General features: G+C 49.0%; 6 protein-coding genes and 3 long non-coding RNA genes across 18 annotated transcripts; 4 read left to right on the forward strand and 5 right to left on the reverse strand.

Annotated features, from left to right (window-relative positions):
- Positions 1–111,738: 111,738 nt before the first annotated feature.
- Positions 111,739–119,809, reverse strand: LOC116965253. The gene is made up of 2 exons (XR_006165501.1): positions 119,705–119,809; positions 111,739–117,758 (listed from the first exon to the last, which is right to left on the reverse strand). It is a non-coding gene; the product is annotated as an uncharacterized LOC116965253 (long non-coding RNA).
- SAMD11 (sterile alpha motif domain containing 11) lies at positions 119,140–246,995 on the forward strand. Of its 5 annotated transcripts, none has more exons than XM_042794654.1 (14): positions 119,140–119,942; positions 121,519–121,610; positions 157,669–157,847; positions 167,818–167,868; positions 191,371–191,495; positions 208,193–208,285; positions 214,858–215,022; positions 220,457–220,601; positions 229,577–229,692; positions 230,085–230,163; positions 230,413–231,116; positions 237,896–238,020; positions 242,557–242,667; positions 245,334–246,995. In XM_042794654.1, exons 1-14 carry the CDS (start codon positions 119,153–119,155, stop codon positions 245,580–245,582), a joined length of 3,024 nt encoding a protein of 1,007 aa, XP_042650588.1. In that variant the 5' UTR covers positions 119,140–119,152; the 3' UTR covers positions 245,583–246,995. The 5 variants fall into 5 exon arrangements, with proteins under 5 accessions (XP_042650588.1, XP_042650589.1, XP_042650591.1 ...); XM_042794655.1 differs by having other exon boundaries at positions 121,519–121,559; XM_042794657.1 differs by lacking the exon at positions 119,140–119,942 and adding an exon at positions 120,626–120,743 and having other exon boundaries at positions 121,526–121,610.
- On the reverse strand, positions 227,984–244,964 carry LOC122153656. The gene is made up of 3 exons (XR_006165502.1): positions 244,707–244,964; positions 230,385–230,390; positions 227,984–227,994 (listed from the first exon to the last, which is right to left on the reverse strand). It is a non-coding gene; the product is annotated as an uncharacterized LOC122153656 (long non-coding RNA).
- NOC2L (NOC2 like nucleolar associated transcriptional repressor) lies at positions 246,370–302,549 on the reverse strand. The gene is made up of 19 exons (XM_042794659.1): positions 302,432–302,549; positions 301,773–301,916; positions 300,042–300,210; positions 299,388–299,492; positions 298,262–298,382; positions 296,919–297,009; positions 295,178–295,256; positions 293,255–293,365; positions 291,359–291,472; positions 290,553–290,741; positions 288,404–288,543; positions 284,089–284,200; positions 276,604–276,717; positions 276,333–276,434; positions 271,389–271,532; positions 265,505–265,618; positions 260,484–260,619; positions 252,039–252,179; positions 246,370–249,479 (listed from the first exon to the last, which is right to left on the reverse strand). Exons 1-19 carry the CDS (start codon positions 302,533–302,535, stop codon positions 249,334–249,336), a joined length of 2,376 nt encoding a protein of 791 aa, XP_042650593.1. The 5' UTR covers positions 302,536–302,549; the 3' UTR covers positions 246,370–249,333.
- A 336-nt stretch (positions 302,550–302,885) lies between these two features.
- KLHL17 (kelch like family member 17) lies at positions 302,886–325,358 on the forward strand. 3 transcript variants are annotated; one of them, XM_033007573.2, is made up of 12 exons: positions 302,886–302,999; positions 313,156–313,408; positions 313,834–313,955; positions 314,428–314,649; positions 315,688–315,804; positions 316,926–317,139; positions 317,230–317,374; positions 318,073–318,240; positions 318,599–318,687; positions 319,794–319,867; positions 320,922–321,103; positions 321,761–325,358. In XM_033007573.2, the coding sequence occupies exons 2-12, from the start codon at positions 313,198–313,200 to the stop codon at positions 321,987–321,989; spliced, it is 1,773 nt and encodes a 590-aa protein (XP_032863464.1). In that variant the 5' UTR covers positions 302,886–302,999; positions 313,156–313,197; the 3' UTR covers positions 321,990–325,358. The 3 variants fall into 3 exon arrangements, with proteins under 3 accessions (XP_032863464.1, XP_032863465.1, XP_009964437.2); XM_033007574.2 differs by lacking the exon at positions 302,886–302,999 and adding an exon at positions 303,011–305,750; XM_009966135.3 differs by lacking the exon at positions 302,886–302,999 and having other exon boundaries at positions 305,762–313,408.
- A 4,186-nt stretch (positions 325,359–329,544) lies between these two features.
- Positions 329,545–355,740, forward strand: PLEKHN1 (pleckstrin homology domain containing N1). 3 transcript variants are annotated; one of them, XM_033007826.2, is made up of 16 exons: positions 329,545–329,724; positions 331,465–331,564; positions 337,155–337,301; positions 337,673–337,753; positions 339,211–339,298; positions 342,981–343,105; positions 344,583–344,732; positions 345,132–345,212; positions 349,161–349,230; positions 349,712–349,866; positions 350,432–350,626; positions 351,118–351,378; positions 351,891–352,043; positions 352,811–353,023; positions 353,284–353,332; positions 353,773–355,740. In XM_033007826.2, the coding sequence occupies exons 1-16, from the start codon at positions 329,645–329,647 to the stop codon at positions 353,964–353,966; spliced, it is 2,142 nt and encodes a 713-aa protein (XP_032863717.2). In that variant the 5' UTR covers positions 329,545–329,644; the 3' UTR covers positions 353,967–355,740. The 3 variants fall into 3 exon arrangements, with proteins under 3 accessions (XP_032863717.2, XP_032863718.1, XP_032863719.1); XM_033007827.2 differs by having other exon boundaries at positions 352,895–353,023; XM_033007828.2 differs by lacking the exon at positions 352,811–353,023.
- Positions 355,741–361,915: 6,175 nt separating this feature from the next.
- PERM1 (PPARGC1 and ESRR induced regulator, muscle 1) lies at positions 361,916–369,439 on the reverse strand. The gene is made up of 3 exons (XM_033007641.2): positions 367,441–369,439; positions 365,446–365,562; positions 361,916–363,594 (listed from the first exon to the last, which is right to left on the reverse strand). The coding sequence occupies exons 1-3, from the start codon at positions 369,437–369,439 to the stop codon at positions 363,515–363,517; spliced, it is 2,196 nt and encodes a 731-aa protein (XP_032863532.2). The 3' UTR covers positions 361,916–363,514.
- An 83,739-nt stretch (positions 369,440–453,178) lies between these two features.
- Positions 453,179–455,009, reverse strand: HES4 (hes family bHLH transcription factor 4). Of its 2 annotated transcripts, none has more exons than XM_033007613.2 (4): positions 454,814–455,009; positions 454,536–454,631; positions 454,330–454,417; positions 453,179–454,200 (listed from the first exon to the last, which is right to left on the reverse strand). In XM_033007613.2, exons 1-4 carry the CDS (start codon positions 454,922–454,924, stop codon positions 453,614–453,616), a joined length of 882 nt encoding a protein of 293 aa, XP_032863504.2. In that variant the 5' UTR covers positions 454,925–455,009; the 3' UTR covers positions 453,179–453,613. The 2 variants fall into 2 exon arrangements, with proteins under 2 accessions (XP_032863504.2, XP_042650563.1); XM_042794629.1 differs by having other exon boundaries at positions 454,736–455,009.
- A 547-nt stretch (positions 455,010–455,556) lies between these two features.
- On the forward strand, positions 455,557–465,448 carry LOC116965272. The gene is made up of 2 exons (XR_004409235.2): positions 455,557–455,752; positions 460,882–465,448. It is a non-coding gene; the product is annotated as an uncharacterized LOC116965272 (long non-coding RNA).
- Positions 465,449–504,013: the final 38,565 nt, after the last annotated feature.

Below are 504,013 nucleotides of genomic sequence, written 5' to 3' on the forward strand. Positions count from 1 at the left end.
TGACATAGAAGCTTGAAATTAGATGTAGTACACTATATGTACCCCAGTAGCAGAGTTTTTCATGCATCTTTTCTGAGACACGTTACTTTGTGTCAGCAGAGTCGTGTTGGCACACAGTTGATACAGAGCTGGCAAGAGATGCATTCCAAATGAATGATAATTGCAGAGAGGAAGATGCACAATAATTCATTGTCTCTTCATTGCCTGCTGAAAAGCTGAAATGTGCTTTCAGATTGCATCAAGTTACATGTTTGTGTACATTTGTAGTGGCTCCCTGTCTTCCATCTATAGGGGATTATAATGTATTTGTGTGAGGTAGCTGTTTGAGTGTTCCATATTTGCAGTTCATGGTAATTGGCATTTCCAAAACTTAGGGAAATGTTGTGAGGCCACAGAGAGAGGTAATAAGGATCTTTACAGAACAAATGTTTGGCCAAAAGGGAGATGGGAAGGCTGCATTCTTGACCTGGTTCTGCTTTAGTTTTGATCTGTGATTTTTCAGAAATAGTGAGGTATTTTGACTCCAGTTCAAGCTAGTTAGTGCTCTGAATATAGTGAGAAAAGAGTGCCCTGTTGTTTGAGTGTGCTTGAAGCAGACGGAGAAGTATTCATGACAAATTGCACGGGAGTTTGGAGCCGCATATTTAAAGAGGCTGCTCTATTTATACCCCGTGGCATTTTATAAGGGGAAGGTCAGTTCTCGTCTACTGGAAATAGCTTCTGAAAGTGCTTTTTCTGAGGCTGGCTTGAACATGTGCTATGGTATTTATTTTGACATTTCCTTTGGGTTTTTTAATTCCTTGTACTTAACGTAGAACTCAAATGGGCTTAGGCTGCCCTCCCTTTCTTGCTACAGGTTTTAAGTTTCCAGACTTAAAATGACAATTCCTACGGGGACAAGGCCAAAGAGGATTTTTTTTTTACTGCATAAATTGAACAATATAGTTCTTACTGAAATAGTGGTCTCGTGTTAATGATACCTTGCCAACTCAAGGGTGGAGGCTGGAAAGCTGTCTACCATGTGCCTTAGTCACATACACGTTGCCAGACTCCGTTCTGATGGGAGGGAGCTGGGAGCAGCTGGCCCAGGAGGTTCCAGAAGGTTCCGTGAGCGAGTCCCTCGAGCCGGGCGGCACGGTGGCCTTGCAGGTAAGAGCCTTTCCCTGCTGTGACAGGGAAAAGGGTGACACAAAGGTGATGGGAGGGAGTCAGGGGCACAGCCCTGAGAGCAGCCATGCCTGTTTGCCTGTGGAGGGAATCCCAGACCTTAGGGTACACCATCTCCCGGCTCCTCCTGGCAGCGTTCCTTGATCCCAAAGAGAGTCAGCTTCCCCGCTGCCCCTCCTGGTAGTGTCCTTTGGTCCCCAAAAAAGCTGCATCCCCCTGTACTCCTCCTGGCAAGTATCCTTTGGCCTCTGAGGCAGCCAAGACCCTTGCAGCCCCAGGGCTTGTTCTGTTTGCTCAGTTCCGTCCCTGTTGCTGTGACAGGTAGTCCTCCATATGTCCCAGTCAGCTGCTCCTGCGGTGACAGTCCCAGATGTTTTTCCTCTCTTGCTCTTTTATGTGACAGGTAAGCCTGGGTCTATTTCCAGGGTAGATTTTCACCCTAAGTGTATCAAAAAGACCCAATGTCTGATGTCGGAGGGAAGAGCCTTCTGCGTGCCATGCATGTACAAGTCATCCTTTGCAAACTACAGTTCTGCTTGTTTCCTTCTTTAATGAAAGGTAATTAAGCTTGATTTTTCTCATGGTGTTGACTTTGCAAAAAGCAAACAGGAGCAAAAGATAAAAACAACATAATGCAAACCACAAATCCCAAGTGGATGATTTAAGCAGGCTATTTTTTGTTCTTTACAAACACTCGTCTCTGTAGAAGTGGTAACTTGGCCCCTGCAAATTCAGCTACTTCTATATATATGTAAAGAATGTACTTCCCTGCCCTGTTCCTAATCCCTATCCTCTTTCCTGCTCTCTCCCTAAAGAAGAAACCAGTGAAGGAATCTGGCAAATAACTTATCTGTATAAACTCTCAGACATTTTGCAAAATATTCTAAGAATGGTCACCTGATGGCTCTACTAGTGAATGTTGATGCAGTGCAGGTTTCTGGCACACCGTGAGCATGTCTTCCTTGGGTCTCACAAATGAGAGACATGAATCTTCGCAATAAACATTGTTCAAATCCACTTTTCAGGTTGGATGAGTAGAGGGACGGGTTAGGTTAATCTGACATTGCTCTGCAGAAGGGGGAAAGCGCGCTATAAAAATTAACACTTAGTGGGTGGAGGACACTTGGCAAGTAGAAGTCACATCCAGGACAGGATTTGATAATTCCATTGCTTGCACATCTCTCAGGTTTTGAACACCTGAGTGTGTAAATTTTAGATCGCTATATCCCAGCTTCAATGTAAGCATGAATAACTTAACTGACTGTTAATATTAACAAAGTAGTGTGCTTTCCCTTATACCAAATCACACTTAGGGTAACTCAGAAGTACAGTTACCAAAATGAAAGACCCGGAAAAGATTGAAGCAATTGGTGTTCTTACCCATTCTTTTACTCTGGATGACTTTGGGTCTTTCCAGTTTCTGAATCCTATTGCAATTCTATTTCATTATTTGTTAGCTTTTTAAATATTTGTCCAATGTCCTTACCTGTGGCAATGTCACCAGAAAGAAGCAAGCTCTGCGCAGTTGTTGCTTAGCTTATGAACACTCCTGTCTCTCGCTGTAGCTGCAAGGCTGAGTTTCCTGCACCAGGGAACACGTGTATGGGAGAAATTACGGAATAAATTGATGCACTGGCCTTGGAAAATTGCTGTGCATGATGTCAATGGAGTTGTATTTCACTTTGCCTGGGGTCTTGGTTTTGCTGGAACAGGCTATTAGTCAAATCTGTAAGATGGAAATTTCTCTGGCTTTGCAGCTTGTGTGAATGAACCCTAATTACGAAGTCAAGGCAATGACAAGGAATCTGGTATTCTTGGCCTGGCGACTTGGTTGAATGTATGCTTTCAAAATACTCAGCCACAGCTTTGTGGGGGGTTTTCCTCCCTCTAAGTTGGATTGTCTTACTGTCATCCAACTGTCACTGTTTGTCCTCCTTTTGGCTTTTCTCTAGTCTGTTCCTTCACAGCTTAATGCCTTCAATATAGTAGCAAATAAAATGGATCTCAATAGCAGTATTTTAAGAAGCACAAGAGGATTCCCAGTAGCACAGGAGTAAAGGAACACACTTCCCGGTTTCCCTAAGAAGCTCCAGTGAGCTTCAGCACTTCATAATACTGAGGGGTTGGTTTGTCACCAAGGGAGTGTCTGTGACAATTTATTGGAAGTAGGGGAAAGCATTAACAGAGGCAATTACTTAACAGTCCAAGTGTCCATTTTGAAATACATGAACTCTCTGGGTGCTCTTATTTTTTTCTATGAGAGTATCCACTCAGCCCTACATCTTCCAGTGGACAAAATTGCACGATGTCCAGTGTATCTGCCAGCAAGGTCTTTTTATGTTGCAAATGTTCCTCTAGCCATTGTTTGAGGGGGAGAAACATGAAGGTAAATGAAGATCATCGTTTGGACTTACTAGCACTGTATAGATACATGGCCACTAAGGATACGCCCTGGGAGATAAGGAAATACTCCCTTTCTTGTTGTCTTGTCAGGAAGGATGATGAGCTTGAGGAGCATGTCAGAAGGAAGGCTGGAGAGTGTCAAGTGTGTCAAGAGTTTCTGGAGCTCTCCTGTCCTGGTTTTGGCTGGGATGGAGTTAATTTTTATTCTTAGTAGTTCAAATAGTGCTGTGTTTTGGATTCAGTATGGGATTTGGTATGAGAAGAATGTTGATAATACAATGATGTTTTATCAAGGACTTTCCAATTTCCCACATCCTGCCAGTGTGCAGGTGCACAAGAAGCTGTGGGGGAGCATGGCCAGAGCAGCAGACCCAAATTGGCCGGTGAAATATTCCATATCATGTAACATCATGCTGAGGATATGGAGGAGGATCAGCATAGGCAAATCCCTGCAATACAGTGCATTTTTCAGTTGGCTCCTGGTGCCACCATATTCCTTTTCAGGGAGGTAAAAACAAACACAACACTGATTCTAGGGAATGAGCAGATACTTATTTGCAACTGCTGCCACAGTTTGAAAGGTGTACAAGTCTTGTGATACAGAATTGAAATGGTTTATGAAATGCTAGAGTTGACATAGAGCCACTGTGAAGTGTCTCACCGCTTGTAATAAAACAGCATTTAATTAAACATACCATCACGTGCACATTCTGTGCTGATGTACAAGGACCCTCCAGGAGAAGGTGAGCCACCAGGAGAGCAGCCAGAAAATTTTCCACAGCTGCCTAAGCATATGAGGGAGCTTTGTCTGTGTTTGTGTAGGTTGTAACTTGTTCTGAGTTGACCTTAGACTTGGAATCTGGACAGAGACTTCAGTCCCTAGGCTGGCACTGAGCTGTAAGTGCTAAATCATTCAGATTACAATATTTAAGTAATCCCCTGATTATATCTTCTCTTCGAATCTGTGGCACATCTTTTCTTTATTTTGAAACTATTTATGAAGTTTTTTTGGTTTCTTGTTCCCTTCTGATCTGCTTTTTCGGTTCAACAGAAGAATGTGCTGAATCTAGGAGGGTTTGTAATCTATCTGTCCTTCATCCATCAAACTGCTGTGTTAAAGCCTGGTCTGTGCTGAGTTTTACTGTAGGTGGTATTGATAAGGGAGGTGGAAATACTTTTCTTGCCCAGCTGACTGATTGCAAGGTATTTATTCCTTTACAATAGATAAAGCAGTAAAACATAATTTTATTGGTTATACTTGCATCTGTTGCTTTTACCCTGTAACTCTTGTATAGTGCTGGAACAGGACAGGTTTCTAGCACAGTCAAGCCTTTTAGTGACAGCAGAACAAAATGCAGGTCAGTTATTGTTCACTGACATTTCTGTGGTGACTGGGGACATGGATGCCAAAGATAGCGAAAATCCTTGTCAGATCAGTGCTTGCTGGGGGAAAAAAGCATTAAAAGGGGTACCTTTGCAAGGCTCTTTCACTCTGTCAGTACTGAAGCAATGTACCATCCATTTCATTTGTCAGATATCCTGAAGACTTAGAGAGTAATGAACTGGGTAGAGGCTGGAGGTAAAGCCTACATGGTGTAAATTTGTGGTGATACTCCAGTGTTTCACAGCAGCACTGAATCTAGTCCATCATCAGTGTGTAAGGGAACTGTTCATAGCTTGGTGATAGAAACCTTTGTAACTGTTCAGTCTACACAAAGCAGGGCATTTTAACAGTTTGTACTGGAAAAATTGGTTTCCAGACATAAGCTCTTTGCTGTTTCTTTGCTTTCACCTGTTGATACTGCTTTGCTACAGATTATGTGATTACAGACTACAATATGCTTGCAGTGGGACTGTAGAAATCTTTTTTTCCCTTTTCCTTCTATGTTATTTAAAGCAAAGCTCCTTGACTTTACTAATTTCTTTTAGAGACAATACCTGGGGCCAGAAACTGTTGGGAGGTGCTGTGACAGAAATGCCTTCATCTAAATGTAAATGTTGCTTCCCTGCCTCAGGCTGCCTTTAAGAGGCTTTTTCTGTGGGAAGCAGCTACAAAGTAATGGTCCCAATCAATTTATTCATGTCAATAAAAGGTCTTTTATATGCTTATTTGAAATGTATTGTTCTGGGGTGATAGGACCACATTTGGTTTTTAAACAGGTGTGTCAGATGGAATGAGAAATAAGGAGCATAAAGGAGAGGGAAAAGAAATTGTTGTGCAAGGCTTGTGGTGGGTACAGCTGGGGCTCTTGAGCACCAAGGGTGGTAAGAACTGAAGTGCCTTAGTGGTGGAAAACAAGAGAATGTGTGCTGGGTAGAAGTGGGACAGAACTCCCCTGGTGCTCCTGTGCCTGGGACAGTCTCTTCAGACTTCGGTTGGGGGTTGAGTAAAGGAGTTCAATACAGAGTCCCTGATGAAGACAGAGGGAAAGATTTTTTGAGTCACTTCAATGAAGTAACATCTGCTTGTAGATTAGCATCTTGGGCAAAGTCAGCTAGAAATTCTCCTATCATAACCTCTCGTGTCTGGTTAAAAGGAAAAGCAGGTAAAGGGGTGCCAAACGTAACTCTTCCTTTATGTATTTCATATTCCACATGAAACTGTGAATACTGTATGTGTGTCTCCTGCCAGCATCACCTATGAGTAGTGCCTTATGTGCATGGTATTCCGTTCTTTTTTTGACTTGGACTTAAGTTTGAGGTAGCTTCGCTGTAGTGTTCCTGACATCAAGAGGCTAATAGGCTTAGGCAGGTGTTGATGGCAATTTAACTTACTCTGCCAGTGGATCTCAGTTGCTGTAATCCTCCTGGAAATTCCAGGCTTTTACTTCTCTCAAACTACATTTTGGCATTCATGGGCCTGGACTGATGGTTTTGCCAGTCTGGGTGCTGTTTGGTTCTGCCACAGGTCCCAATGCTGGTGTGCTCTGCCTTGGTTGGTTTCCCCGTGTCTAAAACAGAGGCAGAGGTGCTGACTTGCTCTAAATTGTGGTTTTGTTCTTTCAAAAGAGCTTTCAACAGATGGATTTCTGGTATTTGTCTAATACACATGAAAGAACTTACTGAATCCTAATGGCTACAGAGTTAATTGCAGTCACATGATATCAGATATGATTTGAACCTAGCTTGCTGGGGTTACTTACACCTTCTATTCTGATAATAAGGTTCTGTAGTACATGATGGGGATCTGGTCCCCAGTCCTCTGGAACTGGGGCTTTGGAAGAGGCATTAAGACAGTGCTTCAATTTCCATTGCTCTTCTCTAGTGCCCGTGGAGCATAAGCATCTACTCTCAAGTGAGCAGCTGGTTACACCACCATAAAGTAGGATAAATGCTGTTGAGTTCAGCTGAATTTATTAGGAATAGTTGAGACCAATGCTTACAATATTCTACCTAAATATGCAGTCTCTGTAAGACAAAGATCTTGTTTGCACAGTGTATGCCACATTGCATAGTCATGTGTTTGCTCTGAGGTACTGGGACAATACAAATGATGAGGTGAGCCTTTGCTGCAGCATTTGGAAAGTGAAGATCTGGGCTTGCACTTTTGTACATTATTACTTGTCATGTCTAAGCCTTTGCAATGGATTAGGTCTCTCTCAAGAAGATGGCTGGCTTTTTCTTATTGACTGAGAAATACTAACTCAGGCATCTCAGCTCTGTCCTCAGAGTGTCTAGGTATGTGACCACTTCTTTTTTTATCAACAGTAAAACATGCTGCCATGCCCTGTGTGTATTTGCATGTGCCAGGCTGAGTTCTGAGTCGCAGAGAACAGACACTCTCAGATGATGGGGGACTGGACTGTATCTGGCTGGGCCCCCAGGGCTCTTGTCTGACCGATTTTTATCTACAGGATTGGAAATAAGAAAACATGAGCGGTTGGCTGGTGTCCCTGGCATGCATTCCCATGCCCAGCTGGCGTGCAGGGACTTGGCAGAGCCATTTACAATGCCTCTGGGCTACTGGAGCGCTGGCCCTGGGAAAATCCCTCTTCCACCTTGAGAGAGGAGTAGGAAGGGCTGTGGCATGAGGGCAGGTAACACCTGAAGGAAGACCGAGGGATGTGAGGGGAGTTGGCTTGAGGTAAACGATCCCGACTTCGGCGGTGGATGGGGTTTGATGCCCCCCAGCAGTGGGTTTCTGTCAGTGGCCCAGCCGGGTGGGCCTGAGGCGGCTCTTTCCCGCCCTCAGGAGCCGCCGCTGGGCGCTGAGGGCTGCCCGGGCCAGGCTGTCCCTCTGCCGAGGTGGCCTGGGACGGCCTGCCTGCCATCGCAGCGTTAGCCACCGGATGGCAGCAAACGCTCGGGGAAAAAAAAAAAAAAAATAACTCAGCCCTCACCCTTGAATGCTCTGGAAAGCTGGAGGAACTCGCAGTAACTGCTGAACCGAAGGTATGGTCAGAAAGCAAAACTTCCACAAGCATAGAAGCGCGAGCTTCCTCATAGCAGGGGAGAGGAGGCCTGTGAGATCCGGGACCACCTTCTCACACACAACGCTGCAAGTCTGTGGCTTTCCTGGGGTTTCATTTGTTCTGCAAAAACAAGTTTTGTTGCCAGAATTTTCCAGCTGCTTCCTCTTTTACCCCCATGGCTGTGCACTGTGCACCTTTTGGCTTTATCTGGCACTGCGGAGTGGTCGCAATTCTCTTGTTCCACAAGAGAATTCTTTTGCTTTCTGCATTTTTTTTTTTTTTTAATTATTCAATTTGCTTGTTCCACATTTGGGGCTGGGAGACACAGACTTTTTAAGTGAGTTGCTCTGTTTGTGTGTTCATTTATATCCTGGGGGAATGCAGTCAAGGAATTCTTGTCTGCACTCTTGACTGGATGCATGGCCTTGTTCCTCCTCCCGGTGCCTCAGTTTCCCCCTTGCAAGTAATGCTTTTGATGCCTTTGTATGGAAACAAGGATATAAACACAAGGCAGCTGCCCTGAGAATATTTGTTTCTTTTAGATGGTCTTAGCTCTGGGGTCACTCTTGAAGTTGAAAAATACACAAGCCATGCAATAATATTTAATATAACAACCCCAGCTAACAGCAGCTCTCTTCTTCTACACCATTCAGCAGCTGGGTGACAGCTCAAGGGGTTTTCTTCTAGAATTTTTGGCTTTCTTGGTTTGAGTGTCACAGCCTCTGGAGAGCACACCAGAGTGTGTGTCAGTGCTGAAGATAGATGTCATCTATCAAGCAGATGTAGTACAGCGATCAATGGCCACTGTCAGACAGTATTGGTCTAGTAAGGACCAGTTTCTCTTGTATTGCTAGAGGATACCCTACATAAAATGCTTCTGACCTTATTGATTAGTCCTCTTTCTGCACATGGCACCTGTGTATCAAGAGGGGACTTATCTCAAGATGTCTTACAGGGGGTTTGGCTTTCTGAAAGTTTCCCTTCCAGTAATCCTGTCAGAGTGGGTGCCCAGCTTCTGGTGTCAGAGCACTAAGGGGCCTGTGGAGTATGTCCAAAACTGCTGTGCACAGACTGTGCGTGAGCACAGCTTCAACCTGTCGGCACCTGCAGATACGGAGCCAGGGCTCCTTATTACCTCACCTGCATCTGTGGCAGCCCAAACTCTGCCTCTATACTATGTGCTGCCCAGTCCGTGACAGTCTACAGTATTAAGGAATGGTAAAGGAGGTCAGAGGATCTGGGTAGCAAATGAAGGAAATGAAGGCACAGGCCACTGGACAGCCGTGCATGGGGGCAGAAAGGCAGGGAGTGAAATAACATGGTGGTCAGGAGTGTTACGTGGGGATGCAGAGGGTTCCTTGGGGCATGGAGGAAGAGGACTGCTTTTCTCCTGTGTGCTAAATACTTCGTCTCTGAAAAAAGGACAAAGAATGATAGTAGGAGTCTGCTTTGACAGTTCCTGCCACTTCATCCCCTTTGCAACTCGTTCAGAGCCCTAGTCAAACTGAGGCTCTCTGCTTTCTTTGCCTAAGAACATTCTCTGCCCCAAAACCCTCCGAACCTTACAGGGTTGCAGAGCTCCCCTAGAAGTGGTTCCCCCTCAAGGGTAGAAGTTGGGATAATAATAATAATAAAGTGTTTCAGTTCAGAAGCAGGTGTGGACTCTTTGTGCAGCTCTGGACCTGCTCTGACGTGAGCCATACTGTTCCCAAGCACATCATGGTCAAGAATGCTTGAGGATGTAACTTGGTCACAAATGGGCATGTAACTCTGCTGAGATGTTTCATTCCGAATGGCGAACTGGGGTCTTCACTGCCTCCTCTGCACACAACAGCGAGCTCAGATTTTGATGTCAGCTCAGCTTGCCAATAGTAGCTGAATTTCCTGGCTGCGGATGATACCTGTGTGTCTGTACGTGAAATATGGGATAATACTCCGTGTGACTCTTTTTTTTTTTTTTTTTTGGAATGTAAAGATTATCAAAAGATTGTGGCTAGCTGGCGATATCTAAGAATTATTTAAAGTAAATTAATTAAGGTAGTAATTAGCTGTGTTATGCAGTATCTCTAATTACTGGTGTTAAGCAAGCTCTTTGGAGGTAGGAATGGTGCCTTGCTTGTATTAAGAATACCAGCAGTACTTTGTCCATGCTACAGTAAACAAATTGTGAGGGAAAAGGAGCTCTGAGCAACTAAGTGTGTTGCTGGAAGTCCCCGAGAGAGGCAGAGGGAACTGACAGCAGATGCCTGGCTCCTGCCTCTTTCAGTGGTCTGTGTTTAGATATAAATGTGTAGCTTGTGTGCTACGTGTGTGTATATACATATATATATGCTGAATTTGTGTGTGTGTGTGTGTAGCACTGTGCATGCAAATCTGGCAGCAAAATGTCCAGAGGGCCTGGTCTCAATGTTGATTCCAGGCACTGAAATACCTTTTCTCTTCTGTCCCACATTCCTTTTTGTCCTGCTTCTCAGCTTACTAGGACAGAGGTCTGTGTTTATCAAGTTGTCTGATCCTGGGTTTTCCAAGCAGAGCAGGCTCTGTGCCCCAGGTGTGGGAGTCCTGTTGCAACATTCTTGGTACCTTTTCTGAAGACCTGGGCACTGACCCTTTGCAAACAATGTCATAAAGGGGAGAGGAAGTTCTTTGAGTTGGATCTCTTTAATTTCTTCTAACCCATCTGGTCAGGGGTTGTTCACTGTGGTGTGTCTCCAGCCCTAGCTCTTTGTATGGAAGTGTTTCATGACCTTTCCCCATCTATCCATTTTGCTGGGGAGCTCCAGGATTTGAGAGAACTTGGCTACTGCAACAGGCCCTGTGAAGGCCAAGGAAAGCTCCAGCTTGGTTTTTCTTTACAGCCACTGTTGGAGCTGTTACTGGAGCTCCTGTGGGATGAAGGGCATGGGGAAATCACATCACAAACTTTGCTTTTAAAGAGAAACACAGCCTGCTCTGCCTCGGTGAAATACCCATCAGCATCCCTGAAAGGCAGGGAGAAACTTGTTACCAGTTCAAGGACAAGGCTGAATGTTCTCAAGCAGGGCTGCAGTCAAAGAAGCCAAGCCCAATAGATTCTCTAGGCTTGTTTGAAATGCTAGGCTCCTATTTTATAGCTGCAAAGGCCAATTTTACAACCTGGTCAACAACTAGTACGTGTACTCTTGCATAGTGCATGAGTGTAGGGGGGTTTGGGTGTCATAGATGCTTACGGATGTAAAGTAATCTCGCTATCAAGTGCCAGAAGTGTCTCTTAAGTCTTAGCTGTTCGGTCAGAAGTGTTTAGCTTTGTTCTTTCCGTGCAGTTTTGTTCTAAGACAGCAGTGAGGAGTATGCCTTGTCACTCCTATGAGAGTAGACAAGAACAAATGACCCAGGGACAGGAGTTTGCAGTAGGATCCAGAATCAGTCAGCAACTCTGGCTGCTCCTGTATTTTTTTGATTCAAAATCAAGAAGGTAGTCTCTGCTCCGTTTTTAATTGCTCTGCTTATACTAAAAATTGGGGTATTTTGTAGCACTTAAGAAGGGGTGGAAATCTGTACCTCTTATGCTTGAACCTGTAAGTAGCTTGTGGTCAGAAGTTACTGACAGCCCTGCAGTATGTCTGGCAATATTCGCCAGTGTGGGGGAGGGAGAGAAGATGGAGAAATGGATGTAGAGCAGGTGAGATGATGTCACTCATATCCTTTGTTTCTGTCACTGGCCCAGACAATTCCTGACATGCACCTGCTCTTTATTCTAGACTGCCCAAACTTGTGACCTATTCTGAGTTGCTTGAGCACAGACCAGCAGGACTTTAGCAGAGGGCATAAAGATGTATGTGCTGGGACATGGGGAGATAATGGGCCTGCTTTTCAAGCCTTTAGTTGCACCAGGGCGGAACCATCCATGTGCAAGGTCTTTCTGTAAAGATGTCCTCAGACCTGGGGCAAGGAGGGGGAAGTCTAGTGTCAAGAGCTCGTGTATATATTGGTGTAGTCTGTCATGACTGACTGAATCCCAGCTTGGTGGAAGTCAATCAATAATAGCCAAAAGCAAACTACCTGATTACTACATGAATGAACTTGGAACAAACCAGCAAGTTGCTAAGAAAGAGCCTTCTTTGGCTTTCGTGTTGGCCTCACAGCCAGGTGCTACACTCTCTCCCCCAACCCTGCCAACTACATGGGACAGTTTAAGCTATGCCCTTTGACATTTAGCATCTCTTATGCTAGAGGCCTATGTCTGTAAAGTGAGAAAGAGCAAGACCCTTGGCCTTTTGCCCAGCATGTGCATGGCATCCAGCTGGTGGCTTTTCAAGCTTTTATTTTTAATACAGTCTTTGGTGAGGAGATCAATGACAGCAACCCATTCTGCCGTGCACCGAGGAGCACATCTCCTTCATCCCCACTGCAAGAATGCTAGAGCATATAGACTTAACTTGCCATGACTCTTTTGGTGGCAAAAGATGATTTGGCTGGAGCTGGACTCACAAATTGCTTATTTGTTGTTTCCTGTGAAGAACTGCTCTGTGGGGTCTGCTCAGGAGTCCATCCTGCAGCCCACCTTCTCAGCTCCTCACCTTTTGCAGCACTGCTGGTGAGGACCAACTCATTCATGTCACTCTGAATGCTTGTGGAGGAATGAAAAGATTTATGACCTTCTCCCCTACTCCCCATCCACCTCTACTGTTTTTCCTTCCCCCCCACACCTCTGCATTCCCACAGCTGGAAGGTCAGAAGTTTAAATCCTGCTTTGAGCAACTCCTGACTTGCTACCAGCTCCTACACATAGCTTCCGCTGGTTGCATTTTAACTCTTTCCCTGGAAGTGAGCCTACTTAAATGACTTCTTCATGTACCTGTATATAAAAACATCCTTAGAAGGACCTCCTTTGAGTTGACTTTTCTGTATTGATACATAGTGTTGGCCAAACTATTCTTATGTTCTTTTGCAATGGATGAGAAATGGCTGCTGTTAATGCTCTTTAATGACTGAATTCACTAGGTGAAATACAGCTCTCTATTTACTTGTCTAAGATCTGCTCTATTGTAAATACCTTTTTTCAGCATGAAAGTCCCTTCTGCCATTTCTGATGTCCCTAGTCCAATAGCAATATTGATTTCTTATATACCGGGAACAAGATTTACTGCTTATTTTCTGGAGACATTTCCTTGGACTGCAGTACCATCTTTCTAGCTTCCAGAAATTCCCTTTCATTTAGTTTCTACTGCAAGGCCCCCAACCACTATCTAGCTCCTGGCAAGTCGTCCCCCCTTTTAACATTCACAGCTTCACTTCATCTTCTCCACTTTTGTCCTGAAGGTGCAAAAAAAAAGTAACAATCGTGGATTCACCTGCAAAGGAAATTCAAAGTCTGCGTTTTTTGCTGGGAAAACTTCTTGACAGTATCAAAGGCAGAGAGATGACTTTGAGATCAACAGGGTTCAACCCTGAGCCAGTAACCAGCTTTTTGAGAGAGACCAGAGAGAGGGGAAGATAAATAGTTCCCCTTGGGTGTCTTCCTTTGTATTGCTTTTGCCACATCAATATATAGGCTTGGCCAATCTTTTGTTATCTTCTGCTTTCAGTGCAATGCAATATTAATTCTTCTTGCTGATACTCAGACTTGTGGGTAAAATATATCTATTCAAGTGCTATGTCTTTGGACAACCTATATGGACACTGAATACTTCCTGTGAATTGCAAAGCGCGTCTATGTTCTGTCTAGATCCGTGTGTGTACAAGCTCTGGAGAGACACCCAGTCTAATTAGCAGTGATTGGGGAAGAAGCTCACTTGTTAGGATCAGGATGCAATAAATAAAATATTAGCAAGAGGAGGTGGGTGATCCAGGAGATATAAACAGGGCTGTGCAAAAGCTTTTTTAAAAAGAAACGCTGTGGGGAGCCCACAGTAAAAGGAAAGACTGTCAAAAATGCACACAATATTCTGTTTGCTGCCCGCCCCTGTGGAATGCCTGGTATTATGCAGTCTTGGACTTCTGGGAAATCAATCCCATGCACATGACTGTGCTTCTCTCTTCCCAATAGCAAGGAAAGATTTCAGCACATGCTAGGGAAAAGATGCGAGAAGCTTCCCCTAAGTGGCTTGTGTTTCAGCATTTGTTCCATTCATTAAATTAGCCCTTTAAAGATGCTAGTATAGGATGTTAATGGTTCAGTGCACAGCATGGTTTTTATGAGAAGGTTTATCTGCCATTGCTGGCTCAGTCTTTCTCAGTGCTTCAGCTTCCTCTTCTGTAGACTTATGAGTGGTATGAAGCTTCTATTAAGGATTGTTAAATGCTCTGCAATCTTAAGTGAAAAAGATTCTGAAGGGGCCTGACATAATGTTGAGAAGCCATGATGAAAAAAGGTTGCCCATTTGTCCTAAACAAAAGATGTGTTGGATTTTTAGTGTGGTTACTAGAAGCTTGGGCAAGAATGAATAAATGTTGAGAGGGTTTGGACTGAAAAGAAAGCTCTATGCTTAAAATGTGGTCTTTGACCCAGTCTTTCTTTTCTCCATATGTGTAAAACGTGAAGGGGTGTGTTTGCCTCTGAGTGATGTGCCTGCTCTGACAGCACCATTGGCACAGGGATAGCAGGTGCCCCTAGATCCTTTTACAGGTGCTTATTCTACACTAAGGGGGCTTGTTCTGAATGGGTGGTCAGGCTGGCCCACTGTCTCAACACCGTCAGAAAAAGCAATGGGAAGACATTTGTATAAGGAGTGAGAAGGGGGAAAGTTTCGTCTTGATTTTCAGTCTGTGGGTTCAAAAAATGTACGGTTCAATGGAAGTAAAAATGCTCAGCATGAAGTGGAGACATCGAGGTATCTCCTAACGTACAGACATTTGGAGGTGACAGGATCTCTTGCACTGACTGATTTCATGGAGCACCTGGGAGGAGAACCACTAGATGGGGTAAACCAAGGTCAGACAAGTCCTTCGAGGGCAAAAGAGCAGTTAAAAAATCATTTTCGTTCTTAACAGGAAGGCAGTGAAGCGACTAAAAAGTGGGTGTGATATGTTGAGATAATCTAATATAAGAAAGTACCCTGGAGGCAGAAGAAGCCATGTTTAAAACCATCAGTAGCCACTGGAAAGCCTTATCAGGAATAGCAGGAAGTTGGAATAATCAGTCCTAGAAGGAACACAGTTCATTGCTGAAGCAGGTAGAGCTATGAAATATTTCACATTTTAGTAATGTGACTTGGATTAGCCAAAACCCAGCAGCTGGCTAAGAAAAAAACAAGCAAACAAAAAGAAAACAAACAAACAAAAAAAAAACACCCAACAAAAAAAACGACCCAACTTTGACTATCTGCTGTCATTACTGGCATGCTACTTTTCACAAGAGATCTCCGAATCCCAATGCTCTAAAGTAAAGATACGTTCTGCCAAAGAGCTTTGCTAGTTAACTGGATAGCACATCTTTCCTGTACCATGTTAAACTGGCACATAATGGTGAGGTTCTCTGTTAAGAACTGCTGTACCCACTGTTGTAGGTGTGAAAGAATCCTTTTCCTGTAGAATGCTTTGACATGTGTGAGGACAGATTCTTCTTAATTGGTATGTTCAGGCCTGTGAGACAACTTAATGAAGATTTCCCAACCTCCTAGCAATCAGCAAAGTCTGGTCAGTCAGTGGCTGTTGCAAAGGAGCAGCTCATTTTTCTGCTTCTATCTGTATTGTTCACTTCAAGGGTAAAAATGGTAGAAAATGGCTATGATGCTGGGCAAGATCCAACAGTTGGTGACTCTCTAACATGGAATCCAAAGTAGAGCAAATCAAAACAGGCCTGTGTGATTTGCAACTTGAACTTACTTAAGACTCCTGAAAATTTGTGAATTAAAATTACAAAGCAAAGATTTAGATTAACCTTGCCTTCCTTCTTTGGCACAAGGGTTCCTGTCTGGGTGCTAGGAGTGCCTGGGTCGGTTACACCCTACTTTCTTGACACATGCTAAAATAAGACATTTTAGTGTTCTGTATTACACTGGAAATGTTTTAACTCACTGTGTTCCTTAGGCAGGTAAGCACTACCCTTGTGCACTTTCACAAATCTCAACCTTGTATGTGTGTATATATAAAGATGTATGTATGCATAGCCAAATACTTAAATATTTGTATGTATCTGTGTTCACAAATATAAACATGTAGAAGAGAGATCAAAAACCTGCTGAGTGAAAGAGCAGGACTTGGACAAGGGAGGGAGGATCTGGTTGTGTAGTTCAGAGGTGAGAGAAGCTTTGCCAGGCCTGACAGAGGAAATAGATAAGACAAACCATCAACTTTAGAGCACTAAAAGGCAGCGAGCACAGGCACATCTGAGCTTTCAGCCAGCGCTCTGATCGTGGCATGACGGAAATGGGACAGAAGTTCAGTATTACCACTGGCTGAGCACAGGATAATGAGGGCACAGACAACCACGGCTGGGCTCATTAGCCATTCTGCTGCCCAATTAGACTAGGAGCTAATTGCTCATTAACGAGACCATACCTGCTGAGGCAGCTGGGCTTCCCTAGAATTCACGGCTGGAGCCGCAGCAGAGACTGGGGAAAACAGAAGCAAGATTTGAAACCAAGGAAATGGAAAAACTCGTCTGCCACTGTGGAAGGTTTTTGCTGCCTTTGCCGCCACTCCCTGGGGACAGCAGTTTGATTCCTGGCACCGCTGCTGCCTGAAAGGCATGTCAATTAGCCCTGGGCTCCCACTGAAGGCTTCCTCTTCCTGGCATCCTACAGCCCTGATGCTAATGACGTGGAAAAGGAGTGGCTGAGGCGAAGCTGCTGGGGAGTTGAAGGTGGAGGGTTATTCTGACCTGTATTTCTCTCCTGAGCATCCTCTGGAGACCAGCCAAGTTTCTGACTAAGAGGAAGAAGCGTGGTGATTTGAAGCAACAATTGCAGACAAGGGTCAGCAATAGGATGTTGGGGAAAGCAAATTGCAATACTCCAGTGGAGTCCATCTCTGCAGGATATGGGCCATATCAGCAGTCCCAGCAACATCTTCTGGAAAATGAAAGCTGGAAGCAATAATGTGCTTAACACCACACACATCAGCTGTCTTCTGACATGGACTTAATTTATTTAGCAGTGAAAGTACAGGGACTACATTGAGAATGAACTTTTATGTATGCCTAAAGGTTATCTACAGCACAGATAAGTATGACAGTCCATTGCACGCACACTAGACAGAGGCGTGTGACATGAGGATTTCCTACCTAACACTGAAGAAAGACTTTTCATTAACACTGAGGAGTTTTCTGTACATGCCCTGACATTCTGCAATGTAGGTCTGGGCTGGGTTTAGTTATGAGTTTGTTACTTCCTTTCCCTTTATTCTTTTTCCCACTGTTATCTAATGTTTTAATGATTTGGGCTTTTGTTTTTGTTTTGTTTTTTTTTTTTTTACAATAAATATAGGGGAATGTTTAAGCGTGGTCCCAGGCTTAAGTGGTGGGTTTTTGCATGCAATGTTGGCACAAAAATGGGCTGCTTTTCACCTGGCTGGGAGTAGTACATAAATAGTGGACATGAGAGGGATGTATTGCCTGTGTTACAAGGCCAGTTCTGCACTTTTCTCTGGCCTGATTGCTGTTGGAATGAGTGTACTGGGCTCCAGCAGAATACTGGATTAAGACTCTGCCTTAGTTTTAGTGGATATGGGTCAAATAAAGTGAACACAAGTAGTTTTATATTGTGAGTATATATGGAACACTAGCTGGCAAAGGGGCATACAGGGTGATGGCGTTAAGCAGTTCCTAAACTCAGCAATTCTATTTTAAATCTCAAAGAATTTCTACCTTACTCTTTTTACTAAGGATAGAAAATATTATTGTTCCCTATGGGTGCGTGAAGAATCTGAGGCACGGAGTCAGGGAATGATCTTGTATGCAATGCATGACAGAGCCTGGAGACCCAGTCATTGTAAAGACCCATATAGTAAAGAATCAGGCCTCTACTCTGAAACATAACTGAATAGCTTAATTTTCTCAGTGGCAAGATTAAAACCAAGTGATTTTACGTAATCAAAATAAGCTGAATATTGTCTGAGTCTTACATATACAGCATCTCTCCAAAAAACTCCATTCCAAGTAATTCACTGGCCAGCTCCATAGTGACGTTGGTGAGGAACAGATACTGGTAGAGAGATACGAGGAGGGAATGAAGTAAGAGATTTTGGGGAGGTGTTTCAGAGCTTCAGGGCAGGGTGCTCCTATATATATGATAGTACAGTGTGCAACCCTGAATATGGATGAATGAGCAGAAGTAAGACAGGGAGTGATTTTTTTTTTTTTTTCAGGTGCTTAAATTCCACTTTTGGAAGATTTTGCATAAAAATCATCAAAAGTGAGTGCTATTCAGTCCCTCGAGTGCCACTGTTCTCTGAGAAATGGGATTTCAGTCCCACAAATGCTTTGCTTCGGTTGAATTATCACTTGGGGTCTATTAGGTGAGTGTACTGAAAGCCTGCGGCGTGGTTTTGAACCCCAGCAGTGCGGTAATTGGGCTGGCTCCGACAGCAGCCGAGGAGCCAAGCGCTGTTCAGGTGACAGAAGGCGATGGGTGCCTGGCCTTTTTTTGTAGCATTACATCTCTTTTGCCTACTCAGTGTAACTTTGTAGTGGCCATTCGCCCCAAGCTATATTTGATGGGGGCTGGAGGCCACCTGAGAGCAGCAATGAGGTTAATGCACAAACATCCTATTTGAGTTTGCAGACTCTTTGTCTCAAAGGGAAGCAGAGAACCCCTGGCTTGGGCTTCACGCTCCTGTGTCTCTTGGAGCAGGCCCATACGCTTTTTCTGTGAAGAGGTGGCTGCAGGAGGAGGGAACAGGGAAGGAAGGAATGCATTTCTCATGTGCTGCAGCCTCTCTGCTCTGGCAGCCTGAGAAAAGGAATTTTCTCTTTCTCCCCAGGCCTCTACCCCCTGCAGTTTGCGGATTATTTTTGGCTGAGGTGGAAAGCACAACCCGAGCATTTTTCCCGTAGGGAAGTGACCCAAGCAGGAGGGGAGTGAAGCCTAGGCTGTTCCCTTTGTGGGCTTTCAATTAATAGCCACACTTTTGCATGTCTATAGCTCCTTTCCAATGAGTAAGCCAAAGAGCTTTAAGAGCTATTAGGTCCTCCCAGCCCACTGTGGTGACCCTCATCTTTGCTTAGCAAAAAGGGTGAAACTGAGGCACGGAGACTTACCCTAAGTCACGCAGGGAGGCTGTGACTTTCCATCCATGTTGCTTAGGCTTTTCTCATGCTGTTGAAGGCCCTTATTCCCTGATCTGACTGTTGTGCTGGTCCCCTCCTGGCTGCATGGTGGTGTCAGTAATGCCTGCAAGGCATTGCTACAATTTCTGAATGAGAAGGTTTGTGTGGGTTGTGCCTTCAGTGGCCTCTTAAAATACTTCTTGAAAAGCTAGCTCTGCCAGGCATAGGGATTTAGCTTTTGAGGAATAGTGAAATGTATGTGGGAGTCAGTTTGACTACAGAACATCCACAGAAGTTGTATTTAGAAAGCTGAGTGGAGAAGCTGTGCAGAAGTGGGGTCAGGGACACCCCGATGAGCCTGTGAGCAGTGTTTACTCCCACTCACAGGAACCAGCGCCTTGTGTGCAGGGTTAAAGCAGTCAGATTTCGCAGGTTCTTCCCCTCTCTGCTCTCCCCCCCCCCCGCTGCCACAAGGCAAACTCCCAGTGCTCAGGAGCAGCCTGGCTTGTTTTGTCAGCTAATAGAAAGCACTTGAGGAGCACAGTTGGGCATGGCGACAGCTGTTGGGAATGATTCATTTGGGACACAAACAGGAATCGAATGCTGGCTGATCCTGAGGCAGAGCCTGTCGGCTGCTCCAGGCCTTTCCAGGGGGTGACTACGAGCTCCGGAGCCCCCCTCCAGCCCCAGCAGTGACTCACTTCCTCCAGCCTTGGCAGAAGCTCTGTGCTGGAGGGCCAACTTAGATGCTTTGGGGCATTAAACCTCCCAGACCTCTTCTTTCCTCTCCCCTGCCCCTTTTGATTCTGGCTTGTTCTACTCTGAGAGCAGAGTCCATCCATGTTTGATCTGTGGGGCCTGGAGGGGAAGCGGCACAAAGGTCTCCAGCCAGAAGTAAATAGCGTGTTGTAACACACTCAAGCCAGCAACAATGTGAACTACATTAGAAAAAGTGGAATATATGTGCTGGCTGGGAAGTCACCAAGTGTGTACAGCTAAAGGGGAGGGGGCTACTGATCATACATCCCTGTTTCTGGGGTTTATTTGCTGTTTGTTCACATCCCTTGCTGGCCTCTGTTAATTTCCTGTTGCCTTCCAGGACTGATACACAGTCCTTGGATGGTAAAGGCTGTCTCTGAGAGAGCCTGGGTTGGGTTTTACTTTCTCTTACTGCTTGTCTAACGGATTTAGTGCTTGTTTCAAAGTCTGATGTGCTTTGAAGCAGCAAAGTCTAGAATGGCAAGGCTGGAGCATCTCAGCACATTCAGAGTCCTGGCTTTCTGTGAAGGGCAACCTGATTTTTCCCATCCTGACACACTAAATCCCAAATTCCCAGGGTTCAGTTTGCGTTTGGTGCAAGCTGTGTGTACCCTGCACTTGCAGATCTGTTTGTTGGTCTGTGACCCGGCCAGCTGTCTGTTGCTCTGCCCTTCTGTCTGTCTGGGTGCCAGCAAGCTGGTAATCACTGGGCCAGAAGAGACCGGCAGAGGTGCCACAGCTCTGGCAACAGCAGGCAGAGCAAGCAAGAGAGGAGTTGAGGAGTGAGAGAGCACGCTCCCCCTTGGCCTCTCCGAAGGCTTGGCAATAAAGCAAATATTTGGAAAGACCCCTAGATCCAGGCGCTGTCTCTTTTTAAAGCAGGAGGGCTCTGTTTTGGGAAGGCTGGCCAGGGACACCTGCTCCCCCCTTGGCCGTGCTCCAGAGCCATGTGTCACCCAGAGGAATTTGAACCTCGAGACATGAAGCCTGGATGGCGCCGGCATGGCCCCCGTTGTGGGGACAAACTCTGAAACAGGACCCTCTGCCCCCTGCTCCAGCAGACTGTCCTGGAGGCCTCAGCAGACAGAGCTGGCTGTGCCCCGGGGCAGAATTGCTAGGCTGGTCATGGAAGTCCCTTCCCCACCCCACTGTGCCCTTGTAGCTGCCGCCCATCCCCCCCCTTCCCATCTTCCATCCCTTTGCCCTTTTACACCGACACTGCCCTCAGACTCAGGGGTGGCAGGTGGGATGTTGTCACCAGGGCTGGTGCAATATGGCACTGCTGAAAAGTGCTCGCGTCTTCCCTCCATCCTTAAAACCCTCACATTCCTTTTGTGGCCTCTGGGCTGCCTGGATACCGCACTCAGCTGTCAGGGGATAATAGCTGTTGAGTCCTAATTACAAATCTCCCCGGCTTGATCAGAGGGCGGCTGGGCAGTTCCATCTGGATTGTCTCTCTGGGACTGCAGTGAGGGGGCCGAAAGGGGAGGGAGTGTAGGAGAAATACTCGGAAGCATCCAGGCCTCCAGCCTGAGACAAAAATAATCATCCAGCTCCGGGGGGCAGAGGGCCGCAGGGAGGTTTGCTGAAGCAGAGGCTCTGCAGTAGAGCATAATGAGATGTGCGTACCTTACCCAGCCTCGCACAACCCTGCGCACGCTGAATTGGAAAGGGCAGATGGACTTGATCCCAAAGCATCTCCAGGGGTCCATCCATCAAGCCCTCGTGAACTCCCCCTGGACTTCCTACAGTTGAGGGAGGAAGCTAAAGAGGTTTCATTGGCTGTAGCATCTCCAGCGGAGACTTCGGGAGACCTGCATAATCTCCATGACAAAGCACCGACTGCGCATAAAGGCACCTTCAGTGAGGCCTCCCTGCGCTGCCTCTCTCCAGCCAGACTCCTCGGGGAACAGGGAGCTCCCCAAACATGTGATCTTTGCTTTCCCTAGAGCCTGGAGCTTTCCAGATTATAACGGCGCTGCTCAGAAAGGAAGGCACATGGAAGAAGGTGCCTCCCAAGTGCATTACTGATAAATGATAAAGCTTGTTTTAGACCTTCTCCATCCCTGAGAAAAGACCTCTTGTCCTGGAGGATTTTGAAGGGACAAAGGATCAGGCCTCCTGGTATTTCATCCAGATCAGGAGTTAAATGTGGACAGGGGAAGAAGGCTGCTGAGAATAGAGTGTGGAGAGATGCCCTGACTGAGGGCTGGGACTTGCTGAGCAAGGGGCAGAGAGAGGAGGCGTAGTTTTGTGTGCTAGTCTGTGCTGTGTTGAAGTGGACCATTACTCCCCACAAGCTCATATTTAATTTCTGTGTATGCTGGGGACAATAGTGGGAGGGATACTTTGGCACTTACCCATATGATGCAATTTTTTTCATATTAAGAGGCATGGTTCATTTAAAACCTATGCAAGAATAATACATGCGACTCTCACAAGGCATCAAAAGGTCTGGAGCAAAAAATGAATGTGTGGCAGGGACTGATCAGCCCTCTGGGGGCTAATGCAGAATGGCAGTTCCCCTGCTTGGCTTCCCGCTTGTGCACCGCCTCTTTCCCCACAACCTCCCCTCATCCCGACTCCCTGCGGGGCTCTTCTTCCCGGGAGTTATCTGAGGCCAGCAGTGTGGCAGTGGCGGCTGCCGCCACCGCTTCTGCTCCTCTTCCGCTGAGTTTAACCCAAGGTCAGGCAAATCATGGCATTTGCAGCCTCGTGAGTTCTTGAGAGATTTAATTTTCAAAGCGTTCCCAACATCCCCTGGGATAGACCTTGGCTGAGGTCCAAGGCCTGTGACTGCCTAAAGGAACTGTACTAGGCCAGACTGACAATAATAGCTTGCTTGCTCTATTCCAGCAAAGAAAGAAAGAAAAGAAAGCAGTGGGGAAGAAGGGGAGGGGACCGAAGGCCCTTTTGGCCTTAAGCAGGCTTAGTGACGCCTGCAGCAAGGCGTAACCTACAGTTGACATGGTAATAAAGCACACGAGGACGAGATGCATGTGTACAGAGTCTTGTCCCCTCAAAAACAGCTGCTGAAAACCTGCTGCCCAGCACAGAGGGGTTTGTGTGTGTGTGTAAGAGCAAAGAGAATTTCCAGGGATTTTTCTCTTGGTGCCGAGGGAAGCAATAGGCTTACCAGCATGGATATGGCCAGATAACATGTAGAGAAGCACTGAAGGAACTTTTATCCCCAGGCAGCTAGTGGGCTTTGCCAGAGACCTCAGTCCTGACCCATAACATCTTCTGCTGCTCCAGCCCCAGGCTCCGCCAAACGTGAATCTTTTGAGATGTTTCCAACTTGATTTGTTACCCTGGCTCTTTCCCAAAGAGACAGCTCAGCCCTGATGCGTGCTTTCTGCTGCTCCCACACTGGATTCCCCCCTTTCAGTCCTGACAGGCCCGCTGTATTTCATCACTGGGTATCCACTTTGGGTTTTGGGACTCTAACCTCCCCTCTTTCACCCTTGGGTTCTTGCAGTCCCACTATTCTCATGGTTCTCAGTCTAGCGCAGCTGCAGCAGCAGTTCAAATAATAGTAAAGGGGAGTCAGCCCCAAGGGTGTGTTTGAAATTGCCCTGTCCTGCTTTTGGCCCTCAGGGAAGAGGTAACGGGCTGATGGAAGGCCACTAGTAAGTACCAAAAATGGGTACGTTTAAAGGGGAGGGGAGAGGAGTATAGAGTACTCTCAGATGCAGGATGCTGGATATGGTTTTTCAGGATTGCAGGGTTAGTAAGGAGGATGTGCAAGGTAAGCGAGGGATGTGCTAGGATTTAGGCTTTCTTGCATAGATCATGATCCTTTCTATAACCAAACCCCACTGAAATTTCCTGGTATTTACGTTGTGATCCAGACACTGTTACTCCCTGCCTGACCACTTTCTTGCTGTTATGCTTCGGGGTGCAGTTCTGTGTTCTCTGGCTGTTGTCTCGACTGAGCATTTGCTCCCAGTTGCTCCAGTCTGTCTGGGCTGAGCTGGACAGAGCTGTGTTTGCCATTCTCATTGCAATCTTTTGTGGCCAGACTATACTAGGCCAGTCAGGGACTGCACCCAGCAGTTGCTGGGCTGCACTGAGAATGGCCAGTGTCTATCTGGTTTTACTTTATTCTCTTTACAGTCCTAGAAGCAACACAGGAATTAGGGAAGGAGGAGATGGTTATTTTAGATGTTGCTGGTCACAAGCCAGCAAGCTGGGAAGGCAGGGGATGTGGGGGGGGTGTGTGGGGAAGCAGGGGTTTACTAAGTCTAAAATCCTCTCATGTTTCTGTAGGCATGAATGCAAAACCCAAACCAGAGGTGGTTTTGGTTTTGACCTTGTAAAATGCAAACACGACGACTGAGCTATTGCCAAACCCAATCCCCGGCCGCCTGTGCTCCAGTCTAGCTCTGGTCCATCGTTCTGCCATCCCTCCCAGCTATCCTGGCAGGCAGAGGCAGCAGGAAGCGGGAGGCCTGTTTCTTCCCAGATGGGCTTTAACACTTGCCTGCAGCAGCCAGCCGGCTAGGGGGGAGCTGTCTCAGATCCACTTAAACCTCTGCTCTGTAATCACGGCTTCCTTTGTAACTTTATTGTGCAAACCTACGCTGGAATAGTCTCTGGAACCACGTTTTGGGCTCTCCAGCAGAGTTAAAAACAGGAGCTTCCCCAGGCAGGGAGCAGAGCTGCTGGGTTTGTTGGAAGGCAGAGCAGCCAGATGGTGACAGGGAAGGGGAGGGGAGGAGAAAGCGGAGTTTGTGAGGGAGCGGCTCCATATTCCAGTTTCCATGTTGGGCTCTGCTACCATGCAAATACCCCAATGGAGGTGGGCTGCGGCAAGTTGCAAAGGCCCAGGGCTGCAGAAGGACGTGGACAGGGACAGGGGAAGAGGAGGGAAGGCAGATAGACATGGCTACAGAAGCATGAACCGCAATGAAAATTGATATATGCACTTGCATCTTCTAAAGAAAAAATCGGGCTAATGTTAGCTCTGGGTTGGAGGATAACTCCAGCCACAGAAATGCTTTGAAGGAGAGGGTGGCTTTGAAGCTGTTCAGGTTTTTTTGACGAGTAGCAAATGTAACACCTATGTTCCCTTACAGAGTGCCATCAGAGGGTTGGGGAAATCTGTTATGACTGTCCTTGTCTTTCAGAATACAGTGCCTATTCTGAACCTGTATCCTGGGTATGGCTAAGCCCGAGCTAAGCAAGATGAATGTGTACAGGGGAACTTTATTCTCTCGTGCAGCTCATCTTGATTTTTGCTTTCTTTAGTTCAAAACTGTAAGTTGGCTGTGTGTTGTCTGGCTATCAAATGATTTCACATGTACTGCTGATAAGGCTTTGTATCGAAGTGAGTTGGCAACGATGAATTGCAAAAGTATTACTTAACATACAGAAAGGAATGTTATTTATCATGGTGTTACAGAAGGGATGTGTGGATTTGAGGAGGGGACGTTTTCCTGATTCTGTTGGGTGGACAGATCAGAATTTAAAGCATGAATTTGACTACTCCCAAATCTTATCATGTCTTGTGGCAAGCTTTTCACCAGAATTGGTACAGACTGTGACTTTATCAGTACTACAACAGGAAAATATTTACTGGCTTTGAATCCACCTACCCCTAAACCAAATTCAAAGAGTAAATTCTTACAGGGGGTGAGATATGAACGTGACCCTATTTCTACTCCAGACATGTCTTTTGGTGTTCTACTCCACAAATTGTATTGTATGGTCTATGCTACGTCTTCCTCCTGCTATGAATCAATAAATAACATGGGTATATAGCCTAATGGTTGGGTGGACTGAGTAGCCATGGTTTCCAGCCAAGTAAGTGGAATTTAGGAATGCTCTCAGTCTGTCGGAAAATCAACACACATGACTGCAAAAGTTAAGGACCTAAACAACACAGGCAAGTAAGTGTCCTGTCCTTCCATGTGTCTCTTGTGGGTAACTACAGAGAGAGGTTGGACAGGGTGGCAAGGTTTCCAGCAGAGGGGCTTGGGTGCTGGGACTTGTGCACATGGTATGTGAGATCAGGGCCCACTTTTTCCAGTTCTGGCCTTAGCCCTTGTTGTTTGTCTTCAAGGAGGATGGAATTTCCTACTGAGCATGTTAACAGCACACTTGGGCAAGTCAAGCCCTGCATGTGATGCTGGAAATGAATCTGTCTGGCATTTTTGTTATCTACATATAATGCCCCTTTTAAAAAGGGCTTGCAAGTATGGGGAGGTCTTAGTTCTGAACATGGGGAAGATAAGCTATAAATAAATTTGTGACACAGCTACTGTATATAGCCAGAATGGCTGCTAAGTTTCCTGAAGACTTTAGCAAGTGGTAGTTTTAAAAAAAAAAAAAAAATCAGGGGGAGGGGGAATAGTCTTCTAAAATATGGAACACCTCATAAAGCTGGGGAGGTAGGAAACAAGTCAAGCAATCCCAGCCATGGTTCAAACTCACAGGAGGCATACTGTACAGTACATAAAGCCCAGGGAATCAGCTCAGGATGCCAACTAATGAGCTTTTTAATTAGCTGCAATTGCAGGCAAGGTTTAAAACCCAAATAAGTAAGTAAATTAAAGATTTAAAAGGCTGAACAGAATCAATGAGGGGTCAGTACTTAAAATATTAAAATGCCAAAGCAGTTAACTTTACAGTGAGTTTGCAGTGCTGAAGCAGAGCTGTCCCTTTAAGGAAGCAGAAGGCTCTCGTTTTTCTGGTCTGAAGCCCTCTGGCTGGAACATGCCATCTGCAAAGATCCATAAATCATCCTGCACTCAGCAGTCTGGAGTCCAGCAGGGTCTCCATGTGGCCCAGCCCTCGCCTGGAACCTGCGGGGCGTTTTCGGCAAGAGGAGGGTCCTAGCCAGGCGCTCCTTTTGGCTGTGGTCCGGGTGTTTCCCCTCCAGCCACATCCCGTGAGGCCATGGGAACCATGGCCAGGAAACTTGGAGTCAGCTTGGAAGCCTTCGCTGCGCTGCTCCACAGCAGCGGATGCTCTGGGCAGATCTCACCGGCGCTCCCTGGCTTTGGGCACCCGGGAATGTCCGCTTGCATTATGGTGAATGGTGACAGAATGGCTCAGGAGCTGGGGGACAACCCGCCTGGGTTGCCTCACAGCACTCTCTTCCATCTGAGTGCCAGACTCCTTCCAAACTTGCCTTTCTCTGTTTAACTGGGGGGTGCTCTGTAACCATTCCGATATGTCAGCCTGTTGTCCTGACCCTTCATCTGTGCCCATGCGTTGGTGTTCAGAGACCTTCAAAATCAGATTGTCAACTCCGTGCTTTGTACCTGCAAATGCAGGAGAGAGGCAACTGTGGAGACAGTCTGGTCACAAGTGCCAGGAGAATGAGTTCCTTTTTCCTAATTGTACCCAGGGGACAAGACAGGGTCTGGCTCAGGTACCGTAAGATATTCAAGATCTCTCTACCTGCAGTATCTGAGAGCTGTAGTCCTATTCAAAGGTAGCTCCTTTTGGGGGACGAGTGCACTTTTCTCATACTCCTGTGTTGGCCATGCTGTTAGACACATGGAGGATATGATGAGGATGTCTATAGAGAGGGATTAAGTTTGAGGACAGGCTTAGGTTGTACTCCTGGCAAATCTCAGACTGGCAGTAGGTTTTATGTCAGAGAACCGCTACGTATCCAAATTTTCTGTTTAAATCTACAGTAACTCCATTAAGTCACAGTGGATTTGTATGGCTGCAAAGAATGAGGATGTGACCCATAATGGGAGAACATTAACAAGTTAAAGGATGCGGTTCATATGTAATATTAGGATTATGCCGTAGTTTTTGTGGCTGTCTCACCCATCACTCATCAGATTTGCAGGGCACTGTGTTTTTGGTATCTTTAACAATTTTTGTGCCTCATATTATAGTTCTGAGGGCAGCAAAATTTATTCAAAAGTAAAAAAGTCACTGAGGAAATGAAAGTGCTTTTAGGACCATTTTATTTTTAGACTACTGTGGATGGTGTTAGCCTGACATTTTGGGATGCTGGAGCAGCCTGTGTTGTGCTACGTCATGTGTGTTGGTGTTCAGGTGTTTGTCACTAGTGATGCTGCGTGCACCGTTGGGGGTGGCTGTGGAATGACACAGGCACTGTCTTCTCTGACACACCTGGATGCAGTGGTGTTTTGGTGGTGTTCAGAGGAAATGGGGCATTGCTGGCAACAAACTGCCACCTTTTTCCCGTTCTGTGTGTAACATACATGTCAGAAGCAATTCAAAATCACCAAGATGTCCCCTTGTGCCTTTGCAAGCAGGCAGAGCAAAAGTAGAAACTGCTCTTCATTATGCTGATGCTCCTGGCTGCCCTCAGGGATGGAGAATGGAAACAGCCTTAGTTCCCCAAGTATGAGGTGCTTTGGAGAGCCAGGTAAGACGGGGCTGCCTCCGACTCACTCTCTAGTACTGTCACATAGGCAATAATCGTCTCTTACAGTGTTTGAACAGAAAGAAATGAATTTGTCTGTAATCATGATGCTTTGTTAGGATCTTTTGTCTGAAGATCTCAGCTTTGTACATATCAATTGATAAAGCCGTACTTTGCACTTCCAGGAAGATAAATCTTACTGTCCTCGGGGAAGCCTGAAGCATAAAGAGGTCAAGTGAGCAGCCCAGCAGAGAGGTAGGCATTGACAGAGCTGGGGCTACAGTCCAGAATTTCTGGCATCCTCTGCCCAGATGTCAGCTGGTAGAGTGCTGTTATCTTTCACCTAGGAGTCCAATATTTTAGAAGGCTGAACGAGATGGTTGCTGTGTAGTAAGTATGGAATGGAGAAACATTTTGTTCTATCAGTTGTAGTTTCATTTACCAGTGTTCTGCCTTATTGCATCCTCTGCATTTCCATTTTTGAGACTACCCCGATTAGAAGCTGCCATTTGGACCCATGTTACCCTCTGGGTCAAACGATGATATACTTGATAAACCCATGGGGATAAAAGTCGAATTTGAATCCAAGTGATGAAAGTAACAAAAGGGCCAAATATGAGCATCTAATAATGAGCTACTCTTGTGGGAAAACTTTTTTTCTAAACAAGACAATGCACAAGTTCAAAGCTGTTAGAATTTGGATATGCAATAGGGGCCAAATGGGTCTGTTCAAATGATGATTTACTAAGACTTGTGTAAAAGAGGAGAGGAGAGAAACTGGAGGGGTGAGAGGCAAAGAGGAATCCAGCCCCCAGTGGCCTTGAAAGCAATCTGCAAGTGACTGCTGTCTCCATGCTGATGGATTTGCTGTCACCTCTCCCTGGCATGAGGTGACAGATTTCTCTGTCAGATGAAGCCAGAACCAATAGTCATCCATCACCGTGAGGACAGACAGGAGTAGGAGGGAGGCATGGAGCGGGAGAAAGCAAGCCCTGGCAAAACGTTTCTCTGCCCTCCTTCCTTGTCAATGCTGGGTCGAGGGGAAAGAGGTCTTCTACACACACGTATTGAAGATGGGAATATTGGTGTGGGAGGGAAAAGATGGAGGGGTGTGAGTCTGGAGGCAGGAGTGGAGGCACATGCACTCATAGGGAAAGCTCTTTTCAGAAGGGAGAGAGCTCTGCTTGGGAGACTTCTCTTGGGATTTTTATTACTATATTATATCATATCGCATTGTATCATCCATTCGTGGGGGAAAGGCTCCTGGAAGTGCTGGTATTTTTGGCCTGTCTGTTGAAATTATAGTTTCTAGCAGATGGAAGGGCAGGTCACTGCTGTGTTGCAGCTGGGTCAAGGCTCTCTGAAAGGCTTGCCAGCTCTGCCGCCTCCATGCACAAGCAGCAGAGCCAGAGCTCAAGAACTCTCTTGGGCACCCTGTATCCAAGAGATGTCTCTATACCAGTGAGGTTAAACACCAGCAAAGCCGAATAGCTATGGCACAAACTGGACGTGAGCATTTTAGCTGGAAATTAGAAGGAGATTGCTTCTGAGCTGCTTTAGGGCAGTGAAGTTCTAGAGGGATCTCCAAGTGATAGTGCAGTGTAAGAAGTCCAGATTATTTTTAAGATGAGTCTTGGTCAATTTGAGACAGGTATTCAGCATGTATCTGTGAAGGGAGGCTGGAATCACAAACACCGGAGGTCCTTTTCTGTCTTGTATGACAGTTCTCCCTGATGAAATAACCATAATTTCCAGGTTTTGATAGTCCTGTCTCTGTTATTACCACTTCTTTGTCATGTGTAAGTAAACATCAAGGAAGCTTGGAGTGTGTTTTTTGGACAAAATGCATATATTTCTCTATATAGTTGACAAATGAGAGAAATGTTCCTCTCTTTTCATACCAGTTTCCTGAAACGCTAGAAACAATCAAAGCCCCTCCCCTTGTATGACTTCAGGTAAAAGCTGTTTGTGCTCTTTTGAGATGCGATGTCAATGGGTGAGACTCTATTTTGAGATGACTGTAAACTTATTTTGCTTTCTAACATGTCAAATTGCTCTTTCAAATCTTCCAATTTTCACTTAGAAATTAAATTATGCTCTCCTTGTAGGATGCACAGTACTACTCTTTGTACTAATCAGTGCCTTCTGATGGCCTTCAATGAAATGCAATGATTTAGTCAGGTCTCAGAGCAAGACTGGAAGAACAAGTCTAAGGAAATGACCTGCAGAGGCTGTATTCATTTAGTGTATCCTTAAAAGAATTTATTTCTTGTGCGGGGAGAAAGGATATCTGACTAACAGATAAGCCAGGTATGTGGAAATATTTCTATATGCCTAAGTATCCCATAAAGCCAAAAAGGAGTTAGGCACTTCATTCATTTAGATGTTCTTCTAAATCCTGCAAAACATGTTTCTTGGTTCTTTTTCATCTAAATAACTTTGTAAATCTGGCCCCAAAATCTCTATATGGGGTGTTTATTTCTAAATTATTCCTATAAAGACCTAAAATGGAAAAAAAACAAACAAAACAAAACAACAAAACATAGCTGTTTGCTCTAAAGCAAAGAGCACAGGAGTGTTCCTTTAAACTGAATTAGCATGCATAGACCTTGGGCTGCTGTTGAAGCTTTGCTGCTCCCAGGCCTTAGACTTTGCATCTGTTTTTTCATTTGCAATAGGCTAATGTGCTTTGACACTGCACCCCTCTGGGAAGTTGCTGACAGGCAGTGTCAATATTTCTTTCTATACAAAAAAAAAAAAAAACAACCAAAAAACAAAAAACAAAAACTCTAAAGTGTTGCTTTACAATATGCTTTTCAGAATTAAATTATGGAGCATGGAAGCCTCCACCTGGAGAAAACTTTCCCAATTCAACCTATGCATTTCCTGCATCCCTGCAGTCCATTTTTTGTTGTCTTTTCCTTTCCTTCTCTTCTTCAGAAAAGAAAGGGAATGTGAATATTCGCTGTCATTTTTGGCAGCTGCTGGACTAGGTTATACTGGTGTCTAAGCCAGGCTGTTGTGCTGTCAACTGGAAGTTCTCCAATTTTCAGGAGTCAGGCACCCAAAACCTGGAGATTGGCATGAAGGTCAGGAAAATGAAATATGGGCATTTGGAGGATTGTTTCTTTTTAGTTTGCGTGTTTTGTTCTGTTGTTTTCCTGCTTCACTTTGACATTCTAACAGTCATGCTTTCAAATTCTTCTAGAAACTCACAGAGGCTAGGCATTCTCCTTTACAGTGAGAAGGATACAGTCTTGGACATAAGCACTTGACTCCAGGAGTGAAGGCTTTGTGAAAACCACTAAATATTAGAAGAGTTTGGGGATTAAATCACAAGTGTTGACAGCAGCTGAGGTGTATTTTCCCTGGGGCTCTGATAGTGCTATTGGGGAAGGCAAATTTCACACCATTATTTTCCTTTCCAGCTGGACAACTCTGTCCATTGAAAGAAAATGAGAAAGGATACAAAGGATACGACCAGACTCCCACCAGTAACTGGCATACATTATTAACATCATCTGTGGGATAGTGCATTGCCAGCACTGCTCCAATACCTGTTGGATTTCTTGGTAGTCCTTTTCAGAGTTCCTATAACCCCCGTGCTAGTAAGCTAACTGAAAACACAACTCTTACTAGACTCGTTTTTATTTTGGTTATGTGTGCAAGAGTTGAATTCAATGTTCTGTAAAGGGCCAAGGTGAATTTCTTGAACTTATATGGTTTATATAAAATTTTAAATAATTCATTGTTTAACAGTGAACTGTTTACTTTAAAGCAGGCTTGCTGAATTAGCAGCATTGGATTATCCAACTATTGTGCTATTTTGCCCTTAAGCAGACTTTCAATAAGCTGACCAAAGTCAACCTTATGAGGCTTTAATGGCTGGTATTTGGGGACTATGCAGGAGGATTGTAAAGATCAGCATCATTTTACTGACTTTATATTCTTCAGCGGCAGTTACTGGGAAGCTGTGTTGGCTAGTCCGTCACTGGAGACTTTAATCCCTTCTGAACTTGCAGTTGAATACCATCTGGCCCTGGTGATTTACTGTCTGTGAGTTCCTCTACTCGGTTCATAACTTCCTCCTTGGAGATTTTGGTGTCTGCTAAGGCCACATTCTGATTTCCTGTGAAAAGGGCTTTCAGAATAGGAATCTCTCCATTGTCCTCAAAGGAAGAGACAAGATACACAATTAACTTTCCTACTACTTTCTTCTAAAGGGACTGAGGGCTTATAATCATGCATACATCCTTCTTGCTTCTTATTTATGTATCCTTCTGGCTTAAGAGAGTCTTTATTGTTAAATGTATATCTTCTCATGTTTTCTTATTATCTGCTCTTAATTTCCTATTTGAAACTCTTATGACATAGATTATACTCTAAATGGCCACATATTAAGGGGGCAATTGTCCTTCTCAAGGATGCTGAGAAAATTTTGTACTTATTCTCTGAACTGTCCTGATTTTATTCTACCTCCCTTGAATCCCATACACAGAAGCTCCTGTTGCAGTGTCCAAAGTGACTTGCCAATTAATGGGATGGTTTAGGACTCACACCCCTCCCCCCCCCTCAATTCTTTCATTCACTTTTCTTTGATGTAGTTGACAAAGGATCTAAAATTACTTTAAAAAAAAAAAAAAAACAAACAATCCTGTGGTTACTACATCTTTAAGTTCCATTTTAAACAATTCTGCAATACAATCCTAGGGTATTTTCTCCTACCATTTTTCTTTATATTAATTGGGAGAAGCGAATCCCCGGTACTTGCACCAAGCATAATAATAATGACTAGGAACAAAAATGACATGCAGGTTTCTCTTTGTGAAGAGCAACCAAGCATGTTCTTGGCCATGTGTGGCTGAGCACTCCCATGCCAACCCCAGCAGGAATACCCAGGAGGAGCTGGGTCTGGATGCGCCCCAGATAGGCCTAGTCTATGCTGTGCATTGCCAGATCTTCTCCCTGCCTCTGAATGAGCTAATCCTGACCTGGAAAAGAGAGAGTGCTTGTTAGAGGGATGCTCCACCCAAGATAATTACCTAATTACCTGAGAAAAGTAGGGTTAATTAACCTGGGCGGATGGCCACAGTCATGACTGTGCAGCTCTGTGAACTGAGCTGGTCTCTGTGTGCTTTGTGATGTGTGGATGGACAAGCTCCTGTGGGGCTAGCTGTGATATTTCTATTCAAATGTGCTCTGCGATCTCCTTAATGTATCAGGACTTCATGAATGCTGAATTAATTAACTTTCACCGTGATTTCATGGCTATTTAATGATCTCTTTGTTATGGGTGGGGAACTGAGGCACAGAGCAATTAGGGACTCTCTCAAGGTCACCCAGGAATTCTCTGGGAGAGCTGAGATTGAAGCCAGCATTTCCAACCCCTGATTTATCCCCAGCACTTCCTTTTTTCTCTTCTGAAGAGTTGTGGACAGGTGCATCAGCTCGGAAGCTGCACCCCAAGGATGACTGGCCACAAGTTGGTGGTGGGGGGTGTGTGAGATGATTAAGTCTCAAGAGCTGTGGGTTCGTTCAGAGGCTTTTAGATGAACCCTCACTGTGGCACCGCAGCTCTGTTCAAATGCAGGAATGAGATTAAAGGTGAAGTTTCAGCCCAGAGCTCATCCTCAGGCAGGACAGAAAATAGAACCGAGTTCTCTGGGTTTTTCCCCAGCCTGGAGATGCTCCGTTGGCCAGAATGTCATTTCTGATTTTGTTTGTGCTGTTCTCTCGTCCTTTCTCATTAACCCCTTCTCCTGTGTGAATCCTGCAGACTGCACAGAGCTCTGCCCTGCAGCTGACATGGCTGCTAAGAGAATCATTCTGCCTCTCTGAACAGGAATCCCCAATATGTGGATTTTCTGCTCTTCATTCCAGGCTCTCCTCTAGTCTTCCCTGCTCTGTTCTTTACATTTTGACTATTTTGCAGCTCTCCTTTTTCCCTCGCAACATCCAAGTCTATGCCACCTCTCCTCTTGCTAACATACAATACTGCTCTTTTCTACTATACCTCCTTAACGCCCTGCTTTGAAGACGGTTGTAGGAATGGAGCCAGGAGCTGGCAGACCTGTGTGCTAGCCTAGTAGATCTTGCTGTGTGTTTTGACAAGTTGAGTTTTATCTTCCTACCTGCCCCTTGAAAACTGTGCCAAGATGAAACTTTGAAAGTTGCTTATTGAGGTTTCAAGATTTCGTGCCTCACCGCTGCTCACCAACTCTTCTTTCCCATGGCTGCTCCATAGCAGTGGCTGCCTGCCATGCTGTGTGGTCTTGTCAGGTTTTTGGTAATGCCTTTCTCTGACTCTCAGCAGGTTTGGGGTAAATCTTCCATTTTATCTTCAAAGTGCTTTGCAAATGTTAACTCATTTGCATGCCATCCCTCTCAGGCACATGGCATTATAGTTCTTTAACAGAAAAATAGAGTAAGTCATAGAGCAACCTCAGTTAATCTACCCCTTATGTTACACCTTAACAAGTGTTCTGAAAATGATACAAAGTGGACATGAATTTGCCCAGAATTTGTACATCTCTGAACATCTCTGCCATTTAATCTGGTAGACAATTATTTAGAAAAAAGTTGCTGTTAGCATCTGTACTACACAAATGATATGTCTTATTTTTGTATGCGTTATATTATCAATAATATTTTATAAAACTTTCTCCTTTTGCTCCCCACTCATTGCCAGAAATGCATTTATTTAGGTCCAGATTCTAAGGATTTAGGAGCCAACAGACTCAGATACCTTTCAGGAAACATTCCTAATTCTTTTTGCACCTTGGTTCCTCATCTGTGCAGCCTCAGTCTGTGTCCTTTAACCCAGAAGGGTCTCATGTTTTACTTGTTTCATAGAGATTAGGTAAGTATCTGGTTCTGGCATTGGGAATCCAAGTATAGTACATCACCATAGTGTACTGGAGTACCCTTTTTATGAAAAATAAGGCTTTTGAAGAACTAGTGTTGTGTTATTTGAGTGAAGTGTCCTAAGAATTCAGAGCTTGCCCTTCCCTGGAACTTTCTTTGCAAGAGAGACAATGTGGGGTGGACTTGGGTGCTGATGGTTCTGCTGCTAGGCATCACCCAGGGCTTGGGTGCAAAAAGGGTAAAGTGTAAAATACAGAGAATTAAAATAGGTATTAGTAAAGGATAGTGTATGATTCAGCAGTAAAAAGGGAAAAAGAAAAGCAAGCAAAAATATATATATGAAAAGGGAATAATTCCCTATGCTATTTTATTAATAAAATGGACCAGCTTGTGAAGGCTGTACCCTGTCTGTCTTCTCTTTTCAGATCCATTTGGGTGAATCAGAGACCTTCCACATTGCCTGAAAAACGTGAGACTCTTTCTGTGAAAATTGGGGTTAACTGTTTCCCCCACTTCTGGTACGAAGCAGGTACTGTGGAAAAGGGCTACTGTACGCTTTGTAACTGGGGTCTGGATGGACAAGGGGTGGAATTTGCTGCTGTCCATACAGGAATTCCTAGGTTCAGACTTCATGTAAATTATTAGTGAATAAGCTCTTGAATACTCCCAAGTAATGGTGTAGGCCAGTCCTGTGTTCACTGAAGCAGAGGGAATCGCATCACCTGGGAAAAGGACAGGCAGGAAACCTGCTGATATTGGGGTTTCATTTAAACGTAAAGGAAGGGAGATTCTTCTCCATTAAATGGATCTTGTAGTTCTTATTTGTGGCTAAAGAAATAGCATTTTTAAAGATGTTTCAAACACATAAGCTAGACCAGGACTGCTTGTGCAACTATGATTTGTGACTACTCTTTCCCAGGGTGGCCATAAGGGGCACTGCAGGTTAAGGAATGGGGACAACCACGCCGGTCCCATTGCAAGAGTTCGGTTTCAGAGGACACCACAGGACATAAGCAGTAATCCCCAATAACACTGAAGGGCTGTCTGCACTTATGGCTTACATAGTGTGATAGGAACAGGGATGGTGCTCCCAGCAACGTCTGTAGAGTCTTAAAGATGGAATGCTAAGGGAGATTGTTGTGTGGGCACTGCTGAGACACCTTTGTACAGGCATGAAACCTTGTACCTGGTGGCAACTAGCTGATGAAAGAGTCCAGACTGGGGTGGGGTGTGCATTCAAGTGCACACATTTATTTGAGTAAAGGTTTGAGTGTCTGACTTTGCTTCTGAGAGGCATGTATGTGTGTACGTGATCAGTCATGAACATATGATGCTGCAGGTAGAGGAGGTGACACTACTGAGAGATAAGGGGAGGGGAGTTCCAAGCTCAGGACTGCGGGTAACATTGCTATCTCTGCTACCAAGTCATTATCTGAAACACCTTAGACAAGACCTTTAACAGTTCTTTGCAGTAGCTTCCTCACCTGTAAAACGGGGCAGCACTTGCCTGCCCGTGGGTGAATTAGATAAATGTCTGTCACGTGCTCATGCCTTGCTGATATGAGGCATAGTACAAGTTGGTTTATTAAGACTGGTTTGTGCTGCAGAGGGCACTTGAAAAGAGCTTTGCAACTGAGAACTGTCTCTTTGTCATTGGTTCGCTGTTACCATTCTTGCCCCCCTAACAGACTTTTGAGAGGCAAATGACTGTAGAACAATAATGTACCAATAATTCTGTGATGTAAAAGCTGAGAAGCACAAAGCAAATGAAAGGATGTGTACGTCCAGATGAATGAGAACATATGTCTCAAGGTGTGATGTGTATTTGTGCGTGTGCATGCCACATGTATATCCGTGTTACTTTACCACTATGTGTCCGGCACAACTGTATCTAAGTGCATATACTCAGCCCTACATGTATGAGTGGGTGCTTAAGTACACAGAATAGTGCCTCTGAATGTGTTTCAAAACCTGTATTTGTGTGCTGGAGTGTGTTTCTGTATCTGGCACAGATATCTCTGTATGCAGTCAAACACCACCTTTTAAATGTGTGGCAAAATGACAACTTACTTTGGAAACTGTGACTGAAGGGCATGGTCCAAGACATGTCTTTAAAAGAATTTTAATTAACAGAAACACTGAATGCATCATTATCAGTGTTTTGATTCCGGAATATGTAAGGTCTTGCTGCAGATGCAATGTTTCCTCCTTGGAATATCATTCAGGTTGAAGCTGGCAGTCAGGTTGGCTAATTTGGTTTGAATGAGCACTCTCTAGAGACTACATGACTACACGCTATCTTAAGCACCTGCTATGTTTCACCTGCATGGCGTCGCGTAGTGAGTGACTGAGGTAACAACAGGTAGAGCAACTGATAGATAGGCACATGAATTCCTGGCTGCTCCCACAGAACATGCAGCCTGGCCTCTTTGTTTATCATCTCGCAGATAACTAGTAGCTTATATCCTGTGCTTATATGGGCAAGTAATAATATTTAGAAAACATTTACATATGGTACATGCTTCTTAAGGAGTATGTTGACCAAGGTAGAGTGTAGGGGATATTGTTACTCCTGAAGACATCAAGCATGGTTAAAAGCCCCTTTTTAAAGCGCTCCTGCTCCATCTAAGCCTGACACTTGTTCTGTTAAGAAACGCTTACAAGGTAAAGAAAGTAGTTCTTAAGGGCTATGGGTAGCAAAGTATGCCAGTATATAATTTCATTTGAAAATCTGAAGATTCTTGAATTTACTTTGCCATCTGCCAAACAGCAACATTACTCTTATTTCCAACTCCAGGGTGATGCTCTCAACATATTTCCTGTGAGACCACGGCCCACGTGTCCGTGTTCTGTTGATTCAGCTCGCAGAGGGCAGCACATACCCCCGGTGGCCTCGGAGGACCTGCCTGCCACTGCCTATCTTTCTGCTGCAGAGAATCTTCCATCTATTTCCAAAGTCATGAGATGACACTTAGACTTTCAGCTGCAACTCTGCTCCCCTTCACTTTGTTTTTTCTCCCCTCTGACAGTGTCTCTTCCAAGGACCCGACCGGGTTTTAACTTCTGGGATTTCTAGTTTGCATCCAGAGGACTCCAGCATCATCTGTACAGCACAGAGAGCCAATGCCAGACAGTCATACAAGGCACTGATTTTGCTCTTGCTCTTTTCTGTGCTCTGCCAGTTCCATGATTACTTTCAAGTTTAGCAACAACTTACACATCATTTCATTTAACGAATGGGTCTCTCAGTTTCCATCCAGAAGTTGAGTGGGTGTGCCTTTTAAAATGTCCATTCTGTTGTGCAGACTGTTTTTCTGTATATTAAGCATGAGTGGAACTAAAAAGCACAACAAAACTAAGACATGCTAACAATAAGCTATAAAGACATTTGGACTGGCATTTCACTCCCACCTTGCTGCAGGCTGGTGGGGCTGATGCATTCAGTTTTTCCCCAGTGTTAACTGTGGTTGAGGGCACCTTAGGTTTCTGTCTGGCTAAGCTGGCCCTCACATGCTGTTGTAACCTGTCAGCTAGTGAGGGTGGCTGCTGGAATGACAGTGTTTATTCAATTGTGTCTCAAGAGATAGTGCCAGTATCTGGTTGAAAAGGAGACAGCCTTTCAGCTTGAAGAGGACTGACGCACTATCCTTTCCCCATTGCAACATCCTGGTGCAGACCCTGCCTGATCACCTGGCATTAACAGGGTCTCCGGGTCAGCCTGGGAAAGGAATGGGGACACCTTTGTCATCATTTGTTAGAATTGCTCTTGTATCTCATTAATCTGATAGCAGACAGACTACTTGAAGCATACTCTGAGGCCCATCCATCTGATTACAGAGATGTTTCTACCTGTGGAGCAGACACACTGGTGGAAGTCTGATCCCATGTCATTATTGCCCCAGCTTCCTTTTTTCCTCATTTCAAACAGATTGGTGTACACACGCACACACACTGGTAATGTGAGATTGTGTCTCTCCTGCAAGACTGGCCTCCAAAGAGTTAATCTGTGCAAGAGGGGAGACCTGAGGAGACAAAGGGGGGTGCTGTGATTTTGCTGTTCCCTGGATCCTAGCTGTTCTGCTTGGGCTTTGGCTCAGCAATTCTTCCAATCCACCCCCACTGCCCCTTCCTCCTTTCCAGCCTTTTGTGAGAGTTGGAATCTCTGTTCCTGGCTCTCCCCAGTGGAAGCCCCACTTTGGAGCAGCAGTAAATCTCTTCATGCAACCCGGCCAACTACGCTTCCTCAGGAGGGAGAGCAAGGGAGGGAGTCAAGCCGGGGCTATCACCTGCTTGTGGTCTCATCTATCACCTTGAATTGTGTCGCAGGATAAAATTACTCATCCAAACCTAATGTTAAATTAAATCAAGTCTGGAGCAAAGAGGATTAATGGGCTGTGTGCGCACAGGCACATGTTTGGCAAAGTGGCTGTGACCCTGGCAAAGTTTGAAATGCTTGCTGGAAATTATGAAGCCAATCACAAGGCAGGCTAGGGAAGGCTGCAAGACTGCTGCATCCCTTTGCAGAAATACACTGGACTGTGGGACCAGCTTCCTCTAGTGAAAGTGGAGATGACTCTTCGCAGAGTCATTCATGGTACGTAAGAATTTATCCAAAAGGGAGGAGTCTCTCTCCTATGATAAGGGCTTTGTGTAGATGGGGTAAACCATGGAAAAGGAAGGCTTTTAGTAAATGATTACATATGCCATAAACATATTTGATGAAGACCAACAGCATCTGTGTTGTTCCTGGAGAAATAGTGGGCTGTGTAAGAGCCGATTCTTGGAGTATGAACTGTGTGGGAATGTTTCGTGATTGCAGAAGTCAGCTGTCAAAACCCAGGACAAAGCAATTCTTAAAGCTTCTCTTTGTGTGCCTGCTGTAAAATGCAGCATACTTTGGAGGACTGAGTATGGGGCTAGGAGCTAGGAAGCTTAGGTCCTCTTCCCCACAGTGCTCACTGCAGTAGTCTGGGCCAGGCTCTGTGGGTTCCGTGCAGCTTCATCTCTCGTGCTAAATTGGACTGGGAAAGTAGAGAGTCATCAGGCTGCCCTTCAGCATTAAAATCTATGAGCGTTACTGGCCTGCATCAGTGAGGAGTTGGCAGTCTTTGATACTCTGTGCCTGTTGAGTAATTCAGGGGTGTAAGCACCACAAATATTTAGCATCCCTGGAATGCTTTGTGTATGAAACACTTTACAGAAGCCAGACCTTCACTGGTGCTCCAGAGACAGGCATGAATTAGTCCTGTCTCCATGATGGGGACACAGAGGCACCAAGTGACTGTGGGTGCCAGGTGCTTTGATTATGTCCTCCCCTGGCCTCCCTCCCACTCAAACTGCTAGATCACATTGCCCTATCACCTGACAATGTTTTTCAAAATCAACAGCCTCATAAAGCTTTTCATCATCTATAGCAGATGCTGTGAGGAGCCTGTTTATTAGCTTCAGGGGGGGAGGGTGGGGGAAACAAAAACGAAATGAAAAACCAAACTTCCCCTAACCTGCCACACAAAACCTCTATAATAAATAAAGTAAATGTGCGGGGGGGTGGGCAGTTCATCCCCAAAGCAAACAGGGTATTTCTCTCCCTCTCTTGGGTTTGGCTAAAAAAAGCAAATAAACCACAGAGGAAGCGCGTCATGGTGCAAACCATAACCAGATGGCACGGGTGAGAGCGTGGGAGGGAAGAGGGGGTTTCTCTGAACGGAATATGCATGTCAAAGAGGAAAACTAGAGAGAAAGGCAGTTATCGGAGACCTCTTATTTGTGTGACAGTTTGGGTTGCCCCCCCAGCCACGGCTGAGAGTCCTCCCTGGGGCTGTGTTGAGGGAAAGGGGGAAAAGTCTGTGACTGAAACCGAGATTGCCGGGGGCTGTGAGTGGAAAATAAAATAGGGCAGGACTCCCCGGGATCAGCAGCAGCCCGCAAAACATCTCACTCAGCTCCTTTCTTTTTCTGTTTCACTGCCACATACTATCGGACTCTGTCAGGTGCTTCTTTCTCTTCTCTCTCACTTGCCACCTCTTTTCTGAGATTCCCAGAAATACAGTTCGGGCCCTTCTCTTCCTACTGCACATTCCCCCATGCTTGTCTGTCTGCCCCCCATGAAAGGAGCCTGCCAGGGGACGTGGGGAGCCAGCCTGGCTGGGCTCAGTAGAGGCCGGGAGCTCTGCAGGTGTCACGGTGCCTGATGCGGGCCCCGCTCCTTCCCTCTCTGCCCCCACCTCAGCCAACATCCTCCGGAGATGGTTCACAGACCATTTCTCCTAAAAGGCCTCCCATGAGGCCTCCTCACAGCTGACAGCTGGGCATGGACATGGGCTCTTGAGTCTTCAGTCTCTGACATGAGGAGATGAGCTGGATTTCTATGCCCTGTGCTCTATTTCTCTCTTTAGCAGTACCTCTCATTTGCGTTGGGTGAGGTAGAGAAAGAATGTGGTTTTCCCCCAGGGTGGTTTGTAGCAGTGAAACAAGCAGGGTATTCATGCTGTGAAGTGGGCATTGCTTTTGCTTCTGTAAAATGTAAATCCTCTCTTGCAAGGCAGCCAGACCTCTTATTAGACCCTTTTTTCCTTCAGTGTTGATGCTCAGGCCAGCAAGGAATGGGGAAACTCCACCATGTGCTGCCATAAAACAGCTCCAGCTGTGGTGGAGCCTGTGGGCATGCAGGGGGAAAAGGTCTCCTCCTCTTCCTGTCCCTTTAGTTTGGCTCAGTCATATCAATGTGTTGCAGGTGATTTTTTGTTTTGTTTTGTATTTTTGGCATAGGGAATCAAGCAAGATGATAAGCATGAAAGACACTGTGGAGAACGGGCAAGCAATTAGAAACCTGGTTTAGCTCTGACATTTTGTGCATGCATGTGCATACATTCTCAGGGTGGCAGCACACAGTATACAAGTCAAGCATCCATCTCCATATGCATATTATTTGAACATCATCAGAACGTGGACAAGTTAAACAACAAGGAAGCTGACCTTTGTACTTTTTGAGAATGTTCAGTTTTTATATATCGCTTGGTCACAGGATTCCCAAAAGGCACCAGGGACAGAAACTGCTAATAATATTTTGAAAAAAGTCTTAGAGCAGTCTTCAAATATTAACCTTCATTCTGCCTTAGGCGGGAGTGATGATCATTGTCATTTTAGATAAGGAAACTGGGGCACAAAAGTACTGAAGAGAATTGCCTGAGGCCTTGCAGTGAATTGCAGCCTGTGCTGGGAAAAGAGTTTGGGGCTTGCTGATTCCAGTCTGGGCCTCCGGCCTCAAGACAATTTTCTGTTTTCCTGTCTTTCCAACATTTCTCTCCCTTCCTTCCTTCCCTCCCTCCTTTTCCTCTCCCTACCCCCACTGACCTCAGACATCTGGTCTGAAGCTTGCTGCCATAGTGATAGGCTTTGGTGAATTTTTTTTTTTTAAAAAAAAAAAGCCTGTTTGGTTTTGATACAGTGTTGGGTCTTGGAGTATTAACCTGTGTGTGAGTAGAGGGGCTGACAAGGTGAAGTCACCTTCTTTAGTGGTTTGGGAGAGGGTAAAAGGAATCCGTACAAATAAGGAGGACAAAGGGAAATTATTTCTGTCAGCCTCTATTCCTGTACTGGTCAGTTTTTGATGCTTTAGGGAAAACCACCTGGGAGGGATGGGTGCTCCTGTCTCAGCTCTTACCACTTGCCAGGCCTCTTGACTGGCAGAAAAATCTGCATCAAGAGATGGGGTACGGTTCAGTTTGGCATCCTCAAGTCTGGCTGATTTCACAGATACATCCTCTGGGTCTCTGAAGGGCTGAGAGATTTTGCAATTGGTGTAGAATTGCTACAACTGTTTGAATTGCTAGGGACAGCAAGAGCTAGGGCCTGCAAGCCTGAGCCATGCACATGAGAAGCTGAATGGGTTTGTATGAGGTAAATGGTATATGCAGAAGATAATCAGCTAGTGAGCAAAAAAAAAAAAAAAAAGGAAGAATGTGTGAGAGTGGCTAATTAGCACAACTTAGCACAACTTGAGTGAGCATAGGCAGGAAGGCTTGTAAATAAGGGTTGATTGATAGGAACCTGAAGAGGACAGTGGTGTCTGAATGATGTGTGGAGTAAAGAGCAATGTGTGACAGTATATAAAAAGGTGTAAAGAAGAGGTTTATGGGGTGTAGTATGTGGAGAAAGGAGACTTGTGGTGGTGAGGCTGCAGAGTGTGATCTGCCAGGAGCAAGAATTAAGGGTGAATGGAGCTCTGCTTGGCAAGAAGTGGAGTCACAAACTTGAGGATGAAGATGAGGATGGAGTGAGCAAGTGCAATGGGGGAGGAAGATTTTGTTGAGGATTGGAGAGAGGAAGGGTGCCTGTGCAGGATTTGGATGGGTTAGTGCTCAAAGGGTTTGGCTTGTGCAGCGCATTAGCAACACCAAGAGCCCGGAGTGCTGTCCTGTCGGCGTGACTGATGTGGCTCCAGATTGCCTGTTGTGAGTGTGGGGGTTTTGCCCTGTGGGTAGAGTGAAGTTATGCATTTTCCACCCACGGAGTGTTTCAGGAAAGGGCTGCTGCAGCTTCTCTGGCAAGAGGGAGGTTTGGGCAGATCTGCTTCACCAGCCCAAATGACAAGGGAAGGGTAGAGGAAAAAAACCCAACACACAAATAAAAAGCTGTCTGTTTGTTCCCCCAAAGGAGAGGCAGGCATTAGCAGCCCCCCCCACACACACACAGTGACTCCCAGATAATTAGCTTGTCTATAGAGCAGAGCTTCTGGCTTTAGGCTTTCAAGAATATTTTTCAACAAAATAAAATGCAGATTTTTTTTTTTTTCCCAGTAAGTATTTGTGTTAGCTTCTGCCTCCCTTCCCACTTTCCACCCCAGCAATACACAGGCAGCTCCCATCCCCTGAATGTTCAATGATCGCTGCTGCACGCTAGTTAGGCACTATGGAGTAGCTTGGCGGGGATGGCAAGAGCTCTGGAGGGAGGAGGGGCACAGGAGAAAATGAACACCAGCAGCACTGTCAGGATCTAAAAGCAACGTTACTGGGGCAGAGAGAGGGAGTTCTCTCTGCTTTAATCCTCTTCTCCCTCCACTGATATCACTGGGGACAAGATGGAGTCAGCCATGGACACGCTGGTAATTATAGCTGTTTCCCTCTACCATCCACCAAGATGTGATACTCTCCCATCAGCAGCAAGGAGTGGCAGGTGGGTACACAGACTTCTTGGGGTGAGATGTGACACTGCAGTGGGTAATGGAGATAACCTTTGTGTTCTGGCTCTGAATAAGGATATGGGCTGTGGCAAGTGTTCTGCCTGGGATGTAGGATTTCAGGAGCCCATCTGTGGAAGTAGAACAGGAGGAAAGTTTGTCTTTGAAAACCAAGACCATGATAGAGATACATGGTGTATCATGTTTTGTCCTTCAGGGTGCAGAGAAGGGTCTAAAAATAACTCCTTGAATTAAGTCCTCAAAGGTGAAGGAAATTGAGTCTTCAGGGGAAACTGAGGCACAGAGGAGTAGGAACGAGGCGAGTTCATGGGGGGAAATGGTAAGAGAGCCCAAAAGCACCTCCTGCAGATTAGTATATCAAGCTGCCCTTGCTCGTGCCTGAAATACATCCTTCCTCTTGTAGGTGAGATCAGAACTGAACAGAGCTATGGCTAAATATGAACAGGTAGCAGCCAGCTTTGGTGGTGGCAGTGTGCTGCTTCGCAGTCGACTGCATTATTTCTGAGTGTTATAAGCAGATACCTCCCCAGTGCTAGACACAACTGATGGATTTAATGAGCCTGTTTATGCGGATAACTGCCCTTGCATAGCATGCAAGGTGGTGCACAGCTTCCCTTAGGATTACAGTGCAACACTTACTGCAATAGGCTCCTGACGTCCACAAATGTTGCTCTGGCAGACAGGAAGCCTGCCTCTCTGTGGCAATTGCTATGAAATGAATGCCACAATTTGCCAGGACTTTGGACCCCATTTCTATTGCAGACTTTTTCTCTTGCTTCTCTTACTTGTCCATGTGTTGCTTAATCTTTGAAATGGGGCCAATCACCAATGAGCTACTTGTGAAGTTGATACTGAGGAAGAATGTGGCCCCTAGCCTCTAATCCCTCAGAAATACATATCCTTGGAGGGTATTAATCTTCGAATCCAGACTGTATGGTTTATGCCATTTGCTGGCCAATATTAGCAAAAAGCATTGACATGTCATGGTATTCACTACAACTTGTTCCATAGTCATTACCTCAGTGAACTCTTTCACGTCTTTAATGGATAAGTCAGACTGACCTTCATTTGAGTGTTTGGTATTGTTAGGAAGTGTTTCTTGATATCCAGGTTAAATATTCCTCATTCTAAATTTCCCCACCTTTACACTGTCCCTGAAAGGTAGGGTGAAAGTTGGCTGCCTGAATTAAGTGCTGTGTCTTATTCTATGAGAGGGGTGTTTATGTCTGAATGCTGCTGGGATACATCTGTGGGCTGGTACTAGAATGCACCAAAATGAGGCTAAACTTAGAAATCACATTAGCCCTCCCATCCCTCCCTCTTGGCAAGGGGTGGGGCAGGAGAGAGGATGGGAATTTTAGAAGGCAGTTCTGATGAAATCCATCTCCCTTTCCTGGCCCTCTGCATGGAAGCAATCCCAGCAAAACAGAGATGCAGATGGTCTCACCCCTGGAGCCAATGCCTATGTCAAGAGCCTTAGAAATGCGAGACCATACCACCAATGAAGTTCAAACAGCACTGAATATCTGCTGTCAACGCTGAGCAGACTCCCCCACCCTCCTTTTCCTTTTTTTGTAGTTGCTGATGCCTTTCTTGTTTTGTTTCTTTTTATTTTGTTTTTGTGTGTTTTGTTTTCTGTCTTTAGGCCTTCTTGGGGGCCTAAAGAAAGACTGGAAAAACAATCAGTCCTACTTGGATGGCTCTGCTAAAGGATAGAGAGATTCTGTTTTGAGATCACATCTGGAGGGGTATTTCTAGGTATATCTCTGTATCTCTCTGCCCCTCCCTCCCCTACCTCCTATGTTCTTTCACCTCTCTCCAGCATTAACACTCAGCAGATTTTTCAGTGGAAGTATTGAATAATGGTACTGTGGGACCCCAGCCAAGCCACATGGATCACAGTCCAACATCTGACTTGTACAAACAGAGACAACGTTCACATTGTGGCCTCCTACCCTGCTCTGCACAATGTACCCGGGGTGACAGTCTCTCTCCAGGCTTCTCCCTCCTCTATGTGGGCAACTCAGCCTTTGTGTTTATGGTCTTCCAGCATCTGCCTTGCTCTCTTGGCACAGCTACTGCTCCATCTCTGCTGTGTCCTCAGCACAAGCTCTCTTGCTGTAATCATGCCATCCTGTGAGTAAGTCTGTAAGTTGTAGCTCTTGCTGAGCCTTCTATTTTGGTAGTGAAAGCTGGACTGCATGTTTCACGAGTCAGTCTGTCCTCTCAGGCCCTGAGACTTTATTTTCTAGGCCACTTATTACATAAACTGCTAAGCTGGCAGCAGTGGCCATTCTCCACTGTAGCAGTGGGTTTCCCAGCATCCCAGTGGCACACTGATCGTATTTCAAGCCCTGGTGATTCATCTAATATCACACTTTACATTAGCCATTGGTCCCTCAGATGAAGTGAAAAAGGCATGGTATTTTCTCATAAGCCAACTCTCACCCTACCTTTCAGGGACAGTGTAAAGGTGGGGAAATTTAGAATGAGGAATATTTAACCTGGATATCAAGAAACACTTTCTAACAATACCAAAGATTCAAATGAAGGAAATCTGATTTATCTGTTAAAGACATGAAAGCGTTCACTGAGGTAATAACTATGGAATAAGGTGAAACAAATGAACAAGTGAAAAAGGGTCTGGATGCAGGCTGGGGCATCCCAAGCCTGCTGGACCTATCCACCTCGGCTTGACAGCGTCTGGCAAACTGCTCAAGGATAAAAGCCTGGGCACACAGAGTGGCCTTTTGGGCTAAATTATCGTGCAGGTTTAAAGAGATTTAGAAAACAGTAATTTGGTGGCTGCTGACATTCTGTGCTACTCCTTCTCATATTAGATCATGAATCAGGTTTCATCTGGGTCACGGCAAAAAGCCTGTGTGTGAGGTCTGATGCATGTCCTCTGTGGTACACATTGCAGGGAGGTAAATAAACTCTCATCCCTCCATCCCAGGTAGTTGTAAATTGTGGGCTTCTTTAGGAGAACATTGTAAAGAACGACAAACTGAAAGAAAGACTAGCCACTGAGCTTGCTTTGAGAAGATTCGTAAGAGTATGTGTGCATTCTCAAAGAAAACACGCAACAGAGGAATGGGTATCAAGAGGCTGCTGGTACTGGCTGCTTCGGAATGAATTAGTTTGACATTAAGAATTTATTTCCAGGTCGCCGTTCTTTTTGCACCTTTTCCCAGCTTTCATTTTTTAATCTCTTTTTTTTTTTTTTTTTTTTTTTTCTTTTCTTTCTAGTCCTTGTTTTGAAAGGGGACTGAGCTGACCACCCCTCTCACTTTTCTTTCTGGTTTCTGAAGTAATAAATGGCAGGGATCAAAATAAATCAGTATATGTCTGGAAGAATTCAGAGCACTTGGACACGCAACAATTCACTGAATATTCAGAAAGAAAAATAGACAATCAGATCAACAAGCAACTATGAATCTAAAGAAAATACAACTATGATAAAATTTCTGATGCTGGAGCAGCATGGAATTTAATCATTGCAGATTTTGAAAAGCTTGTGTATGTTTTGAGACATTTTTATTCTTTCAGTCATGTCTTTTGAGATAAAAAGTAATAAGCTAATTAAAATGTACCCAAGCGTGGCTGTGAGTAATAAGATGAGAGTATGGACATAAAAAAACCCCAACCAAAGATACATACAATCCTTTCATCTAGTTCAGGGTGTACAGTCATGTTTCAACTTTCTGAACATCAGTGGTATCAGTTGAAACAGGCTTCATTAAATGCTCGGACAGTCCATTCATTAGCAGGTCAGACAGGACTTAAGTAAGACTGCAAAGGCCCTGTTTTGCTCTTGTGCTGGTCAAAAACTTCTATGACAAGCAGAGGAAAAACAGTGCTGTAAGTGATGAGAAAATTAAGCCCTGGTCTGGCCAAGGCTCCCGAGTCAATGGATCAGGGATAGTTTCAGAGGCAGGTGGCAAGTCCAATGGAGTCCTGCCAGTGAACACGCACAGCACATGTATTATGATAAAGAGTAATTGAGTATTTACCTATTTGCAGGAAGGGGCTGGAGGACACTTATTTAGTAGTGATTCCTGGTTTTGAATGAAGAAGAAGGGAGGTTAAAGGGCGTTTAACTTGCTTATTTTGGGGATGCATGGATGAAGCAGCATTACTGATCTTCAGGTGAGCTGCAGGCTGGAGTTTCTGGACAGTATTCAGTGCAATTGGGCCAACAGAGAGCAAACTGAGGGCAGACCTGGACCTCTGTTGGAATGATTGTATCTTTTCTCTTGCTACAGCTACAGATTCTAGAAAGGGATGGGAATGCACGTGAGCAAAAGGCTTGAATGCGTGGACATAGTAAGGCTCCGTTTCATAGGCTCCTTCTTTGAATTTTGCCTAAACAGTCTATGTGAATGGTGGTGTGCATCTCTTATTTATTTCTTCCTTCAGATTTCCAAGTCCAACTGTAGGTATGCCTTGCCCATAAATAAAACATCCCAACATAAACAAAGGGCTGCTCATAAATACCTCCACCTTAACCCATCTCTTCATCAAGAGTCTTGGAGGGAAAAAGGTGGGCTCTGTAGCATGAAGCAGACTTAGCAAGCATCCTTTAGCAAGAGAAGGTGCAAACAAAACACTGTTAAGGCCTTGGTTCTTCTGATTTTTGTGCTGATGCCCTGATTTCTCTCACCTGTGTTGATGCCTCAAGCTTAATTCAAACCAGCTGATCATTTGCTGTTGCAACAAATCTCCCTCACCTGACAATGCTGACAAAACATAGTCTCTCTTTCCTGCTCTAAGGCTTGTGCCCTCACTTCCTCTGCAAATGGATGTTCTTGCTGTGCCCACAGGTTTATGCTGCTGTGCAGCCTTGCATGTGGTTGCAATTTCTTTTTCCGGGATGGCTCTTCAAAAAAGCAAGACCCACTGGACCCATGGCACAAACACTGAGCTGAAATACAGTGAACCTGAGGTGAGATGTGACTTGCCCTTCTGGAACAATGTGGAAGGTAGGTTGAAAAACATGTGCCACCCGAGTTTGTAGACCTTTTCCTGATCTGTGTGTGAATAGTAGTGGCTTTACAGGAGACTGAAGTGGGTACAGGCCACCCTTACGTGCTCTACCCACAGACTGTCATGCACAGCCAGAGTGAATCGATACCAGTTAGTATGGGACTAAACTGTACCCTGTTCTAGAGATGTATAATTATCACCACTAGCAGCAGCTGCATTAAGAGAATTAGTGAACTCATTTACAGTCAGGCCAAATGTCAGAGCCAGAAAAACAGTTCTTGCAGTAACAACACAAGTACTGTCGAGGAGGTGGTGTGAGGTTTTTCACACCTGACTCTGCTGCTGCAGGGTGGGTGCAGCCAGGAGCTCCATCACTCTCACTCTTCCTGCCACGAAAGCATTGTTTCCATTTCCTGCCACAGTGGTGAGAAAAACCTTCACAGTGCTGCAGCCTCCCTTGCCCTTTTAAACTCCCTCTCCCCAGTTGAGTCTGCTTTCTGACATATAATGTGCCCTGAGGAGGATCTGAAAGACGAAGCATGCTGAAGGGGTACTCCCCTTCCCACACACATGCTTTCTGGGCAGGCAACCCTTGGTAATCTCCTATGTCTCATTCGCAGAAGTGCTTGCTCTTGAAAAAAAACGCCTGGTGGTTAAAGTGGTTCCAGTAAAATACCTAGTGAGTAGGTAGCTAATTTCCATAATACAGAGAAGCCTCAAGAAAATAAATCCTTGGGGCTTGGTCTGCTGCAGAGAAATTACCTATCACTGACAGCAGGCAGGAGTGCTGTGCTCAGTCCTGGTTCAGGTTTGCTCAGTGCTAGTTTTGACCATTGCCTGCTGCAAGGCTGCTGAATGTGGTTTAAACCACGTGTGTCTGAACTTGTATTGAACCTGTTAAAAAAGGTTTTTTTCCTGTGCAGAATAGGATGGGGACAAGTGACCATGCAAAGAGCTGCTGTCACGATTGTGCTCCTCAGTAAGGGAACTGCACCCTACCGTTGCTGGTAATTTCTGTCCCTTGGAAAACTCTGCTCCAACTCAACATCTGGTTTTCCAAACGGCTCTGCAATGCTAGGCTTTTTCCAAGTGCTTTTCAAGGTCAGTTGGCTGACTTGCATCTGCAGGTCAAGTGACTTGTCCCCATAGGTCATGCAGCAAGTGAGCACTTTGATCCTTGTTCCGACAGATGAGATCAGTTTGAGGCGTTTCTGCTGCTGTGTTGAGATCTGAGCTTCAGGCTTTGGAGGCAGGGTGTTTCCTGGATTACAGAACTCTGTTTGCCAGAGACTAAAGGGACTGTGGGGAAAGGTTTTAACTATTTGCTTCACATTTGACCTGATCTCAAGTCTGAAAGCAGAAAGGCTTATTCTATAAATGGACTGAAGGTGTGAACTGCCTGTTTTATCCCTCCATTCCTTCACCTGAGGGAAAGTGTAGGCCCTGCATCATTCCATCATTGCATTTTAGCTGCAAGGTGTTTGTTTTAATGGGCCATGTAACCCCGATGGGTCTGCTGGCTTTGACAGGAGTTGCTGCATGCTTGACTCTTCCTGGAATTTGCAACCCTTATTAATGAATGTGTTTCAGCTAAAGCAGCATTTTGGGCAGAATAACAGGTCAATCCCAGGGCCTTTAAATAGCAATGGAATAGTTTTGCCAGCTGGTTGCTCCTGCAGTATATGCACAACAGCATGCAGGCTTACAGGGCTGAGTGGGTATTTATATTGTGGGAGTGGATTGGAAAGGTTGGCTGTTTTCACCAAAACTGATGCCCTCCATCTGCTCTGTTATGGAAGCCTCTGCTGTTACAGCAGAGCCGGTCAGCACCAGTGTCCTCTGTATCATCGTTTCCCATCATCCTTGGAAACCTTGTCACCATTAAGAGGCCTGCATGAAAAGAAAAAAATACTGTCTGACCACCTGCCAAGAGTATCTTAATGCATAAAACCTCTTTTTGTGGGCAGACAGTCTTGAATGAAGCATAAGGTATTCCAATTATTACTATTCTTCCTCTTGCAGCCCTTTCTAGCATCCAGCAAGGGGAGCTGAGAACCTGCTCCCTTCCCTTTCTCCATCACAACTGCATCTAGGCTGTCCCCAAGTAAAGAAGGCAGCATCTCTGCATCAGTTTACAACTTGCAAGGGCTGACTCCCATCCTGCTGCATGTCTCGCTGCTCTTGCTGGACTGGGGCTCTGCCTGAAAGCTCTTGGACGGGAGCCTGCACACCAACAGGCTAATGTGCTAACCAGCTGTTGCAGGGCCGTATTTCACATCCACGCTTCTCTTTCGGACCACTTGCTCTCTCCCCTGTGACTCGGGAAGGCGGCACTTTCCCCCTTATTGCTTCCCACTTCTTCCAGTGTGGAAAGGTTCCCTTTAGTGAGATTCCCTGCCCCTCCGCCCCCAGTTTTCAAAACTCTATTATTCCCTTCTTTTTTTGTCCTCTTGGGTGGTGTCTTAAAGACAGCAGTTAAGCTGAATATACAGGGTCAATCCACAGGGCCATGCCTAGGAAACTGCTTGGTTTCAGCAGTTAACCTCCTTATTCCCTCTGCCTTTCCTGTGAGAAGAGTTCACAGAGGACATGCAAAACAACAAAAGTTTAGTCTTGTTTTCTGCTATCTCATCCCAGGAGAAGATGGAGGCTCGGTCACACTTTAGAAATTTGCATTTCATGTGGCAGTCTCCATATAGCAGTTCAGAGGCTCAGTGTTCCTGCACTAATCTCTGCATTTTCCTTTGGTGTCAGCCTTGCCCCACTCTTGAGCAGCGTATTGAACTGGCTCTTTACTCTTGCACCACAGGGGAAGCACAGATCCCACAGGCAGAATCCAAGTTGTTCATAGCCACTGTGCTCCCTCCTCAGCCTCACCTGCAGGTGGACAAGGAAGAAGTCTGACCTTCCTTTCTGTGTTCTACAGGGAGTTCCACATCTCTTGCTCAATGCTAGATTGCCTTTAGCAAAGTTCTGCTATTAATTTCAATAGGAGCAGGGCTAGGTTTTTGGTTTATGTGAGTCTGGAAGCCTATGGAAGGTGCCGTGGGAAGAATTCTTCTCTCCAAGCTGTTTTTCTCCATACCCATTCTAGGGTCAAGTTTTGTGCTCCTCTCCCAAGGTTTGTATCAAGGACAGGATCTCAATCAGGGAGGGAAAGTGATGGTACACGGTGTGTCTGGCTCTCTGCAAGGTCTCAAAGCCATCTAAGTGCCCTCTGTGGTGCCAAGAAGGGAAGCAGATGCTGATAAATTCCTATCAGAAATTTTATTTCTTTTGACTTCACTATGAAGAAATACAATTTTGTCCTCCTCTGCTTCCTCAGCTACCATCAGGCACAGGAGAGAGATGTTGTAGACATGAGATCTGCATAGCAGGTGATTCCACAGTCACAAAGCATAGGGAAGAAGGGAATTAAGGGCTGTCTTGAGCACATAAGTAGTAAATGCTTCTAAAACTACGTTAGAAAAGAACACAGAAAATTGAAGCTAAAAATAAAACTCATCTGAGCAGCACCACGACTCCCATCCTCTCTTGCTCTGGATGCCCTTTGGACTGGGGAAATAAAGTGCCACTTTTAACTTCCTTTGTTTAGTGTTCCTGGCATTCAGCTTGGCAAGAATACTTGCCTCTGATCTTGCCTTTTACATTCATTTTAATAACTTCCCATTCTGATTATCCTTTGATATAGCTACATGCACGCACACAAGCACTCACATACAAAATCACTCATTGCAGGCAATGAGGCCGATCTTTGGAAAAATTAGACTTTAAATTACTTGAACTCTGCTGCATGCATTGGGTCCTTCCTGGCAGTGTAAGGATGGCAGATCTCCGATTTCCCTCTTTTTCTCTGGTCAGTGAAGAGTCATCAGGAAGCTGATGAGCAGAGAAGGTAAATGACTCAAGGTTCACACAAAAATTTAGTGACAGCTGGAAGAATAAACCCCAGGATGCCCAGCTCCCCATTGCCTGCCCAGTGGCAGGTCTGAGATGTCAGGAAGGAGCACTGATTTCCCTGGGGCCCCGTGGCTGGCAGATACTGCCCGTCATTTTCACTACAGCACAGCATAGCCATGTAATCACCACACACATGGAGCTCCAAGGCATCTTGAAAAGAATGCCATTCATTCATATGAAACCCCCCTGAGAGCAGTGCCCAAAACTGGGGAGAAAAAAGCGTGGGGTATTTGCACATATTTTTGCTCCTCCCCTTCCTTTTCCTACCTTCATACTTCAATTAAAAAAAAAAAAAAAAAAGGCTTTTCTGTCTCCCATCTAAGCAGTCAAGTATCACAAAATGCAGAGGCATCAGTGTAGGCTTGCCTCTGTGAGCCTTTGCTGGCCAAATTATGTGGCAGTGGGTGCTGGGAGTGCACATGTGCACGGAGGAGTGGGTAGAGAGGGGACAGAGCTGCTGCCATAAGGCTTTTTTCCCACTTCTTGCCAACATAATCAAAATAACTCACTTACACCTAATAAAATAAAATGCAGAATCCAAAAGCCTTCCTTCCCTCCAGCGGTTTGTCTGGATCCCATTCCTTGAAGCTGAACTTAGAAAGCAAGAGGTGGTTTTATTTTGGTTTTGTTGTTGTTAATTTTTCTAGAATGAAAAATATTAACAGTGAGGCAGAAGGTGCAGCACATTTCTGGCAAAGATGGAAATCTAAGTGTTCCTAAGGCTGCTGGCTTGATGGGGACCAAAGTTAATGTCTGGTTTTGTTGTTTTTTTTTTCTTTTTCTTTTTTTCTTTCTTCCTTTCTCTCTCTCTCTCTCTTCCCTCTCCCCCCTTTCTGTTTAATTTAGTCTTCTCTTACCACAGATAGGTGGGGTTTATCCCCTCCTTGTCTGCTCTAAATATATGTGTATGTTTTTCTAATTAGACCTGATGTGCCCTTCCCTTCGGTCCATTTCCATTTAAGATTGCTTTCCATCACAGCTGCAAATCTCCAAAGTACCAGACAGCAAATGTGGGAAGTATCAGCAGTTCTTTACAGTGTGCCAGGAATGACCAGAGATGACGGATCCAAAGGTGCTGAAAAATAAAAGAAAGCATAAGGGCAAGAAATTCCACACGATGTGGTGGCAATCCTATGTATTCGTTAACTCTTCTGCATATGTAAATTATAAGAGAGAAGGGGACTGCTCCTGTGGTCAATTAAAATGCAAAATTAATGACCTAGTGTGTTGGTGGTACAAAGCTGGGCTTGCTTCTTGGCAGCTCTGAGTAACGTTGATTGTGAAATGATCAACCGAAAGTGTGAGTTTGTCAAAAATTGGGAGTTCACAGAAACATGTTGATTTTTGACAAAATTTTCAGGGGAAAGGCACTGAAAGAACTAGTCTTAAACTTCTCCATTTTGGGTTTCTCCTTTGTGTTGCACTGAATCAGGATATCACAGGGGCAGACGCAGCCCTGATGTGAACGCAAGCAGAGCTGTGACCACCTCAGAGCCTCCCTGCCCACCTTTGTAGGCCATGCAACAGGGCACACTAACTCCTCCAGACTGGCTCCTGGGGTGGGATGTGGGATGGTGAGCACGGAGCTGCAGCTGGGGAGACACACATGGTCCTGCAAGCACCCAACCATCCTGCTCCAGGAGCCCCCAGGCAAGAGGCAGCACCCCAAGGCCCATTGCCAGAGCCTGAACTGAGGATGTGCCAGTTGCCAGTATGGTGGGAGAGCAGTGGAAATTTGGGTTGAAGGGTGGACCAAAGCTCCTTCAGCTATTCCAGTAAATCATTTTCATTCCTGTAATGGGAGAAAGTGAGATGCAAAAGTATTCATGTGACTCAGCAAGTCAATGATAGAGTCAGTGATTGAGCCTGTGGACACTGATCTCAGTACTTGTTCTTTAGCTACAAGACTATAGTATGTGAGAGATTTACATTTATGTTCAATGTTTTCTTTTTACTGTCATGCATATTTAATATGCATCTAATAAATGACTAAATTCCATAGCTTGCACCACTGCAGCTATGAAAATATGCAATAACCCAATGCCTTTTATCTTTGTTTTAGTTTTGGCTAATGACAGAGAAGAAACCTGCCCTTCAAACACAGGTAAATGGTCTCTACAGAAGTCATTGGGGTCTACACATACAGGTACAGGTCTTTAAGGTACAGGTTGCCTATCTTTATTACTGGCTAAATTATGTTTTAGAAACTATAACGTTATTTCCCCTTCCATTGGGACTTACAGATTAAAAAAAAAATAACACCCCCCCCTAAAATCTACTGGACAAAGGTGACAAAAGACAAAAGATGCTGTACAATATGAAGGTAAAGGAATAGGCTCCATATGCCTATATACATTTAAGGGCAGATTTAAGAGGGAGGCAAAGGGGACTGTAACCCTTTAATTTCTTTCATACCCCATGTCACAGTGATGAGGGAAGGTTATTCCTGTCACCAAGAGGCTGCACCCAGCCCTGATGTAAGCTATCTACTCTCCAGTGTCCTGTCTATCCCATCAGGTACCACTCAGTATTTCTCAGCCTCAGTAAATCCCTTTTCATTAAAGATACAAAAGCTCATGATTTTAGCACTGGTAGTTTCCCAAAGTTGAATCCTTGGTGTTGGTCAGAGGATGCTGTCACATATGTGGATGTAATTTACTCTGCAAACCCCAGTTTTTTAAAGAGGCAGGTCCAGAGTAAGTGGGAAAATTAAGAGCACCAATACACTCACAACAATCATCTCTTTTTAGATCATTACAGTATGTAACATCCTTGAGTGAAACAGAGTTACCATCCAAACCTGTAATTTTCAAGTAATCACCAAGTTTTGAGTGTTGTCATGTTATTACCAGCAGTAGCCAGCATTTGCAAAGGAGGCAGCAGAGAGTTGCTATTAATACGCATCCAAAAATAATTGTCATCAATGGCATGTTTAAAAGCTGAAGCATTAGGATCACACCTCGTGAATCCCTGTCTGTATCAGTGGCAGCAGAGTGAACATGTAGCAAAGAAGGACAAAAGTCTGATTGTAGAAAATTACAGAGACACCACGCGAGGGCCATGCGAGTGACATAATACAGTAATTTGCAGGTTGGGATGAAAAAACATCAATGCTCAATTCTGCGTATTGAACTATTACGTATAAGTTATCATTAACAATACAATTTCTCAGCTCGGGTGCTGGTGGCAAGAGATTTCATATGATAAATACGTCTCCAACGTAACTCGATTCTCTTCACTAGTGTTTGACTGAGGATGAATTAGGTTATGTCTGGGAATGAATTTGGTGAAAACAGCCTCTACCAAAGGGCCTGGAGAGTTGAAAAGACAAACATAAATGTTTCATAGTATGGAATATTTTTGACCTGCCTTAGTAAACCTTTTGGTACAGTATTCAAATACGCAAGTCTGATACACATGCAGTAGCACTGATTCTTTTTGTATGCACCATCTTCATGTAACAGTGGAACTACCAGCTCAATTTTCAGTATTGAAAATATGGAATGATTGTCACTTTAAATTTAACCTGTTGGAGCTGACACAAATCCATTGAGACACAAGTCTTCAACCATTATCAACACTCAGTACAAAAACTGTCTTCCTTGTTATTTCAAAGTTAGATTGTTAAACATCTTAAACAGTTTTGGAGGAATAAAAATTAGAAGGTATCAGCAAATCAACCTTATCTTGTTAAGTATCAGGGAGGAATGGATTTCCCTTAGTGCTTTCCACAATAGTCTGTTATCGTGAAGGAGGGACTATGCTGGCTTGCTAAAAACAAAAAAGGGAGGGAGGCGAACATAGCCATTGGGGAAGATCTAGCTCCCTAAATATATTTCCATACCAAGCTATTTGCAGTCTGTGTCTTGCTCAGTCTAGGTACCCTTTCGAGAAGTTTTGCTCCAGATCCATCATTTTTGTCGCTGTTACTGAGGAGTACCAAAATGCTCTGGTCTCTTCCACGTGCCTGGGAACCCAGCGTACATTACGGGAGCCAGATGCACGCCTGCTATTTCTTACTTCGGTGACTTTAACTGCAATACTGCTTGTAGCACTGCGAAACCAAACCTGTGACCGACTTGGTGTTAAAAAAAAAAAAAAAAAAAGCTCATCTGGGCAATGGCAGAGGAAGCCCAAGCCAAAGTGGCTCTGCATGTCCAGGTACACCTCGGCAGCACCTGGTGCGTTGCCGTGGTCCTATTTTTGGCTGCTTTGGGTGCACGTGAGGCATGTGGGTGCCTCTGCTCTGGGCTGAGCTGGCGCCCGAGTTTGCGCCCAAGGGCCGGCCAGCACCAGGAGCCCTGCGAGACCGGGCAGCACCCTGGGGCGCGCAGAACCATCGCCTGGCCCAGGCGTTGCTGAGGGGAGACCCAAGTGCCCCCACTGCAGAAGCACGGCCTCCCCCTTCGGCCCGGCCGCGGGTTCGGCGGGAGAGCTCCGGCCCTCCCGCCGGGGGTGAAGGGGGAGCAGCCTGCGGGAACCCCGCCGGGAAGCTCCGCGCCCCAGCTCCGCGGGGCCCGGCGGCGCAACCCGGCCCTGCCCGCGGCCCTCAGCGCGCCTGGCCGGCGGCGGCGGCCGCCACCCGACACCCGCCGCTTCCAGGAAGCCGCCGCCCCCCCCACCCCCGCCGCCGTCTGGGGCCGCCGCCGCCCCGCGGGCTGCCGGGGGGGTGTGGGGAAGAAGGGGAGGAGGGCGGCCCGGCGGCTGGCAGCGCGCCCGCCGCCGCCGTGCCCTCGGCTGCCGGCCACCCTGGGCGGCCCGGCGGCCGTCCCCGCTCGGGGAGGGGTGGGAGGGTGGTTCTCCCCCCCGGCTTCCCGCCTCCATCGGCCGCAGCCCGCCCGGGGAGCGCGGGCAGGGAGGCTGTGAGGGCTCCCGCCTGAGGGGAGGGGGCGGTTGTCTGGGATAAATAACCCCGCCTCGACTTAAAGGCAGGGGTATGGGCCTAGAGGGGAAAGAGGGAGCGGGGAGGGGCAGAGAAGGGCTTGTTCTGCAGCATTTCTGTCATGTAATTACACGAGATTTAAATGAGCAAATGTTTCCTAGTGAAAAATAATCGCTGTTGTTACTCCCGAGCTCCACTATGCTGGCTCGCCTGATCTATACCTTGAAAATGTCAAGGCCAGTGTAGAAGCAAAGACTCAAAAAATGTAATTCTCAGTCAAAAAATCCTCTCAGAGAGAGAGTGTGAGTGTGTGCCTGGCTTTCTGCAGTGCTGGAACCCACAGTTCCCGTATGAAAATTGGCTGATAATGCTTCCATGTTTTATTTCTCTGTTCTGCAGGATTTGTCCGTTGTTCTTGTCCGGATCCATCACTAACTCAATCTGAGTCAATGGCAAACTTGTGAATATGCCTCACCAAGAGCCATCTGAGGTGTTGGGGCTGTTGCCTCTGCTTCAGAGAAAGGGAACTGAAACATGCCCAAGGTCACCCAAGGAAATCTGCACTAGATTAGCACCTGAATCATTTATTCTGGTCACAGAAATGCTAATTTCATCAACCAACATCAGAGCGGAGCCTTGAATGATAGGGCTGTATGGGAGATGTAGGTATTTCTGGTGTTGGTCCTACTCCATTAAACTCAGTGGCAAATGTCATTAGCAGTGGAATAAGATCTAACCAAATATTTTCTTTGGGTTTGGTTCTCTTTTCATTAATGTTGTTTTATGTAAAGCTGAGGTAAGCGAGAAAAGAATTTGACTTTTTATTCTTTTATAAAATATTTTTTGAATTATTGTGGAATTATTTAACAAACATGCTGATTTCTCGTAACAGACTGGGATATCACAAATGAATGTCATAAACTTTTTTTTTTTTTTTTGTGCAATATTTTATTTCTGCATTCTTTACAGCAGGAGTAGGAGATAATGGGGCTGGAATGTCCTTGATTGTTCATGTTAGTTCTCTGTGTCAAGCAGGATAAAACTCCAGCTAATCCTGCCATAAATTTATGTATTCCTAATCCTTCAGTATTCCCACTTTTCTTCAGGCATTAGGCATGTAATCAGTCCTGTGCCAAAAAAAGAATATTAAAAGAAAAAGTTGGGACCGTAAGCAGCTATAAAAAAAATGAAAAAATGTACAAGCTGCCCAGTATTGCTCAAGTTCAGATGGTTTTATTAGCTCTCCCCTCTAACCTGTCTGGCTCTGCAGTCCCTCAGAACAGGAAAATTTCTATTTGGGAGCATGCAGAGATCTCTCTTGGGGCTGTTTACATAGCTTGGTACTCTTAATACAGTGGTATAGCGGTGCTTTGCCCCCTCTTATTGTAGTGTCCATTAAAGGTTTATATCTCTGCTCTTTGTAGGTATGGTAGAATTGGACAACTACCCCCAACTAATGCATGGGGCTAGTGAAAAAAAGGGAGCTAAGTATGACGTTTGGAGTTAGAGTGTGGCTAAGCATATCCTCTTGGGATCTAAACAGAAAAAAGTGGTTCAGAATGAGAGGGGGCCTGCTGAGAACTTCTGCCTGACAAGCAGGGGCCCAGTTTTAAGATGGGCTCCTTCTTGTAAAGGTGTGTGTTATCCCTTCTTCCCTGTGGAGCTGAGATGGGGAGTCTGCTCCGCAGCCCTCCAGCCAGAGCTGCCGCACAGACAGGAACTGCTCTACAGGACATGGAAATCAGTCGGGAGGACAGGGCATGTCTCGGAGGAGTGGGTAGAAGGAAGCACAGCTCAGAGCAGCTTCTCTCAAATAAAGGAAGAAACAATGCTGCTTTGGAGAGGGAAAACATATAGGGGGGTTGATGTCCCTGCTGCTAATAGCGAGCGGAAAATGCATTCCTATCAACCTGCCCAGTGTTACTTCACTACGGTCTGCTCCGTGGCTGTTATATCCCTTTCCTGATGCCATATTGATAATTGGTGTTAGGTGATCCCATGCGAAAGTAACATTTCTGCCTCCTTCCCCCTTCTTCCTAGCTTGTGTTGAGTTTGTTCTTTCCTCTCCTGCTTAGCCCATGGCTTACATTACTGGTATGTTTAAAGAAGTGAGTTCATTTTCCTCTTCCAGGTTATATTTATTTCTTCAGGAGTTATCAGTTTGATGTATGTACCCATTATGAGGTGCTGTGCTTGTTGGTCAGTGTTTTGCTGGGGGAGTCTCTTATTCTTGCTGTGGCTTGAAAGGGCTTTGGGGGTGTGTGTGTAATTTTTTTTATTATTAAAGAGAATATGATGATAAGAAGCCAACCTCAGCCTATGAAACTTCTCCAGCACAGTGAACTTGGTGATCAGAATTGCTAAGTGGCCATTCCATTTAACAACAGGCTTGGAGTTATCAGAGTCAACAGTGAAAATCAGGTTGGCTGTTGGTGTAACAAACTGGTCATTGTTTTCAAGGCACCTACCTTTTCTTGGGTAGCAGTAAGTACACTGCATAGATATTTCTTCTGTCCCATGGGCATGTCAGCATGGGACAGGAGACTCACGGGCAGACTTTGGTTTACCTTCCTTTTTCTATAGGGTGGGAGGGTCTGGAGAAAAGGACCCACAGGGTTTTGAATGGGAGCTGTCAAGGAGGGTACAGGCAGACTCCAAGGTGAAGGGCAGCCACTGTTCCCAGCTCTGGCCTGCAGTGGGGGTCAGTGCCTCTCACTGCACATTTCTAGATAATCAGGTCTGCCTGCTTGAGTCTCTGTGGGCTCTTCCATCACAGCCACCCCTGTTCTGCTGGCCTGTTTGGAGCCAGCTTGGGGAACCCTCTCTGTGCACCCCAGGCACAAAGATGTTGGCCTGGCCTTACCACTGAAGGGTATTTTCTCCCACTGGGAGCGCTCTATGAACCATATAGCTGGTATGTCTTTCTGGCTGATGTGGAGGCTTTACAAGCAAGCCAGCTGCTGTGAGGAGGCCACAGCCACACAGCTCCCAACTTTGGTTCTTATAAACACCAAAATAGACAATGGGGGAAAAAAATAGAAATAAACAAGCTGACTGCTTTTGATTAGGAGCAGCCCTCCTTCAGTCTCCACTAAAAGCATTCATGTTTGCTTAACAGTACAAATAATTAATCATGTGAAAGTGGATTCCTGGACCAGGATAAGATGGCAGGACCTTTTACTTGCTCCCACAAGTCCATTTCTGGTGGGTTCCACTAGCATCTTGCTGGCATTCTCTTGGGGGTGAAGCCAGTAGAAATGTACAGGGATTAGTGAAATGCTTCCTTTGTTATCAGGTGGTTCTGGATCAGGCCCACTGTGTGAGTCTCCCTGTTGTCTCCAGGCTGCAGGAGATTGCTCCCTTTTGTGCTTGGGTGCTGCTAAAATAAGGTGATGGGATTATCTCTAAATCTATGAATCAAAGCGACCAGCCTGACTGGCCTTAGGAACAGTGGTTTTATGCCTTGATCCTATGGCTGCACACTGATTTTCACACATGGCAGCAAAGCATATCTCTGCTTAGCAAACAGTGGGTTATCTGTCATCTGCAAGTTCTGCTAAGGGCCTGTGAAATTAGGCTTTCTTGACTATAGACAGCTTCTCTACCAACTCCCTATGGGCCTCAGTTTATACATCTGTAGAGTGGGGACAGACATCCATATATGCCTTACAGGAATGAATAGTGTGGTGCTTGATTGAGAAATGTCTGTGCTGTGAGGTACTCAGATGAAGGATGTAGCTGTGAACAGTTCTTTCTGCTCTTCTTAGACCCTGCTAGCGGAAGGGAGAAATAGTTCTATGCTGCCTTGCTTTAAATGGGGCAGAGTGTGAGGCACAGATAGAAATGAAAATTTTTCAGATTGTTTCTTTTTTCTTTTCCCCTGCAGAGAACCTGGCCCTGATTCTGCTGTCATGCTGGTGTGGAAGAGGAATTCAACTGGTGTCAGAGGATTTCCACTGACATAAATCTAGTGTAAGCAGGAGAATCATGGGGCTCTGTATTGGATGTTTTCTACTTTCAGGGGTGAACACGTGGACTTCTCTAAAGCAGACAAGCCTCAACAGACTGCTTCTTTGCCCTTGCCCTTATTTTTTTTTTTTCTATCTGCTTATGTTATTTAACTGTGTAAATTTCAGAATTCTATTCCATAAATGTGTCTTCCATAAATGCAAATAGAGGTGGGCATTAAAATAAGTCATGGTTAAACATTTTAGAGACAATTTTCTACTTTCCACCGATAATCCCTTCCAAATTGGTAATAATATATGGATTTTGCTATCCATAAGCAGGCAACTCTGCTGGTATTTAGCATGATCAATAATTATAATTTTATTAATTATTTTCATAGCATTTTGAAGTGTTGCAAACTTCCTGCAGAACAAATGAGCCCCCAGCCTGAGGAACTTTGCAGCAAAAGTATGTCTGATAAAGAATATTGAATTAGGCTGAGTTGTGAGTACATAAGGTCAAGCTTGCTATTCTGCTTTCATACAACTTTTCCCGAAACTGCCACAATAATAAATAATAATTATTACGTAATTAACTGTGAGGCATAATAGCAGGTTTCATCCAAGATCTTAAAAACTCTTTGAAAAGTGGCTTTGCAAATGTAGAACTGCAGCACAGGGTTGAACAGCTTGATCAGACAATCATCATCAGACAATGTGAAACTTGCCAAAGAGATACACAGGGGAGTGTGTGACAAAAAGGGATTGAATTCATGCTTCATGCAGCACTGTCCAGTGCCTAATTTTTGTGGGTGGTTGTGCCACACAGTTCACACAGTCGCCAGACATCCTTCCCACAGCGTGCCCGCCTTGTCTGCCTTTCTTTTTTTATGTGACCCAGAGCCCTGGGTAGTGTCTTTCAGGCATATCTTTGAGATGTGTACTCCTAGAAACTTAGATCTGGCTATCAAGACTTTTTTCTTCTGAGCAAGAGGGTTGTGTTCTCAGCACCCGGGCAGCAGCCTCACAGGATAACTTTCCACCTGAAATTTGCAGGATCAGAAAGGTTCTGAGCATGATGTGCATGGATGGCAAATGAACAGCTCATATACATAGTCATGCACGCAGGCAACCATGTGTAGAGTATCTTGAAACATTTGCAAGGTTAGAAGCAAATATTTACTGCTTGTCCCCTTCTAGACCATTCTGTTTTTTTAAAAAAGACATGTGGAAGCAGCTTCTCTAACACAAATGTCTTTACTGTAGGTTTTCCCTCCCCCTCGTCATTTCTGCCAAAAGAACTGGAGAGCTGTGGTCAATGGCATCACTGAAGGACATGTGGGCTGACAGTAAGTTTGCTACAGCAAATATTGCAGTCTTTTCCAACAGAGGCAAAACAAATTGCATGTTGTCAGTGGTATTGCAGGTCAAGCATGAAGTTTTGCCAGCTTCCCCACTCTGAGCAGAAACAGAAATCCAAGAAGTGAAAGGAGACGGAAAAAGGTGGCTGACTGACTAGCTGCCTACTCAGAGCTGCCTGTTTAGTTATCTACTTATGTCTATCTTTCTATAATTGGTTACTTGATTTTTTGGGGTTGCTTTTGGTTTTTTGTTTTGTTTTGTTTTGGTTTGTTTTTTTAAAAAAACATACACAGTCCCCCATTTTTCTGTTATTATAGTGAGGAATTTCATTCTGTGCCCAGCACCAAAGCTCTCCCAATGGTGGTACATATTGGAGACCATTTTTTCCCTTCCCCTCTTATCAATTTATTGCATATAGTATCCCAACTCAGCTCAGTGCAGATTTGAAACCATTAGCTTCTGCCCAATGATTTCATGCTGTCTGGCTAAAGAGGAAGGGCAGTGTAGATGAGGAAGTTGGTCTCATCTGAGGTCTCTTTTCCCTGCTTCATCTGTCTCCCTTCATGTATCTCCTGTGCCTGCTCTTCCCTTCTGCTGTATTTCCTGCTCACTAACCTGTGTTGTAGTGTGTCACTGGTGACCTCACTCTCTTTTCCCCTGCCACTCCTCTTTGTCTGGGACAAGGTACTTGAGAGACTAGGGACCCTGCACAAGTGACAGAGAAGCCTGTGGAGTTATTCCTCCTCATTCCAGCTGTGAATATGGCCCAAGGGGCTTCTAATCACTTTCATTCATTCTGCACAAAATAAGTAGAACAGCAAAAGCTCACAACACGGGAAAGGGAGGGAGAGAATTGGCAGAGGAAGAAAAGGATGGGAGGAGAAAGACGGGTTTCTCTCTTTATCCACGAAGATGGAGACTTCCCTGTTTGGGAAATGAAGGCCCTCTGACCCATGGAGTCTGTTCCCTCCAGTTCAGACAATGTACAGATGTTCTGCCAGGCTTTGCTGCACCCATTTTGTAGCTATAAAGGCTTTGCATTCAATTCTATCAGGTTTGCTCTTTCCCAAAGACATTAAATTCACATAAGAAATAAAAGCATTTTACAGTGCTAGAGCTGTTCATTCCTCACGAAGTCCTAGAACTTCATGGGTGGAAGGAGGAGACTTTAGAAAAGCCATTTGTCTCCAAAATAATCTGGAGCAAGCAAGCAGAAAGTATGTTCAGACTCACCTACAAGAGCAAGAGTTTAAAAATATACTGGGGAAGTAAGAAGAGTTATGGCTGGGAGGGCGAAAACATTTTTAAGAGGCCTGAGCCAAGATGGGTGCCTGGAGGCTTCTAGCATTATTCTGACTTAGTACTTCATGGTGTTGTGCAAAGTTGAAGGGCAGGAGAGGAGATTTGAATGGCCCCATTTGGAACTTGTATCTCCTTTTCTTCTCTCCCTGTGGGGGTCCTTGGCATACTGGTCAAATGCAGGAAGAGCAGCTATCTTCAGTCCTGCTAACCTGTGCCAAGAAAAGGGATAATGATGGTATGAGCAGAGGGTGTATGGGGATGTTTGGTTCTGCTCAGTGAGACAGATGCATCAGTGAACAACTAGGAACAGAAGAACATTCTGTAAGTGTGTGTGTCTGGCAATGTTGGGGTAAGAAAAAGGCAGATATTTCTAGACTGGCCTTATTTGGTAGAATTCCTAGGATCATCCATGGAGGAGAAGGGTGGGAAGCAGCTGTAGGATTAGAGAATAATGTGCACCTGGAAGCCCAGCACTCCATTTTACAAGGAAGCAACCCCTTTTAGAGGGGCTGTGCAAATGCTTCCAAGCTTTCTGAAGAGGCCTTAATTTGAGAGCTTTCTTGGGGGGTGGAATCTCATGGCTGTGTTGCTAGCACCTGTTGGAGCCTGGAGGAGCTGTATGTGTTAGATGTAAAAAGTCTTCAAGGTGCAACAGGCCCAGAAATGCTTCCCTCCATGCATGCATGAGATACTGTGATTAAAAATGCTCCCACAGAGAGGAAAATAAAAACAACAGCCCAGGAACTCCTTGAAGAAAGATATTTATGTCCTAAGTTGTAAAACTACCCAAGCTCCCCAAAGAAACAGCAGTAACAGAATTTAGCTGTTGGAACCCAAAGATGCATTGTTCTGATTTAATAATTAATGTGGAGTTAATTGAGGCTTTTACTGAACTGAAACAGGATAAAAGAAACCCGCCAGTCTGGACGCCATGCTTCTCTGAGAACAAGTTCATTCTGTTCCCCTGTGACCCCCTCCCCACTCCCTCTGCCACACACCGCTCCTCCTTTCCTTTCCCCCCAGATGGGTGTGGAGCGTGACCGCTTCTGCTCTCCTGTACACAAAACCAGGGGGCAGGGAAGATGGACACAGAGGCATCTGGCTATGAGGAATGGGGAGCCACGAGAGAACCGAGTCTGGTGGTGAATGGAGCTTTCTTCCTTCCCACTCCTGGGCTGTTGTCTGACAGGGATTTTCCATGTATGCACTGACTTGGGAATTACTGAGCCATGCAGCAGGCAGAAAGAATGCCTCCAAAAGGCAGCAAAATGGAGAGAGACGCAGGGAGAAGCTGGCTCCATTGTTATCTTTAAGAAAGTAAATAATGACATGGGTTTATGGTTTACAATTAAGCGTTTTAGATATTGAGTCACATGGAATGTATCCGGAGTAAAATGGCTTTTAACCCCCTGGAGTATGTACAGCGTGAATAAAAACTATTCAAGTTTGTTGGGAAAAGTGACAAAATTTTGGTGTCAGTATTGTTAGTTACTAGAGAATGGAAAGATCAGAGAACATTTCAGATTAGGGCATGGCTGCTAGTTTTCAGATCCTCTGAAGGAAATGCTGGAGTGGCCTTCATCTTATTGTCAGTAGAAGTCTTTATACCAATTTCAGGGACCTTTGGATAAGAATTTGTTAGCCACAATGAAGGAAGAGCTGGTTTTTATAATTTTATTTCTGATTATAACAGTATTGGGGGAACATGAGGTGCTAGGATGAACGAGTCTTGGATTAGATCGGCCCTAAATTCTGGCCCATGCAGTCTCCAGTCCTGGGTCTATTTCTCCTGGAAAAATGCAGCCTTTGTTTCAGCTTGCAGACATATTATGGTATGTTAGTAGAGAGGTGAAGGAGTTCTGCTGGTACAGAAAGGGTAGAAGAAGAGTTTCTGAGAAGGAATAGCTCTTCTCTTGATTCTCCTTTCCTTCCTTTCACCCTCTCCTGTGTGGGGCTCCTGCTACTTTCATTCCACCCATCATCATCTACTCAAAAAACGGAGGAACAAGAACAACTGTTGGAAGTCTACGAGATTGTGACCACTTAGCAGTTTGCAAAACAGACCTTGAATATTTACCATCAAAACTATAAGCCCTGCAACTCCAAGCCACCAGTGGTGTATGGTGTGGGAGGTTCAGACTCTTCTGTCCCAAAGGCTTGGTCTGGACATAGCTGAGCATCTGAAATCCAGTGAAATATTCTCAACATGGTCCCTTTTACAGGATGAGGGAACAGAAGTCAAAGGAACCCAAGGAAACTAGGGAGACCCAACTATTTAGAAAATTTTTTTTTTTTCTTTAACTAGGTTTGGTGAGGAGAGGGGGAGCAGGGGCACTGTCTGGGAATCAAGACTGAACTGGATTTTTGTTCAATAAGCCTTCATGCACATGCAAAATCAAGTTTGTACATAAACATTTAAGGTTTTTTACCTTATTCCTTGTCCCCATGCTGTTATTCAGGTGATTTATTAGGGAGGTCATATAGTGGTGACTAGAAGAATTACTCCAGCAATGCTGACCCAGAATTCAGTTCTCCCTCACTTTCCATTTTCAGTTGCTGCTTTCAGTTTTCCAAGTAAGGTCTCTGTGTTTTGCATCCCTTTGCACTTTCAGCCACTAGTTATCTTCTCCTCTAACATACTGTAGAGGAAGGCGTGCCTTAGCATTCATTTTGCTGTGACATTCCAGTCGAGTCCTTGTTGCCCTAGCTGGAAGTGGGATTACACCAGAAATGTGGGAGCACTTTTGCCCATTTTCCCGTTTAGTAACTGCTCTTCAGCACCTGCCTCTAAGGTGGAACTTTTTATTTAAGTTTTCTCTTTATTTTTCTAGGCTGACTGAACACAGTGAGTGAAAACTCCTGTCTGGGGCATAAGAAACTTGCAAAGCAAAGCTCCTCTACATTGCTGATGTTCAATGGGATAATCAACAGAAGTAAGGTATGCAACACTTCTTTCTCACTTGGGATTCAGACTCTCTTTGGAAATGGGAATGCTGGAATGTTGGGTCCTTTTCCCTCCAAACGAGTGTGGACATAAAAGACTGCTAAGCTTGCAGAAAGTACTATTTCACCACCTCTTAGACCACATCTGTAGCCCTGAAAACCCTTAGGATGTCATCTCCAGTGTATATGCTATCCTTAGAACATTTGTTGCCAAACCTCCCTAGACTCTTCATGCTGAAGACTGTTAATAGCCACCTTAAACCTTGACCAACTCTCCCCGGTGTCTGAGTATATCTTTTAGAAAATTAAGTGTGTCACATGTCTACTACAAAGCAAGCACTGCATGCACATTCAGGAATCTACTGCACTCCCCCCTTCTGCTTCACAGGAATTGGAAGGAGTTAGGAAATGCTGCCAGTGATGGAATTTGCAGAGAAGCACAATGATAAACTGCTGCTAATGCATGCACGACAGATGTTGGTTTGGGTTCTGGTAGTATACAGGGCATACACATTCTGATTCTGGAATGGGGGCTCTCTGGATAAAACTACACAGCCAGTTAAATGTACCATCTAAAAACTTTTATACCCTGAAGAGATTACTGTCTGTCATTTGGGCTTCTACTTTGGAGTCTAATAGCTGAAGATTTAATCTCTTATTCAGAGAAGTAATTATTGTTCATATAAATAGGTCTGTTGGAGTCAGTGAGCTGAGCTCACTGAGGGAGGGATGGTCAGTTTTACCAGTCCATGTCCCTACAGTGTTGTCCAATGAGCGATGTAGTATTTAATACATATAGGAATGGTGGAGTATATTACACTTCTTCATTGGTAATCTGTGGAAATACTTGGGTTTGGGTGCTGACTGAGTACATAGCCCTTCCGGGGCTCCATCTACATGTGATATATATCTGCATTAGCCCCTTGCCAGTGATGGGTGGGATGTCAGGACATGGTTCTTCTTGAAACCAGTATGATGCAGGGCGAGCCTTCTCTGGAGCTGGGATCTCAGTCTCCAAACTCTACAAGTAGTTGCTGCTAGACCACCCAACAGGGTTTTGATGAAGGAGTCTGGAGCTGTAGTTTTGCCCACTGAAGAGAACCACGTGTCAAGTTTCAGATTCCTTCATTTTTAACTGCTAAATACATTAGATGTGATATCTGTGGCTTTAAACAAGTGAGGTTTGCAGGAATTTATAATGCGTTGTTTTTTTACTGCCTGTACCAGCTGGCAGCTGGGCCTGAGGGGGGATCCTGCAGCACTCACACCCTTATCTCTCAAAGAGCATTCCTGGCAGTGGTGCTGGGGTTGTCATGCCAGGCCAAGGAGGAGACATGTGCAGCAAGAGAGCTGTGATTTTTTTTCCTTCCACCTCCATATAGGGGAACTCCATCAGCCATCAAGTGAAAACACTGCAGCACACGGCACATCTCTGAGGGTGGGAAAGGGCGTGCTGGGCACTTGGAGAAAGAAGGACCATGAAAAACAAAAACTGAACAGAATCACACACTTCTTGAGGTTCACGTGAACATTTATGTGCCTGCTCCGAGATAGAACTTTAGGTACATCCCTGTTTATTAAAAAGGGATAATTTTTTTCATTTGAGTGTATGATGCATGTGGGACTCAGAGAAAAGAAAGGTGTGTGGGATGAGGATCTGGCTGTGGTTATTGTTGCCAAAGAAATAAATTTTAAAAAAATAATAATAAAATTGCACCTGTAGGATATTATTATTTTTGTGCAATCCCATAATAGCCAGAAACCTGTATCACAGATTAGAACCATACTGTAACACACTGAACTCTTGCTCTTCTACGACCCTTTAAATGCTTGTGATTTTGTTTTTACTTCTGGTTTCAGTTTTGCTTTTTTTGTTGATGCTGGTTTGGCTTTTTACTATTGTCACTTCCTCTGGAGATGTATTGATTCTGCATTTGGGTGAAATTTTGAACTGCAGTTGATGCTGCTTCAGCTTTGTTGCCATTTAAGATAATAAGCTGGTCTAATTCTGTTCACAGCATATTGGCTTCTATAGGAATGGAGTTATGCCAGTATTGGTAGTTTTGGAAAATCATTTGCAAGTATGTGCCAAACCCCTGAAGAGTTTGCTCTTTAGAAACATAGAAATTAGAAGAAAAGAATGGGTCCAGTGATCCAGTTCCTAAACTGTTCATTATATGACCTTAGGCAACTCATTTAATTTCTTTGTGCTACAGTTTATCTGTCAAAAAAATAGGGATTGTATCTATTTATCTCTTGCAATAGGTTGGGAAATCTAATAAATGTTGGCAATAAGCTTTTGATCCCATAAAAGTAACAAAGAACAGCAAAAGACAGTATTATTTACAAATTGATGTTTCATTTTTCATGTAATTGACCTTGTTATGGTGCTATTTGGAATTAAGCTCATGCTAAATACTTTACTGAAACATAATTCAACAGGCTCTTGATCCTGACCTGTGGGAGGATCGAATGTGACTCAAATTTAGAGTTTCTCTTTCATTTGCTTAGGCAGTTGAATTAAATCTTGTTGGGCATGCGAGCCCAGACAGGTCACATTGTGTAGCTTCCATGGATCACACTTACTGGTTCTCCACAGAGCCACCCGTTTTCTCTGGCTTAGGCACGGTCGATACAGCCCTGGGGCCACATGAAGGTTGACCAGGTGGCCTTTGACCGTGTCCTCTGTCTTCCTGTAGGTGAGTCTGTGGTTTTGGCTTCATCAGTGTAGAGAAGGGCATTGATTGTGCTGTGCTTTTATATGAAAACTGGTCCATAAACAAAATAAATTGCAGACCCAGCTGGAGTTGGAGCTGTGAAAGCAAGCAGCACTGGAAAATGAGCCTTGTTTAGGGAGATTTATTGAAATGAGCCATATACTCACACGGATATATATTATCTGTGTATGTATGCTTACCTGTATCGGTACATGGGTGTATATTAGAAAGGTAGAAATCTAATGGTCATAGACTAACCATATAAAACTTTAGGGAAGAAATGAACAGAAATGACAAGGAAAGTATTTCCTTCCCTAATGAGAAAATGAAAATAAATTAAAAAAAAAAAAAAAAAAAGAAAAAAGAAACCACACACATACATCCTAGGAACAAAATACTGTCAGCTGGACTGGAGGCACAAATAGGGGACGTATCTGGCTCCCAAGGCTTTCTCAGGACTGTGGTCTGCCATTCCCCTAAAACATTAAATTGCATGAGGAGAGCAGATCCCAGATGAAGTCTCCTTCTCAAGGTCCTACAGGCCTTATGAAGGGCCCAGGGGGCACATGTGCATCAGAGAAACAGGCAGAATCATGCTATTCAGGTTTTGAAACACCCAAAAGGGGATTAATACCCATCATTTAAAAAAAAAAAAAATCTCCTGTCCATTAGAAAATCATTTGCCTCCCTGCAGGAGAGAGGAGACAGGGAGCTGAGCAGAATGTAGGATATAAGAGCAAACTGTAACCCAGTGAATTAGTCTTAACTATAGCGAAAACAGCACTTGTGTAAATGAGGCCCCTAAGGGCCGATAACCAAGCAGTAAAATGTTACAGGAGGGAAGTAAGTCAGGGCTATAAACCTGGGAAGTCAGGACTGGGTAGCCAGGATCTGGAGCATAAAAAAGGCGAGATTAAAGGATGACAGATGAGGGCTGGGAAGGATGCATGAATCCTTACCAGCATAAGGATTCTAATTCCTGTGGCCTAAAGACAGGCTTGTTCCTCTGAGTACTGCCAGGTACCAGCAAATGACTGAGATGCCCACTGAGAACTTGTGTGGAGAGGAGAAGAGTGAGCGATGGATGATAAATAAAATAAGGAAATATAATCAAATCAACATTGAGTGTATTTGATTTAGGAGGACACCAATGAATAGAGAAGGGGAAGAAAGCAGCAGGGTGAGAGTTGCTGTTGGATAGGACTGTGGCTTGAGTGAGATATAGTGCAAGCCCTAAATTATCATCATCATTATTTTTTGGCTGGGCTGTGTTGTGACATCAATACCAATTTACACTCCGGGTGAGTAGCACTTACTACCTTCTTGTCTTCATAAATTGTGCATTGTCCTTATTTATTTGCTTCCCTGTCCCCTTCCTCTCTTCCTGCATTGCCTCCCTCCTTCTTTGTAAGCAAGATGGGGATGGTGTATCCTTGCTATGTCCTTGATGAGTTTAGCATTTAACCCCAGTTATGGATCCCCAGCTCCACTCTCCTTTCTTTTGTGCCAGGTATGGGAATGTTCAACTTGTATTCTTTCTTGTGAGGAGGATGGTGTGTACAAAAGGAAGCAAGGTTGGCATTACTCTTGATACACCTCTTAGCAAGTGATTCTTTTATCATCATGCAGCTGGTATTTCCATGATCCTTTATGTTCCTCATCTCTAGCCAGGAGTAGACATGTTGGCTATTTTGAGTCAAAGCCTTAGCCTTCTTCCTGACATCATGTAGTGTGTGTTTAAAGGTCATAAATTTTATACTTGCTTTCTCTCCAAATTTACCAAGCCACCTCATATTTTGATGTCCCACAAAAGTGCTGCTGTTGCATCACAAGATATCTTCAAAACTACCTTCCAAGCGTGGAAGAAGCAGGTTGCATTATGACAACCTCAGCAGTGCCTGGAAGCAGGTCTGCTATTTTTGATATATCCATAGAACAGAGCTACTCAATCTTCTCACTGTGTGGACTAAATTCTAACGGATAAATCATTCTGCAGGTCACCTACCTTCCCAGGGCACCCCTTTAATACCTATTGTAATGTTAAAAAGACAGAGCATCTGTTGTTTTTCTCTGAGCATAATATAGCAGCTGAGGAAAAAAACCCCATTATAACACTGACCACATTATCTTAGGTAACTACAAGATACATCTTTCTGCTGTTCAAAAAGAGCATAGCTGGAGAGATAGAACCCATCTGATTTTTTTTTTTTCCCTATAAATCTGTGTTGGAGTTTTCATCCTGCATAAAACACAGCATTGAGAAAGGAAGTGTGGGAGAAGCATTAGAGGATGATAAAATTAAGTGTATCCCAAATAAAAGATCAGGCTTGAACTGTAAAATATATGGAACTTTTGCAAAAAGGTTGGGAAGCAATCTGCATAGTCAACAAATTGGAGAGTTTGATTGTGGGTCTTAAGAACAGTCAATCCCAGACAAATTAATAGATTCCAGCTACAGTAGAGTTCTTGGAGACTAGAGACAGGTAATGTGTCAGGCCTGCTGCCACTCACCATCCCCTTTCTCATCTTAATTGATTAAAAGATTTTCTTACTTGCTTTTTTGGCATGAACAATTAAGACCATCCATCTCAAGGAGGGGAAGAAGATGAAATTCAGTTACCACATTTCCTTGGAGGAGGAGGAGGACTTTCACTCAGCTGATTACCTTTCTGGAGTAAAGTTGGAGATATGGCAGTCTTCTTTCTTTGTTTTCTCTCTACTCCTTGTACTCTCGCTTTTTCTCTGTCATGCTGGGGAAAGAGCAATCAGCTTGGTGTAGCAGAAAGTAGATGAATGTCTATATCAGATAGATGCCATATAATTTACCAACTTCTCTTGTCCCCCATTGTGTGCTAAGGACTAAAGGATTCACAGGTTGAATATCCACAGCCAGATATCTAGAAAGGAGCCCTGCAGAAGAGATAATGTTCCTTATAGCATGCTGCCTATTTTGTTATAAATACCTTTGAATGCATAGAATTAAAAGGAGCAAAAAGCATGCCCAGGATAGAGGGGGACCTTTTCCTTATCTTACAGACTATCAGGTGAGCTTTTTGGGTACTCCTAATCTTTGGTATACAGGAGGGTAGGGCAGCAACAAGGGAAAAGAGAAACAATGTCTATCTGGGTTACTGGTTCAAGTTCCTATTATCCTTAGGTCCAAAAGAGTACGAAGGGCTGAGCTGTGCATTCCTGGAGCACGTGGGTCTATGAATGGGTAGCTGTTCTTGCTGTAGGCTGAGATCTTACTACAGGATTTTTAGCTGATGTGACTTGATTTTTTATATTAATTCCCACTGTGTGACTCTGTGGGAGAAAGGCTATCTGTAACCACTAACAAGAATAATTATGGAAGGAGAAGAAATCTTGATTTGGGAAGCTGATAAGCTGTCATTTTATGTCCATCAGCAGAAATGCACTGGCTTTCACTGATAGTTTATGCTAAACCACTGGATTTTACACTGAAACAGCAGAGTTGTGCACAAGTCCTCCTGTTCTGGCTTTGCGACTGGGTCAGTGATTAGATGAATTAGACAAAGTCCATTTGGAAAGTGAATGTGTGCCAACTTTTTCAGTTTCAATTGAAACTCTGATATAAATTAAACTGAAAAAAGCCTGGTTCAAAATGGGAAACCTTTTTCAGTTGCTTAAAATCACACCTTAAATTGATCTGATATCCCTCAACATATGGGATAACTCTTAATCTCCTCATGAATTGAAGTTTGGCTGTCAGAGGGGCAGATGGTGAAGCTGAAACTAACAGTTCTCAGAATTACCTGTTCATGATGTTGTAGTGGATAACTCTTGGCTGTGGCATGAGTGCTAAGAAGTAGAACAGAGCTCATACTGACTGGTTTATTTTCAGAGCATGGTGTCCACGTTCACCCACTCAAAGTTGTTCTCCCACAACAGAACCCGAGGAAGAGGGTGATAGCAGCAGCATACTGTGAGCAAGTACTCACACACAGAAGCCCATTTAATTGAGAGGGGATTTCTATCTGTGTAAGCACAACTGTTGCATATAAGGGTACAGAAAATGCAAAACTAACAGTGGTAAGCTCAAGAGAGATTGCGGAGAGTGGGAGACCAAATTCATTTGGGAATGCCTCAGTCAGTCTGTGTTACTTTGTGCCAGGTGATGGGCAGTGTCTCTCTCCTTTTCCTGATAGTGACTTCTCCTATGCTAAAGGATTACAGATTTAATCTAACAAAACCTGTCTCCTGTTTGCAGTAGTAACACCAAATCACCGTCTCTCCTGTCATATGCTGCATCTATTTGAATGTTTATGACTATATACAAGAAATACAAAGTTTCTTCCTGATTCCTGTATGATCAGTTCATGCTCGGATGCCTACGCTCAACAGAACAGAAACTAGGGAATTTGCTTTCTTTTGAGAATCTGCTTTGCGGAAAAAAAATAAACTCAGATAATGTATAAAGAACCTTGATGCTAATGTCTGCCTAGAGGAAACAAGCAAAGGAGGGACAGACTGAAAAAAAAAAAAAAAAGCCAAAGACCTTATTTAGGGGTAGTAGATTTAATAATCTCTAATGGAATTGCTGGTGAGGAATCTACATGCTCATCTCTTTCCTGTAAAGGTTTTTGGTTTGTGGGTTGTTTGTTGGTTTTTGTTTTTTGTTTTTTTTTTTTTCTTTCTTTTTCAGTCTTTCTAGCCTGCCTTTTTCTGCAGGGAATCAGTATGTAGACATTCTCCTAGGACAGCAGCTGCATGATGGAACCCTGGCTGTAAGGTCATGCCCTAGCATAATGCATTATGAGACAGTGGGTTAGAATATGCTTAACCCTGTACAGGTGCACAGGAAAGAAGATGGATGCAATGAACTTTTTTTCTGCTACCTCTGTGCAGGGGGCAGGGAGGAGGCACCATCTCTGAAACTCCTTTTACACACTGTATGGTGCTGTGGGAATCTAGTCCAGACTAGGATGGAGTCTAGCCCCAGGCACAGTGCCTTGGGGAGCAGCTGCCAGCCTCGAGTCCTTCTTTAGCTTCCCTACCCACCCCACATAAGCAGAGACTTGCAACTGTAGTTTTTCCTACAGTTGTAATAATGCAAACTAATTGCCAGGATGCAGCAAAGAAAGCTTAATCACCTGCCAAAACGATAAAGCAGTTCCTTCATTTCCATTTTCTGCATACACGAAGGTAGAGCAGGAATTAAAATCCCGGGGAGTGCTCCCACCCTCTCAGTCTGCAGCTGAATGATGGAAATATGTGGACCTTCACTGCTAGCTCTGTGGTTTGTTTGATTTGGGGGAAGCAGGAGATGTAGACCTCCCTAGTGCCCCATGCAAAATAACATGCCTTTCCTTAAACACTGCTTTAGTAAATATTCTGGGTAAATACTGGGTAAAAACTGCCATGTTAGTTCTTGGAAGGGAATTTTCTGGGTTTTGTAACTAGTCTTGGTGACAAGGGAATAGATAATGACATGACAGTAGTGTCATTTCAGTTCTTATTGATGCCATGGTCTTGGACAAATATGAATGAATAACTTGGCAAGAGGTAGTGTTTGGTGGACAGTAGATACCCCCCCACACTAAAAACCACAAGTTTGGATTTTCCAAGAATGAATGTCGAGCAGATGAAGTATGCCATTAGTTCACCATGTTAAAGGATGGCAACCCTTTTCATTTATTGCTTGTCTGCCTCAAGAGCTTATTAGATTCATTGTTTAATTTTAATTGGTATTACAGAAAAAATCACTCTCCCGAATTTATTTCTAAATCTCAATCCACCTAACACTTCCGTACATGAATGGCCCCATTGTATTCACTAGCACCAGTAGTTAGTAATTCTTAGCTGGATTAAATCATTAGGCCCTGATCCTGCTACCAGCATTGCATTGTGGGTAACTTTACTCAGGGATTAGCTGAACCAAGATTTGTAGACTCATCTGGGTGGAGTTGTTTGTAAACAACAAGCGTTTGCTAGACTTGAGGTATTAATGAATTCAGTGGTATGGTGCATTTACTTAATATTAGACATTTCTATAATGCTGAAAAATTTGGGCACTGAATAAGATAAGAAGCATTTGAAGGGAGTAGATTTATTTTTGCATATTTCATCATACAGTTTTTGTATGTGAAAGATGCCTTACACTAAACTGTGTTAAGTCATTTTCTATGGCCGAAAGTATCTAAGGACATTTAGATTATATTTCTAATACTGTATAGGCGAGATCTGGTTATTCAACGCACAGAAAAAGCATCTAAGTTTTGAAAATAGGAGCGTCAGGATGAGACCTGGATGAGTCCTAAGACTTTACCTTTGTTTGGTGTACCAAGCACTGTCTGATGCAGGGGCCAGGATGAATGCTGAACTGCATGGAGCAGTGATGTGATCTAGGGGCAAATCTTCCATCCTTCTACAAGCAGCGAAGCATAACTTCCAGACACATGATAAACACCCAATAATTTGTGCTTCTCGTAGAAATGCCAACAATCTGTTGGCTCCTTGGCATTGTGCCAAACCAATTTGCAGTAGGCACAGGGATTGCCCAGTTTCCCAGTCACCCACCCTGGTTGTGGCACCTCCTGTGGTGCAATCAGCCTGGCTCAGGGCACAGGCATTTTTGCTGCGTCCATAGTTGACTCACCCAAAGCAATTCACACGGGCTTCTCACGATCTTAGAGATACCATTACCTCACACAACACTCCTGGGCTCGATGGCTGAGATTATAAGACTGTTGCTTGGGCCATGAGAACAGGTTCGTGCTGTGAACACGTCACCTTTTTGCTCTGGAGGCTGGAGCATTCTGCTAATCCCCAGGTCTAATAGACCAACTTCTCCCTCCTGCCCTCCTCATGACCCCAACCTGATCTGGAGCAGCCACTCCTCCTGAAGGTCAGAGATAATTCATGTGGTGTCGTGCTGTGTCATTGATGATGAGTGACTGAATTGGTATGATGAATGGGGAAGGGTCAGTTAGAGCGCTAACCCTAGGAACAAATTTGTGGGGCCACCACTGGCATTTTATTTAGGGTCTGCACAGAGCCCTCCAGGCTTTCTGCCTTGAGAATGAACAGCTCATCCCTGAAAGGAGCTCAGCTTTTTCCTCAAGGATTTTTTCTCCCCTGAGTCTAGGAGGAGAGTGAGAAGCATTTGCAATTCTGTAAAAATTACGAGCACAAAGGGTAGTCCATCTAATTGATAAGAGGCCTTAAATCTCATTTTTCAAGGGTTTATAATGTGGCACTGAAAACTGCTGAAACTTGGCATTCAAAACTCTTCCAGGGAGCAATTCTTTTCTTCTCATCTCTCTTTTTTAAAAAAAGAGTATTTTCTCACATCATCTTGGACCTCTTCTGCTCTGCATTCTCCCCTCCACTCCCCTCCCCCCCCCAAGTTATAATTCCTGGCGGAGTTTCTCAATGAACAATTGCTCATGAGGGCTCTGAGCTCTGTAATTTTTTCTCCCAATGAGAGCTGCATCCCAGCATTTTTCTGGAATTAAAAAAAATTAGTCAGCTTCTCGGGATTTTTGTGCCTGAAACAAAGAACAAATGATGCAAAGGCCTGAACCGAGATTTCTGCAGTGCTATGTCCTTTGTACCTCTGACCTACATGTTAGTTAAAATCATGTCTGCCGAGGGCCCACAAAAACACCTTTAAGACAATTCAATTCCATTTTAGATCAGAAATGAACCCTGTTTACGTAAGGGTTTTACTCCACTGACTATTCCAATGTAACTTCTCTAAACTATGCTCAGATAAAGCACATATCATGATGGCACAGCTGCATCCTTTTAAGGGTTGTATTGGTAGAACTTTTCTGATAAAATCAAATTCTTTTCTCCTCCTTCTGCTAAATATGATATTGGTATGTTAACAAACTTTTAAATACCTGAATTAAGAGACTAACCTAGTTGCCACCTTCTAGTTTTCAGTGTTTCTAGGCTAGCACAGCAAGCACTGACAAGGAAGAAAGTTGGGTTCCCAGGGCCAATGTGCACTTGGTACGTAGCAGAGGCCTGAGTTTTGGGGGGAATACTTTGCTGCTGCGGTAGGGTCACCTCCAGGTAAGTTGAGAGATGGACTGAGGAGCAGAATCCTGGCCATTTAATGTAGTGCTGTTTTCCAGTCTTCCCCAGGTTCTTGCCGCAGGAACGTGCTCACAGCATGCTATCAGTGCAGAGAAGAATCTGCTCCATGTGATGAATCAGCCCGTTGTGCTGAGCGGGTGGGTTTTGTTACGAGGTGTGAAATTTGCCACCCCTCCTTAGGCAAAGTTTTTGCTGAAGTCTATGAGAGTTTTGCCAGAATGAGATCTGCCGTTGTCGGGACTCTTGTTCCCTCCTGGCTTCTGCTTGCACAGCAGTATGACTAAAATTCTCCATGCTTATCTCATTGCCATTTTTTATTCACCTGTTTTGGCAGGGCTAGCATCATGTCCTGGCCACAACAGGTTCTTACAGTGCGATGCGCTCAGGTAAAATTACCTCAGATTCTGATGGGAAGTTTGCCTGTCTCAGGTCTACGGTCTTAAAACAAAGCCCCTTTCTCATGTTTCTGTAATTCCAAAGCAGCTTAAATTTTAATAATGAAATATTGCAGGTATTTACTCCACAATATGGATTAGCACCCTCTTAGCTGCTTAGGAGAAGCAAACGTAATTTAAATGGCAGATAGTTTTGTCTTTTGAAAATTAGCTACTCTGTATCTGAAATAACCCTTTTTTTGTGGTTGTTGGCATGGAAACAAGTATAGTCTGCAAGTCCTTCTCCAGACACCTTGTAACTCCAGTGGAAGTCAACGGGAACCTATGGAAAGGCTCTGCAGCTCTGAAAATCAGATGTCAAATAACTCACTTCTATCCTCAAAAAGTATCTGATTGTGAAAATTAGCTTCATTCTGAAGAAAGTCTTTCCTGAAGTAGTGACTTGGAACAGTTTGAAGTTGGGATGTATATTTAGAGTTGAGGTTAAATATTCCAGGCATAACAGTTCCTTCCACACATCTGGTTCCTATGTATTGCGTAACAATGAGATCAAATGCCTTCCTATAGCTAAGTGGACACAACTCTGCTTTAATAGGTGTCATATCCCTTTACGCTATAGCGGAATGTTGTGTGAGAGATACTCCTTTCCTCAATGCTTGTAATATCAAGTAGAAGGGGACTTTGGTAATCATGGTAAGTTTTGTCCCATTTCTGGATTGGTGTTAGGTTGAGTCTAGTCAGATATTTTGTAGACTGCTGTGCTTAATTTTTTGCAAGGCAAACTCAAGAGAGGAAGAAAAAAATCTCCTCAATATATGACTTGATGATATGGGGCAAAACACCATCATTTTGTGATGAGAAGTGATGGCATTTTACTGAAATGTCATGGCTTTGAGATACAATCTGTCTTTCCCATCCCAAAATGATTTCCAGGAAGGCAAAATTGAAAGTGAGGCCATGATGATAAATGAGTGAGATTTTTAACTGTCTTGTTGAAATACAAAAAGCCCTTAGTCTTATATAGAAAATATTTTTTAACTATTTAAAAATGAAGCCAGAAGGAGGACATATTCAAAACCTGTCAGGTCAGACAAGGTGGTGATTAAAACACACTCTGAGTCCTAATGTAGTTTTTAAACTAGCTGGCTTTTGTGGGATTGAATGAGATCTTCTGATTAAGGGAAATGCTGACGGAGGGAAAAAGGAACATGCACAGGGGAAACAACTTCCATCATCTTCCTTACTTTCCCAGGAAACAAACGCATCTCTGTGTGAGGGAACAAGAGAATAAGATGCTTGCCCTGGTTCCATCTCTTGTACGATGGAGGCCCATCTCTCTTAAAGCTGGTCCAACATGTTGAAAGATGAGAGACATGGGCAGAGGGACACCAGGAGCACGAGCCTTGTGCCACTGCACTGTGTGTGATGTTGCAAGGCTTCTGGTGGGTGGCAGCGAGGGCTGGGATGAGTGGGTGTAACTTACGGCTGAGGAGTATATCCTTTTGTGGGATCAACAGGGAGAAAATTGAATCTTGAAACTATATGCTTAGTGCCAAAGCCTGTCTCAGTGAAAGGTCTTGCTATGTGTGGAGAATCTTCTGGCAGATATGGCTTGAAGGGATTGGGCTCTGAGCGTAACTTCATCCTTTTGCCACACCACCAGAGCTTGGAAACAGTTTGCTCCCCAGCTGGAGCGTGGCACTTGATAATTTAGAAGACTTTTCCGATATCTAACACCTATGGGTCCAAGGGTCAAAACAGAAACGTGAAAACCTCAGGATAGAAGCTGTTCATTGCTAAGATACTCAGAAAAAGCACCACTATTGGTGTGCAAAATGCTAGTAATGGTGCCCTGCTCCGTGCTGGTGCAGTCTGATCATGGTGTATACCCCACACCGTGTGCCAGCAGCGCGTCTTGACGGGCCACCCCGTATGACACTGTTCTTGCTGTTCTTTCTCTGTTGTTGCCCTGAGAATTCCTGTAGGTTGGTGGTTGCACGTGCTGAAAACGTGAGTCCAGTGCCGCCTTATCCGTGAAGGTGTGGACTGTATCTGTGTGTGCAACTTTTATTTTTTACCTTTTATTTTTGTTCGTTCGTGTTGTCACAGGCCGTCCACGCCAGATACGTGCCCGCCACGTGCCCCGCTCCCTCCTGCCGGTCCCTGCGTGCCCTCGCCACGCTCCTCCAGCCCCGTTTCACGCAGGGTGGGTTCGGTACCTCCGGCCGTGGGTGCGAGCGGGGGGTTCCTCCCCTCTCCGCTCTCTGCGCGGCTTCCCCGGCCGAGCCCCGCGGGTGAACTCCGCACCCCCCCCGCCACTCCGCCTCGCGTGTTTCGCAGGCGCTGCTCGGCCCACGCGAGACTCCGAGGCTCTTTGCGGGGGTGCAAGCCGTTTTCGCAACCCTGGGTGTTCCCAACCTATCGCTTCTTTTAAAGCCTCCGCCGCTCCCCGCCGAGCGCCGCTGCCCGCCCGGCCCCGGGGAGCGCGGGGGCGGCCGGGCCCCGGGGGGAGGCAGCGCCCGGGGCCGCCGTGCTAATTAAAACGTGTCGGCGGCTCATCGCCGTCTCGGCTCCGCGGCCCGGGCGACTCCGACCGCGGCGGCGGCAGCGCCCCGGGGGGGTTTGAGGAGCGGGGGGTGAGGGGGGGGACGGGACCGGGCGGCGCCAGGCCGGGCCGGCCCCCGGCAGCGCTCCCCGGGGGGGGGGGGGGGATGCCGCTCGGCTTTGCCTTTCGTCCCGGTTCGCTCCCCATCGGGCTGGCTCCGGGGTGCCGCCGCGCCGGGCGGGAGCTGCCCCGCTGGGAACCCTGATTTCTGTTGGTGGAGGAGGTAGCAGCGGAAAACAAGAAAACCCTCCCCTAATTCCCATTGTTAAGTAATTTTGCACGATAAACCATTCCCAGAGATGGTGCTAGGATTAGGGTAAAACCTCTCTCCCTAGCTGTTTTGATTTCATAGAAGAGATAATCAGATTACTCACAAAGTCCATCTGATGTAGAACCATACATGTACAATATAATAAAGTATTGTTTTGTCTCCCCGTGGATTCTCACACACACTGTACCAAACAGACATCTTGAAATGTTACATATCTATAGCATATATTTTTGTGTACATGTTTTTTGGTTTTGTTTTTTTTTGTTTGTTTGGTGTTTTGTTTTGTTTTGTTTTTTGGTTTTGTTTTGGTTTGGTTTGTTTTTAAAAAAAGCCTGGAGAGATTAAGAGAGCCTTTTATGAGGGGTTTGCAGGTCTGTAGGAAGGGTGTGCATATAAAGTATTTGTTTGGAAAGTTCAGTTTTCATGCTTTATGGACCTTTTGTGAGATCAGCTAAAAACCGAGCTGTGTAAATTTTTCTATATACGTTCAATAGTCCACAGTCCAAGCATGTTTATTATTCTTTCTGGTTGCAGTGATGAGAATGTTAAAAGTACCGTGGATCCCACGGAGGGAGATTAAAGAAACTTCTATTTCCTACTGTGGTGTTGTATGGTAAATGGATTAGGGAAGGTGGGTCAATGCATTTCTCGATATCAGAAACTCAGATGTGTCGTTCTCATTTAACCTTTTAGGCATACATGTGAAGGTTCTGTTGGCAGTAGAGTATAGCTTCCAGAAGAACTAGGAGTATAGGTTATACAGGGTTCGAAGATAAAGCTTGCATTAGCTTTGGCTGTTGAAGTAGGGGGGAGATGCAGATTTGGGATTAATGAAATGTGAAAGTGGGAGGGGAGACGGAAATAGGAGGACACTGGATACTTTCATGATTATTGCTCTTTTTAAGAAGAGCTATAGATGCTTATCATCCCAGTAAATAAGGTTGTGTCAGGCACCTAAATTTAGGCACCCAAGTTGGAAAGATGCCACCTTCCTGGCTTGCTGTCAAGGTCACAACAGCTCCGTGACAGATCTGGAAACTTGAACCTGGGAGTTCTAACCCCTTAGCCTCCCTCTTGCCTCAGGCAGGAGGGGAAGGAACCATGGAGCTATAACTTAAGGAAAAAGAAGCACCATAATGAAGATCGTGCAGGAGCCAACTTAGATGCCTAGGAGGGAGAAGCACAAAGCTGGGACTGAAAAGATGAAGGACCTCATTGAACCTGAAGTGCCTCATTAAGTGCAATACAGCTTGTGCGTGCACAGTGGCAGACTTTTCAGGAAATATGTGCAAAGCTCAGAATGGAAAGGGTGGGAGAAATGGGGGGAAACAGTTCCCCTTCTAGAAATACTAAAGTCAAGTATCATTATATATAAGGAAGAGAATGTAATTAGTTTATGCTTAGTAGGTAGGAAGTAACATGCACCTTCTGTTTTAGAAGAGTCTAGTCACGTGAAGCTGTCTGTGTGTAAGGAAACAGAGTTTTCTGCTGTTCCTGTCTCTTGATTCTGAAATGCTAAGTGCTTGCTCTGTGCCTTTGTTTTTCCACAGACAAGTTGAGGGTAATAAGTTGTTTTCTCTGAATCTTTGTACATAGAATTGTTAAGGCAGCAAATATCCATTGGGTTAAATGCTGTGAAATAAAACCAAAGGCATAATAGGTACAAGAAATTGATTTGGAAATCCAACTATATATTGAAATATTCAAGAATATCGAATAGTAAAATATTTTTATGAGGTTCTTAGTACATTGGGGCACTGCTCCTAAAGCATGAGGGTTTTTTGACCTTACTGCCATGCACATCAGAAATCATATTAATATTTTCCCATGTTTGGTATTTCTCTGGCTCCCCACAGTGCTACCAGAAAGCTGAGAAAAGACTGTTTGCCAAGTGTTTCATGAACTTGAGATGATGGTTGCTATTGCTTTGCAAAGAAGCATCGTGAATTAAATCAATGGCATGCTGGCTATAGGAAAAAAAAAAAGTGGGGAAAGGGATCTGGAGAAGGACATCTGCTTGAAGTGCTGACCTTTTAAGAAGAGAGTGACTGGAGAACTTCTGCCAGTGTTGCTTCTATAGTGTTGAGATTTCAAGATGTGAAAATAGGAAGTGCACTGTTTCTTTTAAAGGGTCTCAGTTACACATGCTGCTTAATTTATCTTCCTGGCCGGTCCTACAGTGATAGCATTTAGCCTTGTAGGGACCATTTCTCTGTTATTACTCAGATTAAGCTGGCAAGGTTTGAGCAAATGATGCAGACCGGATTTTCAGGGACTTGTTTGGGAATGGTTTGCAACCAGACTATTCAGCTGAAGAGTTATCAGCCTGCTTTTAACCTTTAACTGGATGCTGAAGTCCAGTTCCATGTTGGCTGTTAAGTAATTTCTTGAGGTATCTGTCTGCTGCCTTTAAACCTACAGAAACTTTGCTGGCCAAGTTCCACTGTAACCTCCCCTCAACATCTTGTCATTGCTTCACCGGAATTTTTAAACGCTTCTGCAGCTTGGTTTGCATGAGAGCTGTTGTTCAGCCAGCTGTCCCAATGAGGGATGTGACTAAGGAATTGGGGAGGGCGTGGAAATGTCACCAGGTGTGGGTCCTCCAAGAGGCAGCATGGAGACAGTATTTTGACAAGTCCTGCCCATGGCATGCTGCCAATTTGTTTTACAGAAAGCATGGCCTTGGCAGGTGTTGATGGCAGCAAAACAAATTTGGAATATGCTGTGATAAAGGGAGTTCTCTTGAGAAGTGGAGAAAGGAGTGATAAATATCTTAAAACTGTTTGATCACGGGAAGAGTGAAGATGTGCTTGTTGGAGCACTCGGGCACTGTCCTCTAATGCACCAAGTGTTGTAAAACAATCTGGGGGCCTGGTGAAAGCCTAAGAATATTTCAGTTAAGTTTTTTCAGCATTTTTCTCTCCAAGGATAGAAATTTGCCTGTCCCAAGGACTTAAAATAAGTTTCCCGGGATTTTGGGTCCCTAGGTCCTGAAGGGACAATCGGCCTTTCTTCTAAATGCAATGAATCAGAAGCCCTGATTTCAGGTACCCTCTTGGTTGATCTGGGTTTGAGCCTGCTGGCTCTATTTCATCCTTATTTCTGGGTCTTTCTGCAGCCGAGTAACCTTCTGCTCACTCATTTTCTTTCAGTATCTGCTTCCAGTCACAATCTCAATCCTTAATTTCAAATGGAAATAGATGTTTTTTTCTAGCCTAGTCTGCAGCTCTAAACTGGAGAGTCCAAACTAGGAGTGAGCTAGGAAAAAAATCAGAGTGGTGATGGCAAACAGCATGGTATATGTGAATCTGGTAGTGAGAAAGTCAGGAAAAAGCCCAGGATTTGTGTCCAATAACCAGGAACACGTACACAGTGCAAAATGATTGCTTTTGCTAATGTAAAGATTCTCTTTTCTGTCTATTAGTGTAATTTTGTGATAGACCAGAGAGGTTGCTACAGTGATCTATAAATCTTTGTTCTGAGGGACTTCTGTGATGCTGCTGTTCCTGTCTTTGAAATTTTCAAGGACAGCTTTGATAAGTGAGAAAGCATGCAACTATTTTATTTACATTTTTGTTGTTGTTGTTTTAAATATACTTGTTACAGCAGCAATGTGACTGCAGCTATTGTCCATCCTGTATTAACATTTTCAACACAGACTCACTCTTTTCCTGGGTGGGGCTGAGCAGGGAGTTTTCTAACCTAGGTACTCAGTGAGATAGCGGTAGGTGGGCTGGGGTTTTGTGTGTGAGCAATACTTCAGTTTAATAGCAGCCTGGGGGATGTTCTGTAGCACATGGGCTTCCTAAACTACCACGAGGTGAGCATCCTGCTACACTTGATGAGGATGGTGTGCTCTGCAGCTCGATTGCATGCTGGTGGTTAGTGAGATTTTAGCTGTACTTTGGGGGGAAAAGATGCTCTTGATTCAGGCAGAAATGAACCCAGTGAAACAGAGCCCTGGTGACTCTCCTTCAGCTGATAAGAATTCAGGGTGGGCATTTGGAACAGAATGTGAACCACAGATATGTTGGATGTTACCCTGTAGACATAAGCATCACTTTGAAATGATCAGTGACTCACCGATGCAGTATAATCACCAGAGACATGCCCAGCACTGAGCCATCAATCACTCTTGAACTGACAATACACCCTTATGTGTGTGCTGTGCCTGCCCAAGATCCCTGTTATAGATCTTCTTGGAATGGAGGAACATGTGTTCCTCGTAACATACACAGATACACAGGGGTGCCCTAAGCATGTCACATCATTCTGTTATTGAGAGACAACATCAGGCCTCGGTAGGGCTGCTTGTGCTTAGCCATATTGGCAGGAGAAAGCGTTCAGTAAAGCTGAATAAAACACCCTGTGATCTCCAACCTGTGGCTTCACTGGAGCTTGTTGCACATTATGACTTTTGTAATCTACACCTCCACTGCGCACAGGCATCCTTGGCCTCCCACAACCTGGTTTATGCAGCAGGTATTTAGCATTTCAGGAATCTGGGAGGAAGAGTAGTGGGCTTTGGTTGTGACCCGGAGGAGTGACTAGAGTTGCCGGTGAAGTGTGTAAGAAGAGAGTAAGAGAAGGTGGATCCAAAGACTGCTGTGAATGGGTGCTGCACAGAAAAGTACTCTAAATTGGTAGGTAGTTGTCTTTCAATGAAGGGAGGGCAAAGCTACTCCTGCACCTCCTGACTTCGCTTATCTGTAGAAGCTTATGGTTTGCACAGCCCTTGGCAAGTACATTTGCACATGCCAGACATGCTTTTGAAGTTAAGCAGATGTTGGTGCAAATGTTCCTGGGACACAATTGAAAGAGGCATGTTGAATGGAGACGACCATGAGGCTGACATATGGAAAAGTCCAAGAATTTTGGTGTAGTTTATATCTGAATTGCTGTGTTTAACAAAACAATTATCATCACTAAAGAGCATTTCAACACTGTGTGTCAGAGAAACAAGAAGGATGTTTTGATAGCTTTTAAATGAGTTTTAATCCTTAGCGTATTTCCCCCAGTGAACTTTGGAAATGTGAGTAAAACATCCATTTTACAGAGAAGCACTGAGGCATTCTTATCATTCACCTGCTTAATGCTGTATGAAGAGAAAGTCCAAGCATTTCCTCAGCTACATCCAAGGCTCAAACTTCTTAAGCTGCAACTGGAGATACAGCCATCTCATGTATGACCCGATTCTGTGCCAGTACGTTCCTCCTACTTTTTCAAGGATGATATGAATTCCAGTCTCCTTTTATCCTCACACTGAGATGCATGCGTGCAACTTTCTTGCTAATATTCCAAACAGATATCTGATAGAAGCTGGCAGGATGGTGGAAGCCTGTCATTTCCTTACTCTGAGTGTTGTCAAAGAACAATGCTTTCATTAGCAATGTGGCTGGCAACTGGCAGAGTACCTGCCTACCTCCAGAGAGAGTGGCATACACACGGCCACGATACAGTGCACACACCTGCCAGTGTTCAGGTGGGGAGGAAGAGTGGGAGAGAGGCAATGCAAAAGAGAGTTTGTGTAATTAAAGATGGAATAGCCGTCTCTACTGCCTTTCTCATGCAGCATAAAATAAGACTGAGACTGAGGGGTTGGCTTCTGGCGATCTAGCTGTGGCAGCATGAAAAATGAGGAGGAGTGCGATAAGAAACTAATAATTTATGTTCCAAGCACAGACTCACACCAGTGTGGAGGGAAATTTGTGCCAATAACTCCTACTAACTCAGAAAGGCACGCAATCTTTTATTGCACAAATTATTAACGACCAGAAAATAAATGACTCTGTAATCAGATTGGTGCTGCTGGCGCTTTTCGTTTCTTCTTTTATTTGTATAAATTCTGAAGCCAGTCCACCCCTGAAGCTGAGGCAATAGGAACTTTTACTGGCCCAGTGCCTTGCCTGACAACAGAACAGATTAAACAACGATGAAACAGGAACGTCCTGGTATCTCACTGCCTATCAGGGATGGGTTTACTCAACAAACATTTTCTGGCTCCTGCAGCAGTAACAGCTCTGTAGGTACACAAGGATCTCTGATTTGGGACTTCACTGCATAGTTATTGGAATTGTCTAACAGCAGCACAGTGAACCTTTATTTATGAAAATGTACAGAAAAAAAATCAAACAGCTCTCCATCATCTCCTCTTGGCCCTGTCCCTTTTCAGGCTCCTTTTTTCACATCCTTCCTGTGTCCTCAGGGCTGCTGGTGTTTCATTCCATGTGCTTCTGCTCTAGTTTTTCAGCATTTGTGCTTAGTATTCAGAGGTGCTGGGCACCTACAGTGATTACCGAAGTATACCAGAATTGTGGATTGTCAGCCCTTCTTAAATCAGGCCAAGGAGAATTTCAGCCTTGTACTTGCATGGGGAAAGGAGTGTGAGGCGTTTGGTTTGTTTAGATGGAGTCCATATGGCAACAAAGCATGGAACATTTTCTGTACCACCACGTGATTACATCCTCTGATCTTTCTTGAATTAAAATCTTTATTAGGATGATGAAAAAAAGAAGCACTGATGAAGAACAAAACATCTTAAAGAGGAAAGATGATGACTTTGGGATTTGCTTCAGGTTCCCTTCTGTTTACATGGTGCTTTGTGTAATCTGAAGGGTGGCAGTGTTCCTGTATTAGGTAGGAGTAGTTAGGAGTTTGGGTGTGATGCCAAAGCAAGATGAGGAATTTGATTTGGGCTTGAGCTAGTAGTTATTTGTAGGAAGACACAGGCTGAACTAGGATGGTAGAAGCAAACAACTTTGAGTCCACAGGTAACTTCGAATCAAGATCTGAGCTTCACTTGAAAGTTATCATGGTGACATATTGAACCTAAATCTTGCTCTGGATTCCAACCCTGGGAGATACTTGAATTTAAATCTGAAGTTTTCAGGACTTGCTGCATCCGACCTGTGGACCAAACCAGCCCTGTTTTGAAGCCCAAGCCTGTATTCTGAACGGCAAGGCTTTTCGGCCCTAGACCCAAATGCAGCTGCAGGGCCCACACGGCTACAATTTGCACAGGCTCTGTTTCAGATGACTTATGCAAGCCTGTGTGACCTGGCTAAGGCTCATTTAAGCCCTGTATTTAAGGTTTGTAACGTGGTGTTTCTTCAGCAAACAGGGTTCCTTGAAGGCGAGAGAGAGTTACTTCATATGTGATTAGAAGCTGCTGGTCTGTGTTTAGTCCGTGTATTTTTCAGTTGGTGGGGGAGACCCATATGTGAAGCACAGACTTTTCATCTCCCCTCCCATTCCCCCTCCCCGTTTTGATTATGCGAACCATATGATAAGGAAGAAAAGTGTTTCTATTGTTAATTCAGCCCATTCATTATCAATAGCACTATCTCCCTGATGGCTTCATCTGAATAGGGAGGAGGGGGAGAGTTGCTTTCCCTCTCTCTCTCTTTTTTTTTATGGTGAGGGGGTGTTGGTGAAGGCGACCGCAGCCAGGCTGCAATAATGAATAATGTGCAGATTGTTCCTGGGGACTGCAAGTGTTTTATTAACGCAGGTTTTCTTAGACTGAATGCCCAATCACCACAGAACCATGAAACTCAAATTGCCTTACAGCTCTCTCATGAACATACTTTTAATCTCATTGACCTGTCGTTATACTACAACACATAAATTCAGATTTGGAGATCTTATGTCCAATCATAAATTGGGCTGGCAGACTTCCGATCAACAGAATAAAACTGTCTCCTGTGAGGTGGGTTTTTTATTCGTCAGTGCTGTTCCAGCAGACGGAGTGGAGGTACAGTCAGCTTTTCTTAATAAACTATTCTTTAAAAAATGGAGGGAAATAAGAAACCCAGCATGAAATTCACAGGAGAGAGAGAGGAAAAAAAATAAGGGGACATTTAAATAACATTAACATTGGACATAAACTTAGAATGTGGAAAACTGTGAATTAAGGGGTGTTAGCTTCTGCTAACATCATGGAGAAATGATAGAAAAATAGAAGAGCGTGTGCAGTGGCATTCAGGCATAGAGTTTTGGCCATAATTCTGTGTGTTTTCAGGATGAGCATATATATGCCAACTTCATAGAATTCCTTTCTCATGTCTTTTTCTTCTTTTATTTAAATGAACAACCCATAGGAAATCGAATTTCTCCCTCCCTCTTGTTTTGCAGTGTTTTATTTGGATTCAGCAGTGAATGAGGGATTTGACATTTCTATGGGTCGGTGGGAATTTGGATATGAGGGGAGACTTTGCTACGCTGATATTAGGTGTGGGTACTCATGCAAAAGGGTTTTCTTGCGTGAAGAAAGATCACAACCAGTAAATCCTGCTAAGTGCTGAACGTGTGGTGCAGCAGGCCCATCTGTGAGTGCTGTCATTGCATATGGACAATCCTCATTGTCGTCAGTAGAGATGCGTCATCCTAAATGCTGGTAGAACAGGTCAGATAACTTTTTGTGTATGCACATTTCCTCTTTGCAGGTCATTGAGGAAGAGAGTCCTGTGATGATCTGGAGCTGCCAGCAGTATTCCTAATATTTTGAGTGGAGCAGCCTCCTAAAATACAGCACACAATGTTTGTGTACTGTTAGTGCTTTAATTTACATGTCACCTTTTTAACACTCCTCAGTTGTATGTGTTAGTCCATTAGATAATGCACATAAAAAAAAAAAAAAAAAAGGAAGAAAAGTATTTCGTATTCTTGCAGTGTGCTGAACCAATATTTTCACTTTATCTCCAAAAGGGTTCTACGAGACAGCAGTGCAGCCTTCCTCAAACACAGCTAACTCCAACCTACTTTGCATCCTACCTGTTAAGACCAGCTCTGCAGTTAAGAGGGTAAGTCAGTAACCTATACCATAATTCCACGTGGCTCTGCCAACCCATGTTGGAGCTAGGCTGGCAGTCTAGAAGTAATGTGCATCCTTTCCTCTGTGTGGTTTCACTTGGGGGCACATTGCTGCTAAAAGGAATCCTTCACTAAAGACAAAGAGCAGCAAAAGTTCTGTATTCCCCAAAATGTCAGACCTTTTCCCAACCTTTCTAGGAGAGACTGTGGTGGAAGTGGTTTATTTAGAGTATCATGGGCTTTTCAGTGTCTTTGGAGTGTTAGCAGGTAAAGAGTTATTGCATTAATATACACCAGGCATCTGTACCTCACTTGAACTGCACACTGGGCAGGCATGCAGTGCCCTCTGGTTAGTCCCTGTGGTGGGTCTCTTGCTCTCAGACAGGCAAAGCAGGGCAGCAAACTCTGGTTTTGGACAAATGTACAACTTCCAGCAACTGCTTCCCTTCAGGTGCTGTCCTGCGACACGCAGCTGCCGCTTGCTCTGGCTTTGTTCCACTCAGCACTCCAGCCTCGTACCTGTAACAATTTAGCAGCAGTCATTTGAGGAAATAAAGCACTTCGGACTCCCTCCCCTAGGGTTTTCTGTCCTTACAGTAATTTTTTGAAGGCCTCTGTTTTCACAGCACTGGGATAGATGGACCCCTAAAATATACAGCCAATTACATAGCAGAATTTATTAGACTTTATTCTGGTGCACATTACATGGTGGGGGTGGGGGAGAAAGAGCGAACTCTGGAAGGAAACCCATAGCAACTGAAAATGTAAGTGTGAGGATTAGAAGTCCCCATAAATATACCTGACTTTGCCATCTCTTTTAATTAAATGCAAGTCATGAAACACGGGCACAGAGTGCGTCGGTGACAGGGTGCAGCAGCAGCGTTCAGAGACAGGAAGGAAGAGTAAGTGGGGGGAACTGGCTGCATGGCCTGGGGCTGAGATGCAGAGCCGAGCCAGGAGGGTTAAAGCTACGTGGGTGATTTAGACCGAGCCCTTCACAGCAAGGCAAAGGGAACTCTCCGATCAGTTATTAATGTTTCCTGTTTTATCTTCTCATCTTCATGGGTATAATTGTAAATTATCCAGCATGCTGTACTTCTCTGCTGTGTTTTCTTCTCCCATTCCAGATAGGTGGTAGAGGAGAACGTGTTGATGCTACCAAGGAGAGAGGGGGCATAGGAGAGGCCTGTCCCCTCTGAGCTTTGCCTCAGGGCTGTGCAGCTATGAATTGTGAAGCTCTCTGGGCCTTGTGCTGTGATTCACTCAGCTTCTGAGGCCTTCTTCCCTCAAAATAATGTCCCAGAATTTGGTTTCTGTGAGCAGTGGTGCTTGGTTTCCCTCCAGATATGTGTGGCCCAGAGGGCCCACGTCTGAGAGACCAGGATGAGGTACTGTGTTAATTCAATCCTCCTGTAAACAGCTTCCTCATTTTCTCCCCCTTCTACGTATTCAAGCATTTTTTCCTTTCCCAGCTCTGTTTTGCCTTTGGTAATCTCCCTGGCATGTACTCCATCAGAACTCCTGTGGGGCTTCTATGTGGAGGAAATAAAGCCCCTGGTTCAGCACTATCCATCTAATATCTTCTGACTGCCTTTAATCATAGCATTTTCCATTTAATTGGGAAGGCAGGCACACTTTGCATATTAATACAGCACAGCCTGCACCTCCTAAGCATTAAAATCATAGATGGCTGGGATGTGTTACACAGTGGCTGTGAACCTGATGGGTGTCCTTTAGTGTCTCTGTGAATGGGGTATTTTCAGAAGGGCTGGGTTTTGACCTCCTGATGGAATTCAATTAAAATAAACAACAACAACAAATTCCCTCCTCCAAAAAAAAAAAATTTCTATGGACTCTCTCCATTTAAATAATTGCTCTGCAGACAGTGCTGCCGTGCCTCCGTCTGTTGTGTCCATTGTCTTTCTTAGATTGTACCACTGCTGGTCCCATTGTCTAGTTAGGACAGCCAAAGGGGAAAATATCATCTTCCCTTCAGAACTGCTGGTTATGTAGCATATTCTCCTTCTGTGATTCATCTATCCATGAAAGACCCATTCTTTCTTTTCTTGGCTTCATACTGCCACCCAGGATTCTGCTTGTGTGAAACCAATAGTTTTGTTTTAATGTCACTGTGGTTTTCGTGACTCTTTCTTCTCCTTGGTCAAAACTTGCCTTGGGACAGACATATTGGTTTTGATTTGGAAGAGATCTTATTAGGTCTTTCACTTTTATGTCAAAAATGTTTTTCAAGAGCACACTCACATATGCACCTTGCTATGTGTAGGACACAATGGGCAACTGTTGCTGTGATTTGCTATCACCATTAGTTGGTTGTGTGTTAGATGCTGTCCAGAAAGATAGTAAATGTGCAGTTCTGTTGCAAAAAGGAGGCATATACTTTAGACACAAGATAGGTCCCACCTAAAATTTTCATAGCCTCTTGAGTTCTCCCATTCTCCAAAGTTTATGGTATATGTCTTTAAGGTTACTGTTCAAAGTCAGTAGAGGAAGAAAATTGATGAGCTGAGTCTGTACTAATGTTTGAATATTTCCATTATTCAGAAGAATGCAGATCTAGAATCCTGCCATCTTAGAGAACAGTTGCCCCTGGTTTTGGATGGTACAGTGCTAGAAAAGGAAGCTGCATCAGACATTAGTTTGCAGGCTATCTATGGCAGGGATTTTATCTTCCTTTCTGGTTGAGGCACACTGTGCCTCAGTTCTGGGTCTGTGTAACTAATGTCACTTAGATAAGCCTCCCATTCCTGCTACTCCATTATGCCTGTTCAAACATTCAGGAAGCACCTGGATTAGTCAGCCCCAAAGTGGCTTCCAGTTCTCCAGGAAGAAATCTGGAGTGTTCAGGCACTGCTGTAAACCTTGTTACACTCCCATGCATTGGCTTATAGTTCCACAAAAGCACTTAATGACAGTCCCTATGGAATGGTGCTCTTAACTGGGGATTGTAGGGTGCAATATAACACTTGTTCTGCATTGGTCATTGTGATCCCAGAGTGAGATCCACAGTATCCAGAGGGCAGTCTGTGGCTTCACCTCTTAGCTTGAGTTCAGGACTGTGTCTGTGAGAAATAAAGGGGTAAATCAATGATTCTGCACAACCTCACCTGTTCTGGAGGCCACACACAAACCCTTGGGTGGGCACTGAATCACGCTCATGTATTTAGCTTCCAAGCTTGACAGAATAATGCAGGTAATGCCAGAAGCAGAGTAGACAGATAGATTGGCTTGGATTATAGATTGTAACCACTGCCAGGGCAACGTAACTTTTTAGTTTTCAGAAATATCACAGCGTCCAAGCCATTTTTGTCCTGGTTATCAATAGCTTCAACAGTTGGGTGAACTTGCTCTTGTTTGAGAAACTATCAGCAACCACAAATACTTAATTCTGCTATTTGTGTTTCTGCCATTCTTCAGTGCGACAGCTCCCCCAGGACGTTTTTAACCATGGCTGTACGTGGGACCTTCTGGATCATGGTCTCTTGTGAGCTGGAATAATCTGGGAATTGTGACTCCTCTGGGCTGCACTGTGTACCAGTAATTCAACTAGAGGGGAACATGTCAGGATCCAGCAGAGGCACACAGTTTAATTATAAGGGAAGGTCAGATATGCTATGGAAGAAATCACAGCTCTTTGGAAGTTGATGGCATGGTAGCAGAGGGGATTTTGATGGCCCAAAATGAGCCACTTCTATACCAAACCTCTCTCTGACACTTCTAATATCTCTGCCACTCTTCTCTGGACAAAAGAGCCCTCAATCTTCCATGCACACAGGTTCTTTCATGTTTACATCCATCACCTCAATGTCTGATCGCCTCATTGCTGCCCCACAGCACCAAGAACACCCCTGCTGTCCGCTTGTGACTGCTCCTGTTTCTTTTGGCACAATTCTGTGTGAGGGTGCGTTGTGTGTGCCTGTGAGGAGATGGCGGAGCATGGAGAGAGGCATAATCTGGTCAGATGGCAGCTTTTTTTCATCACTCATCAGGCTCCATTTTTTAAGCTAGAGAACTTTCTGTTTGTCTCAAATGCATGAAAGTACCAGGAAAGTGGCTTGGGGATCTGTGATTTGGGGAGAAAGGGTAGAGGGCTTGCACTGCTGCCTTAGGTGATGAGAGAAAAAGAACGTGCTGGTCTCATGCTCTTGGTGTCGTTCATGGGTGCTACAGACCACCTTTCCTACATCCCACCCCGGTTTGGCACAGCTTCTGGATTGCATGCGGGAGGGCTAGGATTCAAAATAGCATTCCAGATACTACAGAGCAAGAATGACGGGCTAGTACAGAGTTTGGGACTGAAAATAAATGTTTTGAGTTGCAGTGTCAAACTGCGTATGAGGGACAGCTTGTGTCGCCTGTCTGGCATTAGCAAATTAAGGAGAAAGTCAGACAAGAGCTTCCCTCTTTGGGATGCCCCTACTCCAGGAGCCACATCCATCCTGGAGCTTGGATTCCGCGTTTCATGAAGCAGTCTATTGATCTTGCTGATTACTCTGCTCTGTCAAAACTGGTTGCACTTCATAGAACTGTGACCTGTCCTTTTACAGAAATAACAGCACTCCATCACTCCCAGTGCTTGGTTATCTCTAGGCTGTGTGTCCATATTGGGTCTTGGTCGTTGTGACCTGTTTGGTTGTCATTCTTGGTCACACATATGCAGAAACATGCAAATATTTTTATATTTCCTTAAAAGCATGCCTAAATTCAGCTGCCTTTTGCTTCTATTCCAGTGTGATCTTCTGGATTCTGATGATAAAAAGTTGCTAGTTAGATTACCCCATCAGTTTGCAGGTATTGTGTTCCTGTTTTGAGACTGCTTCTGGGATTTCCAGACAGAATTTTGGAAGGAGGATGGTGAATGGTGTTCTAGTTATAAAAATTAGTCAGATGTTTTCCATGGCTATGGAAATACAAGCTGAAAAGGACAAAACAGAGCCAGATCTTGCATGGTGCAAGTATTTTCCTTACTGATTTGTCATTGTTCCTGCAGCGTGTCAGTAGTCCTAGTCATTCCTGTTTTTCTGGTCTAGTAAGAGCTATGTCATTGCATCTCTGTCTTGACCTACGGTTCCCTGCAGACTTCATAATTATGGCCTTCTTTAAAACAGACATCACTTACCATGCCAGAAATTGTCACAGTGGGGAGAAGTAGATCAAAATCCATTAGGGAGCAAGAGGTGACTAGATTAATTTCCACCTGAAATTTCAATTAAGCTTTTCAGTGTAGAGTTAGTGTGTAAACCAAGCCTGGATATAATGACTCTGGGTTTTGAATTTTAGAATTAGTCTGATAGGAAGGAATAGATGGAGCTTTCTTAAGTTCCAAAGTATGTGGTACTGCTACAGACAACTGAGTAGAGCTGTAGATAGCTGTAAATATTTCAGATGTTGAAAGCCACAAATATGTAGAGGTTATCCTCATGTTAATGTGTCTAATATGCTTAAAAGCTGGATATCCCACTGGAAACAAGTCAAAACAGATTATTATACTCATTATTATTTCAACTAGAGACCCAGTCTTCTTTGTGTCTGTTGGAGAATGCAATAAACTAGTCCCCAAGATAATGTTGCTGAGAATGTATCTAATAAGTGTCTGGTTTTCTGAAGCATCCAAGAAGACTAGTAATCTGTAAGTGTGCTTGGGCTCAGGGCACATATACGTGCATTGCTGGACCCTTTTCAAAATTTCTAATAGCAAACAACTTTTGAAGAGGTGTTTCCTATACAGAAACTATGGTTCACCAATTACTGCTTTTCACTACGTGCCCGCTTTTATGGGAAGGAGAGGGACCAATAGCCAGTCCCCATCATCACTGTTGTTATAGACAGTCTAAATAAGACTTGTGCTGCAAAGTGTCTGAACCATTTCTGAAAGGAGAGGCAGGATCCCGTGTGCTGAAACTGCTTTGCTGTTTCTGTTGGTTCTGAAGTACCAGACCTGGTTGTTTCCCTGTGCTAGTAGTATGGCTGCATCCCAGCAATTGCTGGACTAGAAAACTGGAGTTTTCAGCTGAGACACGCAAATCTGATTCCCCAGTAGCTTTGGGGAGACAGTTGGCTCTCTGCATCTTAACAGCAACAGGCTGAGTATACACATTCCGTGCCTTCAACACTGAAAAGCATCTGCTTGAAGCACCGCTGTGGAAACAGAAGAATAATATTGCTGGCATTTTGCACCAGGCAGGAATATAGAATGCAGGATAAATTGAAATGGCAGTTAATATTTTTTTTTTTTTTTTTTTTTTTTTTTTTTTTAACAGGCTTTGGGTTTCATTGCCTTTTTAAAATTTCTTTTGGTTTTTTTAGAAATTTTACAGGTCTGGGATAATTACCAGTGACCCATAGTGACTGAGTTTCTTACAGTAGTTTGGAGGTTTCTTCTGGTAAGTGACATTAGCCACAGAGGTCTTGCATAGCCTTCAGCAAGCATTAACATTGAGCAGATGTTGTGTATCAGAAAGAGGAGGACCTGGGTGTTACAACACCCTGACTCTGCCACTTTCTTGTTCCATGTCCCCAGGAGCCTTAAGTTTCCTCTTCTTTATCAAACTGTAATACAAGTGTAATCACTGACCATCTCCATCACACTGAAATTGTGAGACTTAGTTATAAAGGACCTATAGAAGCAGTTACAAGTCTGAGGAAAGTTATAGAAACATGAGGTTGCTTATTCTCAATGGACAGAAGAGTAAGAAGGATTATAGAGTTTGGTGATTTTTTTTTTTTCAGAGCTTATAGTAAGACTGAATTGCCCCAAAAGAACACAAGAGGCTTTTTCTAAGGCTGGAAGGCATTCAAGAGTTGATGGGGCTCTTCTCCAGGCTACAGTATGTTTTTTGCACTGGCTGTTACTACTCAAAATATGCCAATGTGTACATGGCACTAACAGGTCTGTTCTTTTGGAAGTCCACTGCTGGGAAGAAGGGGGTGTTAGAATAGCAGAGATCTTTGTCATTTCCTGGGCTGTGAAAATAGTTCTGTTTGTTCTTTTGAATGACAACAGGAGTAAGGTGCCTTCTCGCTTATTAGACACTCATGAAGATGGATGGGAGGAAAAAGGAAAAGAGAAACAATGGTGAGAAAGCTGCTGAACAGGCTTAATCAGCAATGTGTTACTGTGAAACACTCAAAGGAAACCCCCAAAATTTAGGGACTAGGAAGTCACGGGACTTCTCTGAGTCCTGTTTTTTTAATTTGGCAGAATGTCCCCTACTTCTAGGACCTGCAGTACACATCTTCCGAACATGTCCTTCCGTGTTGTCAGTGTGTATATATAAAATTAGATCCATACAAACTATATGTGTGTATATATCCATATGCATGCATGCATACACACACGGAGCCATATATAGAAACTGCAGATCTTGGGGACAGCCTTGGGAGTCCCTGGAGAACAAGCTGTTATTGCACTTATTTTGTGTCACCCTTAGTTCTAATCAGACACACACACATGCACACACCTCTCACTGGCTCACTTCAGCTCTGTATCTGTTGTCTTTTATTATCCTGGCAGGAGACGAGCTTCATTAGGGGACTGGAGTCTCTAACAAGGATGGGGAATGGCAACAACAAAAGGATGTAGCAATATAAAGTTATGTCAAAAAACCTTTACAAGAAAAACGGCTGACATTAGAAACAGTGTGCATTAAAAATTCAAGACAGTTGGAAGGGGGGGCAGGAGTGGGGAGAGAGAAACAAATAAATACACGGGCTTTAAACTAATAAATCCTGGTATTTGGGAAATGCATCAAACTCTGCATGCTATTAAAACTGGTTTTATTTCTATTATTGTTAATAACAATGATAAATACATTTTTTTCTTGGATCTCAGCGTGGGCTATCAGCATTTTAAATACACATTTAACCAGCTAAGCAATATTTCCATTGTACTGTTTGTGTTGCTAATATTCAGTGACTGGGAAGTCTGTTTCATCGTACCTGAAATGGAACTGGCTAACTCAGCCAGGAAATAATTTTGGATGTATCTTGACCGATAGCCCAAATTTAGTCAGCTCTGTAACGTTACATCAACCCATCCACCCTGTTTCCTTTGGCTAATCAGATATGCTAGCAATCTAATTATCCCTGGGTTTTTCCAGTGAAGCTCTTGTGGACAATCAGTTGACCCAAACACAAAACAAAAGCTTCAGGCTAATTTACAGGCAATAGATTAATCAGTTTTTGCAAGGAGCTGAGAAGTCCAAATCTACCTGAAAGGGAGAAGGACATGGAAAGGAAGTTAGATTGCTGTGCTCTTTAAGCACCAGGAAATGTAATTCTTGTCTGATCTTAGCACCTAGTCCTGAGGATCTCAAACATGTATTTATTTCTCTCCTCCTCTGCAAATTGATGAGCACATCTCTATAGAGCAAAACTGGATCACTAATCCAGTTCTGCAATTAGCAGAATTTTAAATGAGAACTTCCACTTCTATCATCTGCCTCATGAGAGAGGTGAAGACTTGTGTGATAGGCAGCAAGCTTCCCTGTCCCCGTACAGCTGAGCCGTACACCTGAGTGGTGATGCCCCTGAAGGCAGGACAGTGGTAGGGGGAAGTTTGCCATTTTGCTCCCCTAACTTTGAGAATTCAGTAGAGGCTTAAGATTCTCTAGCTTGACTGGTCTAGTCCTTCTCGCCTAAACTACATTCATATTAAAATTGTGATTATTCTCGCCCAGCTCCTGAGCCTCAGTTTGCAGTTACAGGTAAGCGTGCAGGGATGTTTTGCAGGTGGAGAACCTCTCGTGGTGCTGGTTTTATCTGCTTCTCAGGGTGTGTTAGCAGATGCCTATGGGTTTCCTGTGGTGGGGGGCCTGGCTTCCCTGCTTCTCCTTTGTGTCAGGTTTCTCCCACTTTTTACAAGGCTCATTCATACTGTTGTAATTATAGACTTTTACAGACTTTCACCAAACCAGTTCTACCCACCTTTGGTTTTAAATGCAGTTTAAAAATGACACAGCAGTGCACAGAAGTTACCAATGGTTCTTGGGAGTGCCAGAGGCTGGGCAGGGTGTGGGGGCAAAGGATTCCCCTCCTCTGAGAGGACATCTTGCTTTGTTACTTTTGTGCAGCCAGCATGAAAAAGCAGTGAGAAAAAACCCCTCCCAAATGCCTAAGTCAGGTGGTGGAACCACCAGCATAGGCTCTCCTAAATTCAGCTTCAGATTTAAAAGGTCCCACAAAACAAAGGAGATAAAAACAGGAACCTCTTTCTTTGACACTTTCAGCTTTATTGCTTTGGAAGTGGAAGGAGCAGAGCCATGCTTAATAAATCCTGGAATTTGGGAAGTATATCAAACTCTGCATGGTATTAAAACTAGTTAAAACACCTGGTGCTACTGTCTGTAGTACTTGTGACTTTCTGAATAGCTCCAACAGTCTGCCAGGTGTTTCAGACGGGTCAGAAAAGCAGACTCCTACCTACATCTAAATTCTCTCACCTCCCAGTACCTCTCTGTGTCTTTACCTATTCATCCTTTCTTCCTTGCTTCTACCCTCGCAGACAGCCATGGGCCTGTCTTTCTGTCCCTCTTATGTAGAAACACATTGGTTTTACATGAAGAATGGGGCATCCTGCTGGACATTGAGAATTTTTTCCTTTCTGCTTTCTTGCTACAACTGCTACGTGTTCCTTGAGGTCTTTTTTCTCACCATTTGTGCTTCCCTCCTCCAGTTCTCTTTCCTCGGCAGCATGAGGTTGGATATTTAGAGCTATCCAGGTGGCAGCTTTTTGAATTCCCTTTATTACAACTGCTCAGAAAGGGTGAAGTAACAGAAAATCTCCTGCAGTTTCTTCTAGCCTTCAGGGAACCATATCTTCCCTAAACAGCCAAGGCATGCTCTCTGTAGTAGTAGTAGTGTGGAGTGTAGACAGAGTTACCCACTTGTTTGGAAGCATCAGTGGAAAGGGCCAGTTGTGTGTTGTGGTTAGTGTACTACCGGCTCCTTGATTTGTCCAGGCGACATAATGCAACCCAAAGCAGAGGGAAAGCTTTGGCTATAGACAGGGGACTGGTAGGAGCTGGGTGGTTTTGAACTCCCTCTGTAACATCAGTTCATGACCCTCTGAGCAGCACAATACCTGCACATGTTTATTCGCTGGCCTCCCCTGTGCAGCAGGGCAGGGAAAGTGGGGAAAAAAAGGTAAGGAAAGTAGGAAAAAGAGGTGGTGAGAGGAGGCTGGAGTCAATGTGTTGACAACAAAATATCCACCGAGGAAGAAAAAATGTTCGTTTTGAAAAACAGTAACAACCACCTTTTCTATCTGTGTTTGTTTGTACAGTTGTGCGTATCTATGTGTGCAGGCTCTCGCTCGCTCTCATACACAGTTCTTCTCTTAATATTATTCATCCTTATTACGTATCATTATTCTTCATTATGATTTATATGCCATGCCATGGCTTTATTATGATTTATGCCCCTGCCCCCAAAGAGCTTACAGAAGGCATCACACAGTAAAAAGACAGGCTTCCCTGTGCAGGGGAAGAAACATGGCTTTCTCCCTAAGCAATGGCTCTAGCATTTCTTCTGAGCTATAATGAATTTAATTTCTTGGCTTCCGCAAAAGGATTTGGTTTTAGTTGTACGAAGTCTACAAGTCAAGCTTTTCTCCAAGGTTATAGTCCCCAATTCCTTTGCAGCTGAGTATGAATAACTGCCAACAGTGTCAATAACAGTTGCTTGTTGCTGGCAGCAAGGAACACTGTCCCTCCCTTCTCCTGCTTATTCTTCTAGATCTTGATTTTCATCTTGCCTATTAAAAGAGATTAATTTAATGATTGCCCTTACAGCAGGCTGATCCTTATTCTGGCTGGGGAGGAACCTTCCTGGACTGCTTTACAACAGCAGCTTCACTCAGTGCTACTCTTAAAATTAGTCACAATTTAGGGACATTTCCAAAGCTCAAAACATCATAAGAGGCAGCATTATATTTGAGTACATATATGTAAATAACAATGATCAAGTGAGTAATGCTTTCTAAGTTGCCAATGAGGTTTCAGGGTTCACCTGAAGGAGCCTTAGCCTGTCACTTGGTTTTGAGCAAAAAGATGCCCTGTTTTGTGAGTTGTGTTGCTCTGTCGAAAGACCTAAAGAAGTGAAGTGCCATGTCTCCAGAACCCTGGAAATTTTCTCCCCTCTTTGGTAACAGAATAACTTAGCTTCCCAAACCAGAAAACTGAAAGAAGGAACCTGCTCTGCAGGCTAAAGGCAGAATCTTCAAAGAAATGTAAAGGAGACTGGAGCTGTCTCAGAATGAGACTTTCAGAACTAAGTATCAGGGGAGTCCAAGGACATGCGCTTTCCACTCTCTCAGACCTTTCGTCTTCACTGAGAAAAATATGTGTATTTTTGAAATGTAGAAACTTCAATTTTTTATGGCCAAGGTCTTGGTGCTTCATCCACATTAAAATTTAGAACTGGGCCAGTCCTTGAGCTCCTTTGGAAACACCAGTCAAGGTTGCAGCTGGTAACAGGAAGAACAGGGGAGATGCAAGACCATAGGAATAAGGAACCCGTGACCTTTCTGTAAGAAAATGTTGCTGTTTCCTTTGAGGTGACTGGTTCTCCTTGTACGCCCCACGTTTGCTTTCTCCATTGTCCTCTGCCCACTCTGCGATCTAGCGTGCAGGCTCTGCCCCCCAAAAAGCCCATCTCTGCCAGAGCTGTGATCCCCGGGCCCTCCTGCTCTCTTGCCCCTCACTCATTACTGTGTTTCTAGGACTTCCCTGGATGCACACAGGAAGCGGCAAAGCTGTCTGAAAACCTGGATTTCCCAGAGCTGTTGTTCATGGCAAGGAGGGTCAGATTTTTTGTGTTATGGGAAAGCCATGACAGTGATAAAAACAACAGTGCCCCACCCTCCCACTTCTTTACTGGCCATGATTTAGATGATTGTGGTGGAGGCAGTGAGGGTTAATCTCAGTTGGGGAAATGGGTCTAAGGCAGAGTCAGGAAAAAGTTTTGAGAACCATTTTGGGGTTGGGAATATGGCAGTGAGCGGTGTGAAGTGCTGTTTTGTGACATGGAAGCTCATATTTTTGCATGGGTTGTGCATTGTATCATGGCATAAATAATCTTTGCTGGGTATTCAGCAAGATCTCTGTGCAGCCCTGTGTGGTTTGTGGAGCTCCTGTGATGGAATGATGCCAATGAGGAGTAAAGGAGGAGTTAACCAAAACCTTCAAATACAACCAACTCCCCTGTGGCAGAGCAAAGGAAACAAACTCTGAGCTTAGGTTTCTGCGCAGTGTTTGGGTTTTCTGATCTGGCAACCAGTTTGGATGCCAGAAGTTTCTAAAGTTGGCCTGGTGTGACTCTGATCCTGTTTGAAACATTGGCCAAACTCATGTGGAATTCAGTAATGCAAAAAAGAGCAGAGTTTTGGAGAGCATCAGCTAGCTGTTTGGGATAGGGACCATCTTTTGTCCTTTGTACAGCACCTCATAAAATAAGGTCTTGGTTCAGAGATGTAACAGCAATGCAAACAATAAATAATGATGCTTTGTGAGTTGATCAGGGCTTAGGGCAAGCGTACATGTATGGCCCATGTCTGTATGTACGAATAAGTGTAAGAATTAGGGAGTAGCAAATATTTGATCACAATAAATAGACACATTTTCTTCCCTTTTCCTGGAATTGGTCAACGATACAGCTATTTTATTTATTAAATATCACTGGAGATAGTTCAGCAGCAGGGGAGCACTGCTCTGTCTCCCGAATGATGATTGCCATCAGGCTTGAGAAATCAGTCATTTCTGGCAAGAAAAAAAAAAAACTGTTGGGTGGGTTAATGATGCAGGGTAAATACTGACAGTGGCCAGTGGTCTGAGCACACCAGACATGACCTAAGGGAATCATAGATTCTGAGGGGGCTGCTGCCGCTGCTGCTCTGTAATGTGATTGCTTCTTTATAATGGCTTCAACTTCTTCTCTTCCCCCCCCCCTTTATCATTATTGACCAAGGAGCATCAGTAAGGCTAGAGAATAAATAGTTCCCTGATGGTTAACAACAGGCTCTCCACCAATTGGAATTCAAGCTGTGCTCCCTGTTATATTCTTTATAATCACACTTTATTGCATAGAGCAGAAAATCAAGCATCTATCTATCTATTCATCCCCCCCTTTTCCTCCTCGCTACCCCTGGGAACTTGGGTGCTGTCTTCTCCTGGAGCAGGTGAGCGGAGGCTCTCGGGCTGGGCATGCCCCAGTGGGACGGGGTGTCCCTGCAGACTGGGAGCCACGCTCACTGGGAAACCCATTCCCACCGGCGGGGGCAGGAAAAACCCTTTCCCCACCGTGGGGGCCGATGCTCCCACTCGCCACCACTCGTTGCCCCCGGGGTGTGTGTGTTTGGGGGGGGGGTGGGGGGGTGTGGGGAGCGCCGTCCCTCTTGTCCCGGGGCGGGGGGGCCCTCGGCAGCGTGGAGCCGCCGAGAAACGCGAAGCGAGCTGCTCTGCGTGTCTGTGTCTCTGTGGATATGTGTGTGTGGTGGCGGGGGCCGCTCGCCCCCCTCCTTTGCCCTCCGCAGCCGGCCCCGCCCGGCCCCGCGGCCCCGCCGCCCGCCCCCGCTGCCGCCACCCCCGGCGGCGCGGCGCGGCTCGACGGGGCGGGCGGCGGGGCCGGCTGGCTCCTGCGCTCCCCCCCCCCCCGCCCCCCCTCCCCTCCGCGTCTGGGGCCGGGTTGGGGCTGGCTCCAGGCTCCCGGGGGCGGGAGGTGATGATTTTCCAGTGGGTATTTGTCAGGTCAGAGTCTGCGCCGCCCGCCGGGCTCCGCGCCTCGCTCCCCGGGTTATTTATTACCTCTCTCCCCGGCGGCAGCGCTGCGGCTCCGGGGCTGCTGCCAGCAACCCGCGGCGGCGGCGGGGGCCCCGCCGGGGGGTTCCCGAGCAGCGACGGGCCGGCCGGGAGCGCTGCTCGGCTGGCCGCACCGCGCCAGAGCTGCCTGTGCCCTCGTCCCTCTGCCCCTCTCGGTACCGGCGCTCCTTTCTCTCCGCGGCTCTCGACCCTCCGGTGCAGCCGGGTCTGGCGTCTCCGGGAGCATTTGCTGCTTGGCGAGGGAGAGGCAGCGGGGAAAAGGCTTTTTCTGAGGGCTGGAAGAAGGCAGGTTGTTAAAACGCAGTCTGGACCTGAGTTGGAGGAAAAGGAATCTAACGTATTTCTAATCGTGATTTGATTTGGTGGAGCTAGAGACACTTACAGCAGAGCATCCCGGCCTCCACTGTTGTCGATCAGTTAGCTGAAACTCCTGGTACCCTAAACAAGCTCATCCCCTCCTTACTCATGAGCTCAGAAGTCAATCAAGGGGAAAAAAAATCGGTTTTGCAGACTTGTCGGTGACTACAGCCCATGCCTTCACATGGCAGTCAGGGAGAGCTTACACTCAACGAGCGCTGCGAGCTGTTGTAGCCAGGCAGAGCCGCTCCGGAGGGCGGATTGCAAAGGGATGGGGCTGCAGCTCAGCTCAGCACCCGGTCATACCTGCAGGTCAAACGATAGGAGTGAGACGGGTTTGCCCCGGGTAGATCTCCTTGGAAGAGCTCTGGTCTGGATAAGCTCAAATCGTGCACAGCCTGGACTGGAGAATAGGGTTAGAGCTGTGTCATTCTGGCAACCACACAGTATACTGTTTCTGATGCAGAACTACTCAAAATCCACATGAGAACACTTACATGATTTACATTTATTATATTTTTGTTGAGTCACTGTATGTAAAGTTAGATTTTTAAAATAAAATTAAATGCAATCACTAGGCTGACCTTATCTACTGACTTATGCTCCTAGGATATCTTTAATCTCAGGATCTCTGCATGCCTTCCAGATCTTCATTAACATTTCGCCCTTATTTCAGCTTGTTTGCTTCTCCGCGTGCAGATTACTTGCGTGCCAAATCAGTTTGTGTCTCTTGTCAGTACACAATGTGACTAGGGTCCCGCCACGGATTTTGTCTCTGGGATTGTGACATGAGCCAGCTCTCAGTGATGGGACAGGAGCACCGTGGCGTGGGGGAGCCACCTGGTTTGTTGGTTCACTTGTCAGAAGGAAATGCCCCTGTCTCGTGGAGAATTGCCACGGCATACGGGGAAAACGGTCTCGCTTCTTTTTGTGATGGGAAATCCAGCCTAAGATTTCCCTTCTATACCTGCTGTACTAGTCTGTCCCTTGGAGAGAGGAGAATTACTGACTGTTGTTTTTCCTGGAAGGAGCAGGCACTTAAACCCAATCCAGTGATGCAACTCTAGGGTCCCCACATGCGACAGACATGCATCCCACATTTCTTTTGCAAGGGCAAGCAACTCACAATCCAATTTTGCTCCTGACAGTTTGACTCCTCGCTCTTGTTAAGGTGCCTTTCAGACTTGAAACTTCTGAGCTGCTTGCAATGTATTAGCCAGTTAAAAAAAAAAAAAAAAAAAGTGGTAACTAGCTATCAAATGTTTCTCTCTCACAGTGAATTACACCTCTTATCCTGATTAGAACTCCTTGGACATAGGGGAACACAAGAAGCAAAGTAAATGTTATTTTGTTACTGTTTAGCTGTATTTCTCTCCTGGTGTCACCGGCTTGTCTGCAGATACACCAGCATCCCCAGAACTCCTAAGCCCTTTTTTTTTTTTTCCTTTTCTTTCCCTGCACCCCCCCATCCGTTGCCCTCAGCCCCACTCCCAAGCAGTGAAAATATCTCCCAAAAGGCTGTACCTCTGTTTCATGGGTAGAGGAGAAAAGAGACCGCTATAAACTTCTAGGGTATGTCAGGGCAGCTGTTGTTCCAGGCAGGTTAAAAGAGAGACACATGGAGGGAAACTTGGTACTTTGGAGGCAAAGGGGACTGCGCATGCAGGTGGGAAGGCCAGGGAAAAATGTTAACGAGTGAGAGGTGGTTAGCAGCAGTCAGAAGCTGCTAATTATCCCACGCTCCAGCTTGTTCTCATGAGAGCTGGGAAACGCTGTCTTTGATCCTCCTGCATTATTCTTATAATTGGATGGGGGTTCCAGATGTTACTGCCGAGCATTGTAGGGCGCTGATGGAAAGATGTATCTTGAATCAAGGGCCTTGGACAATCCCAGAGGTATTCTCAGTACTTTGCTAAAGGACTGCTTGGGACACCGTTCACCTTCTTGTCCCCGTTGAGTTATTGCTAGGGTTTATTTGTATTGTCTCCTGAATGGGCTTTCCTTTACCATGTACATCCTTAAGGTTTCACCCTTTTTTACTCAAGTTTCATGGAGCACAGAGCTGCATGTTTATTTCCTCCTGCTTAGAAGAGGTTTGAATTAGATTAAGTTTGTGTCTCGTTGCTGCAGTTCTGTATGACTATTCCAATAAATGGATTTACTGATTTAGTGGCATTTAGTGGTAGCTATTGCAGCAGCAAGTCTGAAGACAGCTCCAAGAACATCAATGGAAAGGGAATTTTGAATTCGTCATTGCAAATACGCATGTTGAAAGTCTGATCCTGGCAGCTAGATCTTTTCATGAACAGTACATCCAACCTAAGAAAAACAACTTGAAAAGTAAAGATGTAATTTTTGCAATAAGTTGCTTATTAATGGGCCACAGATCAAGGTATTAGCAGGAATCAGCTGGGGAGGATTTTTCCTGTCTATTCCATGAGGAGACAAATCAACTGCTGAAACACTTGGTCTCACAGAAGCTCTGATTACAGACTCTCATTGCACTGCAGGTTTCTTTAGTATTTCCAAAAGGATTCTTCCTGTGGCACAGTACTGGGAGAATGATAGGAACTGAGAAAGAAGGTCTGTTTGCTTGAAAAAAAGTTACAAAAGTATCTGTGTATTTGAAGTACTGTAGGTATAACAGTATGATCTCTATTATTATTCCAAATAATAATGCCTTTCCCCAGTTGAGTAATACAAATAAGATCAGCAAAGGTACCTCTCTCAGAAAAGCTTCCCAAGTGGGAGTTTTGCAGTGTGAAATGGCTCTGTAATTTTAATGGTAAATTCTTAGTGCAGACAAACTCTGCTCATGTAACATTCCCGGGGAATGTCACAAAAGAGGGCATTGGTGTTACTAAAGGGCCAGCAGTTTTCGAAGGAAATGTTTTCCGTAATCAGCTATAATCTGAAATGAGATAACAGTGCCTAGATACCATAGTGACACAAATAGGTGGGCTGTGCCAGCTACTGCCTCTAACAACCTCTTGAGGATCTCCTTACGAATTAAAACACCCAGTCACACACTTATCGTGAAGGCTTAGAGCTCCAGATGGAGGAAAACGCTGCATTCACCCAGGCACGCACACTCTTGTCGATCTTACTTGGCTGTTGACCATGAGCACTCCGTGGAGCTGTGTCTCCTTCCAGGACTGCTGACAGAGAGGAGACTGGGACCCATCATCCCTATGTGCTCATGAGGTAGAACAAGAGTCCAGAGGGGAGAGAGTGCCTTTGTCCTCTGTAAAATGTTGTGTTTGCCTCCTGAGTTGAAGGTTAAAATGCACAGGAGGATCCTCAGCAAGGGGTACCAAAGCTGACATCTCTGGTAGTGCTGCTCTCTCCAGGGAACAGAGATGGGCAACCCTCAGCCCTGAGCCAAGCGCTCTTGAATTGCAGTTCGGGAGGCAAGTGGTGGAATCTAAAACTGGTTCACACTGCAGAGTCTGTGAATGCACTATGGGTACCATGCTCCTTGACTTCTTGGATATGAGCTCAGCTCCACAAAGAATATGACAGAAAGCAAATACTGAGGAATTTAAAATATGGATGGCTGAAAGTTACGTACACACATCACACATTACCATGCTAATCTTCCTAATGAAGGGCAGCCTGTCTAGTGCTTTTGGAGCTGAGGTTTGGGGCTGGTTTTATGGGGTTTTTTAGGAACCTCTTGTTTTCTTAGATGATGTGAATCTTCATGTCTGGGCACTGGAGCACAGGCTCTTTGAGGTAGATCATTCAGATCTCTCTCCCTGCTTTGTCTTGGTACAGGCGTTCTGGCTGCTGAAGCCATTTTTGAGCTTTCGTGCAGCAGTGGCTGCCATCAACTCAAAGTGAAGATGAAACCACAATGCTGAAAATGTCTAAAATATTTGCAAAAAGGTGTGGGGCATGCACAGAACTGTATCTTAGTTTGAACTGTGTGCTTGCTTGCTTGTTTTCCTGCCACGACAATAATCAGGATTGGGCCTATGCCTGTACTTGGTGAGACCTCCTCCAGAGAAACCCCCTTGGTGTTAATGATTCAGTAGGCTTCAGTCTGTTCTCAGAGGATGTTGGGCCTGGTGGCATTTCATACTTATCTTTGTTTTTTTTTTTTTTTTTTTTTTTAAATAAAGCGAATATTGGGATGCCATTGGATTTGAAAGTTCTCAAAGAGAGTCATTTTATAGAGTGTTGCTGGTGATGGAGGAATTGTTTTAAAGCCTTTTTTTCTCCGTAGAATTAAGGATCTGGACAGATGTCAGCTGTCTCAGAAAGGACTCCAAGTTGCTGTTCCAGAGTTGGCCTGATGACTTCTGGTATCTGGAGCCTCCTATTGTACCACACCACATGTCCTGAGAGCAACAACATGGGGTACTTCTGTGAGGATGGAAGCAAATGTTAGGGGCACATCCAAACTATGAGCAGGAGCCATGGGGACCCGGAAATTAAAGGAGGAAGGGAGGAGAAAGAATGGGAGGCTCAGCCCAAAATAAAGTGGATATAACATCCCTAAGCAAGTCCATTTACCTGGGTTTGCACTGTGTCCTGGACTTCTCAAGGTTGACGCGAGTACGGTCACATTCATTTTATAAAGACAGAAATGAATGGCTTTGTTTGCATTACTATATTTCAAGAAGAAAACTACAAGTTTGATTAGAATGAAGTATAAAAGTGCATAGGTGTGTATGGCCAATGTGTGTGTGTGTTTATGTGCACATGTGGACAAACATTACTTCTAAGAAGCACAAAGTATTTGTGGTAGTCTGAAAATTAATCCAGATTGTGGCTTGATTTCCATATTCACTCAGTAGAGAACTGATACTATCTTTGTAGTTATAATGAAAATACCGAATATATTGGAACAATGAGCATTGCAGTCAAATACAGAAAATTCCCTGGTGACTTGTGCTAGGTCTGCTCTCTCAGGTATTAGTAGGAGAGAGGGGGAGAATCTTGCACTCAATAATTTATGGATCCATAAAGATTTTTTTTGAGCAAGTAATAATTCTTTGGAAATTCAGGCTAATTAAAAGCAATACCATCCCTATAAATGCATTCAGTTACTTTGTCAAGACAATTTTATATTTGTTCCCTATCATGTTCCCATATGCATCTTAATCAGTGTTTTACTGTAATCGTGATTAGAGACCACACCACAGAGACAGACTCCTTAAAAACTGGCAGAAAGTAACATGCAGTTGGGTGGGAATAACTTTGAATGTCTTCTGGATATTTACAATGGATTAGGCTTTTTTATTTTAGGGTCAGTGCAGCTTTAACCTATATGCAGTGGTTTATGGCTAATGTCAGAGTTGCTTCTGGGTGCAAAGCACGTGTGAGAAATGTCTGTATGCTTGATGTACTTAAAAGGGAAGACAGGAACTTAAAAAAATCTCTTTCCTCCACTACTTATCCTCAGTAATTGGCCCCAACTTCCTCCTAAGTCTTTCCTGGGTAGTGAAAAATGAAATGTGTGTTGGAACCCAGCTTCTTGCCCCTTCAGCTGTTGGCACATCTGTTAGTCTGCTGAGGATGAGATGCAAGTTACCATATGGCTGAAATGTTAGTGACTGAAATTCTGATGACTGCTCCCATAAAGCCAAACTATTTCAGAAGCATGTCTCTTACCAATTGATATGCACAGAACCTCAGGTTTGATATTTTAGCTCTTCCTGTCTTTCTCAGGGCACAAAGCAAAGAAAAATTAGTCCTCTTGTTTACCCAGAATCTTTTTGCTGAGTGCACATGCCCGTGCATTTGTGTGTGTCTGCGTCTAACAATGGATGACCCTTGGTGCCAGGCTGTCACTACTGTGGGGTGTGTCAGACCCTTGGTGCCAGGCTGTCACTACTGTGGGGTGTGTCAGACCCTTGGTGCCAGGCTGTCACTACTGTGGGGTGTGTCAGTTGCTCCAGGACTGTAGCAGTTCCCATCATTTTACCCGCAGCTATGGCTAACTCTGCTACAGACAGCAGATGAAAGGAATCGCTTTTGCGAACAGTACAATGCCTTTTTATCCTTTCTTCTTGGTGCAAAACTTTAAACTTTGTGACAATGTACAGAGTATTTTTCTCAAGTGTGTGCTGACAATGTATCTATTTGCATGGGTGCCTCTGAGCGAGAAGAGTGAGTGAAAATAGTTTGTGCCATGGCTGGATGCAGATTAGTTTTGGCTAAGGCAAGGAAGATGTATGAGAAACAAAATCCTTTTCTCCTGCTGTGAGCAAAATAGTTATTTGTAAGTATTTGCCAAAAAAAGTTTACACGCACAGTTTTAGGCATCAGGCATCAAAATTACTTGTAAACTGCTCGCTCTGACATTTCTACATTTGTCACTTGTGGTGTGTTGTGGCTCACAATTACTTGGGTTTGCTCGGTGATTGAGTTATTGAACTTGAGAAAAACAGAGCTATAGAAATCTATAGTATGAGATAGAAATGAGTGAGGAGTGTGAACACCCAGAGTCGTGCTTCCCAACTCTACAGAGATGTCTTCTCTCAGTTTTATGAGTGAACCTGAGTTTGAAGTCACTAGGTGAATTGCTGCAGTCACATAGCAAAGCAAAATGGGCAGAAATAGAAGTGGGAATGCCTGACTCCACATGTAGAAAAGTTAAAGTTTGGAAGTCTGACAAACAAATAAAACTTGGTGCTAACTAGTTGCAGCAGGCAGCCTCTCTTGTCCACAAGCATGCTGCATTTGCTATGAAGCAGTGCAAGGGAAGGAGCAGAAAAGTTGCTCTCCTTCCAGGGAACTCAAATCACCATGAGAAGATTCAAATGTGTAAAAGCCTGTTTACATATTTTTTGAAATTCCCTTTGTTTTTGTTATTCTTCTATCTTATCTAAGCTTTTAAAGCACGCTGTTACAGTGTAGTCACGACAAGTTTACTTGAATGAGTCTCTTTTTCTAGGAATGTAAGATTTAAAAGAAAAGAAAAACAAACCCAAACAAGACAAGCCTTCATGTGGTCCTGACCCAGCATTTATTCATAACGATGGAGACGCAGTGAGGAGTGAGTACAAAGTCATTTATGTGTGTTTGTCTCTGTGGGTTCACTGGAGACTCTGCTTATGCCGGCAACCGTAGGTATGGCTTTGGGTATGTTTAGTTCAAATACAATGTACATGTAGAAGAGACCATGTAAGAGTTCTGGTCACAGTGACACTGAAGTTATGACTGCCTTCCTGTACTGGTGTTGGCCTAGATAGTCCATGAAACAGTTGCAGAGAAAGCACAGCAGCACAAACTTCAGTGAGAATTCCCTACAGAAACGTAGGTCCGTGTTGATGGAGCTCCTGTGTGATGTCTTCTCAGAGTACCAGTGTTCATTTAGTAACATTTGGCTATGGCAGATGGACACTTGCTGCAGCCATATCTGGAACTGCAGTAGAGACATAGCCCTGGCTAGGGCCTATCTATACATAAAGTTTCACATTGCTGTAACAATAATTGTTCAGAAACATTCCTAATGGAATTTGCGTGACTATACCAGTGGAGAGGTGATGTAGTGATGTATGCTAATCCCATCATTACTAGGGCATTGACTGCTATATCAATTTCTAGAAAGGAGGAGAAATAGAACAATACAAAACCTGTCTGCAGAGATGCCCAATGATTTAAAGACTTTAGAACATGTTAGCTCTAATTAATGTATTCAAAAACTGTAAGCAACCTCAGGTAGTGTGTACTTCAGCACCTCCTAAATTGGTCAAGGCAGGTTCTACCTAGTCTTTAATTTGATCTTTCTAGCATGTATTAAAAGCAGTCACACCTTGATTACACCAGACTCATTACTTCCAAAGGATTAGCTAACAAGGTTCATCCGCCTAACTGAAAAGAAGTGCTCTGTTTGTGCACACGTGCTTGTAGACACTTGTGAATTAAGGGAGAGACCCCTGGCTTATTCTTTTATGGCACTGTTTGACATTGGGATGGCACACGTCATGCCATCTTCTTTTCAATGGTCACCATTATTTTTTTTTTTAATCCAACAATAGATTCCAGCCATACCCAGATTCTTGGATAGTCAGTTTTTCAGTGTATCTTTTTGTTACTATGATTGTAGGAGGGAAGGCGGGCAGGAAGTTAGGGAAGTGGAGTAGCAAAGAATGATACACAAGTGTTGGGACACAGCCAAGCTTTAGATTAATACAAGGTGACCATCATTTCACCAATACAGTGAGTTTTTTGTAGCAGTGGAGCAGAGTAGCACAAACAAAGGCTTTAGGAAAAAGAGAGAATCTGATGGAGCTTTCTTCTGCATTACAACTCTGATATCTCGTCTTTCACAACAGCTAGGAATTGGCAATAAATAACCTCTGAGGAAAGCAGACTAGACAATAGAGAAAGATGCATTTTTAATTGCAATATGCACAAAGAAATATAGTTAATGCAGAGAGAAGCACAGGGAAGCTGTCCAATGACTGGAACTGCAAAAAAGGCAGCTTTTGCCTTAGAAGTAGAGTCAGATAGAATGGTTACTATAACAGCAGCTCTGACACTTAAGGCCTTACTCCACTGATGATTTCTGTAAGTGCTTTTTTTACATCATGGAGGCATTACTTGAGTGTAACTAAGCTCGTTGTTTTCCAAAACCTTTGCAGAGAGGGGCAATTTCTTGCTATATTATGGAGGACTAGAACACTGAAGTGTGAAGTCAGTAAAAATTTGCCATTGGTTTTAACGGAAATAGGATTGTACCCTTTTAATTTAAACTTCTTGTAGAGATCTCAAGGCTGATTCTGATCTAAGTTATCGCAACATCCCTGAACTTCAACCAGTAAGGAAGAGAGGTGAATCAGTCCTCCTATCATTCGATAGGTTTTTCAGTGCCATATCCCCTGACAGCACAAGACAAAGGAAAATGGTCACTGGGTGCACAGCCAGCCTCCCAGTGCAGTCACAGGGTGATTCCTGCTGCACAGTTTGTGTAGCAGCATACAAAGGTCTCTAGGCTATAGGCCGGGTGACTGTTTACAGCACAGCATAACCACTATACCAAGGCAGAGAACAGAAAATGTGTTCCCTGGACAGGAAGTTATTCATTATTTAGAAGAATGAAGCAGCTAGGTTAGAATTAGAGTCCTTGCCTCCCAGATAAAACTTCCTTCATGTCTCCCCAACATTTAATTTCTCCATTTTTTTGAGTACTGATCTACTTAGACTGGTCACATAGCTATACAAAGCACTTGTAGGGAGGGTGATTTGGAAGAGGTATTTTGTGAAAATAGTTTGGTGAGAAGGGAGTGTCTTGAACCACCATTGACTGTCCCAGGCTGTTCTCTTGGAAGCAGACAAAATGCCTGCATTAGAGAGGGATGTATGCGATTTGCAGCTCAGGTTTGTTGTGTAAGCTCATACTACCGTGTCACTACTTTCAAGAAATACAGAAAAAACTCAAGGAGTTACATGGTGTTCCTTTTTCACTCCAATTAATTGGTGTAAAAGGCAGTGTTCTGTATCAGTGGGATCTCAGTAGTTCCTGAGAAGACATTCTTTTTCAGAGGCAAAGCCCTTTTCAGTGTCCTCCTTCCCAACCCTCCTCCCCTGAATACCCACCTGTGCCCTCCCTGCTGTAGCTCTTGCTGCTGGGCTGTCAAAATATCTCTCATAATGAAGCAGTCTGGCCTGAGGCTACTATTACCTCCAATACTGATCCTGCTGAGCATGACTTTGGCAGCATGGCTGGCTGTTCACATGCAGTGAGCACAGAGCTGGGCTACACCTGGCAAGGAATAAAAGACAAAAACCAGTGAATCCTGGCTGTTAGACAGCCCTGATGTCCTCTGAGACTGTGAAAGAGACAGGGGAAGGCATGAATCTGGCTGGCTCGGGAGGTGGTGGTGTGGCTCTTTGGTCTCCTTCCCTGTCTTTCAGTAGGCTCAGCGATTTGGTAGCAACAGAGTCGTTGCTTTCTGTCACTGGTGGAATAGTGTCAGGGTAATTCTGTGGAAAGATAGGGGAGTGGGGAGAGGAGCTGTTCGTTTGCAGTCTTAAAAGGCTATTCACCCCAGCTTCTTTGGGGGAAACAACGTGATTCAGTGGATAGTACGCCAATTGTTGAAAGACTTGTTTTATTATCTAAGCTCTTCTAGCGTACAGGACAGAACTTTGCTAGTGTAGTTAGTTTTGGACTGTGAGAAACTCATGCTACAGACCTGCTATGACAAGGTCAGCAAGACCAGTGCTATAGATGCAGCTATGCTGACAGAACGTTGTATCTGTTCCTTTAGCTTAGCTTCAGCAGAGGCATGGTGGTGCCAGAGACGACATGTATGGCATCTGTGCTGGAATCATGGAAAGACAGAAGCTCTGGGTTAGTTTCTGAACTCAGGCTGGTCATTTTACACGTACCTGGGTGTCTCTCTCCTCCCAGCCTCAACCTGTCTTTCCTGTAAAGGGGCAGGGCCTGCATCTGCAATGAGTTTTTAAAACACTTGTCACAAAGGACCTTTGATCTCAGTTAGAAATTCAGAGGTTTACTGTCATACATGTAAATAACAAATTACATTTAGGAAGTTTTCCCTTCTTTTATGGGTAGAATAATGGAGGCATATCCAGGGTAAGTAATTTGTCCATGAAACTGGTGATAGAGTAAGGAAGAAAATCCTTATCTCTTAACTTTCAGACCTATGCTTGAAATACCATCTCCTGCAAAATGCTTTATAGCACAGCTCCCTCTTTGCAGTTTTTTGACACATTTGACCTGAGAGAAATAAAAGATCCAGGTTTTGTTTCAATCCAACATGATGTATTCCGGAGGTGGAGAACTCAATGTTAGAAAATGATCGCTATTTACTTTGTTTACTGTGGTAGTGCCTCTGTGAGCAAATTAAGAATCATGCTTTCACTTTGCTAGGTGCTGTGGAAACACACAACAAAAAGACATGGTGATTTGTGCCCCCAGACTCAAAAACATGTTCCAGTTCCTCAGTGTGGAGTTTGCAAAGCGTAGCTGGTTCTCTAACCACGTGTGCATGGATTTGCTTAGATCTCTCTGATCTGCTCTCCAGTGGTGAATCTGTTTACACTAATCCTGAAAGCTCTACTGTTAAAGAGACTGGATCCAAACAACTTCAGACTCCTGCTGCCCGACTCAGACATCCAGCCAGAGCTCTTGTTCTTTATTACAGCAGGGAGGGGTAGGGAGGCCTTGGTAGTAACTTTTAGTGCTTGTGAGAGACTGAGAGGATCAGCCTGAAACTGTGCCTCTTGCATCCCTCCAAACTTCACTGAGTTCTGCCAGAACACCTTACATGTGCGTGAGAAACCCTGCCTGGTCCAAGCCATACACCTCATATTGAGCCACCATCATGCAGCCTTTACTCTTCCAGTGCTGGATCTCTCCACAGCTTGGCCAGTGCACCTACATCACGACTGGCATCAAGTGCCTGTTTTTTCCAGGAATGAACCACAGCCAAGTAGGTGCTGCCCTTTGAGAATAAAGACTCAGCATATTCACTTCACTTATGACTAGGTCCAGATTTGAGCCATTCTTTAGAGGCAAAAAGCAACTGAGCTGACATGCAGTGGGAAAATCCCATGGCAAGTTACCTTTTCCTTTAAAATAAAAGGTAAATAAAAGTAAATAAGTAAAAGGTAAATAACATAGAAGGTCTCATTACAGCTGTTTAATTGGGGGGGGAAGGCTGGATGATAATGCAAGGTGCTGCTAGGAGAGTGGAGCATGTATCCAAACCACAGAGATCTGAGAAGTCTAGAAGTGAGTACTGCAAAAGGATTTGTTCCTGGAGGATGAAGGCCATTCTTGTTCTGCTCTCCTGTGACCCCTCCTGGAGACTTGTCTTTGGAGAAGGTTGTGGCCAAGCTCTCTCTACATTTGGAGGTGAAGTTGCGATTAAGAATAGAGGTGGAAGAAGAATAGTAACCCTTATGGCTGTAAAAAAGAAAGAGGGCTTTGAGAAAAAAATTCCCACTCCCCTGTAAAAAAGTGAAATCAGTCCCATGAAGCCAAATTATAAAGAAGATGGAGTCAAAGGAAGGCTGAAGTAGTTCTCAAGCTTTTTCAGAGCTCAGTGCAGTTCTAGGTATGCCAGGCACGAAGGTTTTCTGGGAGCGTTAAGAGCGAGCAGTTCTTCTCACTGTATGGCCTTCTCACCTGACCTCCATCCAGAATCCTCTTATATGCTTTCACAGAGAATGCCTGTGTCTCCCAGAGCCTCTTCCAAGCATTTTCCTTGGTTCATTAGGTGATAATAGAAAGTGATTTTTCCCCTGTCATCTTGAGCAATCAGAAGCATTAAGAATAAGAGCCTAAGCCTGAAAGCCTAAATGAGAGGGTTTGATGGGTATGTATATCTGCCTCCTTCATTAGAGCAAGAAGCAAGGATGGCTCCCAGAGCTTGCATTTCTTGAGAATAAATAGGCAAGAAACAAGGATCATGATCAAGTAGCGTCAAGAGAAAATTGAGGTTCAGGGCTTAGGTTCCATTCCCACATCTGCTGAACCCCAGAGAGGCAGTTTCCTCCTCCTTTACAGGTAGGAAGCGATAGCTTCTCCCACAAGTGGTCCATTAGTGGACTTTTTGTAGAAAGGGGTACCTGTCATCTGAGAGCTCGGGGGGGCAGAAAATAACACCTGTAAGATCTTGGGCAAGTCATCTGGTGCATAAGGGTGAACTCATCACCTGTATTGGCCTGTATTCACTCGCAGTGGGACGGAGTAGCTGCGTAACCCCAGCGAGAGTACAGCGCTCGTGTTCGCCATCTCAGACTCTTTACGCTTCGGCTTCTCCACCAGTAAAACGAAGCTAAAAGCAGCTTCCTTGAGAAGGTGCAAGGAGGTGGTGTTTGTCCTTGTCTGTGAATGCTCCGAGATCATCTGAGAGCTGGTGCTGAAGTGGCAGGGGCTGTTACTGCTCAGAAACTACCCTGCGAACTCTCTCACTGGCCAATTGTCGCAACAGCAAGCCCGCGTTTCGCTGTCTGGAAGGCAAGTTCAGCTTGCCACCGCCTCCCCCTGTAAGAAAGCATTAAGAGGCACACCTTGGGACAAAGCAAAGAACTTTTTGTTGTTCTGGGAGCTCTAAGACAGAACTCGTACACAACTCTTACTGTTCTGCCACCTTGAAGGACTTGTGGGGCATATTTCTTGTGCTGTGTTTAAAGGGATGATTTATTTTTATTTCCCTTCTAGGTAGGATTCTTCCTGCACAGTCGCTCCTGCTTAGCGTCCAAGGGTAGGCAACTCCATCTTGTTGATGTGACAAATCTCTGTTACAACCACACCACTTAATTTTGGGCCGTGTTGTCCTCTCGGGGCAGTTTCACCCAGACCTTGTGCCGTGTCTGTCATAAGCTTGTAATGGAAAACAAATTTATACCGTGTCTCCTAAGTCTTGCTACATCACTGCATGGGAAAAGAGGAAGCTCGAAGCCTGCCTTCTCGAGGTATAGCTGATCACAGCGGGATTTTGCCAAGGAGAGCAAGGTGCATGGAGAGCACCCAGCACCCGGGGGCTGGCCCCGCCGTCCGTCGCTCACCCCCTCGCCCCGCCGGCGCCGCGCTTGCAAGCGCCTCTGCTGTTTAAATGGGCCAAGTTAGAGAAGCGGCGGCGGCGGCGGAGGGAAATCTTGTTTGGTCAGAGTCTCTGAACTATACCGTGACTTCTGAGCACGGATCAATATATGTCTGTCCCGGCTCGGAGGGGAGCCCGGCCCAGTAGCCCAACATAGCGAGGCATTTAGGGTCTGGGGACAGCGGTGTAGGAGCGCACGCCGTGCCGTGGCACGGGCTGGCGGGGATATAAATGTCTGTGTCTGTGTGTCTCTGTGCGTGTGTGTGTGTATATATATATATATATATATATATACATAGATCTGTGTAATGTAATACCATGTTTTTTAAAATTTTGTGCAGGAGTGGAAATTAAATACCAACTCGCAGGGATCATAAAGCCTTCGGTGGGAGCGGGGCGAGTCTGCACTTTGCAGGTGAAGGCGGGCGGCCCCCGGGAAACTTCTCCGCCCGGGTGGCTGGAGCCCCGCGGGCAGAGCGGGGGGGTCGGCCCTGGCCGGGGGTTTCGTCCTCCCCGCGCCCGGGGGGGTCGGCACCGGCCGGGGGTTTCGTCCTCCCCGCGCCCGGCGGGCGCCGGCGGCGGAGGGGAGGGGACCGCGGAGTGGCGGCGGGGGCGCAGCGTTTAATTTTAATTATTGCATATAAATAAATAAACCAGGTGTCAGTTTAAAGGAAGGAGGGGGGGGGAGGGTGAGAGGGGGCTGGGTGGGCGGCGGGGAACCCTCCAGCCTGGTGAGAAGGTGGGTCGATCTGGGGGAATCAATAAGCTTTTTTTTTTTTTTTTTTTTTTTTTTTTAAACCAAAATAATGTCTACGGCAGCAGAGACCTCTCCGAGATGTCAGGTATTAGTCCGGAGGGGCAGATCTGCGAGCCACACAGCAGCTCCCGGGTCTACGGTACATTAGCCTCTCCGTGGGAGAGGGATCCCAGACAGCTCTGCTGGGGAGCCAGCCCAGGAGATTTGTTAGCGGGCTGCTCCGGGGGATACCAGCCACCTCCGGCACCCGAGCGCCAAAGGTGCTTGTGTTGCTGCTGCTGCTGCTGCTGGCGCATTTCATCCAAACTCCAGCCAGAGCGGGGGCAAGTTGAACCGGAGACATTAGAGCCACTGTGCTTTGGAGAGACGAGGGCGCACGGGGAGCGCAGCAGCACCATGCCTGCTATCAAGAAGGAGCGACTTGACAGGGAAGAGATGGCCCTGGCAGCTTTTAACCAGCCCATGGAAACCTTACCTGACTATCTCGCCCCTCTGGCCGCCGCTGCCATTCCGGTGGTCACCCCGCACCCGCCGGCTTACGACCAGATCTTTGCCCACCGCGCGTACCTGGGCTTCCACGAGACCCACCACCCCCACCCCCCCCACCACCCCCACCACCTCCCCGAGGACCTGATGCTGGAGAGGTTTTCCTCCATCCCGGATTTCCAGCCCTTCTTTGACAACGGAGAGCCTTGCATCGAGGTGGAGTGCGGGGAGAACAAGGCGCTGCTCTACATCAATAAGTTGTGCCAGGGGAGCAAAGGACCCTCTATCCGGTACCGGGGAGAGTGGCTCACCCCCAACGAGTTCCAGTTTGTCAGCGGCAGGGAGACGGCCAAGGACTGGAAGCGCAGCATCAGGCACAAAGGTAAAAGCGCTTCTCGGCACTCGGCTTGTGCCGGGGCTCCCCACGCCGCTCTGCTCTTCCTTAGCATCCTCCCTCTCGCCCCCATGCTCGGGGAGCGGGATCCAAGGCGGGGGGGGGGGGGAGGCTTTACCGCCTCTTAGCGCTCGCAGGGGGGGAGAGCTCAGCACCGGATCTCCAGGGGCCGTGCCCCCCTCTCCCCCGCGCACCCCCGGGCCCTCTCTCCCGAATCCCCTCCCCGAGCGCGCCGGTACCGGGAGAAGTTTTCCGAACGATTTGGGAACAGTTGCTCTGGGGGGTCGAGGGGTGGAGGGGGGGGTTAAGGTTGGGATTGAGGAGGACTCCTCTCTTTTGGAGAGAAGTTTCATTTCGCGCGGGCGGAGGTTTGAACGCGGGGCAAATTGCGCGTTGAGGGGGGGACGACCCCACGGCTCCCGACTCCGCGCCCCGCGGGGTTCTTCTCCGCGGGGGGGGGGGGGGGGGGGGGGGGGGGGGGGGGGGGGGGCGGTGTTAGGCGGCGGCGGGCAGAGCCGCGGGGCGCAGCCCCGTCGCGCCGGGTGAGGACAAACCCCGGCGGGGTGGCGGGCGGGGCGGAGGGGGGGGGGGACACACACAGAGAGAGACGGAACTGGGGGGTGTTCCCCTCGCAGCTGGGTGGTGCGGGACCTCCGCGGCGCTGGCGGCTGCTGACGGGAGCCTGCCCTCCCTCCCCTCTCCTCCCCGCCCGCCTCCGGTCCAGCCCGAGCCAGCGCCGCAGTCCCGGCACCGGGGCTGGCGCGGTGGAGCTGCTGGGGCGGGCGGCAGGTGGAGAGCGGGGACCACGGCTTGGGGGGGGGGGGGGGGGGGGGGGGGGGGCGGGACACCCACACCCACACACCGGGGGGGTGGCGGGAGAGAAGAACCGATGCGCCATGTAATTAGCTGCGAGCTGGAGGTGTCAGCCCAGGGGTCTGAGGAGCTATTAGGAGGTGACTGACACCTCGCCTTGTTTATTGATCGCCAGAGAAAAGGGGAATAACTTCGGGGGCCGCGCTAATTGTCGTTACTGCGCTCATCTCTTCTGTTTCTTTTATTACTGGGCTCCTGGCTGCCTTCGGGAAATCTCAATTCCTCTGGGGTGAGTCAGGAGGACTGAGGTGGAATGGACACGGAGGAGCAAAGGGGGGGGAGGCGCCGAGTGGGCTGCCCCGGTCCCCTCGGCCGTCCCCCCGGCGTGGGGGCTGGCTGCGCGGGTGGCGTGGGCAGCGCGGAGCCTCCGCGGCGGGTGCGCGCAGGTTGCGCGGGTTGGCCGCTGCGCACCCGGGCTCCCGGGTGCGCCTTCTGCCTCGGCTCTCCGCGGGCTGCGGGAGCCTTGGCAGCCGGGGCTCCTGTCCACGGTGATCTGCAGGGGAAAGAGCTGGATGAAAGGGCAGGCGGGGGGGGGTGGGGGTGGGTGCTGGCAGGCGAGGGGAGGGGTGTTTGTGTGGCAGGAGACGCGTGCTCTTCCCTCCCCCCCCCCCCCCCCCCCTTCCCTAAATACTTTCCTTTTATAAAGGTGCTGATCCTTTTTCTTCTTCTTTTTCTTCTCCTCCGCATCCAGGGAAAAGTTTGAAGACTCTTATGTCCAAAGGAATCTTACAGGTACATCCTCCAATCTGTGATTGCCCTGGGTGTCGAATTTCGTCTCCAGTGGTAAGATTATTGTTAAACTATGTGCTTTAGTTAAGACATCTCCCCTCTCCTCCGCCTCCTTCCCTTAAAAAAAAAAAAAAAATAAATCCCGTTGCTTCTGTGATCATGAAACCGTGATCTCTGAGCGCTAGGAACTGTCAGTCATTGAGTCTTTGCCAGAGCACTGCTTGCACTGCCAGTGTACCTGCGGTCTAGTTAAAGGCTAGCAGGAGAGGAGTTTGCAAACCGAGCAGATGGGAAGAGCAGTGTTTGACCTAAAGGATGCACCACGCAGCAGGACTGTGCAGTTTTCAGGGGGAGCTGTCTGTACGCAAACGGCAGATCATTCAGTAGCCTCTTCCCTGTTGTCAGCCCCTTCATTTTTTTGTGTATTGTGCAGAGGTGTAAAATGGCTAAATAAAGCAAAAGGGAATTCTAATTGCACCCACATGTTAGAGTCATAACAGCCACAGTTTACAAACCTTTAGTGAATTTTGGTAGATAAGGAGGAACGAGCCCACCTTAAACGCTTACAACTTTTACAACATTCATGTCATAGATCACAGCTATTGCTTTTATAGATCTTCCCAACTTTCGAGTTCCTTTTGTTTTCTGCTGTCTGCCTTTATACTGAGACTTTCAAAATCTCTATATGACATCAGCATTTTAATGAAAAAGATGTTGGTGCTATAAATAAAAACTTCCAGAAATCATAGTAAACTAAGGCATTAAAAAGAGTTTGGCATGTGTAAAAATAACCATAAAATACAGTAACATCTAAACGGGATGGCAAAGCTGTTAGTTTGTGGAACTAAAGCGGGTCTTGGTCTGAAAAAAACCACCATGACTCAAAACATTGTCAGTACCACTGTGGAAACAGATGCAGCTGGAAAATTATGTACTTTTATCCACTGAAATCAACCATTTTTTCTGTTATTGTTTCTTTGAGATCAAATGGACGATCTCTTTTCACATGCAGCATCTTTATGATGCTGCACGACAGACAGAATTGCGAATTTAAATTGTTTCTTCATAGTATGTTATGTGCGTGCGTGCTTATGTTAGCAGATGTACACATTCACATGGGAGGGGGCTTAGAGCAATAATCAACAGTGACAGAAATGACTGCGAAGGTACCATCTCTGTGATGCGAGTCTCTTGCGTGTTGTGCATAGCAGCAGTCCATACCAAAGCGGTAACTGTCCTCTGAGTTTACCAGTACTAGTTACGTTGCAGCACTGCCATGGTATTTTAAGCCCAGCAAACTGCACTGACTGAAACCTGGCTTTTCTGGTGGACTCTCGCAGTTCCTCTGAGTGTACGGGGCAAAGTGCGACGCAGTGTAATAACCTCACTCCGGTTTTGACTTTTGCATATGCTTTAGTTACCAGTCGTGTGGGCCAGAGGCCAACGAGCAGGGATCTGCAGCCCAAAGGGCCGTGCCCCTGTTGCTGGGGGGGGTGTGTGTGAGAGGTGTCTGAGCAGATGACACTGTCAACGGGTGACCTTCTGGGTACCAAGTGGAATTAGGTAGTAGCCAAAATGACCCACTGCACTTTCCTGGCAGCAACGCTTTTAATAGTTGCACTTACGCATTTACAGTTGGGAAGGCAGCTCTGCATGAAGCAACTGTCTTTTAAAATAGAACTGAACTTGAGAAGCTCAGATAGAGGAAAAGAGAGGTTGATATAGTTTGGGGAAAGGAGAAATAAATCCTTCTGGACTTGCCTTCTACTGCTTCCCCAGCTGTATAAATTAGTTAGGGTTTTGGTGTCAGAATTTGCACAGCGAGGACAAACCCCAATGAGAGCTTTTATCAGGACTGTTTCTCAGTGCTTGCTGCCTTTTCTGTGCTGTAATTAGAACATATACCTGACCAAATGAGAATTTCACATTTTGAACCTGAAATCTTTTGGTGGTGCCATGTCATAGCTACATGCACTACACATTCAAAACAGTTACACAAGAAGGAGGATTAAAAATTGGGCACAGTTTTTATCTGTCCCCATTTAATGATCACTGATTTAAGTGCCGCTGAGATCAAAGGGTTGTTTCTCCTCAAATGTAGAAATGCTTTATATTTTATGGTGTAGGTAAGTAGAGACTTGCAGTGCCTGGGTCCTTGTGCTGCTGTGTTATCAGAGGGGGGGGGATATGGAGAGGGGGAGCTGGTTCTTCTGATCCCAAATCAGTCCTTGGACAGCGGGAATAGGCCAGAAAATCTCCAGCATTGCCTTTGTATGGGGGCAAACCAGCTGGTTGTAGGCACCAGCATCTTCCCCCATCTAACTGCTGGCAGAAAAGGAAGCACTCCAAGGACCCGGCCTGGCTCTTCCTTCGGGAAAGGTTACATCCCATTTGTCCAGCCCTGCCACCCTTCTCCAGCCACCCTGGTAGTGTCAGGGGCTTTAATCGGCACCAGCGACCGTTCTGAGGCCCAGCCTGGGTTTCTTTTTGGGGTTGGGGAGAGGAGGGCTTGATCTGGAAAGCAAACTGCACGGTGCCACAGACCCGGCTTGAAAAAGGCGGCCGAGGAGCCGGCGCTGAGCCTCGCACCGACCCCCCCGCGCCTCCCCCGTTATCGGCGGGACCGGGACAATAACCCGAACCCAGCGGGGGGGGTGGGGGGTGCTCCCAATTCCCAACCCCCCCTCCCACCTCGGCCAGCACCGAAACATCCAGGCTACCCCCCCGCCTCCATCCCCAAACCCCCCCAATTCCCAACACCCCCCCCCCCCCCCCTCGGCCAGCACCGAAACATCCAGGCTACCCCCCCGCCTCCATCCCCAAACCCCCCCGACTCTGCCTGCCAGGGTTGGCGCCGCACCCCCCCTCCACAAACCTCCCCCTCCCTCCCCGGGCCGCGGTGCCGGGGGGGGATCGGCGCCCGGCCCCCGCCGAGCCCCGGCTCCGCCGCCCCCCACCGCCCCGTCTCAGCTCGTTTGCTGCAGCTGCAGACAGCGGCCGGCGCCGGGGCCAGCTCCGCCACCGACCGCCGGTTTCCTGCGAGGCGGAGCGGGGAGCGGGGGGGGGGGGTCGGGGAGTTGGGGGGGAGCAGCCGCGGCGCGCCGGCCGCCCTGGCGCCTCCTCCCCCCGGGCCGCGGCCGCCCCCGCAGCCATCAATCAGTGTGTGGGGGGGGGGAAACCGCTGCCGACCGGGGGGGGAAGGCAGGGGGGATGCTGGAGGGCCTCTCGGGGCTGCAGGGGCGCGCCGAGCTGGGAGGGGGGGGATGCAGGGAGGAGCGCCGGGAATTGGGGGATGTGCAGGAGGCTGCCTCCGGGGCTGGGGGGGGGGGGGGGATATCCCGTGAGCCGCTCGGGGGGGGGCTGGAAGGGTAGAGTCATCCTGTGCCCAGCACAAGGCTTCGGCAGGGGAGCGGTGCTGCATGGTGCGGCGCTGTCTGGTTTTCTCCCCAACTCTGCGGAGGTGGGGAATGGGGCACCCCACCCCGTACCCTTCTGGAGAGTGGCTGTGCCTCCGACTTTCTTCTTTTCTTTGTACCCTAGCCTTTGCACCCGAGGTTTTTGAGATCTGGAGAGGAGAAACAGCACAGAGTCTCGGTCCCTTCCATTTTTTAGAGGCATGGGATGCCAAGCGTTCGCAAAGTACGTTGTCAGATGCGAACAGGGATCTTCCCTCATATTTCTACTTGTCAGTTCTGGACAGACACAGTTCATCTTGTTTGGAGCCCAGTCTATTCTGGTGATAGCCATTCACTGCAGGGTTCCCTCTGTCCCCACCAAACTTCCCCCTGTGTTCCAAACACCGCTCACGCATTCTCGCCATCTCCACTTTCAAACCCATGGCCAGAGCTGCTCCATGCTCACTGGTGATGGTCTTTTTAGCCAGAGAGAGGGGGGAAAACTAAAGGTCTTGAGAACAGCACCAACATCTTCATTGCCAAACCAAAATATCTTAGATTGCAAAGTCCAGTGTCACATATCCAGTATAACAGAGGACAGGCATGCCTTACGGTAGATATGCTTTGATTGTTTCTCTTATCAGACAGAGTGTGACCCTTACTGTGTTTTTCATACTAGTCATGCTGCCTCTGAAAGTGTGTTAGGACTGGACATTGGCTGCTCCTCATCCTCTTTTCCCATCTTTTCTTGGACAGGGTGCCTGTGTTGGAGTTCAAGGTTCGGGTCACAGGTAAAGAAGGAAAGGCAAGCTTTCAAAAAGCTATTGTGATATGACCATATTCAAACAAAAAGCACGATAGAATTACTTTTTTTGTTTGTTTACCACATCTCCTTTGTTGCATGTCAAGACACATGGTAATTGTGCATAACTCGGTCAATGACAATGGTAATTCATTTGCTTACCGGGGCTGTGCTTTGCTCTTGATTTGATTTATATGTGATTCTTTTTATTTGCTTCTTTTTGCTTTTTGTCATCATCCTTGTTGTTTTCTGCTAATGCCCCTGAGGCTAAGGCGTTAGTCTGAGACTTTGTCAAGGATGGAAAAAGTAACTATCTGCTTACTTAAAAAAATGAATGCTAGTAATCAGCAAAATCTCTGTTATTTAGCCCTAAGATTCCTGAGCATTCTCCTCTCTCCCTGTTGCAGAGGTGCAGGGGTGGAGGGCAGCTCTGCATCTCCCCCAAAGTGTGGCTTTCTGTGACTTGTGCTGTTGGGTTCTGCCTCCAGCCACATTCACTGCCCTTCCCAGCGATGCCCACCTGGCCACCCCCTGCTCCACAGTTTGCCTGGAAAGCCAGGAACAGAGCTCTGCAGGGGGCAAGAAGGGAGATCCCTGGGCTACTGAGTAGATCCCTGGGTTGTGGGATCCAAATTCCTGGCCCAAAAAGGGAAGTCTCCCACATGGGACATGAGTCCAGAAGAAAACTTTCCTATGAGAAGACGACTTTGCCTGCTGGAAAATGTAGTTGGCTGCCTGTAGAGGCAGGATTAAGTGTGAAATTTTATTTCTAACTGAATAGATTAGATTTAGGTTCCTTTCTGAGCTGCTGTGGACTTAAGGATTGGAGCTGGAGAATCTTGGGGTTTATGTGAAGGGGACTGTTTTCATAACTGTGCCTTCGTGTCGCTGGGGCTGCCTTATGAATGTGGAAAAAGCCCCGCTGTAAAGCAGACTTATAAACCTTTTTATCCCCCTAAGGTCTTTGGCACAGTCTGTTGGTTTTTATTTGTGGTTTCATGCTGATTTGGATTGTTGCTTTTAATCCAGCACATTTTAGTTTAGGTTAGCATTTGTTGGAGTTTTTTTAGTTGGTTGGGTGTTTTTGTTTGTTTGTGGTTTGTTGGGTTTTTTTGTTTGTTTGTTTTGTTTTTTAATGGACTTCACTCAGGTGATTTTTAGCATGTGTGTGTTGCACTGCAAACTTGTAAGTGAAATTTGAATGCTTAACGAAAGTTTATTCAAAGTCTGCCAGGCATCACCTTTATAGAGAAACTGGAGATAAGGTATGTTGTGCTCTTAAATGGGGTGAGAGACTCCCACAGCCCTTCCAGTACTGGGGAGGGGTCCTGAGTTTGAGTCCACAGCCTCAGCTTGCAAGGTTTTCTACTCCGAGGGCAGTGGGAACATGTATGTCTGCTTCTCTCACAGAAGGGTCACTAAAAACAACTGCTCTTGGCTCGTACAGCACTTCTTAGGGGAAAATGGGCAGCTTGAAATGGGAATCAAGGTGGATATGAGAGGTGCTCTGAAATGTATTCTGGACTGGAAGTTATTCCTAATGGTCTTCACACTCAGCTCGTGAACAGGGCACGTTGCAACTGCATGATGTTGTCCACTGTCAGAGATTTGGAAGAAGGGTGTTGCACCAATAAAATGACCAGTTATTATTTTACACAAAGGCAGAACAAAACTAGATCAATGGCACTAAGAGTGCCAGCACAATACTGAAGGATTTAATTTTGTGGATTATTAAATACCCGCTGGAAAGGAAAATATTAATTGGATTGCAGTCTTGTGAGTGAACAGCAGAGATGTATAAGCAGCTATGGCTTAGGAAAATAATTTTATCTTACAGTGGGTTTTAAGAAGTTCCAAGTGGGGGAGGTTTGCTGTAGTGCAAGAGCTGTAGTGAAGATTTCTGCTGTTCCAGTGAGCAATGATGGGAAACTGAATGCAAAAGGTCTTGCATGATGGAAGGACAGAGGAAGATCCATCTGTGAGTTCAGTTTAGTGGTTATGAATAATGGGCTTGAAAGAGGGTGAAACAATATTTATGCTGAGGTTGGCGTGTATGAGGGTTTCTGTTTGCAACGAGCAAATTTCCTCCTGCTGGGATTCCACAAAGACTGTGGAGGGGGTTTCCTTGTCCCGCAGCCTTTTGCGTGGTGTTGATTCCTTGGAAGAGCCAAGACAGAGTGTCATTGCTGGCGCTGTGGCGTTATGTTCTCTGGTGGGCTCAGTTGTAGGAAGAGGCAGCTTCCGAGCCCTTACAACTGGAGTGAGTTTTAAGTCAGCTAAGACTAAGTCAGCAGATGCAGGATGGGCTTTGCAGCTAGCACTGCTTGCCTGGTGAGTTGTACTGTACTCCATCAGCTCTAGAAAATGTACTGGTCTGAGGAAAAGAAAGTTAAGCATGGGAAGAAAGATAGATAAATAAATAAAGAAGCAGGGAAAGCAGCATTATCTTGTTAGCAGTGTGTCAAGGGCAGTGTAAAGGTGACATAGGATAAGTAATTTTGCTGTCAAAATTATTTAGAGATGTCATTAAACTGCTTAGGGCTGTCTCTACTGCTTCAGGGCACAGACACCTGGTTTTAATTTGCAGTGGTCTATGTCCAAACTTGCTGGCCTTATTCAAAGGGATCAGTGCTAATTTGGAGCCTGGTGGCAAACCCTGTAGTGAACATGGTCTAAATGGCAGAGATGACTAAAGGATCAGAATTAACTCCCTTGTAAACTTTGTTAATTTTTCTTTTCCTGAGGTTTAAAACTATCAACTAGTTCAAGTTTGCAGAGATGATGAACTTTTCAGGTTGCTCGTTCTGGTTCAGTTATGGGACAGGGAGAAGAGATAAGCGGTTTCCTACTGGCCGTAGGCTTTGGAAAAGAGATCCACTCTGTCTTTAATGAAGTAATGCTTGGTCAGAATTTTATGCTTGCAAAATCACTTTGGTTTGTCTATATTTTTCCTTTTTCTATCTTTTGTGTGTTTGTTTGGTTTTGTGTTTTTTTTTTTTTGTTTTGTTTTGTTTTGTTTTTGTTCTGCATTGTTTTACTCTGTTTCTCTGATGCACAGTCTGTTTCCTTTATCTGGAAAACATCTTGCTACACAGCAGCTTCTTGTTTGTCATGTATGCCCTCTTCTCTCCCTTCTTCCTCCTCCATATTGAAATCCATCATCTTCACTTACTGAACAGCTGAAGAATCACCACTCTCACCATTTCAGGTTTTTTCCTGTTAGGAGATGCTCACCTTCCTCACTTCTGGTGGATGTCAGTGAAAAACTCATAGGGCTCTCTCTCCCAAAGTTGTGTTTCCCAATTGAGGTCAATGAAAGACGTCTCCTGAAGAGTTATTTATTGTTGCAGGCGTCACGTGCAGAAAACTGAGAACATCTTTAGCATCTCTGCTTTACTCTCATACTGCTCTTGTGTGAAGGTAAATCTACTGTATGTACCACCTCTACTATTGGAGCAATGCATTTCCTTTCTTTTATTTTTGGCTCTGTTATTTTAACAAAACCAGTGAGAGCAGAGAGGAAATTACACATTCCCTAGGGTCATAAATATAATCTGTTATGGGATTTTCTTGTAATGTGTCTGAGGACAAGGAGGGATGAATGGAGGGAATTCCCAAACACGAGGGAAAGGTTCCTGCTCATTTCTTTTACCTCTAGTCCACGTGGAACTTTCAGCTTTTACTGGTCTCACTCTATTTTGCACATACACAGCCGTAAAATCTGGGAATACCATGAGGCCCAGGTTTGCTCTGTACTTTACCTGTACCAAAAGTATTCCTGCACATCAAATCCCTCATTTTGAGATGTCAGGATGTCATTAACTGGTACGCAAACCAGGATTTTAAAATATTTTACATCTTCAGCTGAAAAGAGACTTGCACCAGCGTTTGCCTGCAAGGTCTCACCTTGGTGTAATGCATACAGACATCAGCAAAGGCTGTTGTCCCCATGGCTGCTGTGCTGTGACGTTAGACTAGGGGCTCTTGCTTTGCTTTTGTCAGTGGGGTGCTTGCCAGAAAAAGGGGTTGTTCCTCCTCATGTGTGCTGCTGCAGCAGCTTTTGCTAGTAGAGGTGTCCTGTGTATTTGTCTGAAGTTGCCGGGTTTACCAGCACAACATCCAGAGCTCAGCTCCCGGAAAGTGCTGTGGCCATGGAGCAAGAGGCCCGCTCATCTAAAAAAACCTGAGCCTTGATGTGGCCTTTTGTTTTATCGCATTGTAAAATGGAAAAATTACTTTGTAGTAAGGTTTACTCATCATTGCTATGAGTAACAGCATCTTCTCTCTTAGGATGTAAGATGATGGGCAGTACCCATTATTTCTTGCATTGTGCTAATCAGTTAGGAAGGTAGAACTTTCCTGAATGGTTTCCAAAGAGTTAAGAAGCAGGAAAACTTGAGAGCTTTTGGTGATAGAAGAGGCAGTGGACAGCCTTTTGGTCTAGAAAATACATCTGAAATATTTCTCATGATGACACTGCAACAAAGGTGCTTGTAGTTGATTGCCAGTTTAGTGCCGGGAGGTGTGATTGTGTCAGATAATTTAAAAAGCAGCTCTGGGATTTTAAATAGCTTCAGTTAACTTGGGCCTCTTCATCACCACAGCTTCTTAGTATAAAACTTTTCTCTTTTGAAATCAAGCAGACGGCTTTCCCAGACTAGTTTGCTGTCTATGAGTGTCTTATCCCTCAGAGCTTGTATTTATCACTGAGTCTCTGGGGCCTTTCTAATTCAGAGTTATGAGTAGATTCCACTCCAATGGTGGCTGCTGTTCTGCCTATCTCTACCCATCAAATTGCAAAAACTCCCTTGTAACCCCATCCTTTCTTTTTATCTGGAGATGAATGTGATAGGTGGTACTCAGCGCTGTTGAAGCTGCTTTGCCTGTGTTGCTAGGGTAACCGAGATAGCCCCTGAAGACAGGAAAGGGCAAGCATTCCTTTCTGCCACAGTCTGGAGCATCAGTGATTGAATGAGATTAGATGGAATTAGATAATCCTGAAATTCACAGTGATTTGATGCCAGACCTTTATTAAATAAGTAAAAGTACCAGCCCTTATAGTAAAAATGAATTCTTTTAGATCAATAACTTTTCCCACCATTCGTCACAGCTGTGATGCTTGAGATCTCTTTTTCTGTGACATGGGGTGAACCACACAAACGTACCTTTTTTCCTTTCTTTCCCCCACCCCCCACCCCCCCCAAGGGGACTATGATATCAATTCCTCTTTTATTTCTCCCTTGTGATTCACCCACTTAACTGTAAAGTACGCTTACAAATGAAGGCACTACAAGATTCTTCAGTGATGGTTCAATGAACTAGACTTTACAATAGTAGTGTTACTTAAAAATTGTACACCATTAGTCTTAAGTATTATAGTGTTTTAAGGTCAATTAAAAAAAAAAAAAAGGAAAGAAAATAAGTTGTATATTGTGAATGGCCAGATAGCTTTATGTTCCTTGTGTGTTTAGTGCCTAAAACTGTTGGGATCTCATCCACGCCTGGCATGTTTCTGCAATAGAATTGATAGCATCATATTCTGACCTAATGTAAATGTGGGTGAAAATAAGCATGGCGGTATGACTGCAGGATTGGACTTTGATCACAATCAGTCTAGATTTACATCAGTTTAACTCTGTTGACTTCTTTTTCATCTTCAGACTGGCATGGCTTGCATCAAAACTTAGTGTGCATCAGAGGACACCTAGCAGAGCATGGAAAATTTGGTGTGTTCTGGCCCTCAGGCAGTTTTTTTTCTTATCAAGCTAAATTGGCTCTTTTAGAGTAGAGGGGTGAATATTTATTTTTTTTTGGTGGTAGTGCTGTCCTTCAGGTGCAGCTCCAAACACCACTGCCGAGGCTTTGCAGGCACAGTGGGCAGTGTGTGCTCTCAAAGGAGCCAAGAAGCAGCCCATCCAGAATGAGAAGGGCAGCCTACATACTCATTATGAGGCCACTTTTAATTCAGAATAAAAATGTAATACATTTGAACTGGGGTTTTTAATCCCCAAATTAACAATGTGATTCCTTAAAACATTTTTGGCTTGATATTCATGAGCTGTAATTTGTGGCTGGAAGTCTATGGTTCTGCATTTGTTTGCATCAGCAATGTGGATCTGTTTTTTTGAAGTCTCACTTTGCTGTGATGGATTTCTCAGAAATAAGTTCAGTAAAAGTATTTCTATGAGGCCACTAAGCGTTCCTCTCCTTTGGTGTATGTGGAGGGCAAAAATCATGCTTGCTTTGGGAGGATTTAGTTTTTCCATTGATGCCTCTGCTATTGTCTTTAAATAACCGTAGAATCTAAAAAAAAAAAGTATGTTTAAAGCATATTTTAAATGGTATGCTCTACAGGTTAGCATGCTTTCCCCTTAGCAGTGTGATGCTGAAAAACTTACATCTTGAGAGTAATTTTTGTTGTGGTGGGACTCGAATTATCTTGGACTGCTTATCACACCAAACTCTAGAAACAAGAGCGAAAACTATTTTCCCCCCCCCATATCACAGGGGCATACGTGCATCAAAGTAAGAGAGAGGGAAGGACAGAGGAGTCTGAAAAAGGTTTATGTGTGAGTACTGTACCTTAAGACCAAACTCTGTCTTGATCTGTACCGTGTATAATTCCACCCTCCCTAGCAGGACACATTCATGGTATAGTATTTTTGCTCAGTAAATAAGGATACAGGCAGTCTGAATTCTCACCCCCACCTTTCCCCAGGATTCAAGTGCACTGAAAAGAGAAGTTGAGTGATGAAGTTTCAAATCCCAGTAGGAAGCAAAGCCAGGTCTACTCCAAAATGCAGAAAAATCTGGGATTCAGATCTTTGCCCCACAACAGAAGCAAGATGATTCCAGCTTGTGATCAAGTTTCTCACCTGTCCTGCTGTTCGCTGGCTGTGGCTGCTTTGGGAAACGAGGCCTCACATGTACCTGGAGTGAGGAGAGCAGAGGAGCTGTTGCTGTAGCACATCTAGTGTAGCTACTGGAAGAGCAGGAAATACCGTATGAAAGGAAGTGACCCAGGCGTTTGTGCTTGTTGCAGGTGGCAGCTTCCACTGCCGTAATCATGGTCCATTGCCCAGAGATCTGCCCCACATGAGCCCTGTCCAGCTTTGGGGGGAACCAAGATGTAAGCCAGAGCAGAATCTGGCTTTGTAACTTTAGCAGTGGTGTAGTAAAGACCACACATGAGTTCAATACTAGTAAAGTCTAGGTATCAGTTGCTTCAGTGATTTCCCATGTTTGGAGACCAACCTCCACCGGGGGAGGTCTCTCGGCCCTGACAAAGAAAATCAATTGGAAACATGCACAGTGCAGAATTCTTTGTGGTGAGGATTGCACTCCAGCTTTAAGTTGCTTGAATGTTTTAAATTGTACTCCAGAGAAGTTGCCCTTAATTTGTTGGAACTCTTTGATGTCATCTCAGTGCATGATTCTTTTTCCAAAGGCTTGTTCTCTGTCTGGATGGAGCTGGCTGACGCTGAAGAGCATCATGAACTTGGATACTTGGGGCTCTTCTGTGGGTTGGCATTGGGGGTCATATTAGATGGCTGCTAACCATGTGCTTCTGTAGCAAAGTACGGGGTGTTTGGAGAGAAAGATTTTGCTTTGGCTGGTTGCTATTTATTACCACTGAATATACCATCCAATGTAATAGACATCAGATTTGGAGATGTCAGTTGGCAGCAGGCCTGCTGCATGTTCCTATGCACAGAGAGGCATCTAACGCCAAAACGTAACAATGCAAACTCAGTGTTTCATTAAGAAAACCTGATTTGTAATTTCAGAATCAAACCCATAGCCTGCACTTCAGGCTCACCATCCTGCATATGCCAGCTCTGCTCACTTGTGGAGTAAAGTGGTGAATGCTGTGGGCTGCAGTCAGGCGTGCAGGCCTCTGCCCTTGTCCCCGCTGAGGGTAACCCACATTGCTTTCTCCAACCTTTGTTTTCAAATGCAGCTTCTTATTTGGGATGTTTAGCTTGGCTTATCCAGAAGCATACTTTCTCAGGGCCCATGTGCCTTTCACATCAGGAATCTGCAGTGTTTGGTACCCTTGCGTGTCCATCAGAAGTGTAGGCACTAACCTTGCCATGATTCAGCTTCCTCATATACAGGCTGGGGAGAGCACCTCTGGTATTGCAAATGGAAACTGAGAAATTTTGATTTATGGGTTAAAAGGGCAAGAGGACCACTGTTGCCATCAAGACTGAGTTCTTGCACTATAATGAGCAATAGGACTTCCCCAAACTAGTTCCTATTTATGGTGGCTTGTCTTTGTCCTTTTCTTTTTAAGGAAAGCGTCCAATCTTGATTAATTGTCCTGGTGCTGTCCTGCATTGATGCTAGTAAATCGTTTCAGTGGGTAACTACTCTTACTGCTTTGGAAATTATGATGATTTTGCTAGTTTGAATTTATTCAGTGTCACGTTCTTGTCACTTGGTTTCCTTACAGCTTTGTATGTCACTCTTTGGAACTCCCTTTTAGTAGCCATAGACCGTCACCAAGAAACCTTTTAGCCTTCTCCTTAGTGAGTGAAATAGAGTGAGGTCCTTCAGTCTCTCCGTGTAATGAGGCAATCCCAAATCTTTAGTCATCTGCACAACTCTTCAGCAAAACCCTGACACTATATATCAGCATCCATCCTGAACTGTTGGCACTGTATTCCGGTAATATCAAGCATATATATATATATATGCACACTATAATCTTCCTGCTCTGATTATGCTATGGCATTTATATCCACATTGTTGATATGGCTAGGGCATTGCCCATGATAAACCTCTTCACCTTCTTCTTACCCTGACCCTTGCACCCTTTTCAGAGTCACTTTTTCCTGGGATAATACTCCCTGATTTTAAAATGCCAGCTTCACCCACTAGCCCACACTATTTTGTGTCGGTGACCCTGGGATTTCCTTACTTGCCATTAATTTACGCATTCTCTGTGTTAACCATTAGCGATGGTTCTTTGTTTTCTTCCAAGTCATCAATAAAAATATTAGGGAGAATTGGTTACATGCTTGTATTCTGAGGTCTTTTAATCACCTTTTAATTAATTTAATTTGTGCCATGTTGACTTGTAATGCTCCAATTACTCATTCAAAAAGTTGTGTGCTGTAAGATCAAATAACTTGCAGAAACCTAAGCACATTACACTAGCACTATTGTCTCAGCAAAAAAGATATATTAGTTTACCATCTTTTCCATTAACAAGCGTTAATTTGCATAAATTATATCACCCTCCTTTAATTTATTATTACTTGTCCGGTTTCCTCTATTTCATTATTTCTCTTGGGGGTTATAAAATTACTTGGAATATTCTGCTTCTGCTTATGATTTTTAAAATACAGGCACAGTGCTACATTTTCCGCATTTACCTTGTATTTCCTCATTGTTCTAAGGCTCATTAAAAATCTGAGTAAAGTGTCTAAAGAACTTCTCAGGCTAACTATTCTGAAACTCTTTGAAAGCAAGTTATCTAAATCTGCTGATTTAAAACTATATAACTGTAGAAGTTTCTGTTAGGAAACCTCCTAATTTACTGCTGGAATGAAAAGTATTTCATTCTCATACCATGTTAGAGCTAGCTTTTATCTCCCAGTGCAGAAACAAAATATTTACTGAACATTCTGTTTTTTTCAGCATTTCTGACAGTTCTACCATTCCCGTCTAATAATGGACCAAAACCATTATTACCTCCTGTCCTTAATAAGCCATTGTTTACAAACCAGTTTGGAGTTCTCCAATGAATGAAGGAATTATTAAAATTACACGTGCAATTATTTAAGATTAAGATCTTTATAATGGGTGGGGAAGGACAGGCCTTCACCACTACAAAGGCCCTTTACCACATATTATGCTGATGAAATGTCCAACTGTCTTAAAGTCTGTTACTCCTTAGTATCTGCTTTATGTCTCCAGTGGGATTTCTGCCTTCTTACCTCCTGTTGCTCAGTGTTGGTTTAATCGGAAACCTGGCATGTGGATCAGCTGGTGGTGCATTAGGCGTCTCTGAAGAGAAGGATGCTCGCTCTCTTCATCTTCTCAATGTGGTATATGCTGCTTGCCAGACTGAGTGTTTACAGCTTGTGGGTTTGGGTAATGTGTAGATACGTTGGGCTTCAACAAAATGACCTCTGTGGCTTTCTCATGAAAGCCAAGCCTTTTCCCCCCACCTAGATGCTATTCTAGCTTACACTCCTTGTCTGGCTGCTTTTGTTTTCTCCTGATCTTTCAGTCAAGTCTTTCTGTCTGGCTGCCAGATTATGAAGCAATGTGTTATTTGAATTATCTGAAATGTGTTCTGTCAAAGCTTGCAACTTCTTAAACAATCAAATCTACCTTCCTTCAATATTTGTTTTAAATGATCTGGGAAAGGTGTCAGTACAGGGTTATAGGTGCAAGAGAAGAGGTGCAGATGTGGTACATCTGGAACTCTCAGCTTCACTGCTTACTAGAATAGCCATTAGGAAATACCCTGTCGTCCACCTCCCTCTTCACAAGACTTGCATTCTTCTGTACAGAGAAACATCCCCAACGTTGGCTTGCACTAAGACGCTGTGCTGTTAGCCTTGGCTGGCATGAAACATCTTGATATCCTACGAGCTGTGAAACTTGACATATGCTAAGGCAGTAACAGGAAGAGAATCTTTCCTCAAAGCTTCCCTGAAATGTTCTGACAGTATTTAATCTGTCGGGGTCTACTGTGTCATTCAGACCGAACCCAGTAGGCCAACAAGTTAGAATCAATAATATCCTTGATCAGCAAATAATTCTACCTTGATCAGAGAATCCTGGTAATTAGAGCTGAAAAAGATGTGGCATCACTCAGTCTGCTCCACAGAGTGCTCGGAAACATGCTGGCATTTATGTGTGTGTTTCTTGGGGCTTTTTTGGCTGTTCTTGTAATACAGTGTTAGCTAGGCTGTGCTTTTGAAGGTGGGCTCCATTATTATTGCCAGAAAGCGACCAGTATTAGGTGCTGCATCATCTTCCCTCAATATGAAACCCCCTGTTTTAAAAATGGAAGAGATGAGGGAGAAGTGGGGCATGAGGAGAAGAAATGACCCCTTGTAATCATCCAGGAAGAGAGCTGGAAATGGAGTTCAGCCCCTGTGTCACAGTCCCTGAGGCTCCATTGCCTTTTAGTATTTGCCCTGTTTATCCTCAGACCAATTTGGTATCAGCCCCAGAAGTAGCTCCTCAGCTTCCCTGACCAGAAGGCATTGTTCCTGGGGAGCAGAAGGGATGCTCAGTCTCCACGGCTCACTTGATCTTTACTTGTCAGCTAAGACTGACCAAAAAGAGAGGCCCTGCTGTGGTAGCACTTTGGTGTGATTTGACAGGCTGGTTAAAAAGACGTGAATCAAGATCAACCCACCACAATATACAGGCTACTAGACACCTACGTGGCAGTTACCCTGACAGTGTCACCAGACTGGGTTTGCCTGTAGATACCGAGGTAGATGTAAGTGGCTTCCCCTTTTCTTCTTTCACTGATGCCCTCATCTCTCCTGGAGTTTGGAATCTGCATAATTGGAACGACTTGTTTATTTGGAATGAAATCACATCCATGGGATTTAGCTGAGTGACACTCGGTGCAGAGCTCAATGGGAAGGAGAAGGTGGCGAAGGAAGAGACTTTCTTTTATATAGCTCTTTTACGGTAGTTGAGAGCATTTTTGTTCTGTGGCATAAATTAGAACATCTTAGGGCTGGCTAAAGGCTTAAATAGTTTATAAGTGATTGTGTGGGACATGGGCTGGAGTGTGCTGTGCTGCGGTGAGGGCTACCCCAGAAGAGTTGGTCATCAAACTGCAAAGCACAAATGTGCAGTGTGTTACGCACCAGTCGTGTCAGGTGTGGAGAGAAGGCTCTGTAGTTGTCATATGCAGAAAGCCAGCAGTAGTTGCTCATTACAGATCTTTGAAAATGAGGAAATAAAGCTAAGTTTTCAGTTTTTTGTGGCTGTCTATGTGAACCCATCAAACATGAATATGGCTGCTTGCCTACAAACAGATTAGTTTTTTATTGCTTTTGCCACCCCTGTGACAGCTATAAGGCCCAGCTGTACTATATATAGCACAATAAATCTGGTTTATATCAATATGAACTTTGATATATTTCATTAATATCACTCTCATGATTTGGATATTTAAATATGCACAGCACATACAAAAGTGTTATTTGGCTTATGCTTATTTTATTTAATTATTTTAGATTTATAGAACACCTGTCATTGGCTCGTAAGTGCCATGCAATTAATTAAAAATACAGTCAGAAATTCAAAACTGCCTTTCTGGCCCATCTAGACTATCCTACTCTCTTGAACTCATCACTCCCTCCTTTTCTTAACCGGGTCTCTTCCAGCACCATAAATCTGTTCAATCTAATTCCAGGATAAAAAGGGGAGGACTGAGCCTTATGATAATGTTCTTTCAGGTATGTGAACTGCAAGTTCACATTGTGGGAGGAGAGCTTTGAGAATCCTCAACATGGATCACAGTCTTGCTGTCATAGGTGCTATACAAACAGCAGCACTGAATTACACAGCCCGTCCTGGAGATTTTGCAGTCCAGGTTTACACCTGGACAGAAAAGGGAGTGCAGTGCAGACCATTGGAGGGATGAGGTACTCTGGGCAGCTTGTTCTCACTCTCAGCCTTTTTTTTTGGCACTGATTCTAGAGATTTCAGTAGGGTTTGACTTCACATGCTGGTGTCGTTGCCAGGGCTGCAGGATTAGACCCTTTGTGGAGTGGTGATTTACGAGTGTCACAATTTGCCACTAAAAGAGTCACTGGTGGATCAAGGAAGGAGCTGTGGCTGGCGAAACTCCTTGACATGGTAGCAAGAGCAAAGGGCCTCAGTTGCATGGAGGAGGGGACCCGGTCCTAACTGGCTCTGTGACCTTGGGAAAATAAGTGGCTTATCCACCCTGCGTGCTAGTCATTCCAGATGGAAAATTGGGTGAGAAAAATCCTCAAGAGCCTCAGTTGAAACCATATTACGCCTCTAAGTGAAGTCTTCCTGGGTTATCAGAGTGCGGACAATTGCACCAAAGTTTGGAAGAAATGGGGTGGAGGTTCAGCAGCTCATAAAGTCCAAAATGTTTGCTTACAGAGCTCTCCGTTTTTGTGAACTGCTGTACTAGCATTTCTTACAGGGAGCCCTAAAGAGACCTCTACCCCTTCTTACTGTGTACTAAAAGCCTTTAAAGGGGAGGGAATGGGAGTTAATGCTGCGTTAACTCCCACTGGGATACCTACCAGGTTTGGAAGGGAATGTGCATTAGCATGTCTCGGCTTTCCATGGGTTCAGCCTTACTGTCAGCAAAGAACTGTTAAGAAACAGCCTGCAGATCTGCTGGGGACTTTCAAGTCAGGGGTAGCCTGATGCAGAGGACATGTTGGCTCCTGGTCTGCCCAGCCTGTCCCCCTGCTCTCCAGACCATGGTTATCAGTAGAATTATAGAAACATCATTGAACTGGTTATTAGCTTTTGGCACATCCGGCCCACATACCCCATAGGAATTTGCAGCCACATACCCCATAGGAATTTGCAGCCACATACCCCATAGGAATTTGCAGCCCTTTTCAAAGTTTTGCATATGCAAAAAGTCAAGTTCTTATAGGTGGAAGCCAAAAGGCACAGTGAGAGCATTTACCCAACTTGGATGAAGCACTTTTGACCAAAGCAGCCTGAAATGTATTTGAGATTTTCTCTTTCCCTTGTTACTGCTGAATTACCTCTTAGGAGGCTGCAGAATGCTGCTGCTGCAGAGTGCAGTGTGAGCTCCCTTCCTGTTGACTAAAGGTCAAGTGTAGCCCCTTTCTGTTGCATGAGGTGGCATGGCTGTTCTGAGTAATTAGTTTAAAAAAATACATATGTATCTCTTTGTGATACCAGAAATGCTGACTAAAATGCAGGAGGAGGTAACAAAGCAGTTGCAAACATGCTTTAGAAGAAATTGTTTCACTGTATGAAATCTCCACAGTTGCATGTACAATAAAATTAGCAAGAAGGGAAAATGCCAGGAAAATATGAGGTTAAGAAGCTGTCAAATATTTTTACAAGTGTTGTCTTTATTTAAACAGCAGAGATCTTGGGGTTGGGTTTATTCCTTTGCTCTGTTTATCCAGCACCTAGCACCTTCAAGTCACGTCTGGGGACTCCTAGCTGTTGTTGCAGCCAAAGAATACATAATAATGATCTAAACAGAAATATGTGCTTCAGTGATACAGACGCCTCTATGCTCTCTGTCTCTCTCTGTATATTGGTATCTACAGTGATAAGGATGGTGTGTACCTGTGTAAAAGGGGCTGAAGAAAAAACCCAGTAGATGAGCTAGTGGGCAAGAGAGGTGGGATACAATTTATAAGAAGACTGTGAGACATCTTCAGAAAATTGATGAAGCATTTGAGCCAGAATCAGACAGAGAGCATTTTGTATTTGACTGGACAAGATCAGTTGGAGATGAGCCAGAAAACACAGAGTTTAGTGTAGGTCCTGAAGAATCCAAGGATGTGTAACAAACAGAAGGAGCTATTTTCTACCTCCTTGTCATGTTGCCCTGCCACTTGTACACTATTTTCCCTGCAAATGAAAGGACAGCAGCCCATTGGACAGGACAGAGCAGTTAGCACACTTTTTGGTCTTGTGCTTTGCTTCCTTGCAGAGAAGGCAGCATATAACTTTATTTTTCAAGGAAGAAGTAAGCTGTGCTCTAATTGCAGATTTGCAGGTGAGGGAAGATAGGAATAAGAACTACACAGTGACTCTGAGGAGGAGATAACAGGTGAGTGGCAGCAGCTCAGGAGCTCACGATAGATATTCCTGATTTAAAAAGCTTATTCACTGCTTGCCTAGCTGTTCCAAGGTAAGAAAGGCAGCAACAGTGGTGCCAGCACAACAGATCTGCCTGAAAATAAGGCGCTCTTGTGTGGTATCCCTCCTGCAGGGGAGGTGGAGCTCTTCTAATCTCCTTCCCCTTATCCCTCTTCCAGCTGACCTCCTGGGCTCAGTAAATAACATCTCGAGAGGCTGTAGGAATCAGTGGACAATGAGTGGCCTTGCAACGGGTCAGAATTTCTTTCCACCTAAATTCCACCTTTGCAGTCTTTGCTAAGGAATCCACAATTATTCATTTAACTTGTATTTTTAAATACTATTCCTTGTCTTTCTTTTGTCCTCTCAACCCTATATGTGATTTCAAAGGGCATTTTTCTAGACTTCCAGCTGGCACCAGTGTCTAAGCAAACCCAGACCTGTTGGAGTGCCTGGCGTTGCTTTACTCTTACCTTTTTCTGTTTGGGAATGGCTCACCTGCCTGAATACAGTGCAGAGGGAGATTCAGCTGAGCCTTTTGAAATGTCTGGAGGGATTTGTCCATCTGATCCCCATTTATTTTAATAGGGCATTTAGTTCTTGAGAACTGTCTCTCAGACCTGATCTTCTGTCTCCAGAACCAATGGGTGTAAGATTTTGGCCCTGATTTGATTATCTCTTGTTTTGGCTGTTTCTCCATATATCCATCAGAATTTGGGTTTGTGCTGGGTTTTGCTTTTGTTTTATTTTTGCCTGTGCAGAGACTACACTGTGGAGTTCAAGTGATGTTGTGCTGTACTGTGACATTTGTATTCTGCTTTTGTTTTGAGCTGGAGTGAGAGAAAGCCAGAGAAATAGTTTAAAACTATCAGAAAGGGACTGCATTCCCCTCCTTATGTGAGGGTTTTCACTGGCAAGGCTGTTGTTGAGCTGTGTTTGCATGAGGGATCCCTGTACCAGTACCATCCCAGCACAGTAGATAGGCTGCCTTGTGTTCCTGTTTTCTCTTCCCTTCATCTCTGTTCTCCTTTTTTCTCTCCCTTTCCTTGCTGAGTGTTGCTGTTTGCCATCTTCTTCACTAGCTGCCTGTAGCGGGGTACGGTTAGGAAAGGGTTGTGTGGAAATTCTTGCAATGAGCCCCAACCCTTCCACCCCCGCACACTACCCTGGGAGAGACCCAGACGGGCAAGGTGACTCATCTAACGCTGCGGAATCCTGGGGCTGCGCAGGGAAATGAAAGGCCCCCAGGCAAGGCAGCCAGGCAGCTGGGGGTGGTGGCTGCCGCTTGGTTTGCTTCTCTTTTTACCCAGCTAAAAGCACAGGGACCTTGTAGGGTGCTGGGGAGACGGGTTTCAGTTGGCTTTGGGAACTGGTGGGAGAGGGGCGCTGAGGGGAAGGAGGAGGGGAGCATGACTGGATGCTTGGCACATCTCTGCCTTCTGTAGTAACTACAGCAGGGCCAGCTAATGTCATAGTGTCATGCCCTTGAGGGACAGCTTCAGTACCACTGCAGGTATGATGACATCCAGGGTCCCGGACCTCACTAGGTCCTTCCTGATCTGTTAAGGGGGTGAGAACACAGGAGCAGTAGCAGCAGCAGAGGTGTATTTCAGATCTGGAGGTTGGCCACAGCCCCAGCTCTTGCTTAGCACTTTCTTCTGAGTTCAGCTTCCAAGAGCTGCTGTCAGAGCCTAGACCACTGTTTTTCATCCTGTGGTCTGTTGATCCTAGCTGGTGCATGGACTCCAGGAGTCTCTGGCAAATAATCAGGGAAAGGAAGCCTGCTATCAGGAAATCTAAGTTCAGTCTGCAAGGGTCCAGTCCTTGAAAATATTTAAGATTCAGCAAATCAGAAGCAATTGAAAACCAGTGGCTAAACTTCCAGGTTTTTTGCATTACCTAAGCTACTCTCTGGGGCAAGGTCCACACAGGCAGAAGATCTGGAGCAAGATAAGGTCTGTATCTTTGTCTTGTTCATCAGACTAGAATGGAATTGACCCTGTCTGCCTCTGGCGGTGATGGTCCTGGAGAACAAGTCAGGTCTGCTTTCAGGATTTAAATGGCTCTAAACTTGGATGGGGATACGATAGGGTGAGGAGAATCCCCTCATTTCTTACCCCCTCCCTGGGAAATGTGAGGAAGGCACTGGCTTTTAACTGCTCCCTTTCCCATGCCTTCTGGACATACAGGAACACAGGTGTGCCTGTAGAGGTGTGTGAAGACATGTGCGTGCTAATGATACCTAAACATAGCAGCTGCTCCATGCTCCTGTTAACCTGTCAAATGACTACTCACTCTCCTAGGCTTTGTCAAATCACAGATATTACTCACCTCCATGGCTAATTCCCTATGGAGGGCCCCTAAAGAGGTTTAGAAAACAAGTCTTCTGTCGCTCTGGGGCACAAAACATTATGGCTTTTCTTCTGAATTTGGCTAATGAGAGGAGCAACTCCTGTAGATAACACTTACCCTTGAACTGCAGACCAGGAGTCCTCAAGCAGGTTCTCTCCGTAGCAGCCTGGCGCCTTACGAGGAGGCGTATGCACCATTTCTTGCAACACTTTGAAACTGTAGGCCTGGGTGTCTGCAGGAAAGACCAAAGCTGTTAATTGGAACTGGTGATTTCTGCAGGAGGAAGATGTGATGGAAACATGCCTAGGGTGGGATTTCACTTTCATTTTCAGGGACTTCTCAAACGCAGATGCTGGCTGGGCAAAACAGAGCTGCTTAACAGTGCACAAGAGGATCATGCGACCGCAGAGAAGTCTGTGTCTTCTTGGAACTGCAGGGGGGGAATTAGGATTGGCAGAGTGTAATTGGTAAAGCTTGTATTTGGCTGGGTTTTTTATTTTAACAGGCCCAGAAAATCACCAAGTAAATAATAAGTCGGGACCTTAAATTTGCTCTCCAGCACCTCTGACGGCAAAGTATACCCAAGTACATTTATTCAAGAAGGAAGAGTGCCACCTATTGAGTCACAAATCTCCCCTCCTTCAGAAGGCCGAGAACACGTATAGGTGCAATAGTCTCCCATCAAGGTACTTTCCAAGCACAGCTCAGCATCATTCACGTGATGGGAAGGAGCCACAGCCCGGGGTGGTATACTCATGCAAGAGAAAGCAAAAGTGTATGCACTAAAAACTGCGTGGGTTTTATTTCAGATTTTTACAGATGTGCTGTGTTTTAAAGCAGTGAATGTCAGCTGCAAAAGTTGCCATCAGCAAGCTTCCAAGTATAGACTCTTTTCTGGAGCAAGTTCTTCACTTAAAAAACTGAAGAAAACCTACGAGATTTAGAAGTAGTTACAGGCAAGTTATGTTAACGTGGCTCTAAGTACGTTAGGCCGTTTGATGATTTGGTGGCTTTGGGTAAAAGAAACTACTAGATTTGCTTCAGAATGAGTGTTGGATGTGTGAGCAGGTTTGTTTCGTCATGCGATTGTCTGGAAGTCTCTGTCCATGGTTGAAGTGTTGCTGGAAGCCACATAAGACCACATTGTCTCTTGTCAGCAGCTTAGCAGCAGACTTTGTTTCCCATCTCGGAAATGCTTAAATGCCTAAGAGGGGAGATACCAGTTTCCAGGCAAAATGTTTCACCTTTAAAAACGTGCTCACCCCCCAATTTTGTTCCAATTAATTTTGGTTCTGGTTTTCATTCCCATGAGAGATGAAGTTTTTTTCACCTGCTCAGAAAACTCTTCCCTTTGGTATTTCTTTTTTCCCTCTGGCTTTTTGTTTCTCATTCTTTTGATGATTTATTTACCTCTCTTGGTTTTTTTTTTTTGTTTGTTTTTGTTTTTGTTTTTTTTTTTGTTTGTTTGTTTGGGGTTTTTTTTGTGTGTGTGTGGTTTTTTATATTCTCTTTGTGTTTGTCTTCAAAACACACAACTCCCAACACTCTGTACTTACATTTAGTACTCATCGGAAAGCCACTGTCTTTCTTGGTCATTTATTTCCCAGTGTTACGTTTATATATACAGATATAAATCATGCAGTATCATCTCATGTTGCTCCTAATGTGCTGAGACAACTAGTTGCATATTTCTGTGAGTAGTTTTGGTTTATCCTTTGGTTTTGTCAGTGCACACATTTTAAGTGGAGCCGGTGGTTCGAGGTGCAGCACCGTCTCAGTGAATGATGAGCACTACCCCTGTGCTTGCAGGACACGTAGATGAGGCAGTCGGGTAAGCTGCTTGAGTTTGGGATAAAGATACAGGCGTAGTGTGTTACACACAGTTCTTTACAGACTGCACACGGCAGTATCAGATCTTCCTTCAGCTGCTCCCAAGTAGACCTCACCTAGGTTTCATTTTCAGGGGTGCACTGGTTACTGAGTGGTGGGAGCACCAAATCTGGAGACAGGGATGTTCTGTTCCAGTCTTGGATCCTTTACTGTTTTGCTGTGTGATGATGAGCAGGTTGCCCCACCATACTTTCCCTTGGTCTCTCTTGCCTGGAAGATGATATAGAAGTACTTCATAGCAAGAACTGTGTGCCCTTTTGCCCTTGAAGTGAAAGACAATGGATAGTTGCAAAGTGCTGTTACCGATACGCTAGAGTTGAACTTCAGTGTTTGCACGCCGTGTCTGTTGAGTGAGAAGAATGGTTTCACATTGTGATTCCAAGGACTGCACCTTGTGAAGCTGATAATCGGTTCCTTTTTGTTGTCCTTGTCAGAGCTGTTGCGACTCCCACAGCAAGTCATCTGACACCCCATTTTTTTATACAAAGCACCAGAGCTAGGAAGTTCACTGTACTGTCTCTGGATAAGGTCCCCTCTCTCCTGGCGCAGTTAATTGGCACATGTAATCTGATGTCTCAGTAGGAGTGGGGTACGAGAGGAACTTGATCTTGTAGCACTCACTTCCCTGTTGAGGTGGACTTTCAGATGTGTTCTGGTGAGTGCTGCATAGCAGTTACTGGGAAGCCAATAAAAGTGCACCACGGAGTGAAACATCTGCACACTATGCCAGTAGGCTGTGGGAGATGCATCTTTGTCCTGACTAGCTTCTCTTACCCTCAGTCATGACATACCTCTTCCCGGCGGTCTCAGCCATGCAGCATTTTGATGGACTGAGGGCATGTCATCCTTAGCAGTGCCAAGAAGAACGGAGGGATTCCCCTGAGTCAAAGAAGCTAAGCAGGAATTTGGCATGCTTTTAGCCTCGTGCCTGAAACTCTCAGACTCTCTTTCCTTTCATTAATTCCACTCTGTGCTGCGGCTGAAGAGCACGTATTAAAACTCTAAGGAGGCATGTCTTGTAGTTGTTCAAAATCAGTTAATTTTTTATTGGATTTGAAGTCAGACTTCATGGGCCAAACCCACCCCTAGAGGACTGGGAATGGGGAATTACAGGCAGTCGGGACTTATTCTGGATAATTGACTTTCTCTTCTGTGTCCACCCTCACTCTCAGATTCACCTGAGAAACCTCCCTGTCTTCGCTTCTCTGCAGTGCTAAGGCTGAGGCCTTTGTCGCTAGCAGCCTCAGCCATCAAGATGTATTAAATTAAACATACACAAACATCACAGCCCTGAGGCTATTAACCCCCCATGCACACAAATAATCCGTTGTGGTCTAAGTAGAATAACTTATGTTTGGACCCTGATCTAGTCCAATTCATTTCCACACCTGCGGGAGTGACCTTCAAAACTTGCTCGAGGCTCTGTCTCAAAAGTCGTTTTCTCATTACTGGAAATGAAATGTGTTGTGGAGCTATTGCTCTGTCTCTGCATCTCTGGGGAGATGAGTGCAGAACAACACTTCTAGTTCCTGCTCACAAATCACGCCAGGCCACCTCGCTCCCAGTTGGTTTTCTAGAAACCCTTCTTCCCTGACTCCTCCTCCCCTTCCATCCACAATAATGTTATTAAGATTAAGGGAGGTCCTTGCAGTGTGTCCCCAAAGGTTGCAGTGAGCAGGGGTTGCCATTTCAGATGCTTTGGACACCTGGGTGTGCTGGTGGACAGAGAAGGCACCTGCAGTGGCTCACAGCCTCCTGCCATCCCTGCCCGGGACGGTTTGCTCTGCCCTCTGTCCCCCTGATCACTTCATCTGCTTTTCCTTGGCCTGGTGGCCGGCTGGTCCCAGATCTGAATCTCTTTTAAAACAATACAATTTATTCCCATGTCAACATGCTGTAGAATTGCTTGGTCTGGTACCAGTGTTCAGTTTACATCCTGCTGCCATCTCTGTCTGTAGTACTATTAGAGTGGAAGGGGGGAAAAAAACCCCAAACCCTCTTGTGCTTCAAGTCCTTGCCATCCATCAACCAGGGGTCACAGTAACTGCAGATCATATGCTCGGGTCACAAAAACTGCAGGAAATCAGTCTTTGTTACATGGAAAATAAAGCAGTCTATGGGGAAAATAACCATAAATGTTCATTATTTGTACAGGAAAATCAATTTGTAGGCCAATTGACCAAATAAAGTAATACAATTTGCTGGGAAATCCCCCAGGTGTGGCAGGCAAATCATGAAGCGGAAATGGAAGCAGCAGTATTCATAGGTATTCTGTGGTGGTTTGGGGGTGGGAGGGATGTGGGGAATGGGGATGAAGCTTGAGGAAATGAATAAAACTACAGCAAAGGGTACTTCTAGCTGTGCGGTCCATTGAAGGAAAGGTACTAGTGAAAGGAGGAGAAGGGAAAATGGTCTATTACTTGTTTTTATATCACAGAGTGTGGTGGAAAGAGGTAACAGTGCCACCATCCAGTGTGTGACGGCGAGGAAGGTGCTCTCAGGAAGGGGTTGGCAAACGGAGCAGTGGAGCCCTGTGCTGTGGCTGGAAGCACGTGTGGTCGAGCAGTAGGAGCAGAGGAGTGACAGACACACAACCCTTCTCGGTTTTCCCTCATTTTGTCATCTAACCCAGCAAATCATGGGCAAGTCATTTCTATTGTGCAGGCTATGTGTGTGGAGTAAAATCAGACAATCACCCCCAAATGACTTTATGGTGGTTCTGTAAGTCTCATGTCAGTGGTAAATACCATTTGCAGCCTTAATGCAGAACTGATTGTTTCTGAACAATGACATCCAAGTCTAGCGATGGGCACTCTGTGCCTGGACAGCTCTTTGTCACAGGTACATGTTGACACCGGTCAAGTTGAAAAAGCTAAGGATCAATTTGTCAGTCAGTCTCTTCCAATTATCTGAACCAGATGCTTTGTGCTTCCCTAAGTGGAGGCTGTGTGTCTGTGCATGTATGAAGGCAATGAAATTGGGAGGGAGAGAGAGACACACACCTTCTTCAGCTATTTTTTACTTGAAAGGGTGCATTTATGACCATAGCACTAGAAAGCATTGCTAAAGTATTGTTGTCCAGTTCCTGTGATAGTTGAAAAGGGTCCACAGAGCTTCTTTTCCACACTGGATGTGAATATATTGTCCCTTTGGCGTTGGAAGTGCAACAGGCTGCTCCTGGCTCTGCAGCGGCCTCGCTGTGTGACTTAGTTCATCGGCTTACATACCTTCATCACACTTTGCACCACTGTGAAATGGACCTACCGCTACTCACCGGCCTCCCAGATGTGTCAAAGGCCCTTAAATAACAAAAGCTTATAAAACACGTGCTTTCCAAATAAAAAGTATTGCATAATGGCAGCATCACTAGCAGATGACAGGCTTATTGGCTCAGATTTCACTTGCTTTTGGCTCTCTGTGACGGCTCCAGGGAGGCTATGGCTTCACTCTCACGCATGCAGTAAGGTAAGTGTCAGAGCTTTTGATTTGTAAAAAACAGTCCTTTCAAAGCCTTGAGTGGTGCTGCAGAGTACATTCTGTTTAGACAAACTCTGCCAGTTATGCCACATCTGTGAATGAACTGCACCTTCTGTTGTTTTGTTTTAGTGTTGATAGTTCAAGAGTATGATGTCTACTTAAACACCAGGCTTTTTTTTTTTTTTTTCCAAAAGTGGAAGCAATGCCTTAATTAATATTTGTAGTTTTCTTGTTTGCTTTGGATTTTCAAAGTTTGCTTGGCTGTTGGGAGGGTTGAGTCATTCTGAGGAAACTCTGTGGGCAGACCTGGCTGTTGCTCACTCAGTAAGTGGTAGCTCTCTCCTCAGATTTTTCTGATCTGCTCTTCAGCACTGGGATCAGACTTGAAACACAACAGTATGTGGATCTTTTTATATCTTTACCAGCCAGAATAATTTCTGTGCAGGTGTTAACCGAAGACTTGAGCTCCAGGTTTTTGAAGAGGGATGTCTGCCATCCAGGGCGGATGGTGCTGCACTGCTGGGTGGTCCTGTCATGGAGGGAGATGTGGCTGATTTTTGGCACCAGCCTCCCTGGGGAATACTAGGATGTAATGCAAAGCTCTGGTTACTCTGTCTCCGCTGTGTGGAGCAGCTGCTGTTTCTCTGCTCTCGTCAGTTTGATTGCTTCAGTTTTGAGGGAAACTGCTGGGAAATCAATTTTTTTAAAGCTGAGAAAAATTGCCCCTCTGGTTAGTTTGCATCTTGTTCTGCCCATGACAAGAGTGGTCCAGCCATGGGGATGGACAGGAGGCGTTTCTTGGGTCAGTCTAACACCAGGGTGTTTGAGGGGAGTATGGCTGGGGTTAGGGACCGACAGTCTGGGAGTTCCACTGGTGTCCCTAGAAGCTTATCTTTTCAAAGTCATCAGTGATCATGGGGCACTTCAGTATTTTAGACGCCCAGCTTTTAGGATGGTGTTGCACCTGATTTTTCCAAGAGAACCAACTGTAGCTCTCAGTAACTACAGGAGCAGCAAAATCTTCTTCCATTCAGACAACTAAAGGAAGAACTGACTCTCAACAAATCCAAGTCTGTCTGTCCCATTAAGTGAAGATAATAATTATTGAACTTTGTAAAACAACTGAACTGTTTAGATAAAGCCTTGTTTGATTTCTATAACAGCAACAGCATATGTTTTGGGAGGAACTGTTTAACGTTTCTGTTTGGTCTCTGTGAAAGTTGCTCTTTATGACAGTGAAGATTAAAAAAAAAATAAAAGCTCAAAACAGAACTTGAGGCAGAAATTGCACTCTACCCAATGAAAAGGTACAGTGGCAGGACCTAATTCTTGTAGGACTTGAACAAAGCCTGAATCTGTCTCCTTTTGGCTGAACAGGCTGTAAGCCACACCTGGAAATCTTAAAGATCTCGAAGAAATGCTTTAAGTGTGTATCTCCAGAGCAGAATAAAAGTGTAAAGCCTAGTCAAATTCCACTTGATGAAATATTTCAGACTTGCTGGGAAAGGCTGTGTTCTCTTGGACTTGATATAATGAAACTTTGGAGTGAAACATTAATACCTGGGGGAATGACGGACAGTTATTTTGTTCTCTTGTCTTCCTGTTACTCAAAAGATACAGCAGTGAGGTGCGTGAAAAGAAGGGAAGATGTCTGAAAGCATCTGTGCCCTTTTGCTCCTTGTCTCTTCACCAGAGAGGAGGAGCAGGAAAGGAAAGAAAAAAAGAGAAAAATATGTAAGTCTTGAGATAGCATCAGTGTACCACATCCTCAGCTGGTGTAAGTTGACTTTTACTCCATTAATACTGACTTACATTGCCTGAGGACCTGGCTTCACATCTCTGCTTCCTTCTTTGCAACCTCAGACTGAAGTGGACAAAGTTATTTGATGTGGAACAGACATAGAAAACAAAGACGAGGCCACTTTTAAGCATTCTTCCAAAGAGTTTTTGAAAACAGGTAGCTCCAAAGGACTGATAGTTTTTCTGTCTTAGAGTTACCTCCCTTCAAAGACTGGAAATTCCAGCTGGCTTTTCCAGAAAAGCATAGCTCTCACTCTATTAACAAATTATCCTTTAGGCTTTATAACTCGCTCAGAGGTAATAAATGGGAAATGTTCCCTTCTGTTCACAGATCTTGTTCATCTGTTTCTTTAGGGCTTCAGAAAATAATGTTGTTAATATTGATGGGAAGAGCTGCAGCTTCCCTTCTGTGTAACTTTCTTTTGGTTTAAAACATATATATTTTCTTCAATTATAGTAGTACCTAGAGCCCTATTTCTATGCACAGCCTCAGACTCAACATGTCATTCTCTGCTCCGAAGAGCTTACAGTATAAACGGGATAGAGGAACAGGTACAAGGGAGAGAAAGTCTTGCTAGTGGCTTTTTATAGCAAGGAGACTGAGCACAGTGGGGTCAAGTGAGTTGCCTAGGATCACACAGGGAAATAACTCTTAAGTAATTTTCTTCTTTGATATACTTTTCCTCTCCCTCTTTCTCAAAAGATAAAATGCCCTAAAAAAGGGCCTGGACTGTCTGTACTGGAATCAATAGCTTCTGTATAAACCAGCTGATGACAACTCAAAACTGTTAATGAGGAGTCGCCATGTGGAGGCCAAGAGAGCCTGCTGGGGTACAGTTATTCCTGGAACCTGTTGTCCCCTGGCTACAGCTCTTAGACCTGTCCGGCTGTCCCGAATTGTCTCCTCAGCTTGCCTCTAGTCATTGCCAGAACGTGTAAACCACTTTCATGAGACTCTGATGTGTGACACACTCCCCAAAACCTGGAAGAGTCTTCATGGTCTGTCCTGCCTTAATTTTCTGCCTGACCATTGCTGTCTGTTCCCTTCTGCTCCCTCTGTACTTTGGGCCATCCCTCCTGCGCTGGAACAACGTCCAGTGTAACATTGGTGTCACTGGAAACAGGTGATAAATAATAAATCTATTAGTGGTCAGGTTAAAGGGCTGGACTGCAGCTGACAGGGAGACAGAGAAATAGATGCAGCCAAAGGCTGCCGACTGCTGTTTTATTCATTTGTTCATTACTGAAAAGCGGAGCAGGAGGTGAGATGAGAGGCTGGACAGCTTCTTCTGTCTGCAACCTCAGTTTTGATGGAGAAGCTGGGAAGCGCAGGGCAGCAGAACTGCGCCCGTACCGGATTTGCTACTGAAACAGTTGGCCTGGTAGCACGTTGGCCTAGAACACCTAATGAAGGCCCAGGGGAGAGTGGAGGATTATCTTGGAAGGCAACTGACCCTTTCTTAGGTGTTTACACTAATCACAGCTGAAGGTAAATGCAAACTCTCTCGGTTATCCTACAGGGGGATGTGTGGGCTCCATTGCTGTGTTATTTCCCTAATTAAAGCCATTTGACTAGGTTTATTATTTGAAAAAGTCGAAGAGAAATATTTCAGGCTCTCAGAACCTCCCCCTTTCCTTTTTCCTATCTTTATTATCAATAAAAAGAGAGAGAAAATGCTGTCTGGACTTGAGGATTTCCTTCACATATGGAAAAGATTTAGCATTCTTCAGCTCCGAGCATTGGCAGCGCACAAACCTCCCCTCTTACCTCCCCCCAGCATTCCCTGTCTGCTCCCTGTATTTCCCAGATCTACGTATACAGAAAGAATGCATGTGCTGTTGCTTCTGCAGTTCTTGTTTTTTTTTAATCCAGTAGAATTTATTTTTGAGAGTTGAATCACAGGCACGTGAATCATCTTGCAAACAGCTTTGATATTTTTATCAGTGTGCAAACTCCTTGTGCATTTGCAATTTTGCGCTTTTTTCGTGGTACTGATTTGGATGCTGAAGATGCGGGGTCCGTAGGGACTGCACCTGCTTATCTTCTTGGGTCAATTCCCAGTAAGATCAGATGTCCAGAGGTTGGCTGGCGGTTCATGTGGACTGGCAAAAGCTTTGCTTTCATGTGCATTTTTTTTTTTTTTCCACGGAGCTTTTTGCCTTACAGCTCTCATAGCAGAGGCTTTTCCATTGCTGGGATCAATTAAATGCTCACCAGGGACTCTCTCTGTGAGGAATCTTTCCTTTTCTGGCTGACTTTGAATGTCACACCAGGGCGTTCAGCTGTTTTGACCTTGTTGCAGTAGCTCCCAGGGCAGGAAACCTTTCCTAACCCTCCCTTCCTGTCTCTCCCCCAAGTCCTATGCTCTCCGCCCGTCATTCCATCTGCAAGCTCTCCCAGGGCTCTTATGCAACAGTTCAGTTTTTGGTATTCTTGGCTGGGAGCATACGGCTCCGGGGGAGAGCTGTGAGGGGGTTGGATGGGTGGGGGGAGAAAGATTTTATTTTGTAACTCTATTGACCTTGCTTAGCCACACAGAGCGGTATTTCCGCCCCCCCCCCCCCCCCCGGAAGGAAAGAAACATCACCCCTGTTTTCTTTTCCATCTTTCTGATGGTCCTTTGCTTTCATGACAGAATAATTGGGCTTCCAGGCTTCTCCACTCAGGTAACCTACCACTGTTCCCAAGTTGGTGGGTTTTGTTACTTGTGGTTGCATCTCTAGACTTGGGTAATCAGTAACTTTAAATAGTATGGTGGTACCCATCTGATTTTTCCTGGGGAAAGGAAATGTGCCTGTGATTTTCAAAAACAAAGCAACCCCCCACCCAGACAATACTTTGAGAGGCAATACAAGCAATTAATGGTGTCAAAAGACCCTAGGAGGGTGAAGTGGTGAGTGACTGAGGGCTGGACTGACGCAGGAACGGCTGGGTGGGTAGCTGAACATGTCTGGGGAATAGAGGGTTATTGACTCAAACTCCAGCTGTGTTTCATTAGCTGGAATCATAACCCACAAAATTAATCTTTAACAATGTATAAAAGGAAGGGAGTCCTAATACATGAGCCAGTTAGGCAGTGCTCTCAACACTCACCCTTGCAAAAGCTTCAGAGAATTGCAGGAACATTTTACTTTCCAGTTACACTAATTAAAGAGAGGGTAAGTGATATTCTGTTCTCCACCTCTCCACCCTCTATCCAAGGGGTGGGGAGAAATCCTTGTGTTACAAAAGGAAGGTGCAAACTCTGAAGACCTTTCCTTTGAGCTGAGTCAATGTTTGTCCTGAAAGCAAACTTGTTGGAGGGTTTGCTGCAGGTTGGGGGAGAGCACCCACGCAGTATCTCTGCAGCAGCGTTTTGGCTGGCTGGCTGTATTTCCCCCACAGATGTAGGTGTTGAGAACAGGTCCTCAGTGGGGATCCTGTGTTCCCCCTGCTCTCAGGGCTATCATCTCTTCCTTCCACCACCTTCTGTCTGTACTCCCTGGGCCGGGGAGCTGGCAGGCAGGCAACCTGGCTTTGCTGGGCTGAGCTATGAGACATACCGCTACGTATGCTTCATCTTTTTGCTGGGGATACTGCACCTGTACTAACAGCTGTTGTTGGCTCTGCAGCTACAGAAAATGCTCCTTCTGACCCGTTGGCCAAAAGAGTCCTACTAGCTCAAAGAGGCCAGCTGGCAAAGCACACCTTCCCCCTTTTCTTCATGTGTGTAAAAATGGAGTTATTTAACAAGGGGGGAGCTAGAGTCCCAAGATACCTGCCGCTCTGGCAGTGGGTGACCGTTGATTGTGCTGTTTTCCCAAGCATCAGGCATCCCAGTGAATATCAACAAATTGGGAGGCAGTTTTCTTTTTAAAATATTCAGATCTTCTCCTGGGGTTCATGGTTCAACGTCAGCATCCCTTTAATGCCTGAGGTCACTCTGTAATGACAGCCACACAAATACAAGCTTTTTTAAGGTGAGATTATGAGGCTTACATCAAATATCTATAAATCCTAATGTACCTCCCTATATATAGTGATGCCACTGCAGTCTCTGGGTGTATCCTTGCACATAACACCGCTCTAAGTGCATACTTTACTACCTGCCACTGTGTGCCAAGTGGTAGCTGATAACCCTGAATCTGAGTAACTGCAGGTATCTCAATATACTGCTCATCTCTGTAGGTACGTTCCTGTCCTGTAAGGTGTCTGTACAACTGGCAAAGGAGTTTAGCAAAAGCCCGAGTTGTAGGAATGATTCCTTGGATGGAGTGCTTCTCACAAATGAGTGGTTTTTATTTGCAGCTTGGACTAGTGCCCTTCCAAGTCAGTGGAAAGACAATTGATTGTAGCAGGTTCTGGACCAGGCTTCTGGCTACCTTTGTGCTTAATTTAAAAGTAATGTATATCTACTGGTGAATGCCTCTAAACAGATTAAGAAAGTGCAATTGATTCAAAACTGGCTATAGATGAACATAAAAGGCAAAATTGATTGGCTCAGTCTGTTTTAATTTTCTGGGAATGGAGAAACGTAATAAATAAATAAATAAATTGCCCCAAAACTAACGGCAGAAATACAAAGTAAACACAACTTTAAAAAAACCCCACTGCTGGTGCTGAAATGTAGATGTTTGCAAGGGCACTGGAACCGCTGCGGCCCTGGTTCCGATGTTGTCCACGTCCGGCCCCTGGCCAGAACAGAGGCAGTACACGTGTGAGCAGAGATCGCCGCAGGTGAAGATTCGCTTCTCCATTCATGTTCATTCGTTTGTCTTTTAAGGGAAGAAGCTGTGTGTTCGGTGATATCTGTATAGTTATGTATGTACATATTTGTATAGGCATATATTTATGTGTATGTATATGTAGGTGTATATATATGCAGCAGCTTTAGGTGTAAGGATACAATTTCCAGAAAGGCAAAGAATAAGCATTCTGAGGAGCCGGGGAAAGGGGGAACCTGTGCTCCTGGTCTGGTGGGCTGTTTCTCTAGGTTTAGTGCCTCCCTGTTTGCTGCACTCTCACTCTTGTTAGGGCTGATGAGTCCCTGGGCAGTCACTGAGATCCGGTAACTGCTCGAAGGTACCATAATGGCTATAAAATGATTTTTAGTATCTGATCAGTGCCATTCTCTTTAGCCTGTGAAGTCACAGCAGAGAGTGAATTGCAATTATTTTGAAGCGGAAATTTGCACACCCTCCCTCCCCTCCCCCTTTAATTGTTATGATAAATTGCAACTTCAGAAAAATATCTAGAGCTTTGGCATGTTAAAGCTCATGCTGATATCAAGTCCTAGCTTTTGAACATGACAGAAATCTAGGGCGAATACTGCCCTCCTTGCTTTTCCTTTCCTTCCCCTCACTTTTCCCCTTTCTCTCCCCTTCTCCCTACTGTCCTTTTGACACTATGCTAGCTAGAGTTACTAAGATGGCTTTAAGCAGAGGGTAAGCTCTGCGCGTTCTCTGTATGCACTGGAGCAGGAAAGGGGGCAGGGGTGGAAATGCACCTCTATGCGAAAAGTATTTAAGAGATGCACAGTTTATATCGCATGTTCCTCCAGGGAACAGATAGTGAGAAACCTCTTTGCAAAGGGCCGTGTGAGTGGATCTTTACTACTGTGTAGGGGAGCCCACAGGGCTGAGGGAAAGCATTTGCTGTTTGATGCATAAATGCAGTTGGCTCCTCACACCATAACAGTTCACGTTGTGCAAGTGTGTCTCTGAGACTCCCCAGCTATACTCACACGTAGGGGTTTCTCCTGTGTCTGAGTCTGGGCATTTGGACTCACTACAAAGCCTGCTGCAGCTTGATCCAAGTTTTCCACTTGCAATACTCAGAGATGTAGGAGCATTCACCTTGCTGCTGTCCACAGGGGTGTTTTTCTTCTTCACATCTCTCACAAGAAGCAAGTGCGTGTCTTTTTCCTTGTATGCACGTGGTTTCCCATTTTGAAGCCAGTTTGCCCCACTGCTGTTCTCTCCCATGGGTGTCTGCTGTTCACAGACAGCTGTGTTCTTGGCTTTCAAGCGCATCAGAATGGGAAAGCTAATGTGCCTCCTTGGGGTGATGCTTTCCAGATGGATTTAGCTAATTATCACAACGATTAGGGCTCCCCTTAATGACCACAACTGGAATTTATTGACAGAGGTAAACAAGAAGTTTTTGTTTTGCATTTGTGGAAAGTTCTTAATTTGTTTAATTAAAAAAACATGGGCTCTTCTATCACTTAGTATTCTTCCATTCTCCCCTGCAGAGAGCATGACTGGCTTTCCCAGGACATTTTCATTTTGCCAGGTTTATTTAGAAAGTTGGAGTCAATGTTTCAGAGAAACTGTTATTAGTTAAATGTTACTCTGCACTTACTCAACCTGTTTCACACACCTTTCTTCCTTTTGTTCCAGTCCTTGCTAAAAATATTTTTCTTTTCTATGACTTGTCCTACTGAAGGAAGTATGCCTACATACCTGTACAAAGAATGTGCCTGAAACTGTGCTTCACTTCCACTTCTCTGTGGTTCTCTTCCCAATTTCATTATTTTGTTTGCTAAAATTTTAAATTCTGTGGGGCAATGACATTACTCCCTGGGTTTCCAGTGTACATTTACCATAAGTGCTCATATTATGGCTCTCCTTCTTGGTCAATCACAGATCAAGCTAAACACTACAAGTGCTAGAAACATGTTTTATCACAGTGAAAGCTAAAAACCCAACACACTCTAGTGTAGGCTGCACTGGGTGTGTATCTTCTTGTGGATCAGGCACAAAGCGTGCAGGGACAGAGTAATCCTCAAGACATTCTCACTACTTATGGAAGATAGGAGGTTGGGACCCGGGTCATGTTGTGCTGGGTTCTGTATACAAATACACATGCAGTGAAAAAGCAGCTTTGGCCTCCTGGGAGTTTTCCTCCTGTTTATTTGTGTCTTGTCAGAAGTGAATTGTTGAGGGAAGTACACTGCCAGGACCACCTAGGGATAGTCTGCACAAGGCAAGACCTGCTAGATTCATCTGAACATGCAAATGAACAGTGAAAAGAAGCCTCAGTAATTCAAGTTGAAATTAATGTGGACTGTTCACTGGTGTGAGAGACAAACCCACTGCTGGGCTGGCCCAGGCAGTTTTCCCTTTGCAGTCAAAAGTGTTCTGGATTGTCTGGATCACATCTTCCCTGGACTACTGGCAAAGGTTTAATTTAACCTATTCTGCTATGTTAATGTGCAACATTTGGTAGGAAGTACTCTGGAGAGAGAGATTGGTGCCTAAATTTGCTACCATCTTCCCTCCCTATTGGCATGGATGAGACACAAGCTAGAAATGAAGAGGTAGGAAGAGGTTGGAAGTGCATGACTTCAATATTAGAACTGGAAGAACTAGATATAGATATGCCTCTGCTGAAAAGTCTTTTGCAAATCGAACATAGCCTTGGCCCACCCAACATACCAGTCTGAAACCTGCCATGACTAACAGCATTGCCTTCACAGGGCAGCTGTTTGAGAGGAGCTTCTTGGTTCTGGGTTGTCTAACCAAATTCTTGTTTTCTTCTCTTTTCCTCCTGCTCTTTCCCCGTCCAACTACTTCCATCCTGTGCCAGAACCGGGGTCGCCTGGCAGAGAAGAGGACAATCCCCTTACCTCCAACAAGGATCCCGAAGAAAGAGCTGACTTCCATTTTCTCGCATAGCGACGACAGCGAAGAGAGTGATAAGAGCAATGGTCAACACCCTGAAGTAAAGCAGGAGGAGGATCTCCATATCAGTATCATGAAAAGAAGGTACTTTCCTGGCAGGGAGTGCTGCACTGCAGGAGCAAAGACAGAGAAAACTGGGCAGCAGGTGACCAGTCTTTGTGGGCCAATACTGTCTGGGCTGCCCTGTGGAGTCACCTCCAAGGCCTGAAATTAAAATGCAAATGTCACATTAAAGCTCAGAAAGGGTAGCTGGGTCCTCTTTTCTACTTAGTCACTCCTGTTTGGAGTGAGTAGGGCTCTGTGAGGCCTTGCACCACAGGCCTTGTGTTTGCACTAAAGGCCTCTGGATTTGCAGACTGTAAATTGTATTTCAACCTTTGTCCAGCATTCTGTATCTTTGTGCCTGGTGAGGCCAACAAATTGCATGACCAAGAAGTTGTCTGTGGGCATTTTACATAGCTGTCTGAAAATACCCAGAGGTTTATGGGTCCAAAGTCCTGCCTTTTGCTTTCAGTTGTCCCTAAATTCTTATATAACATAAAGTGGATAACTTAATGTTGGGGATCAAAGTTTGGGAAGGAGGTAGCAGCAGTGGTTGTTGTTACATGGTTTTGATCACAAGTGTCAAAGAGCGTAGCTGTGTCTCACTGATCCTGAGTGCCTCTGTGGTCCAGAAGTAGAAGTAATGGAGTTGCAGTAGTCAGAGAGTCACTCAGATACTGGGGCTCACCTCAGTACTTACATATTTTGATCGTGACTTTCTCAGTACCATATACATTATCCTGGAATCACACAGGGTTAAAGGAAGAGAAGAAAGGATTGTCTTGATTTACATTCTGGTAACTGTCACTTGGGCTCTCATGTATGGTTTCAGTGCCCATAATACTCAGCTGCAAAATTTTGGGTTCTCTCATCCCTCTGAAAAAATACGATGTTTAGAAGACCTGTAACTACAGGAAAATAAATACCTAAAGGCACTGTGTCTCAGCCTCCCATGCATATCATTGCAACTCATCTTGATTGTCATCTTCCTCTGATGCATAAAATCACTCAGATTCTAAGACAAGCCCTATAAAAATAGAGGAGTGGAAACCGAAGGCATGTAATTGCTTTTCTTATGTTTTATGTGTTTCTTGCTGCTGAGTAGATAAGCTATTTCCCTCCTTGCCTTCCAACAGATGCTGGTACATTCAGCAACAGTGAGCTTGAAAGTATGGAGACAAAACAGTAACCAGCTCTTCTCATAAAACCCGCCTGTAATTAAAGTCTGGGTTTATCATTGCAGCTGTCCAACAGCCGTGTTCAAGGGTTATCGCTTGGAAATGAAAAGGTGTTTGGGGAATGCATCTGCACTGTGCATGTGCACAGGAGCCAGAGAGGAGAGGCAACCCTCCTAATCAGTTTTGGTAAACTGCCCTTCTTCGCCTGCCCCCTTTAATTACGCTTTTAATTCTGCAAAATTATAGTGCTAGATTGTCTCATTAGGAGGGAGAAAAACATGATAACTATATAATTGATATGCTGGGCCCCCCAAATATAAAGTGCTCTTATCTTAAATCTTTAATTACTGTAATTGCTTTGCCTTGTTTATTAGGAGATGAAGAAAAAACACTTAATAGTTATTAGCCAGTGGTCTCCCAGCTTACCATTTCTGTGCTCCTCAGTACTTTTCAATCAGTTTGTTTGAAGGTCTCTTGTTTAAGCTTTGTCTTGATTCCTTAGAGGAGTGCATGATTCTTACCAGGTAGGTTAGACTCTCATTCCTTTTGTACCGTTGTTCTCTTTTTCATTTTCCTAGGAACTCTGATGCAGTGTGTGTGGGAAAAAGCTGGAATAGCTGGGGCAGACAGGGGCCAGGCAGCACTCTTGATGAGTACAGTAATAACAGAAAAAAAGAGCATGTAATTCAGTGCTAGGTGCCCAGGCAGGGAACATCTACCGCTCAAATCCCTCAACATTTCCAAGCATTTTGTCCCTTGCAAGTGGGTCCCCCAGCCCTCCTGTCCTAAAGAGCGGGAGGACTGGCCATTTCCACCTGCTGGAGAGCAGGGAATGGAAAGCAGCCTGGCCCAACTCTTGCCCAGTGCTGCTGGGGGGGAGCAGGCTTGGGCTCTGTTCCCAGTGTCATTAGGAGCCCGGGGACTGGGGTGGAAGGTGTGATGGGGCTGGCTCCAGAGACAGCAGCAGCATCAGAAAGGCTAGACAGCTCGCAGACACGACAGCTGGGGCCTGGCAGAGACAGGGCCCCATCTGCTTTCTGGTTTTAATTCACCTGTTGTATCCTCCCCGATTGGTGATGGATTGGGCTGAGGTTTTATTGTCTCCCACTGAGAGGAAGAAATAGGTTAAACTGTGATAGTAGGAAAACAAGGTCAGGGCCTGAGCAAACCTGTGTTTTCCTCTTGTACCCCTGGATGGCCCTCGTGCACACCTTCATGCACTTACTATTATAAACACTTGCATTATTGCTTTGAACATTGTTGCCTTTTCTTTCTTCTCCTATGCCCAATTTTCTTTATATTGTCTGTTTCCTCCCATTGTTGGCACAAGGGAATGCTTTCTGCTACTTTGAGGTCTGAGCATCAGTGAAGAGAAGACTCTAGAGATTAGAATAGGAGTCAGAAGCTTAGTTTCTTGGCTAGTCCTTCACCCGAGCCTTTGCCAGTGGTTTCCTCTGTGATCTTAGGCAATTGCCCATCGTGATGGCCTTTAGAGGAGGTCTGAGGCAGAGAAAACCTGCTTCATGATGTTCTTGCAGTCATAGAAAGGAGCAGAGACCTGTAGCTACTACTGAAATTATTGCATTTCCCTGCATGCCAACTTATTTTGCAACCAAGTCCCTGCAAAACTGCATTGCTTCCCTGCCTTGCACATACGTAATTACGTTAAGGAAATGGAGCCTCACACTGAAGTGAGCTTGGCTCATCTGCTTTGAAACCCAGGTGACCCAAGCTTAAAGGTGAATGTTTTCATCTTGTAGTGGGACCCTTTGAGTCCTCTTTAGCCGTCTTTGCAGGGTGTGCTAAGTAGCCTTTGTGTTATGCCTCTTGTCTGGAAGACAGAGGGCTTAAAATCTTCTCTCACATAACCAGAGGCATCTGCTGAGCTTGGTACCGTAGCTTGATACCCAGACTGTAAGCACTCAGCTCTGAAGATTATTGGGATGGTGTTGCAGAGGAAAATCCTTTTTCTTTTGATCAGATTTCAGGTTCCTGAAAATCTTGCTCTTTTACAACATTGCCTACATGCAACAGTTGCATTGTCTTAATTATTGTGGTTTGGTTAAGTTGAACTGACTCCTGGTGAGAATGCTTGCCTGGCTATGAAAATAGTTTTTCCTATTTGGGAAAAAGAGTATCAGTATAGGGCATTTCTATACTGATACACCTATGTCACCTGTATGGTTATTTTAGTCATAATAATACTGGCATAGCTGAACTGGTACAAGAACTACGTAAGGTGAACTGCAGTTAGAAACTTTGGCTTTGTAAAGCCTTTTTCCTTTCTTGCAGACTATTAGCTAAGCTGCCTCTCCCCCAGCAAGCTAAAATAAATGTTATGCCAGTCTGCTTTTTTGTTACCGCTCTCTAGTTTGAGACTACAAATTCCTTGGCTCTGCCATAGTTTGAGAAGCATTAACTTCCTTACACTCATTGGGAGGTGCCAAGTGACATTGACAAATGCATTACCTCAGGAACAGCCTGTGAGCTTTTCCACACTGAGGTTCAAACTGCCTTTAAGGACCTCTGTTATGTTATCCCAAGAATCCCCAAACAGAGGAAAGCCAGTGTAGCCAGAGTAAGGTTGAGCTTTCAGAGTGAGATCTTCACACGCTGTTGGATTTAAGCCCAGCATTGTCTTGTGAGTGCACGAATTTTTCTATTTTAAAGACTGGCCTTTTCCATTAGTGTGGGAGGGAAAGAGAAAGGGAGAAATGCAGTGATAGCACCTGAGATTCAGCAGGGTAGGTTAGGAACTGCTCACGCACAGCTTTGTCTAAGTCCCCAGCAAAATATGATGACATGGCTAGTAATAAGAGGTAGTAATACTTAAGCACCTGTTTAAAACGTTGAAAGTTTTTGACCTGACCTGTCTCCAAAGGAACCCTTACAGGCTATCAGAAAACATGTACACTGGACTGAGTAATGGGCAGGATAGGTGCAAATGGACACACGTGGTGAAAATGCCTTTGAAATTCTTCTATTAAAAAAAGAGGATTGGGAGCAAAGGTAGGAGCAGATTGTACAATGAGAGCACACAGCGGGCTGGATTCCTTGCCAAATATTGCTCTGAAATAAAAGCCATTTTTAGGAGAAATAACAAAAGTTGTCCTGTAACAGGGTGTCTGTGCAATGAGAAGCAGATTTCTGGAGAACCTCATACTGCCCTTAAGTCCTTCCTCCTTTTTTTATGTCACTGTCCTCCACATCCCCCAAACCTTCTCTGGCTGTGTCAGCAGTATGACCGTGGTGTCCAGCACCTGGCATGGGCAGAGGAGAGCATTTGAAATGAAGGTGCTTACTCAAGCAATGGTGGAGGACTATCTCCTCGTCCCTATTCACACGGGAACATGGATAGAATCCAGGCAGGGGCGAGTTGCTCTCCCCTGCCCCCCGCATCCCTCGCCTCACAGACCAGCTTTACAGCATTCTCCTCACTCAGCGTCCATTTTCTAATAGCGAAATTACTGACCTCCACTAAGCCTTAATGGCTAGTGGCTGTCAGCCTTTCCACTGCCTGCCTTTCTAAGTGGAAAGCTATTTCTTATATCCCATAAGGCTGCTGCTCTTTGACTCCCTAATTGATTGAAGATCAAACCCAAGCACCCACCCATTATATTTGTCACATGTACCTGCTTGTAATTCAGAGCCGTGAGATCCCAATGCCTTCTCAGCTGATGTGCAATGTACACAACAGTGCCTTTACCTTCCTCCTCTTGCTTGGCCTCTTCATGCGATGCTCCCGAACGGTCCACCCTGGTGCTGCCCTGGGATGAGAGCTGTGGGACGTCCCTGCTCCTGGTGGGGCTCAGTTTCATGGCAGGCTATGCCACACAACACTGCTTTTTACCTGCTGCCAAAGCCAGAGCATGTCTGGGCTCTTGGCTAAGCTGACAAGGCTCTTCCAGGCAGCCTACAACTAAAGAGAGACTAGAGACATGACAGAGCAGGGCTCTGGGCTCCAGCCGTGAATCAGGCTCTTACATTAGATTCGACAGCCCTTCTTCTAATTGCCGGGACTCGAGAGAAGGAGGGAGGCAGGGCCCCTCTTGTGGCTGGAGACATATTTTGCTGCTTTATGACACTTTTCTTTCACTGCTTCCACTGGCTATTTTCTGTCAGTCCCTTCTTCCTTCCTCTGCAACCCATTATTTTCTCGTCTCTTTTCTCTTTCCTCCCTCCTTCCCCCTTTTCCTCTGAACAATGTACAACTTAATAACAGTCACTGTATTCAATAAATATATTAAAGATCCCTCTGGGAAGCAAAGGCTGCACTTGGTCTAGAGTGCCAGGAAGCATGTCATTGACCTAATGAGGACATATATTTGAGGAGGGAGAGAGAGAGAAAATGGCTACTTACTTCTCAGGGATGCTGCAGGATAAAATATAACAGCAAGAAATCCCTTCTTGCCCAGGAAAGAGATTTGAGACCAAAAAGAAAGGTGAAGTGTGAGAATGAAAGCAAATGAAATCTTGATTCACAAGTGCTCTTGGCTGTTCTCTGCATCTCCTTGTATCTGACCTTTCCAACATCAATTCCATGGTGAAGAGTGACCCAGACACCCCAAGTCCAAGTCTCAGTCTTGCTGCAATCTTAAGGCCACTCTTCCAGCCACCACGTATGAGGTTTCCTGGAGGAGCCTGTTCATTGCCTGCACAAGCTCCTTAATGTTGGCTGCCTGAAAATAGCAGGGCATGGATATAGGGAGACTCTGGAAGCTGAGACAGTGATATATGTGAAGAGAGGGGAGGAGAGAGGAGTTAGCTCTGACCTTCCAACCACGCAGCCTGCGTGATGGCATCTGCAAATATCTCTTCCCCAGCTGCTTAGCTGCAGCACTGTGGTTTGCATTGCATAGGCCCCATGAGGTGCCTAAGTGCTCTGTCCGTGCGAGGTGGGGGTACCTGGGGCCTGACCATGGGCACGTTGAGTTCCCAGTGACCATGGCGGTATGGAGCTGTGCTGGTTGAACAAAAGTCCTTAATTCATGCTTTTGCCAACACTGTCCCTTCAGTGCCATTCTTCTAAACCAGAGGATGTGGGGAAACCTTGTCAATATTTTTCTCTTCTCTGTGGCCCTGCCCTGTGCTAGAAGATGGAAAGGTACAGACAACCTCCATCCAAAGGAAGTGTTGGTCTTATAATTAAACGGGAGACAGAAAGGGACAGTTGTGAGTAAGAGATGGGGCTGTGCTGGGTTCTCTTTCTGGCAGTACTGACCTGTTCCCGTAGCTGGATGCTGCCCAGTATTCTCCCTATTTCTGTGGCATGTGTACTGGTTACTGCAGTGTGCACCTGGGGCAGTGGAGTGAGCCAAGGGAGCAGCAGAAAGCAAGCTGGCCACGGCGCAGGAGCTCAGCTGTGGAACGAGGTTGTTGGTGCCCCGGGAGTGACAAGACGTTAGGGAGATGCCTGACTCACTCTGTTGGCCTCTTCCATGGTTGCCACTCTGGTGTTGAAAGCTTGTAGGGACTGCTAGGGTAAAAAAGAAATGACAGGGAAGAAAAGAAACAACTTAAAAATTAAAAACTATCCCAGCTGCTCTCTATTATTTTGCCAGCTCTGTCACTTTCTTTTCTGGGCTGGATTCTCATTCCAGTACAGGCTCCAGAGATGCCTTGAATAGAGTCAGTCCTTCCTGTTAATTTTTTTTTTTTTTCTTTTTTTGGGTTCACATACATATATAAGCAATTTAATTCTTTGCACAAAGCAGACCCTGCCATTCTAGTCCCTCCTTGCTGAAGTGCCTGATGCAGCAGTTGAATTCCCCCAGCCTGCGTGCCCTCCTTGCTCACGGAGCTGTGCAGGGAGCCTGGCGCTTTTTTGTCGCTGTGGGGCCCATCTGGTCATTTTTCTTGAACACTTTCGAACTGATAACACTGTGTCTGAGACCTTGGGTGGGTGAGGAGGTGGGAGAGACAGTGGTAGCTGTAGCACCTTCACTTGTCTGGCTATTTTATTTTTTCCCCCTCTTTTTCTGTTATTAATTTGTAAGGGAACAGCTCCTGCTCACAACTCTTTATACAACCCAAGGATGCGCTTGTGTAGCTGTTAGTTTGCAAATTATTAGTAATTTGATTTCAATTGGATGAATAACCCGTTAAAGCAAGACGTGCATTAGCCTCAGAAATCTAATTGGTGATAACGGCATAGGGATGTGGAATGAGTGCTTGGTTCTGCTCCCTATTCCCCCTTCCCTCCCCCCCAAAAAAGATAATTAGAATTTAATTTCATTCTCACCTATTCATTTGTCTAAATATGGGTGTTTAATTATCCATCTCGGCAGATAGATGTTTCTGCCTCTACGTGGATCTGAGCTACTCCTTCGGTATGAGGTTTTCCCTCCCCCCTACTTATAACTCTGGCGCAGTGTTCTTACACTTTGAAGTTTAGCTGTGCTAAGTCTCATTATGAGCCATGCCTTCGCCTGACACCCAGGATCTCTATCTGCAGTCTGCCCGTGTCAGTAGCTGCAACAGACCATGAGAAGTTACATTTTATGGAAGGCTGAGAGTTTAATTTAGAGACTGAACCCAAGTGGAGAGCAGGGAGCCCAGGCAAGCTTCTGCTCTGCCATCCCTTCCCTTTGCTGCCTGAGCAGATCGTTTCACCCTCCAGCCTTGTGCCGCTTAGGCTGGCAGGTACCTGCCTACCTGCTTCCTTGGCATTGGGGTGGCATGTGGATGCTCCCGTTGTGGTACAGGTTGTGCAGTCCCAGGATCTGATTCAGAGAGCTGGAAGTGGTGGCAGTTCCCAGGGTGGACGGGAGCTTCTGCATGAGGCGCGTTACCTGCACAGATAAAAGGGACGTTGCAGCCCTGCTTTGAGTGTCCAGTATGAAAACCACTTTTTACCTGCCAGGTAGTGTTGTAGCAGATGGGTGTCTACTACATGTTATGAGCTCCAGAGCTGAGCATCTGTGGAAAGGAGAGGCACACAGTTAGCTGAATTTTAGGGTGAGACCAAATGGTGAGGCAGAATGGGATGCTCCACCAATTCCACTCTCTTGTGAGCAGGCCAGACCCTTCGGGCCAGTTAGGGCCATAAGGGCTTTGGCTGACTTGAGTTTGCTTTGAGCTCTGGATTCAGATCAACCTACCTGGAAAGTCCAAATGTGTCGCAGGGTTTGACCAGACTTCACTTCCTGGAAGTTTTACTCAGTGCCCCTATTTGGCCTGTCCTTTGCAGAAAGTTTTCAAATGTTGTCTGAATTTTAACTTTAAAGAACAACTGTTATTGCTATAAGCTCAGTAGCTGGGAAGCACCTATTCCATTTCTGTTTGCAAATAAAACGTCAGGAATATGGAAAGCTGGGATAGGTTTTCTAAACTGTTACATATGAGGAAGAAGAATAGGAAAAACTGAGTACATGTGTAACTACTAAGTACAGTTCTGAACACAGCTTTATTGATGGAAGGTATCTACTATAATCTAACAATCCCTTAAAAGAACTACTCAGAGGGTGAGCTGACTCCCTTTCTGAGCCAGTCTTGCAGGAAGAGCACAAAAGGTATGTTACCACATTAGTAAAACGTGCAGCAGCATCATGTCTTGGATGTGACATTATTTCTGTGCTAAGAGTTGTTTTCAGTTGATTTCTGAACTAGGCTGAAGCAGGGACACCCATTCAGGAAAGTACTTAAACAGACACTCAAACCTGAGTTAAGTCCCATTGTCTTCACTGGTCATGCTTAAGGGTTTTCTGCCCCAATTCAAGGCACAATCAAATCGGAAGAAAGGTTCTCTTTCACTTCAGAAGGTTTTAGATTAGGTTTTTTCTGCAGTCAGATGGTTTTCAGTTACACACTTTTGCTTTTTCTAGTTGAGGATAGAGGCAGGAGTGCTATAGGGGTACAAAAAATATGCAGAAGTGCGTTTGGCCTCTGCTACTTGTGATATTTGTAGCCACTGGTGTTTAATGCTTTTGGGAACCTACATCTGCAGGAGCTGATTTATACGCACAGCTAGGAACCAGCATGTTCCCTGGCAGATGCCGAGAGATGTGGGAGCGGGTTTGTGCAAGGATAGGAGCTTGCTTGCCAGTTTGGTCTCAAATGGCTGAGGTTCCCATCCATCACATTGACATGGAGGAACAGTGGTGGTCACAGACCTCCTCTGCGTGGCGGGGGAGAGCAGTGCTCCCTGGTACCGAGTGGAAACACCAGACCACAGAAGGTCAAGCATCTGCCTTAGCCCTCTGGGTTGGTGTAGAGGCTGTCTAGTAGCAATGGGGAAAAAAAAAAAACTAAACAAAACCAACAGAAACCCAACCCCCTTGGCTGTTCTGTTTTAATTTAGGATATTGTTCATCTAGAATCTGCTATTCCTGCTTGTCAGCAGGCAGAGTGACAGAATATGTGAAATTAATTTCCGAGGTGGGAAATTGCTAATCATTTATTTACAGCTGGGGCGGGTGTGGAGGAGGGAATACAGTACAGACATATTTGGGTTTTCTTCATAAAATGTCAATGCTTAGCTCTTTCTGCTTCCTCTGAACGTGTCCTATTAGTTGCAACAACATCCAGCAGTCCCTGCACCTATTAGGGAGACTGCATGCAGCAAGGAGAAGTTCTCTCACCGCTGCATAGATCACCTGCATGTCCCATTTACAGCAGTGAGTCCTGCTGTGGACACTCAGCACTGCCGTGTGCGGGCAGGGGGGCTCATCACAGCACCCCACAGCTCAGACGGAGGCAGTGGTTGTGGCTGAGAGCCGGGGAGAGGGAGTCTGAGAGGACCATGGGTGGGTTGTCATGATGGAGCAGATCTTTTAAGTGGCAAGAGATGCCGTGTTCAGCATGTGCCATTGACCTCTCTGTTTGTTTGTTAACAGGATACACACCCACTGGGATTTAAACATCTCCTTCCGAGAGACCTCTTGCAGGTACCATTTTGGGGCACCCTCTTTGTATGGTAGGCTAAGAGTTTATGATATGTTACTGGCATATGGATGCTGTTAGATGTAAATGAATATTTCTAACTGTCAGTGTTGTGGCTTTTTTTCTTCCTCCTTTGTTCCTCTTTCCCCCCTTACCACATATTCTTTCTTTTGTTTTTATTTTTGGGAAAGTTGTCTATGGGGGAAACAGTCTCTTTTATGTTAGAAGAGAGAATTGATTAGACTTGTAAAGAAAGCCCATTATTGGTTTTGATGTGTTTATTCTGGTCCCTTTTTGGAAGAACGCAAGGTTGGGGTGGCCCAGATCTGTTTCCTGACATGAGAGACATGGGAGTCTGCATCTCATTTGCAAAAGTAATTCTTTGCACAAAAGGCTTATTGAAGGCCAAACTGACTGATGCTCTGAATTGCTCAGGACTTGCAGTGTTGTGCTTAGCCAACTTAAAACAGCCCTACCTTAAAAGGTGGGCCTGTGACTGCATATGACAAAAATCACTGGATGACAGATGCTTTAGATAATAGGATACCACTGAGGCACCCTGATCTTGCAAAAACTTAGGCATGCAGGCATCCAACTGCAGTGTTGAAAGTATGAAGTGATGCAGCCAATAGACTCTGCATTTTGCAACGTGAAGCATGATTGGGTTGAACTACAGCTGCAGAAGTGCAGTGCAAGAATATTTACAAGTCAGCTCAGAAAAAAGTTGACATTCAAAATATGACAAGTGTTTTAAAAAGCATAAATAAAAGAAATGACATAGAAATCTGAATTACTGGAGGAGATGGATTGGCAAACCAGTCTGGTATATTGGTTTTAAAGTCTGGTTTCCTGCAGTATCAGATGCCCTAAGAAGGTGGGAATTCATAAATTGAAGATATCCAGTTACAAACATGAATATTTCTTTGTGACTTGTGGGTCAGTTGATACCCTGAGCATAGTGCATTTTCTTTATATGTTGCTAGTATAAATAAACTTTTCTAATCCTTTAAGAATATAGCTGCAGAAATTTACATCTGCTTTAGAAAAAGAAAACTGGAATTTTGAAATTTCTCTCTTATATTGAATTGCCACACGAGTGGAATAGTTGAGCCTGGCAGGTACTGCTTGTTTTCTAGAACAAGGAAAATTAATCTGTGCAGCTGTGAAATGTCTTGGAGAACAGAGAAGAGAAGGAGGTAGATAGGGTGCAGAACAGCCCAGAATCTGGTTCTGTGTGTGCTTCATACATATGTGGGTACTGTAGAAATCAAGATCTGGTCCATTGGATCTGCTTGCAAATAGCAGCCCACTAATAACTTTTTTTGCCTTTCTAAAAGTAGTTTCTGATGCTTTGTGTAAATTTCCTGTTCAGTCAGAGATTTAAAAACAGTAGGAAAATATTATTACTGCTACTAGTGGAAGTGCCCACTGCATGCTGGACACTTCGCAAACATTTAAGAAACGATTCATACTCTGTAGAGATCAGATTGTCTGGAAAAGGGAGTGCAAATAATTTTATCTGATGACTTTTGTGACAAGACTTAACGTGTATAAGACTCGATGCAGCAAATGTAATGTTTTCCTAAGAGAACAGTGTTTAAGAGCTTCAGGGAGACGTACCTATCAGTCTTGTGGCTGATGTGGGCAGTTCTGTTATATCTGCAAGCCTCAGGATGTTTTGCAAACGTAAGCATCAGTGACAGGAGCAGAGAGTATTAGAAATTACTTGCATCTCCATCACATGCCCTTCAAATGCAGTGCTAACAAGTTCTGCCTGTTCTGTGTGCTCCCAAAAAAACCCCATCGAACAAGGATGAAAGTGGGCGCCAGAGAAGTGCAGGACAGTCAGTCTCTCTCATTTTAACCCATTCACACATACCCACTCCCCCCTTCCCCCAGCCTGAGGACAACTTGGACAGTTCTGTTGGCAACATGGTGTGTGAAGGTTATAGCCTAAACTGCACCTGGAGAGCCACGTCCATCAACATTTCATTGAGTACTGGGGTATGAATTAAGTCTTGGCATCCCCATGAGGCTCTTTGGAGGCAGCGGGGAGTGAAGGGTGGGGAATCTGTACTGACTCCTTGTCGAGGTTTGGGCCTGATTGGCAGCCAACCACAATGCAGCAGCTCTCTCTCCCTTCCCCTCTGGCAATGAGAAGGGACAGAGAGCCAGGCTTGGGGTCTGAGATAGGACTGGGATGGGGAGAAAATTCCCCTTTATGGTCATGAGCAAAAGGTAGACTCATTAGGGGAAGAAAAAAAAGAACATACATTTATTACAGACACTAACAACACATAACAGAGCAGGACAGTGAGAAGCATTGCCACATCTTGAGAACACCTTCCCCCCACCCCTCCCTTCTTCCTGGGCTCAGCTCTGCTCCCGATATCTCTACCTCCTCCCCCAGTGGCGCAGGGGCAGGGAATGGGGGGTGCAGTCAGCGCTGCCACTTTCTGCATCTTCAGTGGGGGGAGCTTCTGGAACTTCTTCCCCCTGCTCCAGCATGGTCCCCCTCTCACAGGAGACAGTCCTCCACAAACTTTCTCCGACATTGAATTCCTCCCACGGGCCGCAGCGTTCCCCACACTGCTCCGTCATGGGTCACTAACTTCCTCCGACTGGATTCCCTCCCACGGCTGCAGCCCTTCCCGAGCTGCTCGGCGTGGGACTCCCCCGCATGCTGCAATCCTCCCAGCGCTGAATTACAGCAGCGGGGCTGCCTTTTCCCATGAGACCCCGGCCTTCTTCGGGCACAGAACCTTGATCATCAGAGCAGGAGCCACAGCCCATAAATCAATGTCTGCTCCACCGTAGATCTCCATGGGTGGCAGGGGGGGATGCCCTGCCGTCTCCCCACAGGATACAGGGGGGTCTCTGCTCCGGCACACCTCCCCCCTCCTTTCTTCCTCTGTTCCTCCACTGACCTTGGTGTTCACGCAGCTGCAGCAACTCCTCCTCACCAGTCCCACTGCCCGTCACCACGTCCCTTCTTAAATACGTTATCGCAGAGGCGCAGCTGATGGGCTCAATTTCCCAAACAGAAGTGGAGCTGACGTGGAGCTGGGGGAGCTTTGAGAAGCTTCTCACAGGGGGCCGCCCCGATAGCCCCCTCCCCTGCCACCAAAAAACTCCACCACTCACTCAACCCAGGACACTCCTGCTCCATTAGGGAACGAGTGAGGGCAGAGGGGTTCACTGGTATTTAAGTAAGCACAGACTTTGGCCCTCAAGCATAAAACCCCATAACTCCTAAAATTTACAGTGTTAAGAATACAAAACCTGACTCTGCTCAGTGAGCATCTAGAAGCCAGTCTAGAAGGCACATCTCACCCAGCACTTCTATAAAAAACAGCTGAAGTTTTTTGTATGGCAGCCTTTAGAATAAAATCACTGGTTTGTTGCTATAAGTTTTTGGGACTCTAAAATACAAAAGAATGGATTCCTTCCAGGCAGACCCTTTCATGATAAGTTTCAGCCTAGAGCAGAGCTTTATGGCTGAGTTATAAACTCCTAAAAGGCAGAAGTTTGTAATGGAAGTGCTGACACAAGCCTTAATTAAGTGGCATGTGAATAACGATACTGCACAATGGCAACTAAGGATGCAAGCATCTTTGGAAATTAGAATCCCTATCTTAAAAAGAAAAATTTTCTGAGTTTGCAATGCATAGAATAAAATAATGATCTGATTTTTATGTCAGCAAGTACACTTCTTGGGCTTCCTCAGCTTAACTGTTCCCTTCAGTTTGTCTCTCCTGGCAGAAGCATCGGTAGTTCCACCTGGGAACAGAAGTTTTGCTTATGCAGATTAAGCGGTTAGTCCAACTATCAAAAATTGTGCCCATCCAGTTAGTTCAGAAGAAAACAACATGTGTTATGCTGTATGGCAAAGAAAGTAATTTGTGCGTTCATGTGTCGGTACAGAAAAAGGTTGTATGATTTAAGTGACCTAAATTGCCACACAGTTCTGCAAAACATCTGGCATAGCTAAAATACATCATGGGGTAGCACAAAGGTTTAGCTGACCTTTGTTCTCAGTGACCTGCATAATTCAGCACGTGGGAGTTACACAGGTCACCCCAAACCGGTGCTGGGAAATCATTATGATGCACCACACCTGCATGAATACACACAGTCACCAGGCTGGTTTAAATCAAGCAGGTCTGAGACCTGCCATCTTAATTTACCCGCCTCTTTGTCATGTTTGGCTTTGATCTTCCTTTCCAAGTTGTCAGAGGATACTTGGATTCACTGGATATAGCCACCTTAGAATTGCTGTCTGCATTGCCCTGGGTAAAAAGACATTTAATTGGGTACAAATCATTCTATATGCAAAGAACCAAAAGCTTGAGATAGGGGAATTGTCCTGAGAGGGGAGATTAGGATCTCTCCTTGTCTTGCCAGGTGCTTTGAAGTTAATACAGGTTTGAGTTTTTGTTTACAGCTGGTCTTCCTTTAAAATTGCTTTTTTAAGGTAGAATTCCCTTGTATAGACATGCTGTTCCTGGAATAATTTGCTGAAATGTGTTAAAGTTGTTCAGTAAATGATGCACTTCTTTTATTTCAAGACAAGTCTGTGAAATTTTGAAATAGTAAACACAAGGTTAAAGCCTGGTCTCTGCCACAAGATGCCTACTCTCCACTCCCTTTGATTTCAGTGGGAGTCACAGTTGCTCAGCACCACAGGCAGGATTGCCTTTCTGAGGCTGAGGCATCTCATGAAAATAAATTGTGGAATAAAAAGGAGTTCCAGGGAGGAAAAGGATTTTCCTTCTATTTGTTGCCACTTGATGTCTTGAGGGAACGGCAGAGAGGTGAGCGAGAAATAGATAAGAGGCCATGCATGTTAATACCATGCAGTGATGCAGCTCAGGGTGGAATAAACATTTTGCCCACCAGAGAATTTCAAGACACTGTCAGTGCAATTAAGCCATCCCCATTCCCAAGGAAGTCAAGAGTTGTTTACTGTTGTCCTTGTTAAAGATGGCCTGACTGGTAGGAAAGAAGATGGTGTGTGATTTGGTTAAAGCTGCACATAGAGACAAGGAGCACAGCAGAGAACTGAGCGAGGCACCTTGACATGCAGCCACATGCTTTAGCTTTTGGCCGCATGGTGAGCAAACTCTGACAGAATATCCAAGGCAGTATTTCTGTCTTCAAAGTCCTCTGCTGGTACAGGCATAAAACAGTGACAAAGGAAAGAGGCAGGACCATGCAAGAGAGTCTCTTCACTGCTCTATGAACAAAAAGCCACTTGAGAGGACACTCCAAGCTTACTGGGCCTACCAGGGGATAATTTTATCCAGGTATATGCCACATGAAGGCTGCACAGGGAGATGGGAGGAAAACAAAAGCATCATTTGCCCAGAGCAAATAAAATGCATTTAGCAACCACAGTTTAAACAAAGATTACAGTGGTGTGTAACCAGCCTTTCTGGATGGGCATGAACCATTTTAGAATGTATTTTAGACAGACAGACATTTGGCGAAGAGCCTGTGTATCCGTGTGCATGTGTATGTTTAAATCTGACTATAACATACTTAGCGGGCTTTTCCACATTGATTTAACCCTGTCATAAATCCTTACTCAGACAGAACTGAGTTTAAACAGCAATGCTTAAACTCTATTGTTACCTGTACATGTTTGGTCTATGCGGTGCAGCTGCACACTTTTAAGAAAACTGTATTTAAGGAGGAATGAAACAGGTTAGTCAAGAAGGAAGAGGGGACATTAAACGAATCAGGCCAAGTGAAAGAAGGAGATGAAGAAATAATGGGGAATAGGACAGGAGAAGCAAACTAAAGGGAAATTCACTGATGTAGTTCATTTTTTTGGGAAGATACACAGGGAGAGAAAAGGAAAGCAGGAAAGGAGGATTGAAAAGTAGATGGTTTTGACCATGTCAAGGCTGATCCTGACTCAGCAGAAAGTATTGCTGGGTGATGCAGGTAACGTTATCAAGTGCCAGAGCATCCTGCTGCTCTGCCCTTTAAGGATTGATATAGGATGGCTTCTGGGCTGTCTATTTATTTATTTATTTATCCTTGTAAGCTTTTGCCTTTTAATCTAGGAGATCTGAAGTAGGTACTAAAAGGTCACAAGAAGTTTTTAGCAGCTGGAAGCTAGATGTGACCCCTTAACGCCCTGCAGTCTTTAGTATCTGCTGCTAAAAAAGCTGGTATTTGTCAGATAAGCACCTTTAAGTTACAGCAGAAAAATCAGACAGTGGCAGGGGGAAAAGAGTGCCTTCAAATGGGAACCTGCCTTCACCCTTGCATGTCAGTCACTGATTTCTGCCTCGACACCAGTGGACGGCAGGGCTGAAGCAGTAGCCCCAGTTGAAAAAGCTGATTGTGAGCTGAACTAAGCAGAATGAGTCAGATTGTGCACATCTGATTTAAGTCAGGGCAGAGAAGACTGATGAGATACCAACTGTATGTAGACCTGCAGAGCTGTTTCCATAACTCATGATGACTTTGGAGGACAACTGTGAAGCTGACTCTTGTCTGTATGCTATAGAAAGCTTAAAAAGATCGCAGTGAAATACCATGGAAAATATTAACCATGACTTCTGGATTGGTATGGGGAGGACGCTTACTTAACATGAGGTTGAATTTGGCCCTTCCAGATTATTTCTGTTGTGGCTTTGGGATGTAGACTGTTTAAGGAAATGTTTTAATCCTCATCTTGGTGGAATATACAAAGAGCTCTCACCTTTGTAACTGTTAAAGCTGTGAACCAGGACGTGCTTCCTGAAGGCAAAGCCAATAAATACAAGGAAGCTCTTGGCTAATGCTGCTGTTGTTGGCAGTCAAGGCATGGCTATGTGGAGACAATGTTGGAGGAAAAAGACTTTCTAGATGGGTGAACTCAGTTTGTTCATCAAACAGTGATACACCTGTTTGATTTTAGACAATAGTTGCCCAACAAGTAAATGGATGTGTTCTTTTGTTTAACTGGAAGAAGAAAAGTAAAGTAAATCCACACCAAATCCACATAGTTGGTAGACATTAACAAGGACGTTCTGTGTCAGAATGAAGATCATTTGGGAGGGTTAAGCTAAGGAGCTAAGCTTCCAGTTCTGTAGAAAAATAGGAGCAACCTTTGCTTGAGTTTGATCACCCACAAAACACCCATGTGAAGTTTGAAAGTGTAGATATTGAGATAAAATGAGAGGAGATGCTATGTATGGGCCTCACGTTCCATCAACTGGTTTTTGGGGACTTCAAATGGCAACAGAACAGACTTCTGGCTCTATGCTATAGAGTATGCAGTTTCCTTTTATTTGTGGATCTAAACCCTATAAAAGACTGATACTGGCAGGAAACAAAGTTTGTTCTTGACACCATATTGCTGGAAGGCACTGATAAAATTTAGTTCTAGAATTTGCATGTGTTCCCCAGGCACCACAGGGGCTGCTGGCAGGACATTCCCCAACGCCCATGTGAGTGAATTAAGCCTGGGATTTTCAAGGAGTCATTCTGCCCCTCTGCTCCGCTCTGGGGAGACCCCCCTGCAGTGCTGGGGCCAGCTCGGGGCCCCCAACAGCAGAAGGACACGGAGCTGCTCGAGCGGGGCCAGAGGAGGCCACGAAGATGCTGGGGGGGGCTGGAGCAGCTCCCCTGGGAGGCCGGGCTGAGAGAGTTGGGGGGGTTCAGCCTGGAGAAGAGAAGGCTCCGGGGAGACCTTGGAGCGGCCTCCCAGGGCTTAAAGGGGGGACAGGAGAGGAGGGGAGGGACTCTGGATCAGGGGGTGGGGGTAGGACGAGGGGTGATGGGTTTAAACTGAAAGAGGGCAGATTTAGATGAGATACAAGGAAGAAATTCTCCCCTGTGCGGGGGGTGAGGCGCTGGCCCAGGGTGCCCAGAGCAGCTGTGGCTGCCCCCTCCCTGGAAGGGTTCAAGGCCAGGTTGGACGGGGCTGGGAGCACCCTGGGCTGGGGGAAGGGGGTCCTGCCTGGGGAAGGGGGGGTGGGACTGTGTGATCTTTAAGGTCCCTTCCAACCCAAACCAGTCTGTGATTCTATGTGGAGCAGAGATACCTCTGTAGCTTTTGCTTCTCCCTTTCCTGCAGGGATAAGACCAAAGAAGACCTTATCTATGGCCTTGTTTTTGCAGATTCTGGAACAAACAGGGAAGAATGGATGAACAGGGAGGTGAAAATTAGTATCTATTGGTTTGCTGAAAAGTATTCTTTAATCTGAAATAATTATTTCATCAGCAGTTCTTTTTGCTCTTCCATTAATTCTCAGGAAGCTTCATTTGGCTATAGGGATGGGTTAGGGAAAGGACACCATTTAGGTATTAGAGACTCAGATAAATGGTAAAGGTGAATAGATAAGTGATAAACTAGTTTTAGCTTTCATTTTAAAACTAGAAAAATACAATTATATTTCAAATAAGGTGAGAAAAGCTGTTATATACCTATAAGAAAGGAGGAAATGTTTACTCCAGAGTAATGCTCTTCATATTTATCCCTAGTGTGTTGTCATCTCTAGTGTATCTATCATGGGGGGGGTATAATGGACCTTTTGTAGGGCAGCTGAAAGGATTCTGGATAAACAGAGCATGTGAAGGCATCTTAAGACCTTGGTATACTGTTGAGATACATAGAAGCTTGGTTGCGGCTTTGGGGAAGCATTCTTGACGCATTCAGCTGCATACAGCGATTAAAAAGAGAATCATGTCCTTCTGCTTTCAGATTGTATGTTGGATCAAGACTTCAAGGGTGTGTTTCTGGAAGAGGAGGTTTTCTGACCTCCCTTTTCACACCCTACTGTGAAATTGAAAGGATTCAAATATAAATCTGTCTTGTTCTTAGTACATTGGATATGTGAGTGATTTCTGTAGATCAGTTCCCACTGTTCATTGTCTAAACTTATACCCTATCACCCATCTAAAATCACTCATCTGGGTATTTTAATATTTCATCAGTTCAAAGCAGGCGGCTTAATGAATTGAGAAAATGAGGAGAATTTGGGATATTTAAAGAGACCTTATATCCATTAGGCACACCAGCTGCGTGTCAGTGACACATTCTTTTTATTGGCTGAGCAAAACATTTCTATTTGTCTGTTACTGAGTAACATTGGAATGCAGCATCTAGACAAGTCCAAAACTTTAGGGAACACTGTCAGTGTCAGCAGGACAAGCCTGTTGATTTTGGTGCAAATCAGACGTGCCAAAAAACCTGTCAGGAGAAAAAACAGGACCTCCAGGCTTCCTGGTGCTGCAGGCAGAGGAATTGTTTGGGCCTTCTCTGCACTTGCATGCGTGCAGCAGGAACAGCTGCTTAGCTTGGAGGGTGAGGCTGGGTGTGACTTGGATTCGGACAAGTGTGAGAGCTTCAGAAGTATTTTTTAAGGGACAAGTTTGGAGATCCAGCGTGGGAGACCTAGGAACTTGGAGAAATTTGGGGTAAGCAGGGATGATGAGGCTGGTGTTAGTGACAAACTGAGGAACTGAGGAAGGGTTTATAAATTTGCATGGGAACACACTAAGCCTCTGGGGAATGATGGAAAGGAAAATTAAGAGACACTGGATCTCGAGGATGAGGGAGGGCTCCAATGTGAGCTGCAGGAGTCCATGAAGCAGGGAGTACTGGGGGGTGACTGGTCTGTGCAGTGAGGAGGCAGGGGAAGAGCAGAATGGAGGCAGTTTCAGGTGTTCATGAAATGCACTTGGTTCACAATAGTCACCCTCCAACTGCATTTCTGCTTGTCATGGTTGTCTTTGTTATTCTCGTAGTGAAACTTTTTTTATTAGTGGTCAAAGTGAGCTGCAGCCTGCGCTTGGGCAGGGTGATCAATAGCGTGGGCTTGATGGATGTTCAGAGGCAAAATGTACAGGTACTTGTAGTGGTTGTGGCAGATGAGCCGATGAAGATGGACCGTTAAGGAAAATCCTTCTGAACTCTAGTGAATTTGTGTTGGGTTGCTGCCCAACAAGTGTGTGCATAGAAGGTAGAAATCAAAGATGTTTTCAAGGAACTAGTCAATGCACATCTGCACTAAGAAAAAATGGCAGGTAGGAGAAAAGGGTCGGTAACTCACCTTTGGGCTTCTTGCCAGCTTGGGGTACTGGATTCTTTGTCCTTATGAGAGGAAAGTAGCACAAGGTCTTTGTGATTCCTGCCTCAGAAGAGGGCCAGGGGCAGTGAGGCTGGCAGAAAGAGCAGGAGACTGCTATGAACAGCAGTGGAACCATCACAGGGGGACGGTGCTTCCCAGGATCTGCACCTTGGCAATGATGGTCTTGTGCAGTGCTTACACCATGCTTTTGTAATCCCTGTACTTTTTAGAAGTCTGGGTGAGGTGTCCCATCTGGAGGGCTGGTGTATCCTGCTGGTGATGGAGGAGCAGTAAAGTGAATTACTGTGTATAAGGTTTTCCCTACCTTATTTGGGTTCAGGCTGTCATTATGTCTAATGCTTTGTGCCCTTCTCCTTTTCTCAGAAGTCACTGTGTTCTTTTATCCTGCTGCTCAGCAAGCTTTTTAGCTCCAAGATTACAACTGTGGTGGAAATGCAGAATTCAGGATGCATTAGGCCCGTCTGATAGTTTTTGAAACTCCAAAGCCCTGTCTGCATTATTGCAGGCAGGAGGGGAAATCTGAGGCTGAAATCTCTAGCATGGGCATCCCCCTTGCCAGCTGTCATTGTGGCACCTTAGTGGATGGGCACATGTCAAAACTGACTATCAGAATAAGGTGCCAGTAATGACAGACTGGGTTTGTACTTCATATCACTGCTTTATCTGTTCCCCATCTCCAGTCCAGCATCAATGTGATGTAGTTCCAAATTATTTTTATTTATGGGCTTGCAGAGAGCCGAATGACAAAGTAGGATTATAATAAAAACATCTTTATACTTATTTCCACCTAATTTTGGAGTTGCCAGCTCTACTGATCATTTTTATGAACTGTCACGAGCATTAATGAAATTTTATGAGCATTTTGCTTCGGACATTGCAGGAGGACTGTTTTGGTTTGGTTTAGTTTGGGGTTTTTCTTTTTTGTTTTTTTGTTTTTTTTTTCAAGGTAAGTCTGTAGGGAGATTTAGGGCTCTGTTGCCCATGCTTGGGGTTGGGATTTTCAAGCCTCTCAGCTCCCTCCAGTTGGTAAAACTTGTTTACCTCTCCCTCTTCCCTCTTTTCTCTCGCCTTTCCCCTTTTCTCCCCTTTTTGCTTGTATCTGATAGGTGACATCTTATCAGAAGGTGGAGATACCCGGGAGGCAGAAGTGGGGTGCTGGTAAATTGTTGTCTATCAAGACTGATGTCTAAGGAGAGTATCTGAGAGGGTTGTTATCAGTGATGAAGTTTTAAAAGACAACTGAAAGGCTGAGCAATAAAAATATAACCAAGAAAGCCAAGGAATGAGAGGCAGCTGTGCCCTGAGCTTTGCCCACTGTAAATCATGCTTCTGTCTTCTGCCTAAACTGCAAAATTGCAATGGGGTACAGCTTACTCCTGTGGCAGTGAAGGTAGGTGGGAGTCTTACCATTAGCTTCAGCAGGCCCCAAGCTGGATTCCTGAATAACAGGGCCAGTTTGCACTTGGTTGAGCACATGAAAGCGCTGTTAAGTGCTGTTCAACACATTGCTGGCTACAAATGCCAGTCGCCAGGTAGATGGGGGGGTCTAGGTTTTTGTAGCAAATAGAGAAGTTAAGAGATGAACTCAGGAAATAAGGAGAGGAAGCCAGAAAGTGCATCCCAAGGGAGCTCGCCTCCCATCAGTTTGCCACGTCACAGTTCATGAAGTGGCAGGTCTGAGGAGCTGGGGCTGCCCAGCTTGTGCTGGAGAGGTCCTGCAGTGTGAGAAGTGGGATGGGGAGAGGCACAAAGGCACAGAGAGGTCTGGAGGAAGGAGGCAGCCACTCTGCTTTTCAGAGCTGCACATACATATGCTCCCTTGCATCCAGCTTCTTTGCCTGGGGCTTTATCTGCCTATCTCTGATGGAAAAGTGACACAGGCTGTCAGCTGGTCATGCTGCCTATTGTTTAACGGTGAAACAAACTCTGCTGCTCCCCCTTGCACCCCCCCGTCCCCGTCCACTTCTTTATTAGTCACCTGATCAGAGCCTTCAAATCCTTGACCCAAATCCTCCTGTGCCCAGCTTTAGGTCTTATCCTGCTCTGGCTGTTCTGTCCACCGTCGACCTGAGAGGAAAGGTATTGGCTGTGCGCTGGGTGATTAGGGAGATGTTGCTGGATGTTTTGAGCTGTGTGCAAGGTGATAAGCAGGAGTGAGGGAGGAGGGGGAGAGCCCTTGATCGGTCTGAGCTGCCAGCTTTCCCTGATCCACATCCCTTCTCTGTTTCTGCTGACTCGGTGACCCGAGTTTTACTGCCTGGGAGTGTCAGAGACAGTGACCTTGCCTGTCTGCTCAAGGACCTCTGGCACTCAAAGGCCATGCCAGGGCAAACCAAGACATGCTGAGGAGAAAGTTATTTTGCAGAATTTCTTATCCCAAGATGACTCTCAGCTCTGCCGGCCTGGAAGATGGTTAATCCTGCACTGACTTGGTGCTGCACATGTGGCAGGTAGTTGGAGGGGTCATCTTGTGAAATGTGTTGATTTTTTTTTTTTTTTGTCTGGGTAGGAAGGTTTGCATACTTGTGAGGAAGAAGCTGAGAGGATTCATCAGATCTTGGGAATAAACAGATTATTTTACTCCCAGAGCATTCAATTCCTTGTGGTCAGGGTTCTGAGATGGAGGGTCTCTATTTGCTTCCTGGTGGGCAGAGATACAGGTCACACATTTTCTTCACTCTGAGCTGCCACTATTAACCAGGAGTACGATAGGGTGATTTTCTGACAGGTTCTGTGCAGGAGGTCAGACAAGGTAGATATAACGGTCCCTTCTGGGGCTTCAAATCAATGAATCTGTGATTAAATGGCCCACAGAGGCTGGACATTGCAGGTTAAGGGAGAAGGAGTGATATTGGTGGCATTTTATGTGGGAGCTGTGGTCAAGTATTTCTCTTGTGGCAGCACAATAGGCAGCAATCCCCAGGTCACATCTGTCTTTCAGGGTCCTTTTAACGAGCCCCAGATTTACCTGTGCATAGTAGGGAGACAGAAGGTGGATTTTTTTTTTTTCCAAGGACTGGGTTGCAGTGCATCTGTTTCTCTGGAAATTGGTTATTAGTTTTGTTTTGGGTTTAAAAAAATGCTAACTAAAAAATACGAGCGCCTTTGAGTGGTTATTTTACACCAGTCCTGACATTACATAGTTGTGCTGTTACATAAGGTTGTTCCTCAGAGCTGTAATGATGCAACAGTATTTATAGACCAATCTGGGTTTTCCTTTTAATGGCTTCCATAAAAAGCTCATTATTCCCTTCACACAGTCACTGACTGATTTACATGCTTGTCCTGTCCCTGGGCGTATGCTCCAGTTTGGGTAGCCCTGAGCGACACACTCGCACTGTCTGCTTGTTGCTAAATGACTCTGACAACAGGCTGGCTGTGACACTGCTCTGATCCTTACACCAGGAACTTGGCTTTTGGGGAGATGGTGAGGAGAGGGGAGAGGAGGTCAACAGAGAAGAAGTCACTTGTGTTTCTGGCAGGTTCTGGCAATGTTGTGATCGCCCTGGAGCTGCAAAGCCTCTACCATTCTTGGCGCATTGACCTGGCCAGGCAAGGGGCTTGGCCTGGCTAGAATGGGTGCATACGGTGTGTAGAAGGAAGTCACTGCAGAGTAAACAGTCTGTGAATCTGTTACCTGAGCCAGGGGTACCATCAAAAGATACTCTTGAACCGGACTTGCGTCCGGTCAGGCTGAGAATGAGGAAAGAAAAGAAACCCCATGTGTGTTCCTCAGAGAGACATAGGAGGGTTTGTGGTGAGGCTGCGTGGGCACACACCTGCGCCGATCTCCACTTCCCCTGGCTTAATCAATGTCCTTGCGTCTTTTCCCCTGCAAGCCCTGACATTCCTGCTTTTGCATATTGGATTCTTTTTTCTTTATTGTAGGGAGGGGCAGAGGGTCGGGACAGTTTTATGGCAGCTGTATTGATCAGTAAAATTTAATATAATCCCTGCACTTACTGTGTGATCGTTAAGGGGATGGGGAGCCAGTGAAACATATTTAAAAAGAAATATTTTTCAGTTTTATTTCCTCCTATGCTACTCTTCTGAGTCTCTCTTCTCTTCCAAACCTGGCATCAGTCTCCCACTTTGCATCCCTTCAAAGACAGTCATACATTTTTGACTGGGTTTTGCCAGTTTGCCTTTGATTTGATTAAGTATTAGGAGAAGACTTACCCAGTCTGGTCTGGTGCTAGATTCATTCACCATTTCCTCAGCTGTCTTGCAGTTTCTGGATCTATGCAATTTTGTGTCTACTGAGAATATCAGTCCCCCTTTTTTATCTCAGATATATCTGGGACTCTTATTCCTGAAGTACCATGTTGCCTCTTGGTGTCTAATGCCTCCCACTCACACAGTGCCCCTGTGCATCCCCATGTCTATGGAGAACAGCAGCACATAGTGGTTAACTGCCGTGCCAGCAAAGTCTGGGCAGGAAATTGGAGTAGAAAAATGACAGCTTGAGTTTCAAACTTGTGCTAAATATCCTAACCACTGGAGCAGGCCTTTTTTGGGTACTGCTGAGTGGTTCTGCACCACAGGTGAAATACCTGCTCTGCACAGTGACCTGCACTTTTTTATGCCTGGTATCAAGCACTGAAGTGTTACTGTATGTGATCTTGCAGCTGAGAGCATGGGCAGAGCAAACCCTGTCTGCCAGCAGGATGGGCAATTTCCAGGAGGCACACAGGACTCATTCTGGCTCACCCTGTGAGGAGGATGGATGGGGCATGGCATTTGTAGTGAGGTTACTGTTACTATTGCTCCCTTACTTTGGAGAGGGCTGCAGCAAACAGGGAGGCAGCCACCACTGAAAATTATTTAAATTTTGACCAAATTTTCTCCTTTCCCTCTCCCTCCCCCACTCTGCAATCACTCTTTGCAGTCACTTTGAGCTGCGTGTTGCGAGAATCACCAGACCCTGCGGGCGCCTGGCTGCCTCTGCTGGATGCAGAGACTCCGACACTGATTTATATTTTGGTTAATTGTCTCCATCCATTAGTCTCCTCATCCTTCTCCTTGTTAAAGATGCAGTTGCTGCTAATGTCTCTAAATGAAGCACATTTAAAAGGCATTGCTCCCAGTCTGGATCCGGCTTGGGTTAACAGTCACTGGAAGCTGCCACCTCCCGAGGGTCTCAGGGGTGGCACGTCTCCACTCGGGTGCTCTGCGGGGCCAGGGCAGCCCAGGCTTTTGTCACCACCTCTCTGCTTACCATCACTCCAAGGGGCCAAGAGCCCAAGGGACAAGAGTCTGCCTCATTTGTCTAGTCCCCTCTGTAAGTCACTGCACGCTGCATGTGCTGGCGGGGCTGGCTCCAGAACCAGGCGGGGAAGGTGGCTTTCAGCAGATGTAAGGGACTAGTTTGCCAGGGCCATTTGAGATTGAGGGGAGGTGACTGGAGGGAGGGCCCAAATACTGGTCAGCATGAGGACCAGGGGGCAAAACAGGACCTGAAGGGGTTTTGGAGCAATAGCTGCTGGCTTCAGATGCTGCCAGTTGGCGGCTTATGGTGGAGATGTTGCTGAAAAAAAGATTATTGTTCCCAGAAGTCAGTCGCACAGGATTGCTGCATGTCTGGTTGCCACAGCCTCCCTGAAAGGGCTTGCTCCTAATTCATTTATACATCCCGAGGGACATCCACAGTTAGCAAATCTGACAGTTCAGTGGCAGGCCCTATGATAGACTTCTCCTTCCTTGAGCACAGGTTGTGGCTCATTAGCTAGACCAGATGACGTTCGTTGCTCAGGCAGCCTGTGCCAGCAGTGATAGCACGGCCGGTTTAGCTGTTGGCCTGCAGGTGCTTCTCTGCAGACTCCACAGATGAGTCAGTGGATTACTGTGGCATTTTGTCCCAAACAGACACCTTCTGTCTGGGTGACGGTTCCACCCGTTGTTGATGTCTCTCTGCTTGAGTGCCTTTTCTTGTAAGCAGTGCAGCTATCAAATGACCACTGGTGGACCATTATACTGCCATTACAGAAAGCCTCATCAGAACAACCGGTTTTGGGGGAGACAGAGGACCAGTTAGTTCCATTAAACATAGACAGTGCAGCAATCAAAGCATTTGTAGAGAACATTAGCAATGTTTTGTTTTGGTTTGGTTTTTTTTCCTCCAGTGGTAATTTTTGCAGCAGTTAGTTATTAGTACGTCTCACTGCTGCTTTGCAGAGCAGGCTCCTTGTATCAGAGCGTTGGGATGTGACAGGGAATTCTAGACTATCAGCTCTGATCTGCACAGTTATTCGTGTTGTCCTGACTGTAGTTCCAGAGTCCTGCTGCTAGCAGTGTTCACTGGGTTTTGGGTGTGAGGTTTTAGGATGAGAGAGACTTTTGTTGTTTCCCACTCTTAGCATGGAACCTGCAGTATGTGCCTCCTAAACTGTGCTCCCCTGCAGTTCTCATTTGTTGCCAGTGTAACAGGTCAAGTGTACAGTGTTTTCAGAAATACCCTCCAAGGTCAGGTAGACATTTTGTTAGAGACCAGCTTTCATTTCACATTACATCCAGGTAAAGGAGCCATTTGGACTTGGCCTTTAAAGCTTTGTGGTTGCTGCTTGCACCATGCGTGGCCAAAGTTGTGGTGCACTAGTGAGCTGCTCGGTTGTCTGTGGCTTAGGCAAAACCCTTATCACAGCTTTCCTGCATTCCTGGTAAATGGATCTGTTGCTCCTGTGCCCTCTCTTTATTAGGATTTGAAAATTGCCCAAGCCATAATAATATCCAGCCACTTGTCCAACTGTTGCTTTTGGCAGCAGGACAGAGCCTAGTGGCAGAATGGGAATTCTGTTGGATGGAAAGCAGCTTGCAAAAGCCTAGGACATACATTTCAGTGGATAAACGGGCGAGGAAAAGGCGGGATAGATATATGGCATGTTTGGTTGGATGCTTACTTCTCTGATGCTACGTGAAGCACAGTAATAAACAAGCACTTACACATCACCACTGCCAGCTTTACTCCTTGTTAGCGGGTCTTCCTTATGAGGCCAGGTTCATTACAAGGTCTGTGCCACACGCGACTGTTCTCAAAGCTACAGAGGCCTTGAGGGAGGGCTACAGTGATGTTAGGTAGCTGCTACCTTTCCCTAATTTCTTAGTAGTAGGAACATCTTTGTGAAGATGGGATCTCACTCCTTTATCAGCAGTTGTCACACACTTCTTTGCCACATGAGATCCTCATCTTTTTTTAACATTTTACTCCTCTCCACAGCTGCTAAGTATGATGTTGTTAAAACAGGACAGTAGGTTCAAATAGAGAATGAGCAACAGCACATCAGCTGTAATTGAAAGCAACAACAGGAGTTTATCTTTACTAGACATGTTTAGATCCACTGTCCATATATAGGCCAGTGTAAATTTTAGCGTTCTGGATTGAGGTTAAATGTGTATTGGATTTGATGTTCAGACACAAAAATTTTGCAGTGCTGCAACTTCTTTTCTAAAACTTTGCCCACCAAAATAGCAGTGAGACCTGAAAAACATGTCTTGTGATCAGAGCTTCGACCATCCTGAGGCAGATATCAGAAAAAAGGTCTTACGAGACTGTCAGTAACACCAAGTCACTTCCCAGTTTGAAAGCAAATCTGGACGTGGCCAACCAGCCACGTGCCCTCTGGAATCCCTGACAGTGAATACTCAGTTTTCTACCCTTCAGTTTACTGCAGGAGCAAAACTTGCTGCTATGAGATGGAAGTGCCCAGACAGTCATGCCTCAGAACATGGTCCCCTGCCACTTGGAAATGTACCTGTATTAATGTGGGTCCCCAAACCATTAATTACCAAAACCCATGCAAACTGGATGTTGCCATGGCAACCTGCAGCCCTACAGAAGGCTATTTGTCTCCTCCTTGACCTTTCAGGAGATCTGTATCTTGCTCAAGCCCCCTTCTCTAATCCGGTTTTTAAAATATAATATTATGCTACTGGAAGGGATCAGACCTTTAATCTGATTTTGTGTGCATGTGTCAGTGCATGTATGGGGGAGTGCCTGCATTAACAGGCACCCAGCAGCGGCTCAGAGACAAGACAAAGAGAAGCATTGTGCGACTCTACCCTGCTGGGGCTGCAAGTGAGCACCTGGGTGGAATTACTGGCTTCAGCACACAGATGGGGGAATCCTCTACATGGGAAGGACCAGCCCTCTCCAATCCCCTTAGTGCGGGCTCCTTCTCACTGGGGTCATGCAAGAATTGTGCTTTTGCTGATGAGGACTTCAGAGGGGACGTTGGCACACCCATTTTGGTTTCCTTTAGAGTAAGTCTGGGTCCCTGCCTTCAGTTACTTTAGTTACTGTGCCAGACCAAGCAGCCAAGTTGTAGGCATTACTACATGTATGTTGGTACCCCCAAAGTGCATGTTCTGGATCTTGACCCAAGGTCCTGCAAGCTGGATATTCTTTTGCCTGTTGTATTCCCTCCAAGGGAAGGATCTTTCTTCCTGCATTGGCTCTGCCTGCTGGAGCACTGAGCTGATGAAGTTGTTGCCTGTTCTGTATATGACAGGATTATGTATATGGGAGGACCTCATGAACTTGAAGGCCAAGGGCAAGGTCCTGCCCAGGGGCCGGGGCAATCCCCAGCACAAACCCAGGCTGGGCGAGGAGCGGCTGGAGAGCAGCCCCAAGGAGAGGGACTGGGGGTGCTGGTGGGGGGAAAACTGCCCATGAGCCAGCACCGTGTGCTCACAGCCCAGAACCCACCCGTGCCCTGGGCTGCAGCCAGAGCAGGGGGGGCAGCAGGGCCAGGGAGGGGATTCTCCCCCTCTGCTCCGCTCTGGGGAGACCCCCCTGCAGTGCTGGGGCCAGCTCAGGGCCCCCAACAGCAGAAGGACATGGAGCTGCTCGAGCGGGGCCAGAGGAGGCCACGAAGATGCTGGGGGGGCTGGAGCAGCTCCCCTGGGAGGCCAGGCTGAGAGAGTTGGGGGGGTTCAGCCTGGAGAAGAGAAGGCTCCGGGGAGACCTTCGAGCGGCCTCCCAGGGCTTAAAGGGGGGACAGGAGAGGTGGGGAGGGACTCTGGATCAGGGGGTGGGGGTAGGACGAGGGGTGACAGGTTTAAACTGAAAGAGGGGAGATTTAGGTTAGATCTAAGGCAGAAATTCTTCCCTTATGTGGGGGGTGAGGCACTGGCCCAGGGTGCCCAGAGCAGCTGTGGCTGCCCCCTCCCTGGAAGGGTTCAAGGCCAGGTTGGACGGGGCTGGGAGCACCCTGGGCTGGGGGAAGGGGGCCCTGCCTGGGGAAGGGGGTTGGGACTGTGTGATCTTTAAGGTCCCTTCCAACCCAAACCAGTCTGTGATTCTGTAATTACTGTGAGCACATTCTGGTGGTGTGTAAACCCAGAGGAACAAATAGCCTTTTCCTCAAGAGATTTGCTGTCTTTTGAAAACACTGTCCTGTATTGCAAGCAAGTGGAACACACAGACAATAGTGTAACGTGGGCAGAGGGAGAGGGTCTCAGTTTTGTGCTGTGCCACTTGTTGAGGCTGTGCTTTGCACTGCTCAGCTCCGCGCGCCGAGAGCCAGCCTGCTAGAGCTGTGTCTGCACGATGGGTTCGGCGGGGAGCCGGACTGCTTACGGCTCACGGGCACAAAAGTCCGGAGGTGAGAGGAGTGAAGGAGGAATGGGACTGAGGAATCGGGGACCAGTTAGGGAAAAGGAACTGCACTACAGGGCGGAGGGCAGGCCTGCGCTGGGTGGGCACTAGCCGAGCCCAGGTGCTCCATATTTCACACAGCTGCAGGCGTTTGTCGGGCCGCTCTGCTGAGGGGAGCACGTTGTGCAGGGTGCAGGTTGCCTTCAGGAAAAGGTAAGTGGTTGGTTGAATTTTTCAAATTCCACACTTCTCTGTGGAGATATATGCTAGGCTGTTTCTAAGATTTTTATGGCAAATGGACAAGGTAGGGCTGAGGTAGATGTTTGCCTTGGGCTGGTGTTGGTGATTGGGCTGAGGTGTTCCCCTCAGGACTGAGGGGGAGGGCCTGGGCAGGGCTGAGTTGCGAAGGGGTTTGGCCAGGCTGGAGTTACAGCTCATGTTTTGCAACTTCTGGTACATGGACCAGGCAGATCTCCCAAAGCCTGTGGTAATGGTGTGGCTTTTGTCCCTCCTGCTGGGCCAATCAGTAGGAGAAAATGTGGTTTCAGGATTGGGAGTGCAGTTGCAGTGCTGCAATCCAAGAGGTAGCGAGTGTGCAAAAGCAGGCAATTTCTGAAAATTGCTGGTATCTGGGCAGAGCCCTTCTTCCTGGCTAAAGCAGTGAGTAGCTGGTGGTGTACCTGAAGAACTGAGATTTAATTAAAAGTTAAACTTTACCTTTATTAAATGGCATTGGGATGAAAGCAATTAGTTGGACTTTGCTTTGTGGAGGGTACCTTGTAAAAATTATGTTTGTTTACTCACTGATGCAGTCACGGGTAAGGTGGAGGTGGCAGAGTTGTCACCTGCAGAACCAAAGCTGATGTTTTATTGTGTTGATTCAACATGGTGGTAGAAAGTCCTCAGTGGTCTAAGCAGAGCCTTATGCAAGTGCGTCACTCATTAGAGAGTGCACATAATCACTGGGGTCTGCTTGCAGCTGTGTGGAGCTGTGTTTGCTGGGACCAAATTGGCCTACAGTGTTTAAAAAATGCTTATCACCAATGCAGAAAGGTATCTCATTTTTTCCTAAGCAGCTCTGGTTACCGTTCACTCTCTTTTCTCATAGTAAGACTGAGCCCCAGCTATAAGCTACCTCCCATTGTGCCAGGGGTAGAACAAGCCCAGAACAAAAAGGCAGTCTCTGCTTCAAGCCTCCCATACGCTAAGACAAAAGGAACAACTCCTGGGGACAGTTTGATGTGTTAAAAGCTGTCTTGGCCTATTTGCCTTATCTCTATGGTCTTTCTTCCCTTTCCTATTAATGTCACCTTGGTGTTCAGTTTGCCTTCTGCAAAGGTATTCCAGCAAAGTCATGTTTTTCCGGGATCCTGCCTAATTGTGCGGGTAGACCGAGTTGAATTCAAAGCCTGTAGACTGTAGCTATCAGCCCTGCGGTATCTGCTCATGTGTGGAGTTATGACTTGCTAACGCACCTTTGCATACCACGACAATTTTAATTTTAAGGCTGTGGAAAATTTCCTAAAACCACAAGATTGCTGGGGAAGAAAAATACCACTTCTAGTGTGGTAACGTTTCCTTCTTTGTAGACCTCCTGGTTTTAGTGTTCAGTGGATATATTGCAGTGTTCTGCACTTCTTGCGTTTTGGAGAATCGAGTTGTGTTAAGAGGTTGCTATGCTCTTTTCCAGAAAGAGAGGTAGTTGCATTTTAGTGGTGTATAAAGCAATTCCTTCTTGTAGCTCTCTTAATGTGTTTACATATCAGAGGTGCTTTGGGCTCGATTGGGATGCAAGACACTCTGCAAATGCAAAGATGTAATTATCCCATTTTTCTCTTCCTACTCCCTGCCTTTCTCCCTCTGCACTTCTGGCTCATCTCCTCCGCCCTTTCCTGAGCATTGTGCTGATGGCAGCGTTTATCTGCATTTGTCCTCTGTCCCTGACATCCAGTTATTGATTGGCATGATTAAAAAGAACTGATAATCACTTCACATTAATCCCATAAATGACTTAAGACACCAAAATATTTGCATAATGCATCTTAAAGGTGGCAGCTAAAAGAGGATAAGACCCAAAACTGCTTGGCACAGGAGAAATGGGCTTCCCACTCACCTGTGGGCTTGCTTAAGTAATTAGCCTTCTGCTTGCATAAGGAGGAATCTGAACTGGTTTAGCGGAGGAAGATGCAATGGGTGCTCAAAGGCTTTGAGATCCGAGCATCCTATCTCATTGCTGAGATTGGGGGTGGGGGGAGCAGCAGGGAACATGACAGCGGCTGCTGAAATGAGAGGCTGTTTTTGTCTGCTACATCTTGCGAAAATCTGGAGCCAGACGCCCGCTGAAAGTACCTCTGTCTAAAGACTTTCTGTCATAAACTTATCTGATTAGCAGGGAGCTAGACGACAGATTAGCCCCTGCTTCTGCACTAGGGCTGGGCTCTCTGGAGCATTTGAGCAGATCTGCTCCTGTTGCTAGTGCTGATAGCCTGTGGGTGGGGGTGCAGCAGGTGGGGAGGAGGTAAGGGGGGATAAGAGGGGGATATTTAAAGGAAGATCATTGCTAGGTAATTCTGCAGATAATGCACCCTCCGTGTTGTCCTGCTGGTCCCAGGTGAGGACACTCTCCTCTGCACCAGTGAGTTGGTGGTCATGTGCTGTGTGTCACAGCAGCACAGAGTGGGTGCACTTGTCATGTGAGTAGAGGTTGGGAGGGAGCTGTGGATGTGGGAGGGAGGGCAGTATTTCGAATATGTATAATTTTTTGTAAGTGTCTCTGGTTCTTCTGGCTGTCATCTTCCATTTAGAAGAGGGGAGGAAGAAAAAGTGCGACATTTTGCTTGGGGCAAGCATCTTGTGCTAGAAGGGTGCGTGATTTACACATACTGCAAACAAAAGGGAGACATTCCAGCATTTCTATTTAGTATCATGTATACGGTTTAGCTTGGTCTTCCTCTTCAGTGTTCGTGTATCAGTTATTCAGAAGTATTTTGCAAGTGGATAGCGGTTTGCAAGCAAAAGCGTTTGCCAGCTAAACTGCAGTATCTGCTACAGTGAATGTCTTTTTGTGTCCTCCCTCTCCATAGAAGGTGGTGGGGGAATAAAAAGAAAAAAGACTCAACTAGCCTACTTAGCAGCAATCTGATGCAGGGATAATAGGCAAAATAATGTTGACCTGCTTTAATGCACTCTCTTTTCCAAAAAGGAAGAGAGCATTGTTTCAAGATCTGTTACAGTGAGGAGTTGAAAATTAGTTTTGTAAATATATCCGTACTCTCAGCTCTGAGTAATGCTGATGTTTGAGTTCATGGTGGGTTTCTCTCTAAAAAGAAAACTATTATTCAAGTAAATAAAGTAGTCATATTCCAATAGTGATGGAATGGAAAAACTTACTTTTTTTAAGAATAGAAGGGTGGCAACTGATAGAAAACTATCAGTTATTTCAGTTCAAGTTTCCTATTAATTCTGGAATAGATCTGCCAATTCCTACACTTTCAGTTTTTCCATCTGAGATGTAAGTTCTGGCCCACGCAAGTTATATCTGGCAAAACTGAAATCAGGAGCTCTGGCAGCTGCAGAGTCCTTTATGGGAAATGAGAGTGCAGTTTGGGAAGTGCTTTGCACTTAGTCTCTGCTCCCCAAAAGTAGAGGAGGTTACCTAGGAACCTGATGGGTAGGAGGGGGAGAACCTTTCTTGAAATACAGCTGTGTCAGGGACAAACAAAAGAATCTTGCGTGCGCACACACATACGCTCACACACACAAAAATCAATTATGTGGTGGCAAATAGGATTTCCTTAACTTGGTGCTTTTCTGCTCTGTTGCAGCCGTGATAACGACCTTTCCACTATCATCTCCAACCTGCATCAGAGCCGTCAGCTCGTTATGCCAGAGACCCAGAGCCGCTGTGAATTCAAGAGAAACAGCATCGATGTTGGCTTAGGAGCAGCAGGTAAGGAGCTGGAGCAGGTTGTGCTGGTTTGGGTTTGTTGACTTCCCTCCTCCCTCTTTCACTCCCTCATTTGTTCATGTTTTCGGCAGCTTTTTTTTTTTTCTGTGGCTGTTTCTGTTACACTTTGGAGTGAGCTATATGAAGGCTTTTAATATTCTGGCTAGAGATTAATATGGAAAGGATTTCATGGTGATGTTAAAGTCCTTTTGAGATTTCAGCCCTGTGTTATTCTCAAATCTAGCGGTCTGTGTTAAACTACTGGCAAAGGAGCTTGCGCCAGCAAAGAAGTGAAATGTCCCCAGGGTTAGTGTCAAGTGAAGCAGAAAGGCCTTGCAGAGAGCATGGTTTGATTTGTAATTTCATTAATCAGAGGTTCCCTGTGCTGCCTCTGTGCCTGCCAACTCCTTTGTGGGCGTGATTGTTTGGTTCTCTAGTGCTACCTGGCTTTTTTGGGAAGCTCACCTGGTTTCAGCTTAACATGGTGAAACCAGAAATGCTCCTCTTGGATCCTCTCTGTGCCTGTCTGGATGTCGGGAAGGGAGGGAGCTATGGGCAAGGATGCTTTGGTGATAGATACGCATCAGTCAACAGGTGAGGCACTGGTAATAAACTAGAGATCTGCTTGTTGTTTGCAAAAGCTACGATCTGCTTTTGTTTATAAATAAAAGTTGTGGAAAAACTGGGAGTTAGGCTCGTTTTTATATTGAGTGATCGTTGTCCTTCCAAATCAGAATTGGATCTTTCTGTGTATGTTAATCTAGGCCTTTCCTGAAAATCTGTATGTTTGTGGTTTTGTTCATATTTTCTTGTAAGTCATGCTGTTGACTGTGTAGCTTAACCCCGGATCTGAAGGGAGCACCACATCTAATGCACTTTGGGAATGTCTTCGGGTGATACTCGGTAACATGACAGGTATCTGGTTTGCCTTTTGCATGAGGCTTGACCCCTTTTCAGAAAGGTTCCTCCTCTCTGCAGTGAAATTTGTACTGGTGTGACTACTTTAGAGTCAAGTGTTCAGTCCCATGTATGTGTTGTGTTGAACTGGGGGATTTGTCGAATGTTGTAAAGCAGCCATCGGCAGCTCCCAGTCTTTGCTTTTACAGCTGAACCTCCATGTTCTCTTCATTAACCCATCTCTACAGCCCCTTTTCCTACACAACTCTAAGAGCCAAACTGGCCAGAGAGATACGTTTTTCTGTACGACCTTGCTTGAGTCTCTATGTCTCAGCAGACTCTGCGTGTTAAAATAGGATTTAATATTGTTTGCTTTACAGAGAAACTACTGGACTTGATCAGCATTGCTGAAATTTTTTGAGATCCATAAGATTCCAGACATGCAAAGGGTACTTTTAATTCCCATCAGTGTTAAACAGTAGAAAAGATTAAATGTAGAAGTCCTCACTCTGACTTGTTAGAGTGAGTTTGAGGTTCTCTGGTTAGCTTCTTAACCATGAGAAACAGCAAGAAACACAAAACATAGATGCTGCACACGTGTTGTAGCAGTGAGGACTGCTGTCTGTGCTTGGAGTTGACCTTGATGGAAGTCTGAAAAAGAAGAGGGCTCATTCACCCAAGAGGCCACCAAGCAAGCGACAGAGCTTTTCAGCACATGATAGATTTGGTGTGTCTAACAAGAGTTGACCAGCAAAAGAGTAAGTGGGGGGATGGTGGGGAGATTAGGTATCTAAAGGGAGAGGGGGCATTGTCACATCTCCACGGGGACAGTTTAACTCTGATTTTTCCCTGCTGTCTGGAGCATGTCACTCTACGTGCTTGTTTGATTAAGGGAAAACCCATTTGCCAAAGTCTACACAGAACCTGCCAGCTCTGACTTTAGAGCATGTGCTGAACTGGTACCTATGTCACCACCTCCCGGACGTGCACGTCAAGGGAACAGAAGCAAAATATGCTGGGATTTGTAGCTGATGCTGATTATTGGGTTTATGTCTTGGTTCTGTTTGTTTTTACTGGCAGGGGTGGAAGGAGAGACTGGTATAACTAATTTCTACATACATAATTTTAAGAGAGTTAGTGTTGTGTTAGTCTAAAAGACTGGCTGTTGTTTAAAGCACTTAGTTACAATAAGGGGAAAAAAATAAACTTGTCCCCAGTTGCCTGCTGTTTGCATTGTATGCCTTTGAGAACAATACTGTGCATTTGGGTTATGAGAATCTCGCCCTCAGAAAAGGCATTTGGAGATGGACAATGCTGAATAAATGATGTTAATGCTGATAAGTTTAAAAACTCCCTCATCGCTCATGACTATAAGCTGCAGTGCTCTCAGAGTAAGCTGGAATCAGCTGCTAAAATGTTTTCTGTCGCTGGTTTAGCATTTGTGGTTTGAAGTTAGGCACGGAGTCCCAGCTAGTGGAGGCTGAACACTCCGGAGGCTGCTCTGCAGCTCAGACTGCAAATTCTGCATATGCAGGGCGAGAGGTGAGCGCATACTGCTAAAACAGGGTGCAGAAGTGTATGTGGCTTCTTGGCTATGGCTGAGGCCAAGTAGAGGATTGAGAAAAGGATAGCACAAATGAAAGAGATTTGCCTATCACAGGGCCCATGGAGTTAAGCAGAGGGCTGAAGTTGGCAGGGTTGGTTGGTTTATGATTAATTCTGTGAGGGAGCTCCTTGATTTATAGTTAAAACCAGGATTACAGGCAGTGCTATAGTTTCGAACAGCATGGAATGGAAAATTAGAAGTATTACTGGATCTTTGATGGTCTTTGAAATGCAGAAAGGGGCTGAAACAAAAGGAAAACAATTGTGTATAGTTAGTTCTGGGACTTTTACGAGTTCTGGGAGGTAGGTGAGACTAGAGTCAGGGTTCAAGATAGAGCTGAGCTGATATTCAGGTCACAAGGGGAGGAAGAGACTGATGTGTTGCTGGAACATATTTGGTTGGAAGAGCAGCACTGATACTAATATCCTTGGAATGCTTATGGATAACTTTTAAATGAAAACGGGTCATATTGTATCAATGGTGATGGTTATATTTGGGAACAGAGAGACTGAAGAGCTTGGTTTGGAACAGCAGAAGCTGAAAGAAAATAACTGTGTCCTGAAAGGCTCTGATAGGATTTGGCCCTGACTAGAAAAGGGTTGAATAGAACCCACCTTGGTGGGTGTAGTAACCCACAGTGGTGGGTGCTGGCCACTGGGAACAATAAGCCTCGAGGAGGTGCAGTCTTAGGGCTTGGGATAGCTGGGTCAAAAAAAGTCACTGTATTTTGGATCTTATGAGTGATCAAAAACAAGTGGCTATGTTACCTGTTGCATTACTTAAGTTTGATTAAGACCAGTGTAGTAATTGTGACCTGTTGATAAGTTTAACAGCTACAGAAATCTGGGCTAGCAAATCTGAGAGCTACAGTGCTTTGAAAATACACTTATAAAAAATGGAAAGACTGTTACTGCTAGTCTATAGTGATAAAGGGGAGAGGGAGATGGTTGTGTTGCCAGAAAGTAAAGTTTCATCAGAAATGTTGGACAGGATGCATAATTCCTTCCACCAGTTTTTTAGTATATTGTAGAGGTGTGTGAATCAACCAAGACACAGAAATGCAAATTTGCCCAAGAACATAAAGCAAATGATGACTGAACAACAGAGCTCAGTTTCCTGCCTTGGTCTCCCTAACTCTGCTAGACCTCTGTGTTGTTGTTCCACTGTTACAATATGGAATAGATGTGGATTATAGCCTACTTCTAGAGATTTGGGGGTGGTGTTATGTTCCCCCCTGTTAGTATGTGTACTGAAGCAAAACATCTAGGTAAGAATAGCTGACAGTTTTAACTCGTGTTTGAAGTGTCCCCTGATACCAGACCTTTAAAGGAGATCAAGAATACCACCAGCAAAAATTTACAAAAAAAAGCTAAAATCTGCCCCAGCCAGTGCTTTTCAGTAAGACATCCGGAGACCTGGAACTGGCAGGGGTAACTGAGGCTTTTGCAACGACAGCAGAAGTAGGTGGCAGAGAGGCGTGTACTGATAAAATCTAATTGCCCTATCGATTGGCTTCGGAGCCACCTCGCTGTGGTAATGATTGAGATATTCTTACGTGTTTGATGCACGTTAGCTGTATCTCACTGCCCCGGGCCCACTGGGGACCTTAAGGTATTACAGAGATCTCTTAATCATGAAGCAAACTTGCGTGTGTTGGGCTTTCTCTGCAGCACTACAGATTTATTACAATTACCACTGAGGCACTTGGATTTCCTTAGGTCCCAGGGGCTCCTGGGTTTTGGGAAGAGCTGCCCTGTTTATAACTCTGAATTCTTAACTGGATGAGGAAATCCATCGTGCTGCTTTAGGATTTTTCCAGTCCACACCCTCTCACACTATTCTTCCCTCTCATCTGGGTTGACTGTTGACAGTATCATATCCTCAGACTTTTAAGAATAGTAAACTTCTGCTTTCTCTGCCTGTCTTTGTGACTGGGAGCAGAGGTGCTTGTGCTTGCAAAATAGCACTGGTTTCTATAGCCCCTGGATAAATGTCTGTTCACCAAATGGTTGTGCAAATTTCAAGTGTGCAAGTGTTTGTTGTTTCCAGCACAGACTGAAAGAGCAGTAAATTCTTGTGGAGGATCAGAGAATGTAGTGTAAAGGAAGGGCACTTGCCTCTCTGCCATCTCTGTTGCTCTTCATTGATCAAAATGATATCTAGCTCCTCTTTTGAAGTTTAGGTTATGTCTACACTGGGTTTATATTCAGCTGCTAGGTTTAATCTCCTCCTACTTCTCTGGCCAGTGTTGAAGTTTTAAAATATTCTTTATTTTCAATTTTTTTAAAGCTGGGGGTAGCTAATCCAGCTGCTGAGGGGCAAGGTTGGCTCTTGGGCAGAGAGATACTCACGTTGCGGAGAGGTGAGCTATTCCACCTAAGTGCTGAGAGTCTGCAGGTCTGCAGTTGCAGGAAATATATGTAGAGCCTACCTAGAAAAATAAGCTTTAGTGATTCCCAGAGCAGTTTCCCTAGGAAACATGAATGGTCTCTCCTCCCTTTGACCCTGCGGACTTGATTTTCTGCTACGTTCTTCTTTTCTGGTGGTGTTCTGCAGTGGAAAATGCTGGAGAATGCTTTTCTTGGTGGTGCTAATTAAATTGCAGTCACGATGGGGATATAATATGCCAAATGGAGGAAGAAAGGAAAAGTACGTATAATGGGGTCTGTATTTCCTTAGGAACACAGAGAGGCAGCCTGCATTGGTGAGATGCGGTAAGAGGCTTAACAACATCTGCAAAGGTAGAGCAAGTATGCTCAAATGCCTCAGGGGGAGCATGCATGTGGGAGGGGAGGGCAAGCGATGAGTCTAATGAGAATATAAAAGTCATTTCCAAATGGATCAGATAAAGGCGAGGCAGCAGACAGGGTACAGCACTGGCACTACAGAGGGGCTTACCTTGAGAGCGGATGATGGCACAAGGCACTTTTAATCTTAATTGAGAGAGAGAAACACACACGAGGATGAGCAGAGCCAGGGCTGCTTGACAGAGGTGCAGTAGCAAAGCTGACGGTTTGCACATCAAACACGGATTTAGAGCCCCTTTAAGCAGCTAGTGGTGTGTCTGTAAACAAGTCCAATCCTCTCTATCCAGTTTGGCTGATGCAGTCTGCCAGGGCACATGTGGGTGGGGGAGGACAGAGGAGGCCTTCCCGGGCTCCATGGCTCATGAAGTATGGGTGCCTTCTCCCTTGTGTGTGTGTGCTTTGCACGCTGCTTTAGGATTTTGCAATAGAGTCCTGGTCCCAAGGTTCTAAATAATTTATCTCCTGCAAAAATCCTGTTAATTTCTCCTCTTTCTCTCCTCAAATACCCTCTGTTCTGCAGTGCCAGATTTCATGACTTTCCAGTTGCAGTAGGACTATTTGCATGGATAGAAGTGGAGGAATCAGGCTCACTGATGCTAGAGGAAGGTGGGTAGATCTTCCCTCTCTTCCTTCTGCCCCTCGTGGTTAGAGGGAGTTGGCTTGATGTCTGAATACTGTCTGGGAGAGGCCACTTAATGGAGACATGGCAGAATATCAGGTCTCACTCCAAACAAGCAGTTTGCTGTGGTTCTGCATATGATATTTGGGACTGCGCATGGGTTAAAGACCCCTTCCCCAGTGATTAGAGGCTTCATTGGCTGTGGTGTGGAAAGCAGCAGAAGGCCAGCTTTCCAATGTTGCAGAGCTCCCTGAGACTTTGGGCATTTTCTAGGGGTTGTTGGTCAATGTCATGGAGCTGACAAACCCTGAGAGCCTTGGCCTCGGAGCAGCAGTGTCCTCAGGGACCAGCATAGTTGCACGTTAACCTGCAATGATTCCTGTGGAAACCCATGCGATAGGGAGAACGTGACATCTGTGTCCCTTGGAGTCTCACTTTACGAGTCCTGCTCCATTGGTGGCCATGTGTACTTGGTGCTTTTGCAGTTCAGGAAAAGCAGTGTTCACCTACATGTCTCAAGCACCATGAAAGAGAGATCACTCTTTTCTCTCTGCGAGGTTATTTGTTGTTCTGTATCAGTGCTCCTGTCTCATCTTTCCACTTGATGCTCTGTTGACTAAGCAAGGGAGAAGAAGAAATTTCAGGAGTGAACTGTAAACAGATTCACGTTTAAGAATTGGTCTTGGAATTTTTATTGACAAGACAGTGCTTGTAGCTCACACACGTGGATCCGTAGCTGATCAAACTAGTTGTCTCCCTTTATGTGGGCCTATCCCTGAACTCTGTGTGCCTGCCATGGAGGGCTTCCCAGTGACTTCATTTGGCTTTGCACTGAGACCTGGAGCTTTTCATCTGCTAAGGAGTTAATATCGGGGGTGAAAAAGAGTTGGGATCGAGGATGTTATAGCTAATGGTTAGAGACAGAATCACAGTGAACGGCTGTTTTCTGAGCGTGTGATAATGAGCTAGGATGCAGACATGTTTTCATTTAACAAAGCCAAACAACAAAAAAAAATACAGAAGCCTTTATTGAACTGCTGCCTTAAATTGAGCAGAAAATCAGCACCAAATGTGCATCTAGGAGTTGTAAGCCCAGCCACCTTTGTTTACATGTTTTACCATGAAGGACAGTTGTTTACCTAGGCAAGATGAGGATCTAGGCTCTGTCAGTGCTGTTCATCCTCTTGGCTTGGATTTGAAGGACTGTCCTTTTTTAGTGCTCCACTTAAGTTAATTTTTATTTCTTCTGAAGACTTGTGGGAGTGGGAGATAGCCATCATCCCTTTGTAATACAAATGGGGGTCTTGGGAGGTGAAGGAAAAATGGGCAAGCCCAACATGGAAGCATTTCCTTTTGCTGTGCCCTGAAATTGCACTTGCAGTGTAGGTTAGCACCTGGGATTTTGCTGGTTGAGTGTTAGGGTTTTATTCTTGGCTTTGTCACTGCAGAAGGAGGAGCTGAGGAAGTTTAGTGCCCTGTTCTCAGAGTTCAGTAAACCTTGATCTTGGCGTGGATTTGAAGCCTGCTTCTGGCAGGAGGGTTCAGGTAGAATGGCTCTGCAAACACCTTTGGGAAGGTCAGTGATGGCTGTCAAGGTGTATCTCCCTCACTTTTAGGAAAGGAATGCTGCGGCTGGATGGGGCTCACCATGGCAGTTTAAGCAGCTTGGCCTCCTCTGTGCATGGCATGAACTGGGCAGACTGGCCACAGCTGGGACAATGGGTCCATCACTCTCTGGCACTTGGATCAGCCACCAAACTCATGGCCAGTATGTGTTGTGGCTTTGAAATTAAAATAAACACTGACTCTTTCTTCCTTTCCTTGCAGCTCTAGGAAGAGCAAGATTATCCTGCTGCCAAAAATAACCTCATCCCCACCCCCTGCTTCCACCTCCTTTCCCAGGTGCCTTACAGGCAGCTAGTAAAGAGCTGAAAACAAATCACTGGTGTGTTGACATCTCACTGATGTTATATATAGAAACCCAGTACAGGTTGTGATGTGGCACCTGACTTGTCCACTCTTGCTTGCTGCTGGGTGGAAGTGCAGGGAGAGGAGGCAGCGTGTCGCTGCTCCTGACCCTGCCACGAGTGAAGCTGATGCTTCAGAGCCAGGGTTTTGAGGCTGTTCCTGCTCCAATTCACGTGCGTATCTCCGTGTCATCAGATTTGGATGCTGGGGATTTAGTCCTGCAAAGCCTAGCCTTCTGCTCTTGCTGCACAGCAGGGGTAACGCTGTCCCTCCACAAGCTCCCCGTAGTGGTGTGTCTGGAAGGCTCGGGTTGTGATTAAGTGCCCAGGTAACAGGCACTGAGCTGCTGCTCTGCTCCTAGTTTCTTTCAAGCAATCCTTCATCTCATCTGCGGGGTGCTCTGTGGCTCCCATCTTCCTGAGGTCTCTGCTGAAAGGGAGGGAGAAGTCCTGCTGAAGAGAAAGGGGTGCAGGGCTGGGGGGTGGGAGGAGAGATGTGGTGGAGGAGACACCTGAAAATGTTGACCCAGCCTTTTGCGTTGCTAGACTTGAGAGAAGTCCCCCAGGAAAACAGACCTGACCACAAGGAGCACTGTGTATTTCGAGCCCCAGGGTAGTGTGTGACCATGACTGCCTTTTCTTGAAGCCCTGCCAGCTCAGTCCCTCACAGCCCTGCTCCAACACGTGTACCCTTTGGCAAAACTGCCCTGCCCTGGGCTGATCTAGGGTAAATGGGAAAGAAGATGATAACCATTACTATAATTTGTGAAAGGTCACGTGTTGGTTTGCTTTTTTTCCTCCTGCATATACAGGTAAGCCCATTTTTCCCCGCAAAGGCAAAGTAAAGACCCTCAAGTCCTTTTCCTCTGCTAAGCACGTCTGTTGGCTGGCTATGGTTATTAGCCTCTTCAGTGCAAATCAAGGAGGTGGGTGGGGATTCTCAAGGGTTAAGTTGCATGTATATCACTGTGGGGAACAGACTCATAAATTCACCTGGCATGTATCCTGATGATGCCCTCTCCTCATCTTCTAGCTTGTGGTTTCATACTTGGTCAGGGGAGTCAGCAGTGCTGCATGCTTTATGTCAGACATGAACAGACCCGGGAGGAGCTCTCTTAAAATGGAGGTCTGGGCCTTGGAAATATTTTTATTAATGATTTGCTGTGAGCAGGAAGAGGGTCAACTGCCTCTTTCATTAATTTTTCAGCTCTGCACAATCTTTTTGTTCCCAATTCCTTTTCTTCCCTTTGCTCTTCTCCCCTTTCCAGCTCTTTTCCCTCCTCCTTTCATCTCTTTGGTTCTCAAACCCTTTTCCCCCCATTCTTTTTCCATTTTTAATCCCCATCTCACACATGCACCCTTCTTCCTTTCCATTTCTCTTCCTCTCTTTAGTTTCCTTGTCCTCCTCCCTGTTTTCTCTTCCCCACCCTCCCTCCATCTCCAAGCTCCTCGGGAAGAAGACAATTTGAAGGCTTTCCGCTCTGCTCTCAGCTGAGAGGCTCCTTCCCTCAAGCCAATCAATGGCAGCCTTTCAGCCCCAGTGGGGCTTGGCAAACATTAGATCAATAAGTTATTAGCACCATTCTGTCAGCTGTAATGTGGAGATTGATCGGGGCCGGGGCTCCTGCATGCTGCCTGGCACTTCCCCAGCCTGATAAAGATGACAGATTAAGGGAATAAGAAAAAGGAATTAAGGAGTCTGGCTGTCAAAGCTGTCACGGACTGGAGGAGCGCTGTTTTTTTCAGGGGCTGAATGAGTGCATTTGGACATTTAAATGGTGCTAAGGGTACAGCACCACCAGCAGCTCTGCTGGAAATCACTATCTTCAGTGTTGGCTTTTCGAAAGAAAAGCTGGGAGGCTTGTAGAAGAAGCAGCCAGAGGAGGTGGAGTAGCTGTCCCGGGTGTTGGAGGGAATACCGGCTTGCTGGCACAGACCACATGCAGAAGATTCAGCATGTAGGAGCCTGTGGGGAAATGTGAGTGCTGTCCCTGCCATGTTGCCTTACCCACCTTTTGGCATGGTTGGGTGTTGTGTGGCATTCCCCAGGACTGAGGGAGGTATCTGTGGCAGAGGAATAATGCCAGTTTTCATAGGTTTTTATCACAGATATATAAATTGAGGCCAAACGACCTTTGCCCGTGAGGTTTGTGGTCCCTCAAGGAAAACCTGATCCTTATTGGAATGGTGCTTAAGTGTCCTGATTTAACAAGCTTCCTCCTTCTCCTGTCTTACCCACTAGGACATGCTTCTTTCTAGAGCTAGAAAATGAGTCTCCAAAAGGCTTGGACTTCCAGCCCACCCTCCCAGCCTCATTCTTTAAATCTTTTCTGGAAGAAAGTGGGGATTCACAAGTTTGCAATTGCTAAAAAGCCTCTCTGCAGCATATAAAATTAATTCAGATCTCTCTCTTAAGTACAGTATATCCTCTCCATGAGTGTTTTTCGTACTATGAATATTTACCACCTTTCTATGGCTTGGTGCATGCTGTAAAAATGAATTTTGTAAGAATCTGGGAGACAAGGGGGTGTTGGTGCACCTTCTCCAATACACAGCCTCATTACAGACAGACAGGAGGATGGCTTCAGCGTAACCTGCACCTCCCTCTGTTTCAGTCCTTGGGAACTGAAATATTGGACGGTCCTTTTAGGTGCTTAGTTCCAGCTAGGCAAATCGAGTGAGCACAAGGAGGTGGGAAGCAGCGGGATACTGTTTGCATGGTAGGAGGAAAGGCAGATGGCCTAGTGGTTAGAGCTGAGAAAGGGGATGCAGGCTGCTTCTCACGCCTAGGAAAGGATGGTTGATATGTTATACATTGGGAATCCTTCTACTCAACTGCTGTCTTGTTGCCTGCTCCCACAGCTTTCATATATGCTGCGCTTAACTCCCATTTAGGAAGGGCTTAGTGACACTAGGCCTACCTTTGGGGTGCTGCTGTCTCTACAATGCGCTGAGATCAGTGTGTGGTGGTCACTGACTCTTGCCTGTGGGAGGCCTTCTCTGCTATCGTGAGGAGTGACTACACAGCCAGTCTGCCAAAGCTAAGTTCTCTCAAAGTGAGCAGGAAGAGAAAAACCTTTAATTACTCAATATTGCATCCTTCTTGCTTTGTAGTAAGAGACCATTAGTGTGACCCATTCCTCCCTCCCTTTGTTTCCTGTTTTTCTTCCTGTTTTCCATGAGCCTCGTCTCACAGGGAACTTGAAGCGTGGTGCTTACAGAACGTTTGCAGATACCTTGGTCTAAGCTGGGGATGGTCCTGAGCCAGGAGTGCCCAGCTTGCTCTGCTGTTTGTACTATTTGTACTATTCAGACTGGTTCATCAGCTAGCAAAAGGATGCTTCCTTCCTCCCCTGGAGACCTTGCAATCTAAGTCTAAATGACAGCCAACAAATAGCTACAGATGTGGAGACATAAAGGAACAGTGAGATAACCCAGTGCAGTAGCTAAGGTTTGAAGCCTGCTGCCTGCCATGTCCCTAAAGCCATTAAGTTGACTTGCTGGGAGGAGGATGCTACCTTTATTTTGCAGCTAGTTTGACATCCCCTTTGCAGAGATCCAGTGGTATTTCCCCCTTCCGTACTAGAACTAACCCTGCTCCGTGAGCTGGCATGCGCTTGTATTGTTCTAGGATCCCAAGTCCCAGAAACCCACTGCTTCCCTTCCCCCAGCTTCCCCAATATTTTTTTTTTTTCCCATTCTCCTTACCCTCCATTAAATTATGGCCCGTTATTCCCATGACCTTGTGCTTCACTCTCCCTTTGTTCCATTGATTCCTGCTGGCAAGGGATGGGGCCGATGCGCAGCCAGATTCCACGCTGCTGTGTGCAGCCTACTGCGTGGCCTCTCGTCCGCCAGCCTTTGTTGAGAGCAGCTCTGGGCCTGCTGGGACTCGGCAAGCTGGTGCAGCTTCTTACAAAGGCACAAGCCCATGGCTGGGGAAGTAAGTCTCCAGGGTCTCTGCAAACCTGTCACATTCGGCACTGGAACAGACTGAGCAGCAGGGCTGGAGCACCAGAGTTGTTTGAGCAGAGCAGCTCCTCTGGTGGTAGGCTGTTTGTGCCAAAGGAAAGGGGAGAGCTGAATAAACTGAGATGCTGCCAAGACATTTCAGACTGGTCAGTGGGAATTGTCATCTCCAGGGTTTAAGTTTGATGGGGGAGTTAAAAGCAAGGGAGGATGTTTTCCTCTTCTTAAAATAATGTGAAAGGAGGTGAAAAAAGGACTTTTTTCTCACTAGATGTTGGCTATTTGAGCCTGGATGATTTCCCATGTACGTTGGCTCGGTTCTCTGTTTACTCAGGATTTCTGGATCCAAGAAGCTTTCAGAGCAAAACCAATGATATGGATAGGGAGTGTGAGATAGGTCCTGATCTCTTCCCGTTGTGCTGTAGCATAACACAGCACAGAAAAGCTTGTTACAATCCCTCAGCTGCAATCAGACTTTCTCTCCCATCCACCCATTTAACAACACTGAGAGGACAAAAATTTTGTGAGCACCTCCTATGTGTTCGTTTTCCTTCTCCAGGTGAAGCCCTGTGCTCAGTCGCTGGGACGTGGGCTCAGTTCTCACCCTGCTGTGGATGCAATGTGTGTCCTGGGAGCACCTTCCCTGCCACGGATTCATGTGTAAAGAGTGGAGGTGAAGTCCCTCCTCTCTGGGGAAACCTAGGGATAGGTTTTCTAATCTTCCCAGCTGATTTAGGCTCCCAAGTCCTCTCTTCAAATCAGATAATGAGGCTTGAGATTCTTGGATGTGTTGGTGACTGTGCTAAGTCACCTGGGAGCCTGAGGATTAGAGGCAGTGCAGAAGTACAAAGCACCGTTACTTCCAGGTGGCATTTCCACCCATGGCCTCTAATCAGTGTGTCTCAAGCCCAAAGAGGGCTGTGATTAAATAAAACCCACATTGCCCTGGCTTCTACACAAGCTTGTTTTATGGTGTCGTACCCGCATCCTTTCTCTTTATGGTTGCAAAGCCATTGGGTGATATTTCTGTGTGGAGGCAGAAGTGCTGTCCTCCTCCAGCTGACCTACTTTCCTGGCCTGTCTCTATTCATATTTCACTGTAGAAGTGCAGCAGGTGAGTACTGGACTTCCTCTTCCCATGGAAAGAGGTGGGCCAAAATCCACTTGGATTTCTAGATCTTTGGGGAAAATCTTTTACTTTGTTTGCAAAACATCTCTGGATCTGTTCTGTACTGCCCTGTCAGGCTCGCAGAAGCCCTGAATTTAATGCAGGACCTGTGGAAGGGTTGTGGTGTGGTCAGGGCTGTGTTGCCCTGGTGGCAGTTAGTGAACAGAATGCCTGGGGCTTCCTCTAGCACTCCTTACCCGTATTATTGCCTGGCCTAGCTTTATAACATTGCAGTTCTACTGATATTGTCTCTCATTTTTAGCTTTAGTATTAAAAACTACCCTGATTTGGCTTCCTTTCAACTGAAATGCTTTGTAGAAGGCAGGAGAGAGGAGGCAAAAGCAGAGATTTTGGGGAACCACAAAAAAAAACCCCACAACCATCCCTCCCTATCCTCTTTCTGAGGTGGAGTGTTGTCTTTTGCAGGTGCATGGGCTGAGCTGTCTGTTGGCTTTCTGGTCAATGACTAGCAACATATTCTAAATGCACAACCTGTCTTTGTGCGGGTGGTAAGACATCCAGAAGCTACACTGCCAACTCATTTGCAAAACATATTTGGTTTTGCTGCTGCGAAGTCAGGGGGAGATGGGCTGTGGATGCTCCCATCCCAGTGCCTTCAACCATGGTCCTGGTTCTTTGTGTGTGAGTGCAGAGAAGCGTTGGATGAATGGCATGTGGACATAAAGGGGTGAATTTAGAGTATAGGGTCCTGTAAAAGGGCACATGTTTAGCAGGTGTTAAGTGGTATGCCAAAGCTGTGCCTACGGTTTGAGTTGTAAAGAGGGAAGGATTGGTGCTGTAATACAAACACATTGCTGTTTAAGTTGTACCCCAGAATTTGTGAGTTTATTAAGTACCTAATGAAGATGTGATGTGCCTCTTCCATGCTTTGCAGCTAAGAAAACTAAGAGGGAATGTGACTTCTCACAATGCTGGGCTGGAATTTGAAAGATTGCTATTCAGTCTTGTGCTCTCCTACTGACTCAGGAAATTTGGGGTGGATTATTAGATCTTCGTGCCTCTATACTGGCTACTGATGATAATTATTCCCTTCTCCTTGCTTACCGTTTATCTTGTTGATTTAGTCCCCATACTTCTGGGGACAGTGGCAGTCTGATGCATCCCAGGACTTTGCCTTAAACAAAGAAAAAAAAAGGGAAAATTTTCATTCTGTGATCTGACTGCCATAAAAACTGCTGGGGGACAACCCAAATACAAACTCAGTGTGTGGGATTTGTTGCTTTGGTACAGTGTGAACCTGAGATGCTGGAAGGAAAATGCTGCAGAGCCCCCTCAAGGTTAATACACCGATGTGGGATCTCTCTGCAGGGCCGAGTTCAAATCTCGACTGCAAGACATCGGGCCCCGTCACCGGTGGCACGCCGCTGAGGCATCGGGCTGTGGCACCCGGCTGTGCAGGCGGCTGCCAGCTCGCTGGCGTGGGGGGTGTGTGTGTGTGTGTGCGCCGAGCAGTGGGTGTTTTGGGGGCTGGTGGAGCAGGGGCTGGTGGAGTCGGTGCCGCTTCAGAGTTCCTGCGCGATCTTGGTCTTCCCTTGCCCAAGCGCAGCCGGCTGGGAGAGAGATGGGACTTGCAACCTGTCCTGCTGACGTGTGTGGGAATAGCAGGGCACGGCGCGAGTCGGAGCGAATGTCTGCTGGCAGATGGGCGCACGGGGGTGGGAGCGGAACAGCAAGAGAGAAGGAGTGATAGGAGGGTAATGAGGTGCCTTGGCAGAGTTGTGAAATCAGGGAATCTTTACTGCTCATATTCTAACTGCTGTCACATGTAACTGGTGCTTCTGTCACCAGCTCTTCCATGGAGTCTCTTCTGCCTGAAGTACATAAGAATAAGCCCTGTTGGGTTTTGCTGCCTTCTGTCCAGGCTGGGAGGGGCGAGCAGAGCAACGGGACTTTTGTTGTTTCAAAGCCACAAATCCCGGATGAGAACACTTCTGAGGAGGATATATGATCTTGACCTCCAGCGCTGAGGGTTTGCAGCATCAGACTAACATTTCCAGGAAAATCAACATGAAGAATGATGCATTCCGTGGGGAGGGAGCTTGTGACTGTATTTGTGCTGTGTGGCCAGGTACTTCCTAGCTTTGATGCTGGCTTGGCAAGCTGATGCTGTCTGTGGCTTTGGAGAAGTTATTTAAAGGGTAAACTGAGGCAGGAGGATTGATAAAATTCAAATTGTATGGAACGGCTGACTCAACACCTGGGATGTGAAGTGCTGAGAAAACTTAAGTGCTGTCACTGGCTGGCTCTATCCCTCCCCATCTGCTTTCCAGTTGCCACTGTTTTATTATATTTATTTTGCTTTTGGTTATGGATGGTTGCAAGCCTCTGCAGTTGTCTCTGAGTGCCAGTTTTGTTAACAGGCTGGGTGACAGGGTCATGGCAAGATAAGATCGGAGGCAGCTTGTGCTCTTTAAAACCTTGAAATGCCACTTGTAACTTTGCAGAGTTCCAGAATTGCTCTTTGGATAAAGGCATTGCCTGGCAGGCTCTGCCCTCGGCACGTTAACTGTCTGCTCTCAGCACTGCTCAGCCTGTGGCAGCCACAGATCTCTGCTCTGGATCTCTTGATAAATACGATGCCAAGGCAGGAACCTGGGCTTGCTTAGCTAAATTCATAAGTGATGTGGAGTGATTCTGGGCATGAGGGACAGTTGCTTGGCTTAAAATGTCTCCTGGAACATAAATAATTTTGTTGTTCTTATAAATAGCACCAAGGGGGTTTGTAACCTTTCTTAACTAAGATACTTTGGGCAAATTGCAGCAGCTTTGCATGCACGTTGACTCACAGGCAGATGCAACGTATACTCACTCAAATATGGTGCTTGTTTGTGAGATTTTTTTTTTTCTTTTAAGATGCTGCATCTTTAACAAGCCCTTGATAGATGAGAATTTGGTGCTTGCAGTGACAAACAGTCTCTTCCTTCCTGCCCATATGCAACATCATGCTTTCAGTTTCCCCAGCATTATTATGGGAGAATATTGATTTTAAATCTGTTCGGGGATGCTGTAATTGTATATTAGATATTTTGCGTTGGTTTGTAGGGATGCAGTAATGCAAAAGGCTTGAGTGTTTCCATACAATCTAGAGGGGGAAGATTGCTAAGGACCTTGAGGTTTTGAAGGAGGAGGGGGGGAAGGGGGGGGAGAGAGATTGAGAGAGAGAGAGAGAGAGAGAGAGAGAGAGAGAGAGAGAGAGAGAGATACTGTGGTAGGAAGATTCAGAGATCTGTTGTGCTTTTTTTTTTTGTGTTGTTTTTTTCCTCCCCTTTCTCTCCCCCAGTTGCTTTGCATCAGGGCATGAAAGGAGTGGAAACACCAGGGGGACAAAAGGCAACAGAACAAATGATGAAACTCAGTAAGGAAATCAACTGGATTCAGAATTTATAGCTTTAAAACGTTGCATTGATCAGTGTGTGAATAGTCATTATGTGCTTTTGGACTGCGTGATTAGGAAAGCAGATCAAGGCTCTCAAGATGATGATTTTTCTTACTTTCATTTTTTTTTTTCCTCTGCTTGTAATATATGTGTGCGTATGTGTGTCTGTGTGTGTGAGAGAGAAGCAAAATACCAAAGTCTCTCTGGTTTCTTCTGCAAAGAGGAAAGTACAACCTTATCTGATACTCAGGTTTCTCATCTCTTTTCTAGATGAAATTTTAGGCAAGAGAAGAGTATGTTCTCCCAACAGCAGCAGTGAGTGTCCTTTAGAAAGCAAGAAAGCCAGAAGTGAGTCCCCAAAGGGTAAGTGCTGCTTCTGCCTCCCCCATCCCCTTCCCCTTTCTTCTCCCTTCTTAAGAGTGGAACTTAATTGAAATTAAGGAGGGAGGGAAGGGAGGGTTGCGAGAGGCGGTGGTGTGGGAGCTGCAAGTATCCGGCACTGAGGGTGCATGAAGGAGGCTACCAGTGCACTGTGCTTTCTTTATGTAATCGGGGGGAAGCTTGCAGTGTGCGAAAGGGATTGCCTCTTAATTAGAATAATTGCTTTATGATTAAAAAGGCAAGCTGCAGCTTTTGAGGTGAATTTTAGGGGTGTTTCTACTTTTCAGGCAGAATGTCTTGATTACATGTTTGATATAAAAGATACACACAGGCTGATCATGCTGGCATCTGTTCCTTTAAAGGGAAAAAAAGAAGCCTAGCAGGGAGAATAGGGCTGCCTAGTTCTTTCTTATGCATTTATGGTACTGTTCCTGTAGAGATGGAATCTGCAGAGGGTTTCTCTTTTTAGGGATTTTTTTTTTTTTTTAATCTCCTGATTTGTCTTATGGTTCTTTTCTATAAACATAATTTTTAAACTTTCTTTATGACTGGCGAAGTGCAATGGGTAATGGATCCTGCAGTTAATGAGTTTGTCTCAAGGTTGCGTAAATGAGGTTTTGCAGGCCATTCACTTAAAGGCTTTGTTCTAAAGTTCAAACTAATTAGCTGTCAGTAATACCCATCTCGATCACTGTGCCTAACCTGTACTCTTTGGCCACTAAAAAAAATGGAAAAAAAATAAAAGCAGAGTAGCTGTCTGAAGCTAGATCCTGTTTCATGGGTTTGGAGTCCAGCAGCTGAGACTCTTCAAAGTGTATATTCTCAATAACCAGTCCAGGGAATCTCAGAGGGGACTTTTTGCAGCAGTTTGTCCTGAAGCATTCTTAAACTGCATACCTTATATTATGCTATACAAATATGTATTGCAGGCACCTATACTGCATCCTGATTTCACATAATATTCCTGTGTATTGTCTCTTCTTGACTCGTTGTCCCCAAATTATGATCTGAAAGGCAGCATACTCTGAGAGGATGTTGAATGCTAATGTCACTTAATATAATATTTCTAACACTACCCAAGAACGTACTAAATCTTTTATTTCATGTAACCTGCTCCTGCCTGTTAACTCTTTAATATGAGTGGAAACACCTGAGCTTTTTACTGGGCTTTTTGGAAAGCTATAGAGAGGAACTCTATATACTGCTACTCTTTACTTGTTCTCCTTGATTTTTTTCATCTGCCCTATTCCTCTTATCCTTGAAATGTTCCTAGTAGATGTGCAGGTAAGTTCCAGCAGGATGCTGCTTTAGATTCTGAAATGCATTTGTTATATAGGGGCATGAGACTCCTGTAACACCCTTGATACACCTGCTATCATCTTTGCTATTTCTGCTGAGACTGTGTCCTTTGTAATTCCAAGACAGTGCATGCTTAGGAACTGAATCCAGGTAACAGCAACCTACGTGGCCTGGCTGAGAATGGGCTAAACTTTAATCAAACCATCTGAAGCCAAATGATTGCATTTGGATTCACCCTAATAAAGTGGCTGAACTTGTATGAGTTGATGTTTTTGCCATGGGAGCAGCAGGGTCAAACGATCCCATTCTGTTTCTTTCCTCCGGCCTTCCCACCATTTTTGTTTACTTGAGTGGGTTGAGTGCAGTGTGAGGTGGATAAGCAGCCCTTGGCTTTGCAGTACATACTCAGGATCTAAATCCTGCTCCTTAACTCTGAATGACTCGGGGATTCCCCCAACTCAGTAAGAGAGGGAGTCCTGGGAAGCTCTGAATAAAAGCAAACTTTCATTTTCTGCTCTCACTTTTTTTCTCAGAAGGCCTTCCCTGCCCTTTAAAAGAGTGTGAGACAGAATGGAAATTCTGAGTTGGGCCTTTTACTCATTTCCCATGTTACCTGTTTTTTATTATATTAGATCATTGAGGAGCCCCTGTTCCCTCCAACACTGTGGCAGGCATTTTAAGCCTAGGCTGTGCTGATGCTAGAATACATCAGAATAGTGAGGGGCTGAACAGGGGCAGAACTTTTGTGCTTTTGGGGCCTTTATCCACCCACCCCCTGCTATGAAAAGGGGGGCCAAAGGAGGAGCTATAGCCAGTGTTTCTGTGTCTTAAGCCCCAAAGAGCAAGAGCACCTTGCAGCTGAGAGCTCCCAGGAGACTCTCCATCCACCGTGCCGGCAGTCAGGCAGCGCTCCGGTGGCGTGGGTACCGGGGAGGGCTGGGAGGGAAATGGTCCCTGTGTTGCCAGCTCTGTACTAAGGAGCTGGTGGGTATCAGAAGGATCTGCGTTGTGTGACAAACCATTTCCAAATGCAACAGACCCCAGCGGCTGGTTACCTGGGACCGCTGCTGTAGAGTACTGCTGGAAAGTGTGGGATTGTGCCAGAGCCCCAGGCTTGGCTGGGCCCCAGATGCTGCGAGTGCAGTTTGTGATTTAGGAGTGGGAAGGGAAACGAGGACTGACGGGAGTTTTGTAGCCCATGCAGCCCTGTGCTGTCCCCTGGTAGGAGCCAGGTCTGCAGCGTCTCCCTGGCACGCACCCTTCCTTTTTCTCCAGCTGGTGGTGTGCCTTCTGTGGGTGCTGGTCCTCTGCCTTTCGCACTCTCCTGTGGTGCTGTACAGCCCAAGGTGGGCACTCTCCCCCTCCCCATGCACGCTGGCCCTGGATGCAGCTCTTGCTCGGGGCACAGCTGCATTGTCTCCGAAACAGCCTTTTGAAGAGGAGAAGTGACCCCGTGCCCGCGGCACATCTCGTGCTGCTGTGGCTGCGCCTGACAAGGCAAGGAGAACAGAGGCAGCCAAGTAAATCACTCCTTCTCTCTGACTGAGTGAAAAAACACCTGTAGGGCTGGAAACCCTTCCAGCGGGGAAGCAGTAACCTTCCCTTCCCCCCTCCCCGATGCTCGCAGTGTGCACACCAGAGATCAAAAGAGAGCCCTATCTCAGTGGAAACAGGGCCGCGCCAGTGCTGCTGTCAAACAGAGCAGAACGTTCTCGCGTCTAATATGGAAATGCGAGCATATCAGAGGCTCGGAGCGAGGGCTGTGCTGGCAGGTCACGGAGGAAGCTTTCTCCCCGGGAGACAATTCCCCAAGTAAAACCCTCGCTGCTGCTGCAACAGCCTGTCTGGAGATCTGCTTCTCCGATACCTTGAGACATGAAATAAAACTGAACGATTGCAAAAAGAGAAAGTCAGTAAGAGTATTTTGGTTCCTATTTGAACTGCTGAAAAAAATAAATCTGGTAGAGGCCTCATCAGTTGGGAAGATTTGAAACTAGGCTGGACCAAGTGCTGGAAAACATACATAGGGAACAATATTGCACTTGCCCCCTGGTGTGGGCTGATGAGCTCATATGCTGCTCCTTCTGCCATTCTCTTTGCTTTGCTATTGCAGATTATTTAAAACAAAATAAATTTTTTTTGCATCTTTATTTAATGAAGTAGACCAGAATTGGAGCTGGACTACAGTTGGGCAATTCAGATCCAGCCTCTGTCAATATGTTCCTCTTCTTTGGTGGAGGGGGAAGGTATCTATTTTGTTGATTGGTTTGGTAGCTGCCCCCTCTGCCCTGGCAAGTGACAGCTCAGGCAGCAAAGGCCCTAGAGCTACTGTCTAAGACCTGGCTTTGAACCCGGGCTGAGATGCTTTTGCAGCAGGCTCCTTAAGCTTCTCTGTGGTTTGGTAAAGGCAGCCTCGGCCTGTCAGGGGTTTGCTGTAGCAAAGGAGAGGAGACAGACAGGCTGGGATTGCCTGGGGAGGACGAGCCTTGTAAAAACTTGGTGAAAAGGTTGTGCAGCAATGACAGGTCCTTCAGGCTGAGCAGAAAACCTGCGTCCTCAGAGGGCCTGAATTCCCTGGGGTTGCTACCACTGAGGCCCTGCAGTGTTGGGGGAGGGTGGGAGAGGTGGGGTCTTCTTGGCTTGGGCGAACAGAGGGGTGGTGGGAGAGGTGGGCTCCCCTGGGCTCGGGGAGGCATGCTGGGGAGCGTGAGGGCCAGCAGATGCCTGCCTCGACTGTGCCTTCCCCGTGACTGTGCCAGAGTCCGTTTCACACCTGGCAGCTGGAAGAGATTTGGCGAGATCAGTCTCCCGCATTACCCCCCGGTAATGACAAAAGCAGACAGCAAAGCTTCAGCAAAGCTGGAATTATCGCTGGCTGAGTCATGTGAAGTCTTCCAAGTTTGAAGTGTGGAAATCGAACCTTTCCCTGGACTCCATCCTCCTCTTAGCCTCCACTTGCCACCCCCCATTCTCTCTCCCCTCCTTACACCTGAAATCTGCTCTGTGGCTGATCAGATAGGGTTTATGGTAATTAAGTGTTATTAAATCCCTCCTCCCTTCCTTTTTTTTTCCTCTAATGACACAGCTATGGCGGGGGGAGGAATTTGGTATTTTTCTAAATCAGATCTGTGGCATGTGGCTTTGCTTCTTAGACCTTTGGTTAAGATCATCAGAAGGGAAGCGAAATAGCTGGTGCGCTTCTGTGTGCCTGGGGGAGGTGGCAGGAGCGGCAAGGGTGCGGAGGGGGATGTGGGAATCTGGCCCACAGAGTGACCCGGTGGGAAGGGGAGGTGGAAGCGGGGGGACCTCTGCCCCCCACCCCTCTGCTCTTCCCACTGGTGTCTTGCAGGCTTGGGTACCGGAGGCAGGGAGTGGGAGGGAGCAGGCAGGGCACGGCTGTCGGCTTATGCAGCTTTCGGGTCTGGTTGCGAAGTGTGACACAGAGCACAGGGGGGGCACCCAGCTCCTGAGAGCAGCTAGCCTGAAGCAGGCCACGAACCTGTGATTTACGAAGGAAACCTGTGGTCCCTGAGATGCAGATGCATGTCGCTGGGGCAGAGATCAGTGGTTGCAGATACGGCCACAGATTGTTATGCTGATTGAGAATCCTTGCTGAGCTGGATGGAGCTGACCTGACTTGGAGGGGACTGATGTAATTTCCCTTTTGCAGAGGAAGAGCGCCTTGGGAGCCTGTGATGCAACCCTTTTTTATTGAAACTTTGTGCATCTTAGGCTCTTTATTATTATTAGCTCCTCTTATGTTCTGAGGTGGAGATGGCTTCACTATGACATGTGAAGGTTGCATCCGCAAAATCTGAGCCCCTTGGTTGTGTAACGAGTTTGGTGGCAGGCAGCACTTGCCACTAATGGCCTCTCATTTTGGCTGAAGCAGAAGTGACCCAGTCCCTAAGCTGCTGTGGCAGGGCCACATTTTACAGGTACTCTGTCTCTTGGACTTGTTTGCCATAGGGTACCTTTGCTGATAGCTTGCTTAAGGGCATTTCTCTCACAGGAGAGAGATCCACAGCTCTTTTCCCAGCAAGATGTCCAGTGCCTGCATATTCATCACGGTGCTGATATTGGTGTAAAGTGGCCTGTGCTCAGAGCCACCCCCTTAAGTTTGGAGCCAGTCTGGCAGCAGAGCCACCTGCTGTGATCCTTGAAGGACTCTGGCTGCCAAGTAGGGTGGATGAAGGAGCACGAATCTGGGGCACACGGGAGGGTGGTCTTGTCGTTCACTGAACGCAGAGGTGGTCTTGTGACTGCAGCATGGGGGGAGCCTTTCCCGCTCCCTCCCTTCCCTTCTGACTTCTAAGATTGTTACTGGGAGTTCCTCTCCAGTAATGAAAAGGTTTTGCCTGTGGGGAAGATCCAAGATAAAATAGTGTTAGAGCAGCCACCAACAAGGCAGAGAAGGGTAATTACTCTTGAGTTCTGCTTACAGTAAACAGAAAGCCTTGGTGGTTTTATCTCCCTGACTGTTAGACTGGGATCCCTACTGCCCAGGGAGCAGGCAGGGCCTTCCTCAAAGCGCCTCCCTCCTGGGCTGTGCAGTGGTTCTGGGAAGATGGAGAGGTAGGCATGTTGGGTGTAATTTTAATGGCCTCAGGGTGCTTAGCCATATGTACAGGTCTGAATCAACCTGCTTTTGTGACTTCCCTCCAAGAGCTGGGCAGGTAGACTGTCATCACCGTCTGTTGAGCGGTTGTCAGCATCACCTGCACTGGATGCTTGAACATCTCTCACATTGTTGTGTCCTTGCGGGTGTTCAGAAAGGAGAGAGGTGCATGTCTGATCAGGTATTAGTTGGAAAAAAAAAATCACGTCCCCTAAGATGAAAGGATGAGAACTCCGTGAACTCTTTCATCCTGCCTGTCCTCTTTGCCACCTTGGGTGTAGAGAGCTTGCTGGTAATTTTGAGTTACTATAATGCAATGCTTGTTGCTTTGGGGGGAGGGAGGTGGAGGGTGGGAGAGTTGCTAATGAGTGTTTTTGGGTGCTGTGGCAATTAAAGCTGTAGACTTTTCTGTATATAAGTGTGCCCATCTTTGGAGGTTTTGGATGCTGTTTAGCAAGTCGTAGCTGCATTTGGAAGCTTGGTACATCAAGTTCAGTGGGTATGCTAGAGAGTTGTGGGAAATTGTGTTAGAATCCCTCTATTCCCCTTTCTTTTTCTTTTGCGCTGTCCCTATACTTATGTGATTTTCCACTGTATTTCTCTCTGGAAAAAAAGACCAAATCTTTCTGCTCTTCAGAAAACTCCCACACGCCTCTGCTTGAGGACTCGGTGACTCAGATGACCCCAGAGGAGCACTATAGACGCATGATGTCAGCACTGAATGAACACGGCACGTTTGAAGAGCAGCAGCAACAACGTCTCTATCAGCTGGCCAACAGCATGGCAGTGCCCAGCCATGGAGGTACAGGCTCTTGTAAATGGGAGAAGAAGGGGCTCGCTTTGCCATTCGGGATAAGTCTTGTAAGATGTCCTTAACCTCTATGTGCACGTGAGGAGGATTTATGGGCTGCAACGTTGCATATTTGTCATGCAGTGAATACAGGTGGTGCTAAAGAGTGTCCTACAGACCGTTTCTCCCACTATCTCTGTGGGAGCATCTACCTTCAGCCATCTATAAATGCTAATACCTCCTGTAGCTATTGCGGGGGGAGGCTACGCATTTGTTTACTGGAGTAGATTAGCTGCAACATCACTACTGTGTATTTTGCAGTGGTGGTGGGGGAGGTCCTTTTCTTAGTTTCAAGAGTTCATGTCAATCTGAATATTCAGAATCTGTGGTGTGAGTCTTATTTGGGTCATAGTGTGGAGCAAGGGGAATGAGTGCTGGCATAATGCAGAGGGCTTGTGAGATGTAGGCACTGCCAGATACTCCTGCCATTCACTGATGGGATCTGAAACAGCAAGATGTTGTTTCAGGATTTAGTTAAGCATCGATAGCGCTAGGTTTAGGAAGTTTGTGCAATAGTTGCTACACACAGACATAGCATAAATTGGTGTTAAAGACCTTTCACCTTAATGAGAATTAGATGTCTTATGATTTTATGGACAATTAAAATATGCAGATGAAGCTAAGTTACAGTGAAGAGAGATTAGCAGGCAAATGCTGAAGTCAGTGGGACAGATTCATCCATGGTATCATCTATTGAAAGCAATTATGCTCGCATCACGATGTGGCCCACATCGGTCCTTCGCTAGCCAAAACCAGATCTGCTGTGGAAAAGTGAGGGAAAGGGATGCCGAGAGAACTTCTTCCATACCCAATGTATGCTCACTTGGTGAGAGCTTCCTCAGAGCATTACCTTAAGGACCCTCTAGGTCCCAGCTTCCAGCAGTAAGAATTTGTGCCCAGACCTTCCCGGGATGGTGTGGTTCTCTGGGGTTGATCTGGGCACTAGGGATAGCTGCGGGACACCCCAGCCCTTCTTTATTTAAGGCCTGTCGTGTGTACTGCAGATTGTGCCTCTGTACCTGCCTGTCTGCTGTTTCTAGGCTTTAGCAGCACAGGAGCATTTCTGCACAGATATCTATGTTGAAGGGAAGATGCTGCCATTCTGTCCTTTAAAAGGAGGCTGGCGCTTGTGCGGTTATGTTAATGCAAGGAGAGGAAAATCCAAAAACCTGGTCCTGAAGCAGCGTCCTCATTAACAAGTACCATTGTCCAGTGTTGCTGCCTTGTCCTGGCACTGAAGTGGTGTCCTGAGGGGATGAGGGTCCTGCAGTACCAGCATCTAATGGCTCCCACTTGAATTGAAGGATTACTGGAAGGTTTTGCCTTGATTGTGGAGGAAGCTGGCTAAATCCAGCTTGGCTGCAGCACCCTGTGCTGTGCCTAAAGGGGGCACCAGGCAGTTACAGGTTCTACCCTGGGAACCACTTGGCAGAGCGCAGGAGCCACAAGCATCCCTCCACAGCCTAAAAAAGGCTCCTCAGCTCACTTCACCTTCCCTCGGGCGAGCAGAGCCTGCCTGGCACTGGCTAGGCTTGGTCCAGAGTAAAGCTGTGCTTTGTACCCGAGTCCTCTGATACAGGCACGGGCTCAGCTGTCTGGATCAGGCAGAGCCAGGGAGAGGGAAGAGGGGATGTTTTTCTGGTCTTGGAGGCAGAGAGCTGTAGCATCACTGGGAAGCAGTGCTGCGCAGGAACCTGTAGCCCCTGTGCTGCTTCCTAGCCAGGGTGTGGAGGGCTGACACGTACCTGCCTGGGTGATTCAGGGAAGGAGCTCAAGCGACATCAGCGAAGCATCCAGCAAGAGCTGGAGGAGAATTTCCTGTCTAGAGTGTAAATCCCCAGGGCTGCTTGTTAGGTTAATGAAGAGGCTGTCTTCTTTTCCACTCTGTTTGATTTGATTGGCTTCTCTGGGGGCAAGACGGCGATTCCTTTTGCTGCAGAGTAAGGATTTGCTTCTCAGCAAAGGCATGGCATAAACCTGCACTGAGGCACACTAGTGAACATGGCACGAGTTTCTGTGCGAGGTGTTTGGCTGTCCTAGGCACTTACAGAGCTGCAGAGCTCTGGCAAGTATGATCCATAGGTATGGGGCAAAGCCACACGCCGTGGGGCTGGAGCTCCCACACATACATGCAGTGAACTCAAGCGCAGTATGCGAGAGGATGGTGTGTACATGCATTGTGCACAAAAGGGTAACCCATGCAGACGTGCAAATATTCAGCTGTGACATGCATGTGTAGACAGTGTGGAACACAACAGAGCATGTCCTCAGCATGAAATGTGGTATGGATACCGGTATTGTGACAGACAGTCACGATAAACCACTTCCCCTGGGCACCGGACGGCTGCCGGACACGCGGAACAGGCACATCCCGGCAGAGCTTGTGCTGCACAACAGCTGGTATCGCCCCCTTCTCCCCCCATGAAATGAGCAAAGGGGCTCATTACATTAAAAGCCTGATGTATTTTTTTCTTATTATGATTAAATTGTCTCATCAGCATTTGTTAGGTGAGGGGTCACACTGAGGTTTTGGGGTGAGCAGGGGGAGAAGAGGAGTCGGCACAGACAGACTCTCTCGTGTAACATTGACAAGACAAAACTTCGTGTATTTTGGATTGTCTCCACACCACAGGGCTCTGGTTGGGCTATAAATTATTAGTGCCAGTACAAAGCGCAGTTTATCTGCGGGCTCACATGGAGGCACCAATAACATTAATAATTTAAAAAATGTTAATAATTTAGAAATCTTTTTTTTTTAATTGCTTTTCAAACCTCCCCCCCCCCCCCCCTTCCACCCCCATTCTCCCAGTGGCATTCATCCCACATTCTGAATTCAGTCCGTCTGCGTGCCTGGAACCTCCATCCGCCAGCGTCCCACTGTCAGTCAATCTGATTTCCCAACTGTCAGAGTGCAGGATTGTAAATAACAGATCCTCGTCGGGGGGGCCTGTTCGAGGGGGTAGGGGCGCAGGAGAGGGAAGGAGGGGGGGAGAGAGAGTAGAGGAGAGAGTGTGCGTGGGAGGGGGTTGTTGCGGTCATTCGGGATCAATGCGGCTTCTGGAACTGGCTGCATGCCAGACTTCTAAATTACAGGCACCGTGGCAATAAGGAGTGACCTGGGTTTTTCAGATAATTAATTTATAAACATTAAAGGTGCATGGTCCCTGGCTCGGAGAATTCTCTAGGCTTTTGATGTGATCTGATGGGGTTTGTCGTTTCACTATTTTGTACACACTTTTGCAGTTCAGAATTGTACATTTAATGTTAGCCCCCTCAGCTGGGGGTGTGGGGACAGCAACTGTGTGTGAATGAATGTGGCTAGAAATGTTCAGGTACCAATGTCCTCTTACTGCCAGCAAAAATAGCAGCTGTGTAAGCGTTACCACTCCAACTTGCAGTCCCACCATGCCCTGACCATCACCACAATATTTGATAAAGGGATTGGTGTGAAGCTCAAGCTGGGCTGGGCAGGAATATGGATGGCTGGGATTTCCAGAACCAAAGGAAGACAGCATGGTGGTATAAAGCAAGGCAAGGAGATGTATCGTTACCAGGGTCATGCAACACTCTTACATTAACCTAGCTTTATGAATCAGTTGTGGGGAGAGGACTAATAAGCTGCTGGATGTGGAGTGCTTTGCAATCTCAATATGCGAGTTGATCCTGACCCGGGTGTGTTCATTAAGATAAATCTTCCTCTCCTCCTCTCCCCAGCTGTGTTTTGGTTTCCTTTTGCAGAGTGGTACACAGTGAGTGTATGAAGGAGGTTTCCTCTAAATGTGCATCTGTGTGTCTGCATTTCCTGTGTATCATGAGAACGGCAGCAGAGGTTTTGTTGTGGGATATAAGCAAGTTGTGTATAGGATGTTTTCAAATGGGTGTAGGAACTAAGGGACTCCTGATGCTTCACTGTGAGAGAGTAGCACTCTGGAAAAAGCCTCTGTCAGCACAACTGGTACGGGTGCCCATGTCACCAGACCTTCTCTTTGGTCTGTCCAGCAGTGTTGTTCCCCAAGAAGGCAAGTGCAATAGCAAGCCAGCTCTGCTTGCATTGCCTGCCCTTCCTTGGCGTACGCTGTGCTCCCCGTCGCCGTGTGCTTGTGGTGTACCCGGCCGTGCCCGCATTGTCCATCCCATGGCACTTGTGTGGGCAGCTCTGCCTACGCTGACACCCACCCTGGAATGAGGACAAACACGAATAACCTGTCCCTGCACAGTCCCCCTGGGTTGTAGGTTCTGCGGGTTTGACGAGGGGTGCATTTCCTTCTGACCTGCAGCCCCATGGTCTGATGAAACTGCTGTGCTGGAAGGGGCCCCTTTCTGTACCCCATCCTCATCTGCTCTGTGGCCCAGCCCTTTCCCTTCCTACAGCAGAGCTTCTCTAGGCAGGTCCGGGCCAGCTCTCGCCCCCTCCTTGCCCAGGTGAGCAAGGGGCGAGCTGCTTTGGGTGGGGGGTGCAGTGTGCTTAGGGAAACAGCCCTCGGGGCTCTGCAGCCGCTCAGGGAACAGCCCCCCATCCCCTGCTTTCCGCAGCAGCAGGAGATGCTGGGGTGCGGGGGTGCAGAAAGCTTTACAGCGCAGAGCGGGGCATCCCACCGTGGATTTTTTTTTTTTTTGGGGGGGGGGGGGGGGTAAGGGGCTGAACCCTGCCCCGCCGGGTGTCCCGGGTGGGGAGCTAAAATCGGCGGTGCCCAAGGGGTCGGGGGGGGGGCTTGGCGGTAGCAGATCGGGTCATCCCCTCCCCGCTGGGCACGGCGGGGTCGGGGCAGGTGCCCGAGGACCGGGAGGTGCCGCCCCCGGTGCGGGGTGAGCCACGGCCCGGGGCTACGCGCCCACGGAGAGGGGGGTGCGGGGGCAGGCGGGTGGCTCGGGAAAGCCTCCCTCTCCTTTTTGTCTCCCTCCCTCCCTCCCTTTTTCCCTCCCTCCTTCCCTCCCGCCAACAGGAAGGCAATTAAACAGCAATCCACCCCCTCCCGTAGTTGCACAATTTCCTCCGCTGCCAAACTCCCTTGGCGGCGGAGGCGGATCCCGCTAAGAGCCCGCTCTGCCGGGTGAGTGAGTACCCGGGGCAGGGGAGCGGGGGGGGGGCGGGGGGAACACGGACGGACGGACGGACCGGAGCCGGCCCTGCTCCCCCCCCCCCCCCCCCCCCCCGCATCTTGACAGCTTGCCCGCACCGCGGCGGCGGGAGGCTGCGACCCGGGGGGGCTTAACGGGACAGGACGGGAACCGGAGCAGCCCCCGCGGCGGAGGGCGGGCGGTGGGAGCCTCCGTGGGTGCGGTGGGAGTGGGTGTGTGTGTGGAGGGGGGGGGGGGGGGGGGGCACACACACACACACACACACGTCGGGGTGACGGGCAGCAGCTCATCCCTTCCCTCTCCCCAGATCTCCTCCGGGCGCGGCAAGAGGTGGCGGCGGCGGCGCGCAACCCCGGCGCGATGGAAGCGCACATCCCCTCGGCCAGCAACTCTTCCAGCCAGCGGAGGAAGCAGGGCCTCCCCCAGCACAGGGACACCCACTTCCCCGAGAGGTACCGCGGGGGCGGGGGCCGGGGCCGGGCCGGCCGTGACTCCCCCACGCCCCGGGGCGGGGTTTGGCTCCGGCGGGCGTGGGGGGGGGTTGGGGGGGGTGTTACGGAGAGGGTTGGGGGGGGGCTCTGGGACCGATGTGCACCCCAAGGCGTGTGCAGGGGTGTCGTGAGGGTAGCCGTGCCTCAGAGGTTTGATTTGCACCCGGTAACGCGTTAAGGTCTCCCTTGGGCATTATGCAGGTGCAAAGGCGCGGTTTGGCGTGCGTGCCTGCCGCATGCTGGGGTGTCTGTATGCAGAGGGGGGTGATTTGTGCTCCTGCACATAGGCATCCAGCTCGGCAACTGGCTGGCTGGTGGAAGAATCCCAGTCCTGCCTCGGATCTCCAGAGCAGATGCGAGACTCTAACCTGCTCTTTGGCACAGAGCAAGTTAAGATGTTTAAGTTTGCATTTTATAGCATCTTCTGATAATGAGAGAGAACAAATGCTCTAGGATGGAACAGAGAGAGTACGTTTTCTTTTTTGAGGAAGAAAGAGGTACAGCTTGCTCTTACCACTGATAGGAACGCTGGGAAGCTGATTTCCCCCCGCCGAGGAAATTCTAGCTCATTTATCTTGCTCTCTGCCATAAGCCATTCCCTCCGCAATCAAGAACTTCAGAATGAAATTAAATTAAAGCTGCATGCGTTTCTGTCAAGGGTAGCAGAGGTGGGAGAGGGCCTGGCAGCTGTGGGGACACAAAGGCTTTGAGTATCACCCAAGGGCTTTGGGTACCTGATCTAGTGGAAGGTGTCCGTGCCCATGGCAGGGGGTTGGAACTTGATGATCTTTAAGGTCCCTTCCAACCCAAACCGTTCTGTGATCACAGGACAAGCTGTGAAAGGCTCTAGTGCCTAGGCTTTTTTGGCTTTCATCTTGGGGTGGGGGCAGGCAGCAGGCTGCAACAGTAGTTCTATAGCCTGGGTATGTATGTGCTGAGTTCAAAGTCATTGCTCCCCCCATTTATAGCCTTGGAGATCCTGTCTCGTTTTATTTCTTTCTGACCGATGGGTTTGCAGTGTGGAGGGGCTGGGCAGACTTGGTAAACCTTTCTCTTACAGGGTGTACTTTGGTTAACCCACCTAATAAAATCCAGCCCAGTCCATGTGGATTGTAGGCAGACCTGTGAGGAATGCAGAGATAGACGAGTTTCAGTGCAGCCAGTCATCAGGAAAATTTCTCCAGCTCTGTGTGGCCTGGAGAAGTGCCAGGCCAGCCGGAGGCCTGGCTGAAAAGGCACGTACGGAAGGGTGGAGGTTGCTTACGGGAGGGTGCTGCACATAGGAGGGGCAAACTGAAAATGATTTAGATATGTATCAAATCCAGAGATAATTGCCACTGCCAGGCAGGTGTTCTAGCTAATGGAGCTGGGCTAGGCCAGGAAGGGTTAAATCCTTTGGGAAGAGGGTGTTATCTGGCAGTTTAAGGAGAGGACTGAAGTTAAGGCCAGTGTTTCTCCCCAGTTATGGGAGGGAGAGAGAAGTTGTTCGCTAGGTCAGGGGACAGAGGCTGAAGGCCAGGAGTTAATGGTTGGAAAAGACCACTACTTTTCACCTTCCTTCAGTTCTTCAGGTAGCCCTATGAATAGTTGCATTGGCACAAGTGAGAGGAAAATCCTGGCAAGGTGAGGTGGAAGAAGGGAACACACGGGGCAAAACCTGCCCTTGATGTTGAAAGAAATATCTGTGGGACCTTGGATTAAGTTTGCAGGAGTCACTCTGTGTCTCAGTTTCCCTTGCTGACAGTGGTTCTCATTTTGAAAACAGGTTGTACTTAATGTTTGGGAAGGCCTTTGAGCACCTCAGTTCAAAGAGCAGTATGATGTGGCACGTTGCACGGAGCAAGGATATTTGCATCCACTTGTAAAGGTCTAGTTATTTGCCTATAAGCAAGACCAGCCTGTGGCTGGGTTGGTGGGAACAAAACAAAGAAGCTGTCTTTTTCTCTGTGCTGCATACCCTCAAGTCTTGTTTCTGCCCAGGAGTTTGCAGACTGAACCAAGCCTCATAGCACGTTATCAGCCCTGGTTTTGTTTTCCCACACTGCTCCTGCCTCAGACCGTACATGCTGCGGTTCTCCACGGAGCTTTGAGACAAGCCATGTGAAACACCACCATGGTGGGCCTGGCCTGGCATGTCTTGTGCTGCCTCCTCCTCCCATGCCAAGGCACGGCAGACCAGACCTCCTGTTTTTTCTGCAGCCATCTACTCCCACAGGGAAGGTGTGAGAAGGCCCTGTGTGGCTTGCCTGCTTGGCCAGGCTCTCAGGTGTGATAATCCTCAGTTAGCAGAGCTGGGGAGTCCTGCTGGGAAGAGGGGAGCTACAGCTGTGCCCCTTAGCCATGACTTGGTAAGTCTGCTTGACATCAGTTCACGTGATGGTGATTGCTCCCTAGAGGTCTGCAGCCACCTGAGTGTCACTGAGGGTCAGCAGGTATCACTCTGCTCCCGCTCAGAAACGGCCTGGTTGGAGCTGTCGCCTGCAAACTGTTTCTTGCTGTTTTGCCAAAGCACCACAGACATTTGTAGGTATGCCAGAGGAAGCTGTGGCCACCTATTGTAAAGCAGTAAAGCTCTGTATGGGTTAATTTCTCCCTTCCGTTCTCCCTGTTGCTGTTAGCCTTGGGTTTTGTACTTGGCTGCCATAGTTTTTGTCAACAGGGTAAATCAAAGCAGCCTCTGTGCACCTTTATTATGAAGGTATAGAAATTTTAAAAGGTTGAGGTAGACACTGACAGAGGAGAAGGCAATGGAGGAAGCTGGCTCATGTACGTAGGCAAACTGTAGGTAGATTTACGGCATCTCCTTTCCCAGGAGCAGAAGTAATAATGCATGATGCAGGGGGATGTGAACTGTTTGGCATGGTGTTAAAATTCCATTTCAGCTTCCTATCGGGAGATCTGTGGGGATCAGGTCAGCTCTCAAGTGCAGCAGCTTTGTGGGCAAGAATAATTAGCCACTCCAGACTTCAGCCATTATGTCTGGCAAAGCAAGGGGGGAAAACTCATACTGGTGACCCAGTTTTATTTATCAGGGCAGTACTGCTGTTTTTGCAGAGACAGGAATGCAGAGACTTTTGCTCGCTAGTGGGAACTATATATATATATATATATATGTATATTATAGGGAACTATATATACAGTTTTCCAGTTTCCAGGTGTGAAGATGTGGGTGGTGAGACTGAGCTAGGGAACACTTGGGAAGGTAGGTGTGTTCAGACATTTGTCAACTAGTTAGCATCCATCTTTGCGGGCCAGAAACAGGCTGGTAGGTTTAATGATACACAAGGCAGGCAGGTGGGTACTGGCTCTGAAGGGGGTGATACACACATGTGTGCACTCAGACACACTGAATATGGATTTTCACGGACCAGATCCTTTTAGCGGAGTAGTGGTCCCTTCACCTCTTTGCTCTAGCTTCCTCATCTGTCAAAAAAAGTAAAACTGATATGTCTTGCCAGAAGTAGACTCAAGCTGCAGGCTTGAGAATCCATTTGGTTTCATGGTTTTGGTTTCCTAGATCCTTCTCTAGATTGATTTAGACTTGGATTATAGAGTGCCAGGACCTGGTAGTTTGTTTGAAAAGATTGTTGAGTTCGGTGTTATAAAAAGACTTGGAAGAGGAAAGGGTACAACTAAAAGGTGTCATTGTAACTACTCCAGCCTGGAGTACTTCCCATCTCCAAACTGCTCTGTCTCCTGCAAAAATGGCAGGTGGCTGTGCCCTGCAGAGATGCAGAGTTGCTTGGCTCCTAATCCTTAGATCTTGACTCCAAAATTCATTGGCAGTGTACTTGGTTTTGCTGGGGTCGTTTAGCCTGGCATGTTCTTACCCAGGATGCTCATCTCCTGGTACATGCAGAATGCACTCCTGATTGTATTCCCAACTTTGGACTGAGCAGACTGCCTTTCACAGCATGCGAAGCCTCGGGAACACTTGCGTTCACCCCCTTTAGGGAAAAAAACATTTATACAGTGCAAATAGAAGTCATTGCAGGGGCACTCAGACTAGGCTGGACGAGCTGCTTAACAGTGTGATCGGTGTGGTGAAGCTTGTTGGCTAAATATGATGCATCAGTTCTATGTTACGAGTTGCCAGGAGCTTGTTCACATGCGTACAGTGTGTGGCACGGGGTCTGTGAGGGAGAACTGCCCCTGGCTCACAGGAGGGCGAGAAGGCAGATCCCAGCCAGAGAGAGGGCAAGTGCTGAGGCAGGTACTTTGGTAGTAGCATTCAGCTCTCCGGTACTGTGTGTAAGAAGCATTAGGGACACAATTCATCTTCCAGGACCATGGACAATTATGGGGTGAAGGCAGGAGGAATGCCAAGCAGCAAGAAATACTGCCTGCGTGAGATGCCGTCAGCATCCTGATCTGCTGGGGTCCCGGGCAGCCGAGCCCTTTGGCTGGAGCGTTCTGGGAGCGGGAGCCGCAGAGTCTGAGATGCACTTGCTGCCCTTCCGTTGCAGAAAGCTGACAAACATTGTGCATCAGCCAGAGGCCTTTTTCTGTGCAAAGATGTGCCTGAAATACCCAGCAAGGTTTTTTGGATTGCATTCTTTCCATCTGCTGCTGCTACCATTTTTTCTTTTACCACTTAATTCCTCCCCCCTGCATTGTGGAGGCTTTCCTTTTCACTCCTGGCTCTTTGGGCACATTTCTCCTGTCTTCTGGACACATTCTCTTTCGGCATCTTACCTACCCCAGCCTCACATCCCTCCCTCTGTTCTCTATATTGTATCTCTCTCAGATTTTTGCACTGGGAGGATTCCTCAGCAGATCCCAGCTGGCTGAATGTTACGCAGAGCAAAGGCCAAAGAGCTTGACCTGATTTAACTAATTTGGTTTTAGCACCAGTTTGGATTTTGAGGGAGTGATTTCCCCTGGCAGCATAAACCAGACCCTGTCTGTGTCCAGGCCTCGTTGCTGCCCTAGAATGTATCTGTCTCTGCCTGGAAATCCCAAACACCATTTTTAGAAAGCCCTTTCATTTTATTTATTTTCCCTTCCTGGCACAGACAGTGTCTGCGGATGGCAAACGAGCAAGGAGCTGTGCGCTGCTTGCCTATTACCTCAGGTTTAAAGTGTCTCTTCCTATCAAATGCAAAGCAGAAGAAAGCAGAGCTTTCATGCATTCTTTTTTTTCCCCCTTCTTCCATCCATTCTAAATTTATTTCCATGCCTTGCCAGTTTCAATCTGCATTTCCTGACCCTCTCACATCTCCAGTCACAGCCTGTGCTCCAAGCCTTCCTTTTGAGCTTGGAGTGAGTCAGGGGGGAGCACTGCTCAGGGCTTGGGAGGATATGATGGGGTTAAAGTGAAAGGCTTGGTTTTAACAGTATAATGTGTAACCCCATAATGACTTTAAATATTGATTATTTGAAGGCCATTAGTGCTTATTGTTAAAGAAAAGTCGATACTTTTTAAGCCTTGTGAACCATTTGTCTCCTGTTAAAGGACATATCAAATTTAGCAGCATGCAGTGCAAATCCCCTAATACCCTGCTCACAAGCCTCCAGCTGGCATATTAGGGAAAAAAAAAAAAAAGGGGGTGGGGGGAGGAATACGCAGTAACACAGAATTGCTCTCTGCAAGGTAAGGACGAGGCTTATCAGATGTAATTGCCAAGGGCTAAATTCACATTCTCGGAGTATGGGACTGTAATTCAGCTCTTACTCTGAGAGGTGGAAGAAGAGGAGGAAGAAAATTAATGAGGGGTTGAAGGCTGATATGTACCTGAGAAAGGATGCAAGGATTTGTGTTTTGGTGCACGTCTGTCTAAAAGCACAGTAGCCTTTGTTAAGGTCTCTGGGGCTTTTTACTCCAGGGTTGCCAGTTCATTTCCAAGCAATTGGTTGTATCTGTACCCGGCAGCCTGGGCGGGCTTCCCAGCTCTGTGCCAGGACACGGCCTGGTCATACTCCCTCCCTCCCTGCCTCCCGTGCCAAGGATCGGGCGGGTGGGCTGGAAGGGAGCAGCGGCAGGCCCTGGCCGGCTCCCCGGCTGGGTCTGTGGGACGGCAGAAAGCGTCTGTCCTTCCTGGTAACGCGGGCGGCGTGGGGCACTGCCCCGCGGGGGCTCTGCAGCATGAGCTGGCGAGTATCAGTCTCCCTGCAGGGAGGAGAGTCCCTCGTCCCCCAAATATTTGTGAGCGTTGCTGCTTTCTGTCTGAGTTTTCTACGGCTGGGGTGACGCTGGTGTCAGGAGAGGGTGCGATGACCCCTTTGTGTTTGGCCTGGTGCAGCTTCCCTTCTCTGACTTGAAGCCACAAACTCCGCGTGTAACAGTGCTGGTCGTGGGACCTTTGGCTGATCCCGTTTATCTGGCCTCACCCAGCAGCTCTGCCCTACACAGAGAGCTCCAGCAAATCAGCTCTGGCATCTCTGCGTGGTGACAGCACGTGCAAACGTCTCCCTGTGTGTGTAACATAAGCAGCAGCTGACCTCTCACGTTCGAAGTCGTGTTTCTTACAGCCCCTCTTACAACTACCTCCAGCCCCTTCCCAGCCGCCGCAGGCTGCTCGGCCGTGTGCGTGGCAGCGTGGTCAGGTCCTGCGGTGATTGCTTCGTCCTGCTGTCCCCCTGTCCCCACGTGGGGCACGGATCACTGGCCCCCACAGGCAAGGAAGCTGCACAGCTCTGATGAGGGGACAGAGAGGGAATGAACTGCGAGGTCTTGAGCCAATGTGATTTACTTGGGGATCAGAGTTAGGCTCTGTAGTGCAATGTTAAAGCATAAAAATAGCCTCTGATTAACACTGGGCTGCCTTCAAAGGGAGAACCTTTTATTTTCCCAGTGCCCAGTCCTGATCTCCATCAAGCAGTATGCTTCCTGGGCACAGATTGTCTCCTCTTGGCTAAAATCAAGAAGCTCTCTTTGTTTTTAGCATTTCCTTCTGGGCTCTCTGTGTGCAGCCTGCACCTGGGGCTTCTGTGCATTCTCTCTCGTACAGGATCCTCTTTTTCTGCATATATAAAAGGCAGGGAGGGCATGGCCGCTGTTTGCCTGGCCATGGAATGGTTAAAAGCGACTTGATTTCCTAAATTGCTTCTTATAAAACGAACAGCACGTCTGCCAGGCTCGTCTCCCCATGATTACAGCTAATTACGATCGAACGGACACCTCCTAGCCCCCGTCATGCCGCTTTAATTGTCCGTTATTCATCTGCAGGCTGTCCGGGGTGGCAAAGCACTTGGCAGCCCAGCGACCGAGGCCTCGGCTAATTGTGAGGCCTCGGGGATTAGGGCAGGTGATTACACACTTCATGGTGTAATTACATAAGCATCGCTTGGCTGCTGCCCCGGCGCTGAGCCGAAGGTCACGCGCTGCGTTACCTGAGATTAATTGGAGCTGCCACTGAAGTGCGAGGTGCTGGCGGAGCGGTTATACGATTAGCATTAACATTTCAACAGCGACGGATCGATCTGTGGCTCTCCTCCAGACACAGCGAGCTGTGCAATTAGTTTAGAGGAGAGCTAGGGGAGGAAGGAGGAGGAAAGGAGAGACGGAGACAGCCAGGGGAAGGGGAGAAGGGGAGTAGAGACAGACGGGAAGGGGGGAGGCAAAGACAGGCAGATGGGCAAGGGGTGGGGAGAAGGAAGAATTTCTGAGGGGAATCTCAGCCCGTTCTGCGCTGTGGCTGAGCGTGTGGCAGTGTTTTGTTAGGGGCAGTTGCACAGCGTGAGGATTAAACTACACCACAAGATGTAGGGAAAGGACAGGAATCGTTTCCATGCCCACCTCATCCCCAAAGAGCCCTTGTCTGGCTTTTCATGAGCCGTGGTGGCTGGAATTCTCACGTTATCCCACGCTCCCATGCCAGCCCCCCTCTGAAAGGGGGAGCGTGGTTGTGCCTATGGTCTGTTTGTTGCAAAGTCACAGGCACCTTCTTGCTCCCTTTCTCTTGCCCTCCAGTTTCTCCTGAAGCAGATTTTATAGGGAGATATTGTAAAATGAAAATAAACGGCACAGCACTTGGCTTTGCCTCTAGATGCCCTGGTGAAGGTAATAATGTTGTAAGTGGCCATCAAAAGGAATTAAGAGACGTGCAGCCGGAAAGCAGAGATTTGCTTGCAGGCTCCCAGGGCAGATTTGACTAATGGAAGAGACCTTGGCTCTTATTCCCTTCCTGCCTTTTTTTTTTTTTTCCTTGCCTTCCTTTTTTTTTTCCCTCCCCCACCCCTCCCTGCCAGGGCTACCTGCCTTACTTCCAGTCATTGTCCTCTTCCCCACCCCTCAAACCTGCCTTTTCCAGTTTCCTTGCCACCTTACATCTGCTCTAGCCATTCTAGCCAGCATCACCCACCCTTCTCCAGTAGTATTGCCTTCCACTGACCCCAGGGCACTTCCTGCTCACGTCCCTCTCCCCATCTCTCCTGTCTTTCTCTGCTTTGCTTACAGCTATTCTCTAAAATTAAAGATCACCCCTTGTCCCAGCTAGGACAGTGATTTTTTTTTTTTTTTTTTTTTTTTTTTTTTGCAAGGCATACCAGTGCTGCCTTCAAATCTCCCCAGCTCCCAAAATACAGAATGCCTTTTCAGTTGCAAGGTAGTTGAGATAAAAACCCAAGCTTGCTAAGGGGACAGGCAGGTGCAGCATTTTCAGCCTTGCCTTTGCTATCTAGCCCTGGGCAGCCAAACCCCATTTCAACAGCCCAGCTGAAAGGCCACAGAATCAAACATATCAAGGTGGGAAGTATGTGGGACCTTTGGAGTCCTGGCTGCTTTCTTCCCTTTCTGGTTCTCCTTCTTCTCATTCTTCTCTCCCTTTTAAAAGTTTTGCGTATGGGTGAAGAGGCAGCTTGCTTTCTCAGAACAGCCTCTGGTACACAGTGCAGGTCATCTGCAGAAAGGAGCTTCTTCCTGAGCCAGGGCCCTCTGGGCATTGCAGGTGGAGCCTCCGGATTTTCAACAGGAATTTATTTTCTGATTTCTGCAGGGAGATATCCCACCCGCCACCTCTGCTTTCACCCCAGAATGCACCCCATATTGCTCTGGGACCCCACTTGAGACCTCCTTTCCTCGGGGTGCCCTCGGCGCTCTGCCAGACACCAGGTGAGTGCGTAGGAGATGCTTGCCATCAGCCGGGGGAAGTGGGTATAGAGCAAAGGTGCAGGCTGTGACAAGCTGTCCTTTAGCCAAACAGCCCAGACACATTTTCTGTGTTTCCCCATTCCTGCTGTGCTGACTTCACCCTTGTTTCACAGTGAGGGGAGCTGGTCGCCTTGGCTGCTCTCTCTTTTAATCCCCACCGGCCTCCCTGATCCCACGTTTCAGCAGCTGACTGCACTGCCTTGGGAGTGAGGGAGTGGATGGGCTCTAGAACAGAAAGGCGGTTCTCAGCTGCTCTTTCCTGCTCCGTTAGCCCTCTGAGGAGCTGGCCCTGAGTTAGCAAAGACTCAGTGCTGAGATTGATAACTCCATATCACTGTCCTCCCTGTCCCCAGGTTACGGGTTCCTGCAGCCGGCACAAGCAGAGATGTTTGCACGGCAGCAAGAGATGCTACGAAAGCAAAACCTGGCAAGGTAAAGAGTGTAGAGGGTTAGCCTGCCCGGGCTTGGGTTGGATTTTTCCTTCCCTTTCCTAGCAGCAGGCTATGTGGGCTGCTGCGTTGGGCGAGCTGTGCACAGGCGACAGAGCGGTGTCCAAGTGACACCAATGGGAACGGTGTGCGGGTGTGGAAGTGACACCTTGATCCCGCAAGCTCTGGTTCAGCAAGTTGCTCGCAGAGCTCCCCCCCACCGACCGTTCCCTCTTTGCCTCTCCCAATTTAGGTTGGAGATGTCGGCCGAGATCATCCGTCAGAAGGAGCTGGAGAATCTCCACAGGCAAAGGCTACTGGCTGGTGACCCGCTGAGCCTGCATCCCGGCTTGCCCCCCGACCACCCGGCCCTGCGCAACGTGCACGACATCCCCGAGGGCCACCCGCTGCGGGAGGAGCTCTCCCGGAGGAACGCCATGCTGGTCCTGCGGCACAACAACACTCCCCTGCTGTCCCTCAACCCCAGCGTCCCCAGCAGTGCCACGCCGCCCAAGGAGCAGCCCCGGCGGGGCAGTCGGAAATCGGCACACCACCGCGCCGAGCCGCAGGGGCTGAGCGAGGCCAAGGAGCTGGCGGAGCCCCGGGCGCGCGATGGGGCACCAGACTGTAACGACGAGGAGATGAAGGACTCTGAGAGCGACGCGGATGTGAGCGACGAGAAGCCCGAGAGCCTGAAGGCTGAGAGCAGCAGCTCGGCCGCTGAGCTCAAGGAGTGCAAAGAGACGGGCAAAGTCTGTGAAGGGGCCAAGGAGCTGGGTGAAGCGGCTGCTGGCCAAAATGCCCCCTGCAGCTCCTCGAGCGCCGAATCCCCCAGCCATTTGCTTGGCCCAGGCATCAACAAAAATGAGGTGAAGTATCTCCCGCCAGCCTCCATCCCACCACCTCAGCCGCTGCCCTTCGGATTCCCTTACACGATGAGCCCGTACTTCCATGCAGGTGAGTGCACGAGGGCCTGTCACTGAGTTACTGGCTGGAGCAGTGACATGTTTTGCAGCATGCTAAAAGTGGGACTCTTCTTCTTTTGCAGTGTGGTTGTGGTTCTTTTTTCTCTGCAGGGAACCAAGCACCTTCTTTTAATTAATATAAACGACTCCATTTGCAGTACAGCAAGTCTAGAGTCAGCAGGGACAAAGTACATGAGAAAGGAGATCCCGATATGATGGACTTCAGGGATCTTGCAGTTGCCTGGGCCTTCCCTGGGAGTCATGTCTCGGGACAGACGCCAGTAAATTATTCAGGGAAAGGCAGCAAAAATTATGACAGGCCAAAAGGTGCTGCCCTACAAGGTAAAGGGCCAGAAATATTGTATCTGGAAGGGTGGCTGTTGGGCTGCGCTCCTGTGATTTCCAGGGAGTGAGAACTGGAGGAGCCAGTTTGGAGTGAAACACCCAGATACAGCAGAACAGAGGAGGGGAAGGGGAGCTTCCCAGGCTGTTCTTCAGGGAGAGGTGCAGGGCTGGAGGGGGGCTGGCTGGTTCCCCCGTGCTTGGTTCTCCCTCTGTGCACTGCCATGGTTTGAGGCGAGGGAAATGAAAGGATTAAGGCTGCAGCATTTTCCTCCCTGCTGTGTCATATCTGGGACGTTCCCAGGGTAACATATGGGACAGCACCTTTGGGATGGGGTGTCAGAGGGTTTCTCCAGCAGTGACTTAGACATCTTGGCTGCCCCATGCCCTTGGAGGTGTCCGAGTTTAGCACTGCTGTGCCCCTTTGCTAGGGCAGAGGCAGATGGGCTCTTTCCCCTGCCTGTGGTGTGTTTCTCAGTCTCTCAGGCACTGGTATAGCTGGACCGGTGCCTGTTGGATGGGACAGGCGGGCAGGGAGGGCATTGCCAGCTCTCTGGTCCCCGAGGGCTGTGGAGGTGGGCAGCAAAGGCAGGCACAGCTGGAGACAGAAGGGAGCACTGAGTACCAAGTGGGGTTTCCAACCCTGGTAGCTGCTCTGCCCCGGGGTCTCCTGGAGGCAGAGCAGGGTGGCAGCCCCGCTAGCCTAGCCGAGAGCCCAAATCCGCCTCATCTAATTACTTGGCTGAGCAATTAGCAGGAGGTAGGACCTCCTGCCACATGGAGGAGGGAGAAAGGGGGGGGCATGGCATGTGGGTCGCGGAGGCTTACTGTTTTCTATGCAAAGAGCTGCCGCGGTTGTGAACGCAGCTGCCCATCACTCATTAGAGCTGCCTTCCAACCAGGAAGGAGGAAGCGATTTTTCTATGACAGGCAGGTGGCCAACATGATAAATATTCCTGCTGCCTTGGGCTGCTGAGGCTTCCTCGCAGGAGCCTTTTTCTCCTGGCCATTAAAAAGGGAAACGCACGGCTCTGTGGTGCTCATCACTTGTGTGAGGCTCTGCAGGGAGGCCTGGATTGGAGACGGGTTTCCTCCCTCCCCCAGCAATGTGCGAGTTACTGTAATAGGCCATTTATTATTATCACTTCGAATTTATATCACCATCGTGTCTTGAGGCCTCGGCAAAGAGCAGGACTGTGTTTCACTGCCCAGTTTTCAGGCGCTTCTGATTTGTGGAGCCTGTTCTGGTGCTGTAGGTCTTTTCCTGAGGGCTCTTTTCCTCTCGGCTAGCTTCACACACTGTCGTGGCTGTTCATGTTGCCTGTTTGTGGGACAGCAGCGCTGAGTTCAGGCCCTGCTGTGGTAGGCACTGTACGGCTCCCTAGCAAAAGCTCTGACCTGAAACAGCCTTGGGAAATACGGGCATCTTGTTTGATGCAGCACAGCAGGTAGATGGGGGAGCTGGGACTTCAGCAACTGAAATATTGAGGGCTGTATTGATCCAAATGCTGCGGGGACCATGGGGTGTGCTGGGGTAACGTGCGCCAGTGAAAAATGCGTTACTTGGGCCCTTGGGGAACACAAACCACCTGAAGACAGACAGACAGAACTGCACCCCCCTCTCCCCCAGCGCCATATAATTTCCATAATCCTCTTTTTGCACGAGGACTGCTCTTTCGGCCTGGCTGGTCCCGATGTTGTGCTGTCCACTGGAGGCTGCTGCGGTAAAATAACCACCTAAACAGGGCAGGTAACATGGCAGGCGGGAAGGAAGAGCCGGAGGGAGGAGAGGAGAGAAGTGGCTGCCTGAAAATGATCACTGTTTCAGGCAGTTCCTCTGGTCTTCCAGCCAGGGGAGGTTCCTCCTTTGGAGGCAGAGTGCTGTTTTCTGTCCCTACTGGGAAGAATATCGATGAGGCAGCCAGAGCTGGGTCGAATCCCTGAGCTGCCTTCTGGGGATCTGGCGGCTGCTCGATGACCTCATCTCATCAAGGTTTCAGCAGCCTTGCTCCCCTCCTCCTCCCACCGCCCTCCTCCAGCCCCGTCCTTTGGAAAAGGTGAAGGATGGAGTGTGCAGGAGGCTAAAATTCTTCTATCGATCTGTAGTCTGGAGAGCAATTAACGCAAGCCTTCCAGTGCCTCTCCGTGACCCAAGCCCCCTCCGGTGTGCGGGGAGGAGGGGGTGCGTGCACAGGGAAGAACGGGAGAGGGGTTTGAGAGTGGTAGCAAAACTGATTAAACCCATAGGTGGGCTGACTTCTGAGCGGGTTTGCTTTGTGCACTGGTCTCCCAGTTGGCACCTGAATTGTCTCCTGGGATGCCAGGAGCGAAAACTCGTGTGTTCCCATGCAGCAGAGGCAGCCCCGTTGCAGCCTGGCTGCTGGATTTGCAGCAGAGGTTTCCCTTACTGGGGTGGCCAGAAGGGTTGTTCTCCCGGACCCGTTCAGCCTTTGGCTTCTCCTCTGAAGCAGCTGGATACCAGGAGGAGGGAGGGAAATTATAAATGGATTGCGGCATGGGCGGTGAGGGCTTTTACATGGGCACCTGTCTGCAAGACACTGGCCTGGGACGATGGATTCTTTTCAGTCCCTACACGCTGGGTCCCATCTGGTGAAATGCTCTGTAATCCATTACCAGTCTCTCGGACCATCATTTATCATAGAGCAAGACAGAGGAGGCCTGGCAGGGAATAGATGCTGCCCTTTATGCATCCTCGCAGTCCAGCAGGATCTGGTGACATGTCATTATTATAATAGAAGGTGCGTCCCTTCTAGCCACTTGGCACCTATTTGTTATCATTGTCCAAACTGCCAGAGCAGTGGTGAGTGGGTGCAGCCATGCACAGAGGTGGAGCAGAGGGTGCAGTATCATCCCGAGGAGGGATGAGATGAAGGACAGGAGCCCTTTTGCTCTAGGGACTTGAAAATTAGGAAGGGCCAGTGACTGGAGGCAGCGTGCTGAGGGCTGGTCCTGTACTAGTTGCAAATTAGAAACACGCTGAGACTGGAGGGACCAGTGTAGTCTGCAACCGGGTCATCCTTCGGAGGTGCTTCCTGGGGTTGTTCTGCACCTGGTGACTTCAGACCGGTGACAGAGCTGAGGTGGGAGCAGAAGGGCGGGGGGGGGCACCCGAACACCAGGCTCCACAACCCTGGCTTCAGGGGTGCTGAGTGCACAGAACGGCAACTGAGTCTTTGGAGCTACTAGGGCCGAGCTCTTCTGCAGGCACTGTGGGATTTGGGGCTTTTCTGCAGGGAATAGAGGTGTTTTGCCACTAACTTCAGTGGGATTAGGTTTCCACCTTCTAGCTTTTAAGTTCTGTGGCACAGAAACTGCTAAGAGGCCCGAACCCAGAGTATTGATATTTGCCTTTCCCCTCCCAAGAACATTTCCACCAGTTAGTCCCTCTTTCCCTGGTATAAACGGGAAGGGAAAACAAACTCTCAGAGATAAATATTTTGGCCGTATTCTATTTCTCTGTGTGTGGGTATGTGGAAAGTATTTCTTCTTCCCATACAGCGGGCCCGTCTTGCCCTCAGTCTTGGACACAGCAGGCTTACTGTGTGTGCATCTTGACCTCTCCCTCCCTTTCTTCTGGGGGCACGAAGAGACAAAGGAAGGAAAACCACGGAGGAGAAAGGCTTCTGGAGGAGAAGCGGTTGCTAGCCCAGCTCTGCTGGCGGTGTCAGTAACCCTGCAAGCGATCCCACGTTCAGTGCAGTTCCAGGATTGCAAGCACGTGTGCAGGAGAGGGACCGGAGGGAAGCCTTACACCTTCCCCCTCCTCCCTGCCAGCTGTGAAGGCAACATCTGGGCCAAGTCTCTGCCCACACCGGGGGGGACCTGGCGAGGTGCACATGACCCTCTCCATGCAGGCTGAGGTTAAACCCTGAGGATGAGGCTGGCTGGCTGGTGATGGGAGAATTCATTCCCAAGCACCGTGTTGCTGCAATTCAATCCTTGGCTTGCTTTTGGAATAAGGAAGTACCTAATTTTAAAGCAGTTGGCTGTTACAGTCAGATCCCCTCAGAGACGCTTGCTCTGGCTGCAGATGGAGGTGTCTCGCCTGAGCATTGACTGTGCCTGGAATAATTGAGTTCAGTTTCACTTCCTCTATTTACCAAGCTGCAGCCACTCTTCCAAAAAGGAGAAAGAGAATTACCCCCCACCCTGAGAAAGAAAAACCCTCCCTCAAAATGGCAAAAAAGGAAAAAAAAAAAAAAAAAAAAAAGCCCTCAGCCATTTGAGTGTTTTGTGAATTTTAACATAAGCGACTGTGAGTTTGTCTCCTGGAAAACAGAATGCAATAGGAATGAGAATGAGGGCTCGTGTCCATCTGTCTGTCTGATAGCTGGCGGTGGCGAGGGGGAAGGAAAGTGCTCACTGGCTCTTTGGCGACGGCCTCTGCCTCCACCTCCCGTGCTGACGGGCGCCTAGCTCGCAGGAAAGCTGATCGTTTTCTCTGCAGCTGTTATCAGACACACAAAAGTATTTGAAGTTTCTCTCGCTGGAAAAAGAAGGGGCGCGAAGAGGAGGGTGAGGAGCTGGCTGGCCCAGGGTGGCGGGGCGGGGGGCAACGAGCTCTCCGCGCTTGGCAGGTCCCGGGAGCGGCGAGCAGAGCGTGGTGCAAGCCTGGTGCTGAGGCTGGAGGGGAGAGCGGCCTGTGCCGGCAAGAAGGAAAGATTGTGGGAGAGACTAAGGGTGTGAAGGAGGTGTGAAAAGTCTTCCCGGGAGGGGAAGCAGTGGTGTGGCTGCAGGAGCCGTGCGGAGGGTGAGGCTGGGGAGGGAAGCAGGAAGTTGGGAGCGGAAATGGGGTGGAAATGATTACCCAGCATCTGGCTGCTGCTTGTCAGACTGCTGTTGTTTTAAAAGCATCTTATTGGCATGATGACTTCCTCTCTACATCCTGCCCTTTTCCTGTTAACCTCGGACTGTGCTGGTGGCTTTGCCTTTTGCTCTTTCTGCGCCTCGTGCCGCTGACCTGGTGCCTTCCCCCAGGGAACTGGCCGCTCCCCATTCTCTGGGCTTGTGCTCCCCACCATGAGTTGGCTGCATCCCGTTTTCATCCTGTCATTCCTGGCAGAAATGCTATCTGACCTGCTGTGGACAGGAGCAAAGGAGTCACAGCAAGGGGTTGTGTCTGTGGTACTGATCAAATGCCGCAGGGAAAAATCTTGGGCCTACAGGACAGATAATTTTGTCATGATAGACCCCTGGGAGAAATATTTTTTTCTGATAATTTCTTGCTTTGTGGCCTGAATCATAGCAGTTTATACCCCTCGTAAACACTTTCTCTACCTGCTCTAACCATGGATGTTGACATCCTTATAAATATCTTCTTGATCTCATGGTCTAAATTATATCATGCAGCAGTGGGTTCCGCAGATTAACAATTTGTTAAATCTTTTTTTTTTCCCTCTCTTTTTTTTTCTTTCCCCCCCCACCCCCCCACCCCCAAAGTGGTGTTTTCTGGAACTAGGTTTCTTCATTACTTGTTTTTACATTTTTCCCTTTGCACACCACAGTAGATATGAGTTACCTGGCTGGCATTTCTTATTCTCAGTGCCTCTCCTCCAGCTCCTCTCTCAGCTCCAGTCGGGTTTTCTCCCTGCGTGCACATCCCGTGCTGTCAGGCTCTGGCGACACAGGGCAGCGGGGGGGGGGGGGCAGCTCTCTTCCACCCTTTTGGAACCCATCACCTTCGTCTCTGCTGACAGGGCTGGGACCTGAACCGCTGTTGCGTTTCGGAGAATTGACATACCGGCTCGCACCGAGCTGCGCTGTCTCGAGAGTGTCGCGGGGGCTGGCAGGGGTCATCCTGCCACCCGCCAGGCGCTCGGCCAGGAGCCGCCCAGCTCCTGCAGCGCACCCGAGGGCAGTGTATTTTGGGGCAGAGCGAGCCGATGGATGTTTCAGGCTGAGGGTGGATTGCAAATGAACGCTTTGAAAGAGCAAGACGTTCTCCAGTGATTCACGCTCCAGCAAGGCAGCGGGCCACCAGGGAGAGGTCCGGGGCCAGTTATCATTCGGAGCACGTAGCCAGGGGAAGGGCTGGGGGGAAGAAACCCACAGGGCAGTCAGAGTTTTCCGCTTTGCGGTGCGTGTGGAGAAACACTCCTTCAGGGTTTTTTCTTTTCTCTCCCCTCCCCCTATTTCTTCCCTGCAGCTGAAGGACATTAAACACATGAAATGCATTAGCTAGGATTTTTCCTTTCCCCTGCCCCCCTTTCTAAGCTGGGGACCTCCAGGAGGAAGAGGCCTATGAATTGACCCTGCCCAGTGCTTTAATTGACAGGTCATTAAAGATGAATGTGTGGCTGGAGAAAAATATTCAGATTGCAGGCTAGTTGTTGTCCGTGTGGGATTTTAATGATTTATGTTTCTTTCTCCTCCCCTCCTTCCTACCCCCCCCGACTCCAAACAATCCAGGCACCATGGGAGGTCTGTTTCTGGATGGTGAGGAAAGCCCTGCGCTGGAAGACATCAGCAAATGGACGGTGGAGGATGTGTGCAGCTTTGTGTCCAACTTGTCCGGCTGCACCGAGTACACTCAGGTAAATCTTGTAACAGCCTCAAGAACATCATGGGAGGAACGTCCTCCCTGCAAGCCCGTTCTCTCCCTCCGATCTGTCTGTATTTTACTTGCTCCGTTCTCCTAGGAGAAGGGGTATCTCAGAGCCCTGCAAGGCTTTTGTGTTTTTTTTTTTTTTTTCTAGTGGATTGCTAAATAGCTACTCACTGCCAGTGAAGACCCCAAGAAGGTGTGTGATGGGCCTTGCAGGTGGATAGCAGTGAGGAGAGGATGGGAACAGGGGCAGGGTTAGGAGGGAGCACCTGAGTTGCGGGTTGATCGGTTGGTCAGTGGCTTAGTGTCACTCGTCCCTCACTGTCAGGCTCGTGCTTTTAGAAGCTCGCTGGGGAGCTGCTGCCCCGAGGGATGTGCTGCCAGGTAGTCCCTGGCTCCGGGGGGGGGGGGGGGGGGGGGGGGGGGGGGGGGCAGCTTGCCGGGCCAGCCAGCCTGGCGGGAGGTGCTGCGTCCCCTCGCTGACCAACCCAGAGCGTTGTGAGGGCAGAGTGGGGCTGCGAGGGACCCTGCCTGCATGAGCGTCGAAGAAACCTCTGTGCTTACGCCGTAGAGCGGTGGCGACTGTGATTTTTAAGCTCATTATAGCAGAGTTGAAATATCCGTCACTAACGGGGGCTTCATAAAGCCTGCTCAGTGTGAGAGCGTGAGGTGCAATACAAAAACCAACCCTGTGTTTTTTGCTTCCGCATCTGCTGGAGTCCATTATAAATGCCCCATTGAGAGAACGCCCCAACTGCGAAGGCCCGGATTCCTGAGCTGTCTGGGACAGCCTTGTAAAGGGGATATAGTGTGCTTAGAAGGGAGGGACTGAAAGTGGCAGAGATAGAGAGGCAAAAGGCCAGAGTTCAGGACAATCCAGCCTTTCAGCAGAGACACATCCTAGGCTGAGAACAGGTCTTGAAAGGGAGGAAGGAGAGCAGGAACGGAGCTTTCCGCACAGGCCAGTTCAAGAGAGGAGCTTCCCTGCCTGGCAGCTAAGGAGGGCAAAGCTCTGCTCTGCCATCCAGGCTGGCTGAAATCTGATTTCCCCAAATCTGCCACCTCCCCCCCCGCCTTCGGCCCTTGCTGTCTCGCCCTCTGTTCGTTGTGTTAGGCAAGTGTCCTCTCCCAGAACTTCTGTTCGCTCCCGGCCATTTTGAGAAGGGTGAAGCTCAGCACCCCTGTTCCTGCTGGGACCGCCTGTGAGGAGAGCAGCGTGCGTGCCTGGCTCGAGGGAAGTGATTTCCTTCAGGTCCTGCTGATGTGTAGCGTGCTGTGGGGTGAGGGGCGTGCTTTTGCATCCCTCCAGAAGGGATGGGGAAGTGGAAACCTGTAATTGCCCCACACCTCCCCCTTCTTGCTCAGGCGACAGGGTAACGTGTTCAATCCACAATTCTGTCCTTCCTTGCCCCCTAACCGTGATGTTAATCCCATCACAACAGGCTTTGTGAAAACCACCTGTAAACCCAGTGCTTCTTTGGAGCAAAGAGCTGTGCGTGCAGGCGAGAGGCAGCGCTTAGGAATGGGAATGCTTGTTACAGAGATGGGGGGGGTGTATTTCCAAAGAGGAACGACGGAGATTTGGGTTGTGTTTGGGGGTGGATCAGGGTGACCGGGTGTGTGGAAGAGAGGAGGGTCGGTTTCTCATTATGGAAAGGGCACTGGTTACAAAAAGGTGGTGGATGGATGGGTGTTTATGGGAGCGAGAAGCAGCAGGTCTGAGCGTGTAGAGGGGAGTTCAGGGGCTGGGTTTAGTGAGGATGGTGAGGGGACAGATGACGGGTTCAGGAGCGTACATCTGTGTTGAGCAGAGCTCAGGCAAAAGGCTCCAAACCCAAGAGATACAGCTACTCGTGTTCTCTGTTATCCCCCACCCCAAACAGCGTGGGGTGCACGGGTGGTGGAGCAGTGTCTGCATTCCTGCGCCGGGGAATGAAGATCGGAGTTGCTTGGAAGCTTCTGAACTAGGCCAGTAGGAAATGTGCAGGAACCTTTAACACAGCCACCGCGCGGATCATCCATTTACACCTTCCATGCCAGCTCCTGGTGTACCAGTGGGGAAGGAATCAATAGCTTGCTGAGACAAAGGTTCAGCAATCTTCTTGGTGCCTTGCAAACAGAATGTTTTACGATAATGGGAGCTGCTGCAAACAGCCTCCTGTCGTGGCCTTGCTATGTTGCATTATGTAGGGGGTATGTGGCTTAAGGGATGATGCGTTTTTATGCACTCTGGTTATATGCTTAACAGGTTTTTTACTATGTGAAAATGCCAGTGTTCGAGGGCGACCCAGCTCCGTGGCTCTGAACTGCAGAGCTGTCTGTGTTCTCTTCTCCAAAACCACAGCTGCCGGGGAGGTCTGGCACTGGTCTGCAGGCTTCTCCTGCCAGGAAAACCCAGCAAGAGTTTGGTGGTATGCTGTGCATTTAGAAACATGTTTCAGACAAAGAAGAAAACTTCAGCAAAAACAAAAGTTGCCATGCCCGATTTCAGCTCTTGACAATATTCAGCTTTGTCCCTTCAGTGGATCAAGACCTGCAGAACACCCAAGGGGGATCCTTTCTCAAATTAAGGCTTTTTGTGAAGGGTTTTAGTGCCGAGCAAAGGGAGGCTTTTGGCTCCCGGCCACATTGGCCTCAGAGGAAGGAAAAGAAATTGGTATAGTAAGTTTTGCTAGGTCAAAGAGCAGAAACACATGCTGCAGTCATGAGCAGCTTTGCTGGTGGAGTCCAGCAATAAAAACCACTTGCAGCAGCTCAGCTGCCTTGGCTCTAACAGGCACCGCCACCCTCCAGAGGGATGGCTCTGGGCTCCGGAGTGCTGCTGAAAAAGAAGCCGTTGGAGTAAAGTGAAGCCCCCTCCCTTGCAGCAGTGTTAGTAATAACAGTGCTGTGCACAGCCTGCTGCCCGGGGAGGCGGCGGGATCCGGCCCCACAGACTGGTCATCTGGGGGAGTGACCAGCATGGGCTGGGGTGTGAAAAAACGCGGTGGGGTGGAGATGCGGTTAGTGAGGAAACCCGGGCACCTGACTGGCACCGCCCAGAACCGAGGGGAACCTGCTGGCCTAATTACCGACTGGGGGCAGTTTACTGGGGGAGGATTGAGCCTGTATGTCCAGCATAAACACCCCGAGGAGGCGGGTGGAAGTGTAGCCCCGCTCTACAGATGAAGAATGAAGCAATAAGACAGCGTATCCAGATCTTAACCTTTGTAACACAGTACATATTAGGTGGAAAACTTTTGCATGACCCTGTCATTTGAACTAGAGAGAGGCAAAACAAAGTATTTTTTTTTCCTGTCCTTAAGAATGTGTTAGAACGGGATCGTTTTGCATGGCTGGGTGTATTAGAATGTGTTCATGTGAAACTGCCATTTTATGACGGTACTAGCCCTGCTGCCATTTCTGTGATTATATGTGGGCACATCACCAGGTTCTGCTTTACTCAGCTAACTGGGAGAGGGGCAAGACGTGCTGTATTGCTGATGGGAACTGTCTGAAAGGCCACGGCAGTTGACTCAGTAGGATTGTGCCACGTTTCGTGGTACCGCTTGGCTACCTCAGGCAATACAGTGGCACTGCAGTATTTATTAGTGCATGTTGCTGAATATGTTGGGGGAAAAAGAAAGGGCCTAGTGCGAAAATAGAACGGTGAGGAGGGCTCCTCCTCCCTGATCCCAGTTGGTGTTCGGGGTATTGGGGGTCACTGCCGAGCAGCATGAGGACCGCGCTCTCCAGCTGCTCCAGTGTTCCAGGGATGGCGGTAACATAGCACAGGCAAAGGAGGAGACAGGAATAAAAATAAAAAAATGAGAAAAAGACAAAAAGTGCAAAACTGAGTGCTGCACATGAATCCATCTAACCTGCAGCGTGTGCTCCACAGATCTGTTTATGTATTTTTGCCTGGAGACTATTTTGGAAATTGGCAGCTTTGAGAAGGAAATGCATGAACAAGCAAGTTCCTCCTTTTCAATTGCATATGCCTCACTGAAGAATGCAAATACTTTTGAAGTCTACTGGGTCAACTTTTTCCAAATAGCCACACAAGTGTGAGTGACCTAGGATTTGCCAAAATTTAGATTATCTTTTCTCCTACATCCTCTGCCCTTTTTGGAGTTGGGATAGGGCCCCTGGGCATGTCACTTCTCTCTCAAATCTGCTGTCATCTGCTGTCAGCTGGGCTTACTCACAATGTTGCACTTAGGTCAGCTGTTTTGGTTGCTAAACCAGAGAAAAAAAACTTCACGCCCCATTCCAACATTAAGAAAAATAAAAGAAATGTTTTGCTTTATCTAAACTGGCCCAACCAGCCCTAATTCACGTTCCCACATGTGTCTCCTTTTCTTTGTTGGCTCCTGGCTGTGGATGCAGGACTGTGCGTACCTCTGGTGTATCGCCATGGCCCCACTTCACCCTCGAGGCTCTCGGGGTCTCCCTTTCCCACAGCAGTATGTGCAGTGGCGAGATGAGTGCACCAGGTATGTCCCTGGCATTTCTAAGCCTGGACCTGTGTTCTGGTTTCTTCCAGGTATTCCGAGAGCAGGCTATTGATGGCGAGACCCTGCCCCTCCTGACAGAAGAGCACTTACTGAACAATATGGGGCTGAAGCTCGGACCTGCGCTGAAGATACGGTCACAGGTTGGTCAGTCTCCTCTGTAGTAGCACGCAGCACGCTTTAAAGTCGTCCCTTTGTTGTTCCCTTGACAGGACTAGGGCTGTCAAGCAACGTGGTTTATTGAATATAATTTATGAGGCAATAATTGTTCATTTATTTATTTGTAATTCTGGTTTCAAGAAAGCTTGACCTGTCCTCCAAAATGTTCCATATCCTGACCCGGAGCCGGTCACATAACTGTTTCAGGAAGAAAACACGGACAGTATTCAGTGCCCAGGGGCAGAAGCCAATAGTTCAGGACAAGTGGTGGGAAGGAGTAACAGGGAGGCAGTGGGAAATTCCTAAAATGGACCAGCTTCTGCTAGAAAAGACACGTTAGGCTGTTCCCACAAATACTGGCCAGGAAAGACAAAAACCTGTGAACAGGTGAGGCAAGGGAGATGGTTTCAAATCAGTTGAAAATAGTCATCCCGATGTACCTAAAGAACAGGGTAAAACCATCTCAGGAACCAGTTATCTCTTTTTATCTAGAATGGATAGAAGGTTTTTTGCTGCTCATTTTCCTTGTAACTCGATGGCTCTTGGTGGTTCTCCTTCTTAGCGAGACTTGAAGCACAAATGCATTCGATGTCTCTCAGCATCATCTGTTGATTACTTTCCCTCCCCAGTGAGTAATGGACCAGCTCTTTCCCTTCTCTGCTGTGCTAGTAATAGACTTCTGTAACGTTTTTTATCTCTTGCTAGTTAGAGCTTACTGGTCTTGCTCATGGGCCGTGCCACCCCCTCCCACCCCGCGCCCCCCGCTCCGGACTGTGCGATTCACTTGTATTTTGAGCCACGGGAAGTAGAAAGCGTATTTGCCTCCGAGTTAGTCAAGTTTAGGGGATTTTATTTCCTCCTCAACCGACTAGGTTGCTGCTGCGCCCTTACAGCGATGCTGCTGCTTCTCAAAAATACCTTTTTTCCCCTCTATGACCTGGCTCCCAAGTCTCTGCCTGTAGAGGTCTGCTTTCCTAAAATTGCCTTGCTCTTCTCCTGTCTCCCCTAGCTGGCAGTCATGGTGACTTCCATTTCAGTTGCCTCTACTTCCCCTGGGTTGGACTCAAACCTAGAACATATCTCTGCTAGCTGTTTTGTTTTTTTTTTTTTTTTTTTTTTTTTTTTTCCATTTAACGATCAGAAAATAGCTTCTGACACGTCAAGAACAGGCTGTTCTATTGTATTCCCTAGGGGATTATGTCATGCAAACAATCATGACAGTAATGTGCATGTGCACATACATGGGTTGCACAGATAGTCACTATTCTGGCGTAGTTTCTCTCACCCACAAGCTATACATTTGTTACATTATGTTAAAACAATAAGAGCAACTTTACTACTTTCCCTACAGCCCTCACTGTTTATGAGGGGTCTAATAAAAAGGTTCTGTGGGCAATTGTTCCCTGTGGGTCAATTCAGTAGGAAATAAAACTCTTATGTTTCTTAAAAAACAGAGAACGCCAAACAGCTCACAGACATTCTTAGATCGGATTTGGTGGGGGAATATGAGATACGGGCTGAAACTAGAAAAACCCTGCTTCGATTTAATCAATAGTGTTTAAAGTTCTATAATAAGGCATTGGGGGGGGCGGGGAGTAAGTGGGGAGCAAAGTCCCGATGTCGCTAACTGAATAATGCCGCAGTTGTCTGGTTTGAACACAAGCCTGTGTTTTTGTTTAAGCTTAAATGTGAAACAGCTGTGTAGGTGCTGGAAAGTTGTGGGGCCTTTGGCCCTTGCTGGGAGGTGAGAACTGCTTCAGGAGAGTTTTCTTGGGTACTGCAGAAGGGAGAGGCTGCAGGCTTGCACTTCCCTGTGCAGTTAACAGCAGCCACCCTGTAGCCGGATTATTTTATCCCTCCCTCAGCCCACCCCCCTTAAGAGTGATTCATGCCCTTCAGAAGCGGACAGTGTGCTGTGCAGTACCCTGGGCTGGGGTAGCAAAAGGAGAGCAGAAGAGTTCTGTCAAATGGGCCATCCATACCGCAGTGGTAAGAATCAGGCAGCCCTCTCCGCCCGAGGCACCAGCCCCGGGGAGCGGCGATGGCCTGGGAGGGGCCGCTCATGGAGGGGGTGAGCTGGGCTCCAGGAAGGATGAAGAGCACCAGCCTTAGCCAGCCAGGTGACCAGGCTGCGAGCCTCCAGAGCCCCCCGAGGAGGCGGCGAGACCCGATTAGTTCAGCTCCGAGGCTGGAGCAGGTTCAGCTGTGGGTTGCGCGCTTCTTGCAGCCCGCGCCGCCGCAGGGCCTCCATCGCGGCCGGCCCAGAGAGCGCAGCGCAGGCCCTGAGCTGGGATGGAGGGCAGGCCGGGCAGCTCCAAGGCCACGGCACTGATGCGCCCGGTGAAACAGAGCTAGGGAGCACGAGTGCGTACCAGAGTCCTTTAGAAAAAAAGAGAGAGGAGGAAACCTTTCCTGGTGAGTCAGTCACCGAGGGGTTGGGGATTTTGTGGCGGATTGGCAAGGTGAGCTCTTCGTTCAACCGGCGTAACCTGGCTCTTCTGTCTGCAGTTCACCAGGGAGTACAGAACCTGGGCTCGCCGCGTGAAAATGCAGCTTCTGTGGTTTCTGAAGAGTCTGGGGGCAGCCTCATCCCTTGTTGTCCGCCCCGCCCCCCACATTTATTTCCTTCTCTTTTTTTTTTTTTGACTAGGTCGCCAAGAGAGTGGGCAGAGTTCTGTACATGGCGGGCTTCCCCATGGCCTTCCCACTGCAACCTCCTGGTTTACGGCCCCCAGAGCGGGACCTGCCCCCCGCCGAGCTCCGGCCGTCCTCCACGGGCAGCGTGGCCTCCCCCTTCAGCAGCGGCCTGCCCGCCGCCAGCCGCATCTCACCAAAGCAGGAGAACGGAAACCCCACCGTCATTGCCGGGATCAACGACACCACGAAACCTCCCTCCTAACTGCGGGACAGCTCTGACTGCTGCTGGAACGGAGAGTCAGTTGAACGAACTGAAGGTAATGCATTTTGAGAGACCAGGAGAGCCTCCCTCAGCAGCGTGAGACGCAGGAGCGAGGAAGGGAGGTTTTTAATTTTTTTGGATGCGTTTGCTTTTTGTTTAAAAACAAAACACAACACACAGAAGTTTTAAAAACTGTAAAAAGGGAAGGAAAGAAAACTATCCAAAGATGTACTGAGACAACGCGAGTGAAGAGAAAGAAAACGGTTCTAGAGGATGGCAGCAGCGTTCCCATTCCCTTTCACACCCCTTCTCGCTCACCAGTCTGAGCTGCAGCGCCGCGGACAGGGAACGAACGCTTTTCTTTGCCTTCAAAGAAACATGGCTTTCAGGAACTTCTGGGTGTGACTCCGAGCAGGGAAGGGGAACAGGCACTGCTCCTCCCAATGGTACTCAGCACCCCTGAGCAAAAAAACCCATCAAAAATGAACCCAACCACCTTCCCACCTATCTCCTCCTCCCTGGAAACTGTACTCAGTTCCTCATTCAGGTGTCTATGCATCTCTAGCAACTTTGAAAACAATACCAAAGACAGACAAAAAGAAGAAGAAGAAAAAAAAAAAAAAAAAAAAAAAAGGCAAGTTCCGGTCCATGTTTACTTCAGTGTGGATGGTAGGGCACAGGCGGCTCAGTGCTGGCCCCCAGGCTAGGGGCTGCCCGTGTCCCTGGCACCTTGTCCCTTTCAGCACACACCCAGAACAGACTCTGCCCTGCTCCAGCCCTGCAGAGGTTTGTTGTTGTTTTGTTTTGTTTTTTTTTTTTTTTCATTAGATGTTTTGTTTTAAAGAGAAGAAAAGAAGTGTGTGCTTCAGCTGGATGAAGGGTCACAGGCCGCATTTCAGTGTGGCCCCCTCTCTCCTTCACTTGTACAACAGACTCATTTATACAGTTGGGGTGGGTTTTTTTTGTTCATGGGTTGTTTTTGTTCTTTTTAAAGCCTTGTTACAGAGGTGGATGTAGTTGCACATTCTGGCCTGCTGTGGACCATGAGACAGATACCTGTGCGTTCCCAGAGGAGGGGGAGGGATGCTGGGGGAATTCAGGCTACAAACAATGGGTGGAGTTTTTACTACTGTGAATGATGGTAACTCCTGGGGGTGACCTCCTGTGACTTGTACAGTTGTGAACAACAATCACATGTGGTACTTTTCTCTCTCCCCCCCTCCCTCTTTTTTTTTTTTTTTTTTTGTTTAAACGTTGCACGTGCTACCGTTTTTCTTACAAAATAGCTTGGTGGTACATTAGCGTCTTTATATTGTAAAAAAAAAAAAAAAAAAAAAAGTCATTATCCATCACATCATGATAAAAATGCTTTCCAGCAATCAATTTAAATAAAAAAGAAAAACACTTAATTTACAAATGGTACCTAGCTTCCTGAGCTCCTTGCAAATGGTTGCTTTACCCAAGCTGTCTCCTTTCCTCCCGGGGTGTGCTCTGGGGCCGGGCCCTTTGCTGCTGGTAACTCTTGGTGCGTTGGAGCTGGTACATTTCTGGCCTAAAAGCTGATTTGAGGGTTGGGTCACAGCTGCCCAAAGGCAGACAGCACTGCCCAGCCAAGTTAGAGAAAGAAGCAGCAGCAACTCCTTTCTCTTTTGGAAGAAAAGGTAAGTTAGAGCCGCCGCCTTCTCATCTTGGCAGTCAGGGCCCAGGCTCCCCCGTGGAACTGTGAACCTCAGGCTTGAGCCCTCCCAAACCCCAATGAAGCAGCAGGTGCTTTGGCCCCCTCAGTGTGGGCTATAAAGGATAATAATAGTGATGTTAATAAGACCCAAATAATTAGTAATGTCCAAGGTTGGTTCCTGCCCCTTACAGGACAAAGGGTATCTGGGTGCATGTCTAGGAAGGGCAGGTGTCATGATTAACCCCAGCTGGGAAAAAGAAGCTTTCTCTATCCCTATTCCTGTTCCAAAAAGAACTGAATGAAGCAAACACCCCACAACCCTGTCCTAGAGCAGTAATTACCTGTGCAGTAATGATGTCTGGAAGCAGGAAGGGAGCAGCACTCAGTGTCGGACAGGAAGAACATAATTACCTCGTTATGTACACTGAGTTATCACTCACACAGGTGGGTGAGAGCAAGACCACCAGCCAGGCTACAGTACATTTGGGTTTTTATCTGCAATAATGCAGTGTTCTCTGAGCTGTGGTTCTTCTGACTCCATGAAAATAGAACTTAAAAAAAAAAAAAGGAAAGAAGTTTTTCTTTTAAAATGTTTTTTTTGAAAAACCATCTTGTGCTCTTGTGGTGTGCAGGAGTAAGGATGCCTGGCAGGGACGACGCAGGCACTGCAGAAGGCAGAGGTGACCATGTCTGTGCAGGTAGCTTGGCCAGCCTAGCGCTGGCAGGCAGCTACTGACCTCACTGAATGGTGGCAGAGGAGAATGAAGATCATATTTATCCCTAGTCCTTTATCTTCTTTCCAGAAAATCAGCATTAACACATAACAATGCTCTCAAAAGGCACAGTTGATTTTCAGCAGCGATTCTGTCAGTTACGTTCTAAGAATACTTAACTTTTCCTACCTCTCTCAGCAAATACCTTCTATTACCAGTTTATTTGCCAAAGAAATATGTTTCCTAGCCGCCAGTCCTGCAAACTAACAGTGCTCTCAAGAGAGAAGCTGTTTCTATTTTCCCAGCAGATCACAAATTGCCCTTACCCACCCTGAGCTACACACTGTCCTCCCCCAAGCACCGCTCCGGCAGGGCGACACGCAGTGAGCTGCACCCAGAGGCTGCCCAGGTGGTGCAGTGGCTTTGAGGCAATAAAGAAAGGCTGGGTGCCCAAGACAGCCCTGCAATTGTCACTGCTGGTTTCAGGACTCAGAACAAACCTGTGTTCACCACCACCATCAGCAGCTGGGACTGGCCTTAGAAAGAGGTGACTTCATGTCTCGATGGGTAACAATAGGTGTGTGACAAAGCATGGGCTCAGAGTTGTCCTTTGTTTTCGCTAAGCAAATGTATCCCATGCAAAGCCAACGGCTATCACAAAATGAAAGTATGTGTTTCCTACATTATTAGTTTTGCTTCTTACGCCTTCCTGCCTGTACAACCTCCCGTTCCGCCTGCCCTTTCCATAGCCTAAGGCACTTAAAGTTAACTTCTTTAGCTACTTACAGCCAGCTTGAGTGAACTGACTGAGCTGCCTCTGATGCTACTGAAAAAGGCTTCCATTTGCAGTGAAGATACAAAGCTCTCAAACACTCCATGCAATCCTGAAGAACTTCCTGGCAAAAGGGAGGGTTTGGTGAGGGGCCCAGAGCAAGATATGGGGTGACGTGGGTAGTTGGCCAAACAGACAGGAGGACCCTTGGACAAAAGAACTTGTCCTTCCCTTGGTCAGTTCACTTATGCTTCAGCAGGAGCTGAAACTGAACCCTGTGCTATTTAAAGCAGCAGATTTTAATGAGGGCTTTTTATTAGCTCTACTGAACAGTTTTACTGGCCTTGACGTGACCACAATTTTACTGTTACTAAAATCATAACTGTTAGAAAAAGCTTGAAAGTCCGAGTAGCATCTCTGCCGTGTCACTGAGAAGTCCTTGGTGGCACCTGGGACTGGCCTCCCACCCTCCATGCTCCCCAGCTCTTACCACCTCTCTGAGACCCAGCAGCGGGTGCTGGAGACTGGGTGATCCGGTACGCAGCAGGTCTGAAAGGGCTAAGCATGGAGGGGGGGCTGTGGGGGCCCTCAGTCATCATCGGAGAAAGCCAAGTCCTCCACAATGTCCTCTTCTCCTTGGGCTAGCTGTTCGAGGTCAGACCGCGACATCCCACCAGTGCAGCTCCTCTGCCTCTGTGACCCTCGGGAAACCCGAGCGGCTGCTTCGCCATCCTCTGTGGGTGGAAAGAGCGAGAGGTGTAAAGCCTGCTTTACTGAGAGCGAGGCGAGTCGAGGCAACTCATTGCTAATTAATCCCAGACACTCATTAATTCATTGGCGCCACTGCAGCTCCCAGATAGCAGTAGGAGAGCGCTGCGGGGTGTGCGGTACAGCGCTGGCTCTGAAGTACTTGGGGCGACAGGAGAGGAGCCCTAACGAACTGATACACCTGAGGCAAAAACACAAAGTAAGAACCGAGGGGCAGGCACGAGACAGGCAGCGCCTCCAAGCCTTCAGCCCTCACAGCTCGGGTCAGTCTTCCTCACTAGAGATGTCAGGCTGGGCATTAAGAGCTGACAGAAAGGAGCTGTCACAGGTAATGGTGAGACTCACAAATGCAAAACCAGCCCCGAGCTCCCTCCTGTTTGAACTGGTAATTTAACAGCAGGGAGCACAAGTGAGACCTGGTTTCTAGGGGCTGTGCAGGACGGTACTTGTCCCCATTCCCCCTGCCCTTTCACTCCTGAAGTGTGGCTTGAGCTTCCTACACCTTGCTTCCAAAGGCAGCCCTGCAGCCCTTCTTTCTTAGGCTCTACCAGCAAAGCATCTGCTCAGCACCAATTCCCACCTCTGATCTTATACCCACAGCCTCTCGCAGGTTGTGGAGGGCGGCAGCAGCCCTGGGACCTGGCTGCCTCTCCCCCTCCTCAGCTGCCAGGCTCTGCCAGTCCAGCCTACTCTCCAAAAAGGGGCAAAAAGCAATCTCTGGCTGCCCAGATCATGGGCTGGATGCTCACTGCAGTTCACGTCTCCCCAGACTGGTGACCCCGGAGCATCAGGACCACAGAAGTGCCTCTCCAGGGCACTGACCACCTGCAGAGCTCTCCCCCAGGGCTCTGGCCTGCTGGGGTGTGGGAAGCTGTCACAGACACAAGCTCCTTGCTGGTCCGATACCTGACCAGGCTGCACGCACGTGTGCTTTTGGTAAAAAGCACAACAGGAACACTCAGCACACAGAGGTTAAGACTTGGGAGGGGCGGATCTGCCTGTCTGCCCTGCCTGACCGATGGCTGAAAAAGTGCCACAGGCCAAGAGCACCCAGACCCGAATGTCACTGCTGCTACACGCCAGCATCCAGGCACTAAGAGGCCGCTGGCTCTACGCCATGCTCCTACAGCCCAAAGCGAAGGAAGCTGCCATGAGAGGTGAAGGAAGGGAGGATCAGAGTTCCTGCTCCCCCAGACACCAAGGAAGGGTGTTTTTCCTTCAGCTTGTCTGAGTGCTCCAGTAGGCAGAGAGGGAAAACTCTCCCCTCTTTATCCTTAACAGCATTGTCAGAACATGCATCAAATAATACCCATCTATTCTCGGCGCCGAGGTTTGGGTGTGTGCATGCCAAGCCACAGCCATCTGCCATGCTAAATCAGTCAGATTTTGCTCTCACTTGGACTCCTTCCCCCTTCCTGCTCCCCAAACTAGGAAAGAAAGCCTGCACACAGGAGCTTTTGTGGCCGTTCCCCACAACCACACATCACACCCAGTGGCACGCTGAGGAGCAGAGGCTTGGCACTCTCATACAAAGGCCTAAGCAAGTGGCACACAAAAACCAGCAAAGGAACACCCCAGCAGCCAGAGCTGCTGGCAGGCCCAGCTTCCGTCTGCTCAGTGAGCCGAGCGACTTGGCAGGCGCCGGCAAGACGGAGCCGAGCACGGGGAGCTGCACGCTGCTGGGGTGCTGAGCAGGAGCTCTGGCTGGCCGTGGCTCCGTTCAAGGGACAGAAGGGGAAGGCAGTCTCTCCTCAGCTGCAACAAAGCCTGGCTTGGTGTCTGGGGACAGAGCTGGCACCTTCTCAGCAGCCATTTAGACAGCTGTTGGTCTAGCTGGCTAGGGGCACGCTGAACTGGGAGCCTTGCACGCTGACAACCACTCACCAGTAAGACTACTGGTTCTGTCTCTGGGCAGCAGCTACTAACTGGCAGAAGCGATCAGGAGCATGCACAGATCGAAGCCAGTCAGGGTCTGTACACATACCAGCAAATACTGCTCTTCCAGTGTCAAACCCCCAGGTGAATTCAGGGCTTGGACAGGATCTCCCACCCAGTCCTATCCTGGGAGGAGCTGCTGAGAAGCAGCAACTAAAGGGTTACCCCTGTGCAGCACCTCGTACCCCCGGCACTGCTCAGATGAAAAGTGAAGTGCACCCTGCACACCCCAGTGCATCTGTAACCTGCGGAGAGCCTTGCAGCAAGGTTTCTGTACCCTGTTGGGGTGGGCTGCACTTCAAGAGTTTGTTTGAGCCTCTCTGCAGGAGGCCCCTGAAAAAGAGATGAAAGGGACTGGTGGCTTGTTAGAGCAAGGCCCACAAAAACCTTAACCCTTTCGCTCTTCTCTCAGAATAAACTCACAACTGGCAGGTCTCCCTGTCCAGGGTGTGTAAAAGTCCCTCCTGACACCCGATAGCTCAGCACAGCAAGAAAAGAAGAGACAGTTCCTTCGTAGGGGAGCCCCCAGGATGCAGGAGCCCTCAGTTACCAGTGCTGTCAATAATCCCCTTCCCCTTCGCTCAACTTACCATCTGAGTCACTGTCTTCTTCCAATTCTTCCTCGTCCTCCTCGATTTCATACTTCCCTTCTTCATCATCATCATCCTCGCCATAGTCCTTGCTGCTTGCTTCTGAACTGTCATCTGACTCCTGCTTGGCTTTGGTTTTACCTGCAAGTATTTTTACAATGTAAATGGAAACATAAAGAGCAGCACACAAGCATACACGCGGGCAGTATATGCAAAGGGCAAAGTACCACCACCCCAACATTCATCCTCAGGAGTACGGTCCTACACACACTAAAGGGAAAATTTACCATATTTCTCCAAAAGCCACACAAGAGGCCCAGAGAAGGATGCATTTCATTTCAGAGGCGCCTGCTAGAGTCCAGGACACAGAGTCAGAGAAATCCCCTCAGAAGCCCATAGCAGGGTTTTACCGCTAAAGCCCAGGATTTGCTGCTACCTGGTATTTATGGAGCACCACCAGCACTGCACCCAAGCGTCCGTCATGAACCTGTCTGCCCTGCTTAGACATGAAAGCTCAGAGAGGCAGCCAGACAGAAGAGTACAGTGATAAGAAACGGGCCTACTGAACAGACAAGAGAAAGGAAAAGGAATAAGTCACCCAGTTGAGACCACAGAAGGGCTGGTTCTACTGAGAAAGAGTGTCTGCATATACCCACCTCCACCCCTCCACAGTTATGTGTAACTGAAAACAGGGGCAGACTCTCCGGTTCAGGGCATCCTTGTAAAACTCTCTTAGTGTTATTCCCTCTGTCAGTCACAACAAAAAGGTCTAGGAGCAGATAACGCTTCAAATTCCCTCTGCAGATGGCTAGCCAGCCCCAAGGGAGCCTCAGAGGAAGTATGAAGAGCCTCTGGGTGCTTGGTCTACAGGAAAACCATCTGCCCCCAAGCCTCTGGAACCAGACTTCTTTTACTGATGTTGAGTTCACTTCAGTGGAGAAGTGCTTCTGCCCTCTCCTCCTCTGGACAGTGTGAGTCACCAGGCATTTAAATGACAGAATACAAATTCTGTACAGACAGAGCCCAACCACCCACTTCTTTTTGCCTCCATCCAGCTACCAGTGCTGCAGCTTGCCTGCCCTTGCTTACAAAACTGCTGAAGAAGCTATTTATTCACACTTCAGACTCTGCTTGGAAACTGGCTGTACGTCTTTCTCACATTATGACTCTTGGGCCCCACCGTGGCATCTATTTTTTGCCCCATCCTCCCTCCTCAGCAGCTGACCTATGTTACTCACTGAACTGGATACAGAGCCATTAATAAGCTGGCTGCTAGCATCCCCAGCTCCCTGTCATCACCCTGCTCGCTCTGCTTTCACCCATCTGTCAGCTCTGCCAGCGTGCAGCCTCTGTGCAATTGCCCCCCAAGGGATCGGAAGCTACATCTCATGGACGGGGCTCTCTCGGGCGCCCGCAGCCATGCGGAGAGCACCCGCTCCACGGGAGATGGATTGCAGTCCTGTTCACTGCACCACATCATATTGATGGGCACCTGAGCAGCTCAGGCAACAACCGAGGGGCACGCTCTCATCCATCAAGCAGCACTAGCGAAAGCACCGACGGATCCAGCTACCAGCTCAGCTGGAGTGTGCAGAGAAACCAGCTGTGGGCAGGAATTGGGTATCGGGCCCTTGGGTCATTCCTATGTGCTACGACACAGGCAGCACGGCCACTAAGAGGAATTCACCAAACTTCGCCAGCCCCCTGCCTCCCCTTCCACTGATGTACCCACACAGAGGCCCCAAAACAGCCTTCACCCAGAACTCGGGCTTCCATCTCCTGAGGCAGAAGTGAGTCAGCAAGGCTCCAGAAGACAGTGCTTAGGGTGCTCCAGTTAACTCGTGCTTCTCCCCTCTTCCTCTGCATCCTCAAGCTGACAGCCCACAGCAGGAATTTTGCCACTGAGAAGGGCTGTGATAATTCTGCTAGGAAATGAAAATGTCTGACCTCTCCTTCCACACCCCCGGCCCCCACCAGTCTGGCATTAAATTGATGTAATATGATTACGTGAGGGATAAATGAAGAAACCTGTTCAAGTTCATTAGAGGCAGACCAACACCTAATGTGGACAGATCACTCATTACAGCCCGGCCTGGAGAGATGCTGCAGCCACACTCCCTTCTCGCCTTTAATTGCCTCATGACGAGGCAGCCCAGCACCTCTTTCTAAGCCATTAATAATTTCCAGGAGCAGCCGCCTTTCCTCCCCGAGATCTGTCAGCTGGTAAATGAGAGCAACGCATGAACTTCCCCACCCCCACTGGCGACACACAGATTGATCAAATCCACGCTCTTTCTTCCCTGTCTTCTGCCTCTTTCTGCCCTTGTCTGCTAGGGGGTTCCCAAAATGTGCAAACTTGTTTCTCTCCCCTCTTCAGACCCTGCAGAGAGCCTCCTGCCTGCCAAACGCTCTCTCCATTCCAGAGGACAGTTTGACTCGATGTGATGGAACTGTTTGCCCCCTTGGGGGGGATGTCAGGGGGGAGCAATGTTGCTGATATGAGCAGGCAGCTTTCAGCTCCACCTGCACAAGGTAGGGGGAATCTCCCTTTGGATCCACAAGATTAGAAAAACGATTGCAGATCCTTCACTTTCCTTCCTTTTCCTGTGCAGCCATGTCTCCTGCATCCATCAATACACTGCTTGCAATTTATTCCCTGCTGTGGCTGCACCACAGCCAGGGGCAGACCAAAACAAAGCAACCAGAGATAGGCAGCGTCACCTCGTTAGAAGGATCACTGTGCTGGGATCCTGGACACGGGAACTCAAAGTCCTGTCTCGAACTCCACTCCAACTGTTTTGAGACACTCCTCCCTCTTCTGCCCCAATTACTACACCCAATTTTTTCATACTGACTCACTGAGCAGGGACTTCTTCCTCCTCAGCAGGCTCTGCAGCAGCACCCCCCCACCAAACCTGGATCCTGGTTGAGGTCTCTCAGTGTGACACAAGATGCGCTGACAGGGAGCTAACCAGTGCTCCTAGCTTCCAGGTTCTGAAAGGAGCAGATATGGATCTGTGCTGATGAACTTACTGATGGAAATCAAAAGAACTGCCCACCACTCTCTGTTCTTTCAGGAACCTCTAAAATAAACAGAAGTGCTGGTACTGACAGAGCAAGGGGCTCACACCACAAAAAAAACTCAGTGAGACTTCTATGAACATGACACCCGACACAGAAATGCTTGCTATTGCTAGTCTCGCTAGGATTCAAAACAGATTCATTCATTCATTCACTCGTCGTTGGATTCACAAGGTCTGAGAAGTGAAAATGAAAATTCAGATGGGTGGGAGGTTTCTACCGGGGTCCTGTGGCCTACAGCAAAGGCTGAAGTCAGGGTTGGCACTCAGGAAAGAAGAGACTGAAGACCTGCAAAGCTTACAGAGCTAGGGAAAAGGCTGCTGCTGTCAAAGATAAATGGCTTATCACAGTTTTGGCTGCTGTGAGGCTGCTAAGGTTAAGGTAAGAAAGGATCAGAAAGCTTAACTACTGCTGGGTCCTGCAGGACCTGAAGGGTGAGGAAGGAGGTCTGGGCCAAGGGGAGCAGATGGCCTGCTATCAGCCTTTCATCTCTGGCCCGATGCAAACCCGGGGTTAGGACTCAGAAGAAGAGAGGCCTAAAAGACAGGTTTGTGCCTGGATCATACATGGTCCATTAAAGCAGGCTGATGGCTGCAGCAAGCACAGGAGGCTGATCAGTGAGTTCAGTGGGCAGCAGGCTTAAGGAAAAAAAAGAGGAAAACAAAATGCTTTTTTCAAATATTGTCTGTGTTAAAGTTGTGCCGTGTCTTACTGTGTTACCAGAGGATACAGTGGAAGTCGCAATAACAACGAGGATCAGGTGTAATCAGGGAACCAGCAGATTCAGCAGTGAATATGAAACGAAATGGTCTCTCTGCAGTCCTCAGTTCAGAACATCTCCAAGCTGCAGACTGCCCTGTAGCCTCCCCTGCTCCGAACATACTTTTTCCTCTTCCCTGGTATCTCCATATACTGTGACAGCACCAGAGGTGTTTAGCTTGCACCTGCATCTTTATGCACCTGCTCGTTATCCCTCTCCTCAACGATGCAATTAGAGTGCAGCCCTGGAGCTGAAGGGCAGAAGGATTCAAGGCTGTAACACCTGGCTGGAGCTGCTTCCCATCTCTGAATCACTCCAAGGATCCCTCCAGGAGCATCTGCCCTGTGAGAATCCACTGCCACAGTCTTATACCCACACTGATTCTCCCCACAGAAACCTACCCCATCTGAATTTGCTCCCCAGCCCATGCTGCAGTTTCTCCTTTCCAGGCAATCTAGGATGCTTCCTATTCAAGTGGCCCCTCCTTGCCTGCTCAAGGGATGCTCCAGGGATGCTCCTCCGGGAGGGTTTGGGAGGAGGTGCCTCTGCCAGATGCTGCTGCAGCTCCTGATCCCCAGTGGGAAGAGAGCAGGGGCGGGTGGTTCCCATCTGGGAGCAGCACGCTGGGGCCAAGGGCTGTGAGAGCTGCCAACACCAAACTGCTGGCAGCCATTTCCTGCAGCAGTGCCTGGGGCTGGATGCAGCAAATCTCCTTTTCCTGCTACAGCACAGCTGAAAACGGTGGAGGTGGGGGTGGACAAGAGGGGGACGATGCTCAGAACAGAAGGGAAGGTGCACAACTGCACCAGTGCTGCTGGAGCATCTGCACCTTACCCCCCTCCCATGTGCAGGGACGGTTTTCATCACCAGCCCTTGGCCCACCCAGGAACTAGTAATGGCAAACTGTGAGAATAGGGAGCTCCCCAACCCCCCCGAGTCTGGGAAAAACGTGCCATTCACTCCCTGCCTGGGATTGGAAAGATCTCTTCAGAAGCCTGCTCTGCTGTGAGAAATACAAAGGTCTCTGAGGTAGAAGTTAGTTAATGAGCAAGATGTTTTGGCTAGCAATGGTTAACCCAAGAACTCCAGCTGCTTTGCAGGCCTACCCTCTTCCAGAGAGATTAGGGACAGTGCAAACTGAAATCAACATTTCACTGATAAAATACTTAAATTAAATCAAAAGAAAACATGAGGGGGGCTTTGAACAGCAGCTAAATAACAGAAAACTGATGATTTCCTGGCTTTTAGCAGGCAATTTTCCACTCTTGTGAATTTGGTTTGGGACATAACAGGCCAAAACAACTACTAATCGGAAGAAGAACGTCCTGTCAACACAGGAAAGATTCTGCCAAGCCAAATGCTGTGGTTGGTGAGAGATGGGAGCCATTTTCACTACGCCTCCATAGCCAGCATCCCACCAGAAAGCCACAATGATGCTGCACTAGCAGCAGGTCCTGAAACCCAGACTTTTATGTAGTAATCATCTGGGGGAAGAGCATTTTCCAGACCAGGGCAACCATCCTCACAGATTTAACCCAAGGGGTTGCATAAGAGGATGAATTACAGCAACAGACCACTGCAACTATCTAGCTAGGACTTTTCTGGCACAGAATTCCTTCCTTTCCAGAAGTCCTTCCCTCCCTCCCCTTTATTTGCAGAGACCTACATGTTCCCAGGACTCTCGAACTGGCTCCTTCCAGTAAGAACTCCCTTCAGAGTTTTGGGTGCTGCTGCTAAGCCTTGCTAATGACAAGAGCACGGACGTCTCTGGGTATGGCTGACCTTTCCAGTAAGCCTCCTATTCTTTTCCCACATTGTCTTGACATGCCCAAACCATGTCCGTGCTTCCATTCCCTGAGCAGAGGGGGTGTAACCCACCAGCCCCATCTCTTCCTGCCCACAATCTGGAAGTAGTGTTAGGTCAGAAGGGCTGATCTGCTCTGACAAGCTTCCCAGACCCTCGCAACATCTCAGTTACTTTCATAGCACCAACCTGTCTTGGATCAGGTCTCTCCCTATCACTTTTTAAGGTGGTCAGCATCACTGGGCATTCTCATCTATATTTCTTCTAGACATATTTCTTGTTTTCCTCTCCCAGAAGGTCCATCCAGGGCAGTCTTATCTCCCTGCCTAGATTTCTGCCACCAGCTACTCAACACGTCTCTCTTGGAAGTAGTCTGAGGCTGATTCAAGATAAGCCAAAGACCTTCCATTATCCCAGACTCTCCTTTTGTCTTTTTTGAAGAGAGGAGATTGTCATGCCTTCAAATCTCACAGGTAAAAAAGCAAATACACAGGTCACAGCAGCTGCAGGGCCTCCCAAATTCCCTTGCATCTGGCCACCCGGGAGAACAATGGCCACAAAGACAGGGAATTGCAGCAAATTGAAGCACTGGCTTCTCTGACTTCCATCTGCAGCCAGCCCTGACAGTTGCTGAATGCAGAGCACGGCTGGGAACATCTCACACCCCACACAGAGTAAGAACAAGAGCTCATTGTGTGCGTCTCCCAAGACACAGACGCTTTTCCCAGCCTCCCTGGTCCCTCTCCCTTTCCCACTGCAGAGTCACACCATTGCCTGGAGGGGACTTCACCCTCTGCTACAGCACAGACCCAGTGCTCTGCTGTCCCCACCCAACGCCTCAGGATCCCTGGTAGGGCTGGGCACTGTTGCTCCTCGAGATGGAAGCTGCCTTCAGGGCCTATTCCCTCCCTCCAGAAAACACCCTACTAAGAACAAAGGCTATGGAGAGGCAGCTGACCCAGGAATGCTGGAAGACAAGACCCATTCCTGACACCGAAGACTAGATACTGCAGCTGTGGGACTCTACAAACAGAGCAGGGAGAGCCCCCCTTTGATATCACATGGACCTTAGTCCTCATTTGCACTCTCTTCACGATATATATCAGCCCCTTAAAGCTGCCAAAGAACCTCACTGGACAGATGTCACAAGCACACGCACAGGCAGGGGGGTTAAACCTGTGCCTAACAAGTAGATTGCAAATCAGCAGATTTCTCCAGCGAGCAGGCAAGCACCAGAAACAAGGTAGAAGCTGCATACGTTAGGTGCCAGACAGACAGCTGTATCATCAGTAACGTTCACCAGACCTGCCTCATTAGCATCCCAACGTACATCCAGGAGTCCATCAGTCCAAGAAACCTCCCAAGTGTACATACAGTCAGCTCCTGGGAGGCACAGGAAGAGGCCCTGGGTTTCCCTGGCTCCCAGCAACTTGCCTTCTGAATTGCAGTTATCCCTGCCTTTTTAAAAGCCACTCGGATTCTTCTAAGGCATTGACTCATCTGGCAGGCAGGACAACCCCGCATCTCAAGGATTTCTCTCAGCAAATCATTTTGGTGGCACACTGATCTCTTAGTACCTTGGTGGGCCACGTGCTCGCTTTTGCTCTCCCATTCTCTGCCAGGTCACCTACAAATCCACTGACGTCAACCTCAAACTATCAAACAAGAGTTTTCCAACCTTTTCTTCCTCCTGTGTCACAGATGCCTGTGAGGGAGACAACGCCCACTGGATCTGTTGTAAGTCTCAAGATTTATCCTCACACCTTACAATGTGCACAACAGACTAGGACTTTATCCATACGTTAAATCTCCACACAAGAAAACTCCGAATTCCTGCAAGTCGCCCTACTATACGAATGACAATGCATTTAGATAACCTGTGATATTCCAAACATTTCAAATTACAAAAAGAACACCTGAATTTTTCCTCAAACTATGTGGTGAACTTCTCCAGCAGGTTCCACAATTTACTGTGGCCCCCTCGTGGTCACAGCCAGAGAGTGACATCACCCCATTTTCTCTAGAGGCTCTAGACTTTCTTGGCTTGTCAAGAATACTTGCAACGTCAGGCACTATAAAATAAATAAATCAGAAGTGCATGAAAAGAGAGGATAACCATTCTTCCATCAAAGATCCTTGTTCTCCTAGCCAGCCCCTATGATAGCTATTGTTTGCAATGACGTATATAGCAAAGATCCAGCATGCCGTCAGGTAGAACAACACTCTTATTCCTCTTTTATAGGTGCAGAAACAAAACATGGATTTCTGCACCTCCACTCATGGCACAAGAAGACCGCAAACACTTATGTTCTCTAAGGTGAGACTTCAGCCCAGAACCTGCACAGGTTGTAAGCACAAGGAGGTGAACTCACTCTTTGGGAATCACAGTATGAATCATGGCTGCTGCTTTGACACCTTTGAAAGCAGGGTCTGTGTTCAGCCAAACATCCCTTGGTTCTTGGGCTATAGTGTTGAGGTCAGTGTCTGTGACAAAAGAAAGGTGCCAAGGGGAGGAGTGAGTATGGGTTATGTACAGAAAAAGACTAATGCAGCACTAAGGCTTTTAAATGAGCTGGATTGACAAAGTAGGAGAGGGAGAGAAAGACAAAAGCCTCCCAACCACCTCTGTCACTTTAAAAAGCCTCCAAAAGGCATCATCATCCTGTGCTCTCTCTCCCTAGCCGTCTATCTTTTTTTCTGAACATGGCCACCATGCATCCCCCTGAGGGCAGGGCTGTACTGACCCACATCATATGGAATTCTGGACACGAAGAAGGCATGCCCAGCCCCAGCCCCATACCTTTTATAGAGAATCCAACATTCTCCTCATCAGAGTCACTGTCGAGCTCAAAAAGGTCCTTGAATTCCTTCTTATCTTCCTCCTTGCTTTCATCTTGCTTCTTACGCTTGATTTCTGGGAAGTTCAAGTCTTCAAGCTGAAAAAAAACCAAAACCAACAGTAAGAGCAACCTTAATTTGTACTTTTAAACATAAAATGCTGAGCTTAAACACAGGATCTTGGCTTTGCCCAGTATGTGTAAGCCACAGTGCCAAGAACAGTTGGGTCTGCCTGCTGCCAACTAGGGAAGCAACAGATAGATTTGTGAGCTGGTTACAAAGGTGAATGATACATGCAAAGCACCGCTGCTCTATTGATCTTTCCCTAATAAACTACTTTTGCTAATGGGCCGTCTACTGTTGGTACCTTAGCACGGATAAAAACGCAAGACATCCTTGACAAGCTGGCTGTCCTAGATCTCCGGACTGAAAGCCACACAGGCGCTGTGGGCTTGGGCAACCAAGCACAATCAAGCCAGACTGTGCTGGTCACCTCTGAAGTAGCAGTCTTCCACCAACGCCATAAGCTGTGACAGCTATAGCAAAGACGTCGTCTTTTTGGCTGCAGATTTCAGCACGGCTAAATGGCAAGGTGCTGAAGATGCTTATGGTCCGTCTATGCCGTGGCTTCCCCGGTTGCTAGTCCTTATGGAGATCAATGGGCCAAAAGCCTTGCTGCTGCAGACAGGCAATATCAATGCCATTAAGTACTTGCAATTGACACCACCTCACTGCTCTTTACACCTCTCCGGAGGGGGATTAGGGGGAGGATTTACTTGCAAGGGCTCAGGCCAGCAGGGCAAAGATAATCAGAATGCAAATTAAATCCCAAGTGCTCTCTGAACATCAGCTGCCCGCTGCCCCTGCCTGGCTGCACACCTCCTGGGAAGCACTCATGCATTAGCACACATTAGCTTGCTTGGAAACATTCGCCCTGCGAGTAATAACTCATTTGCTCTCTCCCACCCGTCAGACCACCCCTCAACACACTCCTCTCTGACCGCATCCACTCCAACCCTGCCGTGAGCTTCCCCCAGCGGGAACAGCAGCAAAGCAGAGTCTATACAGAAAGGCAGCTCTCAAAGAGAGAGAAAGAGTGAGGGAGCAGGTATGAGGGGGAGAGACAATGAGACACACACTTGCTCCTGCAGCCAATTCCAGCAATTTCTCCCAGCCTGTTTCACGGTTATGGTCCCCAGCTGGGCAATATTGATTCTGGGAGCTGAGCACTTACAAGCAATAACGTGCAGCACCAGGATGGAAAGTCAGGAGCTGGCCAGAGAAGGGAGCAAATCACCAATCACCATTTGCAGGGTCCTAATTTTAAATCATCTTCCCACCTGCTCTTTTCCACTCTGAGATGTCTGTCTTTCCACCGGCCCTGCAGAGACCTGCTGGGCTGTCTCTGTGCTGGGGAGACACGTGAAGAAAGCAGCACAAAACTGGCTTTCCAAACAGCAGTCGTTGCATGCCAGAGATGAGACTTGGGAGGCAAAACGCAGCAAGAGCTGCAATCCAGAGTCACTGCCAAACGGCTGCCCTCAGCTGACCTAATGACATAGTGTAACCATCCTCTTTTCTAGGGTGGTTATGCTCCAGCAAGCTCCATGGTGGGGCAGGGGAGCTGCTAGGGTGAAAACATTTTTCTTAGCCCCTACCAGTCCTGCTGGACAAGACAGGCTCATCCTTTGCTCCTCTCATTTGTTCTGGCACACTACTTTATGGAGGGTGAGAGGGCAGAGGGAGATGCTCCAGAAATAAACCACAAAGGTTTCAGAAGCTAAAATATAGCAGCAGCTATGCTTCTGACCCAGCATTAAGCTGTGATCACAGACACAGTCCCTGTATCTGATCCTTTTCAGTTTGTACATTGCTTGCCTCTGCAAGCGTCTCAGCCAGGCCAGGCTGCCATCATCCCAGCCTTAGGGAGAAGCACTGGTGCTTCCTGCAGCCCAAGACCTGGCCCTGGCCCACCATGTCCTCTTTCAGTAGCTCCCTTTGGGTCAAGGCCTCTCATGTCCCAGAGGTTACTAACAGGTACTGGGAACTGGGGCATGTCATCAGTACAGCTGAGCTGACTCTGGAAGTCTCCCGGTCACAGGCAGCACCTTTGGGCCCTCTTCTGTGCCAAGAGCCATGTTACCTGCAGAGTCCCTGTCTGGCAGCACTGGCAGCTATCACTCCTCAGCAACAGCAGCAGTTAAATAGGAGTCCAGCACTGCCTAACCAGGAAATAGGTGAGGTTTAAAGTGTCACAAACAGAAACCCGGTTTTGACAACAACCAACTGTTGCATCACCTGCCCATGTCCCTGTTGGCAAGTCCTATTCTCCACAACCCTGATCACTGTTACTCCTCAGCAGCAGTAAATTAAACTAAAATCATCCAGGGTCTTAGTCTCCCTCCTCACACATCCTGAGCATGGGACATTTCCATGGAACACATCACTTACTAGGTTTAAAGTGGAAATGGAGCTGTGTATGAGTAAAATGTCTCATGTACATGATGTGGAACAGTCTTCTCCAATTCAAGGGAGCAAAAGAGAGACACTTATCTCAATATTGTGAAAAATTTCTCCAGTATCCTGTGCAAGGCACATACAGCAAGGAGCAGAGGCTGCTAGTTGGGACTTTGTATTTCCATACTGCCTAGGAAAAGCCCCCATTTTCAAAGGCAGCCTACAGTTTTGGGTGACATCAGTACTGGCTGAATTCAACCTGAGCATATTAAAAAGGACCTGGTGTTGAATCATGCTGAGTTGTGCTACCTCCAACTTTGAGACTCCACAGGAGTGCCTTCAAGATGGGCACCTCAAAATAAAGGCACCAGAAAACCCTATTAGCTGTGGAGTGATCACAAAGCAAAGGAACGAGACTTGTACTGAGCCACAGCTCACAGATACAGCCTGTGTTCATCACACAGTAGCAGTAATTAGGTAATTTGGGGGCCAGTCTTTTAATCCCCAGATAGAGGGTTACTATCTACTGAATCTCATGAAGCCGATTAGTCTACATCCCATTAAAAACCTTTGGGAAAAGCAAATGGAATGGGCAGACGGGGTCAGCGTTGTTATATAAGGCAAGCTGCACCTCATAGCAGCTGAGAGCCAGGCTGATTTTTTCTGTTATTATTTTTTCCCCCCAATGGCTGCTAATGGGACGTGGATTTTCCCAGCCCTAATGGGCCTCATGGTGTTCACTCTCCTGCCGGGGCTCACAATGCTGCATCATTAAGCTAGCGGTCCCCACCGAGAGAGACAACAGCCCCATTCACCAAGCAAAGACGCCAGGCAGCCACAGGCCTTTCGGAAAGCTAACTCCAAAGTCTGTCTGTCTCTACAGTTTATCTGTTCAGCCCACTTTTTCCAAAAGAAAACAAGTCTCTGTCACTGCCCTTCAGATTTCCCCTAGTTTCAGTCTTCCTCTATGAAAGCAATCCCCCTCAAGGGTTGCTCTCCACCTCAGCTGGCCCTGGCCACCTCAAGGAGCTCCAGCTCCCCTACTCCCTCCCTTTAACATGAGACTGGGGCTTGTCTACACCGAGGGCTGATCTCTTCCCTTGTGATAGCTGCTTCAGTACCAGGAAAGTGTCAGCTCGCACCAGCAGAGCCAGTTTTGGGCAAGAGATTAGACCCCACTCAGCCATCACTCCTTGCTGTTTCCTAGCATCCCTTTCCTTTCTGCAAAGGCCACATTCTCCTGCTAGGTTTGCACAGAAAACAAGTGGGCTTTTTGTTCCCTCTGCAAGGCTGCCCCAGGGAATTTCAGCCTCCTGTCCGTATATCAGCCTAGTATAAGATACTGAGCATTTCTAGGATCTCCCAGGTCTTCTACCACGCTCTGGGACTTGTATCAGAGCCAATCATCCTCATGTCCCATCGATTATTTTAATTGTACCTCACCATACGCTGGAGACACCAATTATATCTATTTCCTGCTCCCTGGCCAAGAGCCTAGCTCAGCCACTTTCACTGCATTAGCATCGAGACAGCTTTCCTTTAGCCTCCTAATGTGAGCAAGTTCCCACCCCCACCTTCTGCATCCTGGAGTGTAGTGCATGAGGGCCAAGGAGCCTTCCCTTGGGCAGGAGAAGTGGGAAATGGGAGTCTGAGCACTTCTGTCCAGACAGCAAGTCCCACCTGACAACCAGCCACCCCCACCTGGGTGAAATAAGAAAATGCAAACCAGAACTCATCTCTGATATGTCTTTTCCTGAGAGGCATCTTCCCCTCCCTACCTTCTTGCAGTCAGGTTTTAGCATGGCAATCCAGTCACATTCTGCAGAGCTGGAAAAACAGCTAAAGGCCTACATGAGCTCAACCCACTCTGTTTTACTATTAAGAAAGCAATGCAATGCAATTTGAAAATTATGCAAACTGCCCAAAGCAAATGTGAGAAGGCCCATGAATGTGGGGATGAACACATAGAACAGGAACTGTCAAAACTATGTCACATGCTTGTTCCAAAAGTTACATCCACAATAAAGCTATTGACCCAGTTGCTCAGACACAATCGAAATCTGTTACCCAACTCACCCCTGCCAGTGCACCCAATTGCTGTATCCTTACTGTCTGCAGCTTCCTAGCCTAGCATTACAAAGGCTGCTGGACCGATGGGTCTTGAGGAGCATGAGCCTAAACAGGGCCAGAGGGACATTTACCCCACAGCTGCTTCACCCCCTCTCACCTACTCTCTATTAACTTGGGCAACTGAACAGGCTATGGGCAGGGGACACAGATGCTGCTCCTCGAGATCCCAGCAAGACAAATCTGCAGGGAGCTGAAGACACGGGCTAGGCTGCTGCCCAGCCAACACTCAGGCTCTTTCCAAGAATGCCCAGCCTACGCACTCACGCAGCTCGAGCCAATTTCAGCTCACACCAGTGGAGCTGGTTTTGACCAGCAGCCATCCTGCTGCCAGCACACAGCTCTCTTGTCTTCCCATGGCACAGATGATGACAAGTAAGTGAGGTGTTTCATTCTTACTCTTTCTTTGCCGCTGATTTCCAGTTGTATCTCCTTCTCTCTTAGCTTCTTCCACTGAGTATAATACTTGGTCAGAGGCGTCCCCTCCTCTTTGACCTGCTTCTCCCATTGTTCCTGTGGAGAGAGGAGGTGCAGATTTAAGAAAGGTTTTCAAAGCAGTTTTCCAATACAACTTTGGGCAAATGTGGGCAGTCAAGACTCTTTCCCAAATCATCTTTTCCCAGCTTCTGGGTAGGAAATTGGCAACCATGACTGAGAATGCAACCAGGACCAAGTGTGAATTCAGGCAGAGTCACATAAGCAACTACTGAGTCAGGAGTGGTGTGACTGACAACTCTCCAGAGGTAAAAGCAATGCCTGGGCACTGCAGGGAAATCCACAAAAAAAGCCAAAAGATGAAACAGACAGGTTGGCCAATGCAACAGCCTGCTTATGCAATACCAAAGCACTGGGTAACACTGGCACCGAAGGACAGCATAAAGTCCTCAAAAAGGAACATCTATATGGTGGTGCATAAGGTGCTTTAGCTTATGGAAGATCACCAAATTTTCTCAGCATGGTGGCCCGAAATCTGAGTTTACAGATTCTTATTTGTCCCTTCTAGATGAGGCCTGATTCTCAGAATTACCGAGAACTCACAATAGGCTCTCCTAAAACTAGCTCAATGCCTTCTGGGATCCAGTATTACTACCTTGGCCTTGAACATTCATTTCTACTCTAGCTCTAGTGAAAAGACACTGTCACAGAACTCAAGTCAGATGATGCAGCCTACTGTAATGAAAAAGAAATTACTTCAACTGAAACCTGAAGGTGGGAATCAAAGGGACAGATCAGAGGATCCATCAGGACAAAATTTGTCCCCTGCTCCTTCAGTGGAGACTTTTGATCACCTGCTTGGTTCTTGCTTTTTAATTCAGAAAAACCTCACACAAGCATTTACAAGACTCAAGTACCAAAGATGTCTGACTGCCCGTTCCCCCTGTTCTGCAGCCAAGTGTTTATTTTTGAAACAAACATTCCCCTGCAGGGCCTTGGACTCATCCCAACCTTCAGAGAGCAGAGCATGAAGAAGTGCCCAGCCCGTTTCTGCTGTCCAAGCAGGAAGAATAAGGAGGTGCAAATACCGTAAATGGTGGGAAGCAAATTAGATGGTTAAAGATTCTTTTATGCTTCAATCATTTGGCATGTTAGTGCTGAAAGAAGGGTGGTGGCATGTCATATTAAAATACAATTCTTCTTAATCTGCCAACATTCCTTTAACTTAAAACCCACACAGAACTGTACCTGTTAACTGGATTACCACAATGCCCAGAGGCTTTGCATCACCCCACAGTAAAAAGTCAATCTAACGTGAGCAGAAAGACATGACATACAAGTAGGAACTGAAACAGGAACAAAATATCCCAAATCCACATCAGAACAAATCCAGAGCTCTGTACGAGCAGCTGAATGTACATGATGCTCCTGTTTGAAGGGGGGAACAAAAGGCCAGACCATTTTCACAGCAAACACAGCAGCAGCTCAAATATTCTTCAGCAGATCTCAAATCAACTGCTCTGGGGAGCTGAGCCCCAAAACTAGGGAGTTATGGTGTGCTGGCTGCAGCCTGCGAGCCAAGGCGTGGGAAGAAGTTTGTTTAAAGAGCAGGTCCCCTCAATGGATAGCAGCGCAGAGCTCCCAGCTTACACAAATAAGCAAAGTCCTCAGTATATATTGCAAAGTGAAATACATCAGTGTATGCCAGCTCTTGATTTGCCCCATCACTGGGAGGGAAGTGGAGATGATCTGTGGTCTCTGCAGCTGGCACCAGGAGCTGAACTTTGGCAATTAAATGGCAACCAGCTTGTGTCACTTGCACTCTAATAGCGCAGAATCTATTTATACATCCTACAACAGGCGCTATCGATGCCGCATCGAGCCAAACAGGCCCTTTCTGGTAATCATGGGTCCCAGGCTGACAAACCCCACGGGACTGTTCATAGCACGGCTCCAGGTCTGCACGGCTGCAGCCTGTGTCTGCTCTCCGCTCTCCTCCCCGGCACGCTGACTGAAAGCACAGCTCATGTACCGCCGGCTCCAGCAGCACTCGCCAGCGGAGACGCCAGCCAGCAGACAGCACAGCTTCACCGTCGATCTGACCCACCACTGTGGCACGAGGAGCAATTCCCAAGGAGTACAAAGTCACCCCATTTATAGATCAGGCTCATATCAGGCTGCCAGCTGTAATTAGGCAATTTGTTGATGCTGCTTGGTATGGACAACTTCTGAGAAAGACTCTTCTTACTGAGGGCAAAAGTCTATTTGTTCTGTCTGATATGGCTCTTTTGGTTTTAAAGCGTGCTGGAATCCAGAGATAAAAAAGACCATTAGAACACTCCCATTTTTCTAGTCAGAACACCTCAACGGGAATTTTGAGAGCGTGGATGCCATCATGCCCACTTTAACCATTTGCAATTCTCCTCCTATTACTGCTTTAGCATCACTGTGCTGTCAGACAACACCCAGCACGGACCAAGCCCACAGCGCTAGCACCTGTACAAGTGTAACAAAGATCACCACCCTCCCTCCAGAAAAACCTCCCATCTGACATGTGAGATGGGGATGAAGGCAGAAGATGTGGAAAAAACATGGACACGAAGCAATGTTTTCCATCAGCTCATTCCCTCACTTCGCATTTCGTTAAGTGTGACAGCCTGCTGGGTTGCACTGTTCTTAAATGAAGGTTTCCCAGCTCAGCACAAAGGGCTGCCTGGGAGCCACAGAGCTGTAACACAGCCCTGTGTTACACACGCTGCAGGTCCTTTTCCTTCCCTGCATTTTCCCCTGCCAAGCCAGAGCCCACACTAGTGCAGGTGAACCTAAAGTCAGAGCTGCACATGATGCATCTGGATTCAACTTCAGCTATGCGCTCCCCTTTTTTTGGCTCCCCTCACAGACACCTTAATTAGTAGAGTAACCTATTAGCATTGTACTTTCAAAAAAGCATTGACTCTCAAATATTAACCTGCTGCTTATTTAAAAAAAAAAAAGAAGTGAGTACTCAATTTTAAAATAATGTGGAAGAAGTCAGGCTGAACACATCTGGTGTGCCTATCCCTCCATACCACAGATCCTGGGACGTGAAGGGATCCCTCCACAGTCCCTCCATGTTAAGTTAAGCATTGCACCACCATGCTCCCCTGCAACACTAAGTTCAATCCCTGGACTGTTTATTCTTTAAAATTACATAATATAGACCTTCAGGCAAAATTCACCTTCCTAAAGCATGCCCACTATTCTAATTCCCCCCATGAAAGCCACACTTCAGCATATTGCATGGGAAGAATTAGCTCAGAATTTGGGCTCTGCTCCCTACAGGGGAGCAGACACAAATGCATGCATGTGAAAACCAGAGAGCATTTGCTTTCAATTGCTCTTGCTGGCAAGGGGGACATGCAAATACCTCCCCTTCCCTCACATCCCTCCTTCCCTTTTCTGGCAGTGTTAGCTCACGAGAAGTGCCAATGCCCCACATATCTTGGAGACAGCCTGGCAAACTCAACCCAGACTTTGAGGGACACTCCAAATCGTTCTGGGAAGCCCAGTCTCTGTGGGAGCTTTGGCCCTTCTTGGGAATCTACACCATCTGCTTGCAAAAGCATAAGGGGAAAACACAGGGCCACTTGGGCACAAAAGATAAGCCACCACAGCTCTTCCACCCCACAGAAGTATGGAGTGGAGTGTTTCCTCTGCTCCCAGGAGTGCTGATATCCCATGAACGGAAGGAAGAGAAAGGCTCCCTTCTCCCACAGGACAACATGGTGCAAAAAATACAGATTGCACAGGCAATCCAGGCATCCTCCGTGAGCCTGCCCTTAAATGGCAGAACAGCCATCTCCAAGCAGGCTTGGCAAACTGGTGCCTGCTTCCCTCAACCAATCTCCCTCACTTAAGGCAGGCTGCCTGTTGCTGCCCCTCCAGAGCCAAGCCTGCCGGATTCATGCTGCCCACCACCTTGGGAAACCAGGTGCACCAATATCAACCAGGAGACATACAGGCAGGAAGATGTTAAAAATAATCGTTTGGTTCCTACACGAGAGACTGCAGCCAGAGTTGCCGGGAAAAGCAGACAGAGGCAGAGTTGTTGGAAACCCTGTTTTATTTAGCCAACGACCTTCCCTGGCTCATCTGTTTCACGGAGAGCCCTGGAGGCTGAAATCTCTACCTCTGCAGAGTGGGTGGGTGGTCACAGCATTTCCCGCAAAAAATACAAAACAACAAAACCCTAACCACTTCACTCCAGCTGGAAAGCATAATTCCTTTAGCAAAACAGTCCAACCCAGAATGGCATTTACAGAACCAAAGACTACTTAAGTCACTTCAAACCCAGTTCCATCAACCCCTTAATCCCAGAATAACGCTGTTGCTTCCTGGCATTGATATTTCAGGATTTCAAAGGCTAATTTTCCTGCAGTCCCTGCACTGTAACTTCTGCTCTGTGCTCAGCTCCATGACAACAGGTGAAGCTTTCAATGATGCAGAACTCCAGACTTTCTAACGATACCATGTGGCCAGAGAGACCACTCTGACCCATCAGTTACCTTGCAGACAGAGATATTTTCACCTCTCTTCTGCCAGGCAAGGAAGACTCAGACCCACTGCTTCCTCTCACAGAGTGGCATGCACACACACAGTTCATCTGCTATTAGGCTTGCAAAGGCTGCTGTGCTGGATAAAAAGAAAGATAAAATGTTCAACCCAAAGGACACACAAAGCAAGCTTCATTAACAAGTCTTCCTTCCCTTTGGCTTCATTTACATAGGGCCTGGATTTCAAATACCTCAAAGTTTAGGTCAGGTCAACACGTCCCCAAAGAAGGGTGGAGCAAAGCAAAAGAAAAAAAAGCTTCAAGCAAGGACACCGAAATGAATGTCCTGACAATATGCTACACCATTCCTCAGAGGACCTGGCTCAGAGCAGGCAGACTCCTGGAGCAGAAGAAATAAGGAGAAAGGCAGCATCCCTCAGCCTGTTAGCCAGATGGCCAACTATTAGCTCACACACCCTCTAATATACTGTTTTCTAGCTGTGCTACAGTTCATTTCCTAACATGAGAGGGGTCTCCATCATCACCTTAGTTACTCCTCTTCATCTCATCACTCAGGTAGAATCTTGACGTTTAACTCAACTGCTCCGCAGGTGCTATGAGCCACCCAGAGCCACTGCAACTTTTCTAGGCGTCGAACGTGCTCAGCATTTTCTCAGCAGGCTGGACGCTTAGGCTGCAGACACCAGAATATACCAGCACCTCTCTTGAGAAGCAACTGCAGTGCCCAGGATGCCTGCTCACTGTTCTTACTGCTCACAACTTTCCTGATTCTATAGTGCTGTCTACACAAGGGCCCAGGAAAATGGGGAAAGGTTTGCCTCAGGATCCTAAACTGCCACAAATCAGCCTGCTGATGCCTCAGTTCTACACTGCTGGAGAGCGGTCTCTACAGACTAGGAAGAAACAACACACTTACAGAGGCGGCAGAATCCCCTCTATCACTTTAGGCATGAACTAGCACCTACATATCAGGAACGTGATGATGAAAACGAAGAAACTTCTCAGCAAAGGAGATGCCCCAGCAAAGCCAGGCACTTCCATGCATGCGTGTGTGTTATAAATAATAGAAGGGTATAATTTACGGACCGTGTTTTCCATGAGGCTCTTGGCTGCGGAGTCTTGCCAGCTATAGCATCAGAGCCCTGCCGAGTTCAGTTGTTTGTGAACATCTGCCCCACCCCGCACGCTCCCCTTTCCATGATCTCGTCGTCCCTCCTCCCCCTGCCACCCGCTCAACCCCAGCAGCCGGAGTCTGCCTGTCTTTCCAGGAAGCCCAAATCGAAGTAGCAGACTCACCACAGACTCCCTGCTGGCCACGCCAAAGGTAGCTTTCTGACGCTTGCTGGCGATGTAGGCAGAATTTTCCTGCAGTTTCTCCAGGAGCTGCCGGATAGGCTTGCAGTAGTTGGCAATCTTGCATTCCTTCAGGAAAGATTTTAGCTGGGAGGAGGAAAAAGAGAGGAAGAATGAAAGCAATGTAATAGTTTCCATAAACAGATCCCATCAGCAAAAAAACATTTCCCACCCCCAGTGACAGACAACATGGGGCGCCTTTTCCCTTCAATTCATACCATACTTCAATGTATCACCCATATTCAGCCCTGGGGGCCCTGCCACCCCAGGCTGGGAGGATGCAAAGGGTTGCAGCGACAGGCCAGATGTTTGTGTGCAATCCAGCACAGGGGCCTCGCTCAAAACCAGCTCTTTTCACCCTTTAACACTGCTTCTTTCTGAAAAAAATGTATCAGTGGAGTTCAAGCAGCCACCAGGAAAAAAGTCTACACTCTCTGGGGCCTCAGCTCCTAGCTACCATTGTAGTTATAGTATCACTCCTGCTCCACCAAATAGTAAGAGGGACTGTAAAATCAGATGTGCAGAGACTAGGAATAACAGTGGATACCTGTGGATGCTAGATGGCCAAAAGCACAGGGAAGCCAGGATTAGAATGGGGAAAGGTGTCTGTTGATTAAAACTGTAGAACACCAGCCAATATGGGAGTGGGAACACCAAATAGAAGAGGCTGTGGATGAGACTGACAGCTGGGATGGAAGGCAGAGTTTGAGAAAAGACTTGATATTGAGGTGGATGTGTCTGTGGACTGGGAGTAAGGATCTTTGGCACAGTTTGGTGAGAAAACTTGGTGGTGCTACAGCAGAAGAGCAGTGGGTCAGGACAGATGGCCACCTGCAGTCACATGGGGTGACGTCTGTTTAATGTCTCACTGTACCAACCCAACCCCTTCCAGCACCACTGATTCTTCAAGGGTGCAAACCCACACGCCCACCACTCCAAAATGGGCAAAATAACCCTCTGTGAACAACCTGTGCAGCATGTGCCTAGATAATTCTTTAGTTTAGACCCAAGGCCTTACATGTAACCCTCAGAACAAAAGCCAGTCTGCCAGGAAACCACAAACCCTACTGCAGCCTGAAAGGGTGAGGACCATCCAACTTAACAAAGAATCTGCTCCTGCCCCCTCTCTGCACCCAAAGCACAATTTACTACTCTCAGACAATGAGACTTCATTGCAAACAGAGCACATTTTGTGTTATTTTCTTTTTTTATCTCAGTAGCCTTGTACTCAAGCAAACCTCCCTTCTCCCCAGCAAAGATTTCCCCCCCCTCCAATACAAACCACCCTCCAATACCACTGCACTGTTCTGACACCTCCAAACTAAAAGCTGAGGCAGCAGTGGATGCTCTTGATGAGAGAGAGATGAGGGTGTCCAGATTGACTCATGGCTTGAATCCTAGTTTATTACCCTGTCTGCTAACAGTTTTCACCAACTCCAAGACAAGCCTATGGAGTGCTGTCCAAATTCTGCAGGCCAAGCTCTTTGCTAGACCTTTATATATGCACACACACACGCTACGTAGACACTTGATTTAGAGACAGAGATCCAACAAGGCAGAAGAAAATGGTTAACCACAATGGAACCTTCCAGATGTTATCAGGATAGAGATAAAGGGTTTCTAGCCAGCAAATACAGTACTGTTTTCTCTACTTATGGCTTCAAATGTTCTGCCTCAAAAGACAGAACTGTGGGAAGGAAGATGTCTCCCTTCTGTCAAGCCTACATGTTGGTTTGATCTTACATGCCAAGTGAGTAAGTACTAAATGTTAATCAGGAGGTGACAGTCACACCTAGGCCTTTCTCTGTCAGGACACTGCTCTCCTGAGGGGTATATTGGTGCAGGATCTGCTGTCTGCTACACACATGGAGAATGTCCCCCATTACCTAGCAGCAGGGGTTTCTTTTGTCCCATTATCCCCAGCATACGCCCACCTGTCATCATACATCCAACACTAAAAAATGGGAGTTAAAATTAATACCTTCCCCGCTTTCTACAAAGCATACAGCCCATCAAACAAGTACAAAGAAACCATCAGCAAAACTATTCTTTTGCTGGTGAAGCCTGTCCTACCCTCACCCACCCCTTTCTAAAATATTTATTTTTTATAGGTGCTGCATATTTATCTCCACTGAGAGATGCATTTGTCATTCAATTTATCTCACTTGATCCCCACAGCTGCAGCCCCAGATCCATTTCATCCGCTGCCACATACATTATCATTTTTCTTTCGTTGCAGAAGTGTCACCAGAAATCCTGCAAAAATCTCAGGCTCTATCTGTGCAGTTTGGTGTTGTGTGTTCACTCTCACAGCTGTATGCTTCATTTCTTCTTTCCCCCTCCTCTCTCCTACCCCTGCAATCCCTCACAGTCCCACCACTATCTGCCACAGATATTAACAAAATGTAATGAGATCTCAGTCCTGTGTTGAGGCAGGGAACATAACCAAGGCGGCAAAAGAAGATAGGAGAGAGAAAGTGTGAGAGAGAGAGAGAGGGAGGAAGGTACTCTGTGTATGCCTTCTTCCACTCTGCCAAATACAACCACCACATCTCTCCAGAATAAAAGCAATCAGAACATGTGTGTGTGTGTGCATATGTGTCATTAACATCTCACATCGGTTCCTAGCTAAGCAGCTCTGTGATTAGTGGGATTGATTCTGTCAAACTGCCAGCCTTAAACACCAATGGTTTATACCAGCAGAGACCACAGCAAAAACCCAGCTCTTCTTACTGTAAACGACGCAGGGAACTAGAAATGATCTGAAGCAGCTGGGCGTATTGCAGAGAACCCAAATTGAGCCCAATCCCCCACTTATAAAAAGCAGAAGGAACAACTCAGGACAGAGAGCGAACAGCAGTGGGAGTGGCTGCTGGCAGAGCAAACCGGCACCTCCTGCCCTTCTGTCCAGCGGCAGGTCATGTCTAGAGCATGCCAACCCCTGCCTCCACCCAGCAGGACCTACCCCTTATTGATGCCTATCCAGTTTTTCCCTTTAACCTCCCATCTCCGCTCTGTGATGACTGTCAGGGCTCTAGAAGAGGCAGTCTCTTTCAAGCACCCAGATGCAGCAGCTCTCTACTCTGAGCTCCTTCCCAGCCTCTGGAGGCAGTGACCACCACGGGGTCATCCCAGCAGCTGGGCAGGACAGACGCCTTTGAACTGTCTCCCGTCCCTACTGGCTCTCCTCTCATTTGATCTGCCAGGGTGCTTCCTGCCTTCCAGGCAAGGAGGTTTTAAAGTTCAGTTTGAAGGCAGTTCAGCCTAGCTTCTCCCAAAGCCGCTGACCAGAAGATGAGGAACCTAACCCTCGCCAGCTGGAACACAGCCCCTACGACACGGCACTGAGAGAAGCGTGAGCTCATCAGGGAGGAAGAATCGGGACAGATGGATTTTTACAGTTAACTGGAACCCTTCCAGGAGAAAAGCCTCCCCCCCCACACTTTCCCGAAGACTCTGAGATTTTTGGGAAGCTAACCTCAGCACCCCAGCCCAGCAGACGCCACGAGGCTGTGGTTAGTGGCAGCCAAATAGGAATCCGATAGCATTAATTCTCTGCAGAAATACAGGCTGGTCCCAGGGTGTGTTTGGAAGCCACAGGGCGCTTGGTGCCAGAGGGCCGTCAGCCGTTTTTCATTCCAGCTAGAACATCGGCTCCAACAGCTTCGATGCTCTCAACAGCTGCTGGCTGAGAGGAAAGGGCTTTGTTCACTGCCGATAAGCGAGATGCACGCAAAGCGAGAGCAAGCACAGGAGCTGCTCTCCTAGCACCGAGAGTGCCTGTCAGCTCACATTAGCCAAAGCAGCCCACTGCCAGCTAAGCAATGGTCTGTGCCAGGCTGCAGCAACCCAGCCAAAAGTCATGTGCCTGACAGATGCCAGGCTGTTACACACAGCAGAAACAAGGAGATTTGCCTCGCCAGCAGCCCATGGGTCCCAACTGAAATGCTGCTCCCACACCAGAGGCATCACAGCAACAAGGTATGAAGACACAGGGTTTCGCGGCAGACACCAAAAGCAAAGCAGAGGTTCACGCCCCCGTGGTGGATCCGACAGCAGCCCTCTGCCAGACTTGTATGACACCCAACACTCCCGAGTTAAAAATAGAGAGGACTAGGAGGAATGGAGGCAACAAGTTCCAACAGGTTTGCACTGAGCTATCTTATTGTTCGAAGCAGAGAGATCGCTGGTCATTCAGAACCAAAGCTGCCCAGCTTGCAAGGCATTAGGGAAGGATTATGTACAATACACCCAGATGCACAGCACTGTTTGGCAGTTTTATTGCGGACAATGAAGTAGGTAAACATGAAGCCGTTAGGAAGAACACCTTGCACTGGGGAATGTCAGGGGAGAGGCAAAGGAGACTACTTTGCAGCACTGCTGTCAGCTGCAGCAAGGAAGAGGGAGGGAGACAAGAACTGTACGGTTTTGCATGGAGGGACTTGGGGAGAAAGTGCCCCAGCTGATGGAGATACTGTGAGAGGAGGGAAGATTGCCATCTTGTGGAAAGCACGTGAGGGAGGCTGTAAGGCAAGGAAAAGTAGGGGCTCACAGAGCACAGGTACTGCTCTGAGACAATACAGCAACTCGGACAACTTTGAATTGCCAAGAACTCATCTGCATTCACTAGTCAAAACCACATCTCTACAGCAGCCCTCTGTTCCATTTTGGCTCCCAAAAGAGTGGCCAACTCCACCAACATTCAGCCTCCTAATTAGATGTGATGCCTCTGTTTCTCCCCAAAATTAAAAGAAAAACTAATTAAGAAAAGGTAAACGTCTCTCCCTTCATATTGTGAGGACTATCTTAAGCTCATTGTTAGCTTAAATGACTTTAACCCCCTGTGTGCACATTCACAGCATGACTGAGAAGCGTCTTACACCTTACCTGAATGACAGTGGGGAGGACCAACTCTGGGAATCCAATGCTGTAGGCCTGGCAATGGAGATACTCAAGCATCAGGTCATAGAGCTGTTCAATGAGTCCGTCCTGAGCAGAGGAAGCAAAAATAGAGATATCAGGTAGGAACTAAACCCGACAGCACCCAGCCTGGGAAATAAGTCTCCAGCCTTATGTGACAGGAACACAAAGCATATTGCTAGGGCAACTCTGTTATTTACAGAGAAACTGCACTGCTGTATGCTGGCATTCCACTTACTCGGAAGGCCTTCTCCTGCAGGTTGGCAGTGGAAAGCTTCAAGATCACTGCAAAGTTTATAGGCTTAGCACTCATACGTCCTGGCTTCTTGTTGAAATCCACCTGTTGGAAAATCTACAACAGAAAAAACAGCGTAAAGAAGGTCACAATGCAAAACAAAACAGATACTACATGACTCGACTAAGATCATGCACTTGGTGGCAGAGCTGAGAAGACAAACCAGAAATCCTGATTCCTGCTTGCCTGTTGTGATCGCTGTCCCACAGCTTTCTTAAATATCCTAGCAAGGGACAGTTAGGGAGCAAAGACTAACCACACTTCAAGCTTTATGGACCTGAACATGAAAGATGCCAGCATAAGTATAAGGTGAAAGGAAACCAACACAAGCAACAGCACAAGAAACTAGAGGTTTGTTCCTCAGATCCATGTTGCTAATGGTGAGAAAGACTGTACTACAAAGCTGGAGTGTATTTTGGAGCTGTCCCTTAAGGTGAGAAGCTTTTCAACAGCAAGACTAAATGTTGCTTACACCAAATCCATTACCCTTTTATTGCCACTGAAATAATTGTCCCAGGAAACAAGAGAGACCAGTAAGTCCCTTTCACAATCCCTTGCCAGGCAAGGCTTCTATTCTAATGCATTTCCCATTGGTGTCCCTTATACCATTTATAACTGAACAGCCTTTGAATAAGTGCTTATTATTCTTCATGGACACATTTCGTTTTATAGCAAGGGACATAGAGAAAAACTGGCCCCTTCACAGAGTTTGAGAGGAGACCATGCACCCTGCTCATCAAAATGATGCGCACACAAGCTCTAGGGTACAGCTGGATGCCCAGTAGACTAGTATGTAACATCAAAAGGCAGACCTGCATCTCTGCTTTTGTGTTTTTCCAGAGCTTGTTTAAAGATAATGGCTGGGGAGAGGAGTATTTCTGAAACAGAAGATATGAAGCTTACGTAGTAAAAAAAGAAAAAAACTGAGAGGAAGTTTACATATGTGTGTGTGACTGGCTCTCCAGGGTGGCATCTCAAGTTTGGTTTTAATTAAGAAGAGCCCTTATTGCCTTAAACTTAACAAACTGTAATAAGACCAAGAACTGTGAAAGCCTTTTCCCCACTCTCTCCTTTTTGGGACGAGCTTCCCACCTTCACTGGGGGAAAGGTAACGTGAAACAATGAGAATTTCCATTCTTCACTTCCCCAAAAGACTATGTTTGGCACACAGGAAACTTATCTTCAGTCAAAATTAGCTACAGCCCAAATCTGTCTTGGTCCCTACTGCCCTAGGCAGACATCAGGCAACAGGGTACACTATCCCACTAAACCTGTGTGCTGTGCTGCTCTTCGCCTGAAGCTGTGACACAGGAAGGAGAAAAAGGTTTCTAAAATGAGCAGCAATATAAATATGCCCTCTCCCATTCTGGCAGGGGCAGACCTTATGAGAAAGGTGGCAAGAACTGCAAAAACCACTTGATCTGGGGCAGATTCCTAGAGACCCCCATTAAGGGATAACAAGTAGCAATAAAGGGAGGTGTTCACTAGCAATAGGATCTCATTTGAAAAAAATAAAAAATAAATCAGCCAACAATTGGTAATCATTTGCGTATCTAATGAAGGCAATTGAGGGGGGCTGATGACAAGCACATCCTGCCCACCCATACTTTTAAACACCTCAAAAGCAGCCTACAGTTCCCCTCCCTGTTCCCAGCACTTTTAAATCACACTCCTGAGAAGGAAATCATTTCTATTCCCTCTATGCAAGCAGCAACACATTCATCATCAGACCCCAACCAGCCCAGCAATGTAGGGATGAGGCACACTGATTGCTAGAGGGTGAGGAGGAAAGGGAGGGTGTTCGGGTCACATAGATGCCCCCAGGCCAGAAAAGCATGGAGACGACTATTGATTTTTTTACATTTTATTTGTCAATCCAGGTTATTTGGAAGGGAGGGACAAGCTTGGTGGCTTGTGAAAACAAAGAGCCCTAGCCTGGGGAATCGATGCTATAAACCTCGTTATGCACGGTTATTTCTTTGGCCAAAACAGTAGTATTGATCCCTGAGGTCAGACGCATTAAAGCAAAAGGCGTCAGGCTCTGTGGGATCCTAACATGCCGCTAGGCAAGCGGGGAAATGCAACTGGAGGTTTTGAAACTCTTCCAGGAGGTTCTAGGGAGCTGGTCAGGATGTGTAGGAAGGGGGGAAAATGTGGTTCTCATCTCAAGGCTGTGCAAAATGGAACAGTTAACAGCCAGACTGAAGGAGAGGACGACCAATGTCTAGGAATCCTGCGGCAGAATGGAAAGGTGATAATGAGGGACTAGAGGGCCAGAAAATGTCAAAAGCCAACAATTTGGCTTAAGTGATAACCACTAGCAGACAGAGGAAAGGACAGGACAACACAAGAAGGAAGGAGAAGGATTTTTGGCAATCTCAAGCTCACAGACGATTTCCACATGGCTAGTCAGAGGGTGCTCAGATAAAGTTTACACTGCCTGAGCACAAACCAGAGAACCAACTCTGCATCCATAGCACTCCCAATATATCACCCCGTATGCCGCCCACTTCTTTCTTTCAAGCTCTAGCAAAAGCCTCCTGGCATCTGCTTTGATCACCCCAAAGCCCCAGGCCAGCTCACAGCAGGGATACAGTGCTTTGCTGGGCCTGCCCGCAGCTTTCCCTCAGGTCTCCCAGTCACCCCCCCACTTCACTGAGGGAAGTGCACAGAGAGCCCAGTTAAGCTGCTCAGGCAGAGCCTGATTATTGTAAAGTTCAGACAACAAGCTGCTCAACTTTCTGCATAAACTGGTTGAAGCACTCACAAAACAGCAAAGGTGAGAAAGGACCTCTGGAAGCCAGCTAGCAGGGCAACTAGAGCAGGTTGTGCAGGGCCTTGTCCAGGAAGATTTTGAGTACCTCCAAGGACAGACACTCGATTATTTATCTAGGCAACCTGTTCTAGCCTCACCATATAAAACTGTTGTGGTTTTTGGCTGGCTTTGTTTGTTTGGGTTTTTTTGGTTTTGTTTTTTTTTTTTTTTTTGGGGGGGGGGGGAGTGTGTGTGTGGGGTTTTTTTTTCCCCTCACAATGCTTAAGTGGGACCTCCCATATTTAATTTTCTGTGTACTGACATTGAAAAAAATCTGGCTTCAACCTCTTTAGTCACAGAATGATTGAGGATGAAAGAGAGCTCTGCAAGTCATCTTGTCCAACCTGCCCAGGTCAAGCAGAGCTACCTAGAGCCAGCTGCCTAGGACCGTGTCCAGATTGCTTGAGTATCGCCAAGGATGGAGACTCCACAACCTTCCTGGACAACCCTTGTCAGTGATCAATAACCCTCACAGTGGAAAAAAAAAAAAAAAAAACAAAACAAAACCAAAACAGTTTCCTGATATTCAGACAGACCTTCCAGTGTTTCAGCTTGTGTGCATTGCATCCTCTCACTGGACATCACTTAGAGGATGAAGCCAGACTCTATGCACCCTCCTTTCAGGTATTTTATATACATTAAGAAGATCCTCCCTGAGCCTTCCCTTCTTGAGGCTAAAAAGTCGTAGCTCTCACATCCTCTTCTCCCATGACAGATGCTCCAATTCCTTTGTCTCTGTGGCTCTTCACCAGACTCACTCCAGTACATCCATGTCTCTTGCCCTGGAGTCCTGAACAAGACACAGCGTTCCAGCTGTGGTCTCACCAGTGCTCAGCTTCGGGGAAGGACTACTGTCAAACAGCTGGCAAAGCTGCGCCTAACTCAGCCCAGCATGTCACTGCCCTTCTTTACTGCAAGGGTGCATCGCTGGCTCTTGTCACCCTGTTGTCCATGTTCTTTTCTGCAAAGTTGCCTTCTAGACAGTCAGCCCCCAGGCTGTCATTATTACTGGGTTACTCTTCCCCTGGCGCAGGTTGTTGCATTTCTCTGTTGAGCTACGTAAGGTTTCTGTCTGCCTTTTTTTTCCACCTCTCTCAAGGTTCCCCTGAATTGCAGGACACTTACCTGGTATATCAACAACTCCTGCCAACTTTGTAACATCTGCAAGCTTGCTGATGGTGCCACTCTGCCCCACCATTCAAACCATTAACGAATATGGCAACCACTACCAGCCCCAGTATTGATCCCTGGGGTACATCACTAGTGGCTAGCGCTAGCCTCTAGCTAGATTTCATGCCACTGATCACAGCATGAACCTGGAAGTTCAGCCAGTTGTCAATACGCCTCACAGCCTGCTTATCTAGTCTGCAATTCACCAGCTTGTCTGTGGGGAAGTTATGGGAGATAGTATCCAAAACCTTGACAAAGGCAAGATAAACAACATCCACTGCTCTCCCCTTATCCACTGAGCCAATCATCTCATCGTAGAAGTCTATTCGATTGGTCATGCATGATTTCACTCAAACAACCCCTGGTACCTGCAGGGCTGCGATCCAGAATTTAAGAGCTGCAATATAATGGTGGAGGGAAGAGAATGAGGAAAAGGAAATATGTGTCTTCAGTTGGTGCAGTGGTTCAGCTTAGCCTGTCTCAAGTTCCAGTTTTCCCTCTGTGTAAGGGAGGCAAAGAGCCCATGTCTTGTAGCAAACTAATTTCAGATCTGTGTTTAAATGTATGACAATGACATTATTAATTCTCCAACTACCGTCTCTGCGTGAGACGATTTCCTCTGACACAATCCACTACCTACTCCCATATATGTTGTACTCCAAGGCCCTGGGGACTTTTATCCAAATCAAGACTCAAACCATTTAAGTGTCAAAGCGAAAAAACTCACACCTTCCTAAGCATGTCAGGGTTAACCTCCTCTCCCATCCCTCCACAGGGGAAGCCAATTTTAAATTGGCATGCTAAGTCTGCCTGTGGGGAGACTTCCACTTTGTTTATCCACACCTGCCTTTCAGCAGATGAGCCACCAATTTTCCTGCTGCAGAAACTAGTGTCTGTCAAACAATAATTGAAGTGATGAAAAAAAAGGAAAAAAAAGCCTTGGATCTCACAGGCCCTTCAAGGGGAGTAACAACACAAAAATAAAAGCCTGCCTGCTTTACATTCTCTCCCAAGCCACCTCTTCCTATCCAAGATGTAACTTTAGCAAGCTGCTACTTTTGCTCTATCCTGGAAAGCCGAGTCAAAGAAAAGACAGCCCTAGATGCCCACGCTGGGGAGCATCAGCCCTTGTCAAGATGAATCAAGCAGCCAGCTCTCATTTCTATTGGCAAGGGCTTGGGGAATTCCTGTGCCTACGGGAATTGCACAAACTTTCAATCTGCCATCTCTTGAAAGCACAGCAGCGACAGGCCTGAGACAAGAGGTAGCAAGGGTTGGGTTTCTTTGATGGAGAGGGGGAAGGGAAACACTGAGTTAGTGTCACTTCTTACACAAGAAGCTCCACAGAATCTACACTCTAAGACCTTGCAAAGCTCTCTCCAGAAAGTACACAAAAACTCCACAGCCATTCTTGTACTGCACTTGGATTCAGCTGTAATGGTGACCGACAAAGCAGCCTTTGCCTTTCCCCCTTCCTACCAGTGGAGCATACCTCATGCTGGGAAGGTCTCATTCTGCTCCTCTGATCCCAGTCATGCCACTCGAGTCTACCCCTGCTTAATACCAACACACTGATCACATCCCTCAATCTCATGATGGTTTGGGTAACAGGCTTAGAACAGATTTTGTTTCATGACATGGTGTGGCACAGGACTAATGTCTATTGACTAAGTCACTGCTGAATTTGTGAGCCGATAAAAACAGGCTCGTAGTTAAAGCACTAGGCTGGGCATCAGAATGCAGATTCTCCACCCAGCACACCACAGCCACTTCAGGACTTTGAGCAGGTCACTTCCCTTCTGTGTGCTAAAGCTTCCTACCATATCATCTGCAGAGCTGGAACACATCTCCTGCCTGCAGACAGCTTGTGGAAACACACAAAGGGTTGTAAGGGTGTTCAGATACCTCTGTAAGAGAGGACAAGGGAGTTGGGAAGAGATGGAAGCACAAAGGTAATAACCCTGAATGCTCTTGGGAACTCCACACAGTATTTGAGGAATCCATTGCAGGAGATAGGCAGGAAGGGTAAGGCTGATAGCTGCAGGGAGATTTGGGGGGGTTAACATCACACTAATCACCTTGGGTTATAGGAGTTAAAAGAAAATAATTGTTACAGTAATGTGAAAGAATATGCAAGCAATGCACATACACACATTTACCCTGCCCCCATTTCTCCCCTGTCACCAACACCTGGACAAGCTAAACTGAGTAGTGCCTCACAAACACACCAAACAGGATCGGATGTGGCTGGGAGCTTGTGGAAGCTGGGAGGAAGCTCAGTGTGCAGTGTGGTAACGTCTGGCTGGGGCCTGACACACAGATTAGAGCCGAGGTGTTGGGGCCAGAATGTAAAGAGGGGGGGGAAAGGCCCTGAGGGGAAAAAGGCTTTGTATCTCAGAGAACTAAAAAGCAAAAAGCAGAGAAACCATCCTCACCCCAAGCTCCACTACCCCAGAGTGGAGATGTCTCTACCACTGAATCCGGCTGGCAGAATTTCAAATATGCATGAACAAGAGGAAGGAAGCAGGCAAATGGCAAAGCCACACAGGCCACGGCCAGGGAGCAGTGGAGGAGGTGGGAGAGCAGGAGGAGATTTATAAACATTGCCACCGCCTGCCACTGGCTCAGAGGATGTCGTTTGCAAAGGACGTTCACAACAACACGAAACCACAAAAGTCTTTGCTTCAACAGAACTTGATTAGGAATGAGCGTGGCTGACTCAGGTCATTTATTATAGAAGTCTCCCTCCCTCCTCCTCTTCAGCATCCAGCCCCATGACAATCTACTAGGGCTTCAGCATTCCTTGCCCTGTCTCGCTCATGCTTCTTCAGTAAAGTTTGGCTGCATCACTTCTGTACTACCTTCTCACAGCAGCAAAGCTAGAAAGACCTCTGTGGAGAGATGTCAGGCAGCTGATATGTGGTAAAGCTGGATGGTCTCTAAGCATCAGTATTTTACCAAACATACTGCATTTTGCCAGATTACATCCACGGAGATTTTTTTCCTAAATTTGAAATAGATTCTAATTCTTGAAGCGCTTTTTCCTTCTATTTCTCTTTGTCTGCAGTTAGGAGAAACTCTTCCTTTTGCTAAAATATGAACACATCAGCAGGATCAAGTAACAACAGCTTGGGGAGTTACTGCAATCAGTCAAGCCTCTGAATCTCTTCTCTGGCAAACTCTTTGCCTACTCCAGCTGCATTAGTTAAACCATCTAGGAATGTATTTTCGCACCCAGCTGATCTCAGATACTCTCCACTCACTGGCCAATAGAAGTTTAATCCTATTTGCTAACCAAACAATATATTCTGTCTGATGCTGTTTGCCAGCGGTTTTAGGGAGTAAGCAAATTGGGTAATGTTGGGAGCTGTTGGCAGGTATTGTGAGTGTGTTTATTAGGTAGTAGGCATCAGCCGTTGCTAGGTCAGCAGGAACCAACTAACCTCCAGGATAAATGGCAACACTGGGATGAAGGTCCTGGTGTTCTCAGACAACAGTGTAAGCGCACGGATGCAGTGCATGCGCAGAGGGTAGAAACGAGCCGTCGGTACCAGCCTAGAAATTAAAAAAAAAAAGGATATTAGGGCAAGCTTATACAGGAACTGCACCTGCAGCCTTCAGCGACACTTGAGAGCCTTTCCTACTCTACAAAAGAAAGACAGCTTTAGCGTTGCACAGAAAACTCTGAGCTGCTAAAGCTATCCCACAGTTGGAAATAAAATTCACACATGTTAAAGCTATAACACTAACACAAAAATTCCTGCAACCAAAGCACTAGGTTTCCAGGTTCTGCTGGCAGAAAGTGCTACAAGACAAGAGCTTTGCAGATGATGTTTATCACTCATGATCCTTAGTCACGTTCAACACTTTTGGCTCTCATGCCCTCAGTACAGGCAAGGAAAACGTGGCAGGAACCAACAGTAGAATGCCTATCTAAAACAGCAAGTTTGACCAACAAAAAGGGCTCCTTCAGCATACCAGAGGGACTACAAGGAAGAAGATGTTTCCCATTTCAGGCTAAGTACTCTCTGTGTACCCACAGAGTTCCTGCTGTCACCTGTACAGTTACCCTCTTAGTGTGGAATGTCACTGAGGCAGAAAGTGCTGGACTGGCAATGACCAGTATATCAGAAAGGACAGAGTAGGAATGAGATTGACCTCTCAGCCAAATCTGTTCAGCCCTCTCCAATCCAGAGAAGCACCTGAGCTATTCCCATCTCCTTCGGAGAGGCAACATGTACATTTGAGCAGGCAGTAACCAGTGTGGAGGGGAAGAGGCCACACATTCTGCTCCACACTTCAAACCATTATGCACTCAGGCGTTAAGGAAAGAAGTAGAGCCAACTCCCTTTGCAAGGCTGGGACTGAGAAAGATCAGCTCCCCCAGCACCATGTAAGCCAGCAGCAGGGAGGATGCAGAGCTATCCCTAAAAGACACCAGACCTCATTACTGTACCACTCTAGAAACCTCTCATGCTGAATGATATGTACTTGAAGACACAGATGCCTCCAGCATTAAGAAGGATTTTTAATTTTATTTTTTTTAAAAAACAGTTCCCAGACAACAGGCTCAAGTCTGATAAATGAACCACTCGCCTCCCCAAAGAGCTTGCTGAGCAATCGAGGAGAGCAAAAAAAAAAAAAACCAAAACCTTGACATGGCACCATAAATCACCTGCATCCCCTCGCCTCAAACAGTGAAATAATTATCATTGGATCCATTATATAAATAAATCTACTTTGCACCCCTGATCTGGTACCCCTGGAGATGACGAAAGCCATTCTCAGGAATTAATTGATCAAGGAATAAACCTGTTAAGTGTATAGATTTACTGTAAACCAAGACCATTAATTTTAGAGTGCGTGGCGATGCAACAATCTGTTCAACTTCCCAATGGCTGGATGCACAGGGACTACAAAACACAGCTGGGTCCCAGCTCTGCTGAGGAAGGTCCAACTGCCTAGCCATGCCAGGGTGCAGCCAAGGTGTTCAAACTGACTCACATTTCATCTCAGAAGAGAGTGCTCTCTAATGTCTTACCACCACTATCTCTTGGGCACGAGCTGTGGTGTAGGGAACAGCCTACAGGCTTCTCAAGGCTTATTTTTACTCACTACAGCTCCTTCTGTTATACTCCTGGGTGATCACAATCTTCCTCTGGCAAATAGGACAAAGCTTCTTTCAACATTGGCCTCCACCCCACCAGGACAGGTCACCAAGGGAAGTTGCTCAGGTATACCAAAGCCGTGTTTGCTTCTCCATGTAGGAGGCTGTACCTGCTTTCTCCCCTATACGTGCTGAGAGGCCAGAAACCAAAACTTAGAGGTACCAGAAGTCCTCATTTAACTATAAGCCAGGGAGGAACTTCATTTTTATAGCTTAGAACTTCATTTTTGTAACTTAGAGCAAGGTAGAAATTCAAGCAGAAACGGTCAGAAAAAGACGTTATGGGATGAGGGGAAAAGGGATAACACAGAACAGGAGCTTCTGCAACAACTATGCCGCAAAAAAAAAAAAAAAATCCAACAAACCACCATTAACTTGGACAAGTGCAAGTACACTGATCAAACAGAGGAACTTATGGACTATGGAGGCAGAGAAAAGCACAGGGCAGGAAAGGAAGGGGGAAATAATCTCCATGTTCTATTATCTCTGCAATAACTACAACACTGTCCCATTGGTCAAACTAACTGCAACCTTTCAGCTGTTTGTGAGAACAGCATCACTCATTATTACACGGCAATTTCATGAGCAAACTCAGCAATGAGGCTCTTCCCAGCATCACAAAAGTCAGAAAACATCAACTCCAGCACTCTTCCATTCAGTAGTCCAACTTCCCTGGACCACATCTTGAGTACAGGTAACTTCCAGACACACACGAGGTCCATTTCTGAAATATGTATTATTAAAAATAGTTTCAATGCATTTTATAGGCTGGAAAGCAAGAAGAAGGAGCAAGGAAATGAGGGACTGAATTTTGATTTTAGCTGGCAACCCTCTTCTACTAGTTATCGTGGTTGATCACTTTTCAAACTCTGCCCTGGTCCCTACCTAGAGCAAAAAGGCTGTGACGGATTGTGGTTTCTCCCCACTCCCCTGACATAAGAGGCCAGGGTGGCATGAGGAGCCAATCGGGTCTCAGACAGACAGACACTGGCTCACTCACTGTCCTTGTGCTGGAGCCAGGCGCCACCTCCCGGTTCACAGGCACTGGGGAAGGGGAGTCTCCTCCCAGAACTACCACCCTCCGATATGCCCAGAGCACCACCACATCAGGAGGAGAAGTGAAAGAAGGTATTCCAGATGTTACAGTGTCCTGCCCCACCACCTGATCACATACACACCTCTCCGAGCTGAGCAGCTCAGAGAAACAAAGAGGGGGGGGTCCAGCTCATTGACACCATCACCACAGAAAGTCTGCTGGGAGCAGTCAGATAATAAGCAGCACCCAAGCATATGCATACCCCTAAATGGGCCTTCCAGAAATGCACAGTGGTACACAAAACAAAAAAACCCTTGACCAGCAGGCTAGATTATTTAATCCTTTCACCTCAAACAGAAACAATCCAAGTTATTCTGTAACACTCAGTTGCTACAGCCATACCTACACCAGGGATGTGGCACAGAGACTGACTCTGACCAGCTCTCAGTTTGGGCAGCACAGCCACCAACACTGAGAAGATCCTTCCTAGGAATAGTCTGAAGCCCTTGGAGCCACATCAGCTAACCCACCTCCCTCCTTTTCATACCCCAGGCACTGCCTTGGCTCAGTAAGGAAGCCAGGGTGGGATCTATTTCTATTGTCCTGACCCTGGAATCCATCTGTTGGGTTCCCAAATCTCTAAAGCCTTATCAGACAGTAACTGTAGTCCATGCCAAGCAGCCCTGTCCATCACAGATGCTAACAAATTCTCTTTGCTGCCCTTGCTGAGACTCACCCAATTCACCTTTCCTTGGCCCCAGAACAGCTGATTTATCTGCCTGGACAGGTAGAAAACCGCCTAGATCCATCTGCAGGACAACTAAAGCTCTACAACAGCAGTGGGAAGCAGCCTGTGCACATGGGGGATGGGAAGAGGAATGTATGCATACACTAATGATCGTTTAAATCTGCTTATCTTCATCACCACCTGGGAGTTCTTCAAGACCAGGCGGGTGTTGTTTTAAAGCTGAGAATCTGGTTAACAGGGCTAACAGGATTTCAGAGGTCACCAGAGATTCAGAAATTCCCTCAATGTTCATTATTAACAGCCCTTTTGAAGCACAAAAATTTCATAAACAAACATGTATATTGATGGGAAAAAGAGAAAGAAATTCGCAGCAGAGACACACTAAAAGCAAAAATGTGTCCTAGTTCTTCAAGCTCTAACAAATATGCACCATAAAAATGCATCTTCTAACTGTATTTACAGAGCTAGGGATGAGGACTTGATTCTGTACTTTCGCACTGTTAGGTCCTGAGGCAAGTGAGTATATTTTTCCTTGCCACTTTGTACAATTGGGAGGATAATCTGTCCAGGCTATTCAGACTGCAACTTCTCTTAAGCAGAGAATTTAGCATGGGAAAGAATAACCTACACCATAACTTCCTCACCACCTAAACATACAGGTGCTCACATCTTTGGTTGAAAGCAGGTCTCTGACAACTCCTTAAAATGCAAACTTAAAATCACATAAAAAGTAACACCCCTAAGTAACTGCTCTGCCACATCAAGCAAGAGAAAGAAGTATAGCCCAAAGAAAAAAATCTTACTTACTTTATACACCCAATGATGACCTGTGTCAAAGGATAGATCAACGGCTCCATGACCTCACTGGGATAGATTGTGCTGAGAACCCGACACCAGAAATGTAGGCAGTGGATATACTGCCAGTTATAAACAGACTGGAAGTTCTCCTGCAGAAAAGGGAAAAACACAGGCACAAACTTGAAAATGTGGCATTTGAGAGGAACTCGCTTTCGTTTCTGTACAGGACTAATTTTACTCAGTATTCTCTAAGAGGACATTGTGTACTGTTTAGAGGGGAACAACTAACATTCTAGCCATCACTTTGATGCTAGTGGCTGACCCACCATACAGCAAGTTCAGATGCTGCACTGGCAACATTATGTTTTGGTACTAGTTAGTGCCTTGAAGGAAATAATGAGCAACACACAGGCTGCTTTTCTTCACAAGTCTGGCTCATGAGAGAAGGATGATTTAATGACCCAGCTCACAGCAGATGGTGGGATGTGGCCAAGCATTAGGAAACCTTTAACTGTTCCATTTACCCACAGTCCCTGGGACAGTCCTTAGTCTCCCACAGGTAGGAAGGCTAGAAAGTAGTACCCACATCTGATGCCCTTATAAATTGCCTTCTGGCCTCTGCAGACCAGAGGGAGGGGGGCAAAAGGGTATGTAAAGCTACACTACAGATTCAAGTTAGCAAGAAATAAATCTGGATTTCCTCTCTCTGCACTGAAACTCCTTTGGTTGGTGTAGCAGCTTGTCCTTCCTACCTGAGGCTTCCCTTTCCTCAGTTGTATTAATCAAAATCCCCTAACTACTGCCCCACTAGCTCTGTCAGGTAGTATCAGTGCTCATTGTAAAACTGTTCCTATAAACATTCACTGTTGAAGCAGGGACCAAATGATCAACCCAGCACTCCGCCCTATTTTTGGAAGAGACACTACCCAGGACATGTAGAGTAAAAATGACAGGCAGCACAGCTGAGAACAAACTTTCAGCTATTTCTCAGCCAGTCCTTATGGTTACCAGCAAAAACAATGCAGTCAGCCAGCAGTGTGCCTGACATGCAACTACACACTGAACCAGCATCTCAGGCTGCCTCAGCAGCATGGGTAGGTGTGGGTCAAATCCTGCACCAATCTAAGAGGCACTGTTTTCAAGAATGTTTGGGCAAGCCCCCACTCTCCCTGCCATGTGCTTAAGTAGCTCACTGTGCCAGAGTAAATAAAAGCCTAGAAGAGTGGAGGAGTCCCTTAAAGGCACCCCTCCCAAAGAGTTCTATAGACCCATGTATTCCCCAGAATTGCACCAAGAACTTAGGAGATTGCATTTAGTAAGATGCCTCAGCTCCAGCTTGTGTTTCAGACAGACTTTCAAGGCCTAGGTCACCTCTTTTGCATGAATGAAACTAGATGCCCACATCCTGAAACAAGGACAGAAGCCCTTAAATTGCAGCTGCTGGACCAAACCTTGCAGTAGGGACTTCAGCTACAGGTGGAAATGGTAGAGCTCTCCCAGCTCTCACCAGGTCACTGAGATGTTCTCAGCTTCTCTTGTACAGAAGACATAAGCAATTTGCTCTTGTAACCACCTTCCACAACCACCCACTGCTCAGTTTAAACTGACTTATTTGTACATTTTGGTTGTGTTGTTGTCACATGAAGTTCCTACAACCCTCCTTGGTGATGAAATCAAGTGGATTTAGTTCTTCTTTGGGCCAGGACTGAGGGTCTAAGAGGCCAATGCAATCCAATTAGGGCATATGCAGCCCAGACTTCATTTATCTGCTCATTTATCCCCATGTCTGAAGAGTCATGAGATTTAACTGGTCACCAATCCTGCAATGTTTGGGAGCAGATGAACTACTAATCTATAAGGGTCTGTTTTGCTAAACATGACTAAAGCCAGGATTAGCAACCTGACTCAGATTTCCGAGGTCAGACTGGAGGTGGCTGAAATCAGGGCTGCTCCCAAAAGGTCTGAGCTGCTTTGTTCAATTAAGTCCTCTAAATAATATGGACTTCACTGGAAAGATACACACTCCAGGGTGGTTCCTAATCTTCTTTACCCTGAGGTTTTGTGACAGACTGCAAATAGCAGCTTCAGAGTGGAAAAAGGGTCCCCAAGGCAGAAGATGGAAAGTACATCACAAAGTCTTACACTGACAGGTACCTACCTTCTTCTTTATCGTCATTGCACTGCGCAAGTGAATGGCAAGCTGACGGATATAGATGAAGGCATGCTGGTATGAGGTATGTGTGTCCAGGGCATACATCTCTGCCAGTGTGCGCTGCATGAAGTTGATCATGGGCAGGACATTGGGAGAAGTGAATCTGGAATTCTTCACAAATGCGATGTACATTTGCTGTGGAAGAGAGAGGACAAGATACAACCACCACAGAAAACAGAACACACGCATTCTTTTACTAACCTTCCCCACCCAGGTATGTCCAAAGCAGGGGCGAAGTGTTCCTTCTATAAGGCAAGTCACTTCAAAGGAATACACAAAAATAATAATCCAGCCTGCTCTTTCTTCAGGGAAGATGGGAAGGAGTCTGTTTAGCACAGAGCTTGGAGATGCTACTACCAGAACTGCAGGACGGCTTTGAGCCATACACCCTTGTGGTTTGTCACAGTTCTCTTTCTGTAACAGTGGTACCTAAGCAAACTACACTTGGGAGCCTAAGCTACTAGCTGAAAGATCAGAGCAGCTCAGTAGCTCCAAGTAGTGTGTCAGCACTTCAGAAAAGCCCTCAAGAATTTGGAAGATGAGTATTCATTCAGTAGACAGATGAGTACTAGACGTCTTACCTGCTAAGACCTCATGTGCCTCCAGCAGAAAAGGCAGTAATAGGAAGCAGGGTATCAGGTAGCCAGCATTATCTCCAGCACCTGTCCTGCCTAACAGGCTACAGCTCATGCTCCAAGGTCTTAGCATATAGCATAAGAAAAGCTGCATAGTACAGCAAGTACCAGCCTTACCTTGAGCAAGGGACTTAGGTACACCTCTTTCTTGTAGCGGCAGATCTTGTTCAGCACAAGGAAGGCCAGTACTCTCACAGTTTCCTCACCTGTGCTCCACAAATTAATTGTTTGCTGGAATGGAAAAAAAAAGATACAGGTAAGTCAGGGGACAAAGAGCCCCTTCCTGGTTACAGACAGGCCTGAGCTTCCCTCCTTCACCCCCAAAAAAAGTAAGGAGGAAGATGACAAAGCTGGCAGGCTGTATTGTCACAGAATCAGTCACAACAGCACTGGCAGCCATTCTGTCCTCATACTCTAGCTGCAAGACCACACAAGAGACAAGGTTGATGTTGCCACAAACAATAAAGGAAACTGTCCAAAACTAGCATCTCTGAAATATACATGCACTTTTACTCACATGCCTAAAAACACATTTAAGTTTCTGAGCCATAGACACTGACCTAAGCATGTGACAATCTTCTAGGCTTTGTAAAGCTTCCTCACCATCCCCTACAAGCTACACCATACTGCGTTACGTATTTGACCAATACATCCTCCAGCCAACAAAAGTAATTTTTATGTCTTGCACCAAATTCTGCAGAATGCAACTACACTGCAACTGCACTCCAGTTCGCCACAAATACCAAATTCTAGTTTCTCAAAGAATGCTATTAAAGATGCATTTGTGTCTGGAGAGGGGACACCAGGGTTTGATTTCTGAATTTGTCAATGTTTTTTCCCTGTGGGCAAATAGGTTGCAATTCCTGAGATACATCTCCTCATGGCAGTTGACTTAATTCCAGTTCCCTGGACATTCATTGTATTAATTCAAATGACAGAAGAGCAGCAGGGGTTTGGAGCCAGAGACAAGACTTGTGTAAGGCAGCACTGCTGTTGAGACGTATCTTTAGTCACTCTGCTACAGACATAATGACAAGCACCCAGTGCATCATAAAGATACCTACACCAGCTGGAGAGGGGTAGGTTAGTCTGTGTAGAGGTCTGAGCTAACAGACAGCCCACCGCTGACATGTAAACTCTGAGTTTTACATATCTCTTCACTGCATAAAGCAAGCATATAGTCTCACAACTAGTTTGATGCCCAAAATAGACTTTATTGCCAGGCCTGCCTGCATTCACACATTCAGAGTACAGATTCACTTGGACATGGCTGGCTGGCCCTGTCAGGAAGCATCTGGTACAGTAGGACCACAATCATGGTTGATACTTCCAAAAACTAGTTACCTTTTCTGCACTAATGAACTCTACAGGAAATCAGAATGATTCCAGAGCTGCAGAGCTGAAAAAGTCTACTCAAAAGTCCCTACTACAGCAGCGAGCAGACTGCTACACCTTCAGCTATGAGGTGTACCAGCCTCTGATCACTGTATAGCAGTCATCTTTATCACCAAAGGGTTCCCAGCATCATTTAAATGTTGTGTTGCAGCTTTTCATTTAAATGTCACCCTGTCACCCTCTTCCACGCCTCCTTTGTTGTTCTTAAGTGCTCAGCAGTTATGACTAAGCTTCTGCAAAAATATTCCACCCCCAGCTCTTGAGTGAAATACTACCACAGACATAAACACAGACTCAGCACACGGGCGGTAATTACTCCATCTGCGATGAGAAAGCAGGCAGCTTCCCCAGAACACCTCCGTGTCACTTTGCATGGGGATTAGTGGTAGCTACACTCAGAGCCACGTGCCCACTCACCTCAGCATGAGCGCTTTGTAGCACCTAGAAGGCCTGTTAGAGCAGCAGGAGTCCTTTCCAGGACCAAAGTAAAAGCAGGGGAAGAGGAGTACAAGAGACAGAACCATCATGAGATCCAGCCCAAACACCAGGAAAGGCTCATCTGAAGGTGTAAAGTACGTACCTCAGATCTAAATGACACATCACAGCATGTCACCTTACCTTGAGAAGAGCACGGCACTGCTTTGGAAAGGACAAAAAATAAGGCACTATGGAACTGACATGCTGAAGGACTGCGGCGCCAACTGAGGCTTCTGTTAAACAAGACAGGAGCTATGGAGGGAAAACAAAACACAACCTCATTTAGTGTGTAGTCCTCATCACCTCTTTCTTTAGCATTAAGCAACTGTATTTTGCTGTTCCCAAGTATTTCTACCAAAGGACTGGAAGACCAGCCCTCCCTAGGGAGAAGATCAAAGAAACCTGCAAAAGCTGTATCAAGAAAGGAGCAGACACATCAACGCACCTCTCATCTCACCACAATTGGTCTGAGCACAATGAAGACACCCTCAGTCTCCACAAGGCTTGGAAACAGACCATCTGAGCTATCTGATAACTTACTGGGTTTTCACTAGGATTTCTTTAATGTGAAGCTGGAATGCTCTTTGGTATCAAGAGGTTAACTCTAGCTCAAGGAAAAGGTTAGGCAAACTCTTCAGAAACAGTATCTTTGAATTTACAGGTTTTTCAGCTCAGTTCACCTGGAACCAAACCCAGAGACATTTACAGTTTCTCATTTGAAGACAATGGTAAGCTCAAAGTCACTTCAATTTGAGAGAGGTTCTGCCTGATACAGTGCCCACTCTTGCCTGCAGTCTCAGCTGCTGAAGTGGAAGCATTTTTTCTACTTTTAACTTTCCTCCTCATTCTCCTCCTTGCACTGCAAAGATTCTAGACTGAGCAGGTCTCTGTTGCAAAGACCCTCACACACCAAAAGGAAAGGAGAAGATATTGTTGAGAAACTACTCTGCCAGAAAAGCACTGTAGTGAAGCTTGGGACTGATGGAACTCAGAAGCAAGCACAGGACCAGGGATTACTTCAATGGGAATGCATTGCCAGATTTTCCTTTTCTACTGCAATCTTCTGCTGCTGGCAAGAGGCATGACTTGAGAAAAAAAAGCTCTGCTGATCAAAATGCTCTTTCTGCTAGGTCACTCGGCCAACTTACGGCTAAGAGACATCAGCACCTTTTTTCTTTCCTTATATCCCCTTTCCTTAGCTTCTGAAGAATAAGTATTTCAATGTTATTGTTGTTTTTAGTATTCCAGATTTGGGGATGCATGATGAAGCAATCTCAAAAAAATCAACTGAGGGCAGAAACTTCCTGCAGAAATAACCCATGAATTGCCTCTGCAACACCAGACATCAGCAACTTCGGATGGATGGGAGAGCCAAGTGGGATGGAGCATAATCATAATTGCAGATCTCATATGTGAAATTATCAACATAACATCTTCTTCGTATTTACTAGGAGTGGCAAGATCATAGTACCAAAAATTGAATTACAGATGCAGAATTCAGGAGCACAGCACTGCAAACTACTTTAAAGCCCACTAAATATTAATTTGTCAGACAAATTAAGACAGGAAGAACTGCCAGAATGTTAACCCAGCTCTTCTTTATAGGCTACCTATTTTGACCCAACCATCCTGTGGACCTCTAAATTGTTAGTTTGACCATATACTTCCAGAACAAGACAGGCAACAGGACAGACACACAATCTCAGATGCCCAAAGCTTTGAGACTCAGTGAGATTGCTTCTGCCTGCTGCAGTCTCAGCCAGTATGTCTTATTTATTCTCTGCTACAGAAGGCATAGAAACCAATACCCAAGGCTGTCAGTATTATGACCACCAGAAAGTCACCCTCAAACTAGAGTAACTGTCTTTTCAAAGGGAAAAGCACCCAAGGCTACATCATTATCTGCTTTGTTAATTATCTTCTTGATTGTTTGGCTCTCTTTTTAGCAGTGTTGTTTAGAGATGCAAAAGCCCATCTGCCCCATGCCAAAATATTCTGAGTAAGAGCTCAGAGACACACAGCACAGACTGACCCCAGTAACACAAACATGTTGAAATTTCTTACTTGTATGGTACAATTGAGGTACACTTTTATGTCCAGTCGCAGCTTGCTCCAAAGCGGGCTGGTGGAAGGGAGGACCATTCTGAAAATGGGCAAGAATTGGGTTTAGATTTAAAAAAAAAAACCACTCCACCAAATAAATTAGATTCCAGCAGCACAAAGAACAGTGAGTTCACTTCCTTGATATTGCCAGTGAGTAAAAGTAACTGCTTGCAAAGCAAGAAGAGAAGTAGCAAGAATTTTGTCATGGGTGAAAAGAAGTACTTTTACTCTGTAAAAACTGCCTGAAGCACAGCATTAGAAAATTCAATTCTAAGAGCTTCCCAGCAGAGTACTCAGATCTCTGGAAGTGCGATACAGGGAGCTGTGACAGCCAGAAAGCCTGGTGGAGACCTGGATCTCTCACACTGATGTTATCTTCTAGTCAGGCATTCTGCAGCCACTGCCTGAGAACAGAGCAGGCTGGCCTGTAGCAAGAAAGTCTATTTTGGGGATCAAACTAGTTATGAGACATTTGCTCAGTCTCTTCTAAACTTTTGACAATGCATTTGAAGTACTGCCCCCAGGCCATCCCAAAATTCAGACACAGTCTGTACAAGTCAGGCCTGGAGAGGAAAGAGGCTGGTATTTACTTCTCAGACTAGGCACCACTGTCAAGAAGGAATCTAGAGTTTAGCCCACCCCTCCTTTCATCTGTGGCAGGGAAATTAAAAATAACTGCCACAAAAATTACCCTGGAACTGAAAGCACTTCTGAAGGGCATCCAGTTCTCACGCTACCCAACAATGAAAAAAACAGAGCGCACAGACGATGAAGGAAGTAATAAAACCATGTCCAGCTGAAACTCCAGAGAGGAGTGAGGTAAAAGACTTTTGTGAATGTCTAATAGGAAACAGGCACAGGGGCTAAATAAGGCTGCTCCAGCTTGCAAAACAGACCAGGAACTTCACAGCTTGTTTTATGAAACTGGACTCACAGTCCCTTTTCATAAATGGTACTGGTTCATCCAGCAAGACTTCAGACTGGTACTTACTGAGCTCCCAGCACCTTTTCCAGTTGCTCCTGGGCAAGCCATGATGATACCTATTCAACTATGGGCCCAGCCTGACTCTGGAACTCTCTGAGCACCAACCCACACAACAGCCAGAAAATTCCCAGCTCCCAGGCAGCAACTAGATTTCAAAACTGTCATTCCCCCTCTCTATAGTCATATCAAATTGCATCGGTGGATGTGATACAGAATGCTGCCATTCTGGAAAACAATTAATTGTACCATTCTTTGCCCAGTTGTGTGCTTGTTTCCAGTCCATCTATGCTCTAACAGTAGATGATCCAGCCCTCAGACCACCAGACTCCAGGGCATAATACAGCTGCTGAAGCCCTGGTTTAAAGTCGCATACTTGTGATACTCTGCCTACATACAGGCAGAAGGCTTGTTCCCTTTCTCTGAAAAAAACAACTCACAATGCCTTAACAGTACTCCTGAGTGCAAGCATATGCAATTTCAGATCTCCTGCTGAAGCCACAGGTCCTCTGCAAGTGGCTGGAGTCTAATATTACAGAGCATGCACTTCTAGGGAAGAAACAATGAACCTGGCTAAGACAATTGTGAATACAATCAGGCAACTTGCTGGTGTTTGGGAAGAGCTGCCATTTTTTTCTCAACGTCACGGCCAGGTTGTAGTTCTGAAAAACCTCAACCAGCTTTCTCTCACCTGCAGTTCTCAACTCTCCTCAGACTTACTTTAGTTTGTTCTTCGGGGTTTTCAGAAGAAGCAGCTGCTGCAGGCAGCGGAAGAGGTCCCGGACACAGAAGGACACGAGTGCATTGAACACTGGTTAAAAAAAGTCAGTAAAGCATTTATAAGTTATTTTCCATATATTCCTGGTTTCTCAGCTAACCTGAAAAGAGCTCCCCAAGGAACTGAAGCCAGTAATTCCCATAGCAGAACTACTGCATTTCCACAAGCTTCCAGAAAACATCAGTTTGTCTTACCCTAGACTTTATCTAAAGAGCAAGATTACAACTGACAACTTTCTAGCACAGGGACCATCTCTTTGCTCTCTGAGTAAACAGCATCAAGCACAAAAGCAGCCTGACCCACAACTAGGAATCTACACTACCAATCTCCCATAATGAAAATTAAAAGCACTTTTTAATAAAAAAAGTCACTGAAATGGACATGCAAATTCTGTGCCATATCTTACATTAACAAATGAGATTTTACCAAAAGCAATGAAAGAGATATAAAAAGCACTATGCCAGGCAAGAAAGGATTAAGGAGAACATGTGGGTTTAAGTAGTCCCACCCCGTGGTGCCAGTTCCAGATGGCACACAGTAACAAGTGCATTAAACAGTGAGAAAGCACCTGCTAACCTGCTAATTTAGTGGTAAAAGTAGGCAGGCTGCAGGTCACATCCTCTGAAACACTAACAAAGATGTTTCCTGCTCAGCCATGCTGTTTTGAGTCTAAAACAGGACTGTCTGCAAAGGCTGGAGCTTATGCAAAAGGGGGCTAGGTGGAAGAGAGAGGTTGCATCTCATTTATTCTACAGGCATGATAATCCTGCAGAGAAGGAGATCTAGACATGAAATATTTTGAGACACTCCGGCTAGGGGAATGTGAACTTGATAGTGCAACTGAACTCTGAACTGTTGTGAGGTAATAGAATGCTATTTGGTAAGAAGACTTAAAATAGTCTTGTAGGATTAGTTCTAAGAGAGATCAGCAAGAAGCTGCAGCAAAAATTGTCCAAAAAACCCCCATGCACTACAAGTGTATAAAGAGTACCTAGCTTCAATTTCACTCTAAGAAGTCTGGTAAACGAAGTGTACTTTCCTCAGCAGCCTGCAAGCCCAGCTGCTCAAGGCATGCACACCAGGAGGTACAAGTATACACTGGGACACCAGAAGAGATACCACTGCACAGACTCACTGCCAGGCAGATAAGCTACTTAAGTGAAATGAAGTCTATGAAAGGGTAAGTTAACTCCTGCCAGTATTTATCCCTACTCTCTTCCAATAGCTAAACATTCCCTACCAAATGACTTCCCTTCTCACAGAAGTAGTGTGGTGACCAACTCACCTGCAGCATCAGTGACTTGAAATTTGCTAGGATCAGCCCCACCACTATCTCCTTTGGTGGTTGCTACAGATGCTTTAAATGCTTGAGTGATTTCATGGAAAAGTTTTGGTGTTAGCCTTCTCTAGGGAAAGAAGAAAAAGGATTGCTGAGGAGAGAAAGCAAGCAATATTCATAGAATCACAGACTGGTTTGGGTTGGAAGGGACCTTAAAGATCACCCAGTCCCAATCCCCCTGCCCCAGGCAGGGACCCCTTCCCCCCAGCCCAGGGTGCTCCCAGCCCCGCCCAACCTGGCCTTGAACCCTTCCAGGGAGGGGGCAGCCACAGCTGCTCTGGGCACCCTGGGCCAGCGCCTCACCCCCCCCGCACAGGGAACAATTTCCACCTTGGATCTAACCTAAATCTCTCCTCTTACAGTTTAAAACTGTTACCTCTTGTCCTATCCCCACCCCCCTGATCAAAAGTCCCTCCCCACCTTTCCTGTCCCCCCTGTAAGTACTGGAAGGAAATATTCTGAAACTCTAAAGCACTTTACTAGGACAGGAGTATTGGAATTCATCCTAAGTTTGATTGCAAAAATAGCTCCATCCTATAACACAAAGGAAAAATGTCAAGACAGCATTAACAAGTGCTAGTGGCTTCCACCTGCTCTAAAATGGGCTTTTAATTGGTTGGGGGTTGAGAAGCAATCCTTCAGCTGCAAGCAACTATCCAATTTGACCTTTTCCTCCCCCTCTTAGTCAGAAGCAGCAAGCCATTTCATCACTACTCACAATATTACTAAAAAAGTTCTGGGAGCTGCCAAAGGCACAATGCTTAGCAAGAGGGTGAATAATCAGAAGTTAACCATTTTGACCTCTTCTGAGCCACACAAGTTTCTTTAGCTTCTCCCTCGGATCGAGCGCAAGTACTCTAATCTTGCAGCCCAAGAAAAACTGCAAAGACAAGTCATGCTGAAGTAACAAGAGCTCTAGGAGTATGACCTTGTATGTAGGACATACATCTTCTCTGTAGATTTTTGTGAAAGATGAACAAATCAAAAGTTAGTTGTTTAGAGGCAGCAACATGTGCGGAAGAATGTTTAAAGCAGAACACTCAAGTGCCTTGTATTCCAACTCCCTGCTCACCTCTGCAGCTTTTTTCCATTCTTCAACCATTTTCAAGGTCACAGGGATGAAAGAAACTCTCTTCCGTCTGACTGTTTCATGTTCTTCATCTTCATCACTTGCTTCCTAGAGAAGTTGGTACCAAGACTGAGAAAAAGCTTCTACACTTCTTTTCTGGCCCCACCTCTTTTGCTGAGTAGCTACTGAAGAGGAAGGCAGGCAGCAGTGAATTTTAATGCTGTTATCAGCACTTTGTGTAAAGCAGTAATGAAGTTAGAGGTATTATAAAATAAATAAATAAATAAAGCTACATAAGCCCTGCAGCTTTGCTACAGAAATACCATATGCAATAAGAAAGCATCAAGGGGAAAGCATATCACCTGAGGCAAAACAAACTCTCATTGGAAAAAGTGACCAAAAAACCAAAGCCACAGAGAAAACGCACTCTAAGGGTCTGCTTTCACAATCTTTAACAAACTCCTCATGCTCAGTTCAAATCCACAGCTGACTTCTGGATTAGAAGCCTGTACACCTGCAAACGATCTTTGGGGAAGCTCCTCCCCAGCCACCTGTGCAACTATAAGCCCAAATATACTTCGGTCTTGCAGTGGAAGTCAAATACTTAACAAGTAGTTGAAATAATTGATTTCAGCACTCCAAAATAGGGTCCAGTACCTCCAGTGTATCAGGTGGTACGTGCAATCCCTCCTCCTCATCAGAACTGTCTGAAGCATCAAAATCCAGCAATGTGCGATCGTTTTCCTCCAAAAACTTATAAAATTCTGGATCTTTGTCCTTCAGCCGAGAGAGCTGATCTTTGTGCTCAGATGCCTTTCCTTTCTTCCTGGTAGGTAAGAATTAACATGCATTTATTCATTGCTCCAACTTCCACTGATGCTGTAAGAAAAGCACACAACTTCTGAACACTAAAGCACACCTGGGACTAATTTCAACAGTGATTGATTTATCAGGGCTGTGGTCACAGGCCTGTGTCCTGTTTAACACCTGCTCTAGAGAAACCACAAAAGGTTATTTTCATCCAGCACTAAGATCTTGATAGCAAGTTATTGGGTTGTATTGGAATACTGACGAGAGGTCATGAAAACATCTCGAAAAAACAGAAGAAATCTGTTCCTTCATTTCTCAGAATTAGTCTCACAAGCTTTTATAAAGAATACTAAAAGCTGTACTGCCAGAGAAATCTGACAATGAAAGCTCGGTAAAATCTTACTTGGTAGTAAATAATTGTTTTGGCTTGTAATAATCATAGAACAGGTTGGAAGGGACCTTAAAGATCACCTAGTCCCAACCCCCCTGCCCCTCAGCCCAGGGTGCTCCCAGCCCCGCCCAACCTGGCCTTGAACCCTTCCAGGGAGGGGGCAGCCACAGCTGCTCTGGGCACCCTGGGCCAGTGCCTCACCCCCCACATAAGGGAAGAATTTCTGCCTTAGATCTCATCTAAATCTGCCCTCTCTCAGTTTAAACCTGTCACCACTCATCCTATCCCCCAGCCCCACACCCCCCCCCCCCCCCCCCCCCCCGATCCAGAGTCCCTCCCCACCTTTCCTGTCCCCCCTTTAAGCCCTGGGAGGCCACTCGAAGGTCTCCCCGGAGCCTTCTCTTCTCCAGGCTGAACCCCCCCAACTCTCTCAGCCCGGCCTCCCAGGGGAGCTGCTCCAGCCCCCCCAGCATCTTCGTGGCCTCCTCTGGCCCCGCTCGAGCAGCTCCGTGTCCTTCTGCTGTTGGGGGCCCCCGAGCTGGCCCCAGCACTGCAGGGGGGTCTCCCCAGAGCGGAGCAGAGGGGGAGAATCCCCTCCCTGGCCCTGCTGCCCCCCCTGCTCTGGCTGCAGCCCAGGGCACGGGTGGGTTCTGGGCTGTGAGCGCACGGTGCTGGCTCACGGGCAGTTTTTTCCCCCACCAACACCCCCAGTCCCTCTCCGAAGTGCTGTTCTCCAGCCACTCTCCAGCCAGCTTAATTAGCCCCTCTGATGATTAGTAGTGCTCAAGAACTACTTCATCACTTCCTATCTTCCCACGACTGCAATGTCTTTCAGTAGGAGCAAATACACACAAACTGAAGAAAAACAAAGTAGGCTGTGCTTGCTTCTGATATGACCTGTAAAAGATGAAAACCATACACCTTTTCTCCACTGCAGTTACAAAAGTAAAAAAAAATACAACAGAAAACTTGAGTGTCCTGTACCCCATAAGCCCACTACTGTGTTGATCACTGCCCTTTTAAGCACCTATGACCGGGCTTGTACCAGACCTAGCTCATTCTATAACAAATGCTGCAATGAAATCCTGCGGTTATTTATAAAAACGCGCAAAAATTTAACCCCCCAACCAATCAAGCAACCGGTGCAATCAAGCAAGCCTCCCCCGCAGCGGGCCCGCCGGCCTTACCGGGCAGCCGGCCGGGCCTGGAGCGGCTGCTTCGCCTTCGCGCTCCGCCGTCCCCGCGCCGCGGCCTCCTCTTCCTCCGAACCGTCAAACTCCACCTCGGAACCGGCGGCGAGGAACTCGTCGAGGCTCAGCTCCGCCAGGCTCCTGAGGGGCGGCGGGGAGAGGGGGGGGATGCTCAGCGGGGAGCCAGGCCGGCAGCGCCGAGCCCGCCCGCTCACGGCAGCCCATCGGGGCTCACGGCAGCCCATCGGGGCTCACGGCAGCCCATCGGGGCTCACGGCAGCCCATCGGGGCTCACGGCAGCCCATCGGGGCTCACGGCAGCCCATCGGGGCTCACGGCAGCCCATCGGGGCTCACGGCAGCCCATCGGGGCTCACGGCAGCCCATCGGGGCTCACGGCAGCCCATCGGGGCTCACGGCAGCCCATCGGGGCTCACGGCAGCCCATCGGGGCTCACGGCAGCCCATCGGGGCTCACGGCAGCCCATCGGGGCTCACGGCAGCCCATCGGGGCTCACGGCAGCCCATCGGGGCTCACGGCAGCCCATCGGGGCTCACGGCAGCCCATCGGGGCTCACGGCAGCCCATCGGGGCTGACGAGCCGCCGGCGGCACCTCAGCCCGATCCGCCCTCCCTCCCCACAACCCGCCGACTCTCACCTCTTGCCGCCGGCCGCCATGCTGCCCACCTCACTCCAACGCGGCCGCCGCTTCCGCTCCCAGCGTGCCGCGGGGCGGGGCGGGGCGACATGACCACGCCCCATTCACCGCCCACAGTCACGCCCCCTCCCCGTGTCTACCCCCCCGCCACGCGTGTCCCCCCTTCCCCTCCCCCCCCCCCGCATAACGGGCCCCCCCGCGCCCGGTGAGTGAGTGAGCGGCGTGGCGGGGGGGCTGGGCGAGCCCTCTCCCCTTTCCCTCCCCACACACACGTGCGCGGCGGGATTTCACTGCGTGGGAAGGGGGGGGGAACCGAAACCCGCAAGGCAGCGGCGAGCCGTAGCGTGGGCAGGTCCCCGCGGCGGGGTTATTCCGGGTGAGGGAGGAAGCCGCAGCCGCGGGGCCGCCCTGCTCCCGTCCCCGTCCCGCCGCGGCCCCGGGGAGGAGCCGGGTACCCGCCCGCCCCCGCCCCGCCCCGTCTCCCCGCCGCGGGGCCGGGGGGAGCGGTGCCGGGTATCGCGGGGCCCCCGCAGCATCCCACGGGCCGGGCCGTCGTTGCGCCGGAGCCGTGAGTACCGCTGGGGCACGGTCCTGATGCCCGTCCCTTCCTTTTCCCCGGGCCGGGCAAGCGCCGGGCATCCCCCGCGATGGGGGGGAAGGAAGGGGAGCCTGAGGGGTTACCTGATTTTTGGGGGGTGGGAGGTGGCAGGGAGACCCACCCCTCGCTCCGGGAGCTCTCCATCACTCCCCACCGCTGCTCCTGCGGTGCTGGTGGTGCGTCCCTCCTCGGAGAGCAAGTTTCCTTGGAAAAAGGAAAGGAGGAGGAACCGCTGCCGTGTCTGAGCGGCTGCCTCTATCCTGGCATCGCCCTGTCTCTGAGGCCGGCGGCCTTTCTGTGCTGAGCGTGGTCTCCATCCTCTGCCAGGTCCCTTTGGTAAAGGCAAAAAGCTGCAGGTTTAGAGCTTTGCGAGATGCCGGGGCCCCGGGGGGAGCAGCCGCAGGGGGGTTCTGACAGCTGCGGGTTTGCTTAACCCCCCCGTGCAGGCACACAGGCTGTTTGGTGTCGTTGGCTGTCAGGGAGCTGAAGGGCACGGGGAGAAACGTTGCCTCAGGTTTTCTGCTAACTTGAGGGGGAAGCGGGAGGCAGCTTTTTTTGCTGGCCTCTGCAGTGACCAGTCCTCCTCGAGCTACAGAATCTCCGTGTGTGGAGGTGGTCGCGGGGAGCAGCAGGCCAGGGCTGGCCGCTGGGTCGGTTCTGCTGGCTGAGCAAATCCTTCCCCCTCCGAGGAGTGGCGGCCCTGGGACCTCAGAAGTGCAGCGGGTGGGTGGCTGCCCCTGCTCTCTGGCATCAGCATCCGACCACCGACCGACCAGGCTTTTGTGCCAAGCTACCTGCAGAAACGGTGGCCTTGCTTTCATGGGGTCTCTTTGCAAGGGAAGCCCACTTCTCCTTGGACTTCAGTGGCCGCTGTCTGATGAGCGCTATCTTGGGGTGCTCTCCGTTGCTGGAGGCCACAAGGAAGGACGTTAGTTCTGGAGTGATTCAGCAACATGTGGATATTTGGGTGTTTTTGATCTGACGGTCTCCAGGTGTGCCAGGCTGACGCAGGTAACTTGTTGCCCCTTAGGACTGGGCACTGCTGAAATGAGGCTCAGCAAGCTGCTACCCCTTTTCACTATGGACAGCCCAAAAGCATGAGTTGCATTTAAGGATGGGAGGTGGGATGGGGCCTCCACAACAGATTTGGGATGTCTGTGTGCTAGCATGTTATACCAGGAGGTGCTGGTTTTTTACAAGTTCACTGCTATGTGGCTCGCTAACACTTCAATGTACAATAGCCTTTTGGTTACAATCACTACAGCCAAGCAGTCACCCCTGTGGAATCTCTCCCCTTTGCACCCCAAGTTTCTCTCCTGACTCATGAGCCCTTGTTGGAAATCCTTTATTCAGCGTGGCAGTGAGGAAGACTTTTAGGGATCTTGGGTTTTAAAGACCTGAGTTTCCTTCCTGAGAACTGACTAATTCATGAATCTCAGCAAATAGCATCTAATTCAGAGCAGACCAGGAGCTGGCAGGTGTAATAGTCACCTGCTCTCTTGGCTTGACAGTCTAGGATCCAAATGGAGTCGCTCCTTAGCATCTTGGGTAGATAGGATGGTCCTTTATGCTTTCTGTCAGCTAAGGTCAGCTTGGTGAGGGTGGCAATGGAACCTCTTTGCTCTGCCAGCCCGTCTGGTGACCATCTGCCCTTGCTCTCATCAGCCTCAGGCTGGGTCTCTGTAGGTGGAGTGGCATGTGAAAATCAGGGCAGTCATGCTCTGAAGACTGGAGATCTGCTGGGGAGACTGTTCTGGTTTGTGGTCTTGCTTTGCTGCATTTCAGGCTGAGCAGCTCAAAAAATCAAACAGCTATGCTGAAGTCTCAATGCTGGCTTCTGTATGTTCTCAGGTGCTGAAGCCTTGCCTCCAAACCCTTAGGCAAGCTGGTAGACTTGAGAGGTTTCACCCTTTGTGCTTGGCCTGCTAGAACTGGCTGCAAAGCACGCTGCCTTCTCTAGAGGATGTGACTCCTCAGGGACAGGAATTTGAGCTGAAATTCCCAGGGTCCAGGACTCGCTGGCCTTGGCAGGCCCCCAGTGTACCAGCAAACTCAAGGCCGTTATGTCATATGTTCCTCATAGCTCAGTTTTCATGTATGTGGCCTGTGCTGTTGCCTGCAAGAAGATGTGAGGAAACTCTCTTAATTGTTCTCTGGCTTGAAAACAGGCTTCCACTGCTGCACAGCGTGAAACATTGAGCTTGTTCAGAAGAGGAAATGCAGATCTGCTTACGTGGTCCGGCACGTCTACATTGCCAACCCACTCCATGACTGAGGCTGGTAGGAGGCTTTGTAAAGCTGTCCATAAACGTGGTGTGGGTCGTGCAGTCTCTGCGAAAGGGATGAGGCCAGGGTGCAGGTGGTGACCTCCGCTGGTGACCTCCTGATTCGGAGAATCACTCACGAGCAGCGCTTCACCGGGCATCAGCAGCAGCATTGTTCCTTGGCTTATCCGTCTGTGAAAGATCTGCTCGCCCGTTTGCAGCCAGCAGACCCGGGTGCTTTTTGCTTCTTTCCTGGTCTAGTGCTGGAGCCTCGAGGCCATGTCGCCTCACGTCATGGAGTCAACTTTCCCTTTAGAAGCCAAGTGGTAGCTCGTGCTGGGTCCCGCCATATTCATCGCTCTCATCTGATGTAAGGGCATTGCTGAGCAGCAAAGACCCGTTCTGAACTGGCCCACTGCCACCTACTCGAGACACCATGACCCTGCACAGCAGACAGGTAAAGGGCACAATCCCTCTTTGAATAGCTGCTAGTCGAGGCTGTTGCAGGGAGGGAGCTCCTGGGCAAGTCCAGGAGCCAGGTATATTGAGATCCTCTGATGTGGTCTGCCTCCAATGACCTGAGTGCTCTCATCTTCTCTGTTTACCTGTCATAAAAATGAGTTGGGAACAGAGATGTCTGTCACGGGGGAGGTTAGAGGGAGATCAGGAATACCACAGTGATGGATAGTGCAGCTGAAGCTGTTAACTATCACTCTGCTGCCTGGAGAGGAGACTTGCTCGATGCCTATGGGTAGAGGATTGGCACTGCTTGTGCCATAAAATAGTGCTGGATGTGACAAGTAGCTCCTCTCCTGTGTCTGCTGGGGGACACTGGGAAGGGGGAATTAGGACATGACCCACATTTCCAGTCCTTGGCAAAGGGCTCCTTTCACTTAGGTTTTGGTGTGCTTTGTGCTGGACTGTAGGACCTGCTGTCTAATCCCAGTGCAGCCAGAGACCTGCACATTTTGCTAAGCATCTCAAGACATGAATTAGTTTCCATTTCTTGTTTCTCCCTAACCTGGGAATTCAGCAGTCCCAAACCTATTTGGGTCCTGACCCTTACAACCAATTATTTAAAGTGACCCAAATGTTAGCACAGATGCCTCTAAATCCCTCAACCACAGAGTGCTGCTTGGAGCTGCTGCGATCCCCTGTGTGCAGAACACTGAAGGCAAAAGCTGAATTTGAAGATGTCTGCAGGAAGAGTTTCTGCCTGTGCGAAGTGTGCATGAGAGGGAGAAGACTGAGTACCCAGATAGGTGCTAAGCAGGCTGGATAACCTTTATCTCTTTCAGGTGTGGGAGTGTCCAGGTGCAGGTATTGAGGCTCTGCCTTATGCTCCCTCCTCTCACAGCTAAAGCACTTCTGAGCATGAAATGGTGTGACTGAGAGCAACTTTGAGCTGAGTTCCCAAACAAAACTCCCCAGGACTAATGGGGAGAGAGGCTTTAATTAGAAAAGACCTCCAGCCTTCTGTGTGCACCAGAGCCGATTGATTACAACCCACTGAGTTGCTGAAAGACACTGGCTAGGTCAATGTGCTGAATGCCCTTCTTGCCTGAAGCCAGCACTGTCTCTGAGCTGTAGAGCTGGCAACTGTGTGCAGTTTTTCCCCATCCTCCCCACCCCCTTGCCGAGGCTCCACATCCTCTCTGGCAGCTTGTCACTTCTCTGCAGATGTCTAGACAGGAGGATTCAGTGCGTGTCAGTTATGCCTAATTCATTAAAAAAACCCAAACCCTACCGAGAGCTGGGGATTCTCAGTCCTGCAGACTCAGCGCTGTCTGCGGTGCCCTGTGCTGCCTTGAGGCCAGCTCAGAGCAGATTAATTCCCCGGATTGTCAGGAGCAGCACGCACCTCGCGCTCCCATCCGTAGCAGAGGGGCTTGGGGAATAGAAGGCAGACGTGGTCAGGGGCAGTGCTGGCAGCGGGAGCAGAAGAGGGAGGAGAGGTGGTGAAGAGAAATGTTGGGGGCTGAGGGGCATGCTCCTAACCTCTCCGTGCGGCTCACCCCCGCTGTGTGGTTTTGGCGTCCTCCGCTGTGTCCGTTGGGAGCTGGCAGGGGGGTACAAGGTGTCCGAGTCCTCACTCTGGCTGTCTGAAACTGCCAGCTTCATAATTCTATTGTCCCTCTTGCCACCTCTGAAGGCAGAGCTGGTGCCAGGAATGACAGCTCCCCTTGCCCCGTTAAGTCACATTTCCATCAACATTTGCAGTCCTGACCTCTGTATAGGTGCAGCTGTAAATCAGCCGTCACAGTAACAATGACTGGACCTGCAATTCAGAGCATCTAGTTCACTTGCTAGTCCTGAACTATTAGGTCCCTCTGCTTCCTCACAATTTCTGGCTCTTCTAGGCTGAGCACGCAATTAACTTGATATTAAAAAGACTGAATTTGAGCTGCTGCACACTGACGGTGTCTGCTTGAATTCCCTGGATGCAGGTAAAGTGTTATAGGGGCTAAGAAGGGACTGAACCCCAAAGTGTTGTATTGAGGGGATGGTTTTCTGTCTGTATCAGTGATGCGCATGGAACAGATCCTAGTGAGGACAATTGCCTAGATTTAGTGCCTGCTTTGCATCTGAGTCCTGGGCATATATAACTGGATGATTTCCCGTCCTCTTCCATTTTTCATTTCCCCATATTGTGGGGAAGGGAGCAGGAAAGGTAGGGATGCAATATATTTTGTAATGGGCAGTGCCAGGCCCTCTGAAAGAAGCAAGAATTTGGGATATCCAAGTTTGAGGTGTAAGGGCAGGTAGTGTATAACTGCTGTAGCTTGTGAAAACAGCCCTGGTGTCTTAGACATGCTTACTGCAAGAGGATTAGTGTTGCAAAAATACTGCTAGTCTGGTATTTTATAACTTCTCTTTAGATGTTGGCTTCAGAGCTACGGACAGGGTTCGACAAAAGGGATAGCTCAGCCAAATTAACGGGGTCTGCACAAAGCAATAAGGAAGATGAACATTTGCAGGCCTGCAGAGTACTCGGCTCCATCTCTGGATGCTGGTACGAGCTGTGTTAGTGGTCTTACTTTGCAACAGCACAACAGCCGCTATTGTTCCTGCCGGCTCAGCTATTTGTGTCCCTTGACTGTTGAAGGGAAGGAAGAGAGCACAGGAGCACATCTCGTTCCCAGCCCTGCTCCCAGGAGGAAAGAAGCCACTTGTGCTGTGTGTGCACCCACGCAGCTGGGCAGGGGCTTGCCTGTGCCTCCCCAGCCTGCCGGGGTCTAGTCCTGCCCTGAGCTTTAATGTGTACTGCACGTTTCAGTTCTTTGGGGGAATGCTGAATTGCAGGAGGCTGCTTACTGTCAAATGGCCCGTGACTCCTCTCGGAGGGGTTAAAAATAAAAATTCTGATTTCTGGTGCAGGGGAGATGGAGATGCACGTGGAAGCAGCGATTCCTGCCTGTGACTCCACTGCCAAGCTCCTCGTTCCCCAGGGGTCCGTGCTGCTGCTCTGCCCCAGGATGAGCTTTGCTGTGCTGTTTTAGAGGGCACTGCTTCGGCTCTGCTGCTCAGCACGGAGATTTGGAGCTGCTGGGCACAACAGAGTCGTGCTGCCAGCAGCCCCTTCCTGCCTGGGGACAGAGCCAGGGGAGGTCTGCAGGCAAAAAACAGACTTTGTGGCTGGGAGATGGACCCCTAGCGCCAAGGAACGGGGGAAAGCACTTCCCTGAAAGGGAAATTGGCAACATGGTGCCACCTTATTGACCTAATTTGTGCTGCTCTCTGCTCTGCTAGTGCTGTGAAACACTGGGGTAGAGGTGAGTGAAGGACTGAATGTCTTATCCTGAAGGTCTAATAGCAGCACTTCTATGGGAGACACAGTGCTGCACACAAAACAGGGCTTCATAGCTGATTTACCAGAAAACAGATACTGGAATATCAACATAGAGGTAGGGCACATGTGGAAGTGATGGATTTAAGCACAATTGTGTGTCAGGCCTTAGAGTAGGGGATGTCACCTTATCCACAGCAAAGACTCATCCCCAACATCTGACCAGCTGTACAGGATGTGTCTTTGCAGTCTCCTAGCTAGCCTGGCGGACACAAAATCTCCATCCAGGCTGTCAACAAAAAGCCATTCTCCAGGGCCTTCCTGGGGAAAGGGCAGGCTCTGAACTTTTCCCTGGAGGATACTCTGTTCCCTGTTTATTGCCCAGCACGCTTCTTTTCACTGTCGGCAAAATATGGTTTTTTGTGCAAAGAGAACAGACCTCCCTTTGGGCAGGGATCATTTGCATTAATTAACAGAGCTGTTATGCATGGCCACACTCTGTCTCATAGGAGCCAAACAAACGCCTTCTTTTTTTTGTCATAACCTAAGAGTTATTACAAGTCAGCCACCGCATCCATTATAGCTGATGTGTAACACGTGCACTCGTGCTGCTGCGTGCTCCACAAAAGTGGGCTTGTATTTACTTCCCGCTGCTGGAGCTCTGGACACTGCTTTACTGTCTCTTGTGGTCCAGGCACTGTTCCTCATTAATTATATCTTAGCAATGCTCATAGACCTTCATTTCCTGGGAATGGAGTTTTACAAGGAAATATTTAGTGCTGCCAGTGAGAGTTCAGGCACAGGGAGCAGCACAAGCAGCAGTGGGGTGTCCTTTCCCTTTTCCCCCACTGATTATATTCTGACTCATTAAAGCAAAAGAGCTCTGATGGGAACAAGTTATTGTGGAGTGGAGGGGACACTGGGAAGTGGGACTGAAGGGGCTGTAGCCCCTGTGAGCCTTGGGCCAGACCCATGCCAGTGCTCCCTGTGCTTTAGGAGGGTGACGTTGAGCTGCCCTTCAGGGGAGGGATTGCCAAGGCTGTAGTGTGGCTGTAGCAAAAAAACATCAGGCAGAGTTGGTTCGGGCTGCTGGTGGCTCAGGTCAGTTGCAGGTTGTCCTCCAGTGTGGGGATGCTCTTGGGAGCCCAGTGGCAGTGCGGTGGCTGGGATGGCATCTCACTCTGGCCCTGCTCCCTGCTCGGCCACATCCGAGACCGAGTGACACAGCGGATCAGGGTGCTGCACAGCGGCGTGGGCAAGGGAGGCACCGGTGACGTTTCAGTGGAGCTCTTCAGAGCTCTGTGAGGTGCGTGCCAGCCCGCACTGGTGGCAGCAGGGGTGTGTGGGTGGAGAGGGGAGCGAGCAATAGCTGGTCTCTACCTTTTGGCCATGGGAATCATTGCAAGGAAAGATAATGTCACCCTTGTCACTCTGCATTTGTACTTGCCCAGAGTTGTGCAATGACTCAGTGGCAGGGCTGGGAAGGGAGCCCAGTGTTTCTGACCCTCTTTGGAAATATGTTTGATTACTGTGGTGCCAATGCATCAGCTACAGCAACCTTCAGTCCGTAGTGCCCTCTGTGTCTCTTCCCTGACCGCTGGAGACGAGTTGCGTGCTACCCTCTGCCTGGCCAGGGCAGCAAACCTTTCCTCACAAGTCTCTGAAAGCACACAGAGATGCAGTCCCATCTTTTTCCTGCTCTTCTGTCCTGTCCTGTGTTGTCCTTCCTGGGTTTTCCTCTGCTGTGGAGCTGGGAGCTCTTATCCCCTGCTACCAGCACCCAGGAGGGGAGAGGTGAGTGCTCTTAATTAGAGCTGGGGCATGACTTAAACACCAACGGGGAGAAGTACGCTCAGCTGTGTGTTGAAAAGATAAACCAGCTCAAGCAGATCAGGAGAACCCTCAGGCTTGCAGCTAGGGAAGGGAATAAAGGTGAGAAAACACTGTCTGCTCTCTGCCACTAAACCAAGTCTGGGAAAGGAGCTTTTGAACCCAGGTAGAGAGGCTAATAATTATAAACCACCTTTGTGCAGGCACCTCTCATCCAGCAGTGTCCACACGTGAATTAACACACCAAGGCTGTCCTGGCGACGTTGCAGCTTTCTGAAAAGCTCAGCTGAGGGGTGTGGGAGGAGAAGGCCAGTTAACTCACAGGCTCTTCTTTCCTGTCAAGTGCACAACAGCATCCTACTCTCGTTACTGGAAAGCATCAACAGGCATTGCCTTTGTTGTGTGCCTATGAGTCTTCCCTGCTGACAGTGAGATGAGGAATTTCACATCACGCGGGATGATGCAAATAGAAGAGGGCATTGCAGGCTTTTCTCCCACTCAGGAAAGATGCTTATTCATCTTTTTTCCGCCCCCAGACTCTAGTATATGATACAACTGCTATTTAAAAAGGAATAGAAGGCTGCATTCGTGGCTGAGCAGGCACAGCATGGTGGGTTTCTATTTTTAGGCTCAGCACGGCTGGCGATGTGTAGGTGTTGTGAGGAGCACAGCGGCTGAGGGGATTCTCTCGCCGCAGGGATGCGGGGGCAGGCGCACGAGTGCAGCACACAGGCTTTTTTCCCTTCAAGCTGCCTTTTTCTCCTGCTCCCTCCCCCTTCTTCATCCTGCTGCTCAGTCATTCTGTCTTCACTCCCCCACCTTTTCTTTGGATGCTGCTGGCAGGGAGACAGTCAAACGCCTTTTGAAACACCGTGAGCAGCTTAGATGCAGACAGCATGGAAAGAGAAAACATCTTTGCACAAATAAATGTCCTTATTCCTTGATGAGGCAATTTTGTTTTCTATGAGCCAGCCGAGTTTATACTCCTGCTCCCTGCCTGGGCTGTCCCAGACTGTGTGGAAGGACTGTTCCACTCCATGCTCAGCGGCATGTATGTGTGCGTGCAGACCGAGTTCTGCGTTGGGTTCCAGCCGCCTGATCAGCATCTCTAGTCTTTGCTGTCTGTCCCTCCTGTCAGCCTTGTCAAAGCAAAACTACCTGAAGTTCCAAGTTACCTCTTGAAGGACAGCCAGGGTGTCAGCTGGGGCTGCTTCCAGGGAGACCCTAGGAGCTCTGCTTTGCCCAAGCTGCCTGCTAGGCTGGTGCAGGACAGGAGTCTGCGGTGCTGGAGCAGGACTGTTGTGTGGTGAGGTTGGATGTGCCTGGGTAGAGGACACTGGAGGGAAGTGGAGATCAGGATTAATAAAGTGAGTGTTTCCTGCTCCCTAACTGACCACCTGGGAATCCCCAGTCTCTCTCCAAAAAGAGACCTGAAAGTAAAATGGCAGGAAGACTTGAGCCCATGGTCTGCAGGAATTCTGTACTGGGGCTGTGGAGCTCTGTGATGCAATTGCCTTTGCCCTCTGCCTTACCCTCCTGAATTGTGTAGGCACAGGAAAGCCAGAAGCTCTCTGGGCTTAACTTTTGAAGTCAGGTACATTCATGAAAAATCTCCTAGCATCTTCTGGAAGCGAGAAGGGAACAGCCAGCACTTGAAAAGCTGTGATCCATAATGTCACTCTTGCCTTTTAAGATATGGGCAAGAGTGATGTTATGGGATTCCCTGGTTATTTTTTGTTTAGGCTACTCAAGTTTGATGTGTTCACTCTCTCTAGTGGTCAATTTAAGCTGTGTTTGATCAATGCAGGACTGGCATGTCCCGGTGAGACTTCTAAGATCAATGCTTCTGCTGATATTGCACGGAAATGCACTTTGTTAGGCAGATTTGGAGATGGTGCAACTTCAAGGAAAGCCAGTCTGAGTGCATATGTTGTAGAGCAGTACCCTTCTGAAGGCAGGTAAGCATCTATCGGTCCAAAGATAAACACAGCTGGGAAGCAGTGAGTGTCACAGAACAGAGAAATCTCAGCATGGCTTGGTATTACTTGTGTTCCTTCAGGCACTGTTTCCTCCCGGTCGCTGGTTTATGAGCAGGATGATGTTTCCCTGGCAGGGACTGGTGAGACAGGAGCTGTTCTCACACAGGGTCTTTGAGCAGTGTCGGGTGTACCTGGGGACCACGGGCATTGTCTGGGGCTGGGGCTGTTCCTGCCTTGGTAACGCTTTGGTTTTCCCCCCATGTCAGTGCCGGTGAGAAGGCAAAGCCCACCATCGACCACCCGCAGCCATGGAAGGGGCTGTGCAGCTCCTCAACCGCGACGGCCACAGCATCTCCCACAACTCCAAGCGGCACTATCACGACGCCTTCGTGTGCATGAACCGCATGCGTCAGCGTGGGCTGCTCTGCGACATCGTGCTCCACGTGGGCCCCAAGGAGATCAAGGCCCACAAGGTGGTGCTGGCGTCGTGCAGCCCGTACTTCCACGCCATGTTCACAAGCAAGTAGCGTCCTCTCTTCCCCGTGGCCAGGGTCTCCCCGCTCTTCCAACCCTCTCCTCTCTGCAAACCCCTTCCCTTTCTGTCCTGCTCCCTATTCTCACTGCCCTACCATACAGAATACAGCGCCTGTCTATCACCTCTGTGAGTAAGTGCCATAATATTCCTCATTTGGCTCCTTTCCATGAAGCCCTTTGCCCGTAACCCCCTGCCCAGGTATCTTGATGTCCATCCTGCAGACATGGACCCCACTCCCTAGAGTATACTGCTGCTCCTCCTCGCTAAGAGGTGGGCAGGAAACCTTCCAGGGATGTGATTCTGGGCCATGGAGGTGGAAGCACCTTGTTCCATGCATGGCTAAGTCTCCCTGTGGGAAAACAATCCTGCTGTGGGACTTTGTTCATGTCTAGTATCTGTGTTGCCCCAGATGAGATGAGTGAGAGCCGCCAGACCCACGTCACGCTGCACGACATTGACCCACAGGCCCTGGAGCAGCTGGTGCAATACGCTTACACGGCTGAGATTGTGGTGGGCGAGGGGAATGTGCAGGTAGGAGCTTTCCCCCCAAATCTCTCTTCTCCACAAAGCTGTTCTGTAGGTGACTTGCTTCCTGGGGACTCTTCTCTCCTTCTGCTCAACACTTTCAGCTGTTGTTCTGTGGTGGTACCTGCTTCTAACAGTGGTCAGGGAGTTCACCTCCTGCCCTGTGCCCAGAGGTGTGGCTCCTGTGACTGCTGTAGCTGGGAATGGCTCCTCAGAGCACTGCGCAATGGCCAGGTCTAGACCTGAGCATCTGCCATTCTCCTGCTGTTTCCTGACCCCGTGGGGAGTTACAGGTGTCCTTCTCAGCTGTTCTTTACCTTAGTCCTGTTGGAAAAGAAGAATGCTTTGTCCTTTATGCGCTTGTGTGCCTGAAGGTGCTCCGTAAGCTTGTTCTGTTATCGACTTGCAGTGAGATGAGGGTGAAAATGGTTTCCTTGCCCTGGAAACTCTCCTTTCCCCCATTCTTTTCCACTGCCAGACACTTCTTCCTGCTGCCAGCCTGCTTCAGCTCAATGGTGTGCGGGATGCTTGCTGCAAATTCCTACTCAGCCAGCTCGACCCATCCAACTGCCTGGGGATCCGGGGTTTTGCTGACACACACTCCTGCAGCGACCTCCTCAAGTCTGCGCACAAGTATGTCCTCCAACACTTCGTGGAGGTGTCCAAGACAGAGGAGTTCATGTTGCTGCCTCTTAAGCAGGTGAGGTCCTGATGGGCACGTGAAGGTACGAGTGTTGCAAGGCTTTTCATGGTCTGTCCTGGAAGGCACAGTCTGTGTGTCAGAAGCCCAGGGAACCTGCACTGAGTGGACAGGGTTTGGCAGGGGAACGTACCCACATTCTGTGCTTTGGTCCTCTCTGTTCAATGGAGAGACGATACGTGGGAAGAGTGCTGTCGGCGAGCTTAATCCCATGTGAAATAGAGATGGGAGCATAGCATGGAGGGTAATTGCTGTCGCTGGTGCTTGCCACATGAGCTCTGAGCACATTGCCCTCTCTCCGGGGGCACAGTTGAAGGAAGGAATCCTGGCTGCCCCAGTCATGTAGCTGTGATGTTTGATTCAGAGCTCAGCTAATGTTTCCTGCTGCTCTTCATGGGGTGCCAGTGTGGCCCCTGGCTCATCACTGTCTGCAGGGTGCTGTGCCCTGCCCAGCACGTATTCCCAGTCCTTGCTCTGCATCACCCGACCCTGTGTGGTGCCTCACCAGGGTACAGACACCTCCCTGTGTCCGTTCTCTGGGCAGTGGGGTGCGTGGCATCAAGTGGGGGGTATGTATCTCCACTTGCTCCAGCTCCGTAGTCCTTGGCACGTGAAATGAGTGTGCTGGGAACAGCCAGGGCAGCTGGCTCTATCCCATGAAATACTGAAGGGATGCGTGTGAGCAGAGTTGTCTGCCTGATCTCCCTGATGTTGATTGGAAGCATCAGGCATTGCAGCAGCTTCAGACACAGTGGGGTGGGGAATGAGCCAAGGAGAATGATCGAGGGCAGAGCTGTCTCCACACCAGTGCTGCAAGGTGAGGGGAGGCACAGCTACACCTGCCTGGTTTGGGGGACCTGGTTGCTCTTTGGATTCTTCTGTGCTCAGTGAGAGAGACTAGCTGTATGCCCCTCAACCACCAGCATCTACAGGAGGCAGGGGCTCTGCCTCTGGCAGTGCTGTTCTGCTGGGTCTGAATGTGTCCTTTCCTCCCAAACCATACCAACCGACACTTCCCCTTTTCACCCCGCTCTGCAGGTGCTGGACCTTATTTCTAGTGACAGCCTCAATGTGCCATCGGAGGAGGAGGTGTACCGGGCTGTGCTCAGCTGGGTCAAACATGACGTGGACAGCAGAAGACAGCATGTTCCCAGGGTGAGTCTGCTGGGGAAGGTGGCCTGGTTCTACCCACCAGCTCTGAGTGCCTGGTCTGGGTGGATGCATGGCTGAAGGAAGCTGCAGGTTGGCCAGCGGGTCCCTGCCATGCCATTTCCAGTCCAGACATAGATGAGGATGTTGCTGAGAAAGTTCAGTCTCCCAGAGTGAAGTCCAAACTATTGACAAATCCGAGGGGGATGCCCTGTCTGACCCCTGGCAGCTAGGGCATGTGGAGCTCTGGAGAGGACGTGGGCAGCAGGAGAGGTCAGCCCTGCCTGCAGCCTTCCTGAGCTTTCACGTACATCCTCAAATGAAAAGCTCAGCCATGTTTGAGCTGGGACTTCTTGTAGCTCATGCTTTTGTCTCTCTGCCTCTGCACCTTGGAGCATGGCTCTGCGAGCCTCCTGCCAAAGGTGCAACTGGAGACGTGGATAAGCCCTTTCCTGCGGGGCTGTCAGTACTTGGCACAGCGTGGACACCCTCTCACGGGTGCAGCCTCGCACTGCAGTAGAGGCTGTCAGTGCCTCCAGCAGCCCCGTCCTCCTGCCATCTTGCTGCTCTCCTGCTTCCAGGCAGGCAGAGGGTGGGAACAGTGGGAGGAAGCATCCCCAGGTGCCCTTCTGAAGGCTGGGACTGAGGTAGGGCAGGATGAGGAAGACTCATCCCAGGGCTTGACCCTAGAGAAGTTCTGTCTCCTCCTTTGCTGGTTGTGTGCACTCAGACATCCCTTCTGTGGGCAATGCAGGCAACACGGGCCATGCTGGGCAGAGGAGACTGGTGTCTGGGCTCTGCAGCCCCACAGCAAGGATCGTTACTTGTAGCATGAGTGCTGGAAGAGGATGTGGGTGCTGGCAGAGGGCAGGGTGGGGATCTGGGGTGGCTGTGGGACATGTCACGGCCAGGCGGAGGCCTCCTGGCTCTGCAGAGACGTTAAGGCTGAATTGCTGCATTTTGGTGCCCTTTGTCGCTGGCTGCCTATTCTGCCAAGTGAGCAGGATGACATCTCCAGGTGGAGTCAGCCTTGCCAGGGTCCCCGGGGTTTGTAGGGGAGATGCGGGGCCAGCACTGGGACGAACGCTTCCCACCCTGCCGAGGGGGTGCGACTCCTCTCCCCTCAGCTTATGAAGTGCGTGCGGCTGCCCCTGCTGAGCCGGGACTTCCTCATGAGCAACGTGGACACGGAGCTGCTGGTGCGGCATCACTCGGAGTGCAAGGACCTGCTGATCGAAGCCCTCAAGTACCACCTCATGCCGGAGCAGAGAGGGGTCCTTAGCAACAGCAGGACGAGGCCGCGGCGCTGCGAGGGGGCCAGCACCGTGCTCTTTGCCGTGGGTAAGGCCCTGCCACGCGTTTGCTGACATGCAAACCCCTTTCCCAGGGCCTCTGGGCTGGTGTTTGCTCTGTTTGCCGTCCCGTGCGCAGGTGGGGGGAGCCTCTTCGCCATCCACGGGGACTGCGAGGCCTACGACACGCGGACGGACCGGTGGCACATGGTGGCCTCCATGTCGACCCGCAGGGCCAGGGTGGGCGTTGCTGCCATCGGGAACAAGCTGTATGCTGTGGGCGGGTAAGGAGGGCGCGGGAGCTTGGGTGCTTTCGGTGGCTACTGCGCAGAGCCGGTGGTGAGAGCGGCACTGAGCTGCTCCGGGAGCAGGGGTGGCCAACAGAGCCTCCCCGGGCCAGCCTTGGGATGAAGCAATCCCATATCTTTGGGTTACTAACAGCAGGAGTAGCAACTGAAAACTCCTTCCCTGTCCTGGCAGTTTGGAGCAGTGACTTTGCTGGCTCTTGGTGTGGTTGTGGCTACGTCCTGGGCTTGTGCTGTTTCCTCCCGTTTCCCTTAGCCCGGTGCTGCAGGCTGAGCCTCCTTGCTCACCTCTCACCCCTCAATGTGCAGGGCCCTCCGAGACCCGCTTTCTTTGCAGCCCCCGCAGGAGAGCACAGCTTAAGGGCTCTGCGCTTCCAGCAGTGCTTTGGTGCACTCTGCCTTGAGGAAACTGGGCAGGGAGGAGCAGGGAGGGGTGGTGACAGGGACCTGAGGCAGGCTGTGCTCTCTAGGCTCTTGGTCGGTTCCAGAGCTGTAGGTCCTACAACTTCACCTGCAGTCCAGGCTTCCCAGTTCTTACGTGTCCTCCCCACTCTTACATGTCCTCCCTGCTCTTACATGTCCTCCCCACTCTTACGTGTCCTCCCCACTCTTACGTGTCCTCCTCACTCTTACGTGTCCTCCCAGCTCTTACATGTCCTCCCTTTTTCTCCCTACAGCTACGATGGGACCTCTGACTTGGCCACGGTGGAGTCCTATGATCCTGTCACCAACTCCTGGCAACCTGAGGTGTCCATGGGCACCAGGAGGAGCTGCCTGGGTGTAGCAGCACTTCATGGGCTTCTCTATGCTGCTGGGGGGTACGATGGGGCCTCGTGCCTGAACAGGTAGGGGATTGCCTTGCTACAGGCTCCTCCACTGCTCTTGCATGCACTGTCCTGAGCACTGGGTGCCCGGGGAGCCCACAGGGCCTGCTCCTGACAGATGGACTGGCCCCAGAGTAGATGTCTTGCAATCCAGCTATGTCTTCCAGTGCCTTTGGCCCAGGCAAAGTTTCTTCAGGGGAAAAACCATTTTGTAGCCCTCTGCCACAACAGCACACAGCCTTTGTCAGTTCTTCCCTCCATTTTCCCTGTCTATTCCCAAGCTTCCTTGGGAGCTGCCCCTGAGGGCCCGTGTCAAAGAGCTTTGACCTGGGCATTTCCAGTGTCACACCTTATGTTCCTGTGTCCCTGCCTGCTGCAGCGCAGAGCGGTACGACCCTCTGACAGGCACCTGGACATCCATCGCTGCCATGAGCACGAGGAGACGCTACGTCCGGGTGGCAACTCTAGGTGGGTGATGGCATGAGGACCTGACTGACTGCAGACTGCTCCTTGCATTTCTAGTGGTTCCTTTTGATGTCCTGTTCTAGTTCCTGCCCCTTTTACCTAGATTCCCTATCTGGGAGTCTGGGTAGCCCAGCCATTCCTCTGCCACGTCCTGACATGCTTCCCTGCCTCTTCTCTCCTCCTCAGTCTCTCTAGTAATTGGGTTTCATCACATTCTGGAGACAACTTCTGAGGGGACCCACAGCTTGTTACTAAGCTTCTACTTAGTAACAACAACTACCCTCTACTTTGGAGCAAGAGGGCTGGCTGTGGATGATCACCTGTCCCTAGAAAGGAGGAGACAACCTTATTACTCCATTACGAAAGCAGAACAGTCCTTTTACTGATGATCCAAGCAGTAGTGCAGGGTCAAAACTGTCTCTACCAGAGGTGTCACAACATTAGGTGCAATGCTGTGATGCCTTCTGATTCCTTTGAATGAGTTCTGTCCTGAAGGAGGATGCAGTGTGAGAACTGACCACTTCATTGTTTAGTGCTGCTATGGGATTAATGCAGGTACCACTCTTCACCCTGGCAGGGGCTGGACCTCCCTGGGGATGACAAGGTAGCTGCTCCCCACTGTTCCAAGAACTGCTGTGTGGTGTTCCTGCAGTGCCTCTCCCCTGCCCTGTTCTCTGGTTTCAGCTCTCAGTGTTGGCTCAGAGCTTCCCTCCCCTCCATCACCAGCTCCTACCCTCTGCCTGACACAGCCTTTATTGGCGTTCCCCTGCTCCAGCCTCTGCTGCTAAAAATAACCCATTGCTCTGGCAGGGAGCACTTGCAGCTTCCATCGTGAGGAGGTCAAGAAGCGGCAGACGACCGAGCTCTTTGGGAAGCTTGCAGTGTGGCAGAGAAATTGCCTGATGAATTTTTCACGATGCTCCATGCTGCCAGGGGAGGGGGAGCTGGGGGAGCCCTGCCGAGAGGAGCTTGGCTGCCTCGGGAGCACGAGGCACTGTGGCTCAGATGATCCCTGTGTGGGCACCCTGGGCAAGAGTTGTGGGAGGCTGTGCTGGGACTGGGGCCGTGCTCTTTAGCTAACTTCTGTGCACGTGTGACTGTCTTTGCAGAAGGCAACCTCTATGCTGTTGGGGGATATGACAGCTCATCCCACTTAGCCACAGTAGAAAAGTATGAGCCCCAGGTAAATATAAGAGAAAGCATGCCTGATAACCCTTTTGCTTCTCCCCTCCTTATGGGAGGCTGAAAGGGCCCTGCAAAAAGCTGAGTGCTACACGAGTTGCTAGAGAGCTCAGCAGACAGTGAGACATCAGATATACGTGGTCTCTTAGCAAACTGCTGCTGTAGCTTAAGATGTGACCACTTCTTAGCAAAGAATTGCAGCAGCAGTGGAGCAGAAGGTGTGCCCACACGAGCCTGTGTAGCACAAACCTGCCTGCCTCCTTGGAGACTTAAGCCACCATGCATGACTACACGATGGAATGGGTATCATCCCCCTCTCCAGATCTTCTGCAGGGGCAGAGTATCTGGGGTTCAATCCAGAGCAAAATGAGCCAAAGCTCATCCATGCAGGATCCGAGATATCTCTGAAATTTTCAACCACCAGAACACTCTCTATCCCCGTAGCCTGTAGGCCAGCTCAAGTTCTCTAGGAAGAACAGCTCTTGTACATGCTCTGAGCTTATTTGCAGCTTCCAGCTGAGGTCCTTGCTACATGCACATCCAGAGCAGTTCATGGGGATTGTGGCAGGCTGGGGACATGTGTTGGCCCTGGGGTCTCACGGTGCTGTTAGAGCAGGCTAGGCCACTGCAAAAAGATCAAAGAGAAGGTCCTGGAGGTTTTTCATGAGCTGTAAAGCCACAGCTGTGACTTCTACAGATTTGAAATAGATACAGCTCAACCCCCCCAAGGCTGGGATGGGATTTAGCTGTGACGTGACTGGTGGCCTGGCACAGATCTCTGTGCTCAGGCCCCTGGGATGGCAGGACTCCTGCCAGCTGCGGCTGTGCTTTGCTGAGCCAGTCGGCAGAGGCCTCTCCTGCAGCCCACAGCTCTTCCTGCAGCGGAGTTGAAAGGAAAGAAGGGGGGTGCCCCCCCAAAAGTCCTTTTGCGGGAGGACCGTTATGTCAGGAGCCGTGTGGTTAGAGCAGGGCTAACCTCACAGGGCTGATTGGGCAGCGGTATGTGAAAAATGACTTGTATATCTGGCTCACAAACAAACATTGCCTCTTCCCAGGTCAACACCTGGACGCCCATTGCCAATATGCTGAGCCGCCGGAGCAGTGCAGGAGTGGCTGTGCTGGAGGGGATGCTCTATGTGGCTGGTGGCAACGATGGGACCAGCTGCCTTAACTCTGTTGAGCGCTACAACCCCAAAACCAACACATGGGAGAGCGTGGCACCCATGAACATCCGGAGGTAAGGAGCTCTGCCCCTGCCATGCTCCCGGGCTGCAGGAAAACCTCAGCTGCTGCAGTCCGGAATGGGGATCCCATCTCACTGAGAGCCTTGCCTTGCTTGGCACTGCAAACCATAAAATGCAGACCATGCCCCTGGGCTTGGCTAACGCTGCAGTCAGCTGGCTCTGTGCTGCCTGCACTGCGAGGGACTGGTGCGTGTGTGCCAGGAGGGCAGGGCAGGGACGTTCTGCAGCAGGCGCTTTCTGCAGAGGGATTTATTCTCAGCAGCCTGTGTGGCCGTAAAGAACTAGGTGGTATAGCTGGCTGAGACCATGTCAGAGATGTTTCTGGGCTGCGGGAGGGTTTAAGGCTTGGAAGTCCAAGGATTTTAGGCTCTTAGGGCCTGTTATTATTTTTATCCACCTGCCCTGGTGGCACTTCTCCAGTGGGAGGAGGGTATCAGAGAGAAAGGGAAGATCTGAGGCTCTATACTTCACTCTGACTGACTGTTTGAGCCCCAGTAGTTGATTTTCACTGGGCATTTGTGAGGCTGGGCACTCCCTTTTGTGGGGTGGCAGAGCTCTGGCCAGTTCATCTGAGGTGCTGAGCTCCCCTACACCCCTCATATGCCGTGTTCGAGCCTGACACCCCTGTGGTCTCTGCATTCTCATTCCAGGAGCACCCACGACCTGGTGGCCATGGATGGGTGGCTGTATGCAGTGGGTGGCAACGATGGGAGCTCCAGCCTCAACTCCATCGAGAAGTACAACCCCCGTACCAACAAGTGGGTAGCAGCCTCGTGCATGTTCACACGCCGGAGCAGCGTGGGGGTGGCTGTGCTGGAACTCCTCAACTTCCCACCCCCCTCCTCGCCCACCCTGTCGGTGTCTTCGACGAGCCTTTGACAAAGAATCAGGACCTACCTTACCTCAAGGGGACAGGGGTGCTTGGCAGAGCACTAGGCCAGCATGGCCCGCCCCGCGGGGCAGCCGGTCGCTGTAGGAGAGCGAAGGTACCGGCTGCTGCCTCCAGCCCCAGCACTCCTGTGAACCCCCGGAGCTATCCCCACTCTTGGTGCACACATCGGATCAGCACGACCGCAGCAGTTAGAAATGTGCTTCCTGGACGAGCACCCTCCTTCTGGAGGGCAAGGAGATGGGCTGCTTTCCGCTCCGTTCAGACTCATCTCATCGCTCACCCAAAGAGCGTATATTTTCTTTGGGCAGGGGGGAAACTTTAAACCATTGCTGCTTCTTGGATTCATGTGATCCAGCTGGTGCCACACATGCGAGCAGAGCCAGCCTTGGAGGCTTCCAGGAGTCCTGTGGGGTGGCAGAGGTGGACAGCACTCCTCCCAAGGACACGGCTGAATGTGCAACCGCTCCTCTGAATGTCACTGTAGCCAAACTCTTTACCAAGCCTACTGTGCACTGTTAAAGACTCTGAGGCCACCGTATGGTTCTCAATGGTGTCTAATTGATGCCTTAAAATACACAAACAAAAGAAGCCCAGCTAAGGGAGAAGGCCTGGAGGAGATGAGGTTTGGAGACAAAACTGGATGCAGCATCCTGAACCCCTCCAGTGTTTCCATGCTCAGCTGGCCGCACCTCAGTCACCAAGATCCCAGCTGACCATTGCTCTGGGGAGTCCCCAGCCAGGCAGATGGGTTGAACGACCTTGTTTGCATCCATGCCATTGCTGTCCCAGGTTCAAGTGACTGTGTGGCTGCCTGCTCTCTGCACACGGTCCTGGTTCACAGTTTGGCTGGGAATGGATCAGCCCGTTTGCTCTTCCCCTCTCTGCAAAGCAGAATCTGGGTTTATGAAAAGGTATCAGTTCTTAAACAAGAACGGCCCAGCCTTCTAAATGAGGAGGATTTCCTGGCATTACTTTTTTGGGTGTTAATTTTTTGCCTTTTTTATTTGAATGCTAATATTTTATTTTTTAATGACTTCATATCCCTTTATTTTTTACACTCTCCTGGTATTCCTGTCCCATCTGCTTTTAAGGCAGCAGAAGGGATGCAATTATTTTTCTCATTTGTTGATGAGATGATGACTGTGTCCTGGAAGATGTTCTCTGTAGATATGTGGGGGTGTGTGCATATGTGAGATACTGTATGTACAGTGAAAACAGCATGGAAGGGACCATTTGCAATTAGTGACTCCCTGGCAATTAAGCAACCACTTAAATTAACTAAAGGTTGAATAAATTAGTACTGTAAGTCACAGGCCTGTTCTAGACCCACCCGTGCCATGGAACCTCTTGGGTGGTGTTTTCAATGCGTATGCTGTTGGGTGTGTGTATGAGCCTTGAACGTATTATCAGGTGTTCTCCACATTATAGAGGAACGACTCAACCACTGGTACCTCAATAGTGTTCAAATGTAGCATTGGAGATATGGTCTAACTGTTTGTTTAGAACTAATTCCTTTATCCTTTCTCCCCCCACTCCTTCTCATTTCTCATTTACAGAGTTCGGATTTCACGCGTGATGGTATTTGTTGGCCTAAATTTTCAAGTGGCTAGAGATTTCTTCTTTTTTCTTTGGGGTGAAAGGAGAGTTTGAGATGAGACAGGGAGTCCCCAGCTTAAGACCATTTTTACAGCAATCTGATTTCTCCTGGATAGGTGCCTGCATGTTTTACAAGCCCACTTAGAGTGCCTAACATTGGACACCTGAAATTACCAGCAGCTTCTGAAAATCTGGGCTGCTTCTCCCCCCAGCCTCTCTCTAAGGACAGCCTGGGCTTCTCAGGCTGAGGAGGCCTTTTTGGCTTTTAGAACAGACTCTAAATCTTCTTTTTGTTCCCCCTCTCACTTGCCAAGCCTCTGCCCCAGCCCATCACAGCTTGGCAGCTCTCCCATTCCTCTGTATTGCAGAGGATCCTGAAAATGTCCAGGCTCTGCTCATGCAGGTTGCCTCTTGGTCAGCGTGACAGTAGAGCTGCCCTAAGTAGCTCATGTCAATCTCCCTTGTTCAAAGAAACGATGAAATCGGTGAAGCCTGCTCTGTTGCGTGTGTGGGCATGCATGTACCTACGCATGAGCGAGGTGTCAATCCTTTCCATCCCTTTCCTGTAAGCAACATCAGGATTTTAGTCTTCTGCTGGACTCGTATTGGCCAGCGCATTCAAGGTGTCCTTGGTTTTAGGGTTCTCTTTGGTGGAGGATCAGCCCAAAAGCCCCACGGCCGTGTCAGGGGCAGGGCAGGGCTGGAGAGGAACTGCTGAGGGGAGAAACAGGGCTGATTTCAAACAAGGAATGAGTTGTTACAGCAGCGGCTCAACATCTGGTCCAACTGTGGCTGCTGTAGCACGAAGAGGGGCTGCTGCCTTTTTGGGGGAAAACCAGAGGAGAAGTGAGCAGTGTAGCAGGCCAAGGAGAATTTTCATGCCATGTGCCCTTGGCCCTAGTTGTGACCTTTAGCAATTTACACTACAAATGGTGTGCAATGCTCTCCTGCCTCTTGGGGATCAGGGAAATGGGCAGTGTGACTCCTGTGACCCACCGGTTGGGTCCTGAGCAATATCACCACTGACCCTTTTCTGCAGAAACCTGGGGAGGAGGGAGCCTTTCGTGTCTCTGACGTACTAACTATGCAGGTGCTCACTGCTTTCCTGTGAAAGAGAAAGAAGGAGGGAAAGGGCGAAATAGTGCCCCAGCAGCTTGCTGGGATCCGGAGCACCCCGACCCACACTGTGTGGACATGAGGTGTCAGCATCTGCCCCGGGGAGATCCCAGGGTGGAATCGCTTCTGGTGCTGCACATCCCTTGCTGAGGAGGAGGCCTCGGAGGGGATGCGCGTCTGTGTCTGTCTGTCTGTGCGTAGTACCCTATCTGAGGGGAGGAGAACTGTCAACTCTGCGTGGCTTCTCTGCCCGTTTTAGTTAGCGGTGTCTCACCCAAAATGTTATTTGTGCGATTTCCCATGTGAGCTTTTCCCAGTGGAGGAGCATCCCGGAGCGGGTGGCTCCAGGCTGCGTGTGTTGATGTGTTTTGCCCAGGGACCCCGGTGTCAGTCTGCAAGGAGCCGGTAAGGCTTAGGCAGGAGCCCTTGCCCCGACAGCGGGGAGAGGTTCGCTTGACCTTCCTGGTAGGCGGACCCGGTCTACTCCATGTCAAACTGTTGTCACTTTGATTTCTCTGTAAGTTATCTGACTTATTTATGTGGAACTCTGTTTCTCTGAATTTTTTGCACTACGTGGGATCGGGGAGGGGATACAAGCAATAGAAGCCAACATGTACAATAAAGATGTTTTCTTGAATACCGGATCCTGCCTCTTGCATCCTTCCTTTTCACTTCTCAGGCCCTGCTCCTGTGGAGGTGGGGAGCTGCTCTCTGTGCTGCCCTGTGCAGAGGAGGGGAAGGAGCCCCAGGCAGAGGATGCACATGGCAGGCTGCTGACCATCAGTGCCTGAGCAGCCACTCCAGGCTTCGAAGCATTTGCACAGAGCAGGGACAGGCCACTGTCTGGAGGCCACTTCATACTGGCCTTGCCGTTGTGGATGTTAGTAGAGGAGGGCAGAGGAGCCAAAGCCAGCTTTGAAGGAACAGCTGTGCTAGAGGTGAGCTAAAAGGAGCTGCTGGCTGGTGCTGGGTTCCTGGCTGGGGAGGTTGCTGTCCTGTGGACAAGGTGCTTTGTATTCCAGAGAGGATGCTGTGTTGGGGATGTCCCCTGTGCTCTGTGCCTTCACCCTACACCAGAGAAAGAGCAGGGCAGAGATGCTGATGGTGTTGGAGAGCGCTGGGAAAAACCCAGCCCAAGGCATAAGGTCTCTAGAGGCAGGCTGATTTTACACCCCTCCTTGCCCTTAAATTCTAGTTTGGTCTCCCTAGAACTTCCAATCTCCAGTGCTGTTGACAGCTTTCCTCTGCCATGGAAATGAAAAACAGCTGAGAAACTTCCTCCTTTACCCCCAGCTGCCACATGCATTTTGCCTGGGGGCAGGCATAGCTGTTTGGCCCCATTCAGCAGCAGAGAGGCTCTGCAGCTGATCAGATCCGCCTTCCCTTGCTCCTGCCAGTCCCTGCTGCCTAGGGGGGAAATATTAACCCCATTTCACGGCGGTGGGAGTGCAGTGGGGTGAAAAGAGCAATGAGAAGCTGCATGGCAACATCCCGTGGGACCCAAAAGGGAACCTTCCCACGCGTGCGTACCGCAAGCCCTGCAGTCAAGCTGCGATGCTGCACAGCAGGCATGCCAGACTGGGCTGTAGCCCTGCCACGTCCTCTTTCTCACTGCTCTCTAGCCTCTTGCTTCTGTTTTGGGCTTCTATAAATAACTACTGCGCTGTAAAAGCCTTTCCAAAGTCTGGAGCCTAGCTGCTTCGCCACCTAGATCGGACTCTCCTGGAAGCAGAGCAGTGGGGGTCCGGGCGAGCTGTTGGCCCTGCAAGGCTCTGAGCCCAGCTTGCAAAGAGGGGGCTGTGACCTCAGCCACCCATCACACCCGGCCCTGCCAGACCCTCCTGGTGTCCCCAGTGTCCCAGCAGAGCAAGATGATGCATATTTGCAAGACCTGCCGCAACAGCAAGAGAGAGGCAGTTATATCACTATTTTGAGCTGTTTTATTTAGAACAAATGTTGGAGGAATGGCACATTTCTGGTCACAGTTCTGACCGTGTTAGCCATGGATCTTAAGAGGAATCATACTTTTCCTGAATAAAACACAGTTGTTGCTGTTCACTGTAATTTTTGGTCTCTGCCAGGAGGTGCTGGGACGTGGCTTTGCTGTTGGATAGTTGTTTCACAGCTGTGCAGAGATACAGAGCGTGCAGAAGCACCCTGCCATAAAAATTACGGAGTTTCTGATAGGGGGCCTCTGGAGGGGTGTCCTGTTGCTTTGCTCGGCCGTGAAGGTTAATGGATTATACAATAGAAAGAGGAGGGGGATAAAGAGGCTGTTTTTAAAGGTCAAAGATGTGGAGGCCTTTGAGAAATTTTATGGCATGTCCATTATCAGCAGCTCTCTCTGGGCAAGTGTTGGCTGGCTATACTATTACCTCTTTGGGGATATGCTGATTTTGTTACTGCAAGGTGACTTCAGTTTCAAGACAAGGCAGATGCAAATAGAGTCTAACACATCCAGTGTGTCCATTAAGACCTCACATAGCAAATCTCAATTTGATTCAAATAGATTTTCTAGGAAAACATCCTCTCCAGATTTTAAAAATCCCACGTTGAAGAAGCCATCACAGTCCTCTGGGAGTTGTTCCGGTAAGAAATAACCTTTCCTGTTAAAAATATATGCCTTGCTCCCGGGTTCAACTCGTGGAGCTTCACTTTCTCTGCATCTCTCCTTGCCAGCTCTTTGCTTTGTTGCAGGTGCTTCCAGCCTCGCTGCAGCCCTGTAGCCTCTCTGCCACCGTAGCAAGATGGAGCTGCTGGACTGTCACTCGGAACAGTCTGGAGACCAAATCTGCTCCCTGGAGCAGCCAGCAAAAATGCTCTTCCCAGAGAACTGTCCCTGTTCACAGTTGCTAGTGATCCTCCCTGGCTGGCCGGGCTACAATACATTTGTGGATCTTACAGTCTTTGTAGTCTTTCAGAGTCTTACTAGAACATTGTATAGATGTGTCACATCACATGCTTTATAGTAACTTCTCAGATCACCGCTATTATTTGTATTCACTAAATCTGATTTTATTTTTTTCAACTGTAGTAGCAATTAAATTAGTTTGACAAGATAGACCCTGAGTTGATTTGTATTAGTTATATTCTCCTCCTTTAATTCTTAATCAAACTCCCTAACAGCTGTTACATCATTTTCCTGGGAATCAGCATCAACTGACAAACCTGTCATTACTGGACTGGTGGTCTTTACCCATTGAAATATCGGTATCCCCATTAACTTATGCAATCTCTTTGCAAATTCCATAGTTCTGCAAGACTTACTGTTAATGAATAGCAGCCATCCAAGACCTTTGTTGTTCAGGTAAAACTCCTGGATATGAATTCGCTGGACCTTCTGATCCAGAGCAGCTATTTTTGTGTTTGCTTTTTAACAGCCACCTGCAGTACCATGGTATGAAAAGGGCTTTGTCATTTCCTATGACTAAACTGCCTGTTTGTTTCAATTGACAGAACAGAAATATTTATTCTGCATCTACCTTTTGTATTGTCATTAACTATTCACTATTATTATTTCAATTTCCACACAGTGAGGGACTCATACCATTGTCAGGAATGTTTGGTTTGCCTCCTTTTAAAGCATTTCTTCTATAAATATCCCGTAAGTTTTGTTGGTCATACACATCTTTAGGTCTTTGCTTCCTTTATCAATTTCCCATAAATTCTAGATTTCAATATATACTAGATTTCCCCTGTTTATTTTTTATATTTTTATACTGTTTGTTTCACTTCACCTCTAATTCAGGCTGACTCTTTTTAACTAATACCATTGTCTTGAGTGCAGCCCTTTGAACACCTCAGAGAATGCCTAAACAATAATCACCGATATTATCTTTCTGCATCTTTTTTTCTTCCAGCTGAAACATGATTTATTTCCTTTGGGAAAAACACTCCAGATGTATTTATTAGGGGCTCCAGCTTCGTCCTGTTTGCTGGTAAGAAATGTTTAGTGTGCTGGGGTCGCTCACCGCATCTAAGCACTGCTGGGATTCTGTGGTTAATTCCTCTTTACGGGGAAAATGAAGTTAAAGATGGGGTTTACCCACCTTGAGGGCACCGTTTTGTAAATCGAGAACTCTCCAAGCTTGAAACTATTCTCCTAAGAAGAGAAAGGGTGAAGAGAGAGAGAGGCTCTTGGGGAGCTGGCAGGGACGGGGGGATGAGGCTGCTGCCCTGCCTGCCTGCCCTGCCTGTGCCGTGCTGCCCTGCCTGCCCCCCCTGCCCGCCCCCCCTGCCCGCCCCACCCTCGCTGCCTGCCTGCCCGCGCTGCCTGCACCCCCACCCGCACTCCTTGCCCACCTTGCCCGCACTGCCTGAACTCCTTGCCCACGCTGCCCGCGCTCCCTGCCCGGGCTACCTGCCTGTGCTGCCCGCACCCCCTGCCCGCCCTGCCCACCCTCCCTGCACCGCACCTCCTGCCCGCTCTGCCCGCACCCCCTGCACCCCCTGCCTGCACCCCCTGCCCGCCCTCCCTGCACCCCCTTGCACCCCCTCCCTGCACCCCCTGCCTGCCCTCCCTGCACCCCCTTGCACCCCCTGCCCGCCCTCTTTGCACCACCTGCCCGCACCCCCTGCCCGGTCTCCCTGCACCCCCTGCCCGCACCCCCTGCCCGCTCTGCCCGCACCCCCTGCCCGCCCTCCTTGCACCCCCTGCCCGCTCTGCCCGCACCCCCTGCCCGCTCTCCCTGCACCCCCCTGCACCCCCTGCCCTCCCTCCCCCGGGGCCGCCTCGCCCCTCCCAGCTCCGGCGCTGCCAGCCCCGAGCGGGGCGGGGGGAGCGGGGCAGGGAGCCCCGGCCGAAAGCCTCGCACAGCCCACACCCACACGAGTCACGGCGGGCGGAAGGGGAGCGTCTGCGTGACACAAACACGCCGCCCCACGCCGCCCCGGCCCCCGCTGCTCCGGGCCGCTGCCAGCCGCTGCCGGCATGGGGAACATCACTTGTGTTCCTCAGGCACCTGGGAGGCTCAGAGGCTCTTTCAGAAGAAAACCCTCGCTGAAGAAAGAGTAAGTACGCTTTGCTTTTACTCTGGACTGCTTTTCGAGCGGTGCTGGCTTCCCGGCTGACTTTCTCCCGTGCGATGCGCCACGCAAAAAAAAAAAAAAAAAAAAACCAAACAAAAAAACAAAACAAAACAACAAAAAAACGGGCTGGCAGGCGAGCCCCACTCGGGAAACCCAGGAGTTCTTTAGGCGCTCAGCAGAATCGGGCTTTCGCGTGGTTTCGCAGGGTGCTGGGCGCTGCCAAACGCGATCAGGTCACCACAAGCGCCTGGGAAGGAATTCTGGGGCTCTCTCGGTGGAGTATCCCAGCGACACTGCCCCCAGGAGAAACGCGATTTCTTTAATTTCTCTTTGAAAATTAAAACTCCCCTCTATGGGACTGGCAGGGCAAGGTGCAGAATGCCTGACACTCCTTGTTTTCACTTGCCATTTTTTTTTTTTTTTATTCATGACACCCAGAGTTGTGGTGCTGTGTTGTGAAAAAACAACAGTCACACTCCTCTCAGAGAGAAAGCCCCGAATCCCAAAATCCCAACACTCGGCTCATACGTTTGTAACCCTGAAAGAAGACACGACAAAAAATGTCCATGAAATCCTCTGGGCACTTCGGTGCTAGGCTGGCTGGGGCAGCGTTCAGGTACCACAGCGATGGACGGCTATCCCAAAATAGAGCCCACCAAGGAATGCAGAGCAAGCTTCCCTGCCTCTCCCACTGCCTGTGCTCCCATCAGCGCGGTGACGGCGCTGCTCCTGCGATTTAAGCACATATAAAGCAGAGCCCTCCCCGTCCTGAGCTCTCTGGGCTGGAAAGGAGCTGTCGGGAACTGGGGTGATTCCTCATGGACCTGCCGGCCCCATCTGCGTTGGGTTTAGCATATGTATTGGGCTTTGAGACAAACCCCCCTAAACTTTGCTAGGCTGAGGGGGTTTTGATCAAGAGGAGACACTGAAACTGTCCCCTCGGTCTCCTGTGCCACCATAAATTGGGAGCAAACCTGTAGGAGTCTGTGGAGCTACTATGGGGTAAAAGAGAGGGGATCATTTGGGGAATTTGGACCTTGGAGAGGTAGCTGGAGTGGAGCGGCCAAGCCCCGGAGCACCTCCTGTCCCCGCTGACTCCCGGCTTCCCACGCTCATGGCTCTCCGTGGAGATAAGCCTGGTTTCTGCTGAACTAAACGCTGCAATCTGTTTGAAAGAGAGAGCAACTGCTGAGAAGTCCCAACAAAGCAGTCCCAGTGCTTCTTAAACGGCATCGGTAACTGCTGGTTAATGGTGTGCGTGCAAGGAGAAGCTGGGGGCCTTGCTGGGAGTGGAAGGAAAGAGAGAGGAAAACCACAAAGACAGAAATAAAACCTGTTTGTGAATATATGTTGGTGTATGTATACATACGCATCTCCACTCCAGGGGCTTTGGAATAGTTGTCAGGATTGGATTTGATCTTTGTATTTTGCAATGGAACATCTGGTCCCTCCACTGATTTGGAGACACGGGTGAGCCTAGCTGATCGTTCGGTTATGCAAAGACGTGTAAAAAAGCAAAGAAACAATAACAAGTGCAAAACAAACCCCATTACAATTCTCTCAGGCTGTTTATCAGCCCTTTGCTGGGCTGGGATGATTAGAAAGCCCGTGACAAATTGCTTACTTAGCTTTCTGGCTTCCTTATTTCTGGGCAGAATTCACTATGCATCAGCCTAGATCTGTGTTTGCATGTGTGTTTTGGTTTTTTTCTCCCCTCTGTAGACAAAATGGCAAGAAAAAACTGCCCAGCTTTTTTGGTATAGAAGGAGGGCAGGAGAGAGATACGACCACAGACAAAATCCTGCAGTATATTCCAGGAAAGGCAAGTACAAACACATTCAACCCCGCTCCCCACTGCTCCCACAGATTATTCCCACCCACCCCAAGGACAGCACTGCGCCTAAGAGTCTGGATCTGGGGTAGCAGCAGGTCCATCTCAAGGAGCTGGAGGTCACATCTGCAGCCCAGGAAGGGATGAGCCCTGTGCCCTTCACAGCAGCAGAACTAGCTGCTCCAGGGTCCCCATGCAGGGACCTGCCATCAGCCAAAAACGGGTGGTGGGATGGGAGGGTCGTGCTGAGAGAAAAGCAGGCAGCATGGTATAATATCTCACACACCCCTTTGCTCTTGGTTCTCTTGTTTCTGGGCAGCCTGCGAAGGAAGGGAAAATTAGAGCGAGCATTCAAAGGTAGAATGATTCATTCCCACGCTGGAATGAGACGGAGCAGGCAGTGTATTAGCAATAAGCCTTGGGAAGGTAATCAGGAAGGGCAGGTCTGTCCCAGGCACGTACCAGCCTCGTGGCCATATGGCCCATTTCCCAGCACTGCTCAGGGAAAGCGGAGGCGAAACGATGAACCCCAGTATGTTTGCTCGGTCCCTTTTGGGTGGGCCAGGGGTGTGGACCAAGCTCTGGGGCCTGTGCATGCATCTCCCCTGCTGCATGGCAAGTAGGCTATGTGGATATGGGGGAAAGGGAAACTGAGGCAGAGACTCACAGCCAGACAGAGGTAATTTCAGAGAATTCAGCAGCAGGATATTATCTCTTGGGTTTCAAGCTTCTGGCTAAGTGTATTTCACTGGTGATGAGGTGCTGGTCAAGGGCTTGATGTATTGCAGGACCCAGTTCTGAGCAGCCCTGCTCATGTACTTCGGGTTGCCGCGGACATTCCAACATCTGCTCCCCCCAAGCAGGGACCCTGCAGTCCCTCTCCATTCAGCTGCTGCCAGGGTGACCCTGCCCAGCCCAAAGGACCTTTGCTATTCCTCATGTGAGCCTGAGAAGGGAGCGGGACTGGGATCCTACTCCTGGCCAGTGAGGTGGCCATGCATGAGCGCCGTCCCCTCTCTTGGGAAATGTGTCCTGAGCTGTGGAAAGGGTGGGAAGCACGTCAGAACTGGGATTGTTTCACAGTCCTGCCCGCTAGTTGTGGTTAAGAGTAATGGGCTGGTCGTTCGGGCATGATTCCCTGCGGGACTCAGCTGGTGCCCAGAAGGGTTGGGCAGCGCTTGCTGGGACCAGGTCCCAGTTGGATCCTGGATACCTCCCCTGGAGAAGCAGGGAGAGCTGTCATGTTAGCGGGTCCTGGAAAACAAATCCTGCAAGCTGACAGAACAAAGGTCACCGAGAGATTATTCATTTGGGAGCACAAGAGAGTGTGGGATCTCTTCAGGGAAGGAAGGAGGGTGGAGCAGTTGTTTAGATGTTACCCTCGCCTGGGGCTGATGGGATTCAAACGCCCTGCTCAGCCACAAGCTTCATGTGTGGCCTGGGGAAAGCCTTGGCTTAGACCCTTTCCCACTCCCGTCTTTTCAGGAGAAACACCTTGGAGAGCAGGAGGTGACCAGCTGCTGCAGGGCCAGGTTAGAGAGGAGCTGTCAGCACTGGGCTCTTCTGATGCAATCTCAGAGGAGATGGGGTTGCCAAACCTCTGGCCATGGCAGGCAGTTTGGGACCAGGGCAAGTGACATCCCTGAAAACCAGGTCCCTTCTGGACCCCGCCACGGGCAGCTGGCACACAAAGCCAGCACCGTTTGCTCCCACCAGCCTTCTTCCCGGTTTCCCACACTTCCCAGTTATGGCTTCTGTGAACCCTAAGCAAAAGTGAGGGGGGAGGATGTGCCAGAAGAGTGGTGCTTCTCATTTGCCTCTTTTATCATTAAGCAGCAGCTTTCGGAGCCCCAGGGCACCAGCCTTGCAAGGCTGAGCCTTTCCTGCTGCCAGGGTGAGTGATTCAGCTGGGAGTCACTGGGGTCTGCAGGGGCTGAGGCAGGTTAATTATTAACTTGCTCTACCTGTAGGATGAGGCATCCGAGACAGAGGGAGAGAGTGAGAGAACATGTCAGGGCACTTGCACTGCTGGAGACCTGCTGCTTTGCCAAGCGCTGAGAGAAACAAGGTTCCCAATGATCTGCACTGCCTCAAACCCAGCGGGATAGCTGAGCTAACGGAATCAGTGCTAATCAGGCCGGGGCTGGGGGAGGAGAGTGCTTGCCACCAGCACAACCGAGCCAGGGGAGTAAAGAGCTGGCTGGGGAGAATCTCAGGGGGGTGATAAGTGCTATCTCCCTTTCATTTTGGCTGCATGCTGGGGCATCCCCACGGTTTCAGGGGGTGCATGGGCCAGGGGGATGAGTGATGCTGGTGGAGGAGGCTGTGGCAGCTCTAGTCCTCAACCCTCACAGGACATTCTGGGCTTCCCAGTGCCACTTTTTGGGGGATGGCCAGATGCAGGCCATGCTGGTGTCTATAAACCTGTCTCAGAGAGGGCAGGGATGCACCTGAGCCCAGAGACATCTGAGATTCATCAGGAGCTGGTTTCTCCAGAGCCTGAGTTTGGGCAAGTCCTCCACATCCAGGGAAACTGCTGCTGTACCTATGCAGGAGTTGATGAGAAGCACCGTCAACCTTACAAAGGGTTTTTGTTCTGGGTAAGGAAGCCTGAGCCCTGCACTAGGCAGCCTACATCTCCAAGTGGGGGACAAAGAAACCGTAGAAATTGCAGATGGACAAAATAGATGAGCTCATGCCCAGGCTCCCTCTGCGGCCAGGGGAGGGTGGTGTCTGTAAGTGGCCTTGCAGTCAAAACCACAGAATTGGAGGTGGGAGCCGTGGCCACTTTGTCTGCCCATGCCGTTGTCTGCACGCTGCCTGGGAGTGGGGCTCTGACCCCGGCCCGTGGGCACACCAAGTCACAACTCTTCCCCGGGCTTCAGCTCCGCAGCAGGAAAAATAGGGATTGTGGTTGTGACCTTCTCAGACAGTGTTAGAATGGAAAGCAGCAGGTAGGAGGTGGGCATCACCGCTGCCCCTGGTGCAGCATGAACAGGCTGTGCTTGATTTTACTGGTGGTAGCTGTTGGATTTCATGATGTCCAGCTCTGTGCTGCTGCTCTCCTGAGAGGTGGGCAGGAACCTGTGGAAAGCTGTGAGGGCAGTTTGCAAATATGCAAATGTTGTGTTTATTTGGGGTTTAACAGTGTCTCTCCAGTAAAGGATGTAAACTTGCTAGAAAAAAACAGGAGAGACCTGCCTGTTAGAAAAAACAAAAACAACAACAAAAACAAACAAACAAACAAACAAACAAAACCAAAGACTTGAACAGTCCTACTTCTTCCTGTGAAATCATAATGCCTGATCATGAGTGATAAGGCTGCTGAGGCTTGAAAGGCTGGTGTGACACGGGTGGATGCTGGAAGGGCAGCAGGAGATTTCAGTGACGCGATCCCATTTTGTCCACGGTCTTGGAGGTGCCTCCACGCTTTGCTGCTAAATCCAGCTGTTTTCTCAGTCTTGCTGCAAACCCTTGCAGGCTGGGGTTGATAAATGCTTGTTTGGGAGGGGGAGGTATTCCATTAAATTTGTTTCTTGCTGCATGAACAGCAGGAGTGGAAGCTCTCCCTTTCCCGCCTGACTCAGGGAGGATCCCTATGGAAGGGATCTTTGCCAAAACTGCTGCTGGATTCCCAGCTCCCAGGTTACTTTTGCTTCTTGGGGCCTTACTTATTCCTGGGGAATATAGTTGCCGTGTTCCAGGCAGCAGCATTGCAGCTGGTAGCTAGCCTTGCTGTTTATCGCTGTGTCTGTAATTTCATTATTTTATCCTCTCCCCTATCCCTGTTGCTGGTTGCTGCCCTTATCCGCGCAGGGTTTTGTTATTGCTGTCCCAGCTGTCAGGTGATCAGTTGCTCTTTGTTCTGACAGCGGCTTGTAGCACAAATGTAATCTTTTCCTACGCTTAATTGCCTCTCAGTGAGACCATTAATTGTCAACCAGCAGGTTCCCACCTCCGGGGGAGGACCTGCATATGTGTTTGTGGGTACTGCGTGGAGCCGGCTGGAAGAGCTGGAGGGAGACTTTGAGCAGAGAAGGGGTTAATTTGTGTCCTAAAAAGAGTTACCTAAATTCAGTGAGGCCCTGGAAGGAACCCCAAGCTTTGCAGCTGAAAGGGTCCCGGCAGCATTAGGCTCCTGTTACTAGCTCACCAGCCGAGCAGGGCTGAGCGCTGCCGATGTCCCTGGCGTGGTTGGGGGGTCCATGGCATGCCGGAGGGGTGAGTCATGGAGGTCCCAGCAAGACGGATCGGGTGAGCTCTGCTGGCTTCTCCATTTGTCATGGGGCTGGCGCAGCTGGCTCCTTGGCACAACGCGGGCCGGGCAGGTTTGGGGTGATGGGGAGGTGCAGGCTGCTGGAAGCCACTGGCTGTTCGGGGTGACAGGCTGTCACTCGATCCCGGCAGCCTGCTCATTCCTGGAAATGCTGCTTGGACAGAAGCGTATGAGCCTCTGGAGAGCCACATGCCACCACCCCAGCCTGCCTCCCAGCTCCAGCACGGCCATGCCTTCGCTGGAGGTATCCCCGGGAAATGCAGGCACCAGTGCTCAGAGTGGGGTCCCACCAAGGTGGCCTCACAGCCTGGTGACAGAGCAGTGGGGAAAACCTTCCGTCTGCTGCCGACCTTTCTTTTTTGATTGGGAATTAACACCCAGAGTCTGTGATGTGTCTAACAAAGCTGACATTTAAGACCCAGATATGCAAATGGAGTGTAGACCTGGGGGGAATCGGTGGTGTCCATGGCCTCACTTGGATACAGTCCTTCCCTTCTCCCCAAGAAAAACAACCAACCCCCAGAAATAAAAACATTCTTTGCAGAGAAACTCCAGGGAGAGCTTTTCACCTCTGAGATTTATGCAATATCCAGCCAGCGCAACAGCAGCCCTGGGCTGTGAGCAGTGGAGTGCTGTTGGGGTGTGGGTTTGTGCCATTGCACAGAAGGAAGAATTTCCATATAACCAGAATGTGGGAAATAAGGGAACACCCCCGCCCTGTGTGCTGTCTCCCTCTCATGTCAGCCCTTGCTCTCCCACAGTGCTTGCTGGCTTCCTGTAGCTTTTTGCACTTGACAATGGGCAGCTTCACGACTCGGTGCTTTGCAGCTGCTTTTACAGCTGTGGGACTCTGCCTCAAAATTGCCTGGGCACCTGAAAGAGCAGACTCCATCTAGAGAAACCCAGAGATCTGAGCAGATGGGAGAGCTCAGCAATCCAGGTGGAACTAGAGCCTTGATCAGTCCCTGTTCCAGTGACTTTGATTAGGATGGCGAGAGGTCGTTCGTGGAGTTGGAAGACCCTAAATGTAGGATGTGCTTCTGCACCCCCTCTTTCCCAACCCAGAAAACCTCCCTTTAGGTCAGTACCTCCCCCTGCTCAGGGAGGATGGCCTCCCAGCAGTAATTGAACCCCAGTTCCATGCTGGCATGGACACCCAACAGCAAACAGCCCGGCCTGGGTGCCTGCCCAAGGCGCCTTTCCGAGGAAGCCCCTCTGAGAAGGTGTTCTGGGAATGTCTCTTCCAGACATCAGGCCCCCACCTCCCTCTGGCTCTGATTTGTTTTTCCTGAATCCTTGGTACAGAGTATTCAGAACCAGGAAAACCAGAAGGAAAACCTGGACCAGAGGTTCCCCAGCCTATTCAAGAAGGGACGAAGGAAAACAGTTGTCAGGAATCTGGGCAAAATGATCTATTACTCCAAGGTCAAGTTTAAGTTCCAGCATTGCCAGGTAAGCTGTGGCAGCTGCTTGTGAGCATTTCTCACCCCAGGTGTGGAGTGACCCTGCAGGACTGGGAAGTAAAGTGTAATTCTGGGAAACGTGACTCATGGAGACTTCCTGGGGTTACTGCATGGCCCAGGGACTTGTGCTGGCACACGGTGCACAGGTACCGGCTGGTGCCCGCCGGCTCCCATCCCTGTGGGGACCTGGGCCATGCTTCTGTGCTCAGCTGCTGGTCTGGCAGCAGATCCACCAGCAGAGATGTGGTGGTGGCCCTTGGATAAGCGACTGCAGGCTTTTCTATGCACAGCTCGGTCTGGGAAGCTGGGAGGAGGAGGAAGGCTTCCTGAGATAAACCCCAAAATGTGTCTTTTCTGCAGGAGGTGAATGACTGCTTCCTGGAGCTGTTCCAGTCTTACCTGTACTTCCAATCTGTGGGCTCCAACGGACTCACCTACCAGGTGGGGCATCTCCTGGACACACTGGGGCAAGCACCAGGGAGTTGGGCGGTGTGGCCAAGCTGGGGGCACTGGGCAGATGGAATGGCACAGGGCAGGGGCTCTTCTTCTGGGGCTGCCACTGGCCCCCTCTAGGTGATCTCAGCAAGTCCCTTCCCATGGATGCGAAGCTGCTGGGGGAAGAGAGCATTTCTTCCTGAGAACTGTACCCAGCCAACCTCAGTTTCACCTGGGTTCTTGGCCTTGTCTGTGGGCAGAGATAAAGGACCCCGTAGAGGTGGGAGAGGGGCTTGTGCAGGGCTGGCAGGTGGGACCAGGGGTGGGAGGCATTTAGGCTACCTGCACTTATCTTTATGAAGAGCTCCGAGCACAGAGCTGTGCCTTGGCAAGGGTCAGAGCTCCTATTGCTCAAAATCCCACTGGCCTCAGTGCCAGAGGTGGACTTGACCCTGGCTTCTGGATCAGGGGGGAGTTCTTCATCTGCAGGGCAGAGAAAGAGGCACGTGGGCGAGGGTGGAAAGCAAAAAACAGGGCAGCCTTGGGGAGCTACCCTGGCAAACCGTTCATTAACCTTTTAACCTGATGATGCTGGTGAATTACAAACAATAGGCTGTTTTTGCACATGCAGCCAAAAAATCACAACCGAACAAACAGGAAGCCCTGAGTGTGCTCTCCCTCCACATGAGTGAGTGACTAAAACTGAGTGTGGTTGTTTTGTAGATGTTCGTAAAATTCATTCCTTTTAGAAATTATTTATTGTGTTCTAGGTGACTTGAGATTAATGCAATATGCCAATACAATCTCTCAAGTCATCTAGCAAGCCAGCCTTCAGCTGGAAAGCCACATGTCAGAATACAAACAATATTACAAAATCTCCCATCTACTTTATAAGCAGATCCTTAGTTTATTAATTCTAGACGAATTTAAAAAGGAAGTTATATGCCAGTACTGGCACCTAGACATTACAGCAATTAGCATCTTTTTCAGTCCTTATTTAGAAGACCCAAGACAGAGAGCAAAAACTTGTCATCTGTTCCTGTGCTTTGTCAGAGTGAGACTCTGAAGAACTGGAGTATAGAAACCAGACAGTTCAATTTTGCTTTATGGTCATTTCCATCTTCTGACTTTCTTATGTTAAACTAGCATTGTTTTGCTGAGGTTTCTATTAAAACTGGAAGACTTGGAGTAGAAATGAAGTGTTCTTGCCAGTATAGCAGAGGATTGCTGCAGTACTGGCCTCACAGAGCCCCAGGAGCTGCTGAGCCTCCTTCCTCTGGGGAGTGTGCTGGATTGAAGTCCTAAATGTTTCCCCTCCGAGCAACGTTTTGCAGTCTAACACTGTGAGCCACAGCAACCTGCTGATGCTGAGTCTGGGCTTCCAGTCTCCTATAACAAAAGGGTTTTAATTGCCGAGCCTGCCTGCGGGCTGCCCCCAAAAATAATGGTGTGTTCTTACACAGGGACTGCTGCCTTTAAAAGAGCTGAATGTGTGTGAAATTGAGAGTGGGAAGAGCACTGGGCAGGAGGATCATGCTTTCCGCATTGCAGGTTGGTGCCTCTTTGTTTGCTTTGAACAGGGAGCAGAGAGTGTATGAATCATGACTGTCTCTGCTCTTTGTCCTGCTCTGACCTAGTCCCAGAGAAGAATCACATTATGGAAAGAGGTTGCAGAGAGCTGAAGCTCTTCCTCCCACCATTTGCGTCTTTTCCTCCAAGGCTTCCCTGCTCCTAAACTGGACAGTGATGTCCAGGGCTGCAGGGTAGGGACTGGATAGGGAGCGCGGAGGAAGGATGGTCCTGTGCTCCAGGTGGTTAGTACTCAGGACACATGGTAACAGTTCCCACCTCTGCTCAGTTATTTGCTCTTTGTGCACCACATCTGAACAAAGGAATGGAGCACCTCTCTTATGAGGCCAGGCTGAGAGAGTTGGGGGGGTTCAGCCTGGAGAAGAGAAGGCTCCGGGGAGACCTTCGAGCGGCCTCCCAGGGCTTAAAGGGGGGACAGGAAAGGTGGGGAGGGACTCTGGATCAGGGGGTGGGGGTAGGACGAGGGGTGATGGGTTTAAACTGAAAGAGGGGAGATTTATGTTAGATATTAGGAAGAAATCCTTCCCTGTGGGGGGTGAGGCACTGGCCCAGGGTGCCCAGAGCAGCTGTGGCTGCCCCCTCCCTGGAAGGGTTCAAGGCCAGGTTGGACGGGGCTGGGAGCCCCCTGGGCTGGGGGAAGGGGGCCCTGCCCGGGGCAGGGGGGTGGGACTGGGTGATCTTTAAGGTCCCTGCCAACCCAAACCAGTCTGATTCTATGAATAAAACTCCTTCTCCCACCCCTCGTCATACAAGCCCCGAGGTCAGGGAGTGGCTGGGAGCAGACACGTGTACAGCGGTGTGCGTGCTGATGTGTGGCACTGCTCGAGCACACGGGATGGGCAGCAGTGCTGAGAGGTGAGGACCTGGTGTCACTTCACCAACCGGCCTCCAGAAGCATTTTCAACTTTTCTCTGAGTGATCCTGCTTTATAAAAGTTTTCCTGGGATAACAACCTATCTGCAACTTGACTGGAGGCTTCTTTGGGCTCAGTCATTACTGAATTATAGCAGTCACAAGCCCCCAAGAGAAGTAGTTAAAGCATAAAGTACACAGAATTAAGTAAATAACCCAGTAGTGATACAGAGCCAAGAAAGCTCATTTGTGTCCTAGGCCCACTGTCTATGTACTCTGGTGTCCTCTGCTAGAGACAAAGTTATACAATGTCCACTCAGACAAAAAAAATATATAAATTATAAAGAGGAGCTGGTACAAACAACCCATTAATTTTAAGGACTGCTGAGTTGTGGTCTTGTTACACTGTACTAGGCAGGGCGCTCCAAACCTTTTGGGGAGTCTGTAAAATGAAGGGAAACTTCTCCCAGGCGTAACCTGTCAGGGGCGTCTGCACTGGGGTGGGTGGACTTGTTCTGCTTGTATTAAAACACGCAGGAGTGTAGCTGGGTGGAAAATTGCCTCAAGGTTTGTTGAGTTTGTGTCCTCCTTCAGGAAACAACAAACCAAAGCCTTTCTGACAGAGAATGCTGTATATATCAGGAAGCAGTGACACAAAGAAACCAGGGAGGTAGCAGTTATTTAGGATTGCTGGGAGATCAGTGGAGCAGTTTTATTTTTCTGCTAGAGGGGGAAAACTCAAGGCACAGAGGGGATAAGAGCCCCGTCCATGGCCCCACACAGGGTCGGGGTAGAAGTCTTTTGTCTCATGACTCTGAGACAGAAAAGACACACAGCCATTCTCTTGTGAAATCCTGTGGCATCAGTAGTTCCCCATGAACTGCACTTTCTAGGGTTGTTCAGTATGTCAGAAGGTGCTGGCACGATGGCAGCAGTGTGGAGCTGGAGCGTGAGCAGGAAGCCCGGCAGCGTGCAGAGCCGTCCCGTGGTGCGCTGGCGCGGAGGAGCGGACTGGCCATCACCTCGGCTTTGTGGTCCATCCCTTGCACAGCCTCGGGTGCTGATGAAGTTGTTGAGGACCTTGAGTTACCTCTGCCTCACCTGCAAACGCTGCGGCTTTTTTAGTGTCTTCAGACAGAGAGATTCGGGTGGGAATAAACGGCTGCTGCTCCGGGAAGGGGCTTTCTTGCTTCCAGAGTTCCTCTGGAAGCGTTCGCAAGGAAAGAGGAAGGACAGGGCAGAAGAAAAGAGCACGAGGGCTGGCACAGGTTGCTCAGCACTGCTGTGTCATGGCCCAGCCACAAACATGCCCTTGGGGCTGAGGGAAATGGCAGCAACTGAATTAGCAGCAGCCTTTGAGGCTCTGCTTCACAGCCTCCCCAGCAGCTCCCTGCACGAGCTCCAGGCACGTCTCAGGCTTCAGGCTTAGGCAGGAGTTTCTTTTCTCATTTTCTCTTCCTCTGGGGCCCTGTTTAGATGTGGCAATGTGAGCAGCCCTCAGGATACGTCTGGGAGGCTGGCCTTGGAGGAGGTGGCAGAGCAGGCAGTGCCGTGTTAAGGGTCATGCCCTACCAGCAAAACTGCTGCTCTTTGTGTAAGGGCCTGGATGCCCAGAGAAGTAATCAGGGCTGCCAGAATATCTGGATAACACTAGCACCTTTATACCCTCCTAGCAGCGATATAAAGTAGGGAATCACCTTATGTCCATTGCAAAGACAGGGAAATCAAGGCAAGAGGAGACAAGAGAACTCCAGAGCTGCAGTGGTATGTAGACACTTGGATGCCAAGTAATGCTTGATACCTAATTACTGTCATGGATCCGAACAGAGTGACTTATGGAAAGACACTTAGGAAGTCTCTGTCTCAGTTTCCCCACCTCTACTTCATCTGTTCTAGTGCATTTCCTGACAGAGGTGTTTCAAAGGCTTAATTAACTGTTGTTCATAAATAATGCAGGAATTATAGGATGAAAGGCTCCACAGAAGGGCAAAGTATCATGCTTATTCAATGCACTTGCTTATCTGAATGCTTCCAAGTCCCGCAAAGCCAGATCTTACTGAGCATGCACCAAGTATGGTTTAATATGAGATCACTGGTAAATTATTAATCATAACATACATTCTGCAGCCTGCCAGAAATGATTAGTAACGTCACTAGGTTATGTCTGAAGTGAGTAGCAGAGGGTGTGTGAGACTTTTTTGCTCGTGCTACTAAGCAAATGATAGCTGGAAACATTAATGTCAACAAGATATAGGGCTGTTCCTCCCTTCAAGAGTATGTCTGAGAGCAGCTTCAGCTTGTCTGGCACAGATTATATTTGGTGAAGCAATAAATAAACAGTGTCAGAAAGCTACTGCTGTTCTACATACTGAGTGCCAAAGCGAAACTAAGAAATAGCATGAAACTTTTCCCTTGAGTTAGTCTGTCTGCAGCAGCACATTGTGACAGTCTCTGCCTGCAGAGATGCTTTTCACAAACTGTCGGGGACTTTTAAAGCTGAAAGCCGCCTGTTGATTTCAAGCTTGACTTTTGTACTGTCTTTGATTTTTGTTCTTGGCCTGGTTTTGGACTGAAAAATGACTGGTGGTCAGAGCTAGATGTGCCTGATGTGACGCAATGTGCTCGAGGTAGTGGCAGGAAGGACTGGAGCATGACGTGGACAGAGCGGTGCACTCGCAGGCATCCCATGGTGTGATGGGTCAAGCGTAACAGCTCTGGCCAGCTGATTACTTATTGATGCTGCAACTGGTGCCCTTATCTGCTCAGCTCATCTTGTGTCTCACATACCTAGGTCCTCTGCTGAATCCCCTTATCGTGTTCTGCCCTACTGAGTCAGAGCTGAAGCAGTGGCTTTATCACCTGGAGAAACAGATCCAGTTAAATGGAGGAAGCCTTGGCTTGCCCTTCCTCTCGCAGGTTAGTGTCTCGGGACGGTGAGGTGCGCAGCCATTTCCCGGGCTGTGGGCTCAGAGCTGAACAACTGGGAAAGCTGGGCCAGTTCCCTGGATGCTGCACTGCTCCTGCTGCATTCGGTGGGAGGGATAATCTCTGCAGCCAGCCTCTCTTGGCCATTTTGGCAACACTTCTAGGTGCTCACCTAACGCATTCCTCTTCCAGAATCCCAGCAGTGCCCCACGGGGCTCTGGGCACCTCCTCTGGGCTGCAGAGCTAGAGCAGAGGGCTGGGGATGGAAAGGGAGAGGGGCTCTGAGTCTGTTTCCAAATGCTCCTTGCTCATTCAAACTGTTGGAAGGAGTTGTGGGGTTAACTCCTGGCCTAATTCCCCTTTTTCCAGGCCTTCTGCTTGAGTGCTTCGGCTGCATCATGAGGGAGCTGCCCCTCTGGCATGGTGCACAGCAGGTTTGGTGCCATTTGTACCACATCCAGCTGCATCTGGTCTGTAATTCAGCCCTTCTGATGTGGGGCAATTGACCCTTCTCTGCCAGAACACGTGCCAGCCTTGCCAAAAAGCTGGCCTGGGCCAGGGCATCAGCGTGGCAAAGGCCTGTGTGGTCCTGGCTTCTTGCTGCCCCAGGTACCTGCCTGTTTGCCAGTGCCTTGAGCTGGCTCTGGGCAATACTCCTCACAGCTCTCGCTTCCTTTAGTTATTCCACCACCCCTAAAATAACCATGGATAGATATGCTTATTACCCATGCTTAACAGACACGGTCTTCCTTGGGAACTTCTCTGCCTGTGGAGGAACCCTGTCTTTGTGTTCAGACAGCCTTAAGGTCTTAGGGCTGTGAAACCGGAGTGAGTCTGAATGGCAACCCCGAAGGTGCTCTGTACTGCTGAGGCCTGACAACAGCTTGCTGCATTTCTGCTGCATCTGTGCGTGCACACAGCTTCTAATTTTGTAGTTTTCCTTCTGTGCAGTCTCCTGCAAGGGCATGGTGCAAAAAGAAAGGCTTTGCAAGAGGGCCTGGCAGGGTGTGGGTGCTGAAAGGGGGACCTGCAACCTGGAGATGCCACCACCACAGCCTCTGAAGGGCCAGAGGTTTGGGCCTGGTATAGAGAAGTTCTCACACAGTTGGATGCTTGTGCAATTATCCAGAGTATACAAAACATTTGGAGGAGGAGACTGGGACTGGGGCCTGGAAAATAGGACCAGGTTCAAGAGACCTGTCTTCTCTTCCAATCTCTGCAGGGTGTTTCGCTTCATGTCCTGTCTTGTAAAAGAGAGGTATTCCCCTTTGAAAGGCAATGTACAGCTCATGCTAGGAACCAAATATGATTATTCAGTCCCAGCTGGAAAACTGGCTCCTGCACAAGATTTATTTACTCTTTCCTGCTCCTGCCACACTTGAAAAGTGTCCTGAGATGGGCCATGTGCTAGTTAAATTCTTAGGGGAGGACATGTCTACCCTGCTTCTCAGTTTGCTCCTGTCCCTAGAACGACTGGAAGCAGAGCTCCATGGGGAAGGAGGAGCTGCGGTGGTCCGTGCAGAACATGCCTGTCCAGGAGTGGAGAGGGACCCAGCGGGAATCCCTCGGCGACGTCCTCTGTGTTTCCAAAGTGAAGCTTCAGCATCTGCCGTTCCAGGTAGGACACATCTCTGGGGATCAACCTCCTGTCAGCATGGCTCAGGAAAGGCAACGGATGGAGCAAGTAGCGCGGACTCCTGCCTACCCACTGCCACTAATCCAACAGGTCCCTGAAGGGTCATTTTGCCCGCATCTTGGTAAATGGAAAAAGGTTTGTTACTGCTCCTGTGGCCCTGCAGTGCTGCTTGGGGACAGCATGTGCAGAAGCATCTGCAGGACAGGGCTGGCAGCTGGAGCTGGCAGGAATGCCTCGTGGAGCAATGTTGCAGGGCAGCAGCTCGGCTATTTCCAGAGCCCTTGCCCCAGGCTGCTGTCAGAAAGACAAAGCAAAGGACTCTTGGGATCTGAGCCCTGTCTGGCTGTTCACAGGGAACCTTCTTCCTCTTTACTTTCCAAGGAGCAGCATGACCGGCTGTTGGTGCTTTACCCGTCCACGCTGGTGATTGTATCTGAAGAGCGCAACAGCCTCTGTTTTAAGGTAAGTTCATTCTGGAGCACCTTCCTGCTCTCTCTCACCCATCCACAGCGGCTATTTCAGCATTTCTTTGGCTCATTGCTCCCCTCCACCTGGGTTCCCTTGTGCTCCTCATGTTGGCAAGGGCTTTCCCTCCACACTGCTGCCTTGCCAGCTGGCAGGTGAGCAGGCAGAGGGATGTTGCAAGCTATCTTCCCATGAGAAACACCTTGCCCTCCTACAAAAGCCCCGAGGGGGGGAAAGGAGCTGGCTGCCAAAGAATCCGAGTCTCTGGGAGGAGGGAGGCTGGCATGTTTCTGTGTGGTTATGCTGGCAGAGAGCCTGGCTCTCTTGCTTGGAGACCAGGAGCTGGAGCAGCCCCAGAGAATGCCCCTGTGGGGGCTTTCCTGCCCAGGCCCCACTCTGTGGGACCACTCGGAAGCAAGTAGCATCCAGGCAGCGCGTCTGATGCTCGTGGGGAAGGGCAAAGGCTGGTGGGCAGAGAGGGGAGGCTGCTGCGTTTGCTGCTCTTCCCCCTCTGTGGGGGAAGGTCCCTGAGCAATGTCTGGGCATGCCAGCGGAAGGGCCAGCGAGGACGTGGCGGCCTGAGTGCCCCAGGGCATGTGAGAAGAGCTTCTCTAGTCTTCTGGTGTGTCTTTGCTTGTAGGAGCAATGCTGGGAACCTCAGCACAGATGGGCAGTGGCACTGTGGACCCTTGGGAGCTGCATTTGCATTGCCTGCAGTCCGAACGGCCCTTAAACTTGATTGCCAACATCTATCTTAGACATCACTGCAATGGCTGTTAAGCAGCCCTGTGTGTTCTGGCCCTGTTTTCCCATGCTAGAACAAATGTGCCAAAAAGGGAACTGAACTGTCTGTGAACCTGCACGTGCAGCATCACCGGCACATGGTGGAGCGGAGCTGAGCTGCCCCCGCCGAGGAGCAGCATCCTTGGTCACTGCAAGAGGACCCAGTGACAAGGCAGCCCTGCAGCGATTGAGGGCTTGTGAAATTCAGTGTGAACTCACTGGGGTCCTTCTTCACATGATTTCACCATGCCCACCTCAGGCGCTGAGCCATGCAGGGCTGCTTTTAATTCAAGGGCTACCCTTGGAAAGCCCTGCATAGAGCATCTCCCTGGCTGGAGAAGGTGACTGTGCCTGCAAAGGGAAGGGGTGTGAGGAGGGATGTGTGCCAGTCAGAGCTCTCCTCCATCCCCAGTGCCATAGGGAGGGTGTTTTCCAGCAGCTAGTGGCTTGTGTGACACACCTCAGAGTGAGCTTGTTTTCGGGAACGTGCTGTTTGCAGCTCCTGGGAATGGGGCACCACGTCAGGGGGCCTTGGGCTGGGCTCTCCGATTAACTCATCGCTTTTGAAACCTTAAACCAGATCTGTCTGCCCTGTCCGTGCAATGTTCCCTTCCCACGGTGCATGAGCGTTGGTCCCTGGGCGTCTCGCTCGCTGGGGTAATGGCAGGGCTCAGTGCAGCCGGGTGCAGGCAGGAGATGATTCACCAGCCTGGGACACTGCAGTGGGAACCTGATTTTCCACAGGCATGTCAGGGCACAGGAGCCTTCTCCCAGGGCTTCTGCAAATTAACTTCCCTTCCCTGCGAGCAGACGCTGAGCCCTACAATTTGTGTGTGAAGGAATAGCCCGGCCCTTTTGTTCTCGTTTCATACAAACCACAGGAGCTGCCGCTGCCAAGTTTGTGTGTGGGACAGGGAAGGGGAAGGCAGGGGCTGAGCCTGCCGGGATGGGGCTCACCCAAAGCACCGGGCTCTGGCTCACTGCTGGTGGGAAAAGGCCCTGGGCAAGGTGTAAATCAGCAAAGGGGGGAGCTGCTGAGTGGGGGGGCAGGTTCCCGCCGTGCCCGGGGAAGGCTGGAGGGGCTTTCTGCAGCCAACGTGTGTGTTATTTGTGGGATGCGCAGGTGGGACTCTAGCTCGTGGGTGTTTCAGCCCCCTCCCACGAACAAGGGGCTGTTGCCTGAGGGAGGATGGGGCACTGGGTGCCTGGGGGAAGCCCTACACAGTCATCCTCGGTGCCAGGGGGGCTTGCTCAAATGTGCCAGAGAGCTGAGGAGCAGCAGGAGCAGGCGGCACTGGCCCCTTGCAGCACCTGCACCAGCTGAAGCATCAAACTCCAGTTCTTACAGCAAAAGGGGAAAACGAGTCACGGGGCATTGCATGAGCTTTCCCTCCCAAGGTCAGCCTTCCTGTACTGCTCAGCCCATAAATCACTTTCGGGGCAGGATAAATACCACAGAAGCCTGCGTGTGCCCATGGGCTATTGCAGAGAGGCAGCTGGCCAGCACAAACCACGGACGCCCGGCTGAGCTCCACGTTTCCCCTGTGGCAAAGCTGTCGTGTCGGCCACATTCCCCAGAGCCTGTGCAGCTGGTACAGCTTTGCAGGGAGGACATGATGAGGAGTTTCTGCTAGTCACCTTATTTTGCAGCCCGTAAACTTAGGCAAATGAATCCTGACTGACGGCACGTTTTGAGAGGAACTTTGGCTAAATGACAGGGCTTGGTTCCTGCTTTCTGTGCTTCCTCCACTGCTAGGCATATGGGGGAGAGTGGGGTGAGGTGGGAACTTGGTTTCCTAAGTGCTCCCCAGACCCTGTGTCTGCCATCCTGGCCAGGAGCTGCTCGCAGGGCCGTTGCCACCAAGTGCCCCTGGCTAGTGCTCTCTGCCCGCAGACAGGGTTAGGGTGACATCTGGGTGACCTGAAGACCTGGATGGGTGTTGACCGGATTAAAGATAAAAGAAACTGTGTGTCACTTGGTTTCCCCCTGCTCAGACAAAGAGATAGATGAGAAGTAAAGCAACGAGCTCATCTGTGAGATGGTTCCAGTGTGAAATCTGCTTCAGTTTCTCTCCCAAGACTGTTCTTGTTTAATTTTTGTAAGGAAAATTCTGCTTGAGGAGCCCCAAAGAAAAAAGAGACCTAGATCCTAATTCAGTGTTGACAAACCGCTGGCCCTTCTGCCAGGTTGCCTGTCACAGAGAATTAAACTGTCAGCGATGACACTTAAAGGACATCAGTCAGCAGAGCAGAGGAGGTCTGGATACTGCCTGTTCCTGCCTGTCCCACGGAGCTCCCGGGAGAGCTGGCACGGCCCAAAGCCCATGGCAGATGTGGGGATGGCCAAGGGACACTGGGTGGTGGCAGAGGGGACAGTGGAGGATGTGCACGCAAAGGTACTATTGCACTTAAGGGCGATGGCACATGGTATCTCCTAACTCCAGTGTTTCCAGGGACTTCTTTTGCTTTAGCTTCTCTGCCTCAGGTCCCTGCTAATAGGAACGTACACACAGTGCTTGCTGGGGGCAAACCCCGCTCCGGTCACAGGAGTGGCATTCACAACTGCGCCGGAGAGCACAGAGAGCTCACGTTTCACCAGCTAGCATTGAAAGGGCTCAACCCTGTCTTTGTAAGGCTTTGCAGGGTATGGGTTGTGGGGATTCCTGTTTGCAAGGCTGGAAGTCCCAAGTTCAGGACCCTGTTTGCAAAATTTTCTGGAGAAGTCTGCCAGTTAAACTGCGGGAAGCTGTTGAAAATAGAACTAGAAGGGAAGGAACGTTTTTCCAAGCTCAGAGCTCAGGAGGGACTTTGTAAGAACAAAGCTTACAGAAATGGCTTGTGTAGTCAGGCTGGCTTCAGGGGCTTCAGTGGGAGAGAGCTGTGAGCGGGGAGGGACAAGGCTGAGTCAATCTGCTGGAGACAGAGTTCTCCAACATGCCTGTGCCCCACACCTGTGAGAGCACAGAGGTACCCAAGTCCTCCCGGCAATTAGCAGCAGCTTGGGTGCCTCTTGTCTCCCGCAGACTTGGCCTGGCAGAGGCTCCAGCCTTCGAGCAGGCAGGGGCAGCCACCCTGTCCCCCCCCCCCGCCTGCCTTCTGTATGGCACAGACGGTGAGCTGCGCTCAGCCACACCGTCCTAAGCCTGCTGCTCTCTCCGACAGGGCGAGCTGCCGCTCAATGCCATCCAAGTGCTTTTTGAAGAGAATGAGAAAACCTCCTTTTTAATAGAAGGTGAGTGTCTGGCGTGCCCAGGGGTGTGCTGGCAGCAGCCATGGAGGTCCCTGGGGTCGGGCTGGTTTTGCTAAGATGCTGTGGCCGTCTTCCTCGCTCACATCAGCACCCAAGCTCTGTGAACTGAACTGCTCGGGAATCTCAGGCTGGCTGTGCCCTGGCTGTGCTGCAGGGCCTGGCTGTGCTGGCAGGGAGAGGCTGAGAGCCAGCAGCAGCGCTTGCACCAGGGCGGTACTTGTCACAGCACAGCGGCACAGGTTCCTCCTCGTTTAGATCTGTGCTGTGATTGCCCCTGTCCTACATTCAGCCGGGTGCAAACGGCCAGCACCGAAGGCAGAGCATTCCTCTTGTCCCTGCAGGGTCTCCAGATCCCGGGAGAACGTGGGGAGGGATGGAGCAAGGGGATTCCCACATGTTTCTGAAGGAAGCAACACGGACTGTCGAGCAAACCCAGTAACATCAGTGAGTGATGTTTTTACAGGCCGACTAATCAATTCGATCCGGGTGATCTGCCGCAGCTATGATGATTACCAGGAGTGGCTCTACTGCCTCAAAACAGCCCAGTTTCGAAATGCCAACTCCTCCCTCTCGGGATCAGAGAGTTTCTCGGGATCAAAGCTGCCACACCCTGGCCAGGTAAGATGTTGTGGGTTTGCCTGGTACTAAGAGATGTCTCCCAGGACTCCCATCTGTCCCATCTCTGGCCACGTGTGTGTACTCTTGTGACACAGCAGACTTTGCTTCAAGTCCCCTGCTTGAAGCCTGTCATGAAGTTGCCGATCCCTGCAAATTATTTTGAAGCCCTACATTACATTATATAGGCATATATTATATTAAATTCCTTCAAAAGCAGACCCTTGGCCATAGGCTGTGACAGTGCTGTGCAGTGAGGTGGTGGCACAACAGGGTCTTGCAAGGAGGGGAAGACCCACCCTGCCAGTGCTGCAGTCGGGATGGGGTCAGGGTGCCTGAGCACCCTTCTCCCCACTCCTCATTCACCTCTGTCACCCTTGCCAGCTGGACTCAGCCACCTTCTCAGCCCAGGAGGCAGCTCCTCGCCATGCCTGGCATGTGGGCACCGAGGGCTGTGGGCTGGGCTGGCCCAATGATGCTCGGGCAGGAGATGGGGCTGGGGAGGGAGGGATGTGCCTGCGGCCACGCAGAGGGCTGCTCCCACGCCCTGTTCTTCTCCCCCATCTAGTTTGCCGGCAGCGGGAGAGGGTCGCTCACTTCTGATGGCCGTACAAACTCCTGGGCATCGGGAGGGAGAGTGGCCACCTTAACACACCTCTCCCAGAACAGCGGCTCTCTCCCCGACGGACAGTCCTTCGTGCTGATGCCTGAAAGCAGGGTGCTTGAAGACCCCCTCTCCCCTGGCTATTCCCAACCTCTCCATGTAAGTGAACCCCTCAAAAGCCTGGGGCAAATGTGGGGACAGACAGTGCCTTTGAGCAGAGTGGTCTGTCCAGGTGCTGGGATGGGCTGAGCTCGGGTGGTCAGTGTTTGCCACAAGGCATAGCAAATCCACGCTTGGAGCCTGTATTTGTCCTGGCTCAGCTTTGATAAGGAAAAGCCTGCCGAAGAGTCCCATCCCAATACTCCTCTCTGCATGAGGATTATTGGCACAGATTGCAAACGGGACTGTTTAAAGGTCAGGAAATCCCAAAGTAAAAGCCCACGGGGTGGGTCTTTGGTCCGACCCTGTGCAGTATTTGTACATCCCGGGGTGCGTGCGTGCGTGGGGCAGGACCGTGGCGATGCAGGAGCGCGGCGCAATGCCCGCAGCAGCCCTGGCCGGGGGGATTCCTTGCCTTGGCCGCAGGTGGGTCTGCTCACCTGGGGCTGGCCTGAGGACAGCCAGCTCCGGGGTCTGTCTTCTTGTTTCAGTGCCTGGCACAGGCCAACTGGCCAAGCACGGGGCTGCCCGCGCAGGATCTGCGGAGAGGGGGCAGCTCCAGAAAGTCCAAGGGCAAATGTGGGCCTTGCGGCCACCAGCTACCCAGCCAGGACACGGAGAGGACCGTCTGCAGCCTCATCCCCGAAAACCCCAATGGCGAGCTCCTGTCCTCAGTGTACAACGAGCCGTACCCCGCGCGCAGCTCGCGGCATCGCCCGGCGGCTCCCCCGCCCTGCCTGGACCTGAGCGATGTAAGGGGGGGGCCGGGTGCATCCTCCTTCCTCGCGGTGCTGCTTGCAGGTGCCCTGGGGCAGGCGGGAAACCTGTTTCCATTCCAAAACGGCCCATGGGAGGGTGAGGTTAAACACAGCAAATGGAGCACCGTCTCCTGGAGCCCGGAAACGCTGGGCGCTAATTCCCGAGGCAACACGAGCACCAGTGCTCTGCAAGTGGGAGTGTTATTACTTCACAGGACAGCAGCCTCTTCTTGTGAGGGCTTTCCAGCATGTGTCCATCACTGGTTTAGTGTGTGATGCCGCGTTTCCCGCCCCTCAGCCTCAATGAGCGTGCATCTGCCTTACGCCCAGGGAAATCCCCTTGTTAGCACAGACAGCTACAGTCAGGAGTCATTCCCGCCATCCGTCATGCCTGAGCCGCATTTGGGACTTGAATCGCCGGGAGGTTCCCCACTCCGATCCCTCCCGGGGATGGATTGCAGGTAGGGAACAGCATGACATGTTCCTGTTTCAATTCTGCCTTTTAGCTGAACAGATGGAGCTTGGTGGGAAGTCAACCCTCGACAGCTTCCAGCTCCCTGGAGAAGCCCGCCGTGCCCCGCTCCCCCTTGTACGCTGACCCTTATACGCCCAGTTCCCCCAGTGCTCGCAGCCCGGCAGGATCCAGCTTCCTGGAAGAGGTACCCTGGGTGTTTGCTGCTGGTTACAGCCCTGGCTCAGCACACAGGCCTTTTTGGCTCCAGAAAATGTGCCTCAGGCCATTTCTTTTCCTGCTGTCTGAGCCTGATCGGGATGTGGAAATGAGGGGTGCATTTTGGGGTGGGGCAAGGCACAGCATAGTTCTGTTGTTTCAAGCCAGGACAGAGTCAGAGGGGAACAGGTTTCCCCTGTCTTATCACTGGATGCCAGTGTCACAATGATCCCAGAAACCGCAAAGCAAAGGCAGAGACTGAGATGTGATCCAGTCTACAGAAACTAGAGATGAGTCAGACGCAGAGACCACTTTATCCACTCCAGAAGATTCCAGCTGTGCTAACTGAGTGCCTGTTAAAGGCTACATTTCTAGTTTTGCACATCTCTCAGGAAAAGACTATTTGAGTCTGTGGCTGGCATCCCCCCATACTGCTGAAGTCCTCCCTTCTCTTGGAGGGTTCATTCCTGACCGCTCTCTGTCCTGCATCCCCTGAGCTGCCAGGAGGTTTCATCCTGCCACCTTCACATCTGGCCAACTTCCACTACCTCTGTGGGTCATCGCGAGGGTCCCGCAGCCATTCTTCCTTTCCCATCTAAGGCCTTCAGGATTGGCATATAGTAGAATTTGCAAGGTTGGCAGAAAAGCTTGGTTTGCCGAAGTCACAGCAGGGCTGGCTGACGGGTGGGAAGCAGCAGGTCAGTGTTCCCCAACTCTCCGTAGCAGGTGTCGAATCTGGAGTTTGTTTTGGTTAAGTTCCTGCAGTGTCACGGACAGACGGGTTCGGCACAGGCGAACGGATGCCCAGCCGTCCCGGTACCCCCGCATCTCTCTCTGCAGAAGAGGAACTGCCAGCCCCTGCCCAGCAGCCACGGCAGAGAGGTGCCTGCGGCTCCGACTTACAGCCCCCCCGGCACCTCGTGCCATCTCCAGCTGCGGCCTCCTGCTGATGCTTCTTGTCTTGAAGAGGTGGGCTTGTAAATGCAGTCCTAGTGCCCCACACTCTGCAGGCTGCCGGGGAATACACAGAGGTGGCAGGGGTTCCAGCTTGCCTTTCTCCAGGCTGGAAGAGTGGTCGGTCACTGCAGGGCTCTGAGCCCTTTGCTCTGTGACGGGGTGCATCTCGGGGAGCAGGGATGGGGGAACCAACAGAGGGGTGATTCCTGGTGCGTGGTATCCCAGGACCGCGGTGCTAAGTCATCTTCATCAGCGTGTCTCTTTCTTTTCAGATCTCTTCTCTGCGGGAGGAACATCTGGGCCCTTCATTGCAGCCACTGGGTGAGATTTTTGGGAGGCTGCTTGGGTGCTGCAGCCCACCCCACCTCGCTGGTGTCTGTCTCCATAAGCATCATTCAAAGCAGGGCTGAGAAGGAGCGTGGGGACTCGTGCATGCCCTTCCTTCCTCCTGCTTCTCCAGGGTGGGCCCGATCCTGTCACCCTGCTCCTTGCCTGTGTCTGGCAGAGGCAGTTGCCTTGGCTTCTTCTCACTGGCCACCAGCCCTGGCCACCCATCACATGTGGGGGCTCGTGGTTTGTTCTGTGGCACACTTGCACCTTCCACTGCTTTGCCCAGATCTAGTTGCATCTGGGATTTGCTAGTTGCATCGGCAGTTTTGCTGACCTTTGTGTGTGCTGGCAAAGAAGGCAGCACCCACTGGGTTGCTCATGAGCTCACTGATTGCTTTGGTCTGTATTTTTTTTTTTTTTTTCCTTTGCAGATGGGAATCTTGGCTCCTACGACCTTCCTGAGGCCAGCTGCCCGCTCCGCGACTCCGCAGCCTACCACGACTACGCCGAGCTCCAGAGCTTCCAGAGCGACTTCAGCTATGACAACCTGTGGGAAGCCGAGGTGAAGGAGCTGGGCACCCTGCACGCCTGCCCAGCACCCAGCCAGCAGTTTTACCAGGCCTGAGGAAAGGGCACAGAAAAGCCCTTGGGCTCTTTTCTCACTGGGCTTCCCTCCAGGGTGAGGAGCCTGGGGCATACAAAGCAAAGAGAAGGGCTGCTTCCCATGTCCTGGCAGGTCCCGAGTTCAAACTTCTCCCCTAAATCTGAGGATTGGGGGCAAAGCACAAAAGCAAGAGCTTCTGCGGACCCGGAGGAGCAGCGTGTGTGCCGTGCCAAGGAGCGCGCTCTGCGGCTGCCCCGGCTCGGGGAGCCCTGGCTAGGGAACAGCATTGCCCCCCCTGAAAATAAAAGGAAGAACAAAAAGCTGGTCAGGCTTCCTCAGATGGAAGGGCCTGGGTGTTCAGATGGAGCAGTCACTCAAAGGCCAAAGACAAGGGCTGGTTGGTGACTGGGTTTGTCTGATCATTTTCCTTTTTACCAGAGCCCTCAGGCTGGTCACTTTGAGGATCCACTGACTCCTGAGAATAGCTGTTAAGCCAGACCTTCCCCCATTGGGCTCTGCAAAGATGCGTGAGAGGTGCCCCGTCGTGGTATATAAGTTTGGTAGAAATACCTGTGCTCGTAGGATTGTCTTCCTGCAAGATCAGCGTTATCTGACAGAGATGGAGAAAAAAATGCAGACCTGGGTAGAATGGGGTGATCTTTCCACTTTATGGAAATAATTCTTTCTTGCCAGTACTGGCTCCAAACCGTGGTGGCGACTTGCAATATGAGCCTGACACCTTGGCAGGTGGAATCAAGAAATGTGCTGCCAGCAAATATGCCAAGTGGCTTGTGTTTACCAAGGTCTTCCCTAGAAAGGATGCCTAGAAAAGATTCCTCTTATGGGACTGCGTCCTTTCCTCCCACCCCTCTGCACATTACTGGGCTCACACTGAATGCTGCCTATGACTATCTAGGCAGGGAGGGAAGCGGGAAAATTCACTACAAGCCAAACTCCAGTACAGCCATAACACTCCAGTGATCAGAGCAATGCCAGTGTGGGCTGCAATCTCTCTCTTCCCCCCCTCCCGAGCAGCAGCAAGGCCGGGACACAAACAACAGAGGACAGAGTCTCAGTGCTATCGTTTTCCAGCCTCTTAGGCCAGATCCTTTAGCACATGTAAGGTCAGCAGCAAATCCAGATGTTTTTACCTGAGGCTCCAGATTATTAACCTTTGGTCCCTAAGGAGGCTGCAAACCAAACGTATTAACAAAATCTCTATTTTTGTTCTTCTGTTGGTGCAAACAAAACAATCCAGGAACTTTTTGTACTTGAATATTTACGTATTACATTGTACCTTTTTTTTTTTTTTTTCAGAAGGTATCCAACAAAGTTTACATGCAAGGTTTGAGTGGATTATATGTATTTAATGTGTAAATGTGGCTGAGTTGAAGATTATTTAATTTTCTAGCTGTGGATGATGTTCAGTACTGTAGAATGGGCAGCTGTCTGCACATTCGTGTGTGTGTTGGTTTGGTTCTTCTAGGTGTTATTTTGTTTCACATTTGCTCTCATTTGGGGAAGATTTGTATCTAATAACCCCCAAAGGATCTATTTATTCAGAACAAAATTGCACTAGGGAACATCAAAAGCACATAGTATTTTGGGAGGCAGCCATGCTCCTGAGCTCCTATGAACATGTTGACTTTGAAGATGGTCACCATGATCTTTTTAATTGGGTTTCAACAGTGATATCTGCAATATGTCAAAAGGGAAAAGCCCGTCCCTGTTGCTGTAAAAGTTCCCTGGTGTATTTCTGTGAGACTGGACAATTGCAATACAAATTCTTCTGGAATACTTCTCTCTTTCTTTACCGTCATCTGTTTTAATGGAGGTGAATTTTGTCTGTCACTGCTATCCTTTCCAAAGCCCTTCCTCCCTTGAGGACTTTGGGGCCCTGGGTCCAGGAGGATTTCCAGAGTGCTGACTGTCTCTTGTTCAGGTCACGCACTTGTAAACCCCTAATCCTAGAGCAAAGTCTCCCCTGCGTTTGTGAGGCAAGGAGACCTGGCTAGAGGTTTAATGCCAAAGCTAATCGGACTTTGCTTCAGCCCTGTGTTCTCGGGGTCCTGGAAAGGTGCTCTGTAAAACCAGTCGGTGACTCCGAACGGCTCCGTGCGCTCGTGCAGCCGGGAATGCCCGTGACTGCTGTGACTCGGGGTGGCCTGGGCTGGCTGCTCTCTAGCCTGTGGGAAACCTGGGTTGACTGACTGGGACGTACTGGCTAGCCCCAGGGCTGGGGTCGGATACGGAGCTGAGCCCTCGGCGCTGCGGGCTGGTGCAGCGTTTGGCTCCAGTTTTGTCAGTCTGACCTCGCCTCGCGGCAGCCGCTTTCTAACAAAACCGGCTGGGAAGGGGAGCTGGCCATGGCAGGGGCTTGCTTGTCAAGGAAGTATCATCCTGGTGAGTGGGCCGAGGACTGCATCCAGATGCCTGTAGGCTACTTCTGTCCTTGCATCTGCTCTGGGCAGAAAACCAGGTGGCCTGGCTGCCTCTGCAGAGTTATCCTGCAGGGGAGACCGGCGGGGAACTGGATGCAGCCCTCAGTTTAAAGTTCAGTAATCTCTTGGGGCTGGGAGCAGCAGGGCAGGCAGAGGGCTTGCCCTCCCAAGGACGCTGCTCTGTGTGACAGCGACCCACAGCCGTGGCTGCTGGAAGGCGCCGGGACTTGGGAAGATGTTTGTGCTGCAGCCGGAGGTGCTCCAAAGCTGAAGAACCAGGCAAGAGGTAGATGTGTTGGCGGCAGAAACCCAGCGTACCCATCCTGTGCCTCTGCCCTCCCAACCTGTGGTGTGCGATCACATCGATCGGCGACACGTGTGTGCCCAGAGCCACCAGTAGCAAGGTGAGAGATCCTGGTTTCAGGACACTGCAGAGACACGACGCAGCTTCTAAAGCAATTCTTGGTCCTGCTCCCAGAGTGGCAACTTTCCTCCCCGGGTAACATTTGTAGGCTAAATTTGTCACTCTTTCAAACCCTGCCCTTTCGACATGCACGCTGCTCGTTTCTCACACTTCCAGCACGCTTTTGTGCGCAGCTGCCGTGGTCGGTCTGGCTCTTATTTCAGGTCCTGAACTCCATCTCCGTGTTCGTGCGTCTGTGCCCGAGTTCCTGCCTTGTTCCCGCCGCGCTTCTGGGGCAGAGTGTGGCTACTTCCAGCTGCTGCCCGGCGCAGAACATAGCGTTTCAGGATGAAATGTGAGCCTGCCCTTAGCAAACGGGCACCGTCAAGGGCTTGCCCCAACAGAGAGCGGGGTTGTGGGTGTGAACAGGACCTGAGCATCCCATCCCTAAAGGCTGCTGTCCACTTGACCACTATGGCTGGCTCCCTGCTGTATCTCCGCAGCTACCCTGTAGAAATTAAGGACTGTGATAACAAACTGCCACTGAAATGGTTACGCAGCCCCTGCCATACGAGCAGCTGAAGGAGTTTTGCTTCCACCCTTTCCCAGCTGGGTTTAGCTCCCCTGGACGCAGCACTTCTTCCTGTTCTCCTTCTACCTGTCCCTACAGCAGAAAGCCATACAGCTTTGCGAGGCTGGTATATTATAATTAACGCAGAGAAATTTATGTGTGTGTACAAGCCCTAAAATATTTTCAAACCAGCCCCCATAACCATCAGATTGGTTAAGACCCACACCCAAGCTCCTCAGTACAGCCTCTTCCCTGCCAAGTCGTCAGCTTTGCTGGCCATTGGTTTTCCCCTGATGATTTCCTACCCAGATGCTGACCCTGGCAGCTCCGTAGCAGGTGGGAACAGGGATGTGTTTGTGAGCTCTGTTCATGGACACCTGCCTTGTGACCGTGAAAACCCTCTTTCTCTTGCTTTTCCTCCAACAAATTTCTTATGCAGATTCAGGATTTAAAAATAGAGGGTTTACTTAAAGTGGCACTAGACATCTCAGTGCAGGTTGCATTAAAATGGGAACTGTTGTACCTGTAAACACACAAAATACCTCTCATTTCCTGAAAAATGTATTCATCCTTCTCAGCCTGGCTACAGCAGAAATATGGGCTGAACCAGGCTCAGTGCTCTGGAGCTGCCAGCGAGCCTGTACACATCCCGCCGCTCAGATTGGTCATGGGATAGCTGCATCTTTATTCACAGAGGGAGACGAAAGGCATGAGATGATACTAGCTGCCAACAATTTACTCACTGACAAATGATCTCTCCATTCTCCCACTCCCTCCAAGTGCTAAAAGTCCCAAATCAGGCCCCCTTTCTTCTAAAGCCATAGCTGGAAAACCAGAGCAGTTATTGAAACAGCATGGACTGCTTGATTTCTCACTGCTTTCTGATTTCCAAGCCACAATTTCAAACTTCTTTTTCTTTTCCTTAAAGAATAAACAGCAGAGACGCATTTTCTTTATTTATTTAAAAAAAAAAAAAAAAAAGTGGAGCCTGTGACTTGCGCCTTTGGCTTCAGGAGTTTGGAAAAAAAGCCCCCAAAACTGAAGACACAGTGTAGCTGCAGCAGAGCAGCCCACCTGGCCAGCTCCCTCTCCTTCATTCTGCGTTTTTTTTTGTAGTTACAAAGACCCTTAAGGTTTGGGAATTCCTCGGTGAGCACTTTGTGTGAGCGTGTCTCTTCCTGTCGGCTGCCTGTGAGCTGTTGCCTGAAACCACAGCTGAGGTTGGGAAAGGACCTGCCGGGCAAAGCTGCTCCCCATTTCTGCTCAGAAAACCCAACGCCTCCCTTGCAGAGCCCTTAGCACCCTGAGGAGTTGAGGATGTGCGGGATTTGCTCTAGTCTGTGATGAGCAACTCCCTCACTGCCCTGTGGGTGGGGGAATCCACCAAAATATGTCATGCTCTGTCGAAGCGACTGGTTTTTCCGTCAGTCCTAAGATAAGAGAGAGGTCACTGCCCGCTGCCTCCTGGGTCTGGCACAGCGCTGCGAGCCCTCAGAAATCTCTCTGAATTGCCAGGGAGAAGACAGCCATGACTCAGAAATGGCCTGGCAGAAATGTCCATGGGAAGCTTTGCTCTGGTTTTATTTACAGAGAAATGAAGGGAAAAAAAAAAAAAAAAAAAAGAGGAGCGAAGGAACTGCTCCAGCAAAACTGACTGCTGCAGAAGAGGGGGCAGAGACGCAGCCCCCCTCCAGCCGGGACTCCAGCAGCTGGTGGCACACGAGGAATCGAGGCCAGATGAAATACGGAGTCACTGCACCTGCCTGACTTTTTCATCTACTTGGCAAGACGGGGTGTCAGATGTGGGAGCTACGTGCAAGGCGAAGAAGTGGGGTGGGATGGCAGAGCTCCCACCTCCGGCGCTGACACGCTCTTTGGTGAAGGGAAAACAGGCTCACGGCGGCGAGGATGCACTGAAAAGGTCGTTTCTGTTGTGGTGGCTGCTGCTGTTGCAAAAGATGGTGAAAGCTCCTGGCTCCTGCCTCCGGGGTGAGATACAGGCAAGATGACCTCGCCATGGAGGGAGGGGAGAGAGCTTAAAAGGTCGGAGAATAAACCAAGCGTTAAAATTGCAGGCAAGCCCAGGCTGGTTTCCTTGAAGGACACTAGAGACAGTGCTGCTTGACTGAGCACAGTAGACACTCCCAGAGCTGATCTGATACCAACAAGATCTTTCAATATTTCCTTTCGCTTATGCAGTGGGCTGAAAACATCTATCTTCTGAAATATTTATCTTGTCCACTTCTTCTAGCAGAGATCAAAATGAGTGAGAAATGCACCTATAACCTGATGGCTCATCTTGCACCTTTGGTAACTTTTAGCAGGAGGAGGTGCCAAATCCCAGTTACGTCTCCAAGCCCAAGCTCTAAAGGATCAGACACCAGTTATCACAGATAGGCCAAGGGCACTGGCTGGTAGAGGTGACAGGCACCTCAAGTTACCTACAGCATAATGTGAGTACTGAACTCTCCTGGAAATAAACTTAGTCCGAGTTTCTGAATACTAGGATAGAGGCATTGAGAGAGTGAGATATATACCCTGTGTCCCTCGGAGTGGGAAAACAAATGCCACTGTGTCTTTCCCAGCTTGAGCAGGTCAGGGACAGCCAGGAGACTACTTGTCCCACCCCGAGCGTGGTGATTTTAGTCACCTATGGAGCGGGGCACTGGGAGTGGAAACCTTTACCCACCATTCCTGCTTCTTGCAACTTTTAGGTCTAAGTGCTTTCTGGATTGTATCTGGTATTACTACTTGCACCCAAAACACCCCTAAACTAGTTTTCTGCCCAAGAGCTTTCCTGCAGCCTCCCGACTGTGCAGTTCAGGAAAACCGATGGTAGTCTCCGACTGTAGCCCGACTGCCCACAAGCAGCAGAACAAGTCGGCTTCCTGCAAAAACCATGCACAGAGCCTTCAAGCAATGGTGGCAGGAGAGGACACACAAGTCTCTTCCCAGCAGCGATTTAGCAGCTGTACATTGATGATGAAATTCTCCAGCCCAGCCTCGACTGACTGAGCTGGCTCAGTCCTCAAAAGGCGCCCAGGCTGTGAGCTGAGCGGGCAGCACCCCCATCGCAGCAAACGTCTGCAGCTCTGGCTTGTGGGGAGCGGCTGAGAACAAAAACCGCTTCCCCAGGGAAGATGAGGTCCCCAAAGCAAGGGCATTGCTCAGAAAAGATCTGGCTCACGTGGGTACGTGCAGACTCCTCACATCCCAGCAGAGAGCCTTGCCCCCTCCAAACCTGGCCAATGTCATCCAAAGTGTCTTCAACATTATGGTTCCTGGACAGAAACCCTCCCGGTTCCTGTGAGATCTTCAGGCCAACTTTGCAATCTCTGAGACATTGAGACGAACCAGAACAGCTTTCCCAACCATTTTACCCAGTATTAAATTCAGTGACTGCTAGCACAATCACTTATTAACTGCCAGCACTGCATCTGGGAGTACTGTACATGGCTGGGAGGGCTATTAACTGTTCCTGCACCTGCAAAATGAAGGGAAGGCATGATTTCCCCCAGATTTCTGTGACAAGGCTAGAAAACACAAAAGCTGAAAAATTCAAACCCAGCAAGAAATCGGCAGTGACTGTTCAGGATGTAGCTATGTCCCCTACCCTGGGCACTTCACTCTGCATGAGGAACCAGGCAGGAAGAGCCAGAGCCCCCTGAGACAGGAGCTGGCAGTCCCAGAGACCCCTTTATTTCAGCAAACCTGTCTGCTGCCCTCCTCTGACCTTTCTCTGCTTTGCTCAGCTTGGTGTGACGGTCTCTCAGGAAAGCTCTGCATAATGAAATTGCCTGATTCCTCCAGCTGTTCCCCCATTACCCACCCGCCATGCCAAGGCTGCTGTATTTCCACCTGCCACTGAGAACACGGAGAGCACTTAATGGATTATGGCTGGATAAACAGTAAAACTGAGCATATGCGAACACTTCAGCCTCCCCTGTGCTTGCCACGCTCCTGCTCGGTGGAGGGAGTGGGTCTGCTGGGCAAAACTTTCAGGTCCTGAGGCTGCAGTGCCAGGTGTTCCTGGCTGCAGCTCGTCCTGGAGAGCTTGGCAGAGACAAGGGGGACCGGGGAGAGCAGGGGCGATGAGGATCGATGGACCCAACCTGGGAGCTGCTGCTGTGCATTGACCTGTGCTCACTCGTCATTTTGGGGGGGGCCAGGAGGAGCAAGCTGGCGGGCTGGCGAGAGCAGGACCCTGCTCGAGTCCCAAGAGCTTTTGAGGCAGGAGGGAGGGCGGGGCTCTCTGGATCAGGCTCTTAGTGATGTGCAACAGCCAAGATGTGTCTCAGAGGGGAAGGCATGGGGACTGAGCCAAGGGAGAGGAGAAGCAGCCCACCTCCCTGCATGCTCTGCCCCCCAGGGCTCCTCAACCAGCACAGCAACTTCTACATTTTTGTATCAACAGACACATAATGGATTGATTCTTTAAAACTCAGTAATCACTCAGCAGTTTCACACACAAACAACGGAGACACAGGAATGTACACAAAAGTATTAAATGAGATAGATCTTTATTAGAAGCTTCCAGCATATTTTATCTGTTCTCTTCCTCCACAAAACTCCTCTTACTGGATATACAGCTACTATAGTCCATATAGAGCCTGTACATCTCTCTCTCACTATTTACTGCTACATATCTCACTGTACAACTGTACAGTGTGCTCTCTTATCAGCAATAATACATGGTCTTCAGTACAACCCTACACACATTAAAATTGCATGGCACTCTGCATTACAAGGAAAGAGCTAAACCTCCCTTCTCTGGTTTCATAAGACAAACATTGCCACTGTGTTCCTATAAAACTCACAGGCAGATCTGCACAGGTATTCTGGGTAGATTTCCCCCAGAATCTGTGGATCTGGTCCCTAAGTGCTTAACAGATCTCACGTTCGTGCAGTTACCACACTTGGGAGTGGAGAAAAACCCTCATGAATAATGCCCTCAAGTGAGCAGGAGGGCACTAGAGGCTGGGAAGAAACTGAACCACTTCCTTTTCATTTTTCACCTCACCTTCCATTCCGGGTCCCCTCCAGCCCCACGAGGTTACACACAGCCCTGGCACCTCCTCACCCGGTGTCTCTTCCCAGTCAACTTTACGTCTCTAGGATGGGAGGCAGTGGAAGGACCGACTCATATATCTAGACCCTTCATCTGGTGATTGTCAGAGCAAAACACGTACACGTGCCTTTTCCTCCCCTCCAACATGCTCCTGCCCCTGTCAGAGCTCTTTCTTGAGGCTCCCCTGAGCTCAGCCCCCTTCCCTGCTGCCCCTGCAGCCCCTCTTCCATCCTGTGCAGCCTCCTTCCCGGCTGCCCCTGGCTCTGGCTGGGTGACATCTGCCCATCCTCTGCCTACGGGAGCGAGCTGTGCCCTTGCAGTGGGTGCTGCTCACCCGCAGGGACAAACACTGCATCCGCGGCTCTGGCTCAGCAGGGCTGAGGCGGCCGCACGCAACAGAAACCCTATCTCAGGCTCCCGAACCGTTAGAACGAGCCGTGACTTCTCGGAGTGAAATCCAAGAGGATGAGTCCTCCTGCAGTGAGCCAAACCGGTCACGGGAGACCTGGGCCTTGCCAAGTGAGTGGCCCCTCCATCCCCCTTTAGCTGCTGCCCAGCTATCCGCACGCAGACAGCACATGCTTAGCAAAGCACCATCTTTGGACAGAGGCAACTCTTCCCCAAAGCTCTCTCCTCTTTTCCTTCACAGATACCCCAACCCTTCCATAGGAACAAAGCACTTTGCTGGTTTCTTTTGCTCTCTCCTCCCTCCACCACCTCAGCGCCTTCCTTTGCCACCAGGTAACTTCAGCAGGGAGGACGGACAAGCAGCGCCCTGGAACAGACACTGTGACTACTCCTAGGAGATAGCACAAGTATGCAAGAAGTGTGCAAAGAAAGAACAGAGCCAGCCCTCGCCGGGCTCCTCTTCTGTCCAGTACAGGTACAAACTGCCTACCGTTATTGTAAATGACTGTCACCGGAAGGATCCTGCTTCCTGTGGCGGCCTGTCCCGTTTAGGGATGGGTCCAGAGAAGTCTTGGTGCTGGGATCCAGGCTTCTCACACTGCCCAAGAACAAAGTCCCCAGCCTCTGCCTCCACCGTCCTCGCCTGTCCTCGCGAAGCACCTCTGGTGTGCGCAGAGACTAGGTCCGGGGGTGTCCTTCTCTGACCTGCCTTCTGAAGTAGCGGATGGCAGAAAGCGTGCCAAAACTTGCCAGGAACACTGGAAAAGAGCCCAACACATTTCCAGAGTGAGCCTGGGTGCTTTCATCTTCCAAACCTGAAGATCTTCTTCCAAACTTGAAGATCTTTTTCCAAGACCACAAGCTACTTGGCTCACTCTGGTCCATGGGGCCTCGGGAGGGAGGTGATGTTACTCCCCTCCCTTTCCCAGTCCCCTCCTGCCTTTGTTTTTCATCCCTACCACACTGTGCTTGCTCCCTGGGCATTCAGTCCTGAGCTGCCCACAGCCCGACCGACCACATCTAGTCCTATAGTTTGGGCACACAGATCACACCACCATTCCGCAAGAAATGGCCGTTTCTAAGGGATACACAACCACAGTCTTCGTGCATGTGGTAGAGATGGGTGGTGGTTAGTTATACACGTTCATGCGGGAATCTAATGGATCTAATCTCAGATGAGAGGGCCACAGTAGGATATCTCACCAGGGCTTCAGGACAGTCCCTTAATTTTCTACTTCTGTTTGGACCAGGAAGATGCCAAAAAAAAATTATAATTTTGTGGGTTATCCATGGATACTCTGATCCCAGGCAAAAGCATAAAATACCCCAAACCCAGAATCAGAAAATGTAGAGATAAAAAATAACTAATGGAGATTATATACAGAATCAATCTCTTTTCTCTACTTTCAGCTAATGTTTTTATCTTGGCTTATAAGAGAGGTCAAATTCCCCTGATCTGGGCCCAAGCAAAACTGGGAACCCAAACCATCCATTTGGACTTCCCAGTTTAAATTCAGACTTGATTTCGATTTACGTGTTAGAGCCTGGGACATGAGGAATTTCAACTTGCTAGAACTTAAAATGCCAAAAGAGAATTGCTAGTGTGGCATGTCAATGCGTCTCCCCCTCCACTCCTCGCCGGGGTGCTTGCTGCACGCTGGGTTATGCAATCCTGAGGGCACGAGGCCCATATCCTGCTTTTCACACCCTCTCTAAGGCCACATCTACCATTTAATACTAAGAAGGCAAGGAGGAGCAGGCCAAAATCTCCTTGTGATGATTGCACTGAGCAACTTTAGCTAATGAGCTATTCTCAGCGCGGGGTGTCAGCTTCCTGTGTGACCTTAGTGGGGAACATTCCTGCCCCAGACCAGCAGTGGGAAGCCCTGGCCCCCACGTCTCACCCCACAGTGGGGGCTCTCCAGAGCCCACGGGCAGGACCCCGCGCGCGGCTGCTGCACTCCCTGCCCCATGCTCGGCTCCTCCAGCGACCCGCACCCGCAGCTCAGCTAATTTGTGTTGCCCAAGCTTCCTCCCTCCCCACCAGTTGTTCAAATGCTGTGGTTGGAGAGGAAAGGAACTGACAGAGCTCTGTTTACTTGCAGGACTCAGCGCACCAGGATAATACTTCAGCTAAACTGCATTTAGAAAAAAGACTATACCTCTACAGCTTATTAGAAAAATATGTGCATTTGTTCCAGCTGAGATGAAGGAATATAAACCTGCCTACTCAAGGTCCTGATTCAGCTTCTAGCCATCAGGGATCCTAAAGAAGCCTCTCTTCCCCTGACACACTGGTACTGACCCCTGTCAGAGGCTGGGATGGAGTGGGGGCCAAAGCTAGGAATAGACTTGTCCTACGGCTCAGTTCAAGTCAGCAGTCACTTTGTGTGGGGAAAGGACAACGTAAGTGAGTATGAATAAGGACTGCCATTTCTATAGGAGAGAGAAGGTATTAGAAAGTAACAGGACACTTTGGAAAAGCAGGAAAATGAGTGCGTTTTCCCACAGGCACCGTTAGGCACATTAGCATCCCTGCCTTTCTCCCCGCCACGTCTTCCCCGAGGTCCTTCCCGCCCCTCTCCCACCAGGCTGGGCACTGTACGTACTGGTTTTCCAGGCGTCCGGAGCCTGCAGGTCGGAGGTCTTCACAGCCCAGGACGCGAAGGCGCAGAAGACGAGGCACATGTCTTTGTGTGTCAGCGCCAGCGGAGCCTGGGGCCTCCCTGCGAGAAGAAGAAGAGCACGAGGGGTTTTACGCCGCCTCCTCTGCCACACCAGTCTCCAGTCCTGCCGGGGCAGTGAGTCCCTTGCACTCCCAGAGAAATACATCTTTGTCACACATTTTGCCTCCTAAAATACTTTTTTTCCACCATTGGTCAAGTCAAGCATGTCTATTTAGGACTCAGGTACGTTTTCTAAGGAGAGGGGCACATTTTTCACCTCTCTGAGTTTTACACTTCAGCGGACACACTGCCTCCGGGACCTCTGACTGCCTCAGCACCTCCCTGCACGCCTTCCCAGCGCACCCCTTGTTGGTGGCTGGAAGCGGGTCTGGGGAGCGGGTTTAGGAGAGAGCAATTCCTGGGGTGGCTCCCAATGTGCTGGGGCTGCAGGCAGGTCCTTCTGAGCAAGTTCCCTTTCCTGCAAGATGGTGCCCCGAGACACATGGAGCACCACACCTGCCCCCGAGAAGCACCAGTGCTCAGCATCTCTCCATGGATCCCACCTCACTCCCGCTGCCTGCTAGGACCAGGGAGTGAGACAGCCCTGAGGGCTCTGCATTTCTCTGTCTGCTGGAGTTCCAGTCTGGCACAACTTGAAGATGTGTTGCAAGAGTAGGTTATTTTTGCTCCTATGTTTATTTGATCGGGCTTTTAATTAAAGCTGGCTTATTAATTAGCTATGACCATGGCGAAGGGGTTTTTCTCTGTGCAAACAGACTGGAAGCTCTATTTTGAGGCACCCTTTGGGATGACTCATTCATTGTTTGGCTTTAATATTAACTATGAGGCACTGGGGCTGTAAGCATCATATAAGCTTTAAGATAAATATGCTGGCTGTCCTACTGGGTCAGACTTGCTCTCCCTTTATTCCTGTTTCTCTTACCTGCCTCCAGTAACAGTCAATGTTCAGGTAACCTCTGAGGTCTCTGGAGGGTGTTTTTTCGAATTAGCGTGTGTTTTAAAGTCCCCCTAACCTCTTTCAGCTGGAAGCCTTGGACATGTTCCACTCTGTGCACACCTTTTCCCCCACCAAAATTTGATCAATTATCAGCCCAACCTTAACAGGACAGCAGCTCAGCAGCCGTTGCCTTGTCTCAGGAGCATGAGTTCTTTGGTACAGAAGGATTTTGCTGCTTTGCCTCCCATTCCCTCATCAGAAATACAGGCATGTAGTTCTGCAGGCAGTTGGCTGGCACTGGGGTGGGGGATCCCTATCTCTACCAGACCTTGCAATAACACCAGCCACGTTTAATGCAGCTCTCTGCTTCAGTAAGTTTTCCTTGGCCAGAGTGCTAAAGAATAGATTAGATCCACAGGAAGTTATATCCATTCAGGGGGACAACTGAATCAGCTAGGACAGGGACTTCAGGCCAGACTGAGTTTCAGCCTGTTGCACTCATGCTGTCATGACCACCTCTGCCCCAGGGCTGGAGTTTGCAGGGAGCAAAGATGCACAGCGTATACCCAGCTTCCCAGTTCATGCCTCCTGCAGCACTGGGAGCCAGCCTGCGGGGCCTGGCCAGCCACGCTCGCTTGGCAGAGGGACAAGCGTGAGCATCACGAGAGCGAGCTGCTGCCACACAGCAGGTCATGGCGGTGGCTGTAGCCACCCTTCTCCTGCTAAAGCCCGGGGCTGCTACGTGGGAAGGTTCACGTGCCACGAGTGGGATTTCACACCAGCTACACCTGGCAGAGCCCACCAAAAACGCTCCCATCTGTAAAGTGGCCTCCACGCTGCTGCGGCTGGAGGGGAGGAGGCTGCAGCAGGGCCAGAGCTGGCTACCAGGCTTCCCACGGAGCGGTGGGAGCGGGGGGGGTCACACGAGGCAGAGGCACATCTCTATGCACCGCGGCGAGCCGGGGGTAACAGCGCTTTACCTGTCAGTGCAAGGGCCATGTCCAAACCTTCTGGTCGCGCCTGGCCTCTTCCCAGCGGAGCCAGAGGGATGAGCGGGAGCTTCTCTCCGGATCCTCTCCGCACAAGAGCCTGGGGGGCTGGGGCTTGGCCTCTGATGAGGTGCACTGGCCGTCGCAAGAAGGACTTCAAAGCCCCCACAGCTTTCTTCACCTCAGAGGCTGGAGTGATGGAGAAAATCCCTCTCCAGCCTGCCCTGTTCCCAGGCCTGTCTGGAAAGAAGTGTTCATACACCTCAGGCACTGAGATAACCAGGGAGTCTTTGACTGGAGCCGAGTCGGGATCCTCATTTTGCAGCTGAGTGTGGTCCAAGCTGCTGAACTTCTTTCGCTTCCTGTCTTTACCCTTCACTTTTTTTCTGTTTCCTTCTGGTTCATTGAAAAAATATTCATACAGTTCAGGCAAGGATATTTCCCTTTCTAAGGGTGTTTTCTCCCCCTCTGTTGAGCTCTCCATCCCTTCTTCTTCCCCCTGGGAGTCACAGAACAAATAGTCGTACATCTCGGGCCAAGTCACGTCCAGAGTGTTTGCCCTTGCAGAGGCCTCGGCTGCAAAGCAAGGGGGTCCCAGCTCCCTGGGGGTCTCAGCTGCAGGCTCCCCATGAGCTCTCTCAGCAGCATCCCCTCCAGAAGCTGCCATGCCCTTGGGATGGAGAGGCTTCCCCAGTGCCTCTGGGCATGCCTCTCCTGAAGGAGCCGTGGCTGTGCTGGCAGGGATCACCGGCACGTTGTCACATATGCCCAAGCCACCAGCCTGCCCTGGCTTTGCATACTTGGTGGCCTTCGCCTTCCCCAGGGACTGTGCCCCCGGCTCCTTCACCTTCTGCTTTGGGGGAGTGCTTGTGGCTGGACTGCCCTCATCCATGCCAGGGCTGAGCACCAGCCGCTTGCTCTCCCCTGCCTCCTCACTCCCCAGCTTCACAGGAGCCGGCCTGGCTGCCTTCTCCTTCCCTTTGCTCTTTCGTGAGGACAGTGGTGAGCTTAAAGGTGCCCTCACGGGTACCACAGTCCCTTGTGCCGCAGCCCCCGCAAGCTCCCTGTCCCCCTGGGCTGCCTCGGTGCCACCGGCTCCACGTTGCTTGCGGCTCTTTCTCAGCTGTCCCGGCACCTTGGGCCTCACAACGTCCGGGGAGCAAGCCGGGGAGCTCAGCTCGGTACCTGCTCTCTCCCCACTCGCCTCCTCCCGTGCCGGGCAGCCGGGTGCTCTGGGCGCAGTTTCCAGGGCTGGGCTCGGCAGGTGGTCACGCAGTGGTCCCCGTAGCCCAGGCTCCGAGCGAGAAGCGCTGCTAGGACTTTTCCTCACCTCTGGAGAGGTAGCCAGTGCCGGCGAGCTGCCCTGCACCGGATCCCCTGCCTGCGCTGCCACCAAACTGCCACGGGGTTGTTCCCCTCCTTGTTCTGGGGGGCTTGTTCCAGCTGGGTGGCCGAGGGGCTCCATGGCCTGGCTGCCGCTGGCTGCTTCTTTCTCCGACGCTGTTGCTTCGCATGCTGCGTCCTGCCCTGGGCTGCTCTCGGCCGGGCTGGCAAGGGCGGCTGCGGGGGCGCAGGGGGGCTGCTGCCTCCCCTGCGCGCTGGGCATCGGAGCGGACGAAGGGCAGCCGGGCTTGTCGCTCTCGCACAGAAACCTGCCGACCGAGCCCAGGTCCGCTTCGTCCTCGCTGCCCGAGAGAAGCTCCGGCAGGGAGAGGTGCCCGCCGGCGGGCCAGCGCGGGGAGGCGTCTCCGGGCACCCCACGTGGGGCAGAGCTTCCCGTGCCAGGCCCTGGCCTGCTGCCCACCCTCGCTGCGATCTGCCCGTTCGTGCAGTCCCTCCCGGGCACGCCGTCCCCTTGTTCAATGTCACTGAGACACTGCTCCTCGGCCGTGGCCAGGGCGGCCGGTGCTAGGTTGCATTCCTCCGACGCCAAGAAGAATTCAGCCCAGTCCCTGTCGTTCAGCTGGATGCTGTACTCGAAGTTATCCATGCCTGCAGCGGCAAAGCAAGGGGAAGGGGCTGGAGAGATCAGGGCATGAGGAGGGGGCACCAGCACCAGCAGACATTGCTGAAGTGGATGCCCCTAACCCTTTCCCCTCAGGTTCCTGTCCTGCTTCCCTGCCATCCGCATTCACTCATCCTCACTGGTTTCCAGCTGAAATCAGTGGGAGGGGATGGCAGACCCAGCACGAGGGGTATCATAACCCAGCCAGCAGTGAGAGAGACCACTGCTCCCCCCCTCAGGTCCCTTCTGCCTCTGCTCCCTGAGCACTGCAGCACAGGGTTTGGGTTTCTCTCCACAGCAGCACAGCAGGATGCACCTCGCATAGCCCTTTCCTACTCCTTTTGCCTACAGCCCATTAAAAAAAGTGAGGGATTGATGCTCTTGAGCATTCCTGCTGTGACGGCATCGTGCATGAAGGTAGCATGAAGCAGAGTCCAAACCAGGGCATTTCAGCAAGGCACGGCAGACCCTTCCATACCTGTGGCTCTGGGGAGGGAGATGCAAGAGAGCCCTGAAACCAGGAGGGGGGATCCAGCGGTAGGAGAAGAAGCAGAGACATCACAAAGCTGCATCCTACCTGTACCACAACCTAAGCCGGTGATGGAGCCATTCAAAGAGCCACGCAGGAAAATCCTCCCAGCACAACATGATGCTGTACCCTTGACAGGGGCAGAGAGCTCGGCTCCAGCACAGATCCATTCAGGGGCTAAAAATAGACACCCCCCCCTCCCTCCCCAGTGTGTCACTTGAGATCCGAGTGCGATGGGCTCGGAGAGGGCAGGGCCATATATAGAAGCTGGTGGGGAAGATGTGAGGGTGCCAGCCAACGCGTTTCTGTCCCACTGGGGTCTCTGGGACCACTCCTGATGCCCACTGCTCGCTTCTGCCCTCTGCCTGGGGTTGCTCGGTGGGATGGTCAACAGAGGAAGAGTCCAGGCCACAGAGCTCACAGCCTTTAGCACAAGGTGAAGTGTGACATCTGGACGGCAATGACCGTTCTTTTTTTCAACATGCCCACCTCTTTGCCTCAGTCTGTAGGTTACCCTTTTCTAGGGTGACCAAAACACTCCTCAGGAGCATTGTTTGCCTGTTGATAGCACTCCTAGGGCATTTATTGCCAGCCCACTGCAGATTTACATCAAAAGATCACAGCCAGAGTCATGGTCTTGTGACAAACCTTGCGTGGTGCGTGGCAGTCGTCCCGTGCCACCCAGGAGCATCTGACGTGGGTGGCAGAGGGAGCCTTGGGTTGGAGACTCAGGGTGAGCCTGGCACGAGAGAGTTACAGGGGAAGTGACTGGCTGAGGGTGGCCTGGCGGGTCAGCAACCAGAGCCAGAAATAGCCTTTAGCTTCTGCGAGCCCCGGCGCCTGCCTCCCACTGCATGCCCTCCCCATCCCCGGGGCCAGAAATAGATGCCCTGAAATAGTCGCCTGCAGCACCAGTGCCCATGTGCGTGAGCCCAGCTCCAGCCCCAGCTGCCCCAAGGCTCCGAACACCCTTCGGGTCACCAGGTCGCCGCAGACCCTAAACTGGAGATGGCTGGCCGTGTAGGTGATGCGGGAGCAGAGACGGAGCCGGGTGCCCTGCAACCACCTCAGGGGTCCTCGGTGGGGCTGGGGGGTACCAGCCCTGCTGCACTGCGTTCTCCAGGGAGCCAGGGACCAGCACCCAGCTCCTGCCCCCCAGGCTGGAGGGCAGCCTGGCCTCTTGCCCTGCCCTGCCAGCACCCTCCATCCTGCGGGAAGGAAGCTCCCCGTCGTGGCTGCCTTCACGCACTGCACTGCCAAGGAGTGAGCCAGGAGCGTGCAGCCCCCTGGCAGCTGGAGCTGACGTTCAGTGCCCCGTGCCACTGGGGAAATATTGACCAGGACACGCTTCCTTTCACCGTGCTCCGGGCTGACACACGCAGGGAGCTTGTCGAGCCAAGAAAATATGGAAGGAAAGAGGTCTGCTGTCTTCCCATCCTATCTCATTTCTGATCTGGCTACACCCTTCTCCCTCTCCCCCTCACACGCGCTTGCAGACGCAGAAGGGAAACCAACTGGCTTCCTTTTCTTGGCTGCAGTCGACTTCCTTCCCTTTGAGTCCGGTAGCCAGGGTTAGTCAGAGAAACCTTTAAACTCTGCCTTGCAAACCGCAGCAGAGAACATAAAAGAGACAGAGGCAGCGAGACGGAACTGGAAGCCAGCAGCGGGCTGGCGGCCCGCGTTATCAGTGTCACATTTAAAACCAACGCTGGAGCAGCCACACACCAAACCCAACAGGAACTGCACACACCCCACCACACGTTCCACCCGGGCCTCAGAGACACAAACAAGTCTCTGAGCAGGAGACATCCAAGTATTTATTTAGCTGTCCAGGGTAAAGCCCACACACAGTCCTTGGGGAAATTACGCATCTGCTAGCACTTCCCTGCCTTCCTCTGGGGGGGCCATAAAAGTGCAGTGTGGACTTCAAGGGCACGGCACGCTGCCCCGAGCCACGCAGGCTGCAGAAGGGGCATTATGCCGTCTGCAAAGGACATCCAGAAGTTGCAGCCTGGCCAGACCGTCTCCGATTACCTTCTGGCGTGTGGTGTGTGACCCTGTGCCTCTCCGGGATACCGAAGCTCCATCTCTCCAGAGGAGCTGAGGCCAGATGCTGGGATGCTGCAAGGGCTGCTCCAGCACCTCCGGACCAATGTGACCGGCTGATGCCACCTGCCGAGCCGCGGGCAGGAGGGCACAGGCCTCCCCACTACCTCCCAGCACCTCCAGTATCGACACTTTGGTATTAAGGACATTATATAAATAACTAATGTCAACATGTAATCAGAGAAGGGCCTGAAATAAAGCAGCAGATGAGGCCCCTCTCTGCCTGACAACATAGGACACAGTGTGGGAGAAAGAGCCAGGATCAAGGGCAGAAATCCAGCAATCCAGAATCAAAAAAAAAAAGGGAGCTAAGGCAAGAAAACCGAGAGTGCCATGGATGGAGACTTCCTTTGGCATAAAGTCCCCTTCTGTGGCTTCAGGCTCCACATTTGTTACTCCCCATATAAAGGGACTTCAACAGACTGGCAGGGGGGAAAGGAGCTATCAGACCTATATAGAACGACACTCTAAAATAAGCAAATTCTTATCCAGGAAACTCCACTTGGGAAAATTCTACCTTCACAGAGCTTTTAAAATCAGCACTAAAATGTCATGAGTACGGGGTTTTTGGCTGAATTCACTGCCGAGACAACACAGACAATGCAGAGAAATGTGGGTCTGATTACAAACACGTTCTCCCTGCCCTGATCTAGACCCATCACATGCTGTGTGTTTGGGGAGGAAGAGAGTGATGAGTTTGCAGGAAAAGGAATGGAAAAAAAAAAAGCCTCAGCAACTTAATGGGAAGAGAAATATGTCCACAGCTTCAGGAGCAAGCCTACGTTGGCCTTTGCTGCTTCCCACTGCCTGGGACAGACAGCTCTATTTGTGGGCATTTTCTCATGCCTTCTTCCGCTTTGGCTTGATCATCACCCTTCATCCTCGGTCACCGATATTGCATGGCATTGTCTGCCAATCTCTGACTGATCCCCGGACTCTCACAGCACCAGCCTTTCCATCTTGTGATCTCCCCACCCCCTCCCCCCAGATTTGATTAATTTCTCTCCTTCCATAAATTCCTGCGAGTTAGAAACTGCCGTATATATAGCTCAGCCCTTCATGTCCAGGAGTAGGGAATGCAGAGCTGCTTAGGTACGACCTTGCACTGGTAACAACCATGAGACCTCCCTCGTGATGGGGAGAGAGCAAACAGGGAATTTGGGTCTACCCCAGAGGAAGCGTGAAACAGTTACTCCATGCTGAGGAAGGGGTTAAGTCTGCATTGAAACTCAGAGTGCACTGAAGCTGTAACCACCAGTCTGGTTTTGCTGGTTTGGGGGCAGGTGAGTGGCTAGGAATTATCACCCCCAAACCATAAGAGGTCTGCATTGTTTTTGCCTAAATCCTTTAACTGGTTTGTGTTTGGTTTGTTTTTTTTTTTTTTTTTTTTTTTTTTTCCTGAAACTCACTCCCCAGGCTCTCTTAAAATTCAGGCCCATGCTTCCCCAGCACCCAGCAGCGGGCTCACTCAAAGGTCAGCCTTAGCTGACTTGAAACTCAGCCCGAACTTGCCTGAAACTCTGCCAAGCTCTTCCAAAAGACTTGTATCCTGGCCTGAGTTTCGGGTTGCTAATCCAAGTCTCACTGGGTTTCAGGTTTCCATGCAAGCTTTGGCTTTGCTCTACACAAGAATAGCCTCAGGCCACATCTACTCTGCTGGCTGGACCCTTCCTGCCCGGGCAGGGGTGGCAGCAGGCAGCCACCTCGGATGCCAAGAAAGAGGAAACAAGACACACAGCTGCCTCAGAGGCACAGGACACAGTTGGGACCAATATCCATAACCCTGGACCCGCCATCCCAGAGGGGTAGGTCCTTCAACGCCCCAGCTTTGCCTCTCTCTGTCAGCCAGAACAGCCAAGGGGCTGTGGGGCCACCACCCCCTGCCCCAGCATAGAACAGTAACACCGGACCACTGCATGGGCTGTTGTGGCTGTAGTGTTTCTGGCTTGGGACCAGCAGCCGTAAGGCCAGGTTAGTGCTGGCATGTCACAGCCATCTCACTTTTCACGTTGCTCACTGATGTGAGACAAACCAAGCATGCCAAGCTCTCTGCAAGTCATACCCAGAGAGATAAAGCCACCTTATTTTTTCAAAAAGTCCTGAAAAGAGTCTGCTGGGCTGAAGTTCCAGCTCATAGGAATCAGAGTTGCACCACTGAATTCAACATGATCGGTATTTTATCTGTGGAACTCATTTTTCCTGCCACTTCCACTAGATGTCACTTACAGCCAGAAAGTTAGCAGTTTCCCTAGATTTTTAACCTCCTCCTGACGTGCAGGTCTATGTTAATCCTAAAAAGGGGTCTTAGATATCCAGGACACTAGGACTGTAATGGTATTAGAGCAGCTGGGATTGCAGGCTATAAGGGAGGGGTGTAGGGGAAGCTAATATCTCCTGAGCATCCCATCTAGTTGGTGTGGTGACTCTAGGGGAAAGGAAAAAGCTGTGTTCTGTAAAGCTGGAAGAGCAGGGGCTTTGCTAACACTGACTTGTGCATGTCGGGAATCTCTACAGCAAGCCTGTCCTGCTTTGTACTGCAACGTTAGATGTTCAGTGATCCACGCAGGTAGGTCACCAGCTGCCACGTGTGGGTGTCCAAATCTCTGAGCCAGCAGGCAGCTCCGTCCCTGCAGTCACCAACCCGTCCTAAGAGCTTTGGGGTAAACGCCTGTTCAGCCTTTTGCACATCATTGCACACATGAAGTGCTTGGCCCACGGGCAGGCTGAGCTGGGGGGCAGCTCCTGGCCTTCCCGAGGGGCTGCCGGGGGCTCGAGGGCAGGACCAAAGGCTCCTCTGTGTGAATTCCCTCCCCGCTGCCCCTGCCCCAGCCACGCTCCACCTCCGCTACCGCACTGAAAGGAGCGAGGGCTGCCCGAGCTCAGCACGGGAGCAAGCGAGGTTGCACCTCTGGCTTCTGGGATCCGGCTTCCTGCAAAACAGATGCCACTGTATCAGCTGCTTTCAGCTTGCCGCTAAAGGTTTAACCAGCTATTTTAGCTGTGCTTAGCAAAAAAAAATTGGCATTTTGGGCAATCCCCAAAAAGCTGAGGATGAAGAGGTCCTCAGACCCATGTGGTGAAGGCATAAAGCAAGACTCACGGGAGCATGAGCTGGTGTCTTGGGCCATCACTTTGGCATTCTTTTCTCCCCTGCACCCAATATCATGACATCAGGGAGAGAGGCTGCTTTGGGCTGGAACAGTGGAGGGAAAGGCAGTGCTGACCCTGGTCCTCTGGAGCAAGAGCAAGCTCTGGGATGAGACACGGAAAGAGAGAAGGACCCGAGCCTTTCTCAGAGTGTCAACTTGGCGAAGTTCTCCCTCCCCTGTTCTGGCTGTGAGCCTGGAAAGGGCAACGGTAGCTGGACCTGCAGCCACAGCTCCGTTTTCTGTCCAAGTCGCTGATTAATGATGTTTTGGGTTGAAAGGGCCTCCCCTTCCACCCCAACCCCAAATGCAAGCTGTTCCACATCTGCAGGACCCTGTCAGTCCTCAAGGTCCCGAGTTCTTCACCCCGGCGCTGCCCACCCCCTTCCAAACAGATCCTATTCCCAGCTGAACAGGGCATCGCGGTTGTGTTATTCTAACTCCCGGCATATCGGCCACTCCACTGATCTCAGCCCACCCACTGTCAGCAGCTTCAAAGCTCAAAGGAGAGGTCAGGTTGCAAGCACAACAGACACTGGTAGCTCCTTGCACAAGGCTGCTCGGCTCACCCGCTCTCCCGAGGGCAGGAGAGCCCCGGAGCAAAGGCTCCAGCTCCAGGGAAGGCTGCCTTGTGCCGAACTCCAGTCTGGCTTGAATTAAATCTGCCGATGACATTAACCCTCTAAAGGCCGAGGCTGTAAAACAGGAATCCCCAAATACTTGTTATGGAGAGCTGCACTCCCCTCTGCCCACGGAAAGTGCTTTCAAAGCACCCCCAGACATGCGGGCACTGCTTGCTGCAGCAAGGGGTGGTGAAACTTGTGCCAGCTGCTGAGGAGCGAGCCATGCCAACAAGCAGCACTGCAGAGTATTGCACTGTGCAGGCTGATCCCCCAACCCTGAGGAGTCCAAATGCCACTGTCAGAAAAGCTAAAGCTCTCTGCAAGTTGAAGGCTCCCAAGGACCTGACTACATCACTCACCTGCTTTGGAAATACGCTGCCTTCGGTCACCTGTGAATTAAAAACCCCACTCCTCTGAATAGCTCTTTCCAGGGAGTTAATTTGTTTCCACATTTTGAATACAAAAGCCCCACAGAGAATCACGGTTAGGAGAATAACAACCAGTGGTCCTTATCTCCTCAGGTTGAAGGTTATTACAGAGGTTTCTGAGACAAAATTAGGATTAGAGCTGGGCCAGTACCACAACAATTCTTGATTATCCATTCAAGTGCCTAAGGCAGTGTGTATGCTTGGAGGCCTCCCAGCAGCCAGAGTAAAGCAGCAAGAGTAAACCCTGAGCTGGGACAAGGGAAGAAGCCTTGTTTACATCCCAGTAACACCCAGAGCTGTGAGGGGACCTGATTCTGCTGGGGGAGCCCAGCGCAAGGCAGAAAAGCTATGTGGGACATGGAGAGAACAAACATGAGGTGACAGGAGGTACAGAAGCACAGGGCTGGGACGTGATGTTCCAGTGATCAGTGGTGCCCCAGTTTCAGTGGCAAAATCAGAAATCAGAGCCTGGCTGGCTCTGGGCGCCCATATGCTGCTTTTGTACACTGGACTGGGATGGCTCAACTGGCCTTCACAAGTCCTGATTTTAGCTGGAGGATGCCTTTGTAGTCCTGCAGTCAGGGAACTGAAACATCTGGGCATGATTCCTCTGCAAAGTGTAAGCTGTGATTAGGGACAGAGAGTTATTTGGGACCACTTAAGTGTGCTGTGCATATGTAAGCGAGCATATCCAACCACACCACCATCTTACAGAGAGGAGAGGTCTTCCTGCATCATTCACCTTCATTTGCTCCCTGCTTATGACTGATCAAACACAGGTCAGGTCAGTGCTGGCCACCCTAACATGTTCTTACACCCCTTAACTGGGTCTGGGAGCTCCCCCACACACGTGCAGCTTGAGCTGGATGAGTGTGCTGCCTTCATGAACACGGAGCAGCGTCCTTACAGCGGGCTGCTCTGCCTTTGCTCTTGCACTCATCTCCCCTTGCACCACCCTGCGTTCAGAGCTCCGTGTTTTCCAGCACAAACACCACCGCTCCAAAGCACATGCATACTGTATACAGTTTGCTGGCCATGGACCAGTCTGCCTCTGAGCAGAACCAAACAAACCCACCTCCCTCTATCAGGCTATTGTCTTTTGAGGAAATGTTATTCCAGTCTTTGAAATAAGGCTTCAGCAAAACCCTTCCAAAGCAGTGATTTCTTCCTGTCTCCTCAAACCACATCTGGGAATCCTGTTTTAAGTGCACATTTTTTCCTCCCCTTCTTACAGAAAGTAAGATATTTCTTCCCCTTTTCCTTGTGAGTGGGGTGGATGTGTAGCTTGCATTTGTATTTGCATAGCAGTTATTTGGGTTCTGACTGGGGACTGGGTGTTTCTGAACTACTGAGTTCCTTTGCATGCTGCAAAAATTCTTGTGCTTCTTTGAAAAGAACTTAAGGTAGCAAATCCTGGCCTGGGGTGATAAGGAAGACTATGTTGTTCAGCTCCAGTCAGACTTCTTACTGGCAAGGGCACAGAGAAGGCAGTTCCAGGACCTATGCACTGGAAAGTAGATGGGAAGGTCTGGGGTATATTTTAGGTCACCCCCGCCTTTCTGCATGACCTTGCTTGGGCCTCACTCTCTCTGCTTGTTTCAGTGCCCTGGCTGTAAAACAGGGATGCAATAGCTCCTTTGCTTGTTCAGCACATCAGCACTGGCACCCTTTCCCCTTCTGCACTGTGCCAAGCACAACAAAGTGCCACTCTTGACCGGAGCCTCCAGACGCTGCTGTAATAACAGTGGTAATAATAATGACAGCCCAGATGCACAGCACTAATGGAAATCTCTGTGCTACCTGGGGCTGCCGATGACTAATCTCTGGCCATTGATTTAGCAGCTGAGACCAAGCTCAAGAGACAGTAACAACTGCAAAGACAGGAGAAGGAACCAGAATTAAAGCTGGAGTGAGATGAAAGGCTTGGGAGGAGCAGAGTCTATCCCTTCTCTCTGGCAGCAGTGCGTAGGACGACTCTTCACTTTGATAGTCAAGACGAACGCAGAAATACAACATTTCTACATTGCATCTACCCCATCTGAAGCAGTCCTGCCCGCAGCTGTGAGCATTACCTGACCTGGAAGCAGCACCCCCCCACACTGTGTGTGGCTCTGGGGCCTCTGGAGTCCTCGAGCCTCCTCCAAACCCTTTGCCCAGAGATTCGCAAAGAGCTGCTCTTCCTCTTCCCTTTGCAAGTGAAAGGGCTGGGCCTCGTTGCTGTTGGTGCCACACAGCCCCATCTCCCACATTCCCACTCTTCAGTGGGGCAGGAGTCCCCACGGGCACCGTGGGCTAAGGGGGTACCGGCTGGGCTGGGACCCTCGGCCGGGCTAATCAGCTCTGCGCGGGACAGCCGGAGGTAATTGCCCAGGCAGCAGCCCGGAGTTGGGGGCGGGCAAGGGGCTGGTGAAAACAGAGGCTGAAACAAGTCAGGCAGCAGCTGACTGTTCATGCACCTTTTTATTTCTCCCCTGGGGGATAGAGGCTTAGAAAATCCCGGCATGGGACCAGGGCTCCCCTGTTCTGGCATCTTAACAAGAAGCAGCTGCTTGAGGCAGAGTGAGGAATCGCACAAGGAAAAGGCCCCACTGCATTAATTAAAGGTCACAGGGCCATTCCAGAGGCTTCCCAATTACCTCTGGAAGAGTGTCGCTAATGTGAGATAATGATGTCATACAGCCACTAATGAGGCAGGTTATCCAAACCCCAGGCCCCCCACGGCCCCCCTCCCCATGAGGATGTGCTATCACCAGCAGACGAGCCAGAGGGAAAATGGCCACTCTTCCCCCTCTTGCTCCCCTCTACCTCTCCCTTAACGACGTGCCTCACGGCGGTCCTGCCAGATAATGGAGCCGGGGGAGGCAGGAGGAGAGGCCAAAGCCCTCTTTGAGGTTTTTGTGCTGAGGAGCGTCTCAGCAAGGCCCCTTCTCCCCTTGCGCAGTGAATTGCTCCTCAGAAGCGATGTCAACAGGATATTGTTCGGCGCTGACCCCGCTCCCTTACTGCTCAGGCCAAATCCAGCCCCATTAGCACTCCCTAATTGAACATAATTTGGGGCTGAAAATCTGCCTCCCGGTATGGAGGGCTCCAGCCCCTCAACTCCATGCAGCCCCGAGCAGGGGGATCTCCAGCGAGCAGGGTGGATCGGCCCTGGCTGGGGAGAAAGGCTGCCAGCCCTCCTCTTGCCTGGGCTCTTTGTGGGCAGGGGACATGTCATCCCGATGGGATAATCCCCTCTGGGGAGCAGCCATGTCATCACCTCCCCTCAGACCTGAGCTCCGGGACGGGGCAGGCTGCACTCCCAAGAGCTGCTATGTCTGGTAAAACTTTGACTAAAGCAGCCGCATAGGGGTCTTGGGTCAATATTGGTTTTGGGGACAGATGGAAAAAAATGTTCACATGTTCAATTCTATCCGCCCTCCGCTGTGCTGCTTGTCTCCAGCCTCAATGCCTGGGCAGTCTAGGAGTGTAAACACCTCTTTGTCTTACGGCTCAGGCACCAGGCAGGAGGTAAGGAGACAAAACGTTGTAACAGAGATTAAAGTAAGCCCACAAATGTAAAAAAGGCCACAGGGCCCCAAGTTCTTTGAATGGGAAGAGGAAAGGGGACGGAGAACAAGAGAAGTGCCCAAAATAAAACAAACGGTACATCTGGAGTTGAGAGAGATGTCCATCCCAAGGTTCAAAACTGATGGGGAAGGGCGGACAGCTCTCGAGGGGCTGCGAGACCTACGCTCTTTCTGCCCTAATTCTCCGGAGGCCGCCGAGGGCAGTGTCAGGCAGCCCCGCACAGGCTCCATGCCCGCCTCGGGAGCAGTCGGCTGGTCCCAGGCTCTCTGCTAGCGAGGGGGACCGCCGCAAAGCCAGCAGCCTGGAATGCTCAAACCACCACTTTCAGCAACTTCACAGTCTTGCTCACCAACACAGCCCCAGGGAACCTTCCCCCCAAGCCCCGCAGCGGGGTGACAGGGTGTCCCTGGGTGAAGGGGTGCTTGCCTGGCATCTGCCAGGATGTTTCCAAACCAAAGCAGGGACCTTCCCCAGCATCCCCCACCCCTCAGGAATGCCAAAGGCTCCTTTTCTGTCCACCTTCAGAACATCAAACCTCTGCACTACGGCCAAATTATCTGGCTACACAGGAGGGAGGCGCGGAGCAGAAGCTGCACGGTTTCATGGAAGCCGTGGCCTCAGCCTCAGTTGCCGAAGGCAGTGGCATCCACGCTGTGGGGGAGCACTGACCCAGCCCCTCAGCGTATTCTCCAGGGTTCTGCAAAACGGGCAAGGTTTCTGGTGATCAGGCTTCTGCAGAATTGATACCTAGGAGAAATCATGCTTCAGAGAAAAAGAGGAGGAGTGAGCAATTCAGCACCCACCTGGCTACTCCCTCTTGAACACAAACGGATCCAGCACGGCATTTACCATGCAGCTCTTGGGAGGTGATTAAAGGTTATCAGCAGCTTCTCCTTGGCCTCTCCCTGTTGTTTCCTGCTGTTTGCTCAGGTAGTTTCTGCAGCAGCACCAATCTGTTCCCCCTATGAGGCACTGTCCCCAGCCTCCTCTTTCTTTAGGTCCTGCCTTTTGCCTTTCCAGATAATCTTTCTTTCAATGCAAAGTACTTATTTCCAACCGACTCAACAGTAGGAAAGCACAGGAGGTAACACTGAAAAAAGAATAGGAGCTAGCAAACAAGGTGAGCTGTTGCCCTTGTCCTAAGCTTGAATAACCTGCAGAGCTGCTGGCAACCGGCTAGAAGGGGCAGAATGGGAGAGAGGTGGGAGAAGCGATTCCTGGCCCCGTATCTTTGGGGCTAGGGAGATGGGAAGTCTCTACTACTTTAACATGGCTTTACCCAAAATCTCAGCAAAGCCCTCACATCAAGAAGCTGCTTCTGCAAATGGGAGGTTGCCTGCGGACAAACTGTAGTGACACCCATCTCCAAAAGAGCTGATAGGCCATCCCCTGTCCCTAGTTCAAACTGAATCCTTACCCACCAGCACACACATAACAGAAGTAAAGTCTTTTGGAGCAAAAGCTGCCAGCTGTGATTTATCAGGCAATGGGAACAAACAACACATGACTGGAAGTGAGAGAGCGTTTGCAGGGGGAGCAAAGGTGGAGGGAGCAGGAATCTCTGAGTTCTCCTAGGAAGACAGAGTTGAGAAGTGCCGGGATTATTAATTATCTGCAGCTTTCATCCCTCCCACATTCTACAAGGAAAAAAAAGTTGTCAGGGCAAAATGAAAATGGGCGGGAGAGAGAAAAGAGTTGAAAAGACTAAAGGCAGAAAAAGGAGTGAAGGGTATGCTGGGATCAAGCTTTGCTAGCGAGAGGGTGCCAGGACCTGGAGAACACAGCACTCGCTGATAAGGAGCTTTCTTGCGCATAGGGATCCTATTAATTCCCCTAACAGGCTGCAGTGGCCAAGGGGTGGGGTATTTTCCGTTTGCCAGTATGATTACATCTGCTCTAGGAATTCTGCTCCCATGGCTCCCCCAGACTGGGTGGGATTTTTCCATGCACTTACAGATCAGGCTAAATCAACAAAATTTTCAAGTGTAGCCCTAACCTGCAGTAAAGGAAGAGACTGGGAAGGGCTGGAGCACTAAACCCTGACCTTTGCTAATCCACAGGCAATAACTCCAGGCGAGAAGTATGCTGCAGGCAATGTCAGACTTTGCTCTCCCTATGGGCAACATTTTTAACCTTAATAGCAGACGGGCTTTCCTGTCAACTTGTAGGCAGCAGCTGTGGGTCAGGGAGTTACTGCCGAGCTGTGAAGCTGTCAGCCGCCCTGTGAGCGATGGGTTGCTCACAGGAAAATTCCAGCAGTGTCTGGTGGGAAGGCCACAGGGCTGGGACCTTCAGGAAAGCTGTGATGTGCTGCTGACCTCTCAGGAGACCTTATTCAAAACACAGCACCTTCCTTTGCTTAGTTCTTAATTTTTAAAATGAGGATAATGAGGCTGAGACCTTGGAGATGTTACTATAAAAAACAATCACTGCATAGCAATTGAAGTTGTTAGAGCAAATTGGGAAGGTGCTCGTGGTTCCAACCAAAATATGGATGTTCTGAGCAAATTGCTTTAATCATCTGTTAGCATCAGGACCCTTACCAGTGAGCCAGAGACCTGGTTTTGGTTCAAGTTTTCTGGTCCCCAGTGTCCTTCCTCAGCCATAATACGAATAGAGGCTGCTACCAAGCACCAGTTTTATGCAAAAACATGGCTGTTGCAGCGTACAAAATATCTCCTAGCTAAAAAAAAAAAAAAAAAAAAAAAAAAAAAATTAAATAGATAGCTGCAAAGATAAGTAACACCTGCATGCAAATCCATCCTCAGCCTTCCTCTCTTCTTGCCCTGTCCCCATCACGAGGTAGCCACTGGCCCATGGCAGAAGCAGAAGCAGAAGCAGAGCTTTCTGCTTTCGGTTGGGAACATTGCTGTCCAGATGCATGTTGATCTGTGTGGGTTGGCACATTCTCTTGTGGCAGGGAAGGGGTGCAGAGAAGTTTACATTATAAACAAGAGGCAGATGGAGTGATCTGATGGTGTCCTAGGGCTCGCTCCAGCAGGACACATGCAGTTCCTGGCTCTATGCTGCCTAATGACAAAATCAAAGGCCTTCTCCCAGCTGGGAGCGTGGATGCAGGATTCCCACTGGACACATCTCAAGTTATGGTCCCTGCCCCCAAATACTTAAAAAGGTAAGAAGACAATCTGTGGCAGATGAGCAGATGTGCCTCGCTCATGGGGCTCCAGGACACAGCAAGACCTAACACAGTTTTAACCATGCCCTGAGACTGCCACATTATAATTGGCACTGCGGCTCTTTACATGCAGTTCCTGCTCCATCCAGGCAGGGACAAAAATGGTGACTCAGGAAAGCAAATGACTCACACAAGGCCTGGATCAGATCTATGCTGGTAGAATTGCTTCCTTGATGCCAGTTTCTGCAGACAAGGACCTGGCCTTCAGGTTTTAAAACTGACTGGCTCCTTTGTCCTACTATCTGTCTTGAAGCCTGACTATAAATCTGGGGAACAGTTGTTTTCCTTTGGAACCTGCAACTGACTTCTCTTTAAGCAGAAAATAAACACCAAGTCTGTCACCTCTGAGTTATGGGGGAGTTTAGAGGCTGCAAGTGTGAAAAAGTTAATTGCCTAACACTCCAGTTAATCACCCTGAGCCTGCAGTGGCAAACTGCTTTGGTTCCTTTGCAGGGCTCAGCATGTCCCAGAGCACTCCTGCAAGCTGTGCCAGGGCCACCCTCCAAGGGGTGGCCTGTGTGAGACCTGGCATGGTCACCGCAGCAAGGCCACCACAGCAAGGGCTCGGTGGTGGCTGCAGGTGCCTGCCAAGAGGTGCCACTGAAGGATGCTGACCTGTGCCTGTCTCTGCTCACCGTGGCATGTGCTGGCCAGACTGTGCAACCATCCAGATTTTGCAATCCCAGGCCCAGACAGGGAAGCTTGGAGGCTTTTGTGCTCATGTGGATTTGCACGAATGGGGGTGTGGTGAAAAAACACTTGGTAGCTGTCTTTCAACTCCCTCAGGTATTAGCAAAGCCATCAGAGAGTGCTGCCTGCCAGGGACCCTGGGGGCTAGCACCGTGCTGGCCATAGTGATGTATGGAGCACAGGTAGTCCCCATCCATAAAGTAAAGAACAAGCAAGTTGCCCCAGGTGGTTTCCCCCTCCCCAAGCAGCATTTTTTGTGTGGCCCCTGCGTGCCCTCCTTGCACACAAGGCTCTGGAGACAGGCACGGCAGTGCTTTGGCCTGCTTTCATAAGGAGATTTTTGCCGTGCAGCGTCTCTGACAGAGCCAGGGTTGGGGGCGGCGCTGGTGGTTGTTTCTGGTTCTGGTTCATGTTAAGCAAAAGGGCTAATGGGATCCATGTGACTCCACTATTTCTCTGGAGGAAGAGCTCCTTTGCCAATAAGAGCACAACTGTCAGGGAGCCTGCCTGCAGTTTGTAACTCCCGGGGAGGCCGCGGCTGCGAGTACCAGGCGCGCAGAGCCAGCGGTAATGCCTCCGGAGGCAGGCGGCTCATTAATGTCCCTCTGCACGGCTCCCCCGGAGAAGGTGCGTCACCGAGAGCTGTCGTGCTCTCTGCGTGCCCTGGGTGGGATTAGCGGCTCCCCGAGGAGCTGCCGCGGTTCAGAGCCAGGAACGCATCCTTCTTTTTGAAGCTCCCCTTCGCAGCGTGCCTGTGCGCGTGTGCGCACACGTGAGGAGAGGAAAGAGCACGCATTGCAGCTCTCCTCATCACGGAGGCTGGCGGCACGGAGGGGGAACTAAAAGAGGAGGGTGCCTGGAGGAGGGCAGGCAGGACTTGCTGCTGCCAGGCTCCAGAAAGAAGAACGTCTGCCTTTTAATCATGTGGACAAAGCGCCTTTGTGCGATGCTGCGTGGAGCTGGGCGCTGCCCCGTGCGACTCAAGGCTGGAGGAAAAGAGGGGCAGTCCTTCCACCAGCTTCAGGATCTTGGGCAGGGGTGGTTTTCAGGAGAGACATTTATCTGAGCTGGTGTTGGCACAGCACTGCCCGACGCCAGCAGCTACAGTGCCTACAGCCTCTCTCTACTCTCACTGAGGTCCTTTGCTCTCCTGAGAGAGACAGCTTAGTCCAGGAGCAGGAGATGAGCTGCTCTCTCAGACAGAGCCAGTCAGCCTCTGCCTCTCACCGAGAAGGAGACACTCTGATTCAGTCTCCCCCAGTGACTCTGGGTGCTACTGGGGGTGGACTAGGGGATGGAATCAGTCAGACCCTCTTCTCCTGTGAGATCTGGCCATTTAGCCACTGACACTCATCATTACAGCTTCAGCTTCCTTGGGTCTCTGCTCCTCAGTGCTGAAACAAAGATAAATACTCATTTTCTTGCCCAATTTGTCTGTCTGGATGGCAGGGGCTTGCCCCTGTAGCAGTGCTTGGACATCATCCGGCACAGCAGGGCTTTTATCCATCAGTGCTAGGAGGAAACGTGAGCAATAAATACCCCAGCAGCAGTGACAGTGGCAGGCTGGCAGGGAGAGAGGTTTAATTCCAGACCTGGTATGGTGGCAGCTCCTGAGTGCTGGGGAGCTACTTTCTAGCCCCACCGCCTAGGCCTGTGTTGCTCCACACATGGTCCATGGGCCTTCACCAGGTAGCCTGCAAAATGCTTTCAAAAGCATTCCCAGACCCCACACTTGCATGCATCCTACCGTAGTTAGCAGGATGGCGAGAGAGCCTGCCAACTGGTGTGACTGGGAACTGGATAAAAAGGCTGGCCGTTACGGTAGCAAAATGACAGTTCTGTGGAACCCTAACATCCCATCTATTCTTCTTTTCATCATGCAAGTGCCAAGCAGGAGCAAATCAGCCATAGACACTGTCAGAAGCAACAGGAGAACTCGGAAAGCAAAATCTGCATCAGTTCACCCAGAAGGAGGATGGCAAACTGGCTTACTGACTACGTGCATTTGCCCTTGCACATATACCTCCTCTCATGCTGCTTTAGTTGTACCTGCTCCACACTCCCAGGACAGAAATTGAAGCTGTTTTTTGTACCTGATGCAAGGCACCATTCAAGATAGGCTCATCTCAGTTCTGCCTTACACAATTCCTGCTCAGCTGCAGCCTGGTTAGTGTGGCTGTAAGAGCACTCCCACAGCCTTTTACGCTGGTTTAGCTGAGCTCACTGCTATATCGGCTTCCTCTGAAGTGATGCAGCTTTGCATGGAGCTAAGCACTAATGCCTGGGGCCTCCCCAATCAATAACTGCAAAGCAACAAGGGGGAGACAAGAAAATGTGTGGGATGAAGCATCTTTCCCACCAAGCTGCAAACTTCTCTTGACAAAGCAATGGCATTAGAAGGCATTGTTCTGCTTCCTCCCCTCCTCCCTGTCTGGCACTCTTTCCCAGGCAGCCCAGCACTGCTTGGTTACTTGTGAATGTTTATCCCTCTCAGGCCGAGTGTGAAACACTAATTGCTGTTGACACTTGCCAGGCTGGGATGTTTAGCTCCCACCTCATGTTGGGTGCTGAAAACTCCCCTGGAAGTGGCACTACTGAGTGCAAAGTCTGACCCTGCCCTCACCCACTCACACCTCTTGGGCAAGAGTCAGACCTGGCCTCCTCTGCCCCTCTCCAAAACACGTGGCAGTTTTAGCTGGGCTTTTCCCCACCAACACATCTTCTGGGCTGAGTTTTTCCTGGAGAGCCACACGGTGCTCCCTCCCATGTCCTCTGGGCAGAGATACCCAGCAGCAACAGGGGCTGGTTGCTGGAGGTGTATGAAAGGCTGGCACTTCCCTTGGCCTTCCAAAGCCTGGTGTTTGGCCTCTGGATTTGCCCACGCTTCTCCTTGGCTCCTATTCAGTGTAATCACAACTTTCTGGCACACTCAAAACCTCTGCTTGTGCTTCCCCGAGACTGATCGCACCTTAGGTTGCACACAGCTTTCCCTCTATCCTGCGTATGCCCAGGCGCCACGTTCTGCTTTGGATATGAGAGTGGTTTTGAACATCTCCATCCAGCCTGCTCCCACAGAGCTCCCCGTGGTTGGGGTCTGTATGCACAGCTCAGCCCTGACTGGGGCTGAGTATTTCTCCTACAGCCAGAAATGTCATCTGGGGATGAGACATCATGACAGAAGGGACAGCGGTGACAGAGCGGATGGGAGAGAACTGCAGCAGGACTGGTATTCAATGGGCTGATGCCAGGGGAAGGAAACAGGCACTGCTGAGGCGAAGGGGCAGGGGAGTTAAGCCCTCTCTTGAAGCATCAAGTGTGGAGGAAGCTAGCCCCATGGCTTCGCAGCCCTGCACTCAATCCCTGAACAAAAAGTCTTTCAGAGCCCTTTCAGGAGGAGCCAAGGGCAGCAGTTGGTGTCTGGAGGCAACACCCACAGCATGAGGGTGGCCGAGCTGCTGCTTGGGCTGGACTCATTGTCTCCTTCAGAGACATTGTCCCCTGCTAATGGAGAGGCCAGTCCCAGGAGAGGAGATCAGGCCTCCAGAGCAGCCACCAAGAGATGGGCTTCACTGAGAAAAGTCTGTTTCTCAGCCACATCTGCACGACTGGCAGTCCAGTTGGACACCTTGAAACCAGCCATGCCAGCTGCCTCCCAGCCCAGCTCTCTAAGGGCCAGCCAAGTGCAAGGAGCTGGTTTCTGCAGCAGAGAGGAGCACAGCAGCAGGGCCAGGGAAGTGGAGTGATCTCTGGGACCAGCAGCGCTGCCCAGGTCCATCCTGGATGAAACAAAGAGGTGATGGCTCTGCCCTGCCTTGCTGAGCTGCTGCCCTCCCTCCTGTCACCAAAACGGTTAAGCGCTTGCAGATGAAAGGCATCCTGGGGATAGGCGAAGTGTTATAAACAAATAAATAAAATCTCTGTGTTCGAGAGAGAAAGGGGAGGGGAAGGGGGCTCCCGGGGAACAGTGCAGCCTCATAAAATGATGACGCATGCACTGAGAGTGGTGGAAGGATGCCAGGGGATCTGGAAAACAGGTTCTCTGGAAATACACCCTCTTGCCGATTCCTTCTGACGTAGGCAGGAGCAGGAGGTGGAGGGGCCCTGGCTGATGGGCTGCGTCCCCCTCCCATGCCCCTTCGGCTATCCCTGTCTGTGGTGTGGAGCCTCCCCAGCAAGTCTCAGCCTTTCTTTGCTGCCCAGATCCTGAAGTTGCCAGTATGCCACCCACTACAGGACTCAACAAGCCTAGTTGCAGGAGAGAGCAAAACACTTCAAACAGCAGCTCAGCAGTGAGCAAAAATGGCCTTTCTCCACTGTGGTGGACAAAGCCAAGCCCTTTCCCACCCAGCTGTGCCCTCAATGCTGAGGTGCTAATCCCCAAGAGCCTGATTAAACCTTGAAACAATGACGATAATGACTCCGACTTCCTTCCCACCATTGTCTCCCTGCCCAGAGATGGGGAAATCTTCACTGAAATGCCTCTAAAGGAGGTTTTTCTTTATGAGGCTGATGTTTTGTTTTTCAGGAGTATCTCCCAGCCCATTGAACATCCCCAAGTCTGAGAGAGAGCAAGAACCAGAACAGGGAGGATGTCTGGCCATGGGTCCAGCATCGCTGATACCGTCCGGGACACAGTTACCTATCTTAGCAATATAAAATTGATATGGATGCAGCATGCATGTGCCAAACTCTGTGTGTAGACAAGCCTGGTGTGTCCATCTCTTCTACTCCCAAATTAACAGAGAAAATGTCTATTAGCTAGAAATTGCTCCCATCAGCAGGGGGCAAGAAGAGAGGACAGGGAATTGTCACGTTCTAAACTTTGTGCTGTCAGTTTTGGTGTGGCTGTGTTTTTCTTAGGTAGATCAGACCTGTGGTTCAGCTGGTGCAGGATCCAGCAACCAAGAATGGGCAGGACCAGACTGCCAAAAAAGCACAATGTAAACTGCTGCCAGCAGTTACCTGGGAGGAGAGGTTTCTTCTTGAGCCTTGTGAATCACCTCTTGTCTATTCATCTAAGGCCAGATACAGGGAATCTGTCTGAAGGGCTGAAAGACACGAGCAAGTCCTGAAGCTTTCTGTGTTACCATGCACCAGCTGAGCCTTGGCAACTGCCTGCCCATAAGCTCTGGCCCTGCGGCAAACACTGTGTAACACAACCCAGCTTAGGTTGCTAGCGCTGCCAGCTAAACTAAACTGAATTAACCGGCATTTGCGGCTGAATAAAAGCATGCACACATCAGTTACCTCGGCTCAGCAAGCAGGGGATTTATCTCGCAGTGGTAATTTGAGTGCGGATCCGAGCTGTCTCCTGTCCGTGAGACATTCAGCAGCAGAAAAGCAGAATTAAGAAGCTGACAGCATGTGCACGGCTTTCCTCTTCCAGGATCCCAAAGTGCCCAGAGAATTGCTGTATACACAGGGTAAGCATGTGGGCGCTGTGCCAACCCCTGCGGAAATGCAGGCAGCTCTGGGCCCAAAGTGCACCAGTTGCATCTCTTCGGAAGCAGAGGAGGAACTGGCTAGCCAGAGACAGAGCTGCTCCAAGTCTCACAAGTCCCTGCGGTAGCCTCACTGGTGCAAATTCCATGGGAAGGCCTGTAGAGCTGGGATTTACATCTTGGAGGGAGAACTGGGTTTAGAGTTTAGTCCTTGCAGATCTGGGTTTAATCCCTAGCTGGTGCTGACTCACTGCATGCCCCTGGGCAAGTCCCTAAGCACCTCACACATCAGTAAAATGAGAAGAATAATCATTTATATGTCTGCATTGTCCAAGCACTTTGGGCAAGGGACTTTTCCTTGTTCTGTATGTGCAATGCCAGGCACAACAGGGGCCTGGTTTTGGACGGGTGCCTGTAATCCAAATAAATGCTGGAATGAACTCCCAATGCTCTTCCCATGTGGCCCTGAGATTCTGAGCCCAAGAGGCTGTGTACTCTGAAACCAGAATGACATTGATGGGGGGTGGGGTGGTTATTCATCGTTATTTAATGAGGACATTAAACCATAGTGTTCAGCCCTGGCCTGTGCATTTGATGAGTCTTTGGGGAGTAATTGTGCTGAGAAATGCTTGCTCCTAGGGACGGACATTTGATATATTAACTTTGGCAATACTTGCAAACCGTGTCATGCCAATAAGGCTATTGAGATTGAAAAAGAGCTGAACTGGAAAGGTGGGTGAGAGTGGAAAGTCCTGGAGACAATTGACAGAGACAGGGCAGGGGGAAGGTACTGGAGATTCCTCACTCCATCCAGATGACACCACTTTAGGATTTAAGGAAAACTGACAGCCAAAAAAAAAAAAGTCTTCTCTGTCTTCCAGCACCAGTACCCTGAGAAGTCCTCAACAAAACCACAAATGAGCTGCAAAAGGCCTTTGTGTTATAAGGGGTGGGAAGCCCAGTGGCTCAAGGGCTGGGACCCACCTGCCTGTTAGCAGCCAGTGCAGGCTGTGGAGAGCACCCCATGTCACCCCTGCCTGGGGACAGCCGGACAGCCACCAGCCCCCCATGGGAACCCTTTAACCCCTTCAGAGGCATGGCCAATGTTTCCAGAGTAGTCTGGTTCACTGCAAGGAGTCCAGCTGCTTGGTATCCTCCCTTCTCCCAGCACTGGAGTGAGCTGCTCTGACAGGCAGGTGCCGATCTGCTGTCCTTCTGTGATTATTTTCATCATAAATTAGAAGTGGGTTAGCAAAACCCATCTGTAACCCCCTTAGAGAGAGGTAGCCTGTCCTTGCTGTTGCTCTTGGCTGCATGAGAGCTTGAGGTATTTTTTCAGCTGCAGAGTTTGGGGTTTAGTCTTTCTGTCTTTCTTTCCTTATTTTTTTTTTTTTCTCCAAAGCCAGATTCATATCAAGTTGTGTTATTCTGTATGCAAAGTGTAAACATCATCCTGGGTGCCAAAGGCAACACCACACACACACACAGAGACACACACACAAGGAAATCAGGTGGCGGCAGCGTGTGGCAGGGCGGGCAGCATGAGCTGAACGCTGGAATGTGCAGGCACCCTGGCTTCCCTCTTCTCCGGACGTGAACTCCCTGACACAGAAACTGCTGCCACTGTGTGAGGACATGGCCGCAGAGGCTGTCTCCTGCATCTCAATTCTTCCTCTGCCCACTTCCCCATCCCCTGCAGATCACTGCAGGGGAGTGAGGAGGGGATCTGGTCAGAGCTCAGAGCAGTGCACTGAGGTTGTTGACTCTGAAGCTAAGGAGGAACAATGTAGGGTGCTTGTGATTAACTATTGCATTCCTGGATATTTTTTCTGAGACATCAGCCTCTGTGGTCACAGTAGCAATCTGGGCTTCAGCAAGAAACAGTCTGAGGGCTTGTCTCCATTCCAGCCTCTATACAATCTCTCCATGCTCACATTTCCTTCTATAAAATTTTGCAAAAAAACCCATGATACTTCACCTGCCCTCTCATACACTGGCCTAACTGTGTCCTCCATGCTTGCTAGCAGGAGCTCTGACAGAGCCTTGGCCCATAGCTTGCCACCACAGCAGCAAAGCAAAGCGGATCTCTATGCCCACGGAGAACAGGCTCTTGGCACCGGTGTAACCGCCTGATCCAAACCGGGGAGCTGGCAGGCCGGGTGCAGGTCAGTGGGGCAAGTCGCTCTGCCCTGGGGGCTGCAGACATGGCTCTGGACCCCACGCCACAGCCGCCTCGGCTTGTCTTCCTCCAAGGAACCCTTTGAGGACCTGTCTCGTGGCACGCCGATTACAATAAATTAGCGACGCCCGCTGCTGTGCTCAGGGTGGAGTGCCCAGCCCTTGGGTGGATGTCTTAGAGACAAGCTCACCTCTATTACTCCATCCTCCTATTTTTGCCTCAGGACTCAGGGGCAGGCCCTAATGAGCCACACACGTTTTCAGCCAGTCTCCTCAGTCAGCTGGAGATGTCCAGGGCTTGAACTTCACCCAGAGTCTGTTGGGGTCTTGCCACTGGCACCAGCAGCCCTTGAATTAGACCTGTGGCGCACAAGGCAGAAATCTCAGGCTGTCTACCAGGTCGCTGTTGGCTCACACCATGGAAGAGAGTGTGGGTCTGGAGGCAGGGGTGATCCTGTCCTTTTGTGGCTGACTTCGGATCAGGGCCACGAAGCTGAATGGAAAAGCTGCACCTTAACAACTTGAAGTGCAAGGAAAGTTCGGAGGTCCTTGTTGCACGGCTGGGATATCTCTGCAGCTAGATGCTCCTCGTTTTGGTTTGCAAGGACATTCAAGGAGGAGCAGGAGGGGAAAAGGAAGGTGAAGGGAGACGTGTGGCTGCAGGATGTTCCTGGCTCTCATCTCTCTGTGGACCATTTATGGCTTCAGGTAGAACTGTGTGTGTTCTGCAGCATTTTGAAGGCTGAACCTTGGAAAAATCAGAGGTCTCAGCTGAGTTTGTTTCAAGTGGATTTAGGTAGTGGTCAGCGGGTTTTAAAATCCGGTAGTCACAACCCAAAGGCTCCCGTTGGCACTCATAGCTCTGGGTACAATTTCTCTATTGCTCTTTGAGATCACAGCGCTCTCGGCCTGGGACAGACAGTTCCCATTAGCATCTTCTGCTCTGGCCCGGGCAGCACAAGGGCATCTTTGTCATGAGGAAAATATATTGCCACCCGCCTGCCTCTCCTCAGCCGTGACAGTCTTCTTCTCCCACACATGGCTGCCACTGTCCCTTCTCCCAGCCTCCCCGTGAGCCCTGCCTCACTCCGGACTGACGGTGGATGAAACCACCCTGGATCAGGCGGATTTCTCTCCTTCTTCACCAGGGTTAAGCAACTTCTGCTGGGAGACGCGGCTGCAGATAAGAGCCAGGGCATAAAATGTGTTTCAGGGTCACCCTGGAGCAGTCTCTTTCTTCCCCCCCGCCCTCGCTGGCGGGTGCACTTCATTAACCCGGGTGTCCCGGGCCCAGCCCCGGGACCCACGGGCTGTGAGCCGAGGGTGGAGAGTTCCCACGACACGGCCCCACGTCTCTCGGCAGGTGAGGGTCGGGGCGGCCATGCCGGCCTGGACACAGGTGCGGCCCAGCGAGGAACCCGGCCATTTCCGCCCCGGCGCCCGCCCCCGGCCTTTGTGCCGGGGAGGACAATTCCCCTTGTGTTAGGTCAGCCAGTCTGCCGGGAAGAAAGGCGCTTTGTTCAACAGACACTTGCCAAAAAAAAAAAAAAAAAAAAGAAAGAGAAAGCCCGGCGTTTCCTCTCTTGAAGCAGCATGACCAGGGAGGGTGCTCCGTGAGCCGGTTAAAGCGGATTAGCCATGGTGCCTGCTCGGCAGCAGGGTTGTGGGGGGAAGGTTTGCCTCAACTGGGAGCAGCAGCCTGAGCTCTTCCCCGTGGCTAAGGAGCGGGAGCAGCGCTGCAGATAAGGTGCTTCTCCAGCCCGTATCGCTGTGGCAAGCCCGGCTCTCGGGTCGCAACCCCACGGGATGAGGGAGCCGCAGATCCCACCACACACCGGGGACGGGCGGCAGGTCCTAGCCGAGGGCCAGCGGTTCCACCGGGACTGGACGTCACCAGCTGCTTCAGGCTCCCTACCCATTAGCAATATCGCTAATTACTCAGTGGCCTGCTCCTGAGAGCTGTAGGCTGCTAAGAGCAGCCAGACTGCTGATACCTGGAGTATCAACAGCCTTTGCGGTTTTGGCAGCCAGGTAGGCTTTGAGGAGGTAGCAGCACGTGGGCAACCAGGCCCTGTCACCTAACATCAAACAAGCAGGGCTTTCCAGCACCTGGGATGTTTATAGTAATTATCAGCGTTGTTCGGAAAGAGGGGACTTGCACCTAGATGCGTTTTATTTGTTGTAATAGCCAGATAAACATCTCCATATGAATGCATGCAAACACACTGGCAGATGTAGGTGCACACACACAATATACGCAGATTTCCGATGCTGTCTTGGTGAGACACCATCTAATGATGCTCACACATGCAGACACATTGTATGTTAGGCAAATTCTTATCGGAGGGGCAGGGATGTAAGAAGGCCTTGGTTCAAGAAAGCGCTTAAACAGGCACTTTGCTTTGTTGAACCTAAGAGCACTTAAGACCATACTTAAATGGTATCTTAAAGAAGGCTGCTTTCCAGAATTGCAGACAAATGGCAGAGTTAGTAGAGAGGAAACTGTTGTGTTAATGTAGAAACTGAATTATTTATTTTGTCTGACTTCAAATGCTTTCCTCTCCTCTCACATCTGAGATACTAAAAGCAGAGATACTCTGGCTTCCTGAGGATGTCCCTTACTACTTCTATTTGAAAAATCTAAGCTCCCATCCTCACCCCAGTGAGGGTGCCTCATAGCATTTACAGAAAGACTCATTGTTTTGGTGCTAAACCTGAGTAATGGGGGGAAATGAAGACTTCAGCAGTTTGTGTTCATTTCAGAACTCTCTGTGAGGTCCCATGCTCCAGGAAGGAAGGTTCTTGCACAGTGGGTTGTTTCCCAGGTGCTGCAAAGGTTTGCCCTGTCATTTTGATGCCCTGATTTGTATTGTCCCTAATTTGAGACATGTTGATTTGATTTGGTTTGATTTGTCCAGCCCTCAAACTAATGCTCATTATTTTCCACCTGTAAAATAAAGCCAATGTATGAAGAGCTACAGTGAGAAGGGACAGAGAAGGACAGAAGGTAATTACTAAGATTGTCAGAAAGGTCATGCAAAAGTGACAGCATATAAAACCTCAATTGCTTGAAAATCTGATGCATCACGGCAGTCTTCCTTTGCCACATGCTCTGTGGTGAGGAGTGTTTTGCAGGGAGAGAGATCAAAAACATGATGGGCAGCTCTTCAAGGGGTATAAACTCAAATTCTGTGGGATCAGTTCCTACCAGCAATGACATTTAGCCCTCAGTAGTACCCTGGTGTCACACCAGTGAAAACGCTGCCCGGAGCTGCACATGGAGGCAGATAGTCAAGGGGATGAGAGCTCAGAGAAGTGCCCTGTCAGCCAATGCAAAGGGCTATTCTGCCTTTCTAGTTTCAGATCCTTAGGCGGCATCGATGCCCATTTACACTATACAAGACCCTGGTGCTGGCTGTTTTTTGGTCTACTTCTAAAAATCTTTAGCAAGAGATGTTCTACCACTTCCTCAAAAGAAAGTTTCTCACAGATGACGAGATCTCAGTGACAGGAGGTTCTTCTGCCCTTCACTAGAGATGTTTCCATTCTTAATTTGAAGCTCTCAGGAAAAATGTAAGCATGAGGAATTTGACAAAGACTTTCCTAACCTCAAGTGAGAAGCCCGCAGAGAAGTGATGGAAAGCACAGAGCACACTGGGGGAGCCTGGGGTGCTTAGCAAGGAGTTAAATTGCACAGAAATAATCAGCAAACAAGTGGATAATGGTGGGTTTGGTTGGTGTGTCTGCCCTCCTTCCTCTCCACTGCAAAGTATTCCACCTGCTAGCTCCAGCCATAAAGTCATTCCCGGGGCCGCAAGGAGCACTTGTAAAATCAACAGGGCTTATCAGACCTAAACTTTGGTAAATACTCGGACAATCACTCCCCTTGTGCTTTCATCCCGGGAGTGTGTTAGAAGCCAACAGGCTCGATAATATACCAGTGAAGATGAAGTCTTGCAACAGCATGAACCTTATCCCTGATCCCTGTGCTCCCAGAGCCCCTCCCTGCCGTCAGCTGGCTGCTAATGATTCTGCGTGGGCCCGACCCACGGCAGAGGTGCCCCACACAGCCTGCTGCACCCCTGTCAGCATCTGAACCACGGCAGGTCCCCACCCCACAGAGGAAAGGAGATGGTCGGGGAAGGAGAGAGGTGCTGGTGAGTGCCTCTGAGGAAATGATGGAGTGTCGCAGTCAGCTGTGCACGAAGCGGGGGCAACTTTGTTCTCTGAACTACGGTGGGCCTCAGCCACTCAGCTGATTTTGGCTACGGAGAGCGAGGTGATCTGTGCTAACACCCGGTGTGCCTACTCCCAGAGCTGGGCAGGGTGGGGAACCAGGCTTACAGTGCAGAAGGGCTGCTCCATTGAGAGACACCACAGCTCCCGGTTCAATCTCTGCACGCAGTCTGCACATTTGGCTGCACAGCTTTGCGCACATCCTCTACCAGAGCTTACTCCAGAACCAAAACATCTGCACTCACTCCACTGTGCTATTAGGAGTATTCATGCCATGAGGGGATGTAAAGGATGGAAACATCTGGGAGAGGATGGAGTGAGTCCACAGAGCCTGGAAAACGAGGAAGGTGATGGGGACCAGATGCTGAAAAGGCTAGGGATCCAGCAGAGCCTTTGGAAGGGCCAGGCGAGGGGTGCGTGCCTGCATGCACATGTGCAATATCTTTGTGGCATCTCCCGGGGCAGCGCTGAGAGAACCAGATTTGTTCAATACCTGCCACCCAGGGGGGAAGTTGCCCTCCTGAAGAGAGCTGTGCCAGGCAGCAATTCAGGAGCAGGGGCTGTTTTGCCAAGAGTGCACGTTTCTCAGAGCAACTCATGCCACTGCTAGAAAAGAAAGACAGCTTTGTGGCCGAGCAGATGCTGCACATGCTGTGCTCAGCCAGCCCCTGGAAAGCTCCAGGAAGACAGCTGGGTGCTCTCCTCAAGTCAAACCATGGTCGCTAAAAGAGAAGAGCTCCATCCTGGCTGCAGTGGGCTCTGTCTGAGGATACACTTAGCAGCTGGACAGTGTCCCGCTTCTGGGCAGCAGGCATCTGATCTGGGACTCGACGGGACTGGTGTCAGCAGGAGAGCTGCCTGTTCCAGAGCAACCGGCTATTTTGTTTTCAGGGCTCCAGCCAGGGTTGCATAACATGGCAAGGTCTGGCTTGGGCTCTGGGGAAGAAGAGATGAGGACAAAGGAGAGGACACTGCACCTCTTGCCGCCTCCCCTGCCGGGAGTGGGATGCTTATGGAGGAGGGACATACACTTTATTTGTAGATCCCACTTGCAGATACAGTGCCCCTACTACTCTGTCCCTATCACAGCTCCCGGAGCCCCATCTATGCTAGTCACTGTTTTAGCTGTACTTATTCTGCAGAACTAAGACTGCGTTTCTCATTCTGACCAAAACATTGCCCTCCGGCACACAATCTTTATGCCTCCCCTCAAACTTACATGTGGGTTTAGAACACATCCAGTGTAACACTCGAGAGCAACTCAGCGTCTTCCCAGTGTCTTCACTGTGGCACCTGGATGGCTTTCTCATCAGTTGGCATCCCTGGCTCCCTGTTCCCCTGAGGGCTGTAATGTCTGGGGTTGCAATACAGCACAGGTTCCTATAGGATTGCTGAGCAGCTAGAATCCTGACTCTGTTACCCTTTTCTTTGGGTGCTACCCAGTTCAGAGGCACCTCACTGAACCAATGCCAGAGAGCTGAGGCTGACACAGGACACTCCATCAGAGACAGGGAGAGAGGATGAGCCAGTGCAAAAACAGCAGCAGAGAGAGGCTGCTCCCCCTGAGCAAACTGGTAATGAAGGGCTCTTACAGGCCAAGCAGGATCAAGTCAGGACAAAATGTGCTTCTTTAATTGCAGGTGAAACCACAGATGCTGCAAAGGATCAATACCAGGGGTCAGAGAAGGCAAGTTAAGGCTAAGAGCTAAGACAGTTCCTGTCTGAAAGCAAAGAGCCAGCTTTCCTTTCCCTGCTGGGAGATCACCTGTAATTGTAATCCTGAAGACACCAAACAGCAAGACCAAGGAAGCTCTGCTATACCAGCACTCATATAATCAGAGGAATGCCTTCCTTCATATCCACCAAAACCAAGCCCAAATGTTAGAGCCAAGTGCAAGCCAGAAAGAGGCAGCAATCCAGACACTTGAATTTGCTCTCTGTTACAAATTACACACACCCAAATGAGGCCGGGCCTCTGCTCTTTGAAAATCTATCCGCGAGTGTTTATTATAGAAACCAGTTGCCCTCTTTGTTGACAGCCAAATTGCAAAGGGCTGTTGGAACTGTAAGGTCCGTGCAGAGCCGCGGCCTCAGCCGAAACACCCGCAAAACTCCCTCTTTGCATCTAGCAACACGAAGCTCTCATTAGGTCCTGCTGAGATTTGAACCTAACGCTTGAGAAAGTCTAGCTGTTTCGGGCATGAGGCTAAAACCACCCCCTCCAGCACCACAGAGTACTCTCACTATAGAGAAAACACTTTGTATTAATACAGGCAGTAAGCCGCCAAGTTCCCAAACGTTTTCAATGCCAGAGAGAACACAGACGGTAATAATTAAATAAGAGAGGCAATGTGAGTTCCCTTTTATCCCAGCAATGCTAGCTAGCCACATTTTTCTATGCTTCTGTTGCCTTCAGCTACCTGACTGCCAAGGCTAAGAGATACGTGTCTCCCTGGGTGCTGAGCGCAAGACTGAAGATTATCTTGGGAAGGATTTTCCTTGAAGCATTTTTTGTTAAAACAGCAACGATGGCCCTCCCAAGGTAAGCCCCGCATGAAAGGCCCTGGGCTGTGCCATTAAATGGCTTTGTACCCTGATAAAACCGGAGCGAAGCCGCTCAGGGCTTGCAGAAGGCGAGTCCTAATGCCGTGTTGCTTACATGCACATATCACATAGCTGCTTGCTGGGCTGAACGTATGTGCGGGCACACAAACCCCATGGGTTATCATGGGCAAAGAGTCAGAAAGGTTGGTTCCTGGTCGTGCTGCTGACTTGCTGTGTGAGTCACTTCCCTTCTATCTCACACAATTCCCACTGGTAAAACGGACTCGATAACCACAGGTGTGTGTATGGGATTTAACTCCAAATTGACCACAAAGTACTGTGGGATGGTGGGAAAGTGCAAAGTGCCTCACTGGAACTGCTGGCCTCTCTCAACGGCACTTAGCCCTTGGGCTCTTCCTTGCTTTTATCTGCCAGGCTTTTGCTAAAGAAAACAGCAAGGAAAACCAGCATTTGTCCGGAGTGGGCTAGTGACTCAGTGGCCAGTGAAATGGTACTGATAGTGGCACAGAGCCCACTCATGGGACATTTTCTTTATCCCTGAGCACCACAAGCTGGACTGCATGACCTAAACCAGCAGCAGTGGCTTTAAGCAAGCCCACACAGCCACCACCTTCCTCCCACCTCTCCATGAAGAACAGCACTTCTCCCAGTGCATCTAGCACAGCCTGCTTAGAAACACCCCAGAGCCACTCGAGCAGCAAGCCTCTGGCTGCCCTTCTCAGTTTAGTGTTTGCTAGGCAAGGGAATTATCCAGAGCTAAACAGCCAAAGGGCGGTGGCCAAGCAGGAGGTGAAGCAACTTGCCCAGTGGGCCGGGGGGCTGAGTGTGGCACAGCCCCCCCAGAGGCGGCCGGCTGGGCTCGGTGCTTCTCCCAGGACACTGTTCCCCTGGGGGGCAGGTGCCCAACCCAGCCCACGGCTGCATCCCTGACCTCGCTGGGGCCGGGTGAGGAAGCACGCCGGCTTCGCTCCTCGGCGATTCCCACCCCGGGGAGTCCTGCACACCTGCAAGGCACACCCTCGGCTCCGCCTGGCAGGGCTGCGTGCTCGGGCTCCTGGCGAAAGGAGCCCCCAAACCCAGCTTTAGCCCTGAAGTGCAAAACCCACCCCACCCCTGGGAAACGCAGAGCCCCCACCCCATCCAAGCAAGGCGCTGGGACCTCTCTCCCCTCCTCTGCGACTTGGGAGTCTCTCTCCCCCTTTCCCCCAGCTTTGCTGGTGTCTGCCTGCTGACTGAAGCTGTCATTATCAGCTCAATAAATCTCTGGCGCGGGTTTTATTGAATCACTGCCTGAGGGGGAACAAGCCTGTAAAGGTTGAGGAGAGCAGAGCTTTCCCACGCCTAAGACACGCTGCCGGAGCTCTTGCACACATTCCAGGCCTGCCAGCGCTCCGCAAATGTTTGGACAGCCTTGAACAAATAACACACCTTTAAAGAGGCCAGCATGAAATTTTTCCTCACCACCCAGCCACCCTCCCACCGCCGCTTCCCCCTCCGCCTCCCCCGAAACATCGGAGCGCTGTGTGTGTGCATGCGTGTGTGCGCTTGTGTGCGTGCGTGTTTATTTTAGGCTTGTCTTCCCCTTTGTGTTTAGGTTGAGTAGTTCGTGGCCGCGTTCCAGCCGTATTTTGTGGGAGGAATTCTGGCCTCCTCTGCGGTGCTTGCGAGCGCTGACTCCGGGCGGTGGGGAAGGTGGGGGCCAGGATGGGACAGAGCATGGAAAAGGGAGGAGGTTTGGCTTTTCTTTTGCCCAGATTTCCTTCAGCAGGTAGAAACCAGCCAGCAGGGATTTTCTGCTGACAGCGTGCCAGGCTGCAGCGGTAACCTCTGGATGCCAAGATTTTTCCACCAAGGCCTGTCTGCCTTGCACTCTGGTGTAAAGTTCCAGTGACAGTCTGCTGGACTTGGCATGCTCCGCTTATCCGCAGAACTCCTCTAATTAATGCAGTGGCTCCCTTCACACAGCCCCGCTGCTGTGCCTTGACCCTGACCTGACAGGAACTTCCCCAGGGCACAAGGGTCTGCGGGTGGAGGTGGAGGCAGTTTCTCTGCAACACGGTGATGCTTGGGCTGTCCAAATGGCCTCTGGAGGGGTGCTGTGCTCCAAAGCTTTCCTGGAGACGGCCGCTGGGATGCACGCAGATAGCTTTCGCATGGGACGAGGAGACAGTCCTGCGAAGTGTCCAAGTTTGCTCGGGGGGTCTGGAAAGCAGCTTCAGCAGCTGGGCCAAGGAGGAAGAAAAACATGGATGTAACAGCAACATCCAGCTGAGAAAAGCGCAGCTCAGCTCACTCCGACTCAGTCGGGGAGGCTTTCCTGTGCCTTCCTGAGGAAAAATGGCATCTCTCTCCAAGCTTTTCCCTTCAGCTGCTCACAGCCTGCTGCTGCGGGAAATCCAGCTGGGAGTAGGGAACCCTGAAACCACTCAGGTTTAATCCAAGTCTGTGGTAGGCAAGCACAACAGGCGCACAGGTCCCGTTTTGCCTTTCAGCGAGATGGAACACAGCTGCTGATGTTTCCCCATTGCAGAGTGCAAGGGGGTAATGCCAGGATGGGACCATGCCTCACATGTTCTACGGGCATAATAGGAGTGCATTTGTGGGGCAAAAGAGAAACTTGGAAAGGATTAATAGACCAGACAGCTGCCTGCCTGCTGAGTTCTGGGAATGTAAAACACTGCAGCCATCTCAACAGCTCCTAAAATTCCCCCTGACTCGTTTCCTGTTGCTGCTTTCCCAATGCTGAAAGGCTTGGGCTCCCGTGGATAAAAAGTTGGAGAGAATCCAGAATTTAGATTTCTGCCTACTCGATCTTTCCTGTCAACGGATCGTTAAATAAGAAGCAGAAACGCTGTATTCACCATACGCTCATCACCAAAGAGCTAAGTGAAAATCCTGCTTTAGGAAACAAGTGACAATTAGTTTGATGGTTCCATGTTCCTTAGGTTATGTTGGCTGACTTCACTGAGTCATTGCACACGCTAGGTAGCGAGGCACCAAGGTCGTGCCTGCTTTGAAGGGAATAGTATGAGCAGAGGGTAGAAGAAGCTGCAAAGATAAAGGTTTAGCTCTCTTTGGGGAAATAAAGACACAGAATTCATCCACACGCGAAACACAGATGCTGCAAGTCACGGTGGCAAGAAGCAAGCTGTTGCATCTACCAGCTGACAACCCCACCTTGGACGTGCTGGTGAAGGAGCTAAAAAGGTGACAGGATAAACACCGAAGTGCAAAAGTACACTAGCTGACACGTGGAAAGAGCCAGGGTTAGGTGGCGGGGCAAAGCAGATGAGGAAAGAGTCATGCAGGAGGCGTGGACTGGGGTATCTGCTCCGCAGAGGCACACGGAGCCGGGGCTGGCTGGGAGCTGTAGAGCCGCGGCACCGTCAGGAGAGAATGAAGGTTGAGGTACGTCGGCACAGCGCAACGCAGAGCTCAGTGCAAAGTTCGTTGCTATCCCACTCATAAACGGCACATAAGGGAGCTCAGAAATTCTCCCGAGTGGATTTTGGTTCCACTGAAACATCCCTAATTTGCTCCATGGTGGCCTTTACGGCCCGTCCACCTCAGGATGCTGTTACAATCCAGTCTGCCCTGCCCTGGCAGACGGTATCAACCCGTGCTGCTTTGCTACACAGTGAATTTCCTCGTTGGCCCTTACGGTCCCTCCAAATTGTGCCGGGCACACCGGAGACGCACGGCAATGGGAACATCCGCGCGTGGCTGCTATTATTAGCATTAAACAAGAAGCGCTAACGCTGTCGGGCAGGACCTGCCGCCCAGACCACCCTCAACCAAGGAGAGGAAGCTTCACATCCTTCCAGCCGCGGCAGGGCTGGGGGGAGCAGCACCAGGGGGGATGAGCCCAGCCCAGCCACCCCCGAGGCTGTGTCCCCGCAGTCCCGTCACGGACGGAGGGACTGGCTGTGCTGGGCTCCGTGCCCGGGCTCTCCCCGCCCTGCCGCTGGCACGCAGGCACACGCCTGGCACGGGGCCGCCGGCCGCGCCGCGCACCGGGCACACGCGTGTGCCTCGCACCGCTCCACGCCACCTCAGGGCTGTGGGTGCTGCCACACGTGTGTGCCCCTGCGTTGCACAGGGACTGTCCTTGCAGCCCGCTGGCACTTGGACCCCTGAAGAATTTCATCCTTGTCCCCTGCCCCGCGCTGGAGGGACCCTGGGTAAGACGGGAGGTGTGAGAAAGCCCCCAGCTGCGTGTGCTGCGAACCACAGAGCCCGTGCTGAGAGCCCGAAGGCTGCAGGCTCTTCTCCACACTCACTTTTATGAGATTTGCCTGAAGTAACCTGATGCCGAAAGCTGGGGGCCCGAGGACCGTGCCCACCGGGGAGGGTTGTGCCACTGGCAGTGCTCACACTGGGGCAGCAGTGCCCTCACTGCAGTGGCTCCCCAAAGCAAGGACTGGGAGTGATGTGCTGCCAGGCAAGGGCTGGCTGCAGGGCTTCCAGAGGTGTTGGCCTCCTTTCCCTCCCCTCGCTTGGTGAGCCACGGTACCTGGCTGTGCTCTGCTTTGCTCTGTTTTAAACCTTGCATGCTGGCCTGACTCCCAGACTGTTGTTTTATCTTTTTTTCGTTTTTTTTTTTTTTTTTTGTTTTTTTTTTTTTTGGTTTTTTTTTTTGTAGCGCAAAGAACAGGCTGCCCTCTCCTCCTCCTTTCCATATCAATTCTGGGGGACACTGGCCTTCACTCACAAGTGCTGACATTCTGCCATAGGTTTTGTTTCACCTTTTAAACCTCTGCAGAGGAAGAGGCAAATGTCTTACTGGGGACGAGGGGGTTAATACTTCCTTCCTCAGCGTGTGGAGGGACCGGCACATGCAGCTTTTAAGTTGCTTTTGAGTGATGATGCTGAGTGGAGGTTGGGCTGCTTCCTTCTGAGCCTGGGGTTTGGAGCATCCCAGAAACCACCCTGGGCTGCAGCTCGTAAGGTTCAGACAAGGTCTCAGTCTGGTTAACTGGTGCAGCTGCCCCCAAAAAAGCACAGGAACCACTAATTTACAACAGGAGGCAGACAAAACCGTCTGTTTACTTTCAAGCCTTAAATTGTCTGTTAGCAAAGTGCAGACCACAAAATGGGTGGCCCCTTTCCTGGAGAAACTGTGAAAACCTGCTTAGTTCCTGCGCTGGTAAAGCAAACAAACAAACATGACCCGGAGTTGGGTTTCAGCGCTCACCAGTACAGGAGAGCATCTGAAAACAAACCAAGAAAAACCCTGCCTTGCTGATAAGAACCAGTCATGACAACAACTGATGGGAGAACCCAGAGATGCAATTAGGAATTTGAAATGTTTTAAACAAAGGGCAAAAGCAATCAGCAAAAGGTAATTAAAATGGATTAAATGAAGCAAAATCATCCGAGCAAAATGCCGGGAACCAGTCCAGCCAGGCAGGATAGATAACTATGTGAAATCTGTGCTCTGAGTTTGTGCATTAATATTACTTTGTGCTTCTGCAAATCTTTGAGGACCTCAGAGCAGCCTGCAAGCAATTAAACCTCACAACACCCTGGGGAAGCAGAGGTTATTGTACGCACTTACAAGGTGGCTGTACAGAGAGAGCAGAAGTGATTTATGCTGGGCCCACATGGCAAGTTAGAGACAGAGTGGGGAATAAGCCTTGGAGTCCCAAGTCCTCACAGTTTGTTTTACCAGCAAGGCAGGGGGATAGTGCCATCTGAAGAGAGTATTTTGGCTTCCACAGTAGGCATGGTGCGAGTTCATTCCTCTAAGCTGTCTTGTTTATTTTTAGCACCTGAGTTTATATCAGGAATGACAAATTTGGCATCTGTGCTCGGATGTGGCTAGGACAGGAGCAGCTTGCAACAATAAAATCCTAAACACACTCTTCCTCTCCCCTTCAGTGAGCTATGTACATCGTGCACTTCTGGAAGAGGCCTGGCGTGGCCATGGGGAGCCAGGCACTGCTTGCCTGGGCTTAGGAGTGGTGGGAAATCCACTGGAGACACTCGCATGGAAGGCTTTGATATTCAACAATAACAAACAGATATAAGTGATGAGAGGGACATTTTGCTTGTCCTTGGGAAAAAAAAAAAATCTGTCTTGTCTCTGTATTTAAAAAGCAAACATGTCATTGGAAAATGAGTCAGGTTTATGAGATACTGGCTGATGTGTTCACTCCAATGTCTTAACTTCAGAAAATAATAAAAGAAGGGATAGAGAAAGAAAAAAAAATAAAAAAAGATAAACCCCAAGGCTTCCCTTTTCCCATGGGACAGCACTGAAGCAAAGCATGAAGAGCTCTGCTCGCCAAGGTTCTCTGGCTCCATATGCTTTGGGCTTAACTTCTTCAGGGGCAGGCTCTTCCAATGGTGGGCAGAGGCCTCGCCGCAGAGCCTCTCCTGTCATCCAGGCCAGCTCGCTGGCTTCTTTTAAAAAATCATTTGTTTAATTGGTTGTCATTTTTATTTCAACACACCTGCTGAAATGGAGGGCTGGGCAGTGTCCTGTCCCCTGAGGGGAGATTAGACAGCAATTAAAGGGGGACTCCTACTTCGACCACTTCAGAGAGCAGCCGAACGGGCGATGGATCAGTCACGGGGGGCTGAGCCCGCTCGCCTGTAGCTGACCCTGGGTGAGCTGATCCTTGTGCTGTGTCAGGCCAGGGCTGATGAGCTTCAGTTCCCCATTCTTTGAGTACCTTGAGGGACACGGAGATCAGAATCTCCCCTCCCTTTGAAGATAGCTACCGCTATTTGCATCCAGCTCTTTTAAGAATTCACCTCCCCTGCCTAGACCTATTACGCCTCATGTTCTCAGTGTGAGACGGGTGCATTTGGCCTCTACTTCTTGCTCTCTGGGCTGCAGCACATGCAGCCGAGCATGCCCTGGGTTGCACAAGGTGTTTAAAAGCCCCCAGCTGCAGGGGTACCACGGCAGGAAAGCAGACTGAACAGTTAACATCCTCATCCCGCATCCCACAGGTACCTGGGTGCCTCCATGAGTCATAAGACTGCTGCACAGATCTGTACAGTGCCTCCAGTGAGGTGCCCAAAATGAACAGATCCTCGGGAACACATCATCCAACACCTAGGAATACCCAGAAGCAGGTGAGCAGGGTCCGTACAGGATGCACTTCGCTTACGCCTAGGTGATTCTCCAGTTTTGGTTTCCACGTAAAACGCTCCGTGCAGGATTGTTCAGCTCAAGGCAAGCAGGGAGCAGTTGGGATCAGATGGAGCAAGGATTAGGTACTGATATGCAATCGCCAGGATTAAGCATTTGCTAGAATAACAAGAAAACATCCAGTTACAGTAAGCAGGATGAAGCATCGTGCTTGGGGCATGAACTAACCCAGCACTGTCTGTGTGTAGGAAGACTTTTTGCTCGAGGGCAGTAGGTTATCCAGGAGAAGGCTGCTGTTCTGAAAGGGTATTTTAGGGGCACTCCATCCTCAGTAGTGACTTGTGCTGCTCACTGTCAGAGATAGGAGACTTCACTGAACAGACTATTAGTCTTATCCAGTCTACCAGCTCCCTGTGTTTTGGCTAGAGCACGTAGATAGGAATTAGCGACTGTGCAATGTTTGTTCTCACAGAGCAGGAGGGGAGGCTGACAGAGAAAGAAATACAGAGCAAGAGAAAAAATAGCAAGGGAGAGAAGGAAGGAAGGGGAGGGGATGTGTGCAAACATATAAATATACATCACGCTTTCAGGATGAGCTGGGCACGATGGAGAAGTCCCCCCCTGACACCATCCCACACTGAGATTTCAGCACAGACAGTTTTGGGAAGGGGGGAGGACGTGCTGGGCTCTGTGGACTTTGGCAGGTCTAAAGTGCCGAGCGGGTGCTGCACCCCCGGCGCGTGCTGCGCGAGCGAGAGCGACGGCGAGGGAGGAGGGTGAGGAGCAAGCCGAGGAGGAGGAGGAGGAGGTGGGGTAAGCGGGGAGGTTGACGAGGTGCTCCTCTGACACACGCCAGCAGCTCCAGCCCGGGGCTGCGTGGGTGGCAGCGCAGGCTGCGTGCCTGGCTTGCCTTTCCCAGGCACGAAGCAGCCAGCCTACCGCACAAAGAAAGTGGTCATTATGTGCCTGGTGCTCCCACCTCGCTCTCCCCGCACAGCTCCCCTCCCTGCCAGAGCAGTCACAGTTCCTCTTTCAGTGCCTTTTCAAAGCACTCGAGCCACCCGATTCATTGCTGCGTTTGCACCAGGATGGGCTGGGATGGTGGCTGGGCAGCCAGACAAGGAACATGACGGGAGCTAGACCTGCTCAGGAAGAGGTATCAGGGCAGAGCACGCTTTGCTTGGAGCATCCGTGATTCAGGCAAAAATTTTGCTGAGGGATTCTTCTTTCCAGTCAATGTGCAAACTGGTATAACCTTGCCACCTTGGCACTAAGGTGAGGACAAGAAGTCCAAGCCAGGGGTAAACAGTGTGTCTGGCTTACAGGACACTAAATCCAAATGTTTTCTGGATGGCAGGGTGAGGTTAGAGCCTCTACAGTTAGTTTAGCGTGTGGGTTTTAAATAAACTTCATCCTCCAGATTACAGCCTACCTGTAACTGCCAAGCGTGGGTTCACTTTGGGTAATGCATTTTTTGTGTTTGTCCTGAAGTCCCCTGCTTGCCAGACACATCTCATGGAAAGCGGGGTGCGGGATTGTCCGAGCAGTAGCACGGTGGCTCTGAAAGCTTTGCCTGTCTTTGCCAGCCTTGGGAGAGAGCCTTTTCAAGGTATCGATTCAATAATATAGGTCAGCTTCAGTCATTATGCAGAGGGATCAATCACACCATCCAGGCTCAGTGCAACTTCAATCAGTGTGACAAAATCAGAGGTGAGGGGGAGTCTGAGGTTGGGTTTGCCCTAGATTTTTTTCCCTTTGTCTCCAACTCTGCTCCTATCGGTTGGTGAAACAAGGTATAAGCTGACACAGCAAAATGTTTTGGGTTTCTTAATGCTATTGCACTGGATGGGCAGGAAAGGACCGTGGATTCCTTCACAGCCTCTGAAACAAATCCCAGTTGCTGCATGAGGAGACTTCATTCCTTAAAATAAAGGATTTGTTCAAATTCTCTTCTTTGTGCTGCTCGAGGATGGGAATGCCACCTCCTTGTCCTCTGAAGGCTCAGATCTGAGAATCTGGGGTTTTGGGAGGGCACTGTAAAAACTGCATCTTGGGTCCCCAAGACCCAAGGTGCACGTTACATCACGCATACTGCTTTGTCAGACGTGGAGGGATTTTTTCAACCCGCAGTTCCTGCAAGCAGCTTGTGCTCTAGGGTCTTTCCCTCTTTCTCTGTTGCTTTAGCCAGCAGCATATATCCTATAGGGCCTCTGTGAGTGAGGTCTGATCCAGGCAGACATGAGCTAGCTCCAAACCACAAGCTTTGTGGCTTCAGTTAGCACAGCGCCAAGCAAAAGACCATGCAGATGTGCTCTCGGTGGGACATGTGCTACTCTCATGTAGTTCACACTCTGCCCTGAGTGCTCCTGGAGCAAACAATAACTCTTAAAGTTGCACAAGAAGCAACTGAATTCCCCTTCCATCTCCCCTTCACGCTTTTCTGTAATCTGCTCCAGCTCTGCCAAGCTGATGGGTGAAAAGCAGAAAAAAAAAAAAACAAAAAAACACAGCTCCTGCACATAGACCAGGATGTGCAACTCTGGATACACATAATTTCCAGACTTCTTGATCAGAAAGGTCCCGTTTCCACGTAGTCCCTGTGCAGAAGAGAACTGGTGGGAGACAGCATGTTTCCTTTGCATGGGGCTTATCATTCCCATTGCCTTTCTGCCCCTCCCTGTCTGTCTGGCAGGCTACCTGGCCTGCAAGCAGAGATGGTATCACACAAGGGACTGATAAGGGCAATGGGGATGTGGCAATCAATGGTCAGAACCTCCCCTTTAATCGGATCTGGTAGGACTGCCCATTGGTAAACAGATTGGTGCGTTTTGCAGGCTTCTCTCTCACCCTGTCTGCATTGCTTTCTGTACTGAAATATGGTATTTGAGCTGTGCATTTCCTTTGGAAAGCTCCAAGCAGGTGACTCATGCCATGTACCTTGACTTCTCTTTTTGCACTGCCAACAAGGATGCTCCCCTTTTTTTTTTTATTTTTTTTTATTTTTTTTTTATTTTATTTTATGGCTGGAATTTGCCCCCTCCGCTTTGACCCTGATACAGACAAACACCACCTCCATGACCCTGGCTTGCCAGTGATTTTTATGGGAGGTCAACTTTTTTCTGCATGCTTGGTAAATGGATAAGGAGCACGGTTGTGGGGGAGAGTCCACCTGTATGGTCTCAAGGAGGATCTGGCTGTCTCCGAGGAGCAGTCATGCAGCTCACCCCACTCTTGCCCTCCTGGACCAGAGCTTGCCCAAAGGTTCTTGCTGGTTGATGCCTGGTCGCACAGAGGAAACGGGCTGACAGTTGACATCTGTTTCCCAGTGGACACGTGTCTTTCTGATGGAGAAGGGTGATTTTAGGGGCTGCTAATGGGTTCCGTGATGGACAGTCCCAGCAGAGGACCCAAAGGCAGAGTGGGACAGAGAGTCTCGGACCCCACTCTCATCCCTGAAGGTGGCCTCTTTCACAGCAGGGCTTCAGCTAGAAAAGCTTCTCCTCTGCCTTTGTTACTGGTTCTGCACACAAAGGGACAGCTTGGGTATGTAGTGCTGCCAACCCAACGCATCTCCCCCATCCTTAGACAACACAGGTCTTTTTTCTTTTTCTTACAGCCTTTACAGTGTACACAGGTCTTTTTTCTTTTTCTGAATCTTTACAATACTTCTGGAAATAAATACATCTTCCTGCTTCAGATCTGCAGCCTGGCAAACAGTTGGTAGCCTGTAGAAAGCTCTGCTAATACCACTGCTGTCAGGCTTGTTTCACTGTATTTAATGTGACTTAACCGAGGAGTACTGGAGGACAGAGGGGCAAACCGTGGCTGGGATGGGTAAATAACTATTTTTGAGGCATCTTACCTTCAGCAACAACTTGGTGACGGCCATGGTTGTTATAGGGCACATTTACTAACTCTAAGAAATTGGTTTGATATTGAATGGAAGAGCATATGCAGAACTAAAAACCACTGCAATGGAAGTCTGTCTCAGATTTATGGTCCCTCTTACATTAGCTAGTTAAAAAAGTAGTACAAACATTTAAATACCAGTGGCAGTAAAGATAAAAATGTAAGCTTGATTAGATAAAGAATAAAGATATGTGCTTTATATTTACACCTGGACCATAACCTTTGTTTGCTTCAAGTAAAGGCTACTCAAGTGCACAAGTATTAAGCAGAGATTTCCTGGAGGCCCAAACACCTCCTAGTGTAAATGAACATTTGGGGTGTGGGTGCACAATCACTCTGAGAACAACCTAAGGGTTTGTGGCTTCCCTGCTGCAGGAGAAGAAGGGGCAGAAAGGAGGATGTGAGCTTTCTTTGGGACAGAGACAGAGGCGTCAGAGCAAGCCCCTCTCAGCAGGGAGTTCAACCAAGCTGTGGGGATAGTGTCCTCCAGCAGAGAGGCAGCTTGGGGACAGGGACACTTTTAGCAGGTCCAGCCAGCTCTGAGAGGCTCTTCTGCAAAACGATAGGGCTGTTAGTGAAGTCTGTGGACTCTTTTGGCTGCAAATTGCTGAGGAAGAAGCGAGGCGCGGGTTGCTGTGCTGCTGGGTCCCTGCCACTGGGATGCCAGTGATCTGGTGTCACCGCTCCCCACAGGTCCCGGAGGGTGGTGAGGCACACGGGACCTCCCAGGAGAAAGGTGTGGGTTATCACATGCTTGGAGCCGTGGCAAGGTGGGTGCAAAGAGCACTTCCCTTCAGATCCACATCACAGCCCGCCGGGTGCGAAGCTGAGGTCGCATCAGGCTCCTCACCCACACAGCAATCTCCTGATGTGCAATTAGCAGTGTCCTCCCCAGTGTCATCACCACAGCTACCAGAACAACCAGCCAAGCCCAGCTCCGAGCCACGCTCCGTCAGGTCTGGTGTCCCTCCTATCTGCCAGGACCAGGCGTTGTAGGAGGGACAGACCCTTCCATCCGCTTTCACAATGGCTGCAATTGCCACTTGCGCTACAGAAGTCCCAGTTTTTTGGCTCTGTCCTCTGTTGACATCGAAGTTAAATTAGTGCAGCTCCATGGGCTTGGTGGCACTGCCCGCCCCTAAGACACGTGTCAAGGGCACAGAGAAGCAGGCCTTGGGGACACGGTGGCACATACCTCTTTTTTTTTTTTTTTGCACACGTCAACCGAGCAGATTCCATTTTAATGTCATGCCTGTGCGGTGGTGGTGCATTCCTTTGAGCGTTGCCATGTGAGGCCAGGATGGTATTTGGCTGTGGTTAAAGTGCTTTATCAGTTTCTGAAGTCACTTTGTAAATAGCGGCAGCCAAGAAGCTGGGGGGGGGGGTGTGGAGGGAAGAAGGGAGAAAAATAAAAGCAGGAAGAAAAAGGGCTTTGTTAATTTTAATAGGGTGTGTTATGTTCCTCCTTCATCTCCTAGATATGCCACACTTGGCGATGACAACCCTGCTTTATGGAGACCTTGGTGTCCCCTAGCCCCCCCAGCCTTGTTAAAAATCCCACACTGCATAGCAGAGAATAACTTGCACTGCATTTCTGGCAGGCGCGGGTAAAACGCGGCTCTGTTTTCATCACGGAAAAGCCTCCGGGCGCATATTTTTGTAATTAGGCTTTTCTGCTCAGCAGTTTTTGCAGCTGTGATGACACTTGGGTGTCGCCCCCCGGTTTCTCACGCTCTCCCTGCCAAGGCGTGGAGCGGCTGGGCCGCGGCCAGCGCCGAGGTCGGCCGGCCTGCGGCCCCCGCGCCGCCTGCACGCGCTGCCGAGAAGGCGCTGGGCGAACTCTGCAGCTGGTGGAAACGGGCCCCCCTTCCTCCTCAAGGTCACTGCTGCGGCCTTTGCTCGCCCGGCTCGGTCTGGTGCCGAGCGGCAGCGGCGGGGCGGCAAGCAAGAGCGGCGGGGCGGCAAGCAAGAGCAGTGGGGTGGCGAGCTGGGGGCTTCGCGGCTGGGGCTTTGCTCCCTCCTCCTCCTCAGGCAACGCTACCATCTCTCCTTCCAGCCAAGACGAGGTTTCCTCTTCCCCTTCCACTGACTTCCCCCCCCCCCCCCCCCTCCTCCAGCGCCTGGCTTTTAAGCAGGCTTTTCTTAGCCCGCGGAGCCCCTGGGGAGCCTTCCCCTCCCTGCCTGCCCCGGGGAGGAGGAAGGAGGAGGAGACGGGAGGGCCTGGAGCGGTTCCTGAGCTCAAGGGGGGCTGCGAGGCTCCTTCCGCCCCGCCAGCCCCGGCTCCGGGAAACGGCAGGCGTGAGCTGGACCCCGGCGAGCCCGGCACGGCCCGTCCGCCCGCGCTCCATCTCCCCCTCAGCTGCCGGCCCGGAAACCTCGCTCCAGCTGTGGCTTATTAAAGCCGGAATGTCTCTGCGGGACTGGGGAGAGCCAGAAGGATCATTAATAACAACTAACTCTTCTGCCTTGCGTGCCAGCCCAGGGCCTGAAACAGCAGCTCCCACACAAGAGGCAAGAAACGTGCCCCCCCCCACCGCAGCAGCATCGCTTTATGGTGTGCAGCCACGAGTGCTCGGTGCCGTGCCCTGTTCCCGTCCAAGGGCAAGGCAGATGGACGTGCTCCTTCCTGCCAGAGCCGAGAGCGTGACGGGGATCCCTTCGCTGGGATCCCACGCTCATTAAATACGTGCAGCTTTAGCGAGGGGTGAAATCTGGTAGGAGCCTGACCCCGCTCCGCTCGCCCTCCCCCAGGGGTAAGAGCCGAGCTGAGCGATGCTCTGCCATTCATCTGAAGCAGCAAAGCCCCTGACTGGTTGTATTTTCTGTCCTCAGAAGCGCTTTAGCCCCAAAGGTTGGTCTCTGCACTCCAATGTTGACCTACCAAGCGATTGTGGGCAAGCAAATTCATTTCTGGCCTCAGTTTCTCCTCTGCTTTGTTTATTTAATAGTGTGTTATTTGGAGGAGGGATGGCTTCTCTCTACTTGCTGGGTTTCCTAGCCTCTACTAGAATTAACATTTAGTAGTGGTCAAATTCAGTGAATTTGCACTTTTTTCCTCTTTGTGACTACGTTGGAACTAGATCCTTAGTATTGCAGACACTGGCCCGGAGCCAGTTCTCGTGTAAGTGGGTGGATGTCATCTCACTGAGGCCACTTAGCTCTGCATTTCAGCATCCACTGCAACAACTCACTGTCTGCCTGTGCTTTGGCAAGTAGCGGGGCTTTCCCATTTCAAAAAACCCGGATTATAAAGAGCAATGTGGCAAGTACTACCTTGTATGTATACCATACACTGCTAAGCAAATGGAGACTCTGGCCATCCTTTCCAAGAAACAAGGCCATGCTCCTTTTCAACAGCTCTTCAATGCCCTCCATGAAGTGGAGCTGAGGTTCACAGCCCAGTTCTTGTCGGGAAGTTTTTCCTGTCGGGTTTTACAGTTGCCATCACACCATCCAGTACTGACAGCAGCAACAAAGAATTAGATCACAGAATGGGCTGTGGGGACCACTGATTTCACCTCCTCCAGGAGAGCTTTAATCCCTGAGATTTTTCCTGGTGATCTGTCTGCTATATGTAAGCATTTATTATATAGGAATATACAGGTTTTCATTTTTCATGGAACTTTCTAGCATTGCTTGCAGAACGGTAGATTGAACAGCCAGACACACCAAAAAAACCCCACCTTAAAAGCATAGCATTTCAGAAACAGATCATCTTTTGACACCAGGCCTTTTATTATAACAATGAAGGATCTAGACATGCTTTTTATTTTTTTAATTTCAAATGAAAGCTGATTTTTCTGCTGAGATCGCTTGACTCCAGGAGATGCAACCCAGAGTAAAACCACTTCATACTGTAAAATGCTCTGCTGAAACAAGACAGCAGCAGCTTGCTTTCCCTGAAAATTCAGTCTTCTGATAATCAGGAAGAGGAAAGAAGCCAACAGCTTTGAAAGAGCTTACTAAAGTGCTCTTGTTTATTCTTACTACTAAGTCTTTCATGCCAGCTTCCTTGTAAAACTCTTCTGTAAAAAATATCTAGAAGGAAATTAGATTTTTTAAAAACAAATCAAAAAACCTCTTTCATACCAATGCACAAATCAACTTGTTCAGAACGAAAGCCATAAGATGCATTTCTGGCCTTGGTTTTATTAAGTGACAGGGTGGCTTTATTCAGAGCAGAACAAAACAGCAGTTTCTGTTCAGGAGCCCACATAATCTGCCCCCTGGGTGGAATTTGCACTTGAGACATTGCTGGGTCTAGAGCTTGTGCTGTCCTTTGGCATGAGGGATTTCACCCTCTGCGCTGCATCTCCATGTGTTTTGGCATATTGCTCAATTGCATATTCCCCTCACATTATACCAGCAGCTCAGGCCAGCTCCATCGTTGTTCAATCAGCCCCAGAGAGCTCACAGCAGAAGCTAATTTGGCCCCTCTGGCTTTTCCATTACTATTTTAGTCAACTGGCTTCAGCTGTAGCTGTTTCCTGCTCTGTCCCTGGGAGTGGGGACTCAGTTGGTGGGCTGTGGTGGCTACTGGAAGCAAGCCCACGTTAAGCATGGTCAGAAAACTGTGCTGGAACCACCAGCAACTGCTACAATTCCTGTAAAAATCTGTTTGGCATCTGAATCGAGCTAGTCCACCCCGATGCACTAGAGGTAAGCTTAAACCCAGGGGCTGGTATGGGAGGAGTTGAGGGTTTTGTCTGGGCTGGAAGATGTTTGGTTGTCTGTCTTGGGTCTCTGTGCTGTTGTTCCTACAACATACCCCAAGGTGGTTTGGGGTAGATTGTAAGGGAGTTGTTGCAGTGTGGTTGGTGGCTGGGTACCATGAGCAGCTCTTCTAGCTGTGGCACCGCACCAGTTCATCACTGGTGTGTGTCAGTCTGGTGTTTGCCACGTCGTAAGCAAAGAAACTGAGGCAGGGAGCGGTGCTTGCAGAGCCTGGAGCAGGCTGGGAGGGCAGCACGGTGCGAGGAGGTGGCCTGGGGCAAGGTAGAGCCATGTACCCGCAGCCCTTCCACCGGGCCCTTCACGTGGGCCGGAGTCAAATGCTGCCCTTCATATTGCAGAGAGTGGCTCCCAGGCATGTTTTAGTGTCGTCCTCCAAACCAAGTTCTCTTTTCTGCGCCATTGTCCCGCAGGGTCACAGCTGGGCACCCTGGGGACAGGTTATTCCTGTGCAGAGCTACCCCCTGTCCCAGCCCTGCCACACTCTGCTGTGTGGATTTTGGGTAGTCATGCAGTGCCTGGGTGCCTCAGCTCCTTGTCTGTCCTGTGGCACTGCTCTGAGGAGAATGCAGCACCTGAAAAACAACCCCCCTGCGTACACTGAAATACCAGGATCAGGCAAAAAATAAGCAGTTTGCTTCGAGAGGGGAAGAGGTGGGGACAATGCCAAGGTAGCAGCAGCATACTTGATTTGACCATGGCACTCAAAGCAACTGGTGGTTTTGGCACAGCTCGTGCACATCAGGCTTTTGCAAGATCCCTGTATGGCTTCTGCGGGTCTCGGTCAGGGAAGCTCCACTCTGACTGCTTTAATATCTACTGTTGGGAATCTGTTTCCAAATCCCTGGTACAGCAAGAGGGGGTCGGTGACAGAGAGCTGTTGAGGATGGGACGCTGTGGCTCAGTCCATGTTTTGTGGAAAGGATATATTATATTAGGCCAAACGCTGCTTATGTTGGTTTGTGCAAATTCATGAATGTCTTTCAACCCCAGCAGACCCAAAGCTCTATAAATGAACACACTGCTCAAAACTGGCGGCTCCCAACCCCGACACAATTATGTAAAATTAAGTTCCAAATAAATTACAGAGGGAGAGGATGGGGGATCAAGGAAGAGGAGATTTTGGGAAAGCCTGTATAATTGGCCTAGGCCTTTTGACCCTGTCTATTATAGAGGATCTAAGGCTTCTTCATTACCCGGCTCCACGTGCATTGTAAGTGTCAGCTCTCTCCGTGAGCAAGATTTTCGAGGCATTTAGAATCAGACAAGTGTAGAAAATCCTCCAAGCTCTCCCAGATAAAGTCCCTGGAGGATTCAGGTCTCCAGGCCACTCTTAGGCCTTGCATTTGGCCTTTTCATTTTGGTGCACAAACCTGCCATTAGTCACTGACCCTTCAATAAAGCTTAGTCAGAGTTCATTGGAGGCGAAGGAAATCACACAGCCTGCTCGCTGCTGCTGCAGCCTTGGGGAGGCGGGGGCAAAGGGTGCCAGCTCCAGGAGACACTGTGAATTGTCTTCTTACAAAAGGAATATTTAGCTGATGCCGTTTCTATGAAATTCCTTTCTTTTTTTTTTTTTTTTTTTTTTTTTTTTTGTCAGAGTGCAGCTTTTTGGGGGAGGGTGGTGCAGACAGCAGGTTCTTGTGCATCCCGAAGCACTGGCTGCAGGAGGGGTGAGGAGAGCATGGAGCAGGGTCTGGATTCTTCCCATACAAATTGGTGATGTTTTACAGCATGCGGTGGAGCCAAGGCCTTCCTCCACCAGTGAGGAACCATGTTGTTAAAGAACTCGGATCCCAGACAGCATCCTTGCTACTAGCCCTTCCAAACCATTTTCTCTGAATGGTGCTGGCCCCACTGGACTCCAGTGCTGTGAGGAAGAGGAGGTGGTGTCCCTTCCAAAGCCCTGCTAGGCTCTTCGAGATATCTTGAGAAACACTCATGTGCTTTGCTCGTGAGTCTGTCGATAGGAAAGAGCCTGTGGGAGGAACGTGTCCAACGCACATGCCTTTTCCTATTTTGAACCATGCCATGCTCGTATATTAATGGGAATGATGGATGTTTGGACCAGCCTCGGGGATGATGGGATCAGAAAAGGGTAGTGTCACCAGATTTGCTATGGAACAAGCACCAGAAAGAGTGTGATTTTTTTTTTTTTTTTTTTTTCCTGAGCCCAGATCTTAAAAAATTCTCAGGGCACATTAATTATCTCTGTGCAGTGCAGCTGAGTCCTTGGGACAGTTTGCCATAATAAGCAGGTACGACAGGTAATAATACAGATCAGACTTCCTGCGTTTTGCTCAGAGTCATTAGTCAATGGTTTAACAATGGTGCGTCTTTTCTGCTTAAATGGCACACAGAGACACACTTGCATTTTCCAGGCTGATCCACAGCTGCTAGCAGGTGAGAGCTGGTGTTTGTGAGCTGTGTTTAGCTTCCTTCAGACTTCTTCCTCTCTCTTGTGATTGCTAAATATTTCCAAGAGATTTTTACAACTGACTGATGCCATTTTTAAAAATAGCCTTTTCATGTATTTAATATTGCCTACTTTTGAGGCAGTATGTGACACAGACCTGTCTGTTCCCAGCTCAGAGTGTTTCTCCAAGTTTCTAATAAATCAGCAATCCTGCTGTAGCTGACACAGTTTTAGCTCATTGCCAAATGGGGATGAATTATGATATATCCACATTTAGAAAGAACTTTGAGATCTTCCAGTTACAAATAGCTCCCAGAGAACGAAAAAAGATTCAGTGAACCTGACAGGCACTATTTATGAAGGTTACAGAGAAGTACTATAGACTGATCTGGACCATTTTTATGATGACATATGTTTCTAGGGTATCTCTGCTGTGTTTTTGCCAGCAATGGTTTTGGGGGTTCCTTCCTTTGGTTTCTTTTGATTTTCTTCTGCCTTTGCACTTTTCTTGCCTCCCCTAACTATTGCATTTTATTACTTATGGTTGAATTCTGTCCTTCAAACTGTGAACAAGATGACCAGAATGCAGCAGAAAGTATCTTTGGATATTGTATATTGGAAAGCATCCGTTGCAAACACAATTGTGGGAAATCCCATGCTTGATTCATTTAAAACTAGCGTGGAAACAGCACAGGAGGAAATTCAGTAAAGGCTATTCCCCTCTGTATTGGATTGATCTCGCAGGAGTTCTCTACCGTTCTGTGTGTCGGCTCTCGAGGCACTTAAAGAAGAATGACACTAGTGTCCCCAGACATTCAGAAAATCACGAGTCAGCCCTACATGTACACAAAGATCGGGAAATGAAATTTAAAGTCGTGAGACTTAGAAGAAAAAAATGTGGGGTTTGGTTGCCCTTGCAGTTTTTTAGCCTCTGGTGTTTCCATAAATTACATTTTCAAGCTTTCCTCTGTAGCCACAAGGGCCATATTTTGATCACATTTAAATGAAAACTGAGATTCTCACACAGTTATATAACTGTAGAAACTGTGTCTTTACACAAAATAGAGCATGAACCATAGTAAAATGTGAATTTGTCTACTGTGAGAGCTCAGGATTTTCACTGTATGAGCAGGAATGACTGATTTAAATGTGTTGGAGGTATAGTAGCAAACAGGCTGAATATGTCCTAGGAAATTTCAAACTGATTTCTTTAAAAACTGCGTGCGTGCTTGAAGTTGTACCTGCTGCAAAGTCAAGACGGTCTTTGCCAGAACCTGCTAGCTGCCATGGAGTGATCTTTCCCAGTAGGATTTAAGACCCGACGTCTGTGTGGTTGTCAAAAAGAAGGAAAGGAGCAGTTCCTTCTCTTTGGCGAGCTGGCTGAGTTGTAAAGGTTGGCGGGTTTGCAGAGCTGACTGTGGTTCAGTGCATTCAAATATTCAGAGCTGTAGCTGAGAGACACAGGTCTTGAGCTGTGTTTAGATGAAGGCTTTGCTTAGGTGTATGGCTACCAGGTAAATGCTCAGGAATTCTCGCCTTGCTCCCAAAGTCAACTCTGAACAGAAAGCTTTGGCATGATAGAGCAAAAGGAGTCTCTGTGCCTCAGTGTCCCCGTCTTGGCAATGATCACCTGCTGTCACAAGAAGTGCCTGGTGTAAAGTAAACTGCAGAGGAGTGCCAGATGCAGGATGAGTAAACAGCCAGATTCTCCGTTTTTGATTGTAGGCACTTGGTTGCCTTCGGTCAGGAGCTGCCACTCGGCTTATTTACAGTGATGCTTTGAAAGCACGCATGTGAAGGTTTATCGCTGTCAGACTGGCGTGTTCAATAACACTTTTGTTTAGTTTCTTTTCCAAGGTGAAATGTGACACAGAATAAAGGGGTCAAGGCAGCAGGGGACCCCGCTAGAGAGGAGGGCGGGAAAACACAGGCCAAAAGCCAGGGCCGTCCATATATTATGAGAAAAAAGAGAAAACAGCCTGGGTTTTGGTGAGTGTGGTCTCCCTAGCTGCACCAACCTCTCCCAGAAACAGGTCTCCCTGCTTGTGGGGGGAGCGGGGAGCCCCAGAATTCGGCTCTGCTCTGCCACTGCTGATCCCCATGGCTCGGAGGAGCCCCTTTCCTTGCTGGCAGCCCAGCTTGGGGTGTGGAGCGGTGCCCCAGGGGGGCTGGCAGGCAAAGGAGCCGCAGCAAGGACTAACGCAGGGATATCCGCGATGGAAAGGGCAGCCGAGGGATGCGCTTTGCTCATGTGAGATGGGATGGGGACTCACGGATGCTGCACGGAGAGCTGGGCTCCTTCCTCGCCCCGTCCGCACACGTGAGGGATGCTCAAGGTCCCCACCGGCGTTCCTGCTGCATCCCAGGGAGTGCACTGGGAGAAGGGAGGGGAAATAGCTACATGTGTTTCTTCTGCAGCTCAGTTTCAAGAAAATTTGCCCTTTCACAGTTGCTTAAGCGAAATGTCAGCGAATGCCAAATGCCCGGAGCCACATATGCTCTACACAAGAGAGGCTCCATAAATCAGGGAGCAGTTAGTGGGAAAAAATCAGGTTCCAAGGAGGAAAGCAGTGGGATACAATTTTTTTTTTTCCTTAAAGCTAGGGCAGCAGTGTTTCAGTTTATTATGCAGCCCAGCAGTGAAGGAATTCATCACATTGTCACTCCCCTTCTTTTTTTATCCGAGAAGAGAGTGAGAGAGTGTGTGTGTGTGTGTGTGTGTGTGTATACGTGTGTGAGGTGGGGGAGGAACAAAGCGGCCGTGCAATCAACTTTGTATAAAATTGGCGCCGTGTCCCGCTCACAATGCGGGACAAAGGCTGGGGGGCTGGTGGCTCAGCTGGGAGTCAAGGCAGCACAGCTGTGACCAATGCCAACACAGTTCCCGTCAATATGGAGTGACCCTGGCTCTTTTTGCAACCTGCTTCCAGGCTCATCTCCAATAATTCTCACAAAAGACGGGAACAAACAAAACCTTTGTCAGCACTTCCAAGACTTTCCCTTGAAAATCTTAAATATTTCATTACACTCTTCTTGTCCCTTTCTTTCTCTTTTACCTGATCTGGGCTTAAAAAAGCAAATGTGGACACTAAAACTCTGGGTCAACAAATGATTAAAGGGAAGGCTTAAAAGGGGAAGGGATGGGTTTAGTAGTGGGGGAAGCTACTTGTGCTGCTAGCCACTGTGGAAAACTACAAAGGCAAGAAAGAAAGAAACACTCCTACTTGTTACTTATCACTCGAGGCAGGTACAGTTTGGGGTTTTTTGTGTTTTTTGTTTTTTTGTTTTTTTTTAAAAAAAAAAAAACCTGTTTGCTTAGAGAGGCCCGGACTGGAATACAGTGGCCAGTGGGGCTGAGGTTGTGTGGTGGCCCGTGGCAAACAGCCCGGACAAGCAGTGATGCTGGCTGTGGTGCGGGAGCACTTCTGGGGCTCCTTTTCTGGAGTAGATCTTCTAGCCAGCAGCAGTTCAAACTCTGCTGGTCTTTGGCAGATCCTGAGACGTGCTAAGAAGCGATAGCAACACGTGTGCCAGTCGGTGCCAGCCTCCCTGCGTTCCCTCTGCCACGCCACAGCTCTGAGGAAAATGTTGTGCCACTCCTTTGCAGCCCAAAGAAGCTTGAGCCCAGCTGGGTCAGGGGGGAAAAAAAACAAAAAACAAAAAACAAAAAAACAAAAAAACAAAAAAACAAACAAAAAAAAAAAAAAAACCAAAAAACCAAAACTACATAGTTCTCCATTTTCTGGGAAGAAAGGTTTGGGAAAGCAGCATTTGGGCTGTCACCATCATGCATCCTCTTTGACGTTACCTTGTTGTTCACTCTCACCAGCCCGGAGCAAAACCAGGGAAACTGTGCATCCAAAAATGATCCTGTGATTGACCCTAACTCCTTCTGAGGCTGACTTGGCCAAAGGATGTGAACGCTTCAGAAAGAGGAGGTGGAGAACAGAAAGAAAGAAGGCAAATCCTGCCTCTCCTAACCTTGACCACGTCTGCAAAATGACCCTTTTCCTAGGTTATGAGGGCCCTGATTTGCTCCACAGGCTCTCCCAGGCATCCCTGAGCTAACAAAAGGATCTGGTTACAAATATTAAACACTTCTTAATAACTCTGCCATGCCATGAAACAGAGTCCATTCTGGTTCGCTAAATGACTCTGAAAGGACTTTTTTCCTCCCCTGCTTCCCTTCTCTTGCCTGGTTTTAAATAGGCCCCGAGAGGTAGGAGCCAGCACAATGGCATCACTCCGGCTTTGTTTCAGTCTTGATTTAGCCACCCTTTTAAGGACCCTACTGAATAATTCAGTGTTATCATTCAGGATGACGCTGGATTATTACAAGGGTTTCTTCCCTCCCTTCCCCCTCCTCCTTTCCCCCCATAACCTTTAAATTCTTTTCACACGTGAATGGGTTCAAAGGAAGTCGTGTAAGGAAAACACACAACGAGGAGGTTGCTGCTCTCCCTCTCTGCTGTCAGTTTGATAAATATAATGTGTCACCAATTAAAAACTCATTGCCATTCTCCTGCTGCAGCCATTGCCTCGTTAAGGTCCTCCTCCTGGGGTGGCTCCCAGGATCCGCTGCTATCATTGTTGATAACAGAGGGCCTGTTTTTTTTCCCATCCTGGGCCATTTCAGTGCTACACATTGGCATGTAAATAAGTTATTCACTCGACATCACTTTCTGATAGAAAAATGACCATGAAACTCTTTGATTTTGGGTTTGCTCTTGTCACAAGTGCACAATGAAATCAAGAGTTTCAGTTTTGTGTCTGTGGCTTGTGGAGGGCTGCTTTTTTTCTTCCTTTTTTTTTGGCTTTTCTCTTTTGCAACTGCCTCTTTTCAGCATTTGTATGGAAATTGTCCCATCACACAATTTAATGCAGGAATAGTTTGACCTGGTAGGTGTCCCGACTTCAATATAGCAGATTGTTGTTTATTTTTGCCCTCCCCAGGAACATTAAAAAACAATCTGGGTCATCAATAAAAAGATGTTTTCTTTTTTTCTGTCCTCTTTGCGCTATGAATGCCTTTGAAGAAGAGTGGTGTGGCTGGCACCAGAGACCCCCTGATTCTTTCCCATCAGGGTTACAAGGAGGGGACCTGACTGGGACAGTCCCTCAGCTCTGCTTTGCTGCAGGGTGCAGCAAGGGGGAGTAAATTCCAGGGCAGGCCAGTGGTGATGGAGGGCATCATCTCCCTGGAATATTAATGCGTGCCTTCACTCTCCCTACCTCTCTCCAGCTGCTTTTCCCCAAGGTATTTGTGTTTGTTGCATTCCAGTTTGCTTCTCAGAGCAGTTCACAAACCAAAAAGCATTTTGCCCCACTTCTCTCTACTTTCACCTCAATTCCTGGCTGCCGGGCACCTTCCCCAGACTTCTCTGGAAACCTGAGTCCCCTGGCCACCAGAATCAGTGGAAGGCTTCCCAAAGGCAAGAAAACTGGGTCTGTGGTCCTGTCATTCCTTCAGGATCCCAGCGCATACTCGTGAAGTTTTATGTATCACAGCAGGGCGAAGAGGACCAAGACAGGTTCCTAAGAGGCATTAAATAATTCTCCTTTGAATGCCTCAGTCTGGATGGAAAGTTTCCTTCCAAACTTCTGTGTATCAGGAGTTGGTGCTGCCTCCAGCACCCATTTCTGTGAGGCTGTGTTTGTTTTCTTTTTCTGTGTTTCTGTTTTGAGATGACCAAAAACGTTGCTCTTTTCTCACTGGAAAAGCTCTAATCTCTGTGGTTTTCATCGCAATGCCACCGACTGCCTTTTAATTTTCTTGCTTATTTTTTGGCAAAAAGCTATTGTGTTATCATTGGAAAACTGTCCAGGACACTGGTAAAACGAAGAAGGTCTGGGTCCTTGGCTGCTGTGTGCCTGGGGTTCAGGCTGAACACTGGGACCAGCTTTTGGCAATCCAGTTGGACTGAAATGTGGGCACCTACTCAGCTCTGCTGTGGTCCCAGCTCCCCATTTCATCTGCTTGAGAGCCTTAGTGCTTTGCTGTCAAGTCACAGTAACCTGACATGGAACATTTCCAGGCAGCAAACACCATGACTAAGCTTTGGGCCTTTTTTTTTTTTTTTTGCCTCTGTGTTTTGGTCTTGTTTTTTTTAAGTTTTGTTTGTTTTGCTTTTTAAACTTCAACAGAGTATTTGGAGAGAGATTGGAGAAGCTTTCATTTCAGGGAGCTGGGACGCCAGCTTTAGTAATAAGGATGATTCTGTGTAGTGTTTGAAGTGGAAATGCATGCAGATTTGAAGCATGTATGCTCCCAGCAACCTCCTGGAAAGCCTCGATTGTTAGAACAATTTAATAATGCAATGAGTTTCTCCCACCCACCCAGCCCCTGCTTGCCCATCCTCTCTCCAGGGCTCAGCCTGCAATCTCTGCTGTGAAGTTCCCCCCTCATCTGCCAAGCACTACCTTCAAGATGGGGAGTTCCCTGGAGCTGAAAGACAAAAAGGTTTGCAATCAAAGCCTTGGAATAGGAAAAAAAAAAAAAGAAAAAAAAAAAGAGGAAAAAAGTCTTCAAAATTTTTTTCCATGTATATTCATGCCATCCAGGCAGCTTGGAAGTGGAGAGGGGAGAACTGGATTCTTCTTGCCCCATTTACAGTGAGGATATATGGACGGAGCCGGGGGGCCATGGTTGTCTTCCATGACCCTGGATCCCCTGGCCAATGGATCTACTAAGGCACATGAATGTTGTCTGCCAAAGTCTCTTATCTCCTTTTGTGGCCCCATGATGGAAAGAGGATGATAGAGCTTAATCATATGGGACATGAATTTTCCTTTATACTCACTGTTGTGCCTACCTGACTTTCAAGAGTACATGCTCTCTGGTGTGAACAAAATAAGGATCAATGTCTGTGGGTTAAGCAGAAGGGAGGGGACCAAGGTGTGCTTCAGAGCTGGAACTCTTACTCTATACGCCCAGTCTCAACCTCCTCTTTAAAGTAAATGCATTCTGCGACAGTTGAGAAGCAAAAACCGTTCCACAGCAAAAGTCTGCAGCTGAAGTCAACTGTATTTTTGAAAAGTGCCAAAAGCAAGGGGGGCAATAACCATACCCTCATTGGGGGAATGAGAGAGAAGACACAGTGTAAGAAAAGCAATCTAGAGATTAGTGGAAAGAGAGCAGGATAACCTTGTTTTGTTCTCTCAGATCTGCAGTGCTATGGAAGTCTGTCCCCAGCAGCTTGCTAGCTGGCTGGAACAGGGAAGACAACAGAGCTTGGGGCATTCACAAAAATGATTGCAGTACAGCCCTCATGGCATCTACGAAAGGCCTTTATGAGGTTTATCTCCTCGCGTGAAAGGAAGCACTGGTTGCTGACACAGCTGAAAAGCCACCTCTGTAACCAGCGTGATGACTTTTTGCCTTTCTCCCTTCTGATATTATTTACCTCGCTCTTGGTTTGAAGTCCCCAAAGCCAGGATGAAGCCCCACGTTTCTCCCCACCCCTCCTCCTCCCTTGTTATTCTTTAACTTTCTAAGGCGACTGTCCTCTCTGTTTACCCGGCTGCAGTGCCAAAAGCAAGGGTGCGGGGAGACTGTTTATCTGCTGTCAGTCTATAACGCAGCATCCCTTACCCCTGGGGTCACCCGAGGGATTGACACCTTAACCCAGGGGCCTGGATTCCGCACTGCCCTCCTTAGAGATGCACCAGGCTGTCAGTAACAAGGCCACAGGTTTATTCAACTGAGATCTCCAGATCTCAAAAGATAATCTGGGAATAATTGGGACTTAAGGAACTTGTGGGAATCTGATGATTTTTTTTATTTTTTTTTTTTTTTCAGCGCTGCCATTCATGAAACAGATGGACATCTTATTTCTCTCTAATTTGATGGGCTTTCTTGACAAAATGGCAGAGGTTGCACTTTGCTACAATAATAACCTGCCACTCAGACTTTGTAAGGGGTTGAGTAGATTTCTTCTTAATTAGACCATGTCTTGCTATCAGCGAGGAGATGCGTGCGTGTGTGTGGAGCATGGATATTCTGAGCAGCTTCTCTGCATGAGGGACCCTAGAGAAGAGTGGAAAAAAATCAGGGGGCTTTCATGTTTGTGTCAGTTTGTTTGTTTTTTGTTTTTTTTTTTTTTTAAGTCTCATTTAAAAAATAAAGATTGGGATGTGAGCTCATTGTCTAGATGATAATGTATTCATGGATTTGCTCCTTCTCGCCCTGAGACTAAACAACAGTGAGGGGCAGCTTTCCATAGGCTGGGGGGCAATTTTGAAAGCTTTGCAAACCATCGGGATTACTCTGAGGTCTGCAAAACCCACTTTTCACTTGCAAAAAACTTTCCAATCCTGCCATTTAACCCCTGACCTTCTCTTCTGTTTCCCTTTCCATCCTCTCCCCCACCAAAGTGGATCCTCCGGTCAAAGCATGGGATCTGAGTCTCCCCTCGAGCACCCTGGTGTAAGTCAGCAGTACACTTTTCTTGCTCCCTGCTATGCAAGTAAAAAGCAATTGGGAACTTTTTTAATTACTCAGATGTTCAAGCTCCTTAATCAAGCTCCAAGTAGTGATGACTGGTTAAAGAACCAAACAAAACCCAACCACTACCAAAAATAGGCATTTTTTTAATGTTATTTTTGTTTTCCTCATTTCTGTGCCTTTAGAGACTGTGTCTTTAGCTTTTTTTCTGTGGCCAGGCGAACTAGCGATTTACTTGTTGAAAGCTGAGCTTATTGTGCAACTGCTTGACTTCAGCGACTAGGAAGTGAGAGGTCTGCCCAGTACTGTGAGATGGTACCACTGCAGGCTGTAGCCTATTCTGCACACAAGGAAACGAAGCAACTTCATGCTCTAAGGTGGGGTGAGCGTAACATTAGCCTGACAACTTCATTAGCGTTTCCCTCCCCTCCTGTTCGCCGCTCAGAAACAAAACATAACGTTTGCAGGATACACAAGCCCCCAAGGAAGGAGGAGCCAACAGAGGTGACAGGTATGTCTAATCATATCCTCTGTCAATAACACGGTGTCATCTTCACTGAATTTACCCTTTATTCAGCTTCCTGCATTTTTTGTCAGCTGTCATAACCAGGCTTTCCACAGCAGGGCCTGCTCCTGGCAGGGCTGGCTCTGTGCTTCCTTCATCCCTAGAAATGATGAACGCCTTTCTGAGGAAGCCCTGAAAAGTGCATGTCCCGTGTGTTTGGTGCTGCTTTTTCAGACAAGTTGGCTAAAGCTGCCTTCACATGATATTTTCAGCCCTTGCTTCAAGGGAGCTGTTCCAGCAGGATCTATTGAAGAGGAGGTGCAGGGGGGCACGGGGACCAGGCTTTCACCAAGGGCTCATCTTTCACCTTATTAATAGACAATTGTGCCAATCAAGAATCGAACCCCAGGTGGATACGAGCTGTCCCCCCACTCCAACAGGAATTTTAACTGGATGACAGTAACCCATATTGGGATAATGTCCCTTTTCCCAGCTTTGTGCATCTGTGCAGCACACTGCACGAGGAGAGAGTTCTGGCCAGCATTTGTGGCCTGCTTTCGTGACTGGATGGCCCACGTGCTTTTTGCCACATGAGTCTCTTTCCTTAGCAGTGGATGACACAGTAAATCTACTAACAATTTGTTGAGTCACCACGTCTTCACAGGACTTAGCTGTATCTTCTACTGTCTGCCTCGAGGGTCCAATTAATCCTTCCCAGAGCTGCTTCTGGCTGAGAGCTTTGTCTGGGATGGTGTTCCTGGTAGGTTTTTTGGAGGATGTTTTATGAGGTTTGGGCTTTGTGTTGTAGAATAAAGGGTCTATCACTCCCCTGTCCTATCTAGCGACTCTTGACTCTTGACCATCCTGGGCCATCATCAAGATGCTTCATTTCTTGGAGTTGAGGCAGCCTGGGGCAGTGTGTAGGAATGCACTGAGCACTTTGTGCCCCCTTCATCTGCAGCAGCCTGGGTACCAGCCCCTCTGTGCCTGTTCCCTGCACGGCTCTGCCAGCAGAGCCTCTACAACACTCGATTCACCCCCCTCGCTGCTCACTTGCCCTAAAAGCTATCTAAAGAAACGAGCCCTCCTCCTCCTCTATTGAGATCATTACTGCTAAAATAAGTTTTCCTCCATGCTTTCCATCAGCTTGGGTTCAAGATGTTCTCTCCCTGACTCTTAGCCCTTTGCAAAGCTCCGAGGCAACTGTGTTTAAACAAACCGCAGCACTCCTCTGTGCCGCAGAGGAGCAAAAGTTTAAAGCGAGGTCAGAGCCGTTGTACCACCTTCTGCAAACACGGCCCCGACGTGCTGACATGGAGCCACGCTGCAGAATGGCTGCCGGGGTGACGGGCCTTTCCACGGGCGGGTACCAACGCGAAGGGTCTCGGCTTGATTTATCCCTTCCCAGAGATGAGGTGGCACGGGGGATTTAAAGAAGCCTATCTAATAGAGTGCTGGAAATTATAAATCAGTGGGGCTTTGTAAAGGTTATTACTTTAAACAAAGAGGGGGCTGAATGGAGCCAATTAAACGGCACCTGAATTGATAAACAAACTGGTTATTGTAGGGGGCTATTCTGCAGCTCTGGGGGTCCCCCCTTGCTCGGAGGGATGAATACGGAGCAAGGCCTGGGGAGCAATTTACATGTGATTGGAGTTTAATGGGCCGCAACAGGCCTCCCATCCCATCGCCATGGAAACCGGCCCTTTCTCAAGATTTTAAACAGTCTGAAATGTCCTTTTATTGTCTGCTTCAAATGTGTCATGTGAGCCCGACGGGGTGGGCGCTTGTATGTATCAATTTGTTTCTGTCTCGGGGCATGGCATTGAGAGGCCATGAATATATGTGGGGGGACGGGGCGGGGGGGGGGGGGGACAAAGGGCCCAGCTGATGGGGCTCCATGGAGACCCCGCTGCCCCGCGCGATGGAATGGTGACATATGGTCCGGCCTGACCCCGGGCTGCCCCACAATAGGCAACCACGCTGCCCCGCGCCATCCGTCCCCCCTTTAGCGCTGGCTATTCATCCCTTGGCCAAGTCAACTTGCCGAGCCCGCTCCCCTGCTTGTTTGGGGTTGTTGGGTTTTGTTGTTTTTTTTTTTTTTTTTTTTTGGTTTGTTTTTTTTTTTTTTTTTTTTAAATCTCAGCCGTTGATCACTAGAGGTCTGGCAAATGAAAGAATGAGAGAGAGAAGAGAAATAAAGGCAGGAAGAAAAGGCTCTCCATGTCCCAGAGATGTTTGCTTTCCACTTGATTGGAAGATGAATGAGCGTGAATGTTGGAGCGGGATGAACACAGGGCAGGAGTGGGAGAAATCTTCTCCAGTACAGTTAAACTGGATCAGGTTGAGGTTCCACCTGGCCCTGGATCACATCTGTTACAGTAGTTGGCATTAAATGCGTCTGCTAAGGAACCTGAGGGGATATTCACCCCCACACCCAAATTCGAATTTTTCCAGGTGACTTGCGTGTCAAACCGGATTGCTTTGCATTGTTTTCCCTCCCTGACAAAAACGTGAACTGTGTAACTCTGAAACCTGTTTTCCTATAAACGCCCAACCTCCGAGCTCTGCTCAGCCCTCGGCTGCGACGGGCAGTGAATCCACAAGCCACCGGTATTTGCATGTGGACGCGTAATCCAGTCACCTGTTGTGTTCTTCCTCCCGGAGCACTTGTCTGAGGGAGGGCCACAGGTATGGATAATTTAGAAATTAATCCAAAAGTCAGACACGCAAAAGTCATCAGAAATAGGCTGCCACACTAGCGTTGTGCAGGCAGTCATCGCAGAACTGGAAGGGAACTGGGTGAGCCAGCATGCTGGTTGCAGCCAGTCAAACAGCTCATTGTCAAAAATACGTGGGGACTGGGCTGGGAACAAACAGGAGCTGACAAAACTGAGGAAGAAATACTTTCAAAATAACGACTCTACTGAAGAAAACCTTCCACAAGCAAGGAAAAACGAAAAATCTCTTCAACAATTTGCTGCAACATATTTGCCAATCTCTATGTAATGCTCACAATATAACGTGGTTACTGTTTGTTTCTTAAGAAGAGAATATATTCCAAATGTGACTGTGAGACAGGATGCTGTCTGCGATATTAAAAGATCAGTCAGTTCTTCATTGCTTTCCACCCTTAGTCATCTTCTGCTTTCAAAGCCATCCTGTATTCTGCTGTGGACATGAAACTGGTGTTAAAGGGGGACTGGAGATAAGCTGCATTCTCCCTTTCATCTCTGGGGTGTGAGTTTGTCTACAGCTGCATGATGAGAGGAAGTAATTTCCTGGCAGTTTGGTAGTCTGCATGCATCAAGTCCATCAGGTCTGAGAGAGCAAAAAATCTAGTGTCCCCTGTACCTCTTGCCTCAGAAAAGTTACATCGGTCGGAGCATAAACTAAGAGGTAATTCCTGAAAGCCAGGACTGAAACTTTTGGCAGTGAAGTGAGACATATCCATACCAGAGGATGCCCTTCAGCAGACCAGGAGATCTGTTCTAATGCCTGCTCGAGCAGGAGCTGGGCTACAGATCTCCTGCCTTCTAGATCCCAGGGCAGGTCTTTCCTGCTGCATTTCAGGCACTTGCAAATCAGTTTATTTTACACGTTCTTGGTGTTATCCTCTCCCACCATTCTGCTTTCCCTACCAGAGGGTATGAGCAGACAGAGCAATCCAGCTAATAGCTGCTGAACTGAGCCACGTTAGCAACTTGCAGCAATGCATATAGCTAATGAATCTTGCTTAGCTCATTGGTGGTAAGTCAGTAAATTGCTCTACCCTATATCCTTGTAGGTGTATGTGCATGTCTAAGATTCAGGTAAATGGCTTTGCATCAGGGTAACCATACGTTTTTAAAACTGATTGAAATTAAACGGGTGCAATCCCCTTAGTTTGAGGGGAAAAAAAACAAAACAAAACAAAACAAAGCAAAAACCCCAACCACAAAAAAGGGGCTTCTTTGACCTCACTTTTCATTAATATATTCCAGAATTGAGCTTAGCTTGAGATTTAATGCCTTAATTTGAAAGCTAAAAATCTTCTCATGGGGAAAACTAGTTCTTAGCCTTGGAAGACCTTACTGAAAAGTCTTTATACATGATATCCATTAGCCCATTTTGATTTGGCTTGGTTTTTTAAAATCTTTTTTTAAAGGAGTCTGATCCTGCTCTTAAGCTTGGATCTGTGGAGGTCAGACAACCAGCAATACATCTGCCCATAGCAGCAAAGCATCCTCTCTTTGGCAGGTAACAGGCTTCCCGTTTGCTTAGGAGTGATTTTTCCTGACAAGTTTATTGCCATTCCTTGCATTTGAAAGAAAATTGCTCTTATTTAGCTGGTGGCATCTGAGCAGGAGAATAACATAAAGCAAAAGGGAAGGTTAAAATTTTGCAAAAAGCATTCACCTGCAAGATGAAACAGTAGTGTAATGGATTTGTTTTCACATCATAGCCCATAAGTCCAGTGAGTTTCATTTTTAAGCAGGATCTGGGTAATATACCATGTCACTAGCCCTCTGCAGAATGATTTAATTGTTGGCTAAAGAGAAAAGGAAGGTTGTAAGGTGAGACTGAAAGAAAGGAAGTGACGCCAATCCAACATCACATCCTGACATTTAGCACGCTCTGCCGCTTCAAAGTTCAGGAATGAATCCTTCTGTCTTGCTGGCTAATTACCCAAGGTACTTCCAACATCCCTTCTGCTAATCAAGAATAGCACGTGCTATAAATGTAGAGGGAGGAAATGGCCAGCATGCAACATGTGGGAATTGCACAGTTTAGTCTTTCTTTAGTCTCTGGAATTGCTGCTTAAAAGTGCAGATGCAACAGCACCCAGCTAGACATACTCTTTAAGGGATAGTTGAGGGGAGATTTTCTGATGGAAAAGGGATGAAAAGTTGTACAGAGAGCAAAATACCATCATAGGAAACTTCTTCCTTAATGAAGTCTGGTTTACAAAGCCTGTACAGTAGGCTAAGACTTAGTTTCTCCTTTGCAAGCTGGGTAAATGCTGAGTAACGTGGAGTTATAATCAAAGCAATAGGAATAAACCAAAAATTCCTGGTTTACAGCATCCATTTGGTCCTTAATGGATTGATGTTCTCTGTGTTTCTCTCAGGCTTTAACATTTGTGCCTGTTGTAAACTGCATTTTTCTCTCTTCTGCCCTTGTTTGCTCTCCAAATGGCTGCCCTCACCCTCCCACACTGGGTCGTGGTCCCTTCAGAAAGTCATTTAACAAAGCTGCTGCCTTGTGGACTCTGTGTCTTGACAATGTCAGTAAAGTTCAAACGCTGCAAACAGGCCTGGGACAGAGCAGGACTGGAGGATGTGTTCACCCAGGCCCGGACAGACAGAGGTTGACACTGATGCTGCTGAGGGTTATAGCTGAAGGATCAAGACTTATTTATTTTAAAGTCTGTAAGCAGCACAATAGCTCTGGTGGGCCCCAGGCTGCTGAACGCATCTCCCCTTGTAGTGAAGAAAAGTCCTTCTGCAAAGAGATGACAATGTGGCCACACAGATGCTTATTCCCTCTGTGAGGTCCACATCAGCTTGGCCCTGTTTAACACTGAAAATGCACAGAGGGGTGCTAGCCCTTAAAGACAATATGGACCGTCTTTCTCTTAGTTATGTCACCGTATTCCTCACCTGGGACAGAAATAAATCCAAATTCAGCTCCGTATCCACTGTGGTCAATCACGGATGAGTCAGCTTTCTTCCCAGGGGGTGAGGATGTGAAGTCCTTTGCCTTAACACATGCCGTACCCGCCGCAGTCAGGGTGTTACTCCAGTGGGTGTTCTGTGGATGCACTTGAGCTTCAGCAAAAGTGATTTGGCCCAGGTGCCACCACAGAAGCTGTGAAAATTGCTCAGGATGTGCAGCTATACAGCAATTCTGCAGGGGGAAACCCGGAGCGTTGAAAAAGCTAGTGCTGGGGCTGGAAGCATCTCCGTGCTGCCTGTCTGGGTTAATGCACCTGGAAGGTTATTTGCTCGGACATTGTTCAGCCCTGACACAGCTCTGTGCTGAGATAGCCACAGTCTCTTAGCATGGCTCTGCATTTCATTGCTCCTTCCTTTCTGAAGTGCCCTCAAGAATGCCAGACCAGCCCCAATCTTCCTGCCACATTGGGTCAAAAGCTTTGTTAAAAGTGAATTAGCCAAGCTGTTAAACCCTAATAACTCAAGGATTGCCCCTCACAGCAAATAGTAACTCCAATTACCTGCTGGGGAGGGTAGTCTAGTGGTGGTGGTTGTGCTTTGTGGGCTGTGGGGCTGGGATGTTGCTGGGGATTGTCCAGTGAGCTTTTGTGCACTTTTACTGACCGTTTCCTTCTCGTAGAGCTGGGAGAGGCAGCTCTTGCAACGACTGCTAAAAGAAGTGACATGAGATGTTGATGTCTCCCCTCTTGCCCTACTGTGACGAGCGACTCTCCTCTGATACTCAGGGTACCTTTTCTGTTGCTGGCTCTTCCAAAAAGGATGTCCCAGCAGGACTTGGGGATCTGGCTGAAAAGCAGGTTGGATCTTATCCCACCTGTACTATAGGCCTGACCACAGCTTCGTGCTGGTCAGCACGATGTGGCAGCTCTCTGGATGAGGCAGGATATTGCTTGGCAGCACTGTCCCAGCTGCAGCATAATATTGCAAATCGTCTCCCGTTCTGACGCCTCAGGCAGCACACAGCAGCTTGGTGGAGCACAGATCGGGCCAGCTTGCTGCAGCAGATACCTGGGATCCCACTCTGGGCAAGAAGCCATGTGCAAATATGTGAGATGGAGGCAGATGCGCCGACCCCTGCTAGCTAGAACATCTGTCAGATGGTGGAGAGTGTTTCCAGATCTCAGCTGGGGTGACTGGGTTCATTGCTAAGGAGTGGGCTAACAAAAGTTGGATTCAAGCTTTTACAGCCAACAGTGATGGTGACTGTGCTGGCAAAGAGCTTAAAATTCAAGCCAGGAAGTGGCCTCAGCCCCAAAGGATGGACATACCAAAAGGGAAGAATGGGCTATTCAGTGTGCATTAGGATTTCTCTAAGGCAAAGTGTGCACCTTCCCTCTCCAGCCTTGTTTTACAGTTTGGTACTTCTGGTGGAAAATATTGCAATTGAGAAAACATCTGGGCTGGAGATAGGAAACTGTTCCTTTAGGTTCTGCATGAGAGACGGGTGAAGGTTTGAGGCAGAGCTGCCAGGGAGAGCCAGAGGCATAAAGATGCTGAGCTCACTGAATGCAGTTGTTGTGCTCCCAGCTGAAAGAGAGGGGGGAAGGCTTGTGTTTGTTCTGGGCCTAAATTGCAAAGTGGAGATGGAAAAAAAGTGAGGTAGCCAGCCCTCTGTTCACGTGCAGCGCTGTGGTGAAGCCTGGGGCAGGTTCACAGGTGGTTGGCAGACTTTATTTTTCAGATTTGCTTCATTGCCGTCCCAGTACCAACGAGTACCCCAAACAGAATTATCTCGGGGGCTTAGCCAGGATCCACAACAGCCTGGCCAGGTCCCTGAAACCAGACAACATGGTTCTCATCTCATCCTAGTGTCATGTTTGGGGGATTATGCTGGCCCTCGGCAAACCTGCACCTGATTTACACTGTACTGCTAATTTTCACTACTGTGTCATGTCAGGCCATTTCTTCCTGTGACCCAGTAAAGGACCGTGTGCCTAAATGCCTTTGGAGAGCTGCAGCTAACTGGCACTTACACCAGTGATGAGTGGCAGGAAAATGCTCTTTTGCTGAACCTAAGTCCTGAGCTTTATCCACAGAAGCATCCTCTTCCTCGAAGCCTCAGCACAAAACCCAGGTTATATTTAGCAACTATTTGGCCAATTCCTGTCACTAGTGCACCCCTCTAGCTTGAATGGACATGAACAGACCTTGGGGAATCAAATATGGTGTGGCACAGTGAGATTTTGCTAAGTTTAAAGCAACCAGCAAGACACAAATGTTCTTTTGTTTCCTCAAAGGATGGAATAGTGCAGGGTTATTTTTCCCCATCTAGGAAAGGACGCTGGCGGCATATATAGTGGAGGTCCCAGCTTTTCTCATTTATCATGAGATGGGAGGTGAAACAGGAAAATAGGGAAGACATACACCCAATGTTCTGACACATTGCCCTTAGGAAGAGCTGAGCTGCCCTGGGAATCAAAAGCTAAGCCAGAAATCCCAGGCATTTCCCAGCCCCCCATTGCATGGCTGCTCCCATTCAGAGAGGAATCCCCTCTCTTTAAAGAGAGGGCTTCAAGTGTGTCTAATTTAGTCTCCAAGGTGGGCACAGGAAATTGTGGATGAAGCAAGGCAAACTGTTGTCTGTGAAACTCATTTGCAGTCCTCCATAGTCTGCTAGACGTGCTGCCATAGTCTTTGTCCAAACCACCAATTGTAGGCATTAAATACCTATTGATTCTATGGAAAATACTTTAATATTTGTTTTTGGTTCTAAGAGCAGTACAGATTATTTCTTTCCTCATGAAAATCAGCTCAGTGCTATTAACAATAATGGGTTTTGTCTCTGAATCTGGGCTCTTTCTGTGAGCTGGTTTAATTTAGAAATACCTAAGTTGCAAGCACTTGAAATGATTTTTCCTCACACTTTCTTTCTCAGATGCATACTGCTATCTCCATATCCATGTAAGAGCTTTATAGTCCAAGTATTTTTTAGGTATCCTGCAGGACAATTCCTATAGCAAATGCTCTCTCCCATAAAAATGTTTTCAGGATTGGTCTATGAGATCACTGTGTGTGTGTATGCTACAGGAAAAAACAAATCCATACTTGTAAACAGATAGACTTCCTACCCTCTTCTGAGCAAACAGTGGTTGTGACCCAAATTTACCCTCTTTCCTAGAAAAATCCTTGTTAGCTTAATATATTTTAAACATAGTGTAAATGTCAGCTTGCTTTCTCTGGGGCTTGAGTGTTCCAAGAGACTTTCCCAGCAAGATCCTATGGTGTCCCGCTTTTGAATTTCCATTGTTTCAGACAGTCAGAATAAACTCTTTTATACACCTGAGCTGAATCTCCTGGGCTCCACATATTTGACATCGTGATGAGTTGGCAGAAGAGCTCTGCCTTTCTCTGCAGCCCCTATAATGTCACAAGATGTTACAGTACCGTACAGAAATAAAAGTGAGAAGGAATCGCTGCTTAGAAAGGGTGGAATATCTGTTTTTCAAAAGAGAATCTTTCTGCAGAACGCCTGCAAATTAATCTCTGAGTTCTGTGACTCGTCTTTCTCCAGTGTCTGCCCGAAGTACAATAAAAACTACATCAAAGGCAGAGAGGAGGGCTGTGTCTCCTTCTACCATATAATCTTGGTGTTTGGCTGCTGCCCGGCTGCTTGGCAGCATGTGAACAATATCGTAACCTCTGTCACTCCCATTGCTGGGTCCTTGTGTGCGTCACACTCGGACACGCACCCGGCCGGGCGTGCACGGAGTGAGCCCAGCTCAATTTATCTGTCCCTCGGGTCACTCACCGGGGGGTGTGTGTGTGGGGGGGGAAATGCTGTTTGGGGGACACTCTCTGCTTTGGGCTTCTCTGCTGCTGGGAAGCAGAAGTGGGTGTCACTGTGGCAGAGCTTGTGTGGCCGGGCCGGAGGAGGTGAATGAGGGCTGGAGGAGGTAAAGGAAAACCAGTGCCAGCCTTTAGGACACGTGGTTCAGGACTACTGTCACAGCTCTGTCACCCTAAAAGCTGTTTCCCCATAAATCTCCCAGGATGTAGAGTGCATTTAGGCTGCAAGAGCCTGCTGTCTGCGGAATAAGATAAATCATGCCAATGCCAAAGCATGTCACTGAACTTACTGTTGTTGCCTTCAGTGAGCTGGGGGTCAGCTCCAAGCTCACTGAGTTGGGATGTTGCATTTGTACAGCACCAGGCAGAAGTGCAGTAAGAGCTCTGAACTGGAAAACATAGATGTGCTCTAATGGCTCTCTTGTTTTGAGGCTTAGCCTGTGTTTATGTGGAATATATAGGTTTGAAAAACATATTTTTTTTTAACTTAGCTTGTTGCTCTCTCCTGTCCCCATTTCTAATAAAACAGATGAGATGAAGCCAGTTTTGAGTTAATGCTTCCAGTGCTCTACAACTCGCATGCTTCCTCCTCTGTCTTCTCCTTTCCAACACTGTCTTATCAGCTGTCATTCACGAACAGAAGCACAAGGTGCAAACCCGGAGCATGCAGATGTCTGAGCTGCTCTCTGAGCTGAGGCTCAGCCCTCAGGCTGCTCCTTACTTGGACACAACTTAATCCTAAAGAGCAGCCGCTCCTTGGAGACATCTCTGGGCTGGGAGGAACCAGTGTGGAAGTGGAGGAGCCTGCTCAAACATCAGGAAACTTCCTACCAGGAGTGGAGACAGGACCTGCATGCATGGCGAGGTGGAAGGAGTTGCTTTTAATGATGGTTTTATTTCAGTAATCATTGAGCAAATAATGCAGCCACGCCTGAGTAGGGACTGGATGGGCAAGATGAGCAGGTCCCTTCTCCTGGAGTGCTAGCACAAATGAGTCAGCAGGTCAGAGAGATCAGTATTTGGGCACTGGCATCTCGCCCCTGTGATCAGTTCAAGGAAACTGCTCGGACAGGGGCTGTTTGGAGTGACTCAGGAGCTTGGCAGACCTGGTACCCCCACTGGGACACTGTTAAGATCCCCCTCACCCCCATATTTCTGTGCTGTGCCGCTTTGTCTTTTAGACACCAGCCACGCTCTGCATCAGTGGTGGCTGCATTTTACTGGTGGTCTCCCTGCACGCTTTGTAACGCTCTCTGGGTTATTCCTCTTGCAATCTTCAGTGTAATGGTGAAATGAGCAGGGTGAATGGGGTGGGCCTTGACTGTTTTAAACCAGCAAATCTACAGTGAGGTCTGTGAAACTGTGACGGTTGATACCAGCCAAGTCCATGACCCCTGTGGTATGTTGCTTTGTCTAGGGAAAGCTGAGGAGTACTGGAGACACTGTGGTGCAGCTCATAAGCAGAAAAGCCCTTTATCTCATCAGCCGTGCTCTTCTTCACTGTAGTTCCTTTCCACTGCTCCTGAGGGAACCTTCATGTAGAGAGCTAAATCATTCCTTTCTCCCTGGGAAACAAATCCCTCAGCAGATCAGATTCCCTTTTTTCATCTCTGTGGGCCGGAGAGCCAAGAGAGCCCTGTGCATCCAAGCTGCCGTGGGGATAACTTCAAGGATGTAGTGCTTTCCTGGCCCTTACCTTGGGACTTACACGTGAGCAGAGCTCGTTAGAAAATCTGGCCTCATGTATATATTCAGGTCTCCCGTGCTTCCTCATGAATCATTAAGTCCATTCCAGCAGTAGCCAGGATCACAGCCCAGCCTTGTGAGGCTGTGCAGGGATGTCCCAGGGAAGAGAGGGGATGGAGAGCAGGGCGGCTGAGGAGATGGCAGCTCAGCGCCTTGCTCCGCTCTCTGCTCGGCTGTGCGGGCACAGAGCTGTCACTACACTCCCTTGCAAGTCTTTGGCAGCAGTGGAGTCCACAGCATTCACTGGGCATGTCCTCTTCAATATAAAGAGAATGACTGCTCTAAAGCAGCATCTCTCACCAATAGAAAAAAAACTTCCTTCTGTCACCCGCTGAATGAGCCCTGTAGCTGCTTTGGACGTTCTGTCTCAATGGCTGACACCAAGCAGGGAAGAAAATAAACAAGCAAACAGAGCACCAAGAAAAAAATCAAGCCCTGGAAGGGGAAAAAAACTGCAACATGTCTAGAAGACAACTCAAGGGCAGCCAGTGATGGGCAGGAGAAATCCTGCCACTTCCAGTCACATCAGGGGAGAGGAAAGCTGTGCAGACACTGTGCTATCATCCTTAAAATACTCAGCTTAGGGGGAATTATGACAGCTGTGTTCGTAATGCATGTGAACACGGGTGAAGCGGTGATGAGGGCTCTGGCTTCTCCTGGCGAGCGCGTGGTGTGCTGGCAGCGGGCGAGGCGATGGAAGGGCTGGCTGCTGGGGATGAGCTGCGTCGTTCACCCCCCTCCCGGGGTGGTGGGTTTGTGTTACCGGCCTGAAGGACGGGTGGGGAGCACGTCTGCCAGGCCACTGCCTGGATCCGGAGCAGTCTGCCCGTCTTCTTGGGGAGGGTGGTGGGCGCGTGGCGCGGATGCTTTCCCTATCGCTGCGCTCCGTCAAGTGCTCAAACGCCTCTCTAGGTGCGATCCCCACGTGAGGGCGAAGAGCCCTGTAACTTCAGCAGCCTGCTGAGCAACATCACTCCTTCCTGCGCAAATGAAGGGTCAGGTTTTTTAGGAGAGCCAAAAAGAATAAAAATCCATCATGATTCACTCCTGGGATGGCGAAAGTGAGCTGGGAAAGACATGAGCAACCACTTAATCCCCTTCCCATAGCTCCCAGGCAGTCAGAGCCTTTAGCTAATGAGTGCTCCCGCAAAGAGCCCGGCCCCCGGGCTGGGACGGTGAGCGGAGGTGCCGGGCTCTGTCACGCAGCCCGGCAGCAGCGGCTGGGACATGGGCAAGGCAGGTTTAGAGGAGCGAGGGACCTCGTGAGCTGGGAAAGGTGCAGGAGATGTGGGGGTTTACCCGGTGACTCAAACCACAGCTGCTGCTCTTGCACGGCGCAGAGCGCGTAACCGGCCAGCAGCACCCAGTCCTGCATGGACACGGTGGCAGGAGGATCCTTTTCCCCGAAAAGCAGCTGAACAAAAAGAAATGGTTTGTGGGAGGTCACCGGGCAGGGCAGAACTGGGGAGTCGGGGGAGCAGAGGGAGGAGAGGGGCACTTCATAGATGGGCAACAGAAGGAAAAACCTGGGATCCAGAGAGGAGCGGAGGGAGGGGAAGATTTGCAAGATTTTGAATGGGAAGCTGAAGCATCCAGCCAGTAACTGCTGTGTGAGCCCCAGCTCTGTCTTGGGGGGGAAAAGTCTCTGCTATCACATGCAAACAATTTAGCTCGAGAAACATGGTTTTATTGCCTACCGAGTGCTTTTCCAAATGGGACCTGGAGCTTTCACACACTTCTCTGCCTCTTCTGCGTTCTCTTATTCCTCAGAGGCAGAAGGATTTTTATCTTCATCCAGCATTAAAAAAAAATCCATAAAACCAGCTGCCTTAAAAAATAAAGCTCCTTTCCTAGTCTATGCTAATAATTTACTATTATTCCAGGTTTTATTACAAGTTCTTTCAAGGGCTGCCCAGAGCCCCATCCGTAAATAGCACATAACTCAGGCCATGAGGATTTCCTCCCCGGTGGGACTTTTAATGTCTAAACCAGAGGTGTCAAACAAGCAGCTCAAAGACCCGTTGTGGCCCTGGAGAGTTCTACATCTGGACTATATCTCAGTGCTTAACACATTAGCTTTTGCCCCAAGCAGCTCCGGATTTCCCTCGTCAGTTTGCACTGAACCGGAGTTAGATTTGATTTAAGAGGCTAAGCATTCAAAGGAAAAGAAAAGGTACCTGCTTAAACGTTCAAAGTGCTGCCCCGAAGGCTCGCAGGGTTTTGGAGCGGGGTGCAGGCACATATCTCCCCTGAAGCAACGCACGTGGCACCCGGACCTGCTTGGAAGAGAGAGGGAGGACGGGCTCCCTGTGCCAGGCGCGGGTCCCACGCACCGTCCCTGCTCGCTGCTTATCGGTCGCGTCTCTACGCACGACCTGTGGGCTCAGGGCTGTGTGTGCTGCCCTTAAAATCCAATTCAGATCTGTGTCTGTCCTCTTTTTGTGGGAGATGGAGTGTGGCTTCAGAGGGGGAATTTAGGAGACTCGGGCTCTCTTCCTGCCTCTTCCATTACCTTCGTGGGTGGCACGAAGTAATTTCCTTTTCTGCTTTCTCTCTTGCTCGCTCTCTGCCTATTCTGACAGCTGTCCCCTTCATCTGCTCCCGTACTGCCCGGCACAGTAAGGCTCTGATCCCAGCTGGACCATTACAACAGTGTAAACAGGTAGAACACTGAAGTGCCACTTGCATGCAGAGAGTTGGAGACTGTGCTTTGTCCCCCCTCCTCCTGCTGCAGAAATGCCTGTCACCAATAGTAAAAGCTATTTTAATGTTTCTGGACTAATTCCCCTCTGCAGCTTAGTTAGGGCACTCTTTAGCTTGCTGATTCCAGGTCCAAACTGGGCAACTGGTCTGGAGTGTCGATGAAAAGGGTGCTGGAGGTAGATGCTGTGGGTCTCAGCCCCACAGCTCAGGATCCAACCCAACTTGGATGCTCAGCCCTGGGATTTGTCCCATGCTGAGTCCTTTGGGATGCAAAGGTCGGGCTTAGGGGAGAAAAAAGAAACTACATTTCTGTGTATCTTTTCCTGTCCTAACTCTTCTTGATACATCAAATCCCAAGCCCATATGTAGCCTGAATCTGCCCAAAGTACAGTATTTCATGAGACCATGACAGCGGGATGGTACGGTGTGTGTTTAGAGGATGGGCATTTGGTTGTAGCAGCCTGAATTCCTGCAGCCCTTGCAGAAAGAGGCTCAGGTGCTCAGCACCAGCCAGGATCTGGGTCTCCCCTTGAGGGGAGTGCTCCCTGGTTTCGTTGCAGCATGGCCCCGGCAGGTTGTGGATGGATTTACCTGCCACAAAGGAGCTGGGGAGAGCACCCAGCCATCCCATATGCACCGAGGAGTACTGGTACCTTTTTCTCTCCTGCTTGAGGCTTATATTTCAGTGCTCACAGAGACACGAGCGTGCTGGGGAAGCCAGCCCGGACAACCCATCCTTCCACGCAGCACCTGCTGCATTTCTAAAGTGCTTCTGCCCCAAATGCCTCTGTGTGAGGTGCGGGTGGATCCTGTTAAACCACCCTGCAGAAGGCAGAAAGGGCACATGGCTGCTAGCTCCAGGTCTGCAAACTCTCGAGCGACTCTCTGCCGCCTTTCCTCTCCGGACACCCACTCCCTTCCCCCCTGTCCCCCTCCCCGTTCTCCTTCTCGCCTGCCTGCAGCAGGTTGATAGGCGAAACCTGCTGCTCCTGTGTAAGTGTTGTAATGACATTAACAATCTGCCACCGGCAAGTTTCCAGCGTGAGGCGAGCAGCCTCTGCTCCGAGCGTGCAATCTTGGCAGGCTGACACTTTCCCATGCCTTCTGCCCTCTGTCAGCGGGGAGGTGGGCCACTCCCAGCCTGACAGCTCCGACAGGATACCTTCACAATGACTGAAATAATAGACCTAGCGATGGGAAAATGAGGCCAAGAGAACCCAAGGGTGAATTACAAGATGAATAACTTCCCTGAAGCCACGTCCCAGAGCATGCCTTGGCCTGCTGTTGATTCACCAGCTGACTTCCCCTCCTTTGCCTTGCTCCACCGCCCTCTGCTCCCCTCCTGGGAGACAGACCTGTCTGGATTCCGTCACTCGCCTAAAATAACTGAGAGGGTTCAGAGAGGAGAGGAAAGGCAGCAGAGAGGACAGGCACAGAGAAGCGTAGAGCAAGCCCTGCAAAGCATCAGCCCCATGTGCTTGAAGAAATGTGTTCTCTGAGTGGGACTTTTAGAAGTGGCAACCAGGTGAGGATGAGCAATTGGGCTACTGCCAGCAAAAATTGCACAGGTTGCTTTAGTTGGCTCTCCATGTCCATCCTTTCTGGCCTGACGCTCCCCACTTGAACCTAGAGCTTCGCATGGAGTTCCTGAGCTGTGTTTGCTCAGGTACCAGCTCCGGTGCCAGAAAGAAGCAGCAGGGTCTGTTGCTTTAGGGAATTGTGTGCTCTCCAAATTGGGAACCCCTGGCCAGAGAGCTGGCCCCAGCCAGTGAAGTCAGACCTCGTGACAGAGGTGCAAAGAGGGCAGCATCACACCACATGCAACAGTGAGTGTGGCAGCAGACACCGGGAGGGTCCCCTGCCCTCCACGGCTGCTCCAGTTTTCGAGGAAGCAGCCAGTCCTGGGGCTAAGCGGAGAGCTTAGGAGACAGCTCATTATCGGGTGACTGACACGAGGAACCCTGCATATTGCAGCAGTCTGCAGTGTCAGCACAGGACTGTCTCACAGCGACACTGGGCTGGTGCTAGTCTGCCTGCCACCTACAGCACTTGGACTTTCTGTCAGGATGCTATTAGCCACTGCGATGAAACAGCCCTTACAGAAATGAGCTTAATGTTCCCCAACAGGTAATCAAAGTGAAGGCCAGTCCAGCGTTATGGCAAGGTCCTCTGCCCACGATGCTTTCACACTTGCTTGCTTTTTGCCCTGGGTTTTAAAATGCACAAGGGCTATGTCCGGTTGGAGATGAGTCCTGTTTCTATTCACATTCCATATTCTGCAATTCGTATACGTGTCAATCAAAAGTGTTGTTAGCCATAGCTGTCACGTCAAGTCCACGTCTAACAACACGAGTGATTGACAGCAAAGTTTGTTATCTGTGAATGTGTCATCCCATCCAGCACCCAGTGCTGGAGTGCTGCCTGACAGGTCATCAGTGGGAGACTTCCATCATCCATATATTATGAGATGGTTCGAACAAATCATTTTTCAGCTAGTCTCAGACACACATTCTTCTGCATCCCTGTTAAGCTGAGATATAGGATTTGACAGTAGAAGGGGGTGGAGGCCGATGGACCTTGGTCAGACAAATCCTGGAGGGTCAGCAAGTAAAACCAGGCTATATCCATTTCTGTCCTAACTCTTCTGAAGGGATTTGAGGCAGCAGGTTCACAAAGAAACAGAGTATGAGAAGAAAATCTCTGCAGAGGAGCAGAACTCTGAAGGCCTTTCATTAGAAAGCCCCAAGATACAGTGCCTTAGCAAATTTTTACACAGACTGTGAGAGCTCAGAAAGAGCTCTCTCACTCAGCTTCTTGCTTTCTTATTTTCCATAAGAACCAGCCCAAATCCTCTTTTGCAAAGAACTGTGTGGAAAAAAGAAACGATAAGCAGAGAGTGACCCATGCTTGTCAGCCAAAAGAAAGTTGGGATGTGTTCTGAATGAAAGTTTGGGTTACCACTTAATTGATTTCATATACTAGTTCACTGGCCATAGAAATCGGTGGAATGGAAAGACTCCAGTCAATCTTGATAAACTTTGAATCAGGCCTTCAGTGCAATACGATCCCAAAGAGGTGCACGTTTCAGGACGCGATAAGCGTTAGCGGGGCAATTCACCTCCGAGAACAGCTGCATGCAAAACAGAGAGAGAATTTGGGATTGACTCAGTCACAAGTCAATGTCCACAGTTAAAGTCTCAAGTGATATGAAATTGCAGTGACTTGTTAAATGTATTGTTTAGGATTTTAAGTTTATTTTTCTTTTTTTTTATACTAGATATATTATTTCGTGTGAATGCTTTAACGCTGAGATTTAGTATTATGACAGATCTTAGACAAAAATTTTGTTTCCAGAACAATATTTTTCGTAACTTTTTCTTGCCAACGACCTTTGAAAGCCTCTCTGTTCAGATTTTAAATTAAAATTACCTCTAAAGTGTGGTCGAAAACCTATGTGGGGTAGAAATGATGTCCTCCAAGAAAGCATAGCCACCAGCAAATTCATGTCCTGGAGTCAGTCGGGCTCAGGAAGAGTTTGACCTCAGGTCCCCTGCAAAATTTTCTATCCATTTTATAGCACTCGCAGCTCTGGGCTGGATCTGGATTCTTGCTAGAGCCCATGGAGTTTTTACACTAATATGTGTCAGCCTGTTGCACAGTATCTGGGGGTATCTCTGTCTGCATCCCTGCTTGGATATTACAGAAAAGTAATACCTGTATCTGGAGTTTTTTGTGACCCCAGGAATGGGATGGGTCCATGGCTTGGAAGCCAAGCATACATTAGTTTATGAACCCAGAGGTCAGCTTATAACACTGTGTATCAAAGAGATATTAAAGGCAAATCATAAAAATAGCCTCCTTCATCCCACACAACACTCAAGTTTTGACTTCCCGGTGAAGAGACCCAAAGGTTTGTTTGGACTGTAATTAGTGAGGTTTACAGTCGCAACTCAATCTAACAATTTCATTTGGCTCAGGGTAAGTTTAAACCCAGAAAATGCAAAATTAAATCCACAACTGGCTTTTTAATTCTCCACTTAAAAATAACATTTGCAACATTTTGAAAGCTACCAAATTTGGATACATGGATTTCCAGTGAGGTGGAGGGGAGGAAGAAGATACTTGACGCTTTCCCAAACACTTTAGTCAAACAGCGCTGAACTAGGGTGAATAAGGGTGAGTTTTTATAAAACCCTTGGTGCATTAGAATATCTATTAGATACATAAATACAGATGGTTGGATAGCTAGCTAGATAAACAGATGAACAGACAGATAAAAGGATAGACAGGGGCTGAGAAAGAAGAGCAAATGGGCCAGTTTAAAAATGAGTTCAGCCCATACCCTTTCCTTCTTCTCGAGGGCTCTCAGACCCCACAGCAGGATGTGTAGAGGGAGCGTGCCCTGGTCTATACTGCCCTGGGCGTAGGCTGTCAGTGGTCTTACTCCTTTTCTAACTCTTCTTCAGAAAGCCACTGGTTTGGCAGCTTTCTTGCAGGTCAGATACCCATTATATTATAACTATAAGAGGGGAGATTTAGGTTAGATCTAAGGCAGAAATTGTTCCCTGTGGGGGGTGAGGCGCTGGCCCAGGGTGCCCAGAGCAGCTGTGGCTGCCCCCTCCCTGGAAGGGTTCAAGGCCAGGTTGGACGGGGCTGGGAGCCCCCTGGGCTGGGGGAAGGGGGCCCTGCCCGGGGCAGGGGGGGTGGGACTGGGTGATCTTTAAGGTCCCTCCCAACCCAAACTGTTCTATGATAATGCTTCTACTAGCTGGCCATAAACTACAGATCAGTGCTGGACCTGCTGACAGCGGCAGGCAGAGCCACACGGTCCCGCCTGGCGCTGAGGAGTGTGGTGTTCTGTGCATTGCCTACCACGCTCAGCGTGCACAGGGCTGCTGAAACCAGGCCCGGTATGAAATCCCTCTGCCTGTGCCCCAGAAGTGCTCACTTAGTCTGGGAGAACCTGTGCCTTTTAAATTGCTGTGAGTGCTGCAGGAGCACGACAAGCCAGGCGCTCGCTAATCCACAGTAATTTCAGCCTGGCAGAGATCCCTTGTCACCTTCCTGGAGAAGCCATTTGCATGTTCTTGTGAAGCAAAGCAGACACCTCTGGCAAAGCACATGTGGTCCCAGTCTCAGAGCAAGGGGCACCTGATTGCTGTATCGATTTCAGCCACCACGCTGCAAGCCTTACGCATTCTCAGCAAATTAAAATAGCATTGCAGAGAGTGCTTCCCCCGGGACACAAAAATGGATAAGTAACCTTCCTTTGCAGAAGGTGAGGCATCCACCCATTCTTCAGCAGCTTCTTCTTTCATGCAAGACTCCTTCTGGCTTCGGGCACCGGCGACCTGATGCTGACAGGTCTTAGTCCCTGCTGAAAACAAAGGGCCAGTCTGTAATACACCCGCTGGCTGGAGGCATTTTGCTTGGCACCTTTTCCATGGGCTGTGGTAGGAATACTGTAGACATTGGTGCCTTCTGCTTCTGAGGAGGTAATTGCCCAAGGGTGCAGGGAGCAAACAGAGACGAGGCAGCTTGAGCCCCTGTGCCTTCTGCAAAGAGGAAGTTGTGTGGAAAACTAAGAGCAAGGGCTCCTTTTCCTGCAAAAGCCCTGTGCTGCGGGGAAAGGTACGTCAAACCCCGGCCCAACCAACAGTCTGAACTCTTGCCCTGCTCTGCTTCCGAGCAGTAGGGCTCTGCGCTTGAGAGATTTGCTCTTAATGACAAATCAGCCGATGTGGGAAATCAATTCTCCAACAGCAGGGCATAACGTCTCTTCAACTGGTCCTCTGAGATTTCACAGCAAAAGCTGCTGAAACCTTAGAGCTCAGAGAGAATCCCTCAGTCTTGAGAGCATTTAGGATAAAAGTTAAGGTACAAGAGCTCAATTTATCTTGAGCAAAATCTGCCTTCAAAGCCACAATCTGTAATTCAGTAAGACTGGATCTTTTCTACCATGTAGCCTCCACACGAACCATTAGACACAAAAAAGTGAGCTGCCAGTTTCACTGCTGAAAGCATAGTTATCCATCCCAAGACAGACACTGATCTATATCTTTTCATAAAATTTGCATCTCACCTAGGATGGGACTAATGTCACTGATATCTGACCTTAGACCAGACAAACTCCAAATAGCAATTCACATCTAGAAACCCAGATTCATTCCCTCACTGCTATTGGAGTGACCCCACTCCCATTTAGTATGTTTTCAGTGAAGTAGCCAGAAGAACCTCAGCAATGTGTAGCACCCTGGTTTTTGAGCAAGAAATCTGCAGGAACGTGCCTGTAATACATGAGCTAGCTCTAATCTGTTAGCTTGGATGTAAACAGAAAAGCCACAACAGCCCGAGTGTCAACCACTGAATTATGCAGCGAGGATCCCAGACTCGCTGCACTACTACTAGTCAGAGTAAAGCTAACCCACGGGCATTCCCACGGGATGTGCACCCACCTCCTGGGAGCAGCGCAGACATCTCAGCCATTCCGTAACTCCGGGCAGGGATGCGCACACAAGTCCCTGGGGCGGGTGTGAGTTTATGGTGCAGTGCTCTGCCATGCTCCACAGTCATCCGTGCTCTCTTGCCTGGCAGAACGCACCAGGCATGTGCCAGGTCCTGCTGAAAAATCAGGTTTCCCTGATGGCCCCGGCGTACTGCAGGGCGGGGGCATGCACAGGCACAAGCGGTGCCGCCGCTCGCTTGCAGGCGACAGCCCGTTTTGTGTCCACACCACAGCTGCAGGGTGCATTATGTAGCGCTTTGGTTTCCCCGCTGGACTCAGCCACTTGAATTCCTTACCCCTTAAAGGCCACGTATAGTGAAAGAAATTATGGAAACAAATCATGTGGGTTTTGGGGGCTGGCTGTTTGTAATGAATTGCCCTCCTTGCTTGCAGAACACGAGCAAGATCCGTAGCCATGGGACTGAGTCACACTCCTCTGAGAGCAGACCTCCATTTTCCACAAAGTTACGTTGCCTTGCCTTACATTAACACGTTGTCTATTTTAACAGTAGTAAGTGAACGGCAATGGGAAAGAAGAAAAAGCTTCTAAAGGATGTCGCTGTGTCTCTATTTAGTGGGCTGACCTTAAGCTTCCAGAATTGCATGTGTGCAAGGGGCACAGGCAGCTTCAGTTCTTCTCTAGCCAAGGGGCCAGGGCATTTCAAGACTTGTGAACACGCTGGTACTGAAGGATAGTCCACTTTGGCATGAGGGGGAAAGATCGTGAGGTCGATAGCACAGCTCACATTGGTGTGTGAAACAATCGCCAGCCAGGATCGTTTCTAACAGCTTGCTCTTTCCAATCAAGCTGTGTTGCTCGAACGCAGTTGAATTTACCTTCCTCACAGCCAGGTCACTGCACTTCAATCCCCACTAAAAATACCTGGGCAATAGATGTGTCTTAGTCTATTTGAATCTTAAATAGCAGTTTGTGTCATCTCATAGCTTTTGTGTACAGTTCTGCGCTGTTGTCTTTCCAATGTTGTTACACAAAGAAAGCAACGCGGCTTTTGATGGTCAGCAGGGATGGAAAGATAATTCCCATATGGACTTAGAGTGGGAAAATCTGTTCACAAAGCAAAATGTGCCGAAAAATTACTTGCTGGCTACGGCCATTCTTCACGTCCTCTCTTAATTTCTTTGGGTGTCAGTGTCTTGCAGAGCAGGGTCCCGTTCCTTGACTGGAGGTTTAAGTTGATGCTAACATACCACATGCAGAGAACAGCAGCAATAACACATCTCAGTGCTATTACATTTTGGATTTGTTCTTTCTCACTTCTTCATCTCTTGCCTCAGGACCTTGGATGGAGAGGGACTGGAAGAAACAAGAGGGGACCCTACAGAACCCAAGCAGCTCAGCCCTCAGCGCAGCCTTCCCTGCATCGTACACAGCATCAATTAAGTACAAAATAACAGCACGGGGCTTGCTAGGGGCAGCGAGGGAAGAAGGTTATAGGGGGAATGGAAGGGGAATAGCAAGGATGCAAACCACCCATAAGATCTGAGTGGGTCACTGTGGCTTACGCTGTTGCTCTTGGGAAAAATACTGTGCTGCATAGAGCAAGACACAGTGGGTCAGGACTTTATCTTATGATTCACAAAGAGAAGATGGAACTTTGGTATCATTTTTGCCCTCCTCTTGTACAAGAGGACAGGTTCTAAACTCAATTATGTCAACGGCAAGCTCAGCATCTGACCCACTCTCTCCAAACTGATGCTTCTTTGTCTTTCCAGAGAAAATCTGTGCTCTGGCAATTGCCCCTTCGTTGAGCACAGTACTTCATACTTGCTTTATCTTCTCCAGATTTGGGGGGAGAACAAAATCTCTAGACATGTAAACAGCCTTAATGAGAAAACTATAAACCAAGATCTGCCTGCTTTCAGAAACAGAGTTAAATATAGCTTCTAAATGCCGCTAATTGATTTTAGATGTCTGGGGAAAGCTTTTGCCTTCACACCATCCCACCCACGCTGCTCAACAGCTCCTCACCTGCCCCTGTTGTTCCATAAGGCATGGGGAAGTGGGAGCAGAGGCCCTGCACTCAGGATTTGTCAGCTGTTTTAGCACACAAATGCTGTCAAAAAACCACAGGCTGCTCAGAGACCCTGACTTAGGCCTTTGTTAAACCTACATGGATTCTCATGCCTTCTTCTTCCATCTGCTGCGGTCTATTTTTATGTTTTGGCCTTGAAATCTTTCTCTTGTTTTAAAACAACTCTATTTATAAATATTTGCCTCAGAAAAGTGCTGCTGTTCAGACAGGAAGAAAGAAAAAGTGTTCGTCCCTGCATGGACAACATACACATCCAGATGTGCATGGTCTTGCAAGAAGCCAGAAAGGCCTAGTTTTTGAAAGCAAGGATGGTTCACCCCAGAACTGCCTGCTAACAAATCAGAAGATAAAAAGAAGTGCAAAGACAGATGTGAATTGCTTGCTATCCGATGCAGTAAGGAATAAACTGTGGATGCATGATTGATTTTTTTACTATGCAAGAAGTATAAACAACAGGGTAGTTGTTGGTAGAGAATTCCTGTAGAATATATTCCTACATACTCCATGGACTCTTCTGTGAGCCTCTCCAAAGTGAGACAAGTTACTGAGAAGGATGTAAAGTAACCTCCTCCAATTGAAATGCTTGTGGAGGAGCCAGGAGTTTTGCCATTTCCCACCCAGTCTGTGGCCAGCCCAGGGGAATTGTCCCATCTGACAAAGAGATGTCCCCAGCTGATGGAGGAGCCCAGTGAGATTGCACGTGCTAAAAACTAAAGCTGAAAACAGACTATTAAGGCTTTGAAAACTTACACTGGGGACTGGTACCTTATCAAGGACGGACACTTTTTATGTTGCTGTTCAGTTTAAGGTGCCTTAAAGAGGTTGATTTTTAAAGAGCAAAACTCAGCAGTTCTTGGAGATCAGACTTCCTTAAAGCCCTGCTATCTTTTGCAGACCCTGGTTGTGAGTGATAAAGATCCATATCTCACAGGTGGTTGCGATATAGACTACACTTTGCGGCTGTTGTCTTGAACTTTAGTGAATGGGAAGGGGTTGGTTTTGGGGGGGAACACCCCTCACATCAGACAGCATTATGAAGATCTCTGGGGGGTTCCTTAATTGCTTATGCAGCTCTGCCTAAAGATGCGGTGCACATATATTGCACTTCTAATCCTGCCACTGAAATAATAAACACCGTGCTATACAGCAAAATGTACTGAACCCACATCGTCTGATAGAATAAAGAAATAAGAATAATTACATTATTTTCAATCAATGCATTTAGATTTAAGAAACATCCTTCTGCCTACAGGAACGGAAGAGGTCCACAGAAGTGTACGTGCTAATTGGATATGCTAACTTCTGGCCGATCGGTAATACAATGGACAAGCTTTCAGTGCTTTTAATGCGTGTGGGATCGGCTTGTCTGTTGCGTAAGAGCTGTTCCATAGCTTTACGGGAGTGATTTATCTCTGGGTAATATGATGGGCTCTTGAATTGCAATGAAAAACCCTTTCTTTAACAATAGTTCGGGGCAACCTTATAATAACCTCCTCCACCTTCCCCAGAGAAATGCGTCAGTCAGATAAAGGAATTTGTTATCCGCACAGAAACATCTGCCCCCTTCCTCCAAAAGGACCGGCTTAGAGTGACAGTTACCCTTTCCGCACCATTCTGTGTTGCTTTTTAAAACAACAGTAATATCAAGCTTGGATGGAGTTGTTGGTTTTTGTGCTTTTTTTTTGTTTTGTTTTGTTTTTTTTTTCCCTACTGGCTTTGGTTGTGGAAAGATCACCTGAGCTAGATTTGTAGCGTTGGGTTTTATTTCATAATGATGGATGTGCTGGTTAAATGTAATGGAAGAGGCAAGATAGCAGAGCAGAAATTTGGCGCCAACTGCCTTGCTTTGAAAGAGCCTGCATTCCAGCCTGCCTAAGAGGGGCTAAATGGAAAGATCTGATTAAGCGTCTCAGTGTTGTGACCCTGACCTCAAAGAACACGCCGATTCTCTGGAGGAACTTCATTTCAATTAATCAGCTTAACAGCCTGAGTAAATCTGGCTGCATCCATTGAGCCAGAGGAACCGCTCCCTCTCCTCGGAGGGTCTCTGGGATGCACGATCCGAAAGGACGAGGCGGTGTGCGCCGGGTCGAGGGGGGTCGGGGATGCCCTCACCTCCCCAGCTGTCAGGAAGACGACCCCAGAGCCCCCCTGCCCCTCCGTAATGCCGGGGGCCTGCCGCCAGGACGGGCCGGGGGGGCAAGACCCCAGGCGGAAAGAGAGGGGTGGGCAGCCCCCACCCCTGCACCCCACGGGTCCTGGGCTGCATCACTCCCTCCAGGGCAGGGAAAGGAAACAGCTAAACAGCAGCAGAGAAGGGGATGTTGCAGCTGTAGTGGGAGGAGGAGGAGGGCAGGGAAGCAGCCGTGTGAGGCAGCGAGCGGAGCGCAGGCGGGAAGATAACCCCAGAAAATTTCCTCTCTGGGAAACTCGTAAGCAGAAGAACACAAAGGCAGCAGGGCGGGAGATGCAAAGGGAAAAAGGCTTCGGTTGAAGCCTCAGGTGCTTTTCCCCGGGTGGTTCTTTGCCAGCTGGTGAACCGGGCCAGCCCAGAAGCTGAAAGGGGCTTTGCTTCTTGCCTGGGGCCTTGCGGGAGACTCTTTTTCCTTGCACCGAACAGTACATCTCAGGGGATGCCTGCTGGGGCCGCAGGGCTGTGGAGGCATAGCTGAACCGCCACTAAACATTTCACTGAGTTTTGCAGCTGGAACTCAATTCCCCGCTCTGGTTAGCCTTCTGCCGGCTCTGGCAGCTGCTAGCTAACAGCTATCCCCATACCTAGTCCCTTGGAACAAGGGAGAGCTGTTGCAGTTGGGTTTGGGTGAAGGAGGCATCACTGGCTTGCTGGGTTTCGCTGCTGTCTTCCTCCTCTTCCTCCCGCCTCACTTTGCTCCACCACACCCAGATCATGCCTTTACACCCATGGACTTCTGGCTGCCTGCACCATTATCGCTTTGGCGCTGTGTCCGTCCCTTTGGACTTTTACCTTTCAGCCGCAGCGTACTTTGCTCTCTTATTGCACGTTTAAAAGGATAAGACCAAATTTAGCACAATCTGGAAAAGCAGCTGTATAGGAAGCCTTGAAGGAGCATAGCAGCTTCCCCCAGGTTGTAGAGGAATAGCCTGGCAGAGCCAGAAGAGCAGTTGCAGAAGCACAGAGTCTGGGTACAACCCAAGGACAGACACAATGACTGAACCCGAGTTATTAGGTCATCTGGAGTTAACAGCAACAGCGTCCCTTGGAAGGATTTTGAGCTTCTGGCGTGCAAGTTTTTTGGTGCCACGCACCTCATGTCCAGCTTCTGTACCCCTGGACCTAGGCACAGAGAAGCCTATGACTTGCCTGAGGCCGAAAAGAGAGGAAGTGGCAGTGCTGGATATAAAAACCTGTGGGGCTCTGCAGTGTTTCTGCAGAGGCTGAAATGCCCGTGGTACCCTTACGTGCTCGCATTTCAGGGTCTCAAGAAGCAGAGCAGCGAATGCCTGCTTCTCGCGCTGGGAGATGAGCGTCCCAGAGGAACACCGCGGCGCGTGTCGCGTTTGCGCTGCCGCAGTCGTTCAAAACCCACTCAGGAAAGAGTTTGTGCGGTGCCCGAACTCAGCTTGGCAGTCTCGCTTTTGGCCTGGGTACCTTGTCAATAAAATAAATTTGCTGAAACTAGGGGCGGTCTGGAGGGGACTGGGCAGTGAGGGACAAGTCCAGAGACACGGTGCTGCCGCGGGGAGGTATACAATTACACACAGGCGACAGGCAGGCTTTCATCTGCTCTTCCAAGCCTTCTTCAGACAGAAGAGGAGGGGTAGTAACTGGCTGTGGGGGATGGAAGAGAATTGCTGTAACATGATTTTATGTCTGTGATTGCATAACAAAACCTCCTGGGAACCTCCTGATTCAAATGGATACCTAGTGCTGGTTGTGGAGGACTTTCAGCACTGATCGATTGCCCACTGCTTTGGTGCAGAGGAATTGCTGGACTGGATCAGTACCAGGCTCCAAGCAGCCTGCACTCCCATAGCTAACCCTGGCCGAAACATCACGAAGGTGTAAAAAGCCTTCGGAAGCGGATAATCTGCTTTACATACCCCCTGCAACACACACATACACAATGCCATCTTCTTACAGAAGCTGCAACCTGATTGCTAATAGACCTAGACCTTGAAAGATGAAATTGCACTTCCATTCTAAAAAAAAAAAAAAAAAAAAAAAGTATCCCTGGTCTTGCTGTATTAATTGGATGTTCTGCAAACATCAAGGCAGTCTCTGAACTGTGAAACGCTGCCGGTCCCACCGCGACCCAATCCACCTAACCCAACCATCAGGAAAAACCCTGGGGCTTGGGAAGGGGGTGGTCAGGAGAATCCGCTTTGCCTGCGGGGATCCCACGGACTGAGGATGGAGCCAAGATGGGTTATGCCTCTGAACGTGGCTTTGGCATGCACCCATGTCATCTGTTGGCTTTTCTCGGGAAGATTAGACGATAGCCCCACCTCATAAATTTGGAGTAAAGCACACAAAGCTTTCCCTTCCGTATCGTGCATTCACTCTTAATGGTCTTTCTCCACACCACGGCCTTATTAATTGGTGACAATTGGAAGTGGTTAATTCTGTGTGTGTGAGGCTGCAATTGCTTCCACTTGGCCAGGATTCAAGTACTGGGGGTGAGTCAGAATGGGTGGCAAAACTGTCTTTTCCTCAGTTCCCTTGCTTACTGGAAAAAAAAAGCGCCACAACCCCGAGTTATTCTCTTTTATGAGGTAGGCATTGTGAGGCCAGGCAATTGAATTTACAACAGCATTGAGTATCAGAGTCTATCTGGCCCTGTCAATGAGAGTGGCGAGAAAAAAAAAGACACACATTAACCCTCAGCTCCGAGTTCCCAGGCGTTTCAATAGGGTTCCCAACTTCCCAAAGAGCCCGCTGCATACTCGATGAGACCCTTTATACCTTCTAATTACCCTCCTCACAATAGGGACAGACTCTCTTGCCTCTTTTGTAGGCGAGATAGTAACTTTTGCGCACACCACCCCCACAGACACAATCCCTACAGCAAGGTGGTGAGGAGCAGCGTTAATTCGGGGAGCTCTCGGAGCAGGTAGCAAGCAGCATGCCTTTCCTCAAGTTCCACCAGCAAATCTTTAGGAATCTGTTTCTTCTGAGTGGGAACATGACACTTGCCAAGCTCTCAGGAGACATTTAACACTTCCAGATCCCCCCCCTTCCCACAGCCCCCCCAGCTATCTTCCACAGCAATCCCTTCCAACAATCTTATTTAATCCTCACTCCTTTTTTGAAGGGGGTTACATACACAGCATGAGCTTGGTCCTGCCCACCCTCACACCAACAAAATGAAAGGAAGGGGGGGGCAAAAAAATAAATCTATTTCAAAGAGTTTATTTATTTAAACACCTGCAATTTTTTTTTCTTTTCTTTTTTTTGGAAGTCTTCAACACAGGCACGCACACACACACAGACAAACAGGATACAAACAACTTTGGCATTATACTTTTGAATATTTGTTACAAAACTATTTCTCATTTATTTTTTTTTTAAAAAAAGTATCTCAAATAAAGGCATTTTAAAGGAGTAAAAATACAAGTCGAGATCCCAACCTCTGAAAATAATAAATAGCACGTTCATAGCGAGGTCCTTTTTTCCTTTCTGTTTAAATCTGCTTAAAAAACCCAAACATAACAGGGCTCCATACAACGGAGCCAACAGAAGAGTGTTTGTTGTTTGTTTTTTTTTGTTGTGTTTTTTTTTTTTGGGGGGGGGTGGGGGGGGGCAGGGGGATGTAGGGAGGTGTGTGTGGGGGGGGAATATCATTTTAGGCAAGTCACCAAGGTCTCCACACGGATTCACTGCGCTCTCCGATGGGACTTCCCGCCTGGGACGCTGGAACAATGCTGCCCCCAAATGATGTCAACCCCTGCACCGGGGATGCCGACGGGGTGGCGGCCGCGTTCCCTGAGCCGCTGCCCGCGGACACCGGGACGTTGGCATTGGCATACAGGGGAATAACTGGTCCAGAACTGGGAGGAAAGGCTGGGTTCGGGATGAGAAAAGCAAACTGGCCGTCGGTAGCAGGGACGAGCTGGAAACCCCCGTAGACTTTGGGGGATAGGGCTTCGGCAGGGTTCAGTTTGCAGGGGACGGGCACGGCGCTGGCTGCTGCGGGGGGCAGCTGGACGTGCAGAGGCTGCTGTGCCAGATGTGCGGGCTGGCCGGCCGGCGGCGGTGGCGGCGGTGGGTAGTTCATGGCCACGATCTGACCCAGGCAAGCCGAGAGGTGACTGAGCAAGCGGGTCCTCACGTCGGTGTTCACCCCTTCGCAGGTGGACAGGAACCGCGTCACCTCGTTCATGCATTCGTTGAATCCAGCCCGGTACTTGCCGAGGACGGTGGGGTCGGCGCTGAGCGCGGCTGGAGAGCAGAAGGGGAGGCAGGTGAGCTGCACGTCGGTCCGGACCCCGGTCCCACGGAGGGGGGGTGTGTGTGTGTGCGTGTGTGTGTGTCTCCCCACCTCCACATCCCACCCGGGGATGCGCTTACCCGTCATTTGCGCCCGTTGGAGGTTCCGCAGGTGCTTGACCGTCATCTCCAGGATGTCGGCTTTCTCCAGTTTGGAGTGCCGGGAGCTCTGCGGGGAGGAGAGCGGAGTCGTCAGGGCTGCCTGAGGGGTCCCCCCGCTACAACCCCCTTCCTCTAAGGGTCCCCCACCCCACCCCATCCCGTGTGTGTGCGTGTCCCCCACTTACATCCTTCTTCAGCGCATCCAGGATGAGGGTCTTCAGCTGCCCCAGGCTCTCATTAATCCGCGCCCGGCGCCGCTTCTCCATGATGGGCTTGGAGGACTGAGGTGGGGGGGAAAAGCGGAGGCGGTCGGTCAGCCCCCCCGCGCCCGCTCCGGTCCCGGACACCCCCCATCCCCCTCCCCTCACACAACCCCAACACCGACCTCAGCACGACCGCGGGCTCGCCGCCATCCAGCGCCTCCGCTGTTGAGCCCCGCTCGACACCCGCCGCCGCCATTTACCTTCCGGTGTTCGCTGGCGCTCCGCGGTTTGTCCGGCGTGTGGCTGGCGCTGGCCGGCGCCCCCGCGATAGGCGAGGCGGTCGGTTTCTCCATGCCCGTGTCGGCGGGCATGGCGGCGGGAGGAGGAGGATGGCGGCGGGCGGGCGCGGGGCGCGTGCGACGAGGCGCGGGGCGCGTGCGGCGGCGGCGGCGGGGCCGGGCAGTCCCGGCGGCCGCGGCCCCCCCGGCCCCTTTTATACCCGGCGGCGGCTCCTCATTCGTGGGAAACCGCCGCCGCGGCCGTTCCCACACTCCCGGCGGCCAATCAACGCCCCGCCCCGCCGTTCAAGCCCGCCCCGCGGTTTCTGGACCCGTTGCATGATTGGCCCCAACCTCCCCCCTCTCCCCCCTCCACACACACCGTCACGCGCGCGCCCCGGGGCCACGTGGGGGGGGGAAAGGGGGGAGGGTGGGGGGGCTGCGCCGGAGCACCACCGGTTCCGCCCCCCCCCACACACACACACGCACAGACACTCTGCGTGCAGGGGGATGGCGACGGGAGGGGCTGAGTGCGACGGGAGGGGCTGAGTACGCGGGGGGGGGTGCGGGTATCCCCGGGGCGGCGGGGGAAGCGGCGGCTGGCGCGGCACGCGAGGCCGCGGCCGGCCAATGGGCGGCGGGAGAAAAGGGAGGGGCGGGGGGGGAGCCGCTCAGCGCCCATTGGCTGGCGGCCGCCCCCGCTGTCAATCAGGCGGCGTGGCGGACGGGCGGGCGGGCGGGCGGCCGCTCGTGCCTCCCGCCCCCGAGGAGACGCGGCGCGCGCGCGCGCGCGCCCTCAACACCCTCTCTCCCCCCGCCGCCGCCGCCGCCGCCCGCCGGAGCACGTGCCAGAGCGCGCCCCCGCCATGGGAAAACCCCGCCCCCGCCGCCGCGGGAAAAAAAAAGGCGGGGGGGGTGTGGGTAAGGAAAAGGGGAGGGGGGGGGTGTTACCGGCCCCCGCGGCATGCCGGTGCGCCGAGGGCACGCGTGGGAGCGGCGGGGCGGGGAGCGCGGAGTCTGCGTCTGCGGGGGGGGGGGCCGAGGAGGAATCCGGGGGTTCCGCGACCTGCCCGCGCGTGTGCGCAGCCCCCGCGGCGTGGGAGTGGGGGGCGGAGGGAGCCCGACGCACACACCTCCCCACCACCACCCCCCCCACCCCGCGCCTTCCCACACCTGCTCCGCATTACGCTTTATTAACCACCCACCCCCCCTTCGGTTTAACCGGTCAGGAAGGGTCAGGACCCCCCTGGAGTCGAGACACCCCCCTTCTCTTTTCCCACCCCCCCCCTTCCTCCCCTAGAATTTTCCCTCCCCACGCCCCGTGGATGCACTGACGGGGCGCCCGCAGCTGCGCCCCCCCGCCCAGCGGAAATTGGGGGATTTGCGGTGGGGGACACCCCCTCCCCCAGGTCCCTGCAGCCCCCCTGCACGGGGGCATCTCGGGTGGCAACCTCACAGCCCGCAGCCGAGCTCCTGCCGGGGCTGCGTGGGTCCCGGCGCCCACGCACAGCCCCGCGGGGGCCGGGGTGGTCTCCCGAGGGTCTCCCGCAGCCCCGAAACGTCCTGTCGTGCGGAACTGCCGTCGTTAAGCAGCCTTGAAGCCCTTTGGCTAATTTCAAAACCTGCCTATTTAAAGACCTTTTTAGAGAATGCAGCAGACGTATTAAATCTCTGTGCTGCAGGCTTAAATCTTTTAATAATCATAAATTGGGTATTAGCTTTCTGTAGACCAACATCTGAAATTCAGAATATCTTGACTCGGAACGCATGACGCCTTTTTTTCTCCTTTTACCAATTCCCAAGCAAGGATGAAAGTCAGCTGCTAAAATGTTGAAAACTCTCCTATGAAAACGTGTTCGATTCTCCCTCTGAAAACCAAACACGACATGGCTCAGTTTGGGGAAATTTTTTTGGAGGAGAACATAACCACATACTACATTTAATCCCTATTGTTGGCCCAGCTCGTGCTTTGCTTTTAATTTGCTCCAATGAATCATTCCCTTTGCCTTAACCGTTTCTGCAGCCAGGGCTGTAATTTGGGCATTTGCTGGCGTTGCTGCTGCACTGGGCTGTGGACATGCTCCCACACCTGAGTGGGGCTACGGGGACATCCCCGGGGGGGGTGTGGGGGTGTCACCTTCCGCATGCTGCCACTCATCTCCTTTTCTCTGGGCTGAAAGCACAAGTGTCGTGAGTTTGGTGGCCTCAGCCTGGCCCCGGGGTGGGTGGGGGGAACGCTAGCAGGCTGCAGAGCTGCAGGAGGGCAAACGGCCTCTGCAGTTAGGGTGGGGGGGTGGCCCAGGAGCTCCCCGTGGAATGGGTGGGGCTCCCACACTGGCAGAATGTGTCCCAGATTCCCACCTCCCTGGGGTCTCTCCCCGTTCACTCGCTCCGGGTCCTCTGGCATGGCTAAGAGTGGGGCTGGAGGGATTCAGGACACCGAAGAGAAGGAAGGAAGAAACAAAACAAAACAAAAAATAAAGGAAGAAAAACTCTCAGAAATATTTCCATTCTCATTGCTGCATCAGGTTCTGAGCCTTTAATTTCAGGTGCAATTTTTGGTGATTGGCCCCAGCCAGACTGCAAAATGCACACAAGTATGATGTACCGTATGGAACAGCATCATCTTCCTGCAGACATCAAAGGATCCAGAGGAATACAGTTATTTCAGGATCCTTTTCCTCTATCACACTAACACACACGTGAGCATAGAAACAGCAGTTCTTGGCTGAATTGTGATTTTTGGTTTGTGGGAGGCATGTTCTTTTTCTGGGTAAGCGTTACTTATCTGAATGCCCACAAAGTCTAGCCTATTCCTTTGCGAAAAGCGCACCGAGGTGCATGGTGCCTTGCTGAAGAATAATAAATGTTTGCTTTATAAGTCTCATTGGAAAGGTTCAGGGATCTGTTTCCTTATGAGACCAATAAAGTGCAAAACAACAGCCCTTTGTGCAATCTCCCTTACTCATGTAAAAATACTGTGAGGAAATAACTAATAACAAAAATAGTGTCCCTTCTTTGACAGTTAATTCTGAGTGCATTAATTACATAATTAAGGTGAAAAAAAATAACATTAAGCGAGCAAGTTTTTCAACAGAATGTACATCAAATTATGCAATTCCCAGGCTGGGACCAGTGATTATTGACTGTGCTCCTCTCCAGAGAGAATTCTTCTGCACGTGACAACTTGGGAGAATTTTTGTCGTTCTAAAACTCTGACATAACACATAGCCTTTCTCCTCAATTTTCAGATGTGTTCAGGTTTCAAAGCTCAGTGAAATCTGGGGAAAGGCTCTCATTTCCTTAAGTAACTTCAGATTAAGCCAGAATTCCGTTTTACCCCAGGACTGGTATTTTGGAGATACTGTGTTGCTTTGCGCCCAGTCTCGTCCTTACCTCAACCCACATTTCGATAAAGCCGCAGTTCCAAACCTGAGTCAGAGGTTGATTGCAAACCCCTCCCAGAACTGGGAGAAAAGCTCAATTCCAGTTTGGAGCTGTGTTCTTGCCATGACTCTTTGGGAGCAGGGACGTGCCCGGCAATACTCATGCTGGATAGCTGCGTGTTGGCTGAATTGGTTCATTAATTAGATTTGAACCGTAAGCCCCTGTCCTGCCCCCCGCTTTTGCTTTGTGATCTGGTGGGCTGCCGAGGCAGTGGTGTTAAAGGAGATAAGGGTATTTCCCAGCAGACCCCCTTCTGCAGCATTTTACATCCCTTTAGTGGCAATTTAGCCTGCGTAACGGCGACAGGATGGGGCACAAACAACCCGCCTTCCCCTCTGGTACCCTCCTCACATGCCGGCTCCGGCTGTATTCTGCACGGACAAAAGTGATGGAGCTACACCCAGCGTTTCCCATCGCTGGGACAGGCTCCCCGGGCTGGCAGGGAGCACTCAGGGACTGGAAATCTCCCCCGCCATGGTCTAAGGAGCACAAAAACTAGCGAGGAGCAATTGGATCTCCTGTTCGCAGCTCTCAGTCTGGGTGCAGAGGGTGTGCATGGGTGCAGGGGGATTGTGTAAACCCCTGGGGATTTCAGCTGCCAGGCAGGTGTCAGAGAAACGTGGGGCTGTTTGGGGACACAGGGTAGAGAGTGGTGCTGAGCAGAGGGTGGGCAGACACTTCCTCACAAGGGCTTTTCTCCTTATGAGCAGCTTTGCTCATTTTCTCCTCAATGGAGTTCACTGGCAAGGTCCATAGGAGATGTCAGAGCAAGAAAAAGCATGATTGGTGAATTGCAGTGCAACTGGAATTGCATTTATTCACCTGCATTTAATCCTACTCTCGTGCAACTATCCACTTGCAGTTAGTGCTACTCTGGCTTGGTATGATTTGGGTTTTAGTTTGTGTCACTGGCAACCTGTCCTGAGTACGCACTGGGAAAGTGAAAGTCTTTAAACTGTCTCTGGATGGAGTCCTGGGATTTTCCTTCTTCAGGCTTATGTGAAAAGTCCCTGTGATTCCTCTCTGGGCATGGCCTATATGTTTAATCTTGATCCCTTAAAAAACCACCATGTACATACATGTTGTATTTTTAAAAAAAAACAGTTTAAAGGCTCTTTCCGCCCGAAGACTGGCAATGTGAGACAGGTTATTAATCCTAATATTGCCGTTTGATTAGATAAGAGAGAACAGAAGAGGACAAACTGCTCGTGGCTGTCTCCACTTGTCCTTGCCCAGCCTGGATATGCACAGGATCTCCAGCTCTCTTTGATCACTAAACCCAATTTTATTACCGCCAGGCTTCTAAAATTTTGAAGCACAAGTCAAAAGCTTGCAGCTGGGGTGAAAAGGCTCATAAAAGGCCCCGGGTCCCAGGGGGCTGAATGCAGGTTTTGTCTCCTTCTTCGAGCCCTGCCTGCTTGTGCCCCTGGCCGAGCCTTGTTCCCCAGCTCTGTTTGTTCTGGGTATTGTTGGGCAGACAGCTGTGGCTGTGTTCAGCCACTCCAGCGCCTGTTTGCCCAGGGATTGGGCTGTAATCCCTCCTGGATTTCCCCCTGCTTGATCCCATGCAATCATCCCCTGCCATCCATCACTTTGGATAGTGTGTCAAAGGGAATGCTGAAGGAGAAATTAAGACATTAAGGCCTGGCAGATTGTGAGGAGGTTCTTTAGCGGACTATAATGTGTAACAAATTACAGTACAGCCTTCTGCCCCGAGCATCCTTTTCAAACCTAGCACAGCCTCTTTTGTCCCTCCGGAGCTTACCGCTCTAATCAGCTGAAATTAATTATCAGGGTCGTCTGACTTGCAAAATCCCCCAAACAAGCCCAGGGCCAGAAAGGGGTTTGGGGAAACACGGAGCAGTGTTTTGTGTATGCCTGCCTCCCTCTGACCCCCTGGCCCATCTCTGCTCCTCCTTATCTCTCCGGTGCCTGTTAGAGTCGCTTCTGAACCGCTTCACATCGGGAAGGAACTGCAGGCTCGCACTCCTCCCCTTATCACTTATTCCCCCTTATCCACGGAGCCAGGCTGGGCCCAGGCGCCTTCACAAAGCTTCTGAGTCGAGGCCGGGTCTCGCAAAGCAAAAGCTCTTCCTTCACTGTGTCTCGAGGCGTGCAAAAGGTTTCCCCCGTTTGCTTGGTTTCGCGCTGTCTGATTTCTGCACGTTCCCTGCGTCCGACACGTGCTGCCCACTCGGGCTGCACCGTCACGTTGTGCACGGGAACACAATTAGAATAAACCAAAAGCATTCTTTTGCTCCGAGGAAATGTCGGGTCTCTTTCAGCTAAACGCAAAGATATTTCTAAGAAAATTACTGTCTGCGCTAATAAACTATTATTCATTGTGCCTGCTGCTATTAAGGACATCCTTTTCAGGGCTGCGAAACTGGCTGTGGGAATGCAACGATGGTAACGCGGCAGGAATTTTGCAACATTAGAAATGGAGATTTTCTGGGGCTCTTTTGCTATGAAGCAAATGGGTTTTAATTTCTTTTCTCACCTCCCTTCCTCCTTCCCCGCCCTTGGAAATTTTAGCGAAAGAAAATTGCAACTGCCTACACAAAAAACCTTTCTGAAGGCATTGCCCTGGTTTTGTCTTTCAGTGCTGAGAGCCTCCGTTGAGCTGCAGCGATAGAATAGACCAGCTGATTGAGACAGATGTTCTCTTCTTTAGCAAGTGCCAACACTTTGCCCAAACACATATTTGCTGACTTACCCTTAACTGGAAAACATCTTGAAAAGGCGGCGGAGATAAAAAGGAAGGGAACGAAGCCGCGTTGTGTCCAGATTTAACACAGCCCAGTGCTCCATTCTCTAAAACCAGTCCTGGTTGAAGAGGTCCCTTTCACTGGATCCTGTTCATTTGTTGACGGATAATAGGGGCTGAGTTGCGGCAATCCGTGTGCAGAAAGCAGAAAATAGAGTCAATTACATCTGTATTAGATGGCCTTGGGGAGAAAATCTCCTTACATGCCTTCCACTGATACTGTTCTTAATTATATTGGCTAAGGAGCTACCTATGTTAAATCCAAGCACAACTCGAGCTGCTCTAAATATAGAACCTAAAATATCTCCTGAGAAGGTAATGGCGGTGATGTAACTTTCCAGCAGCACTCTAAATTAGGCTTTTTAATTTGCCCACAATAAACTTCTCAAAATGAGACGGTGCGATGATGCCATCACCCCCTTTCTGTGCCTTAGGGGCTCCTGACCCTGCTCAGCCCTTTTCCTCCTTGGAGGGGATGCTGAAGGCGGGATGCGGCACCGTGCCGGTCCCCGGCCCGGGGGATGCTCCGGGGATGCTCACCGGGTCCTGCCCAGCCCCGGCTGTGGCTGCCCCTGCGTGGAGCCAAGCACAGCGTGGGCAGGGGCGCAGCACCCACACCCGGTGGGGTGACTCAGAGCGGCTCCACCATGTCCTGCCTCAGGTTCAGAGCAGAGACGTGAAAATCTGCCCTTTTGCTGGTTCTCTTCACCCCCACCTGGGGAGAAATGAGTGGCTGAATGCTGCAGGATGGGGTCTGCATTGCTTCTCCCTGCCCTGGCTGGGGCTACGTGGCCACCAGTAGCCCCACTGGGCAGGCTGGGCTGGAGGGGTGCTGGGGTGTCCCAAAGCTTTCGCCCTCTCCTAGGGCAAGTCAGTTGTCCTGTTGCTCTGCTCCTCCAGTCCTCGGTTGGGTGCTGCTGTCTCCCAGAGTTTGGAAGAGCACAGGCATTAACTGGGAGTGCGGGCAATGATACACGGACACTTCCTACGGGACCTAGGAGCATAAATGATCCACAGTATGGCCCTTTTCTTCTCAAGTTTTTATGTAGAGTAGGTAAACTCCATAGGCCTGTGCCATCCAAACAACCAGGACAAGTATCTGCGATATTTCACAGCCCCTTTCATTTTGGTTTCCCTTAATCTTATTAAGTGTCTGTTCCCATACCTGGGGGAAAAAAAAAAAAAAAAAAAAAAAAAAAAAAAGCCATCAATTATATTTGCTTTGCCTTTGAAAAGATTTGTCATTTTGCCATCTGTAGGCAAGCATGCTCTGCAACAATAGGTTTTGTTTGACTTCTCTAGTAAAAAGGTCCCTAGTTTTTTTCTTGGCCCCATCCACAGCTTGCTTTCCCCCCGCCTCATTCTTTTCAGCGAGCCTGTTGATGAGCTTGGCCTAATCAGATTAACTCAACCCAGACACAGCAGTGGCAGTTTATTCTCTTTTAAAAGGACTCCACGGTTTCCTACAAACTTTTTGTAAACTCTTCATCTCCGGCTAAACTCTTTTGTAAGCTGTATCCAATGGACTCTTTGAGAGACCCACACTCGCCGTCAATGAAGACCTGTTAGAATGGGTCACTAATCCAAAAGAGTGGAGAAATGCCTTTAAAGCCGTGCACTGATGCATTGGGAGCCCTGACTAGCACCCGCAGAAAGAGAGGATTGAATTCCCAAATAGCTGGAACATTTAATTTGATTCCTAAAATAAATATTTTGAAAAAGTCCATCTTGTTTACAACTCTAATGAAATAAGCTATTTTCCTCTGAAGTTCTCTGGGTGCTGGGACACGCTTTGGTGTCTGCTCTTTACCCAGCCCACCCTTCCCCTCAAACAAACCCACAAGGAGCTCAGAAGAAGACAGAAAACAAAGCAACAGCTTCTTGACCGGTTTTTACAGTTCTGGGTGTTCACGCCGCTTTGCTGCTGGCAGGCGCCAGGAAAAAATCCGTTTGGGACTTTTTAACGTGCCACCATTCCTGAGCTGGATGGGAGGCTCCTCGCTGCTCTTCCCCCTTCACTTTGGGATTTGGATTCCAGCCCTCTGGAACCACGAGGAGAGGTTGCTCCGTTGCCAGGGGGAGGATGGAGTGACTTGGATGTGTGTGTAACGCCCAGCTACACGCGGGTGCAACCCGGAGCCCCCCAAGCTGGGCGGCAGAGCTGCTGCTCCCTGCTCCCTCCGGCATTCCCGCTCCCGAGCTCGGGAGCCAGCATGGAGCTGCCGGACATGATTGGAAGATTTCTGATGCGCGGCGGCCGGGAAAAAGGATTTCTGGGATGCTTCCTTTCTTTTTTAGCTGGAGATGAACGTAGCTGCAAAGGCTGGGCTGGATACACGTGGCACAAAGATGCCATTTCCCCCGGGGAGGCTGGGTGTGGGAGCAGGCTTGGCTACGGCCACGCAGCCAGCCCCAACGCAGCACCACAGCACCAGCAGCAGTGCAGTTTCTGCAGCTCCAGCCCTGATGCAATTTCTGCAGCACCAGCCCTGATGCAGCGCTGCAGCCAGCCCCGATGAATCCAGGAAGAAGAGGGAGCCCAAACTCTCCTCCCAGCCCCCCATGTCACGAGGAGGATGCACTTGTGCTCATGCTTGTAAAAAAAAAAAAAAAAGCCATCTAGGCCCATGTTTCAACATCCAGAGATCCTCTTCGTAGCATCACACCGGACCTTTTCCTTCGGAGATTTTCACTCCTGTAGTTGTTGTGAGCTTGTGATTGGCATGGCTGAACAACTTCATTGTGGAGAGGATTTCATGGCATTCAGTGGAAGTTTCCACTTCTTTAGAGTCGCACAGAGAAGATTAACGTTGTGACTTCATCCCCCTGCCATTGTCAGTGTGACTTAGAGTCATTTCACGTCTTTGATAAAACCTACCCCAGTTAAAAATAAGCAAAGAAGATCCCACAATGCACACAATGAGCAGAACAACTCCCTGAAAAATACCCTATTGTCTTCCAGGAAGAAGATGGTAATTTTTCATGGTATCAGCTTTATATTAAAAATTACATTGAATGGCAAAAAGAGTTGTCTTAATTGGGTGGGACAGACAGCACACCCTGTCTGGCACCCCTCCTACTCCCTGCAAAATAGTAATATAGTCCCTCGCTAGCTCATGGTCTTAGGACACGTTGGCTCCCCTAAGCATCGCAGAGAGAATGTTCTATCTCCAGACATTTCTCAGGTAGATTTGGAGTTGAATGCTCCAAACTTCCTCTGAACAGACAAAATATTAACTTTTGTTCTGTTCTCCGCCTGCTATTCCTACTAAAGGCATTATGGCTGGATTAAAACCTGTTTGAAAATAAGATGAGAAAAATGAGCCTAGGATTTGTATTTTGAAGGAAGTAGAACACAAATGAATCATTCTTAAGCCTACAGTTAACCTAACCGGTTGCTCTAAGGAACAGCACAAGGGAGGAAGGCAAATGGAGAAATCCAGAGACAAGTAGCCAAGATCTTTGTAAAATTAAGGTGAGAGACCCTAAGAAACCGCCGACGGAGTGGTGATGTGCTTGGAGCAGGGCTAACCTGCCTCCGCACACCGACTCGTTTGTCAATAGAACCCCATTCTGTAAATGACCCCCCCCAGTTCCCAGCCGGTCCTCTCCATCCATCTGGGACTGCCCACCCACGTTCTCTGCCCGTCCCTCAACCACGTCCCCGCCAAACAGCTTCGTCACAGCTCCAGCTGGATCATCGGGAAGGAAGCTCCCAAGTCTGCAGCCCTCGAGGTTGACAGGGCTGTGGTGGCCGCCTGGCCTGTTCGCGGTGCTCGCCCTTTTATCGCCCAACATTAATGGTTTATGGCAACTGGGAGCGAGCGATGAAAGGGAAACTGCTCTGGCTGCGGAGGGCCTTTGAATAACCCTCTTCGTTTCCCAGGATGGATAACAAAACCAGCTCCTCCGGAGAATGCCAAGGCCATTTGGCCGCCTCGAAGGGATGCTTGGAGAGCTCCACTTGCCAAGTGTCCCAGTGGCCACGGCAGGGCTGACCAGTAAGCCCAGAGGTTCTCTGGGCTGCCCTGGTCGTGGCCTCGGGGCACGCAGCGGGTCTCACCCTTGCCAAAGTCCCCACCACTAATCCAAAGCCTTGTTCTTACCCCCAGGTTTGAACAACAGGAAAGCTTTTGTTTAAAAAAGGGAAAGAAAGGGAAGTTGGGGCCCGTCTGGCTTGGGAGAGTCAGGTTGTGTGCTTGCCTGATTATGTGCTAATTGGGATTTTAGCAGAGATTGTCCTGTCACGTGCAGGTGGCCAGTGACAACGTGCCTGTGACTGAAGAGCAAGTCTTGACATAAGGAGAGTCCGGGAGCTCGCTGGGAGCCAGCTCTTCCTGTCTGATCTTCTGCGTGCCCGTCTGGCGCTCCATGAATAATTAATAAATTAATGATACACCTCACCGCTGTACGTTAAATACAATGGCAGCTCGCAGCTGAAACCTGCTGCCGTGCAAAAAAACCTGGCAGAGTGCTTGGGTGAGGGCAGATGGGTTCATTACGGAGGGGGGTGGCACGTGGAAAGGTGGCTTTGGACGGGGGTCCGGGGGGGCGTGGGGAGCCCTGCCGAATTTTGCAGCACCCTTTGTCTGCAAGGGAGATTAAACCCTGTTAATGTGATCTGGCTGCGTGGGTGAGACCGGGCTATATGTAAAGCACTCTCCTTGGTCACAGGAAGGTTTGCAGGGCTGGGGTGCTGGGCTGTGTCCTGGGGGGTTTGGGGCCACCCGTGGGCGACTCGGCCACGGGAGCGGTGTCCTTACAGTGGGCTTTCCCAGGTTTGCAATTGCTCCTCAGGGAAATGACCAGTCTGATAGCAACCAAATTTGGAACAGAGGATTTCAAATAAGGGGGTTGGTCAGACTTTTCCTTTTGGTTTGCCAAAACTGCTCAGTCAGGAGTTGCTGCACTACCTTGCAGCGGGTTTTCAGGTCATGTTCAGGAAAATATAAAGACCGGTCAACGATCTAAAAGAGCTGATGGTAGAAAATTATTACATGCCAAAAAGAGAGAACTGGGTTAAGGCTGCAAGGTTGGGCACAGAGCACTTTAGAAATGCTGCTTCAGCTTGCGTGGGCAGCCCCATCTCAGCGCCTTCGTGCGTGATGGTGTCTAACACTGGTTGTGAGCCGTGTCTCTGTAGGAGCCCCGGCTCATCTTGTGCACAGCTTTGGTCGATGTTTGCCGAGCCCCTGGCTCACACACAGCAGGAGCTGGATGGTGAATGCGACAGGGGCAGGTGGGGAGAAAAGGCAAGGCCTCCTCCAGGCAGTTTCATCCCCTCCGAGTTTGCTGCAGGCATCTCCTTTCCTGCAAAAGCAGACAGCTAGCACGGAAAATTTCAGCGTAGGCACCAGAGGGCTGGCAGAGTGACAAGCAACGAAACCTGAGGTCTTATAACAGGATGCTTCAAGCAATCCCTACAGCAGGCAGGGCTCCAAGTCACCTCCCTGGCACCGGCTGCGAGCGTCCAGCACCTCACCGGGGGGCTCAGCACCTCACCGGGGGGCTCAGCACCCGGAGGGGGGGTGAAACACCAGTTTCACGGGTCACCGCCGGCGCCTGGAAATGGGCCGACTGAAAAGGGAACTTGAAGGGGCCGTTCCTGCAAGGTAGCCCTGGATCCAGCAAAGCGTGGGGCATTTGAAATTCAAGCCGGGCTGGGGCGGTTTGCAGAGGCAGCAGCATCTTCCCAGGCCGGGGGCTGCAGCGCCAGGCTCTGAGCTGCTTTTGCTGTAGGGCCTTGTTAGCAGCATGTGCTGTGCTGAGAAGCCTTTGCCCAGGGTGGTGTGAAATCCTCTGTCCTCTCCTGACGTGCCAGGCATATAAACATGACGTTCCCCTGGTCCCTGCAGAAGCCTGCTGCATCGCAGGGGGAAAAGGTTTAATGAAAAATTTAAAGGCCGGCGTCTTAAAATAAATTCCAATCCTGGCTGAAATTTCACAGCGGCTGCTAAATGTCTCTCGCTCTAGGACTTGTGTGCGGGAAGTGAAACAATTGCTCCCTTCCAAGAGAAAAAATGGGCCTTGTTCCCTCGCTGGGCTGGTGAGACATGAAGCCAGCTCCACCAGAGGGGTGGGAGGTGATGGATGTAATTAAAAGCCCAGAGGGAGGGAGGGAGGAGGGAAAGAGGGAAGAACAATAAATGGACGCAGCTTATCTTGCGGCTGAAAGCTGATCTTCATGGACATGTAACATATGGTATTTTCAATAATGGATAAACAGTTTAAAGGGGACCTGCAAATGTTGTCTTTTAATGAGCTAGCAGCAGGGTTATGTGCTGAATACCCTCAACTCACCTTTTATCTTGCTCCCAGGTCCCCCCAGTTGTGGCCAGCCGGGCTCCCGCTGGGCTCTGAAGCCCCAGCACACACTATGTCATGTCACAGCTGCCACAGACCCAGCCCGGTGGGGTCGAGGGGGTGAATATAATTACCCGAGCTGGACTTTGGCCAGGACAGCAGGGCTAGTTCCCTTACTCTTGCAAAAACTACTGTGGGATCTTTAATTACCACCGCAGGTCAAGACCCTTGGTTTTACCAGCACATTTCATCTCTAAGACGGCATTTCTGGCAGCCCAGGGGCTCCCCGCAGCCTCCACTGCGTTAGCGTCGGAGCACCAAATCGTGCCTATTTTACAGGTGCCACCTCTTGAAAATATATGGAAGCAGCAAACGAGCATTATCTCACGAGCGGGTTCCAGGCTTGCTGCTTCGAGCATCTGTTTTTGCATATCCCCGGAGGAGAGAGGCTGGAGGTAAATGTCCCGAGGCAGCCCCTGGAACAGCCACGCAGCCCGTGCTGCTGCGTGGAGCTGCTCTCCAGGACTGGGGCCAAAAGATCTGTGGGCACAAAGGAAACTCTTGCCCCAGAAAAAAAAGTGGCATGTGGAGAGCAGTCTCCAGAACCTGGTGCCTGCCTTCACTGTGGGAAATGCTGAGCAGCTGGAGCCTGTATTTGCCATAGAAGCCATGCCCAGATGAAAATGAGAAGGCTCGAAGAGGCACACTGAGGTCTTGGCTCCACCTGCACCTCATGGGCTTAAGTAGAGCTCGGGGGACTTGGAGACACTGGGAAGAGACACGTTCAGCCCTGCAAGTGCTTTTCCATTGATGGGATTTAATTTAAACTCTAGGTTCATTTATTTTCTCTCCCCTGGGAAATAGTTAGTGGAAGCAATGCCTGTCCAATGTACGCCTTGAAAGCGGGGTGGCTGTGTAGAAGGGAGTTAGGAAAGCTTTTCCCAGTGCAGCTTTCCCTCCGTTCCCGCGGGCGGCCTGGGAAGGGGAGATCCCAGCCACCTCCTTGCTGTGTTCACAGCTAAGCAAGGGGACGGTCAAGCTTCTGTTTCCTCAGAATTGCAAAGAGAAGGACAACTTGCAGATTTAAGCTCGTGGCCCAGGTGGGAAGGCAGCTGGCTGGTTAGTGACAGGGGGGCATAACGCCTGCACTGGGAGTGTACTGGGAGCAGGGGGTGAAATGGGGCAACCAACCTGTGTGGGTTTTGGAACTCCTCCATCCACCCCCACTGACAGGCCTTGCCTCTGTAAGACATTATATGTGTTTTAAATCACCATTGGGCCTCCACTGGGTTAGGGTCAGGATACCAGCTATGGCAAACTGGGAGGATGCAGTGCCTGGTTTATCTCCAGCGCCTCACAGTCTAAGAGCATGCTTCCAGGGGGTTAAACTGAATCCACTTTTGAGGCTAAGCTTTCAGCTGGCATAAATCTGTGCGGATCCTTCAAAGCTCTGGTGCTTTACATCAGCTCAGGCTACGGGCAGCCATGCTCTCTTTTCATGCTGTAATCTCTGCACATGCTTACACTCGGAATTACCTTCTTCATCCTTTTACATCCCCTAATGCCCACCAACCTCACCCGCGTCAGCCTGAGGTTCACGTTTGTGTTAGCTTCTGCTGGACCACCGTTGAGCATGCCCTGTGTCTTACACTCCTTGGAAAGCTAAACTGCACTGGAGCTCATCACACATTAACAGGGGTATAGAGATAAGGCTAGAGAGCTCTCTCCTCATCACCTGAGAGAAACACAGGATTTGCATTTAAGAGGCGTCCATCGTGCAGGCATGGTTCACAGCGTTTGTTTAATACCCTTCTATAAGTCAGCTTTTCTTATCTGTGGGAGAGAAACTGAGCTCGGGTGACCCTGGTGCTGATGAGAGTGCAGGGCAGGACACGCTCCCGCAGTCCAGGCTCCTCTGAACCCAGAGCTGGGCTCCTCCTGAAACACCTGAACCCCCCATTCCCGACTGCTGGCACGTTTCCTTGGGTTCAGACCCTTCCCATCTTTCAGGCAAAGCCCTGGGAGTCCGGGGCAGTTTTAGTTAACTGCAAATATACATGTGTTTTGGGAGCCATCTCCTTTTGTACCAGCTCATTAGGGGAAATAAATGGCCCCTGACCATCTGTCATCTTTGTGCAGGTACCTGGCAGAGAGGGGTGGGAAAAGGCGTGGAAGATCCTTAATCCGCTCAGGCTTCAGCAAAGTGAACGATGCTTCCCACAATATAATTACAGCAGTCCTGCTGGAAGTGACAGACCTAGTGAGTGGAAATAGATGAATGTAATTAAAATCCCAGGGAGAGAGCAATGGAGACAGAGTCACACAGAAGAGCAGTGAAGGGAGAAAGAGTGGTGGAGGGCGAGGAACCAAATAACAGGAGGCGCCTGGTCTTGAGGATAGGGAACATATGCTGATTTCTTTAATGAAGAAAAAGGATAGAAACTTATTGCTGATAAAGTCTTGTCTTTCCCTCTCTTCTAATTGCCTTTTAAAAAAATGTTATGGATTTAAAGCCTGAAGTACAAGTGTAACCATCCAGTCTGACCTGATGCGTCCACAATGGGCTTTGCATCCTGATATGAGGGTTTGTCCTCCAAAGCTCCATGCCACTGCCTGTGGATTAAAGTAAGTTTTGTTCTCTCAGCATCCCTGGTTTAAGAGGCTGCTGGTATCAGGTGATGAGCTGCATGAAGTCTGCAAGAGATACTGCCCAAATTCTCCCAGTGGCATGTGTATGCAGAGAGGCTGTGGTCAGGCACCGGCATGAGAACAAAGTGCTTGGGAACCTGGGGCAGGAATTTTCTAGTAGAAAGCAGTTTTGCCAGAATTGGCCCCACAGGCAGCAGAAATCCAGCCGCTTTCAGAAGGACTCTGGCAGCAGCAACAGCTTTAGACTTCTCACACTGTCCCATGTCTCTCCACTCCCTTCGTCAACCACAGGAGCAGCAAGCCCAGCTCTCTATGACTCTTCCCCTTGCTCTTGGTCCAGTTGGAACCCCATGTCCCTACTCTGCTCTTTTGTACCATGAATTAGGCGTTAATTATCATTAAGAAGCCAAAAGTCACCTTTGCTCACCTTGCAGCAGGCTGGCTCCAGCCCTTGCCACCGTAACTGTGCAGGGATGCTAAAGGAGGGGAGCTGGTGGTGACTGCTAGCTGCAAAAGACAAGCCAAGATTTTAAAAGCTGCCTCAGCTTGCCAAGTGACAAGGCTGGGGACAGAAACCTCAGGGAACTCGTTCACTGGGGTCCTTTTAAAGCTCTCAGGGCTGGCTTACAAACTCTGCAGCCCCAGGATCCCAGGGTCTGCTGGAAAGCTTGGGGTGTCCTTAGCAGGGGCATGCAGCCGAGCTGCTTGGTTGCTGGGCTCTTGCATGCTTGTGCTTTAAAGCAGCTCTCTGAAGCACTGTAATTGTATTGATCAGGAATGGTTGTTTTCCCTCTTCTTTCCTCTTCAAAATGCCCTTTTTCTTCCTGCCATCTCTTTGATGTCTTTTAATTACCTTTCCCCTCCTCCACATCCCCCTTTTAGAGAGCTCTGAATAGGTGGACGAGGTTTATTTATTGGCTTTGCTATGGACGATGCTGGGTGTTGAACAGCCTCTTCCTTGAGTAAGTCATCTTCAGGGGAATAATGCAATAACAGTGGCTGGGGCTGGCTGAAAAGTCCCGTTATTGCTCTGGGACAGCAAGTGGCCCGCCGGCAGCCCCCGGCCTGGAGCTGGGGTGGTTTCTCAGGATGCTCTGAGGAGGAAGAGGTTCTGGTGGATAAACTAGCTGTCATGGAGCACCCTGCTCCCACCATGGGAGCGACTGGGCTGTCTCCCAGCCCCCCCCCCAGTTTGGCTTCAGAGCTGAGGGAGGACTGGACTTCGAGTGGGGAGGGAGGGAAAAGGGAGGGAGTTTGGGTCCCCATCTTGAGGAGATCTTCACCTCCCCGTGGCACAGAGCAAGGCTGGCTTGGCATGGGTCAGGCCTGGGATTAGCAGCTCCCCGTTCTCAGCGCCAACATTTTGTCCCTCCGTTAGGATCAGCCTCTCTCCGGAGAGAGGCACTTTGTCCCCATCCCCCCCTCCTCCACCCACCCCTCACTCGGGATGGATGGGAAATTTGAGGAATGTTCAGATTTTACTCATTAGCCCAACCTCCTGCTGGCCCCGGTTTAAAACAACCTGCAGGGGCTTCCCTTGATCGGTGATGTATGAGTGGCAGCGATGGGGCAAGCCAGACATTGAGCCTGGCTGGAGTCGGACTGCCTCACATTTCACTGCTAACTTGTCTTCTGCGACTGGACATAATTTAGTCTAATTGTCTTCATGTGGGTTTCTTTCATCATGGCCACAATCCGGTTTAGCCAGCGGCTAACAAGGACATTTCAATGGGTATCGGTCTAGCCCATCTCTGCTGCTTCTTCCTCTTTTGGTTTCCCAGGACAGGGCTGGTGGCAGCTCTCTCAAGGGGCAAAGAGGTGCTGAGCACCCAAGAAATCAGGGAGGGGAGAGGGACCGTCTTTGCCTCTTCGATGGGCGCTGGTATAGATCCCACAGCTGGTCCTGCATCATCGCTCTCGGGGAGCAGGGAGGGAAAAGCAGCTCTACCTTTTGCTTAGCCGGGAGTAATTGCAAACATAAAAATCCTAAGCCTTGGCCAGAAGGATGAGAAACTGCTGTTAGTGTCGTTCCTTGCTGCTGCTGGAGACAGTGAGCTGCAGAAGTAGGTAAGCCACAATCGGGGGTCCTTCCTCGGAGCCCTCCGCTCCCAGCCAGCATGCAGTGGACTTGCCAAGTCCTCCCTTTGCTCTCCAGCATGGTCATTGCTGCTGTTCTGGGAACCTCTGGAGCCCAGGCTGAACCTGAAATCCCAGCAATTACCACGCTTCTCAGAGTTTTGTGTTGCAAAGACAGGGTTCCCCAGAAGCCAAGAGCCCACTGGGTCCCTGCCTTGCAGCCCCGAGGTTCAGCCGTGGCACCAGGCAGCCCTGCAACCGCAGAGCATTTCCCTGCTCGCTGCGGTGTACCAGCAGCACCGAGCATCCCGAGCCGGGGAGGTGCCCGGAGCAAGCAGGGACCGAAGGGATCTGGGAATGCGGGCGATGTGCTCGGGTCTCCGGGCTGCCTGCAGCCCGTCATCCAGGCGGGAGCCGCTCGGCTGTGGAAGCGGAGGGCTCTGTGCTTTGGGAGGGCCCGTGCAGCCACCCAGCCAGAATTATCCTGCCCTTTTGTGCGAGATGTTTGGGTTTGGGGTTTTGTTGTTGTTGTTGGGGGGGGGTGGTGGTGGTGGCAGTGGGATTGTCGCTTTGGTTTACTTGGAAGCATGTCCCTAGATTTTGACGGGAAGAAGCTGGCGTTTCATGAAAGCCTCTCCCTCATTATTTAATGTTAAAGCACTTCAATTAGTTTCATTTGATTTACTTTGATGCTTTTGTTCCCCGAGGTTTCCAGCACACAGGGCTGCTCCACCTCTCGGTGCCTGCTCCGCTTTGATCTCGGCAGCGCTGCTAAGGGCCTCCTGCCACTCCCCAGGCACTCGGGGCAGAAGCATCCACGCACAGCAAAACCCGGTCCTGGCGCTGGCACCGCCGGGGCCGCGGCTCTGGCTGCTCCGCTTCCCCCCGTCCTGTCGTCACCCCCATCTGTTCCAAAACCAATATTGACTCGGGAGTGGGGGAGCCCCCTGCCAGGCTGTTTTAATCAAAGCTTTCCCCAGCAAATGAAGTTTTTACAAGAAGGTCTCCAGGTGCTCCGGCTAGGGGAGGAGGACACAATGGCCGGCCCGGCGGGGGCTTGCTGCTATGGCAAAGAGGGGGAGCTGGAGGGGCCGGGAGCCCCGGGTGAACTCCTAGGGTTAGGCCATATCTACAGGAGCCAGACAGCGGTTTGAACACAGAGCCAAAACATTTAACATTTGCAAACCAATTAAGAAGGGGAGAGAGGCAGGCAGGGGAGGTTGAGGCATTTCAGCACAGAAACTTGTTCTCATGGGAATGCTACGGCAAAGCCCTCTCTGTGTGACAGATGCCCTCGACCAGAGTCCCACAGCCCCTCCATAAATGCTTCCCTTTCCCGCTGCCACTCACCAGAGCTTTCAAAAGCCGTTCTTTACTTCGTTTCTCCTTCTTGCCGAGGGTGAGCAGCAAGGTTTGGGTCTCTAGACCCTCACCATAACGATTTGCAGAAGAGGCGCTAACACGACGCTGTTAGTGACTCAAAGCAACTGGCTCCAAGGGCTGGAGCAGATGGAAGAGTGGGCAGAACATGGTGCTGGTGGCTGCTCTCTTGCTCGAGCTCTCAGTAACGGCCGTACCTGTGTCCAGCCAGGGCAAACCGGGTGGGCAACATGAATATGAGTGAGGGCCAGAAAGACCCCGTGGGTGACGTCCAGCCCGAGCCTGCCTGCACCAGGTACCCCATGCCCACGGCAGCGGCAAGTCTGGGACCTGCTCCAGGCATTGTGCCTTCAGATGCTACTTCCACTCCATGCCTTGGGAGGACACAGGGACGTCTGCCCTCCTCCCAGCACCCAGCCGGCTTGCTTGGGGACGGCACATCTCAGCCCTACACCTATGGATGGTACCACAGCATAGCAAACCATCTACATCATCCCTTTGCATCCCCCGGAGTGCGGGACACAGAGGTGAACAGGGCAGATGAGACGTACTCCAGAGCAGGAGATAGCTCAGCATTTTTTGGGTGCTCCTCTGAGAATGGGGAAAAACCGCTAGCAATCAGTTAAAAATGCATCTACTGAAAACAAATAAACAGCTCAGAACAATGGGCGAGGATAAGGAGAGGGGCTGGCTCGGGGAGAGCAGACAGACCCACAGACTGAAAGATTACGCGCTGGAAACAAGCATTTAAAAATAAAGTGCAATCTTTACACCACTTTTCAACTGCTTGGAATATTTCCCCTGCCATGGAGGTCACTGCCCGAAGGCGATTTTAGGTAGGGGCAGCATGAGTAGGGGTTTGTGGTTAAAAGCTCAGTGCTTTGGTGGCAATTGTAAAATACTACCAGGCTTCCCAGTAAACGAAGCGCCTTTTATTTTCCCGCTTTAAAGGGAATGTAATTAGTTTAAAACCAGCAGCAGGGAAGCACTATGGCTCCTTTTCCAGGGACAATGGCAAAATAAGTGTATCAACGCCCTGGCCAGCATATTTCGCTTTCCTGATGAGACCAGCTATTGCCTGGAGCCTCTCTTTTCCCCTGAGAGCTACCCAGGGCTGCTCTAAATTGTGCACTTTTATTACCGGGCTGGGGGCTTGGGGGCACGGCAGGCTGCCCGGCTCCGGCTCCCCGGGGTCTCCTCATGCGACTGCCCACAGGCGCCTGCCCCACAGGTACCGGGACCCCGGCTCTGGCTCGGGGACCCCACGCCTGCAGGAAGGCTTGAAAATTTTGGCTAAGCTTTCCAATCATCTTTCTGTTACCTGCCCCAGTGCTTTTCTGCTTGACCTGCCCGTGGGAACATCATGGATGGGTTTATTCTCCCAGCATCCCCACGAGGAAAGCAAACAGCTCTTATTTCATTTGGCTTCCACTTACCAATATTTGCCAGATTCTGAAACAAATTCTCTGGAGAAACTAAACCGAACAGTACCTCGGGACTGAGGAAAACCAACAGCTTTCCAAGCACAACCTTTGTCTTTCTCATGAAACTGAGCCTTGTACAGGCTCCAGTGCTGCTGGTGGGGGGGCAAAAGTCGTGCTGAGCTTTCTGCGTTTGCCTGGTTGTCCCCGGGTCGGGCTGTGGATTCCTCCAGGATGGCTCTCCCGGTGCCCACGTTTCCCGAGGAGGGGAAGCTCCCTGCACCCCGGGCAGGCTGGAGGAGACGGGGCTGCTCCCTCCTCCCTCGCCTGGAGCAGGAGGCAGTGGTCCCGGTCCCATCCCGCCAGGGATGTGCCTCCATCCCAGCCAGCCTGGGGGACACATTATTATTTCCGCGTTGATAGGGTTCAGTGGGACTGAAAGAGCTACACGCCCTCTGGTAATTTGTAGTTTGTCGATGCTGAGCTGACATTTAACTGAACCCAGGGCAGCAGCAGGCAGTGAGGAGCGAGGAATCGCTCCGCTATTGTAATACCCGAGACACTAGGAGCTTGGCTAATAGGGGACATTCTTTCCTCCCAGGACTTCCTCCACAACTTTAATGCATTCAGGATCAGCCTTGGTTATTTAGTTAATGGCAGCATTTGGGTGACTGTCTTCCCCATTTCCCTAGCATGAATATTATCCCTATTTTGTTCTGCATTGTTCATAACCAGGGGGGACAATTAATCAGAGCAGAAAGGACTTTATTCAGCTGGAATTCCTTCCACGGCTGTGCCGCTGAGAGCAAATTAGCAGCTCACACATTGCAATTGGCCTTTTCTGTGGACATGGAGTTTGGACCCCAGTCACCTCTGAGAGGTGTGAGCGAGCCTGCACCTTCCCCCTGCACGGGGGTATCCCCAGGGGCTGACTGAGCTGTTGGAAGGTGTTCATGCCTTCCTGGAGAGCACTGCAGGAAGGCTGAGGCTTTTGGGAGAGCAGAGCTTCTCCGGAGAAACCTCGAAGTGGCAACTAATCACCAACGTGAGCACTTAAATTCACGTCTGTTGCTAATTTAGGATTAGTGCCTGCAACACCTTTTCCTAACTGCTGTTGGTTTGCGTGTCCCAGCAGTGAGGCGGTGAATGGACAGGCTTTAACCCTGGTCCTGACACTTGCTTATCTGCCGTGCTGTTTGGTTCAGCAAAATGGCTGGAATAGCACATCTTGGAGCAGGTCGGGGCATGCAAGAGCCGCGGCCTTTCTGGAGTGAACATCTGGGAACTCTGACATGTGTGGCTGCTGGAAACCCAGACCTTCAAGGGCTGAGCAAAAGTGCCTTGCTGCTTTCTGCTGCTGCTCCTGGCTTTAACTGCTGCCACTAGCCAGGCTCGGGTGGCCGTAGCCCAGTCACAAGGCTACTGATCCAGTGGAGGCGAATGGAGTTGGGGATTCTCTGCCTCAGAGCCTGAACGCAGTTTCATTCATTGGGCAGGGAATGCTGATTGCTGATTTAAAGCTGGTACCTGAGATTCACCTCTTCCCAGAGGACACAGCAGTAAAACTGCAGCTTTGTGACTGTCCTAAGCGCACATTCCTCACCATGAAATACAGTGATCTAGAGCCATTATTTTCCGTCAGCTCCACGCGGCAAACAGTTTTGCAGGTGAAGGACTAAACGGATCAACTTCCCCATTCTCTGCAATGCGCGACTAATGACGTCATCTGCCTTGCGGAGGAGTTCAAGGCTTCTTTTGAGATGCTCAGTATCGATGAGGAGGTGGAGCGCGATGGTCCTTGTCTGCCTGGTTGCAGAGCTTTTGGGAGCTTCTGTAGTGGTGAAGCAGACCTCGACCCTTGAAACAAACACTTCATACAAGAAATGTTAGGAAGGAAGAAGCAGAGAACTGAGAGATGCCTGGGGGTGCTGAGCCACGCTGGGAAATGCTGGAGTTGTTCGAAGGGCAGGGGCAGCCCTTGGACGGTGCCCGGAGGCACTGCTGGCTCTGTGCTCCTGGGGTTGGTGGCCCGATGGCAACTGCCTCATCCACAAAGCCCGATAGCCTCTCACAGGGACGTGGAGTTGAAATATATCTCCTCACTGCTCACTAACTGCAGGATTTGCGCGGTGTGAGGGCACGGAGCTTTCCACGCTGCAGTGGCCAGAGTAGCCGAGGTCACTGGAAGCCAGATGCTATTGCCATCTGATGCCTGTTTTAAGGGTGCTCAAAGCTGAGTCACCTCATCTTGCTCTGTTCAGGTGAAATAAATTCAACCTGCAGCCTGTTTTGCTCTCTCTGCAGTCACTGGAAAGTAGCCCAAAGAGTGGACCTGTTGTAGAGTGAGTGGGGTCCTGAGAGGTGTTTCTGCAGTGGAGCAGCAGCAGATTGACTGAGATTGAGTCTGTGTCAGTTCCTTTTCCTCTTCCCTGTTCCCCTTTTCCTCTTCTTTCCTTTTGTTCATGATAAACACTTTGCAGACAGACAATCCCCAGCTGCTGTCCCTGCTATACGAACATCTGTGTTGCGCTCTTTGCTAATGACGTCTGCCCTGGGATGCCGGATGCAAAAATAACCACCACCACCATTCCCCCAAAATCTGGTTTGCATTTCCCAAATTTTATCAGACATGGATTCTTTGAGGTTTTTAAAGACTCCTCTCCTCATGGCAGCCGTGGATTTTGGCATGCAATGTTTGTTTACCAGAACCTGGGGGGCCCTGTGATGCTCAGTCCACACTATTCAATTGATATGGTTTGCTGCTCCTGGGTCTTTCCCAACTCGAAGGCATGGGGACAAGGAGCTCACCCTGCCTGGTTGATCCAAAGTTCTGCTCAGTGGTGCTGAGAGGACCACCATTACTTCTGCCTGGAGCTCCTTGCCCCAGGGCCCCCAGCCCACCATCCTGTCTCTGACAGGGGGGCTGTTACCAATGAGGCCTCCGAGGTGTCTCAGCAGAGCAGCAAATGACCTGCTCGTCAGGGCGTGAGTTAACGTGGGAGATGAGCTTGGTCCTTCGGGCTCTGTGGTCTCCAGGCCTGTGTCTGAACCCTGCAATCATGCCTTTGCAACACCCCACGCCCCTGGTCTCCCGGGCTACACATAAAGCTGTTCACAAGGACCCCCGGGACACCACGCGCCCAGTCAACCCGCCCTGCCCATTGCAGCGACTTGGCTAATGGGGTGGAGGGGTGTGGCAGGCACGAAAAGGTTAATTTTCTAAGACGACAACGAACCCAGAATGTTCAGACAAGCTGGGCAGGCTCTGTCCTTGCGCTACAGATTTGCTCCAGCAGGCATGAAACTAGAAAGAGGTGATTCAGCTGCTGACCTGCAAGGCAGCCCCGTGGGGCTTGACAGGTTTTGTTGGAGAGGAGGACGTGTTCCTGCCTGTGAGCTCTCGCCGAGGCGCAGGTTAGCAGTGGCAAACCCTGGCTGACCCAGCTGGGATGGGAATGGGCTCTGCAAAGAGCTCTCTCAAGAGCCGTGTCCTTTCCACGGAGACCGAACAGATGCCCCGGCTCGCCATCCTGCATGGGGCTGGGCGGAAAAGACAAGAGGGAGCCCAATAATTGCACATCGATCCTCTCGTCAGGATTGGCACTTCAAGGTAGCACTGCCCCACATGGCAAGGGTGCTGAAGACGTGCCAGCCACCCAACCTGGAGCGTGCAAGAGTATGTGGGCACACAGGTTGCAGGGCTGGCGAGTGCAGAGCAGAGTCACGGGACTGGGGAGGACCTGGCTGGGCGCCTCTTTGCACCAGAAGTGCATTAAGAAGAAATTGAGTTTGGCAAGCAGTCATTCCTCCAATCGATGAGATGAAATTTGATAAGGAAACAGCAGGAATGTGCTCAGCACATACAAAAAACCCACCTTCAGATCTTGCTCTGTGGGAAAGAGGGCAGGAGGGATGGGGCTGTGAATACCAGCCTTCCTGGAAGGAAGGTTCTTTCTTTTCTTACCGATGTTTGCTCAGGGCATCCCAGGGGAATATTTAAGCCGGTTGTATCTCAGGAGCCACAGGGCTAACATGCAAGCTGGCCAACAGAAAGGCATCAGTGGCTGCCTGGTTTCAGCAGGGGGAGGTCCAGAGGGAGGTATTGTCCCCTGTAAGCAGGTGTAGGAGAACCAATTTCCCAGCAAACCCACTCCTGACTGTAAGCCAGCCAGTTGCTATCCAAACTGGAATACTTTCAGAAAACTCTACTTATCCTGGAGCAGTGTCATTTTGATGTGAGAGTACCTGAGAGGTGAATCCCACCCGGGGGTGGACAGGGGTGTCTGTGCAGATTCCGGATGAAGGATTTCTGCATTTATTTCTCACTACCTGAATGTGCAAACCCTGCCTGGAGGCAGGCAAAGGGCAGGCAGCCATGGGACAAGCATCCAGCCCTTTGAACAAACAGCAGCACCGTGTGTAGAAAGGACAGGCAGGGAGAGTTGAGACCCTCAGAGACGCTCCAGAGGGTTGAGAACGTGTGGTAGAGCTGCTCTGCCTTCACTCAGTGATAAATGTCACACAGGGACACACGCAACGTCCCTGCCTTCACTGCACAAATGGAAACAGGGAGGCGGCTGTTTGATCCCCTGGTGCCTGTGCTGCGGTTTGAAATATGGGCTCGTGTCAGCATCAATTTCGAAATGTCTCTGTCAGGCAGGCACGCTCCCCTCCGATGCGTGGTGGCGGCAGGCAGCACACCACGACTGCGATAAATAACATTTACTCGTTTACTGAAACAGGGGCAATCTCCACCGAAACACGCTGCAGGAAGCGTGCCCTCCTCCCGACGCGCCCAGTGAGTCACTGCAGCTCCCTGAAGTATCAAGATCTGGAAAGCGCCCAAGACAACAATCAACCAAATCGGCTCTTGATAACGCTGCATTATCAGGCTCCATCCAGCTGCTGAGTCAGCTCTACCCGCCCTCCCAGTCTGGCAGGCGACCAGCGGCAGGGCTGCTGCCTCAGCCGTGGGGGATCAGGGCCCCTTCCCACCCCCTGCAGCTTCCTCAGCGGCTGATAACCCCCCCCCCACCGGCTGCAGTCGTCTGCTCTGCAAACCCATGAGGATGTGCCGGCGCTGAGGGCGACACCGAGGACCTGCTGGGTTAATTTGCTGGTAGCCGTGCAGAGGGGCCAAGCCAGAACCCACGCTGCTCTTGTGTGTGTCCCCCCCCCTCCTCCGGGGGCTGTGGGTACATCGATGGCTTTGGCCATCATACCTTTGGTGGCACTGCGCCCGCTTCCCCCAGCTGAGCATCTGGCCCTTTGATCCCACCGGCTGCTGGGATCCGGCTGGGAACGGAACTGGGTGCAGTGGGCAGGCAGCCCGTTTTCCAGTTTCCCATGGCTCACCTTTGCCTTCAGCTTCAGAGCCGAGCTGGATGGGGCAGACGGGCCGAGCTGCGAGCGCGGATGGGCTGGGAGGAAGCGAAGCAGCAGGAGAGGGAGGCCCTGGGGTGAAAAGCCGTGCGACTGTCGTCACCCTGCGTGCGATTGTCGCCCTGCGCAGAGGCTCTCTTTGATGGTCACATCCGATAGCTCCGGCGGGGCAGCCCCAGCCTGCCCACGGCGGCTCTTCGAGCAGACTGCCTGCTCCGAGCACAGCTCAGCTTTTGGAAATTCCAAAATGATTTGGAATTATTTTGGGAAATAATTCTGGAAATCCTGTATCAGCCGGATTGGTGACCAGTCACCCCTGCACCCAGCAGGCACGGGTCCTTCCGCTAGCTAACATCTACTAATAAAATTCAGGGGGACAGTCTCCTTTCCCCCCAGCTCCCCTCTCTCCCGTGGGTGCACAGTCCTGGCCAGGCTTGTGAACAGACCCGTGGCTGAGCACACCTGCACGGGGAGACCAGTGCTTCAGCTGGACTGGGGCAGGCAGGAGCCTTCCTGCCGGAGCCCCAGCAGGAAACAGGGCTGAGCGGGGCTCTGGCCGCACAGCTCGCAGGGGAACATCATGGGATGGCCAGCACCGGCTCCTGCGTGCCCACATCCCAGAGCCTCTGCTGCTGGGAGGAATCGGGCAGGCAAACGGCTGGGAGAGGGAACTGGGGTTGCTGGGGAGAGCCCAGTGTGATGATAAGGCAAGTGGGAGTGCTCTGGAAAAGCTGCAGAGTGTCTCATTTCTTTGCAATATTTAGTGTCTCCATCTAGCATCGCTGGATTGTTTGTATTACAGTATGTTATCAGTGATTCTGCGTTCCCATGTCATAGAGTTTCAACATTTCTGTTTGACTGTAATTTAGGGACTGTGACCAACAGTGATTTGGAACTAAAACAGGTCTGGAAAATGCAGAGTATTCTGTAGAGCACAAACTTAACTTTGCAGCTCCATTTACTTCCTACTCAGCTTTCAAACCTCCACAGGTTCTTCCCCACCAAACTTTGCTTTGAGTCTCACTTTTAAAACTGCCACATTTCACTTGGCTTGACAAGGAAAATGAGAGACAGACCTGAGCAAGTAAACCCGGGACCAGGATGTTCAGTATCTTTGCAGCTGAATCTGTTAACTTGGGACCAGAGGGTGGAAATTCCCAGCACATTCAGTGCACGAGCCACACACTTCAAAAAAAAAAAAAAAAAAAAAAAAAGTCTTCGCTAAAGAAGCCAGTGGGAAAAGCACACAGGATGGTGAGTGGAGCTGGGGACTTAGTGCGGCTCATTCCAGGGGATCCCAGCCAGCACCTGCACATCATTCATCTTCTTTTATTGCCCTTTCTCAGCTTCTTGCTGTATTTTAATGCAAAGCCTGATACCCCCTTTGGAAGAGACATTCTCCAGGCCTTCCCACATGCTTGGGAACGCTGCTGGCCCTGTGTTCTGGCCAGATAAATAGGCAGAACAAGAGTTTGAGAGCAGGGATGTGATGAAAGTATTTCCACCATCAGAAGCCTTGCTTCCCTCAGACTGGCCCGAGCAAAACCTGGGCCACAGGGTCATGATCTGGACCCAGCTTTTCTGGAAACACACATTCGCATCTGTGGTTCCACACAGCCCTGCAGCAGCACTAGAGTCTAGGTCTAAAAATCAGAGTTTCCTCCCACTCCCAGGATGTTTTTGTCCTTCCAGGCTTCATCTCGAGCTGGGAGGAGGCAGCACTTGGCAGTGCTGTGACAGCCTGCCCCAAAGCCTCTTTTCCCATTGCCCGGTGCGGACATACTGGGATCCAGTGCCTGGCACCATAGGTGCTCAGTGCTCCAAAAGCCCTGTGGCATTGCCCTGTGTTGTGGGGGGGGGTGTGGAAGGACGGGGGGACACATGGGGCTGGGGCAGGGCAGCCGGCACGGCCGGTGCTAAGCCGTCCCTTGCTCTCGGGGCTGCCCGTGCAGCAGCAGGTATGGTGTGACACGTTTGCTCTGGGGCTAATCCTCTTGTCCCTATTTTCCTCTCAGCATGCGAAAGCAAATCACTACTTTTAATCTCATTTTCCAGCTCCCACTCCAGAGGGGTGCCCAGGCCCAGGTGAGAATGCCCCGGCTTCCCAGCTCTGTTTATTTTATCCCTTGACATGATGGAGGGGATTCTCCCACATATGGAACAGTAAAAACTATCGGGGCCACAGAGAGCTGCCTGGTCACCAGAGATCGCGTAGCAGTGAGCACGGGGCCTGTTGGAGAAGGGGGAAGAGCAGCTCAGGTTCCTCTGGGCACATCCCTCGCATCCGTGGCTTGGATTTTTTCTCTCTGGCACAGACCTCTGGGTGCTAAACCAGACCTTTTGCACTGACACGGGCTTCCCTGAACTACAAACCCCTCCTTGGCCCTGACCCCCAGCTGAGCAGGGACCCTAAGCCTGCTGCCAGGAAAGGGAGGAGAGACGAGAGCAGGGGGCGTTCAGGCAGCTGCCAGCTTTTCCCCAGATCCCCCCCTCCCCGGCAGCGCTCCGGGCCCCTGTCCTGGATAACCACTGGCCACCCCAGAGCATCTCCTTCCCTTCTCGTCCCGGGAGGTCACGGGTAGCCTGCCCTTCCGCTCCCAGCTCTGCCTGCAGCTCGGGGTTTGCAGCTACTTAGCAGGCAGCAGCTTCAGACACATTTTGCGGCCACACGCAGAGACAATAATCACTTGTAGTCTGGCCTCGGCGTTGCCAGCGGCCTGGCTGGCTGCGCGGCGGAGGCAGCGAGGACGGCGTCTCGGTGTGGGGATGGCATTCCTTGCCACCCCGGCGTTGGGCTGGCCCTTTCCCACCCTCGGGAGCCCCCGGGCAGTGGGGACTGGTTGTCTGGCTTGGGGCAGCACGGGTTAAAGAGCAGCCAGGATTTTCCCCACTGTGCACCAGCCCCGCAGAGCCCCACATGGTTTTGCCGAAGGCTGAAACGTGACTGAGCTGGGTTGTGGTAAGTGGGTGGGATGAGAGTTTCACGACCTGGTTCCAGCAGAGGCGTGGGCAGCATCACTAGAATGATTAATGCTGGGGGGAGGCAGAGAGAGACCTAGCAATGTGCTGATAAGGGAGGGCTGACAGAGACGAACGACAATAACAGAAAGGACCCGCTTGTCAGTCACTGCAAGAAATCACCCCCCAGGAAATGATAAATTGTGCATGCCACCTGCTTCCACCTCTGTTGACTCAAACCATGGGGTACCTGGGAGGCTAGCGCTCACACTATGTGAGATTTCCAGTGTTATTTATTGGAGCTCGTAATTCAGATGAGAAAATGGAAAATATCATGCGTCTCTCATCCCAGCTGCCTCCCAGGCTGCCCAGCCTGCTCGCTGCTCCCTGCCTCCCAGCTCCTGGCAGCTGAGAGGTGAAGCGCAGAAGAATCCAGATGATGGCTAAAGCCTTGCTTCCTGAGGCTCTGGAGAGCTGGGTCCTTGCAAATTCACCCCGCAGCTGCCAGCGAGAGGGTCGGGGGGGGCAGGTGTGGGGAAGGGGATGTGGGAGATGAGGAGAGGAGCAGATGCGCTTCAGGGCGAGCAGCTTGGAGCTACTCAGCACTCATGATGCTGCTGCTGCTGCCTGCGCAGGGACCTGTGCTGGTCCAGCCTTATGGGATCTGGCAGCAGAATTAAGTGGCATTTTAGCAATCAGTGGTCCTGCCCTTCTTATTACTGTTAATGACTGGATAGCATCAGCTGCTGCCAGCCATAAAGTGCTTCTAAACAGGCAGGGAAGCCCAGGGCAGCCAGAGGATCAGCCGAGGAGCTCTGGGGTTTTTGCAAAGTGGCGGGTGAGCAGCCCTGCCCTAGCTGGGCTCCTCTCCCTCCTTCTCCTCTCCCTCCTTCTCCTCTCCCTCCTTCTCCTCTCCCTCCTTCTCCTCTCCCTCCTTCTCCTCTCCCTCCTTCTCCTCTCCCTCCTTCTCCTCTCCCTCCTTCTCCTCTCCCTCCTTCTCCTCTCCCTCCTTCTCCTCTCCCTCCTTCTCCTCTCCCTTCTTCTCCTCTCCCTCCTTCTCCTCTCCCTCCTTTTCCTCTCCCTCCTTCTCCTCTCCCTCCTTCTCCCTCTCCTGCATATGGAACATAAAGAGGCTCTAAGCGACTTGTGAAGCTCACACGCGTGAAACAACTGCACTGCGTGTCCCGGGGCGCTGCCCTTGCGTGGGTGATGGTGGCGGGGGGAGCGCTCATCTCCCGCTGGTACCGGCTCCGGTGTGCGCTGCCCTCTCGTGGCACCGCGACGCTTCCCGTGGGTGTGGGGGGGTGGGAGTCGTGTCCCCCCTCCCCCTCAAACCGGGGTCTCTCTCCGGGGGTCGCTGCCGGTTTGTGGGGGTGATGGGGGAGAGGGGAATAATCCCGCGGGCTGCGGGAAGGTGCTTGCCCCCCCCGCTATTGGGACACACACACACACACACACAGGGGAATAAGCCCCGGGGGAACAAGAGTAGCCCAGGGATGGGCAGCGGCCAGAAATCGGCTGGAAGTGAAGAAGGGCGAGTGGTAGTGGAGAGGGGCGAGCTGCAGGGAAGAAAGACGAGTGGAGCAGCGCTCCGGGGCCGGGCCGGTGGGGTGGGTCGGTCAGCCCGAGGGGGGATGTGCGTGGACAGGGCTGGGCTCTGCGGGGGCTACCGGTCGCCCCCGCTGCCGGTGGTCCCCGCCGCTCCGGTGGTCGCCCCCGCGGGTCCCGCTCCGGCCGAGCTGCGAGTGCCCCCGCGCGGCGGCGGCTGCCGGGCTCGGGATGGGGCCGCGGAACCCAAAACCTTGAGGGAGAGAAACCCCCCTCGGAGGTGGAAGGGTCACTGGGGGGGTGTGGGGGGGTTCTTCTGCTCCCCGAGCATCGCGGAGACCCGCTGGGCCGGGTGTGGGACGGCGGGGCAGGGAGCGCAGCCCTGTTAAATCCCCTGCTTGCAGCGCTCTGATGAGGTTTTAATACCTGGGCTATAATTTTTCTTGCTTTGTTCTGCTGGGGTAGGAGGGCTGCTGGAAAGATGCCTCTCTAAATCATTCAGCTGGGTCTTAAAAGCAGGCGGGAACCAGGTTTTGCACAATTTAAAAAAAAAAAAGAAGATTGCTGGCTTTTCTCTGTTGCCCTATTCCAGCACTCTCCAACTTTACAATGAGACAGGGGAGAGGAAGGAGGAAAAACCCTGTGTCAGAAATATGCCTTTTGCTATCCCTGGGAAAAGCCAACCTAATTTGGACAATGCTAAATCTTCACATATATATATACATATATATATATATATATATATATATAAAACACCTCATTCCACAGCTGTAGAGTTGAGGTTTTGCAGGATTTTAGTAATCCAAAAGCCTGCACATTGAAGCAGCACTCTGCACATTCCACACGGAGTTATGTAGGGCTTTTCTAAAAATGCAAGTGTGAGTGATGGCAGGTAGAGCTCGCAGCAAAGGGATTAAGTGTTGCAGGGGGTGACGTGGGAGCGAAAAGCAGGAGTTTGGGACCAGCCCCTGCGATGGGGAGCCAGGGGAAGCCCTGACTGTTCACAGGCTCTGCTGTTGGAAAGCTGCAGGGGAGGGAGAGGCTGGATGAGGGCTGAGCTTTGGGCTGGGGAAGTGGACCCTTCCTTAGCCTGTTCCCAGAGTCTGGAGCATCAGCCAAGGCTTCCCAGTGAAGTTCAAGTGCCGTGCCCCTTCTGCAGGCCACAGAGGAGCTGGCAGGGTGCGAGGAGAGGTGGGTGATGCTCCTTCTTTGAGTCCACTGCCCTCCTCCCTGCCAGGCACAGCGTGTCCGGCACCGGGACGGGTAAATTTAGGAAGCTCACCTCCAAATAGCAGGGCAAGTACAAAATTCTGAAAGCCTGGGCTGCTGACCCTGGGGCTGGTGGCTGGAGAAGGGGCTGATCTCCCCATTGCACCAGTCTGGTGGTTAAAAGGCTGGTGTGGCCATGGCCAGTGGGCCGTGGTACAGTCCAGGAGGGTAATGGGTATTGGATTGCTCCCTTAGGTCTGTTCTTGAACCTAATCCTCATTAGACTGAGACCCATTTCAATTAAGACAGGCTGGGCTCCTCCTTTGTCTTTCTTTTAATTGGACCGTTCCTGCTGCTAAATGGGCAGCTTAAGCATCCCAAAGACCCTGAGAAAAGCCCGGCATGTCCCCTAATGGGGTTTGAAAGTGGAGAAATAACAGCATAATCAGTCTCTTCCTCTTTGTGTCAGCCCTTGATTCACACCCCCTGCCCCCCTCCCCTTCACACCCTTTCACTGAGTGGCTGCTGACAGATGGGAACAGGACCGCCACTCAATGGGGTTTGTCGGGGGCTTTCATGGGCCCTGTTGCCATTCTCTGTCCTTCTTCTTCATCTACTCTTGGCCTTTGTGCCAGGACTGGGAACAAGCTGGGAAAGCTGAGCCCATCCTGTAAATACCTGCTTCTGCTGGATCAGCTTAGGGCTTAAAGGACAAGATGGGGAATACTGGGTACAGCTCTTTATCCTTTCCTCTGCTCGCCTTGTTTTCCCTCCTCCATCCTCTCTTGGTCCTTTCTTGTTTAGGATGTATATACCCCACTTTTTTCTCGTATCTCTTTATTTTCCCTGCACCTTTTTCCTCCAGCAGCCTTCCGCTGTCTCCCTTCACTCTTGTCCTCTTTCCAGTGATCCCTTTGGTGGCCGTCACCGGTTGGGTTTTGGTTCACCCAGACCTCTCCTCCCAGGCCCCTGTGCATCACCAGGAGCTTGCAGAGGACGCGTGACCTGCTTCCACGGGAGCCAAAATTGAGGTAATAGCTGGGCAAGCAGCCCCTGCATCTGCTTGTCCTGACACTCCTCGTGCTTTTCTGCCCCAGTATGTTTGGAGCAAGCAACTGGAGAAGCAGCGCGCTTCTGTGCATACAGCTGGCTTCTCACTGGGCAAACTGGTGCAAACCAAAGCCTGCCCTCTCGCAGGGTCTGATGGGCTTGGCCAAGCCCAGACTCAGCACTCTCCCCAGCTTAAAATCCCAGAGCTCTGCTTAAGCACCTGGGCAGGCTTGCTTAGGTCTGGGCAGGCTTGTCTACCTGGGCAGGCACCAATTCCCAGCGGCTGGGGCGTTACGCTCCCTCTCCCACGCAGGCTAGCCAGGAGGGGAATCCTTCCTTTCCAGTAGCTGGGATGACTGGGGGTTTTCCATTGTGCTGGCAGCAGAATAGAAGCTCAACACTGGATTAATTTGGGGAAGAGATTTGATGAGTGACTTGCTCTATCCATCAGTGTTAATAGTCAAGAGAGTGTCCTAACCAGTCTGACACTGGTGGCTGCTGGGGAAGGTGAGTTAAGGGCCTTGGACATGGCCCAAGACCTCCTGGGACAAAAAGGGCTTTTGATCCCAGGTGTCGATAAGTAAAAATGACTGAAGAGACTCATCTCTTACCCTAGACACCCCCAGACATGCAGCTGCTGGTGAGGGAGGAGGGGACATACAGTGGTTCCTCTCATGGCTGGAGGACCAGCTTGGTGCTTGGGGCTGGGGACATCCTGGAGCACCTCCTGAGCAAACTGGCCGGGGAGGTTTTTCACAGGTTTCTGGGCTTCACTCAGCATTTGGCCAAATGACAGCTCCTGCCCTTACTCCCCTCTGCTGACCCCCAGGCCAGGCTGCCCCGTGGGCTACGCGTGCTGAGCCGTTGGACAAAAGCCGGTGAGAGGAATCAGGTGTGTGTCAACTCACTTAATGCAGGCAGGTCACCCCCAGATTAACTTGCATAAATCCTGACTTCATTAAAGCTGCAATCCCCTTTGGCAGACAGAGCTCTGGCGAGGGGAGGGGGGATGAAAGTCTGTCGGTCTGTCTGACTGACTGCCTGACCTCCGGGGTAGCTCGGTCCCGAGGCAGCGAGGACAAGATAAATCGTTCTCACTGGAGTGTCCCCAAAGAAAAAAATGAAGGTAACATCTGCCTGGGAGCTGTGGCAAAAGTGTTAAAGGTATTTTGAGGGAAAAGTAAGCAAGCAGCGCAGTACAAAAGCTGGGCAGAGCTTCTCGGCGGATGCTCGGGTTGCTAAATGACAGATCCTCTTTGCAGCGTCGCAGCTGGAAGCAAAGGGAGCTCTCGGGGTTTGCATGTGAACTCTGCCTGTCTGGGGATGTGGGGGACTGAGGCCTCTTGTACCACTTGGTCACCAGAACATGATTCCACCATCCCACCCACAAAGGAGGAAGGGAAGTGAAATATAGAGGAAGCTGGCGTAGTTTTTAGCTTGTTTTGGGAACACCTCTGCCCTTCTTAATTAAACTTTCCCCAGGAGCTGGGGTTTTGAGTAGGTCTCTGCCATCTCTCTGTGCATCTCCTCCAGCATCTCCCTGCACCTTCTCACATGTCTCCTCCCGAGTTTCCTCCCATCAAAGGCTGACACTCCTCAATCCATCCCTGCTCTGCCGGGCTGATGTTTCTGCAGGCGGTGAGGCATGACATTTTTTTCAGAGCTGACTGGAAGCAACTGTGGGGTCAAACGTGCAGTTCGGGCCTTCATCCTACACATCACCTCCCGGCTGCTGAAACCTGCCCTGTACGTCCAACACAACGCTCACACGTGAGCTAATTGCGTGCTCAGGTGCGTGTTAATGGAGCACTCATGTGGGAATAATTGGTTGGTCAAGCAGGTAGTGATCAGGCGCTCATGCAAGAACCGATCAGGCACTCATGCACGATGTAATTGAGCGCCCAGGCACGATGCCACTGGGCGCTCATGCATAAATTGTTTGGGTGCTCAGGTGTGATGCAAATGTGCACTCATTCGTGTTCTAATTGGTAGCAGGGGCACGAGCTAAGAGCTCATATGCGAAGTTACTGGGTGCTCATGTGTGACACAATTGAGCAATCGAACATAAATTAATTGGGTGCTCTTGCATGAAACTAATCAGGTGTTGTATGTGTACTAATTGGGCCCTCATGCATAAATTAGCTGGGCGGTCATGCATGAACATGCTGGGCTGTGATGCATGGACAAGACGGGTGCTCATGCGTGAGCTGATTGGGTGCTCATGTGTAAAGGAGTTGGTGTGGGAGGCTGCCTGGGCATGCTGTGCCCGTGTTGGGCATACTGGGATGTGTGGTCCTGTCCCGTGGAGGCAGAGGCACCCAGGGGTGGATGGAGTGGGGGGGGGGGGCTGCCTGGGATCCCCCTACAGATGCCCCCCCGCCGTGGGTTCCACTCTGTGGGTGCCCACAAGCGCTGCCAGGCAGGGGAGGGTGCGTGGCATGCAGGAGAATTCAGCCCCCAAAGCAGCAACTGATCAAGCTTCCCGCAAAAATTCCTGCGTGGGGCTTGAGCCATGCTCTGGACTGTCCTTCTCCATGGCATGTTCCTGAGCCTCTGCGTGTGACAGAGAAGTCAGATCTCAGCTGAAAGCGTGGGCACCACTTCTTCATTAACAGATACATAAACAAACTCATGTGCATGCAAGATACGTCAGTAACCACTAACGACTTTGCTGTTTTCAGGCATCTGTTATTAAAAATGCTCTCTACAGAAACACACAGGTATGGATGAGGGATAAATAAGGCATGTTTCTACTTCTCTGTTCTAATGTATATAATCTTACCTCTGTGAATGCACATACCAGTAAGTTTGAAACCACTGTGGCCACAGCCATACCAAGACATCCTACTATTGTTCTACAAACACGATCTGCACTAAAGCTATGCCCAGCTCTCAGTGTGGGCTGCTGTATGGTCACACACCACACAGGCAGTTCAAACCAATACACTGGCACCTGGGGGAATCCAGAGGGAAAAAGAAAAACAAACAAACAAACAAAACAAAACAAAACAAGCAGTAAATTACATTTAATTAATGTATAATTAATGGACTTTCTGGCTTTCTATGTTTCCATGCAGGGCCCTGGATTTGCCTGCACAACAGTCGTGGTTGCTGCAGTTAGTCTGGAACTTGAGTAGGGTTGCACAGGTTTGCAACCTCTGTCCATTTGTGAACCTTTCAATATTTTCCAGAGTAGAGGGATGCCCTTTTGCATCTTTCACATGTGATGTGACCTACTCCTAGCCCTCCTACTACTTCCTAGGGCTCCTGGAAGCCTGGCCCATCTTTTCCTGTACCTCCAGAGACATGGAAAGACTCGCTTTGCACAGATGTGGTGAGGCCATGAAAAATAAGAGAGCTTGCAGGAGTCCTGGCTCCAACTCCTGCTCTCATGGCACTGTCCTGCTCTGGCAGCCGGGCTACCTGGACCCTTCACTCCTGATGCTGGTTGCGACACATTTGCAAGAGGAGCTCTGGCTCGTCGGCGGTGGCTGTATGCTCCCACTGGCCAGTCTTCCCAAAAGATCATCGGTACCTGATCTACGGGGACTTTAATGATTTCCCTTCACAGTCATATCACCCAGCACTGGAAATACTACTGGGCTTCTCTGCACCACTTACAGGAAAAAAGCAAGAGCCTTTTACATACAGTTTATCTGTATTTAACGCCGTCAGTGCGTGTCAGTCCCTCCTGGCTTCTTATAGGCATGAACTCGACCTCCCTTTCCTTCCCCCTCCGAACAGGTCATATATACCAGGGGGCTCTTTTCTCTTCCATATGGTGTCAAGCCCACCTTGGGCCAGAGACCCTGGGAGAGCGCCTGGCAGACAGCTGGGAACAGAGGGAAAACAGCAGCCGCCGCTACTGTAACTTGCAAAGGGCCGCAGCAGGATGGGAGAGGGATGCAGGGCCGGGAGCTGTCTCCCTGGAAACCTCAGCGTAGGAGACATAATGAGGAGTGTCCCTCCCCTCCAACCGCTCTTTAATTCCTTCTTCATCTTTCTTTACAGCTGGGGGAGTGAAGAGCAGAGCGGCGGGGCAGGGTGTCCCCCTCAGCCCAGCCTATTGTGAGTTTATGACACCCAGCCTTAGAAAAGCACATTTTTAACCCAGCTGCCGCTATAACTTATTGCAATGCCTTGTTATAGCTTGGGAGCAGAGGGGGAGGGACAAGTAAGGAGGTCATGCAAAGGGTGCTGTGTGTCCCAGAAGGGACCCTCGAAAAAAGTCAGCGGGGGGAAAAAAGATGCAAGCTCCCATCTCTTTCTCATTTGGCTCTTCCCACAAATACGGTATATAAATGACGCATGCAGGACTGGGGTATCTGAAGGCATGCCGGGGCCAGAGCAATGAGACAGACACATTCCTTCATGCTGCCTAAAAGCACGGATTTTCTTACACTCGGAAGGCAGATGCTAACGCAGGTGGGTGGTGGGGTAACGGCCCCATGGAGCCAAGGTCCCCGTGTCACCGCTGCTGCTGTTGCTGGGGCAGAAGGCGAGACCCCGGGGGGTGAGCTCGTTCCAAAGGCACTAACCCTGCAGCTGCACCCTGGGGTGCCCACCTCACATGCAGAAGCAGGTAGGGACCCTGCTCTGGTGCAAGAAGAGCTGAGGAAAGCAAACTCCATCCCAGGCGGGAGGAGGGTCACTGTGTGCATTTTCCCCAGGGTTTCAGTGCTGGTGCCCAGAGTAGATCCTTAGTGGCTGTGAATTAAAGCACTGGTGGGGTGTGGGGTCCCCCCATGGGCATCCTGACCCCAGGGCTGGGCAGCTGAACTCCCTCCTTGCCCTGACACGCCGTTCTGCGCCGCACGTTCTTGTGGGCAGGTAGGATGGAAGAAGCTGCCTTTTAAATCCTGCTCCAAAGCTCTTAGAAGTTGAAGCAAAAACTCCTGCTGCCTCCTCAGGTGCATCAAAGCTTTAACCTCCTGCCCCTCGGAGGCAGCGTGCCCAGGCAGACAGATTGGCTGGCACAGACCTTGTGTCCCTTTGCTTGGAGGAGAGATACCTGTCCTGCCCTTTGGTTGCTCCCAGGTGCTGCGCCATCCTGCAAAAAGGGGATCTGGACACTGCCCGTGGCACCAATACCCCCGTGCCTTCCTGCAACACATCTTCCACCCCCCAAAAGTGCTGCTGGGGGGACGGGACACGAAGGGAGAGCAACTGCATGGCCGTGCAGCGGTGGGTGGCTGTCCCTTGGAGGCTCTGCCTTGTGACAGACTCCCGGGTTGTTGTGGCCCCGATAAAAGGCTCAGCAGAGGCTCAGGTCCCTGGGTGATTGGGACCTTCTCTCCCACCCCTTCCCTGCACCCCCTCTGTCCAGCTGTACGGGACAAATATCAGCCTCTGAGGCTGGAGAACCACCTCCCTTAAGCCCAGATGCTCTCCTCTCCTTCATGGCCTCGGAGGAAGATGAACATCGAGGTGCTGGGGTGCTGGACCAGGTGGGGGCTGACTGCTCGGAGCGGGGAGGGGGATTGCTCCCCAGGGAAGGGCATCCAGGGGTGTCCAGCCTTTTTCCTGGCAATGGAGCCACCCCTGCAGGGCAGTGCTCCCCTGCCCAGCCTCATCCCTTGCCACCTCCCTTTTTGTCCTTCCTCCCTTTTTGTTATTTAAGAAATGAATTTTAAAAAATGGAATCAGTTTTCCCTTTGGGGGGATTAGAGCCCTCAGCATTCAAGCTCCCAGCGCAGGAAACAGTGGCTTTTCTTCTGGTGCAACTTGGAAAGACATGGCTCTCTGTTCTCTCTGAAAGCCCCTCACACTGAATGACCCACAGGCCCTGAATGAAGTGCCTCTCAATTAAAAGTTTCCCATTGATGCTTGCTGAATGAGACCTTGCTGCGGAATTCACCCTGGCTGAATGGTCCGGGCCTTCATCAAATATTAAGGGGCCAATAGATTTCCCACAATATTTGTACACCTTCCTTTGTGGGGATTTTTCCCTCCATTGAACCAGAAACCGTTAACACATCCGCTCCCGACGTGCCCCCTTCTGCTGCTCATTAGGGGCCGTGGCGGCCGCTGCTGCTTGCCACCCCCGGGCCAGGCCAGCCAAAGGGGCACGGGAGTAGCCACCTGCTTGTATTCATCCTCTGGTGAGCCCAAGCTGAGCTTGAAATCCCATGGAGAAACTCAGGATGGAGAGAGATGGGACCAGGCAGCGCTGCCCCTCGCTCTGGGCAAAATCTCCCTGGCCGGAGAGGGGAATTTGGTGGCATCACCCCTCGCTTTCTCCTGGTGGTCCCAGGGACAACGCCGGGAAAGGAGAACCTCCCCTCCCGCTCCCCCTTCCCAGCACAAAGGGAAAGTGGTCTTAAGTCCGGGGGTCCCTTCTGCCCGGGGACAAAAGCTCTGGGACACTTTAACAGCACCAAGGGCCTCGCTGACAGCTCTGATTGTTGAAGCACTGTGGCAGCAAGGCTGCCCCCACCCCTATTAACGATGCTAATTAGAAACCATGCAGGGCAGCCACTTGGGGGTGGGGGTGAGGAGAGAGGGGTGGGCTCTGCATAATTTATTCTCACTTAATCTCATTAAGGGGAAAAGGAAAGAGAAATGAGTGTGGGAATGTAGCGTGTGGGAGAACTGGGGTTCTGTCCTTTCACAGCACCTCTTTCTGCCCCAGGACTCAATGGAGCTGAGTATCATCACTCTTGCTTTCCAGGTGGGGGACAGAGGTATGAAGGAGGGTGGTTGAGGTCCCATAGCAGGCCTGGGAGAGCTGGGGACTGAACCCAGGGTGTCCACGCCTCCTTACACCTTCTCCCACTGCTGGTTTTGCTTCCCACATTGCTGGAGAGTGGGAGTGCCAGAGGGCTGGAGGGGTAAAGGTGTCACAGCCCTGTCGAGCCGGACCACAACCTTGCATCACGATCAGCACTGTTTAAGCTCCGTTGCTTCAGAAAGCGTTTGAAAAACCCGTTGCTGTGCTGTTATCACGTTACATGAGGCAGAAGGTGGGCAGTGTCTGTCCTTGCAGCCCCCGGGGCTTTTGCCCCCGTGCAGGCAGGCTCTGGAGAAAGGCTCCACGCTCTTACCCTGGTGCAGGGAGAAGGTTGCCCCTTGCTCTGCCTTCGTGGCCTGCTGGCTTGCAGCCTCAGGCTGATACAGATGGGGATAACGCCTTGATTTCCCCCTGCATGACTGCAGACACGGAGAGCCCCTGCCCCACCGTGCCTGCCAGCTGAGCGAGGGGTGCAAAGCGTTATAATAGAAGTAAATCTAGGGAAAGGACTTAGTGGTGCCTGGGGTCACCTGTCAGCACCTGCAAACTGGATTTGCTCTCCTCTGAGCCTCACTGTTTTATTGCTGCTTCTGCTGAGGAGTATGGTAAAGCTATCTCAGAGCCAACAGGATAACAGCATTCATGTGTGGCTGCCTCGAGGGACAGGACCCTCAAAAATCCCAGCAAATGCAGACATGCTGGCATAAGGCAGGGTAAAAGTAAAGCAAAATGAGAAAATGGAGTCATGTTTATTTTTGGTCTTTGTTTTTCACCTTCTCTAAGAGACTTCCTTCTGCTCCTTAGCTCTGCCTGCCCAGAAGAACTCTTTCCAAAGAAGAAACCAGAAGGGGGGGTGACATAATGACCAGGCTCAGCACCGGCCTCGCTGCTGCTTGCCAGCTCAAGCATGAAGGGCTTGTGGAAATGAAAGAGCTTTTTACAAGGGCTCCATGGGAACGTGACCTGAAGAAATCCGTGCCTGCTGTAAGCAGGGGGACAGGGGATGCGGGCTGCGTCCTGGCAAGCTACAGCACCACCAGGTATGTGTCAGGGGGTGGCCACAGCTCCACGGGAACGATGCTAACACCGGTTGGTGTCTGGAATCACCAAGGTGGCAGCTCCGTGGGGTTTCCAGGAGGAAGGGACAGTGGATCTGGGGCGGATGGAGTGTTCTCCTTGCACTGCCCCTGCCTTTCCTTTGCCCTGCTCGAGACAGGAGGGGCGGCTGGTGTGCAGGCAGCGTGGGGCTTTTCCCACCCTGGAACCAGAGCGCAGGGCTTGTGCTGATGCTCGGGGACATGGAGGGATCTGGCTGAAGGACGGTGAGGATAACAGTAATGCTCCTTGAATCTGCCTTCTGGATTGTAGTGGGGGGCTGTGAAAACCATATCCTGTTATCCTCTGGAGCAGAAAAAATTGCCATTCCTTCCCTCCACTGACCTGGAAATTGTTAACATGTTCCTGTGGCCCGTGGGTCAGCAGCAGCATTGCCTGGGTCGCCACGCTGCATTGTGCGGGGGGGGGGGGGGGGGGTTGGAATTAGCCACCTGTTCCCCAGCCCTAATCCTGCACCCAGGGCAAGGGCAGCCCCACTTCACTGGCTTCTGCACCCTCGGCTCCTCCCACACAAAAAGACCAGTTAACCTGGGAACTGCCTTGCTGGAAGATCAAGGGGAAGGGGAGAGGGGAGCGTTGTCTCGGGCAGGAGAGCCAGGCCAGTTCAGGACCAGTTCAGCAGCTCTGCTTCCACCCAGGACTCACAAACCCTTTGGCCACACAGTCCCTGATGTGGCTGGGCAGACGAGATGCTGGGTGTTAAATCCTGCTCCTCACACCCACCTTTGGCACTGTTCAGGGCTGCAAATGAGCTTCGTTTGTACCTATTAGCAGAGACTAAGCATGGCCTGAAGCCAGCCCCTTGCAGGTGTGCTTTGCCAGCCGGCACTGCTCCGATCTGTGCACCAGGAGCAGGGCTGAGATTTCCCAGCTCCATCAGTGCTGCAAGCCTGGAGTCCCCAGCAAACGGCCGGAGGAAAGAAAGAGCACAAGAGTAACTGGGAGATGGAACCAAAGTGCAAGGCCAAGCTGTGTGGGGCCCCCCTCATCCGTTTTCCAGCCCTGCACTTGGGGAGACAGCCTTTCCCTAATAAACAAGAAGAGGGGTTGGCTGCTCTCAAGAGCCCTCAAAATTTTAGCAGGACTCTGGGGTCCCTTTTCCTGGGACTGTCCCCAACACAAGGTATGGCTGAGGCACAACTTCAGGATGAGGGAGACTGGCACCTGAGTTCTGAGCTTCAGACCCAGTGTTTTGGTTTGGTTTTATGTGGAAAGAAGGGACAACATTCACACGCACAGATTTCTGCCTTGGGAATTTCAGTGGTGGGTGAACGGTGAGATTTGTTCAGTGGGGCCAAATCCTTTGTCTATAATAAAAGGAATGCTTGCAAATGCTACGGATTTCAGCAAGGACATTTCTTATTTATCTGAGCTGCCTGCCCTCAGCCTGCTGCACGTGTTTCCCTTCTCAGCAGCCAGCCTGCCCACACGGTCACAGGGAAAGGCTCTAAGCATCTTCTGAACCATGGCCTCGGCAGCCCAAAGGACAAAGTGCGAAGGAAGGTGGATGGCTGAGCAGGAAATAGGCAGGTCCTTTGTGTGAAAAAATGGGCTGTGAATTCCCCACAGCCTCTGGTGCTGAGCACGGAGGCGTGGAGAACAAGTGGCTGTAGCCTGGCTCAAGGCAAACAGTAGCCCTGGCAGTGCTCTCCAACTGTGTCTGGACTGCCCTCTGCTCCCTGGGGAGCTCTGGAGCCATCCATATGGGGAACATGTGTGATTTCCCATGCAGTGTGCTCTGCATGTGTCTCAAGCACATGGAGGGAATGGTTCCAAAGTCAAGGGACCAAAAAGAAGAAAAAAAAAAAGGGGGGGGGCAAAAATGAATGCCTGCGTCGGAAAAGCTTTATTTAGACCTCATACTTCTACACTTTGATGCATTACTTAGCCTAAGCTTGGGCTATTTGATGTGGATGGGATGAAGCTTTGAGGGATCAGACTTTGAGTTTCTTAGAAAGGCCCAAGGCTTTATAGAAGGGACTTTCCAGACTCCCACTGTGGGTGGAAGCTGTGAAGAAGGATGTCAGAGACATTTCGGTATCCCCGTCCCAGCGCTCTGTGGCACCCTCAGCTGGAGATCTGCAGGTGAGACAGAGACTGGCCGTCCTCCCTTGCGAGAAGTCGCTGTGTTTTGGAGGCTCTTGGAAGCATCTGCTTGTTCCTCCTGTGCTAGCACACAGGCTGGTTAAGAATGGACACAGGCCAGTGAGAACGGCCACCGAGGACACCTGGGCAGCCGAGATGAGAGGAGACATGGCAACATCTGTGTGTGAGGGGCTGCCACAGCTGCTGCAGTGCCCGTGAAGGCTCCCTGTGGCTCCATCTGGTTTGGGGACAATCCCAGTTCTTATGGAAACACATGGTTGACATCTGGGGAAACAGGAAACGGCAGCAAGCGTTGCCCCAGCAACGGCGTGTCCCTCCGTCTGGTCCCCCACCGGGACAGCCATGGGATCGGCAGCTCACCGCTCGGGGAATTCAAAGTACGAGACCAAGGCGACTGATTGATGGGTCGGGTTCAATGGGGAGGGATATGATTAATAAGTGTTATGGCCCCATTGTTCCCACTGTGCGGCTGTCAGTGCCGGTTAGCTCTGATGGGCGCTTTGATGACTCTATGCCCATGAGCGAGCCACTGACTTGATGAATCTCAGCCAGCAGACTAATATTTGCTATGAACCCCTTTTGCCTCCCTTGGACAATAGCGGGGCCGGCCAGCATTGTGCGGGGTGTGGGATCCGAGTTGGGTACAGAGGCCTGATTTTTCTCCAGCACGGCAGTTCGGCAGCACCCACCTCTTTCTATCCCATCGCCCCCCTTACGGGATCACGGTCCCTCATCCCAGTTGGCAGCTGGCTGTGCCAGGGAAGGAGAGAAGGAGAAGAAATTGTGGCGCTTTCTTAGAAATGCAAACACAGGGGCTTTCGGGATGGAACGTCACCATGGTCTGGAACCGACAGCAAAGTACTTCTTTGTGCCAAACATTTGTGTTTTGCAACCCAATGTGTTTTCTTTAGGCACTGTGCACCCCAGCAAGGGGCAGGCACAATGTCTTTTGAGCTGTGCTTTAATGAGCTCTGCTGTCGGCTCGCTCTGGATGTGCAGGACAGTCAGGTATCTGCCCTGTGCCTTGATGACCCTCTAGCACTCGGATGCTCGGAGGTACCGGGCACTCTTTGGGACGGGAGAATGCCAGGTGTGTATCCTGTCTCCCCACTGATGGCTGCTGCAACCTGGATCATCCTTGACAAATCACCCTGTGACAACCAGTGGCTGCACCAGCAGGAACCTTCTTCCCAGACCTCTGTCCTGCTGTTCAGGACAAAAATGCAGAGCTCAGCTGTGTTCTCCTTCTGCTCAGACCTGGACAAAGCAAACCTCCTCTCTGCCTGGAGCAGCAAGCAGGGCTGGGAGCGCAGAGGGAGGGGATGCTCAGGGGATGTTCTGCCCAGTGTGGATCATTGACTCCACCAGTTTGTCTCCCGCTGGTTGCCTGTCCTTTCTGATGTTTTAATAAGGCAGCTGCCGCAGAGGCTGAGCCAGAGCCGGAGCTTCATCTGCGCAGAGGGCGGCAAAGTTTTTTAAACCTGATTTCGTTCGGCCTGAGAGGAAGAAGTATAAATCCCTGTGCAAGGTGGGCATACCCCCAAGGGGTTTATAACGAGCTCAGCAAAGAGCAGCCCCCGCTCCTTGTGTTCCTCTCCATCCTTGTGTCTTCCCCCCACCCCGCCCCGGCTCTGGGCTGCCGCTGCCGGCACCGCGGGCCGCTCGTGCCCCCTGCCGGTACCTGCCCGGTGCAGGCAGCGCCCTGCCCGACCCCCAGCCCTGGGGGGGGGGGGGGGCTGCCCCGAGACCCCCCCTGGCACCCCCCGGCCCCCCCTCCCCCGCCAGCCCTGGCCTTGCCCTCCTCCCGCCCCCGCCAGGGATGCGGATCCGCGGAGCTCGGGGCGATCGCTCCGCGGTTTATCTGTAGCGCCCTGGTTTAGTTAAAAAAAACCCCAAACCAACCAAGCAAACAAAAAAATACCCCCAAACCCCCACAAACTGGGCTGGGCCCTGGCCGTGCTCTGGTGGCCGCGGGGCTCTGCAGGACAGGAATCGAGGAGGTGACGGTCCAGAGAGGTGGCTCTGCTGGGAGAGCAGCTTCACACCGATCTCATGGAATCAGAACCGCAGAACGGTTTGGGTTGGAAAGGACCTTAAAGATCATCTAGTTCCAACCCCCCCGCCACGGACAGGGACACTTTCCACTCGCTCTCCTGACACGGGAAAGCCCGAGCCTCTCCTTCCCCAGACCAGCTCCTCCTTCCCAGCAGCAGGACTGGGCACCGCAGCGTGCCCAGGCTTTCCCCCCTCCTGTCCCTCCTTGAGCCCCGGTGGCCTGTCCCACCCCGCTGACACCCAGGACAGGGTGCCAGCACCCCCCCAGCTCCTGCGGGATGATGCAGAGGGGTGGGCTAGGAGCTGCGCAGCGCTGCTAGACCGCGGTGCATCGCAGCTTTCATCCACGAGAGGCCACTTTCCTCTAGCGTTTGCTGCGGCAGCAAAAAGCCTTCCCCGGGCAGGGAAACGCTGGGAGCAAGGACACGGGTTCGCTTGGGCAGATGAGCAGAGGACAGCTCGTCCTAGGTTTGGGGTTGGATGTCTTTTCCAGCCTGTGGCTGGTTGTGCTTTTCTGCCTAAGCTCGGCTCCTTCCCAGCTTTTCTCCACTGCTTCACGCAAGAAAGAGAGTGATCAGTAAGAAACTGCACTGGTGTTTTTCTTGGGGCAGTGCATCCTGCCCGGCTTGCTTAGGTAACACCTCAGGCCTGCCTTGCAGGGTGCCTGAGAGAGCCGGGAGGGACCAAGGTGGAAGCAGCACAGAGTATCCTCGGCGTTGCATCCCACCTCCAATGGAGGTGATGCCTCTGCTCATGTCTGCAGCACCCACACTTCCCTCCGCAGGGATAACCCCCCCCGGGGGGCCACTTGGTCACCTCACCACTTCAAGCCCACCAACAATGTGGCTTTGGGGGTGCCAAAGGGCAGAGAAGGGCTTTCAGCAGGGGACTGAAAGTTTGAGAGGGAACACTTCAAAGCTTTGGGGCCAGCCATGTCCGTCGGCTGCCTGGCAGGCTGCAGGGTCAGCTCTTGGCGAGGAGACAGGCTGGTTAATTGGAAAGGCAAATGGCTGAGGGCCTTGGGAGCTTTAGCTCACTCCCAAAGGGATGTTCTGCCTTGTCTCTTCCAGCCACGCAGCTGGATGGCAGCCCAGAGAGGCTCACCCTAGCACAGGGTGGCTGGAAAAGCCACCTCCCGTCTGCGGGAAGGGACTGGGTGCTACGTGAGGGGCTGCGCCCTGCTCGCCCGGCAGCCGGAGCCGGAGGAACGAGGCAGCGCAACACCAGCATCACTCTAATGTCTGGGTCTCAGCAGCCCAGAGCAAGACTAGGACAAGAATCTGTGCACCTCGTCTCACCGATCCCTGAGAATCCCTGCCTACAGTGCTGGAGAAAGATCTGAGCCACTCATGCTTGCCCTGGGCTTTGCTCTCAGGGTTGAGACTCTAAAACATCTTTTACCATTGCATGCTGCTCTGTGGTGATCCGGGGGGGGGTCACCTGCCTGGGAAATCCTGCTCGGGAGCAGAAGGAGGTCGGGCTGGTGCTCACGGTGTGGTAGAGAGCAATGCTCCTGTCCTGTCTCCTCGGGTCTCTTCTCCTGAGTCCCCCCCTGTGCTGGCATGTTAATTATTTGGGACCTGATTTCCTCCTTTCTGTCACTGGGGCTGCATTGCAATAGCCAGTCAATAACTCAATCAGTGTGAGTAATATCTAAGTACTGCATCTTGGCGCTATTATTGTTCCCCACTTGGTAGAGGTTTATGGCGTTTCATTTCATAGAAGCTTTCCTGCTGCCAAAGCCTCAAGCCAGCCTTTTACTTTAGCTGTATTAATTCTCTTGGGTCAGCCCTGCTTATATTGTGTTTTTAATTGAACATTCTTTTCCTGTCTCGCTTTTGCAAATTCAGCCTTGAATTTCTTCCAGTTTTGCAAGGAAGGAAAAGAATGAATCTGACGTTGGCTGACCCAGGGATAGCACTTGTGAGAGGGACCCACCTTTGGCAGAACCAGCTCCCTGGCCAGGAGAGGGATGAAGTGGAAGGTCCTGATGAAAACAAGTGGGAGAGAAGTGTGGGGGACTTCACTTGGAGTGAGCTTTGTCTCCTCTGGTCCTCAGATCCCAGGATGCTGGAATTACATCTGCTTTTTGTTACAGCAACCTGTCCTGCCTGGCTGCATCAGGCAACACCACATGTTCCTTCTGATCCCTGATCCAGGACCAGCACTGGGATTGGTTTCATTTTGAAGCATCTCCCTTGGCTTTGGCAGCGTTATTCCCCACACTGATGGGAGGTGAGGGGAGAGAGATGTTTCCAGACCTCACAGCTCCTCTTGTTCTTTCCTGCTGGTGTGACTGAAGTGGCTGAGATCTCCCCAACCACCTGAGCTGAGAAAAACCCAGCTCAGGAGGAAAGATCAGCTTGACTTCAAACTAGTTCTGACTGGAGTGATGCTCTGGCTTGAGGTGAAGCAGGTCTTGTAATAGGACAAGAGAGTGATGTGAGAGGATTCCTAAGGCCTGCGACTTGTGAGCCTGTTTCTGTACAGGGACTAGCACCAGCAAGCCTGATTTGGCCATGCTCGCTATAATAAGCGTAAGTACAATTAATAATAGTGCCTTGCCAGGGAGCAGTGGCTGGGTTATGCCAGCCCTTCCCAAACTGAGGTCAGCCCTGCTATTGCTTCTCTTGTAGCTACCAGCATCCATGAGGGAGAGACATCCTCTGCTTGTTGTTGAGATATCCAGGGCACTAAGGGTTTCCAAAAGTGGATCTGACTGACTGAATTATAAAGCCAAAACAGAGTAAGTCGCTTGCAACAAATCTTGCTTGACTAGACTATAAGCAAGCCCTGGGCAAATCTCTGGTCCTAGGCCTGAACTTTGATTTGAATTACTAACCCAAGAGCAATAAGACGGATTAGCTCCCCTTACCTCCACCCCCACCAAAGCCTCTGGGCTTAAAACTCCTGGCTCTGGTCTCTTTCTGTGCTATTTTGGCACATTTTACTTTCATTTTACCTTACTGACCATCCACTAAATAAAACAGGGTCAACCCCAGTTTTGACAGTTCTGCAACGCAGCATCTTATTCCTAATGCTCTTTAGAGCTCTGGAAGGGAGCGAGAAGAGCTGGGATCCTTCTTTTAGTGGAGGGCAGAACTCCAGTGGCTTCAGTCAGCTCGTCCAGCCCCAGACGCAGAGCAGGGCTGTCTACCAGGGCCTCTTTCCTGCCCAAATCTCCACCCTTGTCATCTCGCAGCCATCCCTGGCAGAGGCTGCTGGCTTTCCCGCGGTGCTGGGTCAGGAGTGCCCCTGGCACCCAGCTGCCTGCCAGGGCCCCAACTGCTGCCCGGCCCCCGGGGTGTGAATGCACACACTGTCCAAACTGCCTCTATTTGGCAGCCGATAGCGTGGGCGCATTGATAGAGCCAGGGCATGAGGAGCTGCTCAGTTTTAAGATCCTAGCACAGAGCTGTTCACCCTTGTAAACGGGCTGGCTCCTCAGAGAGGATTATGTGTCTGAACAAGCCCTCAGCTCAGCAGCAGCTGTTTTCCAGCTATTGCCTAACAAAGAAAACTTTTATGACTACAGGAAAAGAACAGGACTTGGTTTTTCTGGACCAGCCATCTGATTTGAGAGCAGCGTGGCTTAGGAACACCACCTCCTCAGCAACACCGAGGGGCTGGCTCGCTCCCCGTGTGTGTGGCCGCTCGGACCCTGCCGTTTCTGCATCACCCCACACCAGAGGAGCTGAGGGTGAGGGGGGACCCGCAAGCATGAATGCTCAGTGCCTTCTGCTTTGGCATCACGTGCATTCGTCTCCCTGCCTGGAAAACATTGCCAGGTTTTCCCCACTGACCTGAACATTGCACCAGGCTGCAATGAGCTGCCCCTGCTGTTAAAGAGCTAAAAGCCCAGCCTGCCTGGGGCTGCAAGATTTGGTTTGTCATGGTGGGGTCATTTCTTTCCCCTTGCACAGACTCCATCCTTCCCTCTACCTTTCGGCTTTTTTTTTTTTTTTTTTTACAGAAACCAATTTCCCAAATGAAGCGCAATGGGGAGCAGACAGTCTGCAAGTGCCTGAGTCAGATGAGCCTAATGGATGAGACGGCAATTCACCCAAGCACTTTGTTTAATTGAAAGGCTCTGCCTATTGCTGCCAAAGGGAGGCAGAATGCAGCTCCCCTGACAGGCCCTAAGTAGATGACACAATATATGGAGGCTCAATCCCCAGCGCTGCTGTGTTGGGCTCCTTGGCTCGCCTCCTGCTCCCTGCAGCAAGCTGAGTCGCCTTGGCAGGAAGGCGATACCTTGCCTGGAGTGTTTTACTGCAGTTGCCCCGTGGCCGTGCATCCTCCAGCCAGGCTCTTGCCCTGCCAGCTCAGAGGGGGGGGGTTGGCTGCAGCCCCCCTGGGTGCAGCAGCTTTTGCGGTGTGAAGAGGCTCTCTCTGCTGGGTGCTCTTCTCACCTCAGACTGGATTAGCAAAGGAGGTTGGAGGGAAAAGACTGCTTTTGGGTTGATGTTGTGCCTCAGTCTTCCTTTATCATTCTGGGCCAGTTGCTTAGTGTTGCCAGTGCTGCCCGGACTGGTAAGAGCACATACAACCATGCAGAAGCTGCTTCACGGAGCAGCTGTGAAGAAGAAGGTGTTACAGGGAGCTCAGTTCTCAAATACCACAGGCCTGTGGGAGCAGTAATTGCTTTGGCCGGGCTGGAATGCAGGGCTCTGCCAAAGCCCAGCCAGCAAGGTGTGCTGGGAGAGGCAGGATCTCTGCTGGGAGTGCTGGGTCCATCTATCACTCCTGCTCCAGCCTGGAACGTCGCATGCTGCTGAGTCCTTGTTTTGCTCAGACGTGTGCGGCTAATTTTTCTTTTCCTCTCTTGTCACTTTTTGATGACAACAGGCCTTTTATTTGGATTCAGCTCTTTGCGGTGCATCCGGCAGAGAGATTCGGGGAAAGGCAGATTCTGGAGGGTCCCTTAGGTGCCAGCTGGGCAGGGGCACTCGGAGGGCAGGCTGCCTTCCTTCATCCTCTTTGAC

Source organism: Tyto alba, unplaced genomic scaffold (assembly GCF_018691265.1).
Source record: "Tyto alba isolate M040663 unplaced genomic scaffold, T.alba_DEE_v4.0 Super-Scaffold_20000042, whole genome shotgun sequence".
NCBI lineage: Eukaryota > Metazoa > Chordata > Aves > Strigiformes > Tytonidae > Tyto > Tyto alba.

What these genes read in the sequence shown, in the direction of transcription:
- SAMD11 (XM_042794654.1), top strand. Translation starts at nt 119,153, where the DNA reads ATGTCAGGTATTAGTCCGGAGGGGCAGATCTGCGAGCCACACAGCAGC. An exon ending in GGCAGTGCCCAGCCATGGAG is followed by an intron (nt 215,023 to 220,456) that starts GTACAGGCTCTT and finishes CCCTCTCCCCAG; the next exon opens with ATCTCCTCCGGGCGCGGCAA. An exon ending in GAGCCCGTACTTCCATGCAG is followed by an intron (nt 231,117 to 237,895) that starts GTGAGTGCACGA and finishes CAAACAATCCAG; the next exon opens with GCACCATGGGAGGTCTGTTT.
- NOC2L (XM_042794659.1), bottom strand. Translation starts at nt 302,535, where the DNA reads ATGGGGCGTGGTCATGTCGCCCCGCCCCGCCCCGCGGCACGCTGGGAG. An exon ending in TACCACCTGATACACTGGAG is followed by an intron (nt 299,493 to 300,041) that starts GTACTGGACCCT and finishes CAACTTCTCTAG; the next exon opens with GAAGCAAGTGATGAAGATGA. An exon ending in TGTTGCCATTTATCCTGGAG is followed by an intron (nt 276,718 to 284,088) that starts GTTAGTTGGTTC and finishes TTTCTGTTGTAG; the next exon opens with ATTTTCCAACAGGTGGATTT.
- KLHL17 (XM_033007573.2), top strand. Translation starts at nt 313,198, where the DNA reads ATGGAAGGGGCTGTGCAGCTCCTCAACCGCGACGGCCACAGCATCTCC. An exon ending in CGTCCGGGTGGCAACTCTAG is followed by an intron (nt 318,688 to 319,793) that starts GTGGGTGATGGC and finishes CTGTCTTTGCAG; the next exon opens with AAGGCAACCTCTATGCTGTT. An exon ending in GCACCCATGAACATCCGGAG is followed by an intron (nt 321,104 to 321,760) that starts GTAAGGAGCTCT and finishes TTCTCATTCCAG; the next exon opens with GAGCACCCACGACCTGGTGG.
- PLEKHN1 (XM_033007826.2), top strand. Translation starts at nt 329,645, where the DNA reads ATGGGGAACATCACTTGTGTTCCTCAGGCACCTGGGAGGCTCAGAGGC. An exon ending in CCAACGGACTCACCTACCAG is followed by an intron (nt 337,754 to 339,210) that starts GTGGGGCATCTC and finishes GTTCTTACACAG; the next exon opens with GGACTGCTGCCTTTAAAAGA. An exon ending in GCTTGCCCTTCCTCTCGCAG is followed by an intron (nt 343,106 to 344,582) that starts GTTAGTGTCTCG and finishes TCCTGTCCCTAG; the next exon opens with AACGACTGGAAGCAGAGCTC.
- PERM1 (XM_033007641.2), bottom strand. Translation starts at nt 369,439, where the DNA reads ATGGATAACTTCGAGTACAGCATCCAGCTGAACGACAGGGACTGGGCT. An exon ending in CATGGCCCTTGCACTGACAG is followed by an intron (nt 365,563 to 367,440) that starts GTAAAGCGCTGT and finishes TTCTTCTCGCAG; the next exon opens with GGAGGCCCCAGGCTCCGCTG. An exon ending in TCCGGACGCCTGGAAAACCA is followed by an intron (nt 363,595 to 365,445) that starts GTACGTACAGTG and finishes GCTCTTTTCCAG; the next exon opens with TGTTCCTGGCAAGTTTTGGC.
- HES4 (XM_042794629.1), bottom strand. Translation starts at nt 454,924, where the DNA reads ATGCCCGCCGACACGGGCATGGAGAAACCGACCGCCTCGCCTATCGCG. An exon ending in GAGCCCGCGGTCGTGCTGAG is followed by an intron (nt 454,632 to 454,735) that starts GTCGGTGTTGGG and finishes CCCCCACCTCAG; the next exon opens with TCCTCCAAGCCCATCATGGA. An exon ending in TGGATGCGCTGAAGAAGGAT is followed by an intron (nt 454,418 to 454,535) that starts GTAAGTGGGGGA and finishes TCCTCCCCGCAG; the next exon opens with AGCTCCCGGCACTCCAAACT.